Source organism: Polypterus senegalus, chromosome 6 (genome assembly GCF_016835505.1).
Source record: "Polypterus senegalus isolate Bchr_013 chromosome 6, ASM1683550v1, whole genome shotgun sequence".
NCBI lineage: Eukaryota > Metazoa > Chordata > Cladistia > Polypteriformes > Polypteridae > Polypterus > Polypterus senegalus.
In genome coordinates, this window is record NC_053159.1 from 114,681,617 (window position 1) to 115,258,332 (window position 576,716).

The following is a 576,716-nucleotide window of genomic DNA, read 5'->3' on the forward strand; positions in this document are numbered from 1 at the left end:
CATGAACACGGCTAAAAACCAAGACACCAAGAAAAAAAAATATTTGTTGGGCTGTGTAATGACTGCATATACTTAATGTCGTTTTCAAACCCACTTAATCCAGACCAGAGTTGCAGGGGGCACTGGAGCCTATCCCAGCTATCATAAGGCAGAAACAAGCCTTGGACATAATGCCAGTCTATTTCAGTTTATCCATCCATCCATTATCCAACCCACTATATCATAACTACAGGGGCATGTGGGTCTGCTGGAGCCAATCCCAGCCAACACAGGGTGCAAGTCAGGAAACAAACGCCGGGCAGGGCACACACCCACACACCAAGCACACACTAGGGACAATTTAGAATCGCCAATGCACCTAACCTGCTATTTCAGTTTATTAAACTGGAATCAGTGTATTTTTATGTAGCACACCTACCATTTTCAAGTTCAATAGTAGTTAGTCTGTACAAATAAATATATCACACTTTTCAATACAAAACAAACACCAAGGTAAGCACAATAAGTTATACAATATATACAGAGAAAAATACAGTATACACTCAGTGGCCACTTCATTAGGTTTCCTTAACCAGTTACCACTGTTACCTCCCTTTTTCTGGCATATATTTCAACCACACAATGTCTGTTCAATTTAGATCTGTAGACTATGTTCACTATTGGAGTAAACTGATGTCACTGTCCTGATCATTTAACCAGCTTGGAAAGTTGCATGCATGCTTTGTAGTATGGTTTATTATGCTAGAAGTGATAAAAGAATACTTCTAGCACAAAAATCCCATAAAGAGACGCACATGGTAAGCAATAATGTATAGATACTCTACACGGTAGCTTTAGAGTTCTGCTCATTTGGTTTTAAAAAAGCTTAAGTGGGTAAGAAAATATTCATCATTATACTGCCACCACCAGCTTATACAATTCACACAAGGGGCCACCATGTATAATGCCTTGCGCAGAATTCACACTTAAACAGCAGACAAAACTAGAAATGTGCGTATGAACATAGAAATTCAGATGCATAAGCAAAATTCTACACACATTCCCTTTATAAATCCCAATCAAAATGAATTTTAACGCACATGCACGTGCCTACAGGCCCACCCTGACTCTTTTGCCTCTTTGAATATGCAAATCATGATAAATAGCCCCTTCCATTCAGTGTTTTGTTAAAAGACATTGGCAAAAGCATGTATAAAAAAGAAGAATTTCAGCAAATGCGAAATGGAGGTCCTGCTCAATGAAGTGAAGGCAAGGAAAAACATGCTATTTGGTGGCTTAAGCAGTCGTTTAATCAACAGAAGGGAAGTGATGGAGTGGCACTGTGTGGCAAAGGCACTCAAAAGTTCAGAAAATCGTATAATGCCCAAAATAAAAAAAGAAGTGGTCAAATAACAAAGTCGATGTGAAAAGGCAAGTCTTCGCCCACTGTCTGAGTGTCATACTTAAGTGTGTTAGGACCACAGTGGAAAAAAAAAAAACAGGGACACAATGAAGAAAAAAAAGGTCTAGGTCAAGATTAAAGTTGAGATTTCAACTTTAATCTTGTCATTTCCACTTTAGTTTATTTTGTTATTAAAGTAGAACATTGTAAACTTCTTCAAATCAATGTTTAATTTATTAGTGTTTCTTGGACTCCATCATAACTAATGTAGCACGTTAAATGCTTTGTATTCTATGTGTTTCCTGACCCAGTAGTCACTATGAGCTTTTTAAATGGGTTTTTTCTTATGCCGACAGGAGCACATAGGCAGTGACCACCACATAGAATACATTACAGTCATGATATTACAGCTCTCTGAACATTTTAGAATACTAAGATGTATACTTGATATCATTTTCATGATGAAAGGCACTAAAACCCAACATTTTACACATTATTTTAATTAAACCAGTGGGATACTCACTCATACATCTAGCCTCTTTGAGCCTTGTCACAACTGCCATAAATGCTCTCTGCACTGAACGTACAACTGCTTTTGCAATCGCTTTTTAGATATATTATGGCATGGTGTCCTGGAAATTCAATGAATATTCTTCTGGATGGGCTTTATTTATTGCAGTAGTATCGCCTCTGTCAAATGTACCAAACTTCAATTCCTATCCTTCCATTTTCTTTCTCCACTTAACCAATCACCACACAATAAGCATCTGTAATAAATGTAAAACCAACCGGAAGCTTAGAACGGTGATTCTTCAAAATTTTAAGGAATGCTGAAAAATCATCATTATACATGTTTAATTATTTCATCCTTCCATCCATCCATCCATCCAGGGTCACACCAGTCCCAGCAAGCATCAAGCGCAAGGCAGGTACAATCCCAGGACGGAGCGCCAGCTCATCACAGGGTGAATATGAGCACACACATACACTAGTAGCATCAATTTAGTATCAATATCCCCTAACCTGCATGTGTTTGGAAGGAAATCAAAGCACACAGAGGAAACCAATCAGGAAAACATACAAACCCCAGGCAGGAACACCTTTACCTTTACTTTACTTTACCCTTACTGTGAGGCAACAGCACTTCCACCAAGTTTAACAGTTCGCCATGTGTAATTATTAACAGTATACATTATTTATATGAAGTTAACAATTTATCTGTAAAATGTAATATACATACATTAATGCATTTCATCATAAAAATGATAAAGTATACATCCTAATATTCTAACAGCACACAGCTCCAAGTGGATAGCTCTTGGAAATCTAAATCGACTTAGAAGCCTGTCATCACCATGGGACAACAGATTAGTATGACCTGTACATATGCACTCTCTTCAAATTCTTCCATTTGTGATGTCTTCTAACAAAACTAAAGCAGCCATGGTAGTTGGAATAGTTTGTCCATTCCATGAACCATTATATTGTTACAGATTGATTACAATGAAGTGCCTTAAATTTGTAAACGATAAGCAGTTCATTTCAGTGTATTTGATAATGCCGGCGTCATGGATTGATTCAAATCTAAACAAGAAAGGGAAATCACACAGAAACAATACCACTGCTTTGATGCTGGGTGCCGCCTGTTTACAAAACCAAGCAGAAATGTGCGTACGCATGGTCTGAGGCTGCCATGAAAATGTGCGTAGTTTTATGCCAAGTTTAGTTTACATACATCTCGAGGGGAGTGTGGAAACAGGCGTATGCAACATTTTTGTGCGTATGTACCATTTACACATGAGGCCAAAGGTGAGACTTGTCAGACCAGATGATATTTTTACAATCTTCGGTTGTCCAGTGTTGGTGATCCTGTGCACACTGTAGCTTCATCTTCTTGTTCCTGGCTGACAGGAGTGGAACCCGGTTTTCTTTATTCCACTATGTTTTGAATCAATTATTTCAATAACTTTTACTGTTTCGTGGTTTGTGAGGGATGAAAGACATAATTTCAAAATGGTATTTTCAAATTCAGGGAAGTCTAAAAGATTCATCAAAATCTAGAGGTCGAATTTTAGGACGACTACAATACTTTCCCTATACTTCGCATACGAGAAAGTGAAAATGGCAAACCTATGCTGGTGTTTTGGATAGCACTGCTCTCTAATGGCCACAGGATTCTGGATTCAGATTCCAGCAATAACACTTAAATCTATGTAGAATTTGGATAGGTTTTTAGTCTAATTTTCTCCCAAAAATATTGAATGGCAACTCTGAATTATATCAATTGCATGAGTCAAGTTCTGTATTAACATTTTTATGTTCAGTTAATTTGAAAATATTTTAAATATATTTGTAATTCAAGATTAGTTTATATATTAAGAATAGAGCTAGATAATTATTTGGTTCTAATGGAGTATTGTTACTTTAAGAAGGGGTGCTGGGTAGCGGGAGTTATGGGAACTAGGAAGTTATTGTAAGTTTGCGGTGGATTAATAGGGCTTTGGAAACACATGATTTTTTTACCGTGTCTGTCTTGAGTTTCATTTTGACTGTGGAAATATATAATGTGGAAAATAAACAACAGAGTGGATTAAATATGAAACGCCAAGGAGCCTTTTTTAAATCAGAAACCCATTGGCATTTGTTATAATCTATTCATGACTGTTATTGAAACCGTTACGGATCCAAATAAATAAAGCAAATGCAAAAATGGTTCCACTGGCATTGTTCTGAAGAACCACTTTGGCACCTTTATTCTAAAGAGTATAGGATATTATTAACTACATACTTTCAAGGTATGTTCAAAAATTAAGTAAGAAAACTTATGGCCACTTAAAATGTCCTTTTAGTTTTACATTAGAATTCTTGTAAATTAAATTAAGCCTTTAATTTTTGGTAATAATAATGTACTGGTTGTGAGGCACGGTGGCACAGTGGGTAGCGCTGCTACCTCACAGTTAGGAGACCCGGGTTCGCTTCCCGGATCCTCCTTGCGTGGAGTTTGCATGTTCTCCCTGTGTCTGCATGGGTTTCCTCCCACAGTCCAAAGACCTGCAGGTTAGGTGCATTTGCGATCCTAAATTGACCCTGGTGTGTGTGGGTGCCCTGCCCGAGGTTTGTTTCCTGCCTTGCGCCCTGTGTTGGCTGGGATTGGCTCCAGCAGAACCCCATGACCCTGTAGTTAGGATATAGCAGGTTGGATGATGGATGGATGATGTACTGGTTTTACAGCCAAAAATAAAGCATTATAATAAGTTTTGCTAAAAAGTAAAAATAAAAAAGCACTGCATTTTCATACTGCATATGTGAAAATATTCACAACCTTTAAGTACTGGAGTAAGATTGTAACAACACCTTTCCAGAAGAAAGTCATGGCTGCAGAAGGCCAACCAGGTCAGCCCAGATTTCCCCAGTCTTCCAGCTACCAATTACAGTTCTTCCTGGGGAATTCCCAGATGTTCAAACGCCAGCCATGAGATATACAGTAATCCATTGAGCATGCCCTGGGTCAGCCACAGGGTCTTCACCCATGTGCAAGAGCAGCTAGGGGACCTGTCCAAGAGACAGCCTGACAATATACCTAAAATCATCTAAACTGACTCTTCTCGATCTTGAGGAGCTCTACTCTGAGGCTCTGCTGAATCACTGAGCTTCTCACTTTGTCACCGATTGTCAGCCCAGCCATCTTGCAGAAAAACCTCATTTCTAACATGTACTTTAAGTGTTATTATTTTTGTCATTACCCACAGCTCATGAGCATAGGTAAGGACTGGGGTGTACAGAGATTTATTCTTTAGACTCCACTCCCACTTTACCACCACAGACTGGTACAGTGCCCACAGAACAGCAGCAGGTGGTTCAATTAGCATATTGGTCTTGTACTACCTTTTTCCATTATTTGTTACCTAAGGGCAGTTGTTCTCACCTTACTTGGAAACCGCAATCCACCATTTTCAGAAAAAGAACCATGACCTCAGCTCTGGAGGTGCTGATCCACAGAAAAGAGAAAAGAGTTGTTCTGCTGTTCCACAGTCAAGATGGAAAACATATTGTTCCTCCTGAATCTTTGACTAAAACATCACATTCCAGCACCTTTGCATAGGCCTTAAACCTGGAAGGCTGAGGAGTGTGATCCCTCTGCAGATGAAACACACGGTGACATTTTGGCTTGTGCACTTTAGAGGTGCTCAGAGCTTGGCTGTCTAGAGCTCTGTGCTCCTGGTGGGCTCTTGGTGAAAAGGTATGGGCTGAAAGGTCAGACATAGAATGGTTTACAACCGTCATTAAGGTCCAAGATGAAAAAAACAGCCTACCCTGCCCAGGATAGGATTTCCGGGACCCATTTCAGGTGCCTAAAATGGCAATGTGGAGCCATATTGTGGTCTCATCACTTTCAAGATGATGGGTGAGGGTTGGATGCAATGTCAGTTTTGTGATGGTCATAGGTGAGATAGACCCAGATGGCCTAGAATTTGGCAAAATAGATTTCTTTTTTATTCTTAATATAAAGAAGGATCAAAAGAAGACTAACACTGTCTGGTATCCATTTATGGAGTCTCTTCAAGTATTATGTTGTAAATAGTAAAGTTTTCATTTGTAAATACTGTTTGTATGTCAATCTCCCTAATTAACAATATAATGTAATTCTTTTAAATACCTTTTAGAGAGCTTTGGAAAAGACACAGCAACTTGAAGAGTAAAAAGTTCTACCACCTCCACGGAATACGTCATTCACTTTTTAATCCTTCATGTGACTTGAAGATTATGTCATTGCAAGGAATTGTCACATTATATAAGGTAGCATGAAAGTGCACAGGCTTGTGTGCTGTAAAGGACATGCCCAAAAGTAACCAGTAAATTTTGTTAACAAGTTTCCTCCATATATCAGCTACTCACTACATCCAGCCTCTGGTCTCTCCATGTGTCCCACCAAAAAGTCTCCATTTTCCTTTGGCCTTTACACCAGCTCTCACTACAATCACTAGACAAGCTGAGAATGTATGCTGTTTCTCAGTTCTTACTCCAAGCTGTAAACTGTTGCTATTACTTCCACCCTCCTGATACTTAGGCACTTTAAAGGCAAATTTCCTTACACAGAATCTTCGGAAATACAGTAGATTTTATCTTCTAATCCATTTTCTTATTATTGTATTTCTACTGCTGTACTGACCCTAAGTATTGACTTGTTTCTTGTTGGTGTTTTTTTGACAAAATTATAGACTTAGTGCAAAGCTTCATGTGTTCTAATTTCAAATTTCATTCTCAATTGCCTGTTAACTTTCTACCTTTTTCTAATCACTAAAATGAATTATAAATATATTAATCTTGAAGTTATCTTGAATAAAGAAGCCTAAATAAACAATATTATATCAAAAATGACACTCAGTGAAGCATGAAAGTTTTTAGATTATCTGATCTGTCAAAAAGATGGGCTGAATTGAAAATGCAATTTACAGATCTCAGAAGTGCCTCTACTATGTTGGACCCTTCAGCGAGGCCCTTAACCTGCAATTGGTTCATCCTGGATATGCTGTTAACTGCATCCATACTTACAGGGAAAACTTTAGAGTTGGTGGCAGAATTGGCACTCCAGCCACTGTAAAATAACTCACACTGTTGCAGTGTGGTGCTGAGGTGTCACCCACTGTCATCCAGGTGGTTCGTCATGTGCTGGGTGCGGCAACACGCTTTAAGTGCATGCTCCCAACCTCTTGAACTCATTACGAAATTCATAGCCAAATGTAATTGCTCATACTTTTGACGAATAAATTAGGAGATGTACATATGGTGTAACATTCAGGTGCATTTTAGGGTTTTAGTTTACTCACTTGAAATTTGGAAAATTCTATTTTTTTTGTCAGTAATGTTTTAATTATAGGTAGTTTTATAACTGTGATAAAATACAAAGTGGCGTAGTGGTAGCGCTGTTGTCTCACAACAAGAAAGGCCAGGGTTCGGATTCCAGGTGTTGCATGAATCTATACTAATAAAAGGCAAAGCACGCACGCACGCACTCACGCACTCACTCACTCACTCATCACTAATTCTCCAACTTCCCGTGTGGGTGGAAGGCTGAAATTTGGCAGGTTCATTCCTTACAGCTTCCTTACAAAAGTTGGGCAGGTTTTATATCGAAATTCTACGCGTAATGGTCATAACTGGAAGCAGTTTTTCTCCATTTACTGTAATGGAGATGAGCTTCAACGCCGTGAGGGCGGAGTTTCATGTGACATCATCACGCCTCCCACGTAATCACGCAGTACATAGAAAACCAGGAAGACCTCAAAAATGCGCTGAAGAAAACATGCATTACATAATTGAGAAGGCAGCGAAACAATAAGAAGTGAGCGAGTGACATATACAACCATATTCATGAGTTCTGCTACTTCGGAAACAAAGCACGATGTAAACCTACACTTTAAATTAAGTTCATAGACAGGCTGCCGCTGGCGTTTGTAATTTAGTGCCTGCCCATATAAGGCCGTCCGTCAGCGGCAATCCAATAGCAAACTGCCACGGGTAAATATTCACGGGTGAAGGACTGTGCTTATGGAGAGGAAGATGAGATGGTCAGGGTGGTGTTTGACACAAACTCAGCGAAACTGCGAGAGAAAGTTTTAAGTGCCAGGACTAAGGTAACATTAAATACAGCCACGGACATAGCGAGATGGCACCAGCACAGCTGGGAACCTTCGATGCATGTACACCGGCGGCTCACGTGAACTGGCGCAGTGCACAGATAAAAGGCAACAGTTCCAAAGAGCTGAACAAAAACCGAATTACACAATTGAAAAGGCAGCAAGAAATATGAAGCGTCTGATAAGCATATTCATAAATCCAGCTACTGCGGAAACAAAGCACACGGTGGAAAAAGTCAATGTCCGCTAAAGGAAGACAGTGTTAAAAAAACCCGTGCATGCAGTGTGTCACGTCTCAGATAAAGAAGACGAGCTGTTTATTGATGCAGTAAGAAACGAATCGATAAAAGAAACCTGTCATCTTTACAACGATTGACAAACACGGAATGTAACTTGAACACAACACATCCTACAAATACGAACCTGATTGAAAGAAATAATGATAATCAAATCCTTGATGACAGCAACACTCAGTAACACTCACAAAACAAATACTGTATATTGACAGTCATGTTACGTTATTTTTAAAATGTTCCCTTTTCTTTTCTAGCTTTTTTAACACACTACTTCTCCGCTGCGATACGCGGGTATATATATATGTATATATATATTCCGATCTACATACTCGAATAATGGACACTTTATTCGCCATCAATGATTGTTTTGGTAAAGCCATACTCAGTGTATTCATTAGATGAGCGGTAAAAAAGTAAGAGCGAGGGAGGATGACTCATTGAGGCATGCAGGCTGTAGTCTTGCGTCAACTCTATCTGAATTGCGCGATCACATTTGAAAAATATATCTTTTCAAGTTCTATTTAGTCCATATGTGTAAAACTCAAGGGCGCGGCCACATCCGCCCGGCGTGTAATTATATCCGCCCGAGATAATTTTATATACTGTATTATTGTTATTAATGGCCCGGGTATATGAAGCGCTGGTAACACAATAAACTACAGATCCCATAATGCAGCGCTTCAGCTGCCTTGCCGAACACTTACCGCGTTAATCAAGTCTACCTTATGATGCTGCAAGTTATTGCGAAGCTAGAGTTATTGCGCACTGAGTTTGCACGGCGCTTTGCTGACTTTGAAGAACAAAAAAAGTCCGTCTACATGCGGCTCGAACCTTGTGTATGTTTGGTAGCACATATCTGTGTGAGAAGCTCTTCTCAGTGATAAAGACTAACAAAACAGCACACAGGAGTCGCCTCACTGATGAGCACCTGCAATCCATCCTGAGAATCTCCACAACACAGAACCTCACACCAAACAGAAACGAACTTGTGGCCAAAAAGATGCCAGGCGTCCAGCTCTAAAATGACATATGAGCAAAGACAACTGAATGATTTGATTTGTTATTGCACGTAAGAGCGGGAGTCAACCGTTTTAACAAACAGCGTATTGCACTATATATATATATATATGACAACAACACTCATCACTCACAACAGTGACAAAACAATTACATTGACAATCAGGTTACGTTGTTTTCAAAATTTTTCCTTTTCTTTTTCATTGCTTCTTTAACACACTACTTCTCCGCTGCGAAGCGCGGGTATTTTGCTAGTTGATGTATATTCTCCATATGTATGCAAGGGTCTCCTTCAATAGTCCAAAGAAATGCTAGTTACGTGGCTAGGCAATGTTAAATTGGCCTGTGTGTGTGCGTGTTTGCACATGCATGTGTGTGTTCACCCTGCAATGGACCAATACCCTGTCCAGGGACTGTTCCTACCTTGTGCTCGAAGCTTGTTAGGACAGGCTCCTGCTTCCCAGTGACCCTGCTTAGGATAGGTGAGTTTTGAAAAAGGATGGACTGATGCAGCAGTGTTACATATTCAAAAAAACAGCAGTGAAAACAGAATGTAACTACATATGCTTTTAGACCTCATTAACTGCATCCAACTTAACAGTAAGTTAAAATGTCACATAGTTAAAAACATAGCCCAAATAGGATTCTGGTGGCCCAGTAACTTTCATAACTAGCCAATTCCAATTCAAGTGATGTAAAAATGGCACTGACAAATGCCCTATTGTTAATTTTTGGTTGCCAATGATCTATGCCTAATAGTAGTTCAGATGTCTTAAACATATCATTTTGAATGAATCACCTGATGGAGAGCTAAAATAGTTGAGTTTTCAAGATTAATTGTTGACTTCCTCGGACCATGATGGAGTGCAAGTCTGGAGTTTTGCCATTAAATGAGTGTTAGAGAAACAATGAATCATTATAAGGTGCAGATAAAGCAGCTGTGTGGTCATTTATAGTGTAACATAAAGTAAATATGTAATTGTTCACTCTATGCTTACAGAAAAGCACTTACGTAATTTCTTTCTTTACATTCCTCCTACATTAACTCATTATTCACGATTTAAGAACACAAATTTCAATATGTACCATACTTTCCATTAAAACTTAATTTACTATTAATATACTGCACACAGCAAAATGGCAAGCACAGTTATAGGATGCACTCTGGACCCCATGAAAATCGTAGCAAAGGAGAAAATGAAACGGTGCCATTATGAAGAATGCTGCATACGCTCTCTCTAACAAACTAACACCGAGGACTTTCAGCCAATGAACCATTCAGCAGAGGTGTTTTAAGAAATGCTACTGGGGCTCCTTTATATCAACAGCAATATGGCTTCACAGTACTTCACTGTGACTGTGACAGCCAAGTCAAAAGTTTTCTTTCTTTTTAATTTTCTTAAATTTTTAGTCATTCTGGTGTGTTTTCAGACTATAGTGTGTGTGTGTGTGTATTTATTTACATAGATACCTAAATATTTATGCATTTATTTATTTAAAGAGTTTTTGTAAAAAGCCATATTTCTCCCTGGGCACAAATAAAGTTCTATCTGCCTAAAAATGAGAGTGTTTCGTGTTTAGAGGGTCAAAAATAGGGGAGCGCATCAAAAAGCTCAATGTCTTGCATAACTAGTGATTAAGACAAGTTGAACAGATATTTAATGGGGATTTTCTCGTACCAGTGAATCAGGAAGCACCAGACCAAAAAAGTTATTTCAAAGCAAAGCAATCACAAGTAATTCTTATCAACACAAAAACTGGCATGGCAAAATATGGTTATCCCAAGCATTTGTGTTCTGGAAGTGATAAAATTAAAAATAAGGCTGATTGTTTTTCATTTTTATTTTACAATTTCCTGAATATACACCACCACCTGGATTGGGACCCAAGTGCAGGTGGTTATTCGTGTGGTAGGTGCGGCACGCACGATCAGCGTACAGTTGTGCTTGAAAGTTTGTAAATCCTGTAGAATTTTCTATATTTCTGCATAAATATGACCTAAAACATCATCAGATTTTCACTCAAGTCCTAAAAGTAGATAAAGAGAAACCAGTTAAACAAATGAGACAAAAATATTATACTTGGTCATTTATTTATTAAGGAAAATGATTGAATATTACATATTTGTGAGTGGCAAAAGTATGTGAACCTTTGCTTTCAGTATCTGGTGTGACCCCCCTTTGCAGCAATATCTGCAACTAAACGTTTCCGGTAACTTTTGATCATTCCTGCACACCAGATTGGAGGAATTTTAGCCCATTCCTCCATACAGGACAGCTTCAACTCTGGGATGTTGGTGGGTTTCCTCACATTAACTGGTCGCTTCAGGTCCTTCCACAACATTTCGATTGGATTAAGGTCAGGACTTTGACTTGGCCATTCCAAAACATTAACTTTATTCTTCTTTAACCATTGTTATGGTAGAACGACTTGTGTGCTTAGGGTCGTTGTCTTACTGCATTATCCACCTTCTCTTGAGATTCAGTTCATGGACAGATGTCCTGACATTTTCCTTTAGAATTCCCTGATATAATTCAGAATGCATTGTTCCATCAATGAAGGCAAGCCGTCCTGGCCCAGATGCAGCAAAACAGGCCCAAATCATGATACTACCACCACTATGTTTCAAGGATGAGATAAGGTTCTTATGCTGGAATGCAGCGTTTTCCTTTCTTCAAACATAATGCTTTTCATTTAAACCAAAAAGGCAGGGGTGCAGAAATCCAACGCCCGACTTGTCCGACACGGGTAAATTGACCATCGGACAAGTGTGTTTTCTGGTTTCAGTTGTCCGAGGACAAGTGTAATTTTTCTGGAGAAAAAAATAATTAAATGTGCAGTGCAGGGCACATTTTTACCACTACTTTAAAATTTTAAACATTTGGGTATGTACTTTGTGCGGAAACAGTTCTTCATGTCTCAAATTGGTATTCAATATTGTTTACAAAATGATGGCTGATTTTTCAAAGGGGAAGCACTCTTGTGGTCTTCCATAAGTATTTTACCCTACTATTTACACACTTGGAGATGCGGCCATTTTTTCATGCCGACATTACGATGTAATTTGATGATTTTTCATTATAATTGATAACTTTTATATATTAAAATATAATTTTTTCTACATAAAAATGCGGTCATTTCACCTACAATGCAATTGTTTTCGCCATATAAAGCTTGTTAGGCATTTGATCTTTTCTGAAATTTGCGATTTCGCGTAGGTTGTGATATAATGAGGAGTTAAGAAATTTATTGCGTGACATCAATTTTGATGAGCTGTCTATAGATCGTTTTTGATTAGAGAATTTTTCATATAAAACAAGTTGGTTTCGCGCTGTCAGTTTTTTAAAAATAAAGAAAACATTCTGTTTCCAAATGTTATGAAATATCAATAAAAATCTTCACTTAGACGCGATTATTTTTTTTTTCCCCGACAACATCGGTAATATTCTTTGGAAATGTAACCACTTGCTGAATTTCGAATACGTCATTAGGAATTACCTGCGTAACGCACATTCTCGCTATATGCGTGTTGTTGAAACTGAAGTAAGTAGCATCACGGATGAGAAATGGATTATTTCTTGATTAAAACTGGCACAACAGGCCTTGAAAAACCTAAGGAAGCGTAGTAAGGCCACAGACGGACGCAGTGAAGACAAAAAAATGTAAATGTCGAGATTAAAGTCGACATGTTGACTTTATTCTCGTAGTTTATTTTGTCAGTTGAATGTCGCAAACTAAATTTCATCTTAAAATGAATGTTTCATTTACTAGATTTTCTCAAACCCCGTCATAAATTAATGTAGCACATTAAATGCTTTATATTAAGTGTTCCCCGACCCAGTTGTTAATCTCTGTGCGCTTCTTAAACTGACTTTCTCTTGCAGTAAGAGGCGCCGGCAACAATCGCCGCACATTGACTTCATGATATTCCAGCTCAATGAACATTCAGAATACTAAGATAAATACTTGATATCTTTTTCACGATGAAATGCATTAAAGCATGTATTAGACATGGGTGGCGGGAGGCACGGTGGCGTGACTGTAGTGCTGCTCCCTTGTATTAAGGAGTTCTCAGGTCTACATTCAGTGTAGAGAAGTTTATAGCAGGTGTGACGAGGCTCCAAAAAACTGGATACTGTATTTGAATGGGTATTGCACAGGTTTAACTGAAATATTGTGTAAATGTTGGGCTCGTGATCTGGAGGTCAGAGATACGAACGAAGAATTCAATGGATGTTTTTCTGAGTAGGCTTTTTCTTTATTGCATGTTTGCTGTGTCTACCGTACGTACTAAACCCCCAGTTCCTAGCCTTTGTCTTTCTCCATATAACCAATCACCACACGATAAATGTCTTTGTGAAATTAAAACTAGTTATAAACCTAGACCTCAGTTTTCAGAACTTTAAAAACAATTTTCGTTATACATGTTTAATTATGCCATCCATTCAGAGGTCTAAGCTTATAACTAGTTTTAATTTCACAAATACGTTTATCGTGTGGTGATTGGTTATGTGCAGAAAGAAAAAGGATAGGAACTGGGGGTTTAGTACGTCAGATAGAGACATGAGTCTAAAAGCAAGAAAAAAGTTGGTTCAAATGAAAAAGCGTTTTCTAAAGCTGAACGCTCGAAGGGTTGAGCGTTATGCTAGGCTGTTCAATACTGCTTCTTTAGAAGAGGTTGACCCATGACCAGCTGTGGAATTCTGGCTGTCACCTGGCAACAGGCACATCACTCATAAAAAACCTGAAAAGTCATCAGCATCCACTTCTGCAGGACCATCAGTCCAGGAACCATGCAGTTCAGCTCAAGCAGAAATGAACAGCATTCAGCCCATGCTGTCTGAGATGGTAAAGATTCTTGGGGAAGAAGATGTTGCAAGACAAAAGCTGAAGAACATGGCAGAAAATGAATCAGGACAGTGTTCTGTTATGTAACTGTAATATATGAAAAAAGAGCTAGTGTAGCTATAATGAAGGCATTGTTTATTGGCCAGTTAAAATAAGGGAATCTTTTATATAATGTTCTAGAGCAAGGTGGCAAAATACTACTCCATGAAAGAACTTTTTTCAGTTTTAAAATGGAAGGCAGTTTTGGTATCAATAAAAGAGATCAGAAAAAATAAACTATTTTTCACTTTTGCTATTTGTTTATGGGCAAGTGAATTTAACTGGCGGACAAGTGGATTTTCTAAGTTTACTTGTCCGTGGACAAGTAGAAACAAATTTGATTTCCACACCCCTGCAAAAAGGTCTATTTTGGTCTCATCCGTTCGCAAAATATTCTTCCAATAGCCTTCTGCTTTGCCCATGTGATCTTTAGCAAACTGCAGATGAGCAGCAAAGTTTTTTTTGGAGAGCGGTGTCTTTCTCCTTGCAACCCTGCCATGAACATCATTGTTGTTCAGTGTTTTGCTGATGGTGAACTCATGAACATGAACATTAGCCAATGTGAGAGAGGCCATCAGTTGCTTAGAAGTTACCCTGTGGTCCTTTGTGACCTCACCGACTGTTACACGCCTTGCTCTTGGAGTGATCTTTGTTGGTCGACCACTCCTGGGGAGGGTAACAATGGTCTTGAATTTACTCAATTTGTACACAATCTGTCTGACTGTGGATTGGTGCAATCTGAAAAGCAAGTAATTAGTTTGTTGGTGGGATCGGTTACCTCCTCTATTCTTGTCATGTTAACTGCACAAGTTTCAACTTCTGGATCAAAGAGTGAATTGTTCAGTTGATCAGGTCTTTTTGGCCACTCCCGCTCGGGCTTCAATAAGAAACTAGGGCCTTGTGACCATGCAGTGCTTTTGAGAAGGTTTTCTATGCGTAGCCCTCTGGATGCTTGATCAGCCGGGTTAAGGGCAGATGTGACATACTTCCATTGTGAAGGTTGTGAATGATCTCTGATCACGATTCTGTTGGCAACAAAGGTCTTGAATCAAGTGCTTTCATTTGAAATATATTTTAGCACTGTGGTGCTGTCAGTCCAAAATGTAGATTCTTGTAAGGGCATTTAAAGCTCACCTTTTAGCATTTTATCCATTTTAACTGCCACGACGGCTGCTGTCAGCTCCAATCTTGGAATCGTGACCTGCTTCAATGGTGCAACTCTTGACTTGCCCATCAGGAATGAAAAATGCTTTTTGCCCTCTTTATTGGTTAAGACAAGGTAAGTGACAGCGCCATATCCATCTTCACTGGCATCTGCAAAATGATGCATTTGAGCTGTCTCTATGGTTCCAAACCCGGTAGGTTTGAAGCATCAGTTCACTTTATAGTCTGTAAGTAACTGCAAATCATCCATCCATTTTTTCCATTTCTGAATGTGTCCGACCTCTACATCTTCATCCCACCCAAATTTGTCTTTGCATAAGTCTCTTGAATAAGCTTTGCTGGCAGTAAGGTGGGTGCTAGAAAACCAAGTGGATTGTAAACTGAACTAACAACAAACAGAATACATGCCTTGTAGCGGGCTTGTTTTGTAACTTAATCTGAAATTTGAAACTGTCTCGTTTCTGTGCACCACTGGACACCCAGGGCACGCTCTGTGGGAAGCCGACTGTGGCTCAAATCTAAGTCCTTTTGTTCATGAGCTCTGTCTTCTTCAGAAATAGACAATAAAACTGCTCTGTTGCTACTCACCTATTTAGTCAAATAAAATCCCCCTTTGAGGTCTTTTGCCAGCTTTATTGCTTGTTCTTCTGTTGCCACTGATTTTAAGCAGTCATCCACATAATTTAGAAGTTATTGAGAACAGTGTTAACAGCTTCCTCTGGAAATTAATCCCTGGCATCTTCGGCTGTTCTACACAAAGCATAAGAAGCACAACTGGGTGAAGAAGTAACACCAAAAAGATGTACTGTCATTTTTAATTCTTCTAGGTCTTTACTTAGGTTACCTTCAGGCCACCATAAAAAGCGTAAAAGATCAGTGTCTTTATCTGGTACTTTAACTTGGTAGAACATTGACTTAAAGTCTGCCATTAAGGCTACTGGCTCCTTTCTGAATCTTGTAAGGATGCCAATGAGTGTGTTAGTTAGGTCAGGGCCTTTTAATAATTGTTCATTAAGTGTAATCCCCTGGTAGGTGGCAGTGTAGTCAAAGACCACTCGAATCTTATTTTTCTTCGGATGATACACACCATGATGTGGAATGTACCACACTCTGCCTTCATTGCAATTCAGGCTTTCTTTGGGTACCTTGACAGCGTAACCCTTGTCTACAGTATAATGTCTTTCATGAAGGCTTTATAGTCTTTGTGGAAACCTGAATTTTTGCTCAGTTTTCTTTTGAGTCCAATAGCACGCTGTTCAGTAATACAGTGGTTATTCTGCATTTTAAGCGTTTCATCCTTCAATGGCAAATTTAAACAACAGTGGCTACCCACCAGTCTCACACATTCTGAGGCTAAGCGCATGAACTTGATGTCCTCCTGTGACATTTCCTCCTTTTCTTCACAGCTGCGCCCTGGAAAATCTGTGTTGTATTGTTGCAGCAACATATTTCCAATGTCTGTTATTGACACACGATTGATTGATTGTTTGGGGAGCTTACCGCTTTATTTTGCGAGGTCATCTATCCCTTTGCATGGTCCACCAACCACCCATCCAAGTGAAGTCTTCATAGCATGAGGTCCACCTCCTTGGCTAGGTATGATTTGTGACTGCTCAAAGATTTCTGGGTAGTTGATTCCTATTAAAAGATCAACTTCAGAGTCAATATGAGATAAACGTACCTCTTTAAGATACTCCCACTATTCGATACCTTCTTGTAGTGGAATACTTTCACTGTTCACTGGAATGGAGACCTGTGTAAAGACCTTTGGGAAATCAATATATTCATCATCACTGAGACCACAGACTTGCAAATCTGATAAGTCAGAACAGTAGGTTAGCATCTTTGAATCATCATCATAATTACTAAAAGTTTTGAGGAATACTTGTGTTCTTCTCCCTTGAAGGCTCAATTGTCTCTGGAGCCCTTTCAGTGCAAATTGTTACTGTACTGCTGAGGTCTATAAAGGCATATGTTTCCACATACCTTTCACTTTTCTTAGATTTTACTGTAACGGGAAGCACTTGCAGTGCACACTCTTCTCCGGCCCTTGTAAAGGCACAAGTTCCAGTGTTGGTTTCCTTTTCAGTAGATGTTGCCACTCTGTGCTCAGATGGTAGATTCCAGTTCAAGTTCAAGGCTTTCAGATGGCAAGTTTTCTGATGAAAATGTAGCTGTGTTTTTCCAAAGTTACCAAAGTTCAGCAGCTCTAACTCAAAAAATGAGATTCAACAAAAGCCTGATGCTCAGAAATGATTCCACAGACAAAGCTTCAAATCAAAAAAGGAATCATGTATCTTTTAAAAAAACAAAATTACTGGAGTTTTTTTCTACTGAAAATCTAAACCTACACTGATGACACCATGCTTCTACTTGATTAATTGCATCCTGAATATTCTTTAACATATATTTTATGTGCCTACCTCTTTCCCATAACGCACCATCATCTGCATACAAAGATTTTGAAATATCTGAAGTAATACTATCAGAGACATCATTAATCATAATATTAAACAGGACAGGACTCATACACTGCCTTATGGAGTCCCATTCTCTGTATCATATTCTTTTGAAAATGATGATTCCACCTTGAAGTTAAACATTCTTCCACCTATTCCAATGTTTTCAACTTTGATCAATAATCCTTTTGTCCGTAACATATCATATACTTTCGCTATATCAAAGAAAACTGCTATCACAAGCTCTTTATTCACTTGAGACTTATGAATGTCTGATTCTAAATTCAGTACCAAGTCCAATGTCATTCTCCCTTTTTGAAATCCAGCTTGATGTACAGCTAATTTTCCACGACTTTCCATAAAATAATTTAATCTTGCAATCATTTGTTCTATTATCTTACACACATGAGATGTCAGTGAGATGGGTCTGTAACTGGATAGGTTTGATTGATTCTTATTAGGTTTTAATATAGGAATGACAACTGATGTCTTCCATGATGTGAGGAGTTTCCCTTCTAATATCCATCAATTGATTATCCAACTCACTGAATCCTAACACAGGGTCATGAGGGTCTGCTGGGGCCAATCCAAACCAGCACAGGGCGCAAGGTAGGAACAAACCCCAGGCAGGGCGCCAGCCCACTGCAGGGCACATTCACACACCCACCCACACAACAGGGACAATTAAGGATAGCCAATGCACCTAACCTGGATGTCTTTGGACTGTGGGAGGAAACCACAGCACCCAGAGGAAACCCACGCTGACACAGGGAGAACATGCAAACTACACACAAGGAGGACCCGGGAAGCGAACCCACTGCGAGGCAGCAGCACTACCACTGCGAACCCTTCTAATATTCTATTACATAATTCCAAATTCAACAAAAGGTTAGATTCTGATAAATGAGAAAACATATAGAATATATGTCATCCTCCCCAGGCAATGACTGTCTTGTGATATTAATTGCTGATTTAAGCTCCAATAATGTAAATTCAGCATCCAAACTAGAGATGGACAATTGTTTTTTCTCATCAGCCTTGCGTGCTAAAATTGCTCTCTGCAAAACATTTGTTCTTTACATAAATATACTGAACTGTGTATCTTAAAAATGTTTTGCCAATAATTCTGCATTTTCAGTGTCAGTTACTGCTACATTTTCTCCCTCATTCGGAACTAGTAGTGAATTAGTTTTACTAACTCCTCCCATCTTCTATATCATGCTCCATATTTCTCCAACAAAATATCTTACCCAATACTATCACAGTACATTCTCCAGTATATTCTTTTTGTCCATCTCACTTCTCTCCTAACAACTGCTTGTGCTCTTTTATATCATATAAAAGCTGAGTATGAATAGGATTGCCTTACTTCTCCGTTTCACTGCCTTTTTAAACTCATCAGTCCAACAAGGGACTATTTTCCTCCTGCTACCACCTTTGATCTGGGTATTGTTTCTTTAGCTATTGATTTAATTGCATCGCACACAATATAACTTGACTCAGTATCTTCCATATCCACCTGATCTGGAAAATCTACTTTTCCTCAAATCTATCTGTCCACTTTGTCTTTTTAAAAATTTCATCTACAGACATGATCACCTTTCCTTTGTTGTACTTCTATACCCACTTTACATGTAATAGTGAAATGATCACTTCCCATTCATATGTTCTCACTAGATCTCTCGACACCAGAGTAAGGTCTATAGCTGAAACACTATTATGATACAGATTCACTCTTGTTCCTCTGCCATTCAAACATATATAACATTTCCCTTCCAGGAATTTTTCCATCAATGACCCATTTTTATCTATGCTACTACACCCCTACATTGTACTACACAGTGAGCATTTAAGTCCCCAGACTGAATATTCTTAGTTTCCCTACTTGCACCCACTTTTTCTAATATTTCATGTGTTAATTTTCATAATAGTTATAATAATGTATTATCTGAATTGTACAGTTCCTAATGTGGCTAATTATCCACTCCAGCATCTACAACTCTGTGTGCCATACCATTTCTAATACAAGTAGCTACTACTACTCCATTTCTTATTTTTCCTTTCACATCTTTAGATCAATATATCCGTGTATAAGAAAACATAAATAAGATTTCAACCAAGTTTCCTGTACACATATTATATCTGTTTTTAATAACATATCAATATATTTTTTTTAAACTCAAGTCAATTTGATAACAAACTTCTCATATTCCATTGTAATACTTAAATTACCATTACCAGTACTTCGACGATTAAGTACTGTTATTTCCTCCCTGTAAAGCATGATTACTAATGTCCACATTTATTTCTAAATATTTTCTACAGCTTTTAAAATTCTTAATTTTCTATTTTCTTTTAATTTGTGCTGTACACAAACACATCTAAAAAGTAACACGCTTCGCCTTTCTTACAATTCATTTTTCTTTTGTTATAAAACTGCACTTAACTAATCATCTTATTCCAGTAATCACTCCACTCGTCCGCTGACTCTCATTTCTTTGGCATAACTAATAACCGATTCCTATCCTTACAAAACACTAACAGTAACCCATCTCTTAAAAGATCTAGCTCCCTCAAATATCCCAACGCGTCCTTTAAATCTATAGTTGATTTAATAGGATTAACATCGGAGACTGGATCAGATCCAAAGTATTGCAATACCTTAAACTCTTCCTTTCTTCTTTTGTTTAACTCCTGCTTACTATCCTCACCACTGGATAATGCATGACTATACTCCTCTATTCTTATTTGATTTTTCTTGTTCCCGAATGTCATGCCATTCTCTTTCTTTCAAAGCAACTCCTTGCATCCAAAACCATTTCCTTCTTTCTCGTCACTTCCTTCCACCGCCACTCCAGTCACAGCTCATGCTTCCTCTTCCCGCCTTCCAATGACGCCCCACTCCGCGCGCCTTCTTTTCCCGTCATGCATAGTAATGTCTTGCGATATTGACCGAACTACTTTTTTGCAACGTCCTCCTAAGGGGTCAAAGGTTGTAGTGCGATTATGCCGCCACGTAATCCGCCAGAGAATATTTTTGAGGGAGGTGTTTTAGTTTCATTATAACTGATATGATGGCTTTTCGGCCAACGAACACAAATACACAAATAAAAAAATTACAAGCAATTTGCAAAGTTTTCGTGAAAGCACTTTTTGCATGTCTAGCAAGTGCGCCACATGCACCAAATCTTGTTCCACGAACTAACTTGGCGCTGGCGGAGTGATACACGGCATAGTGCGTTTCTACTCTGACGCTTCGGCTTTTCGAAAATTCTGGTGGATGGTGATTCTGAGAACGGGTAATACAGTTTGGTAATATTATCTTGACATTTTTATTAAGAGGTCATTTGTATGTAATATTTGTTAAAGAAGTTGGTTGTTGTATGTAGCATATGTTGTTTGGAACAGTGAAGAAACCAGTTTGAGTCAGCTCAAGAGTCTCGCGATAAGAAGGTGGAACGATAGAATTCCGTATAGAATTCTATTTAGGAAATACAAAAAAAAAATACCGGGGTTGTGCCGAGTTTGTACGTTATGGTGGTTATGTGCAGGAGAAGAGCTGCTTTTCTCGCGAGTTTATTAAACCCATTTTATAGATTTCTTGAGCACAAACTCGACGTTGTGTTTGATGTACGCGTTGTGTGCGTATCGTTGGCCCGTGTTCCCCTCCCCTGTTAAACCGAGTTGTGCCGCGCAGTATTTATGCGAGGCTAATTAATGGTGGTACTATCACACTTAATCGTGTCTCTGTACGGCCGAGATACGGTAAACATTACTATTACACAGTTTATTAAATAATGCACATGACTTTGTTCGCAGTACAGTCTCTGCGTTGAGGGATCACCAGCTGATGGTATAGGCCTAACACGATCAGCTGATTTTTAAGGCCCACATTTTCCTCTTCTGGCGACGATGTATTAAGTTCCGCATACTCATTTTAGTATACTGGATAATCAGAGGTACAGTTTGGATTTTGGCGCGAGGTATCAACGTACAATATCACGATTCGTACATTAGAACTGCTTCGTGCTGAGTGTGCAGGTGATTACTCAACGAGCAGCATTTTGTCATTGTTAAAAGTAGTTTCGGGGTACCTCGAAGATATTTATCCATGCATGCAATTAATGTACAGGAAAGGTCGTACTGCAGAATAGAAATAAACGTATGATGTGAGGCACATCGAGGTTTGTTGCTAAAAGTAAAAAAAAAAAAAGTTTACGTAGACGTCAAGAGTCAAAGCATGAACTGTGACAATAAAAATGGAGAGGGACTATTAAATGTATGCATCGAGTGCTGATTATTTTTGTGTAATTGTTTCTTCCTTCAGGTTGGCGAAAGTGCTTCTGTGCTATTTTGACCACTTGGAAATCGCTTACGGTTACTGTTCCCCCTGTTTGCAGGCTCTGGTACTACGAGCGAACACTGCTGAAGATATGGCGCGTTTGGTTGCTGTTTGCAGGGACGGAGAGGAGGATTTCCCATTCCTTGAACGACAGATTCCCCTCTATATTGATGACACCCTTACGGTAAGTTTGCATTCTTTATTTTACCTCCACAATCTAGTCGATGCTCCTCTTCAGTAGTGAAAAGTGTCATTTTAAGCAGTGCTTCTCTTCCCACTAGGACAACAGGGCCGTATATGCTGCGAATGTCGTGGAAAACGTGATGGATTGCGTGGTTGTATAGTAACGCGATGATTACGCTCACGGGAGCTTTTTGTTCTGATTGTGGGAGAAATCATGCTTCTTTGACTAAGCGCAGATTTTATTATTCGTGTCCGTATACAGTTAGTGGTGTTTCTTTTCGATCCAAACTTATTTGTATTAGCAATTATTGAAATGAGAAGGAAATTTTTGATTTGTCTGAACTTTCTAGACGAGATTAATTAACCACAAATTGGGGTATTCTGTAATTGGTCACTTTTTATGTATATAACAACTGCACCACAGGTAGAACAGTTTTTTATATTTGGTTATTTATATAGTTACGTTGAATTTCATCATAATACCACATTTTTTACGAGGTATATTAAAGTGAGGGAAATTTCTTAATTGATAATTTTATGGATTACATTCGGTGTATTTCGCGTCAATGTGCAGCAGCAGCAATACGCAGTCCGTTACGGTTGCGTTCCGCTGACAAATAATTTTTTTGAAGAGCATTAATTATGATTTGAGCAACTCTTTGCCATAAAAGATGTGCTTCCATCGAGATTGTGCATGCAGTTCTAAAGGAAACATTGGCTTTCGTTCAACCTTTTTTTTACGTCTTCCTGATTTATTTATTTTTTTGGGTGCATAAAGTTATCTTCACGTACATTGATAATTTCAAAAGTCTTCCTGCGCTGCCTTCGGTATACATTTTAGGATATTAATAAATGCGTCTATGTATAAATGGTTTTAAGTTTACGTTTGTGAGCTATTTCTATCTTTGTTCATATTTAAATATATTTTGGAGTGTGTGCTTGTATATCCATACAATAGAAATCTGTCTTGCCAGACTAATGTGATGAGTTTTACATATATATATTATGGGTATATGTAAATTGTGCATATCTTAGTATGCAAAAACTTGTTTACATAAATTCACAAATTCTTGAAGCTTGGTAAAACAAGGTCTTTCAATGAAAGAATGTTTACTTGGTTTATATGGAATTGTGAGCCATACAATCACATTTAATTTATTCATAAATTAGGATTTTGTCACCTTACAAATGAACAGTTTTTGTTCCTAGTTATATGGAGCTTAGACTTTTATGAAATGTGAATACTATTGATGTAAATCCTCTGTAGACCGTCTAGACATTAGCTGTCAGTGTTTCAAGAAATAAACCAGGCTTCTCTGCAGCAAGACACCTTTATGAGCTATGTGAAAATACCAATTTTCAGAATGTCCTGTCTTAAGATTGCACAGATATTACTTTGCTGTTACTGAAGAAATATCAGATATCCTTATCTCTGTATTTTGATTTATCTGTATATGCGTGTTTGGTGTGGGTGGGGGGGGGGTCTGTATTCAAAAATACAAAACCTATCTTTTTTTTTTTTTTGATAGGTTTCACAGTTGTGACATTCATTCATTTACCCTAGATGCTTGTTTTTAAGTGAGTCTATCTATCTATCTATCTATCTATCTATCTATCTATCTATCTATCTATCTATCTATCTATCTATCTATCTATCTATCTATCTATCTATCTATCTATCTATCTATCTATCTATCTATCTATCTATCTATCTATCTATCTATCTATCTATCTATCTATCTATCTATCTATCTAGTCAGAAAAGCATCTATCTTAGCGGACACATGCAAAAGGAGAATGTGTAACAAAAGCCATACTTTTAAATGGAATTTACCCACATCAAAATGGAAACGACTTGTTTCAGAAAATATGCATGCAGTTAAGATTATCAGATTTTTTTACACTGTCTTTCCCTAGAGTAGGATATGCATTGAGTGCACAGTTCAAGTGATGGGCATTGGTGGAAGTCAGAAGTACTGGAGTAGAATGTCACAAAGTAAAGAATGTGTTATTAGCTCTTTAGCGCGGCATTACCTTTTGACTAAAATGGTTCAACCATGTTTTTATTCAAACTTTTAAATGGGGAAGGTTTCAGGATTAATGGGTAATAATGAAAAATGTCCCCATCAGTAACAAAAATGGCAGCATCGCTTGACTTGAGCTGACAGCGAAGGCATTTGTTCTTGGTAGGCGTTAGTTAACATTTTCCCCTCGTGCACCACCAATCCTTATTTTATAACTTCAGGTTGTAAGTTTTCCTAAAGCAAGTCACCTATATTCAAGCTCATACACTATTGATAAGGTTCAGCATATAAGCTACATTTTTCATCTTCTTGGGAGTGGTATAAAATAAGTTATTTGGATTATATTTAAACTATCAACACAAAGACTACAGTCAGAACTCCCAAATGTTTCTTATGTACAATTACAGCTGTGTTATTGATAAAGAAAGCTGTAATAATATCTACTGTAGAGGTTTAAGTTGTGCTTTATAAAGTTACGATTGTCTTCTTAAAGAAATGCTGGAGTATTTCAGAAATAAATAACATTGAAAACAGCAATGCATATGGATATCCTTGCAATATTAATGTGTGTGAACCAACATTCTTTTTTTTTTTTGCCAATACTGATCATGAATGTCATGTTGCTGAATCATCTGATTCCAATAACGATGTGTGATATTTTTTTTTTTATTTTTTTGATTGTAAAAAAATTGTTTAAAGAGCACCTGCATGACTTAAACGTATAGAAGCCTTTTGTTCTATATTGATGTGTTGATATTTTTACAATTAAGCTATAGACCACAGCTGTTACCCATTACATTTTTCTCTTGAAATTGAAGTTTTGTAGGCTTTTTGTTTAGTAAACATAAAAATACTAAAATAAATAGTAGCTTAGAATACATTTCTTTTTGACTAACTAAATATGTAGAGAAGATATTTATCCATAATACTTATGGCATTAAAGAAAATGCTTCACCACATAAGATGTCATATTGTTTGATTTTTTTTCTGTAATGTACTTATGTCCATTAACTTTACTTAAACTTGTAAAATTACAGTGCTGACGCAGTAAAACTACAATATCATAGTTACAATTTTTTTTTTGAGATTTTGTACAAATGTTTCTGTTTTTTGCCTTTTTGATAGTAAATCCTATTATTTTGTACCATCTAATATCTTTTTAAAAACCATATTACAATTGCAATTGGTGTTCCCAGCATGTGTATTAGTGGACAAACTACTGTTGCAGTTATTGATAGTAAAGGATTAATTGAGGTGTGAATTGATTCATGTTATAAGAATAGCTCCAGGGTTATTCCAGCCACACCAATGAAGCAGTCCTGGAAATAATTCTTGGCTGGGATTTAAAGCACTCTTTTGGCATTAACATTTGAACTTGGAGGTTGGTGGTTAAGGGTCTTCAGTCATGAGGAAGTGACACCCACTGCTTGGTGGAAAAGAAGCAGAAGGTGCACAAAGAGTCCTTTGTGTTAGTATTAGAAAGGTGTGGTTAAGAGATATTGCACTCTGCCAATTAAACAGGAAGTCAAGATATGATTACCTAAGCCAATTAAGCGAATTAATAAGATGCATTATTTTATATTTTGTGGGAAATATTCTTGCCTGTGGTTTTTCCTTCAATTGGAGCTCCTTCTGAGTTTAGAAGTGATAAATAAGCCATTATTCTATAGAACTGCATTCAGTCAGAAACAAGGGAACATACTTTAGAAAACTGGGGGGAAATGTAGGAATGCTCTGATCAGGTTTTTTTAGGGGCTGATATTGATCACCAGCTTTGCTTTTACTAGAACTGGACAGTTCCGTTACTCTTTTTAAAAAAAACACACACACCCCCAACACACTATGCATCTGCCTAATAGGATTTGTAAAAATATATGTTAATCTTGGTATTTTTACAGTTAAACGGAAGATCTCAGGTTGAAGGTATTTACTATTATTAACGAAATGCTAAGGGTTATTGCTCACTAACCATAAGAAATACTAAAATCCCTACAAATTTTTTTTTTTTTTTTTGGTAACTAATGAAAATGATCAAAACATTTCTACATAATATAGCATAGAGGAAAGTAAAAGCTTGCTAATAAGATATCAGGAATATACAAGGCTAAGAATTGTCATCCACATTCGGAATGTCTGTTTTAGTTAAAGATTTAAAGGTCTAAACCCATCAAAACGGCTGCTGTTTTTAATTCTGCCAAAAGTGTGTCTTTCCTTTTCTTCCAGTTGAAGTTCTGCTGGACAACATTTACATCTGCCATTTCTTTCCATGCACGGAGCAATACTGATTGCTTTTACTGTTTATTATACCTCTGTGTTTACTGTAAAAGAAAATATTTTTCTCTCCCTTCAAGGGTCTGACAGTCGGCTCTCTTTTTTACAGGAAGTTCAGGTTGTAACAACATCTGAGCTTCCTTAGTTACCGTAATGCTCTGAATAAAGGAGCACTTTAACTAGATTTACATAAAGCTTAGGAAAGAGAGGCCAAAAAAAGTTTGTTTTTTTGTCAATTTATTAATCATGTTCAAGTCATTTAGATTAAAACCTAGCCTATTTAGATTGGCTGTAATTGATTGGAGTATTACTAGACAAATGTGTAAGATTTTTAGAATTTTGTTTTGAGCATATCTGTTCATTTGGAACTATTAAAATATTGAATTAAACTTGCACAGAATTAAATAATTCATATTGCTAACTGAAAGTGTCGCATTTCAAATTTTCTCTTAGTCAATTTTTTGACAATGCTGTATTTCTCTTGCAATGTTTTATACAGAAATTCTGCTGAAGGTGTGTACCTATACATAGCAATGTTAGATGAATGTATCATCCCTTTTTCTTGTGATGCAGCACTAGCACCTTTTTTGTCTTCAATAAATTAATTTATCTTCACATCTGTCATGAAATATAATAAACATAAGCTAAATAAAATGCAGAGATCTGCTATTACTCACAATTCTTAGTATTAATAAATTTCCATTCTGTTTTTGGGTGATTTGTTTTAATCATTGTTAGATTCTTGAATAATTTACTTCTCCAGGAGCAATTGCAAGTAATCGGATTCTACTTCTTCCTGCTTTCATCTTTATTTTTTTTTACTGCTGCTTTTTGTGAATGTGCTGAACCAAATCAAACTTTGGGCTGAAACTAGCAAGTCTAAAATGAGTTTAGGCCATTCACATGACCTAAAACACATGAATATTGCCTCATACTTAATTGTTTAAATGAATATGTGGTGATTTTTTTGCACAACTAAGATAATTGTTTCAGTTGACTCGTATGAAAATGCATAATTAACAGTAGATGTACAGAAAGGGTTCAAAGTAATTTACAAGACATGTTGACATAAATTTAATTATCCTTCTGCTTGCATATATAAATTGATGACATCACTCGAACATTACTTTGTCCATTTCAGGTATTCCCTGATGAGAGTTTTTACAAGTTTTCACAATTCTAGTTCAGGTTATCTAAATCTGGGTTATCTTAATTACACTCTGTCTCTCACTTTATAAAACATGTTATACTACTTATGAAAACACAATATTTAACAGCAAACTAAAGATGCCAAAACTGTCCAAACTGTCAGTATGTCTGTTATATACAAAGTTAATATGTTGGTTTTAACTTAGTGCAATATAGCGCCAGGGTCAAATTTTTGGATCTGGCATAGTCCGCAATCTTTCCCTGATCAACTGAATGAGGGGGTACAAAATTTTGGTATTAATTGGTGGATTTCTATAACGGACATGTATATACACACAGAGATTTGAGTGTTGTGTGTTAAAGTGAAGCTGTGAGAATTTGGATATACTGTACTGCCATGCTGTGCTTTTTGTAAAATCCAAAAAAAGTATTTATTTAATACATTCTTATTTATCCTGATGCTGGAGAGTGGTGTTGCTCTGTATGTTGTTTGGACATGTCAGAATTTCACTGCATGTGTGACAATACAACTGCTACAATTGCTACTTTTTTAAAAATGCATATTTGGCACAATTATTACATTAGTACTATGTGTGTGTGTGTATATATATATATATATATATATATATATATATATATATATATATATATATATATATATATGAGACGTTTTACTTGTATTTTCAGATGGTGATGGAATTTTCTGATAATGTGTTAAACCTTGAAAGTTTTCAGATGAACACAGCACAAATGAAACAGTTTATACAGGTAAGATTTTTTCTTTCCTACCCAGTAATGTTTTAAATGATAAATATAAGGGTTTTGTCATATTAGTATTTTTATTTATATAATAGTTAAATGTAAAAAAAAAAAAAAAGCTTTAAAGATCTTATATTGAGTGGAACATGCACCCTTTCTGTGATTAAAGTCACTCTTAACACACGGGAAACTTGATCGGGCATATGGGATTGGGATCCCTTGGTCAGTTTAGCCTTCTAGCGTGAAATGGATAGCAGAGGTAGTCAGGATTGAAATACTACACAAAGGAACCTCATTTTCAAATACAGGATAATGAATAGTAGATCAACTCCTGGGAGCCCCTCAACTGATAACATCCTATGGTTTCCATCTGATTACTGTGATTTGCATGTGAGCTAATATAGTCTACCTCTTCATATAGATATTTTAGAAAGTTTATTATTGCGGCTGGAATGTTCAGCATGTAAATATTGAAAAACTGAAGGGGTACCCAAAAATAACCGGAATTGAAAATTAAATTGTTTTAATAATTTTTACTTGCTGAAACTTTAGTTTCCTTCAAAGTACTCTCCATTTGAATGAATGCACATGTCCAAGCAGTTTTCCCACTGGCAGAAATATTTTTGGAAATGCTGAAGAGGAACGTTTCCCAATACATGCAGCGATTTTCCCCCCCAGTTTTGACTTCCTCCACAGTACAAAAATGCTTTCCTTTGAGTTCTTTTTTTCTTTCGGGAACAAGAAAAAGATCGGACAGGTAGGGAAGGTGGCAAAAACTCCCAAGAGACACAAGTCAATTCAGATATCTCTTCAATAGCCTGATGACAATATTCGTAAATTGCATTGCAAACTTTTTTAAGATTTTCATCATTCCTAATTGTGGATGGTCGGCCAGATCTTGGTTGGTCTTCAAGTGACATTTCCCCTCATTTGAAATGCGAAAACCACTCGTAGACCTGTGTTTTACTTAAAGCTTCCTCTTTAAAAGAAGTTTCAAGCATTACTACAGTTTCAGCAGCTGTTTTCTCCAAGAGAAGAGAAGATTTATCACAGACTCACTGTTGTTTATGATCACCCATCACAAAAATCGCAGAACACGTTTAACAATTACCAAGAGAATCCAACACTGAATGCCATATGAACACTGCAAACTTGGCAGACTGCCATAGAATTCTGTAAGTATGCTACACCTAGTTGCAAAAGTCCCAACTAACTCTAGATTGTGCGCCAGGTACAGATTCCGGTTATTTTGGGGTACCTCCTCATGAAACTGCACCATAGGCCATTACATTGAGAATGCTTGGCAAAAAGGTCACATGAAAAATACCAGTTTCTAGAAAAAGCAACAGTGGCAAAATCATATGGGAGGGAAACTCCCTTGTTCCTGTTGAGTGCTAGCATTTCACTTTATTTTGCTAGAAAAAAAACTGCTGTGTGGTGTTGGGGTCTCTACACTGGTGCAGGTAACTTGTATATCCATTTAATTACTGTGTCATTTACTTTGCACTTACATTGTATTACATAAAAAGCACACTTTGTGTCCCTCTTTTTTGTTTTTTAAACTTGGAGCACAATACTATTAAAAAATTAATATAAGCAAAGAACCCTGGGTACCCCATCCAACAGTACCAGTCTTTCACCTATTGTTGCTGGGATAAACACCTCCTTCCTGAATTGAATAATTTAGTTAAAAATTGAATCGGTTGCACTTCTGCTACTACATTGGGAAAGCATTATTCATGTTTTGACATATTTATCTGTGAATCTGTCATTTGAAGAGAATAATAAGTGATATTAAAATTCCAATTTTTTTTTCTATGATCTATACTTATCAGTAATACTTTATAGATTCATATTGTCTTATCATTTGTCCAAAAATTGCTTCATTTGGGGAAAAATATCTGGTTTAGGAACTGAGCAAAGATTAGCTTAATTTGTCATCTGACTGAATAGTCTGGTGTATGATTAATTTGCTGTTGCTGGTTTATTATCAGTAATATTTTCAGACTTGATTAGTCTAGTTCAGGTAGTAATGTAAATTTAAACAAAAATTTAAAAAATACTTGTTAGTCACCAAATACTTTCTTCTTATTCCTAACAATATGCATAATTCGGCATTCTGTCATTCATTTGTAATCTTATTCTGTTCATTTCCCTTTCTAGTACCACAGTATGCTGAAGCAACAGGATTTGAACATTGCCATGATGGTGACATCCCGGGAAGTATTCAGTGCACTGTCTCAGCTTGTTCCATGTGTTGGCTGCCGCCGTAGTGTTGAACGTCTGTTTTCCCAGCTTGTTGAATCAGGAAATCCAGCTTTGGAGCCCCTGACAGTAGGATCCACAGGAGTTCTTTCTTTAACTAGAGCGTGTATGACTGATGCAAAGAAACTTTACACCTTGTTCTATGTTCACGGGTGAGTATTTGATCTGATTAAACCTAAACTGAAGTTAAATGACACATAATTTGACAAATTTATAATTTATTTCTATTTGTGTTGATTGTAGCTCAAAATTAAATGATATGATAGATGCAATTCCCAAAAGTAAGAAGAATAAAAGATGTCAGTTACACTCACTCGATACTCACAAGCCCAAACCTCTGGGGTAAGTGATTTGAATTAATCCCTTGTTTAGGTTAGGCTTGGTGGAACAGCTCTGCTCTCTTTAGTCTTGTCCTAAATGTTTTACTGTTAAGCATTTTCTTACCTCATTTTGATTTATTTTAAGCATATTATTCATTCATTTATGAGCTTAGTAAATTTTTGGGAGAACTATAACCAGTAAATATAAAATATTTGTGCACAGGTTAAAATCTAAAAAGGATTAAAAATCTAAGGTAAGCATTGCCCTGTTATTATTTAGAGGTGAAATTTTAAAGTGTTAAGACCGAGCAGTTTAGATCCATACTGAGGATTTCCTCATAGTGACTTTTACCCTTTTCTGAATTTTTTTTAACACTGTACTCTCTTTTTTCAAAGAGTTGGTTATTGGTTTAAGGTTCAGCTAAATCAATACCTAGACGTTGTAATTAAATGTAAATATTTCATTGATGTTTAGTAATACCAGGCTAACATTCAGCCCTATGTAGATATGCAAGGACAGATATTTGTGCATATCCTGTCTGTCTCTTCGTTTGAATATAAAGGCATCATCTGTTTAACACTAGAATTACTAAAGCTTATGAGAAAACTTGTAAATTCGGCCCACCTTAAGTCCACTTACACGTCTCAATTCAGCATCTTTTGTCTTGTAAATGTGTCGATAATCCCAAGCAGCCTGGTATACCAACCCCCCTAATGCCTGAGAAGCCTTGTTTATCAGTGAGTCAGGTACCTAGGCTAAAAAAATATATTGTTATTCGGAACACATGTATTTCATGTGTGTTCCATGTCTACAAAGATCTGTGCGAGTGTAGGATGACAGGAAATGTTGAACACATACCTAAAAGACAAATGTTTTCCATGTTTTAGTGCTAACCACAAAATGTAGACATGAAGTGTATAATGTGTGAAGACTGAAGTCCAAATATCAAATAAGCACTTTTACAAAAGATACAAGTATATCAGAACAAATGCGTTTCTACCCTAAGACTATAACCAAAGAAAAAGAAATCGGGTTAGTGTTGCTTGTTATCCCGTTTTCTTTGGTAGTACCACCACGGTTAGAGCTGCTGACTCCTATTCAAAAGGTCCTAGGTTCGAGTCTTAACATTTCCTAAAATAAACATTTTGGGTAGTGAGCTGTTCTTATTGATCGTGCCCCGGGTTAACAATAAACACCGCCAGTACTGTTAGCCAACAGGGTGCTGGCAGAAATTGGGGTACTGTTGACCTAAGAAATAGAAGGGGAGGAAGACATGTCCAGAGGCAGCAGGAGAGGAGGAAGGTAAAGAGAGTGGGACTGAGGGTAGCAACTTTGAATGTTGGCAGTATGACTGGTACGGGGAGAGAGTTAGCAGATATGATGGAGAGAAGGAAGGTTGATATATTGTGCGTGCAAGAGACTGAATGGAAGGGGTATAAGGCCAGGTGGTTCAGAGGTGGATTCAAATTGTTCTATCATGCTGTGGATGGGAGGAGAAATGGAGTTAGGGTTATTCTGAAAGAACAGAATGTCAAGAGTGTTTTGTACGTGAAAAGAGTGTCAGACAGAGTAATGAATATGAAGCTGGAAATTGGAGGTGTGATGATGAATGTTGTTAGTGCATATGCCCCGCAAGTTGGATATGCGATGAGAAAGATGATTTTTGGAGTGAGTTGGATGAAGTGATGAACAGTGTAGGGACAGAAAGTGGTGATTGGAGCGGATTTCAATGGACATGTTGGTGAATGGGAACATAGGATATGAGAAGGTGATGGGTAGGTATGGTGTCAAGGAGAGGAGTGAAGGTCAGAGGATAGTGGATTTTGCCAAAAGGATGGACATGGCTGTGGTGAATATGTATTTTAAGAAGAGGAAGGAACATAAGGTTACTTACAAGAGTGGAGGAAGATGCACACAGGTAGATTACATCCTATGCAGAAGAGTCAATCTGAAGGAGATTGAAGACTGCAAAGTGGTGGCAGGGGAAAGTAGTTAAGCAGCATAGGATGGTGGTCTGTAGGGTGACGTTGGAGATCAAGAAGAGGAAGAGACTGAGGACAGAGCCAAGGATCAAATGGTGGAAGTTGAAAAAGGAAGACAACAAGGTTGAGTTTAGGGAGAAGGTGAGACAGGCACTGGGTGGTAGTGAGAATTACCAGACAGTTAGGAAACTACAGCAGATGATATAAGGGTGTCAACAAGAAGGGTGCTTGGCGTGACATCGGGAAAGAGGAAAGAAAACCTGGTGGTGGAATGTGAAGTACAGGAGAGTATACAGAGGAAGATGATGGCAAAGAAGCAGTGGGATAGTCGGAGAGATGCAGAAAGTAGACAAGAATACAAGGAGATATGGCGCAAGGTGAAGAGAGAGGTGGCGAAGGCTACAGGAAAGGCGTATGATGAGTTGTAAGAGAGGTTGGACACTAAAGAAGGAGAAAAGGACCTGTACCAATTGGCTAGATAGAGGGACTGAGCTGGGAAAGATGTGAAGCAGGTTAGGGTAATAAAGGATAAAGATGGAAACATACTCGCAAGCGAGGAGAGTGTGTTGAGCAGATGGAAAGAGTACTTTGAGAGGCTGATGAATGTAGAGAACGAGAGAGAGAAGAGGTTGGATGATGGGGAGATAGTGAATCAGGAAGTGCAACGGATTAGCAAGTAAGGACAGCTATGAAGGGGGTGAAGAATAGAAAAGCTGTTGGTTCAGATGACATACCTGTGGAAGCATGGAGGTGTTTAGGGGAGATGGCAGTGGAGTTTTTAACCAGATTGTTTAATGGAATCTTGGAAAGTGAGAGGATGCCTGAGGAGTGAAGAAGTGGTGTACTGGTGCCGATATTTAAGAATAAGGGGTATGTGCATGACTGTAGTAACTACAGGGGGGGATAAAATTGATGAGCCACAGCATGAAGTTATGGGAAAGAGTAGTGGAAGCTAGGTTAAGAAGTTAGGTGGTGATTAGTGAGCAGCAGTATGGTGTCATGCCAAGAATGAGCACCACAGATGCGATGTTTGCTCCGAAGATGTTGATGGAGAAATATAGAGAAGGCCAGAAGGAGTTGCATTACGTCTTTGTGGACCCAGAGAAAGCATATGATAAGGTGCCTCAAGAGGAGTTGTGGTATTGTATGAGGAAGTCTGGAGTGGCAGAGAAGTATATAAGAGTTGTACAGGTTATGTACGTTGGGAAGTGTGTCCGTGGTGAGGTCTATGGTAGGAGTGATGGGTACATTTAAGGTGGAGGTGGGATTACATCAGGGATCAGCTCTGAGCCCTTTCTTATTTGCAATGGTGATGGACAGGTTGACAGACGAAATTAGACTGGAGTCCCCGTGGACTATATTTGTTGATGACATTGTGATCTGTAGCGATAGTAGGGAGCAGGTTGAGGAGACCCTGGAGAGGTGACAATATGCTCTAGATAGGAGAGGAATGAAAGTCAGTAGGGACAAGACAGACTACATGTATGTAAATGAGAGGGAGGTCAGTGGAATGGTGAGGATGCAAGTAGAGTTGGCGAAGGTAGATGAGTTTAAATACTTGGGTTCAGCAGTACAGAGTAATGGGGATTGTGGAAGAGAGGTAAAAAAGAGAGTGCGGGCAGGGTAAAATGGGTGGAGAAGATTGTCAGGAATGATTTGTAACAGACGAATACCAGCAAGAGTGAAAGGGAATGTCTGTAGGACGGTAGTGAGACCAGTTGTGTTATATGCGTTGGAGACGTTGGCACTGACCAGAAAGCAGGAGAGAGAGCTGGAGGTAGCAAAGTTAAAGATGCTAAGATTTGCATTGGATGTGACAAGGATGGACAGGATTAGAAATTAATACAATTGAGGGTCCGTTCAAGATGTACGGTTGGGAAACAGTCAGAGAGGCGAGATTGCTTTGGTTTGGCTTTGTGCAGAGGAGAGATACTAAGTATATTGGGAGTAGGAATGCAAAGAATAGAGCTGCCAGGCAAGAGAAAAAGAGGAAGGCCTGAGAGAAGGTTTATGGATGTGGTGAGAGAGGACATGCTGGTGATGGATGTAAGAGAACAAGATGCAGAGGACAGAAAGATATGGAAGAAGATGATCCACTGTGGCGACCTCTAACGGGAGCAGCCGAAAGAGGAAGAAAATTTAAAGAGATTTTCATGGGAATATGCATTATTTTCACTTTTACTTTAAAACTATTGTAAAATCAATACTTGTCCTTTATTTCTGGCCCCAGGCATGGTTAAATCTCTTTCCCGCAGGACATATAACGCTGCTCACGTTGTGAAGGGGGTGCAGCTGAACACACACTAACTAGAAGCGGTTGGATCATGTGCTGACTTGTTGCTGCTGGCGTGCTGCATGTTCTGCTTATCGTGCTGCGCGTCGATCATTTAAAAGCCTGTACAGCAGGTGTCCTTTTGCCACTTCGAGTTTCAACCTCTCGCGTTGTGAAGGGTTTGGGACTGAACGCACACTAAGGAGAAGCGGTCAGATCATCTGCTAGCTTGCTGCTGCTGGCGAGCTACGTGTTCTGCTTGTTGCTTGTCATTGTTTTAAGAGCTGGGAGCACATGAAGTGTGTCTGCCAAATGTATTCCAATAACTGCTAGGTTAGATGTCCATGAACTTGTTTTAAATGTTGTCTCACTGCCTTTTCTTGCGTGACAAAGTGTCTCTCGCAGGATGCCAAATTGTCTTCCGAGAAGATCACGTCTTGTCTCCCTCCCAAGATTTTTTTTTGTAATAGAGAAATTTGTAACATCTGTTGAAAAATACATAAGATATATATTTGCATCATTTAACTGGTTAAAAACCTTAAAGAGTAATATCTAATGGATGATTCAAATTAAATTTTGAGATGTCACTAAATTTAGGCGCTTTAATTTTTTTAAATATGTCCCTTTTTAGGTGTACTGTATTTGGATATAGTGTGCAGAACACCTATTGTGATAGCCTAGTCTGTCTGTCCAAGAGAAACAACTCTGACCACCATGAACCAATTTTGTTGAAATATGCCACACATTCTTCAGTTAAATTTTTGTTAAATCTTTTGACCAGATTGCACTGTACGCAGTTTTAAAAGTCCAGAATCTCCAATTGAAAACCTTTGATGAATTTATGAACTCTTCTATCTTTAACAGAGAATTGTTCTGTGCAGCTTATAAATACAAGTTAGTTTACTGTTTCAATTTTGCTTTAACCGCATTTACGCCAACATTCCATAAAAAAATTCCAAGGTGCATGCTTGCCCCGCCAAGTTCCCCTGCTCCCAGTTTGATGTAATAATAGCACAGTCAAAACTCTGACAAGGAATGCTTGATTAAGAACTTGTGTTCATTTTGATCAGCATCATTAGGTCAACCAAGTAGCAGATAAAAACAGACCATGCTGCCATTTGTTTCCTCTTCAAGCAAGAGTGTTTATTTATTTATTTTAATTTTATCCAAAAAAACCCATCCAAATCCTCCAACCACTGATGATAAAATAGAGGGCATTAAATGAGGGTGGGCTATATATCCGTTGGTGTATATGCTACACAAATGTCCCATTTTGGACTTTTAAAATCTATTTATCAAATGTAAACAATAACAGAACGTATAATGTCAAAGTATTTATTGATTTATAAATACACATTGATAAATTATTACATTTAGAACTCTTTTAAATGTTAGACAAGGTGTCAATGAGGAATATTTAACAGAATTATTTAAGAGAAATAAAGCTAACAAGATATACAGTATGTTCATTTGGAAGTAATGTTATAGAAAATAAACTTCCGGAAGGTTTAAAAAAAAATAAAAAAGAATATTGAACAATCTGGTGTTGAATTTTCACTGTTGCTGCAATTTGTTCTTTTACCACAGTTATCCAATGTCATTTCCAGAAATAGTTTGTTCAAGGCATCAGTGACACTAATTGCCAAATCAGGTTACCTAGAAACAGAATTTAAAAGGTTTGGTAACAGCCCAGGGGCCTCATGTATAAACGGTGCGTACGCACAGAAATGTTGCGTAAGAACTTTTCCACGTTCAAATCGCGATGTATAAAACCTACACTTGGCGTAAAGCCACGCACTTTTCCACGGTACCTCATGCCTTGTCGTACGCAAGTTCTCCGCTCGGTTTTGCAAACTGGTGGCACCCAGCGTCAAAGCAATGGTACTGTTCCTGTGTGGTTACTCATTATTTTCCTGATGCGGCTTTATAAATACACTGAAACTAACCGCATATTGTTTATTAGTGTAACGCATCTGATTGTAATTAACTTGTAGCAATATAATGGTCCAGGGAACAGCCATAGTATTCCAAATACCATAACTGCTTTAGTGTTGTTACTCTCACTTCTCCTTCGTTTCTTCTTCTTTCAGCTCCTCCCGTTAGGAGTTGCCACAGCGGATCATCTTTTTCCATATTACTGTCACTGCACCACTCGGAGTATTTATATCACTGTATCTGAGTGTGAATCACAGCAGCAGCTGATCGGAAAGAGAATTATCGGTATAAAGTTTGATGGACACGCTGCCTCAGCCACTGCAAAATGTTTTAAAGCCTTTCCTGTACAGACCTCGTGGTTCAGAAACACTTTCATCCCAAGAACTTTAAATGTACTTAATCAATTGCACCTTGTAGAGCTGTTTGTACTTATAAGTACACTCACCCCACTGTAAACTTGCACTATAGTTATAATATCGCACAACCTTAGCCACTTTATAAAGCGCGTATTTACATATGATGACGATATCATTTTTAAGGTGAAATACAGCAAAATATGTTTATTAAATTATACAGATAAAACTTTAACTTCATTTAAGTAATCTATATTCTTCACTGGGAGTGTCGTGAAGGATAGACTAATTAAACATGTACTACGAAGATATTTCAATGTCCCTTTAACGTTTTGAAGAATCGGCGCTAAGCTTACAGATGGCTTATCTTCTGTTACAGAGCTGATTGTGTGGCAGTCGGTTACTTGGGGAAAGAAAAGCACTGACTGCAGTGACGGCTACGCCAATATATATATTGAATATAAAACAGAAAGAGAAAATAACACCGTTAAAAACGCAGCGACAAATTTCGGCAAAAGTTAAATGCTTGTGTCATGAGCACGAGGCGGCTATGCAGTGTCTGCAACGGACGTGGCCATCCACCGTGCATAAGCTACCTTACTGACATTGGCGGGCGAAGGAGCCACCGATTCTTCCTCTGCCCAGTGCCACCACAAGCCTAGAGCCGCCCCTGAGTACTGCTGCAATAAATTTTCATCAAAGTGAAACACATGTTTAATAACGTGCTTTAACTCCTATCGTCATGAAAATATCAGGTATACATCTCAGTATTTTAGTTATTCAGAGAGCTGTAATATCACGAATGTAATGGATTCTGTGTCCAGTTGGAGGAAGAGAGCCCGTTTTAAGAAGCAAGTAGTGATTCACATACATAGGCACATAGAAGATCAAATACAAAACAAAGCATTTAATGTGCTACTTGCGATGTGATTTGAGAAACTGGTTAATTAAACGATTTTAAGATGAAGTTTATGATCTACTTTAATGACAAAATAAACTACATGATTAAAGTGGAAATGTTGAGATTGAAGTTGACATTTCGTGCTTTTTCCCCACTGTGTGCCTTTTTTTCTCTGTACCCTAATAAACTTTCATATGACACTCAGACAGTGGGCTACAACTTGGCTTTTCACGGTGACTTTGATATGTGACTTCTTTTTTATTTCCGGCACTGTGCAATTTTGTGAATGTGAGCTTTCAAGTTTCTCCAACACGCTATGTCACTCGATCAGCTTCCTTTTGTTGATTATACCACGGTTTATTTGAACAAATAGTATGTTTTTCCTTTGCCTCCACTTGGTATTCGCTGAAATTCTTATATTTTCAACCGTGCTTTTCCCATTGTCTTTTCACAGAAGGCTGAGCTTAATGGCGATTTTATATTGATTTGCATATTCAAAGAGGCGTAATTCTGGGAGGAGTTGGGGTGTTACATAAAGCGTGTGCACGAGTGTTACTTTTCATGCTGATCAGGATTTATGTAGCAGAAGAATGTGGAAGTTGCAGTACGCACAGATTTCTGCATCTGGATTTTTCTGTGCGTAAGCACATTTTGGCTTTTGTGCTTACGCCATATTATAGTGCGAGTTCTGAGCACGGCGTTATACATGAGGCCCCAGCAAGTTTATTACTATGGTCTTGATTTTTCAAAAATCAATTACATTTTTTGTGTCAACCTGTAATTGGGGTATTTTTGTGCTAAAAACAGTTTGTCTTTGGCATGGATGTAAATGCTGAAATCAATCTGATATGCACTTGGCAGGCAGCTCATCTCATATTCCTTGCAGCTAATGGATTTACAACGTAAACTAGTGTAACGTGCAACATGTAAACTAGCTTTATTTATCCTTAGGCTTACAAGGTAACATGCATCTTGTGAATTGAATTTAGAGACTTTTGTTAAGGTTCCTTTGATAGAGGAAGCTCAAGTTACTGATAACTTAAAGGCTGGAATGAGTATGTAGACTCCATCACAGAGACATCATCTTTACAACATGGTTTTGGGCTGAAATAGTTACATAAGGCATTGTAGACTGAAAGGGACAAGGGAAGAAACATTTTAATATTACCTGTCACGTGAACTGGCATGAAGGGTTTTGTCCAATGTTTTGGAATTTTAAATAGTTTGTGTGTATGTATGTGGTGTGTTTTTTTTTTTCTTTTACTGCAACCAAATATATGTAATAGTTTCATAGTAGTAATGTACTTTTTTCTTTTATGAATTCTGATTATTCAACAGAGGCTGTTGGATGGATGTGTGGGAGCTTATGTCCCAAGAATGCAGAGATGAAGTAGTATTGATAGATTCAACATGTTTATTAGAGACTCTGGAAAATTATCTAAGGAAACACAGGTAGGCCAAAGAAACCATTCATCTGCATCAGACAAAAGAGTTTTGTTTTTTTTTTTTTTTTTTTGGTTCTGTAATTTCATTAAACTTGTCTGAAGGCTATTTTTTCTTTATGGTATGTTTTCCACATTCCTTAACAAAATGCCTTTCAACATGGTTGCTTTGTCTCCTCTTTATTAATTGTGTTAGAGATTACCATACTCTTAAGTCACTTTGTCTGTTACTCAAAGTGTATGGTATCTAGTGGTTACATGCTGTTGCTGTTCCCTTCAGCAATGGGTTTCTGGTGCTGTCATCCCTTGCTTCTGTACAATCGAATAAAATAACCATTTACTTCAGATTCATGGACAGATTGCTGTCAACTTCTTAACTGAAGTCATCAGTTTGACTTTAGTGTTAATTTAAAAGTAAGTACGAACATCCTGTTTTTCAATGTTCCATTTTTAGATGTTACCAAGCATATAAAGTTTTGTTGGTTTAAAATAAGCAATATTTTGCTTATGCTCATTCATTCATAATGCCTACTGTTGTACTGATCTTTCTTGACCTTTATTAAGCTTCCTAATTTACTGTTTTGCGCCCTGTGTTGACTGGGTTTGGCTCCAGCAGACCCCTGTGACCCTGTAGTTAGGATATAGCGGGTTGGATAATGGATGGATGGATAATATGATAAGTTGTATTTTTACAATATCAACATCATAATGGAAAAATGTAATTTAAAATCTTTAACTCCTTTTCTATTTTTACTTTTTTTAGATTTTGTACTGACTGCAAAAATAAAGTTCTAAGAGCATACAATATTCTTATTGGGGAACTGGACTGCAGCAAGGAAAAGGGATATTGTGCTGCTCTTTATGAGGGTCTCCGTTGCTGCCCCCACGAGCGTCACATTCATGTGTGTTGTGAAACAGACTTCATTGCACATTTGTTAGGAAGAGCTGAGCCTGAGTTTGCTGGAGGGTATGAGTATGTAATTTGCTAGAGTGGGCCATCTAGCGCTTTTTTGTTTGCTTTTTTTCAGCACTGTTTAGCATGTTTAAAATATATGTAAATATTATTTTGCTTCATTCTAATTGATTATCTCCCAGAACTAATTTTTATCTAAGTTATCATTTAACTGTTCATGCCTGGCTTCCTTAGTCTCACCAATATTTGTTTTGCAGCATATCTTTTATAATGTGCATTCACAATTTACAGCAAGTTCACTGAATATTACTACAGTTATTACACATTAATTACAATACAATTAATAATTACAATTATTTACAAAAGCGTGGGAAATTTACCCTAAACTTACTGGTTAGCTACTTGTTATTTTAATTACATTAATAATTTAGATTTTCTTTTGTTTCTGCAGCTTTGCTACTGCTCAGAACTTCTTTAATAACAACAGGGATCAACTTAGTTTATTCAAAATGTATCTTAACACTGCAACCATAAGTAACTAGCAATATTACCTGTAGCTGCTTATACAGAGGGTTTTGGTAGTTCTCTCTATACAGCAGTAGCAAAAAATTGTAATTACTAGCACTGGTCAATTGAGGGAGAGAGAGTCCTAGTTTATAGTGTGCTTGGTCTTTCAGTTTAAATCGGGGTTTTATGCGCAGTGTTTTCGACGTGCATATTTCATGTCGAGCTATTTCTTTGATGTAATATTGTAAAAGTTATTACAAATCTTTTTAATATGTAAACTTTTTATATCCAGATCTCTTAAGCAGTACTACTATTAGCCATGTATAGAAATACAAAGAAGCAGTGCACCAGTTAGTCAATATATTTAACATAAATATGTCAAAAGTATTCCAACATTATGCTTTATTTTCCCCATCCTCCAGTACATTGTCGGGCAACCGGTGAGAAGTGCGCCACGAAAACTTTTGTAAAATATTTAAAATTGCTAGGTTTTTTTTTTTTTTAACTTTTGGTTGATTAAAAAGATAATGTTTAAAAAAAATTTTTTTTGTTGGAAAAACAGATAATGGAACACTTACGGAAATGAAGTCTAAGAAACGCGAGAGACTTCAAATGATCAACAGGGAAATGCGCGTCTGTCTTTCGAATGTGCTGAAAAACAATCTTAACGTTCACATTTATTAAATTTATGATTTATCCTTCGATTCCTTTATTAATAAATTTTACAAGTTTGAAAGACATTTTAACTGTTTTTATTGGCGATTGTCCATAGATTGTGTCGTCATGACTTTATTTATGGGCATTCCCTCAGGTGCAACGCGAAAGAAAATTTTTGGACTTAGTGCGCCGCAACTCGAAAAAGTTTGCCTTTCACTGCTCCAGTACTTGCACATACTTAGTATGCAATCATTTTTATGTGTAGGTCATTTTGGCTTACCTTCATTAAATACAAGAGAACTGCTTAAAGATTTGTTTTGACTAATATAAGAAACGGTTTTCCATAGTTTTATGCAGAATTATATGTTGATTATAGCTGTAGGGTGTATGAGAATGTATGTTGGAATTTGTAATCTGTTAGTCATAATGGCTTTCTAATGGAAATTCTGATGCTGTGCAAATTATATGTTAAAGTGTTGAAAGCAGAGTTCCATGCAAAAATATACAAAGAGAAGAAACTCTTTAATATCCTGATGCCATGAGTTTATAAACCTTTATTACCCTGAGATATACTCTTGCATTTAAGAGATGCTGGCAGATTACAAAGTGAAATTATGTAGATGATGTCCTATAGACCTGCTGTGTGGTGTTTTCTTGTGTTGGCTTTGTCTGGCTGTAGGGAAAAAGCCATTGAACTTGTTTATGAACATAGGGTACAAATGATGAAATGGGGGATGGGGATCTATTCAAAAACAGACTAGTGCTTGTGTCTTTATTGTATTTATACTTTGTATATTTTGGTGGTTGTGTGAATGTTGACACTGTATATCTCTTTTGTTTGTGTTTGTAACATTTCTGTGTTTATCATGTTTCAGACGCAGAGAACGACATGCTAAAACGATTGATATTGCCCAAGAGGAGGTTTTAACTTGTCTTGGCATTCACTTGTATGAGCGATTACATCGAATCTGGCAAAAATTAAGAGCTGAAGAGCAGACTTGGCAGATGCTGTTTTACCTTGGAGTTGATGCTTTGCGAAAAAGTTTTGAGGTATGTGCGTGTATTGCAGACTTTATTTTATAATCTTATTTAACTGTCAATATTTGCATTAAAACCTTGCCTATTACTTTGCCTTCTTTCATTGGTACAATATAATTGATAACCATACATTCGTTTGTATGAATTTAATAGCAGTGGGTGGCATGATTAGTTGTTTATCTTTCTGCTAGTTGAGTATACCTTTTTAAGATAAGTAATTAACACATGTTCTTGGTACAATTATTATTCTCCTTTATAATTTAACTTTTAGATGGCTGTGGAAAAAGTTCAGGGAATAAGTCGTCTGGAGCAGCTATGTGAAGAGCTTTCGGAAGAAGAGAGAGTGCGTGAACTAAAGCAGGAAAAGAAACGTCAGAAGCGCAAAAATAGACGCAAAAACAAATGTGGGTTTGAAATGCCTGGCCAAGATGTAGAGGACAAAGTAAAAAGTGAACAGGTAAAAATGGCTGTTTAAATTTGAATAACTGGGTGGCTAAAAATGGTGTTAAGGTTATACCCTGATACTAAATGATATAGAAATGTAGAGTTACATACTGTATGTGTATGTAGATACATAAATATATTTAAACACACACACATACAATGCATCTGGGAAGTATTCACAGCGCATCACTTTTTACACATTTTGTTATGTTACAGCCTTATTCCAACATGGATTAAATTAATTTCTTTCCTCAGAATTCTGCACACAACAACCCCATAATGACGACGTGAAAAAAGTTTACTTGAGGTTTTTGAAAATTTATTAAAAAATAAAAAAATTGAGAAATCACATGTACATAAGTATTTACATACTTTGCCATGAAGCTCAAAATTGAGCTCAGGTGTATCCTATTTCCCCTGATCATCCTTGAGATGTTTCTGCAGCTTAATTGGAGTCCACCTGTGGTAAATTCAGTTGATTGGACATGATTTGGAAAGGCACACACCTGTCTATATAAGGTCCCACAGTTGACAGTTCATGTCAGAGCACAAACCAAGCATGAAGTCAAAGGAATTGTCTGTAGACCTTCGAGACAGGATTGTCTCGAGGCACAAATTTGGGGAAGGTTACAGAAAAATTTCTGCTGCTTTGATGGTCTCAATGAGCACAGTGGCCTCCATCATCCATAAGTGGAAGAAGTTCAAAACCACCAGGACTCTTCCTGGAGCTGGCCAGCCATCTAAACTAAGCGATTGGGGGAGAAGGGCCTTAGTCAGGGAGGTAACCAAGAACCTGATGGTCACTCTGTCAGAGCTCCAGAGGTCCTCTGTGGAGAGAGGAGAACCTTCCAGAAGGACAGCCATCTCTGCAGCAATCCACCAATCACGCCTGTATGGTAGAGTGGCCAGACAGAAGCCACTCCTTAGTAAAAGGCACATGGCACCCCACCTGGAGTTTGCCTAAAGGCACCTGAAGGACTCTCGGACCATGAGAAACAAAATTCTCTGGTCTGATGAGACAAACATTGAACTGTTTGGTGTGAATGCCAGGCGTCATGTTTGGAGGAAACCAGGCACCGCTCATCACCAGGCCAATACCATCCCTACAGTGAAGCATGGTGGTGGCAGCATCATGCTGTGGGGAAGTTTTTCAGCGGCAGGAACTGGGAGGCTAGTCAGGATAAAGGGAAAGATGACTGCAGCAATGTACAGAGACATCCTGGATGAAAACCTGCTCCAGAGCGCTCTTGACCTCAGACTGGGGCGATGGTTCATCTTTCAGCAGGACAACGACCCTAAGCACACAGCCAAGATATCAAAGGAGTGGTTTCAGGATAACTCTGTGAATGTCCTTGAGTGGCCCAGCCAGAGCCCAGACTTGAATCCGATTGAACATCTCTGGAGAGATCTTAAAATGACTGTGCACCGACGCTTCCCATCCAACCTGATGGAGCTTGAGAGGTGCTGCAAAGAGGAATGGGCGAAACTGGCCAAGGATAGGTGTGCCAAGCTTGTGGCATCATATTCAAAAAGACTTGAGGCTGTAATTGCTGCCAAAGGTGCATCGACAAAGTATTGAGCAAAGGCTATGAATACTTATGTACATGTGATTTCTCAGTTTTTTTATTTTGCAATTTGCAAAAACCTCAAGTAAACTTTTTTCACATTGTCATTATGGGGTGTTGTGTGTAGAATTCTGAGGAAAAAAATGAATATATATAATATATAAATGTGTGTGTAGAGATAGGGAGAGAATCTGTCATGGGTTGCTTCAAAAATGTAAATTATTTTAATAGTTTTATTGTTCAGATTAGACTTTTTGGAAGTGCTAATATATCATGCTATAAAGTGTTTTTCTTTTTTGTTTTTTTTTTTGTTTGTTTTGTTTTTTTTTTATTGGTTTGTTTTTTGTTTTTTTTCTCCTTTATTTTTCCTCTTTGTAGGATTTATCAGAGCCTGTAAAAAGCAGCTGTAAAGCATGTGGCAATATTGAGGAGACGAGCCATTGTGTTGAAGTAATAGTTACAAATGAAACTGCATCCTGCAATTGTCACAGTAGTGTAATACTGGGCTCACCAAAAGAAAAGAAAGGTTTGTTTGCTTTTATATTGTTTACTGTTTCACTTTATATTCATATTAACCAACACAAAACATAGATCTAAAATGCCTGCATTCTTTTCTGTCTGTAAAAATGACACAATTTGAAAGTATTTTTTCCTCCTTTTTAATTAATTTTCTCCTCCTTTAAACATGAGTACATACAGTAAATATTTCCTACAGAGATTCTTAAGTTCGGCCTGGAAACCCGAAAAGGCGATCATAAAATCAGACCCCGACTTATGCACCCATTCAAAAATGCGACACTTAAATTTTTTTTTTTTTCCACATCTTCTTGCCTCTTCCAATTTCGCATCTGTTTCTCAGGTGCATCGAAGTTTGTTGCAACAGCGCAGTTACCAATTTCTTTTGCTACTTCAACAATGTTTAATTTAAAACCAGCTTCTAATTTTCTTCTGATCAAACACTCCATCGTATATAAGGGATGCTCTTACAATAAAGGTGTATGAGGGTGTGAGATACAAAAAAACAGTGCAGACATCGCTTTGGAATAGTTCTGGTATTAGCGTGTGGTCACGTAGGCATAATAGAGAGAGGTTAGGAGCATGCGCTGATACATCGCATTGTCGCACCCACATAGGGAAAAAAATGGCAGTGTGCTCCGTGGTTACTCTCTCAGGTGGACGTTAACATATCATAATCTCTTGAACCAACAGCATGAGTTTTCCGCATTCGACTTCTACGACCGACATTATAAAATACAGGAAATTATACGTTAGAATCATCCATCCATCCATTTTCCAACCCGTTGAATCCGAACACAGGGTCACGGGGGTCTGCTGGAGCCAATCCCAGCCAACACAGGGCACAAGGCAGGAACCAATCCTGAGCAGGGTGCCAACCCACGCAGACACGGGGAGAACATGCAAACTCCACGCAGAGAGGACCCGGGAAGCGAACCCGGTTCTCCTAACTGCGAGGCAGCAGCGCTACCTCTGCGCCACCGTGCCGCCCACGTTAGAATCAACTCCTGACATATCCGCGGGAGGACATATCTGTGAGTATATGCAGTATTTAGTACTGGTTTTTAAAGTATTAGTGCAGTTTTTCTTGTTAGTGATTTAAATGACTATTTTTTATGTTCTTTACAAGTTTCTTGGTCCTTTAATTCTTTTGTCTGTGAGCATATGCTGCTGGAGCCAGCAGCTACAGGTTAACTGAAAACATTATGCTGATATACAGTACTTAATGACTTTTTTTACCTTGGCTAATAGGCAACAAGCAGTATTGTCCTTGGTGCTAAAAGTGACAATTACTTTGTTTTTGTCCAGCGATTATAAGGGCTAAAGGCTATCAAAAACCTTTCAGGCCCATGAATAGATTTCTTTGAGACAAATGCACAAGTGTTCTCATGCCAGAATAAAATTTGTTTACCAGTGGTTTAGTAATCAATTCACCTTTTGCTTCAGTCAGACAAATATGTTGTTATGTAAGGTCCCTCATCTGCACTTTCAATTCACAAGGGTGGACAGTATTTGACTCTCTAGCCCAACTCTGTTAGAGACAAATTTCTGTTTCTCAGGTCCAGCACTAGAATTTCGCCTGAAGGGCAAGTGTGTCTTACTGTTTTGTCGAGGGCCATACACAAGGATATACAAATTTTGCTGAAGAAATTCGAACCCTGGCCAGGCTGAGCAATATAGAATTGAGATTTTCTAGTGCTTACATTTTTATTTCAAAGGAAAAATGTTCATTATCCAGTTGGGTTTTTGGGTAAAGAAGTCTTACCTTTTGAAATGGCATGCAAGTTTGTGCTGTAAGCCTTGCACATGTGAGTTTTGGTTACTTTACAAGGACCATATACATGAGAGTCTGGGATATGCTAACAAATTGATCAATCAACTGTAATTTAAAAAAAAAAATGTTGAGCTGCCCATTCGTGGTATTGCATAGAGAGATTCATGTTTTTGCTTCTTAATGAATTTGGCTTTGGCTAAGATGGTGTTTGGCCTTAAATGTGCATTCACAGATTTTTAGTCCTGAGAGATGAAGGGAATATCTTATTTGACATGCCAAAAAAAGCAATGCCTTGCAAATTGCATTAATTCAAAAAATATAAATCCGTGAATGACATACATTTTCAATTTGTTTCATTTGAAATAGAAGAGAGTGCAGATGTCTTTGTTGTTGGAGTCAAATATTTGAAATGTGTTTTGAAAGTAGAACTGGAAAATTGAAAAGCTTCATGCAGCTCTGAAATGACCGACAGGACTCCTCTCTGTGGGAGTGGCTCTGCTACAGGCTGCTCACATTATGAGGGGGATAGGGTACCTCTGAGGTATGCAGATCAGGGACTGGCCAGATTCCTGTGGGTGGGTACACCTTTCATTGGTCTGGTCACACTGATGGCTGTCATACTCGTGGGGATTAATTATGAATTCATCTCTTCATTTACTATCGTAATGACCTATGTTATGATCAGTAAGACCAACATCACAGCAGTAAATACTTCATTGTATAGAATAGTTTGGGTACCTTGGTTCCTAGTGTGTAAATTCTACTGAACCTCACGTCGGGTTTTTTTTTGTTTTTGTATATATAGCCTTCTATGCCATTGTAGAAAATATGACCTCAAATATTAAGTGAATTATAGCTTCACCAGCCTCTTTGACACTTTGGCAATGACACAGTGTAATGCGTATTCAATGGCAGATAGATCTGCACTGCCAAGTTTGATTAAGGTTGAAGATGTTGAAAATGTGTATCTTTGTATGTAATTATTAGGTTCATGTCTGGTTAAAATGAAGCACCATTGTTACAATTCCTGCCTTTGTATGATTATTTCAAGAGGTATTACAGTCCAAAGCTACTGCTTAATTTGATGGCCTGCTGTAGTTTACTGACCTTGGCTTGATAAAATTTCAGTGCTAATGCTAATCTGTAGTGATTGACAGTATTGGATCTCCACTGATGACTTATGTGTTTTATGAATTATGTAGAACATTCTGCAGCAATTTCAGTTTGAATTCAAGCTTATTTACACAATTAACCCTATATATCTTAGATTATTACTGTTTTGAGGGGTTGGGGTGGGCATTTAAACTCCACTCCTAACTGCATTCCTTCCCTGACTAATATTGTGGTGCTAAAAGTATGCCTTAAGGAAAGTTGAGTACTGTATTTGATTAAATTTAATGAGGATTCAATTGTTCAGCCGCAGATCTAAACTGACCAATGTTTCACTCATTATGCCTTGATTGGTAAATTGTTTGATTTAATGTTTTTTGACACTTTTCAGTATCCGCTGTTCTAAGCTACATAGTAATTTAGTTGCAGTGCTCCTTTTTGCAGATTATTAAAGTACTTGAGTAAGTGTGTGCATTGTTGCTGCCAGAACTTCCTATAAAGAGCAGACAGACTTTAGACGAGACAGAACACATAGAGATTTCTTTTTCATTAAAGGCAGTGGAGTAATAAACTGAGAAAACATAATCTGGATAGACTTTCAGGTATTAAAACCTCTTTTCTTCACACTGTGTTGTTGGTTTAATTTTAATGGATAATTTTGCTTCTTTTGCCTATCGATCTACTCTCAATAACCCCTTTTCCAAAAACATGTTCTCAAATTGATTTAAAAAGTCAAAGACTGAAATCACAATTTTTGAAAGTAATGGGGTCTCAATTTGCTGAATCCACTGCATTTTGTCCAGCTGAACTTTGAGTGCAAGGAAAGGTGTGTCCTCTTCATTCTGTCATTCCAACATTTTCTTTCTGTACTTTAATTTGTGTAGACCTGTATAGTATAAACAAGTTGGTTTTGCAGGGACTTAGTGCATAAAAAAAAAAGTCTGTTATCTGATTTATCTTGTTCTGGTAACATGAAATCAGTGATTAGTATCCGCTCCACAAAAACCTGATCATAGCTTTATTATTCTTAATTGGTTATTTAACCATAATCAGCCAGTATTTCTTTGTTCACTTTATTTTGCGGTTTTAATGTTTGTATTTGTAGGTTTATCACCTCAGTGTAATGGAAGTGACTGTGGATACTCTTCAAGCATGGAGGGTAGTGAAACTGGATCAAGGGAAGGTTCTGATGTAGCTTGCACTGAAGGTATCTGCAACCATGATGAAACAGGTTTGTATTTTTTGTTTAATCATTCCAGCTAATCTAGCATCGCCACCTAATCAAAAGAAATGTAAATTAAAGATGCATCGTTTCATGACTAATAATCAGGTGCCACGTGTGGGATAGCCTTGACCACAAGCATGAACATTGTGGAACAGAATGTTCTGTCCTCTTTAAAGCGGTGACATTGTATAGTATTATATTTTCCCATTTAGAGGTTGTATATTTTGTATTATGTTGATCAGGGAGGACAACATTGTGCTGTCTTTTATAATGGTGCACTAATTAGAGTCCTTTTTTTATTTTGCTTATTTTCTCTTTCTGTCTATTCTTTTTTCTTTCTGTTTGTCTTTCTTTCTAGCATGCGCATTTATTAATTTAAGAACAAGATAAGTTAGAATAATTGTATACACTAATTAAAGTACACAACATATCTGCAATGCTAAATTGAATTATAAAATTTAGAATTTTAAACACTGGCACACAGTTCTGCTTTTTGGAGGATGCTTATAATTCTAGCAGCAATAAATTAATCCAAATAAAGTGGGAATATATTAACATGGTGTTTTGGCCGTAACTACACTTTCAAGGTTTTCTAAGTTTCTTCATACCTATGAACAACTCATAGATGACATTTTAGATTTCACAAGTTTGAATCTCCAACTTATATTCCCAAGCAATGTATAGGATAAAGCTGAGATAACAATGGACAAAGATGACTAGTAACATTTTGAGTTGTTTCACAAATGTCAAAGGACTAAATTTAACAGGTAATGTATGGGAAATGACAGAACCGAGATGGACATTACTTTTGCACCATTCAGGTCCAAATGTTCAGGATGCATTTTGGAAAATATCGGTAGGCCAGCAGATTACAACAGTGTATTAGCTCTGTAAACCCTTACTTTGTGCCCTGGGTAAACACAGCTTTTGCAAGGCAAGCTTTCTACCAGCTGGCAGAAAAACAAGGTGAGACTGTTCAACTGTTTATTACGTGACTCGGGCAAGCAGCTAAAGACTGTGGTTTTGTGGGTGATAGAGACAATCAAATCAGTGGCATGGTGCACCCTAGAATATGTACTGAAGAAGTAGCTAGAGGAGTGCTCAAGGTTCACGCAAACATGGTAACTTGAGATAAAAGCACAATATGAGCTCAGAATTTACCATATTAACCAGCTAAATTTCCCCATGAGTTCTTGAGTGCGCTGGCATGATTCAAATGATTTCTGGTCAACTTCAATTGATATAGACATTTTTTCAAGACAAATTTTATAAATAAAATGTATTCTGCCATATCGCTTATTCGTCTTTGGATCATATTATTGAAGATAATTATTGGCTTGTCAGCCTCTTTTTTTACCCTATCAACAGCTGTCCGTAAAATCAGATTTTTGGCAATTGAATGTGGATTACTGGCTTTTGCAATGTCTTAGTAACTTGTTAGTAATGCTTTTTCATTGGTAGTGGTTGCCAAAGTAAAAATAGCTTGTTTCTTGTGGAGGTAGTTTAGTTTTCTTTCAAAGAATTCCACTGTCTTTTTTTTTTTTTTTCCCTGTGTGTGTGTGTGTGGTATTTAAATGTTGAACTAACTTTGACGGCGTCATACTTTCTTTTGACAGCACTTCTCAACAAACTACTGGGGCTTATTTGAAATACCAGTAAAGCCATATTTGAGACACTCATCACTGTACAATCTATTTCTCTCTTGACACTGCGAAACACAAAAGGTTCCAATGATCTTTTTAAAAATGTATTCATCTTTACCAAAATGTGTATAGCTAGTACTTACTGTTGAATATTCAATATTGTACCTGTCAAAAATCAACACCACCGCTTGGAAACAGTACCTTATTGCACTTCGCTGCTTATATAATTAAAGCTGAATTGAAACTTCCAGAAGACTCCAGTGCCATTGAGCAACAATGCAGCAATTAATAATAATTAGCACAAGCTTTTTCGAACATGGTGGAAAGTATAGGAAATTTGAAGAACAAAGGCAAACAAATTGCGCTACTACTGCACAACAGATGCTGCCAGTATTTCTATTATTTGATAACTATTTTACTGCACTTCAGCAGTTATTTGTTTACTGTTGGGGTTGAGTATGGTAGTGGGGGTCACAAACAAAATTCTCACCCAAAAGTGGGACTTACCTTAAAAAAAAAAAAATCTTTGGGAACCACTGCCCTAAGCTTTCCACACTGACAACATAAAATCATGTAAGCGATCCACTCATTTATCAGTTTTTTCATCTTTTTGTTCTTACATCAATAAGTTGAGTTCCTATTCAGTATTACAGCCTTACACAGAAAGCAGGACAAGTTATAGCAAGTTTCATCTTAATTTACTTACATTTTTCTAACATGGCACAAACTTTTCATCCTGACATACCAGCGTGTCAAGCAGAACACTTCCACCTATGATGCTTTGACAAATTATTAGTTAAGGTGGAGGTATTGGTAAAATGGGAAAACTTGAAGCAGTTTCATAGCATAGTGAAGATTGGTGGAAATGGGACCTTAATGGCTGTGTGCTTGGGTATTGTATAACGAGAGAGAGAAATTCACATCCAACTATTTTTTTTTCCTTGTATTGGTGGCCACATGATTGTCAAAGCTGATGGTTGATTAGCTTGGTTTCAGTTAGTAAAACAACTTTACATTTGTGTTTGTGTCTATGTGTTTATATGTGCAGTCAAGTCCAGACGAAATGGCTCACAACAGTAGTATGGGAAATACCACCCATCATTACTTGCTAGTGGCAGCCCACTTTTCTGCCAGAAAAGAATTCCTTTATGCTAGTACCAAGTCAGTAGTGTTTTGTTGTTTGTCTTTTTGCTTGGAGGGGAAAAAAAATCACTAGTAATTTGCTGGCTTCATGTGTTATAGGAATTAAAGTTGCCACTTGTGACATCTTCCTTTACACCAATTTTTTTTGTGAGAAACAGTAAACTGAACAAGCCTTATCTCTTTTAGAGATCCTGTGCACATCTTGCGCCAGATAATATTTAGACCAGGACAAGACAACAATATAAGACGCACATCTGCTCAAGTTTTAAACTAATAAACACACTTGTTTGGATCTTGGCAGGAAACTGGAATATCCCAAAAAAAAACTGTACATATTTAATTAACCATGGGAATTGTGAGGCAGCAGTAGTAACAATAGGCCGAGTCCTGAACAAATCTCAAGGTTTCTTGCATACAGTAACCATACTATTTAGAGAGTGGATGGAAGGGTTTTAAAATATTCAAGCTGAAAGCTTTTTTTTTTTAAACTGCCTTTCACATTAGAGGATAGGAAATTGATGGATGGTTTAAACACAGTTTTTAACTTAGTTTTGATAATAAAATAAAGTGTGCACTCCTAAAAGCAAATTAACCACTTCTCTGTTATTTTAAATTTGGAAGTTTATATTTTATGGCTGTCAGTTCATCAAATAGGCCAGTCATGCGCATACGTGCATGGGAAACACTTAGACCCAAATACTGTAATGCTGCCATCTTTAGGAAGTGGGGAGCACAGGGACTATCTGTAGTATAACCTGTAGATGCACAGACAGCAACCAGGCAGAGAATTGGAATTCTGGACACCAGATCCACAAGGTAGCCAAGAAAATCTCTCCCGTACAGAGCCTCCTACACTCATACACATACATAACGCAATTTAAAATTGAGAGAAGCACTGAAATTATTATATGTACTGTATTCATTTTTTATTTTATTTAGCAAAACTTGCATTATTTTACAAGTAAATTGGTTACTTAGTTACATACTATCACTATCATTGTGCTTGCATGCAAGTTGCCCTTCAAGACATACAGCGTGTAAAGTATCTGAACTCGCATGTAGTGGACAGTCCATAGCCAAAAACCAGGCCTAACAGTGTTCTGCACCCGTCTCTTACAGAGTAAAGGTAGAACTTAAAACCCACGCACTCTTGATCTGACTAGAATTGGAGTGTTGGAACCTCGGCTTTTGAAGCTACACGGCACTACACAACATTTCAGTGGTCTATCTGCCATACAGAAGTAATATGTTTGTGTTTCTCATGCATCACATACTGTTTTTGTTTGTTTTTCAGTGACTCTAGCAATGTCATAACAAATCTTCCATCTGTCCTCAATCCCCAAAAAATCTCAAAAATGTATTTTTGTGGGAAATTCTTGCTTATTGTAAAAACTGTCTCTCTGATGCCATTCAGAAAGCAGTCTTCTGTGTTTAATAAAGAAACAGCCAGGGACTCTTATTCTACAGTAGTATAAATCTTTTATTTTTGAACAAATTAGCTTTACGTGTTGATTTTCATGTCTCTGCCTCTCCCACCACATCCTATGTAAAAAGGCAAATGTTGCCTATTACCCAAGCAATTTTAGCATTGAATGCAAAGTGGCAGCTTCAAAACAAGCCGGTGACGCATTCTGCACTCCAGAATAGTTAATTTTAAATTGCTCATTTACTTTTCAGTTAGGAAATATATCCTACCACACCTGTTCTCTGTTCGTTTGGAGTTTGCATGTTGTTTTATAGTCTGTAGCTTTTCTCTAGGTAGTCTAGCTTGGCAAAAACATCTCAATGAAGCTTTCTTATGTTAATTGTTTATATGCATTTCAGTGGTGGCTCTGAGCCTAAGGGATCTGTGCTGCTATCCGGAAGGTTGCTGGTTCAAATCCACGTTACTGCCAAAAGGCATCCTACTCTGCTGGGCCCTTGAGCAGGGCCTTTAACCTGCGGTTGCTCCAGAAACACTGTATAGCTCAGCGCTGTGACCCCTCGGGGTATGCAAAAATTAACAAATTCCTAATAGAAGAAATTGCATAAGGTGAAATATAAAACAATAAAAAAGGAAAACTTAAGTATTCTCTGAAACTTGACTTATAAAATGCCCTAAACCCCTATTCCAAACAGAGAAATTGGGATATTATGAGAATTATGATTATTTGAAGTAGATTTCTCTGTAAGTGATTAGGTTACTGTATATTGCCACATAAACTCTTAATTGGGTTATTGTTAAGGATTTTGTAGTCTGGCAGCCTATGCACATATTTGCTTCGCACAAGATTTCAGAAGCAACGGATACAAGCGTCCACAAAATACATTACCGGAGGTAAAAGTTCACATTATCACTTAATTCCTTATCCTGGCTGAAATAATCTGTTTCAATATTTCAAAAATAGATACATTTGTGGTGATGAGCTGAACTTACAAAATGTACAGTGCTAAACTCAGACAATCTGTTTTTTCAATTTTAAAGGTGACTACTCCTGTGTTCATCAATGTGTTGAAGATAAAGAAGATGATGGTGACAGTTGTGTTGAATGCTGGGCCAATGCAGAGGAGAACCTAAAAAGTAAAAATAAAAAGAAGAAAAAGAAAAGTAAAAGCTCTTTAAATGGCAACGAACAAGTATGTTTTTTTTTGTTTTTTTTTCTTTTCAGTTTTTGCTTTACTTAATGTTGTGTTTTTTGAAAGAGAGTGAATGTGGTGGTCAATTATTGTGTAATCAAATGAAATTTCCCAGTTTTGTATTATATCTGGCCGTTTTATTTAGGCTATATAACATTAGTTTCATTTACGGTTTTATACTGCACAAAAAAAGAGTAAAACAATTTCACTTTTAGCCATAACTTGGTTATGCCTAAATGTATAGCTTGTACTGTACTCCTGATCACTTACAAATGCATTATACAATATATATCATACACCTTCAATGTTGCATAATATATTTAAATACACAGTATTTTTCCATTCACTGTTTACAGCAGTTTGGTAATAATTAATAGCCGTAGATTTGCACCATTTAGAATCTCATTAGCCTTGAAACACAAGCCCAATGATGGGGGAAAAATAAGTCAACTTAGGCACGTTATCAACTTCAGGTCATGTTGTTTGTTTTTAATAGGTTTTCTAATGTAAATCCATGCCTAGAATACTATGAGACTTACTAAGCATTCACTTTAAAGTATTGCTGTTTTTAGTAGAATGAATGTGATAGAGAGCAGTTCTTTAGGCACCTCAATCACTTCCTTTGAAGTCTTTTATATATATAAAACACTCTAGGGGGCTGGGCTCCCAGCTCACTTCGCTAGCCCTCCCACCATCAAATAGCACGGGCATTGTGAAGAGGGGGGCTGAACACACACTAAGAAGATGCGGTCGTTCTTCCAAAACCCCCTCTTAAACGGTGATACAATGGGAAACAAATACTTATTTTCTTTCTTTTTTTTTAAACCTCATCTTTCCTCAATCAGCTGTTGGCTTGCTGCTGTTGCCGCCATGCTGCATGATCTGCATGTTGCGCAGCTCTTCGAACATTTAAAAGCCTGTATAGCAGTTGTCCTTTTCTCTCACTGCCTTGTCTCGTGGGACATTAAAGTGTCTCAGAGAAAAATCATGTCTGGTCTCCTTCCAAGATTTTTTTTTTTTTTTTATAATAGAGAGATGGGATTGTCAAATTTATTGGACCTAATAGTATTTTCTCATTAAAGCTGTTTTGATAAAATATACATTCTATTCATAGAGTAAGCAAGCAGTTAATCACATATAATATAGCATCTTCAATTCAAAAATACAATTAATTTAAGTAGTATTTAAGCAAATAAAATATGAGTTGCAGTTCCACAAAAGTCTCATGTCATCACTTGCCCGCTTTTCCTGGTTGAAGGTTGTGGTGGTAATAGGTTCAAACTTCCCTGTCCCCAGCTACAGATTCAAGCTCTTCCTGGGGAATTCCCAGGCATTCCCAAGCCAGCAGAGATGTACAGGTATAATTCTGTCAGCATTTTCTGAGTCTTTTGTTGGTTGTCTACCCAGTAGGATTTGTGGAGCTACACTGGGATCTACTTAAGGACCATTTTTATGCCAAAGCCACCACAGCTTGCATGTCTGAATCTGGTCTTTCCTTTTTCCATCACTCTTAAACAAAATACTAGATCTCCTTCACTAAGAGAATTTGTCACCCCTCACCTGGATAGAACACTCCCATCTATGTATTCCAAGTCTTTTATGCTTTTTAAATGTATGGAAAATGCACAAGTTTAGAATACAATATTATGTGGCAAATGCATATATACAGTATACCATGTTTGTGAAGAAATAACTCCTTCAAAAATGGACCACCATTATAGTCACCCAGCAAGACTACTGAGTCAGTGGCCAGCACACTTTCAAGCACCTCACTCACCCTCTCTAAGATGGCTGATTACTCTGAACAGCTGTTTGGTGCATACACAAACAATTTTCATCTGCAATTAATGTAACCCTCTCCTCCACTGGAGAAAAAATTCCAACTGCACAGCCTTCGGTCAATGGTTTCTGAGGATCCCCACATCCACTTGAGGTTTTTCACACACTCCAGAGCAGGAGGGAGACCACCAATGATCAAGAAGTTTGGTTCCAGACCCCATATGTGTGATAGTGTTACCAGCTGTATCTCATACCAATTTAGCCTCATTCCTCACCAGAGAGATCATGTTCCTGGTTCTTAGTGCCAGTTTACATTGCTAGGTTTTAGTCCATTGAGTTGTTCCCGCCAGTAAACTTGCATTCCTCCAATCCTCACCCTTCATCTTGCAGGTGGCAGCTCAGCAGACAGCTCCACATTGGTGTTTCAAGCCTGAGCCTGGCCAGGTTATGAAGGTTGCCCAACCACCAGGTGTTTGGCAGTGAACACCACATCCTATCCCAGAAAGTGTATTTTGTTTTAATTTGTAACCTCAAGAGGGTCAGTGTGAATCATTCTTTATATGACCTTTCAATCCGCACCTTTTTGCCAAGGGAGACGCTAACAGGAGCACAAAGCCCCAAACAACCTAGCTCCGAACGCCACTAGGGTGCTCAAGCCATGGCAAGATTATGGTCTACGGTGGGGTATTCATTAAGACATATATTTCACAGTGAATTTCCTGATGTGTCTGTGTATTATAGTAGAATATATAGTGATGCACCAAGCATGATTAGTCTTGACCAGTTTCTATAGTTAACAACTGAAATCATGTATGCAGTCTTAGATAGTGAAAAAGTGAGGTCAATGCAGTTAGAGTTTATATGGGGCCGTTGTGTGACTACTTTGGTTAATTAGCAGACTTGATGAGGACTAGCCCTGCCAAAAACAAACATTACTAATTTTGGTTCATACCATTACAGTAACACTGCAGTCTCACACATTCTAAAGGCACATCCATTTAATAATCCAACAGAATCTCTTATAAAGGTTATAGTGATTTAAAAGACTCTTATCCTTGTTGTTTCTGTTAGATTGTTATCCAAGTTTAGAAAGTTTTTAAAAGTGATCAATCTTCCCAAGAGCTGCCATCTGCAAAAATTAAGACACAAGGCAAAAATAGTTCTTATTGCAGAATAAGAATTTTACTTTGAAGACTTCATTTATAAGAAATTTATTTTTACATGATTTTATTCAACTTGCCCTCCCTGTCTGGGTCAAATTTTGCAATGTTTTTTTTTTTACCCTCTTTCACCAAACTGATTTCCTTCAAACTTTGCATGCTTGCTGATCTCCGGTGACAATGCAGTATTTCATCAGTTTTGACCTGGGATCTGTACTTTTAATTGCATCAAATTTAAATTTTTCCTTATACTTGTAGTGATTTTTATATTTTTAGATATAGAAAATATGAAAAATGGTTGGTGTTGGTCAAGTGGTTAGTGTGTTGGACTGAAATGGTCGATAATTCAAGACCAATGTAGACAATTTTTTTTTTTATTTAATTTTACCATATTTTCTTCATTTATATACAAATTTATGGCGAAATACTCTTTTTAGTGATTTGGTGATGTTGGCTCAGTGATAAAGTGTTGGGCTTTTCTAAGAAAGATTGAAGGTTCAATTCCCTAAATACACATTTCCAGTCCTTTACATGTGTAGCGTTTCACCGCGGTTAAGGATTTTCTGAAATGAACATGAATGAATGTTACATTTTACTTTAAGGCTACTGAGGACTTTGTAGGATTAGGGTGGCTAAAAATGTAAATAAAAAAAAAATGAAAAGATTTTTTAAGTGACGCAATTTTATTCAAAAATGTGTCATTTTCTTTCCATAGTTTAGCTGGTTAGAAATTTCACTTTAACAAATCTATGCATTTTAATTGAATTTAATTCTTTTATGGGCTCCATATGGTTTTATTTTTAGTCACATATGACCAAAAAGAAAAAATTGTTCAAGAACACATTTTTTTCTTTGTAGTGCATTTTGGAATAAAATCTTGTCACTTTTTTTTTTTTTTTTAAAGAGCTTGAAAAGCAGCAGAATAATGGTCTATACCACATAAACTTGGTTATAAGTATGGACCAGATGTTCTTTACCTGTGATAATGAACTATATTGTTTTCTGCTGTCTTTATTGGGCTAACATTTGTAAGGTGTATTGTCATAAATTCAATTAAGCTTTATTCTTCAAATTAAATCAATCCAATTTTTTGAGTAAGATGTTATGTTATTTAATAGTTAAATGGAAAACTAACAAATATGTAATTTTTGTGTTCCTTTTCAGTGTCATAAGCTTGAAGGCTATATGCCTGACACAAATCATAGAGATGCCACTGGTACCAGTCACAGTGAATTGCATAGTTGCCGATCCAAAGAAAGGTGTGCTGGTGCAGGATGTAGTCCATGTGCAAATGCAAATGACTTCCTACAGTTACCTTGGACAGAACGTCGAAGAACCACAAACCGTAGCTGTGGTCCTGTTAAAGTGTCATCTTGTCCACGTGTAGATAGAGGCACTAAAAGCTTAATTGAACTTCTTGTGAGTACAATGATCTCTGTAGCACTACATGTATTTGTATGCTTCATTTCTGTTAATTTTGCTTTTTTGCTTGCAGTATGTTGCATGTAGTATTTGTGAGTCGTGCACTGACGCTCCTCCATAAAAAAAAATATTTTCTGTGCATGGAAAGTGGCATGATCAAAGAAAAAAGTGGAATGGGGCACTTCACATGCCTAATGCATTTGTGAAACCCATACAAAAATTCTCCTGATTACTTAAACACGTTAAATGCACTCGTTACTTTAGTCCTCCACACCCTGCCCCCTTCTCCAGTCCTTCACTCCTTTAATGCAGAAGACATCCATATTTTAAATGAGTCGTGGCATTCATGAAGTATTTTCACTTTTTTTTGTGCATATACTTTAACAGCAACTTAAAAATTCTACTACTAAGTAAAAACTGTAAAACACAACACAAATGAATCACAAGGAGGATAGCTTATAGAAGGTAGATCAAGAGTGTAGAGCAGCCTGATTTGATAGGTTTGAAGTTCATTCAGTCACAAAAACGTAGGCTGATATCCTTACTTTAAAGTTGAAAAAAAGCTTTGCAGTACATTTTTCATCTGAAACTAATTTCTGAATATGTTCAAGTGTAGATTAAAAATTCTGGCTGCTGCATTATTGTATACCTCACACTAGAACAACACTAGAAAGATAACTGCCCTGATAATGAAGCAAAACATTCTGAAAGGTTTTCAGTATGAGCAGAATTTTCATGTGTTCAAAAAAAATGAATCCTTGGTGCTTCGCAGTGCGCACCTTCACAGTTCGCACCTCCACTTCTTTTGGTTGCAGTACTTCTGCGCTGGAGTAACACTTTGCTGATGAGAGATATTTGAAGAGTTTTGATTTAGCTTTGAATATTCAGACTGTTTTTAAAGCTGAATTAAAATATGACAAGTATGCAGTATGATGTCAGAATGTTACAACAGGCAGTCAGAGCACAGCAGTGTGAAGCTGAAGGTTGCAGTTTTGCATTAGTTAAACTGATACATCAATCCCCTGCACACCTCTGCTACATCACCTGCTAATGGGTTCTCCTACGAGGACAGTGCACTGTGTTTTGAGTTCTAATAAATGCCTGGATCCACCCAGATTCTTAACTTATTTAAGCAGTCCGTTTTGCTGTTTCCATTGGTGATAATGCAAAATTTATAAAATTGGATTTTCTGAATTTTTATTGAAATGTAGTAAGAATTGGTGTATGTTACACTAGAATAATTTAGTATGAGTATTGTTTTTTATCATCCTGCTTTTCCAGGATATATTTTCTGGATATATAAGTCATAGTTTACTAGTGAGCATGTAAGTAGGTCTTGCAATGAAGCAGATGCATCCTTTATCGTTCTGTGACATTTGCCCTGGTGTGTTCTCTGCTTGTCGTTTGTCATTTTTGGGATGTTATTAAGGGAGAAGAGAGTGTTGAGAGTTAAGATATAAGGCTATGAATTTCTGAATTTAAATAAGAGTTGGGGAAAAAAGACTACCTAATTAAACAGTGAGATCAGTTAAATGACTTGCTGATTGTTTAGTTACCTGTAATCATAGCTCTGAGCTTGAGAGCCACTAACCTATCAACCATGGACTGGGGCAGGGAGAATTTACTCCTCCTTGTCATCCAGGTCACTCTTATTTAAAAAAAAAAAAAAATGCATTTTCATATACCTGACTAAATAGAAGATGTCTGCTGAAGTACCTAAATTCACTTCTAGCCTTTGAAGGATTGACACAAACTGTAGTAATAAGAACCATGAGTTTTTAATGATAGTCTTAAAGCATTTCTATTAAAAAAAATACTAAAATCCTAAATTGAACAATGAATTATTTATATACATTTTTGGTGTACTATGATGTGAAATTTTGAGTGAATGAATAATGTATAAGTTTTTGCTAAAGATGACATTTACTAATTAGTTTTCCGTCTAAAGAATAAGTTTAAAACCAAGTGCATTTTGTTCTATTTACATGTGGCACAGTGCTTAGTAATGTCTCAAAGCTTCAGGGGCTTTGATTTGAATTTTAGTTCAGTTTTACCTTCTACTTCTCAAAGATAGATTTGTTAAGTTAAATGGTAGCTCACTGGGTATGTATTTGTGGGATATGACTGACTGCCTTTTATAATGAACCAGCACCACATAAAGTGTTGGTTTCCAGACTATGCATCCTGCACTGTGCTCCAGTTTTCCTTGATTCTAAAACTAAACTAAGTAGGTTTAATCAATGCTGCTAAGGTTTTATGCATGCAGTCCTTCAGAGTCTGAAGAGCATAGTTTTCAACCTCGTAGTTACTTTGCAGTCGCAGGTATTAAATAATTGGTGTGCATGGTCAAGATGCTATTAACCTTCCACACTTCTTTTTTAGGATGAATCAGAAGGCACCTCGGATGAAGAAAATTACTTAACACAAGATGAGATACAGTCATTTGTCGCAAACAATCAGTCATTTTACAGCAACAGAGATCAGTACCGACAGCACCTGAAAGAAAAGTTCAATACGTACTGCCGCTCAAATGAGCCCAGGAAACAAATTTGCAGTGGAGGCTGGTTCACCACAACTGGGGTTATCTAACAATACATTTTGCCCTACACATAATGACCACTGCGCCTTCTTGTTTCTGATTTCTTACATACTTGGATGTCTTTTTCCCCCTTTTTTTTTAATCGTTTGAATTATTTTTTACCCCACTGTCTACACTTTCCCACCTTTCTTTTATTTCTAGCATCTGATTTAAGCTGGTGGTGGAGAGCACACAAAATGATTTTTCCTAAGCTTGCAAACTGTTACATTTTAAAATATGTGACGGTCTGCCTTATTTTAAGCCATTGGAATTTTCCATTGTTTCTATGACTGTGACACTTAGCGATTAGTGCAAAACATTCTACAAATAAATGTGTACAGAAATAAAAATTATCTGAATATAAGATTTTACAAAGACATCCATTTATAAAATGAAATGTTTTGGATGTATTATGTTAAAGCGCAATGAGCAAAATTTACAAAATAAAGAATATTTATTAATATGCATCATATAGTGTTCCTTTTTTTTTATTCATCCTACTTTCGAATGTTCATTCTGAAACAAGGCCTAAACTTGAAAGTCTATGAGCCCATTTCAGAGAAGTGTAATTCATAGTGAGTCTGGGCATCATTAATCTTTTCTGAGTTTTCAGTGCTATACAAAAATGTCTCATGGTCTGGTGAGCTATGATATTATTAATGTTGAGTGGATGTACTATAGTTTTACTTAAAGTCTGAAGTAAACACTAAAGTACTGGGTGGTATCAAATACTGCAATACAGTTTTGTAATAAGTGGCAGACCCGTTGATGTGTTGAACTCAGAATTAAAGCAGGTCCTCAGCATGAGATAAGGTCCTTTTTAATTAGCCTAGTCAGTGAAACTCATCCTGAAAACAACTCTGACAATTCCACTGATAAAACTCTTGGGAGTAATACAAAAACAAGAAGTTTTTTTCCTATAATTAACTTTATTTTTATATATATATATATATAATATATACTGCTCAAAAGAATTAAAGGAACACTTTTTAATCCGAGTATAGCATCAAGTCAATGAAACTTCTGGGCTATTGATCTGGTCAGTTAAGTAGCAGAGGGGGTTGTTAATCAGTTTCAGCTGCTGTGGTGTTAATGAAATTAACAACAGATGCACTAGAGGGGCAACAATGAGATGACCCCCAAAACAGGAATGGTTTAACAGGTGGAGGCCACTGACATTTTTCCCTCCTCATCTTTTCTGACTGTTTCTTCACTAGTTTTGCATTTGGCTGCAGTCAGTGTCACTACTGGTAGCATGAGGCGATACCTGGACCTTACAGAGGTTGCACAGGTAGTCCAACTTCTCCAGGATGGCACATCAATACGTGTCATTGCCGGAAGGTTTGCTGTGTCTCCCTGCACAGTCTCAAGGGCATGGAGGAGATTCTAGGAGACAAGCAGTTACTCTAGGAGAGCTGGAGAGGGCCATAGAAGGTCCATAAAAAATCAGCAGGACCAGTATCTGCTCCTTTGGGCAAGGAGGAACAGGATGAGCACTGCCAGAGCCCTACAAAATGACCTCCAGCAGGCCACTGGTGTGAATGTCTCTGACCAAACAATCAGAAAGACTTCATGAGGGTTGCCTGAGGGCCCAAATGTCTACTGCGCCCTGTGCTCACTCCACAGCACCGGGAGCTCAATTGGCATTTGCCATAGAATACCAGAATTGGCAGGTCCACCACGGGCGTCCTGTGCTTTTCACAGATGAGAGCAGGTTCACCCTGAGTATATGTGAAAGACGTGAAAGGGTCAGGAGAAGCTGTGGAGAATATTATGCTGCCTGTAACATCGTTTAGCATGACTGGTTTGGTGGTTGGTCAGTGATGATCTTGGAGGCATATCCATGGAGCGACTCACAGACCTCTACAGGCTAGACAACGGCATCTTGACTGCCATTAGGTATCAGGATGAAATCCTTGGACCCATTGTCAGACCCTACGCTGGTGCAGTAGGTCCTGGTTTCCTCCTAATGCACGACAATGCCCGGCCTCATGTGGCAAGAGTATGCAGGCAGTACCTGAAGGATGAAGGAATTGAAACAATTGAATGGCCTTCACGATCCCCTGACTTAAACCCAATAGAACATCTGTGGGACATTATGTTTCGGTCCATTAGGCGCCAGGTTGCTCCTCAGACTGTACAACAGCTCAGGGATGCCCTCATACAGATCTGGGAGGAAATGCCACAAGACACCATCCGTCGTCTCATTAGGAGCATGCCCCGACGTTGTCAAGCATGCATACAAGCTCGTGGGGGCCACACAAGGTACTGAAAAGCATTTTGAGTAGCAGAAATTAAGTTTTTGAAAAAATGGACTAGCCTGCCACATCTTCATTTCACTCTGATTTTAGGGTGTCTACACAATTGAGCCCTCTGTAGGCAGAAAACTTTTATTTTCATTAAAAGACTTGGCATCCTTTTGTTCCTAAGACATTGCCCTGTCGTTATTTGTATAGATATCCAACTTCATATTGAGATCTGATGTATCTAATGTGTTTCTTTAAAGTGTTCCTTTAATTTTTGTGAGCAGTGTATGTATATATATATACACACACACACACACACACACATACAGTGTTACGGAAAGAATTCAGACCCCCTTCAATTTTTCACTGTTTGTTATATTGGAGCCATTTGCTAAAATCATTTAAATTAATTTTTTCCCTCATTAATGTACACACAGCACCCCATATTGACAGACAAAAAATAATTTTTGAAATTGTTGCAGATTTATTAAAAAAGAAAAACTGAAATATCACATGGTCCTAAGTATTCAGACCCTTTGCTCAGTATTTAGTAGAAGCACCCTTTTGAGCTAATACAGCCATGAGTCGTCTTGGGAAAGATGCAACAAGTTTTTCAAACCTGGATATGGGGATCCTCTGCCATTCCTCCTTGCAGATCCTCTCCAGTTCTGTCTGGTTGGATGGTAAACGTTGGTGGACAGCCATTTTTAGGTCTCTCCAGAGATGCTCAATTGGGTTTAAGTTAGGGCTCTGGCTGGGCCATTCAAGAACAGTCACAGAGTTGTTGTGAAGCTACTTCTTCGTTATTTTAGCTGTGCGCTTAGGGTCATTGTCTTGTTGGAAGGTAAACCTTCGGCCCAGTCTGAGGTCCTTGGCACTCTGGAGAAGGTTTTTGTCCAGGATATCCCTGTACTTGGCCACATTCATCTTTCCCTCCATTGCAACCAGTCGTCCTGTCCCTGTCCAAAAAGTTCTATCTTGGAGTTTGCGAAAAGACACCTGAAGGACTCTGAGATGGTGAGAAATAAGATTCTCTGGTCTGATGAGACCAAGATAGAACTTTTTGGCCTTAATTTTAAGCGGTATGTGTGGAGACAACCAGGCACTGCTCATCACTTGTCCAATACAGTCCCCACAGTGAAGCATGGCGGTGGCAGCATCATGCTGTGGGGGTGTTTTTCAGCTGCAGGGACAGGACGACTGGTAGAGAGATATATAGATATATATATCCACATGAACTTGAAATTCTGCATTTTCCATAATTTGAATTATTGCCAGTAAATAACAGTAAAAAAATGATTGACATTATTCGGTTTGGACCAAATTAAGCCATGCTGGCAGTATGTTGCTTGCCAGTCCTAGTGTGTCTGTCCACATAAGCTGTGGTTGTGATGAAGGCTTTTGGTTTCAGCAGACTTGGTATGAATCCTCTCATTGTCTGTATGGTGGTTGCATATTCTGTGTGTGTGTGTGATTTGGCTTTTCTGTGAAAACTCCTGAATTCCAAACAAATGCACATTCAATTGTCACCCTGTTGGCATTGCTTGTCTTTGTTTTGTTTATTCCCTTGATTCTTTTCTTCATAATTAACACCCTTTATCTGCAGTATTTTACAAAGTGTATTGGTGTGGATTCTTGCAGGAGAGCGATAGTGTGAAGTGGAGACATTTATTAAACAGACACAGAGGCATAGTGACAGGACTGGCAATTACCATGGGCTGCGGAGGGTGTCCATTTACATACTAATTGCAATGACAAATCTGCGGGAACCCCTACTGAAACATAGCAATGATGCAATCTAGACCCTGTGCCCCAGGGGGGCCTCATTCTGCATTGTAAGAGTGTTTTTGAGAAAAGGAAATATTTCAAAAATGTTAAAAGTAATCTGCACCATTCCTAAATCGGGGAAGAGGATTTATATGTCTGGAAGCAAAAATTGAATTGATTCAGTTTGTTTAGACGATTTGGCCATTTCTGTTTCTGCTTCAGTCTCTCCAGGCCCCACTGTAGTCCGTTCTCTGCCAAAATCGGCAGCATTAATTCAGCTACAAAGTGATTGGGACAGGAGTCTAAGAACTCAAATTTTAGTCCCTCATCCGTTCTCCCTCTTCCTATCACTGTTGTATCTGGGGAGAGAGGTTTTAAATCTTTAAAGCTGATTAAACCTTACTTCAGATCTGTCATGTCCCAGAAGAGGCTTGCAGCCTTAGCTTTAATTTCAACAGGACGCAGTGTTTGAGGGTCTTTGGGCCTGGTGGACACAGTGGCTGCAGTTGCTGTTGCCAAAGCCCACAGTGATTTTCAAAGTTATATTAATACATTTTAATTCTGTTATGCACACTTTTAAATGGTATTTTTAAGTATTAAAGTGTGCAATGTGTATTTAATGTTATTACCATGTGCACCATACATTTATTTACATTTTTACTTTTTTTAAGCTTGTTATTCAGTTATTGAATTTCTATTTTCTATACAAATGTATTTGTGGTCATTTATTATTTATAATTAAAAAAAGGCTTTGTGTTTATGAAATTCTCCCTGTTAATATTTTTCATTAGACTTTTTGTTAAAATAATGGTAAGTTTTTCCATGGTGAGACTCTGGAGAGAGTTAGTTGGAGGAATCCGCTCTGAATAGATGAAAATAAATGGCGCTGACATATAAGAAGAGCAACAGTGCCAGTCCAGATCAAGAAATGCACTTTGCATTGCCACCCAACAGTTCTAGGGGCTGGGGTTCAATTCCAGGCTTGTTCTCTCTGGAGTCTGCACATACTGCCCACATCCTCACTGATTTTCTCACAGTTTTCAGCTTTTTCCCTCCCACATTGCAAACACATTTGAATGGTGACTGACTTAGTCAAATGTGCTCTTGTTCTCTGCCAAGGAATCGCATTTTGTCTGGGGTTGGCTCCTTTCTTGTCCCTCTAGCTGCCACAATGAGCCCTGTATTTTTGTGATCCTGTAATGGAAAAGGTGTTGTTAAATTATTGAAGGTCTGGGACAGAGGAGTAGCCAGAAATTTATTTTTTTTTCGGGTTTCGGAAAGTACATGAGCCACAATTCTGTCTTTGATTAATCATATGGAACTACCATTAAATATATTTCCGAGTTTAAACCCAACCAGGCTCTATGCCTATGGTCTGAGCAGAAATTTTAAAGAGACTAGCTGTGCGACCCAAAGCTGACAAGATGAAATCTAAGTAATCAACATAGACCTGAACATTAACATTTGCGATGCACTATAATGCATGTAATAATATACATTGCATTTGTCATTTTCAGAAGATGGCATATAACCAACATTTGTAGTAATGAATTCTTTTCCTGTAAATGTCTGTAGTGCAATATTTGTTAAAATGACAAATGCAATGCATATGTCTTGGTTACATGAAAAGCAGCATTAATGTTTGCAATGCAATGCATATGTCTCAGCTATATGTAATTTTGTATGGGATTCGTAAAAGTAGTGTTAATGTTGTGATGTGCCATCTGTTGGAATGCTTGAAACACATCAACCAGATGGATACTCGTACAGACCCCCACAGACAAAACGTATCCTTTTATTAAGGTTGACAAATAGTGGTTAATCCTAGGATAAACTCTGCAGTATTGATAGATAGATATATAGATAGATACTTTATTAATCCCAAGTTCTATCTGAATCGACTTCCTCTCGTGGTATAGGTTATCATTTCTTCATTTACAATATTGTATCCAGTCTCAAAAATATATATATAACTAGCATGATATTAAAAGAGAAAAGGTAATAAGCGTGAATAAACTGAAAATACTTTCATCTGTGACTTTCAAGTTCAACCAGTGTCTCTAACGTGGCGCCAATTCAATGCAAGTGCTGCTGTTCATGTTAGCAACAGCCGTGCGCCATCTGCTGTCTTCATCAGTTTGAAGTGTGAAAACACCATACGAGGGCGAACTGGCCCGTGCCAATACTCAAGTAACGTCTGCTGTGCTCGCCTCTAACAGCTTCCTGCAGCACGAAAGCGGCCACCCTTGCGCAACCCTGTCATTAGGAGGGAAAGCGTGTAGCTTCTGTTGCTATGGCAGCCTGATCCTAACACGCACGCCCTCATTTTAAAGCGAGGGACCGGGAACTGTACCGGGCGGGAAAAATAACTGCAGCCTAGCTACAGATGTGAAATGGCGCGGGGTGCGCTCGATCCCGCGTAGTATATAAGAAGGCTTGCGGGTTCTGCGCTGTTCAGATGAAAGTCGCCTCAGGTCAACGGAGCACGAGGCGGCGAATAGGCCTACGGGAGACGCAGAACCGGCGAAGTCTTCCCTCAGAGTACAAGAAAATCCCACCCTGTAAAACAAAGCAGCAGAGGGCAGAAGAAGTAATTTAAGCTTTCACGTGGACACCGGAAACCACCAGTAAATAAATACATAAATAAATTACGCAAAGGTGGGGCTTACAACCAGGTAAGTGGACCTCGGAAGAGCTATGAAAGACAAGAGACAGGTATAAACTCCACTTTGCCTTACACGTACACACACAGAGTGACCGGTTAAATGCAACGTACATTCTGTGATAAAGACAAACAAACGTCCACAAGGCAGTCGCCTGAACCCCGTATCCCTTTTCTTAAATCCCATGTGAAGGTCTCCAGGAGTGGGTTGCTGTTAGAATCTGAGTAATCGTTAATCATGCCTTGCTTTTCTTTCCAGAAGAAAGAAGATGGGCAAAACATCGCATACGATTACATTCATCAACTGGTTGTCTTTAACATTAAAAAGAAACGTTCTTCAAGTAGCATTGTCTAGTTCTTTTTCTGAAAAATTATAAACAAACCCACAAAGTAAGGCCTATAGGCACATTCCTTGTAATTATACCCTTAAAAGTGTCAACGTGGTTTTTCAGAGCAATGCCATTGCCGAAGCATTTTTGGTACCCTAAAGACCCATCCACATGAAAGATCCAGAGCAAAACTAGTCTATTAGATCAGAAACAGCCTCCATAAATAAATGGTGATAGACCTGGAAACAGCAAAGGGTTCAGACTCTTACTGTATACAATAATAGGCTAATTTTATTTTATGTTGCCTATTGTACATTAATTTATTTATGTAGCACTTTTCCTGGCTAGTCGCTAAGTTAATTTTTTATGTTGCCTATTGTACATTAATTAATTTAATTAATTATTTTATGTACCACTTTTCCTGGCTACTCAAAGCCCTTTTGTAGACACCAGGGATCCACTTTAACCACCACCACCACCACTGTGCAGCACCTACCATGGGCAAGGCCATTGTGGGCAATTTAGCCAGGACATTGGGACACACCCCACTATTTTTGAAAGATGCACAGGGATCTCTTACGACTACAAAGAGTCAGGACCTTGAACTGTTAAGATCCACACACTAACTACAGTATAAGCAGGCCCTGACTGTCTCACCAGTTCCTCTTCCAGCAATTAAAGATGTCTGTTGTATTAACATATTAGGAACCTTTTCAAAGGCCAAGGAACCGATTTCATATGCAAAGAATGTTTCCCAAAGTGAAACTGTTCATTTGTCAAAGAAAGGTTTTGTGAGGAACAACACAACCCAGTAAAGTGCCATTACAGAACCTTTATTTTTAAAAGTTTATTAGAATATCCCATTCAGCCTAATAAGTTTTTATATCCCGTTCACCTAAATTGTCCAAAATAATATCTACTGGAGATGTAACGGTCCCTAAAGTTTTATTTTTTTATTATTTTTTTATTTTTTTCTCCAGCCGTCTGGAGTTTTTTTTTTGTTTTTTCTGTCCCCCCGGCCATTGGACCTTACTTATTCTATGTTAATTAATGTTAACTTATTTTGTTTTCTTATTGTGTGTTTTATTTTTCTATTCATTATTATGTAAAGCACTTTGAGCTACTGTGTGTATGAAAATGTGCTATATAAATAAATGTTGTTGTTGTTGTAAAGTTCTACTCTCCACCCCTCTACTTAGTATTTTATTCATTGTGTCAATAGTTAATATACTAAAGCAAGGTAATGCAACTTAAGCAAAGTTCCTAATAAGAACAAGAACTTTAATCACTACATTATTGAATTGTTACAGACCAGAATAAAGAAAATCGATAGAAAACATTAAAACATTGCTTATCTCAGTGGTGTCAAACTATGGTCCTGGAGGGCCGCAGTGGCTGCAGGTTTTCATTCTAACCATCTTCTTAATTAGTGACCTGTTTTTGCTGCTAATTAACTTCTTTTGCCTTAATTTTTATTAACTTGTCTCATTGCCCTTAGTTGTTTATTTTTCCTTAATTAGCAGAGAAACATTAATGAGACACAAAACAAGCTGCCACAAGACCAGTTAATTTGTGCCCATCATACAGTATCTGAAAATAAAGAAAGGTGACGGTCTCAGCAAGGTTGATCTCCCAGGTCTTAGAAAAAACAGAAAATCAACAGTTGTGGAAATGTCTACTGTGGCAGAATGAGAGCAACAACAAACCATGGAATTAAATAATGAGTTTAATTAACAGCAAGAATTGGCTTCTCATTAAAAAAAGTTTGGAGTGAATTTGGTTGGCATTGGAAGTCCCAATTTATCTGCTCAACTGCCATTTCTGTTTGGCTGTCATTTAATAAAGAAAAGAGTCAATTCAAAGGACTGAATCCTTACAAAGAGTGCTATTAAAATGAAGGGAAAATAAGTTAATTAGCAGTGAAAACTGGTCACTGATTAGGAAACGGGTTAGAATGAAAACCTGCAGCCACCGCGGCCCTCCAGGCCTAGAGTTTGACACCCGTGGCTTAGCTTATTGAGCAAAAGTAGCATAATACATATAGGTCTAGGCTAAAAAGGGCCAAAATAGCTCCTTAATAAAATGAATACCTTTTTCTGAATGGCTACATTCTTTATTTAAAACAGATGCCAGTTCATTTTGTTTTCTTAATTGGTGCCACCACAGGTCTTGCAATCCAGCGCCAACATGGGAACCAACTAATTCTTTTATTTATTGTCAGGGCTTTTGTTTAAGTTGTATTTATTTCTTTTTTGAATGTGATCCCATTGGCAAGGTGAGGTACACTTTATTTATTTCAGAAATATTTTTTTTTTACCTCTATGATAGTAATTTGTCAAGGCTCAGAGACAGCAAAGCAGCTCCAAACCAAGATGCTCTTTCCACTATGTTTTATGTTATTTTCTTCAAACATAGCCATTCACATTTCTTTTGATGGGTTCAACTGTTGTGTCATCTGTCCCCAGAACATTGTTACAGAAACATTGTGAAAACTCAACAAATGCAGGTTGTGATGGTCTGGGTTAACCCCACACTCCAAGGTCACTTCTGGGAGCCACTTGCACCCAGAACTTTCGCTAATGTATCTGAGGAAGGCCCAGGTAAATGAAGAGATGCACAGTCAGAAGTGGGTTGGTGCAAAGTGTTTGGCGCTTTTATTTAAAACAACAATCAAACAAAGTGTTCAAAGGTGTAGTGCTCCAGACCTTTAATAAATAATCCATAAAAACAAGGTGCCAAAAATGTTGATACTTCATCCATCCATTATCCAACCCACTATATCCTAACTACAGGGTCACGGGGTTCTACTAGAGGCAATCCCAGCCAACACAGGGCGCAAGGCAGGAAACAAACCCCGGGCAGGGCACACACACACACACACATACTAGGGACAATTTAGAATCACCAATGCCAATCACCTAACCTGCATGTCTTTGGACTGTGGGAGGAAACCGGAGTACCCGGAGGAAACCCACGCAGGGAGGACCAAGGTCTCCTAACCGCGAGGCAGCGGCGCTACCCACTGCGCCACCGTTTCGTCCATGTTGATACGAAAATGTCCTAATAAATAATTCCATTAAAGCAAGGTGGCAGAAAACAGTTGTGAAAACTCCATCCCAGGTGCCTTCTTCTAAAAACTTGAAGTCTTTTCCACTTACCCCAGATGGAATCCTGCAGCCAGAGGAGACGTCCTTCCACCAGCACAGCCAACATTTTAAATGAGCTTGGGCCCCTCCTGCTGTCACATGCTCCCCTTCAACATCAACCATGCGCTGTTCCTCTGGGCTGTGTACCCAGCTGCCTGCTTACTTTCTAATGCATGCTGCCATCTTCCGATCCTGCCATCTCTGTCATTCTTTCCTTTCACCTCCATCTCTTTTCTTTCCCTCTCTTTTTTCCTCTCCTGATTTTGACCTGCAAGCTCCCATTATAGAGCCAGCTGGATACAGGTGCTGTCCTCCTCCTGCTCTGAGGTGTGAATAAAGCACTTGGCTGACCCACTCACATTTGCATGTGAATGCATGATCAGCCAAGCACCCCAATCAACCTCGGAGCATCGCATACATGCTCACACCTGCCCCTGTACCTGCTTGGAGCCTGCATGCCCAGGGACTCCTGATTATTTATTAAAATTGTGCTTTGCCATGGACCTCTTATCACACAGATGATCAGATGCAGCCTTTGAATACTTGTGGAGTCCATTTTCTTGTTTTGATTTTTTGGTGCAGGTGTCCCTTCCAGGTGCTGATGCCCCTGCGCATTCAAACAAATTTTCCAAAAGGTTTATCTGTCCCTATGTTAAGAGCAGCATGTGAACGTGCTGGATAGCACCTGGCGTCATGTTTCCAGTGTCCTGAGCTCTAAGATAGTCACTGGCCTTTGATTCTTAGGTTAATTGGCCCCTCTGTAAGTGACTGTGGGTGTGTGGTTGGTTCTTGCAGTTGACTGAATCCCAGTCTAGGGCATTATCCTTTGTGCCCAGCGCTGCCTGGATAGACCCCACCACCATGAGGCCCTCAGTTGATTTACTTGGGGGTGAGACTGACAGGTTTTGCAGACAATTCTCAATAGGTCTCACTGTTGAAGGCAACAGGTAAGGTGAGACGCAGATTATTTATAATAATTCATGTGCCATACAAGAGGACATTAGCAATGTTAAAAATTCTTTTTTAGACATGTGTGCCATTTTTTTGCTTTTTAGAAATGCTGTGTAATAATTCCATATCTTGATTACACATTGAATCATTTTGTCAAAGATTATTGTATTGTAGATTATTTAATTTTCTGATTCAAGATGCTAAATCAGTACATAGTTGCTCGCAGGTTTTCTTAAAGTTACCGGTAATCTATATTTATTTAATGGGCCTCCCTTTGGCACATTTGGAACACTGTCATTTTACTGTAAAACATTTGCTGTTAATTTTATGTCAGGGATAATGTTTAAAAATGTGAAGCAATTATGCATTTAGCCTGAAAAAATTCTATATTTTTGTATAATTTTAAAGCATTTTCTCATAATGTTTTGAATTGGCACCAAAAAACAAAAAGGAGAGAGAAACTGTTAAAAATCCTTGGACAAACAGATTAAAATTAGAAACTTATCAGAAACACTAAAAAGTCCAAAAATGCCATTTGCTAAATTTAAAGTACAAAATAATTGAAAAAGAATGAAACTAAGGGACAAAAAGGGAAAGAAAATGCTAACAAATTGAAAAGCAACATCCTAAACTAAAAAATTCATAGATATGTAGTGAAACTGTAAACAGAAAACTTGAAGGAAATTTTGAAAACAGAAACAATTAACTAATTGCCCAATACTACCCAAGATCCAAAAAACCAAAAGAGAGTAAAGTGATGGGAATAGGAGGAGTAGAAGAAGAAGCACAGATCCAAATAAACAATGCTACCTCACTAAAATAAAGGCTGCCATTATTAAATAGTCTGCTGCTGCTTAAACAAAGACAAAATAAAGCACATGAAGCCTACCAGAACCTTAGAATAAATTAACAGGAGAAACTTAACAATAATATACAAAACAGAACAACAAAGAAGAAATGGGATAAACAAAGTACAAAAAAACAGGATAAGACCCATAGCAGAACATAACACATGCTGGAGAAGGTTTTTGGTTATTAACTTCCTACCCAATCAAATTACAGAAATGCAGAGCCTCTGCCTTTAGAACAATGTTAATTTGTGCTGCACATCCCCACTAAGCAACGCAGACTGGATCTGGCAGGTATAGGAATGTTATGTTATATGCTATGCAGAGCTGATGCATCTATGGGTAGTATGGTCAAGGCAAAAATAAGAAAATAGCATACCATGGTAGAATGAGCCTGCGGCTAAAAGTACATTCTTTCTGGTAAGCATTAGGAGCTGGAAATCAAGAAGATGTTTCGTTTAAATTGCCTTTATATTGTTATTTTGCAAAGCCATTGTGTACAAACATATGATGACTCTCCTTGGAAACTGAACACATTTCTCTACAGACTGTAGACCACTTATTTCCTTTTCCTTTTTAATTCATATGGCCAAACTATTATATTGTGTGGTTAGATTAGATTAGATAATCCATCCATCCATTATCCAACCCGCTATATCCTAACTACAGGGTCATGGAGGTCTGATGGAGCCAAAGATTAGGTACCCATGGGGAAATTCAAATGCATACAGCAGCACAAGAATACAGACTCACAGGACAGATAATACAACCAATCAATCAATAGAAACATAAATAAAAATAAACTTAATGAGTCAGGTGGAGGAATTAAATTGCTTGATAACAGTGGACAGAAAAGACCCCCAGACATGCTTCTTAGCACACCATGATGGAATGAGCCTGTGGCTAAAAGTTCTCCAAGGTAATGCCTCCTGGAGAGGATGGAGGAGCTTTTTCATGATGGCTTCCAATGGCATCCCCAAGAGACTGCTGCATAGAACACCACCCTGGCTACTATGAACAAGTAGAAGTGTCAGAGCTCTTTATTTAGAGTATAAATTAACCAGACTTTGAATGCCAGAAATTAGATTTTTCCACTGTAATATAGACAATTGTTTAAAAACATGTTTGATGAGGTGTTCAAATTAGCCTGGAAATTCATCTACGGAACTGAGTGTAATTGCTGCACCAACTCTGAAATGAGATATAGTCTAAATGATAGTGTGTACATATATAGATGTGTGAGCATAGTCTGTCTTTTCCAGCATTTTATGTAAAATGTATACAAAGGGAGAAACTGAGTGTTACGCTGTATTCTAACGTCTCTTCACTTCCATCCTCAGCCAAGAAGACATCAACTAACCAGATTAGCCGTGCTGTCATCCCAGCCTCACCTCCTCACCTGCCTTTTCTGGTCCATCCTGTGTTTAATGACATCATTTCAACTCTTTGGCATCAGTTGTGACCAGGACAGGAATGAGACCTTCATGTGTTGACCAAAGCAGTGCACCATTTTGACAAACACAAAGAAAATAAACAATTAAACACCATTAAACAGGGTAGCCAATGGCACCCAAAACTTCTTTTGACTTTGTTTATTTTTCAGATCACAATATACAGCATCTACACTTATATCTATAAAACACAATCTATGTTTGTTTGTTGGTTCTTTATGCAAAGCTTTATTTTTCAAGTCATAGAAATTAAATTTTGTCCACCATAAATCAGGTCTGTTTTTTGACATATAAATTTTGGCCTTAAACCAGGTTTTAGAGCAAGTGGCGATAATCCCATAGTTGACTCAAATATCCACTTTAAATTTGGAATAAAGTCTGAAAGCACAGCTACAGTTTCAAAATACTGAGTTATGTGAAATGCCAGTGTGATGGATTGACTGAATAATAGTGCCACGTTGAATATGTAATATCATAAAAATTAGGCAATATCACATAAAGGCAATAATTAGTCCCCCATTGACATAGTACTTAAACAACTAACTAAAATTGTATTATTAAAATAAATAATATTACAACATTAATAAGGCTTGGCTTTCAGAAGTCTACAGAGAGGACCTTCCTTACTGAAAAAAATCCAGTACAACTTCTCTTTCATTGTTCTGTGATAGTTATTATTCTTTGGAAATTGTAGCCAGTCTTTTAAGTCTGTCTTGTGTTACTATTCTGCCAGGATTTTTCAAAGTTTCTTCACCTTTTACTTTTAGATGTTGGTCAGTCTCTGTTTTGGATGAGACACAGCTGTTACTAAAGTACATAGGATCAGAATCCTGCACGCATTGTTGCTTGCAGCAATGCAGAATTTCTAGTGGAACCTGTGACTCAATAACTTAATAAGGGTAGATCGTCCTCAGTAACTGAGACAATGCAGTTTAAAAATAAGCATTTGTGTTTTTGGAATTTTTGCTCTTTTAGCAGTTTCCTCTTTTATGTGTTTTTTGTCAATCATTTCTGGTCATTTTAATAACCTGCACTTCATTCTTGATCACTAATCTTTCACTCAGCTAATCAGAAGGGGCACAGGTGTCATAGATTCAGGGATGGGGTGCCCAAGATGAAACTGACACATTCCTCAGCCATTCAGCAGGGTTAGAGAGAACTTGTTTATGTGACATTCACCACCTAAAGTTCTTAATAAGCTGCATAATAATTTAAAATAGTACATTTAGAGAGGGTCCCAAATATAGGATTGGAATCCTGCAGCAAGAGATATTTGGCACATTTGGCTGCCTTTGCTGAAGTAGCAATCTAGGAAATCGCCTAGTTCATTTATGTGGATGGGACATACGTAACTAGATAGATAGATACTTTATTAACTAGTGTGTATGTATATGTGTGTTTATGTATATATATATATATATATGTTGTCACACACAAGCGCATGCTAAAGGGCTTGAATGAGAATAATTCCGAGCCAGAGAGGGAGGTGGCAGAGTGCAATGGCTCTTTCTCTCATTTTTCTATAGACCGTTCACAGGAACTTCCACCTGGCCCTGAGGGCGTCATTCCTGGTTCCAGCCCCTATCTCGTCACTTCTGGGTGCAAGCCTATGTATGAAGACCCTTCCGGTTCCTGCTCCTTTGATATCACCTTTATACTGACCTTTAAAACCACCACCTTTCCTCCAACCCCTCAGTTCTGTTCTGGACTCCAATCTGTACACATCAATACAAACCTTTAAACCATTTTTGCAGCCAGGGAATAATATGCGGGTGGCTGCCCCAAACCTTTCTGTGGATTCTTTGATTTTATGACAATATATATACTCTCTCTCTCTGTATATATATGTATATATATGTGTGTATATATATATATATATATATATATATATATATATATATATATATATATATATATATAAAGTAAGAAACATTATTTTGATTTTTGATCAAATTTAGAACACTAAAATGTGTGTATCACACTTTTAGGTATATAGGTGTAGGGCAAGTAAAATGCCATCATCCACAAGCCTGTTAATTCAATATGCAAACTGGAGTTGGGCTAAGGAGTTTGGAATAGTGCCATCACCGTGGGCCTTTATATACCTGGTCACAAAGGAGGTGCACTTTGTGGGGAGTCATTCACATAGTTTACATAGGCATTGACATTGTGGCAGTCTTCTTAGAAGACTTAGAAGTTAGGAACCACACAGAGAGCTTTTAGAACAAGTATTAGGAAGAAGGAAAACACTAACAGAAGAGCAGTATTATAGGTTTTACCCTAAAAAAAGTCTTCCCTACAAGGGGGATTGATGGATGACTTTGTATCTGGTGCTTCACCAACAGTGTCATCTGACAGGAAGGTCATTTCTGTGTTTATGATCCTATGTATACATTTTCAAGTGTCAATTAATCACTGGCAATTATGTTGGGAGGCAGATGGCTCTGGTAAGGACACAGCAGTCCACATAGTATTCCTGACCTTTTATGATTACTAAAGGCAGCGCATGAGTCACTACACTTGATACCATTCACCCATTTCAGCAGTATTTGCTTAGCGCTATCTTTACTGGAGCGAGGAGATTTAGTTTTAAGCTTATAGCAGAAGGGTGGAGGTGCAAGACTTTGGTGCAAATGTTGAGGATATTTATTTGATTTTTTTTTTTTTAAATATGGAAGGTTGTTCAAGTTAGAATGTTTTGAGGATCATTTTTTTTTCTATTTCTACATTGTATTACTCCATATGTTATTTGAGCAGAAAGCAATACTTATTAGAGTGGATTTTGCACATTTTTTTTCTTGTTATGTGTTTTACTTACTTAGAAACAAAATAAATAAGTTAACAAAACATGGCGTAGCTGCCTCACAACTCAAATACCAGCCTGGTCACACTCTGTGTTTGCAAGTTGTCTGATTGTCCATGTGGCATTTTTTAGGGTAGTCCAATTTCTGTCCACATTCCAAACATATGCAGGTTGAGCTGATATGCCACTTGAAACTGGTAAAGTGTTGCATTCATGATTATCCATCCATCCATTATCCAACCAGCTATATCCTAACCTATCCTATAGGGTCACGGGGGTCTGCTGGAGCCAATCCCAGCCAACACAGGGCGCAAAGCAGGAACAAATCCCCGGGCATGGCACCAGTCCACCGCAGGGCACACACACACCAAGTACACACTAGGGACAATTTAGGATCGCCAATGGACCTAACCTCCATGTCTTTGGACTGTGGGAGGAAACCGGAGCACCCAGAGCAAACCCATGCAGACATGGGGAGAACATGTAAACTCCACGCAGGGAGGACCTGGGTAAGTGAACCCAGGTCTCTGTGCAGTGATTTGTACCCAGGGCTGTCAAGTTATGCTTAACTCTCTGCAACTATATATTTAATCTAGCCAGTTGTGAAAATAAATAAATGGGCACAGCAAGAAAAAAAAAAAAAACAAGAAAGGCTCCATCCACTTGAACTGGATTAAGCTAGTTTGAAAAAAATATGTTGTTAAGCAATCCACACAAATAAGTTCAAGCAATCAGTAAGCAAAAGATAAATCAGTTCAAGGAGTGTGTAAAGATTACAGTGTATAGCAAAATTAGTAAAGTCAAACAAAAAGTGCTACTCACGCAGAATAGTGATTCATTCTGACCCCACATGCACCCTTGTCCCTTGCAGTGACCTCCAGTCATTTAGTGTCATATTTGTTATATCCTCTTCTTTCAATTAAACAAATAAATGAAGAAAACATTGTTAGACCTCATTACACAGTATATTTCTTTTGTGTGACACTTATGCCTATGGTCTCTTTGATTTGCATGCTTTTCTACAGTATGTTCGTGATGATATTTCTGTTTTGTGATGACCGTCTTCCACTGTGAAAATCTCTTCACTTCGCTTTTGGCTCTTGTGCACTAGTGAAATGTTATGAGACTGAAATTCACTGTGTGGCCAGCTTAGGCAAACATTTTTTCCAAGCATTCCATGATGTTCTGCAAGGTCACTGTGACATCATGGAGCTGTAGTAGCCATGCACAAAATTTTCACACATGCTTACTTACTACAAGATTATTATAAATATGGAAAAAAACACAGTATCTCACTTGACAGTGCTACAACAACAGCAACATTTATTTATATAGCACATTTTCAAACAAACAATGTAGCTCAAAGTGCTTTACAAGATGTCAAAAAGAAAGTTACAAGAAAAGAAAAACAAATAAGATTAGGCAATAATATTAAGTAACAAAGAAAGAAAAAACACAAACCTAAATGATCATGAAAACAGATCAATATAGAAGAGTAGCATACTTACATACAGTATAACAAAAAAACTCCAATTAAGCTGGAGAAAAAAAAATTTGCAAGGGTTCCAATGCCTAAAGACTGTTCAGTCCCCACTAGGCATTCAACCTTCATAAATGTTCTTAAATCTGTCCTCTTTATTTCCAAGCTTCATATGAAAAGATTTGATGGAGTTGGTCTCGTGGACAGCCAGGATACCTGCCTTCATTCCATCATCACAGGTGCCTGCATGGTGTCTGGCTCAGGTGGTGGTTTTAAAAAATGCCACTACAGAAGAAATGGAAAAGACAGCAGAAAAAAAGTAGAGATTAGTAAAGATTGCAGATCCCTGAAGAATATGATAGTCCTACACCCATATAGTCTATTAGGAGAACAACTAAAATGCAGCTGCAAGAAATCCATATTAAAATAATGGGCTTTTATTCTTTTTTTTTAAATGTTCCATAGTATTAGCCTGGTGAATTTCAATTGGTAAAGTATTCCAGATATTATGTGCATAACAGCAAAAGACCACCTCACCGCTTCATTTTAGCCTGGCTCTTGAAATTATAAGCAGACCACCATTAGAAGATCTAAGGTTACGACTTGGAGTATAGGGGGACAGGCATTCCAAAATATAAGATTATTTAAAGCTTTATACACCATTACAAGTATTTTAAAGTCAAATCTGAATGACATGGGTAACCAATGTAACAATGCTAAATGTGAGATGTGTTTAGGTTTTATTTTCCTAGTTAAGATTCTGGCTGCTGCATTCTGCACTAATCGCAACCGATTGATGTCTTTCTTAGGTAGTCCTGTTGCATTACAATAATCTAGTCGACTAAAAACAAAAGCGTGAACTAATTTTTCAGCGTCTTGTTAAGTTATAAGTGGTCTAACTTTTGCTGTGTTCTTTAACTTAAAAAATGCAGTCTTAGTAATCTGGTTAGTATGTGATTTAAAGTTAGGAAGTTTAGGTCCAAGTCAATGATTACCCCTAAATTCTTTACCTCCACCTTGACTTTTAAACATAAGGGATCAAGTTTTACCTAATACCCTTGTTATTTCCATACTTGCCAATCACTAAGATTTCTGTTTTTTATTTATCATCCAATATGAGATACTGCAAATACAATGGGTCAGAGGGCCAAGAGCATCAGAGTCATCAGGCGCTATTGATAAATAAAGCGGTGTGTCATCTGCATAGCTGTGATAGCTCACCATGTATTTTGAAATAATCTGGCCTTATGGAAGCATGTAGATTGAAAAAAGCAATGGACCCAAAACAGATTCTTTGGTACATCATATACAATATTATGGATCTCCAAAGTATAATCACCACAACTTACAAAGAATTTCCTACCTGTTAAGTAAGACTGAAACCAATTTAAGATGCTGCTGGAGAGGCCTATCCATTATTTAAGGCGATTTATAAAAATACTGTCGTCTATGGCATCAAATGCTAATTTCAAGTCTAAGAGAACAAAAACGGATGTATTGCTTCTGTCCACATTAATCCACAAATCATTTACTACTTTAAGTAGTGCAGTTTCTTTACTATGATTTGTTCTAAAACCTGACTGAAATGTGTCAAGCATTGAATGCTTATTCAAGTAATCATTTAGCTGCTTAAAACCGCCTTTTCTAGAATTTTACTTAAAGGCAGCTTAGAAATTGGTCTAAAGTTGTCTAAAACAGAGGATCTGAGATTGTTTTTCTTTAGTTTTAACAACTACAATCTTAAGATAGTCAGTCAGTAGACCCCATGTCTAATAATGAGTTCACTGTGTAAACTACACTCTCAATTAGGACATCGGAGAAGTCTTTGAAAAAGCCTGTGGTAGTGAGTTAAGGAGACATGTGGAGGGTTGTGCGTGACATTTTCCCCTGTCTTTTACTGCACTCATATCACCTAGTGAAAACCCTGTCCTCCCACTTGTGGTTGATTCAACACCCCCAAAACACTCTATCAGTATTTTCCTTTGAGGTGTAGATTAGCTGAAAATAATTATGAGTACTGCCACAGGATATATAACACTGATCTCTGTGCCCAGCTAGAATCCTAAACCAAGCCTTAAAGGTGCTCTCCCCCTCCCCTGCCCTCATCAGAAAACACAGGACTTACAATTCAGTAATACGGTAAAAGTAAAAGATTTATTATAGTATACAAGATGTTTCTTTCTACTTGAGGAAAGTATCTATATAAATAAATCAGAAAAAAACAGACAATCTAGCTGTGCCTGGAGTTGCGTCAAACAATGGAACGAGCCATTCCCAATGGCCATTGTATGCCCCAAGAGTAGAACTCTGTGAGAGCAGTGATCTACATTTTATTTACTTATTGTTAGTTTGTGTCCATTTGTTGTATTTTCTTTGCAGAATTCCTTCCACCTGTGTCTTCTTTTTTGTGCCATGGTGGCATAGTGGTTAACACTGCTGCCACACAGCTCAGATTTCATATTTGGCTACCATAATTGGTACAGCATAGTTAGCAATCTTCTCTGTTATCCACGGGGACACTTAAAAGACCATTGCACCATTATTATCCACTCAAAACTAGCTCCGTTCCTTCATCCCATTGACTTCAATGTATTTTCTATACAAAGAGACAACAGCAGGGTTTGCTCATCACTATTAGGAACTGCAAATTCATAACACCAACAAAAACAGGCAAGGATTTTATAAAAACACAATAAATCCATATAGAAATAGCAATACTCACAGAACTCCACAATGAACAAAATAATCTTCTGCTACTGAGCCTAATCAGCTGACTTAATTAACTAGAGGGTGGAGTCAAGGGTGGTGATGTCAGGGTGGCCACAGTTCCTGGGCCTTCACCCAGAAAGAACAAGGAACTGAGGTACATTTAAAAAGACACTACATGTGAATAGACAAAACAGAAAATGCATAAAAATATGGCTCACAAAAAAAACTACATAAACATGTTAATACATAACCATTTCATTCTGTGGGTATAACCCTGTAAATCTTGTTGAATTTGAGTTACCTGCTATAAACGCCCACGGTCATTACATAGCTTTATTTGAGATAAATTGGTGAGATGTGTATACTGGGGGCTAATGTGTGATGTGACAGTCACTTGCATTTTGTACTTTATGATGACTGCTTTAATTCTGTGTATCAACAGTAATGAAGGCCTTGTTGATTTTTAATTACTTGTATGAAGGTGACAAACTGGACTTGTAGTGTTTCTGAGAGCTGGTGTACTGAGAGTAATGCTTGATAATTATGATCATTATCTCAGCTTGCTTACACATACTAAAACATAATCTCAAGGGCTTTATTTACACTTTTTCATACTTAGATGACTGGCATGGATGTGTCACAACACCTCTGCCCTCAGTATGCATGAAGTTTTAATCTTTGAAGAAAATGATGTTCACTTTTAATTCAAAATTCAGCAATGTTTTAACCCAGTAAACTGTCTTTATTTTATATGACGATTTGAAACAGAGGAACAGTGTGAGAGATGAAAGATACAGCATGTCACTTCATCTGCTTGTGCTCCAATTGAAGAAACAAAAAGAAATGCAACCAATTGTTTCTCAAGTTTTGTAAGTCACCTTGAATAAAAGCATCAACCAATTAAGAAAAAGTATTGTAAATATAACAGGGGCATATTACCTAATGCTGTATATCCTCACCTGATAACCACTGTGGGCAGGTGGTAGGATACTGGTATTCAGTACTCATGACACCTTAGGCCATTAGGAGATGTTCTACCCAAATCACCACAATAATTCCAGAGGTCAGTCCTGAACCTCGATGCTTTTAGGCAACTCAACCCGGAAGCTGTCTCAAACTAGAAGTTAAAAGCCTCTTCCAATTACACCTCCAGTGATTTTGGAGGTAGGAAGAAAGGTTTGGCAAGTGCTGTTCTGCCTATCTGGTATTTAGCAGATAAAGATAATAGTAAAAAGAGCAGGATATGGACAAGACTAAAATCATAGTACAGAAAAGGCTGAGGCTAAAACTGAAAGTATCAAAACACCCAACAACCAAAACCCACTACGTATTCCAAAAATTGTAGTCAAGAACAAAATGTTCAATTCAAAGCCCTGAATTGCAACCCGCTCTTTTAAAGACTGCAAATCATTTTGTTCACTATGCAAAATATTGGACAACCAGAAAGTGTGCAAAGTTGACTTTTAAACTTCTGGTTCTACTTGAGACGGTAGCAACAGTTTACAAAACAATACCCAAAATGTCAGTGTCCGAGACAAAAACAAAATGGTGGCACATAATAATGTGAAATATTTGTAAGACCTTTAAAATGACCTTTTTTAAACAAATAAATAAATGCAGCAAAACCCTGGAAGTGAAGAAAACACTTTTACTCTTTTGAGTCCCAACATACTGAATCTTTTAAGTGTGGTCCATAAGACATGTTTTGTAATGAATTTGTACCATAATTCAGGATAGATTTCTCTGTTTGGAATTTCAGCATAGACAAACCGATCCACATCATCAGCAATTAATAATTTATTTTGCAAAGTAACCAATAATTGCATGTAAGGTAAGCCCTGTTTTTGAAATTCAATCATATAAATGTATGCTCTGATTTGACCGAACACCTCTTCAATTCTATGTTGCATCACTTCTCTGTGATCATAAATATACATTCACCGAATTGTGGTTTCTTCAAAATTAAACTTGTCATAGCTTTAATTGTTGCGGGACCACAGATTCTTATAGAGTATGTTCCATTATTGTGTAATTCTACATTTTGAGCTTTGAATGATGCAAGCTCGAAAAGATTATTGTAGACTTGAATATTTTGCATGTAGTGATTGTAGATTTCACTTTGACCAAACAACAAATCTTTTAATTCTCACGGATACGCCTCTTCATGGCAACACAAATTAGACATTCTACTAGTCTCCGATTTAAACTTTAAAGCCTTACAATATCTACATACTTCTAACATATCACCTATGCCTATATATTCCATCTCTTTTTGCTATTCTGTTATTTCACTGAGTAATAATTTCCATTTGTTTGTGCTAATGCAATCTTTACTATTTTTTTTTTTGATACTTTCAAATTTTACTACTTTCATATTCTTTAACTTGCCCTGCTTGTGTATTGCGCCTTTTTTTTTTTTTGAGCCTTTTGAATTCCACTGCTTTCATAATCCCTAACCTGCTCTGCATGTGTATTATGCCAATGTTTTTGAACATCTTTATTAAGTCTTTTATTTCTGACCCCGATTGGACCTAGAGGTTTTCGATTCCACTTGGTCCGGGCTGATTATTACTTTCTTTGTTTTCAGAATTTGCACATAGATTATTATTGTTCTTTTTTGCATTCTTTTTTGCCTTCTTTTCTCTCCAACGCTTTTGGGTCTCTTTTTGATGCGCTGCTCTTTCTTCTTCGCTTAGTTGTTGACATGTCATCTAGAACATAAAAAATTTTTAAAAGCTGGGAACACATGAAGTGTGTCTGCCAAAAGCATTCCAACAACTGAGAGATTAGATGTTCGTGAACTTGTTTTAAATTGTTTGTAAGTAGGGTGTGACGTACAGGTAGTCTCGCGGGACTTCAATTCATTACATGTGCTTGTCTGGCAGTAGGAAAGAAGGCCAGGAAGAATTGAGAAAAGGGAAAACAGATCTCCATTGGTCTGAATGGCAAGGCACTTCCAGGCAGCTCTGCAGACATTCACCCTACCCGGTAGGCAGGAATAAGAATGGATACATAGGCCAGGATGCACTGTTGAGTTTTGTTTTTTGTTGTACTAGGGCCCTTTACCCCCTGCTCGCTTTGGTTGCCAACCCCTTCATGTCTCTCCCACTCACATGTGGATTTCATTTTCACCAAACAACAAATCTTTTAATTCTTGTGGATACGCCTCTTCATTGGGAAGAAACACTACTTTCCCCTGATAGCAACATGAATTAGACTATGTTTAAGGCTCCATCTTAAAGCTAAAATCCGAACAATATATTCAGTCTCTTTTCGCTGTTCCGTTATTTCACCAAGTAATAATTTCCGTTTGTTTGCACTAATGTAATCTTTACTATAATTTTTTTGAGACTTTCGAATTTTAGTACTTTCATTATCTCTAACCTGCTCTGCATTTGTTTCGCGCCAACATTTTTTAATTCTTTATGATGTTCTACTTTGTCAACTACTTTTTGTCTTTTATTTCTGGCCCCGGGCATGGTTAAATCTCTTGGCACAAAGTCTTGTCTTGCGGGACTAGAAAGTATGTCTCTGAAAAAGTCACGTCTCGTCCCAGGCTTAAAAGTCTCGTCTCGTTCCAGAATTTTTTTATTATAATAGAGAGATTTGTTTTATTTTCTTCCTTTCTGACCCCAGTGCAGTGTGTCTTGCTAATCAGCCTTTCTATGACAAACATCATTGCAAAGCACAATTTCAAATCCTCTGCACAAATAGTTACATTTTATAGTCTAGATTTTGTATATTACTGTAACTATGAAAGAAATCAATCAAAAATACAATTAGTGCAACATCCCTTAGATTTATAATACATATAAATTTTAATACGCATCTCCTACTCAGCTCAGAAAGGCCATTAAGAAGTAGACCCTTTAATACTGAGACATCAGACAGATTAGCTGATGCTCAGCCTATGTAGTTTAGACAAAACAAGTAGACAAATTTTTGCCAAAACATAAAAAGCTTTGGACCTTTATTTGACTTTTATAAAGTAAGACATCTTTTTAGGATTCATTCAACAAAGTAATATGGGATGATGAGTTATCGTGATAGATTTTATTATAAGAGAATTTTGTCCTGTCAGGTTGTCCCATCTGAATAATGTTTGTAGAAAATTTGGAGTCACTGTAAGTCCAAAACTGTGTGCCAACTTTGCAAACATTTTCCCAATATGATCTGAGTGTAGGGGCCTACCAAATACATACAGTATGATCTCATTAGTGAGGTTAATGGCATCTTTCATAGTTTGGATCTTACTCCAGATTCACGTATGTTTTATGGTTGGAACAAGGACAGGTTAAGTTACTTGCTCAGTCACCCTGTGGGGCAGAGAAATGAATTAAACCCACATCCTTCTAGTTTAGACTACAGTTCCAGCACTTAGCCACTATACCACTCTCCCTGGTACTTGCAGCACTCTTCTCAGGCCATCCTTCTTTTCTGTTTTTCTTCTGACTTCCTAAGATGTGCGTCATTTTGGTCTCCTTGGATTTCTTTCAGCTTTGTGTTATTCAGGAAGGCTGCAGTACACAGTGTGTACCTGCTTGTCTGTGTCTTCCCCCAGGCTATCCTCCTGATGACTTTGTGATATATCTGGATAGATTCTCTTTTTCTTGTAGGTATTAAGGCACACTTACAGTGAACCTTGAATGAGTTTTTACTGTAAATAAAATTAATTTGAACCCACTTCAGTTAATTAGCAGTGTTAAACCAGTCATTCATTAATTTATTTTCCACTGCTTAACAGTGAAGTCCATGATTCCCTTACATCAGCTACACCTGTCAGCTCAAGTTTTGGGATCTCAAGGCATTCCCAGTCCATCTGGGAAATATAATCTTCCCAGTGCACCCTGGGTCTTCACCTGCATCACCTCCCAGCTGGTCGTGCCTGTAAAATCTCTACAAGGAACCACCTCATTTGACTTCTCTTGTTGTGGAGGGTCAGTGGCTCTACTCTGAGACACTCCCAGATGTCTGTGATGATTGCCCTTTCTCTAAAGGAGAGCTCGGGCACACTACAGGAGTTAAAAGTCTTCTGGACAGGAACTTCCCCCATATGTTCCCAGTCAAACCTCATTTCTTGCTGGGGATTTCCACGTAAGTCCAGGTGCCTCCCCCACCATCTGATCCAATTTACCAACATGTGGTGATCAGTTGACTGCTCTGCTCTTTTTTTACCCAAGTGTCCAGAACATATGGCCGCAGATGTGATCATACAATTATAAAATCAATCACAGATTATAGATCTCCTGGTATCAAGTACACTTATGAACCACCTTATTTTCAAACAAGGTATTTGTTATGGGACAAACCATGCCTAGCACAGAAGTCCCATAACAAAACACTGCTCGGGTTGAATCAGACAGGCCAACCCTGCCAATCACACCTCTCCACAACGATCATTGTTAGCCACGTGATCGTTGAGGCTGCCCAGAAGAACAATGAGGACTTCAAAATGTCGTGGTATACACTGAGCTGTCCTGGATATGACATTAAACTGCATCTGGCCCTGCAAGCAGTCCTCCAATTTGCAGGTAAATCATGGAGGTTGGTGACAGGACTGGCACTCCAGCCACAGTAAAAAAAAACTTCACGCAGCTCTGAGACGACAGACAGGACTCCTATCTGCTCTTCGCAGGAGTAGGTCTGCTGCAGCCCCCCACTGGAGGGCTTCTTGCATTATGAAGGGGATGAGGGAAAGCCCTTAGCAGCCTCATCCCCGGAAGAATCAAAACCATCGGAGAGTCAATGATGTCAGGCCTGTTGGGAATCAGAACTGGTATGGTCCTGAGCCACTGCACGGAAGCACTCAGGTCCCAATTAGAGGCCGGAACATCTTGTCTCTCCGGCATGATGATCATCTTCCTCTGCTGTCGTAGGAGCCTTGTAAAATCTGCATTTCAGTGGCGGCACTCTATGAGGTATGCAGACCTGGGACTGGGCAGATCTCTGTAAGTGGGTACACCTTTTATTGGTCTGGTTGCTCTGATGGCTGTCATCCTCAGGGAGTAGTTGTTGCTGTGGTGGATCGGCTCTTTTTGATGGTGTCTGATGTCATTCCTTTCAACAAGCATATTCAGATTAAGGTACTCTCTGGGTGCCTTGTCAGTTTTCTCAGTGTATTCTTTGACCGCGTTGAGTGATGTTCGTGTGGGTTTGAAAATTTGCTCAGTAGTTGATGGGTGCCCGCAAGGTGACACTACTCTGGTCATGGGTCACTTCAGTGCAACAACAGGCACTGACAGGGCTGGCTATGACGATGGTGTCAGTCCCCATGGGTCTGGTGAATGTGGTGAAAGTGGCTCCATGTTCATTGATGTTGCAAAAGGTCACGGCTGCAGATCGCAGGATCCTGGTTCCAGTGCCCTGAGCCACATAATTGGATTTGGTACTCCATTACTGACAATGCGCTAAAGGAGATCAATCACATCCTTATAGGCAGACACTGGAGGCTCTTACAAAACTGTAGGGTCTACAGAAGTGCCCAGTTTCTGAACTCTGACCACAGACTTGTCGTTGCTACTGTGAAGATCTAGCTTAGGTGCAGTAGGCTATCACCTACTAGGAAAATGAGGCTGAACCAGGCCAGACTTCAAGATCAGGCTGTTCTAACAAGTTTGCTTGCAGTTTCTGTGAGGAACTTACAGACTCAGGTGCGACTGTTGATCCAGATGTGATGTGAGAGACCTTCTGTGACAAGACCCTGAAGGTTGCTGAGTTAGTATTTCCAGTGTTCCCAGAAGGAGGTGTTTCATCTCGCAGGGCACCCATCAAGAGGAGTCACAGATCACGGCTTGAAGGCAACTCTGGTCTGTACCAAGAACTGAGAAGGATGGGTGTGAGGGCTCTGAAGATAGATAAGGAGGTGTTTGTTAGAGGAATCTGTGAACAAGTTACACACCATCTATGGTCTAGTGATCCATGTCCTGCTTACAGAGGAAATGAAACATAACCCATAACCAAATCTGTTCCTCGGAGGGTCACAGTCAGGATGGTTGATGGAACGGTGTTTATGGATGACACTGCAGTTGAAACCTGCTGAGTAGGCTACTGTGAACAGCTGTTTAAAGATGATCCTCATTGAATATCTCTGGGAGCACGGTTCTTGAGGCTGATCCTCCAAATAGCTTTGAGCCACCCAATATCACTGAGATTGCACAGGTGGTGAACCAGCTGAAGGTAGGGTTGGCTGCAGGGATCAGTAGCATCTGGGGTGAACTTCTCTAGGCTAATGGTAAGCTGTCCTCCTGGCATTGTAAGCAATCTTTGCTTCCATTTGAGAGATGGGCACCATTCCAACTGACTAGAAAACAGGACTTATTGTCCCCAACTGTAAAGAGAAGGGTGATCGCCTGGATTGCAGCAACTACAGGGGGATAACACTGCTCTTGGTGGGTGTCGTGGGTGCGGCAATGCTTGGTAACAGTACATGCTCCCCAACCTGACCTAATCTGACTCCAAGCTGCCATTTGGCACAAAAGAACATAAGGCACTTAGAGTTCTCCCCTCCACGACCTTCAGCAGCACACCTGTCCTCCATGATAAGATGGGGATTCCTAGAGGACCACTCTGGTATAAATGTGCCCTGAGCAATCTGCCCTCAGATGATTCTGACCTTGTACCCCATGCTGTTGAAGAGGCTCTAGCCTTGTGCAGCTTTAACTTAGAGATGCAGGTTTGAAGATGAATGCTTTTTTATTTTCTATACTGTTCAATGTTCACATTTTTTGTTTCATATTTAATTAAATTTTTTATTTTTTCTCAGGAGCCAGTTAAAAATGAACTACACTTTACAGATAACAATTCATAAATAACACAGTGTTAACTATGATGCAGATACTTTAATAAAATATTAAAACAGATATACTGTAGGTCAAAGCCTTGGCAATTGAGAGGTTCTAAACTACTCCAGTTCAACAAAATATTGTATTGAAGTAATATATTTAAAATGTGCAAGAGGCAGAATGCCTAATTAAGTGGGATGTCCCATTATATATGACTTTCTAATTGAGAAATTGGTTGAAATGGCTTTTTCTTGTTATCAGATAAGGCAGCAAAAGTCAAGTCAGAAAATAGCCCCACCTTACCTACATTTTCCTTTCAATGGTGGAGAAGTCTGCATTTTTCTAAATATACTGGTCATGCTGAGAAATATGACCAGTTTTGGGTTGGGGATGGGTCTGACTTTGGCCTCTTTGAATGTTGCAATACACCAGCTGAAAATTTTAAGTCCCTGGTCTTGGTGTTGAGCAGTTGTTCATCCTACCCAATGACATATTCATAGCAGATTTTGGGTTTGATCCTCCACGAAATATGTTTATGTGAGTTTCAATTAATTGATCTTAGACAGAATTATGATTCATGTACTTTCACACACCCCAAATTTCTTCCTGACTATAACTCTGACCCCTATAATGTATTTGAGGTAATTGTACTTTCACCCAGAGAACAATGCACAGAAGGAGATTGACAAGATAACAAAACTGAGGAACAAAACACAAGTGAAGTCTTGACAGGGCAGCCAAACCACACATACAACATCACAAAACAGAAAAAAGACAGTCCAACAGTGCACCTTCTTCTAAAACAGCATTTACCATTTAGCTATCTGACCCTGAATAATGCTTTCAGAACACTGAACAATGCAAAAGGACAACACAGAAATCAATCAACACCTGCTGAAAAGAACAATAATACACATACTGATCTAAGCTCTGACTGTGATGGCCAGACATTAGAGAGGCTTCATAGCAGAACATTCAAGTTCAGCAAACTTCAGGTTACATGTAGTGTGGCTGGCAACTGAAGCTTAGAAGTGACAGCCATGCAGGCATGCTGGTTTAAGGTCTGACACACTGGAGGGAGGTCTGTTTTGCTCGTAGAATGAATGAGCAGTAGTATCTTGCAAATGTGAAGAATATGTTGAAGAAATAGTTCTCTTTTGAAAGTCATTTGTTTCATGCTTTGTTTATTTTCTGGAGTTTAAGTAAACTGCCACCTATTTTTCCAATATATACAGTACATTTGCAGGCCAGAAATTGCAACATTGATGAATTGGTTTTCATCACTTAAAGCTTTAAATAGAGATGTGGCTGATATTTGGAAAAACATAGAAGGCAGAAAATAGTATGGATGGATGACATCATGGAAGATGCTATCCAAATAGAAAATAAGGTAACGAGGCAGGATGATGGCATAGTAATTAGTGCTCCAGCTTCATTGAGTTTTAATCCAGCGTCCAGTGGTTGTTTGTGCATAGCCTTCAGGTTGTTCTTGTGCCTAAATGAGCAGTATTATTTAATTCCATATTCCCATACACATATGTGGTTGGTTGATCAGCGTGATGGGTAAGCACTTTCTCCAGGGCTTTTCCTGCCTTGTGACTTGTGCCACCAGGATAGGTTCCAGTCCACTGGATTAAGCAGGAGTGAGCTTATATGCAATGTGACTTTCTGTCATTTACTTAATGCAATTTAGGGTTACAGAGTGTTAGGAGCTATTTGGCCTTACCATGAATACTCCATTATAACAACATGGCTAGAATGTGCCAAGACCAAAAGACTGTGGCAATTTATTTATTATAATTTGAAAAAAAAAATACAAAAGTTACAAAAATCAAACCAGGTCAGTACAAAAACATTTTTGGACATAAAATATTACATTTTGCTCTGTGAAAATAATTGCATAGCTCAGATAAACAAATCTCAAAAGAAGGCATAAATATATTAATAGTCTGTTAAGGCTTTGGACTTCAAACCCTGAGGCTGTGAGTTCAAATTGTTCTGCTGACACTGTGTGACCATGACAAAGTCACTTCACCTGCCTATGCTCCATCTGAATAAACAAAAAGTAATGTAATCAGTAATAAATGTTGTAAGTCACCTTGAATAAAGGAGTCATCCAAATGAATAATTGTACTGTAAGTGTAAATAATGGATAATAACAGCTGAATATCTGAGACAGAAACACAGCTGCTGTGTTTCATTGTTGCCTGTAACCATGTTAACAAAGGTGTTGTAATGTGTCAGTTATACCAAGAAAGCACAAACATACAGCTCCTCCACAACTTATCCAGAAGAACGTGCCATCTCTCTCTTAGCAATATAAAGTAATATGATCAGAGCCTTTTAAAAATTCGGATAACTCCTGTATTATTGAATGTATTATGTATGTCACAGAACTCAACACTGTCATTTTTAGGCAATGCTCACATTAATTTCATAATTTTCAATTGTAGAACAATTGATGATGGCTGCAATAACCTAAGAAAAACTATCTTTAAAATAGCAAATGTGGAATTCATTGTGCTTGGAATGTTAAGACGGTTGGCATCTACTGTAGTTACATTTGCTGTTGGCTGCACTCTTCAAATGGAAAGCAAATTGAGGATATTTGCCATTTTTGGGGTACTTACAGAACTATGTGTAAGGGGTTTAACACAGATTAAAAATATCAGAGATGTTGAAAAAAAAACACATTTATAGTATACCAAATTAGATCCCTCTGTACTAAAGTCAATGTTATGGAAGCAGAGAAACAATGAATGTTAGGTTCAGCTCCCTAATGGCATTTTAGTCTACAAGATACTAAATTCACTGGGGCTTGGGCTTAACAATGTGTCAAAGGGGTAGCATGGAGATGCCATTTTGACTCCAATTAGTATCATAAGTGGTGTAAATGAACTGGTGATGGGTTTCTATTTCAAATATCAATCCATCGATCCATTCGTTTCTAAACCTAGTTAAGTTAATGGGGTTTTTCATCATGCTGTATTTTATAATTTCAGTAGTATCCTTTGATTAATTAAACAGGCGATATTCTTCCATTTATGTACTGCTCAGTGTTAGTGTTTATTAAACCAGACTTTGCATTCTGATATGCCTCTTTCAGAACAAATGTTCTGATTTTACTGCTAACTGACTGACTGGTGGGCATCCGATACAAGGTTATGTCAGTCTTGTTAGGAAGTATCAGTTGGATGTTTATTTATTTCTGGAGGAATGGATTTTTCATGATACAGCCATTATACAGAAGTGTAAAAATCCCAGCAGGGCTGTAGTTCCCAATACCCTCAAAACCAGTACATTGATATTCATTACCAAATTTCTTTATTTTAAAATCTTGTTGTTTATCATGATGCCATGGTTGAACATGCAAGTAAAAATTTCACTGAACTTATTAGTACTACTACTACTACTGCCATTCTTTCAATCATCCCCATTCTCCCTTTGACCTCTGTACACAAGTGCTTTGTTGGTACCTGCCTAACCTGTTTTAAATAGCAATGTCACTCTGCACATATGATGCTCTCACTAACTGAGCACTACGTGTTTAAGAATAGCTATAACTAATTAAGTGGCCAGCTCACAATTTTCTTTCCTTTGTTTTGTAGTCTATTCTTAAATGTTTAAACATTTTGGAGGGCCAACCTCTCATTTTCATCTTCCAACAAACAAATAAGTCAGCAGCAACCACTGTCTGTAACAACAATGTGTTAGCCATTTACTTGGAGCATTTCTTTGTTTTTGGGGGCTCTTGCTGGTATTACAGGGAGATTAGTTAACTTTGCTGATGTCTGCAACATGTTCCTCATCAATTGTTTATGCCCCATTTGCTTAAACTGAAACTTGGAATCACAGTCAGGTATTGTGTCAATTTTTGGATAAGGTTACATTTCACGTCATAGCCTTTCAGCAGTATTTAAAAGGTTAGTAAAAGGTTAGTGATCAAATTAAAAGAAGTAGGGCGTGGTCTGTTGGCTCAAATGGTTACGGCTAGGGGAGCCTTTTCAGAATTAGGTGAGGTAAAAAATAGTGTCCTTCACGATCAGTGCTGGTCTCTTTATTATACATAATAAATCTGGGCAAGAATATAATATATAAGCTGGCTAAGTTTGCAGATCTTACCAAACTAGGTGAAAGGGCATATAAAATAGAATCATCTAAATTATTATAGGACTTGGACGGCATACAGACTTGGTAGATTTGTGGAAGATAAAACATTTTGTAGGTAAATGTCAAATATCACATGTAAGAAGTAACCATTTTAGATTTCAATACAGAATCAGAGAAGAACTTAGAAGTCATAGTTTACATCAAGACTGTGCACAGAACTTATAAAAAAGCTAATGGGATGTTAGGCTATATATCACAAGGTGTGGAGTACAAGTTAAGAGACATTATGTTTCTTTTATACAATGCACTGGGATGTTTCACCTGGAGAATTGTGTTCACTTTGGGTCTCAAGATTACAAAAAAAGACATAGCAGTATTAGAGAAACTCCAGAGGAAAGTGACTAAGCTGATCCTGGGACTAGAGGTATCAGCTATGAGGAGAGACTGCAGGATCAGAACCTTTTGGTTTAAGCTAACTGAATTAAGAATTAACATGATTGCAGTGTTTAAAATGATGAAAGGAAGTTAGAACAGTGATTCCAGTTGTTACTTTAAAATTAATTCTTCAACAAAACACAACAATATGGTTGGAAACTTGTCAAGGGCTGAGTTTGTACAAATGTTAGAAAGTTTTTCATCACAAAAAGAACCACAGACACACAGAATAAATTACAGAGTAGTGTGGTGAAAAGCATGACTTTAGGGACCTTCAAATCTGAATTTGATGTTGCTTTGGACAACTTTTCACAACTTTTCTAGTGTTCAAATGTCAAGCTAGGTGAATATAATTTTGGATGATCTGTTAATGTTTAGGTTACATTGTGTCGCAAGACCTATTCATTTTATGCAACAATCATTAAGGAGATAATGTATTAATTATTATTTTAGTATACAATGGGAGCTGGATTTAACCTGTTCTCTATCCATTTAATCATATTAATAAACAGGATATAAAGATTCAACTAAAGCAACTAGTTTGATGTACAAAAGGTTATGATTCTGCCTTCTGTCAGATGTGGCTGATATTGTCCTATTGTCCTTGTCAGATTGTGATCTTCAATGCACACCAGAATGGCTTACAGTGAAGCAGTTGGGGTGAGAATCAGCATTGTCAAATCCGAGATCATTGTCTTACTTTATAAACTGTACTGTGGACAGTTAGAAGTGGCAACTAAGTCTTATATCTCCACCCTAACCCATGGTCACAAAACAGTTTTATATAATGAAATAATAGTAATGCAGTATAAGAGGCCAAATTGAGGTTCCTGCATGGGACTGATAGGCCCACTCTGTGTAACTGTATGAAGTGCTTGATAATCTGAGGGCTTCAAAGTAGATCACTGTTCAACATGCTTTGGACATCTAATAAGAACTCTCCATAGCTGTTTCATTCTTGGACCCAAGGCAAGATAGAGAGATAACATATTTTATGTGGTTTGTGAATTTGCCTGAAGGATCTGGAGATTGTTGTTGGGGACAATTAAATCTGGTCTGACCTGCACAGCCTGTTACCATTGCAACCCTCAGTAGGAGAAGCACATGGAAAATGAATGAGTGCTTCTTTGGAAACTTAAGCAAATAAATCTTTGTTAGCAGGAAATGCTTCCATGTTCATTGTTCCCAATGGTATAGTGTCATCAGGTTTTAGGTACTATTTACAATTTGAGTTCACTTGGACAATTAAATCAATAATTTTCATTTCTGTTGAATGTCTGCCAGTTTAAATCCTCATTAAATACTATTGAAGACATTGCAAATGATAGAAAGTGCAATATTTTCTAAACAGTTTATCCAGTTCAAGGCTGTAGATGTTCTGATTCAAGGTCAGTTAATGGAAGTTTTAAGGACTGGAAGATGGGCAAGAGGAGTCAAAAGGCAGACTGAAATCAAAATACTGTAGAAGCAAAACAAACCTTTTTTCAAAACCAAAATGTTAGTCAAAGTCCATGTCAAAGGTTCGCTACACTACAGGGCAGGAAAATATTCAGAAACACACTAGAAAATTTTCTATATGTTATCCACAACCTTGAACATTCTGAAGCTTGCGGTGCCAACTTATAAATTTTCATGCCGTCATGACATCATGTGATGTATCTTTTGCAACATACAGTACCTCCTCGCAAGCCCATCATCACCTCGTAGGAAATGGCAGCAACCATAGAAAATTAAAATCGGGTAATGGAGAAAAACAAAACATGATATTAGTAAAAATAAAACATTAAAATCCAAATTATTCAGAAAATAATTCCAAAAAATTCTCTATTAAAAACTTTGGGAAAACTTAAATAATTAGAAAAAAATATTTAGAGCAGGAAAAATTCCTACAAATTAACATATCATGGCTTATCCTATGCTGTTATGCCGGGCTCAAGAAAATCAAAAAAACTTTAAGCCATAAAATAGGCTTGACTCTAAGATGGGAACCAAACCAGTGTTGTTCAAAACTGAGGAGGGGAACCTTAAAAAAACTATATATCAAAATAACAAAACAGTTCTTATTATATTAATAATAATGTTTATTCAAAAAATGATATTAAAAGCAAACAAAGAAGAGAATTAAAAAATGATTAAAGGTGAAGTAAAGCTGGTGCTTCAAAGCAGGCAACCCAAAAATTAAGAAACACCAAATCCACAATTCAAGAACTAAATCCAAAGACAAGAGCAGGAGTCCAAAAACCAAAGAATCTAAAAGGGGTGTACAATAACCAAAAGTTCAAAAGAGTATCCAAGAGTGAGAACTAAACATCACAATTAAAGCTGATGCTTGAGCACAGGACTGGAGCCTTTCAGTAGTGAACAGAGTTGAGGGTTCACCATGCTGAAGAAAAAGCAAAATTAATAAACAAGAATATACTTGTTAAAATACGATACAATTTAAAATAAAATGAAGCATAAATGTATTCAATTACATAAAACTCAAAAGAATTTATAAAAAAACAACAAAATTAATAAAATAAGTAGAAAATAAAAGACTGAATCCAGGAACAGAACTCTGGTCATCATAAAAGCATTAGATGCTTGGGGGAAGCCAACTCTGGATGGGATGCTGCTCCATCATAGGGTGTATTTTTGCATACAACAGCACCTACTCCCATTAGATCCATGTAGAGTTTCCAGTTGTCATCACCAGGATATCTTTGGAATGTGGGGGGAAAAGCTGAAATATTGAGAGAAAACAAAACACATAGGCACAAGGAGAAAGTTCTGGTGCAATACAAAAATCATCCTAGGCCCAAGATTTACACATGGGACTTTGTGTTGTGTTGTGAGGCAGTAGTACTATCAATTGTGATACTAAGTTATTCACGTATATCCTCTATTTAAAGGAAGAATATTATGTTGTACCTGGGCACCACAAAGAGTTGGTTCCTGCCTTCTATCTGATCATCCCTTGCACCAGGATTGTTTTTTGCATCCTTCATCCCTTTAATAAAATAAGTGAGTATGGAAAAATGACATAGATATTCAGCTTTGTATCTTGAAATGTGTTTATTAAGAATCCTGCTTGTGTACTTTGTTATCCATGCTAGAGAGGTAATCATTTAAGAAAAACAGCATACAGTGCCTAGCTGTTTTTCAATTTTGTTTTTAAATTTGCCCTGATGAAAAAACAAAATCTGATATTGTTCATTGTAAGACTTTTAGCACAACAAAATGGCAGTGCCCTGCCGTCCCTGATACTGCTCTCTGCAAAAGCTGGCAATTATCTATCACAATGTATTGTATTGATATCACAGTGTACACAAGAGAGTAGATAGGACTGTGTTGGTCCTTTAAAATGGTTAATCACACTGCGCTTTGAGATGTGGAAGTCACCCTGCACTAATAAATCTCAATTCAAATGTCTGCATAAACATAGTAGACCAGTTACTTGGTTAGAACACTCTTTGATTTAGGCATAATGGCTGTCTTTGAGTGCCAGTTTCATTTGACTGGGATTTTTTTCTGTGGTAATTAATGGTACTAGTTCTCTAGATAGCCATGCATATTCATTTGTCTGGTGTCCAAACAGAACAATGAATCATACAGGAGGTCAAAGTATCTTTCTAAGATTTTCAGCAGAGTTGGTTTCGGCTACACCCACAGGAAATGGCAAGTGGATGATATTTTATGTACTTGTTGGAGTAATTAAGGTGACACAAAAATGAGGCAAACACTTGTCAAATTACGTTCTTTCACTGTGTTGTGCTCTGAAGAAATAAAAAAAGTGATTGAGATATTTATTTTAATGAAACAGCAAAGCTGTCTGCTATTTAGTTTGACTGGTCAGTTTCACAATGCTGCTCTAAGTTCAATATCTGCAGCCCTGGTGTAACCATTATTTCATCAGAGCTTCACAGCCTTGCCATTAGCCTTTGTCTACCTAATTGGCATCCTCTTTTCTATGACTGCTCTCTGCTGGTGTTATGCCCCCACCCATAGTCAGAGTACAGAGTTATATTGCAACTGATAAAGACTGAGAACGCCCATACAGATTATAAGTTTGATGCTTGCAGACTCCAGAATACAATGTTCGGCATATTGCAGGCACAAAACCCATAAATCACCTAGATGGGTTCACTAAAAAGAATTGTTTCTCTTTTTTTCTATAGTCTTTCCTTTGACAAGTACAAAGCATGGTGCCCTCCATGGCAGACGTGTTTGCTCGCTCCATTCCATGCCGTTTTTGTTTTGTTTTGCGTTTTTATTTTTCACCTTCTCTACAGTGCACAAATGCTTTGCACTATATTGTCATACAGTTTACACTTTATATTTCTATTCTGTTTTAATACTTTATGCTGCTCTGTTACTTATTATCTATCTGCTACTTATTATTTATGTTTATCTTTATATGTTGGTTTTGTCATTTGGTGTGGACAGCAAAGAAAGAATTTCATTGTACAGGGAAACGTGTTTCCTTACTGTGCACATGACAATAAACTTTGAACTTGAACTTGAAAACAATGCTTTAATAAACATCTCATGGAAAAAGGTTCAAGGGAAACAAGACGCCTTATTTAAAAGCACAGGCATCTAAAAACGAATTATCCTTATCTAAAAAAATATTTTGAATAAAACTAGCAGCCATTAGCTTTCTTGACAACCTAGGCGTAAAAACACTGAACTAGAATGGTGTATTTCAAAGGCTGGTTCTACTAATTCCTCCTGTGTAGCTTGCAGGGCTCTTAATGTGTCTATTAATTCAAGAGCTTAATTCAGGGGTCCTCAATCACAGTCCTGGAGGGCCGCAGTGGCTGCAGGTTTTTGCTCCAACCCAAGGGCTTAATAAGAAGCACTTATTGCTCAAGTAACACTTCTGCTTCACTTTAGTTGTCTCACTCGTTAAGATTTTGAACCCTTATTGCTTATTTTAGTCTTAAACAGTCATATTCTTGGTTTTTAATTGCTCCTAATTAGCAATAACATACAAATGACAAAAGAGACCAGCATTTCACCATTTAGCTTGTTACCATTTACACCTGTGTGTACTCATGCACCATTGGGTTAACTTAAATACTTGGAAGGAAATTGAAGCGGAAAAAATGAAGGACTGAGAATTACTCATTCGTTTTAGCCTTCAGATCATTTGGATGATATCCTTAGAAAGGAAAAGAAAATCCAGGATATAAGAATTACATGACATAACAGAGTTAAAACACTAACAAGCCATGAAATTAAATTATTGGCAAGAATTGTTTTCTAATTAAGCAACCGGGTTAGAACAAAAACCTACAGCCACTGTGGCCTTCCAGGACTGTGATTGAGGACCCCTGGCTTAACTGCTTCTTATTCTCTATGCTGAAATACTGCATTTCCTTTAACCTGTTCAGTATGTACCACTTCTCTTTTTATTACCTTTCATCACATGAAGTTACACCACTCTTAATCTCCATCCCCCACCTGTGGGCTTCATCTCATTCAAAATGTGGCTTACCAAGCTGGTACATCAAAAGTCTTGCATCAGGTTCCTCAAAAACCATAATCCCTCTACAGTTTAAGCAGCAGCCAAGTCTCCTTGGCCAGCCACTACTTGTCAAGTCATAGTCCTATGGTTCTGGGGCAGTTTATTTCAGTGGCATTTACAATTTCAAGAAGTTAATCTTAATGATTTTTTTTTTATTTCTGATAAAAGACCATTTATGACATATTGTAACCACTTATATGTGTTTTTAAGTTCAGGTATTGGTTGGTCCTTTGAATTTGTAATGATACGCCTCTTAATCTATGTTTACTTTATATACAGTAGTATCATAAACAACATTTAGGGACATTAATGAGCAAAGAAGGTTACAATGCTGTATCAAACACACAAATTAAGCAGAACCGCAAATATAAATATATTTAAGTTTCTGGGCACAGTGCTGTCACAAAACCTTGAGTGGGATAAAAACATCACATTTATTACCAAGAAACCTCATCAGAGAATGTTTTTTTTTTGAGCCAGCTGGGGAAATTCAATCTTTTCCCAGCAATACTGGTCCAGTTTTACAGTTCATTCTGACCTCATCTATATCTGTCTGGTTTGGTGCTGCCTCTGCTCAGGTGAAAGTCGTTCAAGCAGTGCATCATTAGAACTTATGAAAAAATCATAGGCTGTAACCGACCACACATTCAAATTCTGTATGGGTTCAGGGTAAGGAAGCATGCCGCAAAGATCATTGGTGATCTGACTCACCCACCTATTCCAAAAACTTTCCAGTGGCAAATGCCTTTGTGCAGTGAAAGCTAAAATGTCACATCATCTAAACAGTACTTTCTTCCATGTGGAGTTATTTTGACTAATCAGATCTGAGTTTCCACTCAGTATCTATATGTACTGTATCTGCACAGATCAGCCTTTTTTCCCCATATTTGATCATATTTAACTTTATCTCTTATTTTGTGTTGCCCTTGTACACTGTATTATATTTTACCATTTTGGATTTTATTTCCTTGTATGTTGCATCAATACTATCAAGACAAATTCATGGTACACATTAATGTACCTGGCCAATAAACTGATTCTGATACAGATGTATAAACAGTAAAATTCAATTCAATACAATTTTATTGTCTGAAAATTAAAATTTGTTTTGTCAGCAGGTTTTGCAAACAGGCCATTACATGACACTAAAACACATTACCTAAGAACCCAGTCAGCACTACATAAACAATACAAATGAATAAAATATAGCATTAAGCATAATACTTGCAATGAAATATTACATCAAACGTACTGTATTAGACATAATTATTAAATATTTACACTTAGCTTATGATTGATTCAAATGCTAACTGTTCTTGCTAAGATTTAAACCTGTGGATGTTTATCAAAATTAAACTTATTTAGAAGATTCATAGGAGATAAAATGAAAGAGTATTTAAACTGGTTGCTTTTTATCCTTAGAACACTTAACCTGTGACCTAGTGGCAACAACTGAAATTGAGAATGTAGTAGATGAGTCCTGTCTGAGAGAATACACTCTACTTTCTGTAATACTTGCTTGTTAAATATATCTGTGAGACTGGACTATCCAGACCCTGTTATTTTTTTTAACTCCATTTTACAGTTTGATTTATTTTGTTTGTTGCTGACATTAAGATTTCAAAACCACACCAGCAGAATGAGTAAAGACAGGCTCAATAAAAGATTTATAAAAGAGTGACATAATGGTAGGATACTGAAAAGACTCAAATTCCTTAAACAGAAAAGGTGTGGCAGATGGCTTCTGTGTTTTCCTTAGAAGTCACTTTTGAGCGTATGTGTCCCCACATATTACAGTCAACAATCTCCATCTCTTGGTCTTTGACGATTGTGTTTCTTTTTAAATCAATTACAAGTTCCTTAGTTTTTGTTTATGTTTAGGTGTAGAAAACACTCATCACACCTGTTAACAAAATCATCTACCAGTGGACAATGACTGGTTTCAGTCTCATTAAGTAAACTTACAATGGCTATGTCATCGGTAATTTTTAAGATGAACCAGTTTTCAGTTTCATGATGACAACCATTTGTGAAGAGGATTTAGATGAAAGAGAAGAGATGAAACAACACAGCCTTGAGGGGACCCATTAAATTAGGACAGTATGTTAGAAAGACAACCAATGAGTCCTGTCTGTCAAAAAGTCAATTGGCCACCTTACCAAAGTGAATTATAAATTTAAATCTTATATATGTCTCTCTGTAAGAAGATGAGGCTGAATGGTGTTAAAAGCTGAAGATGTCTACAAAGAGGAGGCTCATGTGAGTCTAGATACCCTCCAAGATGAAGCAAAGTGACAATGATGTCCTCTGTAATTCTGTTGGACTGGAAGGCAAACTGAAATGAATCTATTATACCAAATTCTCTGGTCTTTTTCAGAAAGCGGATGCCACTTGAGACGGCCTTCCCCTCGCCCAAACACTAACCTTAAGGTCAATAAAATAGGTCTCTGATGTTAAGTCGCTATTGTAGGGCTAAAATGATAACAGAAATGTGAAACCTACTTATATACCTAATCTTAATTACTGTGAAACAACCAAGTGGCGTCCGCTTTCTGAACAAGAACCCAATTCTCTCGTTTAGCCTACTGTTTATAGGTTTTTCAAAAGATTTCATAATCAGTGATGCCAGAAGCACCTATGATATAAGTTGATATGGAGATACAGTATGCTAAAATTATTATTAAAATTGTTTCACTTTTTTTTTATTTGCTTATTCCAATAGTCCCTTGTTCTCCTACTTGATGACTTCTTGCTGATATCTTTTCTTGAATATTTATATCATTGCAATTTTCCCCACACTTTCTTTATTCTTCCTTTCGCCAAAGCTGTCACTCCGTAATGCATTTCACAAACTTTACCGTTTGCTATAAACCCCCCCGCCCAACAACTAATCTCATGTTTATGGATTTTAAAAAACAAACATTTTCCGTTTTCATGTGTACAGTATTCCCTCATCATTATTTTTTCTCTGTAGTTTTCTCCCCGCCCTCGCGCTTATTGAAAGAACCTGATGCGGGCGGCGACGATAACCAGATAATGTAAATGTTGCTGGCATGCTGTTTAATATTTAATCCGGAGCGCAGGGATTGGAGCTTTGCCGACAGAATCTTTTCCTAAAGGGTGAAAGATAGGAAGACACAAAGACAGAGCGTAAGAGAGAGAGAGTGTAGTAGAAGCTCAGAAAACGCAAGAGGGAAGGTGTAATGGTTGAGTCGACCACCTCCAACTAACAGTCTAGAAGAGTACTATCGGTGTGTCCAAACGCTGTGCTCCGACATTTGGAAAACTACTCGCGTCTGCCGAAGAGATGGAACGCTGGAAAGGCAGAGTGGCTTTGGTGACTGGTGCCTCGGTGGGCATTGGAGCTGCAATAGCCCGAGCTCTTGTCCAGCATGGCATGAAGGTGGTTGGCTGTTCACGGAGCGTGGACAAGATAGAGGTAGGGTGCCGCGTGGGGGGCACAAGAGTCTGGGTATGGGGGGGGGGCACTTTCAGGTTCAGGTAGGGGCGAGCTTTCGCCGACTAGAGTTTTTTTTAATAGTCTTTCTAGTCTTGCATAGCTGCTCATTTTGTTTGAACGTCGACAAGCTTTTAAGCGAATGACGCTGCCCCGTCTTTGTTAATTATTTTTTTCCACACAAAACGTTGATACGTGAAGAGCGATTAGCGGCGAGTGACATTTCGACCGTCACGTTTTCATGTACAAGCTAGCCAAAGCCAGTTTTTAGGCAGTCTAAAGGAGGACACATGCTTTGATTTGTTTTCTCTTATTATAGTTTCTTAATTCATTTATACGCTTTCTTGGCACGCGCGACGCCAGTGACAGGTTACGTCCCCCTCCCCTCGACTCGCCTCGCTGACAGGCCGCCCGGCCATAGCCGCGGTCACGTTGCTCAGACTCCCGATTAGGTGTCCAGCTTCGCTAATGCGCACTCTGCTGGTTTCTGTACGGCAGCGTTCCAAGCAATCAACATCAAACTTGATTTAGAGCGCACATGCTTTACTCGCGGTTGCTTTCAGTCACCTTTGTTTTATTCATGTTTTACGGAAAAAAAAATCTTCCGTTTGTTTTCCGTTAGTGGCAGTTCTCCCACAAAAAAAAAAAACATTGTCGGTGTAACCCTTAAAGCCAACGCGGGTCAACTTCCCCGTGTTTTGTGTTTTCAATAAACAGCAATTCGGCTTTTAAATTAGTACACTTTTTTATTTGCATTTTAAAATAAACTGAAAACGGAAAAGGTCAACAACATTTTTAAAGCAAACAACGTCGTTCAGGACATTGTTTGAACGTGAAGCCCAAAAACTCCATTAAACTTTTTACATAACCTGTGCAGTTTTTTTTTTAAATACTCGCGCCACGTACTGATATAAGCGCAAAATTCACCACAACCAAGATGGATGCTCCGGAGTTCTTCCACGTTCACCCGTGGTTTGACATTCGCGTTTTTTTTCCCTTAACGCTTTTTCTATTTGCTACAGCCTTTATTCGTTCTTTTCCTTATTTAGTTAATAAATGCTTATTAAATATTTTATGGTGCTTTTAACGTAGTTATTTCATATTAAGCTTAAGTATTAAAACGGTAAGAGGACGACGAAAAGTAAGGCGGGGAAAAAAGTGCGGGAGCCTCGCACTTACATTACGCGCGTATTTGGTATGCGCAAGAACGGTTCCTAATGCAGTGTTTTTATACTTAACATACGACGATAAACATTGCTTAGGCACCCTCTCATCTTTCAAACATGTATTCTGCCTTTAATTTTTCTGCATGTTTGCTCTGTTGGTGTTGGTGGTTACGTGCTTTTCAAACTTGGTCTCATCTCCGTGCGTTTATGGAGCCACGGCGTTTCCTCAGTGGTTGTATTGTTTTTTCTTTTGGTCCTCCTGCTGTAATTTCTTACTTCAAAGATTAGCCTGCTAATTTATTAGTGACTTAAATTTGCTCCAATATCAGTGTGTTATTTTTAACCCCTTATTACCTGAGCGCGTTGTGTGTGTGTGTGTGTGGGGAGGGGGTTGACCCAGCTGGTTGGAAAGTATTATTGTTTTTTTCCCCTTAACGCTTTTCGTATTTGCTGCCACTTTTATTAGTTCTTTTCTTTATTTAGTTATTATTGCGCCTAAATTACTTACCCAAAAGTAAACGTATATTATTCTGCCTGTGTAATAAAGGAGCTGCAAATCACAGAAGAGTAGTGAGTACAACACTCCAGATTTTTAAGGGAAGTCTTTATATGAATAAAAACTGTTGTTTCACACCAATATCAACCAATATGTGTTTTAGGGATTTCTGTCCAAAAAATTGTCCCTCATTTTTGGAAACATTTACTTTCTTCCACTTAAACAGTCTTTCAAAACAAGTATTGCAGTGGCAGTTATATTTTTATTAGAGAAAAATACATACATATAGACATACACTATATATATCACTGAAGTAGGGCTGTAGTACTTGAGTTTGGACTCTGGACTTTTTTTTGATTGTTTCAGATTTGTCTTGGACTAGCAGGTATGTGTGCTCACTGTGCTTAATTTATGAACTTTCACTGAGGTTATTCTTGTTATTACTGTTTAGAATCATGTTTGAGGAGATCCTGATTAGTTCAATTTATTGTTTTCATAATTAATACTCTTATTTTATTTGTAATTATGTCTTATTATCTTTCATGGATGTTGCTAACCAAGAGCATTGTTTTATATCAAACTTCATTACTTCAGTTTAGAATGTTTTAAGAATTTTTCTGTTTTACTTGATTATAAAGTTCTGGCTGCATTCATTTGTATTTCAGCACATTTTCAGACTCAAATGCTTACTTTTGCTCCTTACCTTATCTAAAGATTCAAGACACATCTGTTACTGCAATATTGAACCAGAAAACAAAAGGCTATGCAAAGGCACACAATGCTTTACTCAGTCACCTAAAATATACCTGTCCCATTAGTGTGCTACCCATTGATCTAGGCTACAGTTATTGAACTTTCCAACTTGCCCTACATGCTGTTACTTTAAGATGAAGTTACTTTAGTATTTATAATGCGACACATAACGTTCTGTTTTTCTGTATGTAATACCCACAATTAACACTAGAATTACCAGAGCCTACGAAAAAACTCGTAGATCCGGCCCACCTTAAGTCTGTTCGCACCTCTCTATCAGTGTCTTTTGTCCTATAAATGTGCAGATAAAGACAAGCAGCAAGCAGCCTGGTATCCCATCCCCCACCACCACAGTACGTGTACAATGTTCTCCCACTTGTAATCAAGAGTCCCTGGTTCGATCCCGACTGCCACCTATATTTGCCGTTTTCAGTAGTGAGCTGCTCTTATTGTTAATATTATACAGTACACACATACATTTGGTTTGCATCTGTAACAGACGCTGTACATTTATAGGACTTGTAAAAGTTGCTGTTTTTTTTTCACTTTAATTCTCTCAGTCCGATCACGATAAATACTACCACCACCCTGGGATCTGACGCTGTTAGTTTTTATTTGAAACTGGGAGTGACTGTAGATGTGAGTGGTGTTTTGGGGCAATGGAACTGGACATTCTCTGATCTGGAGGGATAAAAGCTGACACACAAACGCTGGTGAATGTGCCTTCTTCGTATCTCACCATCACTTGATTTTTTTGTATTCAGTTTTATTGAGTGTTCCTGCTTACACTGAATTAGTATGCACCTTATGGTCTATGATGTCAAAAAAAAAAAAACACATACATAGGTATATGTGATATTTGGAATTATTCATTTTATGACCTGTATAGTACATTTTGGAAAACGTAGCACGGATGTAACATTATTCATATTCATTTGCATAACATCATGTGGTTGTAATCAGTGACTGAGTGTTTCACATGCTTTTTTTTTTTCCCGATCTTGCCAGTGTCCAGTTTGCTGTATGGCGGTGTTTCTTTTGTACACCAGGACATGCAGAGGAAACAATAGTTCAGAGAGGTCAGTTCAGTGCTACAGTATTTGCAATCATCAAATTCAAATGTTAACAGTTCACACACATGCAAGGACCGTCCTTCTTTCATTTACGACATGTGTTCCTGTTGCAATGCGCACACTTCTCTGTATGCTTTGGTTCCTATTACATTGAAAGGGCACCTGACACTGACTCAGTTTACTTTCCTGGGGAAAGCGGCTGTCTTGGAACAGAAGCTTGTCAACGTTGCATCCTCCTTTTTTTTTCCATCGCCTTTTCTAGTAAGATGCGACAACGAAGTTCCTCTGCAAAGTGAGCCCTGAACACTCTTCTTTTCTAAGTGGCCCCCGTGCACACCTTGCACAGTACATGTGCGTTGATCACCGTCAGCATGTTGTAGCACACAGCAGCTGGCCACCTGTGTGTTCTTGTGTGCACTGAATAAGCTCACACCTTCTGGTGCACGATGTCAACACAGCACGGAGAAAAAATAAAGAGACAAATATACGGGATGTTGGGTATAAATTTATTGTACTTGTAAAAGTTAGCTTTCTTCAGTTTTATTCTCTCAATCACGATCACGCTGTCCTCCCACCCCCACTCAAACCTGCCCCTCCTGATCTGACTCTAAGTAACAGCTCTAGCATAAATTCACACCCGATCTGACGCTGTTCGTTTTGAAATAATATTGCATTAGTGCAATGATGTTTTCTGATTGGTACTATTTAGGTCATAAAATGATTTCTTCAAAACGTCACATATGTTGTCCCTTTCTTTCAGGTGTGTAATAGAAACCACAGCATAGAGAAAGGTGTGTACACTGCAACAGGTACACATGTCGTAAATATAGGAAGGACGATCCTTGCGCGTGTGTGAATTGTTAACATTTGAATTTGATGGTTGCATATAGTGCTGAACTGACCTCTCTGTACTATTGTTTCCTCTGCATGTCCAAAAGAAACACCATCATACAGCAATATGGGCACTGTCAAGGTCGCAAAAAAAAAAAAACACGCAAAACACTCAGTCACTGATTACAACCGCATGATGTTATGCGATTGAATATGAATAATGTTGCATCCGTGCCACAGTGTTTTCCGAAATGTACTATACAGGTCATAAAATGAATAATTCCAAATATCATATATACCTATGTCTCTGTTTTTGTTTTTTTTTGACATCATAGACTATAAGGTGCATACTAATTCAGTGTAAGCAGGAACACTCAATAAAACTGAATAAAAAAAAATGAAGTGACGGTGAGATATGCAGAAGGCAGATTCACCAGCGTTTGTGTGTCAGCTTTTATCCCTCCAGATCAGAGAGTTCCATTGCCTCAAAACACCACTCACATCTACAGTTACTCCCAGTTTCAAATAAAAACTAACAGCATCAGATCCCTGGGTGGTGGTAGTATTTATCGTGATCGTGATCGGACTGAGAGAATAAAAGTGAAAAAAAATGTAACTTTTACAAGTCCTATAAATGTACACTGTCTGTTACAGATGCAAACCATATATATGCGTGTACTGTATAATATTAACAATTAGAGCAGCTCACTACTGAAAACGGCAAATATAGGAGGCAGTTGGGGGTTGAACCGGGGACTCTTGATTAAAAGTCAGCAAATCTTACTGCTATGCCACAGAAGCTGTTGTCTTATCCTTGAGCCTTTTGTGAAAGTGTTTATTTGATCTTTGGACTTCAGGCTTCACACATTATATAGTTTATGCCAACATTTTGTCATTTACTACTAAAATATGAAAAACGTTTTTGTTTTAACAATGTGTTTACACAGATTATTGTAGAAACGGAACACATATGAAATATATGTGTTCCAAGTAGCGATCTATTGTTTCCACTCTAAAACTCCAGCACTTCACTCCCAGATAATCAATCAAGGCATGAGCTGGGAGAACTTTGTGCATGTTCTGCGGCGGTGGGGGATGGGATACCAGGCTGCTTACTGCTTGTCTTAATCGGCACATTTACAGGACAAAAAACGCTGACGGAGAGGTGCGAACCTGAATGAAAAATTCTCCGAAAAAAATTCCATGAAATGTGCTTTGTCAAGTGAAATACTGGCTTTCAGACAATTCTTCATTAAACTTCAAAAAAACTTAGGTATTGCTACCACACTATTGCTTAAGTAAGGTTTGAGAGCGTGTTCATATTTGCATAGTACCACACTAAACAGAGGCAGAGGCTACTTGATATTATACTCAGTATGGTAGAATGTGATTTCGGACACAACAGCTAGTGAGTTGTGTTGATCACTAAATTTCGCCAAAGTGTTGTTCACACCAAATTTACTGCGTTCACATTCGCCCTTATTTATTGAATTATTTACTGATAATTTGGCCAGTTTAGGACAACTGTTTTTCCCCAGCAACCTATAATGCTTTCCGAGGCCAGTGCGACATCCCCTGGAGCTATAATGGCCAACAATGGATGGGACTGCCCTCCGGTTATGTAATGCTGATCATTTGTATTACAGACTGTGGGACTTGCGTTGTGGTAGAACAGATAAGTAAATAATGCAGGTTCTCAAAATTTTATTTTTATGAAACATATACAGCATAAATTACAAGTCATCTTTGCTTGTCGCCAAATGTGCAGGTTGATCTTTGAGTTCTAGGTCAGTATAAGAGAAGGAGGCATGTAACTAGGCGTGCATAATTAGCCACGTGGAGATAAAAAACAAACCTTGATGGAGCCTGATGCCCGTCTCCCAAACACAGGAGACTCTGTGAAATAAAATAATAAAAGATTTATTACTATTTACAAGATGCTTCTATTATTTTGATAGAAGAAATAGTTCAAAGCATCAGCACAGACAGTTTGGAGAACCTTCAGTACAACTTCATTAAAAAGAAAGAGCCAATGGCTTCAGTCATAGCACGCCACTTTGAATTTTCTGCCTGTATTGTATGTATCTGTATGTATTTTTTTCTGACTTTTGACTACAATTTCAGCACTTGCGCTTTGTATTGACAAAGTATATGATTGTTCATTTCTGACTGCATTCTTTCTTCCAACCAAGAAACGGTGGTGCAGTGGTCGGAACTACTGCCGCACAGCTCAGGTCACCTTTGTGGCCACAGTAATTGGTCTGTAGTTGGCAGACATTTCCGTAGCTCTTGGGGACACTTTAAAGACCACTGCACCATTATATTACAGTCAAATCAAATTCAGTTAGTCCGAGTTCGGCGATATTAGCAAACATATAATGATTTCTGCAAACTCAAGGCCAAGCGAGCAATGTGGAGTTTGCTTATCACTGCTAGTGAGGTATGTTAGTCACTTAGGCGTAATAAAATGGGTGGCTGTGGGGTCTAGCCTACCCTAAGGGATATATTGTGTTAGCAAAATTAATCTCAAATGAAAAGTTATTCTTTGCTTAAAAATGTTTTTAAGACCGAACTTAACGTTGAAATGAACAAATAGGATGGTTAAATCAGTCCTTCCCTAAGCAACTGCTGTAACATGCTTCTTCTTTAAACAGAACAGACACACTGTTCTGGGTGGATCTTAGGAGCCGTGAACATATCTGACTGCTAGGCCATTCCTTTAATGATTTTTTTAAAATTTAAATTGTATTTAAAAAAATTTTAAAAGTTTCTAAAGGTATACTTGTGAATTCACAAACAATTAAGCAGGCTTTTTTTTTTAATTGAAAGGTACCTTACACTTTACGTCCAGATTGGCTGTTCAGCACTGGTGGTAACTTATGTTGGACGTGTATTTATGTGTACTTGCAAAGTCCATCTGTGCCTTGCCTAAACCCATTTATCCAGAGCAGGGTTGTGGGTCAGCTATAGCTTGTTCCTGCAAGTATCGGGTGCAAGGTAGGAACACTCCCTAGACAGGGTGCCAGTCTATTGCAGGGTGGACACATGGCAACATACTAGGGGCAATTTAATGTTTACTCCAGATAATTACAAAGAGCAGAAATCATCGTTTTTCAACAATTGCTGTATTAATATTAGAAGCTGTAAGAAAAACAATCCCACAACTTTTATTACTGACAAGATTGTAAAAGACTATGCTTCCCTGTAAGATATTTTAAGATCCTCACCTCAATGATGATTCTAGACAAAATCGAGCCAACAAGTTGGGCTTGGGTTAATATTAGCAGTGATGGAGGCGCCAATCAGAGTGAGACTAAATCAGTGCTGTAAACAGTGCCGTGTTTACACACTAAACAAGTTATACTGAACACGCACATAAGGAGCTTCACATGGTGAGTTGTCATTGTTCTCTCATCTTTGCTGTGTATGTGCCTGTCCCACACACAACTGTGGTTTTTGTGCAGCTTACACTGTATGTACATGTTTTGTGGGCCTTTATGATGCTTTCTTCTTGTGGTTTGTGTTTCACCATGACAGAGTATAGCATTTGATTAATATATTTGTTTAATGCGTTTTTATTTTATGCCTACAGCATTCCATGTGGTATTTAAACATTTAATGTGTTTATTTTCTGGTTATATTTGTTTGTTGTTGTTTGGTTAGCCGTAGTTTGATGTCTGAATAAAATTTCTGTTCCACTGATGGTTGTTAACATGCTGGAGTGTATGACTTCTGGGAATAATGGCACTGACTTCTTGTTAAGAACCATCTCTTCAATCTACTTATGTCATGTCAGCATTGTGGCTGTTCATTTAATTTCAAATTTTTGGACAGCAATGCTTTATTACAGTAGTTGTTGTTAAGGTTTTGTTATTTCAACTAGCATATTTTGTATACAGTGTGAGAAGAATGAGTCTCCAGACATTATAAAGGTTTGGGGCAGCCACCCATATATTATATCCCAGCAGCAAAAGTTTGAAATAATTGAACAGAGATGTTCACAAGGGCGGCACGGTGGCGCAGTGGTAGCACTGCTGCCTTGCAGTTAGGAGACCCGGGTTTGCTTCCCGGGTCCTCCCTGCGTGGAGTTTGCATGTTCTCCCCGTGTCTGCGTGGGTTTCCTCCGGGCGCTCCGGTTTCCTCCCACAATCCGAAGACATGCAGGTTAGGTGGATTGCCAATTCTAAATTGGCCTTGGTGTGTTTGTGTGTGTCCTGCGGTGGGTTGGCACCCTGCCCAGGATTGGTTCCTGCCTTGTGCCCTGTGTTGGCTGGGATTGGCTCCAGCAGACCCCCGTGACCCTGTGTTTGGATTAGAAAATGGATGGATGGATATTCACAAGACTAAGTCCAAAACAGAACTGAATACTTGGAGGTAAGATGGCGGTTTTAAGGGGTGGGGAAATGATGTCTATGTCAGAGCTGGAAGTGACATCATCAGAGGTGCCGGGAACTTTCCGTCGCAGATTTTAAATGTAAGCATATCTAAATATATATCACAGATTTTTCGCTGGTTTGTGTATTTCTGCAGACAATGGGGCTTTTAATTTATGGTACATGCTTCCTCAGTTTGTTTGCTCAGTTGATTTCATACAAGGGACGCTATTGACGGATGGCTTAGAAGCTACCCAATCAGAGCATGTATTACGTATTAAATAAAACTCCTCAATGATATACGATATGCTTCCCGCGCGGTGCTTGATTGTTTGCTTCTCTCTGTCTCTCTCACTCACTCTGACATTCTCTGCTCCTGACGGAAGGGGTGTGAGCAGAGGGGCTGTTTGCACAGAGGCTGTTTGCCTATAGGATAGGGACGCTCCTCCAAAAAATGCTGCTTTATCTCGGTGCTTCGGCATACTTAAAAGCCCAAAAGCACGTATTGATTTTTTGATTGTTTGCTTTTCTCTCGCTCTCTCTCTCTCTGACATTCTCTGCTCCTGACACGCATTCTTTGAAGAGGAAGATATGTTTACATTCTTTTAATTGTGAGAAAGAACTGTCATCTCTGTCTTGTTATGGAGCACAGTTTAAACTTTTGACTAAAGGGTGTTATTTCATGTCTAGAGGGCTCTAATAATGTTAACAGTGTGGGAGAGTTTATAAGGGCTTAAAATATATAAAAATAACCATACAGACATGTGGTTTCTACTTTGCGGATTTTCACCTATCGCGGGGGGTTCTGGAATCGAGGAGGGATTACTGTAATACAATAATGCAGTTCATTTTTGTATAGCCCAAAATCACACTAGGAGTGCTGCAATGGGCTTTAACAAGTCCTGTCTATTGACAGCCCCACCAGCTTTGACTCTCTAAGAGGACAAGAAAACACTTCCAAAAAACCCTTGGGAAAGGCAATTCAAAGAGAAACCCATTCCCAGGTAGGTTGGGGGTGCAGTGGATGTGGAAAAGGGATAAATACAACACAATACACAGAACAGAATGCAAGTAATCGTCAATACAGTACAATGGTACAATAGTAATATTAAAAGTATAGAGCAAAATGCAAGAGTAGATGATATCACATAATTCGATTCAGATTTGTTCAGAGACCTCTGCCATTAGGTTGCCTCGCCCCTACTGGCTATTCCGTAACTGAGTGAGAGGTTGGCTGGCCAATATGATGAAAGGACCCTTATACCCAATGATTCCAGTGCTCCTCCATCAGAGATTACTTTTCCTTAGGCAGGTAGACAACTTGGCAGTAGGGCAGTGGCACCAAGTACCACATTTGAGTACCAAGAAGAGAAACAAAATATGTGAAGTTTACTAACAGATTTAAGTATCATTATTACGTGTGTTTCAGTGCTAATGACTAACACAGTTAATCAACAACTCTAGTCTGGGTATGCTAAACTGAAGTAGTGAGTCTTCAGCCGGGATTTGAAAGCTGAGACTGAAGGGGCATCTCTTATAGTAACAGGCAGACCATTCCACAGTTTAGGGGCCCTGTAACTAAAAGCTTGACCTCCCACTGTTATTTTATCAATGCTTGGAATCATAAGCAGACTGGTATCTTGAAGTCTTAATTGTGTGCTCTAGTTTGTAAGTAATGATAAGTTCAGATAAGTAAGACAGATCTTGGCCATTTAAGGTTTTATACATTAAAAGAAGGATTTTGAAATCTGCCCTAAACTTAACACGAGCCAGTATAAGGATTTAAAAACTGGAGTTATGTGTTCATATTTTCTTGTTCTTTTAATAATTCTTGCAGCAGCATTTTGGATTAACTGGAAGCTGTATAAAGTACATTTTAAACATCCAGTGAACACTGAATTGCTGTAGTCAATCCTATTAGAGATCACAAATTAAATTCTCAGTATCGCTCATATTTAGAAAACACCTTCATTTCCCAACATTTTTAAGATGGAAGAAGCATATTTTGGACAGTTTTGTAATGTGTACTCTAAATGACATGCTAGAGTCAAAGGTAACGTCTAGATTGCGGTCTGATTCAGTAGAATTAATGATGATCTGAGCTGAATTAAATAATGATAATATATTGTTGTGATCAGCATCATTCCCTCCAGTAATTGACATCTCTGTTTTGTCTGTGTTTAAAGACAAGTAGTTCTCATCCATCCACTCATTATCTCATGGTATAGAGATAAAAATAAGGAATAATTTGATTAATACTTTGTACATGTTAGTTATAAGAGATAAAACATTGATATAATATACATAATTTCAAATGCATAAGTTTAATTAATTTCTTTTAGTATGTTTATTATGATTATGATTTTTGGACTGGTTAACTTGAATTTAATTAATACTAAGGTGCCTAACTGCTAAATAGTAGTAACATTAAATAAAGAATTTTAGAATAAACTCATATACAGTAGACCCCAGCGAAGTTGTGGTTCAGAGTTCACGGCCTCAGTCATTCGCGGATTTTTCCTTAGAACCTAGCTAATAATTGTTAGAAGAAACTGCAAAAATCCTCCACAATTTTTACAGCTTTTTTCATGGCAATACTGTACTGTAGAGAGAACAGGAAGCAACTGTAGAAAAAAACGCACCTTGGGATGGTGAAAGTAGCCAATAGAATTTGAAGCTGCAAATCCCAGCAGTCCCTGCAGTGGCTCGGATTGGTCTTCTGCTGAGGGTGCTGGGGCTGTTGAGGTCAAAGGATGTCAGTGCGGCTTTTGAAAACGGGGCTGGTGACCAAAAGCAAAAAAAAAGTTTCTGAAATTTGCGTTTCAAGTTCCTGTTTGTCTGGCTTCTGATGGGTTACCTGTACTTATTCATTTTGTCCTGTATCGTTTCGTGCGTCTGGATTGTCTGCTGTCTGCCTGTGTACATGAGGACTGTAAGTGGATTCATGGCCATCCTGCAAAGAAAGGATCACTCCTGAACCCGTCCACCCGTCTTCACCATTTCAGGAACTACCGGTAGGACTACCTGTACATTCCCATTTAACGTGTGGATCTCTGGACTACAGTGGAACCTCGGTTCACGACCATAATTCGTTCCAGAACCGAGTTGGTCGTGAACCGAAGCAGTTTCCCCCATAGGATTGTATGTAAATACAATTAATCCGTTCCAGACCGTACAAACTGTATGTAAATATATGTAAAGATTAAGCACAAATATAGTTAATTACACCATAGAATGCACAGTGTAATAGTAAACTAATGTAAAAACATTGAATAACACTGACACAAAACACCCAGGCTCCCTGCTCAGCTACACGAGCTGGCTCGCTCGCGCTCTCTCCCTCTCTCTCTCTCTCTCTGTAGCACACACACCACCAAAGCCCCTCCCTCCCTCCCTCAGCTACAGGAGCAGGCTGGCTCACGCGCTCTCTCTGTAGCGCACACACACACACACACACCCTATCCTCCCCCCCATCCCTTCCCTGTCAGCTGCCCCCTCTCTCTCTGCGCTTGCTCGCTTGCGCTCTCTAATCTCTCTGTAGCACGTGCTCGCGCAGCATTTTTTTTAAAATGAGTTTTAAGCACAGCAGAAAAAAAACGAAAATTAGAACAAATCCGAAGTGCATGCAAAAACCAACTCGCAAGCAACCAAAAAAGAAAGATTGCAGGAGATCACGCTATTAAACTTAAAGCCTGATCGCTGTAAACACTGTTTTTAAAATGAGTTTTAAGCACAGCAGAAAAAAATGAACAGCGGACAAATCTGAAGTGCATTTAAAAACCAACTCACAAGCAACCAAAAAAGTAGCATTGCAACAAATCACACAATGAAGTCCTCCATGTAAACAATTTTTTTTAATGATTTTTAAGCACAGGGAAAAAAACGAACATTTGAAAAAAAGAGAAAAGTAACACTGCAACAAATCACAGCATGATCTGAAAAACTAACTTTTGAAAAATCCGTAATACAAAAACTACTGTACAGTACAGTACAAACCACCAAGAAAACTAACCTTGCATGAGTCGAGTTCTGGCATGAAGTGTTTTCCTTCAGGTGTTTTCTCTCTTGTGATTTCTTGGGTTTCTGGTGCTTTTAGCTGTTTAGCTGGTGGGAGTGAAAGCCTCATGCAGCCATTCCAAAAACAAACTCCTTGTGACCCAACCCTTCGTGTTTGCTGGCAGTCTGGCTTTGTTTACATTGTGCTGCTTGAAAGCATGAGGGTTCTCAGATTGGTAAATGAGTAAACTGGTAAACAGTTTTTCCACCTCTTGTAATTTCTTTCTTTACTTCGATTTCAATTTTCTTCTCACCACTATTCACTTGCTTAGAAGCCAATGGAAGGAGAACAATGAACAGAGAGCTCTTGCAGCCACGCGGCTCGCTCGCTTTCTCTCTCTCTTTCTTTCTCTCTCAGGCTGCCTGTGCTGGGGGGATGGTGCGCTAGCACGTACAGCCTGCAAATAGGCAGGCAAACAGTGCAGCAATCTCCTCCTCCTCCCCCTCCCCAGCAGGCACATGGAGCTGGGGGGGGATGGTTTGCCTGCCTATCTGCAGCCAGTAAGTGCAAGCCAACACGTGCAGCAATCTCCTCCTCCCCCTCCCCAGCAGGCACGCTCGCTCGCTCTTGCTCTCTCTCTCTCTCTCTCTCTCTCTCTCTCTCTCAGCTCAGGCAGGCAAGGGAAACTGGCTTGTTCGTATACCGAGTGTGTGGTTGTGAACCGAGGCAAAAGTTTGGCGAGCTTTTTGGTCGTGAACTGAGTTGTACGTGAACTGGGACGTTCGTGAACCGAGGTTCCACTGTATCTATTTCCATCGTTACATTTCATCCATTGCTGTTTTTCACAAACTTTTTCATGATTTACTGTGTGTGTTTTGTTTGTGCTTTGTTGTATTTAATGTGTAATTGCCATAAGGGGAACAGGGGTCGTATCGTTGTTTTCTTATGTCATTTGTTTTCATTACATTCTTTATTTGCTGTTTGATTACCGGTTTGCTTTGTTTTTGTCTCTGTTTGTGAATGTGTGCGGGTCTAGTGCGTCCCTGGAATCTCCACCATAAAAATAAATAAATCACCCTCTTCTCGATTGCGGATTCTCGCGCGACTCTACGCTTAGTTAAAAGCATGAACAGTACCTGTCCTTTTTGGCTGATTGCTTTGTTTCTCTCCCCTCCCCCAGACACTCTCTGCTCCTGTTGGGGGTTGTGCTCCCCTATAATGTTTGTCTATTTTTTAATCGATAACTAACTGCATACTGAGCTCCTTTTACTTCTGAAAGAGACATGTTTGTTTGAAGTGTTTAAATAAAGTTCCTGTCTCTACAATCTCCTGTGTTTCTGTGCAGTTCTGCGACCCATGCGTGACACCCTGCAGCATTGCAGCATCACTGTCCCCGGGATTCAGCCGTAGCACTAGAATAGCCTGCAAGCATCAGCGCTTACCTCTGTGTGCTTGCGTGCAGCCAGTTCACAGTTGGCTCAGTGATTTGCTGAGTTTCGTCCATGGTGTCAGTTGCACTTTGTACATATTATTTCCGTAGTTTTTTAAATAGTTTTTACAATTCATTAGAAGTGTGTAAAATGATCAGTGTTGCAGTAATTGTGATGTTCTTTGCACGAAAAAAAATGTGTTCCATTTAAATTTCACTTTTTCTTTGTTAATTGTGAAGTTTACTTAAAGTGCAGCAAAAAAGTATTTGGCGTCTAGTAATTAACCCCCAAGTATGTGGCAACTTAACACTAGAATTACCAGAGCCTACGAAAAAACTTGTAGATCCGTCCCTGGTGCTTTGGTATCAACCGTTGACTGGTAATTGAACCTGTGAAGTTTCGATTACCAGTCAACAGTTGAAACCGTTGCGCCACCAAAGCAGTCATAGTAAATGTGTGTCAATGTCGCACCCTAACGCGTGTTGTTTTTTTGCAGTTATATTTTTGAATGAAAGCGCACTTGTTCTGTTATATTTGTACCTTTTGTGAAAGTATTTCTTTGATATTTGGACTTCACACATTATAAACTTCATGTCTACATTTTGTCAGTTATTACTAAAACATGAAAAACGTTTCTTTTTTAACGATGTGTTCACATAGATCGTTGTAGACATGGAACACACATGAAATGCAAGTGTTCCAAATAACAATATAGTATTTATAAAAGGTGTGATTTTGCTTGACTTCTCACTCTATACAACTCAAAGCAACTGACACACAGGTAAACAGACTTGAACTGAGAAAACTGTGCTACGGTGGGGCATGTGATAGCAGGCTGCTTGCTGCTTATCAACACATTTAAAGGACAAAAGACACTGACGGAGAGGTGAGAAGCAGATTAAGGTGGGACAGATCTACGAGTTTTTTCGTAGGCTTTGGTAATTCTAGTGTTAAGGGTTAAAACCCCAAGATGCCGCCGAAACGCCCTGCACCTTCTAAGGCTTCTGGCAATGAAAACGCACTTGCATGAATTACAGTACATATTGCGGTAACATCAGTATTTTACATTCTAGCACTGCAGGAGACATAGCAGTACAGTATACAGGTTTACCTTTACATTCTTTATTTTTTGGTAATGTATTAAGCTGAGTTTGAAATTAAATTAAAAGTGTTTTGGGGGCTTATTTAGGGTTTAATCTATGAAAATAGGCATTTTTTTAACCACATCCAAAATTTGCAGTTTTTCACAATTCGTGGGTGCTCTAGGAACGTAACCCCCGCGAATTTTGGGGGTGTACTGTACACTAAAATACTCTCACAGTCAAGTGTTTTTAAATACATATGTCATACGTGATAATATTTGTTGTAAAGAGCATTTCTTTTATATAAATTATGAATCATATATTTGTAGGCATGACACAAAATTTAATTGATCCGTATTTCATGATACAAAATACTGCCAGTTCAAAATGTGGCCTTTAATTGTGTATTGTTTGACATTACCACGACTGAAATGTAACATGAAGGCAAACAACATCATTGTCAATTACAGCAAGGGGGTTAATATTGCAGTAGATATTACATTGCTCTTAATAGCAGCCGTCTAACATGGTGGAGAGAGAAAGCAGCCAAATTCTGAATGCTTTCTTCCCTAGTCAAATAGAATTTTACTGGCATCTTTAGGAAAGATGAGTAAAAAGTCAACTTTTGGTGAATTACCTTAATCTCGCACTGAACAAATGAGAGAAATCAAACCTTTAATGGAAGTATTTTTTTTTCTGAGAAAAAATAATAAATAATTTTTCAACAGAATCACATGTACCTTGGTTATTAGCATCCCTTGAAATTCTTATGTGTAAGTGAAGAATTTTTCCATTTATATCTTATTTTTTTAAATTGGTTAGAGTGTGTAGGAACTTTCAAGTAGTAGTTCATGACTTCCTGTTTTATAGGGGTATAAATATGAGATGGCACAGAGGCCCATTCCCTTATTCATTCATCAGAATGGGAAAGATAATAGAACATACTGTATATTTCAAATGATGTAAAAGTTTGTTGACCATCATTAGTTAGGGAATGGCTATTGGGTCAATACTGGATCTTCCAGCAAGACAATGATCTGAAACCTATGTCCAAATCAACACAGAATTGGTTAAATGAACACAAAATCAAGCTTCTATCATGGCCTGTGGGATGATCTGAAGAAGAGAATGCACAAGAGAGGAATTAGAATCCTTGATGGTGTGGAGAGATTCTGTAAAGAAGAATAGTCTCAGATTTCCTGCTGTATTTTTTCCAGCCTTAAAATATGTTATTGGAAAAGACTTGGTGCTGTTTTATTGGCAAAGGGAGGTTGTACAGTTTATTAAATGCAAAAGTGCCAAAAATTGTGGTACGTGTGGTTTTGGTAAAAATAATTATGTCTTGATAAGGAATTAATTTTATCTCAGAATAATGCTAATAATAATAATGATAAAGTATGGATTTTTCTCATTTCTTTCAGTGTGAAATTTACATAATTCACAAAAGGGTGTTTTTTTACTCCTCTTTTTCATGGGTGCCAGTAATTGTGGAGGTGACTATCTACAAAGCTCTTTAGACCACAAACCACACTGACTTACTGATTGCTGTACATTTGATGAATGACTGCCAAAAATCTGTGTGTGAGTGCGCACCATGTATTTTGTAAATGCGAGCTATATTTTGAGTGCATTTGTTAAGTGTGAATTAAATTTTGAGTATGAAAAATATGTTTTCCAAGCACTTTGCAAGTGCATGTATGAGTGCTAGCGTCACTTTTTGAGTTCAAGTGATACACTTAGCAAATATTTTTCAGTCATGTGGCTTTTGGCAGTGTTCTTACAATGCATGTAGGACATTTTGAGTGTGTGCAACATGTTTTGCAAGCGTATATAGAACATTTTGAGTGTGTGTGACACATTTTGCTTAGTTTTCTGGGCATGTAATTTTTGGCAGTGACCTTGCACAGCATTACTGCGTAAATCATCTGAGCATAGATTCAGAGAACCAAGGGTGGAAATTCATTCTTACAGGTTGGGAGGTAGTCATTGCTAACAAACCATTCGTGAGGCACACCTTCTTTCCTACCTCCAAACAAGAACTTGCATAGTGTACTTCCTTGCTCAAGACTCTGAACCTCATAAAATTGTTTCATTGTTTGCCAAGGTAGCTGTTTGCTGCCATTGATGCATCCAGTAATAGATGTTTGGTTAACTTCATGTATTCAAATAAGTAGGGATGCACCGAAATGAAAATTCTGGGCCGAAAACGAAACCAAAATGTTTGGATGCACTTGGCCGAAAACCGATACCGAAACCGAAAATGGCTTCATTAAAAAACATGTTTAAAATATTTTCTTTTTGTTTGTATTAAAAAAACTACAAATTAATTAAGCAATCAAACTTTTATTGATAATAAATAACAGTAATAAGGCTGTTTAACAATAACAAAACTAAATAAAATTTCTTTCTGTAACAAAATTGTGCAAAAAAAATGCTAGCTGCTTTTTTACTTCAATTTTAAATTACTGTACCAAACAACAGTGCACAAACAGAAGAAAAATAAATAAATCCAACCTCTTACTGTAAACAACATAACTATACACACTAAATTGGTCTGCTTTTAATTTAAGCAAAAGAAGCAGGTTTATCTTTATGAACAAAAGTTTTTCAGTTTTCTGGCTGAAGACACAGTTCCTCTTCTCATGAAGAACATACTGCACTGAATAAAATCACTCAGTCTGTGCTAGCTTTTAGTGCCTTTACGAATTGTGCAAAATATTACCTGCATTAAACGTTTTACTTCAATTTTAAATTACTGTGCAAAACAACATTGCAATAACAGAATAAATAAATCAAACCTTTAACTGTAAATCACATCAAATTAGGCTGTTTTTATTTTAGCAAAAGTGGCAGATTTCTCTTTATGAACAAAAGTTGTTCAGCTTTCTGGCTGGAGAGACGATTTCTGTTCTCATCAAGAACATGAGATGCTGCACTGAATAATCTCTCACTGTCTGTGCTGGTGCTTGGGGCAGATAAGTACTTGCGCGCAGTCCATGCAAGCAAAGGAAAGCGATCTTTGTTCGCGCCAGTAGTCAAGTGGATTGTCACTTCTGCCAATGGGTAGTTCAGCTAGATAGGTTGCTACTTCTTGTGAGGCTGCGCTTGCTCTTACACCGCTGTGGGTTGGGGCGCTTTCCTGTAAAATTTCGTCAAACATATCAGAAAGCGAAGGAATGTGCGCCTCATCACTTGTACGTGACCGTTTCTCAGGCACAGTTTGCTCTGTTCTCCCCGTCGCGGCTTGTGCTTCACAAGAGGTTTCAAGAGCCGTAAGCTCTGTTTGCACCATTTCGCGTACATCCTGCCTTTTCTCATCGTCAAAGTAATGGTCTTTAAAGCGTGGATCTAATATTGTTGCAATGCCGTAAAGAGGGTTGAACTCAATGTCTTGGAAGCGTTTGTTAACAGCCTCCAGTAGAGTTTTTTTAGCTGTTTTTACGCCATGATCTGTTTCCGCCTCTTTTCCAAGCAGGCGCTTCAGTGCTGCGATCAGTGGAATAACTTCAGCAACAGATGCTTGAGCTGAGCTTATTTCCTTGGTTAACTGTTCGAACGGGCGAAGAGAGACAATGTTTTCCACCAACATCCACTGGTGTGCACTCAAAGTTGCTGGCAGGTCGTGATCTGTCATGTATGCAGCTAAAACCGCTTCTGTTCAAGTAATCCTTGCAACATATAGTATGTACTGTTCCAGCGAGTGGCCACATCTTGCTGTAGTCGTTTGTTGGCATCCCAAACTGTTTTGCAAATCTTGTAGTCTGGAATAAGCAAGCGGAGAATGCTTAAAATGTCCCACAATTTTTCTCCCAGTTGCTGTGATTTCTGATATGCTCCGCTGACTAAGCACTCCCTCATTCACAGCCAACTGCAGCGTGTGTGCCATGCAAGGTATGCTTTTTAATCCACTGTCATCCATAGCCTTTATCATGTTCCGTGCATTATCTCTCACAATCACATGCACTTTAGACTTGTCTATGTTCCAAGTTTCAAACATGTTAGCCAAAGCATCGGATATTGCTGCTGCAGTGTGCGAGCCGACAAACTCCTGTGCATGAAGCAGAATGTTTTGCAATTTAAACTCCGCGTTTATCCACTGCGCTGTCAAACTGAGCATGCTAGTTGGACTAACGTCAGAGCTCCATATGTCTGTGGTAAAACTTAGAGCAGAGATATCTGTGGTCATGAGCTCATGAACATGTTTTGCAACACGGTCATACATTTCAGGTAGAGAGGTCTCTGCAAAATACCGTCTGCTTGTCAGTGTGTAACGCGGCTCAATGTGGTGTATTAGCCTACGAAATCCAATGTCCTCCACGACTGAAAACGGCTGGTCATCTAAAGCAATGAATTCCATTACTTTCTCTGTTATGTCACGTGCTTTAGCACTGTCGTTTGCAAATTTCTTAATTTTTTCGAAAAATGTGGCAACCGAGGGTGTTGATGTGCTAGTTGGCTTAGTTTTAACCAATGTTGTTTGACGGTATTCCTCAAATTCAATTGCGTGTCTTGACTTAAGGTGGTGTATTAAACCTGTAGTCGAAAATGTCTTTGCTGTTGAACCCCCTCTTGAAACTTTTGCAGAGCAAATGTTGCATATTGCAACTTTGCTGTCCTCATCTGAAACTTTGAAGTGCTTCCAAACCGCCGACATACTCCGTGTTTGATGCGTAATGACAGCGAGCGCAGGCGGGAGGATGGGAGAGCGTGGCGACAATTTCGGCTTTTATTTTCGGCGCTTTCTTACGTTTCGGCCGAAACCGATAATGCTATTTCGGCCGAAAATTTTCGGCGGCCGAAATTTCGGTGCATCCCTACAATAAGTATCAACCTTACCAAGGCAGCATTAGGTTGGAAATGATAAAGCAAGGTGGAGGAATCATTCAAAATGTAACAGTGTTTTTAATTCATTGCAGGTGGTGTCTATCTGTGCCAACAAGCAAAGAAGTAACTGTAAATGGCATGCAAAATCGGTGTTTGAAAGTGCAGTTTGATTATTGTATTTTATTGATGTGTGTAGTAGAGGTACGGCATAAACTGTCTTTAAACAGAAGCAACCAAACATCTTTTTATGACATCTAAATTTTTTTAGATTCAGTTCCGAAACAGCAGGATAATTGGTATTGGTTTTTATCGAACATATGTTTCATGTCATATCTGGTTGTTCATACTGTGGATGCGTATAGGTATTTTGTTGACAAGAATGTGGAAAATACATAAGTAATTGTGGATCATACATACCACTCACTTGTCACAGTAATGTTTAATGATGGGTTCTACTGACTTGTACATGGGTGAAGCTTGTCTCATATGTAAATATGTAAATGTGTGAAAGGTTAATTACTATACTATATAACATAACATATGTACTATATAACATAACATTCTAAACCCCATTTAATCAAATTCAAGGTTATGGGTCAGCCAAATAATAGCCTAGCAGCACATGATGCAAGTTGGAAAATAACCCTCTGGACATACACACATATGCTCATTCTCAGAAAAGGCTAAATTAAATTGCCGGTTAACTTAGCATACTCAGCTTCAGAGAGGCCTGTGCAGAAACCCACACTAGTTTGTAATCTGTGCAAACTCACAATGATGTGAATAAACAACACAAACAAAATATAGATCTACAGGTATAGGTTATTCAGATTTATTTTTGTGTGTATGAAGTAAATGCTGCACTCAATGTGTTATAGCTAATTCTAATGCAAATAATGCACTGTAACAAATTTGTAATTGAATATTTTATATTTATTTACAATTGAAGCATTTTCTTGACATTAGTTTTGCTTATCACTCGTATCTTAAAGTGAAAACTTATGGGAGTGTTCTCAGCTTTTATATGATGTCAACAGATAAGTCTGTTCCTTACAGTAAATTTAAAAATAGAATTTGTGGCTGTTTGGGTGATTGCTGATTTTCTAAGCAAATCTTTTATTATGTTTGTTTCTATCAATATTAGTATGGAGTTGCATATTAAATTTGTTCTTCAACTTCTATGACATACTTTCGTAACAGCCAGTATATATTAATTGGAATTTTTTACCTTGAATTCCGAATTTTTGTAAATATAATAAAAACTTATATTGCCATTTTTGGTGGATTATTTTTTATTGAACTCTGGAAAATAGCATTTGTGGAGCTGCTATGTAATTTATTTCATCCCAGCCTCCACAAAAGTTACAATGGCAAGGATTTATCTCAGCTCCAACTGACAAAGTAGAGCAATGTCTAACACTTTACATTGTGTAAAACAAGTCACTCACAGAGCCGTAGCCTGCTTTAGGAGACAAGCCCATGGCTGCGGAGTCAAGGACTTAAGTCAAAGATTAACTCTGAGGCAGAAAAGGCAAAGTCCTTTATATTTTTGTTGCCTTAGCTGCTCAGTTAAATGTAGAAGATCTATAGGCTCAGTAAAATTTTTAAAGGTATAGCATTACAAGTATTATTTATAATACTGAGTGGTGATGTGTTACTTGTTGGTTGAACATGCAAATAAGAATTTTGCTGTACATGGGAGAGTACTACTACTACTACCATTCATATTTATTTGATGGGAAGGGTGATTAATAATGGTTTCCTAAATTTATCATATTCTGTTTCAAAATTTCTGTTTTTTCTAATATATAACCAATACATGTTAAAATATATATTATCAAACTTCAATTTCTGTAGAATAAATGTTCTATGAAAGCAAATTTATAATTTTTGCTTTCTTCTAATATACTAAACAACACATAGTTTAGACAAAAGCTTCTTAAATGTTTTAACCTGAGGATTGAAAATAAAAAAGCTGGTGCCATACTGGGACCCATGACGAGGATTGTTTTGATGACAGCGGAGTCATGAAGAGATAAAAGTCCAAATAATAAAAAAAAAGAAAGTAATGTTTTTTGTTTTCTTTTGAGCACACGAATATTGCTAAAAGAATAAATATAGGAAACATAAATATTAATAAAACAATACTCCACCCATTCATTTTCCAAACCTGCTTATTCAGAGCACGGTGGTAGAGCAGCTGGAGTCTATCTCAGCAAGCAACATACACAAGGCAAGAACAACCCCTGAATAGGGTGCCAGTTCATCGCAAGGCAAACACACACTCACCCACACACACTGGGGTGGCTTTAGTAATGTCAATTCACCTAACCTGCATGTCTTTGGACTGTGGGATGAAACTCGCACATTGCTAGAACATGCAGACTCCACATAGGTAGCTCACTGGTGTTTGAACTTAAAACAAATTTTATCATCCAAAAGAGAAATAAGTTCTTGAGGTATATCATTGTCAGTGGAAATTGTTGGTTCAAATTTTAAAGCTAAGAGAAAGAAATTCTTTGGGTGTAGTGCGAGTATGTGGTGATTTTTGAAAGGACAAAATGAAAGGTCACATAGCATAGTCACCTGACCGATGGCATTGGTTAAAGAATTAAGCAGTTCAAAAATGAATTAATGAATTAATTGATGCAGTTTGTTTACGTTGTCTTAAATAACATTCAAAAAAGTTTTTCAAATGAGCTCCAACAGTATATAACAATATATATTTTAAGTTGAGTTCACAAATAATTTAACATCCCCTGGTTTCCATTTAACAATTTAATTAACTGAATTTATTAAAAAAAGCTATTTGTATTTGATATGGGTAATAGGAATGCTTAACTCTCCCGACTGACATTGTGTTGAATGTCTACTGCTTGTCTCATCCTTTTGCTATTTTCTGGTGTTCCTGTAATGCTCAGTGATCTAATAAACACATTTTTAACACTACCAGTATAAGGAAAATCTATAGTTCAAGATTCATGTAAGAGATGAGGCACAGACCTGTTGTTTGAGGTCACTGAACTGCATTTACAATACAACACTGCCATAGCACTACACACACACACATATATATATATATATATATATATATATATATATATATATATATATATATATATATATATATATATATATATATATATATATATATATATATATAGTGGTAAGCAGCCCGGACACAGACAGGTAGACATGATTTTTATCACCCACACACGTTTATTTACACTTATTTACAAGTATGAAGTACACACGAACCCAGTGCAGCAGCACCAATCACCCTCAGTCCAGGCCCTCAGTGCAATGTCTTTGCCTCTTCAGGTCTGCCTCCACTCCTCTCCTCTGAGCTCTGTCCTCTTCCACCCAACTCCAGCCATTGAATGGAGGGAAGCCAGGTGCCTCCTAAAAATCTTCCACCGGCACTCCCCAGTGTGGCGGAAGTACCGGCTCTGCACCTGGAAGCACTCTGGGTGTCCCGATCCTCTTACCCCCAGCACTTCCGGGTGTGGCGGAAGTGCTGAGGTCCTGGGCTCCATAGGCATCGGGGCACCCCCTGGCGGTGACCACGGGCCCCTACAGGGCTGAGCTTCAAAGCTCTGTACCTGTGGTCTCCACAGCCACCAGGGTGGTCATCCCCACTTGGTCTGGAGGAGGTGTAAGCCCTCCTCCGGTCCTCTTGGGCATCCCAGCTGGGTACCACCCCCAGCCACGTGCCACTATATATATATATATATTAGGGCTGGGCAAGTTAACACATTATTATTGCGTTAACACATTAATTAATTAATGCAGACAATTATTTTATTGTGCGTTAATGCAGTTTTTGTTATTATTATTATTTTGAAAGCCTTAGTCTCGCTAGCGATCAATAGAGATCAGTGATCTTCTTGTTATAGCACTTAACACACGTTTTGGTAGAAGGAAAGTTAGCTTTCTTGATTTGACCTCGATTCCCTGCGTGTACATGAGTAGCAAAGAGCAAACAGTTTCTAAAATGGCATGTGGAGAGATACCAAAGTGAATGCTCAAAGCAAAATAATCTGTGGAGGACTTTTTTCGTATTATCACTGAATTGGACTCTGATTTATCAGACTCTGATTTTAACCAATATACTGTATATGTGTGTGTGTGTGTATATATATATATATATATATATATATATATATATATATATATATATATATATATATATACACAGTATATATATATATATATACACATATACATACATATATACATACATGTATGTATATATATATATATATATATATATATATATATATATATATATAAAGGCTGGGTGATATAAAAAAGTAAAAATTATCAATGTATTTTCATACGAGATACAGGATAAGACAATATCGTTTATATCAATTTAGTCTATGTTGCGTTAAAATTATACTTGTACAGCCGCCAGTTCGCCTTTCTCTTTTCCCCCGTTTGTCTCTCTCACAATTTTACCCTGTAAACAACTCACCCCTCCACCACTGCTTCACTTGGTATGTCCTGCAGGCAGCGTCAGGATGGAGATGGATAAAGACACGAAGGAAGCTATTGAAGAAGAGCTGATTTGTAAAAAGGAAAACAATGGCTCAGTTATTTGGAGATGGTTGGGTTCAAAGTGTCAGATGAGCAGCAGAATAATATATTCTGTAGAGAGTGCAGAAAACAAGTCTTGACAAAAGCTTCGAGCACTACTATCTATCTATCTATCTATCTATCTATCTATCTATCTATCTATCTATCTATCTATCTATCTATCTATCTATCTATCTATCTAATCTTTTCCACCATTTACAACAGTGCCATAAAGTGCAATACAAAGAGAGTGTGAAAATGTTTGCTGCAGCCCACATTCCCAGCCTCCTGCCCAGAAACAAACCACTTTAAAAAACTCATATACCTGTCTTGTGCCTTATGAGAGAAAAAGTGAGAAGTGGGACAACTTTACTAAAGCATTGGCATATCATATCACTGATTTTCTTTTTTTACTTTTCTCCCAGGGATGAATATTTTTCCAGAAAACTCAGGTTTCAAAAAAACACACAAAGCAATTGTTTCCCACATAAATCAAATAAAACGTTATTGCTGCATGCAGTGTGCTGTCACTGCGTGTTAGAGATCTGGCAGCGGCTGGGCATGGCAGCTAGGTATTGATCAACTGATGCAAGTACCCCACGTTCATTTTGCATCTCGATCTCCAGATCATTTGCGCCAGATCATAGTGACCTGGAAGGACTCCAGGTGCCCAACAAGATTCTTCTGGCCGCAGTTCTGGGTGTGGTAGAAGTGTGGCCAAATAGGGCCCTGAAAATGTCCATGCATCACATACATATACATACATACTCCCTCACCATTCACTCAGCCTTCATAACAACATGAAAATTGTAGAATCCTTGTTCCACTAATGTTATTTTCATTTTGACTTTTGAATCTGGCGCTACAGGTCTTTCACCTTACATGCTTTCCTCCTCTCTCCCTCTTTATTATATGTGTCTTTGCTCTCAGTCTTCTATTTTTTTATTGTTTTGAGGATGTGTGATGGGTAGATGGGCAATGCATATTATATTTTCCTGTCACAGAAACTAAAGCTTTATGTGATGTGTCAGTGGCGCAGTTTCACATATATATCTGAATAAAACATGTTCTAAATAGTGGGTGGTATATTATTCGACACAGATTTTGAACACAAATGAACTCTGCTAATTTTATTACACAATGTCTGCAAACCATAGTTTAAGAAAAACTGATTTAGACAACAGAATGTTACTATGTATTTTTAAACAGGGTGTGTCCAAGTCTTGAATCTCCAGTTTAGCGATGCAGGGGTTAATGTTGTGTACTTTGTGTTGTGTGCACATTATGTTGTCTTCATGGTTTCATAGGACTTTGATGTCTGACACACACTGAAAAAGTTTTGGGAGGAGAACCAATAGCTCTGAAACTTAAGGGTTTCCCAGAAAACAGTGGCTTGCTGTCTGAAAGCTGGTGGGGAAAAGTACAAGTATGTTAAGGTCTTTTTAAATATTGAGGATAAAGATTTTTGAAAGCATTGTGCGGTAAAGTGGAAGCTATATTCTTAACATTTTCATTATGAGATCAGGGTAATGACTAAAAGAATGAGATTGAACATACAAGTGGATAATATAAGATTCCTAAGAAAGGTTATGGACTCACTGTTTGTAATAAGGAAGTCACTATTACTGGATGACCTTAGAGTAGAGCAAAAGGGCAGGAGTCAGAAGCAAGGAAGACAAATGATGCGCCAATACCCTGTATATTTACTAAAAATCAAAGTCCATATTTCTTGTGAGAAATCAAAACGATGAAGTCTTTTATAAACAAACATGAATGTTGTTAGGTGCTTGCTGCCATCTTAGATACCCTGGGAGTGATGATACTACAGTGTGTAATTTCCAGACATCATGTGTTAGTAACACTAATGTGTTGTCATCAACAGCATTGTTACCAGGCCTGAAGATACCACAAAATGGTGGCAGAATTATAGAAAAAAATAAAGTAAAAAATAACAAAATAAGTATAAATACAAAAAAAATATTAGGGCTACCACTAACAAATATTTTGATAATTGAGTAAGCTAACTATTTTGCCAATTAATCAATTAGTTGGGCTATAAAAACTTTAAAGATTTATTTTCATTTAAAATTAAATGCTTAAAGTGCATTAAATGGAACTTTTCACCAAAAGACAGTTTTGTATAAATTTTTCAGAAAAGTATTTAAAAAAAAAAAAAAAAAAATTAATTTAAAATACCAGGTTTTACAAAACATATAATAAACTGAAAACAATAGTAATAAATAAACATAAAACACTTAGTAGCACTTCTGGTTCTGGCTGTGCAACACACTCACGCACACAACAAAGTGGCATATGCATTTATAATGACATTAAACTAACACTTCAAAATTAAACATGTAATTTAAGTTACAAATTTTGTTTTCTTTTCTGTAAAAGTGACAGTTTACTGGCAAAGCATCATAAATATAACTGACCTCCACAGAAGAGTATGTTGCATCATCACAACTTTATTAGTTTCTTTTTTTAGGTCTGTAGCAAATTTTAAATTTGTTCAAAACAATGAACATTGTTGTCATATATTGGGGAAATGTCTAGACTATTTTTCTTTTGTAGCCAAAAAACTGATTGAATGTGTATGTTAGTCAGTTCTTCGTTTGCTGTGTAATATGCTGATTTTATTTTAATTTATAGTTCTTTTTTCATAATTAATTCTTATATTTTTGTGTCTGGCAACCTTTTATTAAAGCTTATTATTTGGCATATCTGTTTGCAGCCAGTAGACTTTCACAACTTGCTCCATGGTCATTTGCTTTTGGGAGTGTGCGGTTAGATTTTAGCATTTGAAATGATGTGATCCTGCCACAAAATCTGTTTTACCAGCTAAACTAGGCTTGCTGCAGCAATACTTGAACATAATCATGTCTTACTCCAGACTGTATAAAAGAGAGTTGTAGCTCGATAGCCAACTAGTCTGAAACTTCCATCTCATTGCTCCCTTATGACTCAGAATGAGCAATTTGCTCTTCAGTTGCGGTTGATGTGCTGTGTGATTTACCACTACTCGCAGCTTTTTTCGATCTAAATGATGCTGGAGTCTTTGATTTACTTTGCACACAAGACTGCAATAAATAATTTACAGTTTTCTGCTTGAACAGGTACGTACATTTCTTTGCATCCATATTTTGTAAACATACACACGCTAACGTTACACATGTATCCAAGCATGTAATGCAGCACTATAACTTAGCAGAGTGACCGAACCAAAAAAAAAAAAAAAACTCAAATATGGCAAGTGATAATCTGGATGTTTACCAGGTAGTGACTAACAAATGACATATTTTTAGTTTTTTCATTTGTAGAGGGGTGAACTATGACTTGAATTACTCCTCACTTCAGACCGAAAGTTATTTCATTGTCCCTAACTTAGAAAACACTTTGTTCATATATTTGTATCACATAATGCTGAAGTAATGTTCAGCTTACTGGGATGACAGCGAGTCTTCCTCTTTCAAATTGTTGAAGAAACTGAGCAGCTGGACCAGGCCAAGGGGATGCCCATGTAATACCGAGCTGCACCAGATAGATGGTCATTTCCAAGGAGTGGGAATGGACCACGTGTCTGCCTTAGGGGTTGCCAACTGGGATTCTGAGCTGTTTCATTGTGTCATGGGTGCAACAACACACTGTACCATTGCATGCTCCCAGAACCTGACTTGACCTGACCTGTCTTTTGATGTCAGTTTACAAATTACAAAAGTCTTTATTAGAATGTACCAAAAGTTTTTGTATGTTACATCGGGACAAACATAGTTTTTAAGATTTTCAGCATCATCATGATTTTCATTGTCCTTTTCCAAGCATTCAGGGTTATTTAATTGACAATGTACTAAATGATCATGTGTACCTGCAGCATTTCAGCATTCGGTGTCATTTGCCCAGTTTTCTGCTCTGCTCGTTGACAATTTTCATTACAAGGATACAATTAAAGGAGTAAACTAAACTAACATAAATGCAATTAAAAGGAAAACAACAAAAATATGTTAAACAAAAACTATAGAAAAACACACATTTCTAAATGTCTTTATGAATGTGAAAATTACACTGCTCTTCTTTTCTGAATATAGAATAAAAGAAGCAAAAAAGACCAGCTAATAAATAATATCAATTATAGGCAAAACAACTCACTCATAGCTTGAGAAACTGTTTGGGACAGAAACCTGCCGTAATTAGGTGATCACAGCACTGAGTGTGAGGGCCATTGATGTTTAGGAAGGACTATTGTTAATATCAGATAGAATAGAATTTTTGGATTTTTTATTTATTTGCTGTTTTTTCTCTAATTTATTTTTGGCCAGTGACTCTTGTCATCTATTACATTGATTTTATTGTTATTTTTTATTTTCATTGGTAAAATATGGAGTTTGGGGCTGTATGAAATAAATTTTATTTTGTTCCTAAATTCTGCTTTTTTGTTTTTGATTTTCCTGTTATGTTTTTTAATTCAGACTTATGGAAGTTTATTAATTTTTTTTCATTTGCATTCTTTTTATTGAAACAGCATTGTTACAAAGATAGTACGTACAGTTATACGCTAAGCAAAAAGTTCAGGACATAAATTAAATTAATAAATGAACAGATAAATGAACTGAAGCTCAGAGCATAACTGAAAACAAGTCAGTTGTAACTGTAAAGAAAAGTGCAATATGCAACCTTTGACCAAATTCTAAGCGTATACTGTATATTCTAATACTCTTAATCAGTGCAATTTAATCTAACTTGAAGTTGGGTTCATTTGGTTTATTTCCATCTCTGACACACATCTCTTGTGTGCTTTGTGTTCAGGTCACAGAGTGACTCTCTTTTACACATGAGAAGTGTCTTGCATTTGCTGAAACTCCACTCACAGTCAGCTGACTGGTATATGTTGAGCAATTCTATCTCTGCAGCACTTTGATATTGCTGTCATCTACCCTTCCATTAATCTGCAAACTCCACAGAGGGAAAGGGATGCTTGCTTGAGGCACAGTGTAGTTATCTTAAAGCAGAGAAACATTCTCTGTGACTTTAACTATGAATTTGTTTGTTGCTTAAATGAAACCTTGAAGAGTGATTGCTTGAACTTGTATGATAGCTATTGACAGCAGAATGTGCATGCAAGCAGCTCACACAGCAGCACCTTATCCTGCTGCTTTAGGTAAATGAACTAATAGAGTACTAAAAAGTCACTTGTCTAGAAATAAATGGAAGGGGAAAGAAGGTATATAACATGGAGTTGATTGAATAACATTATCTGCAGATTATTATTTTAAAGAAACAATATTATCAACCTGCAGCTAAATGGTGTTTCAGTTAATTATTACACAGGAAAGGTACATCTGAATGAATGAAAACATAGGATGGGTTCAGGAATGTCTCAAGGCTTCTGTGGCTTAAGCCCCTGATCTTTCAGTCCCAGATATCCACGACCAATCACTGCAGGCCCTTGATCTTCTTGCCCATCGTGTACTATTCAAATGATGTCTTCATGAACTAAAGGTGTGTGATATTTGTCATATGTGTTTTAATAATGTGTGAGCTGGCATTGAGTATGTCAGTAACTTTGCAAAAAACAATCAAAAACACACCTCAAGAGTCCAGACATTCACTGCTTCATATAGCTTAGTTTCACAGGGCCAGATGTGATTCTGAAGTGAGAATGCATGTCTGGGGACAATCCATTAAAAACGTTGTAGTGAATAGCAGTGAAATCCTGCACTGCAAAGGCTATATCCACAGAGGTTCTTTCTAAACATCCACCCCCAGTTCCTCCAGTCTGTGAAGTTTAAGGGTGTACTCGCACTGGCAATTCATTCCATGAAAGAGGTGGGCCAAAGCAAGGTTTAGTAGCATTCGGGAAGAGTGTGATTTGTAAATGTGCTCAAGCACTGAAAACAGACAGGATGACAATGATGTGACAAGTCAAATAGTGCAATTCTCATTTCATTCAGTACTGTTTGAGTTAAAAACAGGTTTTTATTCTCATACATGAATGTGAATTTTATTTGGCAAGAAGAGCCACAAATTCCTCCCTTAACATCATTTGTTACCATAAAAGTCGTACATGCAGCTTGATTAACAGTGAAATGCTGCACTGCACACTCAATAAATCTGTAAGTGGGTATAACGTTATCTTGCCCTACACGACTTTAAAACAACTACAAAATAAGTAAAATCATTTTGACATGCATCCTGTCACTTCATGTTCGGATCTTGTTTTGGCTTTACATGAAATCGCATTGTCATGACAAAAGCATGCCTGGGCCCAGAGTATTAAGTGCAGTGTGAGTGCGCAAGTGCAGGCCAGTGGGAGAATAGGGATGGGGAGACAATTGCATTTTTTTGCATGGTACAAAACAAGCATGCCTAGTGTGAGTACACCTTAAACTGCTGGGATTCAGGGAAAGAACAAAAGAAACCGAACAAAAGACTCGATGCTAGGGATGCTCCGATCAGGCTTTGCCCCCTACTCACTTCACTTGCCCACCCCCAGCCCCTTTCTCTGGGGGCACACTTCACACTCGCCACTTCGCGTTGTGAAGGGGGGGGTGGGGGTGGGCTGAACACATGCTAAGGAGAATGGACGAATCAGCTTCTGGCTTGTAGCTGCTGCTACAGAGCTGCTTGATCTGTATGTTGCTCTGCGCAACGATCATTTCAAAGCCTGTACAGCAGCTGCTGCTACCGAGCTACTTGATCTGCATGTCGCACTGTGCAATGATCATTTAAAAGCCTGTACAGCAGCTGTCCTTTTGTCTTACTTCCTTATCTCCCGGGACTTTAAAGCGTCTCCGAGAAATTATTTGTAAGTAGGGGATGACATGCAAGTAGTCTTGTGGGACTTCAAAGTGTCTCCCCGAGAAGGTTTCCAAGGTACAAAATCTTTATTACTGAACTGGCAGATACAAACACAAGACCTTATACAGAAGGGGTTTGTCAACAGCAGAAAGGCACACAAGTTGCAGCTGTTAAACGTGGCGTTCCAGGTCAAAAGAACAAAAGTCCTCATAATCAAATGGGTTCAATGGCTTGGAAGCAGCGACTGGAGCAGATGCAGTCTGAGGGAGAGAGTCTTTTAAATGTTCTAAATGTTAAATGTTCTAAACCTTGTATGAGAAACGTGTTGCACGGTAAACCTATAAGCCTGCAGGCGATTCCTCAAAAGGGACAGGTAAGAGTAAGTTTGTTTTTCATTGAAGTACTGTTTTACAGGGGGTTTCTAAAAGGTCAGCTGTGTTTCTTTGCTGTAGGTTGACAGTTTAACAGAGAAACAGCTCGCAGTCAAGAGTGTAAGAGCATGCAGCTGGTGAAGCTATGCAGGAGGAGAAACGGAGCAGGGGAACTTCTGAACTGCAGATGAGCAACAGTCGCCGTTGTTATGGGCAGCTAACTGGCGGCGATACTGGTCACAATATATATATATATATTAGTTACTTGTTTAGAAGTAAGAAATGGCATAAGAAGATGGATGTTGTGCAGCCTTGCCTATGCTTCACTAGTGTCATTAGGCATATTTGTTAATTTGGGTGTTTTGAGTACTGAAATCTACATCTCCTGTGGTTGCTGGTTATCATTTCTTTTAAAGGCAGTCATTTTGATAGGGTGTAACACAGCATTACTTCAAATGCATATTTTGCTGTTTATATTTTCATGAATATAATTATCAGTTCTTTCAACCTAACATTGACTCCTACACTGTTGTTGTAACTGAAAAACAGAGAGCACACACAACAAGCAACAAGCTGTTGTTCATGTTTACCACTTGTCCATTGATGTCTTTGAATACCAATGTATAATTTGATGTTACACAAAGATTTTTTTCCTTTGCAACAGATTGTTTATTTTTCAGTCACGCAGTGTGCTCCCTGCACACACGACACACATTTATATGTCTAATGTTTTTTTTAGGAGACTTTTTGACTGTGGACAGTTAATTGTAATCAGAAACTTATGTGTCTGTCGAACCAGGTTAACAAGAAAACCACTGCTATTTGTAGTTCAAAGTCACTGCCTCTAATTTGAGTGCCACCTTCATGAGGCATTGGATTGATTTAGAAATGTGACACTCATGGTTGTCTCCAGATGTACAGTATATTATACATTCGGCTTGCGAGGCTAATGAAACTTAGACTCTGCATAAATTGTGTCTGTCATTCAGGTGCATAGCCAAATTACACCTGTTTCCTCAAACATTTAATTTGTTTATAATAAAGGAGGTGTTAAAATATGGAAATTCATTTTAATTAACAGAATGCACAAATTATCTTGGTTTATGTAATCCATTCATCTTATATATTTTCCCTTTACCTGAAACCTTATTAGCTTACAATATAACTCATTTAGGTAACTGGTGTGACAGATAGGGGGTGCTATCGCTCCCTTGAACCCTTGTCCACGACTCCAAACAGCAGGTAAAAGTCCAAACTTTGACTTTATTAAATCTCCACAGTGCACAAAGCACCCTCTCCTCCACTATATTCATAAACACTCACAATCAGTAACAATAAATCAATCCTCCTCTCCCAGACACGTTGCCACCCTTCCACCCAGCTCAGCTCGCCGTCTGGGAGCTCCCATAGTCCTTTTATATTCCCTGACCTGGAAGTGTTCCAATCCCCAGTCCATGTGACTCTCAATCCCTTCTGGGTCAGGTACAAGTCCTTTCTTTTCACCTCGGAAGCCTGTCGCTCTTACTTTGACGAACTTCAGGGTTAAAGGGCACAAAGAAGTCTTCAGTCCTCCCTGCAGCTCCCTCTTGCGGTCCCTGTGGTATCCAGCAGGGTCTTGTATAAAAACTACATGTCCCATTACTCCCTGCTGGTCTTCGGGGCACCTCCATACTGCAGGGAGGGCTCCATCTGGCAGCCTGGAGGTGTTGGCCGGGATGACAAGCTGGCCACATCTCACACTGGTTAAATTAGTTTTGTTGAATCACATTAAATGTTTTTACTTCTGAATTTGTCATGTAAACCCTTATTCCGGTTAGAGAAGCTGCATCTCTGAAAAAGCAAATTAACTTACAGTTGTCTTGGTAATTAACCTGGTTATTTGGCCATTTAAACCCTTCAGTGGATAACAGTTAATGAATCTGTAGTCTGTGCATGTCCATTGCACTGTTTGTCTGCAATTGTGTCAGCAGCCACAGACAGAAGTTTCTACAAAGATACATTTCCTGAAGCAAATTCTTGGGGTGATCACGTCTTTCTGCTTGTTTAAATAGTCGTTCTCAATTTTTCAGAAGTAGTTAAATTTATGTTGATGAGTTGAACCTACAGTGCTATGCTTAGCGGCACAATCTCGGGAGCAGTAGGATAATGTGTTAAAAGTAACACGTGTTATGTAGTCTAGTTACTTTTTATAATCATAAGTAACCTAATGAAATACTTATTCTGTTGAAGTAAAAACATTTGCTTTATTTTAATCCCAGCAGCACTGGGTGTAAAGCAACAAACATACTGGTACATTGCTCCTTTGCAGGGCACAATTGCACAGCAATGCAGAAGAGTGTGCTGTGTGCAGTCCAGTAACAGAAACCTATTAATAAAGTGCTAAGTCAGTTTAGTTTTAATTCAGCTATTTGAATCATCAGTGTCTCATGTCAAGGGTTTTAAAAAGTGAGTGAATGAATGAATGTGATTTACTTCACAGTACATGAAGGTCTAATTGTATTCATATAACATCCTTCTATATGAAAACGGTCGGGATTGTCCTTCTGTCCCGTGAGTGCTACGCAGTTTCACACACGCCCCGTCCATTTTGCAATGCATGATGGGATTTGTAGTTTCGTTTTTCCAGGTAAAAGATGATTTTCTACTCCAGACTGTGCGATATCTTCTTCTTTCTTACTATATAAAAGCGGTCGGGATTGTCCTTCCGTCCCATGAGTGGAAAGCATAGCGGTATTCCGCTTATCACAGACTTACTACTTGCAGCTTGCGGTACGAAGCGACATGATGCGAGCAGAGTTCTGGTGCTCCCATCGTTCCCTTGCTTTTGTGCGTGATTCGCTGGAAAAATAGACAAAATTATCTCTCTGGAAATAATTAATGTTGATGGAGTACAAATGCCACACCGCGTAGTAAATATCAGGGGGGTTCAAAAGGGCGACCTCAATATAGAAAAAAAGTTAAAATTTCATCACAAAAATAACAGAAACTACGAGTGTTAAAGTAATACCGCTCAAATGCAATATAACCAAATTAGTGAGTTTGTATAAAATATCAAATTGATCTACATATTGAATTGCCTTAAGAAGTGGTCAACGTAAAAAGTCGGTCGCCTTAAAAGGCGGGTCAGCCTAGTAAGCAAATAACCACTGTTGGCAGTGTCACCATCATGATTGTTCATACAGGAGCTTAAGATTTAATAACAAATGCTGACCATTCAAATGTGCAGTTTTTCATATAAAAGAAGAAAAGTAATACAAAAGTAATTTACTTTTTACTAATTTTTGCCAAAAGAAGAACTCCATAGGTGGACTTGTACATGTAAACTACAAGTTTTTAAGAAAGCATTTTTCTGCCTTAATCAGGTTACTTATCATGTCCCGTTTTGTGTGTGCTTGTAAACACACTCAGTGTCACATGAAAGGTAGATGCATTCATTAAGAAATTGAAAATTTTCATGTAATATTTGTTGCACATTATGAGGGGATGTCTGGCAGAAAAGAGAATGACAGGTCAAGGGATTTCATCATTATAATCACAAATCAGCATAAAGTACAACAAAAAATCATCAAAGGTGTTGTAAAGCAGCACACTAAGGCAGTGAGAAAAATCTCTTCATGCATTTGCTACGACAAAGATCTATAAAGGACAACAGAGCTTGTTATGGTTCACCAGAGAGAGATAGTGCTGCCCAGGGGGTAAACAAGCATATTCCTTCAGGATGCTAAAGGCAGTTGAACCAGCAGATACCATGCCACGAAAGACTTACAAGAAGCCTGAAGGCCCCCAAGCTGGCAGGTTAGAGCAGGTACATTTTTTGCCTGAGTGAAAGACAGAGAGAGAGAGTGCAGGCTGCACAGAGGCCTTCCTCAGGGACACTGCCTTCTGTAGAAATGAAAAGGACTTGGGGTTAAGGCACACTAGAGATTGGTTGAGCAAGTGGTATCCTGTTCAGTATCGCACATCAACTGTTTATGCTGTGGTGGCGCAAGTGAAAAAATTCTTTGGTTGTGGTACTGTGGTATTGTTATACCAATTTAGAATCAATAGAAAACTTACACTACTGTCCAGTGTTCTTTGTTCAAGTAATAATTGTGCTGTTTCTGATATACTCAGGCTTGTAAATTTTGTCCCAACTACCATCTGTTAAAAGCCACATTCAATCTTGTTCATTACCCCTTCCAGTTGCACACACACAATTAATTCATACCTGCCTTCCTTAATAAAACTGCATTTAAGATTCTGTTACTAATTAAGCAGTGAATTAAATGGCAATGGACTGATGTCCATAATTAAGTCATCATTATCTATTTGTATGTGGGTGTGTTTATTTGTATAATGTATAAACCTTTTCTTTCACAATCTCCACAGATTCATAGTAAATTTTGAAACAGGGCAGCAGTTGATCTTTTTTGCCTCCCCTGACCTGCCAGAGGTGTTTTTAGAAAATGTTCTCAGTTTCTTAATCCAGATATTCTGGTTGGTATATTTTTTGAAAATCAATACTTGTGCAGTATTGAGCCAAAGCAGGGTTAACATTAGCATAGTGGTAATCTGTCTTGAGCTTCTTTGGAAAGCTGTGACTGAAATGCTTAATGTGGAGGCCACTGTGGGGCTTTTTAGGAAACACTTCTATTATAGGGAATGCAGTACTTGCCATCTAGCATGAGAAAAGTGTGAGGAAAAAAGGATTTCATTTGTTCTCAGTTTAGCTGTATAAAGCACTATTTTTGTGCTTGTGATTTTATGGGTAATAAAGTTATAGTTAGTCATAAGAGACTTTTAAGTTTATAATTTATAATTTTATATTTATAGTGTAAATACCACATCCATACAAGTATGATATTATAATTAATACATGGTGGGCAATTGTATTGCAGAATATTTTATATCATTACTAGGCCTGTAACTTTTGTCCAAAGTTTCCAAAATTCTGCAGCTTCAGTTTACATAGTAAAACAACTCAGACAATAGTGTAACTTGTATATAAATAATTATACAGTCCAGATATCTTTGTTTTAAAAGTTTTAGTAAATTCAAATCAAAAGCAGTTCACATAAAAATAAAGAGAAGAATTAATACTAAAAGAAAGGGAAAGTTCTTGTATAAGAAGTTTAAAACTTAGGTATCTTGTTAAATATCTTTACGTTCCTAAGGTCCTACCTATGTATGTTTATTTACAGGTCTGAAAAATGTATGCCTTTACTTTATTTGTAAGCTAATCTAACAGTCCATGCTGTAGCAGAGAGGCTGTGTTTCTAACTAAATAATTGATGTTCAATTAATACAGAAATAGCTGAGGAATGTTCGATTCCATGGTATCTTACAGGGTAAAAGATTATACTGTTATCTAGGTAACGATGTGAAAGTAACACCATACCTTATCATGCCATACCATTTTCTAAACCTGCTTAATCTTGAGCAGGATTGAAGATTGTATTCTAATTAAGCTAAAACATATGTGAATTTTAACAATAACATTAACTTTCTGAGATTGGCTATTACAAGGTCTAAAAAGGCATACTATTTAAAAAAAGCAAAAGTCTGAAGCCTGAAAAACACTAAAAAACACTATTAATACTACCAAGATTGAAAAGATGAGTGTAAAATTTATACTTTAATAAAGAAATGTTTCAATATCTTTTCTTTCCTTCATTTGAATTTCAACCTCTGATGTTTATTATTTGTTACATGGTATGGTTTATTGCATTGGATATTTAATTTGCAAATTCAGTTATAGATTTCTTATTTTCAAACAACCTCCCACAATAAAAAGCAGTATAATCTAAAACCGTACGTTCTACATTATTTTTTGGCTTTAAACTATTTGTAAAACAATCAGTCAATAATTAGGCATTGACCATTATTGTCTGATTTATTTGACATAAAAAATAAGGGTGTGATCTGGCTCCTTCTGTTGGGATTTTAAGGTTTTTATTTACTAGTCATTACAAGCAAAGTATCCCTCCTCATCTGTGTTTCCAGGACATACTCCACTTGACAGTTTAACTTTATCCTTATCTAAATATCACTAAATTATAGCTTTAAATGTGATTAAACATTACAAGTCGATCACTGACCCAAGACACTCTGGGACATTTTGCACTTAATGATGAAAATTATTTTCAAACATGGTGCACATTATGAAAAATTTGAGACTAGGTTGAAATCGAATAATGGGTTACTGTTTAGATTCATATCATGCAAGCTGTAACCCACTCACCTTATACCCCTTGAGGAGTCTCTCATCTTTTCCCATATGAGAATTGAAGTGTTCTGGTAGGCCTTCACGGTTTTTAGAATAGTACACTTTCAACCACGAAATCCACCTTCCTTACAATTTTCTGAAAACACAATAGTTCTAAAGCGCATGAACACATTCAGAAGTTCTTTTTTTTTTGCAAATTAAAGTTGTATGGACACAAACTTGTCAACTGTTAAATATCCCACCTGTACAGTACCCAGGAAGGCAGTAATGCCCTGACCAAAACTGGTCAATTTTTACTCCAGATAACTTGGACCGGTGGTCTCTTAATTGGCTGTTTTTTTGTGGTTGTTACTTTTCTGTTCAATATTTTAAATGTACAATATATAAAATCATTTTACAATCCCTCCCTTTCGAAGATCCAAGAGGATACTGGGAAAAAGATCTCTCAATTAATATATCAGAAAAGGAGTGGAAAGTAGCAATGCAGAGAATTCACTGCTCCATATGCGCAAAGCATACAATTATACAACTCAAAATTATATATTGAGCACATCTGTCTCGACTAAAACTCTCCAAAATGTTTCCAGGGCGGGATCCAACCTGCGAACGTTGCAACCAAATTCCAGCCTCACTGGGTCACATGTTCTGGGCCTGCACCAAATTAACATTATTCTGGACAAAATTTTTAATTACCTCTCAGACAGCCTTGGACTCACAATCCCTCCTAACCATTAACAGCTGTGTTTGGGGTTCTTCCAGAGGGGCTTAAAGTGGAGAAAGACAAAAAAATTGTGATTGCATTCACTACACTTTTGGCACGCAGACTTATTTTGATAAACTGGAAGAACCCAAACTCTCCTCTTTTAAGTCAGTGGGAAACTGACGTGTTATACTATTTGAAATTGGAAATAATCAAATACTCAGTTAGAGGATCCGTACAGACTTTTTTCAAAACATGGCAGGATCTAATAAGTAATATTTTAAAATAAGTTCATGAAGCACAGAGAATTTATTAATTTAGGTATGTTTACAAGCCTTAAATTTTATGCCATTTAGCTTGCTCTCTCTCTCAGGGGTGGGGATCGATCTGTTCTTAACTTAATTTTTCTTTTTGTAAAAACTTGATTGCTTTGTATGGATTCCAATAAAATTAATAAAATAAATAAAATAAAAAATATTTGAAATATAGTAGTACTTGCATTATATATGTTGCCTAAAGTATGTTTATTAGTGTGCCAGTAAATATGAGCAAACCATCTGTTTTGATTTAGTTTTTTCTTATTATTGCGTATGTGGGTAGCACACTGGCACAATGGTAGTATTGCCTTAAAACAAGGAGATGTAATTCATCTCCCAGGTCCTCCTTGTGTAAAGTTTGCACATTCTCCTCTGTCTGTTTGGGTTTCCTCTGGTTACTCTGGTTTCCTCCCACAGTCCACAGACATGCAGGTTAGGTAGATTAGCAATGCTAAATGCAAAGGTAAGTCTTCAGCTGGTGTTTTTCAACCTTAAAAAACAAAAAAAAAATTACATTCCATGTTACAAGAGGTGGCTTACATTGCCAAGGTGTAGTATACCTGGATATGTGTCTTCTTGTCTGTCACCAGTTATAAAATAATTCTAAGTGGTTCCAAGTGCACATCTTCCATAATTCATTGGAGAAAATAAATAAGATTAGGGTAAGGACCCCCACCAATTCTTTCAAATATGTGAAAATATTAACCTCATGTAAGGTAAAGAAATAATGACTAATGAGGCCTTTTACCAGCCGTTTTCTAGTAGTAAAATAGTTACCTTTTAGTCCTTTCAGCTGAAGACTTCAAATGAATGATGTTACAGAAGTGTAACTGTGGGGATTTGTGCCTTGAAGTCAAGAGAAGCTTAAAAGTGATTATATCCATAAGAAAAAAGTTTTCTAGTATGGATGTGGCAAAAGATGTCTTTGTCAGTAGGTGAAAGATTGCAGCTGCAATGGAGTATAGAAATGAGGACAAAAATTGACAGATCTTACGCCAGAATGAAAACACTGGAGGGCAGTGCCAGAGTATGTGCAATGTAAGGCTGCTTGGCTCAGATGGATGATAATAATCCTATTTTGTATAATTTAAAGGGCTAACTTAAAGTCTTAGTATAAGCTGAAGTGAGTATACTCGTAATTAGGATGTTTTCAGTAGTAAGGAATATTTTCACACATTGATTTCAATACAGAGGTGTATCGCACAGAAACAGATTGTATAGTAGTGGTTGGGTGGTATGTTAGGGATTGAAAGATACTTTAAATAAAGAGAATTAAGTTACAAGCAAATGAGATGAGAATTTCAATTTTGAATTGTCTATGGGTTTTCAGAGCCAGCTGGATTTTTATAATGGACAAAAGGAAGAAAGTGGTAAGGGTCACTGCTTAGTTCTCTGGAAGGGAAGGCTACAAGTAAGTGGATACCATTAAGCATCCTAGGGGTTCATCACATTGTAAGGAGCAACTTGTATTTTGTTTATAGTATGCCAAGAGGATACAAGTGATGAGACAATCCAGATAATGTCTTTTAAAGTCATTGCTGGAATTGAAAGAAAAATGTGTTTTTGTAAATTGTATAGTGTTTGTTTATTTTTCAACATTGTGCTTTGCACTTGTGTTGCATTTTATTAACTGTTGTACATTTGCAATTATTGTTTAACATGTTTTTTTAAGTGGAAATAAGAATAACCTGAATTGAATAATTGATTTAATTTCAGTATTCTTTCATTGCACACAAGTTTGTAACAAACTGCCAAATTTTTAATTAGTCCTAAATCAGCATTGTGCAAAATTCAGTAATCTTACTGCATGAAATGTGACTGACAGTACTTTACGCCGCCTTTATTGAAAAGTAAGCTCTGTGTCTTAAAGAAAAAAAAGGCCTGTCAAGCACAGGTCAAAGATGCAGATTCTCTATAGAAGGGTTTATGGAGTTAGATGCTTACAAAATATGTGGTGCTTACACACAGATTTTTGAGAATAATGTTAACTCTGTAATGTCTGTGCCACCAGCAGGAGGCAACAAATCAAATGATTTATCCCTTACTCATCTTTCAGGGGCAAAGAACTCAACAGATTTTAAATGGTATTTACAGTAAAATGAATGCATTTCCAATAGGTTTAACAAGTGCAGCATTTTCACACAGCATGAGTTCACAAAGAAAGCTTTCCAAGTTTGTTTGATGAATAAACACAAACTCAAACTAGTTCTAGCCTAATCATTGTAAAACATCATGCTAAATAGCATTAATCTGCTCTGTAGTCTATGCATTACTCATACTGTTATAATTTAAGTTTTATTCCACTATAATTTATTTTTCCTCAAGGGCATTATGAAGTGTTCTTTGTTCCAGATTTAAGTTTGCTTATTTCTCTAAAATATTCTATGTAATATTATGTAAATGTAATATTTCAAATACTAAAAATATTGTTATGAGTGGGCTGGAAATTCAGAGGGCCATTGAAGGAGCATTTGGTTAGGTAAATGCAGCATCACAATGAGTTAAGGGTATTGGGAGGGCGGGGTTGGAGGAAGAGAGGAAGAAAGTGGAAGGAGCGGAACAGTCTGCAGTCGGTTGGTGGATAGTTCATGAAGACAATGGACCTTTATGATTACTGAAAGTTGATTTTGCTTTAGGTAGCTTAGCTGAGCAACAGTGGGGATATTTGGGGTGAAACAACAGATTAATTCCTAGATTTAAGATTTTAGCCAGTTAATTTTATATCTAATAGTGTTTCAGATTTACAACATAAATTCAGTATGTGAGCATTGCCTGACAGAATTAGTCAAGTATAACAGAAATTTTCAGTCATAAAGGGAAAAAATGTGGGCAGAAATTAAAGTTGTGTTTAAAACAGTGTGAGCCTGGCCTGCTAAAAATAACACTTGTAAAACCAACCAGGCTATACTTTTTTAGTATATTGTAGCTAAATACTAATGTGCTTGTTAGAAATGTGTATAAAGGTCTTCTGTGTCACTCAAAACTTTTTGTCATGCTTGTGCAACCACTTTTTTGTAGCTGACTTGATGTCTTCATCACTTACAAAGAGTGTCAAGTAAGTCAGACCTGGAAAGTAGGTTAAGTGTGGCATATCTTTGAATAAATGGCTTACAAGAGCAGCCTTTGAAACCTGTGCATTTTGAGCTGTAGTTTTGTTGCGAAACAGAACCTTTGGTTCTCCAGTATAAAATTTCCAAAAAACACTTGCTTGTATTTGGGACTATACCAAACGTAGCAATCTTTTTTCATTGATATTCTGACTACTGGTTAGTTGTACAAAGCTCTGCCTTTTGATTATGATTTTTGGTTCATAATTAGTCTTTGATGGCTCTCTTTTTGACTTAATGTTTTGGCCTTTGCTTGCTTTTTGACTCCATTATTTCTCCTGGTCTTCAGTCAGGTGTTTTTCTGGTCTTTTTAGTCAGAGCAGTATGGAGGATGCAATGCTGCCAATCTGTGCATGCTAAGGTCTGTTAGGAAGTTCAAAATGTCAATTGCAGTGGGTGATATTAAGTGCTAAAGTGAGATGTTTGGTGATCATGTTTGATGGTACAGCAGTGTCAAATGCTGAGATGCAGTCTGTTGTCCAGTTAATATTAGTGTTAGTTATAGCATATAGTACCTGAACTCATTCCAACTTTGGGGCAGACCAACAGCCATTCTGTTGTATATTATAGCTCATTGACACACTTTTTTGTTTCTTGGGAAATGCTTTTAAACTTTAAATTATCACCAAGAAAAAGTATTTTGTTGCTGATGTGTCCCTGTTTTAGAAATCAAATCTGAAACCCTAATTTTATTTGACACAAATCACTTTAAACTGAGTAATAGAGATAAATGCAGCTGAATGTTCATCTTTGTCTCTTTGTTCAAAAGACATCTGTTGCTGATGTGCAGGTTTGGAATTGTTTTACTTTTTAGACAGTTATGTTAATGAAACCCATACTTGGTGCCTGCATAGTGTGGACACTGTAGTAATTTGTCACAGTGTGTTTTTTTTTCTGGTTTCAAATTTGCTCCATGTAGAATAAATACATAACTAACCGTTTTAAGGGTTGTCATGGGAGCAAGAGATGCTCCAATCAGGTTTTTTTTTTTGGGCCGATAATGATCACTGATTTTGTGGTATTGAATTGGCTGATTCCGATACTAATTCAGATTTCAGAAAAAACTTTTTACACTAAGCTCCTGCAGTCATTTTATTTAATTACTTCTGCAATGTACTTCTAAAAACATCTAAAACAAAGCTTATTTAAAAAAACTAGTTTTCACCATTATTTGTCTAACAAAAATATATATATATATATATATTTATTCTCACACATTGATTCAGTTAATTGAAGTTGGCAGTTAAACAGTGTTTAAATGTTAATATTCATGTAGTTATAGTGTTGAATTATTTTTAATCATTAATTGCACAGCAGCTTTTTTGCTGTTAAAATATACTTTTACTATATCTATATTTATAAATATGGTTTGACATTTTTATTGTGCCGTACTTGTTTCTTACCAAAACATAAGCTGTATGACACACACACACAAATGATAAACACAGTACAAAACCTTAAGAAGAAAAACAATAAAGGTGGTAAAAATAAACATTTGTTTTTACTGCTCCAAAACTGTAAAACTGTACATATTGGTTGCTGTCATTTCAACTTTTTTGCCAGTTATTCTTACCCATCTTGAAATGCATTCTGTATGTTGAATTTGTGGTAATTTAAATCAAAGTAGCAAATCAAAATCAAATATACACCTTTCTGTGTATATGATACCTCTGAATGCTGGTTTTTCTTTTCCATGTCCTTATAATATTTAAGATTTTGTATTTGATTTAGAGCTACAACAACTTTGGCACTAAACGATTAATTATATATCTGAAGAGAAATCAAAATGTGGAACAGGTACATCAGCACAAGCCTCATTTAACTGTTTTTTAGTGGCCATCTGTTTTGCGGAGCACAGTGGTAATCTGCTCAGAAGCATCTGTTTGCCAACCTGCAGCACATTGATGTCAGTGCAGGTTTAGGACATGACATCAGTGTGATTTTAGAACAGCAGATGGCTGTCTGGGCATGACAAGTTTTCACAGCATGAATTTCATAAGAATTTAAGTGCAACATGGGAAACAATTACAGATTTTCATTATTTATATAAATTTCTAGCAGTGGCGGTACACGTACACCTATACTGATGTTTAGCCTCTTTGATTGCTTTCCTCTGTTTGTATCTGCATTTCTTATACATTTCCGTATCACTGTTTCAAAATGCATTGCTGTGAGTTTCAGTAGTTGCCTGATGTCAGTCGGGTTATTAGAATGCAGATTGTTTCAATAAACAGACAGTTGTTCACAAATGTTTTGATAAAACATGTTATGATATCTGCTAGGAATGCTCCGATTAGGTTTTTTTAAGGTTCATACTGATCTGTGATTTCATGTTACTTGATCGGCCAAATCTAATATCAGTTCCGATATTTTTTTCTTTATCCCTTTAAAAAATATTTTTACACTAAACTCCTGCATAACCAGCCGCATAGAAGGATAGAAGTGTTACCTTTGGTATTTTTATAATTAAACTATAGACCACATATGTTAACTGTATATTTAATATTAACAAAATGAAATTCTATGGGCTATTCAGTTACCATAAAATAATAAAATAAGTAAACTTTCCTTAAAATACATCCTTCAACTAATAAAATATGTACAAAAATATGTATCCATATTACTTATAGCATAAAAGAAAAGGAAATCCTTTTTATAATTACAAGCAATCATATTGTTTATTTTTTTTCTTTAATGTACCTATCTGAAACAAGACTTAATTAAGGAAAAAGTAGTTTTCACCATTTCTCTAACACAATCAACTAATTAATATTGGCAATGAAACAAAGCTTGAAGGTAAATATACATGTACATGAACGTTTTAATAATGTTTAATCATTAATTGTGCTCCAGTGTTTTTGCTGTTAAAATTTGCATTTACTATATTTATAAAGGTGTGTTTTTCTTCTTTAGTGTATCAGCTAGACATTTTGTAATTTTTGAGGTGTAATTATAAAATGTGGATTACCATTAATTATGTAGTACTTGTTTCTTACCAAAACATATACTGTATGACACACAGAAATAAGTAAAAAACACAGTACAAATCTTTAAAAAAAGCCACAACTGTATCACATGTTCATAAGTTGGTTATCAAGAATACACTAAATTAACATGCTTAACAGGTTTATAAGTAAAACATACATTTTGTTGTTGAGCTGACATGCCTATTGTTTACTAAGCTGAAATTTTGAATTCTTTTTTATCTTTTCTGTTTCTGATTAAAAATGTAAGCTGCTGCACTTATAACAATCTCACTGTCCAAACTTAAACGGTGTCCCTTTTAATTTAAAGGACACAATAAATAGGTCTGAGTTCATTGAAGTAGTTTTTCTTGCCATTTCTGTTTTATCAGTCTACTAGCAAAATACCCGTGCTTCGCAGCGGAGAAGTAGTGTGTTAAAGAAGCAATGAAAAAGAAAAGGAAACATTTTGAAAATAACGTAACATGATTGTCAATGTAATTGTTTTGTCACTGTTGTGAGTGATGAGTGTTGTTGTCATATATATATTTACACACACACACATAAACATATATATATATACATATCTATACATATACACATATATACATATATATATCTACATATATACACATACATACACACACATAAATACATACACACATACATACATACACACACATATATACACACAAATGCATATATATATACACATACACACACACATATATAAACATATATATACATATACATACATATCTACATATATACACACACAGCTATTTCGTATCAACGCTGCTTGTTAAAACGGATGACTCCCGCTCTTACGTGCAAGTCTGCGTGGATATTATGAACTATCGTATTTGTTCAAGTTCTATTTAAATTTTAAATAGAAGGAATTTTTATTTAGTCGACAGAAATATCTTTGGTAGGAATGGAAAACAGACAGGAATATTATTCGTGAATAAATCAACTCAAACCTTAAACAACTTATAATATTTTGCTCTCCATAAAAATATATCCTGTCTAAATTATACAAGTTAGAAATAAAGTAAACGTTAAAAGAACAAACATTCAAATTTCTTTACTCTTATGTAATTTTATATAAAAATAAACTTAGATTTTAAATATCCCAAAAGATTTTGCTCTCCATAAAAATATATCCTGTCAAAATTATACAAATTCAAATATGAACATGCTGCATAACAAAACCTGGAAATATAAATAAAATGTGTTCCTTTCAGCAATAACAAATCAAATCATTCAGTTGTCTTTGCTCATATGTCATTTTAGAGCTGGACGCCTGGCATCTTTTTTTGGCAACAAGTTCGTTTCTGTTTGGTGTGAGGTTCTGTGTTGTGGAGATTCTCAGGATGGATTGCAGGTGCTCATCAGTGAGGCGACTCCTGTGTGCTGTTTTGTTAGTCTTTATCACTGAGAAGAGCTTCTCACACAGATATGTGCTTCCAAACATGCACAAGGTTCGAGCCGCATGTAGACGGACTTTTTGTTCTTCAAAGTCACCAAAGCGCCGTGCAAACTCAGTGCGCAGTCGCTCAGTTTATCAGCAAAGTGCGTGTTGGGAACACCGTAGTGACGACTTGGTTTAACATTACTTGGCAACAGGGAAAGTGGGGCAAGGTGCACTGGTGCATTTGTGTCTCCCATAAAAGCAGCTTCACTTGAAATCACTTTGTGATTGTGCACGGTTAAAGCGTCCGCTGAAGTGTCAGATTCTTATTTAATTATTCTGCTTTCTGTATCTTCTGCATTGCATTCAGGTTACCCTGATGTTTTGTCTCATAGTGCCGTCTTAGATTAAATTCTGTAATTCCAGCCACATTAGCTCCACAAATGAGACACACGGGTTCAGTAAACATATACTCAGCCTCCCATCGTTTTTAAAGGCTCTATTTTCAGAATCAACTTTTCTCTTCAGCATCATGTGAGCTAGCTTCGCAATAACTTGCAGCATCATAAGGTAGACTTGATTAATGCGGTAAGTGTTCGGCAAGGCAGCTGAAGCGCTGCATTATGGGATCTGTAGTTTATTGTGTTACCAGCGCTTCATATACCCGGGCTTTAATAACAATAATACAGTATATAAAATGATCTTGGGCGGATATAATTACGCCGGGCGGATGTGGCCCGACCCTTGAGTTTGACACATATGGACTAAATAGAACTTGAAAAGATATATTTTTCAAATGTGATCGCGCAATTCAGATAGAGTTGACGCGCACTACAGCCTGCATGCCTCAATAAGTCATCCTTCCCTCGCTCTTACTTTTTTACCGTTCATCTAATGAATACACTGAGTATGGCTTTACCAAAACAATCATTGATGGCGAATAAAGTATCCATTATTCGAGTATGTAGATCGGGATATATATATATATAATTATATACCAGTGTATCGCAGCGAGAAGTAGTGTGTTAAAAAGCTAGAAAAGAAAAGGGAACATTTTAAAAATAGCGTAACATGACTGTCAATATACAGTATTTGTTTTGTGAGTGTTACTGAGTGTTGCTGTCATCAAGGATTTGATTATCATTATTTCTTTCAATCAGGTTCGTATTTGTAGGATGTGTTGTGTTCAAGTTACATTCCGTGTTTGTCAATCGTTGTAAAGATGACAGGTTTCATTCATCGATTCGTTTCTTACTGCATCAATAAACAGCTCGTCTTCTTCTTTATCTGAGACCTGACACACTGCATGCACGGTTTTTTTTTACACTGTCTTCCTTTAGCGGGACATTGACTTTTTCCAACGTGTGCTTTGTTTCCGCAGTAGTTGGATTTATGAATATGCTTGTATGTATCAGGCGCTTCATATTTTTGCTGCCTTTTCAATTGTGTAATTGGTTTTGTTCAGCTCTTTGGAACTGTTGCTTTTATCTGTGCACTCGTCAGTTCACATGAGCCACTCGGTGTACATGCATCGAAGGTTCCCAGCTGTGCTGGTGCCATCTCGTGCTATGTTCATGGCTGTATTTAATGTTACCTTAGTCCTGGCACTTAAAACTTTCTCTCGCAGTTTCGCTGAGTTTGTGTCAAACACCACCCTGACCATCTCATCTTCCTCTCCATAAGCACAGTCCTTCACCCGTGAATATTTACCCGTGGCAGTTTGCTATTGGATTGCCGCTGACGGACGGCCTTATATGGGCAGGCACTAAATTACAAACGCCAGCGCAGCCTGTCTATGAACTTAATTTAAAGTGTAGGTTTACATCGTGCTTTGTTTCAGTAGCAGAACTCATGAATATGGTTGTATATGTCACTTCGCTTCGCTTCTTATTGTTTAGCTGCCTTCTCAATTATATAATGCATGTTTTCTTGAGCGCTTTTTGGAGGTCTTCCTGGTTTTCTATGTACTGCGTGATTACGTGGGAGGCGTGATGATGTCACACGAAACTCCGCCCCCACGGCGTTGAAGCTCATCTCCATTACAGTAAATGGAGAAAAACTGCTTCCAGTTATGACCATTACGCGTAGAATTTCGATATAAAACCTACCCAACTTTTGTAAGGAAGCTGTAAGGAATGAACCTGCCAAATTTCAGCCTTCCACCCACACAGGAAGTTGGAGAATTAGTGATGAGTCAGTGAGTGAGTGAGTCAGTGAGTGAGTGAGTGAGTGAGTGAGTGAGGGCTTTGCCTTTTATTAGTATAGATTACTCCACTTTTTCTAATGTAAAGTTTACGGTCTCTGATAAAACAAGGCTTGACTGCTCTTTGTTTACACTGTAGGATGTTTGCTGCAAAAAAATAAAGCTGAGCTGCCTCAACTACTGTAATACCGTGTATAAAGGAGCATTGCATCTAAACTACCGTAAAGCTTAGAAAAGCATGGGCTGAAAATATCAGATTTTGTGATCAGCCAGTTTACCAGTAACTGAGTCTTTTTTATGCGAGAAATTAAATTGCTTTTTCTTAACAAGTGCATTAGTGCTATCTGGATCAGACGCTAAAAGCGAAGATCAGCAAAAATTTGCATATCATAATTGGTCAGGATAAAGATTCATGAAAACGATCTTGAGACTTTAAGAATCAATATCAAATTGTTTAAATGAAAAATAATGATTAACCAGAAAATCAATATTTTTACCCAAGCCTAATAAGGAACAGCATACACTAACTAATACACTACATGTGAACAAATGAAATGAAATCCACAGTGAAATGTAAATTAACAAAAAGAAATCCACTAAAATATTTTAAACTAGCAAAATACCCATGTTTTGCAGAGGCGAAGTAGTGCCTTAAAATTTTTTAAAGAAGAAAAGTAAACCTTTTTAAACTGCGGAAAAACATACCAATAATTATTTGTTAAGGATCTCTTTGTATGTCACGTTGTCAGTTCGGCACTCCAGTTGTAATATGGGCAAGTTGTGCGTTGAGCTTACTCTTGAGCATGCAACGTACAGTTGGCCATTTGAAAAGCAATCTTGCCTCAAATCTCACAGCTTGGATTGCTTCTGTCATAATCGGTTTGAGTTTCATGGTTTGTTTCAATTACATTAGTATTTGCAGGACTAGTTGTGTTGAAGTGACATTCGGCATTTGTCAAGCGTTGTAAGCATACAACCGGTTTCATCAATAAGTTCGCATCCAGCTTTTGAGAGTTTAAACATTCATAAACATCAAAGTGTCTACTACTCAAATCGTCACCTGTTAATTTAAGATGTTTAAGAGGCATTGGCAGTTGTCCAAAGGTGTAAAATATTTGTTCATTTCGGTACACTTGAAAGCGACAACCGAACAATTCAGCGGCAGCCATCAATTCACATACAAAACCATAGGTGAAGAGCTTAAGCATTTCACTCTTATAGTGCTCCTGTGTAGTATAATTATCTCCTGTACCATTATCAGTCCACACCTTGAACCTATCCCAGTCCATCAATACATAAGACACAATGTTCCTCCGGATATCAAGAGTGAGCCTGATATGGCCGTGCAATATGTAACACAGACAATGGAAAAGGCAGGCGCCATCTCCGTGCATTAAAACCACTCGGTAAATGACAGTTCTTTGATTGATGGTGATCACCTCGATAGACATGTTAATGGGGGTACGGTTGGAACGATAAAGAAAATGGGTACCTGGACAATGTAAACTAAGTCTAAAATACCTACACAATAACTATAATTGTAATAAATGAACAATAAAACAGCGGAAAAGCCATGGATTAAATAAAAAGGCTGCAGTTATCAGCAGGGAGACGTGAATACCATGGCGAAGCAAGGAAGAGAATGAAGAGACTGGAGCGATGGACCGCCTTATATAGACAAGCAGCCGACAACGTGGGAGGCGTGGAGATGGGGGACCCAACGCCGCCTCAAACAGCGACCGAGCTGCAGGCTATGGACGTATATATGTACATAAGTAGGATTCAGTTAGCGTTGGGAACCCGCGTACCAAATCTCTTGAAGATGGGCCCATAGGTAACAAAGACCGTTGGAAAGTTCAATATGGCGGCCGACAGTGGCATCATACCACTGAAATAAGTACGTACAACGGTTTCGGTTAGCGCAGGGAAGCCGCCTACCAAATTTCGTGAAAATGGGGCCATAAATAAGAAAGTTTAACATGGCGGATGTTGTTGACCGTTATGACCGTTACACATAGAATTTCGAAATGAAACCTGGTTAACTTTTGTAAGTAACCTGTAAATTTCAAATTTCAGCCTTCTACCTACACGGGAGGTTGGAGATTTAGTGAAGCGTGAGTCAGTGAGGGCAACAAAGACCGTTGGAAAGTTCAATATGGGGGCCGACAGTGGTGTCATACCACCGAAATAAGTACGTACATCGGTTTCAGTTAGCGCAGGGAAGCCGCCTACCAAATTTCGTGAGGATGGGGCCATAAATAAGAAAGTTTAACATGGCGGATGTTGTCGACCGTTATGACCGTTATGCATAGGATTTCGAAATGAAACCCGCTTAACTTTTGTAAGTAACCTGTAAGGAATGAGTCTGCCAAATTTCAGCCTTCTACCGAATTAGTGATGAGTGAGTGAGTGAGTGAGTCAGTCAGTGAGTCAGTGAGGGCTTTGTCTTTTATTAGTATAGATAACAACTGGTCAATAAATAACAGGCAGAGAAATTTAAAATCTTCTGTAAAAGTAAAAATAGTTAATTATACCATAGAATGCACAGTGTAATAGTAGACTAAATATAAAAACATTGAATAACACTGAGAAAACCTTGAACAGAGAAAACAAACATTGCAAGAGTTCACACTACAGCCTTACGAACTGCTCGCTGTAAACACTTTTTTTTTAATGAGTTTTAAGCACAGGGAAAAAAATGAAAATTTGTAAAATTCTTAATTTACACAAAAACTAACCATAAACAACCAAGAAAACTTAACATTACAAGAGTTCACGCTACAGCCTTACGAACCGCTGTGAAAAACCTTAAACAACAGAGAAAACTAACATTGCAAGAGTTCATGCTACAGCCTTACGAACTGCTCACTGTAAGCACTTTTTTTAATGAGTTTTAAGCACAGGGGGAAAAAAAGCAAAATTTGAAAAATCCTTCATTTATACAAAAACTAACCATAAACAACCAAGAAAACTAACCTTCCATGAACACACGTCTGACCGAGAACAATGTACAGGGAGATACTGAACACATGTGGAAATCATTGGCGTGCACAAACCGGAAGGGAAACTGGCTTGTTCGTCACCCGAGTGTGTGGTTGTGAACAGATGCAAAAGTTTGGCAAACTTTTTGGTCGCAACCCGATTTGTACGTGTTCCTAGATGTTCGTGACCCGAGGTTCCACTGTATTATTATGGTCCAGAGGTTTGAGTCAGTCTCAGCCTTGGGGACCACTTGTGGCTGCAGGTTTTTTTTCTATCCAAATTCTGTTTTAAGTTAGACTCCCAGCCTAATGAAGCAAGTAATTATTACCCAGTTTATATGTTTTGGGGTCAGTGTCAGACTACTTTAAACTACAACGTGGTACCAGACAAGGATGCCCCTTGTCACCACTGCTATTTGCAGTCGCCATTGAACCACTGACAGTTCGCTGTCGAAGTGCTTATCAGATAAAGGGGATTATCAGAGAAGGACTTGAAGAGAAAGTTTTTCTATATGCAGATGATATGGTACTGTATATATCAGACTCGCAAAATACTGTGCCTGCAGTCTTAACAGCACTTACAGAATTTCAAAAGATCTCTGGTTTATTAATTTGAATAAAAGTGTGCCCTTCCAGTGAATTCTGAAACATACAATATTAGATTTGACACCTTCCCTTTTATCATTGCAGATCTGTTTACATATCTAGGGGTAAATATCACAAGTAAACATAAAGCTCTTTATCAACAAAATGTTCCCGTCTATATGGAAAAAATAAAGCTAGATTTGCATAGATGGTCAACCCCTTATCTCAGTCTAGCTGGAAGAATTAATGTTGTTAAGATGAATATCCTTCCTAAGCTTATCTTTTTATTTCAAAACATTCCAATATACATCAATAAATCATTTTTAAGCAATTAGATTCAACCATGACCTCATTTATTTGGAACTCAAAAACATCCACGTATCCAAAGAGCGACCCTACAAAGACCAGAAGGTGGCATGGCTCTACCTAACTTTCAGTTTTATTACTGGTCAGCAAACATACAAGCTATATAAACCTGGACACAAATAGATGAACATACACAGGCTTACGTGGCCACATGTGTGAGAGCGTGACTGCTGGTATGTTTGTCAGTGGGCCTTGCAATGGGATGGCTCCCCATCCTAGGCTGTTTCCTGCCTTGTGCCCAGTGATGCCTGGAATGGCTCTGCAGCCCTGTGTATCTTGATTGAATGATGCAAGTTTGGCAGTATTATGTTAGGGATGAATATAGTAGTAGCCCAAAAATTCAACAATAAATAGTGTAACATAACTACAAGAATGTGACAAATGTTTGTTTAAGCAAACCATGTCAAAGAGGTGCCCCTCTAGATTTTGGGAAAAAGCGTTAACAATTTTGCAAAGATGTTTTTACCATTTAAAAAAGATCTTGAAATATCATCGAAAAACTATGCAGTTATCACTGCAATACTCCATTAAAATTGTTCCAGACTATGGAACATCTGTTACATAGTTGTAGTTACATGCCCTAATGTTTTTATTACATTTTGAAAGCACAAGTTAGTTACACTGTACTTATACATGTAATTACATAGTAGTTACAGTGTAATTATGGACACTTAATGTAAAGTGCTACCAAGAATCTTTTATCTGTGGCACCTCTGCGTGAGAACAACCTTTTCAACCCTCGCAAACATAAGCAGTTTTTAATATCTGGAAAACATTTGGGATTAAATTGCTTAAAGATCTTTATATAGACAACATCTTTGCATCATATGAACAATTACATTCCAAATTTAACTTTCCAGCAACACATTTCTTTCTCTATCTTCAAATTAGAAACTTTGTTCAACAGAACCTGCCCGATTTTCCTAATCTCGCATGTTCCTCTATGCTGGAAAAAATATTGCTCAGTTTTGAGGACTCAAACATCATTTCTGCAATATATAAAATTATTTTACAGTCCCTCCCTTTCAAAGATCTTAGAGGACAATGGGAAAAAGATCTCTAACTCAACATATCAGAAAAAAAGTGGAAGGTAGCAATGCAGAGAATTCACTCGAGCTCCATATGCGCAAAACATACAATTATTCAACTCAAAATTATATATCAAGCACATCTGTCTCACTTGAAACTGTCCAAAATGTTTCCAGGGCACGATCCAATCTGCAAACGCTGCAGTCAGGTTCCAGCCTCACTGGGTCACATGCTTTGGGCCTGCACCAAATTAACATCATTCTGGACAAAACTTTTTAAGTGTCTTTCAGACAGCCTTGGTGTCACATTCCCTTCTAATCCATTAACCGCTGTGTTTGGTGTTCTTCCAGATGGGCTTAAAGCGGAGAAGGACAAACAAACTGTGATTGCCTTCACTACACTATTGGCACGCAGACTTATTTTGCTAAACTGGAAGAATCCTCACTCTCCTCTTTTAAGTAAGTGGGTAACTGATGTTTTATACTATTTGAAATTAGAAAAAATCAAATTCTCAGTTAGTGGATCTGTGCAGAACTTTTTCAAAACCTGGCCGGATCTAATCAATAATGTTTTGGAACAAGCTCTTAAAGCACTGAGGAAGTAGATTTTCTTCCCATTTCTTTTTCTTTTCCATTTATCTTCATACACCTATTTAACTAATCAATTTATGTATTTTTTACAAGTTTTTAAGTTTTACTCCGTTGGCCATGCTCTCTTCCTCCAGGGGGTTGGGGTCTTTTAATTTGTTTTCAATCTTACTTTTTGTAAAAATTGATCTATTTGTATGGAATGATTACAATAAAATAAAATAAAAAAATTTTGTGATATGCGCCAGGAAGCTCCAAGCTCCTTATCACTGTGGCAGTTGTCTGATGGTAGCCGCCTGCACTCAGCTCACCCCCTACACACAATACCCCACCCCCCCATTCAACCAGATTAAGGCATCACCCAGCTACAGTTTTCTCAGCTCAAGTCTGTGTTGTCTCAGCTCAAGTCAAATGTTTATCTGGCAATGAGTTGGAAGGAATTATATAGGTAATGAAATACAAACATTTCATGTATGCTCCGTATCTACAAAGGAAGGACCTGGGACTTAAACCCGTGACCTCGTTGGCTGTTAGGTAGCTGCTCTACAATCTGCACCACCTGTGTGGGGCTGTGAGACCACTGCATATCCACTCAGATATTTGCTTGTATATCAAATGTAACCAATTTAAAATGAAACGCGCAAACACACATGCGTACAAACATTTTGATTTTGTTCAGACTGACATTTGGGCTTTAGTTTTTACAATTTCATAGCAACTTACAGTATCTCAGTTGAGCAATTTCTTTTTCTTCGGTTTTATTCTTGAATAAAAGGATTCTTGTATTATTATGCCTTTTGTGAAAGTGTTTATTTGATATTCAGACTTCAGTCTTCACACATCTACGCTTCACATCAACATTATGTTGTTATTACTATAACATACTGTATGAAAAAAGTTATGTTTTAGCTATGTATTCAACAATTCTTGCCACGCATTACCTATGTCATGCTACATTTACACAGATTGTTGTAAACATAGAACACACATGAAATGTATGTACAGTAATCCCTCCTCGATCGCGGGGGTTGCGTTCCAGAACCCCCTGCGATAGGTGAAAATCTGCGAAGTAGAAACCATATATTTGTATGATTATTTTTATATATTTTAAGCCCTTAGAAACTCTCCCACACTGTTTATAAATATTCTCCGCACAGTTATACAGTAAACCCTCGTTTTTCGCCGTTAATCTGCACCAGACAGATAAATGAATTTCAATGAAGTAGGATTCTTTATTTATAAATCTAATATTTTCGCAGTTAGAGCATTGAAAACCTGTTCACGACCTTCTAAATACGTTTTTTAACGTTATTAGAGCCCTCTAGACATGAAATAACACCCTTTAGTCAAAAGTTTAAACTGTGCTCCATGACAAGACAGAGATGACAGTTCTTTCTCACAGTTAAAAGATTTCAAACATATCTTCCTCTTCAAAGGAATGCATGTCAGGAGCAGAGAATGTCAGAGAGAGAGAGTAAAGTAAACAATCAAAAATCAATAGGGCTGTTGGGCTTTTAAGTATGCGAAGCACCACGATAAAGCGGCCGCAATGAAAGGATCAATGTGAAGACAGTCTTTCAGCATTTTTTAGAGGAGCGTCCGTATCTTCTAAGCAAACAGCCACTGTGCAAACAGCCCCTCTGCTCACACAGCCTCCGTCAGGAGCAGAGAATGTCAGAGAGAGTTAGAGAGACAGAGAAAAGCAAACAATCAAAAATCAATACGGGCTGTTAGAGCTTTTAAGTGTGCAAAGCACCGTGCAGGAAGCATATCCTATATCATTGAGGAGTTTTATTTAATACGTAATACGTGCTCTGGTTGGGTAGCTTCTCAGCCATCCGCCAATAGCGTGCCTTGTATGAAATCAACTGGGCAAACAAACTGAGGAAGCATGTACCATAACTTAAAAGACCCATTGTCCGCAGAAATCTGAGAACCAGCGAAAAATCCATGATATATATTTAGATATGCTTACATTTAAAATCCGCGATGGAGTGAATCCGCGAAAGTCGAAGCGCGATATAGCGAGGGATCACTGTATTTCAAATCATATTTCATTTCCCTATATAATTCCTTACAACTCATTGCCAGATAAACACTTCAACACAGACTTGAGCTGAGAGAATTGTAGCTGGGTGATGCGTTCATCTGGCTGAATGATAAGTTGACAAATTGACACATTTGCAAAATAAAAGTGGTTATTATCAGACAATTGCTGCAGTGATAAGAAGTTATGAGCTTTGTGGCGTATGTCAGGAAAATGTAAGGTCTGGAACAACAAAAAAGTTTGTAGGCTTCAAGGATTCTTTTGTTAAAGACCACTATTTGGCTAAGCTTCTTATACTGGTTGACTAGGCATTATTTTTAATTAAATATAAAATAGTGATAAACAATTTATAGCAGTGTAATTTTATTTTTAGATCAATTCATTAAAATACTGCCAAGTACTTAGTGTTAGAATTTTTCTTGCAATATAATATGAGAAAAAAAATCATGAGGTTGATCTTCATGAGGTTGAAATGTATGGTAATACATAGATTCTGAAATTTTTAATGCGGTATTAAGAACCATCATCACTGTCATTAACAAATGAGGAGAGACTTTACATTTCAAGCACTCTTCTAGTTTTCTGGAAACCCCCAGAACTCATTGCCAGCGTCAGAATTTATGAAGCTCAGTTGCTCACATTCACTTTGCAAGAGCACATATCTATCACACGGCATAACCTATCCAAAGCCACCAGTGGACAAAGCACATTTGGACCAATGCACCCTGACGTTATATCCAGTCCCATTTCTATTTGTAATGCCACAAAGCCCTTCACCTCATCTTTTGTTATGGGTTTCCACTTTGAAAAAATGCGGTGCAAGCGCAGCCCGTGATTCAAAAAATTACTCTGCATACCTGTTTGTCTTGTCTAACAGTAGCTGAAAGTATTCCTCCCACATGAACCTTGCTGCAGGTGCATCGGCTGCGCAATTGCGCCCAGCAGGGGCGACATCAGCTGGTGTCCGATCAGCTGATGCCAGTTCCTCACTTTCTTGCTTGATCTCCTTATCACTTTCAGCAAAATTAGATTCTGAAAAATCAGAGTCTGTCTCAGCGATAATGCGTAAAACATCGTCTGCTGAATATTTTGTTTTCTAAACTTGCTTCGCTCCCTCATGAAATGTCGATGCCATCTTGCCTTTATTTACATTTCTTTACATTTCGTAACTCACGCACACGCAAGGATTAGATGCTGAGTCAATTAGTCTAACATTCATCCAAGCACAGAGGGAATGCCTGTAACGTAACAGCGAGTCTTGTCACCATTAACAGCTGATTGTCGCCCTCTACCTCTGGATGTCAACATCACGGTCTGTGACACAGTATTCGCTTCATAAAACACACAGACATTTCCACACTTCTTTTGGGGAAAAAAAAGTGCGTCTTATGGAGTGAAAAATATGGTAATTAATTGATATCGGTAACTGAAACTCTGCTTAAATGAAAATGTACATGCATTTTAATTTAGCTTGATTGCACTGTAGTGTTTTACTTTTAAGATATACCTTTAATTGTTTCTGGTCAATCTTTTATGATATACATAGAAATAATAAACACAGTAATGCTTTTTATTTCTTGTACGCAAAATTGTTGACTGCTTTATTAAAATGTATATAGTGCCCAAAAGACCTTGAAATGCCTGAATGAATCATCCACAGAGCAGTTATTTCTGTGGTCGCCGCTCAGTTGTGCACAATGATTCCCAAACAGAAACACTGTAATTTTTTTTTCTTTCTTTGAACTTTCCTCGTACTGTTTTTTTTCCCTTTTGCCTTTGTCATTTCCTGCGGTTTTCAGTGATACCTTTTTCTTCTTGCTCGTCAACATTTGAAAAACATCCATTAAAATTTAACTCATTGTCACCCCCTTATAGAAATGACAGACACGAATAAACGATAACAGTTCATATTAGAAAAAAAAAAAGGTTACATTTTTGCAGCTCTTGATTGCGGCAAAAAGAAAAAAGAAGTTGCCAGTGAATTTGGAATTTCGCCATTGGGATGCACTTCAGTGTGTTATTCTTGTTGGGTGGGAAGTAGGGGGGGGTCCCAAAAGTGTTCAGAAACCTCACAATATGAAGAAGAAGAAAAGGATGATTTGGCTTCTGATTGATAACTGTGCTGCACACAACATGCTGCCACAGTTAGATAATGTTCGTGTTGAACTCCTCCCACCCAATTGCACAGCAGTGCTTCAGCCATTGGATTTGGGCATCATTCGCACCCTGAAAGTGTATTATGGCAAGGAAATGCTGAGAAAAATTCTCATCAGCATAATTTGTAGGCAGGAGGAGATTAAAATTAAAGCAAAAGCAGCTATTGAAATGATTGCAAACACCTGGAGGCAAGTTAAAGTAAGCACTATAGTAACAAATACAGAATCTTATTATAACAAATTTTTGGTACAACAAAATATTTTTTAGGTCCCTGGGAGTTTGTTGTAGTGGAATTTTACCTGTAATTTGATCAGGAGCTCTGCAGTTTAACTCTTCAGGGGCTGAATACATTTTCCTAAAAACCAAGGTTTCTGAAAAGCACACAAAGCAATTGTTTCACAAATACAGTGGAACCTCGGTTCACGACCACACACTCAGTATATGAACAAGCCAGTTTCCCTTTAGGTTTGTACATGTTCAGTCTCTCCCTGTGCATTTCCTGTGCAGTGAGAGAGAGCGCGACACACACACACACAGGTGTGCGCGTGAGAGACACACACACAGGCGCACACACACACACACAGACGCAGGAGACAGAGGTACACAATACACAGGGGCGCACAGAGGCACACACACAAGCGCTCCAGACTCGCGAAAGAGACACACGAAAGAGAGAGAGAGCGAGCGAGCAAGCAAACAAGAGAGGGAAGGCTGGACGCATAAGGTAGAAAAGGCTTGTTTTTGTTTTCAGTTCTGTTTACAGGGATCGGTTCATAGCGTGCATTGTGGCAATGTTACTTTTCTTGGTGGTTTATTAAATTACGGATTTTTCAAAGGTTAATTTTTTTCCCTGTGCTTAAAACTCATTAAAAAAAATGTTTTTAGCAAGGGCGGCACGGTGGCGCAGTGGTAGCGCTGCTGCCTCACAGTTAGGAGATCCGGGTTCGCTTCCTGGGTCCTCCCTGTGTGGAGTTTGCATGTTCTCCCCGTGTCTGCGTGGGTTTCCTCCCACAATCCAAAGACATGCAGGTTAGGTGGATTGGCGATTCTAAATTGGCCCTAGTGTGTGTTTGTGTGTGTCCTGCGGTGGGTTGGCACCCTGCCCAGGATTGGTTCCTGCCCTGTGTTGGCTGGGATTGGCTCCGGCAGACCCCCATGACCCTGTATTCGGATTCAGCGGGTTAGAGGATGGATGGATGTTTTTAGCAAGCGGTTCCTAGCACTATTGCGCAAACTATTGCAGTGTTAGTTTTCTCTGTTGTTCAAGGTTTTCTCAGTGTTATTCAATGTTTTTACATTTAGTTTACTATTACACTGTGCATTCTATGGTATAATTAACTATATTTGTGCTTAACAACTAAAAAAAATATATATTTACATACAGTTCGTAAGGTCTGGAATGGATTAATTGTATTTACATACAATTCTATGGTGGAAATTGCTTCAGTTTACGACGAAATCGGTTTGCGACCAGAGTTTTGGAACGAATTATGGTCGTGAACCGAAGTTCCACTGTAAATCAACACAAAGTGTCTGTTGCTGCATGTGGTGGCTGGCAGTTCGCAGTCTCTTGCAGCTATAGTCACTAATGGATGGCAAAACAGCTGGCTGGAATGTGCGGCAGGCTTGCTGCCAGGCTATTTTCATGGGGTGGGGGCGGAAGTGGCGGTCGCAGTGCAGTGCAATCTGGTTTATACTTCTTATCATTTTATGTGGCAGTCCTCCTAGGCAGATGTTGCTGTAGGTGCGTCACCTACATGAAAGTGTGCAGCACCACGATCATCTGGGGACCGATCAGCTGATGCTGGTACCTCATGTTCTTTTTTGATTACTTGCAACAAAATCGGAGAGTGACAAGTCAGAGTTCAGTTCAGTGATAATATTCAAAATGTCATCCATGGTGTATTTTGCTTTGTCCATTTGCATTTTATCTCTTGCCAGATGTTGATGTCATTTTTGCTGTTGTTTGCTCTTTGCTGTTCACACGAGTGCAAGAAATGTCAGTCTAATCAGTGAAGCTAACTTTCCTTACAGCAAAAGAGAGCTGAACTAAAACACAATAGTGGGTTGGTCACCATCTACAGTTGATTACCACCCTCAACCCCTCAGCTTGACAAAAGTTGACATCCGCCCTGAAAGAGTTAAGAAACAGTAGACTAGTCGGGCCAGGCTTGATTCTCAAATGAGAATACAAGACTGGGGACAATTTGTTAAAAAGTTTGCAGTGAAATGGTGAAATCCACTACTGAAAAGACTAGGTCCACAAAACCGTCCCCCAACATCCTCCAGTCCATGTACTTCAAACGGCTGGGGTTGCAGGCAAAGAACAAAAGATACTGAACAAAAAACTTGACACTGATAGAAAATAGAAAGCTAAAATTGCTGTTATCACTTCAGGATCTCAGTAATACAAAGTAACTGAAGCTTAATGATTATAATTTGTACATTATGATGACAGGCACACACACACACGCAGACCACTGCAGCTACATGGCCCCACGTATTTGAGAAGTGCTTTTGTTTGTGACATCTTTCTGCCATTTTAACTATTGCATCACGATATGGCATAACAGCATCAAACAGAGTTTAGATAAGCATAGTATATGCTATGTCTTAAAACACTGCAGCTATATTCTGACATAACTTGCTGGCATTTCCAGGTAGAAGGAAGTTAATTTACTTCAGTTATTTGTTTATATGTGCAGTGGGAATGGAGGGTGCTGCACAGCCACATGCTTTGTTTTGCTGGATTGGTGGCAGTATTGTTATGCAAGTTTACTGACTCCAGTGTTTTGACTATCAAAATTGGCATCTTCTGTGGCTTTTCGTTATCAACTCTATTAATGGCTGTCCATTTCACCCCCTTTCAAACCAGTGTGACACACCATTACTTCGAATGCATATTTTGCTATTCATATTTTTACACACACTGCTGACAGTTCTTTCAACCTTACATCGACTCCAACATTATCATAACTGAACTGAGTACACACATCAGCTGACTCTATGAAACTTAAGAAACAGTAATAAATGATTATACTGTATATATAACATATTCCAAAATATTCTAAAGATGAGAAGAATGCACACAATCATCAGTTTGCATTCATTGTTGACATCTGCTCCATTTCAGTTTGATGTCACTGTAGCAAGGAAGACGTGTTTCAAGGAAAGCTAGTTTATTAAGATAGGGAAGATAAAAGATTTGGGGTAAGGCATCTATTCTCCTTAATTATGCCATCAAAGAGTGGCGACATGTTGCATGTTGATTAGTACATCCATGTAAGAATTTCACTTTACTCTGTACAAAGTGACAATAAAGATTTTATAAACCTATGCTCTGTTAAAAGGTGAATAGAGGCAAAGACTGCTCCATGATGAGGGTGTTGGATGATAAAACCCTGAGCACACTCTCTCCCCCAATCCTTCTACTTCAGAGGCGTCCCGGCTGGACAATGGCGCCGACTGGCCACCACACTTAGATTTGTGAAAGCAACTGCCAGGGTTCTGTTCTAAGTGTGGAATGAGTGCATGTAAGGTGGTGCCTGTAAAATAATTTTTGTCTTCCTCTGTGCTCATTTAGAAAAGTCGGGCTTTTTGTGACATAAGGAATATAGAGCTTATAACGAGATTGTTGCAGCTCTTCTCACAGTATACTGTATTTTTAGATGTCAGGAAATGCAGCCACTACTGTGTTTGATAATTAAGATCTAAGAGCCAAGTGAAAGGAAACATTATCCAGTTCTTTAAGGATCACTTCTCCAGTTTAATTACATTCTAATTAAAAATAAATTAATGGACAAATGTGACTTTAAGTTTCATCACTTACACATAAAGAATGTAACTTTACTGTGGTTTTATTCATGCTAAAAAGAAACAGTGTCATCATGTAATTACAATATAGAATATTAAGATAATGTATTTTGGCTCCAGCAGCTTTTTACGGAAGGATGGTCACCTTTCTGTACTCAGCCACTATTTCATGTTCAAGGTATTTTTAGTGTCTAATGTACAATATGTAACAAAATTATTACTTGTGTAATGTTAGTTGCACACATAATAATCAACATAAAACATCAGGAAAAACCACACTAAATAAATTGTTAAGTACACAAGAATGATAGAAGATGTGGCACTTAATTTGTTCAGTTGTTTCCAGACAATTTATCATATATGACAGGTGAGCAGCCTTTTTTACTTGCAGGTAGAAACTGTTTGTAAATTCACAGTTCTACTATTAATAGTTGCATAGTGCCTGACTTATGGAAGGATGGAGAAAAATGTCTGTGCACAGTGCATTGTGTCTTTTATGATTTGTTTTGGCTTTCCCAAAGTGCTCTTGGCAAATGTGTCCTGCAGAGATGGTATCCATTTCTAAATGATGATCACCACCCTCTGAAATTCCATGCGATCCTTAGTTGAACTGCTGCCATAGCAGCACACCATGCTCCCTGTCAGGATGGATTCTAAAGTACATTTATAAAAGTTGACGAGGGCTGCTTCAGACATTCAGGACCTTTCTCTGATGTTGGAATAAGTAAAGTCACTGATTGGCCTTTCTCATGACTGCTGTGGTGTGTTCTCTCCACCCAAGATTATTGATGATGGTAAACCCCAGGAATATAACCCTTTCTAAAGCATTAATGTAAATGGGGGTGTGCTGCTTCCTGAAATTTGTGATCATCTACTTAGTTTTCCTGACATTCTGGTGAGAGATCATTGTCCTGACACTACTCTGACAAGTGCTTAATCTTTTCTTGATAGGCATGTCTTACCATTGTTTGTGATCAAGCCTATGATGGTGGAAATGTCAGCAAATTTTATGATATTAGAGTTTTTTCTGGCCATATAGTCATGGGTGAACAGAAAGTACATTAGGGGACTTGGTACACTGCCCCGAGGGGTGCCAGTGTTAAGAATCAGTGTGGAAAAGGTGTGTCTACCAGTCTGTACATGCTAGGATCTGCAAGTCAGAAAGTTCAAGATTCTATTGCAAGGAAAGGCAGCTGGCATCTACAAATAACTGTCTGATGTAAAAGATCTTTTTTATCCAGATGTTCCAATGTGCTGCACAGTGCAAGAGCTACTACATCCTCTCTAGACCGTTTGTGATTATAAGCAACCTATAAGGGGAAAAATGGTCTAGAATAACACTCTTAATGTGTCCCAGCAACAGTCTCTCAGATCATTTCATAATAATTACAGTCAGCGCAAATGGATGATAGTCAGTAAAGTATTCCTCTTTGTTTTCCTTAGGCACTGGAATGATAGTTGTATTTTTAAAATACGCTATAATCATTGCTTCACTCAGTGAAAGGTTAAGTATGTCGAAAAAATCAACACTTAAATAAGAACATAATAAGTATGAAAAACAAGAGAAGACCATTCAGTCCATCAAGCCAGTTTCTTTAGCTAATAGCTAAGCTGTCCCTTGCTATTTCTGAACATTTCATTCATATAAATGTACATGTGCTGATTTCTGATGACTTAATTCTATCAATTTTACCTGACTGGCATGTTTAGTTTTTAAGTGTTACACTTGTCTCAGCTGAAGTATGTCAGCAAACTTGTAAGCTTTCTACTTGCATGAGATATCTGAGTGATAGTGAGGGCCTAGTGCACTTAAATATAGGCACGCTTGCTACATATAGTTAAAGCTGGTGCTTACAAGATGTACAGCTGGAATTTGATGTCTTTGAAATCCTGTCTCTGATTGTTCCTACAGATTCATTCCACATTGGACATAAGTTGAGTTTTACATTCATGGATTGTAGTTTACAGATATTGCTGTCTGTGTTAAAAGGATTTTTAACAGTGGCCTCATTTATGTGTTGCTTTTAAGTGCTGAACCAAGGATTTTGTAATTCTTTGCTATTTAAATTTCCTTGCATTAAACGTAAAAGGATTGTCAGTTTTGTTCTGCGAACCATCTGAAAGTGGTTTAAATTAAAAGAACCCAACATAACTTTTGTTTTTGTCAGCCATTTTTAATGGAATAGCTTTGATTGGGGTTCCCAAACTTTAATTTTAACTCAGAGTCACCCAAAATGTTGTACCCTTAAAGGACCTCACTAATATAAATTTAACACAATAAAGTGGAGCATGATTTTGGATCTTGTTTGCTGCTATCCATGGTAACATTGCACGATTTTGTAATAATAGTAGACCTGTTTGTCAAAGCAAATGCCTAACTACAGCAGACAACTGACACATACATGATCGAGTATCATATGACATCTCTAGGCTGCTGGTTTTCAACCCTTTTTCTTGGCATACCATCTCCAATATTTTGAAGTGCAACCATTTTCAGTCTAAAATTGTTAGGTATTGATCTCTTACCAAATACAATTAAAGAGACTTCTTTACCCCCCTCACTCTCTCCCCAATATTCCATTTAGGGATTTTAACAACTGCTTGGAGATCTGTGTGTGCACTGAAGCATGTAAGCTTGTCAAAAGTGGAATGCCCATTGTGAGAAGTGACAGTGCAGCGAAAAAGTCAGAGCCCCATGAGAATCAGATTCTATTATGATTTATGTGTATGCGTAAAGCTTTCAAAAGTATCAGTGTGTGAAACAGTCTTGATAGCTCATTCACAGTATAGAAAATGAAAAAAAGGAAATCTGTAAGGAGTTGAATCATATGTCATTATATACATTTCTTTTACACTGTGCGGTTGTCCACAATAAGTGACAGAAGCTTTTGTATTGTGCATACAAGTTGATAAATATTTTGTATGTCTTTATTTGTAACTTAGACAAAGCAATGTAATATTACAGTTAAATTTTTGATAATAACAGCAATGGTTTAAGAACCCCTTCCCCCCTTTTAGGAATGAGTCTCTTTGTAATTTTACGACAGGGTTGGGGGAAGTTCCTCAAACAAGTTGTCCTGCGGTGCCCAAAATATTTACATCGCATGTCAGGTCGCCACGATAGCCGGGCTGCAAATAAAAAGTTCACCGGCAACATTTGCTCAGGAATATGCCGTCCTACTCATGGCTTTGGAAATAGTAGTGTCAGTGTGCCAAATCTGCAATATGTTAAAATAAACTCTGGTCATGGATCTGCTCACAACAAACCCACATCGGCTAATATTGTACTGTTTAACTTAAGATCTCTTAATGGCAAAGCACTGGTGCTATCAGAATTCATTACAGACTCAAACTTGACTTGCTATGCTTAACAGAAATTTGGCAAAGACCAAATGATTTTAAATCTGTCACGGAGGTGATCCCGCCCGGATACATTCACTTCATGGAGCCTCGCAGCTCAAGACAAGGCGGAGGAGTAACAGTAATTGCTAAATCGAAGTTAAACATCAAAAGAATCCCCATTGATGGTCCATTGTCTTTCGAGTGTCTGGCTTTTAAACTAATAACAAAAATCTGTTCCTGACTCACTTATTGTTGTCTATCATCCTCCGAAATACAATGCGTCTTTTGTATCTGATCTGATTGAATTATTAACTCACTTAAGTTCACTTTCTCAGAAAGTCATTCTTCTTGGCGATTTCAACATCCATATTGACATTACTACATATAAACTGAGAAATTAATTCCTATCCTTACTGGACTGTTTTGACTTGGTGCAGCATGTTGATTTTCCCACCCACTCTGGTGGTCATATACTGGACCTGATCTGCACATCTGGATTATCTGTCGGCAACACTTATAGCAGTGATTTGGGACTCTCTGACCATAAAGCAGTGATTTTCACTGTCTCATTACCTCTCCCTCCTCTTACCTGTAAATGTCAAATTTCTTTCCGAAACCTTAAAAATATCTGTCCCTCTGTCCTTGCTGGATCCATTTCTGATCTTTTTATGTCTTCACCTACTCCATCAACATTAGATAGTCTTGTTAACCACTATAACTCAGCCCTTCATTCAGCACTACATAAAACAGCTCCTTTAAAACATAAGGAGGTTTCCTTTAAGCGTTCAGCTCCATGGTATAATTCAGAGCTATGATCTAGGAAAGCAACTGGCCGACGCCTTGAGAGAATGGCACGTAAGACTGGCCTCACTGTTCACATTCAGGCTTTCTCTGGCCATCAAGGGGTTTACAGGGATGCACTAACTGCAGCCAAGAACACACATTATTGGAGAATAATAGAAAGTGGCCATGATAACCCAAAGGTTTTGTTCTCTGTCGTAATAAATAATTCAACCTGCATCTGGCCCAATTACCTCCTCTACTGAAGTCTGTGAAAAATTCCTCCACTTATTCCGCAATAAAATTAAAGATCTAAATAATTCAACTGACATAAATCCATCATCCATTTATATCCTTCCCTGTCTTCCCACTCCATCCAGCTCCTTTTCTAAATTTTCACCAGTTACATCGGCCTTTGTTAATGACCTGCTTTGTAAGATGAGGCCAACTACTTGTGTACTGGACCCCATCCCCATCACACTTCTTAAATCCTGCCTTCATGCCATAATCCCGACTATTATGACAATAATCAATACATCCCTCGACACTGGGTTTGTGCCAGGCACTTTTAAAATCGCTTCTGTAACCCCCATGTTAAAAAAGTCTAGTCTTGATGGTGACGATCTTTCAGCCTATTTCCCACTTGCCTTTTCTGTCAAAAGTTCTAGAGCATGTTGTAGCCTCCTCATCAATTACTTACAGTAACCTCTAATAATTTGATGGAACCCGTTCAGTCTGGTTTTTAGGCGCAGCACAGCTGCTTCTTTGGGTAACCAATAATTTGCTTATGGCAGCAGACTCTGGACAAACCAGCATATTAATTCTGTAAGACCTCAGTGCAACATTTGACACTGTCAGATATGACATTCTACTTTTCCAGAATGGAGAACATACTGGGTAGTGCTGGGCGGTATGACCAAAATTCTAGATCACGGTATTTTTCTAAATTATTCCGGTTTCATGGTATTCAACCTTATTTTTTCCCCATGCATGAGTGGATGTTAACCACATTTTCCACTGCAATTACTGCGGTAGACTTGCTAAGAATGACCTATTCCACTGTCATGAGAATTGTACATTGTACAAAAAAACATTTTAATGTGCACACAAGTATTAATACAGGTTTGCATGGCTCCAAAAAGTGATAGTTTTCTAGGGGTTGGCACTAATGAGGAGAAGGAATCGCATTGCATGACAGGTGCATTCAAAATATAGAACCTTTTTATTGAACAAATTTTGCAAACAACTTTAACTAAAATTTTGACAACATATTTTCAACCATCCAAAGAGGCATTTAGACTTAGTAAAATATCCAGAGGTGCATGTCAAAAGTTGTATTGCACTGAACATGTCTTAGAAAAGGAATAAATAGTAAGTATGTTTTGTAAACTAACTACACTTTCTGTTAATGTTAACAATCTCTGTCCACTAACACGTTAAAGTGACTTTTTAAACAACTTTACCATCATTAAACTGCACAATATTTAAACTAATAAATAATGATAAAGTAAATAATAGTGCAACTTCCAGTAATAATACTATTACTTCAAGACTTCAAGCCCAGGTGCATTACACAGTATTCACCAAATAAAACTAAAATAAAATAAAACAAGTGCAACTTGGTGATGACGTCTTTACCAACTGAACCATCATTAAGGCAAATTGCATTAATATGGACCTTGCTTCAAGCTAAGCTATATACATAAATAATAAAACTACAACTTGCATTTATAATGCTATTTGTGGTATAGCCCTATGGAATCGTTTTAGGCAACAGTGAAGAAAAAAAATACGGACACAGGAAAGAAAAAAAAACTACAGTGCGTCCGGAAAGTTTTCACAGCGCATCACATTTTCCACATTTTGTTATGTTACAGCCTTATTCCAAAATGGATATAATTCATTTTTTTCCTCAGAATTCTACACACAACACCCCATAATGACAATGTGAAAAAAGTTTACTTGAGATTTTTGCAAATTTATTAAAAATAAAAAAACTGAGAAAGCACATGTACATAAGTATTCACAGCCTTTGCCATGAAGCTCAAAATTGAGCTCAGGTGCTTCCTGCTTCCCTTGATCATCCTTGAGATGTTTCTGCAGGTTAATTGGAGTCCACCTGTGGTAAATTCAGTTGATTGGACATAATTTGGAAAGGCACACACCTGCCTATATAAGGTCCCACAGTTGACAGTTCATGTCAGAGCACAAACCAAGCAAAAAGTCAAAGGAATTGTCTGTAGACCTCCAAGACAGGATTGTCTCGAGGCACAAATCTGCGGAAGGTTACAGAAACATTTCTGAAGCTTTGAAGGTCCCAATGAGCACAGTGGCCTCCATCATCCGTAAGTGGAAGAAGTTCGAAACCACCAGGACTCTTCCTAGAGCTGGCCGGCCATCTAAACTGAATGATTGGGGGAGAAGGGCCTTAGTCAGGGAGGTGACCAAGAACCCAATGGTCACTCTGTCAGAGCTCCAGAGGTCCTCTGTGGAGAGAGGAGAACCTTCCAGAAGGACAACCATCTCTGCAGCAATCCACCAATCAGGCCTGTATGGTAGAGTGGCTAGACGGAAGCCACTCCTTAGTAAAAGGCACATGGCAGCCCGTCCAGAGTTTTCCAAAAGGCACATGAAGGACTCTCAGACCATGAGAAACAAAATTCTCTGGTCTGATGAGACAAAGATTCTTTGGTGTGAATGCCAGGCATCATGTTTGGAGGAAACCAGGCACCGCTCATCACCAGGCCAATACCATCCCAATACCATCCCTACAGTGAACGATGGTGGTGGCAGCATCATGCTGTGCGGATGTTTTTCTGCGGCGGAAACAGGGAGACTAGTCAGGATAAAGGGAAACATGACTGCAGCAATGTACAGAGACATCCTGGATGAAAACCTGCTCCAGAGCGCTCTTGACCTCAGATTGGGTCGACGGTTCATCTTTCAGCAGGACAACAACCCTAAGCACACAGCCAAGATATCAAAGGAGTGTCTTCAGGACAACTCTGCGAATGTCCTTGAGTGGTCCAGCCAGAGCTCAGACTTGAATCCAATTGAACATCTCTGGAGAGATCTTAAAATGGCTGTGCACCGACACTTCCCATCCAACCTGATGGAGCTTGAGAGGTACTGCAAAGAGGAAACTGGCCTAGGATAGGTGTGCCAAGCTTGTGGCATCATTTTCAAAAAGACTAGAGGCTGTAATTGCTGCCAAAGGTGCATCAACAAAGTATTGAGCAAAGGCTGTGAATACTTATGTACTTGTGATTTCTCAGTTTTTTTATTTTTAATAAATTTGCAAAAACCTCAAGTAAACTTTTTTTTATGTTGTCATTATGGGGTGTTGTGTTGCGTTTGGAATAAAGCTGTAACATAACAAAATGTGGAAAAAGTGATGCGCTGTGAATACTTTCCGGACGCACTTTATATGTTGAGAATAAAGTCGACATGTTAACTTTATTCTCGACATTTCCACTTTAATCTCAATGCTTATGTCGAGATTAAAGTTGAGATTTCCACTTTATTCTAGACATTTATATCGAGATTAAAGTCGACATTTCAACTTCATTTTCATAGTTTATTTTATAATTAAAGTAGAATGTTGTAAAATAAACTTCATCCTAAAATCAATGTTTAATTTACTAGATTTTCTCAAAACCCGTCATAAGTTAATGTAGCACATTAAATGCTTTGTGTTGTGTTCCCTGACCCAGTTTTTAATCACTACGTGCTTCTTAAACTGACTTCCTCCGCACTAAGAGGAGGCCCCGGCATCGATCACCGCACAGAATACATTCACTTTATGATATTCCTGCTGTCTGAAAATTTAGAATGCTAAGATATATAACTTGATATCATTTTCAGGATGAAATGCATTAAAGATCCTTAGCCGTAGTGTGGCGGTAGTGCTGCTCCCTTGCAGTAAGGGGTTCCCAGGTGTACGTTCAGTGTAGAGAACTTTATGGCAGGTGTAACAAGGCTCCAAAAAACTGGATGTATGAATGGGTATCACACAGGTTTAACTTAAATATTGTGTAAATGTTGAGTTTGTGATCTGGTGGTTGGAGACACGAACACAGAATTCAATGGATGTTCTTTTGAGCGGGCTTCTTTATTCCATGTGTGCTGTCTCTGTCTGATGTACCAAATCCTCAGCTCCTATCCTTCCTTTTTCTTTCTCCACCTAACCAATCACCACATGATAAACATCTTTGTAAAATTAAAACTAATTATAAACTTAGACTACGGAGTGTTCAGAACTTAAAAAAAAATCTTCGTTATACATGTTTAATTATGCCATTCATTCAGGGTTTCACCCATCCCAGCAAGCATTATGTGTGAGGCAGGAGCAAATCCTGAACGCCAGAACATCGCAGGGTGAATATGAGCAGAACATACACTAGCAGGGTCAATACAGCATAACAAAACCCCACATCTTGCATGACTTTGAAAGGAAACTGAAGCACGCCAAGTAAACCCACCAGAAAAATATGCAATTTCAAGGCAGAGTACACCCGAGACCCCCTTGCAGCAGGGCAGAAGAGCAACCTCCACGCCACTGTGCCCCCACATGATTAATACATGCTTTAATGCATTTCTTAATGAAAATTATGTGAAGTATTTATCTTAGCATTCTAAATGTTCGGGAAGCAGGAATATCATGAAGTGAATATGTTCTGTGTGGCGATTGCTGCTGGCACTTCTTCAGTACAAGAGGAAGTCAGTTTAAGAAGCACGTACCGATTTAACATGGCTTGGGGAACACTTAACACAAAGCATTTAATGTGCTACATAACTTATGACGGGGTTTGAGAAAATCTAGTTAATTAAATATTCATTTTACGATGAAGTTTAGTTTACGATGTTCTACTTTAATGACATTTTATGAGAATAAAGGCAACATGTCGACTTTAATCTCGACATAAACGGTGAGAATAAGGTAGAAATGTTGAGAATAAAGTCTACATATGGGCGGAGTGGTGGCTCTTAGGCTGAGGATCTGCGCTGGTATCCCGAAGGTTGCTGGTTTGAATCCCTGTCACTGCCAAAAGAGATCCTACTCTGCTGGACTCTTGAGCAAGGCCCTTAACCTGCAGTTGCTCCAGGTGCGCTGTACAATGGCTGACCCTGCGCTCTGACACCAAGTGGTATGCGTAAACTAACAAATTCCTAATACAAGAAATTGTATAAGGCAAAATAAAGAATAAAAAAAAATGTTGACTTTGTTCTCGTTATAAGCGTCGAGATTAAAGTGGAAATGTCGAGAATAAAGTCAACATGTCATCACACTATTACACTGTACCCAGGTACATTACACTGTATTGAAAAAAAATAAAACAAGTACAACTTGGCTTGCAGTATTATCCAGTAGTATTGAAACATTTTTCACATATTTGAACATAATGGTCCACATCTGACCTTTTAAAACCAAAGTATCTCCAGGCAACGGACGGAATATTCTCTGTCCATTTTCACCACGCAATACCTCTACTACCGCATGTACTCTGTTGCATACCTATTTAGCGGTGTAGCAGTGAAAAAGATCCCCCCTTAAACAGTTTCCCGCTGTGCCACGTTCCGAACGATGTTTAGGCAATTTAAACCGGTGTTGTGGTATAAGAAAAATCCATATCATAACAAAAATTCAGTATGAACCGGTATACCACCCAGCACTAATGCTGGGTATCTCCGGCACTGCCATTCAGTGGTTCAAGTCCTACCTGACTGATAGGCAAGAGTTTGTTAGTCTTGGCAACAGCAGATCCAGCTCAGTGCCAGTCACACAAGGAGTTCCTCAGGGCTGTGTCCTTGGCCCTCTTCTCTTCTGTATTTATATGCTTCTTCTTGGCCATATTATTAGTAGCTATGGACTGGGTTATCATTTTTATGCAGATGACACTCAACTCTATTTCAATGTCAAAAGTGCAACTTCATCAGAGTTTTCTCAGCTCACAACTTACCTCAGTGAAATTAAAACCTGGATGGAGCAAAACTCTTTAAAATTAAATTGTAACAAAACTGAACTCTTGCAAATTGGCACTAAAGCACTACTTAACACTAGAATTACCAGAGCCCATGAAAAAACTCGTAAATCCGTCCCACCTTAAATCGCTTCTTAAAACCGTTCTCACCTCTCCGCCAGCGTCTTTTGTTAATCTAAATGTGCTGATAAAAGAAAAGCTGCAAGTAGCCGGCTATAACATCCCCCCACCAACTTAGAATGTGCACAAACTTCTCCCAGCTCTTGCCTTGATTGATTTTCTGGGAGTGAAGTGGAGTTTTAGAGTAGAAGTGATAGATCTTTGTTTGGAACACATGCATTTCATGTCTGTTCCGTTTCTACAGTAATCTGTGTAAACGCATTGTTAAAACAGAAACGTTTTTTATATTCTAGTAGTAGATGACAAAATGTAGGCATAAACTATATAATGTATGAAGCCTGAAGTCCAAATATCAAAAGAAATATTTTCACAGAAGGTACAAATCTAGCACAACAATTGCGCTTTTATTCAAAAATATAACTACAGAAACTAACCTTTTTTCGCCTTAACATGCGACTTTGACAATTGTTTATTATGACTTCCTCCGTGGTGCAATTGACTCCGCTGCCAACTGGGAATCAAAAGGTCGTGAGTTTGATCCTGCACCTCTCTGTTTTGAGAAGTAAACTGCTCTTAGTCTTACTATTTTGAAATAAAAACATACATTTGATTTCAGTCTGTAACAGCCAGTGTAATTTATGATACTTGTAAAGGTTAGCTTTGTTTTTTTTGTTTTTTTTTTGTCAGTTTTATTATCTCGGCCGCGTTCACGAGCCCAAATACACCCCACCCCCGCATCTGATACTGCTGTTTTCACATAGATACGCTGTAACAGAGGTAAACTCAGCTCCCTTCTACATCGGAGCAAGAATGCAAATACCATTGCTTGCATGCTAAAGTGTCAGCAGGCACTTTTCGTGGCATTACACACAGTTTTGAGCATGCCCTCTGCGCACTACTTGTGACTTTAGGCTTTAGGAAGTAAGTATATACCACAAAAAGTGCATGCAGACATGTCCGTGCCATATAAATAACATTCGACGTTTTGAAGAAATCATTTTATGACATGATTGTCCTTTATTCTGTTTAATGCTATGTTATTTGTTTCATTGTTCTATTCAGGAAAACATTTGTATCCAATGTTACATATACCCTGCTAGGGCTGTGCGATATGACCAATATCTTATATCCCAATATTTCATTTCATATCCCGATATCACGATATAGTACATTTTCTTTGTATTCAGTGAATAGTTTATATAATCACCACTCCTTTTTTTTCATTTAAATTAAAAAAATCAAAAATGAGAAGCACTCAACTTGTAATTATTTCTGTTCTTTTATTTAGAACATTTGAGCAAATGTTTGACTTAGAATGTAAACATAAAATGTTAATGTATCAAATATAAAACACTTTTCAAAAACAAATTACTAAAGGCCCAATATAAAATACTGCTATATAAAATGCCTGACATAAACAAAATGTGAACTGTAGCAGCAATAACTCTCACAACATATATTAAATATAAAAGGATCAAAGCACTAACAACTAAACTATATAAGGCCAATAAACCCTTTAAACAAAATAAATACAAGTCTAACATTAACTGTCAAAACCAAATGTAAACATTATACTTCAAACTGTAGCAGCAATAAGGCTTACGACAAAAATATATTAAATATATAATATTAAATATAATATTTTTTAGGCTACATTCTAGTAAAATGTTAATTTGCACATCGTAGTGTGGCAAATCTCCGTTAATGAGTTACAGCTGATCGCCCCGTGCGTGGGACTGGGGCGCTAGCGTGTTGATGCCGTCCAGCCCCAAGCACGGGCGATCCTGTAACTCGTTAACGAGATTTGCCATGTTAATGCAGTTGTGGCGTAAGCGTAATTTTAACAAGATTAGCGCTGACAGCAAACGCTGCAGGGAAAATTATGCCTTAAGCAAATTGTTTTGGTAGCAATTAATCTTCCAAGCTTTTAACATGCTCGTTTAATTAGTACCATTACAACTGTAATATCCTACGTGGCCTGCCTCTCAGTTGTAAACTCTCTGCATGCTTGCTCACGTGCTTTTTGCGGAGGTGGTAGAAGAGGTTTGTTGTGTTGGAGTCTGTGGTAGGGATCGGTTTGCAGCATAATTTGCACAGTACCGTTTTCTGGTCCGTGTCAGACTCTTCAAATCCAAACCATCTCCATACTACAGAGGTAGCCCCTCGTTTAGGAACAAGGTCCTTCTGTGTGGAGCTACCTGGTGTTGCCTCGTCTTCATCAGCCATGCTAGTGTGTCTGCATCCACGTGGTGGCCATCAAAACAATGAAAAAATATTGCCGTAAACAGTTTATTTTGCGACACCACGAAACAAACGATAGCGTAATGTGCAGCGATAGACGTTTTTATATCCTCATCTGATATATATCGTTATATCGAACAGCCCTATACCCTGCTGTTTTTTTCTAAGACTCTATGAAGCGCCTTGAGCATGGGAAAGGCGTTATATAAATAAAATGTATTACTATTATTATTATTATTATTATTAAGTTTGGCCAATATTTCTCTGCTAAAGTCTCTCAGTCAACCCCAACAGGAAAGCCAGGCTGCTTAACTGCCAAGCTTTAGCTTAAAACCTTGTTTAGAGGGCAGGTGTGAGGGTATTGTGTTCCCCAATTGGTCTGAAGTATGGCTGTTAGGAACTGTCTTGTATCAAAATCCTTTAAGTACCACTACACCCTATTGGATCTAGGGGTTGGACAGAAAACCTAAAAATTTGCTTTCTTTACCTCGCTGTCTCTCTTACCAAACTGATGAAAGACCATCACACATCATGAACTGAAAAGAACACAATGAGGAGCACAGCTCAGCAGCCATATTGAGTTAGGCCTGTGGCCTGTTCTGAAGAAAGCTGACCACAACTGATGCCTTAACTAGAGACATTTTAAGTAACTAACAAGTCTGTGTGCCGCCTGAAACTACACATCAACATTTATCATGTTGTATGGTTGCCAGTATTCAAATGTACTTTGCATATTGTTATTATTTATGAATATTATCAATAATACATTGTTTAAATTGTTAACTAAAAGTTAACTCCTGCTTGTTTTTTACCACACCTAATTGCATGAGTTTATACATGTAGAAGGAAAGGTGGGGAGAAGTTATATGGCACAGTACCTTATAAACAGTGGCAAGTCTGGGAGATTTGAGGCATTCTGGCAAAGGCTACATATTAATAATACAAAAGGGTAAAGTAGAGCAATATATTATTCTACCAAGACAAAACAGAAGCTTATATGTTAAGAATTGCCCTTGTGTCACCTGTATGCACTTGTATGAACACATTAAATTCCAGTATTCCTAAGCCAATAAAGACAAGTGCTGGTACGGAGCACTGGCACATTCCAGCTAATTTCAAGCACTGGTTACTATTAGGGATGCTCCGATCACGTTTTTTAAGGCTGATTCTGATTTTCTTTTTTAATTTATCCCTTTAAAAACCTTTTTATGCTAAGCTCCAGCAGACAGAGAGAAGCCTTATCTCTCTATTATAAAATAAAATCCTGGTGAGAAACAGAGAGACGTGATCTTCACGTTAAGATCACAGAAGATTCGCGAAACTAAAGAGATTGGCCACGGAGTCTTGCAGGGACTTTAAACATGAGACTTTCTGCCAAGAGATATATAAGAAACCATACATAAGACTCAGGACCGTCTTGCGATAATGTAGAACATGAGATTCTTGCTAGACATGCCCTACTTACAACCATATAAGAGCACGGGAAACAACACACACAGTCATGTTTTGGCTTTGAGCATACACAGATCCAGGGCTTTCAGCGCATATAAAGCGTGTAAGGACAATACGTTATAAATGAAACGTAGACGACTAAGCGAAGAAGAAAGCAGCACGGAGAAAAGAGACTCAAAAGCGTTGGAGAGACAAAAAAGAAAAAAGAATAATCTAGGTGCAAATTCAGAAAATAAGGAAAGTAATTATCAGCCCAGAACAAATGGAACTGAAAAAAAGCCTGTCCAATATGGATGTTGGCGCTATGCACATGCAGAGCAGGTTAGAGATTATGAAAGCAGTGGAATTTGAAAGGCTCAAAAAAAAAAAACAAAGTTGCCGCAATACACATGTGGAGAAAGTTAAAGAATATGAAAGTAGGAAAATTAGAAAGTATAAAAAAAAGAAAGTAAAGATTGCAGTAGCGCAAACAAACGGAGATTATTACTCGAAAAAGGGAAAATAATCACCACGGACATGGCTCTGAGGCTAAGGATCTGCGCTTGTATCCTGAAGGTTGCCGGTTCGAATCTCCGTCACTGCCAAACGAGATCCTACTTGGCTCTTGAGCAAGGCCCTTAACCTGCAATTGCTCCAGGGGAGCTGTACAATGGCTGACCCTGTGCTCTGACCCCAAGGGTTATGTAAAAACTAACAAATTCCTAATGCAAGAAATTGTATAAGGTGAAATAAAGAAAAAAGTAAAACATCATAAAGAGGTTAAAAAACAAGGGGGCCAAACACATGCAGAGCAGGTTAAAGACAATGAAAACTGGAATTCAAAAGACTCAAAAAAAAAACGTAGGCACAAAACACATGCAGAGCAAGATACAGAATATAAATTCTGTAAACATCGCATTAGCACAAAGAAAGAGAAATTATTGCTCTGTGAAATAACGAAAAGGTGAATAGAGATTGAATATATATGTCAGAATCTATATATGTCAGAAGTATGGAAATATTGTAAGGCTTTGAAGTTTAAGTCAAGAGAATTTCAAAAACAGAGTTTACCTCACATGCATTTATTGGTTATTTTGCAAAAAAATGATTAACTGCTGATAATGTAGATTGTTTTGTCTGTGCTGAAATTCCAAACAGAGAAACATATCCTGAATTATGGTACAAAGTCTTTAAGCACATGTCTCACTGACCTCATTAAAAAGATTCAGCACATTGGGACTCGAAAGATTCCAAATATTGTTTTTACAGAAGTTCTGAAATAAAAGTGAAAGTAATGAAATAGCAACAATTCAAAGAAAAAAAAATCTTAAAAGTGTGTATCTGGAAAAACAAAAATGGGGGTTGGCAAGCGAAGCGAGCAGGGGGCAAAGCCCCCTAGTGTCCTATATTAAAGTGTTAACTTTGGTATTTTTATAAATAAACAATAGACCATAGGTATTACCTCATTTGCTCATTTGTTCAGTGACCATAAAAATGCTAAAATAAATAAAATTTCCTTAAAATTCAAGCTTTAACTAATAAAATATATACAAAAATATGTATCCAAAATATATATGGCATAAAAGATAATAAAATGCATCTCATCTCATAATTACAAGATGTCATATTGTTGAATTATTTTCTGTATTGTACTCTCTGTGGTGGGCTGGCGCCCTGCCTGGGGTTTGTTTCCTGCCTTGCGCCCTGTATTGGCTGGGATTGGCTCCAGCAGACCCCCGTGACCCTGTAGTTAGGATATAGCTTAGTGTGGACCCGGAATCATACTTTCACAGTGTTCCAGTTAAACGTGTCTTGTGCACCTTATATGGGTGTAAATCAGTGACTGTGGGTCTTTCCTTCTGAAGGCATTGCGGTGTTCCTGTATAAGTGTTGCGAGTCTGTTAGATGTTTGCTCCATAAATATGGCTAGGCTGTCATTAATAATAATTTTTAAGCACAGAGGAAAAAATAAACATTTGAAAAATCCGTAATTTAATAAACCACCAAGAAAAGTAACATTGCATCAATGCACGCTACGAAGCAACATACAATTGTCCGTGACTGAAAACCGGAGTCGCCTTCTCCTTCCAAAGCGAATGACGGAGTTGAGCGGCGCTCGTTCAGTACGCACTGCCCGCTTATGTGCCCGCCCCCAACTCCCTACCTGAGTCGCTTTTGTCTGTGTACAGTCCACACGCACCTGTGAGTCACGTTGACTGTTAATTTTCCAAACACCGCCTCAGTCGGTTTCCACGTTGACTTTTCATTGTTCTTTGCGGTTCTGGGTGCTTTTTTATATATAATCCACCAAGTCACCCGACCGGGGTTACAAAGGGCAGGAGCGTAATCAGTGCGGCGTATGACCCGCGTACTGGGAATTTCGTTCGTGGGGAACAATTGCAAGCCACGGTCTGCATCACGAATGGGGTTCAACGGCTTACCCACGCCGGGTAGACACACATTGATCCATTCAGTGTAGCGTGCAGTACCGGACATACAAGTGCATCACAGATCTGTTAATGCTCAATCTCACATGGCTGAAAGCCACTTGTCCCTCTAAGAATTTGGGCGCCGACGCTGTTGGGTCGTGTAACTATTTAGCAGGCGGAGTCTCGTTCGTTTTGGAAATAAGCATCCAAATCGCTCCACTAAGTAAGAACTGCCATGCACCACCACCCACAGAATCGAGAAAGAGCTGTCAATCCTCTCCTTGTCCGGGCGGGTGAGGTTTCCTGTGTTGAGTCAAATGAAGCGAAAGGCTCCACATCTGGTGGTGCCCTTCCGTCAATTCCTTTAAGTTTCAGCTTTGTAACCATACTCCCCCCCTGAACCCAAAGACTTTGGTTACCAGGTTGGCTGCCCGGGGTCATGGGAATGACGCGCCGGATCGCCTGTTCGGTGCCTGCATTGGTGAATCAGGTGAGGCGGTAATGAAACAAAGGCACAGAGCTTATTGGTTTTAAAGACTGCTTTCTTCATTGGGTTTTAATCAATGCGGGAGCGATCCGCACAGGCGCGGAGGTGGAGCGGGAGGAGAGGAGAACGACATCCACTCCGCTCCCTCCGTCATGCTAGTCTGCTGATTTCTCGTTCAGTATACACCGCCTGCTCAAGTGCCCACCTCCAACTCGTCACTTTCGAGGCGTTGTCGTCTTTGTACAGTGCAGATGCACCTGTGAGGCTAGGGTTGCCACCCGTCGTTTAAAAAACGGAATCGTCCCGTATTTGAGAATGAAATTGTGCGTTCCATGGTCTTGGCCCCCAAGGAATGTGACCCCCGCTGCAGTATGCGTCCCTTATTTGTTTGTATTAAAATTGGTAACCCCACCTGTGACTCACGTAGACTTTTCATTGCTCTGTGCGGTTTTGGCTGTCTTTCTATATATAATCCACCAAGACACCCGACCACGGCGGGGCGGGGTGTGTGTACAAAGTGCAGTAGCATCTAAGAAGACGCATGTTTGTCGCGGATGCGAATTGCTGTATGTAGTATGTAAAACAGTTTGCTATGAGCAACAGTTTCGTCAATGACATTTCTCCAAAAAAACCCGACTGACAGAAACAAACAGTTACCTGAAGCAGGAATTTCTATAACATTGAAAGAAGTGTTGTTTCCATGAAATACATTTGAAGCGGCAGCCATGGAGGGCAAAAGAATAGTCAACGTGGCTCACAGCTGGGTTTGGACCGCAGCACAGACCAAAGCGAGTGAGTATGTGTTTGATGAGCTGTTTGATTTGGCGGGCAGTGGTCTGAGGTGCGTTCCTGAGCACGTGGGAGGAGGGGTAGAGTTTGGGGCGGGGCTTCGTTGTTCCTTTCGCATGGTTTTCATGGTGGGCCAGCGGTTGGTGTCGAAACCGAAAAGAATAATGAAAAGTCAACGTGGCTTAGACGTGCATGTGGACTCCTAGCACAGACGAAAGGGGCTAACTGGGTGGTCGGTGAGTTTTTGCGTCCGGGCACATGGGTAGGCAGTGTGAATGCGTAGAGAGCGAGGGTAGGCGGGCGGTGAAAAGGAGTGTTGGTGGGCAGGAAAACTTCTTCCGTGTTCCTGCAGGAGCATCTAAGAAGACGCATGAAGACGCGTGCTTTTCATGGTTGTCTTGCCTTAGTGAATTATATATATATAGATATGAACAGTCAACGTAGCTCGGAAGTGCATGACATGAACATGGCATTAACCTGACCTGCACCGCATGTGGCCTCCACGACAGACGAATATAAATGACGCCACTTTTTCTGTGTCCTCGCGTCCGACTTGGTGGGCGTGGCCCTGCGAGTTGTCGTCATATATAATGGTCTTGGAGTTGGTGGGCGTGGCTCCTTCCTGCGTGCGCCATAGGTGTCTCACTTGTCGGCTTAGTGAATCCACGCCCCTTCCGGCGTGCTTTTCATGGTTGTCTTGCCTTAGTGAATTATATATATAGATAATAATAATAATAGTAAATCATTTTAGGAGTCTGTGTCCTTCAAGCATCTCACAGTAGGAAAATTGCCCTAACTGCCTCAAAAATGTCAGAGTGAGGAAAATTTGGTCCTACTCTTAAGAGATTCATCCATCCATCCATTTTCCAACCCGCTGAATCTGAACACAGGGTCACGGGGGTCTACTGGAGCCAATCCCAGCCAACACAGGGCACAAGGCAGGAACCAATCCTGGGCAGGGTGCCAACCCACCGCAGGACACCCACAAACACACCAAGCACACACTAGGGCCAATTTAGAATTGCCAATACACCTAACCTGCATGTCTTTAGACTGTGGGAGGAAACCGGAGCACCCGGAGGAAACCCACACAGACATGGGGAGAACATGCAAACTCCACGCAGGGAGGACTCAGGAAGCAAACCCGGTTCTCCTAACTGCGAGGCAGCAGTGCTACCACTGCGCCACCGTGCTGCCTTTAGAGATTCAGTAAAAGCATTTTATCCCAAGTCCAGCGTCGCTCTTGAGGCACGCAACAACTCACCAAACACAGCCTCAGTCACTTTCGTCTGTGCAAAAGTCCACATGCACCTCTGAGCCACGTTGACTTTACACCACACGCAAGACAGAGAGCCACGATCGCCAACTCACAGAGCCCCGCCCGCCAACTCAAACTAAGGGCAAGCAAGACAGAGAGCGCACGCAAGACAGAGAGCCACGCCTGCCAACTCACAGAACCCCGCCCACCAACTCTAAGACCATGAGATACGCACGCATTTAGTGTATAAATGGATATAAATAATTGCATGTAAACAATTCGCCAAAATCTGTTGTATGTAAATGATACTGTTTAAAACATTATTGTTTTTTCATCAGAAAACTCGGTTTCCATGTCTACCTGTATTAGTTTAAATGGCACTTTTACAACTTGCAATAGGGTGGACGCACTGACTGATCGTGTCGACTGGACAACACAGTGAATGCGGCGTCTATTTATATATGTTCTGGCAGTAGGGGGCGCTAGTGCTCCCTTGAACCCTCAGGTACCACGCTAGACACTGGATACAAGTCCAAGACTTTTTATTATTTAACAATACTGTGCACAAAGCACACTCCACACTACTCATATATCAAACAACAACAACACTATTCTCTCTCCTCCTCGCCCAGACACTTCGCCCCTCTACCTCCCAGCTCAGCTCAGTGTCTGGACTGGCCCGTAGTCCTTTTATAGCCCCTGATCCGGAGGTGTTCCTGCCCAATTAGTCCACAGTTCCTTATTACGTACTTCCGGGTCAGGGTAAACAGTCCTTTTCTTCAACCCGGGAGCACGTCGTTCCTTCCTGTCATGTGACCGTGACGTACTCCTGGGTTATAGGTCACACAAGACCCCACGAGCCCCCCTACAGCGACTCCTGGTGGCCCCCAAGGTATCCAGCAGGGCTGTGTAAAAACACTCCATATTAATGAACTCGGGGCACGATCCTGCTGTCGGGAGAGCTCCTCCTGGCGGCCTGGGGGTGAGGGCCGGAACACGAAGCCGGCAGTCCTTCACAATGTCTATGTTTTCCATAGCCTGCTACAGGATGGTACTCTATCGACTATTGGCATTGGTTTTGCTCCTTGCTATTTTCGTTATACTGCGATGGTGGTTTCCTAAGCCTTTGTTATACTGAATTCCTTTCTCACCATTTTCCGTTCCTATTCTTACACCGCCGTATGCTACGGCTTCCGCTAGTCTGAGATAAAAGGAAAACACTTTTTGTAATTTACCATAATCCAGATTATAATATGTGAATGTCAGGTTGTATAATAGCTCAGTTGAACCACACACTAGTAGTAACACAACTATGCACTGGGCTTTATTCTTACATCAAATTCAAAGTACTTAATTATGACTATTTTTTGTGAAATGGGACATTTGAACTTGCTGTATTTTTTTCATTACAATTTAAATTTATTAGGAGTTGGAGTCTCTAAATTTTTGCCGACTCCGACCCCGACTTCAGGTACCCAAAATTGTCTCCGACTTCACAGCCTGGTTGGAAACACAAAATACATAATTTCAATGTAGTGTTATTAATCAAAAGTAAAAAAATACAATTAGTTTATCAAGGGTAATATTCGTCAGTTATGAATTTTGTTGTAATTAGACAATTAAATAAAATAAATTGTTGGCTAAAAAACTGCAAAAATAAAATTTTAACAAAAAAATGTACTTTGGAAATGCAGCTACCTGCGTGGAATGTGTTATCTAACTTATTACTTGCATTCTTGGCTAGGAAAACTGGTTTGTTAGCTTTCTCCTGTATCAGGAGGGTCTTTATTGAGGTCGTCGTATATTTCCTGCTGTACTAAATAACCTTCTGATCCCATACCTGACTATTCTTCTTGAAGTTTTGACATTACTGAAAGCTCTCTCTATTGTTCCACAAAATAGAAGTATTTTATATATTCTTCACTTCCTTCACACAAAATTTTATATCTGCTGTAGTTTGGTTCTTTGTTGTTATGAGAGCTGATGCTGAGAAGTGTTTTTTTTCTGCATTTGATGTGCTGAGTATTATCGAGCTCCTGTCTTTTAATCTGGGTTGTGATTAGAGCAATTATTGGCTAACTGACGTTGGAGTCAGTAAAAATGCACCAAATCTGACTCAGACTAAATGTAAATTGAAATAAAATTTCCAATTTCATGTATACTTATTTGATTAAACTTTATTCTTCTAGCCTTTAAAAAAATATAGCCTTTTTTAATTTTGTATGTTTTGTTTTATGTTTAGTGCTACACATTTTTTGTAACTGCCTTAATATATAATACCAGTAACGGCGGACTGCACGATAACGTGCAGTGAATACACTTGATTTGAGCATTCCTAGTTGTCATCCTCTTTGTGCGTTTACCGTTCGTTTGCTCAGAGGTTGATGCGCTTGCTGCTTCCTGAGCAACTCTTCTTTTCTCCACCCTAGCTGCCCGCATCCTCTCTTCGTTGGCATCTTTTCACATTAAAACTGATTGTGTTGCAGTTACTTAGTACGTTTTCTTTAATTTTTCACTTAAGCTGGCACCCAAGTCTTCAATCTGCCTCAAGAATGATTTAAGATATGAAGAGGTAGGCGAAGGTGGTAAGGATGAAAATGGCACCCATACACATGCGCTGCATGGCCGCCCACTGCCGAGAGTTGATTCTACAATAAAATAAAGTAAACATAAAAAGAGGAATAACTTTGGAGGTCAACCATCATCCCGAAAGTGGATAGTAGACGTCACGTAATATATGTGTACCAAACTTCAGGTCAATTAGGTCAAACGGTTTGCAAGCTACAGGTGATTTAAAATCCTAGACAGACAAATGGACAGCCACGGTAGCGTATTATATAAGAAGATAAAAACGCCACAGTGGCATTGCTACAGAACTTTGAACACAAACTTTAACAGAGTAGGGTGCTAAAAAAATAGCCTGCGTGCTTTCAATCAACATAGTAATTATGAGTATAATTACATATAGAGGAGTTCGAGTCATAGTCAGAGTTGATGATACCATAAATCGAGGAGTCAGGGACGAAGATTTGTGTGCAGCCATTCTTTTAACTAGTCTTTATCAGCTCACTTTTAGATGATGTATTGTCTTTATTATTGGCTTTTGACATTGGCTCCTGATTTTTTACCAGGGTACCCTTAGCTGCTGCTCTGGAATTTAGCAAATGTCTGAAATGTTATAGATTGCCTTGATTTCTTATGGAATGGTGATTTTTAAATAAGGCTCATACTGGATTAAGACAAAAGTGGAAAGTTTATTCACTACAGTGCTAAAGATGATTTAAAATTAATATTTGTAATCTTGATTAACTATTAAGATGAAGTGAGAATTTATACAGCTGGAGCAGTAGTTTGCACATTACGAGGTTTCACATTTATAGTCTTGTGTACTGTTATAGTGAAGCTTGTCAAAGTTTGTATCTCAAACTAATAACCCATGTGAGGGGTATTTTTGATTGATTTCTTTTTCCCATTACAATGGGTGTTTGGTAAAAACTTTGAAAAGTGTTTTCTTAAGTTTATTTTAAATTCTGCATCTGTCTGTCTGTTATGTGTAGTTTGCTTGTGAGCATAAAGCTTTCAATATTTTGAACAATGAGACTAGGGCCAGGTGAATATTGCTGAAAGCTAGTTTACTGATAAAGTAATTGTAAGCATTTCTTTCTACTATAGGGGAACTTCCCAGGTTTTGATGAGTATATAGGTGGAGTTGCTAAAGGTAAATAAGATTGACCCTGGTTAGCAAATATACGGAACCTTGGGTACCATGGTGTCTAATCAGGAATGTTACAAATGAGTTGTGTGTTTGCTTCTCATTACTTTAGGCTAATCAACACTTTGGTTACTAGATATCAAACAGACTGTGGTTTTTATCTCTGGAAAATCAGATATCTACACTCTGATTTGAAAAAGAGCTTGCTGGCCTCTTTTTCTCAGGATAGCCGACAATTCAGAAACCCAAAGTTAGCTTAAAAATGTACTGAAATAGTGAGTTTAAAGTTAAAGGTAGCTGCAATTAATAAGATTTGCTGATGGCTTCCCAAATCTGAGCTGTTAGATGCTTTGGCCAACAATGCTTCTTTTAAGTGGAATTGTAGGAGGAAGCACAGGAATATGAAATTATATTCGTCACTGTGAAAAACAAACAGTTACTTTTCATTTGTAGCTGATATCTCATATCTCAAGTTGACACTAAGCATATTTCATGGTCATAATGATAATTATCTTTAAAACGATCAGATCAACATTTACATAATATAACATTCTCAAACTTGCTCAATCAAAGTTACAGGGGGCAGAATGTTTAACAGCAGTAAAAGGCACAATCATTAATAATTTCTTTAGGAAAGAAGATGTTTGAAAATGCAGCCATTACAAATCCACCACGAGGCTGATCAGGTGCCACCGCAAATACCAAGAAGAGAATAAAAATAAAAAATCATTCGGAAATGGTAAATGAAAATATTTACTACAACTATCGGTAATTTTAAAATAGCACAAGAGAATATATGAAGCTATATTAGAAACAACTCAGAGCTAGATATTTTGCTTGATTTAACTGTTGTGCACAGTAGGGTTCTTTAACATTGATAGGTAGATAGTTCCAAAGTTTGGGTTCCTTGTACTTAAATGATTCCCTAGTTTTATATCTTTGGACTTCTAAGAAGGTCTGCACCTTGAGGAGTTGTGCAAGTTAAGGATTTGGGGCTAAAACATTTATAACTTTTTGTTGGGAAAGATTTTAAGATTAGATAGATAACTGGAATCCATTAGATAGATAGATAGATAGATAGATAGATAGATAGATAGATAGATAGATAGATAGATACTTTATTAATCCCAAGGGGAAATTCACATACTTCAGCAGCAGCTTACTGATAAAAAAAACAGTATTGAAATTAAAGAGTTGCATAGTGTGGGGGAGGAATGATCTCCTCAGTCTGTCATTGTAGCAGGGCAGTGACAGGAGTCTGTCGCTGAAGCTGCTCCTCTGTCTGGAGATGATACTGTTTAGTGGATGTAGTGGATTCTCCATAATTGACAGGAGACTGTTCAGCGCCCATCGCTCTGCCCATGTCAAACTGCCTAGCTCCGTGCCTACAATAGAGCTTGCCTTCCTCACCAGTTTGTCCAGGCGTGAGACTTCCTTCTTCTTTATGCTGCCTCCCCAACACACCACTGCATAGAAGAGGGCACTTGCCACAACCTTCTGATAGAACATCTGCAGCATCTTATTGCAGATGTTGAAGGACGCCAGCCTTCTAAGGAAGTATAGTCAGCTCTGTCCTCTCTTGTACAGAGCATCAGTATTGGCAGTCCAGTCCAATTTATCATCCAGCTGCACTCCCAGGTATTTATAGGTCTGAACCCTCTGCACACAGTCACCTCTGATAATCACGGGGTCCAGGAGGGGCCTGGGTCTCCTAAAATCTACCACGAGCTCCTTGGTTTTAAATTATTATCATTATTATTATATTTATAATAAAATATATTATTTTCATTATTAAATTATTTTAAGGACTGAATTTATTCATATTTTAGGTTATGATCCTTTTTTTTCTGTGTTTTAAATTAAACATAGATGTGTCAAAGATAACAAATGGAATTTGGATGGATTCAGATAAACTAAAAATCAGACCTTTTGACTGGAAAGTATTCAGCCTAAGTATTAAGACATCCTATTCATTAAAAGAATTGCTTGTTTCTGATTTCAAACACAAACAATTATCATTTATTTATACTTTCACATCAGTAAAGCAGTTAAATAATACATTAGCTAAATGTGTTATTTAGTTTAAATGACAACTAAAGCTGAGTGTCTGCAGAAAAGAGATGAAAGTTTATAACCAAATTATGTTTCTTAATTCTAAAATACATTAAGAAAAAAAACCTGGTGCTAGCATAGATAGACCTAGGGACACCATGTCCAACTGCAGAAAGTAATGAAGGAGTACTGTCTTCTACATGTATTGACAATTATTTGATGACTAACTAATAAGTAACATGACTAAGAACAGTGCATGGAAAGCCAGCTAAATACCGAAGAATGCTATAATCAATTATGTCAAATACAACATGGTTAAAAGCGTAACAGTAGTGGCATATTTTGCATTAAAGGAAAGTAGAATATCATTTACATCATGAGCTAAAGCAGTTACCTGTTGTGACTAGAAGAAAGCTGTATTTACATTTCTCGTAAAAATATGTAATTTTTAAGTGAAAAATTACATTTGTACAGATAGAATTTTCACTGAAACACTGGAAAAGAAACATAAATTGTTATGTAATACTTTAGAATTGTCAACTCTGAATCTGATTTCTTTGATATAGTTTTAGCAGTGGCTACTTTGAGTGACTCGGGAACTTTGCTATTCAGTAATTTATTAATTATGTGTATATTGTTTGTGGAACTACAACAGTACATTTTTTATTGAGCTGGTTAGACTTGCCTAAAGTAGTACAAGTAGTAGATTTCATTTTGGAAATCAGATGTAACATTCTGTTCTGTCTTTGCTTTCAGTTTTGTCTGGTGGTAAGCATAAGGGGTGGCATGTGATACAGATCTGCTTGATCTGGAAGCTGACTACACAGTCTACAGCTTTGTTGTATCCTGTTTGTAGATACTTTCAGTCTGTGTAGGGTGGTGAAACTTCTCCAATTAGTCTTTTATTTATAGTTTCCTAATTTAAAACGTATTGTTTCATTAACACTAGAATTACCAATACCTACAAAAATACTCGTAAACTGGGCCCACCTTAAATCCCTTTGCACCTCTCCATCAGCGTCTTTTGTCTTGTAAATGTGCCGATCAAGACAAGCAGCAAGCAGCCTACTATTCCATTCCCCTACCGCCGCAGAACAGACACAAAGTTCTCCCAGCTCAAGCCTTGATTAACTGGGTGTCAGGTACTTAGTTATATAGGGAAATAATGGATTGTTATTTAGAACACATGCATTTCATGCGTCTTCTATTTCTACAATAATCTATGTAAACACATCGTTAAAACAGAAACGTTTTTCATATTTTAGTAATAAATGCCAAAATTTAGACATAAACTGTTGTGGCAGTAGAGTTTCCGACCCACCTCTTGAACCCTCAGGTACCACTCCAGACAACAGGTAAAAGTCCTAGACTCTTTTATTAATTAACAATAATGTGCACAAAGCACCCTCCACACTACTCATAAACTCAATAACCAACAATACTACTCTCTCCTCCTCGCCCAGACACTTCGCCCCTCTACTTCCCAGCTCAACTCAGTGTCAGGGCTTCCCCACAATCCTTTTATACACCCTGACCCGAAGGTGTTCCTGCCCAATCAGTCCACAGTTCCTTATTCCTTCCGGGTTAGGGTAAACAGTCCTTTTCTTCAACCCGGGAGCACGTAATTCCTTCCTTTCACATGACCGTGACGTACTTCCGGGTTATAGGGCACATAGGAGCCCACGAGCCCCCCTACAGTGACTCCCGGTGGCCCCCAAGGTATCCAGCAGGGCTGTGTATAAACACTACATAGTCCATGAGGCCCTGCTGGAACTCGGGGCACGATCCTGCTGTCGGGAGAGTTCCTCCTAGCGGCCTGGGGGTGAGGGCTGTAACACGAAGCCGGCAGTCCTCCACACTGTATAATGTGTGAAGCTTGAAGTCCAAATATTAAATAAACACTTTCACAAAAGATATAAGGATTATCAGACAGCTTCTGTGGCGCAGTGGTAAGAATTGCTGATTTGTAATCAAGAGTCCCTTGGTTCAATCATGATTGCTGCGTATATTTACCGTAGTGAGTTGTATTACACAATAAAATCATACATTCAATTTGAGTTTGTAACAGCCATTGTAAATTTATAGTACTTGTAAAAGTTAGTGTTTTTTTTTTTTAACTTTTATTCTCCTAGTCACCATCGCGATGCATACTAACCCCCCAGGGATCTGTGAATTTCCCCTGGGATTATTAAAGTATCTATCTATCTATCTATCTATCTATCTATCTATCTATCTATCTATCTATCTATCTGTCTATCTATATATCTATCTATCTATCTCACGCTGTTATTTTTATTTGAAACTGGGAATAACTGTAGTTGTAAGTGGCGTTTTGAGACAATGGAACTGGAAATGCTCTGATCTGGATGGATTAAAGCTGACACACAAACGCTGGTGTATCATGCCTTCTTTGTATCTCATTGTCACTTGATTTTTTCTTTATTCAGTTTTATTGAGTGTTCCTGCTTACGCTGAATTGGTATGCACGTTATGGTCCATATTGTCAAAGCTGCACTGACAAAAAACAGAGACATAGGTATATACAGTGGTGTGAAAAACTATTTGCCCCCTTCCTGATTTCTTATTCTTTTGCATTTTTGTCACACAAAATGTTTCTGATCATCAAACACAGTAATTTTTTTTCTCCCTAAATAATAAAAACCATCATTTAAAAACTGCATTTTGTGTTTACTTGTGTTATATTTGACTAATGGTTAAATGTATTTGATGATCAGAAACATTTTGTGTGACAAACACGCAAAAGAATAGGAAATCAGGAAGGGGTCAAATAGTTTTTCACACCACTGTATGATATTTGGAATTATTAATTTTATGACTTGTATAGTACATTTCGGAATACATTGTGGCACAGGCAAAATTATTCATATTATTTATATTCATTCGCATACCATCTTGTGGTTGTAATCAGTGGCCACTTTTTTTTTTCTCCCGATCTTGCCCAGTCTCCACATTTTGGTGTACGGTGGTGTTTCTTTTGTACTCCAGAAAATGCAGAGGAAAGCATAGTACAGAGAGGTTAGTTCCATGCTATATTCAATCATCAAATTCAAATATTAACAGTTCCCACACTGTGGTTCCTATTACATTAAAGGGGCACCTGACACTGACTGAATTTGCTTTCCCGAGGAAAGCGGCTGTCTTGGAACAGAATCTTGTCGATGTAGCATTCCTCTTCTTCTTTTTCATCGCCTTTTCTTGTAAGAAGCAACGATGAAGTTCCTCTGCAAGGTAAGCAAAGAGCACTCTTCTTTTCTCTGTGGACCTGTACATGCCTTGTAAAGTACATGTGCATTGATCGCCTCCAGAAAAAGCTTGTTGTAGCACAAGCAACCGGCCACCTGCGTGCTACTGCTCGCACTGAATAAGCTCACGCCTTCTGGTCATTGATGTCAGTGCGGCTCTGAAGAAAAAAAGCAATGCTACAAATATATGTGACATTTTGAAGAAATCATTTTATGACCTAAATAGTACCAATCAGAAAACATCATACTAATACAATATTTGAAAATGAACAGCGTCAGATCTGGTGTAAATTTATGGTACTTCAGTTTTATTCTTTCAGTCACATTCACACTCTCACTACCCCGATCTGACCCTTACTAACATAGCTAACAGCATCAGCATAAATTTACGCCCATTCTGACACTGTTTGTTTTCAAATGATATTGCAAATCAGCTATACAACTATATTGGTGAGAAATCAAAATAGTTTTAGGCAAGAGAGGTACCCGGGGGAGTAAATGCGAACATTAATTTTATTTTAATTTTTTTTTCATTTTCATTTTTATTACTATTTAATTTAATATTGTTTCTTTGTATCAGTATACTGCTGCTGGATTATGTAAATTTCCCCTTGGGATTAATAAAGTATCTATCTATCTATCTATCTATCTATCTATCTATCTATCTATCTATCTATCTATCTATCTATCTATCTATCTATCTAAAAAAAAAGTTTCATTCTGATTCTGCAAACATAAGTTAACAAGTAGTGTTAAAGACGGTACTACTTTGGGCACCTGTTGGATCTCAACTTGTAATTTTGTGGAAATTACACGAATAAGAATACATTAACTGGACTGAATGGCCTGTTCTTGTCAGAAATGTTCTAATATGTGTTTTAAACTTGACTAGTTCTAACTTTTATGTTTATTTCCTTCCCTATTTGTTTAATAAAGAGCATACCACCCAGTAAAGCACAGCATTGATATACTATTTATCACATTCTCTGTTTCTTTTGTATTGTGGATGAATGAATAAATGTAGCATAATTTTTTTCAGGTCAACATGTTCACTGGCATCATAGCTCTTTTTTGAGTGTCCCCCTTTAAGATTTTAAATTTTGCTTTAGTGTAACTGTATCTTAACATTAGATAATTGCATTTATGTTTTACTTTTGTTAAATTTAAACTGCCTTTATTCTTATACACTGTGTTTTTGTGTGTGTGTGTGTGTTTTTTTATAGAAATTGGCCGCTGAGTGCCAGAGTGCTGGCTATTCTGGAACCTTAGTTCCATACAAGTGTGATCTGTCTAATGAAGAAGAGATCTTGTCCATGTTTTCTGCCATCAAGACCCTTCACCAAGGGGTGGATGTTTGCATCAATAATGCTGGTCTTGCTCATGCTGAAGCCCTACTCTGTGGAAAAACTGAAGGATGGAGGAACATGATTGATGTGAGTCTGTTTTTCTTCCAGATTTCATAAATCTGTCAGTCTTTTGCCTCATTTATGTTTACATTGTCATTTAATGATTACATCGTAGTAGCTAAGTAAATAATTATGAACTTCTTATCATTATAACCATGTTGTGTATCACTTCATTAAAACCTATAGCACCAGGTTCCTAGATTTGATTCTGTAATTTTTGTTGCTCCTTTTGCTTTTAGTTATTTTTTGCAGTTCTCAACCAAGCAGTTTTTGGAGTTTTCATTCTTACACAAGTTTGTAAAGCATTTCATACAAATCTGGTATGCTTGCTGTATGTTATGTAATGAACAAGACAGTAAATGTCATAGTGAATAGTGTATTTTGTCTTCTTTTTGTTAGTTCCACCATTTGTAAAAGAAATAGGAGTATAGTAAAGTCGCACCAGTGCTTGGTAGTACCACTGTCTTTGTGACTTGTTTTGGGGAGTTTGGAGTAAGTTATGGATAAACAAAAATTATGACACAGAGGTGGGGTTCTTCAGATTAATATGGCTAAGATTGTAGGAAACAAGTGCAGAAACAACTTTTGTATGCCGGAGTACAATTCGGTAATCATCATAAAATATGATTCAAATTTTTCTTCCTTACTTTAAAGTCTAATTATAGCAGAAAAGAAGAATCCTAAAGGAAAATTTCATGGAATTTTTATCATCTATACTAATAAAAGGCAAAGCCCTCACTGAATGACTGACTCACTGACTGACTCATCACTAATTCTCCAAGTTCCCGTGTAGGTAGAAGGCTGAAATTTGGCAGGCTCATTCCTTACAGCTTACTTACAAAAGTTGGGCAGGTTTCATTTCAAAATTCTACGCGTAATGGTCATAACTGGAAGCTATTTTTCTCCATATACTGTAATGGAGTTGAGCTGGATGGCCGTGGGGAGCGGAGTTTCGTGTGACGTCATTACACCTCCCACGTAATCACGTGAACTGACTATCAACGCAGTATGTAGAAAACCAGGAAGAGCTCAAAAAAGCGCTGAAGAAAACATGCATTATATAATTGAGAAGGCAGCGGAAACAATAACAAGCGAGCGACTGACATATATAACCATATTCATGAGTGCTGCTACTTCGGAAACAAAGCACGGTGTAAACCTAAAGTTTAATTAAGTTCATAGACAGGCTGCCGCTGGTGTTTGTAATTTAGTGCCTGCCCATATAAGGCCGTCCGTCAGCGGAAATCCAATAGAAACACTGACGTTCAATATTCACGGGTGAAGGACTGTGCTTATGCAGAGGAAGAGATGAGATGGTCAGGGTGGTGTTTGGCACAAACTCAGCGAAATTGCGAGAGAAACTTTTAAGTGCCGGGTCTTAGCTGACATTACATACAGCCGTGGACATCACATGAGATGGCACCAGCACAGCTGGGAACCTTCGATGCAAGAACACCAAGCGGCTCACGTGAACTGATGCAGTGCAGAGACAAAAAGCAACAGTTCCAAAGAGTGCTGAACAAAAACCGAATTACACAATTGAGAAGGCAGCAAAAAAATATGAAGCGTCTGATACATACAAGCATATTCATAAGTGCAGCTACTGCGGAAACAAAGCACACGGTGCAAAAAGTGAATGTCCCACTAAAGGAAGACAGTGTAAAAAAAAAACGTGCATGCAGTGTGTCACATCTCAGATAAAGAGGAAGACGAGCTGTTTATTGATGCAGTAAGAAACGAATCAATGAATGAAACCTCTTATCTTTACAATGATTGACAAACACGGAATGTAACTTGAACACAACACGTACAAACACGACCCTGATTGAAACAAATAATGATAATCAAATCCTTGATGACAGCAACACTCAATAACACTCACAAAACAATTACTGTATATTGACAATCATGTTACGTTATTTTTAAAATGTTCCCTTTTCTTTTTCATAACTTCTTTAACACACTACTTCTCCACTGCGAATATATATATATATATATATATATATATATATATATGTACCCGAATTTACATACTCTCAAATAGACAAGCCACACCTGCTAATTGTAGAGGTTCGATTCCGAGAGGGATGTACTGAGTATGTACGCGCGCTTCCTTCGATTCATTTTAACCTCGCATCTCCTTGGTTTGGGACGTATGAAAAAATATGTAGTTAACGCAGATTCATGTTACGTTATTTTTAAAATCTTTCCTTTTCTTAGCACAAGCACAGCTGAGAAGCTTTGATGCATGTACTCCATAACAAAAAATAACGCAGTTAATCACACTTTCAGTTCCAAGCAAAGGGGAACTTTTGTCAATGCATGATTTCCTGGTACATCGATCACACTGATGCACACATCACAGGTACAAAAATGTTAGAGTCGGAATGAAGCACATTCCTACGACTGATCGGAGGAAAATTTCATTTCAAAAAACTACCCGAGCAAAGCCTTGATAAAAGCATGGTTTTGTGCACACTGAAAAGCAAGCAAAATTAGATGCATTACAGAAAGCGGACTTTGTGGCTCTTACTGGGGATCATTGGACTTCCGTGACCGTTAGTAATTCTAATTACATCTAATTACAAAATGTTCAATGATCACAATGTTTTAGCCTAATGTACAAAATAAGGTTGCTCAGAGTTTAATGATTAAGTTGGTCAAATTACCTTTTATGTTTCTGACTTTTTTTAAGAAGAAAAACTGCACTTTATGTTGAAATTTTGGGTATTATTATTTAAAGACAATACCATTCTGAAAATGTACTTAAAGTACTTAAACTACCACTTTATTTTTAAGTCTGCCCAATTTTAACCAGGGATGATATTTTTGTTTCTGTTTTGAATTCAAATGCAGTTTAAAAGCATTTTTTTCAGAAATTAAAAGAGCTTGAGTTTACAATATTCATGTCCATGTCTATTATTTGATTCTGTCGCCCACTAAAACCCTTTTAAATTAAAAAAAACATTTGCGATTTGGGGCAAATTTACGTGTGCGATTACATACGATTAATCAAGATTAATTATTACACAGCCTCTAATTAATTGGATTAATTTTTTTAATCGAGTCCCACTCCTAATATATATATGTAGATTTATATATATATGTGTATATACAGTATATATGTAGATATGTATATGTGTATATATATGTGTGTGTGTGTGTGTATATATATATATGTGTGTATATATGTATATATATTTATATGTATATGTATATATATATATGTGGTGAGGTGTGGCAGAAAAGTAATGAGACTGGCAACACTGCAAGCGATCTGGCAACCCTGCACTGTTGTCCTTGATAGAGCACGTGTATCAGTACCCTCCCATAGATCAGTGCGAGTTTCAACTCCTTCCGTTAACTATGTGATTTTTGTGACTGCTATTAGCGAAGTTGTGTTTTTGGTTGTGTGTCACGCAAAAATGGAACAGCGTAATTTGGAGCAATGTTGTGCCATTAAATTTTGTGTTAAGCTTGGAAAATCGGCAAGTGTGACGTTTGAAAAGTTAAAACAGGCCTATGGGGAACATTCTTTATCCTGAGCTCAAGTTTTTCGCTGGCACAAATCATTTTTGGAAGGCAGAAAACACGTTGAAGATGAACACCATTCAGGGAGGCCTTGAACTTTGAAAACCAATGAAAACATCGAACGTGTGAACACTCTTGTGAGATCAGACCATCTTTTAAAATTAAAAATGTTGAGTGAACAATTAAATTCGAACAGATTTACCGTTCATCAAATTTTGACTGAACATTTGCACATGTGAAAGGTCTGTGCTAAAATGGTGCTGAAAAACCTCACAATTGAGCAGAAGGACAATCGAAAAAACGAGTGTCTTGATCTTCTTGACAGAATCTCTAATGAGCAAGATTTCTTTAGTCGTGTGATCACAGGTGATGAATCATGGATTTTTGAATACGATCCTGAGACCAAGAGGCAAAGTCAGGAGTGGCACACTGCAAACTCTCCTCGACCAAAGAAAGCTCGAATGAGCAAATCGAAGATCAAATCAATGCTGATTTGTTTTTTTGACAAAAGGGGAATCGTCCACAAAGAATTTGTTCCTCCAGGACAAACTGTCAACCAAGTTTTTTATAAAGACGTCCTTGAAAGGCTCAGAAACAGGGTCATTCGCATGAGACCAGACATTGCAGACAAATTGATGCTCCATCATGACAACGCCCCATGTCACACTGCCCTCTCCATAACAGAATTTTTGACCTCAAAAGGCATTCCTGTGGTTCCCCAGCCCCCTTATTCACCTGACCTCAGTCCGTGTGACTTTTTCCTTTTTCCTAAACTGAAAATGTCCTCAAAGGACGTAATTTCGGGACTTTAGAAAACATCCAAAAGAGTGTAACGGACATGCTGAAGACCATATCGGTTGAAGAATTCCAGCGCTGCTACCAACAGTGGGAACAACGTCTCCATCGGTGTGCAGCTGCCCAAGGGAACTACTTTGAAGGGGATAACATTGATGTTTGAAAAAAATAAAAACTTTGGTAAATAAAAAATCAGTCTCATTACTTTTCTGCCACAACTTGTTGTTTTTTCGATTGTCCTTCTGCTCAATCGTGAGGTTTTTCGCTGTAAATCGTGGGGCCTTCCTGTTACTTTAGTAGAATAACAGCAATCCTGAAAGCAGTGTCAGCAGTTGGCAGTTACGTACTTCTCTGTATATATATGTATATATATATATATATATATAGTGGTCCCCGGCCGGGAGAGGATGGCTTCTGCCTCCTCCAGACCGCGAGGGGGCGTCCGTCCTGGTTATGTTGGGGGCCGCGGGTAGAGGGCTTAGAAGCCCAGCCCTGTAGGGACCTGTGGCCACCGCCAGACGGCACCCCGATGCCGGTTTATCCCGTGTGGTCCTCAGCCAGGGCGGGAGCCGGGGTGAGAGCCCGGCCGGGACCCTTGGAGGACCAGAGGAGGGCGTGTGCCTCCTCCAGACTGCGAGGGGGCGTCCGTCCTGGTTATGCAGGAGGCCTCGGGTAGGGGGCTTGGAAGCCCAGCCCTTTAGGGACCCGTGGCCACCGCCAGGCGGTGCCCCAGTGCCTATTTATCCCGGGAGCCCGGCACTTCCGCCACACCAGGAAGTGCCGGGGAAGACGACAGGGGACACCCGGACGGCTTCCGGGTGTGCAGCCGGCACTTCTGCCACACAGGGGTGTGGCCAACTCTAATTGCCGGGAAGCAGCTGGAGCCCATCCGGGTTCACATAAGAGGGGCCGCCTCCCTCCAGTCATTGGTGGATGTCGGGAGGTAGCAAGACAGAGCTGGGGAGAAGACTGGAGGCGGCCAGGAAGAGAAGGCACAGAGACTGTGAGCCCTGGACATTGGGGGAATCAGTGCAAGAGGCACTGGGGTTGATGCACTACAAACTTGTAAATATTGTAAATAAACGGTGTGTTGGGTGAACATAAGATGTCCGTCTGTGTGTGTCTGGGCCAGCTTTCACTATATATATATATATATATATATATATGTATATATATATATATATATATATATATATATATATATATATATATATATGCCAGCAACACTCATGACAATGACAAAACAATTACATTGTCAATCATGTTACGTTATTATTAAAATGTTTCCTTTTCTTTTTACTTCTCCGCTGCCAAACGCGGGTATTTTGATATATAAACTGCTCAAAAAAATTAAAGGAACACTTTGAAAACACATCAGATCTCAATGGGAAAAAGAAATCCTCCTGGATATCTATACTGATATAGACTGGGTAATGTGTTAGGAACGAAAGGATGCCATATCGCTTGATGGAAATGAAAATGATCAACCTACAGAGCCCTGAATTCAAAGACCCCAGAAATCAGAGTGAAAAATTATGTGGCAGGCTAGTCCATTTTGCCAAAATTTAATTGCAGCAACTCAAAATTGTACGCAGCACTTTGTATGGCCCCTGTGTTCTTGTATACATGCCTGACAACATCGGTGCATGCTTCTAATGAGATGACAGATGGTGTTGTGGGGGATCTCCTCCCAGATTTGGACCAGGGCATCACTGAGCTCCTGGACAGTCTGAGGTGCAACCTGGTGGCATTGGATGGACCAAAACATAATGTCCCAGAGGTGTTCTATTGGATTTAGGTCAGGAAAGTGTGGTGGCCAGTCAATGGTATCAATTCCTTCATCCTCCAGGAACTGCCTGCATACTCTCACCACATGAGGCCAGGAATTGTCGTGCACCAGGAGCCACTGTACCAGCATAGGGTCTGACAATGGGTCCAAGGATTTCATCCTGATACCTAATGGCAGCCAAGGTGCCTTTGTCAAGCCTGTAGCGGTCTGTGTGACCCTCCATGGATATGCCTCCCCAGACAATCATTAACCCACCACCAAACTGCTCATGCTGAATGATGTTACAGGCAGCATAATGTTCTCCATGGCTTCTCCAGACCCTTTCACTTCTGTAACGTGCTCAGGGTGAACCTGCTCTCATCTGTAAAAAGCACAGGGCACCAGTGGTGCATCTGCCAATTCTGGTATTCTATGGCGAATGCCAATCGAGCTGCATGCTGCTGGGCAGTGAGCTCAGGGCCCATTAGAGGACATGGGGCCCTTGGGTCACCCTCATGAAGTCTTTCTGGTTGTTTGGTCAGAGACATTCACACCAGTGGCCTGCTGGAGGTCATTTTGTAGGGCTCTGGCAGTGCTCATCCTGTTCCTCCTTGCCCAAAGGAGCAGATACTGGTCCTGCTGATGGGTTATGGACTTTCTATGGCCCTCTCCAGCTCTCCTACAGTAACTGCTTGTCTCCTAGAATCTCCTCCATGCCCTTGAGACTGTGCAGGGAGACACAGCAAACCTTCTGGCAATGACACGTATTGATGTGCCATCCTGGAGAAGTTGGACTACCTGTGCAACCTCTGTAGGGTCCAGGTATCGCCTCATGCTACCAGTAGTGACACTGACTGTAGCCAAATGCAAAACTAGTGAAGAAACAGTCAGAAAAGATGAGGAGGGAAAAATGTCAGTGGCCTCCACCTGTTAAACCATTCCTGTTTTGGGGGTCATCTCATTGTTGCCCCTCTAGTGCATCTGTTGTTAATTTCATTAACACCACAGCAGCTGAAACTGATTAACAACCCCCTCTGCTACTTAACTGACCAGATTAATATCCCATAAGTTTCATTGACTTTATGCTATACTCTGATTAAATAGTGTTCCTTTAATTCTTTTGAGCAGTATATAGATAGATAGATAGATAGATAGATAGATAGATAGATAGATAGATAGATAGATATGACAACAAAACTCATATCAATGACAAAACAATTACATTAACAATCATCTTACGTTATTTTTAAAATATTTCCTTTTCTTTTTCATAACTTCTTTAACACACTACTTCTCCGCTGCGAAGCGCGGGTATTCTGCTACTGTCTTATAAGATGCACAATGTAAAGTTAACTTAATTGTAATCTTTTGAACTTGGTTTTGGTTATTCTCTTTATATTTATAGGTGTGTGTGTAATTCCCAAGTAGGAGATGCATGTTGGATTGTTCTTGGACGGTTTTGTACCTTGTTACTAGGGCCCACAATTTACCGCGGCCCATGGAATTTAACGCCACGCCATGTAATTTAGGGTTTTGTGCCAAGCCGCGGAATTAACCTAACTGCCGCAGAAAATACCAAATCTGAATGAAATCTCACCATTTGAGGCATATTGATATTAGTATGATTAGTTTTGATTACTTATTTAAGTTCTTTCTTTAGCCTATTGCATCATCTCATTAATATCTCGTTCGTTACTACTGAAATCGAACACAGTGGAGCTACAGTCCAGTTAAAGAAGCTGTTGGCGTTGCTGCAAAGTACTGATAAACTTAACGAGTTGAGAGCTGAATTTGAATTTGTATCTGTTCACTGCCAGTCAATTATGAACACTCTGACTTCTTTCGAGGCACAGTCATTCATGGTTGTCGATGTCTACAAAAAAGTGTCTGACTTACTGTCTTGCCTGAAATCGTCCAGATTTCTAATTGCAACCAGCAGCTGTGAAGATGCAAAGCACAATGCTGCTGCTAAACTTAATATTTTGTGGGAACCAAACAGCCGGCAATAGACCTATTCAGATCTGTGAGAATATTTGATCCACGACAGCTACCACTCTTATCGAAGAATTTTGCTGATCATGCACTATCAGCGCCAACAATGATGGCTGCAGCAGATGAATGGCAAGTTTATCTGGACATAGCATTTCGTGAAGTAATTCCAGCTGATATCATTGCTTTTTGGGGTGCCTTAGAGAACAGACTGCCTCGCTTAGCAGCTCTTGCTAAAGTCTACATTGCGTTGCTAAAGTCTACATTGCATTGATGTGGAACGTTCGTTCTCAAAATATGGATCAGTGTTGTCAACACTGCGATATTCTCTGTCACAAGGAAACCTACGAGCTTACAGTGCTGTTTTCTTCAACAATAAATAAACAACTTTAGAAACATTATTCGATAGTTGAGAATAATATTATGCCTACATATGCTTCAGCATCGTTTGCCTAAAGCAGATCTGTGGATTAAAAAGTGCGGATGTGAACACTTTGATATACCTATTTGATTAGTATTACGAATTATGATTGATTATTATTAAGGATTAAGAATAAGAAAAATTGCATTTATTTTACATGGGTTACAAATTAGTCTTATGGAGTTCTGGTACTGCATTTGCCGTGAATTTAAAAAACATACCACGGAATTTACGATTTCTTGCCGCTGTAAATCGTGGGCCCTTCTTGTTACTTTAGTAGAATAACAGCAATCCTGAAAGCAGTGTCAGCAGTTGGCAGTCAATTTAGTTGGATTGTAATGGAGCCAACCATTACAGTGTGCAGCCCAGGGCTCATACTGTTGCCCCATCCCTACACAGACAGGCAGGACACAGGTTCACCACACAACACACACATTTATTCTTCCCCACAATATACAAACAAGGGCAACAGTGCTTGCACAGTCCTCCACAAAGGCTTTGTCCTTCTTCCTTCCGACTCTGGCTGTTGAATGATGGAGACTGACACCCTTTTATTGGACATCTGGAGGAACTCCAGGTGCCCAAAGACCTTCTTGCGGCAGCACTTCCTGGTGTGGTGGAAGTGCTGACAAGCAGGGCCCAGAAAATGTCCAGGAACCCCCTGGCGGGGGCTGCCATCTATTGGTCCAGGGAAGAGAGTGTCCTGAAAAATCTCTCTCCTCCAGTCCTTTCATCGTCAGGGCTTTTCACCTGTCTGTCACAATAGTTAATCATTGACACGATAGTTGAAAACAGCCAAAACATTAAAATATAAAAATCAAACTGATTGAAATAATGACATTTCAAAATTACATTTTAAAATGTTTTGTATGACAAATTGATGTCAAGAATTTAAATGTCGGTTGTGTAATGGGATTTTGCCAAGAATCCCATTTTACAATATTATCCTAATAACTGGGTCATGAAACAATATTTCAGCATTGGTTATGCTTTAAATAAGTTGTATTCTGATTCAGTTCAGTAGTAGATGTATTTTTTTCTTTATATATTTCACTGGAAGGAATTATTTTCCTAGAGGCAAAAAGCATTTAATCTCATTTAAAACTGTTTTAATTATAGAAATTAATTGCAAGTTTGTTGGTAGTCTCCACAATAAAACTAGGAATACTCACTTCAGGTGTATAACTTATACAGGTGATGCACATTTACAACATAACTCATAATTGATGAAAATTGCCTCTCATACTGCAATTGTGCTTATTAATATTAATTAATAGCACTACAGTGAAATATGATAAAAATTGTTAAATCCTGGATTAGTTGAAAATTAAAAAAAGTGTTATAAACAATTTTTTTGTTTACAATAAAGATTCAGGATGTTTAGTAAAATATTTGCCTGTTTTTGTAATACAGTAAATTACTAATATAAAATAATTACAAAGTAAAATGTAAGTAGAACACAAACATCACCCTTTTTTTTCTAAAACAATTGTTATTTCTGAAACAGCCATCACCACTACTTTATCATTCCAAAAAGTAAAATATAGGAAACTATTAAACATTGGAAAGTTAAATTATGCTTTTGCTCTATTAAGAAAACAAACATTGCATTGAATGTAAAATCAAAGCAGAGGATACACTCTTAAATGACAGCAATACGAGATAATGTAAACACAACCTGATAGTTCTGTTATACATGTACTAGGGTTCACCCCATGCTCGCTTCTCTCGCCAACCCCCCTGGCCTACGCTACGTGCCAGCCACTTCGCGTCTCTGCCGCTTAAACGGTGATACAGTGAGAAACAAATACCGTTTTTTTTTACCTCTTCTTTGCTCGATCAGCTGTTGGCTTGCTGCTGCTGCTGACGTGCTGCATGATCTGCATCTTGTACCGCGCTGCAAATGTTTAAAAGCCTGTACAGCAGCTGCCCTATAATCTCTTGGCACAAAGTCTCGTCTTGTGGGATGTGAGTTCTTGATATTTTAGTTTATAATTTAAAAACTGAATATGAATCTGAATATCTAACAACATCACATTAAAGTTCGATAAATTTTGAAAAGAATGATACCAAACATATATATGTAGATTTTAAAATAAACCCGATTTAAAGTGTGACAAAAAAGTCACTTAAAATCGTTGCACAAAATCATTGCACTTTTAGGCTTAGGATTTTATATATATATATATAGAGTCGATGTAAAAGCCTTACATGTAACAATGCAGGATATGTATAGCAATCACAAGAAGTATTTAGATGTTAACACATTTTACATGCTGCTGCAATTGTGTCATTCACAGTCATGTGAAAAATTAAGTACACTCCATAAACTGACCCTGCACTTTGCCACCCCCTCAAACAGCTAAGCAGCTAAGCCAGCTAAATGACGACTCGTACATATAATAATTCATATCACTGAGCCATTATCATTATGTGCATTGACGTGACAAACATATTACACAAAAACAATGAATATGATGCACAGACTATGAACCTATGATTCATTTATTTTGGGGATAAATGGCTTTGACAGTCGTGATGCCTTTGTAGTTGGCTTGTTGGTAAGGGAAATGGCTGAACCCTCAGTTTTTCATTTGGACTGCATTATTCATTGTAACAGCAATTATGTAATTACATGTGTCAGGTGCTAGTGGTTACCTGCTCAGACATATGATGCTGTGCACATTTCCTGGACCCCCACTTTGCAACTTTGTTTATTGGATATTTTTTGTTTGTAAATCTTTGTTGCCATACCATGTTCCCTAGATACAATAATTTCTTAAGTTGATATATTTTATTGCAAAAGAATATGATCTTGTGCTATTCTTTGTGAAGAACACACTTAAGTTACAAAAAAAGGCTTTAATTCTTTTACTGTATTATATAGTTCTTATTGCAGTGCAGTTGTGCAGCATATACACACCAATCATATAGTGCATCTTTTTTGTTTAATATGTATAAATAAATACTGGATTGTTTTACTGTCCATTAGTTCTTATTACTAAGAAATATTTTAAGTGTAATACAAGTAGTAAAAATGTTTCTATTTGTTATTAAATTAGCATTGAATTTGTATGTAATTACATGATAAAAACAGTTAAAATTTTACTTTTTCTGATTGGAAAACTTATTTTTAAGCTATTTCAACAAAAAAGATTGAACTTCGACATGTACAGTGCATCTGGAAAGTATTCCCAGCACATCACTTTTTCCACATTTTGTTATGTTACAGCATTATTCCAAAATGGATTAGATTCATTTTTTTCCTCAGAATTCTACACACAACATCCCATAATGACAACGTGAAAAAAGTTTACTTGAGGTTTTTGCAAATTTATTAAAAATAAAAAAACTGAGAAATCATATGTACATAAGTATTCACAGCCTTTGCTCAATACTTTGTTGATGCACCTTTGGCAGCAATTACAGCCTCAAGTCTTTTTGAATATGATGCCACAAGCTTGGCACACCTATCCTTGGCCAGTTTTGCCCATTCCTCTTTGCAGCACCTCTCAAGCTCCATCAGGTTGGATGGGAAGCGTCGGTGCACAGTCATTTTAAGATCTCTCCAGAGATGTTCAATCGGATTCAAGTCTGGGCTCTGGCTGGGCCACTCAAGGACATTCACAGAGTTGTCCTGAAGCCACTCCTTTGATATCGTGGCTGTTTGATTAGAATCGTTCTCCTGCTAAAAGATGAACCGTCGCCCCAGTCTGAGGTCAAGAGCGCTCTGGAGCAGGTTTTCATCCAGAGTGTCTCTGTACATTGCTGCAGTCATCTTTCCCTTTATCCTGACTAGTCTCCCAGTTCCTGCTGCTGAAAAACATCCCCACAGCATGATGCTGCCACCACAATGCTTCACTGTAGGGATGGTATTGGCCTGGTGATGAGCGGTACCTGGTTTCCTCCAAACATGACGCCTGGCATTCACACCAAAGAGTTCAATCTTTGTCTCATCAGACCAGAGAATTTTGTTTCTCATGGTGTGAGAGTACTTCAAGTGCCTTTGGCAAACTCCAGGCAGGCTGCCATGTGCCTTTTAGTAAGGAGTGGCTTCCGTCTAGCTATTCTACCATACAGGCCTGATTGGTGGATTGCTGCAGAGATGGTTGTCCTTCTGGAAAGTTCTCCTCTCTCCACAGAGGACCTCTGGAGGTCACAAAGTGACCATCGGGTTCTTGGTCACCTCCCTGACTAAGGCCCTTCTCCCCCGATCGTTCAGTTTAGATGGCCGGCCAGCTCTAGGAAGAGTCCTGGTGGTTTCGAACTTCTTCCACTTACGGATAATGGAGGCCACTGTGCTCACTGGGACCTTCAAAGCAGCAGAAATTTTTCTGTAACCTTCCCCAGATTTGTGCCTCGAGACAATCCTGTCTCGGAGGTCTACAGACAAATCCTTTGACTTCATGCTTGGTTTGTGCTCTGACGTGAACTGTCAACTGTGGGGCCTTTATATAGACAGGTGTGTGCCTTTCCAAATCATGTCCAATCAACTGAATTTACCACAGGTGGACTCCAATTAAGCTACAAAAACATCTCAAGGATGATCAGGGGAAACAGGATGCACCAAGCTCAATTTTGAGCTTCATGGCAAAGGCTGTGAATACTTATGTACATGTGATTTTTTAGTTTTTTTATTTTTAATAAATTTGCAAAAACCTCAAGTAAACTTTTTTCACATCATTATGGGATGTTGTGTATAGAATTCTGAGGAAAAAAATGAATTTAATCCATTTTGGAATAAGGCTGTAACATAACAAAATGTGGAAAAAATGATGCGCTGTGAATACTTTCCGGATGCACTGTATATTGCTTATTGGTCTTTTTCTTCTTCTTTCGGCTGCTCCCATTAGGGGTCGCCACAGCGGATCATCTTCTTCCATATCTTTCTGTCCTCTGCATCTTGTTCTGTTACACCCATCACCTGCATGTCCTCTCTCACCACATCCATTAACCTTCGCTTAGGCCTTCCTCTTTTCCTCTTCTTTGCCAACTCTATCCTTAGCATCCTTCTCCTAATATACCCAGCATCTCTCCTCTGTACATGTCCAAACCAATGCAATCTTGCCTCTCTGCCTTTGTCTCCCAACTGTCCAACTTGACTGATCCTCTAATGCAGGGCTATTCAATTGGCGGCCCGCGGGCCACATGCGGCCCAGAATCAACCTCCGAGTGGCCCAGCCCGTGGCCCATAGATAATAAATTAATATATATTATTCATAAATTGTTATTTAATATAATTTTATATAATATATATATTATATTAATATAAATATATAGTATATTAATATAAATATAAAGTATTTATTATGTCTATGGTCCCGCCAAAAACGTGCATTCCTACGTAAATTACATAGCCTGCAACACGCAAACAATGCAGAGCGTGCCGGTAGTATCTTAGATTACTATCAGTATGTCTTTCTCAACACTGAAACGTAAAATTGCCAATGAAAGCCGTAAGTTTAACCCTGCCTGGACTGACAAATACTTGTTTATTTTACTGCCACATCCAAACGCCAAACCGATGTGTTTAATTTGTAATGAGTGTGTTGGAGTATTTAAAGATTACAATGTGCGGAGGCATCACCAATTTTCCAGAGGGATCTCAAGAGAGGGCTGCAAAAATGCAGAGTTTGATTGCATCTTACAACTGGAGCAGTACTACCATGGTGCGGTCATTCACAGCCCAAGAGAGAGCTACTGCAGCATCCCTTCGTGTTTCCTGGATACTGGCAAAAAAGAAAAGGCCATTCACAGACTCTGAAACCGTGAAGGACTGTATGCTGGCTGTCGTGGATGAGGTGATAAATGACGATAAAATTAAAATGAGCGTGGTATCTGCTATAAAAAACGTACCCCTGTCAGATACTTCAAACATTCGTAGGGTTGAAATTCTTGCTGCAGATGTGTATGAAACGCTGTTAGGAGACCTGATGAAAGCTGATACTATGTCTATAGCAGTAGATGAGTCCACAGAAAAAAACTGATACTGCTCAGTTGTGTATGTATGTCCGTTTTTTGATGGCAAATGCTTCAGAGAGAAGCTGCTTGGCCTACTGCCGTTAGAAGGACACACAACTGGCGATATAGTCTTTGGGAAAATTTCCGCCTTTTTTAAAGACAGTGGTCTGGATATGAAGCGTGTGTGCATGCTTGTGACAGATGGGGCTCCGTCATGACAGGGAAAGTGAATGGTTTGGCAGCACGTTGGTCCGCTGTTGCACCTCAGTTGATCTCCTTACACTGCATTGTGCATCAGGCGTGTTGTGCGCAAAACTAAGCGGGGTGCTCAAAACGACAATGGACAGCGTTATGGCTATAATTAATTTTATTCGCTCCACATCAAGCCTCCAACACCGCTTATTCCGCATGCTGCTGTCAGAAATGTCTGCTGAGCACCACGACCTTCTTTTGCATAATGACGTGAGGTGGCTGTCCAAAGGCAAAGCACTGGAGCGTTTCTGCGGTCTCAGAGAAGAGATCATAACTTTCCTCCGCGGCAGCAAGCAAAAAAAGGCAGAAACGCACTTGAGTCGCATACTGGACGACAACTTCATGGCCGATGCCTGCTTTCTGAGCGACATATTCAAACACCTGAACGATCTCAATTTGGGACTACAAGGCAGAGACAAAACTGTCATCGACCTTGTGGAACAGATGCGCGCATTCCAAGTTAAACTGGACCTTTTCGCAAATGATTTGAGCACAGGCCGAATGCTGCATTTTCCGACACTCCGCAAATGCATCTCATCCCCGCACAAATCACGGATGTGATGACAGATTTCATTGCGATGTTGAAAAATAACTTTGCTGGTCGATTGGATGGACTTGATCTGCCCACAGAGTTGGCCGTTTTTGTCAGAGACCCGTTCACTGTTGCAATAGAAGGGGACTTATCCGCCAGAGCTAAGAAACTGGTCCCTTCCATTGACGAGGGGAAATTCACACTCGAACTTGTTGACATGCAGTCATCTGTAACCATGGCACAGGAGCTTTCCACTAACGGCCTGCAATGTTTTGGACTGATGTCAACGCACATCAGTTCCCTAACATTAAGAAAGTAGCGATCGTCATGCTCAGTATGTTTGGATCAACATATACATGTGAGTCAAGTTTTTCACACATGAACTCCATAAATAGCAACTCTCGTTGCTCCCTGACTGACCATACTCTCAACCAATGCCTTCGAATTGCATTGACAACTTGACAAATTACGAGCCTAAAGTCACTGCTCTCGTTCAAAACAAAAAATGTCACTTCTCCCACTAAGTCAGCAGGGTAACTGTAGCCTGCAATACATCAATATAATGTGGGATGCGTAACAGAGGCATACCTAATCACACATGGTGATTTAAAATATGTTGAGTTGTGAATACTGTGCACTTTTTATTTTATGCACTTTCAGGTGTTCCTGGGTCAAATGTGTGCAAGTTGTTTATTTTGTTTCAAAAGGAAACAATGTTATTTCTAATAGCCTACTACTGTGCACTATTTTGTTTTATGCACTTTGTGATCAGATAGGTCAGCTATGTAGCCTAGGTCAGTTTTTTTTCTTTTGCAAGTGGAAAAAATAGGGGCTACCTCAGATTCTGTTAATTCAGCTCTTTTGTATGCACCTTTTGCTCTGCAAACTGACCAAAGTTAAAAGAGAAACAACGAATAAATCTTATGTTTTTCAATAAATTTGTTTGTGTTGGTTTTAAAATTTTTCATTACGAGCTGCTTTACCGCCAAAATGACTGGCCCAGCTAACCTTCTTGGTTTGACAATCTGGCCCAACTGAATTTGTAATTGAATAGTCCTGCTCTAATGTATTCATTTCTAATCCTGTTCATCCTCGTCATGCCCAATGCAAATCTTAGCATCTTTAACTCTGCCACCTCCAGCTCTGTCTCCTGCTTTCTGGTCAGTGCCACTGTCTCCAACCCATATAACATAGCTGGTCTCACTACCATCCTGTAGATCTTCCCTTTCACTTTTGCTGATACCCGCCTGTTACAAATTACTCCTGACACTCTTCTCCACCCATTCCACCCTGCCTGCACTCTCTTTTTCACCTCTTTTCCACAATCCCCATTAGTCTGTACTGTTGATTCCAAGTATTTAAACTCATCTACCTTCGCCAACTCTACTCCCTGCATCCTCACCATTCCACTGACATCCATCTCATTTATACATATGTATTTTGTCTTGTTCCTACTGACCTTCATTCCACTCTCCTCTAGAGCATATCTCCACCTCTCCAGGGTCTCCTAAACCTGCTCCCTACTATCACTATAGATCACAATGTCATCAACAAACATCATAGTCCATGTGGTCTCCTGTCTAATCTAGTTTGTCAACCTGTCCATCTCCATTGCAAATAAGAAAGGGCTCAGAGCCTATCCCTGATGTATTCCCACCTCCAACTTAAATGCATTCGTCACTCCTACCGCAGACCTCACCACTGTTACACTTCCCTCATACATATCCTGTACAACTGTTATGTACTTCTCTGCCACTCCCGACTTCCTCATACAATACCACAGCTCCTCTCGAGGCACCCTGTCATATGCTTTCTCCAGGTCCACAAAGATGCAATGCAACTCCTTCTGGCCTTCTCTATACTTCTCCATCAACATCCTTAGAGCAAACATAGCATCTGTGGTGCTCTTTCTTGGCATGAAGCCATACTGCTGCTCACTGATCATCACCTCACCGCTTAACCTAGCTTCCACTACTCTTTCCCATAACTTCATGCTGTGGCTCATCAATTTTATTCTCCTGTAGTTACTGCATTTCTGCACATCCCCCTTATTCTTAAATATCGCACCAGTACACTTCTTCTCCACTCCTCAGGCATCCTCTCACTTTCCAAGATTCCATTAAACAATCTGGTTAAAAATGCCACTGCCGTCTCTCCTAAACACCTCCATGCTTCCATAAGTATGTCATCTGGACCAAACAGCCTTTCCATTTTTCATCTTCATAGCTGTCCTTACTTCCTCCTTGCTAATCCGTTGCACTTCCTGATTCACTATCTACACATCATCCAACCTCTTCTCTCTCTCATTCTCTTCATTCATCAGCCTCTCAAAGTACTCTTTCCATCTGCTCAACACACTCTCCTCTCTTGTGAGTATGTTTCCATCTTTATCCTTTATCACCCTAACCTGCTGCACATCTTTCCCAGCTCGGTCCCTCTGTCTAGCCAATCGGTACAGGTCCTTTTCTCCCTCCTTAGTGTCCAACCTCTCATACAACTCATCATACGCCTTTTCTTTAGCCTTCACCACATCTCTCTTCACCTTGCGCCTTATCTCCTTGTACTCTTATCTACTTTATGCATATCTCTGACTATCCCATTTCTTCTTTCCTCTGTATACTCTCCTGTATTTCCTCATTCCACCATCAGGTTTCCTTTTCCTCCTTCCTCTTTCCAGATGTCACTTCAAGCAACCGTCTTACTGTCACCCTTACTACATCTGCTGTAGTTTCCCAGCTGTCTGGTAACTCTTCACTGCCACCCAGTGCCTGTGTCACCTCCCCCCTAAACTCAACCTTGCAGTCTTCCATTTTCAACTTCCACCATTTGATCCTTGGCTCTGCCCTCACTCTCTTCCTCTTCTTGATCTCCAGTGTCATCCTACAGACCACCATCCTATGCTGCTTAACTACACTTTCCCCTGCCACCACTTTGCAGTCTTCAATCTCCTTCAAATCAGCTCTTCTGCATAGGATGTAATCTACCTGTGTGCATCTTCCTCCACTCTTGTACTTAACCCTATGTTCCTCCCTCTTCTTAAAATCCGTATTCACCACAGCCATGTCCATCCTTTTGGCAAAATCCGCTATCCTCTGACCTTCTTCATTCCTCTCCTTGACACCATACCTACCCATCACCTCCACGTCTCCTCTGTTCCCTTCACCAACATGTCCATTGAAATCTGCTCCAATCACCACTTTTGTCCCTTGGGTACACTGTTCATCATTTCATCCAACTTACTCCAAAAATCTTCTTTCTCACACATTGCACACCCAACTTGCGGTGCATATGCACTAACAACATTCATCATCACACCTCCAATTTGCAACTTCGTAATTATTACTGTGTGACACTCATTTTACCTCCAAAACACTCTTGACATACTGTTCCTTCAGAATAACCCCTTCTCTATTTCTCCTCCTATCCATACCATGATAGAACAATTTGAATCCACCTCCAATCCACCTGGCCTTACTCCCCTTCCATTTAGTCTCTTGCACGCACAATATATCAACCATCCTTCTCTCCATCATATCTGCTAACTCTCTACCCTTACTAGTCATTCTGCCAACATTCAAAGTTCCTACCCTCAATTCCACTCTCTTTACTTTCCTCCTCTCTTCCTGCCTCCGGAAACGTCTCCCCCCTCTTCTTCTCCTTCTTCGGCCAACAGTAGCCCAATTTCAGCCAGCACCCTGTTGGCTAACAGTACTGGTGGTGGTCGTTGTTAACCCGGGGCTCGACCGATCCGGTATGGAAATTTGTATTGTTGTCCGCATATTGATTTGGCAAAATTTTACACCAGATGCCATTCCTGACGTAACCCTCCTCATTTATCCGGGCTTGGGACCAGCACAAAGAAACACACTGTTTTGTGTATTCCCTGTTGGCTGGGTTGTATATTGCTTATTGGTAAAAGACGCAAAAATATCAAAATATATTTCTTTAAACATTTCGTTCAGCGCAAGAGGGTGCTTGGGGACAATGTTAGACCATCTGTTAGATCAGTGTTCCCCAAATTTGGTCCTGGTGAACCCCTGTGGCTGCAGGTTTTTGTTCCAACCAGATTCTGTTTTTAATTGGACTCCTGGGCTAATTAAGTGAACTGATATTTCCCAAATTCTGTGTTTAGGGAACAATATAGAAATTAGAAAGCTAAGTTTGCTAAAAAAAAAAAAAAATTAAAATGTACCAAGCAGTTATATAGGAGTAATGTATTTTTTTCTTTTTAACAGTATTTTCATCTTGATTTTTATTCTACTTTTCTAGGTCTTCTAATTGTTTAATTAATCCAATTTTTACTAATTAGTGGGTCTGACTCTAAAGTAGTTGCAGCCTTTGATTATTCAATGTTGTTTGCCTGGGTGTTTGATCTGCTCGTTTTAAATTGTCATTAATAAGATACAACGAAGGGGGAAAAATTGCTCAGAGAAAGGTCAAAGTATAATGAAATCAACAAAAGAGAGTTAAGCATTATAGCAAAACCAGAAATATTTCTAAATATCTTATAAATGTAAAAATCATGCTGCTAAGCTTTTCTGAATGTCGAATAAAAGACAAAAAAATACCAGCTAATTAAATGAGATCAGTGCTATCAGGTGTTGTCACTGATTAGGAATCTGGTTGGAACAAAAACCTGTGTTTGGGAAACACTGTGTGAGATGAGTGAAGCTCAAATGAAAGTGGACCTTCTAACATGTCCATGACTCTAAGCATACAAGCAAATCTTCCAAGCAATTGCTTAAAAAATGAAGCGGTTATGTAATGGCTAGGTCAAAGTGTGCATCTTAGTCCCATTGAGATGCTGTAGGGGGATTGAAAATGGGCTGTGCACTGAAGACACCCATCAAATATGACATAGAATTCTACATGGATTAGTGGGAAAACCTTTCTCCTAGTCAATGTCAAAGACAGGTAGTCAGTTTTAGGAAGTGCTACTTTGGGTTTTTTCTGCCAACGGAGACAATACCAGATATTAGGGCAAAGGGTATACTTCCTTTTTTCCACATAAGGAAATAACATATTCGTTAATTTTTGATTGAATAAATTATTGCATATTTTAAGACAATGAACTTTTACCTGTTTGGAATATGGAAATATTGTAAAGTCATAGACTCCTTGTCATGCACAGTGTTTAGGGTAAGTATAAATGTCACAGGATACCCAACAAATTGATGAGCAAAGCCTATACGACCTAAGCTCTGGAGTCATACCAATCATTGATAACAACAGAGTTCACTGTTAGTCCTGTTATCAGTAATCCTGCATACTTGCTGCTTTTCCTTCTTCCTCAAGCGACCAGTGCAACTCTCAGTCTTTGCAGCTCTATTCATACTCTTGATGAAAGAATACCGTTTGCCTACACAGTGTAATGAACCATTATGCTCAGGAAATGCTTCCATCTTTCTACCCAACAACAGATTAGTTACAAATGGATAAACTCTAATTTGTTTAGTATCAATTTAAATTTCTGTCTGTCATTTGGAATAAAGTAAAGGCAGCTTTGGAAAAATAGTTATGATAAGGGATGACATGTCTCTTATTCAGATGTTAATCATTTTTGAAAATTTTGGTTGCAAATATTTTTAATCTTAGTCTTGTCTTTTGATAAATGAACCTTGATAATTCAGTTATCTGCGTTTTCTTTTAACCTACTCGATAGAGACATGGATTTTATTGAACCAAGTAATTAATGGTTGTCCATTTCTCTAAACTGTCATTACTGGGACATTGTTCTTCTTGTTTATCTTTACTACACTGTTTTGTTGATTGTAGATATTTGTATAGATGTTTCAGTTCATTGCTCCAACAGTTTGCACAGTATGCTTTTTTTAACAACAGCATCGCTATTGGAAATAAAATACAGGTAATTCCATACTACAGACATATCTCCTGTTTGGTATTAAAATGTCTAAAAAGTACCATATGTAAAGGACCATGAGTAGGGATGTTCATCCTGGCCGGTTTGGTTGGTGGTACCTTTCTTAGCCAGGCTATAACTGAAAGACAGAGGTTGACTGCCTCCCTGGACAGTGTATTTCAATCAATCAATCAATCAACATTTATTTATATAGCACATATTCATACAAAAAATGTAGCTCAAAGTGCTTTACAAAATGAATAGAAAAATAGAAGACGCAATAAAAAATAAACATAAGTCAACATTAATTAACATAGAATAAGTAAGGTCCGATGGCCAGGGTGGACAGAAAAAACAAAAAAAAAAACTCCCAAAAGCTGGAGAAAAAAAATAAAATCTGTAGGGGTTCCAGACCACGAGACCGCCCAGTCCCCTCTGGGCAATCTACCTAACATAAGTCAAACAGTCCTCTTTGTATTTAGGGTTTTCCCCCTAATTAACCTGGAAGGCAACATCACTCTGCTATGGCTCCCATTTGGGCACCTGTAGGGCCGCATGTGAATTCTGGTGGGCATCCCTGTTGGTGCACTTGGGTGTTACTAGAGGGAGCTGCTGGGTACGGACTTCTCTGTTCTTACAAGGTCCTGCATGATCTGGAAGTGCTTCAGGGAGGCAGTATCGTTGTGCTGGAAGTACTCCAGGGTACTTCTTAAAAGGATCTCCAAGTTGCAGGTTTGGGAACATGAAGTGGTACAGCATGTTGCTGCACTCACCACATGATGAAATAGCTTTGTATCCCGGTTTGCAAACCCCCCAGGCAGACACACGGTCCAGTCCTATCTTCCAGAAATGACCATCTATTTCTATCTGCCCCAGCCAGGAGTTAAGTGTGCGTCTCCTTGGCCTGGTCCATCTGTATGGGTCCTCAACAATGATGATCCTGTGAGCCAGATCACCCTCAGGGAATTGCGCCACATGGCTGTAGTTTCTTTTTTTTTTTTTTTTTATTTTATTGCAATCCATACAAATCAATCAAGTTTTTACAAAAAGAAAAAGTGAGTTAAGGACAAATCAATCCCCACCCTTGAGAGAGAGAGCAAGGCAAACGCCGTGAAATTTAAGGTTTGTAAACATACCTAAATTAATAAATTCTCTGTGCTTTATGATCTTATTTTAAAATATTACTGATTAAATCCTGCCATGTTTTGACATATGCAAGTCTTGCCTGATTTTTTCCATGCAGACGGCGAAATTTTGTTGATAAAGAGCTTTATGCTTACTTGTGATGTTTACCCCGAGGTATTTAAACTGTTCTGCAATGATGAAAGGTAGGGTATCTAATCTAATATTATATGCTTGAGAGTTCACTGGAACGAGTACACTTTTATTCAGATTAATTCTGAGACCAGAGATCTTTTGAAATTCTGTGAGTGCTGTTAAGACTGTAGGCATAGAATTTTCTGGGTCTGATATATACAGTACCATGTCATCTGCATATAATGAAATTTTCTGTTCCAGTCCTTCTCTGATAATCCCCTTTATCTGATCAGTATTTCAACAATGTATTGCAAGTGGTTCAATGGCAATTGCAAACAGTAGCGGTGACAAGGGGCATCCTTGTCTAGTACCACGTTCTAGTTGAAAGTAGTCTGAGCAAATGTTGTTGATGCAAACTGAAGCTTCTGGGTTAGTATACAGTAATTTGATCCATGTACAAATATTCGGGCCAAACCCAAACTTCTCCAATGTAGTAAAAAGGTATTTCCATTCAGTCATGTCAAATGCTTTTTCTGCATCCAATGATAATAATATTTCTGAGGTGTTTGATTTAGTTGGTGAATATATTACATTAAACAGGCGTCGAAGATTTGAAGATATGTGTCTGCCCCTAATAAATCCAGTTTGGTCTTATGATATTACCAAGGGGAGCACTTTCTCCATCCTTCTAGCTATGATTTTAGAGAGTATTTTAACGTCATTATTCAGAAGTGAAATTGGTCTGTATTATGCACATTGTAATAAGTCCTTATTTTGTTTTGGAAAAACGGTAAATAGTGCTTGGCGAAAAGTTTGAGGAAGAGATTGGTTACTGAATGTAGAGCCTGCCTTTTCCTATGTAGAGTCTCGCTTGGTAGTCTGGCATGTTCTTCATCTATTCTAGTAATTTCGCTTTTTATCTCTGCTACTTTCTTGGCTTCTAATTTATTTCTGTTGGAAAGATACGAGATAATCTGTCCTCTTAAGAAGGCCTTAAGAGTTTCCCAGAGTATTCCTGCAGAGATCTCTGAGGATGTATTTGTCTCTGCTAATAGAAGCGGGTTGAGACGCCATCTGCGGAGTGGGTGTATGGGGCTTAGTAATTTTAGCTCCAAGATAATAGGTGCGTGATCAGAAATAACAATAGCATCGTATTCGCAAGATTTAATAAAAGGCAAGAAGTTATTGTCTATAATGAAATAATCAATCCTTGATTAGCAATGATGTACTGGTGAGAAGAAAGAATATGTTCTTATGTTTGGGTTTAAAAACCTCCAGGGGTCTGATAAGTTGTGATCAGTTATAAACTTTGTAATTATCTTTGCGGTGTTAGATGTCGTTCACCCTGTGGAAGAAGTCCTATCTAAGAGTGGATTTAGAACACAATTAAAGTCTCCAGCCATTATAACTTTATGAGTGTTCAGATTGGGAATGGATGCAAATAAATTTTGTATAAATTCCTTATCATCAACATTAGGTGCATAAACATTTATCAAGATCATTTTACAGTTAGATAAGTCTCCCATGACCATTACATATCTCCCTTCAGGATCCAATACTACATCTGATGCTACAAATGATACTGTTCTATGTATGAGAATTCCCACACCTCTAGTTTTCTTTGTAAAACTAGAATGGAACATTTGGCCAGTCCAGTCTTTTTGCAGCCGGAACTGATCTCTGCTTAGTAAGTGGGTCTCCTGTAAAAATACTATTTTAGCGTTTAGACCTGTTAGGTGAGAGAGTACTTTCTTTCTCTTTAATTCGTGATTCAGGCCTTTAACATTCCAGCTCACGAAGTTAACTGTCCCATCATGGACATATTGATTCTGAGTTTTTGATGTCATTTTATAGTCTTAACTGGAAGTGAGATAGCTTCGGCCTTAATTTCCTATTTCCCCTAGAGTTGTTGCCATGCAGCTTATTATTACGTTGGTGGTTATAATTATAAAGATTAAAAGGATAGATTAGGTATAGATCATGCCTGCTCTCTTTCTCTCCCCCCCTTAACCCCCACCCTCCCTTTTTGCCTCCCAACGTGAGCTAGACCCCACTTCACACAGTCCCGGTCCTCTGACATACCCAGAGACAGAGCACGTCCAAAGCAAAACAAACCCCCATGCAACGGTGTTTTAAGGTTAAAAAATAGAGATATCTATTACCAATATAGTCTAAAAAATTGTGCACTTAAAATATATATAATCTTCAGCAATCTTAGTGCATTAAGATAATACACCCAGATAATAAACCCGGGGAATGGTGTTAGAAGTTTGTCCAGAATAAGCATAATAAGTCTTAATGCAATAATAGCAATAACAATAAACCAAGGGTATGATGTTGAACAGTCTCGCTTAGGGTAGAGAGAAAATAATTAGCTAATAATAAATAAAAAAAAATGTAATTAAGCACAATAAAACATAAACAGCGCCCTAGTAGTAATAAGTAATAGTGAGAATATATGATGATAAAAACCCGTATTTTAAACAAATAGATCAGACAGTAGATTATTAATCTATTATTATTAATCCTTGCCATATCATTAACGGCCATGACTCACTATTATGTATCAGAATAGTCCCGGGATCTGATTTCTTAATTCCTTTTCTGCTTCTTCCTTGCTAGCGAAGGCATAGAATTGACCCTGCAATTCCACTTTCAGTTTGGCCGGATACAAGAGGCTGTATTTGACGTTAGCTTGCCGTAACCGCTGTTTAATGTTGTAGAAGGCTGCGCGTTTAGTAGCTGTTGCTGGAGAGAAGTCAGGTAAGATATGAATGTGGTTATTTTCATATATAATCTCTTGCTTGTTTCTGAGGAGTGCCATCACGTCTAGCTTAAATAATAATCTTTCAAAGCGAATAATAAAAGATCTAGGTCGAACGGTATTTGATCCGCGTACGCGGTAAGCCGCTGCTATCTCAGAATCTGCTTTAAAGTCCTCCCCGATTATTTTAGAAAAAAGTTCAGCTGTGAATTTCACAGGGTTTGGACTTTCTCGATTTTCAGGCAGACCTTCAATTCTGAGATTATTCCTTGTGCTTCCATCTTTGAAAGCAGCCAGTCTGTCTCCGAGTTTTTTGCATTCAGAGCTGACACTTGCTGCTTTTTCTTCGGCACTGGCAGCTAAATTTTCGGCTATTTCAATCCGAGTCGTGAATGTCTCATTAAGATCCACCAGTTGATCAGTAAGCGTGCTTAGTTTAACCGAGTTTTCCTCAATGTGCTCTTCAATTTTACCCAGCAACTGTCGCAACTCCAGTTGCAGCTCCTGTCGCAACTCCAGTTGCAGCTCCTGTCGCAGCCTTTCATTTGCCTGTTGCTGCTTTTCATTTGCCTGTTGCAGATCCTATCGCAGTCTTTCATTGGCCTGTTGCAACTCCTGTCTCAGTTTATCATTTGCCTTTACCCTTGCCTTCTCATTTGTCTTCTCGCTTTTCTTTATATCTAGCATGAGCTCAGCAAACATCACCTTCAGTTCAGACATTTCAATTGTGCTTTCTTGTACCGTCGGTGAAGCGGCAGGCTCTACTGTAGCCGGTGTCCCCGCTGTTCCCGGCTTAATTGAAGCCGCAGACTGCAAGGCCTTTTCCAGTTTCAGGTGATCTTCTCCGATCGGCGAGCTATCACAATCTGCACCCACGATCGTACATTCGCTCCTCTTTTCGCTCTCAGCCGGCAACGATATAGCGGACCTTGGTCCCGAGGACTCTGTACTTTCGTCCATCTGATTCAGGTCTGTCTCTGAAAGGCTGTATCTTGAACTAGAGCTTGCTGATCTTAGCTTGGGTACAGCTTTAGTTTTCGATTCTTTCGGACTCCCTTTCTTGCTAGTCATGTTTATATATGCTTACATATACTGTAGCAGTGCCCCTCGGGTTGAATAAATGCAGGATATCTCAGGATAATGAGCAGATAATATGAAAAATAACACCGCTGCTAGCGGAGCTCCACTTCAGACATTCATCTCTCGCATCGGACAAGACCAGCATGGCTGTAGTTTCATAACTAAAGCTCCCTAACAATGCAGATAATGTACCTCATTTGGACTTCATGATAAACCGCTCGTTCCACATAAAGTTACACCAGCGGTACCCAAAGATTCTCTGAAGAGACACAGTATCAAAGGCATCTATTCTTTGTCTCAGTTCATTGGACAGCGTCTGCTGTATGTCTTACTGCCATATAGCAAAACAGGAAGCATCAGGACTCTAAAGACTTGGACTTTCATCCTTTTGCAGAGATATCTGGAGCGCCACACAGCCCTTTCCCGAGATCACATGACCCCACCATGCTTTCCCAATCCATCTACTGAATTAATAGGAACAGTCAGCAGAGACATTCCATGGTAAGTAAACCCCTCTAGACACTCTCTTTGCAAACAGACATGCTGCTGATGGCTGTGCCCAAGAGATCATTAAAAGTCTGGTTCTTGGTTTTTATCCAGGACACTTGCAAACCCAGACACTGAGACTTCTGCCTCAATCTCTCGAGAGCCACAATCGGAGCCTTTATTGAGTCCCAATAGACGACAGCATTGTCGACAGTGTCAAGTTGAGTGCATCTCTCTTCACCAACAGATGACCCACATGGATCCCACGACCCTGCCCAACAACCTTTCCTTGCAAACATTTAACAGTGTAGGAGCATGACGAATCTCAAAATCATGTGTGAAAAATGCAGAGGTTCTGCCTCCACTCTGCACAGCACTCACAGTACCAATGTATAGGCCGGCCATGACATCTAGCAACTTCAGGGGGATCCCATGAAGTCCTAGGATATGCCACAGGACAACTCGATCAGCTGAGTAGAATGCTTACGAAAATCAACAAAGGCTGCAAAGAAACTCTGCCGATATTCGTGTTTGCACTTGATGAGAACCCTCAGTGCCAGGATGTAGACAATGGTAGACTTAGGAATAAAACCAGACTGCTGCCATCACTGGTAGATGAACAAGTGATCACAGATCATATTGAGGGTGCCCATAGAAAGCGCCTTACACAGCACTGAGAGAAGTATTACCCTGTAGTTGCTGCAATCCAGACAATCACTCTTCCCTTTCCAGATAGGGATGACAAGTCCAATTTTCCAGTCGGTTGGGATGACACCCATCTCCCAAACGGAAGCAAAGATTTCTTCCAATGTCAGGGGGATTACCTTGTTTTATTGCAAACTGCTATTTGTGGAAGGTGCAGGCTTTGTGAAGGTATTGTGACAATAAATTATTCATTTAAACCTGGAACTTTTTGTACTGCAGTTGTGTCTGGGTTTTTGGGGCTTTGTTATGCCATCTACAGATAAAATGTAGATTTTTGAAAAACAAACACTGCAGTAGACAAAAATACTTTTATTAGGAGTAGGGCATGATGCTTACAGAATATACTGTACAGCAGAATGTATTCTTTAATTTCCTAGTTATGCCTGTAACATAATAGAGCTTGCTCACCAGCATAAGAATGTCAACTACGTTTCAAAACAGGCTGCAGGTAAGAAGAGAGACCATGAGCAGAGAATAAATGAATACCTGTCACTAGCTCCTTCACCTGAATCCACCAACACAAAATAATTAATATAATCATTTATACAAGTAAGGCATCATTTTACTGTTCATTTAGTGAATGTGTGTTGAGGCTTTCACGCTGTACCCATCACCAATGTGTCATTTTGATATGTTGTGTATTTTATGAAAAACTATCGAAGTGAAAACTTCATAAAGTATACTGGTAATCAAAGTTGAACATTTACAGTAAGTGTTGGTTATGAAAATAATCTTTTATATGAACAATGTTAATGATAATTTATCATAAGTAAAATGGAATCATAACAATCTGGATTTTTGCCACCACTTTTTTGCTTCAGGGTTTGTTTAAAATGGTGGCTCAGTGGGTAGCTCTGCTGCCTCGCAGTTAGGAGACCCGGGTTTGCTTCCTGGATCCTCCCTGTGTGGCGTTTACATGTTCTCCCCTTGTCTGCGTGGGGGTACGCCGGTTTCCTCCCGCAGTCCAAAGACTTGCAGGTTAGGTGTGTTGGTAAATCGTCCCGTGTGTGTGTGTGTGTGTGCGCCCAGTGGTGGGCTGGCGCCCTGCCCGGGGTTTGTTTCCTGCCTTGTGCCCTGTGTTGGCTGGGATTGGCTCTAGCAGACCCCCGTGACCCTGTAGTTAGGATATAGCGGGTTGGATAATGGATGGATGTTAAGATGAATCTTTTAAATATTTACTCTTTTCAATTATTTTTTTTCCAAGGTTTCATTTTTATAATTGCTTTACAGTTTTAATTTAGTGGTGTTGCCTTCTAGAATATTTTGTGGTTTAAGCTATGTTGCTGTTTCTTTATTTTCTTCTTATTAATTACCTATTGTGTGATTTGTTTTTATCATACATTACTAATTTCAATTTGAATTGAGCCAAGAGTGGCTTTATATGTATTTCTGAAACCTGCAGAATAAAAATGTAGTTCAAGAATCTGGTTTGCCATAAATGTTAAACCTTAAACCACATATTACAAACAGAGTGTAACACAAAGTCAGGTGCCTTATTATTTTAATTGTATACTTAGATCATCATGTGACAAGCGGCAAGGAGGCAGGCAAAACTGCAAAAATTGTTTGTATCAGCCCGGTTTACTTTTGATGTAAAATGGGAAAAGAGTAACAGAAATGGTCCAGAAGATTAAACAACACAGGATCAAAGTACTGAAATGGCAACAAGTTATTCAAAGCAAAATGAAGTAATGCTTATCTGAGCTCCTCTTTCTTCTATGTTCCTCTCAAGAGCGACAACACATTCTCGGGATTCTGCTTCTTATGTGTCAGGGTCCAGAAGGGGCAGGACTTCCATCAGACCATACTGCTGGGCTTGGTTGCCCTCACTGGGCATATTTTGTAGACTGTGGCAAATGAGAGGAGACCGATAGTGATAGCGCCCCCTCTCAGCTGTGAGCAGTACTGAGTACCTTGGCTGAACATGCCTGGGAGCCCTGTGGCATACATATATCACTATAAATAAGAATTGATTATACCATTTACAAAAGAAATTCGAATTTAGTGATGAAAAACTGCTTCATTGTAATCCAGGAATTCTAGTGGAGTTAAATACTTAGTGAGATACTAAATATATATGAACAAAGAATGCCACTTTTCGACACTAGAGTACATTAACATTCCATATCTATCCATATCCATATTTGAATATTTTTTTTAAGTGAGTGGAAAATGCAAAGGTATACAGTCTTCTAAATCGGAAACTTTAAAACTTTACAGTTGATTATTTAGGTGCACATTTTTATATATACCTTTTCAGTAATTGTATATTTTTACAACTCTGTCAAAGAAAGGATTAAGATTGTATAAAAGAATGACTAATAAAAATCTTCTTACAGAGAGAGAGATAATAAAAGATTTTAATTAAAAGGTGAAATTAGAATTAAAAGGGTAGAGAGTGGGAGAACAAAAAAAAAAACAGACGTGATCTGGGGAGGAAATTAACAAGAAATGACAGTTTAATAACTTTTGAAACCCTGATTCTTTCATAAGCTACATTACCTTTTGTGGTGGTGTATTTTACACTCCCCATATTTCAGTGGGAGTACATTTTGTGTACCAAGTTGGAAGACTTTAGAATAGCACATAAAATAACATTCAGTAATGTGCTTAATTTTATTTAAGGTGATGAGTACAGAAGCCTATCCTGGCAGTTTTAAACACAGCACAGAATCTGTTCTTCTGCTGTGTGCCAGTACATTGCAAGGAAACATAATGAAAACTTGAAAATCTTAAAGTGAACTTACCCATGCAGGCATACCAGTGCTATCAGTCTGCCTATCACTGCAGTACCAGTTCAACACACTGCAAATAAATACTGTGATTTGTTCATGGAAATTGTGATTTCTGTAAGCAGCACATTCAAATCTCATGTCAAAATTTAAATGGCAAAAGAGTAGTTTGTGTGTGTGTGTGTGTTAATCCACACTGAAACTTATAAAACACTACAGTGAAATAATTATTCACTGTTTCTTTTGTGCAGATAATTTAAACACCATTACCAAATTAAGTGTATGTGGATCTGGTATACTGCACTGATTGTATTGTATTAAATACAGTGGTACCTTGGTATACGTCTGCTTTGTAATAAGTCCAACTTGGTATATGTCCTGTTTGGATGCAAAAAATTTTGCTTGGTATATGACCTTTGCCTGGAATGCGACTCGCGTGCTACCCTTGTTTATCTCTCTCGAGACAAAGCCACGACTGCCCACGAGCGTCAGTGCGCCAGTTGCTAGCATTCAGTGAACAACCCGCACTATAACTCTCTGTGAATTATCACTTGTGTGGTATAGCAAGTCCACAGCTCCTGTCAAAGGACAGTTTTAAAATAAATAATCACTGCGCTCGCGGCTTGGTGAGGGCGTGTGGTGGTTGCATGGCTGAAGCGGTTCTCAGGGCGATTCGCAATGTGGGCTTTCTCACCTAAGTGCACAGGTGAGAGACCATCCACATTCGTGATTGTTCCTGGGGCTGCTTATCTTGATAAATAGAAGTGCGAGTTGGCTAGAAGGGGAGGAAAAAGAAAGAATGGATGGGAGGGAGAGGGAGAGAGAGAGAGAGAGATGGTGCAGGAGAGTGTTGCAGCTGAACAGGGAGCCTGGGTGTTGGGCCTACATCCGGGGAATAGTAGTAGTGGTCACTCCCGCTGAGTCATTCCTGAGTATATAAAGTCAAAACTTGAATATATAAAGTAATTCCTGAATATGTAAAGTCAGCGTTGGAATATATAAAATCATTCCTGAATATATAAAGTCAGCATCGGAATATATAAAGTCACTCCCAAATATATAAAGTCAAAGCCTGATTATATAAAGTCAGCGTCGGAATACAAAGTCAGGCTTCACACATTTTATAGTTTATGCCAACATTTTGTAACATTTATTACTAAAATATGAAAAAGTTTCTATTTTAACAATGTGCTTACACAGATTACTGTAGAAACGGAACACACGAAATGCGCGTTCCAAATAACGATCTATTATTTCCACTGTAAAACTCCACTCCCAGATAATCAATCAAGGCATGAGCTGGGAGAAGTTCGTGCACGTTCTAAATCGGTGGGGGATGGAATAGCCGGCTGCCTGCAGCTTGTCTTTATCAGCACATTTAGATGACAAAAGACACTGGCGGAGTGGTGTGAACGGATTTAAGGTGGGCTGGATCTACGAGTTTTTTCGTAGGCTCTGGTAATTCTAGTGTTAAAAAGAAATAGCATATACTTTAGCCATGGAACAGACCTTAAAATAATAAAACTGAATAATTAATTATGCCTGTTGATATAAAAAAATAATCAAAAGCTTTTTTTGTGGGCTCCCTCTTAAGAAAGAAAACATAATATTGCCAGTGTGTAAAGAACTTGGATTTTTTTATTTAAACATTTTTTGTGTTTGTTGTTTAGAAATGCAGGGTTCATACAGTCATGAAAAATCTGGAAAAGTCGTGGAATTTGAAAAGAGCAATTTCCAGGTCTTGAAAAGTTTTGGAAAACTAAATAAACAAAGAAAGTCATGGAAAAGACATGGAAATGTAATTGACACATCTGTATAATGAAGTAAATGCTTCTTTTAAGATTAAGTGTGAAACGTCTTTATACGTTACCAAGTTAAATTTTCGCACACGTCTGTAGTGACTCGGCGTGTTATGTGTACTTTCTGGCATGCAGGAGATTCAGTAATAAAATGCTGGGTAAATGCTGATTTCACGATACATGGCTTCACTTGGATAAGTATACAGGGATGGCTTTAGAAAGACCAGGACCCGGGATGTGCGAAATGTCGACTGTGTATTTAAACGTTCAACATATTGAGCATGGGAGAGGCAGCGCTAACTAGCCATGCAAAGGGGGCTGCTGCTGCATGTGAATCATCTCTCAACCCCATTACTGGCTTTTTCCCCAAAGCCTCCAACCTGACACCTGCTGCCAGCTGCAGTACTTCCCTCTCATCTATATTCAATCTAGTGTCCAGAAATGAAGCCCTAAATGCAAAGGTGTGGTAGGCGATAAAGATGGCAAATTCTCATTATTCTTATAAGTCGTGTGAAGACATAAGCCAGTTATTTCAGGCTATGTTTCCTGACAGCCAGATTTGCATGCGGTGAACGCAAGTGCTCGTATATATGTACTTTTGGACTGGCTCCTTACTGTAAGAAAAAGGTGTTGAGTTGAAGCAGAAGACCCTCACAGACGAGCTGGATGAATTGAAAGCGAAGAAGGATAGGGATGAGACTGACATTTGTGCCCTTGAGAAATCAGCTGATGAATATACTGAGAAAGCAGAAGCTACAAACAATCTGACCTTCATCACTAAATCCAACAGTTTGCGGCGAACTACAAAACAAAGTATCTCTGTTGAATATTGAAAAGCATATTGATGAAAAGCTTTCAGAAATGAAACAATTAACATTGTATGGATTGTTTTCGCGGGATTCAAAGAAAGAAGGCTGTCATTTGTTAATACAGTGATTTAATATGCTAGTGGTTTAAACAACAATATCTTTACATTCCAGTGACGTGCGGTGAGGTTCATAGCTGGTGAGGCACGGACTCCTACAGAGTCAGATTTACAAATATATGAACCCAAAAGAGTAGCTTATTCACTGTTCAACTGGCATCATGCACATTGACTACTGGTTATGTCTCATATTTCATCAGCATTCTTTACACACATATAGGTAAGGTCCATATTTGGCTAAGAAAGAATGTTACATTTATAGCGGCTCTGCACCCTCCATATGTTCTAAATTTGTCGTTGCAATTCCACAATTCACACTCATTCAATACAAACGAAAGTATAGAGTGGTGTACAAAAAATAATAATTTTGACATTAATTGAAATATTTGTTTTAGCTTTTAATTCTGATGCTTTAATCAATTTTAATACAGTCTGTTCAACAAAAGGATATCATGAAAAACAAAAGAATATTTTATTTAAGGTCAGAATTTAGTGTTTAAATATTGGATTATTTTTATCTTAGTCTGATCACATTTTTTTAAAACTGAAAACCGTTTATGGTCTTACCTTTATTTGTAAGTGAAGTCCATGCGCCTATCCTTCTCCAGGAAAATCTCCATCACTTTCTTCTAAAAGTCATCTTTATTTTCATTAAGTTTTAAAAATCTTAATCTTCCAATTTGCCAGTCAGTTGGAGCAAAAAATAAAAACGGAGCACTGCAGTGCACTTGACTTACTGGTATCGCAGAGAGGCTTTGTGTAGAAGAACAGCAGCAACAAGCACCTGTTAGGCCCACATGCGCCCCCTTCAGGGCGGCACGGTACTGTCTGCCTCACCTTGTGCCTTTTCACTTCAGTTTTATGTCCATTCAGCAAGACTAAGTATGTCACACACATTCATTAAAGATATTAGCCAGACTGTGTAAAGTCAGAATGTATAATAAACGTGTCTGCAAACATTATATTGGTGACATACAGAGAGACAGCGACAGGCATGTGCCAATTGCATGCATCAATCCAGTGTGTGAGGGAGAATGCAGTCCGAGGTGAGGTGAGGCTCGTTGCTACCACACCTCACGTTTCTCCCCTGTGTTTAAACAGGAACTGTGCAAATTCAGTGATTTTGACTATAACAATTATTGGAATCATACAGAAAACAAATTTATAGTACAGACCAGTGGGCACATTCATTTTATGTTATCATTATTATTTTTGTTTACTTTTCATGATGACAGGTCAGGCTCTTCCTCGCTTGCCTCTCCTGTCTGCACGTCCCTGTTTTACTCCAAAAGACGGTTTCCACCCTGATACTACTACCTTCTGAAGTTAATGTCAGTGTTACTGAACACTTTTACTTATTTGTGTTTATTTTTTTAAATTTATTTGTGCATTCCAGTCATTTATGTTAATTAGGGCTGCATAATGTTTTTTCAGGGTTTACATTGTGCTGGAGTGTCAGCAATATTTAAATACATTTTTATTTGATATGAAACAGCGTGTCCTGTCATTATTTTAGTTTAGCAATATTTTGGTAATTTTGACATTAATTTGTATTATTGTTTTTCAAATTTACACAGAAATTGCAGAGAACATAGGTCATGAAAATTTGCCTTAGAATAACTGTAAAGTCATGGAAATTTTTTTGTAAAAATGTGTAAGAACCCTGGAAATAATAAATAGATTACATGTAATCATTTAATCATATTTTACACTTATTCCTTCAGTTTTGAAAGATGACTTTGTAATTGCATGTAAACGTCTGTAACATGTAACAAAATCACACAGCTACACTTGAGCTTCACAACTTAATGTAGTTCAATTTAAAGAATAAAGTCACTTAAAATATACAGGAATAGGTTTAAGCTAAGGTCCCCAGGAATGTATTAGATTTAGCAACTATATTTATGTGTATGTATGTATGTGTTGTCACAGATGTACGGGGACACTGCCCGGCCAAGACGGCTGGACAGTCCCCAACGGGGACAATACTTCTCCTCGGCCACGAGAGGGCAGCCGCCCGGGTCTATTTGGGGGCCACAGAGACGGAGCTGGGATGCCCGTGAGAGGACGTGGCCACCGCCAGGGGGCGCCCGGTCAGTTGGGGAGTCCTGGATGGCAGCATTTCTGCCACACCAGGAAGTGCTCCCGGAAACAGTTCGAGGCGACCGGAGTGCTTCCAGGGGCTTCCTGACACTTCCGCCACACCAGGAAGTGACGTCAAGGGGAGCACCTGGGACTCATCCGGGTCCTGATAAAAGGGGCCGCCTCCTTCCAGACAGAGAGCCAGAGTTGGGAGGAAGGAGACGAAGCTTGTGAGGAGGAGGAGGTCCAAGAGAAAGAGAGAGAAAGAAAGAGGGAAAGAAGGAGAGAAAGAAGAAGAAAGGAAAGAGTTGGTGAAAGAAGAGGAGAAAGAAGAAGAAGAAAGGAAAGAGTGGTGAAAGAAGAAGAAAGGAAAGAGTTGATGAGAGAAGGCATTGTGGTGCAGTAAAGGAAAAATAAATAAAGGAGCGTGTTTCATACATCCTGGTGTCGGTCTGTCTGTGTTGGGGGTACGGTTTCCACAGTGTATATGTATATATGTATATGTGTGTGTATGTATGTGTGTATATGTATGCGTATATATATGTTGATATGTGTATATATATGTAGATGTGTATATTTATATATGTGTATATGTACAGTAGATATTTGTATATGTAGATATGTGTATATATGTATATGTATATATATGTTTATATGTGTGTGTGTCTGTGTGTGCGTGTGTGTATATATATATATATATATATATGACAGCAACACTCATAACAGTGACAAAACAATTACATTGACAATCATGTTACGTTATTTTTAAAATTTTTCCCTTTCTTTTTCATAACTTCTTTAACACACTACTTCTCTGCTGCGAAGCGCGGGTATTTTGCTAGTGTTCCATAAATGCTAATTTCATAATACAGACAGGTATTAGGAAATAGCTGGCCAGAGATGATATATATAGTATAGGTGGTCTAACATTGTCTAGATGAAAAATTTCTCACCAAGTTAGATGGCCACAAAAGGTTTGGAAATGCAGTGTACGGAAATATCTCCTTGGTTTTTTGTTTTGAAACCAGTTTCCTCATAACAGGGCTGACAGAAACCAGGGACCCAGAGAACCCCAAGTCCCTGAACATGATCACACCAATAGTCCTGAGTTCATATAATGCAAGGTTTTATTAAAAACACCTCCACAAAGTTACACAAGCACATAAATATACAGGTTTCTCTCTCCACAATTCACCTCTCTTCTTCTTACTATAGATAGATAGATAGATAGATAGATAGATAGATAGATAGATAGATAGATAGATAGATAGATAGATAGATAGATAGATAGATAGATAGATAGATACTTTATTAATCCCAAGGGGAAATTCACATAATCCAGCAGCAGTATACTGATACAAAGAAATAATATTAAATTAAATAGTAATAAAAATTAAAAAAATAAAAATAAAATTAATGTTAGCATTTACTCCTCCAGGTGGAATTGAAGAGTCACATAGTGTGGGGGAGGAACGATCTCCTCAGTCTGTCAGTGGAGCAAGACAGTGACAAAAGTCTGTCACTGAAGCTACTCCTCTGCCTGGAGATGACACTGTTCAGTGGATGCAGTGGATTATTCATGATTGACAGGAGTTTGCTTAATGCCCGTCGCTCTGCCACAGATGTTAAACTGTCCAACTTTACTCCTGCAATACAGCCTGCCTTCTTAACAAGTTTGTCCAGGCGTGAGGCGTCTTTCATCTTTATGCTGTGTGAAACCTGGCCCGGACACAGACAGACGGACAACATTTTTGCACCCAACACACTTTTATTGACACTATTTACAAGGTGTTTTGCTCACGTGCACCCCCAGTGCCTTCTTGCACCGAATTCCCCAAAAGTCCAGGGCCCACAGTCACTGTGCCTTTCCTCTGGCCGCCTCCTGTCCTCTCTCCAGCTCCGTCTCCTTCCTCCCGACTTCCACCAATGACTGGAGGGAGGCGGCCCCTTAAATAAGGCTCCCGGATGAGCCCCAGGTGCTTCCGCCATCTGTTCCTTGGCCACGCCCCAGCGTGGCGGAAGTGTCGGCTGCCTTCCTGGCAGCTCTCCGGGCGCCACACAAAGTCTTCCCCGGCACTTCCTGGTGTGGCGGAAGTGCCGGGCTCTCGGGATAATTAGGCACCGGGGCGCCGCCTGGCGGTGGCCACGGGTCCCTACAGGGCTGGGCTTCAAAGCCCTGTACCCGAGGCCCCTGCCTAACCAGGACGGACGCCCCACTCTGTCTGGAGGAGGCACTCGCCTCCTCCGGTCCTCCAAGCGTCCGGCGGGCTCCAGCCCCAACCGGCAACCGCACGGGATAAACCGGCATCGGGGCGCCGCCTGGCGGTGACCACGGGCCCCTACAGGGAAGGGCTTCCATGCCCTCAACCCGTGGCCCCCAACAGAACCAGGACGGACGCCTCGCGGTCTGGAGGAGGCACAAGCCCTCCTCACGCCCTCCTGGGCGTCCCGGCCGGGGGCCACAGTGCCCCACCGCTAGCGAGGACACGTGGGTCCAACGGCACAACCCGAAAGGGCAGCACGTCCCCAGCGAGGGTCCTACTATGTCCCCAGGGTCCAACACGGCACCCTGGGACATCTGTCTTCGGCACCCTGCGCGCAAACGCCCCCTGTGGTCTGCGCCGCTCGCCTCGCTGTTCCCCAGCGGGTCACTGTAGGCCTCCCGGCGCTGAGCACTCCAGCGGAGCGCCCGCTCCAGGCGGGCAGGTCCCGCCGACGCCGCCTCAGCGCCGGGCTTCGGCCTGTAAAATAAAGAAAAAGAGGGCCAGAAGCACAGCCAGGACACTCATCCCGAGCGCTCCGTCGGTCTCCGTATCGACCGTGCTCCTGCCCCCCTCCGACAGCCCCCAACTTGCCTGCTGGAGTCCTCCGCCGCAGGTTCCATGCCCGTCCGCTCGCCGGCCTCGGCACCGCTCGCAGGCAGCTCGCCCATCCGCCCAGGGGATCTCCTCTGCCCGCACAGAGGACGGCCCTTCTCGGACGCCGCACGCCAGCGCGCGCGCTCTCTCCTATCGGAGGAACCGGCATTCACCCTTCGTTCCTCCTTCTTTTCTTGGACGCGCTGACGGTCTGGGTCTGAGCACAGCGAAAGCTCAAATCCAGCCCCGTCTGCGTCCAGGCAGAGCGACAGGAGACAGCTGCAGGCTTGAGCGCAGGGCGCTAGGACCCAGGGCACTCAGCAGCCCCGATCCTACCAGCCCCTGCATATTCGAGCTCCTCGCCGCGCTAGCCGCCTGCACCGGGCGTCTGCTGTCGGGAGGTTGCTTACTTGAGCTGATCGTCCGTAGCGGTCACAGCCATGTTCGCAAACCTCCCCACTTGCTCTACGGAACGGCAACACTCACCACTCCCGCCGCGTTCTGCCTGCCTCCGGTTCCAGCGCCGCGCCGATCCTCCGTCTCAGTCGGTGTCTTTCTCGACGCGACCGCCATCTCCATCAGCTGCTCACTCTGAGCGGCGAGAACACGTAGCAGCTCCTCTAAGGACGGCTTGGCGGGCCGAAGGGACTCCTCCGACGCGACGCCGAGCCGCTGGTGGAGAGAGACAGACGCCGGTGGGCTTACCTGTCCATCAGCTCCACGCGACGCCTGCCTCCTCTGGGCCACTCCTCTGGCCCAATCGGGTCTCGGTTTGGCACGAGACTGGCATTCCTTGGGCCCGCCTCTATCCAATCATCGGCGGGCACGCAAGACACACCGCCAATCCCGTGCCTGTCAGCGGGCGGGACATCCGCCCGCGCCATCTTGCCTTCCCTGCTCCGAGTGCGGAGACGCCTCTTCGCGCGTTGTGTTTGCGGCGATTCTCGAGCCGCAGCGCCGCTTCCGCAGCCTTCCTTGCTGCCGCCGTCACCGCGCTGCCGACAGCCCGTGGCCCGCGTGCTCCTGCCACGGACGCGATCCGGTTCGTCCCTCCCTGTAAGGATAGAGGTAAGACCGACCCGAAGGGCCGATGATTGCAGGGCAGGGCACTTACCTCCCGGATCCGCCATGCCGAGGCCCCGCCGTGTGGCCTTCGGTGCTGCCACGCCGCCTGGCTGTCCGCTCTCGACAGCGCGACTGAGCCGCTGCGCTCCGGCGATGTCGGGTTCTCCTCCGCACTCGGGGAAAGCCATTCCGCTGTCCGGAGGCGTTTCTGGGGCGCGCCCCGCTGGAGTCAGGTGCAGGCGCTCCCGCTGCCAGTGTGTGTCCGGCTGCGCCGGGCCGTTCACAGAATTATTTTGTTTCAACAACACAGGTCCCCGCCTTGAACCAGGCGGAGTATCCTGCCGACTACGCCACTGTGAAACCTGGCCCCGGCACAGACAGACGGACAACATTTTTGCACCCAACACACTTTTATTGACACTATTTACAAGGTGTTTTGCTCACGTGCACCCCAGTGCCTTCTTGCACCAATTCCCCAAAGTCCAGGGCCCACAGTCACTGTGCCTTTCCTCTGGCCGCCTCCTGTCCTCTCTCCAGCTCCGCCTCCTTCCTCCCGACTTCCACCAATGACTGGAGGGAGGCGCCTAAATAAGGCTCCCGGATGAGCCCCAGGTGCTTCCGCCATCTGTTCCTTGGCCACGCCCAGCGTGGCGGAAGTGTCGGCTGCCTTCCTGGCAGCTCTCCGGGCGCCACACAAAGTCTTCCCCCCGGCACTTCCTGGTGTGGCGGAAGTGCCGGGCTCGGGATAATTAGGCACCGGGGCGCCGCCTGGCGGTGGCCACGGGTCCCTACCGGGCTGGGGTTCAAAGCCCTGTACCCGAGGCCCCTGCCTAACCAGGACGGACGCCCCACTCTGTCTGGAGGAGGCACTCGCCTCCTCCGTCCTCCAAGCGCCCCGCCGGGCTCCAGCCCCAACCGGCAACCGCACGGGATAAACCGCATCGGGCGCCGCCTGGCGGTGACCACGGGCCCCTACAGGAAGGGCTTCCATGCCCTCAACCCGTGGCCCCAACAGAACCAGGACGGACGCCCTCGCGGTCTGGAGGAGGCACAAGCCCTCCTCGCGTCCTCCTGGGCGTCCCGGCCGGGGGCCACAGTGCCCCACCGCTAGCGAGGACACGGGTCCAACGGCACAACCCGAAGGGCAGCACGCCCCCAGCGAGGGTCCTACTATGTCCCCAGGGTCCAACACGGCACCCTGGGACATCTGTTCGCACCGCCCGCGCAAACGCCCCTGTGGTCTGCGCCGCCTCGCCTCGCTGTTCCCCAGCGGGTCACTGTAGGCCTCCCGCGCTGAGCACTCCTGAGCGCCCGCTCCAGGCGGGCAGGTCCCGCCGACGCCGCCTCAGCGGCGGGGCTTCGGGCCTGTAAAATAAAGAAAAAGAGGGCCAGAAGCACAGCCAGGACACTCATCCCGAGCGCTCCGTCGGTCTCCGTATCGACCGTGCTCCTGCCCCCTCCGACAGCCCCCAACTTGCCTGCTGGAGTCCTCCGCCGCAGGTTCCATGCCCGCCCGCTCGCCGCCTCGGCACCGCCTCGCAGGCAGCTCGCCCATCCGCCCAGGGGATCTCCTCTGCCCGCACAGAGGACGGCCCTTCTCGGACGCGCGCGCCAGCGCCGCTCCTCTCTATCGGAGGAACCGCATTCACCCTTCGGTTCCTCCTTCTTTTCTTGGACGCGCTGACGGTCTGGGTCTGAGCACAGCGAAAGCTCAAATCCAGCCCCGTCTGCGTCCAGGCAGAGCAACAGGAGACAGCTGCAGGCTTGGAGCGCAGGGCGCTAGGACCCAGGGCACTCAGCAGCCCCGATCCTACCAGCCCCTGCATATTCGAGCTCCTCGCCGCTAGCCGCCTGCACCGGCGCCTGCTGTCGGGAGGTTGCTTACTTGAGCTGATCGTCCCGTGAACGGTCACAGCCATGTTCGCAAACCTCCCCACTTGCTCTACGGAACGGCAACACTCACCACTCCCGCCGTTCTGCCTGCCTCCGTTCCAGCGCCGCCGATCCTCCGCCTCAGTCGGTGTCTTTCTCGACGCGACCGCCATCTCCATCAGCTGCTCACTCTGAGCGCGAGAACACGTAGCAGCTCCTTCTAAGGACGGCTTGGCGGGCGAAGGACTCCTCCGACGCACGCCGAGCCGCTGGTGGAGAGAGAGACAGACGCCGGTGGGCTTACCTGTCCATCAGCTCCACGCGACGCCTGCCTCCTCTGGGCCACTCCTCTGGCCCAATCGGGTCTCGGTTTGGCACGAGACTGGCATTCCTTGGGCCCGCCTCTATCCAATCATCGGCGGGCACGCAAGACACACGGCCAATCCCGTGCCTGTCAGCGGGCGGGACATCCGGCCCGCGGCCATCTTGCCTTCCCTGCTCCGAGTGCGGAGACGTGCCTCTTCGCCGCGTTGTGTTTGCGGCGATTCCTCGAGCCGCAGCGGCTCCGTTTCCGCAGCCTTCCTTGCTGCCGCCGTCACCGCGCTGCCGACAGCCCGTGGCCCGGCGTGCTCCTGCCACGGACGCGATCCGGTTCGCCCCTCCCTGTAAGGATAGAGGTAAGACCGACCCGAAGGGCCGGCGATTGCAGGGCAGGGCACTTACCTCCCGGATCCCGCATGCCGAGGCCCCGCCCGTGTGGCCTTCGGTGCTGCCACGCCGCCTGGCTGTCCGCCTCGACAGCGCGACTGGAGCCGCTGCGCCGGCGATGTCGGGTTCTCCTCCGCACTCGGGGAAAGCCATTCCGCTGTCCGGAGGCGGTTTCTGGGGCGAACGCCTCCGCGGGTTGCAGGCACGGCTCCCGCGGCCAGTGTGTGGGGTCCGCCGCTGCGCCGGGCCGTTCACAGAATTATTTTGTTTCAACAACACAGGTCCCCGCCTTGAACCAGGCGGAGTATCCTGCCGACTACGCCACTGTGAAACCTGGCCCGGACACAGACAGACGGACAACATTTTTGCACCCAACACACTTTTATTGACACTATTTACAAGGTGTTTTGCTCACGTGCACCCCCAGTGCCTTCTTGCACCGAATTCCCCAAAAGTCCAGGGCCCACAGTCACTGTGCCTTCCTCTGGCCGCCTCCTGTCCTCTCTCCAGCTCCGTCTCCTTCCTCCCGACTTCCACCAATGACTGGAGGGAGGCGGCCCCTTAAATAAGGCTCCCGGATGAGCCCCAGGTGCTTCCGCCATCTGTTCCTTGGCCACGCCCCAGCGTGGCGAAGTGTCGGCTGCCTTCCTGGCAGCTCTCCGGGCGCCACACAAAGTCTTCCCCCCGGCACTTCCTGGTGTGGCGGAAGTGCCGGGCTCTCGGGATAATTAGGCACGGGGCGCCGCCTGGCGGTGGCCACGGGTCCCTACAGGGCTGGGCTTCAAAGCCCTGTACCCGAGGCCCCCTGCCTAACCAGGACGGACGCCCCACTCTGTCTGGAGGAGGCACTCGCCTCCTCCGTCCTCCAAGCGCCCCGCCGGGCTCCAGCCCCAACCGCAACCGCGACGGGATAAACCGCATCGGGCGCCGCCTGGCGGTGACCACGGGCCCCTACAGGAAGGGCTTCCATGCCCTCAACCCGTGGCCCCAACAGAACCAGGACGGCCGCCTCGCGGTCTGGAGGAGGCACAAGCCCTCCTCACGTCCTCCTGGGCGTCCCGGCCGGGCTCCAGCCCCGGCCGGGGGCCACAGCTGCCACCCCAGCATACCACTGCGTAGAAGAGGGCACTCGCCACAACCGTCTGGTAGAACATCTGCAGCATCTTACTGCAGATGTTGAAGGATGCCCTCCTCCAGTCGAGTGTTGCTCTACGTCCTCCTAACACCGATTTGCCTGGATAAGGGAGTGCGGTCCATTTTATTACAGACCCAGACGTACTTCCAGTGCCAGGGTGATTGCCCAATGGAAGTACTTCTGTGTCACATAAATTGGGGAGCGCCTCTTCCTACAGTGCCCTCTTGTGGCACCCATGGTCCTCAGCAGGGCTGTGTTGCCTGACTACATCTCCCAGCATTCCTTCCTGGTTCCCAAATGAGCACTTTCATGGAGGCCTCCTGCCATCTATTGTCTGGGGGGAATAGAAAGTCTCCTTTGACCTCTTCCACTTCCGGTAGGCTGTCCATCCATTTGTTCTGGCCATCTCTTCCGGGTGTTGTTTCTCCCTCTTCCCTGGTCGGAATGCTTGTCTGCCTTCAAGAAGCCTCCCATTCGGGTAAGGAACCATCCCCTCTTCTGGTTGCAATGCTGGTCCAGCCCATGTGGTATCTACACAGGCAACATGTTTCATGGCTACAGTAGGCACTGATAGCCCACACCATGCCACCCTCTTTTATTGATGTGCTGAGAATGTAGTTTGCATCTCCATGTGTACATCCATTTGTAATCGGTCCCAGCACAAAAGGAGAACTTTAGTATGCTCCAAGTAATTCAGTTTCAGTCCAGATGCCTTCAGTAGTAGTGAGGAATAAACGGCAGAAATTGTAATGGAGTCATAACTCTGCAAGTTGCATGCTCTAGATCTCTGGCTTTTCCTGCCGATATATAGTGGCTGCCATATCTCTGTAAACAGTGGATATCTTTAGCAGTGTGTTGTATGGTGGTTCAGTAAAATCAATAGTTTTTCTCCTCCTGTGCATGTGAGGCTTTCGGAAACCATTATTCCCACTATTGTCCCACTGACAATATCAGTTTGACTCTCAACCTTCTCAATATGTCAGACTGTCCCTTTTGCTAAATGAAAAACAGCAATTCATTTGATCAACAAATGTTGGGTTATTCTATGCTACAGTTACAGTTCCAGCATCCAAATATCACCCTGATTCAGCTCTGTAAGGTCCATCTTGCTAATGCAGACCTAATTATTTGCAGATCAGCTATGCTGCTTTCTCACGTTAATTTTCTTGCTATTCGTTTTTCATTAACATTATTTATATGCTGTATATAACTTCAAGACTAATATGGAAATTATTTTTCCATATATTTTTAAGGAATACTTCACACAAAAATATTGTTTTAAAATGTTACTTACATTTACGTTTTACATGTATTTGCTTAGCAGATACTTTTACCCAAAGAGACTTACAAAGGAGGTCAGCATAATCGAGTAAAATTAGTTTGTGGACTGTGTTGAATTAGTGGAGCATGACAGGTTACAAAGGCTCATCACCATAAGTAAAGAGATATAATGCCAGCATAACAAAAAATACTGATTTTACAATAGGACAGATACCCACAGAGCAAAAACATTCACTAGCAGTTTGAAATGTATTCAAAGAACAGTAGGGTTTTCAATCATTTCTTAAAAACATTGATGGAAACAGCACTCCGAACAGAGGTTTGCAGCTTGTTTCACCATCTAGGATCTACGTATGAAAAGATTCTGGATTGAGATTTGATAACATGCACAGGTGGTATCACCAGAAGGTGTTCACTGGCAGACTTGAGTGGGTGAGGATGATAGCACCTCACCAGTGTCTTCTTATATGCAAGTGCTGACCCATTGACTACTGTGTGGGCAAGCATCAAGGATATGCATTTAATATGTGCTGCTACAGGGAGCCACCCTGAACAGATTGGTTGACATGCTTCCATTTTGGCTGGTTGAATACAAGATAGACCATTGCAGGTCTGCTGCATAATTAGTCAGATGAGATCTGATTTTGCAGATATTATACAGAATGGATCTGCATGAGTGAGGGACAGTTGACATGTTGTCAGAGAAAGGTAGCTGCTTATCAGTCACCACTCCAAGATCGTGTACTGACTTGGCAGGTGTTAGTGACAGTGACTAGCTGAGCAAACTGGCTGCCTGGGATAACAAGAAATTCTGTTTTTGTCAGGTTGAACTGTAGTTGATGGTCTTTCATCCAGGATGAAATATCAGTAAGACATGCAGAGACTCTAGCTGATACCGTGTTATCCTCGGAGGGAATGACAGGTACAGCGGTGTATTGTCAGCATATCACTTACTGTATATGAGAAACCATGGGATTAAATGATGGGATCCGGTGAGGTGGTATAGAGAGAGAAGAGTAGAGAACCATGGCACCGATCTTTGGGGAACTCTTGTGCATGTCAGATGCACCCTTCACATATCTCCTTGCTAGGACAAACAGTTCCAAACCAAATTTGCCTCTCCCCCTCATTCATTGGTCAAGAATCCTGTCTTGTAATTCAGATAAGCAGCATTGTGGGAATGACATCGTTCCTGCTTACTTTGAATGGTGCCTTTCCAGGAAGTAACTGTTAATAATATTTTAGCAAAAAAACTTGCACACACCGTGCCAGTTTTGACCATACAAAGGAATATTGAACATATGGATTATGCAACATGGTGTTATATGAGAGTTTTTTTCTTTTTTCCATGGACATATTTGACATTGTTGGCCAATGTCCAGAATTGGTCACCACAAGGCCCCCATTGAGTTTGAATATTCAATATTCAATTTCTCCATGAATACATAAGCTTATTACATTTTGTGAGCCACCGCTACAAACAACATGGGGTAAGTAATGTTTAAATCAAGAATTATATTTCTCCATGAACTGTTTGCAGAGTATATTTTACCATGTATGTTGTTGTGATTGATAATAGTTTGTAAATTTTGTTCTGCTTTAGATTTTTTTTGTAGCATGTATAATTTTAAAGGTTTTGCTCATCGGATATTATTTTGGTTTAATTACATTATTCCTATCAAGCTTCTGGGATTTTTTAAATTGTTATGTTGCAGACAAAGTTATTCCCTGGATTATGTTTATTTTTGTTTTGCTGTTGTTTTTGTCAATTTTGAATTACTATTTTTCATGTTGTTTGTGTTATTTCCATTCGTTTTGCTTGTGTTTTGTTCATTATGTATTATGTCTTTAAATGTGTCTCCATTCTGTATTCTTTTATGGTTGGAGCCCTAAAAGGCAAGGTCTACCCTTATGTCACTGCTGCTGGGTCTTCCCCCTGGCTTTATCAGTTTTCCATAAAAAAATGATCTAGCAGAAGTTCATTGAGTGTATTTAAGGGTCTTTTTCCGAAGTATTTCTTTTCAGTTGGATTTACTGTTTTTCTGATTATTTCTGCTCTTTCTCTGGATTTTTGCTAACAGATTGTGTATTGGGTCTGGTTTGCTTCCACTTGCCTTTAAGCAAATCTCTTTCTGCTCTTTTGAGCATTTTTGCTATTTTTTCTCCTGTAATAATTTTTTTTTTCATTTATAAAGATTCTTTGATTGGATTGTCTTTACAAGACCGAGTTTTTGAAGTTTCTCTCTTTATTGAAAGATTTCTCAGTTTGTTCTGGCATTACAGGTTTCTTACAGTGATTTTGGTCTTTTCCATCTCCTAATGCTATTAAAAATGTTTTTCTGCATCACCCCATTTAGATACCACATTTGTGAGTTAAACAGGAGATGTATCATTTTATTCTCATCATATTTAAATACATGGAGACCCTTTAAAGCAGTAAATCTATTCTTAAGCAACCCTGCATTCATCAAAATGTTCATGATAGGCACAATTCAGTATGTTCCATCAAAACTGAATTATTACCATGTACTTAATGTGAAAACTGGCTGAGTATTTGTCAGGCCTCTCTGTAGACAATGTTCTTTAAAGTATTCATATTCCCACAGAGGTCCTTTGTCTCTTATCCAGTGTGGCATTCCATGTAACTGTGAATCAACCAGTCTATTGACCTGACAACTTGAATTATTTGTGCTCTGACTCATTAGGAAAACTTTAGTATTGCTGGAGTGGTCATTGTACTGCTCATAGGTTTTGCCAGAAAGAAAATACCTTTGAATTCACCACAAAAAACTACTTAAAACATTTCAGTTTCTGTAGTCTGAAATAATTATGACTTATAAGTTATTAACTGCTAACTTAAGATTTAAAAAATCTTTTATAAGAAAATTATTTGTAATTCAGCTATGATGACAGTAAGGGTGTGTAGAAATTTAAGTTGCTAGTTAGGCAAATGGATACTTGTTTAATTTGTAGCATCACATTTAATAATAAAGTGGGACAGTGGCAGTACTGCTGCCTTGCAGCAGGGAGACCTGAGTTCACATCCTGGGTTGTCCCTGCATGGAGTTTGCATGTTCTCCCTGTGTCTCTGTGTGTTACCCCGAGGTGCTCCAGTTTCCTCCCAAAGACAGGCAACATTAAATTTGACCTAGAGTGTGTGTGTGTTCACCCTGCGATGGACTAGCACCCTGTCCAGAGTTTGTTCCTTCCTTGTGCCCTAGCTGGGCTTGGTCTGGACTAAAAGCAGGTTAGAAAATGACTGGCATTTAATATTAAGGTCTGGTTAACTAACATTTAAATTGTACTGTATTGAATTTTAATATAACTGATAACAAAAAGCTACTGCTACTAGCTAAAGATAAAGTCCTTTGTAAATTCCTTTGAAACACTCAGACCAAGAACTCAGGCTGTGTTTCAGTTAAATCATTTTTGGAATGGGAATTGGTTTTATCACCGAAGATTAGTGTCAAAACAGAGATGTCTCCCAAAATTATGCTTCATGAAAGAGTATGAAACCAGATAAACTGAATAGATCTTTCAAACAGTGTGATTTATAATTTAATTTGTGGATTTTTTCTCGTGTATATGTTTGTCCCCAGTGATAATGAGCACTATACTTACTTGTAAATAATATTTTAAAGCAGTCCACCTTCTTTTTTTATATTTTGTTTTATACTCAGTACAAAGCATTTGTAACCCAAGACTAATTGTTGAGGTTTGCTAACACAGTGTTCTTTAAAATATTCTTACATATTAGCTGTCACCAACAGATTTGGTCACATGTGGGTTTATGCATATTTAAGTACAAATTGATTACTAAGTTACATTTTGTTCAGTCCATGTGCTTACATATTCAAAGATTGATTTTTTATTTTTTTGCTTTTTTTTTAGGTCAACGTCTTGGCTCTGTCAATTTGTACCAGAGAAGCATATCAGTCAATGAAGGAACGAAACATTGATGATGGGCATATTATAAATATTAACAGGTAAGTCTTACTTCTTACCTGTACAGACGCTTGTTTCTTTTTGTAGTATTAGAGCACAACATCAGAAAAGTTGTTTGGTAAAGTTGAAATGTTGTTGTAATCTGAAAATTATCCCATGTTGCTATGTTTCCAATTTCCTTGAGAAGCACTGATCAAAGTTAATGTAAAAAGGAAATGGGATATGTGTCCCATCCAAGTTGTATGGTCCAAATGAAAAAAATATTTTTATCAAGAAGCAGGGGGACAGCTTAAAATTCCTGGAAAAGAAAATCATTTGGCCTGAATGAATTGCAACCAGATTTTAGTACTTACATAGTCTATAGTAGTAGTAATAATTGTAGTAGAAGTAGTAGCAGGAGTATTGTCACTTGTACAGAATATGGTGAAATTTTTACTATATGTTTGGCCACTATGCAACATGTCACCACTCTCTAAACAAGAATGAATTATAATACTTAAATTCTCATAAAGGTTTTCTTTGTAGGATTAGATCATTATGTTTGCAAAGTAATCAGGCCATATACTTGGACAGGGAGACTGGTTTAGGATCCCTTCATTCTATCAAGTCATAAACACATATTTTGTACTTGGCAAAAAGGAGCCACAAAAGGAGAAACTTGGAGTCCTGCAATGTTTTGGTAAATTCTGGCAATGTATCTTAATATTCTGTAACCAGACTTATCCAAACCAATGTTGTGGAGGAACTAGAGCCAGTAGCAAGGCAGGAACCAGCCCTGGAATTTTACACCAGTCCATAATTAATTCTAAGTCTTGGATAAATAATCCTTGGGCCAATTTAGGCTTCCAGTTAAACTATATATTTACATATAATAACATATACATCCATCCATTCATTATCCAACCTGTTATATCCTAACTACAGGGTCACGGGGGGTCTACTGGAGCCAATCCCAGCAAACACAGAGCCCAAGGCAGGGCGCCAGCCCACCGCAGGGCGCGCACATACACACACCAAGCACACACTAGGGACAATTTAGAATCGCCAATGCACTTAACCTGCATGTCTTTGGACTGTGGGAGGAAACTGGAGTACCCAGAGGAAACCCACGCAGACACGGGAAGCGAACCTGGGTCTCCCAACTGCAAGGCAGCAGCACTACCCACTGTGCCACCGTGCTGCCCTCGGCATATACATTTTTGGAATTTAGGTGGAAAGCTATAGTGCCTGGAGAAAAACCACTGCAACCATGTTCAGGCTCAGAGACACAGCACTTGAACCAAGCATGCTGAATCTGTGGTGTAAAACTGCTAATCCCTGCACCACACTGCCATTTGAAAGGGAAATTAAGAAAAAAATTAAGCACTGGTATAGGTCCACAAATGTGTATATTACTTGATCATTTTTGTCTGATTAACTTTTGTTTTGTTTTATATATAGTAGACAGTCTTATTTTTTGCACGACCACATTAACTCTGCATGAAATGGTTTTTACTAATCTATTTTGTGTATCTGCCCAATGGTAGGAGGTTAGCTTCTAGTACAGTATTTGCTTTATAATTTAAAGTGATCACTTTACTGCCCATATCTCAGCTTCCTACATCATTATTGGTTCATGCATCACTGCTGGTCTTAACACTGTCTAAACCCTTACCTTTTTAACCTTCCTTTAATTCTTTGATCACACAATGATGCTTCTTTCTCATTGGTCTCAGTTGAAAGAAGGCATCAGTTGTTCCTCTCCCCGGCATGAAACCAAATTGCTCCTCCCCTGTGGTGGTCTTTTCCCTAAGAATTCCCTCTATAACCCTTTACCAAATTTTCATTGTGTGTGAAATCAACTTTATCCCTCTATAGTTGCCACAAACCTGAATATCACCCTTCTCCTTATTAATGGGTACAATCACACTGTTCCTCCACTCCTCTTGTGTTCTCTTCTGTTCATAGGTCTTCTGCATTAGATCCCACAACACATCTACCCCCTCATCTTCTAAACTCTTCCACATTTCTGCTGGTATTTCATCTGGTCATGTTGCCTTTCCATTTTTGATTAATTTCAATGCTTTACTTCCTCCCTCTTGGTTCTTGGTATTAGTCCTTCATTTGGTACTCCATCCCCAAATACTACCTTTGGATTTTCTTCATTTAGCAGCTTTACAAAGTACCTATTCCATCTGGATTGTGCAATAAACAGTGCAGACTCTTGGGTAACACATACATTTAAACAATAGATATCAGGGCTTAGAATTAATTTTTGAAACTGGGAGAAATTCAGTTTAACAGAAATGGTGATTTCAGACTCAGAGGAATAATGAAATTGCCTCGAGGGGAGGAGGTTTCAAAAATCCAGTTTAAAAAGCACTTTGGTATTTTTTTAATGTCAGAGCTTATTCTTTCAGATATTTACTGCAGTTTATAAACTTGAGTAGATAAAGTTAGCCACTGTTCTTTCGCATACTTTGTTATGTCTGCTGTTGTCACCTATATTAAGTAATTCTTTAATTTTTCATGTAGAATTTTCCATTCATATTTAGCCAATAAGATAGACCTGCTGAGAAATAATTGCATCAGTTGAGCAATGCAAAAAATTCTAGTTATTTTAAAATAAAATGTGCTGGAATTTTAAACAGTTGAGAAGTCAGCATAAGGCTGGAATACATTTATTTTTTAAGAAATTTGAAATATTTACTTAAATTAAAGGTTATCTATTCTTAGTTTAGGTGGAGTAGTAGTGCACACTGATTAGCACTGCCTTTTTGCATATCCAGCTTACTAGGTTTAAGTCCAGAATCTGATTGTCTTTGTGTAGTTTGCATGTTCTCCCTGTGTCTTGAGCTCTTCCTTGACTTTTCCAGTTTTCCTTCAACATTCTCAAAGCAATGGTTTCAGTGTAAATATGGGTATATGCAGGAGTGAACCCTGTGATTAACTGATACCCTGTCCAGGCCCTTTCCTGCATTGTGCCCATTGCTGCCAGGATAGGCTCTTAAATTGGAATAAGTGGGTTTTAGATTACCATGAACTGTTGCCAAAAACCAAATCACATTTCTTAAGAACACAACAGAAGTAAAGGTGGAATGTAGTATCATAAAGAAAGGTGTTTTACAAAGTCATCATTTTTCTACTAAAATGTCCTTTTCAGAATCAGGTGGCAGTGTTAGCATAGCCGTGGGTATTTCTAACACTAATTTTCTTGAAAGGTGCCTTTGAACAGTTTTTCCTATTTGATATTTTGTGTCAGTAAATTCAGGCCCACCATCAATAGTTTATAGAAGTGACAATTGCAAGTCTCAATGCAGCATAGATTGGCAATGGTCGGTTTGTCAAATATAAAGCAGCGAAACTGGATATGAATTAATTAAATAATTCAGGCCAATTTCCAGAATTTTTGCATTGATTTCAGTACAAGATTATACATCAGCTTGTTTTTAGCCATCAATTTAGTGAAGTTTAATTGAGTTCCTTTTAATTTAAACAAAGAGCACCAGAATCCCCATGTTTTAGACTCCTGCTGTGCGGTCACACAGTTCCACTGAACAAGTTGATTGCCAAATCCTGCCTTAGTCAGGACCAACTGCATTAGAGAGGTAACATTCCTATGCTTGTGAGCTTAACTTAACGTACACAATGATAAAATAATGAATGCCTAAGTAACAAATAAAGCAGTAACTTTAAAAGATGTTGAATGTTCTTACAACAGCCAAGAGAATTTGCTTACAAAATAAATATGTAGAGAAAAATTTGTGCTTTAAATATTCAGATTATGTGGGTAATATAATTTGTTTAAAAATAGTTTGTTTGGGATACCAGCAATCCCACATCAAATTTTACACCCTACACATGTAGTCAAAAAGAGAAACAGAAAGTTAAACAACAACAAGCTAAATATTGCATTACCTTGAATTTGCTGTATAGCAAGTGTGTGGTGGTCACGGGGGAAGACCATCCCTTTTTCGTGGCAGCTTTGTTTCTGCATATTCTACAGACAGAGTAGTTATCTTCAATTAATTTCTTCTCAACAATTTTCAAATAACCAAACTAGAACCTCACATAAGACTTTACCTTTTTAATGGGTTAAAGAGCTCTGAATCACTTCCTTCATAATCATAGTAAAGTACTGGATATCGAATTTGCTTGCTATGAGTGTGTGATTACATAATGTTTAGCACATGGAGCATTTGTTTTGAAAGGAAGGTAAACACCAATGGTTAATAGTGGTAATTAAAATATGAAGCAGTGTAATAGGCATTGTGAATTTCACCATCGTTAGTTGTAGTAACCATTAACCTTCCCATCCTTAGTCCACAGTAGGTTTATTGTTTACTATTGAGGATAGTAAATCACACATAAAATTAAGGAAGTGCTCCATTGATGAATTTGGTTCAAAGAGTATACTAATCTTGTAAGGCGTTATATTGAGCTATAGTAGTGTATGTACCTTTATTGTTATACCTTTAGTATTAGATAGTAGTAGAACAACTGAATTTAGGATGTTGTGCAAAGTATAAGATACAATGTGCAATTTCAGCCATTTTAAACCAAAGAGTCAACCTGGATAAAATGTTATAGAGGGGCTTGGCTGGGTCAGGTGTAATTTGTTTAATACAATCAGTAGCTTTGTTTTACAGCTTTGTTGAAGATCAGAGTATTGTAATAAATGTGCAGCCTTACAGATTTGTGGCTGTCGTGGTTGTTTATGGTGGATCCAGATTATGTTATAGTGTAAATAAATTTCATTTTTTTAGCACAATGTTTTATATCCTACATGTTAGAAGCACACCCAGAGACTTTGAACTGAAATGGAAATTTATTTTTTAGCATGTGTGGCCACAGAGTAGTCCACCAGCCTGCTGTACACTTTTATTCAGCAACCAAGTATGCAGTAACAGCACTGACAGAGGGCCTCCGCCAAGAACTTCGAGAAGCCAAGAGCCACATCAGAGCCACGGTAAGTAAATGAACCTTTGTGGCTTCAAATCTTTGTGAAATAACAACAAAAAGTTCAAAAGCAGATTAACTAGGCATTTAACTAAACTTTGTGTTAGGTTTTTCGTTTGGTAGGTTTACACTTGATTTTTTAGGTGCATTCGCATATAATGCAAAAAGCACATACTGCCATTTAGTGCTGGGCAGTATACCGGTTCATACCTAAAACCGTTTTTTATTTTTGTTATGATATTGATTTTTCTTATACCACAACACTGGTTTAAATTGCCTAAACGACGTTCAGAACGTGGCGCAGCGGAGAACTGTTCATGTGGGGACCTTTTTTCACTGCTACACCGCTAATCACAGAGGTGTTGCCCGGGGGCTCTTTTTCACTGCTACACCACTAAATAGGTAAAGTGGTAGAGTAGGTATTGTGCAGTGAAAATGGACAGATAACATTACGAAACTGAAGCTGTAGCTGACGCTAAAGTTGAACATGATGACACAGAAGAACTTTTGCTGAAAAAAAGGAATCACATCCGTTGCCTGGAGATACTTTGGTTTTAAAAGGTCGGATGTGGACCATTATGTTCAAATGTGTAAATACTGTTTCTGTACTACTGGATAATACTGCAAGCTAAGTTGTACTTGTTTTATTTGTTTTAAATACAGTGTAATGTACCTGGGTCCTGTGTAATAGTGTGACGACATGTTGACTTTATTCTCGTAAATTGTCATTAAAGTAGAACATTGTAAACGAAACTTCATCATAAAATGAATATTTAATTTACTAGATTTTCTCAAACCCCGTCATCTATACTAATAAAAGGCAAAGCCCTCATTGACTCACTCACTTACTCACTGACTCATCACTAATTCTCCAACTTCCCATGTAGGTAGAAGGCTGAAATTTGGCAGGCTTATTCCTTACAGCTTACTTACAAAAGTTAAGCAGGTTTCATTTCGAAATTCTATACGTAACGGTCATAATGGTCGATAATGGTCAACAACGTCCGCCATGTTGAACTTTCTTATTTATGGCCCCATTTTCATGAAATTTGGTAGGTGGCTTCCCTGCGCTAACCATAACCAATGTACGTACTTATTTCGGTGGTATGGTGCCACTGTCGGCCGCCATATTGAACTTTTCAACGGTCTTTGTTACTTATGGGCTCATCTTCAAGAAATTTGGTACACGGGTTCCCAACGTTAACTGATTCCTACTTACGTACATATATACGTCCATAGCCTGCAGCTCGGTCACCGTGTGAGGCGGCGTTGGGTCCCCTATCCCAACGCCTCCCACGTTGTTGGCTGCCTGCCTATATAAGGCCGTCCGTCGCTCCAGTCTCTACATTCCCTTCCTTGTTACGCCACGGGATTCACGTCTCCCTGCTGATAACTACAGCCTTTTAATTTAATCCACGGCTTCTCCGCTGTTTTATTGTTCATTTATTACGATTATAGTTATTGTGTAGACTTACTTTACATTGTTCAGGTACCCATTTCCTTTATCATTCCAACCGTACCCCCATTAACATGTCTATCGAGGTGATCACCATCGATCAAAGAACTGTCACTTACCGAGTGGTTTCCATGCCCGGAGATGGCACCTGCCTTTTACATTCTCTTTGTTACATATTGCATGGCCATATCAGGCTCACTCCTGATATCCGGAGGAACATTGTGTCTTATGTATTGAATGACTGGGACAGGTTCAAGGTGTGGACTGATGACGGTACAGGAGTTAATTATACTACACAGGAACACTAGAAGAGTGAAATGCTTAAGCCCTTCACCTATGGATCTGCATGTTAGTTAATGGCTGCCGCTGAATTGTTCGGTTGTCACTTTCAAGTATAAAGAAATGGCCAAATATTTTACACCTTTCGACAACAGCCAATGCCTCTTAAACATCTTAGATTCACAGGTGACGATTTCAGTAGTGGACACTTTATGAATGTTTAAACTCTCAAAAGCTGGATGTGAAGTTATGAATGAAACAGGTTGTATACTTACAACGCTTGACAGATGCCGAATGTCTCTTCAACACAAGTCCTACAAATACTGTCATAATTGAAACAAACCATGAAACTCAAACCGATTATGACAGCAGCAATCCAAGCTGTGAGATTTGAAACAAGATTACTTTTCACATGGCCAACTGTACGTTGCATGCTCAAGAGTAAGCTCAGCGCACAGCTTGGTCATGTTACAACCGGAGGGCCGAACTCAAAATGTGGTATACAAAGAGATCCATAACAAATAATTATTGGTATATTTTCCCTCAGTTTAAAAAGGTTTAATTTTCTTCTTAATAAAAATTTTTAGGCAGTACTTCACCGCTGCGAAGCGCGGGTATTTTGCTAGTAAGTTATATAGCACATTAAATGCTGTGTGTTAAGTGTTCCCCAAGCCATGTTAAATCGGTACGTACTTCTTAAACTGACTTCCTCTTGTACTAAGGAAGTGCAGGCAGCGATCGCCGCACAGAATACATTTACTTCATGATATTCCTGCTCTCTGAACATTTTAGAATGCTAAGATAAATACTTGATATAATTTTCATGATGAAATGCAATAAAGCATGTTTTAATCATGTGGGGGCACGGCGGCTTGGAGGTTGCATTGCTGCCTCGCAGCAAGGGTGTCTCGGGTGTTCCTTGCCTTGAATTTGCATGTTTTTCTGGTGGGTTTACTCGGCATGCTTCAATTTCCTTGCTGGGATGGGCACAACCTTGAATGGATGGCATAATTAAACACGTATAACGAAGATATTTTTAAAGCTCTGAACACTCTGTGGGCTAAGTGTATAATTAGTTTTAAATTCACAAAGACATTTATCTTGTGGTGATTGGTTATGTGGAGAAAGAAAAAGGAAGGATAGGAACTAGGGTTTTGGTACGTCAGACAGACAGCAAGCGTGCAATAAAGAAAGCCCTCTCAGAAGAACATTCATTGAATTCTGTGTTCGTGTCTCCGACCACCAGATCACAAACCCAACATTTACAAAATATTTAAGTTAGTTTAGTTAAACCTTAAAGTTTTAAAGTTTTTTGGAGCCTTGTCACACCTGCCATGAAGTTCTCTACACTAAACACACACCTGGGGACCCCTTACTGCGTGGGAGCAGCACTACCGCCTCACTACCGTGCATGTTTAATACATACTTTAATGCATTTAATCATGAAAATGATATCAAGTATTTATGTTAGCATTCTAAATTCTCAAGAGAGCAGGAATATCATGGAGTGAATGGATTCTGTGCAGTGATCGCTACGCGCACCTCTTAGTGTGGAGAAAGTCAGTTTAAGAAGCATAGTGATTAACAACTGGGTCGGGGAACACTTAACAGAAAGCATTTAATGTGCTGCATTAACTTATGACGGGGTTTGAGAAAATCTAGTAAATTAAACATTGATTTTAGGATGAAGTTTAGTTTACGGCATTCTACTTTAATTATGAAATAAACTATGAGAATAAAGTGGAAATGTCAACTTTAATCTCAACATAAATGGCAAGAATAAAGTGGAAATGTTGCTTTTAATCTCGACATAAGTCTCAAAATTAAAGTGGAAATGTTGAGAATAAAGTCAACATGTCAACTTTATTCTCGATATATAGTTTGTTTTTTTCTTCCCTGTGTCCGTATTTTTTTGTCTTCACCGTGGGACTATACCACAAATAGCATTATAAATGCAAGTTGCAGTTTTATTATTTATGTATATAGCTTAGCTTGAAGCAAGGTCTGTATTAATACAGTTTGCTTAAATGATGGTTCAGTTGGTATAGATGTCATTACCAAGTTGCACTTGTTTTATTTTATTTTAATTTGGTGAATACTGTGTAATGCACCTGGGCTTGAAGTAATAGTGCAACTCTCAGTAATAATACTATTATTTATTTTATTGTTATTACTAGCAAAATACCCGCGCTTCGCAGCGGCAAAGTACTGCATTAAAATTTTTATTAAGAAGAAAATTCAACCTTTTTAAACTGAGGGAAAATATTCCAATAATTATTTGTTAAGGATCTCTTTGTATACCATGTTGTCAGTTCGGCCCTCCGGTTGTAACATGACCAAGCTGTGCGCTGAGCTTACTCTTGAGCATGCAACTTACAGTTGGCCATGTGAAGAGTAATCTTGTCACAAATCTCACAGCTTGGATTGCTGCTGTCATATTCGGTTTGAGTTTCATGGTTTGTTTCAATTATGAAAGTATTTGCAGAATGTGTTGTGTTGAGGTGACATTCGGCATATGTCAAGCGCTGTAAGCACACAACCGGTTTCATTGATAAAATCACATCCAGCTTTTGAGAGTTTAAACATTCATAAACATCAAAGTGTCCACTACTGAAATCGTCACCTGTGAATCTAAGATGTTTAAGAGGTATTGGTGGTTGTCGAAAGATGTAAAATATTTGGCCATTTTGGTACACTTGAAAGCGACAACCGAACAATTCAGCGGCAGCCCTCAACTCACATGCAGAACCATAAGTGAAGGGCTTAAGCATTTCACTCGTATAGTGCTCCTGTGTAGTATAATTATCTCCTGTACCGTCATCAGTCCACACCTTGAACCTGTCCCAGTCATTCAATACATAAGACACAATGTTCCTCCGGATATCAAGAGTGAGCCTGATATGGCCGTGCAATATGTAACAAAGAGAATGGAAAAGGCAGGTGCCATCTCCGGGCATGGAAACCACTCGGTAAGTGACAGTTCTTTGATCGATAGTGATCACCTTGATAGACATGGTAATGGGGGTTGGAATGATAAAGGAAATGGGTACCTGAGCAATGTAAAGTAAGTCTACAATACCTATACAATAACTATAATCGTAATAAACAATAAAACAGCAGAGAATCCCGTGGCGAAGCAAGGAAGGGAATGTAGAGACCGGAGCGACGGACGGTCTTATATAGGCAGGCAGCCAACAACGTGGGAGGCGTTGGCATGGGGGACCCAACGCCACCTCACACGGTGACCGAGGTGCAGGATATGGACGTATATATGTACGTAAGTAGGATTCAGTTAGCGTTGGGAACCCGTGTACCAAATTTCTTGAAGATGGGCCCATAAATAACAAAGACTGTTGAAAAGTTCGATATAGCGGCCGACAGTGGCATCATACCACCGTACGTACATTGGTTTCGGTTAGTGCAGGGAAGCCGCCTACCAAATTTCGAGAAGATCGGGCCATAAATAAGAAAGTTCAACATGGCGGACGTTGTTGACCGTTATGACCATTACGCGTAGAATTTCGAAATGAAACATGCTTAACTTTTGTAAGTAAGCTGTAAGGAACGAGCCTGCCAAATTTCAGCCTTCTACCTACACGGGAAGTTGGAGAATTAGTGACGTTGGAAAGTTCAATATGGCGGCCAACAGTGGTGTCATACCAACGAAATAAGTATGTACATCGGTTTCCGTTAAAAGTTCAATATGGCGGCCGACAGTGGCATCATACCACTGAAATAAGTACCAAATTTCAGCCTTCTACCTACACAGGAAGTTGGAGAATTAATGACGTTGGAAAGTTCAATATGGCGGCTGACAGTGGCGTCATACCACCGAAATCAGTATGTACATTGGTTTCGGTTAGCGCAGGGAAGCTGCCTACCAAATTTCATGAAGATGGGGCCATTAATAAGAAAGTTCAATATGGTGGACGTTGTTGACCGTTATGACCGTTATGTGTAGAATTTCGAAATGAAACCTGCTTAACTTTTGTAAGTAAGCTGTAAGGAATGGGCCTGCCAAATTTCAGCCTTCTACCTACACAGGAAGTTGGAGAATTAATGACGTTGGAAAGTTCAATATGGCGGCTGACAGTGGCGTCATACCACCGAAATCAGTATGTACATTGGTTTCGGTTAGCGCAGGGAGCTGCCTACCAAATTTCATGAAGATGGGGCCATTAATAAGAAAGTTCAATATGGTGGACGTTGTTGACCGTTATGACCGTTATGCGTAGAATTTCGAAATGAAACCTGCTTAACTTTTGTAAGTAAGCTGTAAGGAATGGGCCTGCCAAATTTCAGCCTTCTACCTACACGGGAAGTTGTAGAATTAGTGACGCTTTGAAAATTCAATATGGCGGCCGACAGTGGCGCCATACCACCTAAATAAGTCCAGACATCGGTTTCGTTAGCGAGGGAAGCCGCCTACCAAATTTCGTGAAGATGAGGCCATAAATAAGAAAGTTCAACATGGCGGACGTTGTCGCACCATTATCGAATCGTTATGACCGTTACGTGTAGAATTTCGAAGTGAAACCTGCTTAACTTTTGTAAGTAAGCTGTATGGAATAAGCCTGCCAAATTTCAGGTTTCTACCTACATGGGAAGTTGGAGAATTAGTGATGAGTCAGTGAGTCAGTCAGTCAGTGCCTTTTATTAGTATAGATTTATTAGTTTAAATATTATGCAGTTTAATGATGGTAACATTGTTTAAATTGTCACTTTAACATGTCAGTGGACAGAGATTGTTAACATTAACAGAAAGTGTAGTTGTTTTACAAAAAATATTTACTATTTATTCCTTTTCTAAGACATGTTCAGTGCAATACAACTTTTGACAAGCACCCCTGGATATTTTACTAAGTCTAAATGCCTCTTTGGATGGTTGAAAATATGTTGTCAAAATTATAGTTTAAGTTTTTGCAAAATTTGTTCAATAAAAAGGTTCTATATTTTGACTGCATCTGTCATGCAATGTGATTCCGTCTCTTCATTAGTGTCACCCCCTTGAAAACTATCACTTTATGGAGCCATGCAAACCTGTATTAATACTTGTGCGCACATTAAAATGTTTTTCTGTACAATGCTCATGACAGTGGAATAGTTTATTCTTAGCCAGTCTACTGCATTAATTGCAGTGGTAAATGTGGTTAACATCTACTCATGCATGGGAAAAAAATACTGTTGAATACCGTGAAACCGGAATAATTTAGAAAAATACCGTGATATAGAATTTTGGTCATACCACCCACCCCTACTGCCATTGTCATGTCTTTCTGAAACATGTTATGAAACAAGTTGACTCCTAGTGGACCAATTTTTTTAAAATATAACACGCTTATTCTCTAATGAGATAGTTAGCTTTTTGTTACCACAAATAGAGCATGCTGTACAATTTCTAAAATTTCATAAATTTCAAAATCTCCCATCGAAAAGCATTATTAAATTGGCAAATTCATCTGTCTTAACACAGTGAGCATTCTGTGAGAGTTCATTGTACAAATGAGTTTGCTACTACAAATTTACCTTGAGAGAGGGCACTTCAGGTTGTGTATTTTGTATATTTTCCCTTTACTCATCTCACAGGCACTTGCGACTACAAAACATACAGAGGAACATCGGTTTGCGAGCATAATTCATTCCAGAAACGTGCTTGTAATCAAAGCACTCGTATATCAAAGTGAATTTCCCCATAAGAATTAATGGAAACTCGGATAATTCATTTCACAACCCACAAATATTTATATTAAAATAATTAATACAAAATGTAAAGTAAAAATATGTAAAACAAATTAACCTGTACTTTTACCTTTGAAAAGAATTGTGGCTGGTGTGAGACAGACAAGAGAGAGGAGAGGAGGAGGAGAGTTATTGTGTAGGACGACTTTCACTCTAACTAACAGAATCACTGCTATCTGTTGGCTCACTGAAATCTTTCTTTTTTTGTGACTTTAACAAGGAAACCTATCCATTGACAGTTGCTTTTGCCTGAAGAGTCGCTACACTTGGACACAAAATAAAAAAAATGCTTTACGCACTTTAGGGTTTCTAAACTGTTTTGGGATTCCCCCCAACGGGACAACAAGAGGTAGAGCGTCCAGAAGCAACGGCAGGCTCCCAGCGCTGTAGCAGTTCGCCATAAAAGAGAATCAGAAAAGATCGCGGTCAAGCTATAAGTGCCTGCCATCAATGGGTGATGCAAACAACATTATCAATGCAAGAGCACAGTATTACGTAGCCACTAACCTGGCCACGACCCTGCCTGATTGCTGTGTCTCTGTATAGGAGAGCGGTAGATGCCACTACAATAAATAACTGCGCTGTTCCTGTTTCACGCTGAATAAAGCTGTTTTTGCTAAAGTACTCAGACTCAGCCTTGTGTTTTGGTGTGCATGACTGGGACTCGCACATTACAGCACACACACGTTGTCACCATGCTATAGTAAACAGTATATGCTCATATGGATGTTGAATATATGAGTGTGGCACGGCGACTGAGAATGAGCATGGGAGACGATTACCCAAAATCCCCACGTGACGCTCGGCGGACAAAGTGTATACGTACTACTAGTATTGCAAGACCTTGCTCGTTTATCAAGTTAAAATTTATTAAAAATTTGAGGTTGTCTTGCAAAACACTCACAGACCAAATTACTCGCAATCCAAGGTTTTACTGTATCCCCATTAAAATTTAGTAAAAAAAATAGCTTATCAAGAAATTATTGTAAGAGGAATATGATTATGTAGGTATTCTATAAGCACAGAGTGAACAAATACTGTATGTAGTGTTACAATAAAAACAACGTAACAGCTACATTATTTGCATGTTATAATTCAGTATTTTTCTGACACCATAATTTATCTGCAAAGCTCTAGATCAGGCATGTCAAACACGCGGCCCCTAGGCCGCATGCGACTTGCATGACAGATCCTAGTTAGCACTGAACTTGTACAAAATGATTGCTATCGTTGTGATTGAATTATTTTGCATCTTCGGCGTTACTTATTATTATTACATCTGCCTTCTGACAAAAGCGTGTTTTCCCATGGCATTATGGTACCGGAAACATCATCTGCTAGTATAGCCACGAGCCTTGACCAAAGTTAATGAGCCACAACATCACAACTGAAGTGCTAGGCTGCAGCAGCAGGGACGACTTTAGGCATGTGCAAACTGTGCACCTGCACAGGGCCGCCAAATCCCAGGGTCCGCCACGCCAATATATATATTGAATATAAAACAGAAAGAGAAAATAACGACACAGCTGACAGCAGTGTGGCCGAAAAACATTGTTTTTCTTGTTAATTAGTACGCTGTATTTACTAATGTTGCTAGAGTCGGAGCAGCAAGTTATATGTAGTATTACAACGTTCTGCCGTAATGAGAATATCGTGGGCCGCCACTTGGTTTTCAAGTTACGGACACACGCATATAGAAGCGTGTCATGAGCACGAGGCAGCTATGCAGTGTCTGCAACAGACGTGACCATCCACCGTGCATAAGATACCATATTGACATTGGCGGGCGAAGAGGCCACCGATTCTTTCTCTCCTCAGGGTCGCCACGAGCCTAGAGCCGCTCCTGCTAGGCTACACTACTGGCTGTGCTGCTGAGACTGGCCACTGGGCAGAACTTACCATCACGGGTAGTAATAGCCCGCATATTTTCACATTTTTTGCTCTAGTTTTATATAATTTTGTGCTAGTATTGTAACGAACAGTTAGTGCAGATTACAGCTGAAGATCTGAAGTGATCGCTAGAAGTTGGTGAGTTGTTTATTAACATATTTTTGTGATTTTGAGTTTGTAAAATTAGTGTAGGTCAGGTGGCTTTTTGCATAACGGCTTATTTTACAATATAAACTTGAAGTAAACTTAGTAAAGTTAAATTTGATTTTTGGAGGATTTGTTTTCCGACATGAATTACTGAGCAATAAATTCAGTGAGCCTTTTCGTAATTTCAGTTCATATGAACAGGACTTTGCTCTGTTCTCTTACAACATTGAGAATGTGCCTGAGAATATCTAAATGGAACTGATTGAACTGCAGTCAGATTCTATTCTGAAGGCAAAATACAACGAAGTTGGTGTGCCAGGCTTGTATGCTTACCTGCCACCCTCGTGTGTGCAGATCCGTAAGTTGGCATCGACAGTACTGTCGATGTTCAGAAGCACTTATCTTTATGAGCAATTATTTTCGTTAATGAAAGTTACCTTAACCCCACATCGCTCAAGACTTACTGTGGAGCACCTTTCATCCCTCATAAAAGTTGCAGCTGCACGAGATTTCAAGCCTGATATTGACAAACTGGTTACTAACAAGATATGCCAAGTGTCGGGACAAAAGAAATAGATCTCACACTGTAAGGCTCCTATATAAGCAATAAATATAATATAATGAATATAATATAATAATATAAGGACCTAGCTAAGAGGCTAAGACTCTAATTGTACGCTGTTGTATGGAGATTATATGGAAAAAAATTGCTTTTCTTTAAACTTTAAGTGTTACATTTTTTAAAGTTTTCTTTATTAGAAAGAAAGCTACAGTAACTTTGTATAATAGTATTTGTTACAGTGCGGCCCGCTGACGCACGTATGGCAGTCAAAGCGGCCCACCAATGGTGTGAGTTTGACATGCCTGCTCTAGATAACACATACATAAAATGAAGGTCGTAGTCCAAAACAGTAACAATTTTATCTTGAAACTTAAACAAAGATTTCAATTTTCCATCATGTATTTCTTTAAAAAGTATTATGTTTAAGAAATTTGAATTTCAGTAAGATGCAGACATTAGGATATAATTCAATGCCATTTTTACATCACTTGAAATCTTATGTCTTTTAAGCTGTTCAATCACCACAAGCATATATGGGGTACACTTTTAACTTTATGACATTGTTAAGTACTGTTGAAAAGTGTGCATTTGATGTAGTGTACTAACACATCTAATTGCATTAGATAATGGCAGTGTGTTGTAGTGGTTAAGACTTTAGACTGCAAACCTGGAGGTTGTGGGTTCAAATCTTTCTGCTGACACTGTGTGACTAGTATTGATTGGTGAAATTAACCAAAATATTTTTTACAGCCATTATGCTGTGCTTGCCTTTGACCTTGTTCACTGAATCTAAAAAATAGATTTATACATGTACTGTATATAGTATACAAAAGACAGCAAATGTACTGTCTTAGAAAGAGGGGGATTTTTTTAAGGAGATGTTGAAGTTTTAAAGCCTAAAAGAAATGCTGAGAAACAAAATAACTCATTCCACGGATTGGCTACCTAAACATACATAAGGTTTTTTCCAAATTTTGGATAATTATGGGGTGCATTCACCACACTTTATATGGTTACTCCATTGATACCACATGCAGCACTTCCCCAGGTTGTTCTATGTAAGATTACTGCGCCAACACCCATTATGATAAGTGTACACAAACACCACTCCACCGCTATATCCTAACTACAGGGTCACGGGGGTCTGCTAACACAGCAAACACAGGGCCTAAGGCAGGGCGCCAGCCCACCGCAGAACACCGCACCAATAACACAAAACAATGGCAACACAATATATCAGTAAATAAAATTTCAAGTCTTTACAGAGACCTTCTAGGACACAATAAATGCTACCATTGAATTCCTTGGGCAAACAAAGCCCCAACTGGATGTATACCCTTAATGAAATGACTTCAGAATAATTATTAAAAACTGGAGGGGATCTTATGTATTATCCCAAAATATGGCAGCAAAACTGCCTGGCTGACTGATTAGAGCACCATCCAGGCCGCAGTCATGTGATCTTAAATCATAGGCTGTTGTTTATCCCACCTTTTGCTATCCTGAAGCTGTTACCCATAATCCCTGTTGTGGGGCATCCAGTAAATTTAGTCTTGATGCAAACCTTAAATTACTTGATAACCAAAAAATAAGGTGTATAATTAGACAAAGGGATAAAACCAGACCCTCCACCAGGGGGATCTGTAATAAAAATTTACTTCAAATTAAAACAAAAAAATATATCACCAGTTTAGAAAGAAGCATGAGTTTTAAATGCTGCCCTTTTGAACAATCGCTCCCTTGGCAGTAAAGCTGTTTTGGTAAATGTTATTATATTAAGTACAAAATGTCTTCTCACTGAAACCTGGCTTAGTATATGTGACACTGTTCCCCTAGGTGAGGCGTCACCAGATGGATACTCATTCCTTCATGAGTCTAGAGATTCTGGTCGAGGGGGAGGCCTTGGAATAATTCATTGTAACAAAAATCAAATCACATATAAAAATTTAGGCGACTTTACATCCTTTGAGGCATTCATTTTAAATATTCAAACAGATTCCAACACAATTATTGTGCTAGTCTGCAGACCACCATGGCCATATTCATTGTTCATGACTGAATTTAGCAACCTTTTATGTGATTTGGCTATAAATTATGATCACATAGTACTGACGGGGGATTTTAATGTACACATTGATGTGGAAACTGACACTTTTAACAAATGTTTTACTTATTTGTTAAATTCAGTAGGATTTTGTCAGATTGTCAAAGGTCAAACTCATAATCATAACCACACATTAGATTTAATTATAACTTACAAAGTTGAAATTCAAAATTAAATATTACTCCATTAAATGAAGTTATTTCCGATCACTACTTAATTGCATTTGATTTAGTCCTGCCCTTGCCAACACACTCACAGATTAAACAGACAGACAGTGCGACATCTAGATTGTAATTCTGCTTCAAAATTTCTAGATACTTTGAGTATGTCGAGTGTAATTGTGTAAAACCATTTAGATCAGTTAACATCAAATGTAAAAGTGGAAAACAATTTAGATCAGCTAACATCACATTATAATCTGACCTTGAGAGATGCCCTGGACGCAGTGGCTCCTCTTAAAACAAAATTGATCAAAGCACATAGAAACTCTCCCTGGTTTAATGAAAACACTCAAGCTCTTAAATTAGAGTGTCGAAAACTGGAGCGCAGATGGAGAACAACAAAGCTACATGGCTTTTAAATTGCATGGCCAGAGAGTGTTAAAAATATAAGCAAGTTCTCTTTGAAACCTCGCTCAGAATACTATTCTACAATAATAGATAGCAATAATAAAAATCCTCAGGTACTGTTTAGAACAATTTCTAAATTAACAAATGGGAATTCAGATCTAGAGTGCAAAATACCAACAGATATTAGCAGTACAGACTTTATGAACTTCTTCAATGAGAAAATTAAAAATATAAGATCCCAGATCTCAGCATCACAGTACAAACCAAATACTAGCTTAGCAGACCATGTCTCACATTGCATTCAGCACTTTAGTAATTTTAATCCTGTAACTGAGCAGGAAGTCTTAACTTTAATTTCTAAAATGAAACCTACTACTTGCTCCCTAGATCCAGTACCAACAAAACTAGTAAAAAATGCAATGGATGTTCTTGAAGGGCCTATTCTAAACATTATCAGTAGTTCATTATTACATGGCTCAGTACCTGATGCACTAAAAGTGTCAGTCATTAAACCTTTACTTAAAAAGTCAGACCTAAACCCACACATACTAAATAATTATTGACCTGTTTCAAATTTACCCTTTCTCTCTAAAATACTAGAAAAAGTAGTCTCCAATCAGTTCAGTCACACCTAGAAAATGATGTTGGGCTTACAGGCACTGTGCTCGCTTGGTTTAGTTCTTATTTATCAAGTCAATTCCAATATGTACAGAAATGTGCTGACAGTACTCCATCATTAACACAGAAGTGAGATATGGTGTCCTGCAGGGCTCAGTGCTAGGACCTTCTATTCTCAATTTACATGCTTCCACTGGGATCTATCATTAGGAAACATAATGTTAATTTTCACTTGTATGCAGATGACACCCAGTTATACCTTCCATTTACATCAAATGAAGTTTCTCCAATTGTATCTTTCATTGGTTGTGTTAGTGAATTAAAGAAGTGGATGGATGAGAACTACTTGTCTTTAAACACAGATCAAACAGAGATGTTAATTGTTGGAGGGAATGACGCTGATCACAACAATATATTGTCATCATTTAACTCAGTTGGAATCACCATTAATTTTACTGAATCAGCCCGCAATCTAGGAGTTATCTTTGACTCTAGCATGTCATTTAAAGCACATATTACAAAGTTATCTAAATCATGTTTCTTCCATCTTAAAAATGTTGGGAAACGAAGGCGCTTTCTAAATAAACAGGATTCTGAGAAATTAATTCATGCATTTATTTCTAGTAGGATTGACTGCTGCAATGCGGTGTTCACTGGATGTTCAAAATGTTTTTTATACAGACTCCAGTTAATCCAAAATGCTGCTGCAAGAATTATTACAAGAACAAGAAAGTATGAACATATAACACCAGTTCTCAAATCCTTACACTGGCTCCCGGTTAAGTTTAGGGCAGATTTCAAAATCCTCCTGTTAACATATAAAGCATTAAATGGCCAAGGTCTGGCTTACTTGTCTGAACTTATCATGACTTACAAACCAGAGCATACATTAAGATCTCAAGATGCCAGTCTGCTTATGGTTCCAAGGATTAATAAAATAACAGTGGGAGGTCGAGCTTATAGTTACAGGGCCCCTACACTGTGAAATGGTCTGCCTGCTACTGTAAGAGATGCCCCTTCGGTCTCAGCTTTTAAATCCCAGCTGAAGACTCACTACTTCAGTTTAGCATGTCCTGACTGTTGCTGCTGATTAACTGTACAGACTGCATCTCTGTTGTTAGTCAATAGCACTAAAACATAAGTAACATGATAGTTATAATTTGTTACTAACCCTCACCTATTCTGTTTCTCTCCTCTGTACTCAAATGTGGCACTCGATGCCACGGCGCCCACCTGCCAAGTTGTTTTGCCTGCCTAAGGTAAAGTAATCACAGGAATCGTGGGGTAGATTGGCTGGCCAAGCAATGTTTCAGCTGTGGAATAACCAAATAGGGGAGGCATCTTGTTGGCTGAGGTCTCCAGGACTATAAAAATTCAAATCATATTATGTGATATCATCTACTGTTAAATTCTGGTCCCTACTTGTAAAATTTTTATATTTATACTGTATAGAGGATTTGTTCTTATCTGTGTATTGTATTGACCACATTCTTTTTGACACCCACTGCACGCCCAACCTACCTGGAAAGGGGTCTCTTTTTGAACTGCCTTTCCCAAGGTTTCTTCCATTTTTTCCCTAGAAGGGTTTTTTTGGGAGTTTTTCCTTGTCTTCTTAGAGAGTCAAGGCTGGGGGGCTGTCAAGACACAATGCCTGGTAAAGCCCATTGTAGCACTTCTTGTGTGATTTTTCGGCTATACAGAGATAAATTGTATTGTATCCTAAAGAAGAAGGTTGGTAAATTCTTTCAACACTCCCTTGCCTAAAGGAAGGTAGATGAAGAATATTAGCTACTTACTAAGTGTTTAGGATACTTTGCTGCTGCTGTGCACCTTTAAATATGTTTCTTGGTAATTTATATCATTATTATCAATACAATACAAATTGGAAATGGTTGTACATGCTCATTTCCTGATATGTTCTGTGAATACAGTATTATAAAGTTTATGTGGGGTGTATGGTTGTGGGTATTTCAGGTTGTGGAGTTAACATTTGCTTGTTAGCCATGATTTAATTCCAGTTTTATTACTGTTACACAGCTGGTGCTCTTCTTGAAAATCAGATCTGTGCTGGACTCTGCTTAATCTGTTGGCTTTGATTTTACCACTAGCAGTACTAATTTACCATGCTGAACACTTTTTTTTCCCCTGGCATTGTTCTGACTTGTTTTCTTCTTAGGTTTTCACATATCAGTTGTTTTCCAGTGCTGCATGAATTCAGCTCTGTACATTTTGCAGTAAATTATTAGAAAACAAAATAAAATGTTCCTACACTCTAGCCTTCAACATTTATTCAAGTGTGTTTTCCCACTTTCAAATGTTGATGATCAAACTAGACAACTAATTAATCACATAATTCATTGCTAATAATTTTTCAGAGTTGATGTAATTTCCATCTATTATGCAACCCACTATATCCTAACTACAGGTCACAGGGGTCCAATCCCAGCCAACACAGGGCACAAGGCAGGAAACAAACCCCGGGCAGTGCGCACACACACCCACACACTAGGGACAACTTAGGATCACCGATGCACCTAATCTGCATGTCTTTGGACTGTGGGTGGAAACCGGAGAAAAACCACACAGACACAGGGAGAACATGTAAACTCCACACTGGGTGAGCAAACCCAGGTCTCCTAACTGCGAGGCAGCAGCACTACCCACTGCGCCACCATGCCGCCCTGATGTAATTTAAGTCATTGATTAATTGTTTATTATACAATTGTTTCTTGTTGAATCATCCATCCATCCATCCATTTTCCAACCCGCTGAATCCGAACACAGGGTCACAGGGGTCTGCTGGAGCCAATCCCAGCCAACACAGGACACAAGGCAAGAACCAATCCCAGGCAGGGTGCCAACCCACTGCAGGACACACACAAACACACCCACACACCAAGCACACACTAGGGCCAATTTAGAATCACCAATCCACCTAACCTGCATGTCTTTGGACCATGGGAGGAAACTGGAGTGCCCGGAGGAAACCCACACAGACACGGGGAGAACATGCAAACTCCACGCAAGGAGTACCCGGGTCTCCTAACTGTGAGGCAGCAGCGCTACCACTGCACCACCGCGCCACCCACTTGTTGAATCATGCTTCAGAAAAATAACTTTTTAATATAGCATCAATGTTTCCTATTTATAAATAAATAAATAAATAAATAAATAAAAATAAATAAGAGTAGAATTTTGTGTATGTGGTACCACAAACTAATAATAAAATACCAGACCCTTTTATGATGAATGTACCTGTAGTGTGGAGGCTACTAACCTCCTATTGCTTTAGAACATGCCTTGTGTGTAGCTTTAGTAAGAATGACTTCACACTTCTAATAGACTGTTTTGTATGCAGCATTTTACAGCTTCAAGGGAAAGTATTCCAGCTTTACATTTATCTTACAAATTTAATATTTATCCTTGCATAATTTAAATATTTATTCATTAAGTACAAAAAAATTAAGTAACATATAGTGTGAGACAGAGAAGTCGCACTCCGTTAGTTCAATATTACTTTTCCTTTTACAGTTTAACTATTTTCCAGACAGTGCTATAGCAAAATAAAGGTTTGGAAGTTAAGAGAAAATGCAGTATTTCTCTCCTGTGGTTAGCGTGTTATAGCATAGTAATGTAATGTTTTAGATGTTACAAATGATAAGGGATTGTCAGAGATCTTGCATATTTAAATACATAAATATAACTTGAAGCTGAATGGAGCTGCAGATATGGTTGCATTTAGTGTCAAATCAAAAGCAACATGTGCATTCAGCTTTACTTATACTGTATTCAACCAAGAACTGTTGGCAGTCCTGCAATGGTTACTTTTCTAAATCAAAAGCCAAATGTAATCATAGTATTGTGCTGCAGACAAATACACTCACTATTTCAGTTAGATGCACGGCGTGTACACCATTCCAGGCAGGGATTGTAATTTAAATTTATGGTATCTGTTGAATGGAAGGTGATGTTTATGGGCTCTGTTAAAAAATTTATATATATGTATGCATTATGTTTGCCTGTTGGCCTCTGTGCTTTTTTAAATATATATCTTTTTTTTAAAATCTTGATTACTTTTTTTTTATAAAAGTAAATTGTTACCCACACCCATTCCTAATTTGTAAGAGTAGTTGCATAAAGAAATGACATATTTTTGAAAGTGTATTTCATTGGTGTGCAAAGAAGTAAAATAAAGTACCAGTTGCTCAGATAATGATTAAAATATACACATTTCTTTCCAAGTGACTTGTAAAGTGTATTAAGTAAGTCTTGATGGATTAATCTTTAATCTGTTTATTTTTGCAGGCTATATCTCCTAGTCTGGTGGAAACAGAATTTGCTTTTCGCCTGCACAAAAATGATCCAGAAAAAGCAGCTGCTACTTATGAAAGCCTGAAGGTATGAAATGTAACAATCAGGGCCAATTCTGATGGCTGTCTCGTGAAATGGTACATGTTTGTATATGTACATTTCCTTTCTTTGAAAATGTATAGAAAAATATCAAACCTAGACGGTTAAGTAAAGTCAAAATCTAAAAATAATATGCACTGAAAGTAAATGTTTTCATTGCTCAGAAGTAAAGATACATGAGAAATACCATATATTGGAGACAGACTGTGATGACAAAAGAATTCAACCTTTTTTTAACATGGCTTAAAAACTAAGCATGGAGGAGGATAGAAACATATGCTTGACAATTAAACAACAAAGAAGCATTGCTCTGGCATATTTTTGTTGGGTAACTGTGGCAAACATATAGCATTATTAGTTTCATTAATAAATTCTTAATGTATTCTCCTTTGAAAAACAGTATTTCCACCTCTGACAGAAATGTTCTTTTTTTGTTTTCTTCAAGTGTTTAAAGGCTGAAGATATAGCCATTGCTGTTACCTATGTCCTTAGCGCCCCTCCACATGTGCAGGTAAGCATCTACATTGTAGCTCTTTCAGAGGTATCCATTTCTTGAGTGATAGTTTAATAGGAATATTTGCCGGTAACGCAAATGTGTGGTAGTTGAAAGCAGTTTTGAAATTGTCTATAAACTTAACTAGAAGACTGCAGAGACTCAAGTAAAGCAGTAATATTGCTGTACTTCATAGTTCCGGTATTGATACTTGTGGCACAATAGTGAATTAAATGCTGGCTGAACATAGTGGCTGAAAATGCTGTGACCCTAGCATTGCAATACTCCATACTGTTTGCAACCTAAAATACAGAAATGACTAACTGACATTACATGGCCTTTCCTAAACTATTAGGTAATAGCTGAATTTAAAGGGGGCGGCACGGTGGCGCCATGGTAGTGCCGCCTTGTAGTAAAGAGACCTGGGTTCACTTCCTGGGTCCTCCCTGCATGGAGTGTGCATGCTCTCCCCTGTCTGTGTTGGTTTCCTTCCACATTCCAAAGACATGCAGGTTAGGTGCATTGGCGATCCTACAATTGTCCTTGTTGTGTGGGTAGGTGTGTGTGCAAGTCCTGTGTTGGCTGGGATTGGCTCCAGCAGACCCCTGTGACCCTGTGTTAGGCTACAGTGGGTTGGGTAATGACTGACTGACTGAATTTAAAGGTAAAAAAGCACCATGGCATAGTGATGACTTTAGAATTTATTCAAGTAGCAGAAGTAAAAGTAACAAACCAGAAACTACACCATTAGAATGACAAGGGTCAATTGATAAGACATTCTTTCTTACTTATACAATTAGGACTGGGCAATATCATATCAGTTGATATTGATATACAGTATATCACTATATAAATCAAATCACTATTTCTGTCAAGCTTAAATATTTCTTTTTGATGCCTAAGTGAGACGTGAAAGTATCATAATGTTAATTTTGGTTTAAATATTTATTTTCTGTACTGTAGAACATTATACCACAGTAATTCACATACCGTATATATTTGCAGATAAGTTCTCCCACGGATAAGTCGGGACTTGATTGTATCATATAATTTCTGGTATTTTATAATGTCATATAAGTCGAATGCGGAAAACTCACACTATTGGTCCAAGAGATTATGATATGCTAACGCCAACCTGAGAGAGGAACCATGGAGTACACTGCCTTTTTTTTCTGTGTGGGTGTGGCAATGCGCTGTATCAGTGCATGCTCCTAACCTCTCTCTCTCTCTCTCTCTCTCTCTCTCTCTCTCTCTGTTGTGCCTATGTGACCACACGGTAATACCCGAACTGTTCCTAAGCAATTTTGGCACTGATTTGTGTTTTCTGTATCTCACACCCTCATATACCTTTATCGTAAGAGCAACCTTTATCTGTGATGGAGCGTTCGATCAGAAGAAAATATGAAGCTGGTTTTAAATTAAACGTTGTTGAAGTAGTGAAAGAAATTGGTAACTGTGCTGCTGCAGCAGCAAAATTCGATGCATCTGAGAAACTGATTTCGAGATTGGAGGAGGCAAGAACATGTCAAATAAATAAATAAATTTTTGAATGGGCTAATAAGTCGCGGTCTGATTTTACGAATGATTTTTTGGGTTTTAAGATTTATACATGAGTATATACAATAATTAAAATAGGTATACAGTAATCCCTCGCTATATCACGCTTCGACTTTCGCGGCTTCACTCTATTGCGGATTTTAAATGTAAGCATATCTAAATATATATCACCGATTTTTCGCTGCTTTGCGGATTTCTGCGGACAATGAGTCTTTTAATTTATGGTACATGCTTCCTCAGTTTGTTTGCCCAGTTGATTTCATACAAGCGACACTGTTGGCAGATGGCTTAGAAGCTACCCAATCACAGCATGTATTACATATTAACTAAAACTCCTCAATGATATAAGATATGCTTCCCATGCGGTGCTTGATTGTTTTTTTTTCTCTCTCTCTCACCCTCTCTGATATTCTCTGCGTCTGACGGAAGGGGTGTGAGCAGAGGGGCTGTTTGCACAGAGGCTTTGATTGTTTGCTTTTCTTTCGTGCGCGCTCTCTCTCTCTGACATTCTCTGCTCCTGACACGCATTCTTTGAAGAGGAAGATATGTTTGCATTTTTTTAATTGTGAGAAAGAACTGTCATCTCTGTCTTGTCATGGAGCACAGTTTAAACTTTTGACTAAAGGGTGTTATTTCATGTCTAGAGGGCTCTAATAATGTTAACAGTGTGGGAGAATTTATAAGGGCTTAAAATATATAAAAATAACCATACAAACATATGGTTTCTACTTCACGGATTTTCATCTATCGTGGGGGGTTCTGGAACGCAACCCCCGCGGTCGAGGAGGGATTACTGAATATAATAAAATAAAATCTTAATTTTGACCAGTGAAAAGCCTCAGGTGTTACAGGAGAACACAAACAAATGCACAACTAAATTCTTTGGTCAATTCCACATAAATAGAAAAGGTAATACAAAATAAAAAAGTCTCAGTTCTGACCAGTGAAAAGCTTTTACAGGAAAACACACTATATATATTTTGTGATTACTGAACCTTTTGGGACACCCCCCTCCCAATAACGGGACAACACACCAAAGCACAATTGCCGCGTCTGTGGAGGGCTTATTGTCCATTACTGAAGCAATCGCAGGTTCACAGCGCCACAGTATAGCGCCATGGAAACAACTACGAGCCGATTGAGATTATGCTATAACCGCCTGTTGTCGATGGGTGATGCGAGGAACATTATAAATGCAGGGAACAGTATAACTTGGCCACTGACCTGGTCCCAATCCTGCCCATTTGCTGTGTTTGTGTATATCAGAGTGGTAGATCCCGCTGCAATAAATAACCATGCTGTTCCTGTTTCAAGATGAATAAAGCTAGTTTTGCTAAAGGACTGAGACCCGGCCATGTTTCTGGGGTACAAGACAACAACTCACCAATTACATGGTAACAGAAGTGGGGTTTTGCACCAATGGAACCCCAAGAGGCATATTATGTCCCATTATCAGCTGAACAAAATGAGGCTCCTGTGGGTTCTTTGATCTTTGCACTCCAAAGGGATGTGCTGGTGAAGATGGCTCCCTCGGTTGACCCAGAGAGTTTCCTGTTCTGCTCCAAGTGCACCGCAACATTGATACACTGGGTCAGGGAAGCCTGACCCGGGGAGGCCCTACAGGTCATGCAAAACCTTCCTCCCAAAAGACTTGATGATTATGACTTCCGGAATAACAATGTAAAGATACTTTTTAAAGTCCTAGCTAGAAGGATTGAATCTTTCTTCACCAACAGATGCCCCACAGCCGCTGGACCCCACAACCTTGCCCAACACCCAGTCCATACAAGCATTGAACAGAGTAGAAGCAAGAACACACCCCTGATGAACCCCAGAATAAACTGGGAAAAACGGAGATCATGACTGGTCTGTACACTGGTACAGTGAGTGCTGTGCAGAGTGGAGGCAGGACCTCTGGTCCGGATGTGCAGGATTTATTTTCTACTTTCAAAAAACAGCAAACTAGCTGAGTTAAATATTATTTTGTGTCCCATGTGAACACAGCTTTTGCAAGGCAAGCTTTCTACCAACTGACACAAAAGGAAGGTGAGACTATTCAACAGTTTGCTACATGGCTCAGGTAAGCAGCTGAAGACTGGTTTCGAGGGTGATCAAGACAATCAAATCAGAGACATGGTATTCAGCATGTTTTAGAGGTGCTGTAAGTATATGGGCAGTTCTCTTGTGGAGTCATTTGGTCTGCTGATTGTTCTTAATGGTAATATAAAGGACATTTTATAGTACTCAGATGCAGTGTATTATGAAATCATTGTTCTCTTATGATATTCCAGTATTCCAGCATAATAAGGTCCCTTATATAATTGTTAAACTAATTCAAGAGTGGTTACACCAGAATGGACTTGAATGCATTCCATGGTCTCTCTAATCAACAGATATAAACATCACTGAACTTTTATGGAAAGTTTCAGAATGCAAGTTCTGAAGTTGATTTCTACCTCTTCTTCCCTTAAAGAAATGGAGGATTTTCCTTTTTACCATGATACAGTGTCCAGGTATGCTTAATTCAGGATTTGTAAGATGGCATAGACTGAAGTGTCTATGCAAACAAAAGATGACCACACTTTTTATTAAATTATTAATGTTAATATAGTGTTAAGCATTTCTTTTATTTTGTCCTAAGGTGCATTAATGTGTTTGTATATACTAATTAGTTGTGCTGTGGTTGAGCTGTGTGAAGCATACTGTGGAGTAAGTGTTGTGCAATTACAAAACCTGCTTTGTCAATTTTGGTGGCAATTAGGGCAGTGGCAATCCTGAAGATGCCAAAGAAAAAGACACAATAATGGGCACATATACTGTCAGAGAATGTGCATTGTGATGTATGGCCGGCTGTTCATCCTGGCCAATACCCCCACGCCACCAGGTGGAGCCCTCCCTGCAGTATGGAGGTGCCCCGAAGACCAGCAGGGCATTATGGACATTGGAGTCTTTATTCGCAGCCCTGCTGGATACCATGGGGGCCGGCAGAAGTCGCTGCAGGGTGGCCCAGAGACTATTTGCCTTACGCCCAGGAAGTACGTCATAGTCACATGGACAAAGAGAACTATGTGCTTCCTGGGTGGAAAAAAAAGGATTTTTATCTGACCCGGAAGTGTTCCAGGTCACATGGACAGAGAGGGTGAAACACTTCCGGGTCAAGGAGTATAAAGGACTGTGGGAGATCACAGATGGACGAGCTGAGTTGGGAGGCAGGGTGGCTAAGCGTCTGGGAGTTTGGAGGATTGTGATTGATTATTGTTTATTTGATTATTAGAGAATTGTGGAGAGGAGCGTGCTTTGTGCACATTATTATTATAATAAATAATAATTGGACTTTTTATCTGGTGTCTGACGTGGTGTCTGAGGGTACAAGGGTGCGAGAAAGCCCTTATTTGTCACAGCATATATATTTGACCACATGTAGTCACATAAATCAATCTTCCAGTGTTGGTGTATGTAACCTCATTACATTGCTTGTCTTTTTTAAGGGCCATAAAATATAATTGACTTTATTGGATTCCCTGCATTATGCAGATACTGAACTACCACAGGAAAATGTGAACATGGCCTAATATTCATTCATAATCTATTAAAACTTAATCCAAATTCAAAGCTGTTGACGAGTAATGTCAATTATGAAATACACTTTATGCAGCTATAAACAAATTTGGGAAGAATTTGCATTGTGCGTTGTATAAAACAATATGTACAAAAATGTACAGGGCATATACTGTATATAGTAGATGCATAGATGTCTTATTGGCTGTTGTTCACAAGATCAAAATTCTTATACATACTGTACATGTGTATGTACATAAATGTGTACAAAGAAATGCAAATGCACCTGTGTAAAAATCTGCAAAGGCTTTACCATACGAAGACGTCCTGGCTGTCCGTTACCATATATATATTGCATAGTTTACTGTCAAATAATGCAAAAAGTACGCGACACGTGATTCGCCCTCAATTGGGCTCATCAGGTGTACACACTTTACTGCTCCCCTCTCAGGGATCGAACCTCAGATGTCAACGTCAGAGACAAAGCCCCTTTACGCTGCGTGTAGCCACGCATCTTTTTCTCAGCAACCACCCGCACTCATGTGTTAGCTGTCTTTGTGACCATGGAATCTCACAATAATGTTTCAACTTTGCTGTTAACTGTGCCGTTAATTTTGCACTTTTAATAATAGGTTGAAATTGGAGTGTTCCCAGTGCTTCTGAAAGTGTTCCTAAGAAGTAGAAGACTGTGGCGACTCTGAAACAAATGGTGAAATTTCTAGATACGCTTTATAGTGGAAACTCTATGAGTGTTGGTGGTGGCCATTACGGAATAAACGAGTCAACCGTTTAGGATTAAGGTTATATTACTGTAGATATTGAGATTTGATATCATAGTAGATATTTAGGATTAAGGTTGCTGCACTATATATTAAGAAGTGGAAACAGCACCCGATATTTCACAGGTACAGTAAGTAATACTAAGCTGTGGTCCATTTACTTGCTAGTTTGACTTAAGTCTGTCCCTATATATTCACTTGCCACCAGGTGATACTGTTTTTCAAAATGTATTAAACAGGAAAAAAATGGACTTGCAGGGTCAAAATTTTTGGTTGAGACATAGTGTGCAAATTTTGGCAACATTAATCCAACATTGTGGATTATATACACAACACACATAGATTTTGAGCTTTATACAGTATATTAGAGTGTGAATGTTATTTCTAGTACAGTAAACTGGAGCGGTTTTATTGAGTTTACTTGACTTCTTTAAAACGGGTCCATTTGTCTAATCGTATGGTATGTTTGTCTTTATGTTAGAGGGGCTCATGTAATATTTGTGAGTAATTTCCCTTTAACCCTTGCAAATGTGAAATGGTGACTTGTACTACATATAATAAAAATAATTAGAAATAAAATTACTAAACACTTCCCCTTTCTGTTCTTGGCACTGAAGGGTTGCTGCTTGCTTAATAAAGTTTATCTTTCAGCGTCTCTAGTAAAAGAAGTGCTGAATGCAAGTGCTCTTGTTCAACATAAAAGTTTCTTACTTTCATTTAACCTATATATATATATATATATATATATATATATATATATATATATATATATATATATATATATATATATATATATATATATATATATAGATAACTTCTCATGATAACATAATTAAAGGAAAAAATGCCTTAGGTAAGGTTTTTTTGTATACTTTTTTTTATTTTAGAATTAAAATTAGACCTTCAAGAACAAAGAGAAATAATAAAAAGGAAACAAATCAATCTAGCCCTAAATACAAAAAACTCAATATGTATTAACAATGAAAAGTCTGCTCCAGATACAGTATCTGGAAACTGCATTGTAATAGGTATTAAAACACAGTTAAGACTAATCCACCCACCCAAACCCAACTTCAGAAAGGTTATTATTGGAACATCTCGTTCCATGGGTTACTGAAATTAAATTATAGTGTGTTATTAATACAATATTTTTAATTTTTTACTAATTACCTATACATTTTTTATTTATACCTCACAATGAATTTATTATTGCTTATGTATAAATAGATAGGACAGTTCCTCCAATAATGAGCATAATTTTCCTTGTCCTGCCATTTCACTCACTTAAAATCCTTGCTGCATAAAGACTACAGAAAAGCTCTCTTCTGACACAATTTACCTAAACATCTTTGAGGACAGTATCAGTGGGAAACCTGCAAGATGCAAGAATTAATGAATACTTGAGTAGTATGTAGGCTAATGATAAAATGAAAGTACAGTATATAATATAGAGTACACAACTGTTTTATGATTTTTTATGATCCATTTTTAAAACCCGTCATATGTTTATATCAGTTAGGGCAGCTGAACCTTTCTAGTGTTATTATTTTGTATGGGCAGACAAAGAGACAAAAAGACATGGGCTTTTGTAGTAGGTGCCTTACTCATTTGCAAACGCATCTAAAAATGAATATGTTTGTTTGTAGTTGTATTGTCAGTTTGACAGATATTTGATAGCTAACTATGGAATACTGATAATATAGAGTACAAACCAGCAAAGAAACTTTTATACCAGAAAGTTCAGACTTGTAAAAATGGGATCCCCTCCTGCCTCATCTATGTGCTTCTCCTGATGTTACATCAAGATGCAGCACAATTTTCTGTCATTTTCTAAAGCTTTTTGTTAAATTTTCTGTAAATCTTAATGAAGAATTAACTGATATGTTGACACCTTTTATGGGCTAACTAAAGATAAAGATTACAATATGCAAGCTTTTGAGGCAACTCGGGCCCCTTCTTCTTTGCTAACATGGTACAACACCCTAGTACTACTGATATGTTGAGCATTTCTATATGGCATCATTGCTGTTGTGCTTGGCTGTATTGAATGCAATATGTAGGTACAGTAGATCCCCTATTATCTGAGGTTATGTGGGCCAGTGCTACAAAAGAAGGTGGGGGCTGACACAGTGGTCGGAGCCTGGCTCTGTGCAGCTGAAGGACAGGGATCTCCATTTTGCTCACACCGCATTGCACTTGTCTCTGAGCCAAAGAATATCCATCGATCCATCCATCCTTTTCCGCTTATCCGAGGTCGGGTCGCAGGGGCAGCAGCTTGAGCAGAGATGCCCAGACTTCCCTCTCCCTGGCCACTTCTTCTAGCTCTCCTGGGGGAATACTGAGGCGTTCCCAGGCCAGCCGGAATACACAGTCCCTCCAGTGTTTCGTGGGTCTTCCCCGGGGCCTCATCCCGATTGGATGTGCCCAGAACACCTCACCAGGGAGGCGTCCAGGAGGCATCCTGATCAGATCCCCAAGCCACCTCATCTGACTCCTCTCAATGCGGAGGAGCAACAGCTCTACTCTGAGCCCCTCCCAGATGACTGAGCTTCTCACCCTATCTTTGTATTCGCAATCTCGTTGCTTCAGTCACTACCCATAGCTCATGATCATAGGTGAGGGTAGGAACATAGATCGACTGGTAAATTGAGAGCTTTGCCTTACGGATCAGCTCCTTTTTCACCATGACAGACCGATGCAGAGCCCACATCACTGCGGATGCCGCACAGGTCTGCCTATCGATCTCACGCTCCATTCTTCCCTCACTCATGAACAAGACCACGAGATACTTGAACTCCTCCACTTGGGGCAGGATCTCGCTCCCAACCCTGAGAGGGCACTCCACCCTTTTCCCGCTGATGACCATGGTCTCAGATTTGGAGGTGCCGATTCCCATCCCAGCCGCTTCACACTCAGCTGCTAACCGATTCAGAGAGAGCTGAAGATCACGGCCTGATGAAGCAAACAGGACAACATCATCTGCAAAAAGCAGTGACCCAATCCTGAGTCCGCCAAACCAGACCCCCTCAACACCCTGGCTGCGCCTAGAAATTCTGTCCATAAAAGTTATGAACGGAATCGGTGACAAAGGGCAGCCCTGGCGAATTCCAACTATAACTGGAAACGGGTTCAACTTACTGCCGGCAATGTGGACCAAGCTCTGACACTGGTTGTACAGGGACCGAACAGCCCTTATCAGGGGGTCCGGTACCCCATACTCACGGAGCACCCCCCACAGGATTCCCCGAGGGACACGGTCGAAAGCCTTTTCCAAGTCCACAAAACACATGTAGACTGGTTGGGCAAACTCCCATGCACCCTCCAGGACCCTGCGAAGGGTGTAGAGCTGGTCCACTGTTCCACGACCAAGACGAAAACCACACTGTTCCTCCTGAATCCAAGGTTCGATTATCCGACGGACCCTACTCCCCAGAACCCCCGAATAGACTTTTCCAGGGAGGCTGAGGAGTGTGATCCCTCTGTAGTTGGAACACACCCTCCGGTCCCCCTTCTTAAAGAGGGGGACAACCACCCCTGTTTGCCAGTCCAGAGGCACTGTCCCAGATGTCTATGCGATGTTGCAGAGACGTGTCAATCGAAACAGTCCTATATTATCCAGAGCCTTGAGGAACTCTGGGCGTATCTCATCCACCCCCAGGGCCCTGCCACCAAGGAGTTTTTTGACCACCTCGGTGACCTCAGTCCCAGAGATGGGGGAGCCCACCTCTGAGTCCCCAGGCTCTGCTTCCTCTTTGGAAGGCATGTTAGTGGGATTGAGGAGGTCTTCGAAGTTCTCCCCCCACTGACCCACAACGTCCCGAGTCGAAGTCAGCACCACACCATCTCCACCATATACAGTGTTGACACTGCACTGCTTCCCCCTCCTGAGACGCCGGATGGTGGACCAGAATCGCCTTGAAGCTGTCCGAAAGTCGTTCTCCATGGCCTCCCCAAACTACTCCCACGCCCGAGTTTTTGCCTCAGCAACCACTGAAGCCGCATTCCGCTTGGCCTGCCGGTACCTATTAGCTGCCTCAGGACAAAAGGGTCCGGTAGGACTCCTTTTTCAGCTTGACGGCATCCCTCACCACCAGTGTCCACCAACGAATTCGGGGATTGCCACCACGACAGGCACCAACCACCTTACAGCCACAGCTCCTCAACAATAGAGGAATGGAACATGGCCCATTCGGACTCGATGTCCCCCACCTCTCTTGCGACATGGTTGAAGTTCTGCCGGAAGTGTGAGTTGAAGCTACTTCTGACGGGACTCTGCCAGACGTTCCCAGCAGACCCTCACAACACGTTTGGGCCTACCAGGCCTGACCGGCATTCCTCCCCCACCATCGAAGCCTACTCTCCACCAGGTGGTGATCAGTTGACAGCTCTGCCCCTCTCTTCACCCAAGTGTCCAAGCCAGAGAACATGGGCTTGCATTTCCCAGCAGCAGTTCACCACAGTGCTTTGAAATATATAAACACAAAAATCCTTAGTGAAGAAAAAAGAGCATGTGTACATGGTTGACATTAGTGACTAGGGATGGGCAGAGCGATATAACAGTAACCAGTACTTCAGTTTGAAAACTTTAATCATTTGGTATCGAGTACCATTAAAAAATATCAAATACTTTTTTTTTTTAAGAAGATACGCTAGCAAGGTTCTTACATAGATGTAGAATGTACTAACACACTTTCTAACAATTCCTGAAATGAGCAAATGTGCTGTGACACAAGAATGCCTTAAACCTGTGCCCCTTGCACAAGTGCAGACTGTATACATGAATGGCTAACTGAAATTCTAGCGTTGTGTATGGTGTTACTTTTTACAAATGTAAAAAAAGTACAGCCTGATGCAATATATGTGAGAAGAAGGAGCAGGATTTTGGCAAAACAAGCAGTCTATTTAAACATTTAAAAAGCACACATCCTGACCAACAGAAAGACGTGGAAAAACATCAAAACGATGCAAATTTGAAACACAGCTGCAACCATTGCCAGAGGGATGTTGTGGGAGAGTTTTCCAAGAGGCACAAGATGTTATCCAGGTAACTCTGCTGCTAGCAGGGTTAATATAGTCTGCGGTTTACTGTAGACTTTCTAGGTCAGTTTAACATTTTGCCGTTTATCACTCAGTGTGTGGCTCCTACATAAGTAATACTTATGAAATGGAAAGTGCATTGCTAGCATAATGAAGGACACAATAGTGTAAAGTATCGCCCAGACACTTCGCCCTCCTACTTCCCAGCTCAGCTCACCGTCTGGGTTTTCCCAGAGTCCTTTTATACACCCTGACCCGGAGGTGTTCCTGCCCAATCAGTCCACAGTTCCTTATTCCTTCCGGGTCAGGGTAAACAGTCCTTTTCTTCAACCCGGGAGCACGTCGTTTCTTCCTGTCATGTGACCGTGACATACTCCCGGGTTATAGGGCACAGATGAGCCCACGAGCCCCCCTACAGTGACTCCCAGCAGCCCCCAAGGTATCCAGCTGGGCTGTGTATAAACACTCCAAGGTCCATGATGCCCTGCTGGAAGTTGGGGCACGATCCTGCTGTCGGGAGAGCTCCTCCTGGCGGCCTGGGGGGGAGGACCGGAGTATGAAGCCGGCAGTTCTCCACAGTACTTATGTACCCAGTACCCGATTTTATGTATTAATGGAAAAGTAGTGTATTACACTGACTGTTTTGCCTTGGACAGTTCAGAAACACAGTAAATATGGGTGTGGATAATCTATTATATAGCATATAAAAATAAGCGTAGGAAATAATGAGGACCTGCCTTTTTTATTATTCTTGTTTTGCAACATTTGGAACCAGGCCATCACACCAAAGAGTTGTGGGAAAAAATTAGTTTCCGTGATAGAGCAACCAAGCTTTACCATGTTCACCTGTTTTCTGTTAATATTTTATGTTATCCTTGTAGTTATCTGTATTTTTTTGTGATTTAATCTTAAATAAAATGAATAGTTTTTATATTGTGAGCATCTGGTATTATATATTATTTGGTATACAGAGAAACCCCTGGTGTGCCTTCTCCTGTTACAGGTTTTATTTGAAGAGGATATTCTTTCATATACAGTGGAACCTCGGTTCACGACCATAATTCGTTCCAAAACTGGTCGTAACCCGATTTGGTCGTGAACCGAAGTAATTTCCCCTAACCCATAGGATTGTATGGAAATACAATTAACCCATTCCAGACCTTACAAACTGTATGTAGTTTTTTTTTAAGATTTCTAAGCACAAATATAGTTAATAATACCATAGAATGAACAGTGTAATAGTAAACTAAATGTAAAAACTATGAATAACACTGAGAAAACCTTGAACAACAGAGAAAACTAACATTGCAAGAGTTCACGCGATAGCGCTATGAACCGCTCGCTAAAAACACTTTTATTAATGAGTTTTAAGCACAGGGGAAAAATGAACATTTGAAAAATCCGTAATTTAATAAACCACCAAGAAAAGTAACATTGCAACAATGCACGTTACGAACCAATCGCTGTAAACAGAAGTGAAGTGGAGGTTAAAATCCAATAGAAAAAAGTCTTCATTAAATACGAGGTTAAAACAATGCTCGAATCTGTCTCTTTAAAAACAAGCCTGGTGCATTCTTTAACTGCCTTCTCTGCCTTATGCATCCAGCCCTCTCTCTCACACTCGCTCTCTCTCGTGTGCGATCACATGTGTATGTGTCTCTCTCATGCGCGCATGTGTCTCTGTCGCATGCGCATGTGTGTGTCTCTCTCGAACGTGTGTGTCGTTCTCTCTTTCGCTCGCTGCACAAGGAATGCACAGGGAGAGACTGAACACGTACGGAAATCATCGCCGCGCACGAACCAAAAGGGAAACTGGCATGTTCGTTTACCGAGTGTTTGGTCGTGAACTTTTTGGTCGTAAACTGATTTGTATGTGTTCCGAGACGTTCATGAACCGAGGTTCCACTGTGATGATTTGTATCATTAGATGCTTTTCCACTGCAGGAATTTGTTTCAGGAATATGGGACATTTTAGAAACTCAGAAACTTTTGTAGGATTCCCATCACAGAAACTCAGGCCATTTCTATTTACGGTTAAATTTTTTTCCTTCTATTCCAGGGTTTGTACATTTTGTTAAACCAGGAACTATAATGGGTGGAGCATGGATGGTGAATTGTGCTAACTGATTGACCGCAAGCACTGGTGGCAACTTTAAAATCTGTTAGTAGTTTGGATTTTAGAGTGTTATTTGTGAGAATGGAGTCTCACACTTTACACTGCATCACTCCTCATGGCCATCTCCCATGCATGTATCAGAGCTATAACCCCCTCAAAACACACACACATGATGCCACAAATTTAATTCACATTGCACCATATCATTCTTCTTTGCATGTCACATATTTTGCATAAACATTACAGTTCTGTTGTGCAGTGGGATCTTTGCAAGTAAGAGCCCAGGGACCTACATTGTACAGGAATGCATTGGTTTTGGCAAACTAAATTCCTACAGTGGCAAAAAGCCTATTGATTGCACTCAATTGAAATACATGTATGTAACTTTAAAGCTTTATGAATTGTAGTTTTGGAATTACAAATGTTAATTAAGTTAATTCTCAGTGTTGTAAAGATATATTTATGATAAATCTTAAGAGCATGTGCAGTAAATAAAGGGGAGTAAAAGATCTTTAATCTGTAAAAATGTACCTATTAGGTAAAATGCTATAGTCTGCTTTTTATGTTATTCAGGTGCTTTCCAAACATACATTTCTAGGAAATGTTTGTATTTGAGAATCTCAGGCTGCAAAACCATTAAACTGACTTTGTTTTGTTTTATATAGATTGGTGACATCCAGTTAAGGCCAACAGAACAGATAGCCTAGCAAATGAAGCAGCAGATGGCATTAAGTGAAACATTCCCCCAGTCTACAGTACTCAATGTGGACCCCGGCTGCACAAAGAAAGTGCTTACTGGATTTGAAGGATTTTGTTTGAGAGTTGAATGTGTTCTTTGGAACTCTTGGTTAATGGGATGTTCATCTCCAACCACCACACTCTGGGTTTGAAAGGACATAACACTATTGTTTAATTTGGATTAGATGCTGGATTAATATGTCAAATTTGGTGGGATGTTTGTTTATAATTTAACAAAAAATTTGGATTGTTTTTGCTTCCAAGTGATGCACGGTTATTATTAATGTAAATGTTATGAAGTTGAAACTTATAAGAAGTTTCTGTTTTGTTTCAGTTACTCTTTCTAAAATAATTACTGGTAAAGGTATTTTGATAAGTATGATAAAACTGTTATGTAGTTTTTATGTGGGTTGTTCATTAATGGTATTCATAACACCCTAATGGTTTTGTTAAACTTTTTTGTGTTTTAACAACCTCAAATTAAAGGATTTTTTTTTTTTCAATTCATTAGCATAAATGTAAGTGGTTACATATGCTTCAGGGTTCTTTCAGTTTTCACATGTATTTTTGTGTCCAAGTATTTGATATGCCACTGTTATAGTAGAGCTATAGCTACTAGAAGACTAGTTTTCTCATTGGTAATAAATCAGTAATAAATTAATTAGACCATACCCTTATTCTTTCTAGATTTCTGCCTGGTAACTGTATAGCATTATAGATTTGTTCACACAACAAAGTGATCCAGTGGATTCAACATTTCATTCTAGCCTGCAGTTCACTGTAAAAGGCCTGAATTCAGTCCTATAATTCCTATAAGTGCTATAAAGAAACTTTGTAATCAGTTAATTAAAAGGAGCCATGTTCTTGCACAAGCTTGGCTCAGCATTATTGGTTACAGCCATTGCAGTTTCATGCATTGGTAAATTAGAAATACCAAGGCTAGATGGAAGTTAAAGGTGTTTTCCGGACAGTGATATGTTTAAAGATAAACATGTTTTCTTTAATGTGGTGTTAGATTAACATAAACATACAAAAGTGAGATTAGCTTGTGGTATATGTTGATACAGTGATTTAGGTTGAAGACAACTTACCAGACAATATGACTGACTTAATTGCAGTTTTTCTTTCTGTTTTTTGCATTAACCCACAGCGGAATCTTCCTGAGACATTTATTATTTTTGGAGTAATATGGGATAAAGTTTGGCACATTAGTACGTTAATATGTTTAGTTTGGATTTAACACCCACCCCAAATCTTGCCGTTGGCAACTGAGTGATTATTTACCCATGTTTATTTGTGGTATGTGATGATACACTTTATTAAATTTTTTAAAGCTGCTTTAATTAAGGTTTCTGTGTTTCTTTATTAAACATATTGTTCCACAGTTTTATTCTCTTATTTACTTGTAATGCCTTTTACATATATTTACCATTAGATTCCTTAAAAAATCATCATAAACAACAATAATTTGTTTTTATGTAGCACCCTCCAAAAAATACAGGATGAAATCCCTACACAAACAACCTCAAAAAATCTACCAGCATTGAAATTTAGACTCATAATTAGCAAGTAAGAAACATACATTGTATGTGAGAGAATTAGTGAGAGTAGAGAAAACAAAAATCAAAAACTTCAGAATTATGGAATTTCTGGAATAAAACAAACATCTGTGTACTTGCAATTCTTTCAAAGAATTTGTTTTGTGTTTTTGACACATTATTCTTAATATTTTTAAGTCCTTTTCTGCATTTTTATCCCCATGCCTCAAAAGTAAACTTGCATGAATTTTCTTTATCAAAATACCTTTAAACCAATTTACACTGCAAGACTAATAACTCTATTTTAATTTCTATTTTTAGATCTGAATCTTAATTTGGCTGCTCATAGTTATATTTACTTCCAACTTACAACCACGCCCTTGCATTTATACATGTAACTCATGGAACAGTGGCTATACTGTACTTGTGACAGCATGTTTACACAAATAACATGGGGAATCTATGTAAACAAATAAGTTGTCACAAAAGAAAAGTATTGCCTTTTACCCTTGTGGTTGTTTTCCATTTTCATCTTGCACAGAGGCATACATTTCTTAAGCCATCTTCTTCTGACACCAGTGACTTCTATAGTCATACTATTTACGGTTCTTCCATCATTGCACACTTTAGACACAGGTTGGAGTTAATGAGCTGTGTTGTACAGACTGTAACATCAAAAATGTAACTTATAAATCTCATGAGTTTTCTTTTGCAAGTTATATATCAAGAATCAAACATATTCATCCAAAAGAATTGCATTTGATGTGTCTTTTTCCTTTTTTATCAAAAGCAGTTCAGTCTGTAAGAAATATTCCAAAAAAATCAGATTTGAGTTTGGGGCAAAATGATGTCAGAAACATCATCATACTTCATCCATCCATCCATTATCCAACCCGCTATAACCTAACTACAGGGTCACGGGGGTCTGCTGGAGCCAATCCCAGCCAACACAGGGCGCAAGGCAGGAAATAATCCCCAGGCAGGGCGCCCGCCCACCACAGGACACACACACACCAAGCGACAATTTAGAAATGCCAATGCACCTAACCTGCATGTCCTTGGACTGTGGGAGGAAACCTATTCAGACACGGGGAGAACATGCAAACTCCACGCAGGGAGAACCTGGGAAGCGAACCCGGGTCTCCTAACTGCGAGGCAGCAGCGCTACCCACTGCGCCACCATGCCGCCCATCATCATACTTATGTTTGCTATTTATTTTTCTTTAAATTACAGATGAATATTTCAGATTTGTAAAATAATAGGACATGCAAGGTTGGAAGAACCTTCTTTTATAGATGAAAGTTTGAAATGAAAAAAGTCATAGATAACTACTCTTGAATACTGTAACTTGTTCTTGGGAAGTAGTGAAGATATTGGCCACTTGGAATGACGGCAGTTCCTGGATGTTCAGATCTTTATGGGTTGTTGCAGTTTCATCAAGAGCAAAAGGAGTGAGTGACTTCTTTAATCTCTGCAAAAGAAACCCAATTTTAAAAATAGGCAATAAGATATTATATAGATTAACAAGTTAATTTGCTTGAGGACTGCTGTGGGTATGTTTCAATCAGTTCACGTAAATCTGAAGTGTCTGAAGACTAGTTTGAATCAGACCTTATGTTTATCTTTGTTAAGGGATATTTTAGGTTTACTATCAAAAGTTTTTAGTCTAACAGTGATAATTTAGCCTGTTTATCAAGCTGAAGAAACTGTGTTTTAGCAAATAGATTGTGTACTTTTCTGTGTTGTGTCTTTCTCAGCTTTTCTTCCCCTAAATATTTTTGGTGTACTTTTTGCACTTGTACAGGAGTGAAACTAGCAGTATATGGCTACAGTAGTCACATGTCATAACTGGTATAAAAATATACAGGAGGAACAGGAATCCCATGAGTAAATAACATTAATACCTGAAGGTTACCTGCATATTAAAATATTGTTTTTTGATGAAGCACATGTACATTAAAAAGGTTTTGGAAACCTGAAACAAGTTGCTTTGTCAAGTTGTTGGAGATCATTGCATTTGTTGTAAATCTACTATATATATATATTGTGGACTTGAACGCGGACACAGACAGACGGACATTGTTGGATCCACCACACACTGTTTATTTACAATTATATTTACAAAGTTCTTTCCGTGCACTCCCCAGTGCCTCTTGCACCGTTTCCCCAAATGTCCAGGCCACACAGTCACAATGCCTCTCTCCTGGCCGCCTCCGGTCCTCTCTCCAGCTCCGTCTCTCTTCCACCCGACTTCCGCTTCTTCTTCCTTTCTCTTTCTCTTTCTCTCTCTCTCTCTCTCTCTCGACCTCCTTCCTCCTCCTCAAAAGCTTCGTCTCCTTCCTCCCAACTCTGGCTCATTGTCTGGAAGGAGGCGGCCCCTTTTATCAGGACCCAGATGAGCCCCAGGTGCTCCCCTTGACGTCACTTCCAGGTGTGGCAGAAGTGTCAGGAAAGCCCCTGGAAGCACTCCGGGTCTTCTTGGAATTATTTCCGGCAGCACTTCCTGGTGTGGCGTAAGTGCTGCCATCCAGGATTCTCCAACTGTCCGGGCGCCCCCTGGCGGTGGCCACGTCCTCTCACGGGCATCCCAGCTCCGTCTCTGTGCCCTCCAAATAAACCCGGGCGGCTGCCCTCTCGTGGCCGAGGAGAAGTATTGTCCCAGTTGGGGACTGTCCAGGCATCCCGGCCGGGCAGTGTCCCCGTACATCTGAGACAATATATATATATATATATATATATCTATCTATATATATATATAAAATTCTAAGCCTAAAAGTGCAACAATTTTATGTGACGTTTTTATGTCACACTTTAAATCTGGCTTATTTTAAAACCTACATATATATGTTTGGTATCATTCTTTTCAGAATGTATCACACTTTTAACTGTGATGTTGTTAGATTTTCAGATTCTTATTCCATTTTTACATTATAAACTAAAAAAATATCAAGAACTCACATCCTGTGAGATGAGACTTTGTACCAAGAGGTTTAACCACGCCTGGGTCCAGAAATAAAAGCCAAAGAGTAGGAAAGCTGCTGTACAGGCTTTTAAATATTCAAAGCGCTGCACAAAATGCAGATCAAGCAAGCTGCAGCAAGCCAGTAGCTGATCAAGCAAAGAGGAGGTATAAAAAAAAAAAACACTATTTCTTTCCCATTGTATCACCCTAGTGTGGCGCAGTAGGGGTCATTCCAGCATGGAGTTTGTATGTTCTCCCCGTGTCTGCGTGGGTTTCCTCCAGGTGCTCCGGTTTCTTCCCACAGTCCAAAGACATGCAGGTTAGGTGCATTGGTGATCCTAGATTGTCCCTAGTGTGTGCTTGGTGTGTGGGTGTGTGTGTATGTGCACCCTGCGTGGGGTTTGTTTCCTGCCTTGCGCCATGTGTTGGCTGGGATTGGCTCCAGCAGACCCCTGCAACCCTGTAGTTAGGATATAGCGGGTTGGAAGATGGATGTATCACCCTTTAAGAAGGGATTTTGGAGGAGCAACCGCGTCTCCTTGGGGTGAATTCTGTCCTATTTGCAAAAAGAGTGTAATGAAGATGATCAGGCTAATATGGATAGGTGAGCAGTACTTTATTCATCCCTGAGGGGAATTTCACTCAGTGATATGTCTCAATTGATGCACTAACTGAAATTCATCAATAAATTGTTTAGACAGAGTAAAAACAGATGAAAGAAAAAAGGTGAAATTCTTTGAACTAAATTTATTGCAATGTTATTAAATTTATTACATTTCCACTCAAGTATGCTCTGTGATGGGTCAGTTTCAGATTCTCACCATCCATTTAGTGAAAAGAGGCTGCTTTTGATCTTGAATTTTTTAACAGTGCTCCTCAGTAATTGTTTCATTATATACTTAAATATTTAAGGTGATTTACATTAAATTAGTCCATAACTTTGAGAATGTTCAAAACTTAGATTAGGCAGCACGTTAACATAGTGATTAGCATTGCTGACTCTCAGACCAAGCTTAGTGGGCTTGAACGTTGAACACCTCATTGCTCTGGCTTTCTTTCCACACCCCTAAAGATGTCTAAATTAGGCTATCTGGCAATTCTAAACTGTCCTAGGTTGGGTGTGTGCGTGAGAGAGCTACACAATGGAGTGGCTCCCTTTTCTTTGCCTGGTGCTCAGTGCTGCTAGAATAAGGTATGTGACCCTGAATCAGATTAACCAAGTTTGACTATGCTAAGTCACTGTGAACTAAAACTGGCCCATTAAGCCTTCACCTCTAATTGCTCTCGGGTAGTTAGCCATCATTTGAACATTATGCCGCAAAACACGCTAAAGGTATAGCACATTTATTGTAAAGTATCAAACAAGTAGCTTGGTGATGTAGTCAGTAGAAAAGAAAATATAAAGCAGAAAAACAATGAGAAAAAGCCCAATGCTGATAAAATAAGATCCAGAAATGTGTTGCATTCGGAGAATGAGTAAATAAACATAAATTGAAGTATTGGTCTCATGTTAATTTAGGTACCTGTTAGAGCTAACATTAAATATTATATAAACATTTTATTAACTATACTGTTAAAAATAATAAATTATGTAAAAATAAAACTCCCTAAACATGTTAATGTTATTTTTTATTGTTTTGTACTATTTCAAAAATGCTATATTTTATAATAAGATTGTAATGGATACCTATATCTAAAGTGGCACCAAAATATCATTACATGGGCTACAAGTCAGTAAAACAAAACTGAACAGAACCTTGGATACAAACTTTAATAATAATGACACCTTTTTTCAATAAATTTTAAAAAGAATTCAAATGTATTGTCCTTGATAATGAATTATGTAAGGTCCTTGCATTTACTGAAAAATAATTGCTTTATAAACATAAGCATAATGATCCACCAGTTTGTAGTTGCCCGGTTTCATCCAGGGAAACATTTTATTTCCAGCAGTGCAAGTAGAAATACATTTAAACCAATTGGATCCAATTAATTATTATTTATTTATTTATTTACGTTTAATCCCCACCCACTCACCTCTAATGGAGGTCCTTTTAGTATCCAGAGAGTGTGCATGGCTCCCAAGGGAATCCAAATAATTGACCCCATACTGATTACCCAGCCCACTCCTTGGGCCCATGATGGGTATATGTAATCCACATAACGGGCTGGTTTAAACTGAATAACAGTAAAAACCAGGATAATCTGTAGGGGAAGATGATAATTTTATCAGCTGTGTCTTATTTTTGCATTGTAAAAAATCTCCAGAAATCTTCACCCTGTAGGAGGAAAAATGGCATCCCAGATGAGATGTTGAAGAAGCCATTACCCTGACTGGAGGAAAGCACGATGATGATTGGCCGAACAACAAATAAATAACTTTGTACCCAGTCAGTGTAAATTAATGGAAGGACCAGCAATAGTTGATTCAATCCCTCATGCAATAGGTTGCAGTGGTCCTCACATAGGAACCCAATCAGGACACCAGCAGGAATGCTTGGGAGTTTGTTCAGAAGTTAAGCCCTGTCAGGTCCCTGGGTATTGTTAGAGGGTGTTGTCTTGGGGAAAGTGACCTCCCTACTTTGTGTGTGGCCCAGGAGTACTTCTTGGAAGATACAGTATGACACCAGAAGCATTCCTTGGTCTGGCTTACAAAGAAGCCTGCTGCCATGCATCGACAAGTCTGAGTCTGGGGGCAGTAGGCAACAATCAGCGGAGCTAGAGAGCAGGAAGAATTGGTGCTTTATTGTTCATTTATTGTGGCACATTGCTGGAAGGAGGTCTGTAAAGGTGCTTTTTGGAATAGTCTTTCTTTTATTCCTGTATCATGGGTTGTGTTACCGTGTCTGTCGTTTAGGGCTCCCTGACGCCCCCAGGTGGTCATACCCTGTATCTGAGATCAATTCAATAATATCAGATTTAGTTATATCATAATTTTAAATTGTACTTATTCTCTCTGCAATTATTTCTGGTGAACTGTAAAGATAATGACACCTTTCAGTTTCTTAAAGTGTTTTTGAAAATCTTCACCTGGAAATATTCAGGAGAAAAACAAGTGAACATAAAGGAAGAATATTATGTATCTATGAGTTTGCCATGACTTCTATACTTTATACCTCCTAGTGTGCAGCCTGCCTTGGGTTTGCATATTTGTGACTTGTGCACCGATACTTCTGGGGTACATTTTGTACCACTTAGCTCAGGTCCTGAAAATAGATAGATGGATTATTTTGACATTTCTGTTATCTCCAGTTGTTTGATCCCTTGATGTTTTAAACTACTTGTCCAAATCAACAAAGCTAGATAATTTACGGTGTGCCTACACACTTCAATGTTCTTTAATAAGAACGATTTCTTTATATATTGCCTGGATATCGACAAGAGTGATTATCTTGTTGTCTATTTAATATGGTCTGCTTTGTAGTCTTAAATCCACCAATGTTTAATTAACATACATTTTTTATTTTGCTTAGCTGCGGTTTGTCAATCTAATTTCCACTTACTAACTTAAACCAAAATCGCGTGCACGTATCTGTGCATTAATAATGTAATAGCAGAAGTAATAACAGAGTAGTTGTACGGCCTCTAATGTTGTAGAGCAGTTGTAACCAACAAAAGAAGCCATAGCTTGAAAGATCTTCCCAGAGGCTCAGCACTTGCCTTTGTAGTTACTCTGATAAAAGTGACTTAAATTGGACATTTAATGGTTTTATGGCATCAGGCTATCACTGTTGCCTTATTTTTGAGATGGACTTCCTAACTCTGGAAACATTTGGCAGTTGAATGTAAAAGGTTAATCAAAATGTACACTGTTTGATTGTTTTTGATCTAGAGCTTTCTTAGAAACAATACCGTGACAAGTCCTGGAGACACCACAATCCAGCACATGCGAAAAAAGAGGCTTGGCTCCTTTCCCATCATTTCCTGAACATTCTGAGAGAGGCGGCAGACACCTTGACATAAATACACAAAAAATTATAATGTTAGGTCCAATAGACTTGTCAGGCTCGTGGATACATTCTGTTAAATAAATGATTTGACACTTTTCTCAAGATATAACAAATTTATACCTTAAACAACAGCAGTGAACTCCTCTTATCATCTCCACTTCTCCTGTTTGGTTGCACTGTTGCCTCTTGTATTGGACTACATTACTTATATACTTACTAACAGGAAATTGTTTTTAGAGACCAAGAAACACCATGTGCTTATTTTACTGTAAAGGAGTTTATTGAATTTAACACATATTCATTCCAGATTGCTTCCACACTTTAATTCTTCAAAAATTGAGTCATTTTTCTTTTAACTACAGAGACAAAATAGCTGTTCTTAATTGTTTTATGCTGTTGGCACTAAACACTGAAGGCAAAAATTAAACTTTTTTTTTGTATTTGTCAGAAAAGGTTTAGGGCAGACAGAGGATGGCTGCATTAGTGTCTTATGTGAAAAGAATAGCCCAATGAAAAATCTGTTCTAAAATCAAATACTACCTGTATACTGGTCACTCATTTTGTTCAACCAAAAGAATTCTAATCCATCTCCCTTAACTTAGTGGCAAAGTGGTGTTTACAGTGCCTATGAAAGTATTCACCCTATGAAAGTTTTCACATTTATTGTTATTAGTTATTATTATATATACAACAATGAATGACAGTGAATTTAAAATTGCGTTTTTGACACTGATCAAGAGAAAAAGACTTTAATGTCAAAGTGAAAGAGATCTCAGTAAAATGGTCAACAAATATCAAACATTAAAGAATCTTTTAAGTATTCACCCTCTTTAATATGACACACTTTCAGTAAATGGAGATCACTTGTCTGTAGTCGAGGGGTTTCAATTGACTGTATCGTAAATGCACCTTAAATGGAAGGGCCAACTTAAGGTGAGTCAGTGTCATGGCTTACCCTAAACAATGAAAACAAAACTCAAGAAGAAAACACATCAGGGGAATAAACAAAATATCCATGTGAATATCCTTTGGCGTAGAGGTAAATCAAGTATTAAGAAATGAAAAAAATGGCACAGCTTTAAATTTGCCTAGAGTAGTCAGCCCACAAAAATGAGTGACCATGCAAGAAGACGGGTGAAGGGTGCCAGCAAGAGATCTATGAAAGCAGCTACACTGGAATAGACTGTGAAAACAACAGATGGTGGAGCTGGTGGTAGATCTTAGGAGGCCCACGACCTTTATGGACCCCGAGATCATCAGAGGTGACTGTGTGCAGTGGGTACAGACCTATAAATACCTGGGAGTACAGCTGGATGATAAATTGGATTGGACTGCCAATACTGATGCTCTATGTAAGAAAGGTCAGAGCCGACTATACTTCCTTAGAAGGCTGGCGTCCTTCAACATCTGCAATAAGATGTTGCAGATGTTCTACCAGACGGTTGTGGTGAGTGCCCTCTTCTACACGGTGGTGTGCTGGGGAGGCAGCATAAAGAAGGACACCTCACACCTGGACAAACTGATGAGGAAGGCAGGCTCTATTGTAGGAATGAAGCTGGACAGTTTGACATTCGTGGCAGAGCGACAGGCTCTGAGCAGGCTTCTGTCAATCATGGAGAATCCACCGCATCCACTGAACAGTATCATCTCCAGACAGAGGAGCAGCTTCAGCGGCAGACTGCTGTCACTGCCCTGCTCCACTGATAGACTGAGGAGATCGTTCCTCCCCTACACTATGTGACTCTTCAATTCCACCAGGGTGGGGGGTAAACGCTAACATTATACAAAGTTATTGTCTGTTTTACATGTATTTCTATTACTCTTTAATATTGTTTTTTTTATCAGTATGCTGCTGCTGGAGTATGTGAATTTCCCCTTGGGGATTAATAAAGTATCTATCTATCTATGAAGGGGGAAATAAACAAATATCACAAGTGGTATAGATACATGCATTCAGAGTTGGATATTGTATATAATAATTTCAGTTCATAATGGGTTAGTGCTGATGCTTTACTGCTCAAACTTGCTGCATTCAAATCCCATGCTCAGTTGTCTGTGTCGAGTTTGCACATTCTCACATTATTTGCAGATTTTTCTCCAGGCTCTTTGTTTCCCTTCCACATACCATTAAATTCAGATGATGTGTTATTTGTGAATTCTAAATCAGCCACATGTAAAGGTGACTTTGACAGCCCCAGTGACTCCAATAACCATGGACTCACATAATCTACATACTGAAATTCTCATTTCTTTTACTTATTACAAGGGTAAAATGTAATATGAAGTATGAACATAAATCTCATGTGCTCTTATTTCAGGACACAAAACCATTCAGTCAAATGTACTGAAAACCATGTTTTTCATCATTCATCCCATATCCCACATTCTCTAAAGTTGCCCAACAGCACTGTGATCACTCATAATCTCTAGTGAAGACAAGCACCAAAGCTATCAAGATGGATTTAATCTTTTTGTTCTTGAAGGTCAGTTTACGTTTGTAAATAGCACTTTTTCATTAATCCAGGGAAGCTTTATTCTCTCTAATCAGAATCCATTATATTTGCTGTGTAGAGCACAAAATGTAAACCCTTTGTTCAGCAGATGTCTGCTTTTGCTCGTGACAACAACAACAACATTTTTTTTTATATAGCACATTTTCATACAAGAAAATGTAGCTCAAAGTGCTTTACAAAATGAAGAATAGAAAAATAGAAGACACAATAAAAAATAAAAATAAGTCAACATTAATTAACATAGAATAAGTAAGGTCCGATGGCCAGGATGGACAGAAAAAAACTCCAGACGGCTGGAGAAAAAAAATAAAATCTGCAGGGATTCCAGACCAAGAGACCGTCCAGTCCCCTCTGGGCAATCTACCTAACATAAATGAAACACTCTTTGTATTTAGGGTTCTCATGGAAGGACTTGATGATGATGGTCACGTAGACTTCTGGCTTTCAGTCCATCAATGTTGGTGCATCATGATGCTTTGAGTAGGTGACGAAGAGCTTTGGACGCCAGGGACTAATATTTTCCAACATTTCACTTAACTGGAGTTTGCATATTCCTCTTCTCTGTTAACATGTCATATGTTGTGTCATGTACCCTGACTTTATCTACATTTTTACTAAAGATTTTAATTGTTATTGATCTATCTTGATGTAAATGCAGACAGAGGCCATTTATCTGTTCTCATCCTCCTCGATCTGAGTGCCGCATTTGACACCATTGATCACAATATTCTTAGAAATCGCCTTAGTCAATGGGTGGGCCTCTCTGGCAGTGTCTTAAATTGGTTTGAATCCTACCTGGCAGGTAGAAAATTCTTTGTTAGTTGTGGTAATCACAACTCAAAGACACATGATATTCTATATGGTGTTCCACAAGGCTCTATCCTGGGTCCGCTGTTATTCTCAATCTACATGCTTCCGTTAGGTTAGATTATCTCAGGTTACAACGTGAGCTACCACAGCTATGCTGATGACACACAGCTGTACTTATCAATAGCTCCTGATGACCCAGACTCTCTCAATTCACTAACACAAAGTCTTACTGGTATTTCTGAATGGATGAATAGTAATTTTCTCAAACTAAATAAAGAGAAAACTGAAATTTTAGTAATTGGCAATAATGGATTCAATGAGGTTATCAGAAATAAACTTGATGCATTAGGATTAAAAGTTAAGACGGAAGTAAAAAAACTTAGGGGTAATTGTTGACTGTAATCTGAATTTTAAATTGCGTATTCATCAGACCACTAGGACAGCATTTTTTCACTTAAGAAACATAGCTAAAGTTAGACCTCTTATATCACTGAAAGATGCTGAGAAATTAATTCACTGTAACGCACTCCTCTCAGGACTACCCAAAAAAGACATAAATCACTTGCAACAAGTGCAGAATGCAGCTGCTAGAATCCTAACTAGGAAAAGAAAATCCGAACACATTTCTCCAGTTTTGATGTCACTACGCTGGTTACCTGTGTCATTCAGGATTGACTTTAAAATACTGCTTATGGTTTATAAAGCCTTAAATAATCTTGCTCCATCTTATATATCGGAATGTCTGACACGTTATATTTCAAATCGTAACCTTAGATCTTCAAATGAGTATCTCCTTACAATTCCAAAAGCTAAACTTAAAAGAAGTGGTGAGGCGGCCTTCTGCTGCTATGCACCTAAAATCTGGAATAGCCTGCCAATAGGAATTCGCCAGGCAAATACAGTAGAGCACTTTAAAACACTGCTGAAAACACATTACTTTAACATGGCCTTTTTATAACTTCACTTTAACTTAATACTGATACTCTGTATGTTCAATTCTTCATAATAACTATTCATGGTGGCTCTAAAATTCGTACTGACCCCAACTCTCTCTTCTGTTTCTTTTTCCGGTTTCTTTATGGTGGTGGCCTGCACCACCTTCACCTACTCAAAGCATCATGATGCTCCAACAATGATGGATGGATTAAAAGGCAGAAGTCTACATGATCATCATTATCAAGTCCTTCCATGAGAATCCTAAATACAAAGAGGACTGTTTCATTTATGTTAGGTAGATTGCCCAGAGGGGACTGGGCGGTCTCATGGTCTGGAATCCCTGCAGATTTTTTCTGCAGCCGTCTGGATTTTTTTTTTTTTTTTCTGTCCACCCTGGCCATCAGACCTTACTTATTCTATGTTAATTAATGTTGACTTATGTTTATTTTTATTGTGTCTTCTATTTTTCTATTCTTCATTTTGTAAAGCACTTTGAGCTACATTTGTTTGTATGAAAATGTGCTATATAAATAAATGTTGTTATTGTTGTTGTTGTTGATGTGTGTCAGTGACTAAATGTTGTGTGATTGTGTACTTTACTATTGACATATTTTTTGTAAATGAGCCAGGCACAATAAACTGGATTGAATTGAATATTCAGTCACTTATGGTCATTTTGCCATATTTGTTATTCTATGAGATAAGAAGAAATATAGTTCATTCACATAGCAGAGAAAGGAGCATATTTGTGTGTTATTATTTGTTGCTTTGGCATTATAAGCAGGCTTTGTTCTAAAGAATTGTTTAAACAGGCCAGTGCTTCGTACAGAACAAATGCAGTTTTGGAAATCTTTGATGAATATTTTAAATGCATAATGTATTATATCTAGGTCAGTTTATCCCGCAAATACAATAATCCTAATTAAATTATAGTTTCAGTTAACAGAATCCTCTACTTGTAGCTCAGAGCATGGTAAAAACAAAAGCCTGATGATGCAGTTCTCAAGTAGGAACAGTTAGCATTCTTCACAAAAAAAAATACTAAAGCAAATGTCCGGCTCCATCTCTTTTCACATTTCCACTGTAGAGATCCACATAGGTTAGCTTTATAGCAACTTCATGTAAGTCTTGAGAACGTCTGAGGGAGTTTGCTGAATGGATGCAACACTGCAATTACTATAATTTGGCTTTACTTGACAAAAGTGAGAATAAAGGCTTTCAGATCTTCAACACAGTTTAATGCAAAAGTTGTCACCTTTTTTCAGTTTATCAACACAAGATGGCATGGAGACATAGTAAGTTGAATGGTCACATCATGGATGCAGTGTCCTTTGTTTGAATCCACCTGCTTGTTATTGCTGTGGAGTTTTCATGTTCTCCTGATGTTTACTCGGATTTCCCTCCAGCACTCTAGTTTTCGTCTCATATATGCAAAGACCTACTGGTTAGGCAGGTTGGTGGTTCAAAATCGTGATGACTTGTGACTGTGGATCCTGCAATTAACTTTTTTTTTTTAATTTTTGCCGATGCCTTTATCCAAGTAAACTTAAAACATTTGAGACCTCAGAGTTTGATGTCCAGTATCTTCACCAGTATGCCTGGTACCGTGCCCAGGGCTGTCCCCTGTCTTGTGCCCAGTACTGCTAGCATAGTCTGCAGTTTCACTGGGTCAGAAATGGAATAATTGGTTTTGATAATGTTACTTTGTGTTATGTTAGTATGAAATAAAATAGTTGTCTGATTGCACATTCTGATAGTCTGCATATAACGTAGTTCACACCATCACTGTCAACATATCTGTGGAGTAACTGAAGTCTTTTAAAGCTAGAATGACTTTCTCAGACATGTTTAATCAACTTAAGGTTTCTGGCATCGGGTTTAAGGCAATAAACAATCCTGGACTGAGCATTACACTGAGCACATTCAAAATCACTAATTATTTGGTGCACACACTTTGGAAAAATTTGGAGAAGAACAGGTGTGTCTGGGGAAAATTTGCAGAAAAATGGGAAGAAGTTCAAAATTTATACAGCTAACAATCTGCCAAAGAGTTTAAACTTGGGGCTCTGCTAGTGTGAGGCAGCAGAACTAAACAATGTGCCATCATGCCACCCTGGAAATCTAGTGTATTTGCTAAAATATGCCATGGTGCAACATTTACATCCCATAATTAGAGTAAAAATGACACTGTTCATATTTTAATTAATTTTGCTAACCTACAGTAAATAATCATACATACTGTAGATATTACAGCTCTTACCGTATATCCAGCAGATTGCAACAACCTCAAAAAAAGCAAGGAACATAACAGACACAATGGCCGTGTAGTGGTCCATCAGCTGAAAAGTATAAATTCCAACCTGTTTAAAAAAAAAAAAACAACATAAAAACCAAAAACCCAAACCTAAAAACAATTTGGACGCTTTTAGAATTCTAGATTCTATCAGTCTTGGTCACTCACAGCCTGGAAGCAGGACAACTGGGAAAAATGAATATTCATCTGTTATTACCAGTAAAACTAATGAGGTGTGAATAGTCATTGAACATCTTTGGACACCCATTCATGGCCGCGTAATCCGTTTTCAAATTACAACAGACCCCATTGAACCTGCCATTGGTGCGTTTACTTTTTTACTACAACTAGAAGAAGGCTACAGTACGTGCAATCCAATGTTTAGGGTATCGTATTGTAATCTTTTTAGTTAGCTAATAAAAGGTGTCATTTTGCTTGGCTTTTCTCTAGAAAGAGACAGAAATATGGGATCATTTTCTCAATGCTGCTTTCAACCTGCGGGTGACTCGTTTCTTGTCTTCACCTGCATCACATGAGGAATCCCAAGAAGGAAGGCCGCTAAGCAGACGAAAAGAACAAGAACTTCTTTGTGTTTTAAGTATTTCAAAAGAGTGTTTCCCATTCCATCCATAAGGCTTGTAACCATTACTTCCACCATTGCAAACTGCAAATAAGAATAATATCTGTTACAAGGACACAAGTAAATCATTTGCTAATCAATGGAAAAACGTTGCCATACTAACTGATGTGATCAAAACCTCTGTTGACACTGTTGTGTTGTCCACTTTTAAACAGTTTGCCCCACATTTTTACATAAAGGTTTCTGTATAAGCAGTAGAACCATCAGTCTGAGTGAAGGATATTAACCACAAACCATATTACTATACCTGGCTGTCAAGTCCTAAACAGACAAGCATCACAAAAAATAGTACTGCCCAGAGAGGTGCCACTGGCATGGTGGAGAAGGCCTGTGGGTAAACAACAAACACCAGTCCAGGACCTGAAAGCCAAAAAAAAGACTTGACTGAAATAAATTGTTAGTTAACTTGAACTGACTAAAATGAAGCCCGTTTGGAGTTTGTTGCTTGATGTACAATAAAAGCACTGCAGTCTAGTCCAGTCATACATTTGCTTCATTATTTATACCCATCTAAACTTTTCCTGCAGGTCCTAAGTAGCCAGTGCAACTCGATTCTGGAACGTTCACACGCATAACAGGTTACAATGCATCCCACTCTTCTACATGGTACGTGCAACAACCCCATATAGTTTGACGCTGCATTCGTGTACTTTCTGAAGGCACTTATTCACTGAAGATTTGTGCAGAGCTGGAAACAGCATGGCTGCAATGCATGAACTGCCCTCAAAAAAGCTAGGACACTGAAGACACAGATAAACCTAAACTTTGTGTATAATCTTTGGATTATAGGAGAAAGCCCAAATTGGTGAGGGGAAACTCACATCAACACAAAAAGAGTCCAATCAGAAAGAGCATGGGGTTCAGGTACAGCTCTGCTTGCTACAACACACCATAGTATGTGCGTCTCAGGAACTGCAGGTCTGACATTGTGGTCAGCAACACAGGAGTGCCGCAGGGGACTGTACTTTCTCCGGTCCTGTTCAGCCTATATACATCGGACTTCCAATACAACTCAGAGTCCTGCCACGTGCAAAAGTTCGCTGACAACACTGCTATCGTGGGCTGCATCAGGAGTGGGCAGGAGGAGGAGTATAGGAACCTATTCAAGGACTTTGTTAAATGGTGCGACTCAAACCACTTACACCTGAACACAAGTAAAACCAAAGAGCTGGTGGTGGATTTTAGGAGGCCCAGGCCCCTCCTGGACCCCATGATTATCAGAGGTGACTGTGTGCAGACCTATAAATAACAGGGAGTGCAGCTGGATGATAAATTGGACTGGACTGCCAATACTGATGCTCTGCGCAAGAGAGGACAGAGCCGACTATACTTCCTTAGAAGACTGGCGTCCTTAAACATCTGCAATAAGATGTTGCATATGTTCTATCACACGGTTGTGGCGAGTGCCCTCTTCTACGTGGTGGTGTGCTGGACGCCTGGACAAACTGGTGAGGAAGGCAGGCTCTATTGTAGGCATGGAGCTGGACAGTTTGATATCCATGGCAGAGCAACAGGCTCTGAGCAGGCTCCTGTCAATCATGGAGAATCCACTGCACCCACTGAACAGTATCATCTCCAGACAGAGGAGCAGCTTCAGCAACAGACTATCTATCTAGTCCAACCGTCTGTCCACAAAGTAAATACTAATGGATATGACCACGCACAACTTAACAATACGGTTGATAAGAAAGAACAGAAAAAAGAATGCAAGCCTAACTTGTTTGAAGAAGACTACAGGTCAATTTTTTCAGGTGTTATTGTTGCCTTTCAAAAATGCGGAAATCGCATGTTCTAAAATGCTCTATATTTGTTGCAATGTAGTCATCCAGGAACTCTACACATTACAAAACAAATAATTTGCAGACAAAAACAGTACATTTTGGATATGAAAATCTATTTCAATTCTATACATACAGATACCATGCTAAAATCAAATTTTCTTAATGTTCTGAACATCATAATATGAGAATTTGAACTTAACTCGAAAATTAATTTTTGACCCCATCGCCAAGTTTCTATTTACATGAAAGTAAGACAGGTACAGCAACTAATAAAAGCAATTCATTATCCTGGATATGAGCTTCATTAGAACACCTACCGTCTACAGCGATGCTGCTGACAGGAATGTTCTGTAGGTGAGACATGTAGCCAAAAGCAGAGAAAATGACAAATCCCGCAAGTATGCTTGTAGCAGAGTTTGTTATGGAAATGGCGAGTGTATCTCTGCCAGAAAAAAAAGAAATCATGAATTAAATTCAATTATATGCAAAACAAGTCTTTTGCATTGGGTATAAACGTGCACAAATGATTCTCTGCGACTCAGTCAGTGTGAGTGCCAGCAGCACCTTAAGCTACCTTACTAAACTACAATTAAAAAAATATTTTTTTTTCCTCACTAAAGCTAAATTAAATTACCAGGATGCTCAGTTACAACAAATGTCTGTCAGAATTGTGATTCAGTATGTGTTGAATGCAAATCAAACTAAATACAACTGATTGCACTTTTCGCCCCACATTTCTTCCAGTTGCAATAAAATTATTCCTTTCTTAACAGATAACAAACGCTGCATTTTTCAGATTTTTAAATTAATGATTGCCTGCAACACCCCATGTGTTTTGGTTCAGCCAGGGTTCTTCCCCTTTCTTAACTTTATTTCTTGTTTATTTAGTTTTTTTGTTGTTGTTAATAAATAATTTTGCGTAGTGTGTTATTACCAACCACAGTTTGAAATAATTATAAAATATCCAGAATTTGTTCATGTAAAAGAGCCCCAGAATCCCAAGCACACCAAACTAAACAATCCCAGGTGTATAACTTCACAAAATACCTCTTTTCCAACCAATCTACAGCCTTTCAATAAACACTTCTGCTCTTCCTCCTCCAGGTGAGCTTTGCCTTTTGCCTGTCGACTCTGACTCGGCGGAGGAGGCTGGACAGCTCACTTTTATGTTAGACCTGGGAGTGCTTCTGGTACGGGGCATAGCCTGACGGAAGGACTTCTGGGGCAGTTGGAAGCCTCCTGAATCAGGGAGTAGTTCCCCCTGGCAGCACCCAAGGACCCCAACAGAGTTGTCCTGCAGAACTACAATTTCCGTAATCCCCTGCGGGCATTCTTATTGGGTTCATACCACTGCCATCTGTTATTTTGGGGGAGAAACTACTCTTTATATCCCAGGTCCTCCTTATTGTCTACTAATTTATCCCTTTCCATGGAATGTTAATTCAGCCCCTTTCTGGCTGGCTTATGCCTTCTTCCATACTGCCCTTGCATTGGGGCATCCAAGCTGGGAAAGCATCCAGCATGGCATTCACACTAAATAAAGAACATTTGAAATTTCTCACTAAATACACACAAGAAACAGCATGTGTTCCAACACACCTATGCCAGCCAACCCTCAGTCCTGCTGTATAGCTTTGTATGTTCAATCGTCTTTATGCTTTAATATAAGCCCTGAGCATCTGTGGATTTACATTTGGGAGCTGTCGGGTGGCGTGTGGGCTTATGGGGTATGGTGGGCTTGGGTCCTGAAACCATACAGTATATGCATGGATAAGACAGTGAAATAACAAATGCTTTGATCTTGCATTTTTCAGAGGTGTTCACATGTGAGGAAGCAGACAACCTCCCAACTGTAACAGGGGCTACTAAGTAGGTAGTTAATGACTTGGAAACTGTAGGAGTGCTGCTTAGATTAAATATGCTAAAACTAACAGATTACCAGGATCAAATAACATTTATCCTTGAGTGCTTAAGGAAGTTAGTGATTACATAGAGTACATAAAATCTTGACACATACTTTTTGAAAATCTTCACACTAAGGAAATTGCTAAAGACTGGAGGCTAGAAAATATTATTCCATTTTATAAAAAGGATGATTAGGCAGATCCAAGTAACCTTAGGCCAGCAAGCTTAACATGCATCGCAGGTAAATTAATGGAAGTAATTATTAAGGATAAGATCATGCAGCACATGTCAAGGAAAGGAGTACTAGCAAACGTCAGCATGGGTTCAGATGGGCGAGGTCTTGTTTCATTAATATACTGGAATTCTATGTGAAAGCAACAGAAGCATAAAGTAAGAAAAGTGGGTAGCATTGCCACCTCGCAGTTAGGAGACCCGGGTTCGCTTCCCAGGTCCACCCTGCGTGGAGTTTGCATGTTCTCCCCATGTCTGTGTGGGTTTTCTCCAGGTGCTCTGGTTTCCTCCCGCAGTCCAAAGCCTGGCGATCCTAAATTGTCCCTAGTGTGTGCTTGGTGTGTGTGTGTATGCGCCCTGCCCGGGGTTTACTTCCTGCCTTGCGCTCTGTGTTGGCTGGGATTGGCTCCAGCAGACCCCTTTGACCCTGAAGTTAGGATATAGCGGGATGGATAATGGATGGATGGATGGATATTATATTATGTATCTGATTTTCATGAAAGGTAATTGATAAACCTTATCAAGTGGGTCATTTTTGCTAAATCGCTTGTAATTTGACCTCTCCAAATTAGAATCATTGCTGTTATTGAACTATCTGGAGTATAAAGACATGTTTGGTCTCTTTGTAAAGGTAACATTCTCTAGTTTCACCCTTAGTAGTCAGAATCACTGTAGGTGTGACTGATCAAAAGTTATGCACATTAGAACTCACAGAAAAAATGAATTTTTTTGTTCTCGCCTAAGTTGTTTTGTGAAAATAAAGGCCTCTATAGCTGCAGTAGGTAGGTGGGGACAGAAACACACTATGTACCAACAGAATAACTTGTTGACTACTCACATTTCAAATTTGAAAAGAATACCTGTAAAAATGACATTTTTACACCAGTTTTTATGTGGGCATGTCCAGGTGCTTTTTAGAGGGACCATTATCCACATTTTGGAACGTATGTTAAAAGTGTAATAACTTTTGAATGCTTCAACCCACAGATATCAATGAGGGCTCTAATGAAAGCTTACACCTAAAGGAATCTATATCTACACACAGTGTCACTCTATTAGTTATGGAAATTCATATTCCATAATAAAAACAATGAAAAATACACATTTCAATATAAAAGTAGTCAAAACAAGTCTTATGGGCTAAAAATATATATATATATTTTATTTTTTACTTTTTTTTTAATAAAATGCACACAAACTATATACATTTTTTTACAAACTGTTACAATACAGCTCAGCGTTTTTCCACGTGCCACTGATTGTAGCAATCCCTAGCAGGCAGAAAGCACAAGGGCGTGTCACATGTCGCTCTCTGCCATTAGACGTCACCTGGTCCGATTGATCACAGTCACGCCGCGTACATGCATTTATTATTTAATCGAGAGTGTATTTACGTTTATCTGTACTTTTATCCATATTTAAAATGCGAAAAAACTAGGTGAAATCACAATAAACAACCACGCACCAAGTCTGCAGACTGGCACAAATGCCAGCTTCGCGCAGCTCGATCGGTTTTGTTTACAAGTTGGTATGGCAAGTTACATATCGGCGTGCTCAGCTGCTCATTGGCTGTAAGTTTGGAGTGACACTCACAGCGTCCAATCAAACTGGTAGATTCTACCAGGGTTTGGAGTTGTGCGTCATCGTTCGACACTCGTTGGCTATACGAGGTGCCAGTCACCCCCCAGACCCATCGTAATTGGCCAATTTAGGTGTCAATCAGAAGCTAACACTTCCGTGTAACATGCTTTAACATGGTTATTGCCGACAGAAACAAATTACGTCTGATATGACCAATAGAAATGAAAAAAAAAGTCGGAGCTAGTCTCGAGTTAAAAAACGTTTTCTGGAGTTTTTGTCCCTTTGAGGATCTATCGTGTGTTTTGGACCTAATCGTTTTACTGGATTATATTCCCTGGAGCCTTACGGACAGAATGAGATCAACATTGCTTGGAAATATTGATGTTTGACTTGCAGAGAGCCTTCAAAGGTAGTCAAAGGTAGGAAAAGTCAGCTCTTAAAAAGTATTTACTTCTCTGAAGAAAAGGATTTAGTGTCAGTGCTGTGGTTGTTGTGTGTCAAAATGGTTTATATCATCGGAAAGACGAGACTCTGAATTTTCATTTGATGTGTAGTATGTCGAGGTGCACGAGAGAGGGGCATGCACACATGGCTGTGATATGATTGTGACGTCGTAAAATCGTCGTTATGTACCGGGACCGGTACGTGTGCATGTTAAGGGGTAAAGAAGTGGGATGCAGGGTGTGGTTTGTAGATGGATATAAAATTAGCTCAAACACAGAAAGGAGTAATAGAATATAATCAATAAGCTGGTTAAGCTTGCAGATGATACCAAACAAGTTGGAAGGGAAGATGATGCAGTATCAGCTACATATCTACAGAGGGACTTGGACAGCACATAGAGTTGGGCAGATCTGTGGCAGATGAAACTTTAACTAAGTAGACTTGAAGTATTGCATGTTGAATGTAAAAATGTTAGACTTGAATACACAGTGTGGGGTCTGCAACTTGAAAGTACACTATATGAGAAGACATAGAAGTCATAGTGGAGTCATCACTGTTTACATCTAGGTGGTATACAGAAGCGATCCAGAAAGCTAATAGGATGTTAGTTTATACATTGCAATGTTTGGAGTACAAGTAAAGGAAGGCTATGCTCAAGCTTTATAACGTACTAGTGAGACCTTGCCTGGAGTACTGTGTTCAGTTTTGATTTGCATATTACAAAAAAGACATAACAGGGCTAGTGAAAGTCTAGAGAAGAACAACTAGGCTGATTCTGGACAATCTACATGAATAGGATAGATGAGCTCATTGGGCTGAATCTCATCAAAATGTTTCCAACAGTTGTTCTTTTATACTGTACTAGCAATGTGCGCCCAACTACGTTGCGCCTGTTAAAGTTGACTGTGAAGAGCTCCCTGTTTAAACGTGGCTGCCAGTCGTGAACTGGGCTCTTTGTCGCACAGCATTATGATTTTTTATAAGGGAAATAAAATTACAAAAGAAAACCCTTGGACTTTGATTCGGTAGGAACGGCCTACTCTGAATCACTGTCCGAACAGTAATTATGTGGTGGTGTAGCATTTCTGCTTCTGTCCGTTCACAGTCCGTCTCGTTCTCACAACGCTATTGTTTCCTCTCACGATCTCTTCTCAACCTTTCTCCAATCTCGCAGGTTGCTTTGTGGCAGTCCAAAGAGTAAGGCAATATACACGAGCAATGGTTATAAAAGGGGGACACATTGGTATCCAGGCTCTTTAAAGCATAAATAGGGATCACTTCACTGACATGTGAGCAAGCCACGGTACAACTGTGAGACGCACAGCACTCGCCGGCTACAACGTAACAATAATAATTTCCAGAACGTGCTGTTACGTTGTCATTCATTTTACCCCATGTCTTTCTTTCATTCATATGTTACGTAGGCACGTACCTTTTATCATCGGCAATGTCATTCTCTAACCAGGCCTCAGGAGCTAACCAGCGCAACACTGTCCACCACCCCTTTCATTATTCCGGCACATTGTTGACATCCATGAGTAACAACAACGTACTAAACTGGAAGGCGGTCTACGCATGCGTGGAATTTGCGGACAAACAAAGATCAAGATCTAAATGAAGATCTCTTTAGTTAATTTAAAGCACAACAATTTGTTTAGTTTGAATGTCTGTGTTTTGAGGTGTGACTGGAGTACTAGAGTCTTCAGTAGTATAAGCCTGGAGGAGATTCTTAATGCAATGCCTATGTTTTAGCTGTCTCTCTACTGCCATCTAGTGCTGCTTCTTCTAATTCATTCGCGGACAAACAAAGATCAAGATCCAAATGAAGATTATATATAGAGATAACAAGCTGCAATGAAACTACTGTTCTTTAATTCCTTATCAGTCACATCGATATGCCCAATAAATCAAGCATCCTTCCTAGCTCTAGGAGAAGCCGACTCATGTACCTTATTACACCAATGTACTCTATCATTCCTACACAGACTTTTCAAGCAAAACACCATAAGTCACCATCTCCCTCAAATGCAGGAAAGCAACTGTTTCATCAGCATTCATCACTCACTACAGGCTCTGTTATGTTGCCATTTCCAAAGGAGCCTACTTTAGGATGTTGTTCTCAAAGTTGTTATAGCTGGACATGGAGATTAGAGAACCAAAAGCAACGCCAATGGAGTTGAAAATCTGTGCAGCAGCATTAACCCACACCTGCAAGCAGAAGAAACAAAGTATTTAGTGTCAGAGATCTCATCAATTCACTATCTGACCGTACACCGCTCATTAAAGCTAGGAGGCAATAAGTTGGCCAGTTAAGCGTATGTGGAAATAGAGAAAGCTAAGAACAGTAGACTAGTCTCATGGCTAAATTTGCTTGTTTTGAATCAACAAGATGGATTGCGACTGCCCAATTTCTTTAAATGGACAGCAACATTTGTGTACGGTATATGTTGACCTTCACCAGCAACTTAGACCACGACATTGCAGGAAAATACCTATAGCCTCTCGAGTACCAAACCAGCATTTTTTTTAAATTGACGTTGATTTTTCCCTAATCCCAAAATGTCAGATTAGACTTTGACTATTGTGTGAAAATAAATGTGGAAGTAAACTCGGATGTGGCATCTCAATTTGAGAGGAGGATTATTCAGGTTGGCAGAAGACTGTGTACCTACATTCATCTGAATAGATTGACACTCTAAAGACGTGGTTGCCAACCTTTTTAAATCTAAGGACCACTTTTCCAACTACATATAAACTGCGGACCATCAGCTTACTGTATATGTAATATCCGAATGCCATAAACCCTTAATTGTTTTTATTCAATAGATGAATAGGCCTACTGTATATTCAATAACACAAGCTGTTAATTATTTGCCTGATGACAAGGAAATTGTATGGTCATAGTAAAAAAAATAATTTATACATGCAATGTATTGGTTACCTACAAAATGATTACCTACATATTGGTTAATTATGAGGGTATATCATAAAGTAAAGTCAATTTGAAAATTATGCGGTGATCACAATGGGTAGAAGCTGATGCAATACAACACATTTGCAAGGGCTTATGGGTAGATTGAAGACACACAACTCAGAGCTCTGTTGTTAGTCTATTTGAAGCCAAAGTCAAAGGAACATGGACACTCCACTGCGAGGCTGTACCACTGTTAAACAATGCACTGTAGTGAGTGAATGGTAAAATGGCCTGTATTTGATATAGCGCCTAACTAGAGTTCAAGAACCCCCCTAGGCGCTTTACAACACAACAGTCATTCACCCATACATTCATACGCTGGTGATGATAAGCTACTATGTAGCCACAGCTGCCCTGGGGCACACTGACAGAAGTGAGGCTGCCGAACACTGGCACCACCAATCCTTCCGACCACCACCAGCAGGCAAGGTAGGTTAAGTGTCTTGCCCAAGGACACAACAGCTGCATTCTCATGCCGGGAGTCAGGATCGAACCTGCGACCCTCCGATTGCTGGACAACCCAGTCTACCGACTGAGCTACTACTGAATGAATGAAACCTGCTGAAACTCACAACCCCATCACAAATATTTTGTACTGAATCAAATTCTATCCATTGCGGTCACTGTGTAATTTTCAAATTGCCTTTACTTTTGGATTTATCCTGAAACTACAGTATATAGCCATACAGGTCAATCAATGATTAGAATCACAAAATATGCAGTTATATTAAACTGTATACAGTCTCAAAGCTAGTTCTCCTTGTAAACAGATACACTAATAGCAGAAGATGACATTTCAAATGTAGGTTAAGTGAAAAGGAAAAAGTACATCAAGTGCTTTTTCACTCAGTGCTGGTTACTCTTGAGGAATTTGAACCCAGAATGTTGTCACATCAGAAGAGTCACGTCTCATTTCCTTGAAGTGCAGGTGTGAAGACAGTTCACTAATTTGTTCTGGCTCTGAAAGTGATAAGTTGTGGGAGCTCTACAGAAACAAATAACATATATATATTGTGAAAGCTAGGGGTCACTGTTGCCCCTTAAATCCAACAGACAGACATGCAGGACACAGGGTAAAAGCACCAAGAATTAATTTATTTTCTTTCTTCTTCTATAAATAGTGCCCCTAACCACGACGGCCACAAATAACAGGCAAATAATACACTAATCACAATTCTCTCTCTCTCTCTATTTCACAGGTAGGCTCCGCGTCGGTTAACTTCCTGTCTTTGCCAGCTGCTCTGTCAGAGCTGGAGGCGTGCCTTCAGTCCGTGGAGCAGCATTTGTTGCAGGTGCTACGTGCCCTCCAGGTGGATTTGCGGTTCCAGGAGATGAAGGTGGTCACGTCTATCGAAGAGCTACTGACGGCGATTAGACGGCGCAACGCTTGATTCTTCAGTCGGAGGTGTACGCCGGGGAAGGTGAGTACAGCCGTCCCCGTACAGCACAAGGGAGGGCTTGCCGAAAACGGCTGTGATGACAATGATCAGCAGCAAGTAGGCAGTCCTCCGACAGTGAAAGCGGCGCAGGGGGCTGTGCGCGCGATGAGGGGAGAGACAGCAAGAGGGCTGGCAGGACACGGGCTGTTGAGTGCCCCAGGTCCTAGCACCCTCCGCCCTGAGTTGTCGGCAGTCTCGCGTTGCTCTACAGGGACGCAGACGGGAAGGAGTCTCTTTTTACGCAGTAGGGAGACTCAGAGTCCCAGAGTGATAGGAGGAATCGAGGGGTGAATGCCAGTTTCTCCGATAGGATCGAACATGGTGCTGGGAGCACACGTCCGAGTGCTGGCCGCCCTCTGCAGGGGCAGAGGGAACCCATGACGTCAGCGGAGAGGAAAGGACTGCAGGCGGTCCCGTCTGTTACACCGACAGGAGGGACAGGAACCCACGGAGGGGGTGCCGAACAGGCAAGTGTGGGGTGCCGGTCGGAGGGGGGAACACTGCCAGTGCGCAGCACAGAGGGACGCCATGGAAGGGTGTCCAGGCAGCGGCTCTGCCCCCGTCTTTCTGTTTATTGCAGGACCGAACCCTGGACGAGCAGTAGGACCTGCTTCGTTGGGAACCTGCCCTCATACAACGGGCTGTCTGATGGGAGGACTCTCCGCTAGTGGAGGCTACGAGGAGGCGAGTGGCTCTAACCAAAGGGGCACGAAAACCTTGGAGGGGGTGCCAAAGGAGTGGGCCCCGGGTTGCCGGTAAGAGGGGGGAGCGCGGCCTGTGCGAGGCACAGGAGGATGCCAGGTGGTGGTGTCCAGATGGCGTCTCCGCCCCTATGCCTGTTGGGAGAACAGGGCCGGACCCCAGCTTCCCAGAAGTAGGACCCGCTTCGGGGATAAGCTGCCCTCGTGGGACGTGCCGCTCCTCCCGAGTGGTCTTTGCTGGCAGTGGGGCACTGTCAGAGGTGCCAGGGGCGACAACCCGGCCAGGACGCCGTAAAGGACCGGAAGAGGGCGTGCGCCCGCCCTGGATCACTTGGAAGCACAACCCTGTAGGGGCCCGTGGTCACCGCCAGGGGGCGCCCCGATGTCTTTGGAGCCCTGTACCTCAGCACTTCTGCCACACCAGGAAGTGCTGCGGGGAAGAGAAGAAGGGACACCCGGAGAGCTTCCGGGAGAACAGCCGGCTCTTCCGCTACACAGGGTCGTGTCGGTGGGTGATTGCCGAAATTCACTTGGAGCACATCCGGGTGCTAATAAAAGGGGCCGCCTCCTTTCATTCGAGGCTGGAGTCGGGTGGAAGAAGGGCGAGGCAAGAGAAGAGAGAGTAGAGGCGGCCCGAAGAAGAAAGATGTTGTGTGGCCAGGACTTTGGGGGGTTTGTGAGCACATAAGACTTTGTAAATATTATATATAGACGTGTAGTGGTGGAAAGAGAACATGTCTGCCTGTCTGTGTCCAGGCCACGTTCACACGGTCAATAGCTCTTTAGCTTTCTCTCCCACTAGAATACATACTGTAATAAATCATTAGCAGCCATTGTCATCTTACCTCCAGTTCTGTGAGCTTATTCCAGTCTGGAATGATATAGAATTGAATCCCTTTCATAGCCCCAGGAAGTAATAAGTTATTAATCAGGAGAGCCAGCAGGATGACGTAAGGAAACAGTGCAGTGAAGTACACCACCTGTGGCAAAAAAACAAAGGTGCCAATTGGTGTCCTCAGCAAGTGTTTATCTTAAAATGCACTCCATAGACAACTCTTCCATGTTTGTGCCAAGAAGAGGTGCTACAAACCTAAATTTTTATGGAAAACATGAAACAGATAGCAAAAGCACTCTGTATGAAATGTCATTCAGCGTTTGTCTATCACAACTGATACATTCAATTGTTAAAAAAAATAGTTTCAGATATTCTGGTAATAAAACATCACGTGAGATTTATTTTTCAAACTCACAAAGCATTAGAAGGGCATGTATTTCTAACATTTAATATCAATGCTTTCTAGACTAATACAGAAAATCAGAGGTACTGGTAGCAACAATCTTACAGTAAAACTTTAGTCGAGGTCTTGCAAAAATGCATCTAATACTCGTTTATGCAAAGTCCTTAGCAAAGACATCTTTTGATCTTGATCTTCATTATGCTTATAAAGCATCAGTAGATAGGTTCTTCATCTCTGTGAAGGGAGGCATTTTATATGCTATTAAAATTGCATATGAATTGTAAAGATTCACGGGATTCACAGATCTTGTACTAAAGCAAAAATATGTCTCTCATAAGCCACCTCTGACCATTCAAAAGTGAAAATATTTTAGTAGACCATATTGCAAAGATGAATAACCAACTTCACTGATGCTATGTAAGTGATATTAACAACAAAAGAAGCCTTTGTTAATTACTGGTTACATCAGACTAAAGGAGTAATGAATGCATCACTGCAGTATCTAAACTCGCGTTTACCAGTCTTAGAAAAGCAAAGCATGCGAAGCAGCCGTTGGAAGCAAAGTAAATGAGGAAGCAGACATCAGCAGACATCCATTGTGACGGACAGCCGGGTCCCATGCCCGGCAGGGACGCCCTTGCTGCTTCTGTTCCGGTGGAGTCGCCATGGGCAGTCCAATACCTCCCCCGGGACGCTTGGTGGCAGCCTCCCTGGCCGACGGTGATTCCCCAACCGCCCGCAGGGCTCCATGGGAGATGGAGTCCTCCACAGTTTGGTTGGGGCCCGGCATGGCCGCTAGGGGGAGCTGCCTGCTTCCCACAGCCCGGCTGGACGAGCTTTCAGCCCCACCCGGAAGTTCAATTAGGACCAGGTGGTTAATCACCTAGAATGCTTCCGGGTGGGCTATAAAAGGCCCCAGCCACCACCACTCGGAGAGCCAGGGTTGGGAGGAGGAGGACTAAGCTTGCGGAGGAGTGGTGGAAGAGAAGGTGGAGAAGTGAGTTTTGTGGCTTTGTGCTTTTGGGACTGTGTTTGGGCTGTGTGGCACGGGGAAGACGTGTCACACAGCTGAAGAAAAATAATAAAGCCTGAGTGTTTTGTACACGTTGCCTCTGCGTGGTCTGTGCCAGGTCGGGCGCTATATAGCGCCTTTTACACCATCCATCCATTATCCAACCCACTGCATCCTAACTACAGGGTCACGGGGGTCTGCTGGAGCCAATCTCTGCCAACACAGGGCGCAAGGCAGGAAACAAACCCCGGGCAGGGCATCAGCCCACCGCAGCATCCACTTTATAATAATTGAATTCTAGAGTTTGTTAAATAACTATAAAGCAAGGTAAAAATAAGAATCTCAAACAATACGACCTGATGATGTTAAAGTATATTTTAAGAAACTAGTTAAAAACTAAATACACACCTTAACATTTATACAGTGAGGTGCTTTTGAAGTACAGTACTACAATATAAAATGCAAACCAGTACACATGATTTTCTTCTTCAGTTTTTCAAATTTTAAGTCAGAACCTTTTTCAAATGTTGGTGACTTGAAGATAGTAATGAGGTGTAACACTAGACGCTGGGGTCTATGAACTCTTGAGGTCCCTGGGGTCTGATGTCATTTGTGCGCAGTCCATTTTTATAGCTCCTGTACGTCTGTGTTTTCTCTCATGTCTCCAATTTCCTCTAAGACAGTTGTCTCACGTTCGGATATTAAAACAGTACTTGTTTACTAATTAAAATAAAGTGGTTAGAATGAAAGCCTACAGCCACTGCAGCTCACTAGGATTCTCTAAAAGACTGGGAACCAAATGGCAGAATGCTGACTGTTGCAATGGCAAGCCTCGGATCTGTTCTGTTAATGGCATCACAGTTTCAGACTCAAGGCACTGCATCTTTTAAATATTACAATTCATTCCCTGTCCTTACCCACTGCTGTGCCTTTATACTATAAGTAGACAAGATTATAATACCAACCATTTTCCAACCGGCTGAATTCAAGCACAGGGTCACGGAGGTCTGCTGGAGCCAATCCCAGCCAACACAGGGCAAGGTGCCAACCCACTGCAGGACACACACAAAGACGGGCCAATTTAGAATCACCAATATACCAAACTGGCATGTCTTTGGACTGTGGGAGGAAACTGGAGCGCAGACATGGGGAGAACATGCAAACTCCACGCAGGGAGGACCACAGCGTCACCGTGCCCCCCAGATTATAATACTGGAAATAAAATAATTACAACAGAAGAAGTGAGCTACAAGCGCCAGCAGCCAGTGGTTATGTCTTCAGGGACACTTTGGCCTCGGTCTGTTTCACAAGTAGATAACAATAAATATGCCATCAAAGTCTTTCTCTGCTTGTGTCCAGGGTGATGGAAAAAATACAAAGTGCTGTAGAAATTGTGATAATACTGCATATCATATAATTCATTCATCAGTCCATAAACGTAGTCTAGTTTTAGGGTTGTGGGAAGCAAACTTGATGAGATGCCTGTTGTTATAAGTTTATTAATATTCCAGCCTAATTTGTACTCTTTGATTTTTCGGTAAAAAAGTCTGTGTGCAATTGTGAAAAGCAATCTGTCACTCGGTTGATATGTCTTTAATCATAACGCTGTACCAAAATCAAATGCAATACATATGCACATGTAGTTAACATGTTAGATCGCGTTTCATTTTGGCACAAATAATCTCCCATACAAATCAGCATTGACTGAAAAAAATGACATCAGCACATAAAGTCTAGCGAGAGTGGTACCTGCGTTAACGTGTGTCACAATCAGGTGGCACTATACAAATACTTGTGACAAACACTTTTGGAGTTGGTCAGAAACGAACAGCAATGCCATTTAATATGAATGGAAATGCAAATACGTTTTCTGTTCACATACAGCAGTAAAGTCATCAGAAAAGACAAGAGACTCGTTCAGGGCAGCAGCAGCAGTAGTCAGGTAAGCTGTGGAGGGGAGACAAACCTATAAAAAGTGAGCAGAGCGGCAACAGCGTGTGTGAAGTTAGATAGATAGATAGATAGATAGATAGATAGATAGATAGATAGATAGATAGATAGATAGATACTTTATTAATCCCAAGGGGAAATTCAGTTGAGCTTCCATTGTGTTACTGAGATTATTGTGTCTTTGGTGTTAAGCTAAAACACTAAAGTTCTTCACAGAAATGTGGCATGTCACCTTCTTTTCATTTTTGATTGTTGGGTCATTATGAGCTGCCAGTTTCCATTCAAAGTACAGATTAGTGCACCGTGCTGTGCAGATAGACGTGAGCAGACGCTGGGCACATGTTTCAATGCCAGGTGTAACTCTAATCTAATCTAAACTCTAAATTATTCAGCATATGGACACAATCTGTACATGAAACACTCATTAAAGAGGACCTTTGAGAAAAGTAGTGATCATCGCAGGCCTTACGTAACATGTTTTGAGTGTTTGATAAAGTGGGCCACTTTAAACAAGTCCAAAGGCCTTGAACTTGAATGTTTTGATGAATATTTATGAGAAGTCATCTTATTACATCTTGGCTGAAGAAGGGGCCTTAGCTGCCTGGAAACCTTACATATTGTAATCTGTTTAGTTAGACAATAAAAGGGGCATTTTGCTTCACTGCTCATTGTATTCATAATGACTAACACGGTACAACACCCTACTACTACAGACGAATATTTATAAAAGAAGCTACTGTGTTTTGGGCCTCCACCAAATTAATGTCATTCTGGACCAAAATTTTGAATTACCTTTCAGACAGCCATGGTGTCACAATCGCTCCTAATCTTCTAACAGCTGTGTTTGGTGTTCTTCCAGTTGGTCTTAAAGTGGAGAAAGACAAACAAATTGTGATTGCATTCACTACACTTTTGGCACGCAGACTTATTCTGATAAACTGGAAGAATCCTAACTCTCCTTTTTTAAGTCAGTGGGAAACCGATGTGTTATATTATTTGAAATTAGAAAAAATCAAATATTCAGTTAGAGAACCTGGAAGGATCTAATCAATAATATTTTAGAATAAGCTCTTAAAGCACTGAGGAAGCAAATTCTCTTCCTATTTCGTTTTCTTCTCCATTTATCTTTATCCACCTATTAAACTCATCAATGTATGTATTTTTACAAGCTTTAAGTTTTACTCCCTTGGCCATGCTCTGTTTCTCAGGGATGGGGGATGATTTGTTTTCAATCCTACTGTAAATTCCAGTCTTCAATATGCTTTTTACACTTAGCCATGTCCATCTGTATTATAATATCTCCAGTAACCTCAAGTGATCTTCTGATAGTAATGAAATGAGTTACTTATTAATTTCACAGGCTTTTTGGCCTAGTAATTACACCTATAAAGCATCCATCTTGATTATAGAATCAGAGACTTGACAAAAATCGTGTACAAGTAATGATGGCACACCTTGAAACAGTGGGAATAAACTGGAAACCCCATCAACTCCACAGTGAGTTCCACAATCAAGTCACGTGAAATGTGCACCCCTTGTTCCACTGCAATGCCCTACAACTTTTCAGGAAACAGGAAATTCACTGAGATTATATTATTTTGAATTTGAATGGTTCTATACTGTGGTGGGCTGGCACCCTGCCTGGGGTTTGTTTCCTGCCTTGCACCCTGTGTTGGCTCCAGCAGACCCCCGTGACCCTGTAGTTAGGATATAGCGGGTTGGATAATGGATGGTTGGTTCTATAGACAGTTTACAATGAACATTTGAGAGTCATATTCCTCTTCTTACCTTTCCGGTAGATTTGACACCTTTAAAGATTGAGAAGTAGATGAGTGCCCAGGCCAGAATGAGCAGACCGAACAGTTCCCAGCGCAGACCTCCTGACTCCTCCACTCCACTTGTCTTTTCCAGGACCTTGTAGCTGGAATGAGTGCAGATGCAGGTATGTTTGCAATTCTATCAACCTCTTCTCCTTGTCCTACCTAGCCCAATTCCAAATCACCTAATATGGCTGCTTTCTTAATTAGCAAATTAGGAAGTGTACATGTTGTAGTCAAATTAAAACAATACATTTACAAGAACGTTTTTCAGTTTGAAATGAAAGAGTTTTCAATTGCTAAAAATTTGCATGCCATTATTTCTTTACTATTAGTTTTATGATCCTGTCAGCTTTTTAAACACCCTAAAGTATGTCCTACTGCAGTATCTCTACTATGTTGTCATGGCTTGTTCAATTTAACATGAACAGCTGTGTGGACATTAAGAATATTTTTCATGGTTGCTGTTCTTTTGCATGTGACGCAATGGCTTAATGAAAAAATCATGGCATGTACATAAACATATTAATTGTTATGAGCATTGCTGTATACAGCTTAGTCTGATTTTAGGAATAACAGCTCTCAGCTTATGACGTACACGCAGAACATCACTGGGACCATTTTGATGTCAACAAAGAATTTTAATTTACCTGTACTTTGTCTAACTCGTATCATATAATTGACATGCTTTTAAGTAATAAGTTAACCTGACATATCTTATCCAAAAGCAAATTAATCAGGGCTTCCTGAAAGGCTATTAACGTTGCACCTACTTAAAGAACTGCTGGCTGGCAGTGGATGCCATAGTGCTGTTGGTCATCTGGTCTGTGCAGTTCTCCTTGACGTTCCAGGTGTTATTGCAGCTTTGCCATGGCAGCGGGCTCTGAAATGAGCTGAGCAGGTAATACAGGGCCCAAGTGATAATGACATTGTAATAGGTGCACATGATGAAAGAAATCGCCACCGTGGCCATGCCCACTCCTGTGAGGAGAAAGTCCGTTTGGTTCAGTTCAGTTTACTCTTACATAGTGTAGGCTCCGAGCACTTACACACACCTTCAAATACCCTATGGCAATAGTAAAAGGCAAAAAGAGCCTGTCCATCTTTAATAAATATAATACAGCATCGCATAGTGCAAAGAAATGTGCACAGGTTACAAGTACACACAACAAGACGACCTGGTGTAACACAATATAATTCATAGAAATAAGCAGCTCTAGCAGGCAAAGAAACACTGGGTGAGCCAGCAAAAGTAAAACAAATGAGCAGATGACAAAGCTCACAGTATGTTAGAGAAATACCTGAATACAAAAGAAGCACAAATACTGTTTATTATTATTATTATTATTATTATTATTATTATTATTATTATTATTAAGGATAAGATTGAGCAACACAGCAAAAACAGGAATTTTACTGAACAGTCAGCATGGGCTCGTGTTTTACTAACATGCTGGAATTCTATCCTATTGTTCTATCAATAAAAGGATGCAATCAGACTGGAGTATATGATATTATTTATCTTAGCTGTTAGAAAGCATTTGATAAGGTGCCACATGTGATGTTGGGCATCAAACTAAAAGAAGTGGGAGTTCAGGGTGATGTTTTTAGATGGGTGCAGAATTGGCTCAGACACAGGAAGCAGAGGGTGATGGTGCGAGGAACCTCATCAGAATTGGCAGATGTTAGGAGTGGTATTCCACAGGGGTCAGTGCTAGGGCCGCTGCTATTTTTAATATATATAAATGATTTAGATAGGAATATAAGTAATAAACTGGTTAAATTGGTAGATGATACCAAGATAGGTGGATTGGCAGATAATCTGGAATATGTTGAATCATTACAGAGCATGCATGCTTGGACAGATTTGTGGAAAGTGACATTTAATGTAAATAAATATAATTCATTATGTGTAATAAGTAAAAATGTTAGGTTTGAAAGCACAACAGGATGTCTGAAAATTGAAAGTATTCCTTATAAGAAAGATTTAGGAGTCAAAGTGGACTCTAAACTATCGACTTTCAGACAGTGTTCAGAAGCCATCAAGAAGGCTAACAGAATGTCAGGTTATATAGCGCCCTGATGTGTAGAGTACAAGTCACAGGAGGTTCTGCTCAGGCTTTATAACACACTGGTGAGGCCTCATCTGGAGTATTGTGTGCAGTTTTAGACTCCAGGCTACAAAAAGGCCATAGCAGCACTAGAAAAGGTTCAGAGAAGAGCGACTGGGCTGATTCCAGGGATACAGGGGAGTTATGAAGAAAGATTAAAAGAGCTGAGCCTTTCCAGTTTAAGCAAAAGAAGATTAGGAAGAGACATGATTGAAGTGTTTAAAATTATGAAGGGAATTAGCACAGTGGACAGAGACTGTTACTTTAAAATGAGCTCAACAAGAACATACGGAAATTTCACACAAACATTAGGAAGTTTTTCTTCACACAGAGAACCATAGACACATGGAATAAACTACCAAGTAGTGTGGAGGACAGTATGACTTACGGAACTTATAAAATTAGACTAGACTTGATGTTGTATGCTTCCATTTTTTAATCCACCTAATCCAGTTTAGGACTGCAGTGAGTGTGAGTGTATATGTGGGTATGGGATGGACTGGTAAATGTAAAAAGTGAGATGACAAGGGACAGAAAATTCTCAGGTTTGCTGGAATTACAACTTTATAAATCACAGAAGGGTTTTGAAAATAATGGGAAGTTGGAATTTTCAGGCTACATAAGGACTGATGGGTTCATTATGTTTGGTTTGAGTCAGGGCTCTAGCAGCAGTATTTTGAATCAGTTGTAATTTTTAAAAGTTTGAACAGGAGGACCTTTGGAAAATAATTAGAATCAATCCAGTGAAAATATTTTGAATGTAACCAACACATGAAAATTTCACATGGCTGCTCACTCTAGGATTAATTTAGAGGAGCTAAGATTGAGACAGAGTCATCCATCTGCAGCATTCACAAAAAAAAAACTCCAGTTATGTTAGCACTTAACTATAGAAGGCTAGGCTCACAAAGCAATGAACACAGACAGCAAGCTTCACTATGGCCGACATGCATCCAGGTGTTGAAGGTAACACCGAGGATTACTCTGAGAGAGACAAAGGGTACAAGACCAGGACTTGTTTAGCAAGGGCAAAACCATAATGTAGTAAGACAGGGACAAGGTCACAACGTAGGAAGGCACCAAAACAGAATGTCAAAGTTTTGAAGGGACAACCAAGAGGAGAGGTTTTATACAGACGTGAACACCAGAAAACTGAAACAAAATCTTTCTACTTGTGTAAAAGTTGATCTAATGAAATAAAAAGAATTGTTTCGACTGAGGGATAAACATGTGTGATCACTGTCATAATTATACAGAAAAATCTGATGATGTTATTGGTAGTGCTGATCGCAGTCATGTGACAAGACCCAAAATGGCATCACATAAATAATGGATATGAAAATCAATATGGTTAATGGTAAACCAATTCAAAAAAACGAACGAAAAAATTGAATGTCTCTTAGGAAAAAAAATTAAATAAAAGGGTACAAAAAATCCAAATAACAATGCCTTAAAGGCTAGAAGAAAATTAAAATGAACCACCCAGAATCAAAGCACGTGGCATCAGAGGTACACACCAAAATGATATAGAGAGAGAAAGTAAATCATAATCAGGGACAGCGAGGATTTCAAAACCAAAGAGCCTTTCAAATTAACAACAAACAGAACGAGGAATGAGGTGAGGTGAGGTCTCGGGATGGCCTGGGGCTGATTGTTTAGGCTTGTGGGTCTTTCAAAATGACCAGAGTGAATTTGGGCAACCTTACACATAACAGGATGCTACATAGTAAGTCATTTTATTGATTTATTTTTTTTCTCCAGCTTTTGGAGGTTTTTTTTTTGTTTTTTCTGTCCACCCTGGCCATCGGACCTTACTTATTCTATGTTAATTAATGTTGACTTATGTTTATTTTTTATTGTGTCTTCGATTTTTCTATTCATTTTGTAAAGCACTTTGAGCTACATTTTTTTGTATGAATATGCACTATATAAATAAATGTTGATTGATTGATTGATTGATTCCCTTTTTTAAATGTGATCAGGGGCTTAAAAGAAAGAGAATGTCAATTATAAATAACCAACCCACTCCAGAAATAAAGCCCTCAACATAATCAAATTCCTATTAAAATGGAAGCAGATTTTTCAGATATGGCAGCTTACATTTATAAATTGTAAGGAACTACTTAGGTGTCAAAGAACAAACTGTAGAAGGCAAATTCACACTGACAATTAGAGCGACTCCCTACAAGCGTGTGTAGGTAGACAGGGGATACTGCAGGGCAACTAATACTGTTCTTGCATATGATGTCACTGAAGAAAATTTCCTGGAGAAGTGGTTCTGGTTGTGGCCTAAGAATAAGCCATCAGTATGTGCTCATTTAGCCAGAGGGCAGCAAGTAAACCCAAATGCCAGCTGGAGGGTTTGGAATGTTCAGTAATGAAGGCAGGTAGGTACTGCCCATGGAGCCTGCCACCTTTATACACTACGAAATTTAGCATCATAGGTAATCCAGCCATAGAAAATTCCAATGACAGCATGGAGGTTGTCCTGAGCTGCTGCTAAAGTGGCACTTCTCTGCTGGCAGAAAAATGATCTGAATTTGGAATTTGAGGCAAAAGCTTGCTTCCAGAGAGGTTGAGAAACCAGAAGGGAGAGGGAGGAAGTGAGGGAGAATAGGAGAAGTAAGGGATATTTTTGCAACGTTTTGAATCCACTCTGCCTAGTCAGTTACAGACTAGCTTCTTCTTTTTTTAGCTTGATCCATAGATGAGATTTGGCTTTTTACATTTTTTTTATAAGTAAGTGTTTCCTTTCACTTACTCACTCTTGTGCTTTCTTATGATACAATGTCTTGTTTTGTATTAAAGTATGCTTCCTTTGACAGTTTATTCCAGATTAAGACAAGCCTGTGGATATTCACCTTCAGCTCTATATAAAGAGTACAGCATGCACAGTTAGTAGAACAATACCTGGAGGTCACCTTCAACTAAAAACATTTAAAATGCAGTTGTGCGGATCTGCTGCCACAGAGCACTATCGTGTAATGTTTTTGAAACTTTTCTGTTTACTTTTTGGAAATTTAAAGTTTTGAGTTTTTTCATGTTCACTTTGACACATGTTTGTTGATTTGACCTGGTAATATCGTCACACTGCTTTGTTAGGGACACTTTTCTATTATAGCACTTGCACTGTGCATGCATCAATGCTACAAGTAATTAAGTGTCAGTTAGGCCTGTTCCATGTATGGACACTCAAGCTGGACCTGCTATGTTCAAATATTAATGACTTTAAATATAAAACTGTGGTACAATCTGAGCAGGTCTGACCTCATTTCACTGCTACCGCAAGCCTGTTTACTGACAGCAACAGCTCTCTGTTATCCAAGCCAGAGGTTTTAATATCTGTTTGAGGGGGTTGGTTTTTGTTTTTGTTATATTGATCTATTTATTTTGGAGCTTCTGTAAAATATTTATTTCTTCTTTGGAACAACTAAAGTATAATCTATACTAGATAGATCCATCCATTTTCCAACCCGCTGAATCCAAACACAGGGTCACCTGGAGCCATTCCCAGCCAACACAGGGCACAAGGCAGGAACCAATCCTGGGCAGGGTGCCAACCCACCACAGTACACACAAACACACCCACAGCACACACTAGGGACAATTTAGAATTGCCAATCCACCTAACCTGCATGTCTTTGGACTGTGGGAGGAAACCAGAGCAAACCCACACAGACACGGGGAGAACATGCAAACTCCACACAGGGAGGACCCGGGAAGCGAACCCGGGTCTCCTAACTGTGAGGTAGCAGCGCTACCACTGCGCCACCGTGCCGCCCTACTAGATAGATTATACTTTATAATCTATTATCACACAAACAAGAGGCAGGGCTCATTTACAGTCAACAAATTGACGTATATGTGGGACTGGCTGTGCCAGCCGACTTGCACTGGGACAGCGGGCGTCAGTTACGGTGCCATCAGTTTATCAGGTGTAGCAGAAATATGCTACGTAGTGACTCTCTGTACATAAAATTTGTAGTTTTTTTTTGTGATTGGCAGGTAGAAATGGTCGTCCTTCCCACAGGTTTAACATTTCATCTATCTATCTATCTATCTATATATATATAGAACATTAATTTGAATCACAATTTCCATTTTGGTATCTGCCAGTGGTCATCCGTAAACTTGAAATAAAAAAACCTCAGAACCAGTTCTAGTACAATGAGAGCAATGAATGAACTCTTATGCTTGAGCATGCAGGCACTCCCTCTAAGTCCTGCAAGTGGAGTGCATCCTGGTGATGTCCAATGAGTTCTCTCCCTCTCTCTTTCTCTCTCTCTCCTGTTCAGCCCCACCTTCTACACAACACAGCACTCCATCTGCTTACAAGGCAAATCCTGCCGACTACGCCAAGTGCTTTGTTGTGGAATCACACCATGATCTATCTATCTACAGTGGAACCTTGGGTCATGAACATCTCGGACCACATACAAATCGGGTTACGACCAAAAAGTTTGCCAAACTTTTGCATCTGTTCACGACCACACACTCGGGTGACAAATAAGACAGTTTCCCTTCCAGTTCATGCACACCAATGATTTCTGCACATGGTCAGTCTATCTATCTATCTATCTATCTATCTATTACATATTTAGAGAGGGGAGTCACATATTTTATTGTCTGATCTTTACTTGTCGAAATCAAGGAAATATTCTTTCTTGTAAAGTTTTCTTAAAAATGTCAGCTTCCCAAAATAAGCTCTCATGCCCAATTACTCTTTTTAGGAGAATTCATACAGCTGATCGGCCTTCATTTACCACTATATTTTGGCTTATGTTTAGTGTGTTACAAATTCAATGAAACACTGCCTATGATACTTTGGTTTTATGGAGAGGTGTGCTCATTGATTTCTGTCGGGACACCACTTCATGCATCAGTAAATGACTACACAGTAAAGTTCAGTGGATAATATGGGCAGAGAGGACATTCCAACAAACACTAATAAAATAATACAAGCATATCAGTACTATATTTTTTATTGATAGTATAGAAAAAGTGTTAGAGGCTTCCCATTCTTGCTCTAACCATTGATTCTGACAGGCCATTTTTAATCTTTAAGTATCATTGTTTTAATTGTGATCATTTTGAAGGCACACTTAGTGCATTATAATACTAACACTACTGAAATGATTTGTTTAAAATAAGTAGTGGTTGGCATCCAACGTTCGTTTTACAGATCCCATAAAAGTCTTCACCCCATTGGAAACGTTCGCATTTTATTGTTATACAACATTGATTCACAGTGGATTTCATTTGGCTTTTACAACAGAAAAAGACTTTAATGTCAAAGTGAAAACAGACCTCTGCAAAACAAACTAAAGCAATTACAAATCTAAAACAAAATGACTGCTGACCTTTAATGTGACCCACCTAAATCATCAGTGGCGCAGCCATTTGGTTTTAGAAGTCACATCATTAGTTCAGTGGAGGTCAACTGTCTGGGGTTTCAGTTAGCTGCAGTATAAATGCACCTGAATGTGGAAGGGCTCGCTTATCAGGAGTCAATATGGTGACCCAACCAACCAAATGAATTCAACAGAACACTCCAGGCAACACCGGAAAAAGCACAAGTCAGGGGATGAAGACAAGAAAACCTCCAAGTCACTGAGTATCTCTTTGGAGTCCAGTTACATCAACCATTAAGAAATGGAAAGAGCTGTACATCTGCTAGACGTGGCCATCCACAAAACCTTACTGAGGGGGCCACCAAGAGACCTGTGAAAGACAGCTTGAAGAGAGTGTGACAAGCAGAAAGTCGTCGTTAAAAGGAGGGTACATGACATCTCAGCAAGAGTTTGCCAGAATGCACATGGGAGTACTCTTAAAATAACTGGAAGATCACATGGTCTGATGACAGCAACATTGAGCGTTTTAGCCATCAGACTAAATGCCATGTGTGGCTTGAGCTAAACACTGCACATTATCAAAAACGCAGGGTTTCCATTGTAAAGCATGGAGGTAGCAGCATCAAGTTATGGGGATGCTTTTCTGCAGCAGCAGGCCCTGGAAAGATTGTTAGAGTAAAATAAATGCAGCAACAAGCAGGGAAATCCTGGTGTAAAAACTGATTGCAGTCTGCAAGTAACCAGCTCCTGGGTAGGTCTGTTTTCCAGCAAGACAACAACCCCAAGAACAAAGACAAAGCTATGCAGGAATGTTCATGTTCTGGAGTGGCTGAATTAGATTGCGGACTTGAAAAAGGTTGTTCACGCACAATCACCATGCAATCTGACAGAGTTGAGTAGTTTTCTAAAAAAAGATTGAGGGAAAATGTGCAGCGTCCAGATGTGCAGTGTTGATAGAGACCTGTGCACTCAGACACAAGGCTGTCATGGCTGCCAAAGATGCAGCTGCTAAATACTGACTTGGTGAAGGTGATTGTTAATGTGATCAGTTACTTTGTGTTTTAGATTTGTAATTGTTTTAGACCACTTTAAGGAGATCTATTTTCACTTTGACAATAATTATACTTTTTCTGTTGATTATTGTCACAAAAGCCAGAAAGAATTCCACTGTGATTCAATAAAATGTGAAAACTGTATTAAACTTGGTTAACACACTTCAATGCAGCCGCTTCCGACTGAATAAAAGAGGGACTGATGTATAGAACAATGTCCTCAAACTAAAAAGAGCAAGTCAGGCCTTTTGTGGGTCATGATTGGACTACATTAGGTGGGGTGTCTGTCTTTGTGTATGTGTGGTTCACATCTGAGCACGTGGACATGGTAGCTTAAGAGTCAAATCACTAATACTAAATCAAACTAGGTACAGTTATTAGCATGGAAAAATGTTTATCATGTCAATTGAGCTTAAGAAAAATGGCTCCAGTAGATTTCACTGCAGAGACAACTACCTATTCCACAGGCATATAGACTGTATGTAAAGTATTTTGACAGAATCTTCCATTTCACTGGAGGATTATAATAAAATAATATAATAATATATTGACTCCTGTCACAAATGACACAGGTTGGATGGCATTCTGGCCTGGACTAGTGGTTCCTTACCCAGTCAGGAAGCCTATATAGTGGGAGAATATGATAGATGGGCATCCTGGCCAGCTTAGTGGCTGGTACCTTTCATAATAATGGAAGGACAGAGAAAGACTGTCTCCTGGAGTCATGTACTCTCCAGGTACAGTGGGTAGCAGCATCCCCTGGTGGAGGTCCTGTACGCATTCAGGGTAACATGGGAGCTGTAATTATGGTGGGCAGCCTTGTTGGGGTATTTGGGTGCTCCCATGGGAGCTGCCTGAAAAGGACTTTTCCTGTTTAATGAGGTTCCACCTGACCTGGACATGCTTCCTGGGTGTAATGGAGTGGCATCGGAAGTGCTCTTTAGGTCTGATATTAAAGGAGCTGCCCTTCCTCAACCCCAGTGAGTTGGACTCAGGAAAGGAGAAGGATGGCACCCATTTGGGGAGGAGAAGAGGAGAAAAGGAAAAGAATAGGATTGCAGATTGTGAAAATGTATTTAATGTAAATAAAATACTTTATTGGAACCAGGGACAGTTGTCTATGTGGTTCTGTCTGGGGCTCTGCGATGCACCCTGCAGCCCATACTGCTAAGATCACAAAAGTCATCATACAAGAGATTTAGTTACTGTTGCGGGGCGCTTTAAGGACAGTGCAGAATACATCTTGCAAATAATCTCATTATAAAATAGTCACTATTGTAAGAAAAGCAAAATGGATGGAGATAGTTTGTTGTGTGTGGTAATCAGTTTTCAAGTTCAGTTGCTGAAGCCTTCAGATTCTGTACACTATACAAAAGTGATTGTTTATACTTGTGATCATAGTGTTTTTATTCAGTACATTACAATAAAGGTTTAAAATAGTTACCTTTTAGTAAGGGACACACTTTAGCTAAAGAATGAACTGGGCCAAGCCTCAAGTACTGCCCAATAGCAAGCTCCATGTAAAGAAGGGGGATTCCCACCAACACCAGCATGATCAGATATGGAATGAGAAAGGCACCTGTTATGAAGAGAGAAAAGCACAAGAAATACCAGTCAGGGAGAAAGTAGGAAGGATTTTCCTGATTTGGGATTCTGGGCTTTATTTTCTTGAAAGGTACGCATGACGTTTTATTTTGTTCAGATGTTTGTGCTGACATTTTCAATTACCTATCTTCATAGAAACTCCAGCCACTCTTCCTGCACCCTCCTCCTTTTCTGAAGTGAACCTAGACTGGATGCCTTGACTTACTGCACTGCAAAAAATGCATATGCAAAAACTAGACAAAAAAACTTTAAATGAGAGTTGTTTTGCTTTTATTTAGCAAAAAAAATCTGCCAATGGGCTAAGCAAAATTTACTTGACAAGATTTCTCAAAACATGCTAAATAATTGTAAATACAAGTTTTTTGACAAGTCAATAATTCTTACAATAAGAAAAAAAGACTTCACATCATGATATAAGTACTTTTCACTTGCTTAGATTTCATTTTTTGCAGTGTGTACTGTTGCCCCACACAGCTGGAGTACATTTTGTGGGTAATCCACATGTGCAGCTTGTTACCTAACAGAGCTCCTCATTACAATGGAGTTTAGGAATGCCTGACTGGTGGACCAGTGGACCATTGGGAGGAGAGTGAGGCAAACAGGGGTAAGAGAAGCCTGGGTCAACATACAAAGAGAGGTGGGAGGTCAAAGAAGAGAGCATCTTGGTATGATTCTGTGATATCAAGTGGGCAACCAGATAGACGGGGGTCCAAGATCTGTTAGTGAGGCCCAGTGGGGTCTTACCCTTGTTTGTTTGTACTTTGAGTTCTCCAATTGGTATTATTCTCCCTCCCTGTACTTAGTTTTATGATTAAAGGCATCATTTCTGGACCTTTTGCCTCCTGGTAAATGATGCATAGGTATAAATAAAAAAATGTTTTGTTTGGGTTACAGATTTAGGGAGTCACTCGAGGCTTGAGATAAGTTATCACAACGAACAGCTAATATTTGTCTTGAATTGTTTGAACTTGACATTTTCTTATCAGATAAGTAAACATTTTAATCTTTATACAGTATGTACAATGGTTAATTCATATTGTTAAGTAAAGAAAACTATTAAAGAAGCATTATAAATGAACAGCTTTTAAGATAAAAAAGAAATGAAATACACATAGGAAATCTGCAAATAAACATTTATTGTCACTGGTTGTAATGAGAAGTCAAACAAAATGATACTTTTTATTGACTAACTAAAACTATTACAATATGCAAGCTTTCGAGGCAACTCAGAAAGCTTGCATATTGTAATATTTTTAGTTAGCCAGTTAAAGGTGTCATTTTGCTTGACTTTTCATTACAACCATAATGGGTAACACGGTACAACACCCTAGTATTATTTCCACTGGTTGGATCTGAGCTTGTGCATGTTAAGATAACTGAAGATTACAAACTGAGCCCATGTGAGTGTGTTCTCATGTATGTATGAGGGTCCGTAAATGGACTTGCAATCTGTCCTACCATTACAATGAAAGATAGCTGGAGTTGGCTGTGTATAACCACAACCCTGGGTTTGAGAATGTAATATGTGGTGATATTAATCACATTGGACATGTTAATACCATTCCCATTTTATACATTCAAATCAACATGTATGTGGCACTTGTTGTCCCTCGCAGCTCCACCCCTGTAGTAGTAAAACAGGACAAACTTTAAAAATCAATTAAAAAAAAACAAAAAAAAATGTAATTCTACCCAAGTGGAAGGTAGGTGCACTCCAATGCCAAATGTTGGCACTGTATCTGATTGCGTTCATCTCTGACGGGAGAGCGTCCCCCGTGTGGGGAGAAAAGCACATGGCTGTGATATTTCTGGCAATCAGCAGGTATCCACTAAAACACATGAAGCTCTGATCTCTCTCTCTCAAAAACGACAAACGTTACTCCTTAACAATCTGTAGATGATAATGTCTGTTGAACAAACAGGTATCATTAGCTAAGCGGAGGCAAGGTGCGCTCCAACACGTGGCGAGAGATAGACTGACTTGAACAGAGGCTGGCGAGTGAATGAGGAGAGCCCCCCCCCCCCCTTGGTCTGCAGCTAATATATCAGTACCGCAAATGAACTGTGATACTTACCACAAATTATAGAAAAAAACCCAATCTAAATCCGTTAAATAGTTCTGTCATGAAAAGCAGATAGACATACAGACAAGCAGACAGACGTTGGAATATATATATTTTGTCACGCACGTGCGATTAGGGGGCTGCGTACGGACCTAAACGGTATCGTGAAGTCGTATGCCAGAAGGGAATGGCGGGGTACTAACCTTTCTCTCTTTATTTCCTGCAGAAAGAAAGACGTACCGCCGCCATGACTCTGCCCGACTCGCTAACCACGCATCGCCACTTCGCCCTTCCTCTGTCAACTTCTGATGACGTCAGCAATCCCAACATCCATCTCAGCTCCTTCCCAGCAAACCTCTCTCTCTCTACTTCTGATCCCTCTTCATAAATATTCCCCCCTCCGCCATTTTGACTGTCGGCTGTATGGTACAATTGTGTACTGCATTGACAATTAATATTATTGTGCAAATATTGCTTACAGTATACGGGGCCGGAAACCCCAAACCTTTATGATTGTGTGTCTTTCTTTTTACAATATATATATATATATATATATATATATATATATATATATATTTCTCTTCTGGTTCGTACTGCTTCCTCTTCAAACCCGGTCCCCCCCACACATAGCCCACATGGCATTTCTCGATTCCTACCCACAGGAGTTTTTACACATCCTCACACCAACTGGCATGCCTCCATGTATCCTTCATCTGAAGGTGGGAGGCGTAGTTATGCTCCTTCAAAATATTATGCCATCAACAGGTCTTTGCAACGGAACAAGACTCATCATTACCCGAATACATATAAATATTATTGAGTGCAAACTGATCGCTATCCAAAATTCTGAAACAATCTTCATTCCCAGAATCTCTCTCCTTCCTTCCAACACCAATCTCCCTTTTAAATTTAAACGCACACAAGTCCCACTCAAACTTGCCTTCTCCATGACTATCAACAAGTCCCAAGGACAAATGTTTGCAAAGATTTGCGTTAATCTACAACAACCACTCTTTAGCCACGGTCAGTTGTATGTGGCTTTTTTCTATTCACAACTGCATCTTTCAAGAAGTATTTCTTTCTTCTTGATTCCTGAATTCCTTTCTCATCATTGTCCATTCCTATTCTTACACTATGCTACGGCAGGCTTCAGCTAGTATATATATATATATATATATATATATATATTGTCACACACGTGCGCTTCGGAAGCAGTCAACAAGTCCTAAGGTGAACGATATAACAATGGATGAGGGTTTGTTTCAGGGTACTAATACCTCTCTCTCTGACCTTACAGAACCAAAGAAGACAAATAAAACAAACATTCACATCCTAAACAATAATTCAGATACTGGGACATCCACTACTTCATTTTCCATATCATTTCTGGCTCCTAAAGATGACATCACTTTCCGGTCCCTCAATGATAACGTCACTTCCGGCTCCTAACGATGACATCACTTTTCCGGTCCCCCTGTGATGACGTCATTTCCGACTCATGACAAAGACGCCACTTTCTGGTCCCCCAATGATGACGTCACTTCCGGCTCCTGACGATGACATCACTTCCGGTTTATTCAAAAATGACATGTTGGGGTCAAAATAAGGTACTGCAGATCCCAAAAGAAGTATTTGGCCGTCAAACTGATCGTTCCTGTTTAATTTCAGTACCACAAATTAAAGAAACAGGGCTGCTATGTGTGCCTGTGCTACAAATAATTGCAAACAAATTAATTCAACCCATTCTGGCAATAGATCTTAAGGAACTCAGAACTCCATCCTTCAGCTCAGTCAAGTCAAAACTGACTGTCTCTCTTTGGCAGTACTGGGCTTTAAAGCCAGAAGACCAGCAGGGTTTGAATCTATTTCCCTCACTGGTGGTCTTCTTACTGCTGGGGAAGGACGAAGAAGAGGAGAAGGTTAGTGCAAGCGCCCCCTTTTGGCCCAGGGTGGTATTATTTGTTTTAAACAAGTCCGGAGAGTGATCCACAGACATATATGTGTGACAATGTATAAGCTATTTTACATGTGTGTGTACTTGCAAGACTTGGATCAATACTCGACAACTGTCTTGGCTTGAAAAACTGACTTATTTGGTAAATTTATTAGCTTTTCTGTTGTGCCCCATAGACTACAATGTAAAACGCCAGTGTGGGCAAGATGTTTTTTGTTAATTTATAGAAAGGGATTAACTTTAGAATACAAAGTTTGCGTGGCAGATGCATATATAGCATGTTTGTGAAGAAATAACTTTGATTTTAAAAATACCAAACTTACGCTTTGAGTAGATTTTTGCATCTGAATTGAGCGTGTGTCGAGATGGTAGAAAGAGAACAACTGAAGATGGTGTTGGTAACTTTTACTGTTTGATAGCAGACATTTATTCAAGCCCATGTTATGATTTTAGGCTTTAATGCCAATACAATGTCATGATTTGTGGCAATCTGAAATGAACATTAAATGAATCAACTTTGAATCATCTGTATAACATTACGGATACCACCACTGATGGTATCTCTTATCCCTGAAGCGATGTCTATCAACTTCAGTTCCCCTACTGCAGATGCTTTTCATGGTCCATTAATTCAATTATTCAACAAGCCGTCTAGTTTATTAATGTGGAATCAAACATCTAGTGATGAAGATACAGTGAACCAAAGCCAAAATTCAAAAACGTAGTGCAAATGGATCCAGCCAAGCAAGGAGTTGCAACTATTAAAGTAATCCAATCACACACAAAAGAACAACTTCTCAACTCATGAGAACAGAGACCTTGATACTTATGGGAGACATCGTCTAGACAACAGATGGGAATTAAACATTTCAGCAAGCAATGACAAAAGGGTCAACGTTCTACTTGAATCCATTATACAACTATACCCGAGCAATGCCAGGTACTTCGGCCAGTTGGCCTATAAATGACTGGATTGTCAGTTCAAACACGGCCACTACTGTCTCAGTCATATAACCTGCTCAGTCTCACTTTGCAAACAGATTTGGATATAAGCATCAGCTAAATAAATAAATATGTCACTAATCACAATTAGAAGACAGGCTGATTAAGTGACTCACATGCAGATGCACACACAGCCCAGTCAATAAATGGCACTAGTCCTTCCACCTATCTCAGCAGAGCCATTGCCTTTCAGGGTGCCCGACTAACAAATGGTAATTGATTTGCATTTTGCTTAGTCCTTGGTTAGACTGCAGCTCCCAAGATTTATAACATTTTCTATAATAATTCTATGTAGGGGGTCCAGCATGACATAATGTGGTATAGTTTAAGAGCATGTGGCAAAAAAAAGCTGAAATGAAGGGCTATGTTGGCTTGGTCAGTCCTCATGAGTAGAGCGTCCTTTTACCTTGTGAAGTTTCTATGCTTTGTGTCAGCATGAAGAGGACTGATTGCTGTGACTGAGACGATAGTATCAAGTAGTGGTTGTAGTCGTAGTCTTGTCATGCGTACAGAGAACAGCCCAGTCCTTACTTGTATGTTCAAGCAACAAAGTTAGCCAGTGTGCCAGTCATCTCAGAAATATGTAAACATACTTTGAACAAGTTTCATAGCCAATAATTTTTTATTAAATAAAGTTGTTTCTGGTTGCTGTCTATTTAAATAAAAATACTCACAAATATGGAGAAAAACCTCTAGTTACGAGAAGCTAATGAGATCATTCTGGCAAGCCTACAGAAGTGAGCTAAATGAGACGACTGTCGCCTTACCTCCTCCACTCCTGTAGCACAGATACGGAAATCTCCACACATTTCCCAGGCCCACAGCATAGCCAATCCCGGCTAAGATGAACTCTATATGCTTGCTCCAGGTCTGTCTCTGTGGACTGTTTGCTTTAGACAGTTCTTCCATGGCGTCCTTGTTATTATCACCAGTCTTTGTCAGTCTGGAGTTCACTCAGATATTCATCTCACGTTTTATGTGCTATAGAACGTGTTGGAAAGGCTAAACCGAGAGTCTAAAGTTCAAAAGCACTTATTCTTTAAAGTTAACTCTAAAGTGGGACAAGGCCTGTTTGTGCAGTTTTTATTCTTCACACTGAGCTTGATAGAGTGCATTCACACCCGGCATAACTGTATTTTTTTAATAACCTATAACTGTATAGGGGCGGCAAGGTGGCACAGTGGTAGCCCTGCTTACTGTAAGGAGTCCTGGGTTCACTTCCAGGGTCCTCCCTGCGTGGGTTTCCTCCAGGTGCTCTGGTTTCATCCCACAGTCCAAAGACATGCAGGTTAGGTGCATTGGCAATCCTAAATTGTCCCTAGTGTGTGCTTGGTGTGTGGGTGTGTGTGTGTGTGCCCTGCGGTGGGCTGGCACCATGCCCAAGGATTTGTACTTTTGCTGGCTGGGATTGGCTCCAGCAGACCCCTGTCACCCTGTGTCAGGATATAGCGGGTTGGAAGATGACTGACTGACTATAACTGTATATTTAGTGCACATGTATGCCAACTAAAGCGGCTGAGTTCATGTCTGTTCATGCATATTACTGGTGGAATTCCTATTGTTCACCACCATTGTCAGTCCTCTGCATCAATGGGCTGCTCAGTTGGCCAGGGGCTGCCCTAGGTGGGCATAGGGGACTAGTGTGGCAGATGCTATTTAGACAGAGAGAAACTGACAGCAGAAAGAGGCCACCTAGTGGGGATAAATCCTGGAAGTACAGAAGGTGCAAGAGAAAAAGAGACACAAAGGGCCACCAGGAGGAAATGGAGATTATGTGAAGTGACAGAAAGTAAAATAAATTCTGCCCAGCTGGAGATGGCAAAAGTCCATCCACTTGTGTGACAGTTTGGGCCATTCTGCTCATAGCTGAAGACAAGTCATTAGAGAGCTCTCTTGGGCATTGTCTTTTTAAGAGATTAGGCTTGTGGGAAGACCTCAGGCTACGGTAATGTGCTTTCTTATGGTGATCCCAGGACTTTCTAGGGGTATCTCTGACACGGGAGTAACCTGTAGTTGACAGTGTAGACCAACAAGGGCTTCAAGTTGAGAGAACCACACTATTGGTGTTGTGACTGTTATGAATTGGAAGTCGCATAGCACATAAGTCCAATAAATACTTTCAAAATTGCCCACTAGGTGGGATTACCATAAAAAAAAAAAAACCCTGGCTAGTCACATAAAGGGCGACGTATAATCTTTATAAATAAAAGATTTCTTTTACAAAAATTGCTCTGTAAAAAAATAAAGCTCCATGGGGCAGAACATGGAAAAGGAATTACCTGAAAAGGCAAAGTCAGTCCAAGTCAAACAAGTCACAGTCACAAATCCAGCAAACAAAGTCAAAAAACAGAGCACAGGTTTAAAAATCCAGAAATTCACAAAACAATTAAGATAGAAAAATACACCAGAGATCTCACCACCACCACGACAAACATATTCACAATGAACCACAAGGGACTGTGGGTTGTCCCCACCTTTATAGGGCTGAGAACCTTGAAGGTGATGGACAGATGGTCCTGCCTCTTGGGGGATCAACCACAAAACACATGGAACATACAAAAGATGCTTAGAGATAAAGAAAGTAAATAATTAACAAAAAATAAACAAAAAAAAACCACAAAAGAGATATTTGAATCCCAAATATAATAAATGCTCTAATTGCTGATGGTGGGGACAGAAAAGACACTGAAAGCTTTCCCCAATTCACCGGATGATGACAAAGAAATCTTATTATTATCTAATAATCTATAATCTAATCTAATTATTATTATTATTGGACCCTTTTCTCAAGTAGCAAAGGCAGGTGGTCTGAAACTATTTAAGGGCACCTGTCCCTTGAAATGAAAAAGCGACTTCAAGGATTGCCAGCTATGAGCACTGGAATTTTTAGAGCATCCCTGGCCCTTGAACAAATTGCATGAATGGACTCTGAGGTAACATCAGGATGAGAATGAAAAGCAGCTCTTTGCCCTGTCGTGGCAGCAGAATGGCTCCAGAGTTCAGAGCGGAGATGACGAAGTGAGAGCCAAGGTTTAATGGTGTTCGGAGCCTTTACAACCCTCATTAAAGAAGAACACCACCCTATGGCTATAGCAGTCTGAGCTTTATGTGACTTTGATTGTTTTGTATCATTGGGCTTTTCTCCCTGTATTCCTCCACTCCTAAAATTTCACTTCACAAAAATATTTTCAGAAATATTTAGAGCTTATTGTGCTGTTTTTCTGAGTTCCTTACGCATCCAGAGATGCCCACTACCATCACCCAGAGTATAGCAAGTCTGTGAATTATACTGTTTTGTGTTCACGCAGTGTTGATTCCTTTGCACATTGAGCATCTATTTGTGCTCTGCAAATGGTGCTACTGCTTACAAAATAAATTCTGATTGATTTTATGTGCATAAACCTTTTAATGTGGTTGTAAAACTGCCGTCTTTCCTCAGAACTGTGATTATTTATTACCTTTATTACTCCTCGCCTTAAGTTCTGAAAAGGTTTTTCTTTGTCTGGAATAAAAGTGACCCAGTTTTTAATTCTAAACTTCTGTCTTTTTCTGTACCTTCTTAATGAATATGTTATACTGTTTTACATGTCTTCCCCCAAACATTCGGATTGCAAAGAAGAATTACAGATTAACTTCAGGCCTCTTTTTACAGGCTCTGTGCTCACTATAAACTGTTTATCATTTACCAGCTTGTGTGTGTGAGAAGGGGAGTGTGCAAATCTGATCACCAGAGGAGTGAACTGCCTGTGCGACAAATTGTGGGTTTGGAATTTTTAGATAATGCACTCATGCTCCATACTTTGCATCCTGATGTGGTTTAAATAATCAATAGTGATCAATTTTTAATCTTGCAAAAAGCAAATTTACAGTTCATCCGGAAAGTATTCACAGCGCATCACTTTTTCCACATTTTGTTATGTTACAGCCTTATTCCAAAATGGATTAAATTCATTTTTTTCCTCAGAATTCTACACACAGCACCCCATAATGACAACGTGAAAAAAGTTTACTTGAGGTTTTGCAAATTTATTAAAAATAAAAAATGAGAAATCACATGTACATAAGTATTCACAGCCTTTGTTCAATACTTTGTCGATGCACCTTTGGCAGCAATTACAGCCTCAAGTCTTTTTGAATATGATGCCACAAGCTTGGCACACCTATCCTTGGCCAGTTTCGCCCATTCCTCTTTGCAGCACCTCTCAAGCTCCATCAGGTTGGATGGGAAGCGTCGGTGCACAGTCATTTTAAGATCTCTCCAGAGATGTTCAATCGGATTCAAGTCTGGGCTCTGGCTGGGCCACTCAAGGACATTCACAGAGTTGTCCTGAAGCCACTCCTTTGATATTTTGGCTGTGTGCTTAGGGTCGTTGTCCTGCTGAAAGATGAACTGTCGCCCCAGTCTGAGGTCAAGAGCACTCTGGAGCAGGTTTTCATCCAGGATGTCTCTGTATATTGCTGCAGTCATCTTTCCCTTTATCCTGACTAGTCTCCCAGTTCCTGCCACTGAAAAACATCCCCACAGCATGATGCTGCCACCACCATGCTTCACTGTAGGGATGGTATTGGCCTGGTGATGAGCGGTGCCTGGTTTCCTCCAAACATGACACCTGGCATTCACACCAAAGAGTTCAATCTTTATCTCATCAGACCAGAGAATTTTGTTTCTCATGGTCTGAGAGTCCTTCAGGTGCCTTTTGGCAAACTCCAGGCGGGCTGCCATGTGCCTTTTACTAAGGAGTGGCTTCCATCTGGCCACTCTACCATGCAGGCCTGATTGGTGGATTGCTGCAGAGATGGTTGTCCTTCTGGAAGGTTCTCCTCTCTCTACAGAGGACCTCTGGAGCTCTGACAGAGTGACCATCGGGCTCTTGGTCACCTCCCTGACTAAGGCCCTTCTCCCCTGATCGGTCAGTTTAGATGGCCAGCTAGCTCTAGGAAGAGTCCTGGTGGTTTCGAACTTCTTCCACTTATGGATGATGGAGGCCACTGTGCTCACTGGGACCTTCAAAGCAGCTGAAATTTTTCTGTAACCTTCCCCAGATTTGTGCCTCGAAACAATCCTGTCTCAGAGGTCTACAGACAATTCCTTTGACTTCATGCTTGGTTTGTGCTCTGACGTGAACTGTCAACTGTGGGACCTTATATAGACAGGTGTGTGCCTTTCCAAATCATGTCCAATCAACTGAATTTACCACAGGTGGACTCCAATTAAGCTACAGAAACATCTCAAGGATGATCAGGGGAAACAGGATGCACCTGAGCTCAATTTTGAGCTTCATGGCAAAGGCTGTGAATACTTATGTACATGTGATTTCTCAGTTTTTTTATTTTTAATAAATTTGCAAAAATCTCAAGTAAACTTTTTCAAGTTGTTATTATGGGGTGTTGTGTTTAGAATTCTGAGGAAAAAAATGAATTTAATCCATTTTGGAATAAGGCTGTAACATGACTAAATTTGGAAAAAGTGATGTGCTGTGAATACTTTCCAGATGCAGTGTAAAATGATCTAACAAATAGATAAATACAGATAAAGCCCCACAGATACAAAACCTAATTATGACTAATAAATGTCTTCCCCGAGATACAGTGAAGACTGTTCCCTTCCTGTCTGTGCATTTTAACTGTAATACTGTATTAAAAAAGAATTAGTCATTTTCACTGTTGTTTTTACTTTGATTTATGGTGTACTAGTATCTGGTCTGTGAACTGCAGACACAGACACACACACACACACACACACACACCTTTACACAGAATGTTTTTCCCCAAGCAAGTGTCCTTCTTTATAGAATTGCAATAACAGCCTAAAATCATTGAAGCAGCTAAACTGTTATGACCACTAGGTGGTGTCACCAAGTCCTGACACCAGATATAATTTGACCACAGATTGTTCCAAACTCTATTAAAAAGTACCTCATTAAGAACAGAAACTTTTCAGGTTTTACTCCACCAAACAATCATCAAATAGCACACCAGTATGTTCCATCTCCTGTCCTGTCCTCCTCCATGAGCGTCGTCTAACTCCCTCCCAACTTTGGCTCCCTGATGCAGTGAGACCACTCCCTTTTATCTCTGGGATCGAGATGTTAACCTGTGGCAGCACTTCTGGGTTACCTGTAAGCTTCTTTTCCATGGAGTCCACTGGTGCCACCTAAGGACTCTTACAGGGTTACCCTTCCGGACTCTTAACTCCCTGGCAAGCCTGCAGGTGTCACCTCATTTTCCATAAAAATCCATTTCCCTGATACCAACTAGGGCTCCACTTGGCAGGACTCTTATCTTTCATCCACTCATTAATTTTCCACCACTTACCTGAAGCCAGGTCACGGGGGCAACAATCTAAGCAGTGAGGCCCATAAGTCTCTTTCCATAGCCACACTTGCCAAATCATATTGTGGCATCCCAAGGTATTCCCAGACCATCTTGGAGATATAATCCTCCCAGCAAGACAGGTCTTCTCCCAGCTAGTCCTGCCCATTAAACCTCCTCAGAGAGGTGTCCAGGAGGCATCCATATCAATTGGCACCTCTAGATGTGGTGGGCCAGTGGCTCTACTCCGAAACTCTCCTGGATGTCTGTGCTTCTAACCCTATCTCTAATGGAGAGCTCAGCCACCCTGCAGAGAAAGCACATTTCAGACATTTGTACCCACAATCTCATTGTTTCAGTCATTACCTGAAGCTCATGATCATAGGTGAGGTTAGGGACGTAGATTGACAGGTAAATCAAGATGTTCACCTTCTGGCTCAGGTCCTTCTTCACCACTACAGACTGGTATAGTGACCACATAACTGTGCTCACCACCCCTAATCCGTCTGTCCATGTCACCATTCCTTTTCTCTACACTCATGAACAAGTAGTTAAGCTCCTCCACTTGATGCAGTAACTCACCTCTCTCCCTTTTGCCTACTAACAGCCATGGCTTCAGATTTGGAAGTGCTAATCTGCATCCCTGCTGCTTCACACTCGGTCGCAAACCATCCCAAAGCATGCTGGAGTTCACAGCCTGATGAAGCCAGGAGGGACACGTTATCTGCAAAAAGCAGTGATGCGATTTTAAGGCCACTGCACTGGACAAGTTCCCCCTTTGATATCCAGTCAATAAAAATCACATACAGGACAGGAGACAAAGCACAGCCCAGGTGGAGTCCCACACCACTGAAAATGATGTCTTTTTGAGTATTTTCCATAATTTCAATTCATAAATATCAATATGTGAAATAATAAGACCATTTAATTCTGTGTAATAAAGGTTATTATTGTAGTCAGTAAACTGCTAAATAAGAATGGCAATTTATAGAAATATACTGTAAAGCGTTAACAAAGGGGGGCAAGAGGGGCACTTGAAAGCCAAGTGTATTGCTGTCTTTGTATTACAGGATTTGGATTGGGATTACCAAGGCAAAACTATTAATTATATTGTTTTCAACTTTTACTATGCACTGTGGGCTTTTATGACTTAACCTTACACCAATTCTTTGTTATTTGTATTCACTCCATTCACAAGCTAATGTTATATATGAATCCTAAGTTCATTACTCACATTGAAACCTGAATATTCTTATTCTGAATCCAAAAAATGTATAAAAGCACGCACCCACCAGCAAAACTTTAAATTATCTGCCCTTCCAGGAAAGATTAAGAGGGCACCACAGGCAGTCGGGTCTGAGTGTTGCGTTTTGTGCTTTTGTTGCATAAAAATGTTGTGGTTTTGATTTCTTCATTATTTTTGCCCCACTATTAAATGAAAAATGTTAACAAAGAGAGTAGGTGAAAAGAGTATAACTGCCCCTCAAGCATCCCCATCTCTTGCCACCAAAATGCAGTTCAGCTCTTCATTCAGTAAGTAACTATTCTTTTAAAACTTTGTTTTGCTAAGCGTTACAATCATTATATGTTTCAACACTGTGCATATTAATTGAAGTGTAGAAGGAAACATTAATTAGACTCCCCCTCTTCATTACCCCCCGCCCACAGTCTTTTTCATTGTTTCATTGGGCGCTGGGCGTTAGTGAAAGGGCCCCTTGCAGACATGGACCCCTGGGCGCACACAGAACACCCTGATGTTAGATCCGCTACTGTTTAACATACACACTAAACAGACACACTGAGTCTATGAAGTTTTAAAGCAGGGGGCCATAAGTGTTTTAGATGCTTTGTATAATGCAGGACATTTGTTTCGATTTGTGTGGATATTTTATTAACCAGGTCAATAACTTTCTTCCAATGGCACTGAACTTAATACATCAAAATGAAAGCAAAATTACAGCATTCAGTTGGTTTTGTCCCCTTTTTGACATATAAACGTCCGACTTTGGACTTTTTCTAGTGCACCAACTTTTTTCGGTATTCAACGAGCCATTCTTATTGCTATACCATTACATGTAAAAGATTGCAGAGTGGAAAAGTCTTGAAATAATGTGAAGACTTGGCCGAGGGGTCATTCACGCTAACCTCAGCGGTGCACCTTCTAAGACTGTTGGGCAGCCTCACGAACGAATTCTCTTCCGTCATCGCCATCAGTAGCCAGATCAGTCAGTTCATCAGTTTGTGGCGGACTTGAAGGGTGTAGCCAGCTTTTGCATGTTTGGTGAGTCCCAAGGCAAATTTATCAGGAATCAACTTGCAGAACATCCCAGTAACCCTTAAGTTTGTGAAAGACCACTGATGGCACCAGATATACAGTACGACTCTCACGAAAGCAGGTGACATGGCATTTTACATTGAAGTCATGGATAACCTTGCCATTTCTCCACTTTGGCGCCAACCAGCTGCCCAAAAAGTGGCTGAAACCTCCTGTGCTGCCAGAGAGGTTCACCATAGGCTGTGTTTGCTGGTCATAAGACTAGAGTTCCAAGCTGCTCTGAAGAGAACTGTGGATGCTTAATTTCCAGTCGTTCAGCCCCACCACCCTGCTTCATCTGTAAAAATGGAGCAGTTGACTTCTACTAAGACTGCATCAACAACCATTCACACACTAAGCCCCATGGTCCCCAAGTTCAAAGTGAAGTTGGACAGTGTGTGTCTTCTTCTGCCATTAAACATTGAGGCAAGGGTGTCTCTGCTTAGTTTGACCACTGTCAAACAGTTTTTCCTCTCATCTGACTCTAACTGCTCGCTCTGCTTTTCTATGTGGTTATGGCAGTGCCAAGAACTGAAAAAGCAGGCACATTTTCCCAGCCTCTCTGCTGTGCCTAGAAGTACTTGCCTAACTTAATATTTCACATCACCCATTATAGTGCCAACTTGCTAGGACTGGACTTATTTGCAGCTCTGGGATTTACACTCCTAGAACCTAAGGGTCAGCTGTCCTCACTGTCAACTAACCCTGGCTTCAGCAATGGCCAGCTCTTTACACCAGTTTGTCTCTGAGCTTTTAGCCACCAGCCACTGCTTGAGCCTTCAATACACCCTGCCACCCAACCGCTCTGTTGAGTGTCACTGGCTCTCAAGGAGGGTTTGGCCTCTGGACTATGCAGTCTGTTGGAGGCGGGCATCATTGACCCAGTTAATGCCTCACTGTGGGTCTCAAACCTAGTGATAGCCAAAAAAAGACAGGGGGCTTGTCTGTGCATTGACCTCAGAGATATGAACAAAGCAGTAATACCAAGAAACACCTTCTGCTAGTTTCAACTAGTTTTGTGGCTTTAAAGTATTTTGCAAATTGGACCTTCACCAGGGGTACCTGCAGTATCCTTTCCACCCTGAAAACTGACATTTGACTCTCTTTGTCAATACATTGGGGTGTTTTGTTATACTAGGGTACTGGTTGATCTCAGCTTTGCCTCCTGTTGTTTTCAGATGGTGATGTCCACTATTTTTGCTAGGATTTCTGGGGTGGTCATCTATCTGGATAACATTGTTGTGTATGGCCCAATCCCAGCTGCCCATGATGAACACCTCCACAGAGTGTTCAAAGTATTAGCTCACATCACCTCACACTGAATGGCGATAAATGTGTTTTCTCAGTGCCTTCCATTGAGTTTGTGGGATTTTGTCTGAATGAAGATAGCCACTCTCCACTCGAATCTCATGTGGAAACAATCTAACACATGCCTGAGCGCACAAATACAGCCCAGGTGGCTTTACTTGACCATCTACTACTTTTGATTTCTGCCACAGTACTCTACCACCTCAGCCACAGTATGTCACCTACTGAGGAAGGACATTCATTGATCCTGGACACCCACTTGCTCAGGAGCTTGGGATGCTTGCAGTGTATCACTAGGAGCATTGCTGTCCCAGCTATAGAATATTACTGAATGACCCAAAGTGTTCGCCTCCTGGGCTCTAAGTCCAGCAGAACAATAGTACTCTGTGGGTGAGTATGAAACCCTACCTGAGATTGTAAACAGCTGCACGTTTGTTTATGGCTGGGCATTCATGTTACGTACTCACCATAAGGTACTCAGAGCCCCACTTTCAACATCAGGCACTGGGCACAAGCCCTTAGGATTTACCACTGGTTGGACAGACTTCACCAGTATAATTTTATATTACAGTTCGGCCCTGGCCGTGGAAATGTGGTGTTGTCCCATGATTCCCCCTACTCTACCACTGGCCCAGGATCCTGACATCAACGAACCAGAACTTGTTCAAATGCTCCACTCTCCACAGCAAGCCATGGTCTCCTTATAGGAGCTTCGATAGGCCTCTGAAAATGACTCTGTTCTCATCCAGTTCTGGATTTTCATTTGTACAGAGATCTCAAAGGAGCTATCTCCATACTACAGAATATGGGTTGAGCTGTCCTGTTGGAATGAATTTTGTGTAGCTCTTGTGTAGCCAATCAGGCATTCTGACTGTGGCTCATGAAGGCCATTTAGGCATTGTGTAAGTTAAACTGCACTGCCGTGATCTGGTATGGTGACTTGGGAAAGAGAGGAATATTGAACAACTTGTTCACGACTGCACTGCTTGACTTGTCAGTCGAAAGATTTGTTTTAGTGTCTAACCTTGCCTTGTGTAAGGTACAGAGGCATACGGTTTTTTAACCGTGTCCTTGTTTATGTTCACGTTCGTGCTTGCGCACGTGACCGTGCCTGGGCGCATGTCTATGTGCCAACGGCCTACGGGCCTTTTGAGTGTGAAGTAACACGTAAAATAAAAGATTTAAGAGTTGAATCGTATGTTTAAAGCATACAGAAGAAGAAATAAATAATCTTTAAATACAGAAATAACCAAAGCTTATTAAGAAAAGCTAAGTTTATAGAAGATACATTTTTCCTTTTTTTTTTGCCTTTATTCTATGTATGTAACTATTTTTCTTTTTATTCTTGTATGGATTATTTGGTTTTAACTTTCACTAAATATTTTTAAAACAAACTTTTGGACTGAGAGATTTCTTTGACACGCGTCTTACCCGTGCCTGACTTCGCCTTATACATCGGCGGCTACGCTCCCGTTCCAACCCCTCTAGAGCCAGTAGCATGGCCAGAGCAGTGTTGGGAGCACCTGCACTTGGACATTTGTAGGGAGTTCCATGGAGTTCTGCACTACCAATGCTTTCTCATTGTGGTCTATGACCATTACTCTAAGTGGCCCAAAGTGTTCTCTAGAGGGTCTATTACTACAGGTACAGAGACCGATTTCTTGGATTCTCTGTTTGCCTGCTAGGGTTTTGGGTCTGCCCACTGCTGTCACCACTGACAATGGGCCCCAATTCGTATCATGCTGGGAAATTGCTGGGAAATGAAGGCGCTTTCTAAATAAACAGGACTCTGAGAAATTAATTCATGCATTCGTTTCTAGTAGGATTGACTACTGCAATGCGGTGTTCACTGGATGTTCAAACTGTTGTTTATACAGCCTCCAGTTAATCCAAAATGTTGCTGCAAGAATTATTACAAGAACAAGAAAATACGAACACATAACTCCAGTTCTTAAATCCTTACACTGGCTCCCGGTTAAGTTTAGGGCAGAGGGAGGTCAAGCTTTTAATTACAGGGCCCCTAAACTGTGGAATGGTCTGCCTGCTACTATAAGAGATGCCCTTCGGTCTCAGCTTTTAAATCCTGGCTGAAGACTCACTACTTCAGTTTAGCACATCCTGACTAGAGCTGCTGATTAACTTCACAGACTGCATATCTGTTGTTAGTCATTAGCACTAAAACATAAGTAACATGATAGTTATAATTTGATACTAACCCTCACCTATTCTGTTTCTCTTCTCGGTACTCAAATGTGGCACTCGGTACCACGGCCCACCGGCCAAGTTGTTTTGCCTGCCTAAGGTAAAGTAATCCCTGATGGAGGATCACAGGAATCGTGGGGTAGATTGGCTGGCCAAGCAATGTTTCAGCTGTGGAATAACCAAATAGGGGAGGCATCTTGTTGGCTGAGGTCTCCAGGACTATAAAAATTCAAATCATATTATGTGATATCATCTACTGTTAAATTCTGGTCCCTACTTGTAAAATTTTTATATTTATACTGTATAGAGGATTTGTTCTTATCTGTGTATTGTATTGACCACATTCTTTTTGACACCCACTGCACGCCCAACCTACCTGGAAAAGGGTCTCTTTTTGAACTGCCTTTCCCAAGGCTTATTCCATTTTTTCCCTACAAGGTTTTTTTTGGGAGTTTTTCCTTGTCTTCTTAGAGAGTCAAGGCTGGGGGGCTGTTAAGATGCAGGGCATGTTAGAACCCATTGCGACACTTCTTGTGGGATTTTGGGCTATACAAAAATAAATTGTATTGTATTGTATCAGCAAAGTTCTCTTTTTTTCCTAGCCAACTGGGGCATTCGTCACATTCATTCGTTCCCTATCATCTCCAGACAAATGGAAGGGTAGAAAGACTGAAACAGACTTTAAAAAATGGCATTAGGACTGCACATCCTAAAGGACTTCCAAGTTCTCTTTTTCATCACAGAGCTACAAAACACTCCACTGCAGGTAGTTCTCCTTTATTTCTTATGTTAGGGCATGAGCTGCAACTTCCTTTGGCTTCTCATATTTCCTTGATGCCTCACCAAAACATAATCTCCAAACACCAGCAAAAGATGAAGTCACATTTTGACCAGAAACATGGAGTGAGGGTTCCAAAATTCATGCCCCTTGACCGGGTAAGAGTTCATTGTCCCCAACATGACCTTAAACTACCTTAAACTTTCTGGTCCTCGCCTCTACAGGTTCTTGAGCAACTCAACCTCTGCACCTTTCCACTATCTGATGGATCACAGTGGCCTCTGCAAAGTGTGCCCACCAGTCAATGCTGAGCTAAAGAGCAGTTTAGACCTGGACTGCCTAGAGGAATACTGCTCGCCCACTTCAGCTCTGATGGACCCACAGCTATAGCAACCACTTGCAGATTCTCTTCGATGTATTAGAACTCAGTCTCACTTAGACTACCACCAGGATTAGGTGATTGTTACATCTGCACAACCTGGCACCAGGGCCATGTTTTCTGCTGTCTTTTGCATTTGTTAGTGAAACACATGCTTTTTTAAAAAACAGGAGATGCTGTGTCACGTTAAGAGTTATTGCATGCATACTGACTATTGTGCTGTCTTCATTTTGGCATTATAATGCATACAGTATGTAGCAGAATGCTATGGGGCAAAATAAAGTAAAAGACTGGTAACAGGGGCCTTCTTTCAGGTTTGGTTTGTTTCATGCATCTTTTCTCCTGCAGTTGATTTGTTGTCTACCACATTGTTGATCGTTCATGTCTGTGTCAGTGACTCCTCCGAACTGGACTGCACACTGATCTTAAAGCTGCTAAAAATGATGGTACCAGCCCTCTCTCGACTATCTATAAGGTTGTTCTTACTAGTCTCAACTGCAGTGTTTACAGCTTGCCCAAAGTTTTTATTTGCATCTTTACTTTATTTACTTTTTTAAATGTCTGGTATAGCTTTCAGCAAAACAGGGCCTTTTGTTTCTACCTCTTTTTTAGATCTCATTTCGCTGCATCACTGTATCCATACAGACATTTTCTCTTTTTTTTTTTGTTAAATATCAAATGTGTAATCTTGCAAGAGTGACCCATGGGACAGCTACTCTAATCAGGACAACCAACTAGGATTTACATTTTTTTATATAATTGCTTTTATTTATGCCTGATTCCATAGGTTTATAATCACAAAGTATGAAGTGAGGCTGGGGTGTGTGCTGGACAGCAGACTGCTGTTGGGGTCCACACTGTTGGTGAAAACGTGAACTTTTCCAGTTAATTAGGCTTTTTCCTCCTTAAACGTTTCCTGTATGAGAAGGGCCCCAGGGTGAGCACCCAAGTCACTCTGATGGTAGATCTGGCCATGTATATGATGGTCCACTCCATTCACCCTCACAATCCTAGACCTTATATGTTATTTGGAATATAATATCACTAGCTGAAATGCGTATTGTAGAAAGAGCCTTTTAAAATTATTAGATGTAATTTTGCTTTTTCTAACATTGCTGTTTAATATCAACCATATATATTGTTCATCGTAAATCGTAACCTCAGATCCTCAAATGAGTGTCTCCTTAGAATTCCAAGAACAAAACTTAAAAGAAGTGGTGAGGCGGCCTTCTGCTGTTATGCACCCAAAATCTGGAATAGCCTGCCAATAGGAATTCGCCAGGCAAATACAGTAGAGCACTTTAAAACACTGCTGAAAACACATTACTTTAACATGGCCTTTTTATAACTTCACTTTAACTTAATCCTGATACTCTGTATGTTCAATTCATCATAATAACTATTCATGGTGGCTCTAAAATCCATACTGACCCCTACTCTCTCTTCTGTTTCTTTTTCCGGTTTCTTTGTGGTGGTGGCCTGTGCCACCTTCACCTACTCAAAGCATCATGATGCTCCAACAATGATGGATGGACTGAAAGCCAGAAGTCTACGTGACCATCATCATCAAGTCCTTCTGTGAAAACCCTAAATCCAAAGAGGACTGTTTCATTTATGTTAGGTAGAATGCCCAGAGGGGACTGGGCGGTCTCATGGTCTGGAATCCCTACAGATTTTATTTTTTCTCCAGCCGTGTGGTTTTTTTGTTTTTCTGTCCCCCCTGGCCATCGAACCTTACTCTTATTCGATGTTAATTAATGTTGATTTATTTTTGTTTTCTTATTGTGTCTTTTATTTTTCTATTCTTTATTATGTAAAGCACTTTGAGCTACTGTTTGTATGAAAATGTGCTATATAAATAAATGTTGTTCATCTCTCTTTCTTATTAGTTCTATTGGCCTCTATGGACATCACTTATTTCTGTGGTTCAAAGGTCATTTTAATTCAAGGCACTGACGCCCATGTATTGTCAATTTAGGTATCAATGTATTTACGGACAGATGCATAACATTCTCTATTTTTGATTTACTGAAAATGTATTTATTATGTAGGCTGCATTTAAATTTTACACAACGAGAATGTGAAGACCAAATATTTTGCATCATAGCAAATTACTGAAACATATCTAAAGAGATGATGAATGCAATAAATGGCCTTGACGTAAATTCGCATAGTAATATAATTTTATTTCTTCTGTTAGCGTTGGCTTTTCTTACACCTCTTTAGTGAAGCACACTTTATTCAAGAGAATGCTCTGCGTAATTTAAATGTGACGCTCTTTGCTGAATGACTTCATATATGCTAAAGAAGCACGACGATTCAGTAAAGGCGAGCATAGGGGAGCTTCCAGCCCAGCCGCCCAGGCTATAAGCTGGAAATTTACGGCTCATCTGTTGGCCTCTTTTCATGTTATTTCCTCCTAAAGGAATGGCGTGTTCACAGTTCTCGGCTCCTAGCATTTGTGACGTACGTGTCAGCCATCACACACTCTAATCCAATTGGTCCCCCTAAAAAACAACTAACCAGGTCCTCGCTACGTCTCTCGCAACTGATTGGTTCCCTGCGTGATAATTGACAGCTACTCCACCAATATTTGATTCCGCTCCCATCCCATTTCAGCAAGTATTTACTTGTATTTACGGGATTGGGAACAGTTTAAAGGGACTTTAAATTTACGACGTAAAAATGATAAACTGTGGATATACAAAACGAAAATATAAACCAGTAAACTACAACTCCATACAGACAATCAGTAATCCCCACCGACAAACAGCAGAATGTTCAGGAGACACGCCTGCTTTTCTTTACGCCGGGGTCGCGCATTTTCCCGTCATGATTTGCGTGACATGTTTCTATTTGTGTCGTCATGCGGGATCGCGCATTTCCGAGCCGAGGTGGGCATTGGTAGTAACTGTTGTTTGTGTTGCATAGAGGGGCGGTGGCAGAAGGAGGAGTTGAAGTGGAGGTCGACGACATTGGGGCTTTTAAGGATTGGGGTTGAGAAAATCCAAAACTGAGAGTTATTGCGAAAACAGAAAATACGGTTATCATTTGTAAGAATGGGAAACTGTAACACCGTTGGACCTAACGAAGCCCTCGTTGTCTCAGGTAAAAAAAACGTAAAGAAGAATGGATCGATGTTAATGGGGCAATCGAGGGGTCGTGTGTTCTCAAAATAACTGAGTATGATCATGTCGGGGTTGAGAATTAACGCTGTGGCTTTTTTAAGATCTATTTTATCGGGGATTCTGCATACTGTGCAGAACGTGTATCATAGAATTAAGGCGAGCTTTGTACACGAACTGTTTAGCTCTCGTGTTTGCTTTGCAGGCGCAGCCGATGCAGAGTCAATGATTCCTTTCCCCTTTCGTGCTTCCGCTGCTTCCACTTCCTTCGGTCTTCGAAGCTCTAGCTCTAGGAATGTTAGTTGTAATGTCGCCGGTTTTCGAGGAGAGTTTGCGTAAATATAATGAACTATTTTACATCGTTCACCTGTTATCGCAATAAAGTGACCATTTACTTCGCGTAAATTCCGAGAAACTACTCGAGAGTCATTCAGATTTCTCTTTTATCGAACCTAATTACATCTTTTTTTCAGACACTGTTCTCAAGATATGTGCAGTTTCCGTTTTCGGTAAAGCAGTATGGCTGTGAAAAATGTAGAAACGAAGCTTAGGGTAGATACATCGGTACCGTGTGTGAAATACTAGCGCAGGGAGATGACGCAAGATGAATGAATCAAAGAGGCGAATTAAACCAAACTGGCTGATCCGTGCGAGTAAGTGTAAGAGAAAGGAATCAAACTACTGCTGTTTGCTGGAAGTAGGTTGTTGTAATTGAACTCGTGGGTAATGGATAAGTTGTTTTTTTAATATAAAAGGCGCAAAATTTAACAGTGGGTCATTTTGTTAATTTCTATCCCTACTTTCTCCAGAGGTTTAAATTTTAATAGCTCAAGGCGCTACGTTGCGCACATTTACAATGTAGTTTTAATCAATGGATCTTAACCTCTCTGCCTGAACATTTTTTTTAGCGTTTATTTGAAAATGTTTCATAACCTTTGCCCTCTTATCCTTGCTGAATAATTTTTAAAGCAGCTGTTCGCAACCTTTAGATATTACAGAAAACATTTTAATCAAAGCTTTTGTTTAGCCTAAAAATATTCACATATTCATATTTTTCGTAACTCACCTTACAGACCACAGATTAATCTGCTAGCTTTTTTCGGGGCTTTTTCTTACACTGTTACGCCTTTATTGTAATATGAAGACCAGAGCCGCTCAGATTATTATGTATCTCATAAGTGTGTCCTTTAGCTTGGACATTACTTGTCTTGGTTTGTATTCTTCAGAGAATGCATTATAATGAAGCATCCTCTGTGCCTTTTTAATTAGTTCTGAAGTATGGCACGGTAGCATTGCTAATGTGGAGTCTTTATGTTCTACCTGTGTCTTTGTGAGTTCTCCACCTACATTCCCAAAGACAATCAGTAGGTTTGGTTGTTGGTTCCTTTTTAGGCCTTTGTAACTGGGGTGTGCGCCTTATAGCCTGAATAGACTCCAGCATCCTGTGACCCTAAATAGCTAATCAGCTATCAGGATGTTCTGTCGTTTCTAAATCTGTCTGGTAATGACTCTTGATAAGTCCACTCCAGTGTCTTCTTGATCTTTGTTTGTCCGCGAATGAATTAGAAGAAGCAGCACTAGATGGCAGTAGAGAGACAGCTAAAACATAGGCATTGCATTAAGAATCTCCTCCAGGCTTATACTACTGAAGACTCTAGTAGTCCAGTCACACCTCAAAACACAGACATTCAAACTAAACAAATTGTTGTGCTTTAAATTATAACTAAAGAGATCTTCATTTAGATCTTGATCTTTGTTTGTCCACGAATTCCACGCATGCGTAGACCACCTTCCAGTTTAGTACGTTGTTGTTACTCATGGATGTCAACAATGTGCCGGAATAATGAAAGGGGTGGTGGACAGTGTTACTCTGGTTAGCTCCTGAGGCCTGGTTAGAGAATGACATTGCCAATGATAAAATGTACGTGCCTACGTAACATATGAATGTAAAATATACCAATAATTATTTGTTAAGGATCTCTTTGTATACCACGTTGTCAGTTCGGCCCTCCGGTTGTAGTATGACCAAGCTGTGCGCTGAGCTTACTCTTAAGCGTGCAATGTACAGTTGGCCATGTGAAAAGTAATCTTGTCTGAAATCTCACAGCTTGGATTGCTACTGTCATAATCGGTTTGAGTTTCATGGTTTGTTTCAATTGCGACAGTATTTGTAGGACTTGTGTTGAAGTGACATTCGGCATCTGTCAAGCGTTGTAAGCATACAACCGGTTTCATCGATAACTTCACATCCAGCTTTTGAGAGTTTAAACATTCATAAACAAAGTATCCACTACTGAAATCGTCACCTGTGAATCTAAGATGTTTAAGAGGCATTGGCGGTTGTCGAAAGGTGTAAAATATTTGGCCATTTCGGTACACTTGAAAGCGACAACCGAACAATTCAGCGACAGCCATCAACTCACATGCAGATCCATAGGTGAAGGGCTTAAGCATTTCACTCTTCTAGTGCTCCTGTGTAGTATAATTATCTCCTGTACCGTCATCAGTCCACACCTTGAACCTGCCCCAGTCATTCAATACATAAGACACAATGTTCCTCCGGATATCAAGAGTTAGCCTGCAATATGTATCAAAGAGAATGGAAAAGGCCGGTGCCATCTCCGGGCATGGAAACCACTCGGTAAGTGACAGTTCCTTGATTGATGGTGGTCACCTCGATAGACATGTTAATGGGGGTACGGTTGGAATGATAAAGGAAATAGGTACCTGAACAATGTAAAGTAAGTCTAAAATACCTAAACAATAACTATAATTGTAATAAACGAACAATAAAACAGCAGAGAAGCTGTGGATTAAATAAAAAGGCTGTAGTTATCAGCAGGGAGACGTGAATCCCATGGCGAAGCAAGGAAGGGAATGTAGAGACTGGAGCGACGGACGGCCTTATTCAGGCAGGCAGCCAACGATGTGGGAGGCGTTGTGATGGGGGACCCAACGGCGACTCACACAGTGACCGAGCTGCAGGCTATGGACGTATATATGTACGTAAGTAGGATTCAGTTAACATTGGGAACCCGTGTACCAAATTTCTTGAAGATGGGCCCATAAGTAACAAAGACCGTTGAAAAGTTCAATATGGCAGCCAACAGTGGCATCTTAGCACCGAAATAAGTATGTACATTGGTTTCGGTTAGCGCAGGGAAGCCGCCTACCAAATTTCGTGAAGATGGGGCCATAAATAAGAAAGTTCAACATGGAGGACGTTGTCGACCGTTATGACCGCTGCACGTAGAATTTCGAAATTAAACTTGCTTAACTTTAGTAAGTAAGCTGTAAGGAATGAGCCTGCCAAATTTCAGCCTTCTACCTACACGGGAAGTTGGAGAATTAGTGATGAGTGAGTGAGTCCGTGAGGGCTTTGCCTTTTATAAGTATAGATCATAATGGTGTGCGACGAAGGGCCCAGTTCACGACTGGCTAGGGCTGTGCGATATGACCAAAATCTTATATCCCGATATTTCATTTCATATCCCGATATCACGATATAGTACATTTTCTTTGTATTCAGTGAATAGTTTATATAATCGCCACTCCTTTTTTTTCATTTAAATTAAAAAAATCAAAAATGAGAAGTACTCAACTTGTAATTATTTCTGTTCTTTTATTTAGAACATTTGAGCAAATGTTTGACTTAGAATGTAAACATAAAATGTTAATGTATCAAATATAAAACACTTTTCAAAAACAAATTACTAAAGGCCCAATATAAAATACTGCTATATAAAATGCCTGACATAAACAAAATGTGAACTGTAGCAGCAATAACTCTCACAACATATATTAAATATAAAAGGATCAAAGCACTAACAACTAAACTATATAAGGCCAATAAACCCTTTAAACAAAATAAATACAAGTCTAACATTAACTGTCAAAACCAAATGTAAACATTGTACTTCAAACTGTAGCAGCAATAAGGCTTACGACAAAAATATATTAAATATATAATATTAAATATAATATTTTTTAGGCTACATTCTAGTAAAATGTTAATTTGCACATCGTAGTGTGGCAAATCTCCGTTAATGAGTTACAGCTGATCGCCCCATGCATGGGACTGGACGGCGCTAACGTGTTGATGCCGTCCAGCCCCAAGCACGGGGTGATCCGCGGTAACTCGTTAACACTAGAATTACCAGAGCCTACGAAAAAACTCGTAATTCCGTCCCACCTTAAATCGCTTCTTAAAATCGTTCACAGCTCTCCACCAGCGTCTTTTGTCATCTAAATGTGCTGATAAAAATCAGGCTGCAAGCAGCCGGCTATTCCATCCCCCCACCGACTTAGAACGTGCACAAACTTCTCCCAGCTCATGCCTTGATTGATTATCTAGGAGTGAAGTGGAGTTTTAGAGTGGAAAGAATAGATCATTATTTGGAATACACGCATTTCACGTGTGTTCCGTTTCTACAGTAATCCGTGTAAACACATTTTTAAAACAGAAACGTTTTTCATATTGTAGTAGTAAATGACAAAATGTAAGCATAAACTATATAATGTATGAAGCCTGAAGTCCAAATATCAAACACTTTCACAAAAGGTACACATATAACAGAACAAGTATGCTGTTATTCAAAAATATAACTGCAGAAAAAAGCCACCTTAGCATGCCATATTGACACGTCACGTACTGCAGCTGACACAGTAGCATAATGGTATCAGCCGCTTACTGGTATCCAAAAGCTCATGAGTTCGATCCCACATGGCTCAGTTTTGAGAAGTAAACTGCTCTTATTCTTACTATTTTAGAATAAAACATGCATTTGATTTCAGTGTGTAACAGCCAGTAATTTATGATACTTGTAAAGGTTGTTTTTTTTTATTATTCACTTTTCATTCTCAGTCTCAGTCGTGTTCAGGATCCTTCCCTACCCCCCATCTGAGAATGCTGTTTTCACATAAAGATGCGCGTGGCTCTGCAGCGTACTTGTGACTGCATTCTCGTACCAATGCTTGCGAACTGAAGTGCCTGCGTGCACTTTTCGTGGCATTACACGTCTATTTTTTTTAGCATGCCCGTGTCGCTCAAACACAGGAACATATGTTGGTGTACAAGAATAAAAAACAAGTGCACTTTTATTCTAGACTATAAGTGAAGAAAAAATAAAGCAAGTTACAGTAGGCGGTTGATACGACAGCTTGCGTGGTGCAATGCTAAGAACTGCTGATTTCCGATCCGTGCTATATAAAATCATCACATTCAAATATTAACAATTTCCACACACCCTTCCTACATTCACGACATGTGTACTTGTTGCAGTGTACACATCTCTCTGGGCTATGGTTCCTATTACACTGAATGAGCACCTGACATTGTACTTTCTTCCCTATATAAATCACATTCGAGTATAGCGTCTCCAAATAAATCACATTTGAGTTATAGCGCGTCTTTATGTGAAAACAGCATTGTCAGATTGGGGGAATCGTGAACGCGACTGAGAGAATGGAACTGAATAAAAAAAAGACTGAAATCAAATGTATGTTTTTTATTCTAAAATAGTTAAGTACATGCAATATTATTTGAAAACGAACAGCGTCAGATCGGGTTTGAATACACGCTGAGACGCTGAACTCCCTGTCTATCTACATAGTAATAACAGTAATTTTATTATTATATAGGAGCTTCCCTGTCTGCCTATCATATAGTGCCTTTCCTTCCTACCTATCTATATATCTATCCCCTTAGCTGTTTTTATATATCTATTATACAGTGCCTTCCCTGTTTATTTATATATCTAGTGCCTTCTCTGCCTGTTTGTCTGTCTGATTGCATATAGCGCTGAACTTACTGCTCTGTACTTTTCTGTCCTCTGCATGTCCTGGACAAAAGAAACAGCACCATACAGCAACATGTGCGAACTGGCAAGATCGGGAAAAAACGCGGTCACTGATTACAAACCGCAAGATGAATGAAAGAGACAATATATGTAAAAACATCATCGACTAATGCAATATTATTTGAAAGCGAACAGCGTCAGATCGGGTTTGAATATGCGCCCAATCTGACGCTGTTCGTTTTCAAATAATATTGCATGTACTTAACTATTTTAGAATAAAACATACATTTGATTTCAGTCTTTTTTTATTCAGTTCCATTCTCTCAGTCGCGTTCACGATTCCCCCAATCTGACAATGCTGTTTTCACATAAAGACGCTATAACTCAAATGTGATTTATTTGGAGACAAGCTATACTCGAATGTTATTTATATAGGGAAGAAAGTACAATGTCAGGTGCTCATTCAGTGTAATAGGAACCATAGCCCAGAGAGATGTGTACACTGCAACAAGTACACATGTCGTGAATGTAGGAAGGGTGTGTGGAAATTGTTAATATTTGAATGTGATGATTTTATACAGCACGGATCGGAAATCAGCAGTTCTTAGCATTGCACCACGCAAGCTGTCGATCAACCGCCTACTGTAACTTGCTTTATTTTTCTTCACTTATAGTCTAGAATAAAAGTGCACTTGTTTTTTATTCTTGTACACCAACATATGTTCCTGTGTTTGAGCGACACGGGCATGCTAAAAAAAATAGACGTGTAATGCCACGAAAAGTGCACGCAGGCACTTCAGTTCGCAAGCATTGGTACGAGAATGCAGTCACAAGTACGCTGCAGAGCCACGCGCATCTTTATGTGAAAACAGCATTCTCAGATGGGGGGTAGGGAAGGATCCTGAACACGACTGAGAATGAAAAGTGAATAAAAAAAAAACTAACCTTTACAAGTATCATAAATTACTGGCTGTTACACACTGAAATCAAATGCATGTTTTTATTCTAAAATAGTAAGAATAAGAGCAGTTTACTTCTCAAAACTGAGCCATGTGGGATCGAACTCATGAGCTTTTGGATACTAGTCAGCGGCTGATACCATTATACTACTGTGTCAGCTGCAGTGCGTGCGACGTCAATATGGCATGCTAAGGTGGCTTTTTTCTGCAGTTATATTTTTGAATAACAGCATACTTGTTCTGTTATATGTGTACCTTTTGTGAAAGTGTTTGATATTTGGACTTTAGGCTTCATACATTATATAGTTTATGCTTACATTTTGTCATTTACTACTACAATATGAAAACGTTCCTGTTTTAAAAATGTGTTTACACGGATTACTGTAGAAACGGAACACACGTGAAATGCGTGTATTCCAAATAATAATCTATTCTTTCCACTCTAAAACTCCACTTCACTCCTAGATAATCAATCAAGGCATGAGCTGGGAGAAGTTTGTGCACGTTCTAAGTCGGTGGGGGGATGGAATAGCCGGCTGCTTGCAGCCTGATTTTTATCAGCACATTTAGATGACAAAAGACGCTGGTGGAGAGCTGTGAACGATTTTAAGAAGCGATTTAAGGTGGGACGGAATTACAAGTTTTTTCGTAGGCTCTGGTAATTCTAGTGTTAACGGAGATTTGCCGTATTAATGCAGTTGTGGAGTAAACGTAATTTTAACAAGATTAACGCTGACAGCAAACGCTGCAGGGAAAATTATGCCTTAAGCAAATTGTTTTGGTAGCAATTAATCTTCCAAGCTTTTAACATGCTCGTTTAATTAGTACCATTACAACTGTAATATCCTACGTGGCCTGCCTCTCAGTTGTAAACTCTCTGCATGCTCGCTCACGTGCTTTTTGCGGAGGTGGTAGAAGAGGTTTGTTGTGTTGGAGTCTGTGGTAGGGATCGGTTTGCAGCATAATTTGCACAGTACCGTTTTCTGGTCCGTGTCAGACTCTTCAAATCCAAACCATCTCCATACTACAGAGGTAGCCCCTCGTTTAGGAACAAGGTCCTTCTGTGTGGAGCTACCTGGTGTTGCCTCGTCTTCATCAGCCATGCTAGTGTGTCTGCATCCACGTGGTGGCCATCAAAACAATGAAAAAAATATTGCCGTAAACAGTTTATTTTGCGACACCACGAAACAAACGATAGCGTAATGTGCAGCGATAGACGTTTTCATATTGTCATCCGATATATATCGTTATATCGAACAGCCCTACGACTGGCAGCCTCGTTTAAACAGGGAGCCCTTCACAGACAACTTTTAACACGCGCAACATAGTTGGGCGCACATGGCTAGTAATCTATCCAGTTATATTTGGAATATAAGTGAACTTTAGTTTCCACATATGTAACAAAATCTAAACACAGCCTAGACCCATCTGTAAAGATTTTAATGACAAACGTATCCATTAATCCACCCGTTTCCATTAGAGCCCAGTTTTTATTGTAGGGTCAATAGGAAGCCAATAGCCTAAATTTAAAGCCAACACAGAATTTAAAGCAAATCTATCTCTGGACACTCTTGTACTTCACACCCACACCCTTTCATATGGTGTAGTTTAAGTTTGCACATCTTTGGGATATGGGAGAAAACCAGAGTATTTAAAAGAAACTCTAATTGACAAAACCCACGCAAAGAAGGACTCAATCAACACTGTTACTCGGTCTCCTGGAGTCATGAGGCAGCACTATACCTCCTCATTGACATGTGGATTACTGTACTCTTAAATCCTCCTTATTTGAAATGTGATGGCATCTCTCTAATAAGATGTGGTTATTCTTGTTATTAAGGCTTAGTCCGTACAGTGGGGTATGCTCTAGAATCTCATTTGTTTTGGCATCTGTTAGTTCTAGCATACATTGAAATATATGTATAATGGGATAGTCCATTCCAGGGCCACAGCCTAGAGGAAAGTTACCATCCAGCACACCATTTAAACAGGAGAAATGAAATCAAAAATATGCGTGCCCTTTGTTAATTCACAGTAATAGAACAGTTTCCATCTGTTCTGTGCTATTACAATGTGAACTGTTTTAACCTGGAGATTCTCTGCATGATCTGTGCACTTTTTATTTCTTCCTTGTGTTTGCAAATTGTACTGATCATTGATTTAGCCATACTATATTCAACGCTTTGATCTCCTGCACATTTTACGCTTTCTCGCTTGGAAGTGATTCCTTACTTAATGTCTAAGTTAATTAGTTTTCTCGCTCTATTTTACTGGCTCATGTCTAAAATTTTATATAGCAGAATAATTAAAAAAAAAAACAAACAAAAATTCACTGCTAAAGGCGCACATAAGCAGATAACTGAAAGCTGAACCTTAAAGACAATAACAAATGATGTCTGACGCTCTAACGACAGAAAGGTCCTGACATGTTACATGCACAAGTGTGCTCCGTTGACTGATGGGATTCCTCTGCATTCATTTGTAGCATCTGTGTTTTTTGTAGCATCCTGATTCTATTGATTAAAAACTGTTTGCGGTAGCATACCCAACTATATTTGGTTTTCATAGTGTTCATAGTAGGGTTGTTAAAGTCCAAGAAATTTGGTAAACGTGTAAAGAATGAAAAATGTGAACACATTGTCAAGTTACAGTAGCTCAGAATTGGCAGGTTTAATTTTCTTCTTTTTCCATATTCTACTGAGCACTGGAATGTTACTTGGACTGCAGTGTGTCTCTCGAATGCCTGCCAGAATGACAGAACAGTCCAGCAATTTACTCCGTGTTTTTATGTTGGAGGTTGATGCTTAAGCTTTGGAAGGTGTGCTTTCAGATGTGCAGCATGCGTTCTTCTGTGTGCACTGGGAAGCCAGTACTCTTTTTCTCATTCTTGCCCTTTTGCTGTGTGCTCTCTATTTCTATTCATGCCATAGCAGACACAAAATGGGTTAAAAAGTAGAGTAATCTATCTGTTTGTGTTTAGCCGTTTCAATTTAGTTAGCTTAGTTTACATATAACGTCGGTAACCTGATTATTCTTGGAAACCTGATTTCTTTAATTGCATGTCAACCCTTATTCTGGTTAAAGAAATCATATTGTTGTTCTCCGAGAAACCTGGATAGCAGAGGTAGATTTCTCCACAAATAACCTGTCTATGTGTAAACCCTCAATCAGGTTACTAAGGATGTTGTGGTCAGCTTGTGTCCATTGCACACTGTCAGCCTGTGTATGTATTTACTTTGCACAAACTTTCAGGTAGAAGAGTCCACAAAATAAAGTACCAGGCAGATGTTCAGGTGATCACATTATTCGTTTTCCTGGCTGAATTAATCTGATTTCAATATTTCAGAAATCTTTCAGAGTATGTTGATGACCTGAACTCACAGTGCTAAACTCTGCAACAAAATTTCAAGAGCAGTTGGGTAATAAAAGCAGTGGGCGTGGAATTGTCCAGTTACTTTATAAAGCACTGAGTAACCTGAAACAATACTTTTTGACATTGAAGTAAAAATACCTGCATTATTATTATTATTATTATTGCATCAGCACTGGGTGTAAGACAAGAAGCACACATACTGGGTCATTGAAGGGCTGAATTACACAGCCAAGCAGAAGAGCGTGTGCTGCATGCAATCCGGTGTTGGAAACCTATTAGTAAAGCGTCAGTTTGACGAAATATATTTATAAAACGCAAGACATTTATCACAGATGATATGTTTATTTTTAGGTTCATGGAGGTGTTTCTTTTTTTTTGTATACTGTTTAATGACGTCAGAGCGTTTTGAAAGAAGATTATTTGTGCATGTAAATGTGCATTGTTGAGAAATCAGGTTTGTGGCTTAATCGCGGTATTCACCTTAACCCGATTACCGTATTTATGCGTGTACCACACGCACATTTTGTCCTGAAAATTAGCATTAGAAAATCAGGTGCGTGTCGTACACGAGGAAATGTAATTCTGTAATGTTTACTTCTTCTGCTTGGGCTCACTCGTTTGCGTTCTTTCTCGCTCGCACACTTGCTCACGCTTTCTCTCTCTCTCGCTCTTGTTTTTGAATCAGTTTGGCATCGTCATTCAGCATGGATAGTAGCAAGCGTTTATGCTCCTTCATGGCGGGAGAGAAACTAAAAGTGATTTTGGAAGCAGAGAAGATGGGAAATCGGGCAGCAGGTCACAAGTACGGTGTTCCAGAGTCATGTGTTCGTCATGCAACAAAAACAGAAGGGTATTTTGCGGAAAATGTGCCCTAAATGCTTCCTATACAATCACAATGTGTGTCGTACATGGGGCAAAAACGATTTTCGCGATTTTCTTTATAAAAATTAGGGTGTGCGTCTTACACGAGGGCGCGTTGTACATGAGTAAAAACGGTATGTACGTGCATATAAACGCACTGAATGTGTAAAAAGGGAAAAAAAGTAATAAAGGAATTGCAACAATTGATGGGATGAACTTTTTTCAGCTAGATATGAGCTGTTTATGCAACATAGTTAAGACAGTTATTGATTCACTCGCATGTAGTCTCACCACTTTACAACAAACGCCAAGAAGTAACTGATTTGTGTAATAAGGAAGGACTACACTGACAAATATTGATCATTCCTTTACTGAGTAATTTCATATACTGTACTGTGAAATGGAGGGACGATCCTGGGCACCACTAAAATTTCACTAGAATATAAAAAGTGATTTCAAATTACTAATTTAAAAAAAACAACCTGAAGTACTACACACGGAAAGCACTCTGTCTCCTGGATGCTAATAGTCAGAAAGCTGGGCTCCTGTAGGAACAGAGGCAACTTAAATGCTTTAGCAATTCACTTCATTTTCGCTAACTAAAACATTGAACAGTATAACGTTCTGCATATCACCAGCCTATCAACACACCCGTAAGCAGAAAAAGCAGCCCAGCTGCAAGTAACACCATCTTTTCTTAGTATGACTGAAGGAACAAGAGCTCGCTGGCATGATGGTACACCTTACTATTGTACTCTGCGTGTGTTGCGCCCTAGAATATGCAAAGGTTCTGACGCTTAGAACACACGTGCCTAATTGTGCAACTCACTACAGCCTCTCGGTCTTACTCGGGTAAATTTTCTTTCTGCTTTGTTTATTCACTTCTTTACTGTGATCTCACTGCTGCTTTCTTGCCTGTGGTATAAAAGTGCAGCTGCCAGTGTGGGAACATTCACTGTATTTATAAGTTCTGGTCATGCACATAATCCGAATACACAAAATAAGGAGGACCAGTGAGGAATGGTTCCAAGACTCATTTAACCTGGGATGGTCAGTGATTGCTTTTTTGTAACATTTGATTTGATTCAGTTGTGCAAAGTTGATTTATAAAGTCAACCTAAAATTTGTCAAGAGGCCATGTTCCTCTCAAGCCATGGCTTTAGGAAACTTGCAATACATATTGAACGATCCCTCTCCATTGTCTTTTTCATGACCATCCTCTGGATTTGTCTATTTAGGTATATCTGTTACTCCAAGTTTCAACCTGATGTTTAAAGTTAAATCTAATCCCCTCTATATAAGAATTAAACTGAATCTTAAGTGGTGGGCAATGGTCCCTGTATTCCTGCTGGGCAGTATCTCACTTTTTAAACTGATCATCCTTTTCCCTGCTCTTGTACCCTATTGTTTTCTAACAAAATATTGAAAAGCTTATACAGTTGGCTTTGCAGTTTTATTTGGCAAGGTAGGGGACCCAGAGTTAGAATAAAAGTATTGCAAATTCCTAATGCCAAGGGGGGCCTGGACCTATCGGATATTAAAAACACCAATCAAGTGCTCATTTGTGGTCAGTAGTTAAATGTGTGCTTAATGACCCCTCCTCAATATGAATGGACATTGAAATCTCACAATCAGAATGTCCTTTCAGATATTTTTCTTTTCCTTAGGAACTTAAAATAAGTGAAAGACTACTGATAACCATTAATAACTGTGAAGGTATGGAAAATTTTTCGCCACCTGGATAGTAGACGAGAACAGCGTCTCGTGTTTGGGGAAATGGTCTTAACTGGCTCACAAATCTCAGAGTGATGCAATCTTGGTCTTACTCTGAGTTGTAGGAGTAAAAGCATTTTATCAATTTTATTAAGAGACTACAAACTTCTGTGGGATTTAGGAGAATTTGATCTGTCCAAACTCTCTAAGAGCTGCCAGAAGGTGGTGTTCCGCCAGAGATCCACATCCTGGGAAAAGCTGAATGATTTGTTAACAATGAGCTCATAAAGGGAAATCGATCTGATTGATTTTTAATAATATTCATAAAATTACGTTAATAATAGTATGTTACATGATCACTCCATCTAAGCAGAGAAATTAAGAGCTGGTAGCCAAAATGAAAGTGTTACATGTAAAATGCAGCTTTGTCAAATCCAACCATTTCTCAAATTTCACACCAGACTTTAAACACCCCTGCCATGTGTGAGGTGATATGTAGGCTTATATATTTCCCCACACCTTCACATGAGGCAATGTTAAATCTAGTTGCATTGATACAAATCGGCATGCTCTTAAAGATCATTGTGCTAAATGTGGGTGACAACTCCTATGTAAATCACAAATGATATCACAGTTTCAACATACAAGTGTTCATGGATGCAAGCTGTACTGTATAGCCAGCAAATTATCCGGAAGATAAGCAGGGCTGAATGGGTAATTGCTAGCAGTATATTACACGGGTATGCTGAGTTTTGTATTCCACAAATGCCTGAAGCATTATGGTTACATTTTATAAGCTCAGGAAGGTTCAAGAAGGTAGGCGGAGACTCCAGAAGCACTGGATAAATAGAGCCTTGCAGAAGATGAGGGGAGACCAGGGTACATGGCACAGTGGAAGACACTGGCTGCGATGGGATATGAAACACAACTTCAAAAACTACACCAGAATAACCGTGGCTTCAGTTAAATTGTTACTTTATGAGGTGTTTTCTGTTGGAATAACAGTGGTTCATCTGAAAGTACAAAATCCTACCTTTTTAATATGTTTTTTTTCTTTTTTGATTACTATTATTAGTATCTTTGTGATGAGGCCACAGTGTAAGTATAAAAAAACTACAAAACGTCATTATAACCTCCAATTTGTGACTTGTGGTGCTGTGAGTTCATAACGTTATTCAGTCTCAGACGTGACCTCCTACTTCTTGTTGGGACTAGGACTATTACACTTTGTAAATGATTCTTGTGTCCTACTGTGAGGTAGGATGAATTCTAGTGTGGCTTTTAGTGCAATTCTTACGAGTAATTCTGAGACACCTAATAAATACAGACCTAGGTCTCAGATTTTACTCCAGTGTTTTACAACCCAGATTTTCTGCTAGGAATTCTCAATCGCAACTTTGCGCTCTGCATATCTAAAAAGGAATTGTTTTCCCGGTGGTCTGTTTAAGGGGTCTATTTTGATTTCCTTTGAGCAGGTTATTAATACTGCATTCCCACAGAAGACATTTTCTGTTTTTTACAGATAAGGGGCTTCATGAAGAAGACTGACCACACATCTTTCAGACTTCACATTCTCATTGGTTGAGAAGCAGGTGTTTGTTGTTAGGGAAATTACATCTACTAGCCAACCCGCGGCGCACCATCAGCCGCATAATCAGGCCTGTTTCCTGCCAGACGGAGGGATGGGGGTGCACGCCGCTCAGTCGCAGAGTGTGGAACGGGAGGAGAGGAGAAGGACGTCCATTTAGCTCCCTCTGTCATGCTAGTCTGCTGATTTCTCGTTCAGTATGCACTGCCCGCTCATGTGCCCACCTCCAACTCGTCACTTGAGTCGTTGTCGTCTTTGCACAGTCGAGATGCACCTGTGACTCACGTAGACATTTCATTGCTCTGTGCGGTTTTGGCTGCTTTTCTATATATAATCCACCAAGACATCCAACCACGGTAGTAGCGAGGTGGGAGTGGGGTGTGTACAAAGGGTAGGGACGTAACCAGTGGGAGCGTATGAGTCGCACTTAGTGAGAATTCCACGGTTTGCAGCCTGAATGAGGTTCAACAGCTTACCCACGCCTCTGTGTGCCGGGTACACACACGCTCAATCTCATGCATAATTATTTATTGAATGCTAAACACTTCTGGAAAGACACGGTTGTCTAAAAAGGGTTGGTGTGAGAATACAACAGTAAGTGAATGAAAAGATGGAACTCTGGAGAGAGCAAAATACAACACTATAGTGAACCCGCGGCATAACAAACGCCGCATAATTATTTATTGATGGTTGAACACTTCTGGAAAGACACAGTTGTCTAAAAAGGGGGAGGGTTTGAGGATACAACAGAAAGTGAATGAAAAGATGGAACTCTGGAGAGAGCAACATATAATTGTCCGTGAGTGAAGAAGATGCATGTTTGTCGTGGATGCAGATTGCTGCATGTAGTGTTTAAAACAGTTTGCTATGGTGCATGCAGTCATGCGTCATAACCGAAAACTCATTTTTTAAAGACTGCTTACTTCATTGTTTTTTAACCTCAGTTGTAAAGGATTGTTTTAAGGATCCCATAGGATACCCGTCGCAAACCGTTTTACACGCTGCATATGGCGACTCGACTCCGCGAGAAACATGCCCCTATGAACAGTCAAGGTGGCTCAGAGGTACATGAGGCTTCTACGACAGACGAATATAAATGATGCCGTTCTTTCTGTGTTGTCGCTTCCGAGTTGGTGGGCATGGCTCTGCGAGTTGTCGTCGTATCCAATGGTCTTGGAGTTGGTGGGCGTGGCTCCTCCTGCGTGCGCCATAGGTGTCTTACTTGTCGGCGGCTTAGTGAATCCACGCCCCTTCCGGCGTGCTTTCCATGGGTGTCTTGCCTTAGTGAATTATATATATATATATATATATATATATATATAGACTAGCAAAATACCAAGCCAGCGGCAAGTACTGCCTTAAAAGTTTTATTAAGAAGAAAATTAAACCTTTTTAAACTGATGGAAAATATACCAATAATTATTTGTTAAGGATCTCTTTGTATATCACATTGTGAGTTCGGCCCTCCGGTTGTAATATGACCAAGCTGTGCGCTGAGCTTACTCTTGAGCATGCAACGTACAGTTGGCCATGTGAACAGTAATCTTGTTTCAAATCTCGCAGCTTGGATTGCTGCTGTCATAATTGGTTTGAGTTTCATGGTTTGTTTCAATTCCGACAGTATTTGTAGGACTTGTGTTGAAGAGACATTCGGCATCTGTCAAGCATTGTAAGTATACAACCGGTTTCAACGATAACTTCACATCCAGCTTTTGAGAGTTTAAACATTCATAAACATCAAAGTGTCTACTACTCAAATCGTCACCTGTGAATCTAAGATGTTTAAGAGGCATTGGCGGTTGTCAAAAGGTGTAAAATATTTGGCCATTTCGGTACACTTGAAAGCGACAACCGAACAATTCAGCGGCAGCCATCAACTCACATGCAGATCCATAGGTGAAGGGCTTAAGCATTTTACTCTTATAGTGCTCCTGTGTAGTACAATTATCTCCTGTACCGTCATCAGTCCACACCTTGAACCTGTCCTAGTCATTCAATACATAAGACACAATGTTCCTCCGGATATCAAGAGTGAGCCTGATATGGCCGTGAAATATGTAACACAGAGAATGGAAAAGATAGGTGCCATCTCCGGGCATGGAAACCACTCGATAAGTGACAGTTCTTTGATTGATGGTGATCACCTCGATAGACATGTTAATGGGGGTACGGTTGGAACGATAAAGGAAATGGGTACCTGAACAATGTAAAGCAAGTCTAAAATAACTACACAATAACTATAATCGTAATAAACGAGCAATAAAACAGCAGAGAAGCCGTGGATTTAAATAAAAAGGCTGTAGTTATCAGCAGGGAGACGTGAATCCCGTGGCGAAGCAAGGAAGGGAATGTAGAGACCGGAGCGACGGATGGCCTTATATAGGCAGGCAGCCAACAACGTGAGAGGCGTTGGGATGGGGGACCCAACGCCGCCTCACATGGTGACTGAGCTGCAGGCTATGGACGTATATATGTACGTAAGTAGGATTCAGTTAGTGTTGGGAACCCGCGTACCAAATTTCGTGAACATGGGGCCATAAATAAGAAAGTTCAACATGGCGGACGTTGTCAACTGTTATGACCGTTACACGTAGAATTTCGAAATGAAACCTGCTTAACTTTTGTAAGTAAGCTGTAAGGAATGAGCCTTGCAAATTTCAGCCTTCAAACTATACGGGAAGTTGGAGAATTAGTGATGTTGGAAAATTCAATATGGCGGCTGACAGTGGCGTCATACCACCAAAATAAGCACGTACATTGGTTTCAGTTAGCACAGGGAAGCCACCTACCAAATTTCGTGAAGATGGGGCCATAAATAAGAAAGTTCAACATGGCGGACGTTTTCGACCGTTACGTGTAGAATTTTGAAATGAAACCTGCTTACTTACCTACTTTTGTAAGTAAGCTGTAAGGAATGAGCCTGCCAAATTTCAGCCTTCTACCTACACGGGAAGTTGGAGAATTAGTGATGAGTGAGTGATGAGTGAGTGAGTTAATCAGTGAGGGCCTTCCCTTTTATTAGTATAGATTGGTGTTTTCGTTTGAATAACTACTCTTAAGTCTAGCACTCGGGGCTTAAGGATGTTGTCAGAGAAGCAGCTTAATGCAGAAAAATTGGATGAACTGTGGGCTGAGATTTGAGGAAATGGCAAAAAATAAGTGTCCTATAGATTGTAAAAGACGAAAAGCAGTTCACCTTAAACAAAGAACTTCTTCATCTCCTAGTCTTTGAAATTGAATTTCATTATGCCCTAAGTGCATGAGAAACGGGTGACTTCACTCACTGTTTGTGGTCCTGTGCTAGGCCGGAGCAGTATGGTGGGTGGTTTGTTGAGAAATTAAAAATATACTGAGGAGGGAGATTGAAATAGACCCAGTATCTCTCCTACGTGACTTCACAAGTAGACATATTTTATACAGCACTGAAAAAACAATCTAAGAGCATACCGACTTAAAGGGTTTACTTGAGATGGTAAATTGGCCCATATCTGATGATAATCACGAGCTTTGTTTGTGGTTTCCTCTGTGCAGTATCTGTACTGTAATTCCTAACCAAGATTTATTTTTTATCTAATATGCATGTTGTTATAAAATAATGGATAAAAAATATTTTTAAAAGCAGGTGACCTGTTGAAATCTTGCTTTGTCTGTAAAGTACATTATGATGATGATAGAGTGTAGGAAGGTAGGGTATGCACCGTTTTTGTATTGTCTAATACGGTTTTCAGCCTCAATCAACTAAATGTTTAAAAAAAAAACACAACAGTTTAAACACCTACCTAGTTCATATTAATAAGAACACACATACTAAATTTATATTCCTCGTCATTTTTGTTGTTTGTTGTATAATCTTTTTCTGTTTTGGATACTGAAACATGCTTGCAGAACTTGTTGTCTAAATTTGCTAGCAGCGGAGGAGAGCCTCATGTGTTTGCACAACAGTGGTGGTGATCATAAGTGCCGTGTTTTATTACATCTCATTTCATGTGGGTGGATAATAGTCCTTGCTTATGTAGCACTTGCGCACATTATTTAGGCATTGATGATATGATTGTATTAGAAGTGTAATTTACCTTTTGAGTGGTTGTGGTCTTAATATGACAGGGAAGATGAATGGGAAGGGAAGTATCTTTAAAAGAATGGCTTATTGTAGAATCAGTACTATTGTGTTGCACTGTATGAGCAAAACTCCTGCTCTTCTGCCATGTCATGTTGTGGTACTTTTATACAGGGAAATGTTTTATTTGTTGGAAAGATAATGTGTCTGTCACTGTGATGTTTAATGTTCCTAAAATATTAACATGCTTGGGTTTCAGACCAGTGAAATAGTTAACAATCCTTTAATTAGTTGATGGGGAGTATTTAAATATTTTTTTACTTTTGCCAAATTGGGACAGAGTAGGTTCAAAATGCTTTAAGCAGAAAAAGGATATATTGTCAGCATTTTGATGCTTTCAAAAAAGTGCAGCAAGGAAATTATGTGGTGTACACAGTATGTTTTATAAAGAATTAAAACTTCTAAAATCCCTAATTTGATATTTCATAAAAATTATGAATGACAAATTGTTTCAGCAGTTATTTGAATGAAAAATTCAGCTACAATGGCAAATAACCCTTTAAAGCCCCGTTGCTTACGTGTCGTGTCGCACATGCTGTACAGCAGCACTGCTTTGGCCTCTTCATTGAAGTTTTGTTTTCTCTTTGTTAAAATGTAAACCTGACATTAAGGACAAAACAAATACCAGCCTATCCCTCTCTCTGTCAGTGTATGTGAACGAGATACAATGGTAACTGTAGTTAGATAGATACTTTATTAATCCTAAGGGGAAATTCACATAATCTAGCAGCAGTTTTGCTGGTATAGGAGCGCTTCAGAAATACTACAATAAAACAAGAGATTTATATTTTCTTTTATTTACTAGTTGCTTTGTTTATAGTTCAGTGGTTCAGTAGGCATCAGTCAGCAAAGGTCAGTTAGTCTGTCATCGTCCAACCTGCTATATACTAACACAGGGTCACGGGAAACCAATCCCAGCCAGCACAGGGTGCAAGGCAGGAACAAATCCCAGGCAGGGTGCCAGCCCACCGCAGGACATGCATACACACACACACACACACACACACACACTAGGGACAATTTAGATTCGCCAATGCACCTAACCTGCATCTCTTTGGACTATGGGAGGAAACCCACGCAGACACGGGGAGAACATGCAAACTCCAGGCAGGGAGGACCTGGGAAGCGAAGGCAACAGTGCTACCACTGCGCCACCATGCTGCCCCAGTCAACAAAGGTGAATACCAAATTCAGTGAGGCAATGACATTTCTTATATTAAGGGGGGACATTTCACTTTTTTAAAAATTACTTAATATAAGGAACACAATGAAACATCTTATCAATTTTCTGACATGTCTCCTTAAGCGTTTATTACTGTACCTGCCTTCTTTTGAAAAATGTGTAGTATTTCAGTGCTTACCTGGTTTCCTTGTTAATTATTTTTGATTAAGGGCTTCATTGGTTAAGAATCCTGTCTTCAGTTCCCATGTGAATTCTTTTCCTCTGAGTACACTGCTCTGATTTTATTTATTTATTTTTTTTCTTTCTTCATATGCTTTTTGTATTTTTTGTTGTAGTCTTATGTTGGTCTCCATAGACGTCTGTTCTATCAGAATGTTCTGTGTGAGATCATGACATTAAAATTTTTTTCTTGGCCATCACTGTGAACAACATGGGTTAAGTAACGTATATAAATAAAATATAATTTTTGGGTGGATTATTCCTTTAAAAAAACTGAATCTACAATGTGTTCCACATATATGCGTGTTGTATTCCTATAAAGTAAAATCAGAAATTACCGAAATGATAGGATTCTTTGCTAATGTAGCAGACAAATTTAAAATCGGAAGTTGGTTTGTTCAAAAACCTGCAGACACAGAGGAGCTACAAGTAAATCAGTTTTGCCGACAATAAACTGGCCTGGTGGCAAGAAAGTAGCAATGCTTGAAGAAGTGTTATGTCTAGCTTCGTAAGCAGTTCAAATATTACATCACTTTCTGATTTATTTCATGCAGTTTTTCCAAATCAATTTGTTTTGTGAGAGAAATTTCTCCTAAAACTCAGAACCATGCTGGCAATTCACAATTCAGTTCATTAACAAGTAGAGAAGAAATTGGTTATACAGGCAGTGTGCCTGACATGGAACAATGCTGAAGGCTGTAACTGAAAATCCTGGATGTTCACACTGGCCAATTTTTAAAAGCAGTAACAATTTAACATTAATGGTTGTCTGCCAGGCTCGGGAGATTTGCAGTGCAGTGGCTCATCACTTATTTCTTCTTTCTGTACAATGCTGCCTGAAAATATATGAATTGTTAATTTTTCGTGTTCTCCACAAATCTTAGAAGCATGAGGACCAAATTTTAACGGATAACTCGCACGATGGACACACATGAAAACCATACTTTAATTATTAATGGAGTAAAACCTGTTCTTTGAAATGAAAATGAAAACTTTCCTCTACTGAGTTTGCTGTCCCTGTTGTGCAGAATGAGAGTGCCAACAAGGAAAGTAATTCTCTTTTCCTTCATTATGCCAAATACTGTATGTGTGCTAAAGCAGTATGGCAATCCTGAGCTAATTCTAGTGATCCCAGTTTCACCTCCTACCCAGAGCCTGCACTGTCGTATACCAGTTGAGAGTGAAGAGCTCCCCTGTACTGCTACTTACACACAGTAATGGAGATTTGTAAGGGCCTTTCAGTTTTTGATTTTAATTGTATGCTGCTTTTGGAGGTTGATATTTTTTGCTCATTTAACCAATGGAGATACATTGATGAAATGAGTATTCTCATAAATATAATATATACTTAATTGCCATAAGTAAATTTACAAATAAGATATCTTTACGAACATAAAGACAGCTGCAATCCTTATTCTCCAACTGCCCACAAGCAAGCAGCAGTTAATGCTGTGCAGTTGCTCAGTCTCATGTTTCACACACGAACGTTGCTGCTGGGTAGTCGGTTGTGTACCATGGCTACCAGTGTGATTGTTGTCTGTCAGTCAGTGTGTGGCCATTAATATCAGCCGTAACCCAAACCCAACTTGTTTCTGTTGGCATTAACAAACTGAACCAGTGGGGCAAGCAAAATCCTGACCGTGGTAAGGAAACGGGACCTTTATATCAATTGTCCGAATATAATGATTTACAAAAATGCATAACATTCCAGCATATATCTATTTACAACTACTAAAAAGTGGCCCATAACATGAAGTGTGGGCTTCTTCATTTGCTAGTTTTGTGTGTTGTCTGCCTGTTTGCTGTATATAATATTTTTTTTCTTTTCAGTATTGTATTGCTTGTTTATTACTTGAATGTTTAACATGGTGGCAGTTGCTGCAGTTCCAGTTAGTTCAAAGTGCTGTTTTCCAGAAACTGCGAGAGCAGCTATGTGATAAATATATGGCATTACAATATATAAATTCAATCACTAAAGGATTTTTGTACGTTGTTAAGTATCTGAACTTCATTTTGAAGAAAACTGAAGCAAAGATTTAATGCTGTTAATGTCTGGAATTTCCAAAACCCATGTTCTGCAGCTCAATGCCCAAAATGGTCTTTTTGTCACACATATTATTAGGGGCATTGAGAAGAAGAAAAGAGAGCTTTATCCTGAAGGTTGCTTGTGTGTTCTGGTTGAGATGCTGTATCTTCTGTTCCTTGGCACTCTCACAAAGGCATCTAAGAAGAAAATGACCTTTGATTCAGAGTACAGTGATGTCTCCTGAAGCCAGATGGATATCGTGTGAAGCTCAATAGTACTTGTGTTTTGCTGACCTTTGCTTGGTGTTCACATATGCAGTCCACATTCTGTTTTTTCGGTAGACAGTGTCCTAGCAATTTCTTGAATTAGCCTTAACTCTTAGAGAAGCAAGTACTCAGGAAGAGCTCCTCAGGTGAAATGAACATCTGTAGTGCCCCTCAAACTCACTGAGGTACATTGGATTGATTACTGCTAAGGCAGGTCTGCTCGTGGTGATCTGCAAGCCCTCAGGATGAATGATTCTCTTAGAATATTTGTATTACATTTCTACTTATTTTTTTAGCATTCACATCGTGGCTTTAGGTTTACAGTTCTTTGACATTAAGAAATTAAAGAAAGCTTGTAAAACCTGTATGCAGTTTTAATCTTGTTCCTGGGGGAATAGCCTCTTTGTTGGCCAATTAGGGTGTTCATAGCAGAAAAGATACTCAAGCTGACAGAACTGCTGCATACTGCTCATATCTGCCACAGACTGTTTGTAGAAAACACAAACATTCTTTGTGTACTTTGACTGCAAGACCAACCAGTCATTTTCAAACAGATTTTTGAAAATTAGTTCTAATCGATGCTAATGGAAAGGTCCTTACGGATGACACTGCACTTGTGACACACTGGGCTGGCTACTTTTGAGCAGCTGTTTAAAGCTGATCCTCCAGCTTGGACGTTCGATATCTCTGGTCCCAGGTTCTTAACTCTGTCCAGGCAGATGTCGACTTTTGTCGAAATTCAAGGGTAGAGGACGGTAATTAGCTGTAAACTGCAACAAGACTTGCCGTTACGTTTGAGTTTGGTTATCTTTGATAGAAGGAAAGTTAGCTTCCGTGATTTGACCTCAATTCCCGGCGCATGCATGAGTAGCGAAGAGCAAGCAACGTCTAAAATGGCATTGACATCTGGCGAGAGACTAAAATGAATGCGCAAAGCAAAATAATCCGTGGACGATATTTTGTGTATTATCTCTGAATTAGACTATGACTTGGCGGACTCGGATTTTGATGGAAGTGATCTGGAGACATAAATCGAAAACAAAAGTGAGGTATCCACATCAGCTGATCAGTCTTCAACTGAACAGACTTGTGTAGCAGAGGTGCCTACGGCAATGTTCGCATGGGAGGACCACCACTTACAATGAGAAGAGGTACAAAACATTGCGTCGCACACCTGCGGCGTGAAGACAGCTAAGCCAGGCTGCCGGCCCACCATGCATTCCTGCTGGATGTTAAGCCACCCACCACGTAGCCACTGCCTACAGAGATGCCAAATGGGCACAGCATGCTGCAACAGACTTCGATTTATGTGTGAAACCATTGCTTTGTGTGCTTTTCAGGAAACTGTGTTTTTTGAAAGAAATATTCAGCCGTCAAAGAGTTAAAACTGATTCTCCATTTCTCTCTGAGCCATCCAGTCTCATTCAGATTGCACAGGTGGTGAATCATCTGAGGGTAGGGAAGGCTGCAGGGATCTCTGGTATCCAGGGTGGAACTTCTCCAGTCTTGTGGTAAGGCTGTCCTCCTGGCATTGCAAGGAGTATTTGCCTCCTTTTGAGAGATCGGCATCATCCCAACTGACTGGAAAATGTGACGACTTGTCCCTATCTGGATTGCGGCAATTACAGGGGGATAACGCTGTTTTCTCTGCTGGGTAAGGTCCTTGCTAGAGTTATCATCAATAGAATCCGTGATCACTTGCTCACGTACAACAGAATGGAGCAGTCTGGTTTTACACCAAAAGTGTCTACCATCAACCGTATTCTGGCACTGAGGGTTCTCATAAAGCGCAAACTCATAAAGCATTCGACTCAGTTGATCGAGCTGCCCTGTGGGACATCCTGCGACTTTGCGGTTTCCCCCAAAGTTGCTGGATATCATGGCAGGCCTGTACTCTGGTACTGTGAGTGCTGTGCAGAGTGGAGGCAGGACCTCTGCGTTTTTTCCCAGTTGATTCTGGGGTACATCAGGAGTGTGTTCTTGTTCCTACTCTGTTCAGTGTTTGCATGGACTGGGTGTTGGGCAGGGTTGTGGGGTCCAGCTGCTACGGGGCATCTGTTGGTGAAGAAACATTCACTGGTCTTGATTTTGTTGACGATGCTATGATCTTCACAGAGTCAATGGAGACTCTGATCAAGGCTTGCGAGTGTCCTGGATAAAAAACCAAGATCCAGACCTTTAATGACCTCTTGGGCACAGCCATCAGCAGTGTGTCCATCTGCAGAGAGAGGGTTGACCTTGTCAGGTGGTTTAATTACCTCAGCAGGACATTCATGTCTCTCATGACTGCTGGTTTCACTTTGTTGAACGACTGGTTACTCATGGAGTCCCCATTGAGGCATATTACCTGCAATTTTGAGGGAGCATTAGTTATAGTACTATCCCTAAGGGAGTTCTGGCTTGCAGGGTCATCATTACTGAGGACCCGAGCAGCTGGATCAGGCCATGGGGTCGCCCACAAAACACCTGGCACCGGCAGATTGTCATTTATGGTGGGTGGACCACGTGTCTGCCAGGGGGATTGCTAACCAGGATCCTGAGCTGTTTCGTCGTGTGGTGGGTGCGGTAATGTGCTGTACCAGTGCGTACTCCTCAACCTGACCTGTTGGTGTCTGATTCTGTTAGTTTTCTGCTGTGCTAATATACTTTAAAAGGAACTAGGAGAGCAAATATAAGCAATAGAGAAGTGAAAAACTTGAATGCATTTTATTTTGAATGTCACTTATGATTTGGATTAAGGCCTCTGCCTGAATCTATGCCTTTCCTGAAAGCAGCCATGGAAGACTTTGCTGCGCTAACACCATTCAGCCTTATTTCAGGAATACATTGCAAAATATTCAAATACAGTACATGGGGAAAGGGCGAGGAGACATTAAGTGGAATAAATAGTGTTAGACCAGTTCATAAGGGTAAAGTTACAAGACGACTTGTAGCCACATTGTTTCCTGCTTGCTGGGGGACATCGTAAGTTCCACCACACACTCTTTATTCACACAATATTTACAGTTTTAACGTGCTCTCAAACCCCAGTGCCTCTTGCACCGATCCCCCAAAGTCCAGGCTTCACAGTTCTCCGTGCCTCTCTCCTGTCCTCACTCTAGCTCCGTCCTCTTCCACCCGACATCCACCAATGACTAGAGGGAGGCGGCCCCTTAAATAGGAACCCGGATGGGCTCCAGCTGCTTTCCGGCATTCCTCTGAAGACACGCCCCAGTGTGGCGGAAATGCCAGCTGCACACCCGGAAGCCCTCCAGGTGTCCCCTGTCTTCTTCCCCCCAGCACTTCCTGGTGTGGCGGAAGTGCTGGGCTCCAGACTTCTACAGGCACCGGGACGCCGCCTGGCGGTGGCCACAGGTCCCTACAGGGCTGGGCTTCCAAGCACTTTACCCGAGGCCCCCAACATAACCAGGGCGGACGCTCCCTCGCGGTCTGGAGGAGGCACAAGCCCTCCTCCGGTCCTCCTGGGCGTCCCGGCCAGGCTCCAGCCCCGGCCGGATGCCACAGTAGATAATTATTTACTAATATGGTTTAAAAAAAACTTGTGACCACAGTTCTTATTTTTTTTTTCAGTGCTTTAACAGAGATTGTACCTACAAGTGAGGGCATATCTGCTTTTCAGAATTGTGTGGTCATGTGGGGCAGTGGTGGGGTGCTTTTGGCAGCAGTTTAGCTACAAGCGTTTCCTCACAACCGAAGGAATACAGACAAGCTCAGCATTAAAAAAAAAAAAAAAAAAAAAAAATTGTATGCACTGTAGCAAATGAAATCAGTTAATACATTCCTCCCTGTAATGTAAATCCCAAAGAATCTGAGGACATCGTTTTTCCTTTTTCAACTGAGGATATTCTGCTTGTGGCCAACGTAAACACGCTAGTCTGCTAGTTCAGTAACCTCATTTTTTTTCATGATCTTGAAACATTTTAAGTTGTGGTAATTTTAAATTGTTTAAATTTGGTATGATATATGTAAGTGCTCAGAAGGACTTGTTCTGTTTTCTTTAAACTTGTGGTTGAGACATTTCTTTGTGCACTTGTTGCAGGGAATGCAAAGCCTCTGTGTCATTGGGTCTCTAATTATCTGTGACACATGCAGTATGGAATGGCCAGGTTATGGCTACTAAACTCTTATTTGGACAGTCATTTATTTAAATTCTTGGATGTGTGGTAATTTATATTCTTTTCATGTAACAGAAAAGCAATCTTGTACTTAAAGTTCAGCACATTATCAGAACAAATATTTATGTTTACACTAGTTTTCAAAAGTTTGAGTTTAGAAAAATCTGTTTTTGCCCGAAATGGATTATTTTTTTAAATCAAGGTACTATTACATTGATGTAATACAGTCAAGATAATAGTAATGTGTCAAATGTTCATTACTGCTTGAAAAGGCTGATTTTTCATTTTATTGTCTATATGACTATAGAGCCCTATTTTCAGCAGCCATTACTCCTGTGCCTTAATGGTAATCTCTTTTAGCTCATTTTTAAGATTATGCATGCAGGAAGAATAGGGGTCTTAACTAAACGGTTAATTTTAACTAAATGGAGTCCAGCCTTTAACAAGTGCATAAGGGCATTTTGTGTTTAAACGGAAGTCTCTTGCCAGTAGGTCAGATGTCTGCACCATAAAGTAAAACCAACAAGTTATCATGCAACTAACTTCAAAAAAATGTCAGTTTCAGATCCTCATAACAGTTACCTGCACATTTGTTCAGCGACATCTGCAAAATGTTTAAGACAAATACCAGCTTTATAAGTACGTCAATAGTTGAGGCAGTGGTTACAGCAAAAAGAAAAATAGTGGAGCTGTAATAATCTGATAAAGTTACCAGTCATGTCGAGCATATTTATCTTTTGTTTGAGTAGGATAGCAATTCAAATAACAATGCAGCTTTAAGGCAAGAGTTTTCTTTATTGAAACAGCAAAGTCTCTCTTGCATTGTGTAAGCAAAGCTCAACTACAGGCAGACGTTTATATTCTGTTTCTTCTCTCTCTCACTCTTGCTTTACAGCAGCACAATATATAGTCAAATAGCACGCAACTATTTTTGAACTGATGTTGGTGACGTTGGTGAAAGTAAAACATAGTGAACATGCTACATGGCTTTAATTTTTTGCAAAGCTCATCGCAGAGTTGTGTATATTGATAGTATGTATGTTCACACATAAAAACAATGTTAAATCATTGAATTTTTGTTAAAATAAAAAATATGGAGATGTCTTCACTGCCCTACTGTTCACTGGTGTCTGTGGCATTTTCAACAGTTCTGACATTAAAGGCAGTTAGCTACTCTTTCCTCTCTGTACTTGAAATGGCACAGTGGGCCAGAGAGTCCTTAGGAGATGAATGCGCTATCATGTAGTAGAAGGCCATGTTCACTTTGTGCAGTTTATGTTAACAATTAAGTATTTTTTCCAATTCCATAAGCAGTTCAAGTTGTGTTTTTTAGGTAAATCCAAATTCATACCTCATACTTTAAAATGCCAGTAATATATCCCAGTGTAAATTATGGTCGTGTAAAAATACCCACAGTTCATATGTAATGTTCATTAACCTATCGGGTAGAAACGCAGTAACATTTTTCTGACAGCTAATGAGAAATTTAAAACACCTTCCTATCATCAATTTTCTAATTCACTTATCTAGCTCAAGGTCACTCCCTAAAGCAAAATGGCAAATTGCCTTTTTATGCCAGTAGCTGTTTGGAAAGGACTCGCTATACAAATATCTGGTACCATACCAACGCTGAATCCTCTGCCTGTGAAATGTTATAGAAATTATTTGTGTGTTGTGACTGGGATGGACAGGGTAAGACGCCAAGAGCAGATGTTTGTAATAAGTATTGTGTGCTCCTTTCATTCAAGGAACTAGCAATTTATTGTAAAAGTCCTTAAATACAGCTGAAATAGGTGTCCAGAAGGACAGAGACACAATTGTCTACCCAAGCATAGTCAAAATCAAATGACAAGTAGAGACTTTCAGCATTAAGTCGAGGATATTTCCACAAATATAGGCGAATAATACATGGCAGCACTTGTCATATTTAACTCCACTCCTATTTCAAACAACAAAAAGTATTTGGAAAATTGGCTGCTTAGCTGCTCCTCAGTCAGGTATGTGTTATAGCAACATCAAGTTATCTGCAATTATGTGTTAAAAGGCCTACAGGCGTGGTACTAAGTGTGGTATTTTTATTGGGTGTCTGTTGCTGTTGTCGCTCCACAAGAGGATCACAGAGGTGTCAATGCCACTAAAGCAGGTCATCCTACTGTTAAAAATTTATAGAAAAAAACATCCAAGATATAGCAAGAACGTTAGTTTGCCAAAATCAACTCTCTAGTACATTTTTGAAAGGAAAGCAAATACCAGTGAACTCGGGAATAGCAAACGGGCCAGCTTGACCAAGAAAGATTAATGCAGTGGGTAGGTGAAAAATAATTTCACTTGTAAAGGAAACCCCTTTTCAATGGTCAAAAACCCTCTGTAGGGTGTAGGTATAACTGCGTCCAGGATGACCATAAAGAGAAGATTGCACAAGATTACTGGTAAGCCTTAAGAAAAGAAATGACTGGTTACAGTTGGCTAAGAAGTACATCAAAAAACCTGAACAGTTTTGGAGGAACACCTAATGGACAGATAAGATGAAGATTCCCCTGCACCAGAGTGATATGAAGAGAAAATTGAGGAGAAGGAAGGGACCACTCATGATCAGTCCTTGAAGTGGGCCGGTACTCAGTGGTACCAGAAAGCTTGGGTACAGAGCTACACTAATAATAATTGTCACTTTCAAGATACTTCTGGACTGCACTATATAAAGGCCCTCCGTGCTATTGTCTTAGCCCATTCAAATAGTCCAAGCAGGCAAGTCCCATGCTTCGGAGCCTCTCATAAGTCACATCTGTCTCTTCTAAGGCAGAGTTTCTTGTGTCGCTTATAGAGGAGTAAAGGATTAACCTTACTGGCAGTCTGTGAGGATCGTCCCATTCTTTACAAACTCTACCCTGAAAACCCCAAGCCTTTAACATCCCTTTAAGCCAACAAGATGCCTTACCAAAAGTAAAGTTCAACTCCTGTTCTCTATAGAGCCACAAGCAAAATTTAATCCATAGACCTCAACCTATCCCAGCAATGCCAAATAGATTGAGCTGTTCATGTTTCAGAATGAATGCATTATAATGGAAGGTGGCTACAAAGTTTCAACCACATGTATTTGATGGGATGTGACTTGAGGGTTTTTTTTTTTTTTTTTTTTTTTTTGTACCCTTTTTCTCATCTAAGACAGGTATCACTGTTTGAACAATGATATATTTTGACAACGTGTTTGACTTCAGCGTGGACCATGAACTGGTGGTGTGAGTTTAGCAAAAGGGTAAATGGAAAAATTGTTTCCTCCAAGTCATAGGGCCTTTTGAAATTCACGTTGTCTTTTAAGGAAAGGGTTTAGTTTTGATTGTTTTTTGAGAAAGTAAACACAGTGTAAATACAAATACATAATAAGGACTTGTTCTGCCTGCCAGCCACATCCTGTGTTCGTGTTTTTCAGCAAATCTTTCCATTGCGAGTGTGCTCCAGGCAAACCAGGTGTTGCATTTGAGTAGTAATTTGGCTGTTGGAGTAATTTTTACGTTTTTCCAAAAGAACACATTTCTAATTTTAATATCTGTAAGTTTTGAACTTTCCTCTAGTAAACCGGCTAAAAATGCAATACCTAAATGTAACGTGTCATCAGTATTGGACAGTGGCTTTAAAAAGTAATTTCAGGCTCTGGACATTTTCAAACGCAACAGTGCAAAAATACTTGGTTTTGCTTTAGTGTTCTATATTAAAGAATGTATACAGTGGTGTATATGTCTCTCTCTCTCTCTCCCCTATCTAATCTATATAAATAAAAACACATCTTTTAAAAATAAATCCTAAAAAACATAATGATGGATTACTCAAAATCCACCCATCATAAGTCAATGTTTGGCATTGGCATCTTTGACAGCATTTGGAGCGGTGGTTTTGTTGGCAAGGGAGGCCCACAGATTAGGATTGCTGTCTCCAAATCCCAGGAACCTCGGTTTGAAGCCCTTGATTGGTCATTTTCTGTAGGGTTTCCATATTCTCCCTGTGTCTGAGGGGCTTTCAAGTGTGCATATGGTCCCGCAGTGGACTACTGCCCTATCCCATGTTTGTTCCTGCCTCATGCGTGATGCTGAGTATTTTCTGTCTGCTACTCTAAATTGGATTAAGCAAATTTTATTTTGTTAAGGTATGCTGCAGTTAACATTAATTGTCATGTTAGATATAGACTGCTGGTGAAAGCCTGATTGAACTTAATATACGTAATGTGTACAAGACCTTGATAGGTGATAGTATTCATAAAAGTATCATGGTTTCACTTTGTTCAAAGTTGAATCAAAAGACATTGACTTGGTATCATTTTGCAAAACGATAAATTAAGCCTGCTGCCATGTTTCCCCGAAAATTAGACCTACTCCGAAAATAACACCACATCGAACCGTTCATCAAACATTGAAGTGCGTACATTGATCCTGTAGGATCCTAAAAGCGGCTGATTTAGCAAGAAATTCAGGCTGGAATTCAGGGTTTGAACGTGGAGAGTTATGACAATATTTCAGAAGGAGATGACATGACTGTATTTGGATAAATGTATATTGTTGTACATGAATAAATAGAAGACATCCCCTGAAAATAAGCACTAGTGCATCTTTTGGAGCAAAAATTAATATAAGACCCTATCTTATTTTTGGGGAAACATGGTATTTAATGTTACTGCATTAATAGTAAATGATTGATTGGGGTTGTGTGCATGAGTGTACCCGGTGATCGAGTGCTTTTTCATCCCGTGTTAGTTGCTGCCTTGTGTCCGATGATGCTGCTATGAGTTTGAGATTCTGCAGAACATTCAGTTGGATTAAGCAGGTTAAGAAAATAATTGAAAGATTTTTAATGTTTCCCAGTCAATGGCTAATTAAAGTAAATCAAACTAGTATTTCTAACTGTTTTTAATGAACTTATTTATTTACTTATGTATTTATTTATTAACAGAACCTCTGTAAAAAGCCAAATTTCCTCCTGGGGGACAAAGAAAGTTCTCTCTCTGTAAATATCCATCCATCCATGTCCGTATCATTCCTAGCTATGAACTGGGTTATCATTTTTATGCAGATGATACTCTATTTCAATGTTAAAAGTGAAAGTTCATCAGGGCTTTCTCAGTTCACAACTTGCCTCAGTGAAATTGAAACCTGAATGGAGCAGAACTCTTTAAAATTAAACTGCAACAAAACTGAACTCCTGTAAATTGGCACTAAAGCACTATTTAAGAAAATGAGCTCCTTTTCAGTCACTCTTGATGGTGATCTCATCAGACCTTTTTCTGGTGCAAGGAATCTTGGTCTCATATTTGATTCCTCCCTTTCTTGTTCCACCTACATAAACCACATTAAGAAATGTTCCTTTTTACACCTCCTTAACATATTCCGTGTACACTCATTCATTCCTCTCCTTCTCTAATACTGAGAAACCTGTCCATGCTTTCCTCACATCCAGCATTGATTAGTGCAACTCTCAGTGGCAGGTGCCCCTTCTAATCTTGTATTAGGGCTCCAGCTGATTCAAAACTCTAACGTACGTTTCCAAACACGTACCACCAACAGCAAGCACATAGATAGATAGATACTTTATTAATCCCAAGGGGAAATTCACATACTCCAGCAGCAGCATACTGAGAAAAAACAATATTAAATTAAAGAGACAATAACTTTGTATAATGTTAAAGTTTGTGTGGATTTGAAGAGTCACATAGTGTGGGGGAGGAACGATCTCCTCAGTTTGTCAATGGAGCAGGACAGTGACAGCAGTCTGTCGCTGAAGCTGCTCCTCTGTCTGGAGATGATCCTGTTCAGTGGATGCAGTGGATTCTCCATGATTGACAGGAGCCTGTTCAGCGCCTGTTGCTCTGCCACGGATGTCAAACTGTCCAGCTCCATGCCTATAATGGAGCCTGCCATCCTCACCAGTTTGTCCAGGTGTGAGGCGTCCCTCTTCTTTATGCTGCCTCCCCAGAACACCACCGCGTAGAAGAAGGAACTCGCCACAACCGTCTGATAGAACATCTGCAGCATCTCATTGCAGATGTTGAAGGATGCCAGTCTTCTAAGGAAGTATAGTCGGCTCTGTCCTCTCTTGTACAGAGCATCAGTATTAGCAGTTCAGTCTAATTTATCATCCAGCTGCACTCCCAGGTATTTATAGGTCTGTACGCTCTGCACACAGTCGCCTCTGATAATCATGGGGTCCAGGAACGGGCCTGGGTCTCCTAAAATCCACCACCAGCTCCTTGGTTTTACTGGTGTAAAACCCGGAGGAAACCCACGCAGACACGGGGAGGACATGCAAACTCTACGCAGGGGGGGAAGCGAACTCGGGTCTCCTAACTGCGAGGCAGCAGCGATATACATGATATACAGGACAATTATAGGGCAGAGCAATTATAAGTTCTTAATCACGGTCACTGATAATTTGATTACGATCCATTACACTTGGCTATGGTCAGTTATACTCGACAACAGACAATTACATATAATATTAGTTATTATAAAAAAAAATCAACGGCTGAATCTGTCGATTTAGTATTCTGAATTGAGTTTTCCGAACAGCCCTGTAACAATACGCTACACAAACGGACCTGCTTGTTGTTTAATACTTTCTAAGAGCGTTTAGTATTGCACGGCACCTGAGTCGGTTCAACTAACATCTTTAATACACTCTGGTATAACGTACCCTACCAGTAATAAAACTTGCAACAAACTCACTGTCATCTTGATTTCCAACTTAAACTCTGTCTTGTTCTTTTTTCCACAAAAAGCTTTCATAAAGATTTATTCAAAGTTCACCATTCCTTCGAGCACCAGCAAAAACAATGATGGACGTATTGAAACTGACATCAGAGGGCATTCCGTGTCTGACATCATATGTATTGCGGGCTGCAGCCAGACCCTTCTCCAATGGGGGCTCACAACCTGGGGACTAAAATAACTCTTGGGGACTCTAACCTGATAGCTCTACCACTGAGTTTAGCTTGTTTTGGTTTTTTTTTCAGTAAATTCACCTTAGGAATTCATTTCCTGCACTTAGGTGAAAACATCATTTTAGATTTCTGTTTTCTCAGCTGGTGGTTGAAATACTACAATATGGTTTCCTGTTTTCAAAAGCAAGAGGCAAACGTTTCAGCAGCATCAAGATCGGAGTTCATCAGAGAATGTAGTCATTTCTCTTTACCAAAAACCTGCCTACAGTTAAAAGAAATGTGATGTCATGTCAGTGGGTTGATTTATTTTTAAATAACAGAATCTCATACCAGAGTCCCAACAACTTAAGTCTTATTGTATTACAAGTGTAACAAAGCTTGGCCTGACCGTCTCTTTGTAACCAGATATCTATTGGTTTCTAAGTTTTCCATTTGTCCCATTGTCCTTTTAAGTTAAAAGCTTCAATTCTACATCTCAGTTGTATGAAGGATGTCCTTGGTGACCTTAACATACTTTCAGTCTTGTAACATGCTGCAAATAAATGTTTCCGTGAATGTTAGTTGAAAAGTTGATTTTTGATGGCACTTTTCCACCATCATTTCTTTTTTTAGAAGTTGCATTGTATCCTTTTTAAATAAGTCATTTTCCTCATGGTGGTATGACGTGGTAGTAAAGTGGATTGAATCGCTGAGTTTAAAACCTTTGCCCAGTCTGTGCCCGTGTTGAGTTTCTATATGGGTTTTTCTCCCACTTAGATGCATGTTTGGTTAATTTGCCCCCTGTGTGAGTGTGAATGTGGTGGAGTGTATGAGTGGGTCCTGTGTTGGATTGACGCACTGTCGGGGGTTTGTTTCCTGCCTTGTACCTGGTGCTACTGGGACAGGTCCGGGTCCCGGCCCCTCTACAACACTGAATAATGTAAAGCATGTTTGACAGTATTATATTTTTCCTGGACATTGATTTAGGGTAGCAGAGAACGCAAAACCATTAAGAATCTATTTAGAAACATGTTGTATACTTGCATCCACAGTTGCGTTGGCTGAAAAGTATCCACAATTTGATTTGACAAATAATACCAGTGTTCAGCACACTGCTGAAGTGTGATTCTCTAAAGCATGAGACCCAATCAGACAGATAATGAGATTCATGAAGCAGTTTAGATGGTTCATTTTCCTTCAGATCGCAGCTCTTATTGGTTGCACAGCTGAATCTGCATTATGTGGAATGTAAGCAGCCGACCTCCAGTTAATCTGAGTGAAGATACGTCGCCCACGCTGGCTCTCCTACATAGTTGTTTCGAGTGTGCTGTCTGGCCGTTCTAACCACGACCTGGGGGCTCTCGTAGTAGACTGCCATTTATATTCCTGTTGAGGGGTCACTTGCTGAGCTGGAGATTATTCTAAAATGCATGTTACTGGTTATTCCAGTTTATTTTGCATTTCCAGATGATAGAACTGTGTGAGCTTCAAAGTGCTTAGCAGAAGCATTTCCAAAGCTTTTAAGAGTACTTTTGGCTAAATTTTAAAATGAGACCAGTTCCCAATATATTCCTGTATTTCAGACTTATGAACTCCAAAGAAGTCTGCTAATTTAGGTGTCTGTGAGACTGAAAATGTAATAAATACAATCCATTGTCTGAAGGGGCGTGATGATTTTATATGAACTAAAAACACCTGTTTTCTCCTCCGATCGGTACCACTTAAGTGTTAGACTGAGGCCTAACTATAAGTTATGATGTTCTTTGGCAGCACTAATCTATTCAGTTAATGCCTTTAACATACTGCATAGCCACTTTGACTTTTTACTGTTTTTACTATTTCAGATTTCCGAGTTTAACTTAATTTTAATGTAATTTAACTTAATTTAATTTCATTGTAGTTAATTCTAGCTAATTAAGAAAAAGATAATAAAATTAACCAAACTTTATTACTTATTCTATTGTGTGTTTTGCACAGTCTTGGAGTAGGCAAGCTTTTTCATTTCACTGCACGTTGTACCTGTATAAAACAAATAAAGCTTGAATCATTGGTCTCATTTCTGTCTTGTGCTCTCTGGCGTACAAATTCTGTACGATTTTACTTTAATATTTCCTAAATGTATTTTTTGTCATTTGCAGGTGGCTGTTGTGGCTCAGATGAGAAGGTATATGTAGTAGGGGGATGGGCCTGGTCGTGGTGGTTCATTTCCGATACACAGAGGTAAGACTGCTGCTTTCCACACTTTTTTTTGCAAAGGTGACATTTTCTTATTGGATTTTATGAATTCATAAAACAAAATGAACAAATTAAAAGGTAAACAGACCTCTTCCTATTGTATTTTCATAATCTACAGTAATGGTAAAACTTCATTTTAATTAATAAAAAAAAAAAAGAATTTTAAACTTTCTAAGCATAATAACTGAGATCAGTGGTTCCCAACAGTTAATAACATTTTTCTGCATCAATATATAGTTAGTTCACTTAGGATATGTGTGCCACTTGTATAAACTTTACACCTGGAGACTGCTTGAGTGAGGCCTTTCATTTTAAGCACTTACTAGCCATATCATTTTGTGTTTGCATGGTCTGAGACTCCGCAGCTAGCAAAAAGTCGTCAACTGTACATTGCAGTGCACTTTGACTGTTTCGCCAACGGCTTAGCAAGAGAGGAATAAATATTTCACAAAAATAAGTTTACTTTTGTCCATTGTGTAAAATGAACTTAGCCACAAAGTTTTTTCCTCTGAATATTCTAGCAATAAATACTCAAAACTGTCCAAGAAGTAAAAGACTGCAGAGCTGACATCGTGTTCTCTGAAACATTTGTATTTGTGCAACGTTTCCAGTCTGCTGTGATCATATGGTTAGCCAAAGACTAAAGTTGCTCCTAGGATATCAAATAAAAATAAACTGATAAACTTGATGCATCAAATTCACAGATTCTGAAACACTAAACCTTAACTAACTCATCTGCCAATGATGTGTCCTGATGTCTCATCATCCTACTGGTTTTAAGCTGTTTATGTTTTATTATAAATGTGAATTGTCATGCAGTAATGTTTGTCAGTATGTGAAATGCAAAGAAACTTCAAATTAAGTGCACTCTTTGGAAGCATTGTGGTGACTTTTAGAAATAAAACAGCGACTTCTGAATGAGGCCCTGCTCTCACCTGATGCTTCTAACTGTTAAGTTGCATTACAAAGCCTCACTCTGCTAGTTCACACTTAATTTTATACAATCTATAGATAATACAATTGTTAACGCGTGCAGTGTCTGAAAGTAATTGGGGAAAGAAATCTGTTGTGTTTATCAGCAAAGAGACCATTATAAGCCTGTACAGTGCAGGATCAAGTAATCCTATGACCTGACGAGGCACCACTGATTGACCGTTTGAATGTTGGGAATGCAGTGCCCTGCTGTGATTAAAGACGTTTGTATGATTTAGTTAGGGCTTACAGCAGTAAGTTGCTTGAACACATGATGTCAAATGCATGGCACAACCTGATGTGAGTCTCTGTTTATACGCATCCTTTTGAAATAAGATTTCCTGATTTGGAAAATGTGTACATTTTTTTTTTTATTTACTTAAAGGCATCAAAATGTTTTATAGTTTGGAAATTTGTTTGTGGAAGAACACTACACTATCAATTAATACTTTAAATTTTACCATTCCATAACATTATCGTAAGACTTCAGGTCTCAGTTTAAAATTTAGTAATTGGAATCCAACTATAAATGTCACCATTATCAAATGTCTAATATATAGTGCTCAGAAAATTAAAGGAACACTTTTGAATCAGAGTATAGCATCAAGTCAGTGAAACTTCTGGGCTATTGATCTGATCAGCTAAGTAGCAGAGGGGGTTGTTAATCAGTTTCAGCTGCTTTGGTGTTCATAAAATTAACAACAGGTGAACTGTGGGGCAACAATGAGAGACCCCCAAAACAGGAATGGTTTAACAGGTGGAGGCCACTGACATTTTTCCCTCCTCCTATTTTCTGACTTTTTTTTTTCTTCACTAGTTTTTCATTTGGCTATGGTCAGTGTCACAACTGGTTGCATGAGGCGATACCTGGACCCTACAGAGGTTGCACAGGTAGTCCAACTTCTCCAGGATGGCACATCAATACGTGCCATTGCCAGAAGGTTTGCTGTGTCTCCCAGTACAGTCTGAATGGCATGGAGGAGATTCTAGGAGACAGTTACTCTAGGAGTGCTGGACAAGGCTGTAGAAGGTCCTTAACCCATCAGCAGGACCGATATCTGCTCTTTTGGACAAAGAGGAACAGGATGCGCACTGCCGCAGCTCTACAAAATGACCTCCAGCAGACCACTGGTGTGAATATCTCTGACCAAACAATCAGAAACAGACCTGTGTTTACTGCCTGACACCGTAGAGCTTGATTGGCATTTGCCATAGAATAGCAGAATTGATCCGCCACTGGCGCCCTGTGCTTTTCAGAGATGAGAGCAGGTTCACCCTGAGCACATGTGACAAGCATGAAAGGGTCTGGAGAAGCCGTGGAGAATGTTATGCTGCCTATAACATCATTCAGCATGACCGGTTTGGTGGGAGATCAGTGGTGGTCTGGGGAGGATTATCCATGGAGGGAGGCACTGACCATCACAGGCTAGACAATGGCACCTTAACTGCCGTTGGGTATCGGGATGAAATCCTTGGACCCATTATGAGACCCTATGCTGATGCAGTGGGTCCTGGGTTCCTCCTGGTGCACGACAATGCTCGGCCTCATGTGGCGAGAGGATGCAAGCAGTTCCTGGTGGATGAAAGAATTGATACCATTGACTGGCCCTCACGCTTGCCTGACGTAAATTTAATAGAGCACCTCTGGGACATTATGTTTCAGTCCATCCAACGCCACCAGGTTGCACCTCCGACTGTCCAGGAGCTCAGTGATGCCCTGGTCCAGATCTGGGAGGAGATCCCCAATTTCGGCAAAATGGACTATCTTGCCGCATTATTTTTTCACTTTGATTTTTGGGGTGTTTTTGAATTCAGCCCACTGTAAGTTGATAATTTTAATTTTCATCAAACGATGCCCCATCCTTTCGTTCTTAACACTTGTGGTCCCCTGGCCAGGACGCCCAGGAGGACCAGAGGAGGGTTTGTGCCTCCTCCAGACCGCGAGGGAGCGTCCACCCTGGTTATGTGGGGGGCCTCGGGTAAAGGGCTTGGAAGCCCAGTCCTGTAGGGACCCGTGGCCACCGCCAGGCGGCGCCCCGGTGCCTGAGGAACCCTGGAGCCCAGCATTTCCGCCACACCAGGAAGTGGTGGGGGGAAGATGACAGGGGACACCCGGACGGCTTCCCGGTGCGCAGCCGGCCCTTCCGCCACACTGGGGTGTGGCCAGGACTGATTGCCGGGAAGCAGCTGGAGCCCATCCGGGTTCCCATTTAAGGGGCCGTCTCCCTCCAGTCAGCAGTGGATGTCGGGTGGAAGTGGACAGAGCTGGAGAGAGGACGGGAGGCGGTCAAGAGAGAAAGGCACAAAGGGCTGTGTGGCCTGGACAATTGGGGGATCGGTGCAAGAGGCACTGGGGTTTGTGCACGTGACTTTTGTAAATAATTATTGTGAATAAACAGTGTGTGGTGGAGCCAACAATGTCCGTCTGTCTGTGTCCGGGTCCCAGTTCACACACTTTACTCCGTCCGTATCAGTAGAGATATCCAGCAGGATTTTTTTTTCCCACTGGGATCTGATGTGTTTTCAAAGTGTTTCTTTAATTTTTATTAGCAGTTTTATATGATACTTTTTTTAATATATATATTTCCCACCTCTATCTTAATATGGTTTGTGTAGTGGCAGTCCACATGCTGAACCATTTCTAAAGTTTATTTGCAGTTCACACTGACCCCTAAAAATAAATAAAAATAAAAATGATACCCAAGTTCATAGATCAAAAAGCACTCGTCTTAATGAAATAGTAAAAGACAATGTGAAACTGCTCCACAGGGACTGTCACTTTTTTTTTTTTAAAGAGAACATTCTTTAATCCAGGTATGGCACACTCATTTATTAGCAAAATAGTGTTGCCACCATAGTAGACATAGATTTTATGTGAATAACAACATGAACAGAATGCTAAATAGATCACAGTTCAGTACAAAATTATTTGAAAGAGGGTAAAGAAATTTGAGATCATCATGGATTCCTCAAGCGTCTCTCATATGTGTGGTTCCCAAAGAACCCTTGGGTACTGCTGGTTTAACTTTGTCAAGTGAGCGGTTGTTCACAGAGTCCCGAATGAGGCACATTATACCTGCATTGTGAGGGAGCGTCTGTTATGGCACTACGGCCATGTGACGCGTTTCCCAGAGGGTGATCCGGCTTGTAAGATCCTCATTGTTGGGGACCCGAGTGGCTGGACCAGGCCAAGGGGTCTACCACATAACTGGCTGCGGCAGATAGAGGGTCATTTCTGGTGGTTGGGACTGGACCACGTGTCTGCCTGGGGGGTTGCCAACTGGGATCCCGAGTTGTTTCGTCGTGTGCTGGGTGGGGCAACACACTGTACTAGTGCACGCTGCCTGACCAGACCTGAAGAAAACATATCTCCTCCATCTCAGGATAGATCTTGATGATGCAATAAGGTCTCTTCTTGGAACTACTCGGGTCCAGATTCCAATCTCATTATGTGTTTTGTGAACCACACCAGTCTCTAGAGAGAAACGTTTTCTATACAGTGAGCTTTATCCAGTATGCAGTACAGTAGATGAGCCCAGAAATAATGCATCTGCATTTGAAATGCAAGTTAGAAGCACACATATGCGCACAGAATGTACAGTGTACAGTAGACAAGGCCTGCATTAGAAAAATGTCATAATGTGTAAATGGAATAAATACTGCTGATATTGTCTGTATTCCTCATGGTTAACACACATTACAAATCAACGGTTTTGTAATAAAGAAATATCAAGAAGCCCACAGAAATGTGCAACTTTACAGGTAAAAAAGATTATATGTTTTCTGATTGTACAGTGAAATATTGTATGTAATTTTCAAAAACATACAGTGCTGGGTTTATAACAATGTGTTTTTAGCCATATAAAAAGATACTTGGGAACCTCTGATCTTGGTTAGATTGTTTTAGAAAGTGATGGAGTTGCAAAAAAGATATTGACAATTTAAATGTCTGAAAATAAATCTGTATCTCCAGCTTAATATTATGTTTTAATTATATTCAAGTATTCATTTTTCAATTTGTCTACTGTTAGTAATTCAAAGTGCTTTTTTTATTTGCAAAATACAAATTATGTTATGGGAATTTGTGACTACTAACACAATATTTAACTTTGCTATTTTGCGCAATTAATTTGTAACTCAAAACTAAAAGATACTTCAAGCTTTTTTCTGGTCATAGGACTTGGGATATCAGCTTTGAAAATGTCCCCATAAGTACTAGAATGGTTCAAAATATGTCAGTAAAGTATTCATTTTAATCTAATTAAATTCTTTCTTGAAATGGATTTTTTATGTCTATGCACCATACAGACTTGAGCTGACGCAGCTGAATTATGCTGGGATGTAATGGAGCGTACGCCCAAGTCTCTTTAGATCCATTGATTGAACCATTCTTGTAGGGGTCAGTTACTAACCCTTTTCACAGTGACTGCTTAGCCACCAAAAGTTTGCCTGTTTGGGCTTTTTCCCTCCCTCCGTTCAGTTGTTTTGAAATATGTTTCATTTTATTTATTTTTGCATATGTTTTGCAAACACACACTATTGATGTTTTGCTTATTATTATAGTCCAGCCTTGGCCAAAGACACGTTAAGCCACAGCGTTGTTCTGAAATGTTAGCACTTCACTGTGTATGATGGAATTTGCATATCCTAAGTTATGTGTTTATATGTAGCAGCCATCTAAGTAAACTTTTCCGCCAATGAAAAAAATCAACCTATGAGAAATATTTGAAACCTGTTTAATATTTATATTTTAAGATTATTGAAAAAGACAGCAGACTTTGTTAAAAATAAAGAAATTTTCACATTAATTATACGTAAATTCTGCACATAAAAAAAAATGACTAAAAGTGAACAAAGTTCAAAACTACTAAAGTAAACATGAAAGTGAATGCTAATAAACTACTTTCATTCACAAGATATTATTATTATTTATTTACTTATTTTTTGTGTGTGCTGTTTTGGTTAGTACCCTGCAGCATGCAATTGGCCATGACATACGGGTTGTGAAGAGAATCTTAAAATATCTGAGATTACTACGTGATTACGTTCAGGCTAGTCCTCTTTTTACCAGCATCTCATGTGGTCAGTCATAATTACTAGCTTTTGGCCAAAGCTGCTTAGTGTTTATGCTTCCGTCTTAATATTTTTATTTTCCTGTTTTTCAGAAAATTACAACTTTTAATAATGAAAGAGGGTGATATATTTTGGAGGCTAAATATGTTGCTATGGGTCGGTTTATAGTAAATGAATGTCAGTATTTTGTCTAGATAGTGTACCATGTGACAGGAGCTTTTACTTTTTAATTTACATAGTTTAGTAAAATGTCCTTGAATCTGTTTCAGACTATACACAATTTTCAGGGGGGTTAAGTGCCCATGACCATATATATATTAGGTTAGATTAGATTAAATGCATAGGATAATAGATATTTTCATGTTCTCGAAGAAATAACATCCCCCACTCCCAATTTTTAATATGCTTACCTTCTGTAGTTTGTAGTCATGGACAACAGAGATAGCTAACATTGTGATACAATGAGTGTTTATGGAGATCAACGCTGTACCACTGCAAACGCTATTAAAATAAATAAATAAATCTAAAGAAAAATCTCATGTTAGTTGTGTCTTATAATTGACATGTCAAATCATCCAGTGCTCCCAATGAGCAAAATTGAAGTGTTTTTTTACCAAAATATTGTTAGGTAAATACTTCTGGAAAATGAGAGTAGTGCACAGAGAGGAAAATACATTCACGCACCCTGGAATGAGCCAGGAATCTTGGCCAGTGAATGATAGGGAGAGGTGAGCCAGCAGTTCAAAAGCTCATTCCCGTGTCGGCACGTTCCTTCTGTGTGCACTGTTCTGGTATTCCAGAGGTATTTATTTAACGAAATTTTAGCTAAAAATGTTTGCCCATTGTGAGCCTAGGACTTGATGTGTGGATTATGTGACATGATTAATGTGAGACTTGTTTTCCCATTTATATTGTTTACTGTGGTCCAACACTGGTCTCTATGGATGCCCATTAATTTATTTCTATTTCCCATGAAAACATGAGATTAAACCTTTTTTTTTTTCTCTCGACCATCATTATAAATTACATGGGGTAAATAAGCAAAGTGCCATTTGTGGGTGGATTTTTCATTTAAGTAAAGCAAACTATTACGATGGTAGATATACATGAGCTGAAGATAAATATTGCAGCACATTATATCATGTTATTAATAAGTTAATGGGTTTGAAAACAAATGTCACACTTTTTATTCCTTTAAGAAAACCCTGGTGAAAAGGCAGTATATATCATATCATATCATATCATATATCACAAGTGCTGTTCACAAAGCCTTCTGCTGTCTGCCACGTTCATTGCATGCTGTTAAACACACCACAAATGTTCAGCTTTTATTTATAGTTTGTGTTTTCCTCTTGACTACCACAACCATTAGCTTTATGATGCTTTTGTGTCACTTTTTATTTTGCTTATAAAGAGGGATTGCGTTGCAATTTAGTCCTAGACAAATTAACAGTAGTGCTTGGTATTTTGCACTGAAATAAATTGAAACTGTAATGTAGTCCCCATTGTGAGAGACCCTGAGCAGCCCAGACTTGTGCTCAAAATGATCATATTCTGCTATGAAGAAAAGCTTACTTTTCAGGACTGTGTATATATCTATTTCTGTATACATAAGATAATTTGCAACTGATACAATTCAAGTTCAGAGATATTGTCACCTGTAGTTTATAAATATGTTTTAATAGTTACCACCTGAATGTTTTGTGAAATGTGGACTTAAAAATGGGATGCTAAGTAAATAATGTGGAATAAAACCTTAACATTCACATAAAGTTGCAAAAACCATAGGTAAAAAAATAAAAATCCAGCTTCCTCCACTTGCAAACCCACCCTGCCCCATTTCATTCAGCAAGAAATGTAAATACAGTTTTGGTTCCAAAAACTGAACATACAGATGACGGATGAAGAAGTGCAATTGCTCGTGGTTTGTGAGGCTTCTCTGCCCTTTAAAGTAAAAGTAGTTTTTAAAATATCAGCCCTATGGACATACTGGCAAGAGCTGTTTGCTCAGCTGACTGTAAGGCAGTGCTGTATAAAATATTTCACAGTTGTATTTGACCTAAAACCAGATACAGCATTTTGGAAAATACTTGAGTAAAAGTAAAATTTGCCCATGAGTGAACATTTAAAGCATGGGATATCAATTGTACTTGAGTACAAGTAAATGCAGGATCTCTCCCTGTCTTATAGCCATCCATCCATTTTCAAAACCTGCTTATCTGGACTAGGGTTCTGGGGAAGTCGGAGCCTGTCCCAGCCATCAAAACGCAGTACTCACCAGAACGACACCATCTTGACTTTGACATGTGAAAATGACTCTTTTCAAACCGTGTTCTGTGTTGTAGCTAAAGTAAATAAATGAAGATAAATAAAATGTCATATAAAAAACTAAGCAGTGCAAACACATTTTGTGACACGTTTAATATTTTATGCTGTCACATTCTATTTTTTTTATTTATTGCCATATTTCACAACCCAATGGACGGGTGCCCTGTCCAGGGATGGTTTCTGCCTTGCAACCCTGTCCTGTGTAAGTGATTTTGGTTAATTTTACAATAAATTTACTTATTTGATTTTGTCAAATAGTCCTCCGTAGCCATGAGGATGGTGTCTGAATGCCACTGCATCAACTGTAAAAATCACTGGGAAGAGACTGGGAAGGTGAATGCATTATTCCAACTCCCACCCTGTTTGGCAGGCTATAGTGAGATGACCAGATGGTAGCACTAGCAGTGCACATTTGAAAATCATCATCCCAGTTACTTTGTTTACACAATTTTTTCTATAACGGAGGAATCCTTTATTTCTCAATTAACTGAGTCGCCAGTGTGCATTTTTGAGTAGCTGTTTGTTTTCTGGTTTAAAGTGGCCTTTTGCACTGGAGAATGTTGTGCAGTTAAATTAAAAGTAGACAGAAAATTGTGTACTCCAGTAAAGTACAAATATTTTCAAGACATATTTAAGTATAGTAAGAAAATATTTCTGCTTCATTACTGTAAAAAAACTGTTCTAAGGAAGTCATTGTATTTACTTTTAAAATACAACCCACCATGAAGCAAAAAAATGTAGGAGTAACAAACTCACTGATGTGCAAAGGTATCTTTATGAAAATATCATACAGCACAGCGAGTGCAAGACTGAAACAGCCAAATCACACCAGCAAGTTAATGGTAGAAATGTAGTTGGCAAAAGCTGGCAGATAAAATGTCCATTCCACTTGAAACATGCAGATGCCCACATAAATAGGACGGTTTTCCTCTTATAACCTCGTGCTGGCCACGTAATTTGCACCTGCACATATCTGCTGCTCTGTCTGTATGCTATGAGATGGCGTACACAACATAGACACAAAACGCTGAGTTGTGTTGGCAACTCTTCAGATGAGTGTGGTCATCGGAATTGATGTTTGTCCATGCACATGAGTCCATATCCACAGACTTCGAAAATTATTAGCAAAAGCCTAATTTACTGCAGTTGCATGCCTTAATTATTTCATTTATGTGTGGGGTGATGTTGACTCTGCCCCGGTCTGCTTCCTCCCTGAGCTGCTGCGATATGCTCCAGTACCTTTGCAACCCTGAACTGGATTAGACAGGTTTGAAACTGTCGCATTACGACAGTAAGAGCATAATTGGGATCATACTTCGATTGTATTGGACCAGTGGTATATGTCCAGGGATATGGCCGCCACCTTTTTTATTTTGTTTTTATCGATGACTACGTCATGTTTTATGCTAGACCTTCTGCTATTCCAAATAAAACCTGAATAGCAAAGTCTGTTAAATAAAATTTAAAAGATGGAGTTTTATTTAAGAGGTGGATCATGAGAGGAGATATTTCTTTGCCACAAAAATGAGATATTTTGAGGACACAACATTCAAGAAGGCATGTGCATGAGTGAATGTCTGTACTGACTTAGTGACAGATATGTGGGGAGGCAAATTGGCAGGCTGGCCTCATGCACAAAAAGTACGCAGAGCAGACATTGATCAGGTAATTTTTATAGCTTAAAGTAACTTTCATTTTACATCCCAATCACACTTTGTGTATTGCAGTGTTGCAGAAGTGTAGTTAGCCCACATGATCAGAAATGAGTAATGCTGGTTATTGACCTACTAGTCACATCACAGGAAGACCCAAATGGGAAGTGCACCATACAGGCAGACACTCATAAATGAACTGAACGTGGTCAGACATTGAGAATAGTAACAGGCTTGGTGTTGTCTTCTCTTTGTAATATATTTACTACAATACAGAGGTGGGTAGAGTAACCAAAAATTGTACTCAAGTAAGGGTAGCGTTACTTCAAAATAATATTACTCAAGTAGAAGTAAAAAGTAGTCATCCAAAAAATGACTTAAGTAAAAAAGTATTTGGTGAAAAGACTACTCAAGTACTGAGTAACTGTTTGATCATAATAAATGATTTATTTTTTAGAAATGTTGTAATAAGACAGACAAAATATAAAATAATGTGCAAATTCTGCTATTTCTAAATAATAAAATGAAAAATTAGTAAAAACAAATAACATCTTTACAAAATAAAGATGCACAAATAGCACAAAGTTCCAAATCTCTGTTTTTCACAACAAAGCTTTTGAAGCCAATACCTGCAGTAGGTAACATGTATGTTTGAACAGTGCAAACTACTTACAGTGACAAGATATACTATACACTGACAGTATAATACTGCATATTCACTTGCTGATAGAAAATAACATTGGAACAAGGCAGCTTGTGCACGTACAAGAAGTCTCACTTTACCTTGACTGTCTGTGCTTGTTCTTCACTCAGTGAAGTGATGGTTAAGCTTCAGCAGGAGTTGGTTCTCCAGGTTCTTGCAGTGAAGCTGTGACCGTTCAGCAGTGAACAGGAACCCAGCATGACTAAAAAGTCTCTCAAGGCTGCGCTCTGTGTATGTAAAACATGCTTTTTATATGAGGCCAGGGTGTTCATCCTCATCCTCTTCAGTTTTAGCATTGGAGACAGTTGCCTCTGCCATTTTTCATGTATTCTTTCTTTCCCTGTCCACTGTCTGTGAGGAGTTTGTGCCGCTATGCTGCCACAGTTTGCGTGTGGTCATGTGACTGCATGGCCACGTCTGATTGGTGAAACAGAGTCATGTTATTATTGTTGCTACGTCTGCTTGGTGAAACAGTCATGCAGTAGATCCACTGGTGGCTTCTCTCTGGCAAAAATATAGCGCATCTAATGTGTAAATGGGGAAAAAAAAGTAACGAGCCGAGTGTTGCCCAATGTAGCAGAGTAAGAGTAGCGTTTCTTCTACACAAATGTACTCAAGTAAAAGTAAAAAGTATGGTGCAGTAAAACTACTCTTAGAAGTACTTTTTTTTTTTTTTTAAAGTTACTCTAGTAAATGTAACGGAGTAAATGTAACTCGTTACTACCCACCTCTGCTGCAACATTAACATTGATGTTTAGGAGTTTATTTAAAGTGTGTCAGTCTTTTAACCACAAACTGACATTCAGACTAACGCTCTTGCAAACCCAAATACCATAAACTGACTTTGTCTTGAATTTCCCCACTCAGTGTATAGTGTGCTGGTTTGTTTTGAGATATTGATACGCCAACATAAAGGTAAACCTCCTGAGCAGCAAAAACAGTGCTAGAGTGAAAGTAAGTAAGCGTTAAGTTGACCACATACATCACGCATTTATCTTCTACAAATAAAAATCACCACTTTCAGACTGTGTTGAGAATCCGCATAGCAAGAAATTAAAATCTGAACTTTTCATGCTTTGAATTCACAGTTGAGTGTTTCACAGTGTTGCAGGGTGACACTTTTACTATGGTACCAGTGCATTTCAAGAAGCAACCATTAAGAAAAGGTTCTCTCACAATGTGGACTATTTTAATTCAGGTGTTCAGAAAGTATGGTTAGAAATGCGTAAAGTTGGTTAATTAATAATCTACTATAGGAACTTTTTTTTTCTTTCTTTTCTTATCAAGCTGTGTATATAATTAGAGAGAGTGACCAGAGTAAGATGCAGTATTTAGGTTCCTTTACTATTTACTGACCCATTTGTGTCTGATAACTGCTCTGTGTATTTGCTGTCCTGCTTTTCTACTCTGCCTGCCGCTGCGTAGAGTCTCTCTGGAGGTTATGACCATCCTCTGTCGCTGTGAGAATATCGAAACTATGGAGGGTGTCCCCTTGGGTGTGACGGGGGTCGCTCAGGTAATTAACCCAATAAGTACACAACCAAAATAAAATAACATCTACTCTTTGTGTCTTGCCTCTACAGCACTGGAACAGAAACTAACTTTTGTATTCCTTCTGAACAACATAATTCAATTCCAACCTTTCTGAATGCATTGACATTATATTTTATAATTTTATGCTAATTGGCATGTTAATTATTGACTAGTTATATTTAGATGTTTATTTTTGAATTCCCTCTATTTTAGTAAACAATAATACAACATGACTAAAAATATCATAGCCACTGGATTTATTTAGATGAAAATGCACCATGTAAGGTTGGAAGATGAAACTTTAATTAATGTTTTTTTTTTTTTGTGTTTGGTTTTTTTTGTTTTTTTTTTTCCCCTTTACATGGAATATGCACATTTTTTAAATTTTCACAGGCTTACCCTTGAGATAATGACCCTCCAACCCAAATGTGAGGATGTAGAGACTGCTGAGGGGGTAGCTCTAACTGTCACTGGGGTGGCACAGGTAATTCATACATTCTGGGAATGCCTTTTAGTGGATGACTTAAATCTCGCCTGCACCCAGGCTCCAAGTCTTTGTGTACCCCTCCAAGTATGATTTCAGTTAAGAGACGCTTGTTGTATATATGAGAATGTGTGTGTCTAAAAAATGCATTGGAGAATTGGGGATTACCAATTTAAAAAGCACAAACTGGCATAGATCTCAAGAATCTTGAAGCCACAGGATTGTCTTCACAAAAATTCAAATACACTGAAATAACTAAGCCTCTTTAATTTGCTAAACTTTATAAAAACGGTCTACCAGAAATTGTTACTTCAACACTGGCATATTTGTTCATACTTCTGCAATTCCATAGAGTTATTTAATTGTGAATATAAATGAAAAGAAACAATTTTTTTTTTACATTTTGATCATTACTGGAAATTTTTTTGAGTTTTGAGATGTCATGTACGTTAGCTTTTTGGTTGCTCAATACCACAAGCACTTTTTTGTTGTTTCCAATAGCACGACATTATTTAAGGACAGCCCCACATGTTGGAAAACCAACCAAATTTAATAAGGGTCCCTCTTTGGCATGTCATATGTTTCTCAAGAAATCAAGATAACACTTTTATTATTTTTTTCTGCAGCTTGAACTCTGCATGATGTTGGGACATGTTGCTTTGTTACACCCAGCTCATGGGTACAGGACCAGAGTAAACTCTGTAAATGGAGAAGCTCTTTTTTCTAGAAACAGTTTTTTCAGACTAAAGCCATATTTGAAAATTGAATAGTACCTCATTACATTTACAATGATATATTTAACTACAATCAAATATCCCAATGCTGGCTGTTCTCTTAGCTTCTGGTTATTCATATATCTTGACACCCAGTTCCTTGCAGTAACAGGACTTACTGGTAATTATTTACATGTAGTGTCTGTAATTGTTTTGTGAGATACATGGCATCATCCTTTTCAAAGTTCTATGTCCAAAGAATGTTTGTGTACTTTAACATCTAAATAGATTCTGATGTTTATTTTTATCCACAAAATGTGATGTTCTTGTTTTAGTGAAGCATAAATGCCATCAATTAAACAAATTTTAATGTTGAGTGAATAACAAACAAAAGATTTTGGTTTCCTATTTGTTCACTCATTCCAGATACTTACTGACTCCCTCCTCTTAGATAAAAGTGAGCCTTCCATTTGCTTCTGCCTCTTTTCATTCACCCGTCACTGTCACATCTGCCTACTTTCATTTATTTAGACCCCAGCTTTATCTTCTTTACACCCTTAGTGCTTTCTATCTCAAACAAGCCCTCTGTTTCATATAGGTGCACAGGGATGCTCTGGTAGTTTTACCTTTTTAGGTAAATTTGAAGTGGAGAAAGCCCAGACAATGGGGTGTTTGTATTTTGTAATGATATGTCTGTACAAGTCTTACTGGATTGAAGATTTTATGCACCAGAATAGCCTGTGATCCATATAAATATAAGGTATAGTACTGCAAAAGTGGTATTATTCTGACTTAAAATTTATAAAAAACCACATGAAATATTACTATTTTGTATTCATTTTTAATAATAATTGCAGAGAGATTGACCATACAACAAGCATTATATCGGGTGGCTACTCCGTGTTAACGGATGCTCTTCTGAATGAGAGTTTCTTAGCTGGTGCAGTCAAACAGCAGTTTACTAGAAGCGTTTAATCAAAACTGTTCACTTTTACTGATAATACAATGTTACAACAGGGTCTCAGACTTGGAGGTCTGCAAGCGTTTTTTTTTTCCTGCTAGCTTCTTCCAAATTGTTCTTACAAATGTCATTTTCTGCTTTATTTTCATTTCATACTTGTGTTTAGCTGCCTGTATTATTGTTATATAACTTTAGTCAGTGTCTACAACTGCTCCTTTAAAAACAAAGAAAAAAAGCAGTTTTTTTTTTTTTTTGACAATGTGGTTCAAATATCAATAATAAAACCAAAAAAGTGAAGGATAAAAAAAAAAAAAACTACTAATCAGTACACCAGTTTGTTTTTGGAACCAGAAAATCTACAATATAGGAAATGACAAATGAGGCTAAAAAAGAGAGCACCAACAAATCCTAGGTATAAACAACAAGAAGAAGGGGTGGCATTGACTTTTAAAAAAAAAAAAAACTGCTTTGAATGGAAACCTGTAGCCAGTGTGGCTCTTCAGGACCAAGCATTGGGACCACTGAGTTACATGAATATGTTATTAAAGGAGCATGGATTCTTTACTATTATTTTGTCCAAAATAATAATTTATTAATATGTTGCTACTTATTTGTGTTTTGGGGCGATGGGATGGTAAACAAAAATACGCCATTCAAGGGAACTATAGCGCCCCCTACTGCTACTATATATATATATATATATATATATATATATAATATTTATTAAGGGTGCAACAATACATGTATCGATATTGAACCGTTCGATACAGTGCTTTCGGTTCGGTACGCATATGTATTGAACGATACAAAATTATATACAGTAATCCCTCCTCGATCGCGGGGGTTGCGTTCCAGAACCCCCCGCGATAGGTGAAAATCCGCGAAGTAGAAACCATATGTTTGTATGATTATTTTTATATATTTTAAGCCCTTAGAAACTCTTCCCACACTGTTTATAAATATTCTCCGCACAGTTATACAGTAAACCCTTGTTTATCGCGGTTAATCCGCTCCAGACAGATAAATGAATTTCCACAGTAGGATTCTTTATTTATAAATCTAATATTTTCGCAGTTAGAGCATAGAAAACCTGTTTACGACCTTCTAAATACGTTTTTTAACATTATTAGAGCCCTCTAGACATGAAATAACACCCTTTAGTTAAAAGTTTAAACTGTGCTCCATGACAAGACAGAGATGACAGTTCTTTCTCACAATTAAAAGAATGCAAACATATCTTCCTCTTCAAAGTGCGCGTAAGGAGCGGAGAATGTCAGAGAGAGTAAAGTAAGCAATGAAAAATCAATAGGGCTGTTGCGCTTTTAAGTATGCAAGCACCGCGATAAAGCAGCGGCAATGAAGGGATCAATGCGAAGGTAGCCTTTCAGCATTTTTTACAGGAGCGTCCCTATCTTCTAAGTAAACAGCCTCTGTGCAAAAGCCCTCTGCTCACATCTCCTCCGTCAAGCGCAGAGAACGTCAGAGAGAGAGAGAGAGAGAGCGCGAGATTAAAGCAAACAATCAAAAAATCAATAAGTGAGCTTTTGGACGCACCTCGATAAAGCGCCATTTCTTAGAGGAGCGTCCGTATCCACTAGGCAAAAAGCTTCTGTGCAAACAACACCTCAGCACACACCCCCTCCGTCAGGCGCAGAGAATGTCAGAGAGGGTGAGATAGAGGCAGAGACAAGCAAACAATCGAGCACGCGCAGGAGGCATATCTTATAGCATTGAGGAGTTTTAGTTAATATGTAATACGTGCTCTGATTGGGTAGCTTCTAAGCCATCCGCCAATAGCGTCCCTTGTATGAAATCAACTGGGCAAACAAACTGAGGAAGCATGTACCATTGGGTGTGTTTGTTTTATATTCTACCAAGTATAGAAAATACAGTCAGGGATCCCCAAATAATGCAGAACTGTATGTGGTTGATACCTTAATTTTAGAACATTTCAAATGTTTCAAAATATATTTAGGAAGGCATTTCTGTGCAATACATATTTTTATTTAAGTTGTTTTTGTTGTATATGCAGCTAAGTGCTAGCACTCTAGAAGATGAGTGTGAGGGAGGTCCATCAGAGAGTGGTTCATTTTATGGGGACATGATATGTTCAATATGCTCCTGAGAATATACCCCAGAAGAAGGGTATAGCACAGCTTTTATTTTGGAAAGGGACCTTTCTCTGTAATAAACTCGTTTCCAAACTCTTTTATTTTTTTATTATTTTGTTTTTCAGCAACATTTAATTTAAAAACTGTATTTTTGAGTTAAAAGAAATATATATAATTTTAATAAATTACAAATTAAAAAGGCATGAAAATTTTTAGTATCGAAAAATATCGAACCGTGACACCAAAGTACCGAACCGAACCGTAAATTTTGTGTATCGTTGCACCCTATATATATATATATATATATATATATATATATATATATATATATATATATATATATATATATATATATATATATATATATATATATATATATATATATATATATATAATATACACACACACACATATACTGGTGTGCTCCTTCCAAGATTTTGTGGCCTGCAGGGAGCGCACTAGCCACTCAAATCTGACACAGACAGAAACCAGGCACAAGTTTCACAACACAGGATGTGTTTATTATGAGTGGGGAAGTGCTTCTCTCTCACTTCCAACGCCGCACAGTACAACAGAGCACCGGCAAAGCACAAAGCAATACAGAATCTTTTTTTCCTTTTTCTCTTGTTCCTCTTCTGCTGCTACTCCTCCTTCGGCAACCTTCATCTTCTCCCTACAGACTCTGGTACCTGGAGTAGTGGCTGCTGGCTCCTTTTAATCCGCATCTAGGAGTATCCCAGGTGGCTCGTCAAGGAGGTCTGGAATCACTCCCAGGTGTCCCCCTGACGGCTGCCATGGAACCCCACAAGACTGCAGCAAACTCCAACTCCCATCGTGCCCTCTGGTAATCTGTGGTGCCACAGCAATTTACCCCTCTGCTCCACAGTTTAAAATTACCAGTTAAACAATTAAGATTGTAATTAAAGTGTACTTTACATTAAGAGTATTTGAATTTCAGTCCCACCATGTAAAAATGGTGACACTTTTTCCACATGGTCCCCCCCATTTTAGGGCACCATAATGTTTGGGACAGTTGGCGTCACAGGTGTTTTGTGGGTTCTCAGGTGTGTTTCATTACTTGGGATACCTCACCTTGCTTCTGCCCTTTGAAGTCTGTGGTTGCCATTGTTCATCATGAAAACAAGAACTTTTCCAGTGGTAGTCAAAGATATGCCATTATGAGGCTGAAAAACAAGAATAAAACCATTAGAGAATAGGGTAAACCTTAGGAATACTTAAATCAACTGTCTGTAATATCATTAAGAAGAAAGAAGGTGCCAGTGAGCTTAGTAGTCACAAAGGGACCTCCACTGCCGATGACAGAAGAATCCTCATAAATCCACTGGCAACACTGCATGATGCAAACCACTAGTTAGCCACAAAAACAGGATGGCCAGATTATAGTTTGCGAAAAAAAAGTCTGCAGAATTGTGGACAGACGAGACAAAGATCAACCTGTATCAGAGTGATGACAATAAGGAACTGCCTAGGATCCAAAGTATAAACCAAGTTTTTTGAAAAAATAGTTGTGGGGGTGTTCTGGCTTGGGCTTTTATGGCTGTCACAGGTACTGGTACACTTATCTTAATTGATGATGGTAACGGCTGAAGGCAGTTGCAAGATGAACTCTGAGGTGTATGGAAACATTGCATCCGCTCAAGTTTGTGTAAATGCCTACAAAATCTTTGGACAACACTTGATTCTACAACAAGATAATGATTCCAAACATGCAGCTAAGGCAACAGAGAACTTTTTTCAACATGAATAAATGGACAATTCTTGAATGGTCAAGCCAATTTAAATACAATTGAGCATGCCTTCCATACTTAAGGGTAAAAGCTCCTCATTATTGAGAACCTTAGGGGCTGGCCAAAGGGTCTCCCACATAACACATGGCTGTGGCAGTTAAATGGTCATTTCTTGGGGTGGGACTGGACTACATGTTTGCCTGGGTGGTTACCAATCGGGGTCCATAACTGTTTCATTGTGTGATGTGCAGCAACACACTGTACCAGAGCATGCTCCTCAACCTGGACTAGCCTGAGATTAAAGTTGAATATGTCAGTTACAAAACATCTGATTAAAGTTGAGTGTGGCAGTGAAAGAGTTATGTGGTGGTCTCCCTACCATGATGCAGCTTAATGATTAATCCAGAGCTGGTCAAGATGATACTTTGCAGTCACACCTTAATAACACCTAATGATAAAACATCGCATTCTGTTGGCAGGGCTGAGATTTCATGATGATAAAGGAAGGACTGACCTGTTTAAGAAGCTGCTAGTCTTTGTGTTTTGATCCTATAAAAAATGTTTAACATAGCCATTTAGAAAAGCCAGGATCCAAGAGTTAACTGGTTTGAGCGTTTATTACAACCTGTGATGATTTCTTTGTTAAAATGCCTTGACATTTTGTAGTGTAGCATGTGTGGTATCTGCCTATGAAACATTTAAAGACTGGTGATCACAGGGAACATAAAGCAAATGACTGCCTTAAAAGAGAATTGCTGCATTTAAAATACATTTTAAAGAGCTTTTGGATAATAAGGAGTATTTAACTGATAAAACAGATAACTCATCCCCTACCTCTCCAAAGTTAATTTATGGAAAATTAATTTCCATCATTGACAACAAGTTGTTAAAAAAGTTGAATCATGTACACATTTTTATAATTATGGAATAAATTGGTGGCAAATATATCTTTGCAGTGAGTACACCAACACTATATGGCCAAACGTGAGTTCAGGTAATATCTGCTTCACCCATTTCTAACAAGTGCATAGAATAAAGCACAAAGCCATACAGTCTTCATTGACAAACATATTCAGTAGAAGGGGTAGTACTGTAGAGCTCAGTGGCACCATCATTGGATGTCACCATTGCCACAAGCCAGTATATTAACATTTATGCTTGCTAGGCCTGTCCTGCTCAATTGATAGTGTTATTATTATGAAGTGGAAGCATTAAGGAGCAATAGCAACAACGGGAGTGCTGAAATGCATGGTGCGTAAAAATCACCTATCCTCTGTTGCATCATTTACAGCTCAAGAACTGTGTGTCAGGAACTTCGTGAAATGGGTTTCCATGGCCAAGCAAACACACACAAGCCTGTGATCTCTTATATGCAGTGCCAAGCATCTTCCGGAGTGCTGCCGTTAGACTCTGGGGTTGTGGAGTGAAGATTTCCGCTTCTTGGATAGTTTGACAGATGCCAGGAGAACACCGCCTTCTGGACTACCTAGTGTTGACTGTAAAAGTTTGGAGGAAGGATGATGGTGGTGGTCTGGGGCTGTTTTTTTAGGGTTTGGTCTATGTTCCTTGGTTCCAAAGAACACTTCTGTTAATGCTACAGCATACAAGGACATTTTTGACAATTGTGTGCTTCCAACTTTGTGGCAGCAGTTTGGTGACAGCCCTTATCTGTTCAAACGTCACTGTGCCCTTGTTGAAAAAGCCAGATCCATAGAAACATGGAGGAACTCTAGTGGCCTACACCTTTGGAATGAATTGGAATGCAAGTTGTGACCCAGGTTTTCTTGTCCAGCATTAGTACCTGACTTCACAAATGCTCTTGGACTTATGTTCTATAGACACACTCTAAAATCTTGTGTGAAGGCTTTTATAGCTGCAACGGGTGGGTCAATCTCCATAATAATGCCCATGATTTTGGAATGGGATGTTCAAAGAGCTCATATAGGTGTGATGGTCAGGTGTCCATAAACCTATTGGCCATATAGTGTATATGATGATACAGTAAATATTGTGAATTATAAGAACATGACAACAAAACAACAACTTCACTTTTGCAGGCCATTTTCAATCCACTAGATTACTTTACATCAGCGTTTTCTCTGCTCCTTTGCTGTTAAAATCAATACTGCATCTGTTTTAGCCGATTCAAAATCTAGACTTGGAAAATCTGCCGACTGTTTTCCCAAATATCCATACAAGTCAAGTGCACTTGGGCTTTGAGGGAAGGTTGGTTATTTTTGGAACAGAGATCTATTGTGCTTCAGTGGCTCCTAAACTTGACCTGCAGCGTTCAGTATCATTCTGGCGAGGATGTTTTATTCATTTACATTTTAAGATTTTTTTTTTCTTTTTTTCTTTTTTAGCTCTGTTAAAGGTAGTACCTTTTTGCAATAACCTTGCCATAAAATATCAGTATTACACCCTTGTGCTTTATTATTCTTACCTTTTAACTTCATAACAGAAATACTCTGCATAAATAAATTTTAAACAGAATACCTTGCTTCACTTATTGCTCAGTTTTATATTAATGCTTATTTACAGATTATATTAAAAATGTAACATTTCTAATCTGTGCAGCTTTATAACTATGTGTAGCAATATTTTTTTTGTACTTTTGAAGAAGGTTAAAAAAGCTGTTTTGATTTTAATTAAGATTTTGTATGTGTGTGTTTGTGTGTTGTGAAGTCTGGTGGAATTGTGGTGCTAAGTTTCATCTTCATGGTTGTGAACATCTGGCTTGTCAGTGAATGAAAGTCTTCCGATTGTTGCGTGACCATTAATCCTCAGTTTCCCATGATTATCTTGCACTCTGATTCCGTGCTTTCATTTTAAATAGATTCAGTCCACTTTGGTTGAGGTAACACATCAAGATACCCTACAGAGTACATTATTGGAAATGCTCCTTCACATCATGCAGTATTTATGTATTATTTATTTTGTTAAGCTTAAGGTAAATTATGAATGATTTTTATTAAGGATGTATAAAGTTAATTCTCAATATCTCAAATTAGACCTGTTTATTAACCTAATGTGCAAGATGGTCATGCTTAAGATGTATCCACAATATATGAATGCTGTTCATATGCTTTGAAAGATTTACTAGTTTTCCTTTATTGTTAAACAACAAACAGAGTTACTTTATGTACGAAAGTATTATTTATACGTCTTACAGTTGGGCTCTTAAAAATGGGACTGTAGCAGTTCAAATTCTTAGCCTTATCGGTCAGAGAGTAGTAAAGAGAAACAGAACACCAAATCACCACCGCAAAACCAAAGGAATGATACAAGGCTAATGCAAAGCTGTAAGTAAAAGTCGGATCAGTACATAAGAGCTTTTGAATTTCTTCGTAAACAATTGGATTTTAAGAAGAGTAGAAGAGTAAAATTTCAGAAACTAAATGTGTGTGGCTCTTATTGGAGAAATGGCTGCTGTGCTATACACGTGCACCAGCAACCCAAGTGCAGCAGTTCAAAGTGGTATCAATGACTGACCGCTCCCAGAATTATCAGGAATATATGAAAACCCTGCATAACAAAAGGACACACGTAGCAAAAAAGTCACTAATCCCGCTTTGACAAATTCTGCCAGCTCTATGGGATGGTGAGAGGCCTCACATACCTTACTCAAATCTGTATGAAGAACAGGCAAAGGCTATATTATTTGTTAGAAAGGGGGCCTGGGCATTAAGGTAGACATGAAAAGGAAACTTTTACAGATACAGTATAGCAAGTATTAGTTTTAGACATGTATGTACTTTTTCAAGGGCTACATTTTCTCTATATTATTATATAAAACAGTGCAATTCTGGATTTTTTTTCCAACAATGCAGTCATCTATTACTGTATTGTGGTGTAATTTTAGAATATTTGCTTTCCACTGAATATTCCAGTTGTAAACTTGCCCCACCTGTTCTGATTCAATATGTGCTTTCATTTACAACATGCTGTGTTGCAGTGTGACGTGTGACACTAAAAGTATGCCTGGCATCCTGGGAGGATGGGCTGGCATTTTGTGAGAGCTACATTAACAGTTCTGAAAGTGGCAGGGGGCTTTCCTTGGCCTTTCCCACACTCACTAAACAATAGGTGCACACTTTCACCAGCCCAGTATTTATAGTATGCTGTTGCTTTTAACCAAGATGAAAGAGAACGCCTTACTGAGCACCAACAGTGGGAAACAAGAAGCCAGCATCTTTCTTGTCTAGCTCTTGTGCAGAATAAGCAATCGCATGGAAATGAATTCCACTGTAAAAGCTAGCACTTTTCAGGACATGCTAAGTTCCTGGCTGCAAGATGGCAATTAAAGGACTTGCATGATACAAAGCACAGATGGATATTGGTGATTAATACATTTAGAATATGTGTGGCATGTTACTCGGTCAAATGTGTGTAAACCATGAATATATGTGTATTGTCAGTATCTGGGGACGGGTCATGTAACTAGGATGTTGGGGGCACAGCAGTCCCCACATAGTTGATGTTTTTTTTTTAAAAAGAAAAAAAATCAAATCCAATTTTAAAGATGGCCTTTAAATTGCCTGACATTTTTTTTAAATAAACAGAACTCAAAATGCTCTTCAGTTGTTGTATAGCAGTAGGCTTGCATCAGTAGAGTTACAGCCTAGAGCGGCGGTTGTCCGCCTGTGTGGCACACGAGTAACTGCTGAGAGATACGCGAGAAAGCCCAAAATAAGTAAATAAAAAGTGCACCTCAAGAGGACCGAGAGTTACACAACATCTGAACCCGAGTATTCCTGCTTAGCTACGCTTCAGTCTCACCTCTCGGTGCTCCTGCTTTGAGACTCGACTCCTGCCCCTCCTGCCTGGTCTTGTTCTCCTTTTCCTTGTCCACACCAACGGCAATTCCATGTCTGCCCATGGGGTCCAAGGAAACCGCTCCCTCTGTCTTCCCACTTTCTGGGCTGATCCATTCCAGGAACTGCACACCAAGACTGATGAATTTTTGCGAAAGAGAGTGTCTTAACAGGTGAATGACTGTTCTCTTTATCACATCGTCCACCTCACTGTTCGAAGTCTGCAGAGCGTGCGTCTCTCTTCCTCCGGCTCATGACCGAGCTGTATATATTACAGCATTTTTATTTATAAAGAAATTTAACCAGTTGTATCTTTCAGATGTTGTAAGTCGCTTTCAATGAAGTTGTCAACCAAATAATAAGTAACATGGTATTTCTCAGGTTGCCTCAAAAACACACTATACAGCATAAGTATAAAAGTGCACAGATAAATTATTCGGTGTGATTAGCAATGTTGGAGTACGTACTTTTTCTCACACAGGTGATTCGGACTAGGCCTATATTTGAGAATAAACTTGAACACAGGCTTATTTATGTGGGCTGCTACCAGTTGTGCACTCACAAAATATCAGTAAGACATAAAGCAATGTAAACTCTGTGATGTTTAATGACAGAGTATACAGCGAATTAAACCTAGGATACTAGTCTCACAGTTAACAAGAATAATATTAAACAAAACAACGTGTGAGATTTGAACTTAAATGATGCTATTGAAACAAAGCAATGTACAACCAAGTCGCTGCTGACAGCTGCCTCATTATATAGCTCTAATATATTATGAATTAGGGCGGCGCAGTGGGTAGTGCTGCTGCCTTGTGCCTGCGTGGGTTTCCTCCCACAGTTCAAAGACATGCAGGTTAGGTGCATTGGCGATCCTAAATTATCCCTAGTGTGTGCTTGGTGTGTGGGTGTGCGTGCCCAGCCCACAGTTTATTTCCTGCCTTGTGCCCTGTGTTGGCTGGGATTGGCTCCAGCAGACCCCAGTGACCCTGTAGTCAGGATATAGCGGGTTGGATAATGGATGGATATTATGAATTAACTAAACTGCATGTATGCTGTAGATGAGCCGTTGAGGTACATCACAGAGCTGTGATCTTTGGATTTTGTTGCTGCCGCTTAATTAGGAAACTTACTTTATGTAATTTTTGAAAGCCTCATTTTAGTGTTGTTGGGCTCCCCACATGTGTGGCAGGGTTACCTGCTATAAAGACTAGCATTCTGTCATTGGTAATGGTTGTGTGAATTCCTTATCTGTATTTATTTTGGTTTTCTATCTTATGTCAAGTACCATAGGTGAATTCAACTGTTATCTGAGCTTGGCACATCTGCAGAGTTTAGAAAGCAAGTAGGTAAACATGGCCTCTCATGCTGCTTTCCATTTGAAGTGGGAATCTAGAATTTCCGAGGTCCTAGTCAGAATTTTCAACTGGAACACCCCCCAGAGTGTCAGATTTTCCAACTTGGATGCTTGGGGCTGGTCTGTCAAGTCTGAATTTGTCTGAATTCAGATCATGACAAAAAATCCAAAATGGTCACACACATTACGGACTTTTTAATGAAAGCTGTAGTATTACACTGTTTTATTAGCTCTTCTGTCTGTGTTTCATTAAATCAGTTGTGCATGCTATTTGGATACACAAAATACCACATAATACATTGTTCTCAACTGCTGTTTATTCTAATGGACCAAACCAACAAAGATTTTCCTGGAGGCCCCCCATATTTATTTTCTGAATATTTTACTGGACTGCACTAAACTTGGGTGTGTTGTCATTCCCAGCTCTGACGTCCAACTTCCGAGGTTAATGGAATGCAGCCTCATTCCCTGTGAGAAAGATGCATTACAGTTTAGAAAGGAGAGAGTGGAAATCGCATTATGTTCTACTATACAGCAAGGCATTTATATGAGCCTAGCTGTATTTTGAGGGAATTAGATGCTTGAATAGACTTGATTTATTAAATCTTATATCAGATTATTACATTGAAAAGTCCACTAACTTATTTGTAAACACTAATTATGTATTAGTAATTTGAGAGCGATGTGAGAATAAACTGCTTAAAGAATGTATATTTTATGCAGCTGTTGACAAGTAATAAAACTAAACAAGTAAAAATAAGTTTAGTAATATTACATGGAAGTAAAAATTTAAATATACGACAGAATGAAAGCATTTCAAGAGTAAACGGGGTGTATAAAAAGTGTTTTTCAAAACTCTGATGTTCCAGCACGGTAATTCGAATTCATGCACCCTGATTTACACCCTGACGAGAATTTGGATGAGAAATGTAAGCCTGTGTGTAATTGTCTGCCTTTCCCTTATTTTGGAGTTATAGCATAACTCTTTCCACTACACTTTTACGCCATGCACTGTAGTGCTCCACAAACAGATCCATCTGTACCTTTTGCATTGCTTTTTATCGATACTTTGATTCAGACTTTGTGTCTGAAGTTTTCTCCCACTATGGTGACCACTTCTGCATGTTTCAGGTGATTATATCCATTTTTTAGGTGATAGTTTGATTCAATTCAGCTTCCAAACACAATGCTACATTAATGTAACTAGAACACTGAAAGGTAAAGTGACTTGCTCAGTGTTGTCCGGTGAGTGTGACGCCTCGTTTGCCTGCACCTGGAATATTCCCTTCAACCCGTGACATCGCTACTTCTGAAACTGAGGACGAGTTGACTGAGCAATCAGGGCAGACACAAATACACACACACACACACGCAGCAAGAGACTGTGCAAAGTGTTTTGTCCCTTTATTCCAACAATGCAAAGTGCAGTGCAAATTCAATAAATAAATAATCCTTTATAAAACCATGCTCAGTGGAGATTAAAAGTCACAATAAATATACCAATTAATTAAATGTTAAAACTCAGGATCTGTTCTTAAAAATCCCCCTTGAGCCTCTGTTTCCTTCTAAAACAACAGTCTCTCCTGCTCATTCTTTCACGGTCTCCTCAGTGACAGGAGACATCCTCTGACAGCTGCAGAAAGCCCTTAAACTCTGTTGTATCCTTGTCAACATCCAACGTCTGTGGGGACCCCAGGAGTCATGTTCACATCTTCCATTTCTGTACCTTGGTCTCTCGGAGTAGATGGTCATTCCTGCCTCCTGTGTACTCAAAGGAGCGACCCTTCCCTATAAGCACCGTCTGCTCAGCCCACCCTGAAATAACATTAATGACTGCCTGCCTCCTCCTCCTCCTTGTAGCACCACCAACTTAGCCACGATCCTGACACTTCATCTTTCATTCTTTTCACTTTAACTTACACACTCATTTCTTTCTCAATCGGTTTCTTCCTGTTCAATAATCTCATTTTAGCCTGCTCAGGCTCCTCTTGTACTCTAGTGGGTTCTATGCGCTAATTAGTCAATGGAGTGCCGTTGTGGAATACGTAACCTAATCAAATAATCAGCTCACCTCCATACTGAGCATTCTGTGGTTGCCCAACTGTGCAGCCATGGACCCCAAAACAGGTTTTATCACAGCGAGTCAGTAGTTGAAATTCGATAAGACTGCCTTGTTTCAGGCAACCTCTGGAAAGCCCTTGATTGGAAGTGTTATTTCATTCTCAATATTCACTGCACATAACTTCAGCACGCCATGTCTCGGACTTATCTACTGTGCTTGATCTAATAAGTCCATCAGGACAGCACCAGCACAGTTGAGTAACCACCATTTAGGTTATTTTTTCAAAGCATTTGAACAGCAAATACATATTGTTATACTCCTGAAACTTTAATAAACCCTAGTAGTTCCTTTTGTAAATGTAAATTTAACATTTCTTGTGTTTCCTCCTCAATTATACAGGTTAAAGTAATGACTGAAAAAGAGCTCCTTGCAGTTGCTTGTGAGCAGTTTTTAGGGAAAAGCGTTCAAGAAATCAAAAATGTTGTGCTGCAAACTCTGGAAGGTCATCTTCGTTCGATTCTAGGTAAGTCACCTTTATGCAGTCATTCTATAGCACACAGTTTGGTCCTGATAAATACTGTTTTTGATCCATTCTCTGACATCTCGATTCTTAGGCCTGGTGGGGGTAATTTGGGCCAAGAGCCACAGCAGAAAAAGGGAAGTCGTTTGTAGCATTTGTTAATATGTTGCATTCATGTATGATTTATGAACATCTCCAACAGTAGTATAGCTAGATGAATGGGATTTTAACCCCTAAGGCCTGTTTGATATTGATATATTTCCTTGGTTTGACAGATTAAAACTGTAATTTGGTATAGCTTTGGGTTCAAAGGTGTGTGGATTCTCTCTAAACCCTGTATTGCTGTTCAAAATGTTATTTTTGATTAAAGATGAGCCATCAACCACGGCCATGTCTAAGAATTTACATTTTGTACCTGCGATATTGTTGCAGCTGAGTAAAAGGTTGGCTAAATATGATTGTGTTTATGTTGCTTAAATCTTGTTTTAGATCAGCAAAACGTGTTACATTTCCCTATCTTAATTTAGAAAAGTGTTTTGAAATAAACCTTGGAAGATGGAGGTGATCTATAGCATAGTTTGATTTATTTTCATATAGCACACTGCCACTTACTTTATAAGCCCAGAGTGGGCCACATATTTAGACCAATCAGCTACAGCATTAAAACCACCTGCCTAATATTGTGAATGGCCTCCTCATGCCACCAAAATAGCTCTGACTGTTGAGACATGAACTCCACAAGACCACTGAAGGTGTCCCGTGGTATCTGGCACCAAGACATTAGCAGCAGATCATTTAAATCCTGTAAGTTGCAATGTGGGGCCTCCATGGATCGGACTTGTTTTTTCCAGAACATTACCCAGATTGCAATCCGATAAAGCATCTGTGGAATTCAGAGACCCAAATCAACACCTTGAATTCTTTCTAATGGTTTTCAAACTAACCCTAAATAGTTTTTGCAATTTGACGGGGCATATTCACCCACTGAAAGAGGCCACACTGTCTTTAAGAAATACAGATGTCATGAAGGGGTTTGCCTGGTCTACAACAAACTTTCGGTAGGTGGCATGTTCTACATGAACCAGCTTTCCTTCTTCCCAAAGCGCATCCTTCTGCCATCTCCTCCTTAGGTAAACAGCACACACGCACACACCCTGTCATTGATGTGATTTGTAGACCAGGTCACCCTTTTCCATTACCACCAAGACCCAATTCCGATACTTACTTGACCATTGTAGGCATCTTAAGCAGTCAGTGGACAGGGCTCAGCATTGGCACTCTGACTGGTCCATGTCTACTCAACCCCATACCCATTAAGCTGTGATGCAGTGTGTGTTCTTACACCCTTCCCTCATGGCCAGGATTAAGTTTTTGTGCAGTGGTTCTGTGAGACCAGACCAGTCGGGCTAGCCTTTGCTCCCCACAAACATCAGTAAATGTTGGGTGCTGTCACCTGTTTACTGGTTGTTATTTCTTAGACCAGTTTTGGTATTTACTAATTACTGCATACATGGAATATCCAACAAAACCAGTTGGCCTGGAGATTCTCTGACTCAGTTTTCGAGCTATCACAGTTTGGCCCTTGTCTGTGTCGCTCAGATCCTTACGCCTGCCCATTTTTTTTTCTGCTTCTAACACATCACCTTGAAGTGACCGTTCATTTCCTGCCTAATATATCCCAGCCTTTAACAGGCGTCATTTTAATGAGATAATCCATGTTAGCCATTTCACCTGTCAGTGGTAGTAATGTTGTGGCTGATTGGTGTATATAGTTTTTAATTATTTTGGTACCCTCCTCAGAAATGTTAGCCATTGGCTACTAAGAAAATCTGTGGTTGTGTTTTCTCTTATGTTATAGGCCTGGGAGGTCCAGTTAGTTACTATAAATGGACTGCAGATTTTTGTCAAGGCCGTTTAAAAATAATGTCAACACCACATCTAAAAAGCTTCAAGAGTTATAGATCAATTTCTAGAAATAGCTGTCTGAAATAGCATCTGATATGTACTTTAAGTGAGATGATGTGGATATGATATGAGAACCAGCTTCTTCTTATCAAAATCAATTGTAATCTATTTAAGATACCAACTTATATACAACAACATCATACATTAGCCACATAAATATATCTATAGATTGTTTGTATATTCATTTCTTAATGTGCTTAAATATTAGTAATTTATTTTTACAATTTATTTATTTTTTAGGCACTCTGACTGTTGAACAGATATACCAAGACAGAGATCAATTTGCAAAGCTAGTGCGGGAAGTGGCAGCCCCAGATGTCGGACGTATGGGCATTGAGATTCTTAGCTTTACCATAAAGGTACTATTCAAATTTTATTGTTTTTTTGTGCAGGTTCTAAAAAGTATTGAATCTGGATAGTCTCCTAAACATGCAAACCTCTCTTTTGAAGTAGTAACAAAAAGGGAAGTTATAATAGTGACTTGTGTCAAACATTCATAATATTTATTTTATTTTGTATCATTGATGTAGCGTGGCAGTGTTTGATCAGTGTTAAACCTTCTGCAGTATTGGTAAATATTTAAAATAACCAACAAGATGCCCCTCAAAGGACACCAAGTTAAATATAAGTTGAGTGAGGGGTCTCTGTTTCACTTTCCACCTGGCTCACCAGAAATATGAAGAAATCTGTAAGGTTCATAAATCGAGGAAAGTATACATTAACACTTTCACTTTTCTCTGTTGAGGTTCGGATGTGGCCAAAGACTTGCTTTCACGAACAACCCACAAATAACCCAATAACTTTGACAAATAATTTATATATAAAATAGTAAGGCTGCTGTTTGATTAAAAGTTTAATCACGATTAATTAAATGATTTTTGGTCTGTTCTGTGGTGTGAGATTTAAATTAAAAAAATACATTTTGCTCTTAAAAACTTGGTCTTGGTTGCCACTAAGGAGCCGTGTGGGAATTTGTAAAGCTTTTTTCCCTTTAGAAGGATTTTTTATTTGCTTTTTTACCCGCACAAGAGCAAAAGTAGCTGGGTGTTTGGAGGTGTGATTGGAAAAGTTACTTGTACTTGTACCTCTTCTTGTTATCTGTATTTGAGTTAGCATCGATGAGGTAGGGTAGAAAGCAGCAGTAACTGATATTGCCATTTGTAAGCAAATAACCGCGTCATCCTAACAGCGATTCCTTAGTTTAAAGGAAAAGAAAAAAGGCAGTGGCTGACTTCAAAGCAGTAGAAGGGGAAGCTCAGTAGTGCAAAGGTAAGCAGCCAGCGTTAAGACACCGATCAGGCACAAGAGGCAGTAGGAGCAAATAAGGTAGTAAAGTTTTATTTATTTGTTTATTTTAGATTAAACAGTCCTTAGCGGTCCAGAGGTAGAACAGTTAGTGGGCGACAGCATAAATTCATTAATCGGGGGAATACAAACAGTGCGAGTGAAGAGCTTATAAGTAAGAAGAGCGCAAAGTTAGGAGAAGAGACAGAGAAAAGTAAAGTTAACCTCATAGAAAGGCAAAATAGCAAGCAGCTGAGAGGGAGAACAGTACAGGAGCTTAAGGGGAAAAGGTGTAAAATATCTGTAGCAGATCTTAGTGTTACCATTTAAGTTAAGGAGCAGCTGAAAGAAGAAGAAATTTAATTTTAAGAAAAAAAAAAGTTAAGGCAGCTTAGTAATCCCAAATCAAATTTTAATAATGAGGCCAGTGCAATGCAAGTCCTGTTGGATGTTGGACTTTTTAGATGATGGTTTGGAAGAGCCAGTTGTCTATGAGGGCTACATCTGCAAGAGATGCCAGCTGATCCAGCACCTCGAGCTCAGGGTCGCTGAACTGGAGGAGGAGTTGGCTGACCTGCGTTGTAATAGAGAATTGGCGGACTTGGCCCAGGTGTCCTTTAGAGATAGTGTGCACCCCTAAGGTGGCGCGGGTAGGAGATTCCAGACCAGACAGGTAGGAATAGGTGGGTCACGGTCACAAGGCGTAAGGTAAAGGGTGCACACTGTCCGGGGTCATCAACCCCAGAACTAGAAGTGTCAAACCGTTATGTCCTTGTGGAGCTGGACGGTGACTCTGATAATTCTGAGGTGGTAGGCAGGGTTGAGGAGCCCCAACGGGCCACCTCAAAACCAGTTCCCAAAAAGAGAGAGGTAGTGATAGTTGGGGACTCAATCATTAGGGGATTGAAGTGCAGGTGTGATCCAGAGAGAGAGTCTCGCACGGTGTGTTGCCTTCTGGGAGCACAGGTGGGAGACCTCCTGGAAGGGTGGATAGGCTCTTGGCCAGAGCGGGGGTGGATCCAGTTGTCATTGTCCACGTTGGAACAAATGACATACATAAGGGTAGTCTGTCAGTTCTGCGATCCAAATTCAAAGAGTTAGGTGCCAAGCTGAGGAGCAGAACTGACAAGGTAGTCTTCTCCGAAGTTCTGCCTGTGCCACGCCAGTCCAGGTAAGATTGAGGAGATTAGAAGGCTTAACGTGTGGCTCAAATCTTGGTGCAGGGTAGAAGGGTATAGGTTTATGGGGCATTGGGACTCCTTTTGGAACAGATGGGACCTGTTCTGCCGTGGCGGGTTACATCTGAGCTAAAGGGGGCACCAATGTATTGGGGAGGCGTATGTGTAGGCTAGTCGAGGATTGTTTAAACTAGGGAATGGGGGCAGGGAGTTTAGGACAGGCCAGATTTAGATCTATACATGGAAGAACAAACAATGGTGTAGAAATAAAAATGCATAGTAATGTAAATTTTAAGCAAACACGTAAAGATAGAAGGATTAACACATTAAAAATAGCTTGCCTTAATGCTAGAAGTATCAAAAATAAGGTAAGTGAGTTGGAGTTGTATGTAGCAGAGCATAATTATGATATTATAGCAATAACGGAAACCTGGCTAAATAACAAAGATGGGGATGAGTGTAACATAGAGGGATACACATTTTTAGGAAGGATAGACAGAACAGAAAAGGAGGTGGGGTTGCTGTTTATGCCAAACAGGTTTAAATGTAAGTCATCTTCAGTTGGATGATGAGCCCCATCTTAGTGAGGACATGTGGCTTCACCTGGAAAATATTAGGGAAAAGGTCTTATTTTAGGAGTGTGTTATAGACCACCCAATTCAGACAGTAATTTCAACACACATCTTTTAGTAATATCAAAAGGCAAGTTTACAGGGAGATATTATAGTCATGGGGGACTTTAATTATCCAAATATTAACTGGGATAACCTTGCAGATGGAAAAGTGCAGTTTTTAGAAGTAATCAGTGATTGTTTGTTAACACAGCATGTTAAAGCACCAACACATGGTGAAGCCTGTCTGGATTTAGTATTTGTAATAATCAGGATAGAATTGAGGGTGTAGAGGTGATTGAACCACTAGGGTCAAGTGACCATAATGTAATACAATTCTCAGTATTTTGTAAGAGTACAGATGCAAAGACTAAAATTGTTAAGTTGAACTTTAGTAGGGCTAATTTTGAGCAGATGCGACAATGTCTAAGTACGATAGACTGGGATAAGCTGAGGAGCAGTGGAACAGGTTTAAAATGTTTTACATGTAATGCAGGACAGGTACATACCTAAATTTGGAAGTAATAGGAAACTAAAAAAAACTCCACGATGGATTAATAAAGATTTAAAAAAGAAGTTGCAAAGGAAAAAAACTGCTGTATAAGGCATATAAGACTAATGACTGCAAAGAGAATCATAGAGTGTATGAGAACATGAGGGCAACCATTAAGAAGGATATCAGAGAGGCTAAAAGACAGTTGGAGAGGAATATAGCAGATAAGGCGAAAGAAGACCCCAAGAGATTCTTTCAGTATTTTAGTAGTAAAAGAACAGTTAAGGAGGAGGTCAAGTTCATCAGGAATAGTAAAGGGAATTAAAAGATACAGACAATGAAATAGCAGATGCCCTAAACTTACATTTTTCTGAGGTGTGTGAGCAAGTGGATAACCTGCCAGAGGTAAACGACTACTAAGGAGGTACTGAGGGATTTGGAAATTGTAGAGGGAGAAGTGCTGCTCAGATTAAATAAGATGAAATCAAACAAATCACCAGGCCCAGATAATATTTATCCTCGTTTCTTAAGGAGGCTAGTGAGTAATATATATACCCTTGACACATATTTTTAGAAAGTCACTGCGCACTGGAGAGATTCCGAAGGACTGGAAAATATCATCCCATTATATAAAAAGGGTGACCGAGCAGATCCAAGCAACTATAGGCCAGTAAGCTTAACTTGCATCACAGGAAAATTAATGGAAGGAATTAAGGATAAGATTGAGCAACACATGGCAAGGACAGGAGTTATTCTGAACAGTCAGCATGGGTTCAGAAGAGGGAGGTCGTGTTTTACTAACATGTTGGAATTCTATGAGGAGGCAACAAAAGGATACGATCAAAGTGGAGCTTATGATATTATTTATCTGGACTTTCAGAAAGCATTTGATAAGGTGCCACATGAGAGGTTGGGCATCAAGTTAAAAGAAGTGGGAGTTCAGGGTGATGTTTTTAGATGGGTGCAGAATTGGCTCAGACACAGGAAGCAGAGGGTGATGGTGCGAGGAACCTCATCAGAACTGGCCGATGTTAAGAGTGGTGTTTCACAGGGGTCAGTGCTAGAGCCGCTGCTATTTTAATATATATAAATGATTTAGATAGGAATATAAGTAACAAGCTGGTTAAGTTTGCAGATGATACCAAGATAGGTGGATTAGCAGATAATTTGGAATCCGTTATATCATTACAGAAGGACTTGGATAGCATACAGGCTTGGGCAGATTTGTGGCAGATGAAATTTAATGTCAGTAAATGTAAAGTATTACACATAGGAAGTAAAAATATTAGGTTTGAATACACAATGGGCGGTCGGAAAATCGAGAGTACACCTTATGAGAAGGATTTAGGAGTCATAGTGGACTCTAAGCTATCAACTTCCCAACAGTGTTCAGAAGCCATTAAGAAGGCTAACAGAATGTTAGGTTATATAGCACAATGTGCGGAATACAAGTCAACCTTTATAATGCACTGGTGAGGCCTCATCTTGAGTACTGTGTGCAGTTTTGGTCTCCAGGCTACAAAAAGAACATAGCAGCACTAGAAAAGGTCCAGAAAAGAGCGACTAGGCTGATTTCAGGGCTACAGGGGTTGAATTAGGAGGAAAGATTAAAAGAGCTGAGCCTTTACAGTTTAAATAAAAGAAGATTAAGAGGTGACATGATTGAAGTGTTTAAAATTATGAAGGGAATTAGTACAGTGGATCGAGACTTGTATTTTAAAATGAGTTCATCAAGAACACGGAGACACAGTTGGAAACTTGTTAAGGGTAAATTTCGCACAAACATTAGGAAGTTTTTCTTTACACAAAGAACGATAGACACTTGGAATAAGCTACCAAGTAGTGTGGAAGACAGTAAGACGTTAGGGACTTTCAAAACTCGACTTGATGTTTTTTTGGAAGAAATAAGTGGATAGGACTGGAGAGCTTTGTTGGGCTGAAAGGCCTGTTCTCGTCTAGAGTGTTCTAATGTTTAATTGAAGTTAACAGCACATTAATTGCAATTTAATATTTTTCTAGAAAACCAAATAACTTAATGATTACTTTCTAATAAAAAAACAGTTTTAGGAATCGCTTACCTATGCATATTAAATTATTTCAGTTGGTTTTAATTGAACATTTTTGTGTAACAGAAACACCACCCCCCCACCTACCCCTTGGGTTGCTATAATATTCATTCGTTAGATTCATTTCGATCCTGGTTTTGTTAAACTTGACTTGCTTGTATGGAATGTTATTTGATTCTAATAAATTGAATAAAATGTTAAAAAAAAGAAAATGTGTATTGATTAGGCTTTAAAACTGCAAAGAATAGACTGAAAAAAACTTCTAAATATGTTTCTGATAGGTTTATTTAACTGCTTGAAATTACACATTGTCCTAGAATGTATCATTTATGAATTCTATAAGAAGTCTAACTATCTTAACATTCAACCCGAATGGATGGAAATATTACCATGATTAAATTGCACTGATTATTGCCTAGTTTTAGTGGTTCCAGTATAAATTGATGCTAATGCAGGTTACAGTTGGTAACTACAAGTAATTAAACAACAACATACCATGTCTGAATTGGAGGAAGTGTGGGTGAGGTGTTTGAAATGAAGGCAATTCCACATTGTGTCTGCTCTTTAGCTGGTCTGACATGGGTAGCATCTGCACTATGCTGGTTTAGGTCAGATATCCCTCCATGGGTGCCTAAAAAAGCTCAACAGCAAACGTATTCATCACCAGGGACAGAGTTGGCCCACTAACATTCTAACTTGCATGCAGACCTATACCTCGACAGCCTCTTACATTTCACAGGTGGACTTGCATTAGCAGACATCACTGCTTGCAGCCTACGTTACGCTATATTCTGCAATGTGAGGTGTTTTTGTGTGTCAATATGTAAATATACAGTACATAATACAGCATAATGGAAAGGATGACGCTACTAGTGCGCAATCTCAGCACACAGTGTTAGTTGCTCTACAACATTAGCACAACACAAAAATGAAACTTGAACACTCTGCTGATATAACTGGCTTGATTCTATTTGTTCTTTTGTTATTCTCTGGATTTTGAAGATTCAGTTTGTATATTTATGAAATACACCTGGAGCACTTCCGGGTGGGCTATAAAAAAGGCCAGCAAGCACCAGAATCGGGAGGAAGTGAACGAGGTAGCCAGGGAGGAGTGGCGGTGCCAAACTGGAGTGGTGTTGTGATTTTATTTATTTATTTTTTTTTAAGTGCTTTGGGACTGTGTTGTGGCTGGGGGTTCATGGGGAAGACGTGCCCTCCAGCTGAAGAAAAATGAAAGACTTGTTGGGTTTTACATGTGCCTCAGTTTGAGTCTGTGCCGGGTCTGGCACTGTACAGCGTCTATTCTCACAAAAAAAAAAATAAATCTATCCATGGATCAATCTATCTATTGATCAATAGATAGGCCACTTTTACTAGCTCTTCCGGGGGAATCCCAAGGTGTTCCCCCAACTCACACGGCACCCAACCTCCTTGGCCCCTCCTACAGGTGGTGAGCCCATGGCAAACAAACCCATGGAAGGATCAGCTTACTTAAGCTGTGAAAAATCATTAGGTTGCTGCCAGGTCTCAGTCAAACAAACAGAATCAAACTTATGGTCAGTTAACTGATTTTAAAGTAGGGGGCACTTACTGGCAAGTGAACAGACGTTAAATAGCTCAAAGGCAAGTTTGTTTTTCTAAGTTGTTATGGTAGCTGACCTCTGCAGATTTGCTAGCACAATGTAGTAAACAGTCCGTCCATATCACCATGAAGGGCGAGGAATAGTAGACCAAAAAGATTGTATTAGCTTTTGGTCATGATACTTGATGTTCTGTTGAGACCCGTGGTGAATGTATTTCCAACGAGAATAGTGGAGAATATCCTGCTGCTGATCCAGTGCCAATGGTGGCTCAGTGTGGTGAAACCGAAGTTGAAGAAATTCTGTGGCCATGTATTGGAATATCGATGTCACTGGAAGAAGTGTGAAAAACCCAATAATCCAGGTATGCTGGATTTATTAGATATTGTTAATACAAACAAAATGAAAATCTGTCAGATAATGAAAAAGTATAACAACTACTGTCAATTAAACAAGAGAACAGCAGATTAATTAAATAAACTTAAGCAATAAAATAAAACTAAACCAAGTCTCCCACAGAGCAGCAGCCAGTAGCACCAGCGTTCGCTCACTCAGAAATCCTTGTCCTGTCATTCTTCATTCATGGGACTTGGACAGGATGCCAGTCCATAACAGGGCGCACACACACACACACACACACACACAAGGGCCAGTTTTTAGCAACACCAGTTCACCTAACATGCATGTCTTTAGTCTGTGGGAGGAAACTGAAGTGACTGGAAATCCTTACCTTTACTCGGCATCCTGTGCTTTTGACTGATGGCAGCATGTTTTCAAATATTTTATATGCCTTTACAAATTTCAGAACTTCCACATAAAATACTGTAATAGGCAACATGGGTTAGCTGGCATTCCGGAAGGGATAAGTAGTTCCAAACCTGACTGGAAGGCCCTTTTAATGGATGTATGTAGATGGGCACCCCGACCAGATTGGTTAGTGGGACCTCACCTGACTGGGAAGCTGTTATAATGGATTTACAGGGTGAGACTGTTTCCCCAGTACACTGGGTAGCTACATACCTCTGGCATACATCATATTTGAACACCTGCAGGGTTGCATGGGAGTTGTAGTATTGGTGGGCAGCCCTGTTGGGGTCCTCGGATGCTTAGGGAGAGCTGCTGGAGGCAGACTCTGTTATAATGGGGTGGTTCCACCTGACCTGGAAGTGCTTCCTGAATGTAATGTGTAAATGTAAGCACCAGAAGTACTCCTGGGTCTGCTGTGAAGGAAGCTTTATGGGCATCGGAAACTGTATCTGTGGTTTGGGGCACTGCAACGCCTCCTAGTGGTTCACAGTACTTATTTGAGCAATGTTTCATCCTCCCGTACGGAATTGCAGAGCATGTTTCAGTGAGATTAAAGCTGATTTTCTCATTTAGTTTACTAATAGTCAAATGGCTGCTTTATCATTTTTGAATGATTTACATGTGTGCTTTTCATAACTACATATGTTGATGTACTCACTAATTTTTCGTAGGATGTCTACGATAAAGTGGAATACCTGAGCTCTTTGGGGAAGACACAGACTGCTGCAGTTCAGAAAGATGCTGACATTGGTGTTGCAGAAGCAGACAGGGATGCTGGAATTAGGGTAGGATAATAGTAACAGAAGAAATACTTCGGCATTTTTTTTTTTGGCATATTTGAGTCTATTGCATCACTTCTCTTTCTAAAATCTATCCTTTATTACTTTAGGAAGCAGAATGTAAAAAGGAGATGATGGACATCAAATTTCTGGCCGACACTAAAATGGCAGATTCCAAACGAGAACTGGAAATGCAGAAAGCTGCTTTTAATCAAGAAGTGAACACAAAGGTATGCTCAGATGTATTTACGTTTATGAATCCACATTTACTAGTCAAACTAGGGTGTATGCATGCCTGAAGGGTATTTTCATGATATTCCATACATTTTAACTGGAAGCTGATTAGATTATTTAGTAAAGGTTGTGACACCTCAGAGGGATATTATTGCATTGGCTATTCTTAAAATGCCTGGCGCGAGTGTGTGAGAGTATATGCAAGAGTGTGCCCTTCAGTGGATGGGATGGGCAGTTTATCTGTGGACGGTGGCCTTGCATGTGATGTGGTGCAGTGTGTCCCTGCAATGGCTGATGTGGTGTTTGGTAGTAAATTGGATTCTGTTCATTATTTGAAATGTATCTGTTTTTCCCCTTCTTATGTAGAAAGCGGAGGCACAGCTAGCTTATGAACTGCAGGCTGCCAAAGAGCAACAGAAAATTCGGCTAGAAGAAATTGAAATTGAAGTGGTACAGAGAAAAAAGCAAATTACTATTGAGGAGAAGGAAATTCTGAGAACAGAGAAGGAGCTGATATCTATAGTGAAGAGGCCTGCAGAAGCTGAAGCCTACAAAATGCAGCAGCTGGCTGAAGGAGATAAGTAAGAGTTTTACACTCTCCCATTGTCTGAGGCTTTCTTCACTTTCTATCCTAATTTCCTTGGAATGCAGAATGAAGGGTTTGCTCACCTGCCTTGACAAATTGGACATGCCAAAAGAAAAATAATCTGTCACTACCATTTTGGTCAACACCAGGCTAGGCCTTTCTGGCACTGTATCGTGCCAGACGGGCCAACAACTCTGTGTTGAAAGTAGTTGTAATGGGAATATTTATTTTTCAGCAATTTAATATCTTTTTAAAATAATTTGATTCGCATAGAACACATTTTTATAAGTAAATAAATTTGACATTACTCTTAGTAATTTTATGATGTTGTTGCTCATCTTAACGGTTTATTGAAATTCTTAAGCACATAGAACAGGATTTTCCAGAATTCCAGGGAATGTTTTGCGAGGGCTGCCTGAAAGGTGTTGCGAATGCTGGTGCTACTAGTGAAAGAGGTCAGCTTTTTGCTGATGTCTCTTGTAGTTCTTGCTTAAAAATCAGTTAAAACTGTAAAATATAAATGCTATAGCATTTTAGCTTTTACAAAATTCTTAGTAAGATTATGTAACTAATTTCCTAGCCAGACCTGTTAAGACTTTTAGCTGTGTGAGCCGGTCTCATTAAGCTTTGCCATATCCCAGTGCTCCTGGAAATTGTGTTTAATTTAAGGTCCCTTTGACTGCTAGTCACTTTCATGAAATATGTAAAAGCTTAATCACTCTTTTAAATTCTTCATTGCTTTCTCAATTTGTTTTTTTACATTGTGGCCACTAGAGGGAGTTCCAGCCCCCCAAATCCGACATAAGCAGACACAAGGCACAAGTCCCAGGAGTACACACAGGCTTTGTTTACGTGGGAAACACTTTCTAAATGTTTCCCTTTTCTGCAGCACAGTACACGGGCACAAATGAGCACAATGAAATGGCACACGGCAGTGTCTTTTTTTTTTTTCTTCTTCTCCTTCTTCTCTCTTTCTGCCTTCACTTCTCATCTAGCAAGTGTTGTACTCGCCCTTCCAGAATGAAGGCAGCAGGCACACCCGGGAGTACTTCAGGTGGCCCATTAGTGTGGTCTGGAAGGGCTCCACAATCCCTGCAGTGCCCCCTGGCCACCCTGACAGAACCCAACAGGAATGTGCCAGTCTCCAACTTCCATGGACCCCTGTGGGATTCCAAAGCACCACTGCAACCCATCTATCACTGTGGGGGAAGATAACGCCCTGAGCACTCTCTCCCTTAGTCCTATTGATATGGAGGTGTACTGGACGGGCAAGGGCCACGACAATCCTCCACAGCATTCACTGTTCATTTACTGAGTCCACATAATTCCTGCAAAACGAGAGACGGCTCAGCTGCTGAGCTGTTAATATTGCTGCCCGGCCAATCATTATGTGGATTTTGCTTGTTCTCCCGGTGTCTGCTAGGGGTTTTGACCTGCCATGAATGAGTGTGTTGTGCTCTGCACTGAACTGGCGCGCAGTACGTGGTTGGCTCCTGCCTTACACTTGACATTTTCAGCCAAAGCTGTGGCTGCTCCCAGTCCTAGGAACTGGAATAAACGCATTTCCAAATGAAAGGCAAGCGGATGAGAATTTCTTTTTGCTCATCAGTTTGCATAATATAAAAATAAACATGACACTCTTTCTGAAATTTTAGCAAATAGTAATTTACTGTAACATTTCTTACTTGATGCAAAATACTACAAAGTTCTTTATTGAAAGAGGGATATTCGTGTCCTGTGATTGGACGGTTCAGAAATGTGTACAGTCTTTTACAATGCACTATGAGCACTCTCGCCGATCTGCTGGGGTGGTCTGTAGTGTTCTTGCCGAGTTCCCTCTGTCGTCCTTCCATTTTATTAGGAAAAGAAAAAAAGAAGTGTGTTTCATGTTCTATTTGAGAACAATGTTGACAGTCTTTGTGAAAAGTGTGCTGTACAATTTTTCAAAACAAGCCATGAGTGAAATGAGGATGGTAGCCTGACTTTTACACCCTGCTCTATGGATGATCATTTTTCTTTCTCTGTTAAAATTCCAACACCGTGGCTGTTTGTACCTCCTTGCTCTGCATTGCTCACAGACGCGTTTTCTCTTTGCTGTGCTGTATGTGTCTGTCCTTTGAATGGTTCAATTAAATGTCCTGAGAAGGCTTTGGGCAGTCTTATGTTATGTTCATGATCCACCAACAGAGGACCGTAGAGCACCAGTAAGATGGTAGAGGCTTTTGACTTGAGAGTTTACTTTTATTTAGTATTTCTTTAGTCATTAATATTGACAGACAGGTGCGTACCAACAGTCTGGAGTTTTATTACTGATTTGAGATTAGAACCCCAATAAAGAGGCCAAAGCAAATCAACTAAAATATAAAATCCTGTCGCCAGTGCTGCTTGTTGTGAGCAATGCAGCACATCCGTAGAGAGCAAATTGCTATCCAGGGTGGTTCAGATCTAATTATGCAATTTCATTACGCTATAACTTAACTTTATGGCATAGAGAATTCACAACTGAATGGAGGACATGTGGGACATTACATGGAAAATCAGTGAATTAATTCAATGCAAGTCTATTTTCGTTTATTACAAGATATTTCGAACAATTCTTTTGTCTTGCATTGCTTTCCTTCATTGCATTAAAAGTTGCATAATTAGATCTGGACCACCCTGTACGTCTGGTAATACGACCACACGCCGGCTGCAGTTCAGGTCTGAATAGCTTTGTAAATAGCATAGCTGAAGAACAGCTCAGTGGAAGTCACCTTTCACAGCAAGGAGGTAGTTACTCTTTTAATGGCTTGTTAATTGCCTTTGTTCATTTGACATGCAGGCTGGGTTGGCTGTCCCATTGTGAATGAGTGTGTGTGCCCTATGGTGGGCTGTGGTCTCATCCAGGGCTGGTTACTGCCTGCCGTCTAATGCTGCCAGGATAGGGGCTGATGCCCCGTGACAGTGACCAGGTTGGAAAATTTGAACGGATGCACTTATGAGTATCTTGGGTGTCACATAACAAACTATAAGCGAAACCTTCAAAGTAATAATGTAAAAATTGTTCTCTGTTCAGAATTAAAAAGGTGCTAACGGCACAGGCAGAAGCAGAGAAGATTAAGCTAATTGGAGAAGCAGAGGCCGCCTCCATTGAGTCTGTTGGATTAGCAGAAGCTGAGAAGATGAAACTGAAGGCTGCGGCTTATCAACAATATGGAGATGCAGCCAAGACTGCCTTAGTTTTAGAAGCCCTGCCCAAGGTAAGGAGTTTAGTTTCATTTGTATTTGATAATTTCCATTAACAAGTGATTCAAGCACAATATTTAATATTGTAGTTTAATAGCCAAATCACACACTGAAGGAAAAAAAAAACTGATTTATTTGCAAGGGTGCCCTCATATGCTGCCCTGCACTTACAGTTGTGTGAGCAATTATTTGTTCAGGCACATTAACATGCATTGCAAAAACAATCTGTCGCTCAGAATGATACTTTTTAACCTTGAGCATGGGAATTAACGAAAACATGTCTGCAATAAACACAATGGAGATGTGATCAGAACATTTATGGCTGTGTAAATTATCTGTAAAAGCATTTAGCTGATGGCTTGAACTTTGAATAAACAATTGAAGCTGAAATAAAATATGAAAAGTACACACAACAAAATACCAGGTGAGGTGGATAAGATAACAAGAAAGATTACTAAATCCTAATTGCCATTTATGGTTTTGAATTTATCATTTTGAAAAAAATCTAATATACAAAAATGTCTTTATAGGTCCTTCACTTATACTGTATAGCCACTTTATTTAGGAGTAAAATACTGCTTTTCAGTTTTCACTTAGTTTTATATTTCTACTTCAGTATCAGAATTTTTGTAAGGCTTGGCAAGTCTTCACCCTACTGTTTAATATTCCCTGGTTAGCTTTAACATTCAATAATTAAGAATAAAATTCGGAAGTTTATGAACACAATTCCTTATGTACCATACACAAGTCCAGATCTGTCTTTCACAAAATCTGTTGTTCACAGTTCACAGTTTATGCAAGCAAAGATTAGAATGCATGAAGACCGACTTTATGGCCTTCTTCTCGAACTAAAAAACATGGCTGTCCTTTGCAAAAAAAAGTCCTAAGCATTTTAACATGTATGGGAATGGCATCCGTTACTTCTTTTATGTTAAATCTTCAACATGACACTGTACACCCACCAGCCACCACCAAGTACAGAGGGGCTAGAAAAAAGTTAACCTGAAGGGGAGTAAAATGATTTAAACAATCTGATAAGTCCTCCGGTTGGATGGAAGGAAGGAAGGAAGAAAGGACTCACTCACTCACTCACTCCACCTCCTCCTGTTTGGAGGGTACAGTTTGCTGTCTTGTTGAAGAACAGAAATGTTCGTTTTCTGGTGCTTTACAAAAGAAAGGAATATTGACATTTAACCAATGTGGAATGAACATAGCTAAAGAATAACAAAAGCAGTCCCAAAGTGTCTGCAAAAAAGTATGGAATGGATATAAGGGTTTTCATGTCTGGTTTCTTGAGTAGCAACATTAAATGTCTCTTTGTCCGCACATTGTTTGTGAGTGTATCGTATAATATGGTATCCCAGCATTAACTTCCTTAGAAAATTATATCATTAGCTCCAATTGATAGAGAAGATAAATAAGGGGTATTATGAGGATGTGCAGAGTTAACAATAGGCAGCAGCAGCAGCATGGCCCTTGTTAGAAAGAGGAGTTATTAGGAACTTGTGGACATATACCATAGGTATTCAAATGAGAATTAAACTGAATACAATTATTAAGGCAGTGTTTCCGAAGCTCAGTCCTGGGGACCCCCTGTGGCTGCAGGTTTTTGTTCCAGCCAGATTCCTAATCAATGACAACACCTGATAACACGGATCTCATTTCATTAGCTGGTATTGTTTTTCTTTTATTCGACATTCAGAAAAGCACATCATCGTGATTTTTACATTTATAAGACATTTAGAAATATTTCTGCCTTCGCTATAGATTTAAATGCTTAACTCTCTTTTGTTGATCTCATTATATTTTGCCCTTTCTCTGTGCAGTTGTCGTATCTTATTAATGACAATTAAAAACGAGCAGAGCAGACACGCTGGCAAACAACACAGAATATCAAAAGCTGCAACTACTTTAATGTCAGACCCACTAATTAGTAATTAAAGGATTAATTAAACAATTAGAACACCTAGAAAAGTAGAATGAAAATCAAGATGAAAATATTGTTAAAAGGAAAAAAATACATTATTCCCATAACTGCTTGGTACATTTTAATAAAAAAAAAATAAAAAAATAAAAATATATATATATATATACTTTTTTAAACTTAGTTTTCTAATTTCCATATTGTCCCCAAAACACAGAACTTGGGAAACAACACATCACTTAATTAGCCCAGGAGTCCAATTTAAAACAGAAGCTGGCTGGAACAAAAACCTGCAGCCACAGTGTGCCCCTGGGACCGAGGTTGGGAAACACTGGATTAGGGAGATCATTGGTAACCAAGGTTATTGTAAATTGGAGCTAGCAGTGTTGTTTCATATTGGAATTAAATTGTTTTGAATCAGACTCCTGCTTGGCATCTAATATTTCATAATTGGTTTAAGAAGGAGGCATGTTTATGGTGGAAAAAATATTCAATGGGCATGAGTTCATGAGTTACAGATAAGGGGAATGCAATTAAAAGTTAGGAAGGAGAGGTGGAGGCAGGTTAGCAGGAGGTGATTAGATAGATAGATACTTAATCTCAAGGTGAAATTCACATAATCCAGCAGCAGTATACTGATACAAAAAAAAATATTAAATTAAAGAGTAATAAAAATGCATGTAAAAACAGACAATAACTTAATATTGATATTAATATAATTAATAATCTTAGCATTTACTCCCCCGGGTGGAATTGAAGAGTCGCATAGTGTGGGGGAGGAACGATCTCCTCAGTCTGTCACTGTAGCTACTCCTCTGCCTGGAGATGACGCCGTTCAGTGGATGCAGTGGATTCTTCATGATTGACAGGAGTTTGCTTAATGCCCGTCGCTCTGCCACAGATGTTAAACTGTCCAACTTTAATCCTACAATGGAGCCTGCCTTCTTAACAAGTTTGTCCAGGCGTGTGGCATCTTTCATCTTTATGCTGCCTCCCCAGCACACCACCGCGTAGAAGAGGGCTCCCGCCACAACCATCTGGTAGAACATCTGCAGCATCTTACTGCAGATGTTGAAGGATGCCAACCTTCTAAGAAAGTATAGTCTGCTCTGACCTTTCTTACATAGAGCATCAGTATTGGCAGTCCAGTCCAATTTGTCATCCAGCTGCACTCCCAGGTATTTGTAGGTCTGTAACCTCCGCACACAGTCACTTCTGATGATCATGGGGTCCATGAGGGGCCTAGGCCTCCTAAAATCCACCACCAGTTCCTTGGTCTTTCTGGTGTTCAGGTGTAAGTGACCTATTAATTTAATTTATTTATTAATTAACCTCAGTGATCCACTTGGAGGTGCTGTCAGGTGCTTTAGCCATGAATGGCGACTGTTCCAGACAAATTTGGTTATAAGGTGAACATTCTGCCAGCATGTTCTCGAGGTAGTGGCCTTGGATTCATCAAGTCCCTAGCACAGTGTCCAGTAGCTTTCTGTAATCTGTTTACGTATGAGCCACTTTCACTTAAGTCACTCTCCAAATCAAATCAAATTTTATTTGCCACATACAATAATACGTACAGTATAATAGGTAGTGAAACGTTTAGTTGCTCACCTCCAGTGACTCTTTCTTAAAGAAAAATAACTAAATATGATTTTATAAATATCAAAAATAATGAATACATTTTAAATTTGTGACAAATAATAATTAAATAACTTACAGTATAAGAATGTAAGAGTAACTTGTCACCATACAGTTGTGGAGGATTTCCTTATTCAACATGTGAATTGACTGTGGGGGGGAAATAGCTCCTTGTCAGTCTCTCAGAAGTGGGCTTTAGGCAGCAGTAGTGTTTACCTGCCCACAGCACAGAGTAAGGGCCGTTGTTGGGTTGTTCATTTTCTTTGCCTTGATGCAGCATCACATGGTGCTAATGTTCTAGAAGTTAAGGAGTGCAGACCCAGTGATGTGTTCGGCTGACTGCACCACTCTCTGTAGAGCCTTGAAGGTCTGCTGCATGCTCTTTCCAAAACCAGGCAGTGATACTGTCAGGATATTTTGAATAATGAATGTGCAGAAGTAAGCGTTAGACCCAAGGATTACTCAGATTGTTAAAGTCTCAACAATGTTAGTGCCAGGTGTTGCTCGGGAAATGATATATAGGCGTGTCTTGTACAAATGATAGGCCCAGGTATTACCCAGGCAACATTGTAGACACGGCTTCTCCTAGCCTCATAATGGCGTCTCATAAGCAACATTTTTCAGCAGCCCAGGTGTTGCACGCTCTCGGCAGGGATGACGAAGTGACTCCGTCTTCAGACATTGAAATAGAAAGTGATTCTAATGAATCCGAAAGTGACGCTCGTGTCGATCGCACTTTTTCAGTGTGCTGTTCAAAAGTTGATCAGTCTGGAAAGAAAATCCACAAGGAATCACGTTAGTATTGTCCCGACTGTGACATTGGATTGTGTATTTCTCTCGTGCTTCAAGGTTTACCACACAAAATGCACGTTTTGACCGTATTTATTTTTATTTATCATTTTTATTATTTGTATCATTATTATACTTTCTACACCTTTATAATTGTATTTTTAGTGTTTTGAACGTTTTCCAGTAGAAAGACCAGATTTAATATACATGTAATTTTTCAAGCCAAAAAATGTAGTGCCTTTTACGTGTTTTTTCAGGGAAAAAAAAAATAACACTAAGGAGGCTTCTACCAGTGTCTGCTGAGAATTTCATGTGAATATTCTGGTTTGAAATTTATTTACTGAAAAAAAAGTTATTCCCCCATGCTTGTTCCTTATCTGTCAATCTGTCTGTATTATATAGTGCCTTTATTATCTATTTATCTATTTGTATTATATAATGCCTTTCATTATCTATCTATTGTGTCTTTCTTATCAGTCTATCCTTCAAAAAACAGATTATATAGAAGTACATAGCAGGCCTAAATATATAATCTGTCTGTTTATTTACATATATATATTTGTTTATTTTTAAAACCCCAGATTGCCAGTGAAGTTTCAGCACCGCTGTCCAAGATTAATGAAATTGTGATCCTGAGTGGTGACAGCAATCGTGTCACCGGCGAAGTGAACCGTTTACTGGCAGAGCTGCCTGTTTCAGTCCATGCGCTGACGGGGGTTGACTTATCAAAGGTAAGACTGGTCACTATTCAGCTTAGTCTTACACTTCTTCCAAATGTTGCTAATTGAATTGTTTTTCAGGACATGTTCTGCTTAAAGTGAAGAATCGTTTTTATTCTGAACCCTGTATCTAGTACCCCTGTGTGTGTGTTTGAAGAGTGGGGTCTCTTTCTGCTGTGTATTCCTACTGTATGAATATAAGGAAGGTGTACAGAATGTTTTATTTCTAGATATTTGTTATTATTTTGAAATAATACCACTTTTGGTGTTGCATGAGTGTGAACATTAAGGTAAATTATTGCTGACAGTAATGTTAAATATACACTTCGCTAGGAAATACCTGAAATGTAATTGTGTGAAGTTTCTGACCCACTTGTATGTGTGGCACAAACAGACCTGACTTGCCCAGTATGTCTTGGTAACACCAGATGCCACAAGCTTTTAAATGCCACTCACACAAATATTATCCTTTGTTATGAATATTAATCATTTCAAAAACCCTAACACTGAGTTCCTTCCCACTGGGATGAAACCTATGCATTTCTGATGTCTTTTTTTTTTTTTTTTTTTTTTGGTACAGCTTGTAAGTCTATAAAAGTTCACACCCATTTCACCTCCTCAGTATTTTTAAGCAGTTTACTGTAAGTGGGGCTTAAGGTTTAACACTAGAATCCCTGGAGCCTACAAAAAAAGACCTTAAATTCCTTTGAATCTCTTCATCAGTGTCCGTTTTTGCAAATGTGTCAAGCACCCTGCTATCCCAAACCCCCCACTGATGCAGCTGATGTTCTCCTAACTCAAGTCTGTTTATCTGGGTGTGAGGTACCTGGAGTTGTATAGAGTAAATAATATCTCACTATTTGGAATACACATGCATTTCATGTGTGTTCTGTGTCTACAGCGATCTGGGTACGTGTAGGATGACAGGAAATGCAAGGCAAGAAATGTTGAACACATAACTAAAACAGAAACTTTTTTCATGTTATTGTAGTAATTGACAAAATGCTGAAATGTGTGAAGTCCAAATATCCAATGAACACTTTCACCAAAGTTATAACAAAACAAGTGCACTTTTATTCAAGAATATAATCAAAGAAAAAGAAATAATTCAATTTACATGTTGCTATCAGTAAGTAAAAGCTAAGCCCAAATAGATAGATAGATACTTGATTAATCCCAAGGGGAAATTCACATACTCCAGTAGCAGCATACTAATAAAAAAACAATATTAAACTAAAGTGATAAAAATGCAGATAAAACCGACAACAACTTTGTATAATGTTAACGTTTAACTCAGCCGGATGGAATTGAAGAGTCGCATAGTGTGAGGGAGGAATGATCTCCTCAGTCTGTCAGTGGAGCAGGGCAGTGACAGCAGTGTGTCGCTGAAGCTGCTCCTCTGTCTGGAGATGATACTGTTCAGTGGATGCGGTGGATTCTCCATGATTGACAGGAGCCTGTTCAGCGCCCATCACTCTGCCATGGATGTCAAACTGTCCAGCTCCGTGCCTACAATAGAGCCTGCCTTCCTCACCAGTTTGTCCAGGTGTGAGGCATCCTTCTTCTTTACGCTGCCTCCCCAGCACACCACCGCATAGAAGATAACAATTAGACAGACGCCCAACATGTCTGCTTGGCTGGTGCAGAGGTAAGAACTGATGCCTTGTAATCAGGAGCTTGTGGGTTTAAGCCCTGGTTCTCCCTGTCTTGAGTAGTGAGCTGCTATTAATATTATTACTGTTGCATAATATAAACATACATTTGATTTGACGCTGTAAAACCCAGTGTAAAGTTTTGCTACCTGTAAAAGTTAGCGTTTGGTTTTTTTAATATTCAGTTTTATTCTCTCAGTGACGTTCATTTAGGACAACGAGCTTGCCTCTCCCTCTCTGAATTGATGGCATTTATCTTCATTCTTTTCACAAGAGCTGCAGTGACCACAGTTGATGCCTTCTCAGAACTATTTGTTGTACTGGCAATCAAAGATATGATGCCCCATGACTGCTATCAGATTATCATACAGCATTTGTGCTTTGACAACAACGATACCCGTGCAGAATGTGTGAAAAATGACAGGAGTGCTGTGATCGCAGACATCTGGCAACTTTTTGTTGAGAACTGTGTTTTGAGTTACCACCCAGGGCAACTTCTAGGCATTACTGTTGATGAGTAACTGTTTCCAACCAATGTCCTTTGTCCTTTCTTGTAATGTATCTCAGCTAAGCCTGACAAATTTGGCATAACATTTTGGATTGCATGAGATTTGGAGACAAAGAACATGTGCAATGCCACTCGTTATTTAGGAAAAAATCCCAGTCATCCCACAGGGGAGAGACTTTCCGAGACTGTAGTCATAAAGCTTATAGAGACGTTTCTGGAGAAAGGCAGAATCGTAACAACAGACAACTTATTCCCATCACTTTCGCAACAAAACTCTGCTTGGCACCATAAAGTAAAATGGGATGGGAACTTCTACCTACAGCTAAAATCACTTTAGTACACGAGCAATTCTCCATGTTAGTGTTAAGATCTAGCAGTGCCATGCTGACGGTGTATGCGCCCAAAAAGAGTTCTGCCTGCATTCTCAGTACCATGCACCATAACGTGGAGACTTGGCAAAAAAAAAATGTTCAAATGACAACTAATTTTCAAATGACATAGTTTTCAAATAATGGTGTTTTCATGCATGGATGTATGTGTGCATGTGCGAGAGAGGCAGAGGCAGATTTGATGTCATTCAGGTGGTTACTGGAATATAAGAGAGACACTTTCGCGGAGGTATAACAAAACAAGTGTGATTTTAGTCAAGAATATAACTGAATTTCAAAAAATTCAAGTGGCAACAAGATACTAAGAAGGCATGATTCACTAGCGTTCGTGTGTTTGCTTATTTCCCTTCAGCGATTATCTTTTACAGTTTGCAAAAATGTACACCGGGGGTTACAGACTCAAATCAAATTTGTCTTTATTATATAATATTAATAGTAGCTCACTACTCAAAATGGGAAAAACCCAGGTTCAAACTACTGACCTTTCGATTATGAAGCCGCATTTCTTACCTCTGCACCACCCAAGCAGTTGTGTCGGCTCTCTGTCGATTGACAGTTGGGCCTTTGCTTTTATTCAAAAATATATGTGTAAAAACTTACTTGTTTTGTTGCACTTTTTGCGAAGGCATTTATTTGATATTTGGACTTCAGTCTTCACACATTATAAACTTCAGCATTTCGTCAATTATTTACTGTGTTTTAGTTATGTGTTCCAACATTTTTTGCCTCGCATTTCCTGTCACCCTACATTTACACAGATCGTTGTAGACAACGGAACACATGTACAGTTGTGCTTGAAAGTTTGTGAACCCTTTAGAATTTTCTATATTTCTGCATAAATATGACCTAAAACATCATCAGATTTTCACTCAAGTCCTAACAGTAGATAAAAAGAAACCAGTTAAACAAATGAGACAAAAATATTATACTTGGTCATTTGTTTATTAAGGAAAATGATTGAATATTACATATTTGTGAGTGGCAAAAGTATGTGAACCTCTAGGATTAGCAGTTAGTTTGAAGGTGAAATTAGAGTCAGGTGTTTTCAATCAATGGGATGACAGTCAGGTGTGAGTGGGCACCCTGTGTTATTTAAAAAGTCTGCTCTTCACAACACATGTTTGTGGAAGTGTATCATGGCACGAACAAAGGAGATTTCTGAGGACCTCAGGAAAGAGTTGTTGATGCTCATCAGGCTGGAAAAGGTTACAAAACCATATCTAAAGAGTTTGGACTCCACCAATCAATCCACAGTCAGACAGATTGTGTACAAATGGAGGAAATTCAAGACCATTGTTAACCTCCCCAGGAGTGGTCGACCAACAAAGATCACTCCAAGAGCAGGGCGTATAATAGTCGGCGAGGTCACAAAGGACCCCTGGGTAACTTCTAAGCAACTGAAGGCCTCTCTCAAATTGGCGAATGTTCATGTTCATGAGTCCACCATCAGGAGAACACTGAACAACAATGGTGTGCATGGCAGGGTTGCAAGGAGAAAGCCACTGCCCTCCAAAAAAAACATTGCTGCTCATTTGCAGTTTGCTAAAGATCACGTGGACAAACCAGAAGGCTATTGGAAGAATGTTTTGTGGACGGATGAGACCAAAATAGAACTTTTTGGCTTAAATGAAAAGCGTTATGTTTGGAGAAAGGAAAACATTGCATTCCAGAATAAGAACCTTATCCCATCTGTGAAACATGGTGGTGGTAGTATCATGGTTTGGGTATGTTTTACTGCTTCTGGGCCCAGGACAGCTTGCCTTCATTGATGGAACAATGAATTCTGAAATATATCAGAGAATTCTAAAGGAAAATGTCAGGACATCTGTCCATGAATTGAATCTCAAGAGAAGGTGGGTCATGCAGCAAGACGACGACCCTAAGCACACAAGTCGTTCTACCAAAGAATGGTTAAAGAAGAATAAAGTTAATGTTCTGGAATGGCCAAGTCCTGACCTTAATCCAAACGAAATGTTGTGGAAGGACCTGAAGCGAGCAGTTCATGCAAGGAAACCCACCAACATCCCAGAGTTGAAGCTGTTCTGTACGGAGGAATGGGCTAAAATTTCTCCTGCCCGGTGTACAGGAATGTTCAAAGGTTACTGGAAACGTTTAGTTGCAGTTATTGCTGCAAAGGGGGGTCACACCAGATACTGAAAGCAAAGGTTCACATACTTTTGCCACTCACAAATATGTAATATTCGATAATCTTCCTTAATAAATAAATGACCAAGTATAATATTTTTGTATCATTTGTTTAACTGGTTTCTCTTTATCTACTTTTAGGACTTGAGTGAAAATCTGATGATGTTTTAGGTCATATTTATTCAGAAATATAGAAAATTCTAAAGTGTTCACAAACTTCCAAGCACAACTGTATGTATTCCAAATAATGAGATATTATTTACACTATACAACTCCAGACACTTCACACCGAAATAAACAGACTTGAGTTGGGAGAACTTCAGCTGCGTTGGCGTGGGTGATGGCATGGCCGGCTGTTCGCTGCTTGTGCAGATTGACACATTTACAAAACAAAGACGCTGATGAAGAGATGTGAAGGAATTTAAGCTGGCCCGGCATTGCAACTTTTTTTGTAGGCTTCAGGGATTCTAGTGTTAAATAAAGATAATGCTTGAGGTTACTGCTGTATTATTTAATGTCGGAATTTAATCAGGTTATTGGTATAGTTCTTACATTTTTGCATTGTAACACTTCTAAAGTAGCAGCTGATGTCAAGTAATGGCTTTTACAATTCAGAACACGCAAAAGCGGATGTCACTTGTATAAATAGTTGGGTTTGTTTGCATTTGACGTTTTTTTTTTGTTTTGTTTTGTACAGATTCCTTTGCTCCAGAAAGTGACCAATCCACAGGCATGAAATGAAAACGTCCGAGTCTCCTGAAGTACCACTTTTATTATGCACTGTAACATCGACTGCCTTCAAAAACTTGAAAAGGACTTTTGTTTTATTTTGTTTTTTATTCTACAGACAAGTGGATATTTACTTTAAAACCTCTGGTGCCTTACCTTCTAGGACCAGAACATATGCATGCAGCACCTCTGTCTCAGAATTTTTTTAAAATAATTAATTTTACTCTTGGTTTAAATGTGTAGGGTGCATCTTGTGACTGACATCCAGAAGGGCAGTATGTCCTGATGTACACCTTAGACACTCTGCTTATTTGTGTTTTCTCGTCTTGTCAGTCTGCCAACAGAAGACCTGTTACCAAGTGGGAGACTGGCGGCGGGCTTATGCTCTGTGGATTGTTGTAAAGTGGTTTAATTCAGGAAGTGGACAGTCTGATATGAGCTGAGAATCTAGGCTTTGATCGTCTTGAAAACATCTTGGAGAAGACTGGCCCATGTGTCAGTTTGACTTTCACCGCACGTGGTTTATACAAAAATGTCAGGATAGAATAGCTTTACATATCTTCAATGAAAACAGAGTAAGGGGAACAAAATCTCAGCGGCTGAAATAAACAGAAATATTTACTTATCTTTCTGCTGAGTGATTATAAAAAATATAGCCATAGCCACAATGTTTGCAATGGCTGTATAGTGACCTAAATAAATGTAGGTAAGCACTATACTGGACACAGTGATGTTTATTATGAAATTACCTACAGTTATGGAAGAGTTCGGCTGTATACTAAGATCCTTGGTTTGTTCTTCCTTTATAATCCAATACTTGTGTCATTTGGGCATTAGAAGTTCAATAGGAACTTTTTTGGGTGGGTTGGTTTGTCCAGAGAGAAGTCAAGCAGTGCCTTCTGCGCCATGTGCCACCTGGTGGAGTGTAAAGGCATCACTGCCTGCTTTCACTTGCCGCTTCACACTCACTGCAGGGTTAGAAGCAAACCTGCATTTATGCTCTGTTTCATCCGTCATTCTTTTGTGTATTTCAAAATGAGTACAATCGTAAAACAACACTATAAGGACTTTAAAAAGTGGGCCCCAAGGGCATGCTGACTCTTAACCTGCCAGGAACTTTGAATCAGGTATACAGTAGCGGACTTTTAGAAAAAGAAAATGTAAGGATCTCGTTACAGGCCTTTGTTTAGATACGCTGTTAAAGGCCACGATTGTATTTGTGTGTGTGCGCTTTAATTTTTTTTTTTTTGCTTAAAATGTTAATTTAGTTTGTTCTTTGGTAAAATTACTTTCTTTTAACTAGTCACAAGGCCAAAGGAAATCAATTTTCATGTGTGGATGTTTCTGTATCATTAGACATCCAGTCGGTGCTGCAAAGCTACCAAAATGAGGCCTGGCGCTGCTCGGGTTTGTGTTTTGCGTGCGGAAGGCGTTGAGAGGCGGGGCTGCAGTGTGCCTGGTAAATCCAAACTCCTCCCACAGCTCGCCCGGCCGTGGAGCAGCTCCCTCCATTCATGTCAGCCGTCGAATTGCAGTTGATTTTATTTGTTTTCCTGCTCACAGCATACTATTAAGCAAATGCATTACAGATCTGAAAATTGTTTTTGTATTATTACTGATGTGGGGAGCTGCTGCCTACACATTTTCAAAGTGTGGTTGTATGAGGAATTATATCTGGGGAGAATCGATGGCCTTTAATGTGAACTGATTTATTGTTGTAGCTCTAATATAGCTAACATTTTTTTTTATTTTGCGTATACTGTAGAAGTAAGCTTTAACCCTCTGGAAATGAACTTTTTACTCATGCTTTTAAAAATTTAAATAGGAGGCATTTATACTTGTGGAGCGTGTATCGTCAGCAATCCGTGTAGTGTCACTATAGAAATATATATTGAGCTGTGAAACAATTTGCTTTAAATTGATTTTTCATGTCACACTTCAATCTTTTTACACTTGTATGCTGGATTTGTTCAAAGGCTGTGAATAGTCTGACGTTTATTATGAATGATTTCTGATTACGGCTTTTGCTTTAGCCCAGAACAATTTCATGAAGCATTTGAAGGGCAACACAAACGCGGATCAGCGAGCGCTCCGGGTGAGTCTGTCGCAGGCTGGACCACCGCTTACCCCTGTGGGACCCCGATCTTAGTCTGACAAGACTGCACCGCGTGCTAGTAAATTTACTGAAGGATACCTCGGGGAGTCAGCGGGCTGCACAGACGCACCTCTGAACGCTTTTACTGGACGCTGAATCCTAGCAGTCATTATTTTTAATCTATCAGAGTTATCTTGTTTATCCTTTATAAAAACTGTATTTTTTTTTAACAGAATGTAAAATAGAACTATTATTCACATTGTTGAACTCCACATATGTATTATTATAGTCCTGCATGTGTCTTATTTTATTTTTGTATTGCTGTGATTGTTTCGATGCTGTGAGGCAGCCTGTTCTATACTGCATTTCTATATTGTTTTTTCAATTTTCCTTTATCTACTGTTGTTGGTGGCACATCCTGAAACAGAACCATGCTGTGACAAAATCTGAAACATGTGCCTCTATTGCTGTGATTTGCGGGTTAGGTCAGTTGATGCTATCAGCACTTTAAACTCTTCAAATTATTATGCAAAGCCTGTGCAAACTCAACAGATTTGGAAAGCAGACCGGCGAGCCGCTGTAGTGATGTGCTGCTCCAGCTGCCCACTAGCAGCGACTGGAAAACGCCTGACAGGTAGGAGAAGTCCTGTTTACGAGAGCTTCTGCTGCTGGTTCTTCTTCTCCATTGAAGTGGTATTTGACCAGCAGCACCTCACTCCCACTATATGTGCTGGCAATCAGAAATGTTACCCTTTTTTTTTTTTTTTTAAACAGTTCATATGGGACAGTTGTGAATCACACTTTGATTTGTTTCAATATTTACCAAGTAAACTGTTTTGGACTTAATGTTAACCAGTGTCAGGGCTGGCTTTATCAGTGTCCTTTTTATAATGCATATTGATCAGCCTTTGGATCTGTTTTGATATCAAGCTTCTCAGGACTCAGAACTACGTCTCTGTTACAATTCGATGTGTACCTTTTAGATGTCTGTAGCCATCCTCTTTGAATTACTAGAAGACTTGACCAGTTAATGGGAGAATACAGCCGTAGTTTCATTTAGTAGTGCAGTGTCGTGGGTCACGGTGTAGTACCCGTCGCGCATCATCCACATCGTAGCTCGCAGTGCACGAGGAGTGTGCCGAGCTCGGCGAATGTATGCTGCCGCTGGTTTCCTTGGACGAGACTTGGCAGCAGTTTGTAATTTTTTTTTTCTTTTTCTAGTCCTCTGAATGGCCTCCCAACTCTGAACTTTCCTTTTGTTTTTCCGCCCACCTTCTCATTTGATGTCACTTCTAGGACAGTTTGAACCCTTTCAGTGCGGTGTCCTCCACTAAGAATCAAAAGTGTTGCATGTGAAGGTTACATTCATAGACAAAAGTAGTTTTACTAATACTTGTAGTTTTTTTTATAATTTTGAGGTAAAGATCTAAATCATCACTTGACACTCCATATTCTAAAGCGCCTTGTACATTAAAAAAAAAAGAAATAAAAAAGGCCATTGGCCGAATCTCCTGTTCATCCCGATTCTGTGTAGCAGTTGTCCCTTTCAAAAGGACTGACGGGAATTCGGATTGCTTGCTTGCTTTCTTTATTTCTTTCTTTCTTTTTAAACTGTCATACAGTAAATAACTGAATCTTATTAGGACATGAGATACGTACTTTTTAGTTGATCTGAAGTTTCTTTTTTAATTGTTGAAACGCTTTTTAATTTTACAAAGGTTTTAAGTTAAATGAGCTCCTTAAATATAAGAAAAAATGTGCTTCTGTAATTTTGTGCAAGCTGTTAGTGCCAAAAGACCCCAAGCTGTGGTGTTGATCCAAAACACAGGAGGAGATTTCACGTCAAAGTTGCAAAATGGCAAGAGTGCGAGCAGCGCAGGGAATTAAGTGTTCAACAGTCAAATGAATCTTCTTTTCTTTCTTTGTCTTTTTTTATTTTTCTAAATGACTTTTAAGCACTGGGCCGTTTTCTTTTTTTTTCCATTGTACATCCTGAATCCTGTGCTACTTGTTGGATTGTTGATCCTCAACAGCCTGCATGTCAGTTCTGCATGTATCCGTTGTAAATCATTCACTTCTTGTTGTATGCAGTCATGTTGAAGCCTCATTCATGTGTATCTAATAAATGTTCTCTCACCAATGCCAGCGTGTGCAGATCAGTTCATGCCTACTTGTCAGGAAATAAAGAATTGAAAAGAGCTGCTTCTGAGGGAGCCGTTTGAGAACAGCAGACATCAATCCTCCTCTGTCAGCCTGAGCGGTGGCTTGGATCAGCGTCACCTTGGTGGTGTGGAGGGCGAGAGGAGCGCCGAGTGCCAGGCAGGTACGTACGGTGAGTGTCTGCGAAGGGGAAATGACTGGTCTGTCATCTTGGGTGCATTCCCATCTGGTGCAAAAGGCCCTGTCTGTCTGTCTGTCTGTCTGCACGCACTGGTCAAGGAAATCGGTCAGGACACTCCAGTATTCATTGCACCTTGTTCACATTTCTGAAATTTTTAAATCTCCCTTTGAAAGCTTAAAAGAGAAACGTTTGAAAAGTCCCCTGTCTCAATTTGACTTTGAGAGGTGCAGTGCCAACTTGTGTAATTTATCTGTTTATGTTGTACTTGTTCAGTAGCTGCACCTGACAGCTGTATTACCAAAGCTAGATAGATAGAACTTTATTTGTCCCCAGGCAAAAATTTGGATTTTTACAGAAGCTCTTTAAATAAATACATCCATCCATCCATTATCCAACCTGCTATATCCTAACTACAGGGTCTGCCAGAGCCAATCCCAGGGAGCAAGGCAGGAAACAAACCCCGGGCAGGGTGTGCACACACACACGCACACACACACAAGGGACAATTTAGAATCGCCAGTGCACCTAACCTGCATGTCTTTGGACTGTGAGAGGAGACCCACACCAACACAGGGAGAACATGCCAACTCCACACAGGGAGGACCCAGGAAGCGAACCCAGCTCTCCTAACTGTGAGGCAGCAATGCTACCACTGCGCCACCATGCCGCCCTAAATAAGTATATAGAAACACGCACATCAGAATGACTTAAAAGAAAGAGAACCTCTGACTTGGCCATCCAAGTCCCATTATGCAGACGTACTGCTGCTATTAAAGAGCCTCAGCAGCGTTTCTTGACACACTTCTGTCGAATTGGCTCAAAGTTTTGTTTTCATTCTTGCCTTCGCTACGCCCTTCAGGGGGTCCTATAGATGAGCTTGCTGTTTTAATCAGCTTGTTGATTCAGTGGGCCTCTCTTGAAGAGATGTTAACAGCCCAGCACACCACACTGGCCACCACAAGGTTACAGAAGATGTCAAGGATCTCGCTTCCCACATTAAAGGAGCACAGAAAAGCCTGCTCTGCCCTTTCTTATACAGGTCTTCTGTTTTATGAGGCCAGTCCAACCTGTCATTAATATGGACCCCCAGGTACTTGTAGGAATGGACCCCCTCTATTTCTGCTCCCTGACCGCACACAGAGGCTGTTTGGTGCAGTGAAAGTCAATGACCAGCTCCTTGGTTTTGCTGATGTTAAGTTACAGACAATTCCTTCTGCACCAAGAAACAAAGTTCTCCGCTTGACTCCTATGCTCTGTCTCATCTCCTTTATCAATAGACCCCTTGAGTGTAGAATTGGAATCATCTGAGAGTTTTTGTAAAACTGTGTTTATTTAATTTCTTAATGGTGATGTTCTTGATTTGTTCCATACAGTTGTAGTAATGCTGTGTTTAGTCATCACCGTACACCTCAGTACCATCCCTTACTGTAGCAGAATATGGGAGGCTGTCTTGTTCCATGCCCACAGTCTGGCTTGTGCCTCTGGCTCACAGTAGCTCCGTGAAATCAAAGTAGGCAAGCGACATGATGTCCATAAACATTAAAAAATGAAATAAATAAAAGCAGCTTACTTTATGTAGAAATCTATCTATCTATCTATCTATCTATCTATCTATCTATCTATCTATCTATCTATCTATCTATCTATCTATCTATCTATCTATCTATCTATCTATCTATCTATCTATCTATCTATCTATCTATCTATCTATCTATCTATCTATCTATCTATCTATCTATATATATATATATATATATATATATATATATATATATATATATACTGTATATATATATATATATATAAACTGCTCAAAAAAATTAAAGGAACACTTTGAAAACCCATCAGATCTCAATGGGAAAAAGAAATCCTCCTGGATATCTATACTGATATAGACTGGGTAATGTGTTAGGAACTAAAGGATGCCACATCGTTTGATGGAAATGAAAATGATCAACCTACAGAGCCCTGAATTCAAAGACACACCAAAAATCAGAGTGAAAAAATTATGTGGCAGGCTAGTCCATTTTGCCAAAATGTAATTGCAGCAACTCAAAATTGTACGCAGCACTTTGTATGGCCCCTGTGTTCTTGTATACATGCCTGACAACATCGGTGCATGCTTCTAATGGGATGACAGATGGTGTTGTGGGGGATCTCCTCCCAGATCTGGACCAGGGTATCACTGAGCTCCTGGACAGTCTGAGGTGCAACCTGATGGCATTGGATGGACCAAAACATAATGTCCCAGAGGTGTTCTATTGGATTTAGGTCAGGAAAGAGTGGTGGCCAGTCAATGGTGTCAATTCCTTCATCTTCTAGGAACTGCCTGCATACTCTCACCACATGAGGCCAGGAATTGTCGTGCACCAGGAGCCACTGTACCAGCATAGGGTCTGACAATGGGTCCAAGGATTTCATCCTGATACCTAATGGCAGCCAAGGTGCCTTTGTCAAGCCTGTAGCAGTCTGTGTGACCCTCCATGGATATGCCTCCCCAGACAATCATTAACCCACCACCAAACTGCTCATGCTGAATGATGTCACAGGCAGCATAATGTTCTCCATGGCTTCTCCAGACCCTTTCACTTCTGTCACGTGCTCAGGGTGAACCTGCTCTCATCTGTAAAAAGCACAGGGCACCATCTGCCAATTCTGGTATTCTATGGCGAATGCCAATCGAGCTGCATGCTGCTGGGCAGTGAGCTCAGGGCCCATTAGAGGACATGGGGCCCTTGGGTCACCCTCATGAAGTCTTTCTGGTTGTTTGGTCAGAGACATTCACACCAGTGGCCTGCTGGAGGTCATTTTGTAGGGCTCTGGCAGTGCTCATCCTGTTCCTCCTTGCCCAAAGGAGCAGATACTGGTCCTGCTGATGGGTTATGGACCTTCTATGGCCCTCTCCAGCTCTCCTACAGTAACTGCTTGTCTCCTAGAATCTCCTCCATGCCCTTGAGACTGTGCAGGGAGACACAGCAAACCTTCTGGCAATGACACGTATTGATGTGCCATCCTGGAGAAGTTGGACTACCTGTGCAACCTCTGTAGGGTCCAGGTATCGCCTCATGCTACCAGTAGTGACACTGACTGTAGCCAAATGCAAAACTAGTGAAGAAACAGTCAGAAAAGATGAGGAGGGAAAAATGTCAGTGGCCTCCACCTGTTAAACCATTCCTGTTTTGGGGGTCATCTCATTGTTGCCCCTCTAGTGCATCTGTTGTTAATTTCATTAACACCACAGCAGCTGAAACTGATTAACAACCCCCTCTGCTACTTAACTGACCAGATTAATATCCCATAAGTTTCATTGACTTTATGCTATACTCTGATTAAAAAGTGTTCCTTTAATTCTTTTGAGCAGTATATATATAAAAAAAGTCAATGTATGTACAGTTGTGTTTGAAAGTTTGTGAACCCTTTAGAGTTTTCTATATTTCTGCATAAATATGACCTAAAACATCATCAGATTTTCACTCCAGTCCTAAAAGTAGATAAAGAGAAACCAGTTAAACAAATGAGACAAAAATATTATACTTGGTCATTTATTTATTAAGGAAAATTATCAAATATTACATATTTGTGAGTGGCAAAAGTATAAAAAATTCTAAAGGGTTCACAAACTTTCAAGCACAACTGTATGTATTTATGTTCCAGCATCATTTCCGAACAGCTGGAGCGATTTTCATGAAACTTGGTACACATGTTCCTCATTGGTCGACTAAAAATACTGTAGGGTGAAATCAGCCCTAAACACCCCCCCCCCCCCATCTTGATCTGGCGGGCTTGTATGCATGTTATCATCCAGTTGACACTCGGAACGACCACCAGAGGGCGACCTGGAGGTGACTGTCTGAGCAGCACGTGTGCCTTTGGCTTTTGAAATTAAACCGATTTGGAGAACTGGATGATAACATACATACAAGATAAGCACATTAGCGAGTCCTCATTGTTTGTTAATTTGTTTTTATTTTTACAGTCGTTTTTTTTTTTTTTTTATTTTTTTTCTCAAACAATTAAAAAAAAAAACAAACAAAAAAAACAACACTTTATTTTCCTCCCGGGCAATGCTGGATGTTTCAGCTAATGCATGAAAAATGGCTCAGTGACACTTTGCTTAAGTGACTAAACATGCACTCAGTGATTCTGTTACACTAAAAACAAACTCACAGCTTAAAAGGATTCAATATTTCTGTGACACTGTAATTTACCAGCAAAACAGAAAGTGATCTGCTATCCATCATGTTCGCTCGAGACTTCAGCACAGACTTTACATCTCCATTAGGTATTTCTTTGAAATGTTTTAGTCCGTCATCGTCCAACCTGCTATATCCTAACACAGGGTCACAGGGGTCTGCTGGAGCCAGTCCTAGCCAACACAGCGCACAAGGCAGGAACAAACCCCAGACAGGGCGCCAGCCCACCGCAGTGAAATGTTTTATGTTAAAGGAATCTGAACTCCAAATAGTCACAGATCCCCACATTCAACAAATAACGACAGCACATGAATACTTCACTCATATTGGAATCTGTCACTGAAAGTAATTCCAGCCACATGATACTGGAAAATGGTATTTAAAACCTATTTCATGTACACTACTCATACATGTAAATTACATTCTATCGTTACTGTTACTTTTGACGTCATTTAGTGTTACAAAAAATATGTAATGAAATTGTGATGATAAACTCTTTGAAGTGACCAGAAAATGTAAGCGTGCTAACCATGAGTCCCAAGTGGTCCGCCATGCTGCACACACATCTTGGGTTTATTTATTTTTTTGGTGTATTTCAAGGAGGTAGAAACTCAATGAAGCATTAAGGTGACCTTCTGTTTCTCAAATATTCATAGCAGCAAACAGACTAATAAAAAGTGTGTGTGTGTGTTTATCAGCAAGTCCCTCAAGTTATTTAAATAGGATAACAACCAGCCCCCTCATCTTGAAGGCTTAACATTCATTCAAGTCCTTCCAAGTGTATTGTCTGGTGTTCTCCCCCCTGGAGAGGGTCGGCCCACCGTGCGCAAGTCTGAGTGGGAGACGCGACACTCGTGGAGATTCATAGTAAAGCAAACCTGCTCGCTAGAACAGAACAGTTGGTTTGCTTTACCCCAAGCTGTAGAATTTGTTACATTAGACTTTGTGAAGACTGGGGGGGCTTTGCCCCCTGCCTGCTTCGCTCACCAACCCCCCGTGCCTGCGCTATGTGCCAGGCACTTCGCGTCTCTGCCGCTTGCGTATGATTAACAACAAACCTTTTATTTCTTGTGAATACGCCTCTTCATTGAGAAGAAACACTACTTTTCCCTGATGGCAACACACATTAGACGATCTACAAGTCTCCGACTTAAACTTTAAATCTGAACAAAATCTGCATACTTCTGTCATATCACCTATGTCCATATATTTGATCTCTTTTCACTGTTCTGTTATTTCGTTATAAGTAATAATGCGCTAATGTGATCTTTACTATCATTTTTTTTGAGACTTTCAAATTTTAGTACTTTACTAATCTCTAACCTGCTCGGCGTGTGTGTCACGCCAACATTTTTGAATTCTTTACGACGTTCTACTTTGTCATCTGCTCTTTGTCTTTTATTTCTGGCCCCAGGTATGGTTAAATCTCTTGGCACAAAGTCTCGTCTCGCGGGACTTGAAATTATCTCTGAAAAAGCCACGTCTTGTCGCAGGATTTTTTTTTATATAATAGAAAGATATGCAAATTACCAAGATGGAGTATGAAAAGAAGGATGCATGTTACAGTCTGGGGTCCTCGGCTCTGCTCTTGGAGGTTCTCAATGTCAGTAGGTTTCCATTTCATAATTAGATGTTCGATCTAGAAGATAATGAAACTTGATGTTTAATTATATGGCCTGTTAGTGCTTTCATTGTTAAAAGACAACTATCTATCAAATTGTAAATTTGTTTTCTGAAAACATTACGCATTTGTGCTGTGGTCTGTTTTTACGTCATGGCCCTTTCATATTTCATAACATTCTGTTAACACAGGTACTTCATGATACATGTACACAAGTTTAAGTAAAAGCATGTTGGGTGGGGAGCTGTTGGTTCCTTAGTCGTTTGCACCTCATTATTAACTGTTATCTGGTCAATAAAATGGGAGCTAAATAAAACTAAAGTAGGCGATTAAAGGCGCTCAGTTGTAACAAGCCCAAAATGTCCTGCTTCAGAACTCAATAAATGGGTTATAGCAAACGGCTGATGCTGGCTGAGCCCACTGACAAGATGCCAGCCGGGTACGTCTGACTAGAGGGCTGGTGGTCACCGTGGGGCGCAGTGGGACTGCGACCGAAAAGCGCTGGAGCCGTCGTGTAATGTGCACAGCTAATGGCCTGCTGCTTTCATATTTTTGTGATGGAATTGTGCTTGCTGTTCTTACTGGATGGCAGTGCCATTGGCCTTGTGTGCCACATAAACTCTTCTCCTGGCACGTTTGCTGAAATGTACAATTTTCTTGATTGAGCATCAGCCTCTGCACACCCCCATAGTGTCATTCGTCTTGATCAAACTGTTCTACTGCATGATGGTTACACCTCATTGGCCCACCTGCCAACCCCCATAAGAATTAGCGTTGTGTGTGCCCACTGGCCATTCAGGTAGCAGTGGTGTGTCTGGTTTTGGCTAAAAGAAGATTTACATGAGCGTAATGAGCAGGGTAGTGCCAGTGCCATTGGGCCACCACCCGAGAGTCACCCTGTCCTATCTGAAGAAAGAGGCTGAGGGCGGTTACAGACAGACAGACAGACAGATGACTTTTAATGAGCAGGAGTGGACAGTGGCACATTTCAGGCGTATAAAACTGCGGCTCTGCCAGCTGTACTGACCTGGTGTAACCTTGACAGTGGCATGTGGGAGACAAAAAAATAGGAAACTGCAGGATTGAAAATACACACCTGCTCTGAGGAATTCCAATTCACCAGGATAACGTGAACCCCCATAAAACTGTGGATCCATCGTGGTCCCCCATGTTGTCTTTATTGTTCTGCTGTCACCTGTTTGTGGGAGACATGTAAGGGAGGACTTCATAAAGTTAAACACTTCTGTCCAGCAGGTCATCTCACCACCACTGCTGATCAGGACCCCTTGCCAGAAGGTCAGTGGAGTCCTAAAACATGACCAGGCCTTTGTCTATCTGACACACAAGTAGTGGCAGATGGAGGTGAAGCAAGCAGTTCAGAGGTGACATCCAGAACTAGCCATTGGAGACATGTCTGGGCCACCCTGAAGTCACCATGGGCTGTGTGGCCCCTGTTGTGGTGGTGTGAGGGAGCTCAGCATGCACTTAAGGAGGCCACCCACCATTCAGCATTAAGTCTGTACTGGGGTCTTAAGGGTCAGAGTCTAGTGGGGAACAAACCTAGCAGTGGGGGCTGGACACACACACACACACACAAAGTGTGGTGGAGGGGGACATGGGGAGAACATGCAAACCCCGCATAGCCAGTGGCCAGGCCTGGCTCTGAACCTGGGCATATGTGCCAAAGAAGTGGCCAGGCAGCCTACCACGCTGCAGCTTCATGTAGAAGTTTGGATGCCCACACCAACTTACATCTTTTGTTAACATTTGAAGTAAAAATAATAACACTGACCTACCTATACCTTTACCATATGATGAACTAAACAATAAAGGAGTAAATGTGGCAGTTGGCACACGTTTGGGTATCCTAGCAAGTCAGTACTTACTAACAGCCCCTGCAAACGCGTCCGGATTCTTCTTTTGGAAATGTTTCCCATCAGGCTGCGCAGTGTTCTTGGGTGGCCTTGTCTTGTATGCCCAGCACATTTAAGATCTAACTGAAGACTGTCCATGATGTTCACGTCTGGCGACTGTGAGGTCCATTCCAAAACCTTCACCTCGTGTTTCTGGAGGTGCTTCCCACTAAATTTCAAAGTGTGTTTTAGTTCGTTGTCTTGTAGAAGCCATCATTTTTTTAGTTTCAGTTTCCTGTCAGACGTTCTCCTCACAGAATTGTTGAGATTTCGTGGGATCCATTCTTCCCTGTACTCTTCCAATGTTCCCTGTGCCCATTAACTCCCGAACCAACCCAAGGCATAACAGATTCAGCTCCCCCACTAAACGCAGGCCAAGGCGTCCTTTCCTTTCTCTCTTCCAACACAACACCCACCAGAGCTCGATGTCCTCCGCAGCACTGATTCATAAAGATGTTGTTTTGTATACTGAGATGACAGGTGAGGGTTCCTTCTGAAGGTCCTGTCCATGTAAGGAAGTAATGTGGCACAGCAGAGCAGGTCAGCACCACTCTGTTCTCAGTTAAACTCGCCTGCAAGTCCCCTGAAGTCTTCTGGGGCTTCTGCTTTGCTTTCCTGCTCAAGTATACAAGCTGTTCTACCCGTCTGTTTTTGTGGTCTTCCAGTTCTTGTGTGGACCCCTTGGTTCCCCAGAACTGACTTACCTTAATGCCATTTCAGACTGTGAACTCACTGATGTCCACAAAGCAGGGGAAGGCCATTAAAAGATCTCAATGTTCTGATTTTCAGTCAGTTACTTAGAAGAGCCCGAGGTTGTTGAGTGTTACACAAATTTTAAAGAGTTGCTCTGGAACTGTCAGCAGCAGACAATGCTAATGAGTTCAGAGCCCCCACAACTGCATTTATTTTTTTTCATCAACTTAATCATCACGTTCTCCTAAATGTTTGGCCCTCCATGGTGTGTGACTCGCTCATCAAGTGTTACAACTTGCTAGGCTCGCCCTGGTATGGCACTTTTCGTCTCTTCATTTCATGTTGCCTCCAGCGCTAACAACAAGATGGAGGTACAGGCCACCTGTGTCCCCTGTTCTTCAGAAGCTGACTGCCCACCCACCTGAGCAGTGGACTCCAGAGCCTGTTGTGGCTGCCATCAAACAAAACTGTTGGGCGTGTTGGAGCTGTGGGGGTCAAGGCCCAAGTCTGCTGCCATGATGGAGTAATAAAACTCCTCACCTGCATCTGCTGAAAGCCCCTGGGTGTCCTAAGTGTGTTAGGCCGAGGGGCGAGGCCAGCAGGAGGTGTCTTTCATCTCCTGACCCTGCGTGCGTTGGTCTCTCCAGGTGCTCAGTGGTCTTCAGCCTTCTCTTCCGCTGGCTGGGCACCTGGCACCTCATGGAAATCTCAGCCTGTCTTGTATGCCTACCGGGGGGTGGGTGGGGTGGTTCTTACTTGGACATTTCAAAAATGGAACTGTTTGGATTCTACGATTGCAGTGCTCAGAACTGATGAAAGGCCACCTTACAGAATACGGTAAGGGTTTGGAGTGTCCATGATGCCCCCTGGGTTCACTTCTTGACCAGCGGGTGGAGGAGCAACTGAGCAGTTTTGGTGCACTGCAGTGGGCTGGTGTTCTGTCCTCCTTATTAATATTAGTGAACTTAGTCGAGGGTCCATTAACACATGGAAAAGTAAGTGCACCCCACACGATGATTTTTGTTTTTTAATGTGTGGACATCTCAAGGTTTGAGCTCCATCTAAGCAGCATCTCTAGATGATCTAATACACCAATCATCAGGCCTCATTTACATTTTGTAGTCCTCTAAAAAATTTCAATAAACAAGTGCAAATTACACATGTCGAAAAAATACAGCAAGTGCAGCCTTAACATTTACCACAACCTCAGACACTTCAAACTGGGGTGCCGATGGTGCTAGAGAGGGGATATTGAAGAAGCCCACCTGTCATAGAGCTCAGACATTTCGCTTGGTTTGCTCAAGTGTGTGTTATCACCACATTGAGACTGAAAGAGCTCTCTAAGGAAAGAAGGTTCTAGGAAGTATTTAAAAAGATGGCCCATCAATTGGAATGCAACCATTCTACTATCTTGGATGATCAATCTGTGAGTGGAGAAGATTTCAAACAACTGCCAGCTTGGCCAAGAGCAGAATACAAGGTGTTGAAAGAGGTCTCTGAGAAATTCCAAAATTTCATCACAGGAGGACCTACAGGTAGCACTTGGCACAGTTAATGTTGAACTGCTCGAGTCCACCATGGGAGATGCTGCACAAATTAGATCTACGTGGAAGATGTGTGAGAAGGAAAGCAGAGGCCATCAGGACACAGGGACTACAGCCGTAAGCAAACGTTGTGAGAATGACACAAGTCTTGGTTTTCACAATGTTTGTTGTTTCAGTGTTTTTAGATCTTTTTGTCAGATGTTTCCAGGGTGTACTGAAGTACAATTACAAGCATTTCATAGGTTTCAAAGGCTTTTATTGACAATTACGTTAAGTCTGTGCAAAGAGTCAATATCTGTAGTGTTGGCCCTTCTTTTTCAAAACCTCTCTGTAATTCGCTGTGGCATGCTGTCAATCAACTTCTTTGCCAAATCCTGACTGATGGCAGCCCATTTTGTGTTTTTAAACTTTCAAGATGGGACCCTCTTCATTCTGGACAGTCGGCTGGTTCCCCTTCACTGTCCCACCTCCCTATTCTAAAAGTCCTAAATCACAGACAACAGAAGATCTTGTCATACCAATCCTTTAGATTTTTTTTAACGGCAACTGTAATAGATGACAAAGCAAAGCACACAACACAACTTCGACTTTTAAAAAGGCTTTGATACTGTCCCTCACTTAGGAGTAATTGTAAAACTAGAAGCTGCAGACATCAGGTAACCTACAAAACTGGATCTCATGTTGTTTAGCTGACGGGAGACCACGGATACATCTAAGAGGAGAATGCTCAATATGGAGTGAGGTCAGTGGAGGGGGTCTGTCCTGGGACCATTTCTTTTTCTGTTTTACATTAATGACATAGATGTTGGTGTCGTTAGCAAACTTGTGAAATTTGTAGATGATACTAAAAGCAATGGCAGACACTGAGTAGGCAGCAAAAACAATTCAGAAAGACTTGTACAAGCTTCAGAACTGGGTAAACGTGGAAAATGCAGTTTGATTTGTTAGAAGAAAAAAAAAATGCAAAGTGCTAAATATGGGCAAAAGGTACATCAATTATATACAATTAGACACTGTCAGTCAAGCTCTGAAATGGATTTAGAGGCTTATGTTCACACATTTTTCTCATCCAAGTAATGTGCAAAAGCTATTAAAAAGGCAAACAAAATTTTAGGTTATATTGTAAAAATTGTTTTGAATATAAATCTAGGGATGTTATGCTCAAACTATATAATACATTAGTGAGACCGCCTCTGGATATTGCATGTCATTTTGATCTCTGCTCTACAAGAAAGACATAGCCACACTTGAAGCTGTGCCAAGGAGCAACCAAGTGCATCGCTGGACCTAAGGACATGTTATACTCTGACTTGAGAGTTAAACCTATGTAGTCTCAAGAAGAGAAGACTGTCAAAACCTATTCCAAGTTTTCAAAATACTCATCTGGCATTGATAAAGTAGTTCCAGCAGAATTCTTTCAACTTAACAGTGAATCATGTACTCAAGAACGCTACTGGAAATAAAAGGGAAGCGCATTTAGGGCTGAAGTTGGAAAGTAATTCTTTATGCAAATATTTGTGGGACTTTGGAACAAACTACCAAGTCATGAAGTTTAAGCAGAAACCTTGTTAGTCTTTAAGGCATAACTGGATAAGATATTGGAGCAGTTTAGCTATTAGCTAAGCAAATGATCTTTATGAAGTAAATGGTCTCCTCTCGACTGACGGTGTTCTTATGTTTTGGGGTCTGTTATCACTGACGTCAGCCCCCCAATGGGGTTTGTTTTCTCCACTAATGCTCCATTCTAACATTATTGGGCTTTTTGTGTTAATCAGGTAGTAATACATGTTTAATGGAATTTGATATAAATGTTAGCAAAATGCACCCTGAGCTGGCACTTGCTGAAAGGCGCTGTACACACGGCAAACTGAATTTGTGTCTGCCTGTTTACCACCTGAAAGTCCCCAATGGCTCATTTCCTTTATGCGTTTTTGTGGACAGCACAGGGAGCTCAAGTTGATCCAAGCAGCATCAGCTGCACATCCAGACCCAAATCCAGATGGGAGCTAATTTGGAGACGCCATTCATCCTAACCTGTGATGTGGGAGCACAGCAGAGAAAGTGGGGCTAGGCTGGCAGTTGAACCCTGGCCACTGATGCTGGTTTCTAGCAACTTCAACCAGTGGGATGACTTTCTTCCAAGAATTCAGCCTCCATCTTAAGCCAGTGAAGATCATTTCTGGATATATGAAGTAAATCCAGCAGGGTTTCCTGCCTTGTACTCAGAGCTACCAGGATGGGCTGCTGTCCTATGACCCCAACTTGGACAGAGTGGGTATGGAAAGTGCATGGAAGGAGAAAGCAAACCACGCCAAAGGAACAAGATCAGCCCAATCCCCCATCTACGGTTGCTGTCCATTCGTTTCTTGACCCTAATTCTTCTAGGAGGGATGTTTAGAGGACTTGAACCCACCATGGTCATGATGGCACTCTCAGAGTCGCACTTAGACCCACCACTCTGAACTGCCAAACGTTCCTTGAAATGTGGGGGAAAGCAGAAGAAAGCGATATAAAGCAGGGAGGACATGCAAACTCGGCCAGCTGATAACTGAACCCGAATCCAAATGAACAACCAGCTAGCCACTGCCCACCAAACCTGTTTATTCCAAATGCAGGACAACTGTGGCACGAGGGGCATCACTACGTGGTACACAAGCACAACACACAGGGCCTGGGCGGGCATTGACCTCCCGAACTGTGCCACCCAGACTGACCACACAACTCGTTCTTTCAGCACATGAGCACGGACCCCCCACCCCACCCCAGCTGCCCTGGCTCCTTGGCCTGCCTTCTCCTCTTCTTCTTAGAATGTTTTCTCGAGTGCTTCTTCTCAGAATTCCCCCAACCTTGCACCTCTGATAAAGCCTGGGCTGGGACAGTCCTGACACACCGCTGGCCGGCGGGCTTTATCAGTCAGCTCGTCCCCAGCACCTGGAGGGTAAGGCGGGCCCACCCATAGGGTCCTGTCTGGCAGGCAGCTGAGGGCTCGACGCCCGCCCTGACTTGATAGCAGAGCTGCTGATAACTGCAGAAGCATCGCAGGACTAGCAGCCATTTTAAGAAAAGGTCTTCGTACATAAAACCAGCAGTGTCCAGTCACTCTTTTTGGGGTCCATCTTTATGCATTTTCTCTTCTCCCATTAAGAGGTGTTGTTTTTTTTTTCCCCCTTTTCCCAGGAACTTCACCTCTCTCTGTCTCTGTTGGGCTCTTTCCCTTCACATTCCATGACATTCCTCTTACTACACATCCACAGCACTCGAGGGTCTCCACCGGTGGTTGTCTGCCCAGGATTCTTTCATTTCCTATTTTCTCTTTTTGATAGTTGATTTGTCTCATTTTCTGTTTCCATCACTCTCCACTGTTCTCATAGTGACACGTTTTGGAGCCATCTATCTGTTGCTGTTTCTCGTCTTGTTATTTTCATTACTTTACATTCTCTTACATTTATAATCTCACTTTTTTACTTCTGGCTCACTTGTCCATGTAACCGATTTCATTTGCTCACTTATCCTAAGTAATGTTACGTCAGATTCCGGGTGTACACTGCGTTTAAAGTGTCTCAAGCTCGCCTTTCTAATGTCCAGAATGTGTACAGGGACACCCGTGTGTGTGCATACCATTATCTACTCAGCCAATCAGGTTGCACCAACACACAACATGTAACATCACACAGAATAAGGGCAGGAGCTTCAGTTAATGTTCACATCAAACACCACAATGGGGTTAAACAAGGTGACCTCAGTGACTTTGACGGTGGCCTGATTGTTGGTTTGTGTATTTCGGTAACTGCTGATCCTCTGGGATTTTCACACACAGCAGGCTCCAGCGTTTACTCTGCACAGTGCAAAACATCCAGTGAGTTGCAGTGCTGCAGATGAAAATGCCTCATTGATGAGAGGTCAGAGGAGATGGAGAGGCTGGTCTGAGCCGACGGGAAAGCAACAGTAACTCGATAACCACTCTGTACAACTATGGTGAGCAGAAAAGCACATGTCAAACCTTGAGTTCCATGAGCAGACCACCACTTTGGGTTCCAGTCCTGTCAGCTAAGAGCAAAAAGCTCGGGCTTCAGTGGGACACAGCAGTACCACTGGAAACTACAAAAACATGGCCTGCTCTGATGAATCTCGATTGTTGCAGAGGCACACATTAGTAAGGCCAGAATTTGGAGCCTACTGCATGAATCACATGAACCCAACCTGCCTCATGTCAACAGCCCAGGACGGCGGCGGTCTAAGGGAACAAGGAAGGTCTTCTTAGCACATTTTGTGCCATTAATCAATAATTGTTCAAATGTCACAGTCCAAAGGAGTACAGTTGCTGACCAAGTGGATCCCTTTATAAGCACAAATTACCCGTCATCTAATGGCTACTTCCAGCATGATAACGCGACAAGTCCCAAAACATAAGTTGCCTCAGACTGCCTTCATGAGAATGATGAGGAATTCAGTGCTCTTCAGTGGCTGTCCCAGTCTTCACATCTGATTCACAGCAGGAACTGCGTGATGCACTCAGGTCAGCAAGGAGCAGCACCTCAAAGAAATGTCCATGCCATGAAGAACGAGAGAGTACAAGGTGGTTCTGCCCAGCATTAGTGTGGTGGAGCTCCTCATAACCTGCTCAATAAGTTTATCACTAAGAACAGAGGACCCCCTAAACTGACTGCATGTTTAGCAGCCCTTGCATGGTTCACTCCTCTGAAGTTTGTCCATATAATTTTACCATTCCTGTAGGCGTCAGATTAATATTTTAAATTTTTCTACCATTCCCACCGTATCAAATTTTTCCCATAAATATCTTCATGGTGCTAGGTCAAATGCTGCTTTCAAATTAAGAAACTCCAGCTATATTTCCGTCTAATCTTTTCTCAATTATTGTTTATAATAATACATTTAGATAGATAGATACTTTATTAATCCCAAGGGGAAATTCACATTTTATTGAAATAGTGCCTTTCCCATGCTTATTTAAACACAAAGGTATATGGAACATTAAGATAAACTGAGAGTGACTGAGAAGGAGCTCATCGTCTTAAGTTGTGCTTTAGTGCAAATTTGCAGGAGTTCCGTCTTGTTGCAATTTAATTTTAAAGAGTTCAGGTTTTAATTTCACTGAGGCAAGTTGTGAGCTGAGAAAGCCCTGATGAACGTTTACTTTTAATATTGAAATAGAGTTGAGCATCACCTGCATAAAAATAGTGCCATGTATGAATGGCTAAGAGGAAGCATATACAATAGATACAGAAGAGCAGAGGGCTGAGGACAGAGCCCTGAGGAGCCCCTTGTGTGATGGGCACTGAGCTGGACCTGCAGTTTCCAAGGCTAACAAACTCATGTCTGTCAGTCAGATAGGACTTGAACCACGGGAGGGCAGTGCCAGAGATACTCGGCATGCCCTCCATTCTGGACAGTAGAATGTTATGTTTGACAGTGCCTACCAGAATTAACACGCTGCTTTGTCCAGAGGCTGTTGCTCTTATTATTGATCCTGTGTCTGTTATCCCGCTTGCTCTTCTTCTTATTTATTCTCTGTTGCTGTTCTCATTCTCTCTTTCTGCTATCCTCAAATACACTTTTAATGGCATGGATGACAAATACAGGGAGTGTAGAATTATTAGGCAAGTTGTATTTTTGAGGATTAATTTTAATATGGAACAAACACAGTGCTATCAGTCAATCCAAAATGTTAATAAACCTGAAACCTGAATGTTTCACAACGGAAATGTGAGTGTGAACATCATCAGGGGAATACATATGTGCGCACAATTATTAGGCAACTATTAGTGTGCAGATTTATTATGCAACTAAAGGAAAAATGAAAATGTTCCCATCTCACTTGTTTATTTTCATCTGTTATAGTGAGAATAATAAACAAACACCTCAAAATTTACAAATAAACATCTCTGACATTTCAAAAAAAATAAATCAATCAATCAATGACCAATATAGCCACCCTTCTTTCCAATAACAGTCATAAGCCTTTCCATTCATGGAGTCTGTCAGTTTCTTGATCTGTTGACGATCAGCTTTTTGTGGAGCAGTGACTACAGCCTCCCAGACACTCTTCAGAGAGGTGTATTGTTTTTCTCCCCCGTAAATCTAGCGTTTAAGAAGTGCCCACAAGTTCTCGATAGGGTTTAGGTCAGATGAGGAAGGGGGCCATGTCATTATTCCTTCATCTTTAAGGCCTTTACTGGCTGGCCACGCAGTGGAGAACTTCGATGCAAGTGATGGAGCATTGGCCTGCATAAAAATCATCGTCTTTTTCCTGTATCACTGTTTGAAGAAAGTGTCTTCGAAAAACTGGCAGTAGGTTTGGGAGTTGATTTTGAGTTCATCTTCAATGCAAAAAGGTCCAACTAGCTCATCTTTAAAAATACCAGCTCATACCAGTACCCCACCTCCACGTTGGAGTGGAGCTCTGTGCCCATTACTGATCCACAGGTCCATCCATCTGGTCCATCAAGAGTCACTCTCATCTCATCGGTCCATAAAACCTTTGAAAAAAATCTGTCTTCAGATATTTCTTGGCCCAGTTTTGACGTTTCAACTTATGTTTCTTGTTCAGTGGTGGTTGGGTTTCAGCCCTCCTTACCTTGGCCATGTCTTTGAGCACTGAACACCTTGTACTTCTGGGCACTCCAGGTAGGTTGCAGCTCTGGAATATGAAAGTACTGGAGGATAATGGGTTCCTGGTAGCTTCACGTTTGATTCTTCTCAAATCTTTGGCAGCTAATTTGCGTCATGTCAAAACAAGGCACAGGATGACATCGTATCAGGGGAGACGCTAAAATCTGATAAGAAGTCCCAATGAGCAATTCATCGACACAGACAGGTAACTGAACATCATTTCTTATGCCCACTTAACTTGTGTCACTCTAGCGCAGGTGGAGGGTATTACTTATGAAATGAATTTTTCAACATATGGACTCAACAATGTGCTGAATAAATGGAGATCATTATCATTGTCCATGCTGACAAGCAGTTTCTTCAGATCTTTCTCCCACACATTGATACTCCCATTTCTGGTTATCCTTAAGTTAGTCAACTAGCTCAACAGCATTGTTACTTGTCCATAACATAAAAGGTCACAAGTCAGGGCAATCTCCTCTAACCTCTTTCATTAATGAGGTGTTTTTGACCACCGAACTGCCATTCACTGAATGTTCTTTACTTTTTGCTCCACTTTATAATCTACAGCTTGTCACATGGGAGCAGATATTCTTGAGATGCTGGAACCACTACATCTAGTGCCAACAACTATCCTACAGTCAGTCCTCTAAACCCCTTGATGTGTCCACTTGTTGCACCCGCATGATTGGCTGTTTGCAGGAGCAGAGTATGTGTGTTAACATGCAGGTGGTGCTAATAAAGTGGTCTCTCAGAGTACACGTGTACATACACACACACACCTAGAAAAGAGTTACACCAAGATGGTACAAGTAGGGCACACCATAGAGAGAACCTCCACATAACAGAAAATGTAACCTATTTATGCAACTGTGAGAAAACAAAGACTGCAGGGGGCACTAGTCTCTGTCACATACGGTGCCCTGCAAGTGACAGAAAAATGTGATGCCACTAGAAGATCTAGGAAATCACCCTGGGATGCTAGGGGGCTGGTAACCCAGCCACTACAAGACAGACTGACCTTCAACTAAGATAGACAAAGAGGGCATAAAGGAAAGGCAATTAACTAGAAGAAAGGGGACAATACTGGATAGCAGTAAAGCAGAAGGGTCCATGTCCCTCAGCTTTGTCACTGAGAAGCATAAGAAACGCAAGTAAATAAAATGATTTTGGAGCAGGCAGCTAGGATGCTCATTGATAACAGTAGATGATGTGCTTTTAGGGCTGCAGAGACACAGGCCACCTGAGACCACCAGTAATGGCCATCAGTAGTTTATTAGCATCACAGAACAGAACAGAATTAGTCTCGGTTTGGAAGGACTATAACCAGCTCACTGGTGGGAGGAAGAAGATAATAGATAGGAAACTGAACAGTTTCAGACATTTAGACCTGGGGCGTCATGCATAACGCCATGCGTAGAATTCGCACTATAACATGGCATAAGCACAAAAGCCAAAATGTGCTTACGCACAGAAAATTACAGATGCATAAATCTGTGCGTTTGCCAACTTCCGTGTTCTTCTGCTACATAAATCCCGGTCAGCGTGAAAAGTAACGCACGTGCACGCGTCTGCTGTCCCACCCCAACTCCTCCCAGAATTACACCTCTTTGAATATGCAAATCAGTATAAATAGCCCTTAAGCTCAGCGTTCTGTGAAAAGACAATGGGATAAGCAAGAGGGGAAAATGGAAGAATTTCAGCGAATACCAAGTGGAGGCAAAGGAAAAATGTACTATTTGTTGGTTTAAACAGTGGTATAAACAGCAAAAGGAAGTTGATCGACTGACATAGCGTGTCGGAGAAACTCGAAAGCTCAAGTTCACAAAGTAACACAGTGCCCGAAATAAAAAAAGAAGTTGTCACATATCAAAGTCACCATGAAAAGGCGAGTCGTAGCTCTCCGCCTGAGTGTCATATGGAAGCTTATTAGGATACAGAGCAAAAAAAGGCACACCATGGGGAAAAAAGCACGAAATGTCAACTTCAATCTCGAAATTTCCACTTTAATCACATGGTTTATTTTGTCATTAAAGTAGAACATCATAAACTTCATCTTAAAATCGTTTAATTAAGCAGTTTCTCAAATAACATCGTAATTAAAGTAGCACGATAAATGCTTTGTTTTGTATGTGTTCTATGTGCTCTGTGTGTGTGAATCACTACTTGCGTCTTAAACTGGCTTTCACTTCCTCCGACAGCACACAGAATCCATTACATTCGTGATATTACAGCTCTCTGAATAACTAAAATACTGAGATGTATACGTGATATCATTTTCATGATAATAGGAGTTAAGCACGTTATTAAACATGGGAACACGGTGGCGCAGTGATTGTATGCAATCTTCGATTAAATACTTTACTGCAGCAGTACACAGGGGCTGCTCTAGGCTTGTGCCGGCCCTGGGCAGAGAAAGAATCGGTGGCCCCTTCGCCCACCAATGTCAATATGGTATCTTATGCACGGCGGATGGCCATGTCCGTTGCAAACACTGCATAGCCGCCTCGTGCTCATGACACAAGCGTTAACTTTTGCCGAAATTTGTTGCTGCGTTTTTAGCCGTGTTATTTTCTCTTTCTGTTTAATATTCAATATATATTGGCGTAGCCGCCCCTGCAGTCAATGCTTTTCTTTCCCCAAGTAACCGATCGCCACACAATCAGCTCTGTAATAGACGTTAAGCCATCTGTAAGCTTATAACGCAGATTCTTCAAAACTTTTAAGGAACATTGAAATATCTTCATAGTACATGTTTAATTATTCTATCCTTCACGCCAGTCCCAGTGAAGCATACAGTGCCAGGCAGGAACAATCCATGAGCGGAGCGCCAGATCCTTGCTAGCGTAGCAACACCGTATCCTTTAATTATTAACAATATAGATTATTTAAATGAAGTTAAAGTTTTATCTGTGTAATATAATCAACATATTTTGCTGCATTTCATCTTAAAAAGGATATCGTCATCATATGTAAACACGCGCTTTATAAAGTGGCTCAGGTTGTGCAATATTATAACTATAGTGCAAGTTTACAGTGGGGTGAGTGTACTTATAAGTACAAACAGTTCTACAAGGAGCAGTAGATGGAGGGAGTGATTGATTGCGCTTAGAGCTCTTGGGATGAAAGTCTTTCTGAACTGCGAGGTCCGTACAGGAAAGGTTTTGAAGCGTTTGCCGTTTGAGAGCAGTTCAAATAGGAAGCATGGCTGAGGCAGCGTGTGCTTTGATGCTTTGTATACCGATAATTCTCTTTCTGATCAGCTGCTCCGAGTGGTGCAGTGAGAGTAATATGGAAAAAGATGATCTGCTGTGGCAACCCCTAACGGGAGCAGCTGAAAGAAGAAGAAGGAGGAGGAAAAGTGAGAGTAACAACGCTAAAGCAGCTATGGTATTTGGAATAGTTTGATCATTCTGTGGACCATTATATTGTTACATGTTAATTACAATCAGATGCATTAAACTAATAAACAATATGCGGTTAATTTCAGTGTATTCGTAAAGCTGCGTCAGGGACATGGATCTAAAAAAGAAAGATAAACCACACCGGAACAGTAGCACTGCTTTGACGCTGGGTGCCGCCAGTCTGCAAAACCGAGCGGAGAACTTGCGTACGACAGTGCATCAGGTACCGTGGAAATGTGCGTGGCTTTACGGCAAGTTTATGCTTTATACATCGCGATTTGAACGTGGAAACAGGCTTACGCAACATTTCTGTGCATACGCACCATTTATACATGAGGCCCTTGGTCACTAATTGTCAGACGAATATAAAGTATACACATAATTGTGGAATTATCCTTAAATCTGTAACTAAGATTTTGGTGCTTGAACTGAAGGAATTTATCAGAACTGTTATGTTAACCGCTAACAATTATATAGTACAAAGGGTCTGGGAAGAATGAGCCCTTCTAGTCTAATGAAGAACCACAGACAGAGATGAGGGAATTTTCAGGAGAAACTGATGAGGGCCCTTCTGCTAAAGTAAAAGGAATTCAATCTCAAACTTAATGAAACCATCAAGTTTTATATCATAACATGAGCAAATCAAAGAGAGGAAAAACTTAAACAGAAGACTAGCAGATATTCTAAACTGCTTAATCCAACTTGGGTTTACAGGGGGCTGAAGCCTGTGGTGGAAAACTTAGACACAGGAAGAACATGAAAACTACACGTAAACAAGGATTAGACACAGCATCGACTCACTAACAGAGACGCATAAAACTTAACAAATCAGTGCAAATCGTGAGCTCTCACTGCAAAGAAAAACAATGATTTCTAATTTAATTGATTCAGGCCTCAAGTGATGTGTCTCACTTCTGAAATGTGAGCCTCTGTCTTTTAGGCACTTTATTTGTAAAGACTAAGGCGAGCATCACTGCTGTGATGTGCAGCATCTGGACCAACTAGGAGGGCAGCAGCGTAAGTTGGGTGATCCCGCACTGTGGGCATCAGCTCAGTGGCACGTTCACTTAAACCGGCCTGCTGATGATAGTAGACGAGTCTGTAAAAACACAGCTCATTCCTTAACTTAGCTCACTTTCAGAGTTGCAAGGAATGTCAGGGTTAACCAGAAGCAAAGAAAGCAGCAAAGATGTGTAGCAAAGATGCCAGTCAGTGTGCAGCAGTTGATGACCCTAAGCCTCATGTCTACAGAGGAAACTGGAGGACCTGCTGGAAAAGCATGTGGGCAATGGAAGATCCCACAGACTGCATACAAATAGTGACTTGGTAGGCATCTGAACCCAGGGGGCAACCTTGCTACCCTAAAACAAAAAGATTCAAACAAAATTGCTATACGATGACTGTTCTGAATAAAGCCACACTTAGGTCTCACACAGGAGTGAAGGGTCAAATGCGAACTAAATTTACAATTAAGATATTTGAACATTAAAAAAAAACACAAACAAACAAACAACCTGAAGCGAATGCAGCTTTCTAATTGATTTTAAATGGCACATTGCTTAAAAGGAGGAGGGAGCTGCCTTTGGGCTGAAGTATCTGTTAACTGAACATGGGCTTATCAACAAGGATGGGCAGGCTGGAAGAATCAGATATGCAGTGGCAGCCTGGTGGTGTGTGATTGGCCACACAACATGATAAGATGGCCGGAGGCAGTTTAAAGGTGAATATTTATTCAGTCCAGCATTTTAAATGGCACCTGTCTGAGTGACATTTATAAATCAGATAAACATGTCACATAAAGTCGAAACTTGTCAACACAATTGAGCACATAAGAAATCACATGAGAGACCACATAAAGCAGCATCGACTTCCATTGCTAATTATAAGGCAATAAACAAGAGAGGGGTTTTAATCCTGGGCAGGGTCATGAGAGTGCCCACTTTGAAGACCTTTGAGATCACATTTACTTTTTGGTTATTTGTCCTCCTTACTTGTGTTCATGGATGGAACAGTCATTTGTGTTGTTGTCCATGTGAGGTTTACATGTTCTCCCCATGTCCATATGACCATACCTTCATAATTTAGGTTAACTTTTAACTCCGGATTGGTTGTGTGGGCACTGCAAAGCACAGTCAACCCATTCAAGGGCACTTTCATCGTTGCACCCAAAGCTGACAGGACAAGCCTCAGTCTTAATCCCCCACCCCTCCCAGTACCTTGAAGTAAATTGTGTGTTTATAAGCAGCTGCATTTAGTGTCCATTGTGATGTCCAGTCATGCGTCAACCTCCACTCGGTGGTTTCAGAAGAGCCTGAACATGAAAGGCACTGCAGAGAGAGAGGAGAGACAAAGGAAAGGAAATGTGGTTATAGATGGACACACAAGTCAGCTCAATCAGTCCTTAAAATCTCCAGCCCAGTGCTCATGGTATGTTATACATTCTATTACAAGTGATAACTTGGTTGCTGCACATTAAAAGCTTCAGCATATTAAGTAACAAGTTTTCTTTTTTGCCTTGATGTTGAAGCCCAGTCAGAAGCCTGATAGTTAAAAATGGCCCTGGTCTGATGGCCAAGGCACTGGACTGCAAAGCCAAAGATTCTCAGTTCTGTCCCTGCTTCTGCCTCGTTGCAGAGGTTACACACACAGCCAACAATTACTTTTATTTATTTTAAAATCTGTATCTTGAACTTTTGCGTCAGCCCAAACATAATAAATCTTTAGTATATCAAACATAGATGAGACTTTATTAAACCACAGAGTGGTACAGTAGTGGCTACTGCTGGCTGACTGCTCCAGAGAGTTCATTTCAAGGATCAGCTTATACACAGTCCCACTTTCTCCCAAACCCCAGACATCTGCCTACAAACCACCATCAGACTGCCCAGAGCTGCTTGCTGCCCCATCCCTAATGGTGCCAGGGTAGGTTGCAGCTCTCCATACCTTTAGATCTTAATAATGTTTTGGAACACAGATAAGAGGAGTAACGTAAACCACGGTGGTTGCTTCCATTTGCACCCCAGACTGATGTAAACATTTATATAAGGCACTCTTTAAATAAATATTAGTTCTGATGCGTCATGACTGCAGCAGTTTGAGCACTGCACCCAAGTGGCAAGTCTGCATGGGTATTCCTTCTATATTTGGAAACATGGAAATGTGCCATGTGATAGCATGGTACACTGATCAGGACTGGCGCCAGCCTTGTGCTCAGTGCTACCAGACCAGCTTCCCACAATCCAACACTGGATGTCAGAAATAAGAAAATGAATTGACAGTGAACATAAATGGAGGTAGAAGGAGTATAAGGAAAATACAAACTAGCAAAATAAAGAATCAGACATTAAATCCCGGCAACAACACTGGACCCTTCTACCACACATCTTAGTGGTGGGGCATTCATTACTTGGTACCATAAACCAGACCTAACAATCCTTCTTCCACTTGTGTTTTAAATCTCAACAAAGGATTACACCTCATGGCAATCACCAACACCTCCTTCATTGTCAAAAATGGTCTGAGAAAGTCCTTGTGAGCTCCATTTTATGCGACTGGGAGGTTCTTGCACCCCAATATTCATTCAGTTGGCACACCCCTCATTATAGGCACCAGGGTGACACCTGCCAACTTGAGGTCCTTTACTCCTCTCAAGGTCTTTTTTTTTTTTTTATAATATGTATATCGCATTTTCTTGTTCTAGTCCCCAACATACTCCTATGGGGGTCCCCTATTCCAGACATGCTCCTTAGTGTCTTTCCACCATCTAGCCAGCCACAGCCCCATTACCAAATAGATAGGAAACAGATGCTATGTGAAACAAAAAAAAAAACAAACATAATAAACACGTGATGGAACGGGGCACAGCTGTCTGCGATTGACATCTAATGCATTTGAACCCTGATTTGATTCACAGCAAGGTTGCCTTCATGTTCTTCCCATGTTTATATGTACTGTCACTGTCATATCCTCAAAAAGTTGCTCTTATGTTGACAGCCAACACTAATGTGCAAGGAGTAGAAATTACAGCACATGCATCTAATAAAAGATCAGTCATTTATCTATTATTAAAGAAAATAGAGTGCTACAGCAAACCAGTGCCCATCTTGTCAACATTATATTATGGGCAGGAGTCTACCCAGGTCTACTTTAAGACACACAGGTCTACACACCATTCTGGAGGTGGAAAGAAACTGAAGTAGCTGGTTAAACATCCAGACTGACATGAGAAAAGCATTTCAATGTCCAAGGGAAGTGGCATATTGTAGGTGGCAGGGTAAGGTGAGCAACTGCACCAAGCAAGCCACCACTGCACCAGGGTGAGGAGAGCATCAGCACCAAATAGGAAACCACTGCACCAACCTCTATAACCACTCACTTCATAAACAGTCAAATGGCATAAAAACTGAAGAGAACAACAACATGACATGAGGTTTAAGGAAAGGCGACAAGATTTAAGGGACCTGTCAGCTTGGTGAAAGGCCTTCCTTTCTATTGAAGTGGAGTCTTTTGAGCCCACTGTACAGAGGATGATAGTATGAATTGATAAATGTCATGTCTATCATGTAATTCATTTCATCACATTTTTAAAATTTTGAACTTGACACAAAATTATTTATCACTTCCTAGTGATTTCCTGCTTTGTGATGTTTCATTGCTACAGGTGATAGGCTATTGTGATGGTGACTTCTGTGAAAAGGCACTATATAAACCAAAGCTTGCAGCTCTTAGAAATAAACAAATACAGAAGGACATTCTGTTTCACATCCCACAGCAGCATTCTGTTAGGAATGAAAAAATCTTGAAAAACATCCATGGTAACTCAGACACCTCTGTGCTTGGGGTGAGAGGAGAGCCTAAGAAACATGGAGTGGGTGGAGGAAATGGCCATGTGGCCAAAGCTGATAATAAACTAGTCACTTGATTGGCTAAAGGAAGAGGGCTTGTGGTAAAACAGCAATATGCAAATGAGCTACCAGCTCTATAAGTGAAGTCATTTAAGGCAGCTGCAAAAACGACCAAGAAAACTGCAAGCAAAGGAGTGCATAGCATCCTGGGGCAGAGGGTCACAGGACCACCACCAGCAGGCAGAAACACAACCAAAGGTAAGCAGCACAGCGTCACTTGAGGACAAGAGAATCTGCTTTAGGGCAGGGGCGATAGCCAGTCTTTAACTTTTTGGCCCCATTTCAGCCAGTGCACCTTTGTTGTGCACTATGGGTGCATTTGTCTGCCACCTCCGAGATCTCAGAGCACTAGCTGGAATTTGTTTTAATAAATCTGTATGTGAAGGATAATGCTGGTAGGAATGTCTTTTTAGCAAGGCAGGTCGGAGTTGTACTCTAATCTGAGAGGCCTTGTCAAATTTAAAGCAGTTTCACTTCTCATTTCTCAGAAAAGCCTTACTACTTTTTTGTATAAAGACATTACTCAATCATTTCAAAACATTTATTTACATTAGTAAAATTCACCTCAAATTATTTAACAATAAATACTGAACTGCTTTGTATTACATAAGGAACTTAATTTTCTCCTATACTCTACAAGGTTTCTTCTGGTTTGACAAATTGAGCCTTAGCTAGTTCCTTTGGCCAACATTTAGTGTCAGCTTAGAGTGTATTTTGGGGGGTAGGGTTTAGGGAGTTCTGCACTGTAGAAGGCTGGGCACGTTGAGGGGTCTATAGAGAACTTTCAAAATGTCAAAGAGCATAGTTTCACTTATACTTATGTAACCTGCACAATAAGTATTACTAATAACATAAAACCAAAAAGAACAAATCTGCCACAAGATGATTAAGACACAAATTTAAAAATTGCATAGATGGATGTTTGGTAAGCTCAGAACTTTCTTTAAGTTAAGTCTGTTAAAAAATTTGGACAATACTCTTAAAGGTTAAAAATATGCTTTTTGCTCAATATGAAAGAAGCTTAATAAAATAAAGAGGTACTGTTGATTGACAATTTCTTCAACCAAATTACTTCAACAGTCTCAAACCTGTTTAATCCAATTCACTGCTCCTTGTGTCTGCATGATGGGCACAAGAGAAGTTGGTTGGACCTAAGGTTTCTATGTTGGCTTTTGTTTTGTTTTCACAGTCCCAGCATGCTTCAAGATTTTGTCTAATCTATGAAAGAATTAAAAAAATTAAATTATGCTCATATCATTCATATATAGCACCCAATCATGGGCTGGTTTGAAAGTGCCTAAGGTCAAAAGCCAGGATGTCTGCTCACCTAAGCCTCAGTCCACTATAATCTTCAATGCCCAAATTCAGTGGCCCAGTTTCACTTTTCCTCCTTTTCTTTGCAGGATATGTGGACTGCTGTGGACTTCTGCAACTCTGGACAGGATATCATCATATACTGTAAGTTCGCTACATAGACACTACAGTATAGATGATGTACTATCCAGGGTGGCACACAAGACAGAGGAAAGAAGATCAAAAATGCAAAGGAACATCATGCAAACTCCAGGGGGCAGCAGGGAAACCGTTACCATTACTGAGCTTTAGTAATGGTAAGGGTTACTTTGCTTCCTCCAGTAAACAGCGCACCTTCTGACAGTTTTTTTTTTTTTTTAAATCTGTAAATATTTTTGTAACATTTATTAGTGGCTAGAAATAAAACCAGTAATCACTGTACAAGTTGTACTTCTTTAGCTCTTAAAGAGATACCTATTTACAGTTGCTTTGATACTAATATGACATAATAAAGGAAAAGGGTTATTAAGACAAAACCTCTTGTTTTTACTATCTGACTTACTGTATTTTTTATTTAGGTAAGTTTTCTGCACTTAAATTGAACATGCTATATGTATATTTGCCATATTTCTTCAGTTGACCTTTGTAAATGTAGCACACTTTTGTAAACACCAGTAAAAGTATCAACAATAAATAACAGCATTGCTTGTTGTTCATTTTCTTGTACCTTTTGTTGAATCACCTGCATTACAACTTATTTAAAATTAAAGGGCACAGTTATTATGCATGTGTGGTAAGAAAGCAAACTTTCATGGGTTAAAAAGAAATATAAATATTATTTCCAACTTATCCAACCATTATATGGAAATCAACTATGAAAAATGCCAAAGGTTTAAAAATCAAACAACCTGTACTCTGTCTTAAGTGATAAAAAATAGAAATATCTTCTGCAGACCTTCTGTTGCCTTTATATATAAAATTGCACAGCATTGTGCTTGGTGTTGCTGAATCACAAACCCAACATGCTTAATTAAATTCCCACACCTTGACATTCGCTGTGTGAAATTTGCATGTTCTTCTTATGTCTATATGGGTTTCTTCCTCCCACATCCCCAAAGAGCAGCAAGTTAAGTCAGCTTGTAATCACCTTCTGAATTCAAATGTGGCTGTGTGCAAGTCTGTGTCCTATGAGGAACTGGCATCCCTTCCTGTTTTGCACCCAGTGCTGCCCCATGTCACATACCTCTGATTTGGATTAAAAGAAACTGAAAAGATTGTTATGTATCCGTTTATTTTCTTACTCTTTTTCTTGTGAGATAACTTTTGAATTGGAACCTGCTATAAATGTCCACATAATACTCTTCAGTTTAAAGAAGGCAGAGATTCTCAAATGTACTAAAAGGTGGAAAATTAAGAAAATCATAGCAGTCTTATTACACTAGGATACCATTAAAACATCTGACATGCCACAAGCAAATCCCTCAAGATGTTTTGAACAGTTTGATTGCGTGTGGTGAGGTTTTAAGAAATAAAATTTAAACACATAATGGCCAAAATGTTATGGTTACTCATTCTGCATTAGATACAATAAAGAAATAAGAATAACTAGAAAAAACACTTTATTGGTCTCATTTCAAGAACTGCTTTACTTTTACATATTTTCAAGTAATGGTGAAAATCCGTATTTCAAACCAAAAAAATATATATGTATGCTTGAAAGAGTTACATTATACACCTATACCTTAATGGGACCGGTTATTGTGTGTTCTGGTTTTGGACCAATCTATTAATTTTATGAATTTTTTTAAACTTATGTCTTTTTAACACTTCACAGCAAAATAACTTCTTAAATAAAAAACGTCATGTTTTGGTACTGTATCTAGAGAGGCTCCTGTAATGTCAGTCATGTTTTCAAATAATCAAAGAAAAACCATCCATTTAAATAAACAATACCTTGCCAAAACAAAATTACAAGACAAGGTAAGGAGCAGACTATTACTAAACACAAATAATATACATTAAAGAAACAGTTTCCTATTCATCTCAAAAAAATAAATGGTCACCACAATTATATACACTGAGATGAATGAATTCAATCCTAATGAACACAATAGACTCTCCAGGCTAAAAACATCAATGTAATGGGAAGTCCATGTTTTCAGTTACCTGGAGCACTCATGCACTCCAAGTTCAGTGACCAGCTTGCACAGAAATCAACTTGAAAAGGCTAACACGTTTTGGGAAACCTCATTTCTTCACAACCAAAGTCCCATACAGAGTCAGAAAACACCGTCTCCATTTCATGCTGGCTTTTTTAGCCTGGAGAGTCTACTGTGTTCATTAGTATTAAATGTATTCCTAAAATTGTGGTGATCATTTATTTGTCATTTTTTTCCCACATAAATAGAAAACCTTTACTTTAATGTATACTTTTTTGTATTTAACCTGCTCCTTAACCTTTTTGGAATGTGTTTAAATAAGATGTCAAACTATTTTTAAATTATACAGTTTTTTGTATTAAATGGAGCAGCTGCAAGATAACGAAGTGCACAGAACAAGGCTACTCATAATATAGTATGGTGCAGAATGGCAACTAGAATGTCTGATTTACTTTATAAAATCTCAATGATTTAACAGTTTTGTTGCCACCTGTACTTAAAAGCTTCTATAAATTAAGGTAGGTTTAGGGATTTTCTGATTATGAAAAAGCTTTTACCTCAGAGTGGCTTGGTGTTTCAGGAACTATCAAACAATAGGAAAAAGGGGGCGAGGGTAGATGTGTGAGAGAAATAGACCACAGGTACACTAAACTCAAGGTCTCGTAATAGATTAAAAAAAACGCTTCATCCATTCCTTGTTTTAAATTAAAGAAATAGGAAAGTTTTACAAATAGTCTGCTTTGTGGGACAGTGAAATAAAAAGTCCTTTGCTTTATCTTTTTCATGTCCACATCTCTTTTTCACTATCCAGACAGACAAATGGCATTTTAACTGTTGGCACAGGAGTGTTCTACCCTGACTCTGCATATTCTCTATCTCAAAGGAGGAAAATATGAAGGAAAAAAAAAAACTAAGCACCAGACAGTATCTCAAAAAAACAAAACAAAATCCTTTTCTGAATGTCAAGTGTGAATCATATTGTCGGCTTGCATTAATTAAAGATTTTGGACTAGTATAAAACAGATAATATACATACATACAAATTATATTGCCTTTAATGTGGCACTCAAAGGCTATGTGTTCTTGCAAAAATGTCTCTGTGGATAAAATCTTTTCTTCATCATGCTTCTTGCTATTTTGTCACTTTGACTGACAACTTCAGCTTAACATCACACAGGAAGACATTCATCAAGTCTTCTCCTGCTTCACGAGCAATCCTGTTTATCATCTGCCCTCCTTGGCCAATCAGCATTTTCTACAAGAAAAGCAGACACAAGGCAGCATCAATCAGTTCCCAGATTTACAACACAAGCAAACTGGAAGTCTTCTCCTGTAAATAAAGTATAAGTGGCTTTTGGATTAAATACTATGATGTTTATTTAGTCATCAAACGCACTTAATGTTTTATATAACATTAAAAACTATACTGTTACAAAACCCCTGTCTTCTGCATTAGCAGCATTTGACTGTATAGACAGAGATGATGTGCAGTATTTTAAAAGGAAAGTAATTTTACCTTTCTAAAAATCAGCTACATTTACTGAATCAAATCTTTAAGCCTGTTGCTTCAGTATGTAATAGTGTTTTTCCATGTAGACTACATTTAACTTATGATTTTTTTTAGTACTCCTTGTGGATTCAAAGAACGCAGCAGTATCAATTGTGGTAACATAAATGCAGGGGACTTAGCCACATGATGATCATTTTTCAAGTGTATCCAACTATATACATTAAACATTATACATTTCTCAAAGACTGATATACAAATCAAAAGTAGCTGGGTAGTTACTCTACCTTACAATTCTGTTTCTTTTGTTACTTCTACAATTTTGTTAATCCTTTCTTGATCACTAGAACAACCCTACAATAGATGATAATTGTAACACCCTATTTCCAGGATTAGTTATTGGCCACATATAATCTTTAACTGTTTTTATATGGAGATCAACCAAGCATAAGGGAAACAAAAATAATAGCTAATTATACGCAAATGCATGTTTTTTGGTGTGTGTGAGGATTTTTTGCAGCCATTTACACTTTAAGTACAGTGTAGTGAATAAAGTTTTTTTTAAGGTTTAAACAAGAAATGTCAGGTACTCACTGCATGACTGTCCTTTTTTACAAACAGTAACTGAAGAATTATTAATTCTCCATTCTCTCCAATATCCCACATCTCTGTAGTCTGCAAGATTAAAGTGGTTTATAATTATATGACAGAAAACACATTTTTATACTTGCACGTAATAATAACGTACTCTACCATATAACATACAGTTCCAGTCAAACCTATTCAACCCCCATTGCAAATTACATTTACATTGGCAAAATTTGCAAACATTCAATTGTTTGCAATAAACAAATCAATCAAGAACAATTTAAATAGCTCAACACAACTGGCATTACAAGTGGTTTCTCCACATTCAACACAAAATGCCACCTTTAATGACTACTGCAATTTCAAAATTATTCCAGCCCTTCATGACAGGCATCTTTAGTACTTAGTAGAGCACCCTTTTGCTATTATAACCTGTAAATGTGATGCACAGCCAGACACCAGCTTTTGGCAGCATTCCAGAGGAATTTTATCCCTATTCCTCATACACAACGGTCTCTAGCTCACTAATATTCTTGGGCTTGTGTGCTGTAACCGTCTCCTTCAAATCCCACTAGAGATTTTCTAAGGGGTTCAAGTCTGGCGACCATAATGGCCACTCTTCAGGTTCCTCACAGACAGCATGACATTTTCTCCTAGGATATCTTGATTTCATACATTTTACCCTTCACACATTGCAGGTTTCCAGTGCCAGAAGAACCAATGCAACTCCAGAGCATCACTGAGCCACCGTCATGCTTCACAGCAGTCGAGGCGTTCTTTTCAGCATATGCTTCATTCATTAGACATACCGCTGATCCATAGGCCCAAAAAGTTTCAGTTTTGTTTCCTCTCTCCACATAATAGAATCCCAAAACTTCTGTGGCTTATTTATATGGTTTGGAGCATACTGGAGCCGACTTTACTTGTGCTTTTGGGTCAGTAGTGGTGTATGTCTTAGAGTTCGTGCATGGAGACCTTCAGTGTTTAGTGTGCACCTTACTGTGGAAACTGAAATATCAGTGCCTGCTGCCACCAAGTCTTGTTGCTGGTTTTTTTCGCTCACTCAAAAGTTTTTGGCCACCGGAGAAATCTGGTGGCTGCTTTTGATAGCTTCCTCTTTCTGCCACATCCAGCTAGTGTAGCCAGTGTTCCTTTAACTTTGAACTTGCGAACTATGCAACGGTATCTCGAGGAACATTTAGTGCATTTGATGTGTGCTATCTCAAGCACACATGATGCAACTGATGAGGCCCTTGATTAGTTGCATCACGTGTGCTTGAGACAACATCTGATTTGTAAATGCGTGCTCTTATGGGGATTCTATTTGGGGGGTTGAATAATTTTGAGACACAGTAGTCATTAAAAGTGGTACTTTGTGTTGAATGTGGAGAAACCACTTGTAATATTAGGTGTGTTTAGCTATTTAAATTGTTCCTATTTGATTTGTTTATTGCAAACAGCGGCAAGTTTCTAAATTTTGCCAATAAACCTAATTTGAAATGGGGGTTGAATAATTTTGAGTGCAACTGTAACCTGAGCAATTTGACTATCAAGCAAAAGAAAATTGTTTATGAAATTAAAGGGAACTACAAAACAATATATTTAGTTTTTTACAGCAGAGTATAAATGGGACAATTTAGCTAAAGGAATATTAAATATAACATGCACCTCTGTATAGAAGTTTGAGATTTTTTTGCTTTCCTCTTTTTTACTCTTGAGTATGTTATACTAATGCCAAAAAATACAACTTGGGAGTCTTAAAGACAAATGAAAACAGAACAGTTATGTATTATAATTCATTTTCTTTTTGTTCTTGTTTTCCCTCTCCAGACTTGCATCTAAAGATTTGGTTTGAAACCTGTGGCCATTAATAATTAGTCTAAAAGCTTAGAGACTAGAACACAAAACCATGGAGATATGCAAAGACTGAAGTGGAAAACGGAGCTTTGAGTGTGCCGAGGTTGTACAGTTCCATATACTTAGCAAAAGTGTCATCCTTACATACTGCAAGTGAAACATTTGTGTAAAATGACTGACTTGCATTGATAATAGCAGTCAAGCTGAATGATCAGCAATGCCTTTCCACTTAGACAACATGAGTAGATACATCCTTTGCAAACAGACATTAGCATTTTTACCTGAGTTACATTATATGGCACTTCCTGTGGGAGATACTCCAGAAGCTTTTCTCTAATTATATTATGACAAATTTCAAGTGGAGACTGATCGGTGAGCACTTCACTGTGAAACTCCCAGGACCCGGGCTTAGCGTGACTGATCAGGTAACTCTTTAACAGAAACACAAGAAAATGCATGTTAAAAGTTCTTTTTGAAATGATATTTCTCTACCCTACAAATGAAATGAAATGATTGCACTAAGTTTCATAAGATTTTTAGCTATTCCTGTTTAAAGAATTATTCAAATGCGGACTTACTGTGACAGTACTTTAAACAACTGCAAGAATGGAAAGATAGCAGGAAAACTAAACCCATTAAGCAACTGCATACTACACCCCATATAAAAATAATGTCCTATTTAATTGGGGAATGGTGGCATCACCATTTTAAAGGTTGACACAGGTTAGCGGGTTGTCCATTGTCATTTAATCTAAAACCATCTACAAACATTTCTAACTTTTGCCTGTCTCTAATCTATCTGCCCTCTACCTGCATCTCAGTGCTTATTTCCATCCAATCATCTTCTGCCTTTTACATTCGCATGCCCAAACCTCCTGAGCCTGTTTCTACTCAGTACACCTAGCACCTTCACAAGTATATCTCTTTTACCTCTTCATCTTTCTCTAACACATCTATCTGATAATCCTCATCTACTCTTTTCAGCTTTATCTTACATTTCATCAATCATTTCTTGCTCCCATACAGCACAGAACTCTTCACTCAGCTTTCAAAAGAAATTTCCTTTTAAGAAAAGCCCCTTTAGAAGTCAGAAGGAGACAGCTCCTGGAATTCTTCCATGTACCTCTTACTCTTGACTACAACCATAGTTCTCTGTGTGCAACATGTTACTTAAAGCAGCAGAATGCTCCTACTTTGTCCAAAACAACTCCACTACAGATTTCTAAATTTATATTTATTACATTCATATTTATGACCTGCAGTCTGCCCTTCACACCACTGCATCTTTGATGCACCCACTTCTGACAAACTGTGCTTTGGTGTGACAACTTTAACACACGTCACCCAGAGGCATTTTTTTCTTCTAAACTAGGATTCCATTTCGGAATTTTCTTAAATTCCAATTCACTTTTTGTCATCAAAATGAGATTGGTGGCAAGTAAGAGCTTCCATAGAAACCCTTCACACACTTATCTAGTTCACTTCTTTCATATGAACTTAACAGACTGTGAATGAATTCCTGGTGTGGCCCCACCTTCACTATCCTCATATCTCTTCTGACCACCATTTGTGTTTCCTCAATACACCAACATTTCAGATACTAACAATTCGTCTACACTTAACATTTTCTGCGTCCACCTCACTGTGTCAAATGCTTTCGTCCAGATTTACAAATGCATAATACAGCTTTCCTCCTTTCACTTAATGCTTTTCCAACACTTGTCTGATCAAATCTTTTGTAACTTTCCCTAACATTAAGCCAAACCCCATTTCATGAACTTTCACCTGATCCCACAATCTACTGTAGCACTGTCTCAAGTATGTCTCGTCATAACGTCCTTGACTAAAAGATTGGGTGCAACTGAGCAATACTGTGAAATTTAACATCTGATACGGACAGCCGTTACATTTTTCATCATGTCCCAGTCAACTTTCTTTACTAGCAGTCTACTAAATTCCTTATATCACAAGATACCTATGTAATTGCTGTCTAACAATGTAGATTAAAAAAAACTAATTTTATATATATTACAGGCATTTTACTGCAAAATAAAATGATAGATGTTGTGGAAAATGCTTTTAAAATAAATCTTACCTTGAGCGTATCAGCTTCTTCCCCACTTACAGCAGACAGCATAAAGACTTCCTGAAAATGTGGCCAACCGCGTTTTTTCTTTAAACCCCTCAGCATAGAATTGCATTGAGTGTCCTTTTTGAGGCCCCGATGATCACATGCTTGTTCTTGTGTTTTATTTGAACAGAGCTCAATCAATGGTGCCGTTTGCGCTTTGCTGTGGGTTTCTTGAAGACATTCTGAGTTGACTAGGACATCCTTTGTTGTACTTAGTCTCTGTGCTTCTTTCCTAGAAGCAGGACTAGATTTCAAGATCTGTTTGATTTTTACCATTTTCCCATTAACAATTCCCTCAGTTAACTCTGTAGTAATATCCAGTAGCAGGGCTTTGTTTTTCAACAAATCAACCTATAAATTAAAAAACAAAAACATTTTCAGGCTTTTGTTGTAATACAAAGAAGTATGGGCTGCCATGAAATAAGATACTGCATCAGATATAAGGCGAGATCCTTTTTTTGTAGGGGTGAAAGTCTATCGCTGGGTATACTCAAATACACATTCATGCTCATTTTGGGTTATTCAGAAGTTCTTTTTCACTGTAAAATATAAATTATACTTCTACACAGAAAAGCATGTATGACTGTCCTTTCAAAAAAAAAAAAAAAAAGGCCATGAGCAACTATTATTGAAAGAGACACATATTACCACACTATTCACACTGTAGAAATATTCAATCAGCATGCTGTTTATACTTTATAAAAACATTTTAACATTTTCATTTTAGAAAGCTAAATCTTTGACAAAGTGCAACACTGTTGGTGGGAATAATCATTTTAGGACAACTAGTAAGATTGCAAAATGGACAACAGAAATCAGTACAGAAAGTTGCTTTATTTTAAAACCTCTAATATGTATATTTTACATTATAATAATTGCAAACATTCCTAAATATATAACCTCTCAAAGAATACACACAACCTTTTTTTTTTTCTTTCTCAGCGATTTTAACAAAATGATCACAGGAATTCATGAATGTGTAATTTTAGATTTTAACTAGCAAGGTGCATAACATAAAACCGATCAGCATTGTAAGTAAAGTCTATCTGGCTTGTCTTTCCAGAATGAATCATTTAGAATTTTGAATTAAGGTATAAAGTACCCTAAAGTCAGAGATTTTTTTCTACAGTTCAAAAAAAGTAAAAGTAGGCGTAACACCAATAACATTAAAAACTGAAGTTTATATCCTAGTAGAAAATGGATACGACATTTAATATTTTCTTCACTGATTATTAGCATTTTTTGTTTCAAGGTTCTGTTAAATATGTCAAATTATAAAAGTCATTACTGATAAAATACACAACACTCAAAACTCCGACAATTCCATTAATTCGTTTGAATGTCCATTTTATTAAGTATAACTGCCTTACCTGCACTGTTCACTACTTAGTCAGTGACTGTATTATATGTGCAGAAGGTGCTATTTAAAACTGGTAGGCAGAGACTAACAGATTCTTTTGTGTGGAACCCTGAAGGTGAATGACCAACATTTAAATGGCACAAAATATGCTAGCCAGAGTGCATCAGCAAGAGAAATCCTTGTGTTTCTAATAAGTCAGGAATGGGTCTCTATCCAAAAACTACTAATCGTGTAGTTAAAAGATTGACTGCTGATTGAATGGGATCATGGCAACTGCCATGACCTGTGCAACGAAAGGCTACAGCCAGTCAGCTAATAGCAGAGTAAAACAGTAGCATCAAAAGATATATCAGAATACAAAAGATGCCATACCTTATCAAAATTGTGGAACACCAGCTGGTAAACTACTGTAACTACAGGAAACTAGTTAGAAACCATTTAAGAACATCCTGCATGCAAGTGAGATTTTAGTGGAATAATGGCCAATTATAAAAGGCTAAAAAAGACCAACAATGTTTTTAAGACAGTGACACTGATATCTTAATGCAGTTTCTTTCCCAGACTCAGAAAATCTACTGAATTGAATGGTACAAGTAATTTGAAACAGAGTACATCTTCCAACCTACCTAAAACAATAATTAGACAAGTCACAGCCAACATCGCTCAGTCCCAGCCTGTAGTTTCAACACCTTGTTTTGTTGATAACCAATAACAAATGGGCAAATGGGGACCAACTTTCTAAGTTGGTATCTAATAAATGGTCCATCCAGTAGATCAACAACAATGGACAGCCCAAGACACCGCTCTGTGTTAACTTTAATTATGCCTTAAAAATATATCAAGGGAACTATTACTATGCAAAAAGCTAATCTCAAACTCAAACAGACCATTACATTTTCTAAATAAATCAAAAGCATTGAGCTGTACAGGGGATCTCTAAAGTCCTTTAACATCATTACTTCCCCTTAGACACTGCAGTCTACCTGCTGTGTAAGCCTTTTAAGATAAACAGTGAAGAGAAGGGGTTATGAAAGCAAGCATGGCAAGTATATCTATAATGATTTGCTTCTTAATCTAACTCTACAAAATCAAAGAGGTGGAGTTTACAGAATAACCTGATCTACAGCATAATCATGTTTAAGCAAGCTCCGTGGATTTACTGTTATTCTTCAGAAAAACTGCAAAATGACCAGATCAAAAATATTACATCTATCCCACACACCAACAGTGTTATTTTACTTGACCAAGAGCTTAAACAGGGTGCTTAGTAATCATATTTTCAAACTATTTGGCTCACATCATATGTTTATACCCATCTGGCACATCTGTTAGTAGATATAATAGATATATAGAAAAATATGTCCGCATTTACTAACTTTTAATCTAATCACAGCTTGATATAAAAACTTTCAAACAGCATTTTAGTAGATCAAAGTCAACATCACAACTTGGTGCAATAAAAGAAAAAAGAAAACACTAAACTATCTAGATAGTTCTGCATTTTACCTTATTTAGCACAAGAATTGCAGGGATTTGTGGATGGACAGCAAGGCATTTCAGCACTTCTGGTGCAAGTTGGTTCCGTGTCCAGTGGTCAGAGACATCCACCATTACCATCACTAAAATTGTTAAATAAAATTAAAACATTTTACATTTTTGTCCCAGGTTAGAGCTATATACTAATTTAGGCTTGAAATGAGTTACAATAATGAAGGCAAATCAAATTACAATATTATTGGTTATTTATCTGCTTAAATGAACAATTTTTGGTAACGGATAGAATCAATACATTAACCAAATTATATAAGTTTCCTAAAAGACTAAATAAATCTTTCATGGAGTTAGAGAATTAAAGAACCATATGCTCTATATTTAACTTGATTTTACTGTAATCACATCACTCTAGGGCAATTTGGCACGAATGTTTATGGAGGTCATACTTCATAGTACTTGGTAAAATTAATTCACTTCACTATCCTAGATCCATATTTAGGGGCCTTTACATAGACAACATAGAAAGCATGGGCAAGTTGACTATTAAAAATTCATCCAATATAAAACTAAAACAACAAAATGTAGAAGACAGATTGCAGTAATTATAAATAAACCAGTAACAATGCAGAATACACTTGACTGTTTTCATCTTACTTCTCTGTACTTTTAGCATTCACTTGCTCAGAGGTTGATGCACTTGCTACTTCCTGAACAGCTTTTCTTTTCTTCTTTCTTCGGCATCTTTTCATGTTAAAACTGATTAAGTCAGTGTTTGTGTTGCAATTGCTTAGTACGTTATCTTAATTTTTCATTTAAGCTGGCACTTAAGTCTTCAATCTGCCTCAAGAATGATTTAAGAAATGAAGAGGTAGGTGAAGTGACGGCAAAGATGGTAGGGATGAGAACGGGGCGCCTGTACACATGCGACACACGGCTGCCCAGCTGGTCGCTGCCGAGAATAGATTCTTCAATAAAATGAAAAAAAATAAATAAAAAGAGAAATAATCTTCAAGGACAATCATCACCCTGAAAGCAGATAATAGATGTCATGTAGTATATGTGTACCAAATTTCAGGTCAATAGGTCAAATGGTTTGCAAGCTACAGGTGATTTAAAATCCTTGACAGCCACCCAGGGTAGCAAATTATATATATATATATATATATATATAAATATAAATATAAATATAAATATAAATATAAATATATATAAATATAAATATATATATATATATAAATATATAAATATAAATATATATATAAATATATAAATATAAATATATATATAAATATATACATATAAATATATATATATATAAATATATATATATATATAAATATATATATATATATATATATATATATATAAATATATATATATAAATTAATATATATAAATAAATATATATATAAATAAATATATATATAAATAAATATATATAAATATAAATAAATATATATATAAATAAATATATATATATATATATATATATATATATATATATATATATATAAATATATATATATATTAACACAATCAGTCAATAATGCAGAAACTGCTGCCCTAACAAATATCCTTGTCAGCACTGAAGTAAAAGAAAAAGCCTACTTTAAAGACAGTTTGTGTTGTGACAACAAAAACAAATTACAAGACTAATCAAAGGCAAGGGGATAGCTGTAGAATGTTGTTGGAGCATAATTTGAACATCTTCTGTGATACTGGTCAGGAATCCAATAAGTTCATGCAGGGTAACTTTTCTTACAATAATGGCACTTGTACCTGCCAATTGCCTTGCACAAACAAGCTAAAGGTAGTGATCAAGGTTCATATAAACACATAACCGTTCATTAATGATTTAATCACCAGACTAAAGTACTTTTGCCCCAATCATTCAGAAGGTCAGGGCTTCAGACTAGCCCACTTTTGCCTACGTTATCTGAAATTATTCTCCAGCAAATGAATGCCAAACATACAAAGCTCCCAGATTCTGTATTAAAGGCAGCCATCTGCATCAACAACTTCCTCCACTTAACTGAGACTAACAATCAGCCAACATACAACTGTCAATATCTAGTTCTATTTTCTAATTTGACATCTGTCACAAGTGTTTCTATCATCAGTTAGTGTTGGTATACTGGAATGAGCAAACCAAGCAAGCTTAGCCACTTGGAACCTTACATGATGGTTGGCACTATGCATGTTGGTTCTAGCATATTCCAAACAGCAGTCGTTATGCGCTTTTCAAATACAACTGTTTCAAGGGTTTGACAACAATGGTGCATATTTCAAATGGGCATAGAACTGTTAAAGTTGAACCCTCGCAGAAGAAAAAATAAAAAAAAATAAAGGATGTTTGGTTGGACAAATTCTTGTTCCCTTTACATCAAGCAACACAAGTCTATGTAGCCAACCTCTCTGTTGTCAAAAGTGCAAGTCAGTGGTGACAGTTTTTTGGCACATACACATTAGGGCCCCATGTCCCACAGACGAACATTTGAAAGGCAAGATGGAAGATCAAGCATTTTTTATCTTCTAGGGATCTTGAGAAAGCTGCTCATGCTGTTATCTTTTCTCGCCTTGATTACTGCAAGTCGATGTATTCTGGGATTAGCAAATCCCCGATACGTAGGTTACAGTTGTTTCAGAATGCTGCCGCTTGCTTTCTGGTTGGGGCAAGAAAGTCTGATTCCGTTTCTCCAATATTAGTTTCTTTACACTGGCTACCTGTCAGTTTCGAATTGATTTTAAAATCTTATTGTCAGCTTTTAAATCTTTACATGAGCTTGCTCCTGCCTATTTATCTGAATTGTGTGTTTTCCACCAGCCATCTAGAGTGCTTAGATCTTCTGGTCAGTTGTCTCTTGTTGTCCCTCATACCAAGTGTAAAACTAAAGGGGACAGGGCTTTTGCAGCTGCTGCTCCTTGCCTGTGGAACTCTCTACCTCATCACATAAGGGAGTCGTCTACAATTGAACTGTTCAAAACAAGATTAAAGACTCATTTCTATTCACTTGCATTCGGTGACCTTCAGTAATACTGATGGTTTCCTCATTGTGATTATGTAATCTTACTTCTATTTATTATTTTATTTATGTTCATTTATTTTATTTCTATTTATGTTAATTGTATGTTTTTCTTCTTTTATTGTAAAGCACTTTGGCCACAGCATTCCTATGTTGTTTTAAATGTGCTACATAAATAAATTGACATTGAACATTGTTGCTGAGCAAGTTAATCCTTTCTGGCTAGAGTTTATCTACATAAAGATGGGCACTTGCAACCAGTAGGATTCTAGTTTAAAGGGATTTTTTTTTGTTTTAGTTTTTATTATTATTCTTATTTATATTTGCACTATATTTTCAGTTTTTATTCAGTTTTTCACTATTTTTTGTTTTATTTTTAATTTAAAAAAAAAAACTGGAAAACTAGTTTTAAACCATCAACATCTGTTACAACAACATGGAAAAACTGGGTGGATGTTAATTGACAACACATGAAGGAATAAACATTTTAGCGATTAAGTGTGTCTATTGTTATACCTCTAAAATCGGCACTCTTCTACAGTTCTGTACAATCAGCTCACATACACAGGACAAGAACATGCAAACTCAATACAGATCCTGACCGGGAAAGCAATCAAACATGAGCTAATGGCGCATGCGACAGGAATACTATCTGTGCACCACCACTTTGCCCACACTAAAATAACAGTACTAAACAACCCAATTAAAACACTAATGTGTAAATGTAACATTGGGTTGGTTGATAGCTTTTATTGCATATGTGTCTGCTTAATGTTTCACTGCAATGACACCACCATCAAGGATGCAATTTTTCTGCAAAATAAGGTAATTACCATAATAATTTTTTTAAATGTGAATAAAAAAATGATAGATACTGTACTCTATACACTAAGAAATTCAGGGATTTCTTTTAATGTATCAGTTTACACTGATATTACTATGCAGTAATAATAATGAAGTTAAAACATCAAAATTGAACTTCAAATAATTTTTCATATATTTTTTTCTGCAAACAGAGGTAGTAAGTTAATACATATAGCCATGAGTTTAAAAAATTGGAAGCAGAGGTCATTGATGCCAGTTGCTGACCTTCCTTTGCCATACAACAATAACAGCATTGACCAAATTTGAAGCCAAGATGGCCATTGGAGCTTGACAAATCCACCAAAGAAACAGGTTCCAGGAGTTTGGTAAAAGCTGCCACTGCTGACAACTAGCAGGGCATTTGTTAAAGATGGTCAATTATGCCCAATTAATCCTCAGAAAAGTTCACTAGCAAATGATGAGCCTTCTGTATTCACTCTCAGTTCTGACTGATAGCTTAAAATGACCACTGCAAAACCCAGAATATGTGAGCTGATCACAAGACTCCAATGTTTACATTGAGGGCACGTACAAATCAATGGTCTTTTCTAAACTTAAATTACAATCACGCGGTTCTAATATGCCAGCAACTCTCGCAACCTGAAAATTAATAAAACTAGTTTCTCATTTTATTTAGTTCTACTTCTCAGACATTTTTTTTGTTTTATTTTAGTTAATGGAATTATTTTTTGTTAAAGACATATTTGGCTTAGTTTTCATTAACAACAAAAAAACACTGCTGCCAGTATGATAAAACACACCAAGTCAAATGTCATGTATTATCACCACATGGTTATAGTAACAGGACAGCATGATTTAATACCTTTAGTAACATTCACAATCGCTGGATCTCAGTGCTATGAAACCTATTTGGGATGCATAGGAAAGGCCTACTTACTGCAACTATGTGTAGCCACTCAGTTTGCAGCAACTGGGCAATAAAGTTAATATTGCATGGTACAGTATTCCTGAAAAATGCACCAAGCATCTTGTAGAATTCAAGCTCCAATCAATTCATTCTGTTCTGAAGGCCAAAAGAGGTATAACACTCTACTAGACAGGTGCACCTAATTAAGTGGTAACCCAGTGTATTATGAAAAAATTACAATTTTGCTGTGGTTTCACTTTTCTATATTATTATTCATTAACTCAGTTATTGATGCTACTTTTTCTGTTTCTACCCTGGGATGAATCTTTGGTCTTGTTGAAGCCTTAACAGCTGCCATGTCGAGTGTACATTTTGAGAATCCCCTGGCCAATTCCTTCCAAAGTGGATAGGAATCAGTGTTTCTGAGTTACAATATAGTTTGTGGTAGTTGTTCACAGATGTTCCCATGCCAAAAGATCGCTCTTATTGCTATTAATTTAATGTCTGTGATAGAAAAAAAATGTTAGATTGGTGTGGCAAAAAAATCTTTAGAGGTCAGCTTTTTTTGGTAAATTTATAAAATTGCACAAATTGATCACAATGTTTTTGTTTGATCTGGAATAGCCTTTTGGAGCTCTATTGATTAATTCCATCATCACAAATCCCCAACTCTGCGTCTTAACTCGGATGCTGAAAAAGCTTTTGACTGTGCCCTATAAAGATATGGATGTATTAGGGACTGAAAACATACCCCTTTTGATGAACATGTCAAAATAGTTCATTGTTCTGAAAACTGAAATCATCAGAAAGTCAACCATTAAATAGCACATAGAAAAGAGTGCTTAGTATATGCCAACATAAAACTGACCACTATGTCTCTGGCACATTTTTATACACTTTTTTTGTATGCCCTCTATTTTCCTCATTTTGATGTGGTGAGTTTCAGATTCCTATCTACAAGCCTTTCAATTATCATATCTCCTAATTCTACTTACACTTAATGTCTTTTATTAAATAATTTGTGGACATCACCACTAAACCTTTTATTAATCCAATTGTATCTTTCTACAGCCAGGAAAATGTACCCTTCATTCCACTACTGCGTAATAGGTAAAAGGCTAAAGCAATGAGCTCAACTTGTCTTCTACCTGATTTTGTATGCATGTCAGCTGTGGTTTAATCAAATGAAGAAAGAATGGTGTTTCTATTTATCAATTTTTATTTTTTGTTCATTCTTATAAGTCCCTAAAATACAAGCAGTTTTCCTTCCTATTTCTATTTTCTAATTTAGTAACTGGTACAATGGTAGTTAGATCTGCAGTATTGTGAGTCCAGTGTCCTAGGTTTGAATCCCAGTCATTGCCCATGAGGTGTTTGCATGTTCTCTCCATGTTCTATGTGGGTTTTCTTCTGGGTACTCCAGCTTTCGTCCCTAAGGATGTTCTGAACTGCCATCATTTGCAGAGTTGATTGTTGTTGCCAGGATAGGTTCTGTGACCCTAAATTTGATTACACAGTTTTAAGAATGTTATGTAACTTGATTATTTTGTTTCTCCCTATAGCTAAAGACTGTGGAACACTATTTTTTAGGCATTTTCTGCCTATTATTAATTCAATCTCTATGTCTCTATTCCTTGATTTCTTAATTATTTAAGATCTTACTTTAATTAGACATACATCATTTAAAAGGACATTTGGAAAACTTAAAACCAAGAGAATCACAAATTTGGCATGCTGTTTAAGGGTTGTATCTGGCATAAGTTACTGCAGTCTAACAAGGTTTACATATGCAAACAATGATAAAACAAAAATAAATGCCCACCCATGTGTGTGCTGAAAATGGGACATTTAGGCAGTTGATTTAAACTACTGTCTGACTTGATAACACAGTTAACAGAATTGCAAAGAATGTGTGCTAGTGATAGGGACATTAGCAATAATAGTTGCATCATACACACGTGGACAAAATTGTTGGTACCCTTCAGTCAATGAAAGAAAAACTCAAATTGGTCACAGAAATAACTTTAATCTGACAAAAGTAATAATAAATAAAAATTCTATGAAATTTAACCAATGAAAGTCAGACATTGATTTTCAACCATGCTTCAACAGATTTAAAAAAATACACTCATGAAACAGGCCTGGACAAAAATGATGGTACCCCTAGAAAAGACTGAAAATAATGTGACCAAATGGACATGTTAATCCAAGGTGTGTCCACTAATTAGCATCACAGGTGTCTACAATCTTGTAATCAGTCAGTGGACCTATATATAGGGCTCCAGGTAGTCACTGTGTGAAAGCGAAGGAAAGAGTTGTCTCAGGAGATTAGAAAGAAAATTATAGACAAGCATGTCAAAGGTAAAGGCTATAAGACCATCTCGAAGCAGCTTGATGTTCCTGTGACTACAGTTGCACATATTATTCAGAAATTTAAGATCCATGGGACTGTAGCCAACCTCCCTGGACGTGGCCGCAGGAGGAAAATTGATGACAAATCAAAGAGACGGATAACACGAATGGTAACAAAAGAGCCCAGAAAAACTTCTAAAGAGATCCAAGGTGAACTTGAAGCTCAAGGAACATCAGTGTCAGATCGCACCATCCGTCGTTGTTTGAGCCAAAGTGGACTTCATGGGAGACGACCAAGGAGGACACCATTGTTGAAAACAAATCATAAAAAAGCCAGACTGGAATTTGCCAAACTACATGTGGACAAGCCACAAAGATTCTGGGAGAATGTCCTATGGACAGATGAGACAAAAATTGAACTTTTTGCCAAGGCACATCAGCTCTATGTTCACAGACGGAAAAATGAAGCATATCAAGAAAAGAACACTGTCCCTTCTGTGAAACATGGAGGAGGCTCTGTTATGTTCTGGGGCTGCTTTGCTGCATCTGGCACAGGGTGTCTTGAATCTGTGCAGGGTACAATGAAATCTCAAGACTATCAAGGGATTCTAGAGAGAAATGTGCTGGCCAGTGTCAGAAAGCTTGGTCTCAGTCGCAGGTCATGGGTCTTGCAACAGGACAATGACCCAAAACACACAGCTAAAAACACCCAAGAATGGCTAAGAGGAAAACATTGGACTATTCTAAAGTGGCCTTCTATGAGCCCTGACCTCAATCCTATTGAGCATCTTTGGAAAGAGCTGAAACATGCCGTCTGGAAAAGGCACCCTTCAAACCTGAGACAACTGGAGCAGTTTGCTCATGAGGAGTGGGCCAAAATACCTGCTGAGAAGTGCAGAAGTCTCATTGACAGTTACAGGAATCGTTTGATTGCAGTGATTGCCTCAAAAGGTTGTGCAACAAAATATTAAGTTAGGGGTACCATCATTTTTGTCCAGGCTTGTTTCATGAGTTTATTTTTTAAATAATTCTGTTGAAGCATGGTTGAAAATCAATGTCTGACTTTCATTGGTTAAATTTCATAGAATTTTTATTTATTATTACTTTTGTCAGATTAAAGTTATTTCTGTGACCATTTTTAATTTTTTTTTCATTGACTGAAGGGTACCAACAATTTTGTCCACGTGTGTATATTTGTTTTCTCTTTTAAAATATTTTATATCATGAATTAACTGAAATACAAATTACACAAAATGTTACTGTGGGTAGCATGTGAATGTCTAATTTTTTGGATCATTATATCTTGCTTTGTTTCATGCAAACATTTGGCAATATGATTATGCCCATAATACCACCTAAACAAGCATGCGCTTACTTTTCCAAGAACCATTTAAACTGAACAGCTGGGAACAATCACCAATAAGCTTACTAAATCTAAACAGTACATCAAAGTAAAGAAAGTTTCAAGAGCGGTTTCAGACTGAAGATTCACCAATTCTAAGGAACTGAGAATTGGGTGACTCCTACATACTTTAGAGAATGAAAAACTTTCTTGCTAAGCTTTTATACATCCTTTTAATTGTAGAAACAGCCGAATAAAATCAAAAGTAACAAATTACTTTACAATCAATCTTCTTTGTGAGTCAATACTGAAAAAGACATGTTCAAAAAAATCAATCAGCAACAAAGCTTTTGTGTTGTAAAGTACTTGACATATTAATGCTACTTAAGCATCAGCAGTTTATGTAAAAATTAACCACAGAAAAGCTGAAATTTCAGTTACCATGAACAAATTAAAATGCCTCTGAGAAGGAAGGGAAAAAAAAAATCTACAAAACAACAAACAGCACTGGAATTTAGTTGGACTGTATGCAATTTTCTTTTTTCATACATTTTTCCAAAAATATATTTTTTCATTCAGTGAAAGCACTTAATACAGACATTAAAAAAGATATTTCCATTTTATATTTTTATAAAAGTAGTAAAATTAATGTAAAGTGTGTGTAGACTTTGTAGAAACATGTCAAAGTGTTTTGCAACTATCCAGCAATAAGCAAGTATTGACCAGAAGCAAAGTTAATAATCTTAAAATATGGATTGAAGTCTGGAGAAGCAACAACAATGAGCTTCAAAGGCTTACATAGTCTACACAGCCAGAAACAACTATAAAATATGTGAAATCCAGAACGAAACAACAACACATAACACAATCAAGTAGAAAAGGTTTAACCTAAAAAGATTCGCATGCCAACCATTTTTTAGCTAAATGCTGAGTCCATAATATTTCCAAATATTCCAGCTTCTTCTTTAAGAAGATATAAACAGGTTTATTATATCCAAATTAAAAAAAACAAAAAAACAAGCTAATGAGTAATGTACTCTGTACAATATCCACAGAGCAGAGTTGTTTTCAGCCAATGGTAGACACCAGTTCCAGGTTGCTTAATAACTACTTGCACTTACCTAAATCAGCTTCTTGGACAGAACTCCACGGATCCATCAACAAAGACTTTTCCAGATGGTGCCTGCAATTGATACATGCCCGATTAAAAACTATACACTACACTGTGTGCACAATTATTAGGCAAGTGAGTATTTTGACCATATCATCATTTTTATGCGTATATTCCAACTCCAAGCTGTATTAACTTGAATGCTTATTGGATTTAAGCACGTCAGGTGATGTGTATTTGTGTAATGAGGGAGGGTGTGACCTAAGGAGATCAACACCCTATATCAAGGTGTGCAGAATTATTAGGCAGCTAGTTTTCCTCAGGCAAAATGGGCCAAAAAAGAGATTAAACTGACTCTGAAAAGTCAAAAATTGTAAAAAGTCTTTTAGAGGGATGCAGCACTTTTGGAATTGCTAAGATATTGGTGTGTGATCACAGAACCATCAAACATTTTGTTGCAAATAGTCAACAGGGTCGCAAGAAACGTGTTGAGAACAAAAGACGCAAATTAGCTGCCAAAGATTTGAGAAGAATCAAACGTGAAGCTACCAGGAACCCATTATCCTCCAGTACTTTCATATTCCAGAGCTGCAACCTACCTGGAGTGCCCAGAAGTACAAGGTGTTCAGTGCTCAAAGACATGGCCAAGGTAAGGAGGGCTGAAACCCAACCACCACTGAACAAGAAACATAAGTTGAAACATCAAAACTGGGCCAAGAAATATCTGAAGACAGATTTTTTTCAAAGGTTTTATGGACCGATGAGATGAGAGTGACTCTTGATTGACCAGATGGATGGACCTGTGGATCAGTAATGGCACAGAGCTCCACTCCAACGTGGAGGTGGGGTACTGGTATGAGCTGGTATTTTTAAAGATGAGCTAGTTGGACCTTTTGCATTGAAGATGAACTCAAAATCAACTCCCAAACCTACTGCCAGTTTTTCAAGACACTTTCTTCAAACAGTGATACAGGAAAAAGACCATGATTTTTATGCAGGCCAATGCTCCATCACTTGCATCGAAGTTCTCACTGCGTGGCCAGCCAGTAAAGGCCTTAAAGATGAAGGAATAATGACATGGCCCCCCTTCCTCATCTGACCTAAACCCTATCGAGAACTTGTGGGCACTTCTTAAACGCTAGATTTACGGGGGAGAAAAACAATACACCTCTCTGAAGAGTGTCTGGGAGGCTGTAGTCACTGCTCCACAAAAAGCTGATCGTCAACAGATCAAGAAACTGACAGACTCCATGAATGGAAAGGCTTATGACTGTTATTGGAAAGAAAGGTGGCTATATTGGTCATTGATTGATTGATTTATTTTTTGAAATGTCAGAGATGTTTATTTGTAAATTTTGAGGTGTTTGTTTATTATTCTCACTATAACAGATGAAAATAAACAAGTGAGATGGGAACATTTTCATTTTTCCTTTAGTTGCATAATAAATCTGCACACTAATAGTTGCCTAATAATTGTGCGCACATATGTATTCCCCTGATGATGTTCACACTCACATTTCCGTTGTGAAACATTCAGGTTTCAGGTTTATTAACATTTTGGATTGACTGATAGCACTGTGTTTGTTCCATATTAAAATTAATCCTCAAAAATACAACTTGCCTAATAATTCTGCACTCCCTGTAATTAAAAATACTGCCCGCCATGCTTTCTAATGGGAAGGAATTTTCTTTTAAAATCCTTGTTTTAACTCCATAGAACTCTAAATCACTTATGAATTTACAGAAATATTTTAATATGTGCCACTGAAGGGAACAATACTATTTTATGTACAGTAGAACCTTTCTGTAACAATTATTCTAAGGTACTTTACAAGTAAAGAGCTATGCTTCAATTGTTAACATGTATGTTCCAACTGCAGCAGAGTGAGATTAAGTGATTTGCTACGGATGACGCACAGAGTTTATTGCAAGAATTAAAATTGACATGCTTGCGGTTTAAAGTCCAATGGTATATTTGCTACACCACAGTGTCTGCCTGAAGCATGTCAGATATGTGAAGGATATGTCCATTACATATATTTGTCACATTCTGTATAATTGCTTTCCAGGATCTATTTTATTACATGAATTTCAATTAAATATCAGGGCAAAGAGACCAAGCAACACCGTCTCACAAACAATAGAAACAATCTTCAAATAGACACCATTTTCTAAGTAATCACAACTACACGTTACTACTAATCAACATCTATCAGGAAGATGTACAAGCAGAAGTTGAGGGAAGGAGCAGTCTGTTGCAGTTTCATTACAGTAATGTTCTTTGTGGAAGTGTTTAGTACATAGAAATTAGGTGTATGTTCTACTTACAATAGAACAGTCAATATACAAAAACCCATTCTTTTCCTTTTACTGAATGAATACGGTTCCACTTTAGTTTAGACAATTATTAAGCTAAACACTTATTTTGCATGATTGATTCTTAGACTTTAACAAGTACAGTTTTAATGTAAAAAATGAATGTAAAATGTGTTAAGCTGGAGAAAAAAATGCAAATTTGCAGTGAAGGTAATTAAATGAATGTACATTAGAGCAGAAAAAATATTTTCAAATACTTTAGAACATGTACAATTTTCAAATGTCCACTACAAGAATTGATTTTTGTGATCATCAATAAGCATCTTTGTCATTATTCATAAATCAAAAAGGGATGTTACATCACCTTCTTTGGATACCCAAAATTTCATAAAGCAGCTGTGTATAATTTTGGGAAACCTATACTGAGTTTCCAAGCTTACTCGATATGAATTCATAATTGAGACTGATGAAATGCAATAGAAGAAATGCACTCCCTTTGAAGATAGTTGACTAACCCTTGCACCTTAAAGAGGACTCTGAATAAATGATCAGTTTATACTTTTGAATATGCAGGTGTCATGGATTTACCTTAATGTTTATCCATGAAGCAGCCCCTATAATACATTGAATTCATGTTCATTTCTGTGCCCCAATTTCAAAACTGCATAAAAGCATTTTATCCCCAAATCTACAAGTATTGATGAGTGTACTGGAAAGGGCTGAAAACCCTCTTAAAGTTCTCCTTCATGTACTTTAATTTAGAGATTAGATTAGCTGCAAACTACTGTATATGCTGCCTCCTATGTACCTGCAATTGTAAATGCAATTTTGAAAACATTTTGTTCATAAATTGCTGCATCAGCCAACAGTCCATCCATTAGTTTAACCTGCAGGGTCCAATATAGGATTACAAGAATACACTTTGGAAAGAATACAATTCTACTGCAGATAGCCGTTAGTCACGAAGTGTACCTAAAAATTCTGCTCAAGCCTGTATTAGTAACATAGTGAAAACTAAACATTGTAGCACTATGTATCCAAATCAAAAGGTGATCAAAATGACCACTTTCAAGGATAACTTTACTTACGTTAAAGAGGATCTGCACAATTGTCTTTAATTTAACACCATGTAGGTTTTATATACTCAGCTTTCAAAATAAATACTTCTAAACCGAAAACACACAGATGGACACTTAATTCATTTTCAGTGATGTGCATCCAGTTTAAACAGGTCTTATTATTCACCTGTTTGAGAGGGTGGAGAACTAGAATTTGATTATAAGATTACTTCTAGGCTGTCAGCAGTAACAACAGTATGGAGGTTAGACTTTTGTAAAATTGTGTCATCTTGCAATTAAAATCAAACACACACAAACAATTGCAAAAAAAGGAGATTACAGTTTACTCAACTAAATCCAAAGATGGTCAGATAAATTTAGCCATGCAGTCCACAAAAAAGATTTAATTTCAAAGAATTCAAACCATCAGAAACAATCTAGAGAATATTAGACAGTTCTGAATAAATACACCTACATAATTAAATGACTGTATCCTCTAGGACTACTTTGAAGCAAAGGTTTCCAATAAATTCATGTGTGGAACAAAACTAAAAAATGGCTTAACCTTGCAAATGCATACCATCATATTATCTTATACAGTATAAGACAGAACTTTGTTATCAGTGTAACACTTACCGTTTTTCTTTCTGAACATTAGTAAGCCCTGGTGTGTCCAATATAATCTACAAAGCATAAAAACAGAATTATCAAAGTACATATTAATAGAGACATTTAAGAAATTACTTGAATAGCAGATGAGTTGCACTTGTATTCAAATTTTGTTAAACTTACTTATTGAAACAAAAAATTCTGCAGTCTAATTATTTACTGCTATGTGAAAGCAGCTTAAATGTTTAACTTCCTATCAACTGCATAGCAAAAAAAATGTAAACAGTATGTAAAGTTATCTGACTAGACTAATACTTCAGATAAAACTAACCGCATAATGACAGAAGAGGCAAAGTTCTGCTCTGAATTCTGTTGCATATTAATCTCAATTTATTCAATCCTAAACAGCTTTAGCAACAAAACAAAATCAAACTCTTAAAACAAATTTGAAAATATATAAATAATCTTGAGAGTTCTAAATATCCATCTGCTTCAAAATTGCCATTAATATGTACAGTTATTCTAGTGTAGTTTCATTTTAATTATCAAAGAAGAGCATTTACAAAGAAAACAGCAGGCACTAACCAATTGGGTATCATCTTCAGTAATAATACCCTGTGCACTGGATCGAGTTGTATGTACTTTCTTCGACACAGGGAATACCTGAAGAAAAAAAAAACGTGCTATATTACTCACTGGGGAAAATAAATACATATTTTTAGCAGTATCTTAAAAAAATTACCATGTAATTAATTACATCAGTCATACACATTTACAACCAACCCTTAAAAATGTTACCAAAATCAAACACAAAACTGCACAACTCTTAACACAAAATCTCTGACTTTGCACTGTTTAAGAAGAAAAACACATAAAAATGTACATTTTTCCAGTACTCTTTCCACAAATGTGCAATTATTGAGTTAAATAATTCATACTCTAAGTAGTTCAATGCCATATATACAAAGTAAAAAGTATGTGAACCCCTAGGCGTTATCTATATTTATGTCTAATTCCCATATAAAACATGGTTGTATCTTCATGTAAGTCACAATAATGAACAAACACAGTCTTCTATAGCTAAAGATACACAGATTTTCAGAGAATTTTTGACCATATTGAATAAATCATTCAAACTGTGAAACTGAAAGTTGGAAAAAGTAAGTGAACCCTAAGCTAATGACTTTTTAAAAAGCTCATTGTAGTCAGAATGTAGCACATCTGGAGTCCATTTAACGAAACAAGTTCAGTGTTGTGGCCTAGAATTACTTTGATTGATAAAACACACTATAAAGTTTGAGTTTTTGACAAGAAGCATATCCACATGGAAATCATGCCTTGCACAAAAGAGCTGTCTAAAGAGCTGCAACCGAGAATTGTTAATCTACATAAGGCTGGAAAGGTTTACAAAGTCATCTCAAAGATTTTAGATATTCATCAGTTTACTGTTAGGCAAGTTGTCAATAAATGGAGAAAATTTGGTATTGTGGCTACTCTGCCTAGAAGTGGGCGCCCTGCCAAGATGACCCCAAGAGCGCAACGCAAAGTCAGCAATGAGGTAAAGCAGAACCCTAGAATGACAGCAAAGGACTTGAAGAAGTCATTAGAACTGGCTAACATCTCTGTTCATGAGTCAACTATACATAAAACATTGAACAAGAAAGGAGTCCATGGCAGGACACCAAGAAGGAAGCCACTGCTATCAAACAAGAACATTGCTGAACGCCTGAAGTTTGTGAAATAGCACTTGGACACTCCACAACGGTACTAGGAAAATGTTTTGTGGAGTGATGAAACCAAAACTGAAATATTTGGGACGAACAAGCAGAACTTCATTTGCTGTAAAAAGGGCACTGCATATCAACATCAAAACATCATCCCTACAGTAAAGTATGGTGGAGGGAACATCATGATTTGGGCCTGCTTTACTGTGTCAGGGCCTGGGCAGCTTGCCATCATTGAGGGGAAAATGAATTCACAAGTTTATCAACAAATTCTCCAGGATAATGTGAGGGTGTCTGTACATCAACTTAAGCTCAGAAGAGGCTGGGTGATGCAACAGGACAATGACCACAAACATTGCAGCAAATCCACAGCACAATGGCTTAAGAAGAACAAACTCCACCTTTTGGAGTGGCCCACTCAGAGCCTAGATCTCAATCCTATTGAGATGCTGTGGAATGACTTGAAGAGAGCCATACACAGAAGACAACCAAAGAATATGGAAGAGTTAAGGCAGTTCTGCAGGGAAGAATGGGCTAAAATTCCCCCCGCACGATGTGCAGGTCTGATCTGTAGTTACAGGAAGAGCCTGGTTGAGGTCATTACTGCCAAAAGAGGATCAACCAGTTATTAAATCCCAAGGTTCACTTACATTTTCCACTAGCAATATGAATGTTGTATGCGTTTGTAAAATAAGGACATGAAAGAGTAGAATTTTTTGTGCGTCATTGGCTTAAGCTCATTGTGTATACCAGTACCTATGACTTAGACGAAGATCAAATCACTTTTTATGACCAATTCATGCAGTAAACCAGATAATTCCAAAGGGTTCACATACTTTTTACTTTGACTGTAATAATATTAATCAGGAACCTCATTGAATGTTTATGGCTGGAAAAGAACACAACAGTAGCTTGGAAAGATAGAAAATTGTTACTAGGAGTTTCAGTGATGGCAAGCTTCAGAAGAAAAAACGTCAAAGGTCATGCTGGCAATGAATTCACAAAGCAAGGCATCAATTAGCTACAAAAATATAATTATCAGTTTGCAGTATACAATTCAAGATTACGGGTAATGTGGTACAAAGATTAGGCAATAGACAGCAGTGTAATATAGTCAGATGAATCCTCATTTGAAATGATATTTACAAACACATTAGTGCACATGTAGAACACACCAAAAGATGACAAGGCCTGAGTGTTTGGTTTCAACAATGATGAGCTCCATTTGTGCTAGTAACTTTGTTAGCTGTACTTGACTGACCTGCTTTGAGATTATTTACTCCATTAATGAAGCATTTTTTTCCTGTATGATGGATTGTCTCCACCAATAGAGCTTAAATGACCATCCAGTCTTTTCATATACATGAAAGACATTTTCAGTCGCAAGACTTGTATCTGCTCTATTAATAAGGGTTTGATTAACTGACTTTCCTGTAGATGAATTATACTATTCTACTACTAAGAAAATTCAAATACAAGTAGCTTATATTTCATTGTACTGGAGTGTTCAACTAGTAGGACATGACCTGCTCAATTTGTGGTAAGCAAAACCACTCAAGGCTAATCTCTCAAAAGTAAGGGAATGGCATTTTAAACTTCAATTACCTAGCTACAAACCTGTTTTCTAATAAACACCACACCCATAAAGCTATCTGAACACCACAAGACTATAGTTAGAAAAAAGGATTAGACTAACAATTCTAAAGAATCAAGTTGATCAGACATGCCAAAATGTTTTGATCTGATGGCATGTGGCAACTTCATATTGATGTCTTCACTTTTAAGGCAACTACTTCTACCTTGCAGTACTATTCTGTTCCTACTGCTTGCTTGTGATCTAAGAGGGAATGACCTCTGACATACAGAAAGTAACCTGGGCTTTTTTCTAATTGCACAGTTTATTGATTTGCTTAGACACCAGCACTGTATTCTCCAAGAGCAGTAACATGGCTTTGGGACTATATGATAACTGCGAAGAATATTTCAATCAGGAGGCATTGTAATCATAAATATACATTCACAGATGAATTTAGTTTATACCTTCTTGCAAGTTTGTTGGACAAAAGAGACAAATCACATATTAACCTAGAAAAAAGCACTGGCAAATTTCACGTAATACACAACAGCAGTGAGCTTTTAAGATATAACCTTAAAACTATGTTTACAGTTAGAGATAATTTCTTCCATTGTTTTCAAATGTACCTTTCTGCCCAGAAGATGATTAGATAATGTGGATTTTCCAGCATTTGGTGCTCCAATGACTGCTATTTTTAGCCTCTTGGAATTCTTTGGCTGATCTGGTCTTCTTATCAACAAGTTGTCCTGTTCCACTACAAAAAACAACCACTGTGAGATTTCTAAGATTAGTGTTATAACAGAAATACATGACAAGCAGCCAAATTTACCTCCAATACTTCAGTGATTAAAATTGTCATTAAATAATACATAAAACAGGTTGGCTGTAAACACAGAATGGTTTGAAGAATTGTATTAAAGTGAACTATTTCATTTTAAACAATCTAATTAATTTTAGTTACACTACTTGAAAGTAATAAAGTCATAGGACTTGTCTTATTTTTGGTTACATTTAAACCTATTCAGAGACACATTTATGGATGAGTATTTCAACATGTATAGGTTTATGGACTTTCATGCACTATTAATCATGCATCTGGCAGTGAGCTGGTCATTTAACTGCAATAGTACTCTTCCATGTGTAGACTGGTGGAAATATGGAGCAGGTACTTTTTCTTTTTTTTTTTTTTAAAACTGCAGAGTGTGCCTTTGCAGTAATATAAATGGATCCATAGAATACACTGTAATTTATTCTCCTGGTGTCTTGGTGGTGAAATACTACAAGGTAGTGCACAAATGTGAATGTGGCCTTATAGTCATCTAGAACAAAGAACTAAAAAGATCTTTCAAAGCTTCTAAGTTTAGAGGCCCTCTTCATATCACATCTCATCCTAGCAACAGTATTTAGCTCAGCAATCATTCTATCTGGTTTAATTATTAATAACATTCCAGCTTGAAGCAGAGTAGGATACTTACTCCAGATGCATGATGATATATATTTCAATATTTAAATTCAATCAGGCCTGCAAAAATTATGTAATTTCAAACAAAAGTACTCTAATGTCGGCAGTCACAAAAACATAAGCACAAATGTTTTTGAACAGGATTAAAAAGATCTATTCACTTGAATGAATGCCAAAAGTGATTATTCTTTTTCACAGATTAAAGCCATTTGTGCTATTTACAGGGACAGAATATTCATATTGCTCAATAAAATTCTCATTTAATTGTGGTAAGAATAATGGTTTAATTTTAAAAATGTCTTTAGTGATTTATTTCAATCCATAGAAAAAAAATAACAATGAAAAAGCTATTAAAGGGCATGAGCTTGAGTTAAAATGATAAATGTAAATATTTCCCTAATTCAATGATGCTTAATCTAAAAATCATATTTTCACCTATCATAGCACTTTATACTGGTGTTGTATCTCTCCTGGTAAAAGAAGCTTTGCTGAAGTTCAAGCTCACTTCTTTTTATAAAACATTCTATCTGAAACAGACATTAATTTATGCATATCTCCCTTTGAAATCAGCACCTCTTTCATCCTCTGGAGTTAACAGTGTCATGAACTTGTGATTCTTATTTTATTCTGATTTCAAATTTTATTAACAATTCAAGCAATTTAGAAGTGATTGGAATTCTGCTGTTTATTTTTGCCAAATTATGTGCACAGGTATGGATTATCCAGGCAAGAAATATTGGCCAATTCTATCTTTAGTGAACTTTATTAAAATTGCCACAAAATTCAAGAGGACTTCAAAGCTAAATTAATCCCAACACAACAAAAACAGATCATCTTTTTACTGAATATGTATCTGACTTTTGTTACAAGGGATTGCTCCACAATGTTCATTCCTAATAAGTGGTGAAATTTTATTTTGGGTTATACGTGAATAAAAACATATTTTTATTTTTTTTATTTATTCATTTTATGAACCTGTTTATTAAAAAAATGTTTAAGGGAATGGTTATTTTTGCAAACTATTAACACATTAATTAGGATCTAGGCTTTACACAGGTATCTGCACAGCACAAGTGGTATGCAGGTAAATAGAATTTATTAAAATACATTTAAAAATTAGGGAGGTACAGTGGCATATTTGTTAGCACTACTGCCTCATGGATTCCACGTACTGAGTTTGAATCCTCTGTCTAGCCATCACCTGTGTAGAGTTTGTAAGTTGACCTTGGGTTTGTGTTGATTTTTTTCCTACATCCACAAATGTTAACTGCAGATTCCAAAATTGACCTTGTGTGAGTTGTGTACATCAGTAGGCCCTACAATGAACTATCAAAAGCTGTTTCCTGACTTGATGTCAGTGCTGGTGGACTGAACAGTTTAGCCCTGCATTGAATTAACCAGTTAGAGAAGATTATATTACAAAAATTAATACATTTAAAATTCGACATTATGATCTTTCCCATTGCACAAAATGTTTTAAAGAATATCACACAAAAAGCTATTTTTTTTTTAATAAATATAAATGTGGGTAACAAATTTGCTGGAATTTGGGGATACATTAAGGTATTCCTCATAGCAAACGCTTCCAAGGCTTAAATGATCATTTTTGCAGTCTACAAGTGAACAAACCACATCATTGCCTGAAATTCAGAATTTATAAAACATTACATTTTTAAGGGTGATTGGCAAGGATATAAATTATGCTTTTTTTTGTGTGGGCAGGGGTTATCTTCTTATACTGTATAATACGCTACCGTGGCTGTTCGTTTGTCTGTCCAGGATTTTAAATCACCTGTAGCTCGCAAACCGTTACACCTATTGACTTGAAATTTGGCACGCATACTACATGACATCTACCATCCTCTTTCGGGTGATGATTTTTATTACTCTTTTTATTTTTATTTTATTGTAGAATCAACTCTCAACAGCGCGCAGCAGGGTGGCCGTGCAGCACATGCATATGGGCACCGTTCTCATTCCCTACCACCTTCGCTAATCATTCTTGAGGCAAATTGAAGACTTAAGTGCCAGCTTAAGTGAAGAATTAAAGAAAACGTACTAAGTAACTGCAACACAAAAACTATGAAAACTAGGAATGCTCAAGTCAAGTGCATTCACTGCACGTTATCGAGCAGTACGCAGTTACTGGTGTATCATATATATTAATGAATGTTTACTATTACTCCTAAATTTTGCTTCATTTGCTAATTTTCAAAGAAACATTTTGGGGAGATGTAATGAAATATAGTTTTTATTAATCTAATATTGTACAACTAACTAATGAATGTGTTTATTATGTAAAGTTGCAATGTTTAGTAATGTTGTTAGTTTCATATTTAACTATCTGTGTAAACTCTCTGAACTTGTTTTTAGACCAGAGTGTTACAGAAGAATAAATTGTATAGCAGAAATAATTTTCTTCATTGTAATTTTCTCCCCCATTTTTATCAACACCTATTTAGGTATTGTGGTTTTATTCCTACATCCCAAAATGTCCATCTAAACTTACTTGTTGCACTGTAACAAACTAATGTTTGATCTAGGCCTTTAATCTCCTCCTGATATTATTGGGTTAGGCTCTCATTTATTCTAAAATTTGACTAAGGAGCTTTGGTAAATAAATTAACATTTAAATAAATAGATAATATTCTCAACTGCTCTAAAGGACTTTTAAAACCCTCAGTATAAATGACAAACACAATATTAAGAAATGTTTAGTAAAACTGGTTCAGTTGCAGGATTAGAAATGATGATAAAAGTAATTTTTTTGTAAGGCACCCATGTACTGAAACAATACATTCAAAAAAGAGACATAGGCACTATCTATAATGCCATCTACACCATTGGTTCTCAGATTTTGCTGCTCTAAGGCCCCCCAGTGAACCATGTGAATGTAAGAGCCCCCCAAGATATTTCCCCTACTGTGTTGTTGCTGTCCTGACAAAGGTTTTTATTTATGAACTTACATTTATTAACAAAAAACTATTTCCGTGTACTGCTGTTTCACTAGTATTTTAAAACATAATGAAAAATTAAATCACCATTGCAACAGCAGTCAGTAATAAAATAATAATAAATAATAATTCTTACTAGTGTGAATTTCTTAATCATAGCATAAAATCAATATACATATCTATACCTATACAGTATGTATGTATCTATCTATCTATCTATCTATCTAGATACTTAACAGATTTAGATAGAGTTCTTTCTATAATTTGCTTGAACATTCCAGTTGATTTTGCAACCTCTCTCATCACGCTAAGAATTATAGTTTGATTGCAGTACCGATATATTAGCATGAATCTGAAAGAGACACAGCGGGCCGAGGAGAGGTGGGCAAGGTCCTCCTCACTAACACACAAAAGCTGCTCACAACTCACTTGACTTAAGTATTACTTATTAAATTAAGCATAAAATTTCTGAAAATAACAAATCAAAAGTAATTTATAAAATGCAGACTTAACCATGACATTATTTTTTTCTTAACCTAATTACAAAAGCTACTTTGTTTTCTTCTGAATTCAGCACTGGAGAATTTTCATCCCTGACAGCCATGTTTACCACAAGTAAAAGTGTTTTCTCTACATATGTGACAATTAAAATGATGGAAAAGAAGTGGAAGGACAGCCAGCCCAGACACATGTGCAGCTTTAAAAAATGAACACAGCAGCTGCATTTTTCAAGTTGCTCTACCATCTCCTTTATATGCAATAATGCTAAAACACTAAAGGTTTTCTATGACAGTGAGGCTTGTCACCTTTTCAGTTTTTCTTATTAGCTTAATAGGTCACTAAATATGCTAACTAAAGATTAGTACAATAACTGGAGTATATATGAAACACCATTAAAAGTTGCTGTTCAGAAAACTGATAGTTATGATGGGTCTTACCTATCAATATAAAAAAAAGTCTTGTTTGTTTGTGTTTGTGTGTGTGTGTGGCCAGCCCCTTTGAGCAATCTATTTGGTCAGTTTGGTTTTTATCCGATTGGTCAATGTCACTGTGGTTGTTCAATCAAATGCAATCAAGAAAGGAAACACCTGGGAGGGAATGTTGACATACACAAGGATTGTGAGGATAGTCAGCTTCAGACACATGAAGTATTTGCAAGAATAAGAATGGTATTTTCATTGAGTAATAGGGACCCATCTAACATTGGTGGTTGTCAAAATGCGAACAGGAACTGATCATTGAGAGTTGAAGACAGGTTTTATGGGAACGTGACTAAGAGAGGAAACATCAGCCAAGAGAGATTGAGAAACATGAGGATAACAAAGAAAGACGTAGGAGGAACACAGAGGGTAAATCTACTGCAAAAACAAAAGTAAATTTAAAAATATTTGCCATTACCTGTCTACACCAGCTAACGTTGCTAGTGGAACATATTGTAGTCACCTAGTAATTGGTTTGGGAAGAAGGCTCCACTGAACAAGGAAGTGAACACAGAAAGCGGTTTATTTAATAATTGCAAAAATAACAAAAACTAAGGGAATAATAAAATGAACCAAACTTGGAACCATTTACATATAATTAAAACCCCCTCACTGTTCTGATAATGAGAGATGCCCTAGCTACTAAAGTACCATCCAGAACTTTCTATTTGGTTCATAGCTTGCTCTTCTACTTATGATCTTCCGATTGTTCACTTATCACCACTTCTAAATTGACTATGGTTTCTGCATTATCAACAAGTGATTCTTTTCCACCACAGACAAAAATCATCCAGATTTTTGAATTTACCATTCAATTTGGCTAATGTGCTCGCCACCCTCCCGAAAGAAATGCCTCCCATTCTAGCAAGCCCTTCCTTTTTATTTCACCAGATCACAGTGCCTCCCTATTTTGTTCCTCAATGTAAGTGTTTTGCAAGTTGCCCTGAATTTGGTGCTCTTCGCCTCCGTTGCCAGATCCAAGTGTTGCACAGCTGCCATTGTGCATCCCAACCAAGACGCTGCTGTATTTTGAACGTTGACATTAAGCTTAAAAGCCCTGCTGTAACTTTATTTTTAGTGACAGGAATATTTTGCAGATATTTTATAATTACTTTTATTCATCTTGTAGCCACATAACCCAAACCCCCACCCCGTTCACTGAGGCCCCACCGTTGAGAACCTCTGATCTACGAACTTTAGCGACATTTTTAGTAGAGTAACAACATAAAATAAAAAGAAAATCACCTTTGCTGGTTGACACTGGTGGGGCATGCGGCTGTGCAAAACTGTCTTCCTCCCACTGGCGGCGGGTGCCGCTGTTAATAACTTTACTAAGTGCGGACTTGCCTGACAGGAAAACTGCTGGTATGTGATTAAAAGCAGGCACGCTTTTTCTTCGGGGAAACTGAACAGCACCTTTGGGAAAGATAAGATAGGTTTGTAGAAGTCAGTGAGATTCCTATAGGCAGTGGATAAGACAACTCCAAAGGGACATTGTCACAGGGTTATTTATACATAAATTATTAACTATACACAATTACAATGCCAAATAATACTTTCTAATAGTAACCATATAGCCTGTGCGCATATATAGAAATCCCTGTATGGTTTAACAAGTCAACGACAAAAATGAAGGATTTGTCTTTTGAATTAAATAATAATTTGAATGGCAGAACTAAACAGATTTTAAATCACTGCATTATCCAGTAGCTCCTGCAGAGTTGTGGGCATAAGAAGCTCGATGTGGAATGACCACAGGACTGAAGTTCCAACAACGTTCGTAATTATCGCTTGGCCACCCTCGACTTTATCGATCAGTTTTACAGCCAAATGACTGCGGCAAACTGGTGCAGTTGCGGTCATTAGTAACACGCAGCACAGAAAACCAGGGCTCGAGCGTACAGTCATAAAGACTCTTTATTCCATACAAATTCCATATAATTACCGTATTCGAATACATCATATTAAATGAATACTTATTGTTTAAAAAAACCTCACCAGGTGCGTATCTGCAGACTGTTCTAATTAGAACTGACACGTAACCGGAACGCATACACCTGACGCACAGAGTCGCCATTTTCGTTTAATCGTCGGTCATTTTTTGACACTTTCCATCACTTGCAGTCACATCTTGTTTGTGTACTTTATGCTCACGTTTCAAGTCTGTGCGCTGCCATATTGTTTGAAACATCGAGTTAATTTTAGAGGTGACCGCTTTCCCAGAACCGCGTTGGAAACCTACAGCGACCTCTAACGACGTGGAGGGATTACTGCATCATCCGGAAGGAGAGTTGTGGGAGACACATTGCAATTGTAGTAAAATCAGCTTCAGGGTAGTCGCGTCACCGTTGAAGACATACATATTTTGGTTAATTGACTTCAGATTGTCAAAAATATGAATGCAAAGCGTTATTTAGAAAAATTGACAGGGACCATTGCTGCAAAAACATCTTGCCTGCCATGGTGGTGTCAGGATAAAACGAAATAACATGAATTGTTGCTTTTCAACGTCTGCATGTTCATTTTTTAAACTGGCATTTTCAATTACAGGGACCTTTACACTCGCAGTGTGGTCATTGCTAGTACGGAGTTTGCACTTTCTTCCAGTGTTTGTGTGGGATTCTCCCTCCATATTTTGGTTTCCAGTCATCTCCAAACAACGTGCACTTTAAGTTATTTGCTCTGCTGAGTTTAGTTACACAGCTAATCAAGTCTGGACACACCCAAAACTTTTAATATTTTTGATAGAAATGTATACCCTTTTTATCAAGATACCATTAAATTTATATGAAAGACATTACTATGGTTTCTAATGGTTATTTCTGCTTGAAATGACAGCTTTTTAATTTACTATACATGTATGACTGCAATGCTTCATTTTCAGCAGTCATTCCTTCAGTCTCTTCATGGTAAACTCTCTTAGCTTATCCTTAATTATTCATGTATAAATGCTAAATGGTTATTTGAGAAACCTTTGTAATAGAATTAGCATCAATCATACCTGTTACTCTGTTCACATGGGTTACAAGGTACTGGCATTCCTAAAATTCAGTTCTGGGTTCAAAAGTGGAAAAAATGAAACCACTTTCCAATGAAACATGTCAGTCTATTGTTGTTTTTGCAGATTGATGAATATTCTATGTGACAAATTGCCAAGAAATTGAAGATTTCATACAAAGGTGTATATTATTGTCTTGACAGAAGTGAGTGAACTGGGACAAGGCAGGATAGAAAAAAAGGAGACAGCCCAGATGCACAATTGCATAAGAGGATAAGGACTTCAGAATATGCACTGTGAGGTCCTCAGTTTGCTTCTACATGCCAATTAAAAGATTATTGCAGGAGATGCTGACGTCAGAGGCAGAGTTTCAAAGAAAAATCTTTATGTGAAACTGGCAAATAAAAATAAAAGTCTAAAATAGGCAAAAGAACACAGATATTGGACAGGAAATGACTGGAAAAGTGTATTATGGTCAGCCTCCTGAAATCATGACTATATTTTTAAATCAATTTAATGGTATCTAGGGTTGATTCCTGCCATGAGTTCTTGCAAGAATAGACTCTGTAGTGGTGAAAGAAAGTATGGATAATTTGGTCTAATTGTCTACAAGAATGTGTTGAAATAACTGGATATATATTTGTTTGACTGTAATCTATGATGAACTAGCTTCTCCCATAGGCCTTTTGTTCCCCTGTATATTCCAGCTTTGTGCAACCTTGATCAACAAAATGGATGTCATAGAAAAAGAAATTATTAGATGGAGGAATTTATATTCTCACATAATACTCCATTTGGGTGTCCTGAGTTTTTTCTAAGTAGTATTACATAACTTTTACAGATGCATCGAGCATGCACCGAGACATTTTACATACCTGCTAAATCCAGGTAAAGGTTTTTAGAGGCCAGAGTTTGTCCCAGCAGCACTGGGCACATTGGATATGGTGTCAGTCCATCACAGGTTCCACACAGAAGAACCCAGTTTGAACTGTCAATTAAACTAACTAGCATGTCCTTGTGGGTGTGGGAGGCAATCTGGAGTGCCTGAAAGAAAACCACACAGACATTGGGGCAAATATTTAAAATCCATGCAGACAACATCCTTTTATGAGATTCAAACCCAGTATGCTGGATCCATGGGACAGTAGAGCTACCCTGTTTTTTTATATGTTGTGACGGACAGCCGGGTCCCATGCCCGGCCGGGACGCCCCTGTTGTGTATATTCCGGGGGAGCCACCATGGACACTTCAGTACCTCCCCCGGGACGCTTGGTGGCAGCCTCCATGGCAGACGGTGATTCCCCAACCACCCGCAGGGCTCCATGGGAGATGGAGTCCTCCACAGCCTGGTTGGGGGCTCGGGTGGCCGCTAGGGGGAGCTGTATGGACTCCGCAGCCTGGCTGCTTGAATTCTCAGCCCCACCCGGAAGGGCAATTAGGACCAGGTGGTCAACCAGCTGGAACTCTTCCGGGTGGGGTATAAAAAGGGCCAGCCACCTCCACTCGAGGCCAGAATCGGGAGGAAGAGGACGAGGTTGCCTGGGAGGAGTGGTGGAGCAGGGAAGTTTGGTTTATGTGGGTTTTTGTGCTTGGACTGTGTTGGACCTGTGGGACACGGGGAAGATGTGTGCCCATGGCTGAAGAAATAAAAATAAAAGCCTTGAGTGTGAACACGTGCCTCTGTGTGGTCTGTGCCGGGTCAGGCGCTATATATATCGCCTTTTCACAATGTATTAATCTAATTTCAAAAGTACTAGGTGACATAATTATTTGTATTACTTAATTATTTGTATATAAAATTATTTAAATCTTATATTCATGTTACAGTATTATTACAAATCATCATCCAGGTCTGGTTTTGCTTTTGTTTGTTCACTTGGATACTTTAATATGGAAAAGGCTTCATAGGCATTTTTACTGGGTGATTCACTCATATATTGCATTGATTGCTACTCTTTCTAATCTGTAGTGGCTTCTAATATGCTTAATATTTTCATCCATCCATCCATCCATTTTCCAACCCGCTGAATCCGAACACAGGGTCACGGGGGTCTGCTGGAGCCAATCCCAGCCAACACAGGGCACAAGGCAGGAACCAATCCTGGGCAGGGTGCCAACCCACCACAGGACACACACAAACACACCCACACACCAAGCACACACTAGGGCCAATTTAGAATCACCAATCCGCCTAACCGGCATGTCTTTGGATTTTGGGAGGAAACCAGAGAGCCCGGAGGAAACCCACACAGACACGGGGAGAACATACAAACTCCACACAGGGAGGACCCGGGAAGCAAACCCGGGTCTCCTAACTGTGAGGCAGCACTGCGCCACCGTAATCCTAGGAATAAATAGAGACAGTGGCAGACGTATATGTGCAGGTAGCAGTGGAGGTGACACAAAGTTACTGATTGTTCATGAGTCTGATTGCAGTTGGGTAGAAACTGTTCCTGAACCTGGAGGTGTGCATCCGAATGGACTTTAATCACTTCCCAGATGGGAGGACAGTGAAAAGTGACAGTGCAGGGTGGCTGGGTTCCCGCCTCATATGGTTCACTTTCCAGAGACAGAGTATAATGTGGATGTCATGGATTGCAGGGAGCTGTGTGACTGTGATCTGCTGTGCTGTGTTCACCAAACGCTGCAGAGCTCTGCAGTCCTGAACTGAGCAGTTGCTGTACCAGGATGTGATGCATCCTGTCAGGATGGATTTCACAGTACACCTGTAGAATCTGCACAGGGTTGTGGGGGACATCCGGGCTTTACTCAGTCTCCTGAGGAAGTAGAGGCGTTGTTGGGCTTTCTTGACTACTGTTGCAGTGTGACTTGACCATTTAAGGTCATCAGTGCAGGTGACTCCGAGGAACCTAATGCTGCCGACCTGCTCCACAGCCTCACCTCTGATGTAGATGGGGCTGTGCTCTGTTGCCTGTTTGCAGAGATCCATAATCATCTATTTAGTTTTGCTAATGTTGAGGGTGAGGTTGTTGTCCTGACACTATTCTGCCAGGAGTGTGACCTCCTCCCTGTATGCCGTCTCATCATCCTCACTGATCAGACCTATTATAGTGGTATTGTCAGCAAAATTGAGGATGGTGTTAGAGCTGTACTTAGCTACGCAGTCATGGGTCTAGAGAGAGTAAAGCAGGGGGCTCAGCACACTCCCTGCAGGGCACCAGTGTTGATGGTGATGATGGAGGAGGTTTTTCCACCAATATGCACTTGCTGAGGTCTGCCGGTGAGGAAGTCCAGTACCCAGTTGCACAGTGAAGAGCTAAGCCCCAGAGCTGTAGTCCACAAACAGCAGCCTGGCATAACAGTTCTTGTTCTCCAGATGAGACAGGGTGGTGTGAAGTGTTATGGAGATGGCATCCTCAGTGAATCTGTTGCAAGGGCAGGCAAACTGGAGGGGTCCAGCCTGTCGGGGATGGTGTCCTTGATGTGTTCTAGCATCAGCCTCTCAAAGCACTTCATAGCTATGAGAGTAAGTGCTACTGGGTGGTAATCATTAGGGCAGTCTTTGGGACAGGGATGATGGCTGTGTGCTTGAAACAGGTAGGGACAGATGAAACTCTCAGAGATGTGTTAAAAAATGTCCGTAAAGACAGCAGCTAGCTGGTCACAACATGTTTTTAAAACTCGACCTGAGACCGCGTCTGGGCCGGGTGCTTTGCGGATGCTGAGTCGGGAAAAAGTCTTGCTCATGTCATCCTCAGAGAGCCTCAGGCTGGAGTCTAGCGGTGCTGATGGAGCGGGGCCCAACCGAGCGAAAAACACGTTCAACTCATCCGGGAGTGAAGTGGCGGTAGCTGTGGCCGTGTGTGTCTGGGGTTTGTAGTCTGTGATCAGCTGAATACCCTGCCACATCCGACGAGCGTTTGCTGTGCTGTTAAACTGAGAGTCCAGTTTGTGGGCGTACTGGCGCTTTACATATATAATGGCTTTTCGGAGATCATACCTGCTCTTTTTGTATGCCTATGTATCTCCGGAGTGAAATGCACTGCTCACGGATCCGCCGGTGTTCTGACGATTGTTAAACACCGGCGTACTTCAGCACGCATGCAGGGCTTCTGGTTGGGAAATACGCGTACAGACTTTGTAGGCACGCAGTCATCCACACATTTTTCGATGAAGTCTGTGACAACTGCGTCATACGCGTCCAGATTCTCAGAAGGCTCTTTGAAAATCCACAGATTCAAAGCAGTCCTTAAGTTTATCCTCGGCTTCCGGGGTCCAACAGTAGTTTATTGCGACAGATATATCTATTATATCCGTTTACTGTAAGTCGTAACATTAAACTTATAACGTTATACCATGTCATCATTTAACATGTACTTGGAAGTCGTCTATCAAATATATGGAAATGTTAACAGTTGGTAAGCTTCGAGAAAAGTTGCGTAATTTTGGTCTGCGCATGCGTAGTATCAGTGAGTAGATCATTTCGATGGGTAGGATGTTTCGTTAGAACACCGGCTCGGTTCGCTTCAACTACTGCTTGTAAAAAGGGAGGAGCTGCAGAGAGTGGTGGTCTGACTGCCCGAGGTTCGACTGCGGGAGCGAGCGATACGCGTTTTTGTGCGCGGTGTAGCAGTGGTCCAACGTATTAGCACGCCTGGTGAGACAGGAGACGTGTTGGTAGTATTTGCGGTAAACAGACTTGTATTTGCTTTGTTGAAGTCCCCGACGATGATAACCAGACATTCGGGGTGTGTGTTTTCACATTGCGTAATGAGGCCGTACAGTTCCTTAAGTGCGGTGCTGGTGTTTGCTTGCTGGGGGATGTAAACAACCGCCATGTGTACAGCTGTAAACTCCCTAGGCAGAGTATACTTAAGAGTATATAAATGGTAATGAGCAAAGGCTATTATAGTAAACTATCAGGGGTACCTGGCGTTGGAACAAATCATAACCTATAGTCTTTCTGTGTACATTTGGGGAATCAATGCAAAAGCTGGTGGAGATACGTTCAGTGGTGTGGATTTACATACAGGAACACCACATAAACACCAACACACATTCAGCTTTATATACTATGTAAATCTGATCATTTGACTCTTTGGTAAAATAAAATTTGACTTCTACATGCATGTATCATGTTTTCTTTTCTCAGGCTAAAATGTTGTTATATTAATATAAATTCAAAATCAACAGTAAAAGTACGCTTATCCATCAAAAAGTGAACCACTGCCCATGTAAGAGGTGATGCATGCTTCAGTCACCAACAGAGGGAAACCTCAATATGAATAGCATCCTACAAATATCTGTGTTATCTGTCAGAAGTTGCCAACTTTTACAGATGTGGTAAAGTGTACTGTCCAACACGTGTTTAGGCAGTGGTGTTAACTAATGTCTTATTTTAATTTCTTATTTTGTCTTTTTCTTTTCTTCAGTATGTAAAGCACTTTGAGCTACTTTTTGTATGAAAATGTGCTATATAAATAAATGTTGTTGTTGTGGTGTACATCACAGTCAACCACTAATTGTTGCCAGAGCTATGGTCAAAAGACGGTTCTCACAGATATGTACTGTTGTCGTGTGTCATGCATTGTGACAGCAAACCGCTTTGCCATTAGGAATTGCTGCAGACAGTCAGTGCAAGCATACAACAAGCCATTTCTGAATGAACACTCAGAAGGGAATGACATTCCATGGATATCTGGAGCAGAGTACAATGGAAAAGGCACTTGATGACAGCTGTTCACAAAGCTGCATGGTTACAGTGGGTGCAGTATTGAACCCTGGAAATGTGTTATCTGGTCTCATGAGTTGCCATTTTTGGTTATACTTGAATGATGTGAGGCGACAGGTGCATCATAAACCACATAATGCCTTCCTTGAATACTGTGTGCAAAGTGCTGTTCAAGCAGGAGGCAGCTCTCTGATGTTCAGGGGGTATTTCAATTACACTAAATGGGATGTTTGGTTCAGGTGATGACAATTGAACCAGAAAGACTACATTGGGCATCTGGAAATCAATGTGTTGCCTTTTGTGCTCCGTCTACAGAGTGAACATAGAATGGCTGCTCCAGTCTTGACAGTTATGAAAGTAGAACATTCGGAAGCATTTCAGCATCTTGACTGGTCTGCAAAATACCCAAACTGAAATCAAAGAAAATCTGTAGGACTGTTTGGAGCAACAAGTGAAACTCTGGTGAAGTCATTTGATCATTCTGGCTGAACTGCAAGACTTGGTGCTTGAGGAGTAGATGCAAATTAATGTTGCCTACCTCCGTAAACTGGCAGTGTCCATGCCAGACAGAATTGCAGTTGCTCTTCAGTCTCATGGAGGAGCTATGTGCTTTTAGATAAGATTTAGCCTGGAGTGACTAATTTTTTGTCAAGTGAACTTAATATGTCTGAGTCTCCTATATTATTTTAAGACATTCAGCTTTATCATTGGTTTACAAGTTCTAGCTGTGATTTCACTTTTGTAGCTTTTCATAGCAGGAGAGTAATTTCTGGTGAGGCATTTTTTGTAAATTCTTATTTTTTATTTTGTTAGATTAGCTGTCCTTACACTCCAAAAGAGAAAACTGAAGTGTAGAATGGAAATCTGCAAATAAACTTAACTTAGCAGTTTAGAAAATTTAATTTACTAAAACAGAGAAAAAGTAGTGTGTTAAAATAATAATAATACATTTTATTTATATAGCGCCTTTCCCTTCCTCAAGGCGCTTCACAGAGTCTTAGAAAAAAACAGCAGGGTATATGTAACATTGAATACAAATGTTTTCCTGAATAGAACAATGAAACAGATAACAAAGCATTAAATAGAATAAAAGACAATAAACCAGAGTAAAATATTAAATTCAATACTAAAAGAAAAACCTAACAAATAACCTAATTTGTGATATAACAGACACACAAATTATCCTGAGCACCTGGGCAGAGAGGTAAAGAAAGGACAGAATGTTAAGTTAAGCTAAAACAGTTCCTAAATAGATGAGTTTGAAGTTGTTTTTTAAAAGAATGAATGGAGTCAGTTGTTCTAATTCATTTCAGGATGTCATTCCAAAGTCTGGGTGCTATGGAGCTGAAGGCCCTGTCACCCATAGAGTGCAGGTTAGTGTGAGGCACAACAAAGTGATGAAAATGGAATATGTATGAAGAAAAGTATTTTTTATTCTATATATAAGGGAGCAAAGTAGCACAGTGGTTAGTTCTACTTCCTCACAGAAGATTCTGAGTCTGGATCCTGTGCCTAATTGTTATCGGTATCTGTTGTTTAGATTTAAACTAATATTCGAAAGGCATATGAGTTAGGATAACTGGTAATCCCAAATCATCTTTGTGTGCTTTAGTGAGCTCTGCGATGGACTAGGTGCCCCAACCAAAATTTGCCCGTTGCTTTGTTCCCAATGCTGCAGGTAGAAAATCTCTCTCCCCATGACCTTTAATTAAATTAAGTGGGCTAGAAAGATTTATTAATATCTTAGAACTTACTGTATTTATATCATACATAACTATCACATTCATTCCAAAAATGTAATTTGTGTAAAACCAGAAAACATTCTTCCTTGAAAAGTTCTGCTTTTCTCCTTCTCTTTCATCGGCTCTCCTGTCAGTGAAGATATCATTTTTCAATGTCTCATTTAACCATCATAAAGGAATCTTTGTCTCCTCTTCTCTTCCTTCAGTTCTCTCTTGAATGTTCCTATCTTGACATCATCACTTCTCATAACTTTGCTTCTTTCCTCACTTCTGTGAGTGCAAACATAAAAAAAGCTACAGATGTATTGGATGTTCCCAAACTCTCTACCGCCTGGTTTCTTTCTTCTTCTTTTCTCCCACAACTGACTTTGATGTTTTAGGCCTTCTTGTTTTGCCACAGATCCACCATCTCTGTGCTAGAATACATTCTCAAAACTCTGCATGAATATCTCTCCCCTAACATTGTTCCATACATACAGTATCTTCCCTTTTCAGTTCTTCACTGAACATGGGATCCTATTTCTCAAGATGTCCTTCCTCAACTGCCCCACCAGAGAATTACCATCCGGTCTCATTTCTGAAATATTTGTTAGAGACTCAGTGATAAATACATGCCTTTTACAGAAAATTTTATTTGAGTGACTGAACTGTTCTGCAGCTGTACCATTAGCCAATCTTTAGGCAGATTATTTTCTGCATTTCATTTGATAAACAGAGATGATAATAAAAGATGAGTGATTATATACCTTGTTAGACCAGGAGTATCACGAAATTACTTTAAGCTTGTATCCACACACTAAACTTTTGATTAGTCTGATGTGCACAATCATGCACCTATGAAAAGGCACCAGTCTGAACCTGAAAATTGACTCTGATTCAGTGAGAAAAAGCTACACTTACAAAATGTGTGCATACTCTCTTGAATCTCTTGCTAGCCAGTAAGCTCATCCATTCACTCTTGGAAAGTAAATGCACCCTGTTTTTCTGTTATCTGGAAGCTGCTATCCTCAATGTCATGATTTGGTATGACTTTGGGTGCTCAAAGACAGCCAGTGTTTGTTTCCGTTGATCAGGACATCATCATCATAGTTGGAGTTCTGTAAGTATTGTTATTTATCTTTGGGCTTTTCTGGTTTCACTTGCTTTCTTGCTTCTTTTTTAAGGAATATAATTATAGTTTGTGTATTGGGACTTGTTTACTGTAGGACTCCCTTTGGGCAAACTCCATTTATCTATTTTTCTTCATTTGAGCTTTTACTTATATTTTTCTGTTTTATGAATAACTCCTTTATTTAAAAAGATTCTTTTTTTGGCCCTTCTGTGGACAGGATGGGAGATTATGGTCAACCTTCCTCTTCTGGGGCTTGTTGCTATATTTTGGTACTTTTCTTGTTATTTTATCAGTTCCCCTCATTTGGTGACTGCTATTAAGAAAGAAACATTGGCACAAGTGTGCTATAAAAACTCAAATAATGACTTTGATACCTCTTTCTCTTATCTCCAAAAGAAAGACTTTTAATATCTCTGATACCTTCCTAAATACTTGTTCAGTGGGTCTCTCAATGCATCCATCCGCAACATGCAAGTCCACATAGCATTGATCATCTCCTTTAAAGGTTTGTTGCCATAAATGTTTTAGCTGTACCAAGATAAATTACAACTCTATAAGTAGAAAATTAACAACCAACCATGTTTAATTGTTACTTTGTAACAAGCTCATCAGTAGCTGTGTCAGGTAAATGGCAAGCTTTTAAGTAAATTGCAAACTAAAGAGTTTTGAGTTGCAGTCTAAAGATTGAGCAAGCTGACATCACACTAAATTTCCAAAAAGAAACACAAAGCAAAAAAGCTTGTAAAGTCAAGAAACTTCAGAAAACGTCTTAATGATCAAAGAGCAGGCTCTTCTGTGTTATAGGTTCATCAGTCTCTTCTGTCATGAACCCTTTATTTTAGAATTTAGAAACTTACAAAAATTTGCCTCAAAATGAATGAGTGATTAGCAGATGAGTCTGAAGTAAGGAGAGAAGCAATGTGCAAGATACAATAACAACACACTCATGTTTCCATAAAATGGTTACGCAGACCAATGATGCAGGATCACATACTGTAAATAATGGCGGTTGGGGCAGATGACAGTGTGAGTAGGAAATATTCCTTAAATTTGGCACTGCAGTGTAGCCAAAAGAAGAGAGTAAAGAGTAAAAAACTTTATATAACTAGAAACTGGAAAATAACCAAACAGATTGCAACAGCTAGCTAGATTGTATTCCAGCTAAGTAAAATTACAGGAAACTGAAAATAGGAACATTTCAGGCTAGTGCTACACCACAAAAATGGAATCCAATTGAGACTGTAAATGGCTTTTTATTTTAAGAGCATTAAAGTAGTTGTTGTGGGGGAGTAGTGCTGTTAGGAAATGCATGTATATGAAATCCCTTGAAGTCACTTTGACCTAATTAAACCACACAGTTTTGGAAGTACTGCTAATAACAAGATCTGATCAGCATTAAATCATTAGTGCTTCAGCCCCGGAATGGCTTTTATTTCCATTTTTGCTTTTCATGTGAATAGAATTAACAACCTTTTCTTGTTTTGTGGAGTTACTGGAGGCCATTTCTGAAATTTGAAGGGATGGGATAGAGATATGATGTTGTGAATCAAATAGTATTGCTGCTTATCATTTTGTTTGCTCAGTGTCCCTCTTAGATCAATTTGGCAGGCAACACGACATCCACCCATTATTGTTTCTGAAGCAGATACTACAGCAGATAGTTAGCTCTATAACCTGTATGTAGTTAGCTATTAGAATCAACAAAATGAATCAAATAAAATCCTTCTATTTTCTGAAATTGTCTATTCAACTTCCAATATAGAAAAGGCCAGACCCATACCCTGGAAGTATCAAAAGCAATTCATGAGCAAATGCTGAACTGGATACCAGTTGATCACAGGGCATAATAACTCAAACACACTTAGTCTCATCTTTGCAAGTACGGTTAAGAGTCTCCTGTCAAACTAATCTGCACTTCCTTGCAGTGCTGAAATAAGTAATAATAGTCAGAGGAAACCTCCTGCTGGAGAAATGTCTGACATACAGTATATCTATATACCTGTACCTACTGGCGCACTCTATGTCTTACAATTTTATTTCTCTTTTATTCTGTGCTTTAAACCTCAAATCCTAAACTCTGTACCTGAACTACAACCAGTTTCTTAATTAAAAGTTATTTTTGGTGCCGATAGAATTTGTTGTTTAATTAGACACTTACATCAGCTCTCTGTTGGCTGAAATTTTTGATACTGCAGCCATTAGTATTCTGTGAACTTTAAAAGTTCAGTCTCAAAATTTTTCTTTGTTTCCTTTATTTAAATTCATTTTTATTTTATTTGAGTTTATAAATACTTGTGTTCTCACACAACCCTAACAAACAGTACTTACTTGCCACATCATCATGTTCCCATCTCACCTGCACAGATCAAAACATTTTTTTTTCTAGGATGGAACCATTTGCTCAGGCTTAAAGATGCCGATTCTCATCCTGAATGCATCATAATCTGCTGTATACCACTCCACCAAGACAACAGCATTATCAAGTCAAGTCAAGAAAGATCTAATAATCAGAATCACCCTTTTAATCTTGTTGTTGGAAACCTCAGCCAGTATGGGAGAAAAGGCATGTACTTGCCTGGCAGAATCCTATTCCTAAAATAATTGGATTCAGTTTTGTGTAAAGAATATGGACACAACTTTTATTCTGCATGCAGAGGGAACAAATAACAAACTACAGTAATGCTAGAATTCAATAGCTGCATAACATCTTCCTCAAGGTACCACAACATACATAATCGTAAGCAATGCCATAAATCAAATGTAGATTATCTTGATCCTCAAACATGGAAAAGACTTCCTACATCATTCATTGATAAAATAAATCTGCATGTTACACCTGGGCCTGCAGCTTAACTATTACCAGGAGTCTCCATTTCACTGCTCCAGTATATGTTTTTCTCAGTGAAATCTTTCTGACATCATAAATTCCTATAGCTTTTGGTGGTGTCAAAAATATAAACAGTGAGAATTATTGATATATAAGCCCACATATGTACTGTGAAAAAGCCTGTCAATATGACAATACTATATTTATGAAGCCAGATTGGTCTACATACAAGTAAGCTAAAAAAAGAAACCTCAATTGTTGTAGGAAAGTGAATCCAATGGGAGATTAACTCATAACTACATGTCTGTTGAGCATATTTATTGTCTGTAGGTATGAGCAGATGACTTTGCTTATCGGCCCTATAAGTAAAAGAACATCACATTTTCTAAAGGAAAATAAAGTGATAAAGATGGCAAGGTGACTTGAACTTCTCATTCCTGATATAAAGTTCTTTATTTTATCATTGAAATGCCCACTTCAGTGCCAGAATTAGTGCTTCAATTTGCCTTAATTGAAAGAAGCAAACATATTTTATACTTAAAGACCTTTTTTTTAAAAAAAGGGTAAAGACCTTAAGACTAAAACCATTCACTATTTCTTACAAGTCCTTTATTTTTCTTCCACAATACCTGTGTAGCAGAAAAGATGACCTTTCCAATATGCCTTTTGCAAAAGAGTTAAATGTGCATTTCTTGTAGCAAAGGATAAAGAAATGGGAATGGCAGAATCTGTGAGAGGTGAGCTCATGACACTATGATGAGAGCCCTATTCATTATCTCAGCACCATCTGCACAGCTGGGAGCTACACTCTGCCGATATATGCCATCAGTCAAAGAGCTACACAGAGCACTTCAGAGCCAGTCGGGATGAAAAAAGGAAGATTTTGCAGAATGGATTAAATTGTGTAGCTAATCACTCTGCAAGAATGGAAAAAAAGAATGGCCTCCTCAGTAGACCAATATGAAAAGGAAAAAGACATACAGTATATTTCATTGATCAAAAACGTGAAAAAAAGACAAACTCAGTTTAGCGCGTTACCATTAACCACAGCCTGCTGCTGTAAAAATATTCAGAAAAACTCAGCAGCCAACTAGAGTGACTCTCTTGTTCTGGACTTAAGATGAGGCATAGTGTAAATGATGACATTGACTCCACTCAAGCCTAAATATTAAGCCAGAGTACTACTTTTATTCTATTTTTTTAAACATGTGAATGAAACACACCATGACACAGGAAAAGAAATACAATGCAGGCAGGCACAATCATAGACCACTTAGACTAAGTTTGTGGATGTTTGCATACCCTCTGGGTATCTCTGCAGAATTTCCCAAAAATGTGTCCTTTATGAGTGAATTTAAGTGTTTGTATTAGACTGCCATATGACAGACCTGAATCTTGCCAATGTTTGCTTTCTGCTTTGTGTCCAAATGAATTCCACTGAGAAACTATTGGACTCCTCTCAGCTTAGACATAAAAAATAGATTTGTGAACTGTATAGAACAAAACAAGAAACCTCTAATACAGGGGTTCCCAACCTGGGCTGCCCACAGCCCCAGGGAGCACAAGATGGCATTTCAGGGGGTGTGACAAAGAGAAAGGCTGTGTCGCGATTTGGCAAAATTGAGTGAGATGTGTTGTCAGATTTTATTGTGGTGAAATTGGTGTCTTGCAGTGTGTCATCATTTATGGGTCCTTTATTAGTTAATGCTCCTGCTCTGTGATATACAGTAAAAAGAATCAAGCATTGCACACACAATTGTTACTTGTGAATGAGCCACAGAAATGAGCATTCTTGTGGGTTCCAAGAGTTTGTAAAGGTGAATAACTATTTTTAAGAGAATGGATTTTGAACCTTGCAGTGATCTGTAGAGAAGGACAAATTCTAGTATTGATTTTTATCTAAGCCCTGATCATGAAACATCACTGATTTTGAGGTTTCATTAACATTTTTGCTGACGGGTGGGACAAGGGTGACTGCATTGGATGCAACACCTGCTACTTCCACTCAGCCAATCTCCTCTTCTGGTGGTCCTGGTAGTACAGTACCTTTTTTTACTGTGCAGCGCATCTGTTTTCAACTACATTGCAGGTGTCATCGGGGGATAAAGCTCGCCAACTGTGTTTCATTGCTTAGCAGCGCACTGGCATCTGTTGCTTCATGGGGATCTTCAATCTCTCAAACCCCTCGATCATTTCCTCATGGTGCTTGATGCTTTGCGGGATACTCCAACAGCCGGATCATTGATTGGGCATCTAACCTTCATGGGGGACACATTTACAAGATTACTGAGTTATATAAAGGTAAATTGCTCAATTTATATTTAAATTGCGTTAAAAGCTTACTTTTTATTTCAATTTGTTGACCTGCAATTCTGTATGTGATTCAATTTTTGGTTACAAAATGAGAAATTTCACTTTTTCACCTTCAAATGTAATATTACCTTTGTATGGGGTGTGAATATAAATCAAACATTTTCTAGGCCTTTGGGGCATAAAAAGGTTGGGAACCACTGCTCTAACAACTCTTTTGGGCTAACTGTACAAATATGCACTGTAATTTTCAGGTATGGAAACTGGACAGCTGCTTACTATACTGCTCACAAAAATTAAAGGAACACTTTAAAGAAACACATTAGATACATCAGATCTCAATATGAAGTTGGATATCTATACAAATAACGACAGGGCAATGTCTTAGGAACAAAAGGATGCCAAGTCTTTTAATGGAAATAAAAGTTTTCTGCCTACAGAGGGCTCAATTGTGTAGACACCCTAAAATCAGAGTGAAATGAAGATGTGGCAGGCTAGTCCATTTTTTCAAAAACTTAATTTCTGCTACTCAAAATGCTTTTCAGTATCTTGTGTGGCCCCCACGAGCTTGTATGCATGCTTGACAACGTCGGGGCATGCTCCTAATGAGACGACGGATGGTGTCTTGTGGCATTTCCTCCCAGATCTGTATGAGGGCATCCCTGAGCTGTTGTACAGTCTGAGGAGCAACCTGGCGGCACCTAATGGACCGAAACATAATGTCCCACAGACGTTCTATTGGGTTTAAGTCAGGGGATCGTGAAGGCCATTCAATTGTTTCAATTCCTTCATCCTCCAGGTACTGCCTGCATACTCTTGCCACATGAGGCCAGGCATTGTCATGCATTAGGAGGAAACCAGGACCTACTGCACCAGCGTAGGGTCTGACAATGGGTCCAAGGATTTCATCTCAATACCTTATGGCAGTCAGAGTACCATTTCCTACGCAGTAGATGTCTGTGCGTCCCTCCATGGATATGCCTCCCCAGACCATCACTGACCCACCACCAAACCTGTCATGTTGAACGACGTTGCAGGCAGCATATCATTCTCCTTGTCTTCTCCAGACTCTTTCACGTCTATCACAGCTGCTCAGGGTGAACCTGCTCTCGTCTGTAAAAAGTACAGGGCACCAGTGGCGGACTTGCCAATTCTGGTGTTCTTGAGCAAATGCCAGTCGAGCTCCACGGTGCTGGGCAGTGAGCACAGGGCCCACTACAGGACGTCGGTCCCTCAGGCCATCTTCATGATGTCTGTTCCTGATTGTTTGGGTAGAGACATTCACACCAGTGGCCCTCTGGAGGTCATTCTGTAGGGCACGAGCAGTGCTCAGCCTGTTCCTAGATTTTATTCCCCTTTCTAAGGATATCATCCAAATATTTGAAGGCTAAAATGGATGAGTAATCCTCAGTCCTTCACTTTTTTCTCTTCACTTTCCTTCCAAGTATTTAATTAAACCCAATAGTGCATGATAAATACACACAGGTGTACATGGTAACAAGCTAAATGAAGAAATGCTTGTCATTTGTAGGTTAATGCTAATTTGGAGCAATTAAAAACCAAGAATACAGCTGTTCAAGACTAAAATAAGCAATAAGGGTTCAGAATCTTAACGAGCAAAACAACTAAAGTGAAGCAGAAGTGTTACTTGAGCAATAAGTGCTTCTTATTAAGCAACTAGGTTGCAGAAAAAACCTGCAGCCACTGCGGCCCTCCAGGACCGTGATTGAGGACCCCTGGTCTAAAGAGACAATGTTCTCAAAATCTCTCTTTACTCTTTTGTCAAGATTATTATCAGCATGGCCAAATGGATTATCTTAGGTCTAGTTAAATGAAAGGTTGCATTAGTACCTAGTGGTTCCTCAAGTTTCATAACCAGAATCTCAATGATGACATTTTTCTCCAGCATGGAATATAATCAGTTAGAAGCTGTTCACCTAGTTGCTTCATGGACAGGCTTTTGAAGAGCTATTTTCTTAAGTATAACATAGTTTCACATAATATTTCTGCAAGCATGGGTTTTTTTTTTGATAGTTTCCGTACCTTTATGAGTCATTCATTTTATGACTAATTAATAAATAGTTTATTTTGTGGGTTTTTGACCTATTCATGGAGCAAGCTGAGCTTGAATTCTGAGATATTGCCTTCAAAAAGAGAGCAGACAAAACTTGGTGACTTTAAGTAGTCCAGCTGTGAAAATAATAACAACAATAGATAGATGGTGTTGATTATGAAGCTGGAAATTGTTGGTGTAATGCTGAATGTTATTAGTGCATATGCCCCGCAAGTTGGGTGTAAGATGAATGAGAATATTTCTGGATTGAGTTGGATGAAGTGGTGGAGAGTGTACCCAAGGGTGAGAGAGTGGTGCTTGGAGCAGATTTCAATGGACATGTTGGTGAAGGGAACAGAGGGGATGAGGAGGTGATGGGTGTAAAGGACAGGAATGAAGAAGGTCACATGGTAGTTGATTTTGCAAAAAGGATGGACATGGCTGTGATTAATACATATTTTAAGAAGAAGGAGGAACACAAGGTGGTGTACAAAAGTGGAGGAAGATGCACACAGATGGATTATATCCTATGCAAGAGGGTCAGCCTGAATGAGATTGGAGACTGCAAAGTTGCGGCAGGGGAAAGCATAATTAGGCAGCATAGGATGGTAGTTTGTTGAATAATGTTAAAGATCAAGAAAAGGAGAAGAGTGTGGGCAGAGCCAAGGATCAAATGGTCGAAGTTGAAAAAGTAAGACTGTAAGGTTTACTTCAGAGAGAAGGTAAGACAGGTACTACGTGGTAGTGAAGAGCTACCAGATAGCAGGGCAACTACAGCTGAAATGGTATGGGAGAAAGCTAGAAGCGTGATTGGTGTGACATCAGGACAGAGGAGGGAGGACAAAGAAACCTGGTGGTGGAATGGGGAAGTACAGGAGAGTATACAGAAGAAGTTGTTGAAGAAAAAGTGGGATAGTCAGAAAGATGAAGAAACCAGACAAGAGTACGAGATAAGGTGTAAGGTAAAAAGAGAAGTAGTGAGGGCTAAAGATAATGCATATGATGAGTTATATGAGAGGTTTGATACAACACTAATGAGGGTAACAAGGACCTATACCGATTGATTAGTCAGAGGGGCCGATCTGGGAAAGATGAGTAGCAGGTTAGGGTGATAAAGGATAATGATGGAAATATACTCACAAGTGAGAAAAGTAAGTTGAACAGATGGAAAGAGTACTTTGAGAGGTTGACGACTGAAGAGTACGAGAGAGAGAGAAGGTTGGATGATGTGGAGATAGTGAACCAGGAAGTGCTATGGATTGACAAGGAGGAAGTAAGGACAGCTATGAAGAGGATGAAGAATGGCAAGGCTGTTGGTCCAGATGATATACATGTTGGAGCATGGAGATATTTAGGAGAGATGACAGTGAAGTTTTTAACCAAACTGCTTAATGAAACCTTGAAAAGTGAGAGGATGCCTGAGGAGTGGAGAAGTGTACTGGTACCGATTTTTAAAAATTAGGGAGATGTGCAGAGCTGTAGTAACTACAGATGGACAAAATATGATCAGTTACAGCATTATATTATTGGAAAGAGTAGTGAAAGCTAGGGTAAGAGGGGAAGTGATGATTAGTGAGCAGCAGTATTGTTTCATGCTGGGAAAGAGCACTATGGATGTGATGCTTGCTCTGAGGGTGTTGATAAAGAAGTATAGAGAAGGCCAAAAAGAGTTGTATTGTGTCTTTGTGGACCTGGAGAAAGCATATTACATGGTGCCTAGAGATGAGTTGTGGTATTGCATGCGGAAGTCAGGAGTGGCAGAAAAGTATGTAAGAATGATACAGGATATGTACGATGAAAGTGAGACAGTGGTGAGGTCAGTGGTAGGATGTGCAGATGACAATGTGAGTAGGGAGCAGGTTGAGGAGATCCTGAAGAGGTGGAGATATGTTCTAGAGAGAAGAGGAATGAAAGTCAGTTGTACCCAGACAGAACACATTTGTATGAATGAGAGGGAGGTGAGAGGAATGGTGAGGATGCAGGGAGTAGAATTGGCAAAGACCAGCTATGTTATATGGATTGGATATGGTGGCATTGACACAAAAAGACAGGAGACAGAGGTGGAGGTGGCAGAGTTAAAGATGTTAAGATTTGCATTGGGTATGACAAGGATGGGCAGGATTAGGAACAAGTACATTAGAGGGTCAACTCAGGTTGGATGGTTTGGAGACAAAGCCAAAGAGGCAAGACTACATTGGTTTGGACATGTGCAGAGGAAAGACGCTGGGTATACTGGGAGAAGAATGCTAGAGATGGAGCTGCCAGTTAAGAGGAAAAGAGGACGGCCTAAAATGAGGTTTATGTATGTGGTAAGAAAGGACATGTAGGTGATGGGTGTGACAGAGCAAGATGCAGAAGACTGAAGGGTATGGAAAAAGATAACCCGCTGTGGCAACTCCTAACAGGAGCAGCCAAAAGAAAGTAGAAAGGCGGTAAGAAAACAAATGTAAATGTAAGAGAAGGAAAGGTACCTTTTAGGGTGGTGTTGTTTCTTACAGCCAAAGATGATTAGTTCTGCAATTTGAAGAAACTTCTGGCTACTCCTTTCACAACCTATGAAGCTATTGGGCCAGAGAATCAGAGATGTCATATGAATGCTCAACTAGTAGACATAAAAGCAGACACTATTAAGTTGTTGTTTATGTGTGGTTTGTGTATTGTAGTCTCCAGTTCTATTTCTCTTCTATAAATATACATACATTGTATCAGAGTCTTTAATTTTCCAAATAGGTCTTTCGGTGTCTTGCGTAAAAAAAAACACAATTTTTTTTTTATATATAATATGGTCAAGATCTGAAGGATGACAAGGTTTTTTGTTTCATTGTGAATGCTGGAGGACTGTGGACTAACTAAGACATGGAGATGGGCACCATTCTGTCTCACTTCCTTGGTTGCATGCATTTCTGAGATTTTCAGAACGGAAAAGATTACACAAAGGAAGAATGCCAGTAGACTTTTCTGGGAAGGTTCTGTGGGTCAGTATGTAATAAGGCGGGTCAGACTTGAATGTTCCCTGGGTAGAGGAAATGTAAGAGGGCATTCCCAGCCATTCCCAACTTCTGCTCCCCTCTGTCCAAGCTGTTTCCTGTTATTGTGGCCCAAACACCACTGTGTCAATCAGCACAACTGCTTTATTTGCAGATGTGGTGACTTGAGACAATTGACTTTTTTATTGACTTTCAAGAAAAAATACTTAATTTGACATGCTTGTAGGAATAAGCTGACTCAGTTCAGAGGAACTGCTGTAATAAAGCTCCACGGGGAGTCTCCTATTGTGTGCAAATAAGTATTTTCACAACTGAACCTTCCTAAAAACCCAAAAGTAAGAGTTAATAACAGCAACAGAACACCTTATTAACACCTTATTTGTTCTTAGCCAGAATGTATCAAGCAGGAAACAGGAATCGTTTTATTATTAATTGAATCATTTTCCTGAAATACAACTAACATTTTTTTACCTGGAGGCCTATTGGTAAAGGTAACCAAGAAAAAAGGTACTATGTACTATAAATAATTATACTGACCTTTACAAACTGTGCTGTAAAAAGAACAATCCATCAACCCAACCACATTCCAACCCACTTACAGTTAGGTCCATAATTATTTGGACAGTGACAGAGTTTTCATAATTGTGGCCCTGTATGCCACCACAATGGACTTGAAATTAAGCAATCATTATGTGATTGAGGCGTAGACTTTCAGCTTTAATTTAAGGGGTTTACCAAAAATATCTTATGAGCATTTTAGGAATCACATTCATTTTTTAGCATAGCCCCCCCATTTCCAGGGGCTCAAAAGTATTTGGAGAAATCAACATTATCATAAATACGATCATTTTCAGTATATGCTTTGCCAGACCTTTAAAGGAGCTGTCCAATTGGGTTGAGGTCAGTTGATTAACTTGGCCATTAAAGACTATTCCACTACTTTCCATTGAAAAGCATTTGGTTTGCTTTCGCAGTATGATTTGGCTAATTTCCATTTGTATTGGACAATCTGATCCGTCCTATCAATTTTGCAGCATTTGGATGAATCTGAGCAGATAGTATAGCCCTTTACACTTCAGAATTTATCCTGCTACTTCTGCCAGCAGTCATATCATCAAATAACACTAGTGACTGACTTCCTTTGGCAGTCAGTTATGCCCATCCCAAGACACTGCCTCCACCATGTTTCACAGCTAATCTGGTGTTCATTAGCTCATGAGACGTTGTTTTCTTCTTCATACTCTTCTTTTTCCAACATTCTGGTACACATTGATCTTAGTTTCTTTTTACCAAAGAAAATTGTTCCAGAACTGGACAGGCTTTTAAAAATGTTTTCTGGCAAAGTCTAATCTGCCCTTCCTATGCTTGAGGTTTACCAGTTGTGTGCAGCCTGAGGTAAACCCTTTGTCTTTACTTTCATGAAGTTTTCTTTTGATTGTAGACTTTGGCACTGGTAGGTCTACCTCCGAAAGAGTGTTCTTGGTTTGGCTAAATGTTGTGAAGGGATTTGTCTTCACCAAGGAAAGAAATCTGCAATCATCCAACACAGTTGTCTTCCAAGATTGTCTAGGCCTTCCATGTTGCTGACCTCACCAGTGCATTGCTTCTTTTTAAGAATGTAGCAAATGGTTGATCTGACCCCTCCTCATGTTTCTGCTATCTGTCTAAAAGGTTTGTTTTGTTTTTTCAGTCTATTGATGGCCTTTTTTACTTGCATGGACATCTCTTTGGACTTCTTATAGAGAATTCACATGCAAATTCCACACTTGGAATCATTTCCAGACCTTTTACCCGCTTAGTAGTTATTGAAATAATGAGGGAACTGCTCCATCATGGCTGTGGAACAGCTTGTTAGTCAAATGTCCAAATACTTTTGAGCCCCTATAAATTGTGCAGCTTTGGTGATGTTTGGCTATGCAGAAAAATGGCTGTTGTTCCTAAATGTCTCATATGATATTTTTGGTAAACCCCTTAAATTAAAACTTAAAAGTCTACACTTCGGTCACATAATGGTTGATTTATTTCAAATCCATTGTGGTGGCATACGGGACCAAAATTATGAAAATCGTGTCACTGTTTAAATGCTTGTGGACCTAACTGGATCTAGTTCAGGGTTGCATGAAGGTGGTGCCTATCCTTGCAGCACTGGGCACAGGGAACCAACCCTGAAAACAGCACCAGTTCATTTCAGGGTACACTCACACATACACCCATACTCAGTCAGTTTATTGCTTCCAGTTAACTGTTAACTGAGACTGTACAAAAGAAGTGAAATGAGGCTACACATAACTACAGTTATCCATTTTTATTTGATCTTTGTCTTTGTGAAATTTGTACATTCTCTGTATGTACATGTATACTTTGTCCAAGTATCCTGCTTTCTTACAATATTCCAGATTTGCACATAGCTTAATAGCAACTATAAACCGGTAAAGCTTTTGTGCCTTGAATTGGAAGCAGCAAACTACAAGGGTTGAAATAACTCATTAGAAAATAAAAAGAATTGTAAGCATATCCAAAGGTGGAAACCCTAAATATGCAATAGCCTGCGTCAAGGAGAAAATAAAATCCTAGATCATAGCTTAAGAGAAAAAAAAAGGTTGAATAATATTAGCGCATACAAACACACTTGCAAATACTTTTTTTTTTACCTTTTTTAGTTTACTGTATCTGCAAACTTTGACAATCTGGAAGTCTTACTCATTGCCCTTTAAAGCTTTGATCCCAGATGTCACTCAATGTGGGACCCCAAGTGTGACACATACCAATACTTTAGTAACTGTCACAATAAACCCTGTGAAAATGCTGATAAAAAAAACAGCATTACAGGAACAGGAACAACAACAGCAATGTATTTTTTGTATAGCCCAAAATCACACAAGGAATGCCTCAATGGGCTTTAATGGGCCCTGTTTTTTGACATCTCTCCAGCCTTGATTCTCTAAGGAAACAAGAAAATACTCTCAAAAAAACATTGTAGGAAAATAAAATGGAAAAAATCCTGTGAAGGGCAATTCAGAAAGAGACCACCTTATAGGTAGAAAGGGTGTATCTAGGAAGACGTTAGATATTCAGGGACATCTAAAATGACTGAATCTATTAAAACTAGTAACAGAAATTGATTCAGGATCTCAAAACACTTAGCATTACTGTAGTAAGAAACCAGAAAATAAAGTGGAGAAAAACTATCAAGAAATAATAAAGAACATAAATCACAACAAGAATGAGGGTGACTGTATGAATGTACTCTTTAGATGTCCACACATCAATCAAAAATTTCAAAAAAAAGAAATTTTACTGTATGCAAAATACCTCAAATGCTACTAGTACTTAATTATAATGTGACAGCACAACTTCTTGTAACTAAAGAGATTGCCTGATAATAAGAATTACATCACGATTTGCCAGTTGTTTGAAGTAATTACAGTAGCTTTTATCTACAAGTGTGGCATTGCAAATTATGTATGAAGAACTAGCCGTATAATAAGCCTCCATGGGGACATAAAATGAACAATACAGTTTTTGAAAAAATGGCATATGCAGTCAAATGAACCCTTTATTTTTATTGTTCAGTACTTTTGGTTAAATGCAATCCGACTAGAAACTTTGAAAGCAATGGATATTGTGGGAGTGTTTTGGTTAATGCAATCTTTTCAGTATTGAGTGGAAGTTAGGCAGAGTGTCTTAGGACTGGTAGATTTGGGTGGTTGTCTCCATTTTTAAAAAGGGAGACAAGAGGGTGTAACCCAGTTACCAAGAGACCATACTCCTCAGCCTCCCTGGAAAAACTATGGCTGTGACTATGAATTGGTGGTTCTATTCAATAGCTGATTCAGGAGAAGCAATGTGGATTCCATTCTGATCCATGTAACAGTGAACTCTTAACCATTGCACCAATATTTGAGGACACATAAGAATTTGCTAATCCTGTCTATATCTTGTTCTGCTAAGGTAAAAAATGAGCAGAAAAATAGGTGAAAAATTATAGTCTGAAATGTTTGCTCAGTTGAAGCCAAAGAGTCACTATAACCAATTAGACAAAAATCAAAACACTAATCAAAATCCTACTCACAATCGCTTACAGTCCCTCAATCATTCATGTTCAAAATGTACTGCTACTAGAGTTTCTTTGAGTATCTACCATCTTAGACAAAGAATGACATGTAACACTGTTCTGATTATTTTAGTCTTCAGACTCAAAAAGGATTATATTCAATAACTATGCTTCAAAGGTCCAAGAATGCCTAGAAATATTAAACAAGTCAAAATGTGGAACTCAAAGAAAAAAACACAACACAAAACAGAAGCCAAGCTTACAAACTGAAAAAGGGAGAGTAGATTAATAAAAATCACTGGCCCAAGGAACAAAAACAGAGTTTACAAAAATTATTAAATAAGAGAATCAAAAAAGGCAAAAATACAAGAAGTTGTCTAAAAGAATGAATCACCAAAATAAGCAAAATCCTAAATTCAATGGAGCAAGTCCAAAAAAAGAAAACAAAATAGGAAACTAGCAAAATAAGTAGGAGCTAATGCCTCAGCAGCCAAACTGAGGCCCACCTGTACTTTATATAGGCTTCCATAGGTCATACTTGAAGGCTGTATTACATTAACATTGGAAAAAGGAACAGGGATAAAGTTACAAATATTAAAACAAATGTAAATAAAGAACAGAAGAAAATTGAAAAATGTACAGATGCACTTTAAATATTATACCATGCCTTAAAAATGCTTAATCCTGAACTAGGTCATGGGGGCTGGAACCAATCCCAGCCAGCACAGGGTGCAAGACAAGAACAATCTCTGGACATGGCACCACACACACACACACACACACACTCGGGCCAATTTAGCATCCCCAATCTACAGAACTTGCAAATCTTTACACTGAGAGAGGAGACTGGAGCGCCAGTAAAAAAAACTCACCCAGACACAGGGAGAACACGCAAGTTCCAAACAGGGAGGATCTGGGATATAAACCCCATCAAGTTAATGACATCATGCAATGCAAGTTCAGCAACAACACCCCTAGCATTGGAATGTGTTTCTTGAAACCCTAAAATAATAGTATACATAAAAAATTAATTATAGAAATTACTGCAAATCCCAAATGAAAAGTAAGCCATGAAATTAAAGTGTAGCTACAATTACCAAGATTTAAACCCTCAGGGAAAAATACAAAACTGCTAAGAAAAATAAGCTCGAGAAAAAAATCACAAACTTGCAGAACAATCAGAGCACATCCGCTTTGTGTGTTATGACTTGGAGTTCCAAACATGGTGAAAGGGTGTGTGAGGCCTCCAAAAAACCAAACTGGACCTTCACTAACCTACCCAGGAGTGGTTCAATTAAACTCAGCCAGGCCCCAAATACTAGCTGCTGATTTCAGATGGAATGTGCCCAAAAATTGTAATCTGGCAATGACAATTGTATTAGCCCCACAATAAAGTGAAAGCCCCACAAGAGGATGGATAACCACAAATCCCTGGCTTGTATTAACAGACCAAATGAAGACTCTTCCTAAACAAATTATTTATTTTGAGAATAGAAAAATATACAGAAAGTTCAAAAGAGCAAAATATGGCACAAAGTAGCTACCTAAATGTCAAAGCATAGCAAACCAGCCCCAATTTATTAACCAAAAATCAAAATGCTTTAAACAGAGCAAAGAAAATCAAGGAAGCCAGAACATCCAACACAGAAAACACAATACTCATTGATACTCCACATGAACAAAATGCTTGACTTTTACATCCTGCTTCTGGCTGTAATATAAAGCAAAAAGGAGGACCCAACAGCTGTTATGTCAGAGTAGCAATGCCTCTTGAGGAACTACCCACAAAAAACAAGGAACATAGACACTTTTAAAAAGGCAGCACATAATCATAGACATAACAGAAAATGCATAAAAATATAACACATAACTCAAAAACAGCAAAAATAACTAACATAAATACTTTTAGAATGATATATTACACTGTGGATTTTTAAAAAGCTGATCATGGGTGGTATCTATAATATTGTGTGGGAGATGCTTATAGACTATGGGGTTAAGTATTGGCAGGGGAAGAGTTATATTTACATATTTGGTGTTAAGTTGAGTCTGTCAAATGTGGACATTAGACCAATTCTACACTGATTTCAAATATATCTTGTCTTACTAAAGTTCTTAAAAAAGTAGCTGTTATGCAACCGCTGTCTTATCTTATACATCACAATTTACTTGATGAGTTCTAGTCTGGCATTTGCTACAGTCACAACACAGGACTGGCAGTAACTTGTGTTATAAGTTACATTTTATTTTATTTTATTTTTTTTTATTTTATTAAATTTATTGCAATCATTCCATATAATTCAATGAATTTTTACAAAAAGTACGATTAAGAACAAGTCAACCACCACCCCTGACAGAGAGAGAGCAAGGCCAACAGAGTAAAACTTAAGACTTGTAAACATACATAAATTGATGAGTTTGATAAGCCAATAGAGATGAATTGAAAAGAAAAAGAAATGCAGAAATAATTGCTTCCTCTGTACTTTAAGAGCTTATTCTAAACTATTACTGATTAGATCCTGCCATGTTTTGAAAAAAATCTGTACAGATCCTCTAACTGAGTATTTGATTTTTTCCAATTTCAAATAGTATAAAACATCTGTTTCCCACTGACTTAAAAGAGGTGAGTTAGGATTCTTCCAGTTTAGCAAAATCAGTCTGCGTGCCAAAAGTGTAGTGAATGCAATCACAGTTTGTTTGTCTTTCTCCACTTTAAACCCATCTGGAAGAACCCCAAACACAGGTGTTAATGGGTTAGAAAGGATTGTGAGACCAAGGCTGTCTGAAAGGTAATAAAAAATGTTGCTCCAGAATGATGTTAATTTGGTGCAGGACCAAAACATGTAACCCAGTGAGGCTTGGACTTGACTGCAGTGTTCACAGGTTGGATCTTGCCCTGGAAACATTTTGGAGTGTTTTAGGTGAGACAGATGTGCTCGATATATAATTTTGAGTTGAATAATTGTATGCTTTGCGCATATGGAGCTCGAGTGAATTCTCTGCATTGTTATTTTCCACTCCTTTTCTGGATTCTTGGATCTTTGAAAGGGAGGGACTGTAAAATAATTTTATATATTGCAGAGATGGTGTCTTGAGACTGAGCAATATTTTTTCCAGCATGGACGAGGGTGCAAGATGAGTAAAATCAGGCAGGTTCTGTTTAACAAAGTTCCTAATTTGAAGATAGTGAAAGAAATGTGTAGCTGGAATGTTAAACTTGGAATGTAATTGTTCATAGGATGCAAAGACGTTGTCTATATAAAGATCTCTAAGCAAGTTAATCCCAAATTTTTTCCAGATATTAAAAACTGCATATGTTTGTGAAGGTTGAAAGAGGTGGTTCTCTTGCAGAGGTGCCACAGATAAAAGCTTCTCCATCTTAAAATGCTTTCTACATTGGTTCCATATTCTGAGTGAGTGAAGCACAATTGGGTTATTAGTATATTGCCGATAACTTGCATTTATTGGGGCACAGAGCAGGGAATATAAAGAAGTACTGCAGGATTTTACTTCTATTGCGGACCAGGCCTGTGTATGTTCATCTATTTGTGTCCAGGTTTTTATAGCTTGTATGTTTGCTGCCCAGTAATAAAACTGGAAGTTAGGTAGAGCCATGCCACCTTCTGCCTTTTGTCTTTGTAGGGTCGCTCTTTGGATACGTGGATGTTTTGAGTTCCAAATAAATGAGGTTATTGTTGAATCTAATTGCTTAAAAAATGATTTATTGATGTATATTGGAATGTTTTGAAATAAAAAAGGAGCTTAGGAAGAATATTCATCTTAACAGTGTTAATTCTTCCAGCTAGAGTGAGATGAAGGGTTGACCATCTATGCAAGTCTTGCTTAATTTTTTCCATGCAGACGCAAATTTTGTTGATAAAGAGCTTTATGTTTACTTGTGATGTTTACCCCAGGTATTTAAACTGTTCTGCAATGATAAAAGGTAGGTGTCTAATCTAATATTATATGCTTGAGAATTCACTGGAAAGAGTACACTTTTATTCAGATTAATTCTGAGACCAGAGATCTTTTGAAATTCTGTGAGTGCTGTTAAGACTGCAGGCACAGAATTTTGTGGGTCTGATATATACAGTACCATATCATCTGCATATAGAGAATTTTCTGTTCCAGTCCTTCTCTGATAATCCCTTTATCTGATCAGCATTTCGACAGTGTATTGCCAGTGGTTCAATGGCGATTGCAAACAGCAGCGGACAAGGGCATCCTTGTCTGGTACCACGTTCTAGTTTAAAGTAGTCTGAACAAATGTTGTTGATACAAACTGAAGCTTCTGGATTGGTATACAGTAGTTTGATCCATGCACAAATGTTCAGGCCAAACCCAAATTTCTCCAATGTAGTAAAAAGGTATTTCCATTCAATCATGTCAAATGCCTTTTCTGCATCCAATGATAATAATATTTCTGGGGTGTTTGACTTAGTTGGTGAGTATATTACATTAAACAGGTGTCGAAGATTTGAAGATAAGTGTCGACCCTTGATAAATCCAGTTTGATCTTGTGATATTACCGAGGGAGCACTTTCTCCATCCTTCTAGCTATGATTTTGAGAGTATTTTAACGTCATTATTCAAAAGTGAAATTGGTCTGTATGATGCACATTGTAATAAGTCCTTATTTTGTTTAGGAAAACGGTGATTAATGCTTGGGGAAAAGTTTGAGGAAGAGTTTGATTGTCTCTGGCTTCTGTAAATGTTGCTAATAGGAGGGGAGCTAGCTGAGCAGAGAATTTTTTATAAAATTCTACAGGGTAGCCATCAGGGCCTGCTGCTTTCCTGCTTGAAGTGACTTTATTGCATCTAGTAATTCTGATAACGCCAGAGGTTTATCAGTTCCTCCACTAAAAGTATCTATTTGTGGTATCTGTAATGTATCCAGAAATGCATTAGATTGTGTGTTGTCTTCTTTAAACTCAGTAGAATATAAGGATTTATAGTAGTCTCTAAATGTGTGCATTATATTTTTGTGCTCGATGATTTTGTCTCCGTTCGTGTTGGTGATTACTGGGATTGCGTTGCGGACTTCTTGCTTGTGAATTTGTTGAGCTAAAAGCTTATTAGCTTTCTCTCCATGTTCATAGTAATGATGTCTGGATTTATAAATTAGTTGTTCAGTTTCTTTAGTTGTCAAGAGGTTTAGTTCTGAATGCAGAGCCTGCCTTTTCCTATGTAGATACTCGTTTGGGAGCCTGACATGTTCTTCATCTATTCTAGTAATTTTTCTTTTTAGCTCGGCTACTTTTTTGGTTTCTAATTTATTTCTGTGGGAAAGATATGAGATAATCTGTCCTCTTAAGAAGGCCTTAAGAGTTTGTCAGAGTATTCCTGAAGAAATCTCTAAGGGTGTATTTGTCTCCAGGAAGAAACTGATTTGTTTGCATATAAATTCTGTACAATTCTCGTCTGCTAATAGAATGGGTTGAGACGCCATCTGCGAAATGAGTGTGTGGGGCATAGTGACTTTAGCTCCAAGATCAGAGGTGCATGGTCAGAAATAACAATAGCATCGTATCGAAATAATCAATTCTTGAGTAGCAATGATGTACTGGTGAGTAGAAAGAATATGTTCTTGAGTTTGGGTTTAAAAACCTCCAGGGTTCTGATAAGTTGTGATCAGTTATAAACTTTGTAATTATCTTTGCAGTGTTAGATGTTGTCCCCCCTGTGATAGAAGTCCTATCTAAGAGAGGATTTAAAACACAATTAAAGTCCCCAGCCATAATAATTTTATCATCTTTTGATTTAGGAAATGCTGGAGTTATTATGTTGTTAGATTTAAGCACGTCATTTGGACACCACTGACCACTCAGTTCTGCTAAATGGTCTTGAAAATTACTTTGGGCTATCAGACACCCTTGTTGTGTTATTTAATTCATATTTATCATATTTATTTCAGAACTGATTTCAGTGATGTACAGAAAAAAAATAATGCTGTAAGAACACCATCATTATGTTCTGAAGTTAGATATGGTGTCCCACAGGGCTCAATGCTCAAATCTTTATGGTTTTCATAATATAACATAGTAGTCTCTTTCATTTATATTCAGATAAAATTCAGCAATACCTTTCTTTCAAATCAAATGATGTTTCCTATAGTGCCCTTAGTTAATTGTGTCAATGAATTAAAAGTGAAGATGGATGATAACTTGGATCAAAATACAGAATAAACAAGATGATAATAAAGGATGTAGCAATGTCCCGTCACTTTTTAACTAAGCTGATCTAAACATTACCTGTTTTGAATTAGCAAACAGCTTATACATTAATCTTTAACACTATAGTATTTTTAAAGCACACTTTCCAACACTAAAGCCTGTTTTTTTCCAGCTAAAATTTATTTAAAAAAAATGATTTTGTTTGTAAATGTGGAAAATACTAAAAATGAATTTGTGCATTTATTTCAAGTGGAATTGACTACCATATATTTATTCACAGGCAGTTCAAATCATTCTGTTTGCAACTTTCATTTAATTCAAAATAATCTTGCAAGAACTTTTACTAGAACTAAGAAGTACGTTTTGGGCTGATTTTAAAATCCTAAATATAAAAATTTAAATGACCCTACTTGTCCAAACTTATCATTACATATAAATGGGAGTGCAAATTACAATCTTAAGAAGCCAATCTACTAATGATTTCAAGGAGTAATAAAATAGCAATGATATGTCAGGCTTTTAGCTACAGGGTTCCCAAAGCTGTAGAATGGTCTATATGATTAAATAAGAGATGCCCCTTCAGTCACAGCTTTTCAATCCAAACTGAACACTCACTGTTTTAGTCTAGCATACCCTGATTAGAGCTGCGAATTAGCTGCACATACTGCAACTCTCTCTGTTAATCATATGAAGAAAATATAAACATGACAATAAATATTAACTGTTATTGACACTTCTCTTTGTAATTTCCTTTCTGTTTCCCTTGGTACCACTGTTGTACTGCAAATAGAGATACTAGAAGAGTTGGAATCAACAGAGGAAATGATTCAGTCATCTTTTTACACTGTCTAACATAAACCTATACTTCATAATATTATGGAATGCCCTGGAATATGGATGGCCTCTTTTACCTAGCTTTCAAAAATAATAACCATGTTTCACATTGTCTTTAACATTCTATTATAACTGAATGTGAACCCCGGAGATTTTTTTTTCACACCAAGGGTTTTTGTTTTCCTCTCCTCCACTGTCAACTGGCAACGTCTCAACTATAATATTAATGGACCTACATTGTCAGCATTTATTTATGTTAACCAATTTGAAATTTCTGTTTCACAGTATATTTATCATAGTCTATGTTTTTCTGTGTGTACATCATGCAATTTGTAAAATTTGTAATTGACGTTACCGAGAGCAATACAAAAATAAATTGATTTGATTTGAAATGTATGTGATTTTGCCCAAAGTATTCATGACTTGTATAGACAGAATATCAAGGTGCAACTGAAAGACTGCAGTGTCTCAGTTTGGAACTGAAGTTGCATTTCTGCTGTTTGTAGCTTATATTGTCCTTTTGGCTTCACAACTGAGTGTGATACAGTTGGAATAAGAATCAGCACCTAGTATTCCTAGCTCATTGTTCTCTTCAAAAGGAGAGTGACTTGTTTTTTTTTAGGTAGGAATTTAGAGGCTGTCCTAAGTGGGAGAGTTTAAGTACCTTTGTATCCTATTAATGAATAAGAATAAAAGTGATTGTGAGACTGAGCAACAAATCAGTGCTATTGAAGCAATTTTAAGGACTTCCTATGAGACTGTAGTGGAATAATAGGTGTTAAAACCCTTGGATGAAGTACATGATTCATTAGTTAGGCTATATCCTCATTGTCACTTTTGGTCACAGCCATGAGGTGGCACAGAAAAAATAAGAGTACAACTATAAGTGGCGGAGATGAGGTTCCTGAGCAAAGTTACTGGGCTTCTTTGATAACCAATGGAGTCCAGCAGTACAGGAAGACCAAGGAGTAAACCTACTGTTTCTGCAAAGGAAGAGTAACCTAGTTGAAGTGGTTTTGACATGCACTTCAAATGCCACTTGGCACCTCCCATAACATGATCCACTGAGTGAACAGACCAAAGACATACTGAATAAATTACATCTTTCATCTGCCATGGGAGTTTTCAGGAACTCTGGGAGATATTGAAATTATTGAGAATACGATAACCTGGTCAGCCCAATTCAGCTTGGTCTTGCCACTGTCCTCATCAGTATAAGAATATCACTGAACATGATGATAATAACTTATTTTTTATTTATGATCCCTGTCTTCCTTTTTCTTTGTTTGCTTCATTTTGTGTTGTATTTAGCTCATTAGGAGCTTTTAGTAGTGTGACCATACTAGCTTCTTTTTCAAGGAGAGATACAGTTTCAAATGGTGTGGACTTGTTGTTATGTCTTACTGTTACTCTTTTAATCAAGAGACCACAAGACACATCAGCTGTCAACAGTAGTTTGTTAACTCTTATTTTTAAGGCAGGCTAAGTCTTGACACCTGCCTGAAATGGTGCAAAGCCCCCTAATTATGTCTCACCACACAATGAGTCACCACATGTTGTCAGCACTACTTCAGCAGTGGTTGCTAAACTGACACAAACCCAGACAAGAAATGAATCTTAGAAAGAGCAGTTGGAGAGAGGTGATCCAGCATCACAGTACCTCCTTCATGAGACACGACCTTAGGATACATCTAGAATTCCATGTGAGTGTTCATGTCATCTGAGGCTCAAAATCTGGGCCTGATTTTTTTGTGAACAGTAACAATCAGAGCCTGAATTAAAAAGCATAGAAGCTCCATCAATTCATCCTGAAAAATGTGTTTTAATGGTTTTATAGTTAAATTATTAATTATTATTTTTTGAACCTATAGAGATACTCTCCCTGCTATACTATACTGTATGTCAGGTAGCCTTCATAAGGGGCTATTAAGGAAGCATTATACTGACCTATATTGAGAGAAAAAAGTCAAGAAGTCAGGTTTGGTCAATATAGCTTTTTCCATAAAAGATTTTGATTAAATTAAACTTTAGATATTTAAAATAAATATATACATTTAAAGTGTGCCTTATTACTCTGGATTTAATACCTAATGTTCTTGTGAACTTTGCAATGTAAAAAATACCTGATTTGTGTTGCCAAAGCTACTTTTCAACAGAAATTCACATTCAAAATTTTGGTGTTTTCCTAAGAAATTTCACTGAAGTGGGGACTGAAAAAATAGAGTTACTGTTTACAGTCTTCCACCTGTCTTTAAGATATGGAACTCCTCAGCTGAATTACAATTTCTGTCTCAATTATAGATATTAAAGAGTTGGAGCTCCACCCACTTTCTGAGGCTAAAGTCAGAAAAGTGTTAGTAGAGTAGTCTGAAATCCTATTTCTCCCCTGACACAAGTTAAGTAACTTCTGGAAAATTAATGTGTTTATTTCTGGTTTATTGCAATATAGATATTCTTCTGAAATAAATTTAAATTGAGGATAGAGGAGGAATCTTTTATTCGAAAGTGGTACATAAAAGACCCCCAGGTTTAATGGAGAAATCCTGCAAGAAATTTTTCATCAATACATAGGGAACAGTGGAGTTCTGCATTTTACAGCCAGAAGGGGATACCGCCACCAGATACTGTGCAAAATAACTTAAAAACTTCCCTCATAAATTGTTATTAAAAAGTTTATAACAGCCCTTATCTTTGTTGTCTTAATTAAATTTGTTTTAATTTTCCATCATATGATCAACATAATTTCTTATGTTAAAAACAATATTGATTTTGAGGTATGGGTATGTGACAACTGTTTCCAATTCATAGGGCTAGCTGTGTTGGCCCTGTGATATTCTAGTTTTATTCTATGGCGTGAATGGGTATGTGCTATCTGACCTTTCGAGTTTAGCATGGGGCTTGAAGGTTAGAGCCCATTTTTACTTAGCATTAAAACAAGGATCAACTTTTTTATTTTTATTTGCTTGTTTGTACTAATTTTTTGAGCTGTTCCTTGTCAATGCTACATGGCATAAGCCAGGTAAAGGGTGCAAAAAGTCCAGTAATATTTTCTCCTAATTAGATGCTAAAGCCACAGTAATTAAAAAAAAACAGAAAACAGCTCAATATTAGAAATGCTTCTTACTACTGCTAAACAGGTCATACAGGTAGTGCTATATTTATAAAAGGCCATTAGACACGAGCTACAGCTAGACCCTTCTCATTAGACAAGTCTTACTCTTGCTCCTTCCACATTATGGAAAAGAATCCAGCAGTATGATACCCTTGTTTCAGAGAAACTCAGAGTCCTGTAGTGGAAAAAACAGGCATGTAAAATTATTATTCTTTTAAATTGTTTGGCAGTTGTGCACTTTTGAATAAACATCTGCCTCCACTGGGGTTAGTATTTCTACCAGGCAACTCCAGAGCCTTGTGTTTGAGTCATGAAGTGTATAAGGTCTACAAATGTATTGTGGATTGTCCTTTTTCACATCAAAGTCATTCAACTGTAAACCTGAGATGCTGCTGTTCTAAGTTAGGTAGTTCATAGGCTAGAGATTTTCTTAGCAGTGGATAGTTGCAGTTTTCTCAGTTTCCTTAATATGTACATCTGTATTGATGCACTAGCTATGTTATCCAGCTTTGCCTGGGAAATTTCATTAGACAATGGGCATCGATTATAGTGTTATCAGTTAATCAGGTGAGGCAGATGTACTATGTAACTAACAAAGTGCTTTTCTGTATACAATATTTGTACGTTTGTAGGTACCAAGAGTTAACATTACTAGCAGGTGGTGTGTTGGCATGGTTAAGTCTTTGGACTAAGGACCTCAAATTTGAGGCTGTGTTCAAATCCTGCTGCTGACTCTGTATGACAATGAGCATGCCACTTCACCTGCCTATACTCCAATTGGAAAAACAAAAGCAATGTAATCAGTTGTAAATCAGATGTTGTAAATCATCTTGGATAAAGGCATCAGTCAAATAATAATAATATTATTAGGTCATTGGAGCTGATTACCCTTGAACATGCTATACACAATTATCCATGAGTAAAACATTCATGCATTAGATCACTTTCTGCTCTTCCTAGTGACTTGGCTTTTGCTGATGGTCATTACAAAATACAGTTTTACAGGAAAATGAAATTTTGAATTTAATTTAAATTTTAAAATGATTAGCTGTTAACTTGAAACAGGTTACATTAGAAATAATGTGAAATTTTAAATGTACTATTATCAATATTAAATGTTTCTCATTTCTTTTCGAGTTTTTTTGACCATTGTATGTAGTCAGTATTTAAAGTCCGCAGCTGTGACTATATAAGCAAAGCAGTGTTTGAAGTGCATATACAGACATGTACGTATGTGCTGATACCCTATGTGTTACGCTGATGTATAAATGTGAAGAGCAAGAAGCACAAAGCAGTTTCTCATTAGAAATTCAAGCGCCACTATCTAAGTTCAACGTTCCTCCCTTAACGTTTAAAGCACCACGATCAAATAGCAGGGGTGGGAGAAAAGTTGGATTTCAGCACTGTGACCAGGGGCTGGAGGTCAATGAAGCAAAACCAATAACCAAGTTGAGAGCCAGTACACATTTAAAAGTGCCGGAAGTCAACAGCAAAAAACAACATTTGATAATCATTGAGCTCTGCATATTCCATAATTTTCACTGAATTTTCTTCTTCCATTTCACAATGTCATTACATCTCTTTTTTCCTGTCCAGGACACCACTCTGTCTTTAGTCATCTGTCCACCATATTGATTAGTGGTGGTATTTGTGTGGCCTGTCAATCACTTCTGCTGCTTCCTTCAAGTGCATAAAGCACTCTCTCGGCACAGCAAAGGGCATGTAAGTTAGCATGATATTCATAAATATTGACAAATAAAACATGTATCAATAAACAAAAAAATGTGTCAGGTAATTATCTTTTTTCTATAATGTCACCAAGTCTCAATCAGATCTGTCAGGTCATTTTTCAGACATTGGGGTGTTTAGTTTTTCTACTGTGGCAGGGAGGTTACCCCTAAATATTCATATATTAAAATGTCCTTTCTTAGTGGATACAAAATGCCCTAGATGTCATTGTGCCAAATTTCAGCTTTTTAACTAAACAGGAAACAAGTGTTTTTATTGATGATTGGGTAAGTGAGTCAGTCAGTCAACTTTGCATTATAAATAGACATTGTGTCAAATGATGATGATGTCAGAGGGTATTACATTGATCTGATGCCAATTCTGACAGACCAGACATGAGCATCTCATTGTCTGATTGATTTTTTTTGTGTGACAAGAGTGTTGAGTGAACTCACATGCCCTGCTAGTCCTTAGCAATAGATGAACAGATAATATTAGTTATAGAAGTTAATCATTTGGCCCCTCAAGAATTTCAATGCCAAAAAAACACCCCAATAGGAACACTTTAATATAAAATTAGTGTGCATTGTACAATAAAGTAGCTGTGGACCTCTCCTTGTACTTGAAGGGGCCTGGCTTGCCTAACAGACCCTAAAGGAGTAATTGTTGTTATAGTCCATTTCCATGAAATTAGAATTAGCTGTTTCATAAGTCAAAGACTGAACAAGAGTGGAAAGTACATAAACCAAATCTACTAAAAGCATTAAAATATCATCAGATATTTTACATGTCCTTCCACAGTGGAGGTTAATTAATTTGCTCTCCTACAGCCTAATCTTATTATCCATGCCAGATTATTAGAATTTCAGTTAAAAGCTAGGCCATGTGCAGATGTAAAGATGTAGCGCAATTGCACAAAAATTAAAGTCATCAGTGATGGAAAGTAAAAAAAAAAAAGGATTTGAGAGCCAGGATATAGCCAGCAAGGAGCAAACAAAATACAAAGAATAGTCAGCTAAATGACTTGTGGCAGGGTAAAGGTAAGTTATTAGTAGCACCATTTAAAGGCAGATGTGTAAATGTGAAATTGATCTCTGGAAAATGTTGATATATATATAGTAATCCGGCAAATGGCCAATAGGAGATTGAACACATGAACAAAGCAGCAGGTGAAGACTTAGGCATAGACAAAGATTTTTACATAAATGGGCTATAACAATGACAATTGAGCATAATACAAATTTCTGAGATACCACAGCAAAGATCAAAAGCTTGAAAGGTAGTAAAGGTTTTGATAAAATAAAGGCACAAGAAAATGAAAGAGTTATTCAATAACTATGTGTCTGCTAATTGCAAGCAGTGTAATTTTGTTTGAAACTCTATTTTGTGATAATTATATAAAAATACTGTATATATATATATATATATATGATTGGTGGATTGCTGCAGAGATGGTTGTCCTTCTGGAAGGTTCTCCTCTCTCCACAGAGGACCTCTGGAGCTCTGACAGAGTGACCATCGGTTTCTTGGTCACCTCCCTGACTAAGGCCCTTCTCCCCTCATTGCTCAGTTTAGATGGCCAGCCAGCTCTAGGAAGAGTCCTGGTTGTTTAGAACTTCTTCCACTTACGGATGATGGAGGCCACTGTGCTCATTGGGACCTTAAAAGCAGCAGACATTTTTCTGTAACCTTCCCCAGATTTGTGCCTTGAGACAATCCTGTCGCAGAGGTCTACAGACAATTCCTTTGACTTCATGCTTGGTTGGTGCTCTGACATGAACTGTCAACTGTGGAACCTTATATAGACATGTGTGTGCCTTTCCAAATCATGTCCAATCAAGTGAATTTACCACAGGTGGACTCCAATTAAGCTGCAGAAACATCTCAAGGATGATCGGGGAAACAGGATGCACCTTAGCTCAATTTGGAGCTTCATGGCAAAGGCTGTGAATACTTATGTACATGTGCTTTCTCAGTTTTTTTATTTTTAATAAATTTGCAAAAATTTCAAGTAAACTTTTTTCACGTTGTCATTATGGGGTGTTGCGTGTAGAATTTTGAGTAAAAAAATGAATTTAATCCAGTTTGGAATAAGTGATGCGCTGTGAATACTTTCCGGATGCACTGTATGCATCAAGGTGGTACTGTCATTAGTATCATTGCCCTCTCAGGTGCAGAACTAAAATATTACAGTACTGTATATATTGTGGAAGAACAAGTGTATGGTGTTGTGTAAACTTCCTTTTTGATTTATATAGGGTTTTCTAAACTTGCTGGGGCAACCTTTGATGTTATCAGTTTTTATTGATCAAGATAATTATTGTCCTTCTCAAGACACATCCTGTAGGCTAATAAACAAGCTCACAATTTAAAAATGTGAGACATGTTTTGCAATTAAGGGGGTCAAAGAGTAGCACTGCCATTTCGCCTGAGGGGTACAGAACCTGTTGTGGGCTAACATGGGACAAAATGTAAAAGACCACCTGTGACGTTCTCAAAATAGGATTCGCCCATTCCCTTATGGTTGAATCTCACTGTGTGTTTTTATTTTGTAATTAAAAAGCTCTCTGGACTTTTTCTTATCTAAACAAAAAGTGAAGCATTTGTTTTTTCCATAATTTAAGTAATAAAAAGATTGAATTTAGTATGTTTATTTTCTTATTTTTTTTTTTACATATCTATAGATTTTGGATCAGATTTACTCCATATTTCATTTAATTTTAAACCTCTGTTCAAAGAATTATGGTTTATGATAACATTGGAAAACACCAGCTGTTCTCTTCCTTTGAAGGTATAAAAGTTAAATGCAGTCATGCAACTGCAATTATACTTTTTGTATTAGAAGTAAACCTGTAAGAGTTTAATCTCAACTTTTTGTGGTGTCCTCAGGAGATTTTTCCCCTTTTAGTTTAATTCCCACAAGGCTTTCTCTATTGTGTTAACTATAATATTGCTGGCTCCGATGTGTGTAGATGGGCCCTGGGCCTGAATCCTGGGCTTGAATCTTTGTTCAGGCTCCATGTAGCTGACTGGAGGGAACCAAATAACTTACCTAGACTTTTACAGTCACTACCCAAGAACAGCAAGATGTGAGAATAGCCTTTCTGAGATTATTAGCAATTTATAGAATATAGAGAGAAAAAGAGAGACAGTGTATGTGATGTAAAAGACAGCACACAAACAGCAAGTAAGCCCTTAGTTGAGACATTCTGACACGTCAAATATTAAGAAGAAATGGAGTATGATCATTAAATTATCATCCAACTTTCTCGATATCAGGTATTTTTTTAGCTCTGAAGGTAAAACTAATAGGAAAATTAAAAAAAAAAGTTAATACATGAAAAAAATAAAATAAAAATATAAACACACTGGCAGATACTCTTAAACTTTGTCGACTGCTCAGTAGAGACAATGCCTGTCTTCTGCTCTGGAGATCCAATGAACATCAGCTTTGAAATATGTGTGGTTTACAAACACAGAGTAATGGGCAAATTTCAAATTGACATCATACTTTCCTGTTTCAGTAAAATCATCAACTCTGTACACTTCACTGTCACTAAAAGTACAATTTATCATGCTGTCACTGTTTATTTCTGAAGAACTAGTACTATTGTCACACAATAAATGTTTTTTTCTTCAAATGGATTTTATCTTCCTTTGTCTTACATTGTAACACCACATAGTTACATTTTTCTAATACCACAAATGCTGTTCCAACAGGCACCATCCCTCACTAGATGCTGCTCACTGAAGATGAGTAAATTAAGAAGTGAAAGTGTACATGTGACTAGTGGTGGACAAGTTATGTCAGGGATAACGGTAAAAGGTTAAAGAGTACTTGATCATCCTGTCTTGTCATAGTAATATTCCTTTGAAAAATAAAGAACATATATTTTACATATGTATTTATTATTTTCAGGGCCCTTGTTGTGCAACACATGACATTGCCTTGCAAATATCTAAGCTCTGCTTTTGAATTTGGAGAATCTCATGCAGAAAACAATGATTATCATTAATTTTATTGGCTAAACTTAATTAAAAAAAGTGTTTATAATGCTTTAAAGTAGAGAACCACTTTCCAGTGCAATCATTTTAGTTGCTACAAAGTTGTTTCTTGTGTCACTGTGTGTAGGTTACAGCTCAAATAGATCTCTGATGTCTCCTGAGTAATTGCTATTGACCAACAATGACAAGTGGAAAGTACGATTAAGGGCATAGATGAACAAGGCGCAAAAAATAATGTTAGAATAGAATACATTAATCAATAGATGATGAATTCAGTGGTGTGCAGAGTCATGAGTAATTAAACACTACTGACTAGTATGTACCGCCTGTTTAGAAAAGTAGTCAATATTTGTGGTTCGTTTAGTACTTTTTGTTACATGTGAAAATACTGTTATTTTTGTGCACTGAAAGCAAAAAACCCTCAAACATAACCTTTTCTGACTTCAGTCTACATCATTTTAATAATGACATATTCGACTTTATCCACATCCAGCATATTTGACTTGATTTTTCAAGGTGACCAATTTCTGAGCCGAATACTAATCAACTGCTTGTTTTTTTTATATGTCCCACATGGCTAGGAATTTGATGAAGTACTGGCTGGCATGTTTTGATGTGCATAATTCTCCAAGGTTTCTTATTCTGTGCTGAAAATAAATGACATAATTATAGGTACCACCTAAGCTATTTTTCAGTATTGATTCATCATTCACCTTGAATGTGGAGGTGGAATACATTCTAATTGGCTCAGATTGCTGCCTGAAAGAGGAGTAGATAGTGTTCACTTTAAATGCAAGTTTAGGGAATAGCTATATATATGTCAATGTCCCAAATCAAGTTTTGAGCTTTGTACAATTGTAGTAGCAAAGCCAAACTGATTAAAAATGTGCACAAATTTTATATGTAAGATTTTTAGTTGGTGTGAAATGCTGTACAAAACATTATAAAATAACATTAAAAGAAAATTAAAGAACAAAGAAAAATAATGAACCCTATGCCCAGGAGTTCTTCCAAGCTTGCAGTCTCTGTTGAGTGGCTTAACATACTGAACAACATACTTCAATTCTGACCTATCTAAAGACATTAATGTTATTGCTATGTTTCCAATGAAATTCATCCAGCAGTCCACCTTTTGCAGTTCTTTGTGCTAATCCATCTTGTATCAGCTGACAAGACAAGACCTCAGCACAAGATAAGAAACTACCTCATGATACCTATTGTACCAGAGACCTTTGGGCCACATTCCTGGGCCTTAATAGCTGTTAGTTTTCAAAAAGTTACATTTTTCATACATTTTTTAACGTTTTGTCCATTGCATCCTTGTTTTAATGCAATAGGCTATGAGAATGTATTTTAGGAATCATGTGTCCTCTGCAGAACACACTACTGTCTTCATGTACTTTTCACATTCTCCTCCTGTCCACATGATTTTTCTTTTCAATGGTCTAATGGAGAATGATGTGGCTGTCAACAGTATGGGGGGCAAATGGCTAAATAATAAGCTTTCAAGGTCCTCAAAGAGTTACATTCATTATGGCATTTGGTAAATTGCTCCATTTATCTCCACCCCTAGTATTTGTGCAGAATTTACCTCCTAACTAACTGATATCTGTGTTTCCATTTTCCATTTTCTTGTTGAAGAATGGATTTTAAAATAACAGCTGTTATCCTCCCGTCATAATTTAAACATATCATTCCACAGCATTAAGTTTTAGTTAAAAAGATTCACCTTCTTCATTCATTCCTCAGTGTCCACTGCCCATAAACATTGGAATAATTCAAAAACTTCTTCTAAGGACTTTCTCTAGTACATGCATTTTTTCTTGTGAGATGTATACCAAAACTGCACACATTATTCTAGAAACGTTCTCAAAGTAATAACTTTCTAGACTGCTATGGCACAAGATGAGCTGTACAACTCAATATTCTGCAGCAGAATACAAGCACCAAAACATGATACTGAGCACTGATTGTGACTAAGCTCAAAATGCTATCTTGACTCCACTTATGGATCATCTTCAACCATGAATATTAACATTTCCAACATAATTGCATAATATCTAAGTCTCATGTGGTTACTATGTACAATAGCTGCAAATACAATTAAAAGTGCTCTATTTTCCATGAAGAACTTGATTTATGATATAAAACATACACCCCTTTTCTGAAAAGTTCCTTCCATTCCTGCATTCTGATTCAAAGTGATGTCTCATTACCCTTAGAATTGTATTCAGAAATTGACAATCTTGTCCTTAATTGTTGACACTCTATTTTGTGGATTTATCTTAACCTTGTCTTAATCTGTTTTTGACCTTTGATCTGTTGTATTTGTGCAGTAACATCTTTATTACTGAACATGACTGAATTTAACTTTCACAGGTTGAATTACATGCCTTGCATGCAATATTAGTGTTCAGTGTGATGTTCTTGAGCTACACAAATTCACAAATTTTGGACAATTAGGTTAACACTTTTTTTTTTACATTTTTGCAGTGTCTATACTGAAATGGCTTCAGTTTTTGATAGATTGTTTTTAATTACTCTGGATTGTTCTGAGGCTAATTATCTTACAAACTTATTACAGCATGAAAAGTTTGTTGCAGCCAAGATTGATAACCAGCAAAGCAGAGGGCCATTATAGATACAGTTGCTTATAACAGGCTCATTATGGAGATCAATACTGTAAAAGTGGTGTACATTAAGAATGACTGACTTTTGATGAATATGTGAAAAATCTGCTTTTATTATATTTTATGGTAGTTAAAATTTTAATTTTTAATGTATTAACTCAATTAAAAATGAAAACCAATTCAACTTGCAAATCATAAGTACAAATTACTATTGATTACAAATTTTTGTATTTGGAGTACTGTCAGTTTAAGTAACTAGTCAAGGTCACATTGTTGATTCAACCAGGCACTAGTTCGGTCTACCTACTTCAATGTTGGTAATGCAGGGCAATCAGAATAAAACATACCAATAGTGTGGAATTACAGCACCTTATACATTAATAGCTTCAGTGACCAATTCACTGTTCATAGGGAGTTTTCACATTCTTCCATGTAGATTTTTCTACTTATTCAGACTTTCCCTATTTCACCTATAAGAAGATTTGCAAGTCTAGTTAATTATCTACTTCAATTAGCTAGTATGGCTGTGTTTGCCCCGTGAAAGCCTTGCGCTCCTGAGAAAGCAAACTGCTATCTGATCACAAACTCTGGCACTTTACAACTCTATAATAAAATATGCCAGCTCAGAGAATGGAGGGATAAACAGATTGATAGATGGATAAAAGGCAGCATATTGTACAAAGTTATGATTTCTGAATTATTCCAGATACAATAGATAAACAGATACCACACTAAGTACATCCTATTTACTCTTATAAAATAGCAGCATATGTCACTGAGAAAATGCATTGTATTATATATAAAGTGGTAACTGTTCTTCATATTTTATGACAATTTTTCAAAAACACCTAGTTTTTTCTAATTAGTTTGAGCTGTTTCCTGAATATGGCTAATGTAGCTGACAAAGCTTTGAGTGATTAGCAGGCATAACTATTTTAGTTTTAATAATATGGCATGGGGAACACCATCATATATATCAACACTGCCAGTACTTCCACCCTTAAACTATGACTCAGTGCATCCTGTTCTCCTAACAGCTGTGAAGTAATAAACATAATCCTCATTTGCAAGATCCTTCTAATTTATTACTGTTAGATAGATAATTTTCAAGAAGAAGACAGTGTTACTTACTATTGAATGATCACTGCTGCCGCTGCTGAAAGGTTGTTTACCACCCTTGTGATTACAATTTTCAGCTCAAACAACAGATAATATAACTATATAAAATATACCTTTATTTGAAAAATGGTTTTGGGATACCCTACTGTTGGGGCAGAGGAAAGATTAAAGAAAAAGAGAAATCCATAGGATATGAATGAAGATTGAACCTAATCATGGTATTCTGAACCTCAGAATTGTAACAAAGGACTGGTTTATTTAACAAAATCTGTTTTTTTTCTTTGATTTTCAGGGTTTTATTTAGTCAAAAGTACTATTCTAAATTAATCGAGAAATGATTGCATTAACAATTTAAGTAAGCAAGTTATTTCAATGATACTACACAGAGTTTACAAAAAAGGTGAATTAAATATTTGGAGAATGTAATTGTTAGCTTAATGGACTGTACAATTTCATAAACGCTTATACATGTGTTATTTTATTTAGCAGCCATCTTTCTTGGATAATCACAGTTTGAGCTGTGGAGCACTGAGTATTAATGTGGCAGCAATGGCTGCAAAACAAAAAAAACGAGAGCAGAAAGTGCAAGAGTCCATCCATCATGTGGAGCACAAACTGTCACAGACACTGGATGAACATGATTGCAATGCACGGAGGCCCCAACTACTTTGACGCCTCAAGGGTACCCGCAGACTGAACACTTGATTCACTGTATACCAGCTGCAATACCCTATGTTTCTTTTTATCGCCGTGCTTTGGTAACGTTTTATTAACAAAATGGTATCTGAATGGTTTAGCTTCACATAGAAAAGTACAGAGGACGAGCGCGCACACGTGTGCGTGTGAAGGACACAAGTTAGTCTTTTCAAGAAAGAAGCGCGCGCACGCTCGCTCTTGTTTCTACGTCTCCGGGAGTGCCACTGCGCACGCGCCGGAAGTTGCTGCCGCAGACAGCAGCAGTGATTCGGTAACGTAATACAACTACTGGGTGAGAAAGAGTAGTGAAATAAGAAGCTGAAGGGATGTTTTAAGCCATGTCTTTCGTCCAAGTTAACGGAGAGTAAGTAGAGAAAGCCATACCATTTTGGCCAGTTTAGCTTGGATTCGCAGGCCTTTGGTTTTGATTCTCAGAAAATGTCGGGTGTCAGCAACAAAAGAAACTCCTGTGTCTACTCATGCACGCTCACACGTCTGGACTGAGTTGGAAGTGGTGGTGGTGGTGCCGGCGGTCGGTCGGTCACTCACTTAGTTTAGGACGAGGCTGTTATGTTCGTGCTATCTCATCAACACGACGCCTGAATAGACTGCCATCGTATGTCATGTAAGGTGCAAATGGAAGCTTTTACTGGGTGACTGAACCTGCGTATAAAAGGCGAAGTCTATTTAAAAATGTTTAGTGCTCCTAAGAAACAGCTGTGTTCAATCGATTTAGCGTTGGCGTACTCTGCGCCAAAACTGGTTGATTGTAAAATCAAGTGGTCGATTTTGCAATTATAATTTTGTACGTGGCGACATTGTAGAGCATATAAATGTTTTGTGACCATCGAATTTTTTACAATAAAATCGGCGTGTCGTTTTCTCTTTAGTTGGGGGATGGGACTGGGGTCGACCCTTTCTTTCGTTGTTTCTTGCTGAAAATCGTAAGTCGCTGGCAATACCCTTTTATGTGGCCGATTTTTTTTCTTAGTCCCTTTCGGGGCGTCAACGTGTGGATCGTGGGAAATGACCAAATGGAAATGAGGAGGGGGAGATTGGGTTTGTTCACACGATCTAGCGTTTACTCAGCATTGTAAAGTGGACAGAGAGCCGGCAAGTGGGCCCACATCGCAGGCACTGGCATTGGTGAGTAGACAAGCCGTCGGCCCTGGCTCTTATTTTCCATCTTCTCCCCTGGAAGACGTTATTAGCTTTTTGTATTACTGACAGAAGTTTTGTTTACGGTGGATAGTGTATTATGAGAATTTAGCCGTATGCCTAAATGAATGAGGCTAAATCGGGGCCTTGAGTCTGCTTTATCTGTAACAAAATATTATTCACAGTAAGTTACAGGTTTTCAACGATAACGACAGTTTAATTGTTGTCTTTATGTATAGTCCTCTTTTGGATAATATAATGTAAAAAAACATAGGGTAGGTCTGTGTTTGCGCGTTCGGGGGGTGGGGGGGGTTCTCATTTAACCTAGATCTTTAAATTTTGAGTACTTGGGCACTTCATTATAAAATGGAATATAAAAGGCAGGCAATTTTTATTTGGGATTGTGAACGGCGTCTGCATATCCAAGTCTTTTTTCACTTGCAAGATTGAATATATGGTATTATGGCCTGTTTTGCTGCAGTGCCATGATAAGGGATACTCTTTGCAGACGCCTCCATTTAAGAGGTCGGCAAGGTAACAAAGGGGATGACGTCATTTTTTGCATCCGGTCTTGGTGCTTGAGTCCGGAAATCCCGCCCATTGCGAAACGGTGTGTTACTAATTGGTGTAGGACAATCCATGGCACTGAAGCCTATGATGCCCATAGGCTGAGAGGATTCAAGGATCTGCTCTGCGTCTATCGGAGGTGGGTGGGGCTAACGATGTACTGAGAGATAGCGAGAGCAGCGTGTGTGTTTGAGTGAGTGCGTGAGGATGGGTTAAGTTTGAAGGGAGGGTAACACAGAGTGTCTAACCAAAGATCAGACGAGTTTTAATGGTAATCTTCAGCGGAGCGATATTTATGACTGTCTGATGACTATAAAAAGATACCGAAGGAAGGTCTTTATAGTGGATTAACTGAAGGAACATCAATTGCCTTTTCGTCACTTAAATTACGGAAAACAGATGGTAAGAACAGCTGCTGTTTGTCTCCTCCTCCTTTTTATTATATCCTGTATTGAAAAACGGGTCGATTATCGTTATTTTCAGTGTGTTTGGAGTGAATTTTGAAAATTATTCCATTCCTTTTTCAGGTTTAGTTGTCGAAGCCGATAAGATCAGGTGACACAGCCATTTGAGTGAATAGAAGACTTGGAAGTATTCCTTTGACGTTTTCGTGAATTGCAGCGACGTTTGACCCGCATATTTTTACACCTCCCCCTTTCATTCGAGGTCTGCAATTACACATGTACAGGAGTCGACCAGGATTTTTCATTTTTTTAATGCATTTGTTTAGGATCCAAAGTTTATTTCGGTTTTGTTGCCATACTGTAACTGCGCTGTGCTTTAATCGGAGACGAAAAGGTGGTTTGTTTTGTGACTAATGGCTGTAATCAACCCAAAGAATATGATATATATTCGGTTTATAACACTGGTATGCAAAATGACTGCGCCTCTTTATGTTAAAGGTGCGGCATGGCCCAAACGCGCAATACGGCATATCCTAAAAGTGTTTTATAGTGAATAAAATTCGCTTTGGGATTGTTGACTAGTTCATTGCTTTAAATCTATCGACAATTTTATTTTTTAAAGGTCTCTCAAAAACTGATCTTACAGATTCTCAGTTTTTACAGCTAGCTTGGTTATACTACAGTACTCCACATTAGGAAAATTATGTAATATATTAGAGTAGTGTCGCCGAATTAAAATTTTATTGTACATTCTTATTTGTTAATATTTGTCTATTCGGTCAAATGAAATTTAATTTCCTTTTAAGAGCAAACTAAACCTCTCATGACTGTGTTTATTTACTTGGAGATCTTAAAGGAAAGAACGGAGCTTTCCCAAAGGGTGTAACTCTCAGTAACTTTACTGTTCAAATTAAAGTGCAATTGAGACAGTAAACGTTTTAAAAAAATAACTAAGATAAAATAAGTTGGGCTATGTTTGATATATTTTTATCCACAACAGGTCACTGTATCCCAAGCATCTCTCTCCCAGTCCACCAGAGATTTTCCCAGACTTTCCCAGGTCATTCAAAAGAGAGTCCCTCTTGTCCTGTGTTTACCTATTTTTTCTTTCTGACAAGTGGGCCGTATCTAGAATGCTTCCTGTTGGTATTGTACCTGCTATTACTACAGGTGACATTCTGTAGCCACAGACACTCAAACTGCCTGTGTTCCTGTTGGCAACAAGAACTGTAACCAGTTGGATCTCTCAAATGTTGTAAGTCCCTTTGATAAACATGCTAGGCAAATAGTAAAAATAATGTGTGCCCAAACCAATTAACCTTTTCTTCTCCAAGATCTTACTATATTATTATTACTTACCTGTACTACTATTATAAAGGTGATGTATAAGTTTAGATACAATGTTCCTGTTTACAGGTTTTTGTTAATAGCAGAGGATACACAGAAAACCTGCGTAGTCGGTTAATTTTGGCTACTTGTTCTCATGATCTCATTTTTTGTTACCCAGAATATGTGGCCATATTTAGAAATTAAAAGTAGTTTTTTTTTTTTAAAAAACATTTACAAATGTATTTTTCACTCCAGATTAATTTGAAAATTGGTCATATAAAGCTGAATTTTTTTCTTGATATAGTATGCAGCATTATGATGGAATGGTTAAGACATTGGACACTAAGACACTAAGTTGCTGTTTCAACCCTCACTTGCTCACTGAATGGCCCTGAGCAAGTCATTTAGCCTGCATTTTGCTCTTAGTTTTAAAAGAAAAAAGTGTTCATATTACTCTTCTTTAAGATGTCCATTTTTTAATAGCCTTTGATTAAGGTATTATCTTATGACTAGTAAAATTAATCACTGCTATCAAATTATCAATGTATCTAGAGAGGTAATTGCATCCCTGAAGTGATCTCCTTATCAAACAATTTAATGGAGTTTTTCATTTCAAAATTAAGTTTGTTCATGAAACATCACCGATAAAGACTGATTACTGGCCATTGCCAACAATGTGGAAATGTATGCTTTATTCTTTGTAGTTGTTCCTGTTTACAGGGGGAGTTCATTTGATGCCAGTTTTCCATTTGGGGTTTTAGTTTGAAATTTTCTTCCATTATAAGCCAAATCCATAAATAGCATGTCAATTACAAACTGATTATATTAAAAGTATATGACAGATGTTTTCATTAGTGGAGTCAATTTTATTTATAGTGCACTTTTAAAACGGGTGACAGTGTTTTACAGCTTCCATAAATACACCAATATATACAGTAAATACACCTAAATAAAAAAAACTACGCAAAGTTTTAATAGATATACATATTTAATTTTGAAGAACTTAACGCTGCTTTTTTCTTTTTGTGAATTTTTATATGCCAATTTTTCAATGTACTGTATTCTTATTTTCTTGTCACTTTTTATGTTGAGCTTAATATGTTTCTTACTGCTTTTTATCTTTTACTAACCCTTTGTTCTTTGTAGTAATGACCCAAAATGTGTTCTCTGTTCTCCATGAAAGCATGAGATAAGAAACTTACTAATACAGTAGATGTTAATGTGGACCAATGCAGAACAGTATACAATATCCATGGAGAAAGCCTTAAATTATTTGAGTCAAATAATTCCCATTTGTTAGTTAGAAAAGAGAGAATATTCTCTTGACTGTAGCTACAAACAAAACAGGGTAATTAATACTGTATATGTGTTTGTTGATGGAGTATTCATTTAGTATTTTACTGTGTACTTTTTTTACTTGAATTCTGCAAATCACTTTGGTAACTATTGAATAGCAGTGCAATTTTTAACTGATAATATTTTTTGTTTTTTTACAATATATTACAGTAAACTAAATGGATCCATACAACAAATGTAAAATTTTAAGAGGTGGCAAGAGCAACCCTGCTTTGACTGCAGTATGGCATAGTCTTCTATTTTGTGTGGTAGTTTTTACAAGCTTGTAGTGATTTGGTTTTGTTACCACTTGAACAGATTCTGTTTTTGTTAAATTGTAAGGTTGTGTGTTATTTCTTGGAGCCCAGAAGAACTTCATATCTTGCAATTCGTTTTACTGTGAAGGCAAGTGTAGAGGACATCAGGGAGACTTCTGTATATGTGGAATTGCTGTACTGTTTCTTGACTGTTTGTGTGGTTTCTAAGCAGATGACATCTTAATGATGTAATGGATTCAGATGCTATGTATAGATTTTTTCTGCAGCTCTGCAGTATGTACTTCCTGATTTGTTGGGTCACTCGTTTCCAAATTTCTGCAAAAGCAACACCGGAATTGTTTCTATAGAGGATGTGTTTTGCACACGATGCCATTTATCCACACCCAAAATTACAACTCATTCTCTTCAGAAGAAATCTATAGATTTCAGATTTATAAATATTGAACTCCTTTTCTTCTTCTTCTTCTTCCTTTTTTTTTTATACAAAATATGAAATTCAGGATTTGGATGTCCAAACACTCCTTCCATTTGGGTGGAGTTTGTTGAATTCTTCAATGAGTTTCCCCCTCACTCCAGTAGAGCTGTGAAATGACACCAAAATTAGGGTTTGGATAGTTGTATTAAAAATAAGGAAATATTGTAGTGTGGGTTGAAAGTTCTGAGTACCACTACACATGCAGGACCTGTATCGTTCTGTTCTAAACTTTATTTTTTGTGCATTTAAAAAAAAAAAAAAGTACATGGTGAATTGTATGAAGCACCTACAACTCCTGCACTAATGTTCTGGCAAAGAAAAGGGTTTTCCGTGCAAAGAATGTGACATGATCAAAACGAAAAGTAGAACCAGGAGTCTTCAAATGCCTGTAATGCATATTTTAAATCCATACAAAATTGCTCATAATTAATTAATCACACTCTTTACATTAAATCTGTTCAAAACAGCAATTAAAATTCGTAAAAATGCTTATTTATTAAAGTGATGTGAGGTTAAAAAGGAAAAAAAAATCATTCCTGTACAATAGAATATCATTTGCCTTTTGAATAAGATTTTTTTTATATTGATTTGAATTATGTTCGAATAGTCATGTTCATTCTGACAGCCCCGACATACTCCAGTCTCCATCAACCATGTTGTTTAGCAGTGAGTGACCACTTTTCTTTTTTCTATTACTTCTGTTTTATGGATAATGTTCTTTTAAATGGTGTTTTCAATTTGTACAGACCTAATTAAAGGAGAAACAAATATGGATGAGGACTGTTAAATAATGGAGCCAAATTTGAAATGGCAAGGATCTGCATGCCTTTACTGTCTTTACTGTACTAAGTGCCTCTGCATACTCATTTGTTTGTTGTATGAAATGATTCCACTTTGAAATAGGCATTGAAGTGGTTTGAACACCACCATGTCTGAGATAATCTAAAACACATCCCATGAGAAATCTGTCAGGCTATCTTTTTTCCCCTCTGTCCCAATATGCAAATACTTGATTGTAGTAAAAACGGGGACTAAATTCCTGGAAATTCAGCTAGGTATAGTTTTAGTATATTTCCTGGTCAGTTTAACTTGGATATGGCCTTTGGTTTATTCATGTTTTTTCTTCATCCTCCCTTTTACTGGTAACGTCCTTGGACTAGAAGAGCTTTTGTTGTTCTCCCCATTTTTCCCCCACTATCTACTGTATGTAAAAGCCTTCTTAGCTTTTCGGTATTTTGGTTACATTTTCCAATACTAGTTGTCATTTGTATGTTACTCAAAGGTGGGTGTATGTACAGATTATTGAGGGCACTCTATTTTCTCCTGTACATCTATTGTGCCTGGTAGGTTTTAAGGTTTGACTTGATTAGTGTCATCTGTAATATAGCATTATTATAATATTGACTTGTGACTGTCATATTCATTCATTAAAACATCTTTTTTTTGTAATAACGTGAATGCATCTTATTTCTTTCATAGACTGATATTCCATCATGCATGAATATTGTGACCCTGGATAGCTAGCTGCTCCAGTCCCTGTGATTTACATTCTGGGTGTGTTCCCTAAACACTGACCCTGAGCACAAGAAACACATTTTTCATACTAACCGGTTACTTCCAGATGCACACTTTTCAGACAAGTTTACCTTCTCTTGTGAATTGGAGTGAATTAGCTTTGCTAGTAAGTATTAGTCATTATGGCTTGATGATTTCAGCCTCCAACTTATGTGACACAAAGCAAATGTTACACTAATTGCTTGTGCTCATTTGTAGCAAAAATAAATGTAGACATTTTTTATTTAATTGTGCTAATATAGTCGATTAAAACTTTATTCATGGTGTTGAGCAAAGTATAAGTAAGTTATTTTTTCAGTTTAATATTGGTTACAAATTACTTGTATTACTTGTTCATGTTTTTTTTTTTTCTTCAGAGTTTATTTTAGAGGTTAATTGTTCATGTTATACAGATCACGTTTACACAAACTACAACCTTTTTTTTATTTTTATTCAGCTTCAGAGGGTTAGCTTGAAGGTTTAATGGAATGTAATTGCACTGCCTTCTCAAGAGGATGCAGCTGTTAGAATATCTGAAAATTTCACATTTCCTAGCTCCCATTTACATAAGACGACATAGGTGAATCTTCTTTACATATTTAATTTGGCTTGCCCTCGTCTGAGATAGTATTAAACAGTATTTAATGTGATATGCAGTTGTTTGAATAAAAGGGTGACTTTTTTTTTTTTTTTTTTTTTAAATAAAAACCTAGCCTTTTATAAGCAAAGTTTAGAGTTGTAACTTCACTGGAAAATATTGAATAAAAGTGAACTGTGTAAAGCCAGTCCTCCTAGCACTACTAAATTAGTGTTTGTCCTGGATGCTATGCTCTGGCTGGCTGTAAAAGTACTTCAATGGATGTAGTATGTATTAAAAGTTGATGCTAGTCAAATCACCTTTATATATTAGTAGGCCACTTGTGACATGAGTCCTACATGATGCCAATTAACTTAAAGAGAATTCAATATTGTACAGAGCCTGGCATGGAACATCAATCCTTTTATGGGTATGATCTTTTAAGGAATGGATAGTTAAAAGAATATTCCCAATGGGGACCTTTTGGCCGTTAATTAGTTGGGGACACAGTCTAAAGTAGAGTTGTCAAACTCCATTTTATTGAGGGCAAAACCCGCACTTTTTATACCCAATGTAGCCAGAATATATTAACTACTGCCATGTTTTCTTTACAAACAAGGCACAAAATCACCTCACTCATAGCTATTCTACCATCCCTCTCATAAAAACCCTCTATCAACCTTTCTTTCCTTGTACATTACAGTAGGTTAAAAAAGCCACTAGCAGCTTTGAAAGGAATTACATCAGCACATAAAATCAAAGTAGAACAGACAACCGTGTGATAAACATTTGGAGGTGGGTGGGCAATAAATTATAGACTACAGTATATATCATAATCCAGCAATAACAGTAATACTAATAATAATGTTTAAACTATCAAAGCTTAGATACAGAGGCAGCAAAATTAAATGAAATTAAAAGGACTGCAACACTGACAGCATCCCTCAAATATACTTGCATTAAAACTTGTGTTAAAACTCTGCAAGCATTGTTCACCACCATCTATGACTTGGTTGATTACATTCTTTGCAGTCACTGTAGCATGCTAAAAAAAAGTTTGCTGTAGTCATTCTTCACTGAAAAAAATCTGACGCGTTTCATTACTCGGTGATATTGCATTATTTGCATATTTTGGCAAGGATACAGTAAGCAGGAGTTGTGGGTTAATGTTTGAAGCTAATCATTATATTTTGATTTAATTGAATTTTGTTTGAAGGATAGATTCTGGGTATTATGGGAGAAGGATGCTAAGGACAGAGCTGCCAGGCAAAAGGATAAGAGGAAAGCCTAAGAGAAGGTTTATGGATGTGATGAGAGAGAACATTAAGGTGGTGGGTGTAGTGGAGCAAAATGCAGAGTACAGGAAGATAATTAAAAAGATGATCTGCTGTAACGATCCCTAGCAGGAGCAACTGAAAGAGGTGGCTAGTCATTTTTTAGGGGCCTAAATTTAATTTCTATTTATGAAGCTGCATTATCAAATTGGGATTATACTGTCTCTATCTCTGTAAGATTTGTTTTAGACAATTGGGTAAATAGAGGGCTACCTCTATTTAAAATACAAGCTTATACTTCTGCTAATTGATTTTTTTTTTCCTCGTGTGACAAAGATTAGATCTTTTTAGAACAACGAGAAATGCGTAAAACATGGTCTGCTAATACAGCTCCTTTGCTATGTGTCTTCTGAAGTGATGTGCCTCAAAGATCCATTTTTCCAAGAATCTTGTACATTTCTTGTAGACGTTGCCATAAGTAATTGAATGCCTCCTCTTTGACATCTGTCCATATTCATAATTTATAAATGAGCTAGTGTGTATTTTATTAGACTTTGAGCTTTAGTCACTTCAGTTTGACTTAAAACATTTTAATAAATTGTACGAGTATGCAGGATATATACAGTAGTTCAAGATAAAAATATGTACCTTTCAAATGAGTAGTTTACAACTGAACAAATGTTTCTGTAAGCAAGTAAAATATCCTTAAGCCCCTCACTTGATAAAGGAAGATAGATAAGTGGTAAGGTTTATATTCAACTGTTATGTTGAAAGGTTTTGCACATGTTAAGTTTTCTTTTGTGCACACACGCACTGTTCGAGCAGATATGGAAGGATTTTTTTGTTATACTTTTTTCTGTTGCTTGAGCATGACACAGTAGAATGTCAGTGACTGACCAGCACAATTGACGCTGCCATTTGTGTTACTGTAGCCTACAAACACGCTTAATATATTGACTGACTTCTCCACGAGACAACATGGTATTAACTATACTTGCCATCCAACTTTGTCCACACTGATCTTGAAAGTGGTTGTTTTTAACAACTATTTTCTCTTCTAGACTATCAGTGACAAATTGTAAATAGTCCGGATAATCAAGAAAAACTGACATCTTTGGACTGTGGTTACTTGTAAATGGGCAACAAGGAGATGCAAGATTGTAAGCAGTAGAATAAAGCAGTTTCCAAACACAAACAGTACAACTGATGTGTCAATTTCAGTGTCTGATGACTAACTTACATGTTATCAAAATCACTTGATTCAACAATGTTTCAGTCTGTTCTAAAACTGACTTTTTGACTTTGTTTGTCATTGTGCTTATAGTTAAAGGCTCTTAATTGAATGACTATTGATGAATTACCATAGCATGGCAGAATGCATATAATTATTCAGGTTTTTTTTTTTTTAAAAACGGAATGAATGTGTTTAATTCACTAGGTGGTAGCAGAATACTGTCCCAGGTGGTATTTGGGCTTAACACCATAAGGCAGATCATTACATGTCATCCTGATTCTAATTTGGGTTTAAATTTCCAAGCCCAAGTTGCACTTGAGGCTAATGCTAAGGAGATGGAAAGATAAGTTCAGTATTTTTCTAAGTTATGTCTTCAAAGTCATGGTATATATTAATTTACCACACAAAAAGTGTGAACTTCCTTAGTGTTCTGGGTTGAAGATCCTGGACTGAATAACAATTTTAATTTAAGTCTGCAGGTTTTTTTGTGTGTGCATGTATATAAGTACACATACTGTATACACATTTAAAATTTATGAATTTAAAAAAATATGCAGGCTGTTCTTTCAGTTTTTGATGAGTCTGAAGGGTATCAGGGTCCATAGGGGAATGAAAAGGCCTTAAAACTTAACAAATATGTCCATTTTGAAGTAGCAAATGTTCCAATTTAACAAAACATTCCTTTCAAGTTTGAAGCATCCTTGTCAAATCAAAAGGATACTAGAAATACTTTATTACATATTCTTGAACTTTTTCTTGATGTAAGAATACATTTTCTGTGTGCTTTTCTGCTCACAGCCGCTACCATAGGTGGAATTTATAAAAGGTTGCAAAGTAGAGCAGTTGTTACTGGCATTGGTTAACAGATAGTGTCATGGGTTTGAATTGTGTGCCTGGTTGTTGTCCATACGGAGTTTGCACGTTCTGTCATATATTGATTTTTCACGTACACAAAGCCAAAAACACAATTTCAAATGGCAATTCTAGGTTAGCATGAATGGAATTGTGCATGGGAGTGTGTGTCACTTCTGCACTGAGCAGGAGCTTTTTTTTTTGTGCCGCAGAGTGAAAGACAATTGGCAAAATGAGGTGCAAAAGTTTTTGTTTTTATTAATTCCTCTTTAAAGTGACATGCATAAACTAGTTTAAAATATTTTTGCAATCTGAAGATGTGATTTTAAAATCCAGAAACTTGCATTGAAAAATTAATGTTTTAATAAGTTTAAGCCTTTTTTCACGTTTGGACCCCGGCACCCTTCAGCTGCATTATTTATTTTTTTTAATTCAATAAAAAAACCAAACCTTCACCTAAGAATAGGGTTGCTTTGTAAAACCCACTTTTAAAAACCGTATGTAAGAGTATTTTCACTACCAGAAGTAAACATTAGCTTTCTACCCCCACCATATGCCATTTTTCTCATTAGTATTGATTTAATTGTACATATCAATCATGTAAATTATTCACCTGTGTTATGAGGGCCAAAATTTGTATTGGCAGCATATGGTGCAAGACAGTTTTTAATCCCAGATTAGGGGGGCTAGTAGTGTCAATAACATTAATTATTACAGCCCCAATAAACAAATCTTAGATTGGCTTTAATTAACAGAAGTTACTGGTAAGTTTTGCATATCAACTTAAAAAATGCATGTTTGTTTGGATTTGCAGAAATATTGCAAGAGAAGCTTGTATAGGTAGTAAGGAAAGAAAAGTAAAATAATAAAAAAAAATCCTTCCAATATTCAACATTTTGGAGCAACAACATGTGTTGATATAAAATGTCTTAATATGCTTAGGGGAATGGATTATGCTCTTGTACTTTAACTATGAGTGGACATTTAAGGGATAGTGATTGTAGTTTCAAAATTGCATAGTCTAATGGGTTTTATATTGCGCCAAGGTTTTATATCCATCATGAATAGCCATTGTGTAAAAAGTCTCTTGTTCATCGGAGGAAGATTTACATGTAAACTGTAAACTCAAACTAATTATAGAAACATTAAAAACTTGAATTTTGGTGAGTATAATGGTTTGGATGAACAGAACCAAATGTGATCAACAGTGTTTTAAAAAATCTGGGCAAGTTTAGCAGGTAAGAGAGCTATGGGGATTTATCTGTTTTTCCCAAACTTGTTCATGTAAATCAAGCAATGTTGCTTTTAGCAAGAAAATGAAATCCTCGTGGACTGCCGGATTTTATCTTGACATTTACAACATTTTATTCATTAACTTTTTCTTTTAGTTAATTCAAAAATAATCCTTAAGCAATACTTTCAAAAGCAGGACTGAAACATTACCATACAGTTGTCGCACCTTTTTTTTTTTTAAATCAAGGTTGTCAGCTTTTTTAGGTTTGACATATGCTGTTGTGAAATTTGTTTGCATTTAATTTAAGAAACAGTGACTGACTTATTAATGAAAAGTACTATTTAAAGAAAGTTGTTCACTATCATTCCTTACATTGTCAGAATTGCTGTACCCCAAAAGGTGTTTCTAAAGGCATCTCTTATAAGATTTCCTGTTCCTTATGTCTGTGTACTCATCCATTCTTTCCATACCAATTTAGTGTTGACAGCCTAACTTGTACCTCTTTGTGATGGAGGTGGGAGTCAAAATACCTGCCGCTGGAAAAAAACGTGTGGACATGGAGAATTTGCAAATAGCAACAACATTTACTGCAGCACTGTGTAAGATACATTCATTTTACAGAATTATTCTTGCCAGTAATAGGTTGCAGAGGACTAGATCTTACACTGTATTAGATAACAGTCCTTGGCAGGGCGTCTTCACTTATAAGGGATAAATTTGTAGTTTCCAGTCTACCTAACCTTGATAATGGAATGTGGGAAAAAATAAGTATTTGGTTGAAAACTGCTACACAGACAGTACCCCAGTTAAGATTTGAATCCATCACTTTGGGTGGGTTTTCAGTCACTGCAGTACTGTGGCTTCCTATAAAAATAATGTTGCTCCACTTACAAATGCTGTATTTAAAAGCGAACTCCTAACGAATATGTTGGGGCACATTTGAAGTGTGAAACCTTTCCGAGGGTTGAATGGTAGACTAGCTGTTGTTTTTGCCTGTTTGTCTTGAATTTTTTTTTTAATGCTGTACCACGTTTTTGACCATAGACATTTTATTCTACTGTGAAATTCTAGATGATGTTGTGTGTAAAGCCCTATAATTTTTAGTTAATCCAAGCATTCATCTGCAGTGGTGATGTCCATAGTAATCATTATTTGAACAGCAGTATTGGGTTTATAATATAAGTTGGGGACCACTAGTCGTTTCTACAAAATGTAAAATCCTTAGTACAGTAATCCCTTGCGAGCATGGGGGCTGGGGCACAGGACCCCAGCAAATGTGAAAATCTGCAAATACGTTTTGTGCCCATGATTACTGTATTTTCTTATATAAAAGCTTATATACTGTAAATATGTTAACTGTACTAAAAATGCAAAAGGTTGCAATGACAGATGTGTGTGTAATCTGTGCAATCAGATATGTAAGGTAAGACTGGTTCCAAGACAGATGTATGGCATCACCTAGACAAAGTGCATAATTCAGCAGTTCTATAGTGAACTGCAACTTTTAATAAAAGTTAACTTACTATAAAAAAAAAAAGTGTGTATTTATGGCTGTAAATTACAAAAATGATTACTATTACAAATATAAAGGAAATCCTACAAAGCAATAAACCCTCAAGATAGTCTAGTTTTGCGGATGCAGATAATGGTGGTGTAGTTATGAAATTAAATCCCCTGTGCACAGGCAAAGTTTTATGTAAGGTTTTGTTCTACCATGACACTGATGTAGGAGAAGATTTGTAGAAGCTGAGGTTGCGCCCAGACAAAGACGTTTTCTAAGCAAGACAAAATCACACAAACAAGCAGACACAGGACAAGAATGTAAATCAAGAAAAAACTAATCTAATACGTGTAACCATAATCCAGTTATTCAGTGGAGCAGCTTGTTATTGGTCACTTTTAAAACTAGTGCCCTTCTCTTTTACCCAACAGCCCTCACAGCAATCTGCTGAACTACCCAATAACACAATTCTCCTGGGTTTTCTGGGATTTGCAGTATATTTACGTGCACTGTACATTGTTATCTATGATTTTCAGTGATCGCAAAACTTGCAAGATAACTTCCACTTAATTATTGATGACAAACCTGCAAATTGCAAAGGCCGAACTTGTGAAATAAATTTTTGAAGAGTAGTTGCTTCATCTTGACGTGTCAAGAAATACAAGCGAGGCCTTCAATAAAGATGAAAACTTTTATACTGGAAAATAAAGTGTACTGTTTTAGATGTTACTGTAGCTGTTTTTGTTTTTTTTTCTTTACGCACTTTTTTTTAATTGTAAAAGGAAATGGTTTGGTTTTCAGTAGAAAGATTCTAGGATTATATTTGATCTTATTTCTTTCTCATCCAATGATCTGTTTTTCAAACAAAAAATTTAGCCTTATTTTGAATGCTTGATAATGCAGCCTTGTCTTATTATTTTGCTGCTTGCTTAAGCATTGTCTGCAAGTTAAGTTTGCTTACCTTGCTTCAAATGACATTTGCAAATTTATAGTTGAATGATTTAGTTATGATCACTTGAAATTGTGGAGAAGGCAGAAATTCTAAAATGTGTTCTTTGATTTCTTTATATGTGAACAATTGGAATTGTGTATTACGTGTATGAAAGCCAAGTACAGTAGGTAAGGCCTGTGTCACCATTTCTCCTTTACAGAGCTTTGAAAACTGGTTTAACATGTACTGTATAGAAAGAATTGATGTTTAAAATAACTCTCTCTCTAATTTTATATGTGTGTGTATGTATGTGTGTGTGTATATATATATATATGTGTACATTATACATACATACGTGTGTGTGTGTGTGTGTATATATATGTATGTGTGTGTGTGTGTGTATATATATGTATGTGTGTGTGTGTATATATATATATGTATGTGTGTGTGTGTATATATATGTATGTGTGTGTGTGTGTATATATGTATATGTGTGTGTGTGTGTATATATATGTATATGTGTGTGTGTGTGTATATATATATATACACATACATACACACACACACTAGCAAAATACCCGCGCTTCAGCAGTGGAGAAGTGTGTTAAAGAAGTTATGAAAAAGAAAAGGATACATTTTAAAAATAAGTCTCGTTTATACCTCGTGTCTTCTCATTAAACTTGTATCTCGCGAATATCGTATTCGTCGTAGGCATGACAAACGGCAGTGTGTCTATAAATTTAATTTAAACTTACGGTTTACACTGTGCTGTTTCTGCAGTAGCTGCACTTATGAATATGCTTGTATGCATCACTCGCTTCATATTCTTTTGCTGCCTTCTCAATCATGTAATGCGTTTTTTGTTCAGCACTCTTTAGAGCTCTTCCTTGTTCTCTACGTACTGCGTTCACAGTCAGTTCACATGAGCCGCTCTCTTGTGTGATCTTGTGATGTCCACGGCTTTATGTAATGTTAGCTAAAACCCGGCACTTAAAAGTTTCTCTCACACTTTCGCCGAGTCTGTGCCAAACACTAGACCATCTCATCTTCATTTGCATAAGCACAGTCATTCACCTGCGAATATTTACCTTATATGGGCAGGCACTCAATTACCTGGGAGGCATGATGATGCGGGACGCAGCTCCACCTCACATGGCGACCGAGCTGCAGGCTATGGCTGTATATACAGGTATGGTCGAAAGTAGGTTCCAGTTATGACCGTTATACGTAGAATTTCGAAATTAAACCTGCCTAACTTTTTGTAAGTAAGCTGTAAGGAATGAGCCTGCCAAATTTCAGCCTTCCACCTACATGGGAACTTGGAGAATTAGTGATGAGTGAGTGAGGGCTTTGCCTTTTATTTTATATATATATATATATATAAAAATATCTCAGCTAATCGTTTTTGTAGTAACTTAATGAAACTAAGAATTGCTTGGAACTTACTGCATAATTCCTCTTTCTGAAATGAACTAGATGCTGCACTTTTTGGATTCTTTTAGTGTATTATCTGTAAGTCATTTCATTTTTAAGAGTTCTTTTTTTAAGAATTTCAGCTTGTCGATATTGTGTTTTGGAGCTGCACATGTTGGAGAGATGCCTATTTTCATTTTTAGACTTTAATGTATTTTGGATTGTAGAGTAGAACTTGGTTATTTGAAGATGTGCATCATAAGCCTGGTTATTAAAGATTATTAAGAGACAAATGTCATGTTTTTATCTTGTGTTGACATTCATCTCCGTTACTTGTCAAAAATGTTCTTTGATATATAGGGTTTCAGGAGGTGGATGTTGGCATTTTCTTTGAGACTTCACTTTCAGACTTTATAAGATGAACAGCAGATGATGGCCTTTCCACAGTGTTTCTTATCATACTAAATTTTATTTGGTGAAAGCTGAGAGATTTTTTTTTTATATTTTTAGAACTGGCTTGGATTCGGTTTGGTTTATTAAAAATAAAGTATTTTGCAGCTTGAAGCACATAGTAGATCAGCAATCTTGTATATAATTTCTGATCTATTTATTAATTACATTTTTAACAGAAGGCTGTGCAGCACTTGTCTGGAATGTGTGGTGATGTGAAAGATAAAGAGGAAGTCCCTCCTGTCATTTGAAAGAAATTAATTCTTTCTTACCACAGATGGATGCCCTAGGGAGGAAACTAAACCTGATATCCTATGCAGTAGTATATAAGAACAAAAAAGAGCTAACACCCAAGCATCCGGTTTTGTTTTATGATTATCCTCCTTGCAGTGTCAGTTGTGGTAGAATAGCACAATATAAAATATTGGGTATTGTAATAGTATAATAGGATTTGGAAATGTTGTTCTATTAAGTTGCAGTTTACTAGCTAAATATGCAAAATATCATTTCTTTCTGTGTTGTACACAGAACCTGCTGTAACCTGGACCTTTCTGTTAAAGATGCAGTGGTTAAGTGTTTTTCCTAATGTATTCTAGTGATTCTGTGCCAAAAAATATAAATTGCTTGAAGAGAAGTGGAGCCATGAATGATGTAAATTTTACAACAGCTTCACATCTAATTTCTGCATTTACTTGCATTTAGATCCTTAATCAGGGAAAGGGTTGAGTTCAGTATTAGAAATTGCTGATGCTGTCCTCAGACAGTGAAATTTAAATTTAGTTATTGTAAAATTTGCATAAGCCTGAAGAGAGTGTTATAGGCAGTGAGCAAAAACATAACACAGTGTAAATGACACTACGTGCAAACAATTTTCAGAACTCTAATTGCATGGTAGTGAGTGGAAGAATAACAAGTGAGCTATGTTTAAACAGATTGTGGCAGATTATCCTCCCTGAAAAACTTGCATACAAAAAATTGTGACAAGTGGTGAGCACCTTTCGTGATACTGCCCTCTCTGTCAAAGATAATGTAGACTAATGTAGCATGATGGTGAAAGCAAAAAAAAAAAAAAAGTATAATATGTAGTACACAAATAACAAGAAAAAGCAAGCAGTGAAAATATAGCATTAATAAGTAAATAAAATATACTGCATACAGTGGAACCTCGGGTCACGACTGTAATTCGTTCCAAAACTCTACTTTGGTTCATGACCAAATCAGGTTATGACCAATTTTCCTCATAGCATTATATGTAAATACAATTGATCCATTCCAGACTGTACGGACTGTATGTAAATATATTTTTTAAAGATTTCTAAGCACAAAAATAGTTAAGTATACCATAGAATGCACAGCGTAATAGTAAACTAAATATAAAAACATTGAATAACACTGAGAAAACTGTGAACAGAGAAAAGTAACATTGCAAGAATTCACGCTATGAACCGATCGCTGTAAAGTGGAGGTTAAAATCTAATAGAAAAAAGTCTTCATTAAATACGAGGTTAAAACAATGCTCGGATCAATCTCTTTAAAAACAAGCCCAGTGCATTCTTTAACTGCCTTCTCGGCCTTACGTGGCTAGCCCTCCTTCTCTCGCTCGATGCACAGGGAGAGACTGAACATGTACAGAAGTCGGCGCGTACGAACCGGAAGGGAAACTGGCTTGTTCGTCACCCAAGTGTGTGGTTGTGAACAGATGCAAAAGTTTGAACTTTTTGGTCGTAACTCGATTTGTACGTGGTCCGAGACTTTTGTGACCTGAGGTTCCATCGTATACTGTGCTAAGCTTATACACAAACAATAAAAAAAAATGGTTGAACTTTTCTGCCTGTAGGTGATTACAAATTCTTGTTTTCAAATAAAGAATAGTCACTGCTCTATTTATATATTACTGTTTACTTGGCTTCCTTCCCCTATATATCATACCTGCCGTTTACCTTATGAATTACAAATTGATTTAAAAAAATTCATGCATATTTTATGTGACCCTCCACAAACAAATTGGAGATATACTAAAAGTATTGGTGAGTTAGTTTTCTTCTACCTTCCAAATTGTCTGTTTTTGCTAGTGTTTACAATATAAACCAAATTTAACATAAAGCTAAAGTAAATGTGATACTGTACTGATTAAAACATCCTCAGAAAAATAATGTATTGGAGTATGTTTTGAATATTAATTGCTTTCTAAATATTTTGGTTGGGAAATTTTTAGTCACCGCAAAGAGGTTTTACCTACTTTTCAAGTTTTAAAAAGAAAATGAGGAACATAGTTATGTAACTTAATTTTCCTTGTTCCAATGTTATTAGGAAAAATTTCATGTTTCAAAGAGATCTCTTACAAAAATGGCATAAATAATCTGATGAAACATCCCAAAAATCACCTTTTCAGGTGAATGTATTCCTTTTTGCATTCCTTATAGGAGAGTGGATTTTCTCCTGTTATCTGATAAGGTGAAGATGACTAAGAGCAAACACCTACAAGTTAAGAAAATGAAAAATTTATTCAGCCGTTGATCCTTTTGCTGAACTATCTTTAAACGCAAGGTTGTAATTGGCTGAAATTGATTGCTGCAGCCTTGGACATCCAAATTTGTTGGAGTGCTTGGCCATTGCATGGACTGTACGCAGCTGCATTCACACATTCTCAGCTAAAAAGGGGGGTATTACATTTCCCATTCAATTTAAATGTGCTTGCATTTGTATGGCAACCTTTATACCGAGGGTAATCCCACACAAAGGAAGACCATGCAAAAACTCCAGCTAGAAATTGAGGTTTAGGAGTTGTTTGTTTGCAGTGCTACCCACATTTTTTATGATGTAGGTGCCTCACGTTTCTGCCTCAGTTTTCCAGAAGTCTTTAAAACAGCAAATACATACAGTGGGTACGGAAAGTATTCAGACCCCCTTCAATTTTTCACTCTTTGTTATATTGCAGCCATTTGATAAATTATTTTTTTTCCTTCATTAATGTACACGCAGCACCCCATATTGACAGACAAAAAAAAAAAAGAATTTTTCAAATTGTTGCAGATTTATTAAAAAAGAAAAACTGAAATATCACATGGTCCTAAGTATTCAGACCCTTTGCTCAGTATTTAGTAGAAGCACCCTTTTGAGCTAATACAGCCATGAGTTGTCTTGGGAAAGATGCAACAAGTTTTTCACACCTGGATTTGGGGATCCTCTGGTATTCCTCCTTGCAGATCCTCTCCAGTTCTGTCAGGTTGGATGGTAAACGTTGGTGGACAGCCATTTTTAGGTCTCTCCAGAGATGCTCAATTGGGTTTAAGTCGGGGCTCTGGCTGGGCCATTCAAGAACAGTCACAGAGTTGTTGGGAAGCCACTCCTTCGTTATTTTAGCTGAGTGCTTAGGGTCATTGTCTTGTTGGAAGGTAAACCTTAGGCCCAGTCTGAGGTCCTTAGCACTCTGGAGAAGGTTTTTGTCCAGGATATCCCTGTACTTGGCCGCATTCATCTTTCCCTCGATTGCAACCAGTTGTCATGTCCCTGCAGCTGAAAAACACCCCCACAGCATGATGCTGCCACCGCCATGCTTCACTGTGGGGACTGTATTGGACAAGTGATGATTAGTGCCTGGTTGTCGCCACACATACCGCTTAGAATTAAGGCCAAAAAGTTATATGTGTGGAGACAACCAGGCACTGCTCATCACTTGTCCATATGTTTGTATGGTTATTTTTATATATTTTAAGCCCTTAAACTCTCCTACACTGTTAAAATTATTAGAGCCCTCTAGACATGAAATAACACCCTTTAGTGTCAAGTTTACTTTTTCTCACAATTAAAAGAATGCAAACATATCTTCCTCTTCAAAGAATGCATGTCGGCAGCAGAGAATGTCAGAGAGAGAGAGCGAGAGAAAAGCAAACAATCAAAAAATCAATACGTGCTTTTGGACTTGAGTATGCCGAAGCACCACGATAAAGTGGCATTTTGTAGAGGAGCGTCCGTATCCTCTAGGCAAACAGCCTCTGTGCAAACAGCCCCTCTGCTCACACCCCCTCCGTCAGGCAGAGAGAGTGAGAGACCGAGAAAAGCACACCATCGTATATCATTGAGGAGTTTTATTTAATACGTGATACATGCTCTGATTGGGTAGCTTCTAAGCCATCCGCCAATAGCGTTCCTTGTATGAAATCAACTGGGCAAACAAACTGAGGAAGCATGTACCATAAATTAAAGACCCATTGTCTGCAGAAATCCGCGAACCAGCAAAAAATCCGTGCTTACATTTAAAATCAGCGATGGAGTGAAGCCGCAAAAGTCGAAGCGCGATATAGCGAGGGATCACTGTACATGAAATGCCTATTTTACACACAAATCTAACAAGCTGGAGTTTTGTCTATAAAATACAAAATATATATATCTTTTTATTTTCTAATCTTTTTTCTGGATGAAAAGCAGAATAAAGCAAAAAGCAGAAAAATAAACTTTGATTTACTAGGCCTTTCACATGAAAACTATTGAATTAAAAAGTTCTGTCCTATTTTAATATTATTCGTTTTGCTCAAGTTTTATGGTTCACCACTGTTCTTCCTACTCATCTATATACAATGTTTTGTGGAGTCTGTTTTGATTTCCTGCTTTCGTTGAAGTTTAGGTCTAGTGCCTGAAAAAAACCCAGGGTAATGGTGGTAATAAAGCATTTCCAGAATATACCAGAATATAAAGGTTTGTTGCTTCTCATATCTTTCCTGAATTTTCATTGGTATTGGGCAGCTTCTCCAAAAGAATACCTTCAGAACTTGCATTGCGACTGCAGATGGTGTTAAAACCCCATGCATGTTTTAGTACAGTCATATGCTAAGTTTGCAATAATTTGTGTTACTATTGGCTGTCTGCTGTTTGCAAAGATAATTGCAATACAAAAAAATAATTAACTTTCAGTTTTACCTGGTAGTTTGCATCTGTTTACAAGAGTGTGAAAATTCAGCTAAAAACAGAACTATAACTACATAATTTGTCTAGTACTGTACAAGAAGAGATTTAGTTCTTTGTGAGCCTTTCAGTCTGGCTTCCAGATCATTTACAAATATGCTTTGAAGCTGTAATCATTCATTCTTAATCACATCAGTTAGCAAGGTTTGAGTGTGTACTTTTTGGAGTTATCACCTGTCTTCCTTCAAGCTTTTAGGTGGAAACTTTTTTTAACTTGTAGGGTTTTTTGTGTTGTTGGTATTTATGCAGTGTGCTGCATTGGGAAGTGTATACGTAAGCAGTGATATATTTTTTTTTTATGATTTTTCCCAGGAATTTGTTTTTCAGTAAAAAAACATAAAATACTTTTGTGACAAAGAACTTTTTTGTAAAGACTTTTTGAACTGACTTGGGGGATGGGGTGAACAACAACCTTTTTATCCTTTGTAAATCTGGGTGTGTTAGATGCTGCTTGTTCGCATAGTAGTCATTTTTGGCAAGCTTCTTACTGGCTGTAATCTGTTTATCTTCACTGGTGGAAGTGAAAAGTTGTTTAGAACAGATGAAGGAATGCTAGGTAGGAGGTATGTTACTTATTTCAAAAGCTGGAAATAAACATTTTGTGAAAGTCATTTCTGTCGGTTTTCTGGTTGGCAGAGTCAGGCCAGTGGTATTTAAGGATAATTTTAAGGTTACTGTACTTTTGTAAATAAACCAAGACTGTCTTTTTAATTTTTTTTAACATCACATATACAGGTGCTGGTCATAAAATTAGAATATCATGACAAAGTTGATTTATTTCAGTAATTCCATTCAAAAAGTGAAACTTGTATATTAGATTCATTCATTACACACAGACTTTGATGTATTTCAAATGTTTTATTTCTTTTAATTTTGATGATTATTACTGACAACTAATGAAAGTCCCTAATTCAGTATCTCGGAAAATTACAATATCAATTAAGACCAATGCAAAAAAAGGATTTTTAGAAATGTTGGCCAACTGAAAGGTATGAACATGAAAAGTGTGAGCATGTACAGCACTCAATATTTAGTTGGGGCTCATTTGGCCTGGATTACTGCAGCAATGCGGCGTGGCATGGAGTAGATCAGTCTGTGGCACTGCTCAGGTGTTATGAGAGCCCATGTTGCTCTGATAGTGGCCTTCAGCTCTTTTGAATTGTTGGGTCTGGCGTATTACATCCTCCTCTTCACAATACCCCATAGATTTTCTATGGGGTTAAAGTCTGATGAGTTTGCTGGGGAATCAAGAACAGGGATAACATGGTCCTTAAACCAGGTACTGGTAGCTTTGGCACTGTGTGTAGGTGCCAGGTCCTGTTGGAAAATGAAATCTGCATCTCCATAAAGTTCGTCAGCAGCAGGAAGCATGAAGTGCTCTAAAACTTCCTGGTAGATGGCTGTGTTGACCTTGAACCTCAGAAAACACAATGGAGCAACTCCAGCAGATGACATGGCACCCTAAACCATCACTGACTGTGGAAACTTTACACTGGACTTCAAGCAACGTGGATTCTGTGCCTCTCCTCTCTTCCTCCAGACTCTGGGACCTTGATTTCCAAAGGAAATGCAAAATTTACTTTCATCAGAGAACATAACTTTGGACCACACAGCAGCAGTTATGTCTTTAGCCCAGGCGAGACGCTTCTGACGCTGTCTCTTGTTGAAGAGTGGCTTGACACAAAGAATGCGACAGCTGAGACCCATGTCTTGCATACTTCTGTGCATGGTGGTTCTTGAAGCACTAACTCCAGCTGCAGTCCACTCTTTGTGAATCTCCCCCACAGTTTTGAATGGGTTTTGTCACAATCCTCTCCAGGGTGCGGTTATCCTTATTGCTTGTACACTTTTTTCTACCACATCTTGTCCTTCCCTTCGCCTCTCTATTAATGTGCTTGGACACAGAGCTCTGTGAACAGCCAGTCTCTTTAGCAATGACCTTTTGTGTCTTGCCCTCCTTGTACAAAGTGTCAATGGTCATCTTTTGGACAACTGTCAAGTCAGCAGTCTTCCCCATGATTGTGTAGCCTACAGAACTAGACTGAGAGACCATTTAAAGGCTTTTGCAGGTGTTTTGAGTTAATTAGCTGATTAGAGTGTGGCACCAGGTGTCTTCAATATTGAACCTTTTCACAATATACTAATTTTTCCGAGATACTGAATTTGGGACTTTCATTAGTTGTCAGTTATAATCATCAAAATTAAAAGAAAAAACATTTAAAATACATCATTCTATGTGTAATGAATGCATCTAATATACAAGTTTCACTTTTTGAATGGAATTACTGAAATCAACTTTGTCATGATATTCTAATTTTATGACCAGCACCTGTAGAAGTATTATTGATATTTCTCACTGTATTCAGAGATGCCTCTCTTTGTCTGTTTTGGTGAACTAATTAAGGTGTACACCGTGTATATTATAGGTATTAATTTTCAGCATACAGTATTTCTGCAATACCATTACTAAGAAGACTTAGACAATATGTAATACAAAAATTTATAATTTTACAAGCCAAAAGCCAGTTTGCAACAAAGTCAATTTACCTAACTTAATGGATACTTTCATCCTTGTTTAAGTAAATGTGATATTTTTATACAAGGCAAAATTAGCTCAGCTGACATTAATTTTGGTTTTCAGGCACATTTACAGAGCACAGTTTAAAAGTATATATATTCCTATTCAGAAATTCTCTCCCTCTCTCACTGTATATGGATAGATCTGCTTTGAGAAATATGAATACATTTTTTAAATTAATTATGAGTAAATTATAAAAATGATAAAACTAAACTGACCTTTTTTGAACAAGGTGATGCCTATTCTAGCAGTACTGAGCAAAAAGCAGAAACCAGACCTGGACTGGGCACTAACTCGTTACAGTGTACATTCATTCACGTTGAGCCAGCTAAGAACTGCCATTTAACCTGCATGTCTTAGGTTTGTGAGAGGAAGACCAGAATATCCTGACAAATGCAAGTCATTGAGTGGGAAAATAAAAAAATAAAAAAAATCATTGATTATGAACTTGATAGATACATGTGCTAGGAGGTGTTCAATAAGGTATTAACAGATGGCTGGCACAATGATTTTAAATATTGTCTCACAGCTCCAGATTTCAGTAATCAGTAATTGAATCACAGCCCGGAGGCTGATTGCGTTGAAATAGTATGATCTCCCAAAGCTGTGTTGTATTTTCTCTGGCCACTACTATGTCTCTCACTAGCATCCCAAAGAGAGTGCACTTTTCTTTTTGGATCAATTTTAAAGCCAGTTTTTTCTTGGTATATGCTGCATTTTAGTTTTTATAACAAGTTTAAAAAAACTTGTTAAGCTTTTAGAAATGATAGGAAGGAGTATTGTGCTTGACTGGCTGGAGAACATTACTTTTAGTTGATACACACAACTTACCAGCAGTATTATAAAGTAATGTCAACGAAAGAAATGTTGATGTGTGATAATTGGAAAGAACTCTTGACAAAGCAAACAATGTCATTGTCAGTCTTCCAGTGTTCAGTAATTTTAGTAATATCTTGCTTTATGCAAGTTAATGATGAAGCAGATACACTTTGTATGTGAAAATGTTACCACAGTCATTTCATCCTCACATGACAAAGAATTTGTAGCAGTTTTTTTATTAATTCATCAGAAAATAGGACAATGTTCAGAAAATATTGCCTAGCTCTTATGTACATTTGAAAGGTGTGCTTAACGTTTCAATTTACAAATCTACTGCTTGTGCAAAAATATATTTTATGAGCACAAACTCAAAAACCTCATACAAACATCATCAATGGATTAATCCTCCCTAAATGCAAAGACAGTTTAGGATGTTGCTGCAACTCTACATCCAGGGTGTTGACTTTCTTGCCTAAAAATTTAGTTTAGTCTCAAAGCAAGTACACTGTATTTTTAGAACTGAAAAACTGAAGAAATATAATTTGAAAGATTCTTTTGAAATATCACATTTATATAATAGTATTTTAAAGTAAATAAAAATGCAGATGATTCAAACAGCAGCACACAATAGTCAATGTAGCCCATGTATTCTTTAGAATGTATGCTTGAAACTTAAGTACAGTATCATTTTAATATTTGAAGTTAATTGTGTTCAGATATCACATTTTTTGCCTACTAATTTCTTTCCTTTCAAATGTGACACAATGTTATTTCTAAAATTTTGTATTCAGCCATGTTAAATTAAATCCAAGATACTTTTGTGTTCAGTTTTCTCAGATGATTTTATTGCAATTATTTGTAATTAATCATTAAGCTGCATTCTGCATATCAGATTCACAAGTTACAGAATTTGAGCATGGTGAAAATTATTTATGCAGAAACAAGATCATCAATAAGCCTAGTTCAATTTATTGCAGATTGGGATAATTCACTGTTCTGTGTGTGAAATAACAACATTAAAACCCGTGTTTCTTAGGACTCTGTTTCTTTCTGACTTGCTCCTTAAAGAGGTCACTGGCTCAAGTGCCTCCCAAATGAAAGACAAATTGAAACACAGTTAAAAAGAATGAGATGAGGTGTAAGGTTGCTCAAAGCAATATCATGGTTTAGGTTAGTCAGTTGGTAATCTAAGTGAACAGTATGGGCTAAATTATGTATATGTACTTCTTAAAGACTGTAGTCACTCTGCTTTAAAATTGAACAATAATAGTAACATGTCTACAAGTAACTGAACAGCGTGTTTCATCTATTAGTTATTCACACTTATACTATGATATGATGTGGCATTCAGTATTACAGCTATGAACCTGCTAGATATAAAGAGCCTCATTTGAATGCATTTTGTCCGTTTGATTTTAAAATAAGCAGGCGCATTAAGTAAAACATGAAGCATTTTTCTTAGGCTCAAATGCCTTAATTTTCCATTAAAATTTAAGTGGCACATATAAATTTTTCCTGAGTGCATTATGAGTAATTTTCCACATCTGCAGTTGCTTATACATAATGCATTCTGGGCTTTTTTTTATACTGTACACAATTCTTTTTATATAGTTGGAGTTAAGTGTCACTCTTTTGGCGCACAATTAAAGCAGCATTAGGTTAAAACTGAGAAGTGCAACAATTTTGTACCCTTTTGCTCTTTCCTTCACATAAATATGGTAATATTGCCTTGGGAAACTTCCATGGGAGTTGCACAAGCTGGAGTAGGAAATATAGGTCAAGTATTATAAGTAGCTGGTGGGAAAGATTTGTTTGTCAGTGTTTAAAATATTTGTGATTTAATTATTTAAGCCTCAAATTTTAAACATTTTCTGCTTCATTTTTATAAACTATAGGTTTGTTGATTTTCTTGAATTTAATGCTAAAAATGTAAATGTAGCTGCGTTTTCCCAAAATGATCAAAGTTCAGCAGCTTCAACTCAAAAAAAATGGGATTCAACAAAAGCCTGATGCGCAGAAATGATTCCACAGACAAAATATCTTCGTTTTTAAAAGTTTAGTTAAGTTTCAAAGTAAAACAGTTCACACAAAAAAGAAAATTAAAATAGCAAAAAATGAAAAATGTTAAAAGTTCAGTTCTAAGCTGAATCTGTACTTAACATTTCTGAACCATTTCAAAATGGTCAGAAAACTGTATGCTTCTCGCATCTCTGAGTAAAAAATGTGTCTTTCAAGTCCCTCTTTACTGGGACCTGTTCTAAACACAACTGAATCTAAACACACTGTTTCTTAGTTATAGTAAGACGGTTCTATCTCTTACCACACTGTTTTTTAGTTATAGTAAGAAGGTTCTATCTCTTACTAACTTATAGGGGGAAAAGACTATACCATAAGATATGACTATGAAAGAAATTATATTCTATTGAAATTAAGGAAATATGAGTTTCACTCAAAACTTTATATTTTATAATATAAAATCTTTGAGGCAGAATGAAAATACTAGTATTCCATAAATTATGTAAATGCTCTTATTGACAGTAGGTTTTTAATTAAGCAGATCAATTGCAGCAAAAGGGTTGTGGCCACTAAGATATTCAGGACTTTACTTGAGCATCTTTTGTGATAATTGTTTAATAAAGGTTTACAATGGAAAAATGATTATTTGTACTTTTATGCAAGTGAGAGCAGTTAGAGCATCAACAGCTTTGTGTGTGTGTACGTGTTGTGCACATTCTTACATGAAAGGCATGGCATTGTTAAAATTATTTCTTTGTGCTTTGGAGATGTTTTTTATTCCTGTTATATACTTTCATAAGTGCATCCAAGACTGACGCTTCCTTAAACTGGAACTAGGTCTGGGATCATGCAAGACCCCCAGATGTTTTTCAAACTGTAACAATTTGTGGCTCTCTTCAAAATATTTTTTTCTAGTAAAGAAGGCACAGACGGTGCCTTGACTTATTTGGCCAGGCTTCTCTGTCTTGAACCTGAATTAATGGTACTGTATATTTATTTTTATTCTTCACTATCTTTTGGATAATCCCTTCTGTAGCTGATCTATCAAAGTAGATGTTTGACAAGGTACAGCCTCTTGCCAGTGCTCAACGTTAGCAATTTGAACATAGTGTGTCCATGCTTGTAGTATATTACAGGGCATGAAACACATTTTTGCTTCCAGTGCTGTCTAAATAAAATGTTAAATTAAAGCCTTTGGGTTTGTGATATTGCTTGTGTTCCTTCTGGTTTTTAATTCTGACAATGACTGATGCATGTGTTTAATTCTTAACACTTACAATGTGGAATTTACTGCCAGGTTTTTCTGTTATAGTGAAATATATTGAAGTTAAGTAGGTAAGCATTTTTTCCTGTCCCTTTTTGGTCATACCTTAAAGGCTTTTCTAGCAATGAAGTTCATGTTTGAATGTTACATTTCACTCTGTGAAGACTTTTTTTTCCCCCTGATATTTGATTAGTGCTTAATGGTCACCTGTTGTATTTCACATCTATATGTGAAAATGTTTGTGTAGGGCTGAGCTGATTGTTGATATTATCCATCACTGATTGGCTGGATACATTATCGATGTAAATAAAAATTGTCAATTGGCTCCAGATATTTTTCAAAAATTCCTTCAAAGAGCCAAACTGAATTTATTTGTTTTTCTCTCTATTATGTAAAAAAATCTTGGGACAAGACATTTTCAGAGAGAATTTCACTTCCCGCAAGATGAGACTTTGTGCCAAGAGATGAATTGAAAACCTAACAGGTTCCAGCAGGGGAGGGAAGAAAAGACAAAGTAGAACGTTGTGAAGAGGTTCAACAATGTTGGCGCGATACACATGCAAAGCAGGTTAGAGATAATGAAAGTACTAAAATTCGAAAGTCTCAAAAAACTGATAGTAAAGATCACATTAGCGCTAACAAACGGAAATTACTTGTGACCTAACGGAACAGCGAAGAGACATTGAATATATGGATAGAGTTGATATGACAGCTACTACAAGTTTAATTTCAAAGAAACCACAGTTCGTTCAGGTTTATATTTATGATGATGGAGAAGCAATGCAACATAGAATCGAAAGATCAGACCTATTAGAAATTCTTCAGCCAATGATGGATACAAATCCATACATCCAAAACAATCGCACTTTACACAATTTATCTGAAAAACACGAACAAAGACGTTTTCTTGGATTTCTGCATGAATCCGAAAGATCACGCTTGCATATATAATAAACCAGCATGTGGCAAATTGTCTGTGATACTAGTTTCGAAAGATGGAGATACCAGAGTTGATAGTCGTGTTTATCCAAAAGCGCAGCATGATCCATCACAAGCGGCAGATCCGAGAAATGACTGGTGCGTTGGGCCCGCATGGGGTTTGGCAAGTGAAGCGAGCAGGGGGCAGAGCCCCCTAGTGTTTTTTAAAATCATCTTGCAAATTCTACAAGAAAGCTGTCAGACACTCACATTCACAGCAGGAGGCAAGTGAAATTCCTGTTGTAAGCTAATTTTAACATGGGTGAGCTGTAGCTGAAGGGCACCTAGCCTGGTCACTGGGTCATAAACAATGTTTGAAAGGGAACAGTGCACGTATGTTTGTAGCAGTGCTTACAGACTACTACTAGCGGATAAATAGAAATGTAATTGTACTGTGTAGGTCACAAAAGGAACTAAATTTGAAATGAATGGATGATGCTATATATTAAAACATTGCTGTACATTTTAAAAAAAAAAAGCCAGTGCCATTGTCCACATGCATGAACATTGTACATTGTCATGATATTTGCACGCATGATAAGAAATGGCAAAATATATACTATAGCCAAGCCACAGTCAAACACAACTGATTTGTTTTCTATATTGCATGCCAAGTCTTTTTTGTTCAGAAGATCGTAGAAAGAGACAACTAAGGATACTGTGCTTGAGAGTAAACGTAATTAGTAGGTTGTTAGTAATTAGTTTTCTGTTGGTAGATATTTCATCAAATCCATTTTATGATGAGGCAGACCTAATTTTAGACTTTCGTGCCAATACAACATTGAGATTTGTTGCAATTTTAAATAAACGTGAGAAGAATTACCTTTTAATCATCATAATAACATTACTGATTACCACCCCCCAATACTATCAAAGGCATTGTTTTGTTTCCTGTTAAAGGAAAAAAATTTGGGAGCTCATAAATCTAACTCGGTTTACTAAGATTTTTTTCAGTTCTATATAATAAAGACCATTTTGCAAGAAAAATACAAACCTGTTTAATACACTTGAATAATTGCTTACTTTAAAGAAATGTAGGTTGAATACATATTAGGTGATGTGTGTGTGTGTGTGTGTGTGTGGTGAATTCTTCCTCAATTAAAAAACGAAAATACTTGGTTTTAAAACAGTTCATTCCAGTAATTTACTATACTTCAAATCATAGTTCATATTAAAGGTTTACTTCATGTTTGGTTTTTATCAATATTTTCATTTAGTTCCGTGTACTCTTTTTCAAATAAAAGCAAAGGCCAGAAAGGTTAACCCTAGTTGCAAATGTGCAGATAATCAAACATATAACCTTCACTAGATGTAGCACAGGAACTTTTTAAATAAGCCAGAATGTAAGTAATTTGTTATGTATCTATTTAGTTCCTTTTTTGACCTAAGCACATACTTTCTTCTGACTTAAAGCCCATGACCTCTTTTAGTGCTTTTACCAAAGTGCTTATTTGGCATATCAGCCTAATGTACGTACTTGCATTAACTCTAGTTTTCTCCCTCAGGCAAAGTATTGTTTTAACTGTGTCCTCAGGAAACTATTGCCATTTGGCTTTGCAGTGCTTTTTAATTCTATTAGGTGAAAAACTGATTATTCTTTGTCCTTTTTTTTGGACATAAATTTTAAGCACAAAAAAGTCATACTTTTAGAATTTACCACAGTGAAGACTTTTGTCAAGTTAAAAACCTTTTGCCAGTTTAACAGACCTTCTGCAATATTCCTTTTATTAATTGAGTGTTTCCTAGCAAGTTTTACACATGATAATCACACCTGTCAAAAGTGTCCTCTGATGAAAACTGCATGGGAATTTTGACAAATTGTCCCCTAAGGCATTTTCTACAGCCTTTGTGCCATTTTTCTTACAAGTCCCCCAAAATCTTTATCTCTGTAAAAGTAATACACAGTATTCTCACACAGAAGGTTTTGCCAAAATTGAACAGTCAAAAATTTGCATTTTCCCTAAATTGTTTTAACCACTGAGCATCAGAGAGCAATTTGAAACAGGAACATTTTTTGTTGTATTTGATGGACTGCTAACTATGAACATTGACAATATGATTTTCCTCATGCTTTTGTTGTGTCTTTAGAGAGAAATGCAATAGAGATAATCTGGCATAACATGATCTAATTAAATCATTATTTAAGAGCAATGAACAATAACAAAAATAGCAGTAATAATACTGATTTAAATGTAATATAATTTAAATGATAAATGATTTTATTAGATAGGAATATTAGTAACAAGCTGATTAAGTTTGCAGATGATACCAAGATAGGTGGATTAGCAGATAATTTGTTATCCGTTATATCATTACAGAAGGACTTGGATAGTATACAGGCTTGGGCAGATTTGTGGCAGATGAAATTTAATGTCAGTAAATACACATAGGAAGTAAAAATGGTAGGTTCAAATACACAATGTGCGGTCAGAAAATCGAGAGTTCATCTTATGAGAAGGATTTAGGAGTCATAATGGACTCTAAGCTATTGACTTCCAGTGTTCAGAAGCCATTCTGAAGACTATCAGAATATTCGGTTATATACCACGATGTATGGAGTAAGAGTCCAAGGAGGTTATGCTCATCCATTATAATGCATCTGGAATATTGTGTGGAGGTTTGGTCTCCAGGCTACAAAAAGGACGGCAGCAGTAGAAAAGGTTCAGAGAAGAGCGACTAGGCTGATTCCAGGGCTATAGGGGTTGAATTATGAGGAAAGATTAAAACAGCTGAGCTTACACAGTTTAAGCAAAAGAAGATGAAGAGGTGACATGATTAAAGTGTTTAAAATTATGAAGGGAATTAGTACAATGCATCAAGGCTGTTATTTTAAAATGAGTTCATCACGAACACGGGGACACAGTTGGAAGCTTAAGAGTACATTTCGCACAAACATTAGGAAGTTTTTCTTTACACAAAGAACGATAGATAATTGGAATAAGCTACCAAGTATGTGGTAGACAGTAAGACTTCGTGGATAGAACTGGTGAGCTTTGTTGGCCTGAATGGAATGTTCTCTTCTAGATTATTCTAATATTCTACTGCTAATGATGCCAAAACAGTATATAATCTCAAAATGATTCCTTTGTGTGGTAAATCTTAAAGCATTGTAAAAGACAAAATCCAATGTCACAGTCGGGACAATCGCATGTTTCTTTATGGATTTTTTTTTTCCCCTGATTTTTTTTTTTTCATTCCTTCTGTTGGTGGGATATAATCAATAAAATGTCTGCCAATAAGATGCTCTGAATTGATCAGCTATGTGCCAGGTTGGCTGCGTCTCTTTAGTGGTAGTGTGAACGGTGGATGTGCAGAAATGATTTGTTCTACATGCTGGCATTTAAAATTTGCATTACAGTTTAGACATGTTCTTGTTTGTATTAAATGTATTTCAAATGCACTGTTCCACCAGATGATGAAATATCTTTTGGTAATATTTCTTTTGTTGCCTCTGCATAATGGGATAGAAAGTCCATTCTTGATCAAGATCTACACCTCCTATCGTGCTATTTTAGTCGACCACATCACAAGGCTTCGTAACCTGCTTGTTGCCTTTTGCCTGTACAGTGACTATCACTGCATTATGTACATTAGCAGACAAACATCTTTCTCGTTCTTCCATTTCAGCACAAGCACTTTACTCTTTTGCCAAGATACTAGCGCACTTGCTGTAATTTAGGTCTGCCAAAGTCTTCAGGCATGCCATTACGGTTGGGACGCAGTGTTCCATATGTGTCAGTCTTTCTTTGCAGGAGATGTCATAAAGCTCTGGTGAACTGTTAAAATTACACACATCTTTAATCCAGTAGATCATCTATCGAAGTCTGCACCGATGATGTGTCAACGCCATACTAATTGTATTTCAGATCAAACATGGTCCCTTTTCTTATGTACAAAACCAAATTCCAGATGTATCCCATTTTTAGATTCTCAAAGCTCGTAAACCTTTATGCCAAATTTTTTTGACACTATGTTCTGTATCCATGACAGTCTGTCCTGATAAGCCATGAGACTTTTATCGATGCTGACCTCATGGTCTGGAATGTAAACACTCTGAAATTTTACAATAGCCTTGTATATCTCCCAAAATTTTCTTCAGTTTGGGTGCTGGATGCTTATTCTAATTAAAGCCTTCATTATTGGTAAACTGTAGATATTTCATAACTAGTGAAAACCTACACTCAGGCGAAGTTTTTGCAATGAATGGTACTGCCAAAATTTTGCTCTTGGACCAGTACCATCGCTGCTTAGTTTTCGCTACAAGTCCTTGCAATATCAATAAGCCTAAAAAGGCACAGATATCTTCAACAGTTACTGGTTCTCATCCTTTTGAGCAGGAAAACTACTTGGGTGTACGGTTATTTGCCTGACATCTGTTCAGTTTGATGTTGCATCTCAACAACAATTCTGTCGATCACGGTATCATCCTGGAATAACTTTACGTAAGTGAGTGGATCTTAGTTGTCAACGTCCAATTTTATTCCTGGCTGCCACACAAAATCAAAACGAGGTGGCGCTGGTTTGTTTGAAGCAGGATCAACATACAGCCAGACGCATCAGAATCCCTTTCGGGCTCATTGTCAATTTCAGTTTTAACACCTGAGGACAGATTCACTTCCTTATCACTGCTGATGAGGAGCATCTTAACATCCTCACCATCACTGCTTGTATCACTAGCAAGAGTGTGTAATGCATGGACTACTGAAAAAATGTTTCTTACGCGGCTCCATTATTATGGAGCCGGGTTACTGATCACACAAGTGAGATGTCCCGACACTGACATCACTTTTACAGCCCAAGTGATTGTTGGTTCCGATGTTTACACAAGATGCATCTGTACAGTTATCTAATGCTTTTAGCCTGGTTTTTTTTAGCCTGTGTGATGCTCGGGCCTAATTCTAAGGAGGCTACTAAGTAGTCTGGCAGCATCAAATGTTGAACCGATGAGCGTGCATTTTATTTAAATTATATACCCAGTTCTCTTCCTATTTATAGGGAGTAGGAGAAAATATTCAATATAAATTTATCACTTGAAAGAAAATATTAACAATGGCTTAGCAGAGTTAGTAAAACCAAAACCATTCCAACTATATTCAGTCTCTACATGTAATTGGCTATGTAAGCATCTTTATAAACTGGAAAAATTGTAAAGATGGCTAATCATAATTCCTGTGCAGTCCTCAGGATTATCATGAAAATTACCAAATTTTTGCCTGTGTACAGGAGTGTGGATCTGCTTATGCAAAATGTCAGAACTGACTTTGAATGAGAATGCTTGCTATTTTCTAATATTGCTTTTTCTTTTTTTATATTGCAATTAATCTTGTAAAGAGTAATCTCAACATATTCCTTGTTGTCCTTGCTTTTCTGATTGCAGTACAGTACAACCTTGATTATCTGTC

General features: G+C 38.8%; 6 protein-coding genes and 1 long non-coding RNA gene across 16 annotated transcripts in view; 5 read left to right on the forward strand and 2 right to left on the reverse strand.

Moving 5' to 3' along the window:
* Window positions 1-21,035: 21,035 nt before the first annotated feature.
* ggnbp2 (gametogenetin binding protein 2) lies at window positions 21,036-62,601 on the forward strand. 6 transcript variants are annotated; one of them, XM_039756831.1, is made up of 14 exons: window positions 21,036-21,141; window positions 22,243-22,368; window positions 28,499-28,579; window positions 30,734-30,987; window positions 31,079-31,177; window positions 39,938-40,051; window positions 40,805-41,014; window positions 42,994-43,168; window positions 43,428-43,613; window positions 45,544-45,691; window positions 49,671-49,796; window positions 55,041-55,192; window positions 59,296-59,550; window positions 61,936-62,601. In XM_039756831.1, the coding sequence occupies exons 2-14, from the start codon at window positions 22,276-22,278 to the stop codon at window positions 62,140-62,142; spliced, it is 2,100 nt and encodes a 699-aa protein (XP_039612765.1). In that variant the 5' UTR covers window positions 21,036-21,141; window positions 22,243-22,275; the 3' UTR covers window positions 62,143-62,601. The 6 variants fall into 6 exon arrangements, with proteins under 6 accessions (XP_039612765.1, XP_039612770.1, XP_039612766.1 ...); XM_039756836.1 differs by having other exon boundaries at window positions 40,805-41,008; XM_039756832.1 differs by having other exon boundaries at window positions 21,048-21,154.
* Window positions 62,602-103,451: 40,850 nt separating this feature from the next.
* dhrs11a (dehydrogenase/reductase 11a) lies at window positions 103,452-281,482 on the forward strand. The gene is made up of 7 exons (XM_039756838.1): window positions 103,452-103,797; window positions 195,164-195,373; window positions 243,096-243,190; window positions 247,968-248,097; window positions 265,757-265,849; window positions 266,307-266,372; window positions 280,067-281,482. Exons 1-7 carry the CDS (start codon window positions 103,666-103,668, stop codon window positions 280,106-280,108), a joined length of 768 nt encoding a protein of 255 aa, XP_039612772.1. The 5' UTR covers window positions 103,452-103,665; the 3' UTR covers window positions 280,109-281,482.
* Window positions 281,483-282,954: 1,472 nt separating this feature from the next.
* On the reverse strand, window positions 282,955-328,902 carry si:ch211-283g2.1 (sodium- and chloride-dependent GABA transporter ine). The gene is made up of 13 exons (XM_039755079.1): window positions 328,761-328,902; window positions 322,814-322,948; window positions 313,629-313,836; window positions 312,827-312,959; window positions 307,684-307,818; window positions 303,829-303,932; window positions 297,881-298,005; window positions 296,030-296,142; window positions 295,666-295,806; window positions 295,110-295,209; window positions 288,493-288,593; window positions 286,678-286,845; window positions 282,955-283,149 (listed from the first exon to the last, which is right to left on the reverse strand). The coding sequence occupies exons 1-13, from the start codon at window positions 328,900-328,902 to the stop codon at window positions 282,997-282,999; spliced, it is 1,758 nt and encodes a 585-aa protein (XP_039611013.1). The 3' UTR covers window positions 282,955-282,996.
* Window positions 328,903-344,175: 15,273 nt separating this feature from the next.
* On the forward strand, window positions 344,176-436,329 carry LOC120531427 (flotillin-2a). 3 transcript variants are annotated; one of them, XM_039756841.1, is made up of 11 exons: window positions 344,176-344,394; window positions 379,669-379,750; window positions 391,919-392,009; window positions 406,676-406,799; window positions 409,002-409,120; window positions 417,452-417,565; window positions 417,670-417,789; window positions 418,160-418,374; window positions 421,435-421,618; window positions 426,534-426,683; window positions 432,063-436,329. In XM_039756841.1, exons 1-11 carry the CDS (start codon window positions 344,346-344,348, stop codon window positions 432,099-432,101), a joined length of 1,287 nt encoding a protein of 428 aa, XP_039612775.1. In that variant the 5' UTR covers window positions 344,176-344,345; the 3' UTR covers window positions 432,102-436,329. The 3 variants fall into 3 exon arrangements, with proteins under 3 accessions (XP_039612775.1, XP_039612774.1, XP_039612776.1); XM_039756840.1 differs by lacking the exon at window positions 391,919-392,009 and adding an exon at window positions 392,420-392,510 and having other exon boundaries at window positions 344,178-344,394; XM_039756842.1 differs by lacking the exon at window positions 391,919-392,009 and having other exon boundaries at window positions 344,179-344,394.
* A 25,186-nt stretch (window positions 436,330-461,515) lies between these two features.
* Window positions 461,516-463,441, forward strand: LOC120531428. Its single transcript, XR_005634103.1, has 2 exons — window positions 461,516-461,630; window positions 462,836-463,441. It is a non-coding gene; the product is annotated as an uncharacterized LOC120531428 (long non-coding RNA).
* Window positions 463,442-464,321: 880 nt separating this feature from the next.
* On the reverse strand, window positions 464,322-498,271 carry eral1 (Era-like 12S mitochondrial rRNA chaperone 1). Its single transcript, XM_039756839.1, has 11 exons — window positions 498,059-498,271; window positions 497,306-497,476; window positions 491,291-491,418; window positions 487,950-488,027; window positions 487,392-487,438; window positions 483,392-483,453; window positions 473,834-473,946; window positions 470,932-471,318; window positions 469,118-469,267; window positions 466,986-467,066; window positions 464,322-466,139 (listed from the first exon to the last, which is right to left on the reverse strand). Exons 1-11 carry the CDS (start codon window positions 498,135-498,137, stop codon window positions 466,017-466,019), a joined length of 1,419 nt encoding a protein of 472 aa, XP_039612773.1. The 5' UTR covers window positions 498,138-498,271; the 3' UTR covers window positions 464,322-466,016.
* Window positions 498,272-542,358: 44,087 nt separating this feature from the next.
* Window positions 542,359-576,716, forward strand: part of LOC120531430 (protein FAM222B-like) — a 50,302-nt gene continuing 15,944 nt past the window's right edge. Inside the window, exon 1 of one of the 3 annotated variants that reach the window (XM_039756847.1) lies at window positions 542,359-542,495. The gene's annotated coding sequence lies outside the window, so the exon portion shown is untranslated. Of the gene's footprint in view, window positions 542,496-543,089; window positions 543,278-544,037; window positions 544,259-576,716 lie in introns of those variants that run through there. The other 2 variants (XM_039756849.1, XM_039756848.1) reach the window with 2 other exon arrangements.

What these genes read in the sequence shown, in the direction of transcription:
- si:ch211-283g2.1 (XM_039755079.1), bottom strand. Translation starts at nt 328,902, where the DNA reads ATGGAAGAACTGTCTAAAGCAAACAGTCCACAGAGACAGACCTGGAGC. An exon ending in CAGCAGCATCGCTGTAGACG is followed by an intron (nt 296,143 to 297,880) that starts GTAGGTGTTCTA and finishes TTTGGCTTTCAG; the next exon opens with GTCCTGGACTGGTGTTTGTT. An exon ending in TGCAATCTGCTGGATATACG is followed by an intron (nt 288,594 to 295,109) that starts GTAAGAGCTGTA and finishes ATTTATGTCAAG; the next exon opens with GTGTCTGCCGCCTCTCTCAG.
- LOC120531427 (XM_039756841.1), top strand. Translation starts at nt 344,346, where the DNA reads ATGGGAAACTGTAACACCGTTGGACCTAACGAAGCCCTCGTTGTCTCA. An exon ending in CGAAGCCCTCGTTGTCTCAG is followed by an intron (nt 344,395 to 379,668) that starts GTAAAAAAAACG and finishes TGTCATTTGCAG; the next exon opens with GTGGCTGTTGTGGCTCAGAT. An exon ending in TTCATTTCCGATACACAGAG is followed by an intron (nt 379,751 to 391,918) that starts GTAAGACTGCTG and finishes GCCGCTGCGTAG; the next exon opens with AGTCTCTCTGGAGGTTATGA.
- ggnbp2 (XM_039756831.1), top strand. Translation starts at nt 22,276, where the DNA reads ATGGCGCGTTTGGTTGCTGTTTGCAGGGACGGAGAGGAGGATTTCCCA. An exon ending in CTTTGCGAAAAAGTTTTGAG is followed by an intron (nt 43,169 to 43,427) that starts GTATGTGCGTGT and finishes TTTAACTTTTAG; the next exon opens with ATGGCTGTGGAAAAAGTTCA. An exon ending in CTGCAACCATGATGAAACAG is followed by an intron (nt 49,797 to 55,040) that starts GTTTGTATTTTT and finishes TCAATTTTAAAG; the next exon opens with GTGACTACTCCTGTGTTCAT.
- eral1 (XM_039756839.1), bottom strand. Translation starts at nt 498,137, where the DNA reads ATGGCGACTCTGTGCGTCAGGTGTATGCGTTCCGGTTACGTGTCAGTT. An exon ending in CAATTCTTGTGCTAAATAAG is followed by an intron (nt 471,319 to 473,833) that starts GTAAAATGCAGA and finishes TTTAATTTATAG; the next exon opens with GTTGATTTGTTGAAAAACAA. An exon ending in TGCCATATAATGTAACTCAG is followed by an intron (nt 467,067 to 469,117) that starts GTAAAAATGCTA and finishes TTAATCTTGCAG; the next exon opens with ACTACAGAGATGTGGGATAT.
- dhrs11a (XM_039756838.1), top strand. Translation starts at nt 103,666, where the DNA reads ATGGAACGCTGGAAAGGCAGAGTGGCTTTGGTGACTGGTGCCTCGGTG. An exon ending in GGAGCGTGGACAAGATAGAG is followed by an intron (nt 103,798 to 195,163) that starts GTAGGGTGCCGC and finishes GTTTTTTTATAG; the next exon opens with AAATTGGCCGCTGAGTGCCA. An exon ending in AGAGCCACATCAGAGCCACG is followed by an intron (nt 248,098 to 265,756) that starts GTAAGTAAATGA and finishes TTATTTTTGCAG; the next exon opens with GCTATATCTCCTAGTCTGGT.